The sequence below is a fragment of the Buteo buteo genome, chromosome 19 (assembly GCF_964188355.1).
Source record: "Buteo buteo chromosome 19, bButBut1.hap1.1, whole genome shotgun sequence".
Lineage (NCBI taxonomy): Eukaryota > Metazoa > Chordata > Aves > Accipitriformes > Accipitridae > Buteo > Buteo buteo.
This window is the reverse complement of record NC_134189.1, coordinates 20,700,588-21,265,057: the sequence shown is the minus strand read 5'-3', so window position 1 is coordinate 21,265,057 and position 564,470 is coordinate 20,700,588. Positions and strand designations below refer to the sequence as shown.

At 43.6% G+C, this 564,470-nt stretch overlaps 16 protein-coding genes across 36 annotated transcripts; 10 read left to right on the top strand and 6 right to left on the bottom strand.

Moving 5' to 3' along the window:
• Nucleotides 1-18,236: 18,236 nt before the first annotated feature.
• FOXJ2 (forkhead box J2) lies at nucleotides 18,237-46,094 on the top strand. 4 transcript variants are annotated; one of them, XM_075051568.1, is made up of 12 exons: nucleotides 18,237-19,460; nucleotides 19,689-19,813; nucleotides 34,528-34,880; nucleotides 35,410-35,484; nucleotides 37,482-37,550; nucleotides 37,920-38,060; nucleotides 38,504-38,702; nucleotides 40,601-40,927; nucleotides 41,308-41,409; nucleotides 41,877-42,077; nucleotides 42,829-42,927; nucleotides 43,500-46,094. In XM_075051568.1, exons 3-12 carry the CDS (start codon nucleotides 34,548-34,550, stop codon nucleotides 43,586-43,588), a joined length of 1,635 nt encoding a protein of 544 aa, XP_074907669.1. In that variant the 5' UTR covers nucleotides 18,237-19,460; nucleotides 19,689-19,813; nucleotides 34,528-34,547; the 3' UTR covers nucleotides 43,589-46,094. The 4 variants fall into 4 exon arrangements, with proteins under 4 accessions (XP_074907669.1, XP_074907668.1, XP_074907670.1 ...); XM_075051567.1 differs by adding an exon at nucleotides 29,280-29,413 and having other exon boundaries at nucleotides 18,237-19,813; XM_075051569.1 differs by having other exon boundaries at nucleotides 18,237-19,813; nucleotides 38,507-38,702.
• Nucleotides 46,095-47,029: 935 nt separating this feature from the next.
• On the bottom strand, nucleotides 47,030-57,722 carry C3AR1 (complement C3a receptor 1). 3 transcript variants are annotated; one of them, XM_075051573.1, is made up of 2 exons: nucleotides 57,600-57,722; nucleotides 47,030-48,681 (listed from the first exon to the last, which is right to left on the bottom strand). In XM_075051573.1, exon 2 carries the CDS (start codon nucleotides 48,672-48,674, stop codon nucleotides 47,556-47,558), a length of 1,119 nt encoding a protein of 372 aa, XP_074907674.1. In that variant the 5' UTR covers nucleotides 48,675-48,681; nucleotides 57,600-57,722; the 3' UTR covers nucleotides 47,030-47,555. The 3 variants fall into 3 exon arrangements, with proteins under 3 accessions (XP_074907674.1, XP_074907671.1, XP_074907675.1); XM_075051570.1 differs by having other exon boundaries at nucleotides 57,506-57,646; XM_075051574.1 differs by lacking the exon at nucleotides 57,600-57,722 and adding an exon at nucleotides 50,532-50,597.
• Nucleotides 56,957-63,338, top strand: NECAP1 (NECAP endocytosis associated 1). The gene is given in 10 exon segments (XM_075051575.1): nucleotides 56,957-57,465; nucleotides 57,467-57,604; nucleotides 57,606-57,742; nucleotides 59,034-59,134; nucleotides 59,285-59,389; nucleotides 59,799-59,880; nucleotides 60,293-60,401; nucleotides 60,483-60,669; nucleotides 62,963-63,056; nucleotides 63,177-63,338. Coding segments are annotated over 10 exon segments (1,113 nt in total). The 5' UTR covers nucleotides 56,957-57,354; the 3' UTR covers nucleotides 63,226-63,338.
• Nucleotides 63,339-63,354: 16 nt separating this feature from the next.
• LOC142042076 (C-type lectin domain family 4 member E-like) lies at nucleotides 63,355-85,120 on the top strand. 3 transcript variants are annotated; one of them, XM_075051578.1, is made up of 7 exons: nucleotides 63,355-63,579; nucleotides 75,954-76,087; nucleotides 79,633-79,749; nucleotides 82,541-82,633; nucleotides 83,251-83,402; nucleotides 83,631-83,752; nucleotides 84,486-85,120. In XM_075051578.1, exons 2-7 carry the CDS (start codon nucleotides 76,021-76,023, stop codon nucleotides 84,628-84,630), a joined length of 696 nt encoding a protein of 231 aa, XP_074907679.1. In that variant the 5' UTR covers nucleotides 63,355-63,579; nucleotides 75,954-76,020; the 3' UTR covers nucleotides 84,631-85,120. The 3 variants fall into 3 exon arrangements, with proteins under 3 accessions (XP_074907679.1, XP_074907677.1, XP_074907678.1); XM_075051576.1 differs by lacking the exon at nucleotides 63,355-63,579 and adding an exon at nucleotides 71,715-71,790; XM_075051577.1 differs by lacking the exon at nucleotides 63,355-63,579 and adding an exon at nucleotides 71,799-73,331.
• Nucleotides 85,121-93,358: 8,238 nt separating this feature from the next.
• Nucleotides 93,359-98,622, top strand: LOC142042072 (C-type lectin domain family 4 member E-like). The gene is made up of 6 exons (XM_075051565.1): nucleotides 93,359-94,163; nucleotides 95,071-95,166; nucleotides 95,968-96,060; nucleotides 97,144-97,295; nucleotides 97,512-97,642; nucleotides 97,921-98,622. The coding sequence occupies exons 1-6, from the start codon at nucleotides 94,127-94,129 to the stop codon at nucleotides 98,078-98,080; spliced, it is 669 nt and encodes a 222-aa protein (XP_074907666.1). The 5' UTR covers nucleotides 93,359-94,126; the 3' UTR covers nucleotides 98,081-98,622.
• A 7,941-nt stretch (nucleotides 98,623-106,563) lies between these two features.
• Nucleotides 106,564-112,657, bottom strand: LOC142042209 (TRPM8 channel-associated factor 2-like). The gene is given in 5 exon segments (XM_075051888.1): nucleotides 106,564-106,883; nucleotides 111,326-111,565; nucleotides 112,063-112,207; nucleotides 112,209-112,276; nucleotides 112,639-112,657. Coding segments are annotated over 5 exon segments (792 nt in total).
• A 2,783-nt stretch (nucleotides 112,658-115,440) lies between these two features.
• Nucleotides 115,441-116,804, bottom strand: LOC142042207 (TRPM8 channel-associated factor 2-like). The gene is given in 4 exon segments (XM_075051887.1): nucleotides 115,441-115,859; nucleotides 115,862-116,204; nucleotides 116,304-116,361; nucleotides 116,773-116,804. Coding segments are annotated over 4 exon segments (663 nt in total). The 3' UTR covers nucleotides 115,441-115,629.
• Nucleotides 116,805-122,742: 5,938 nt separating this feature from the next.
• Nucleotides 122,743-144,863, bottom strand: TCAF2 (TRPM8 channel associated factor 2). 5 transcript variants are annotated; one of them, XM_075051561.1, is made up of 10 exons: nucleotides 144,810-144,863; nucleotides 144,015-144,283; nucleotides 135,855-135,975; nucleotides 134,403-135,036; nucleotides 131,088-132,058; nucleotides 130,360-130,454; nucleotides 129,139-129,352; nucleotides 128,040-128,279; nucleotides 125,845-126,182; nucleotides 122,743-124,403 (listed from the first exon to the last, which is right to left on the bottom strand). In XM_075051561.1, exons 4-10 carry the CDS (start codon nucleotides 135,017-135,019, stop codon nucleotides 124,158-124,160), a joined length of 2,721 nt encoding a protein of 906 aa, XP_074907662.1. In that variant the 5' UTR covers nucleotides 135,020-135,036; nucleotides 135,855-135,975; nucleotides 144,015-144,283; nucleotides 144,810-144,863; the 3' UTR covers nucleotides 122,743-124,157. The 5 variants fall into 5 exon arrangements, with proteins under 5 accessions (XP_074907662.1, XP_074907661.1, XP_074907660.1 ...); XM_075051560.1 differs by lacking the exon at nucleotides 144,810-144,863 and having other exon boundaries at nucleotides 144,015-144,713; XM_075051564.1 differs by lacking the exon at nucleotides 144,810-144,863 and having other exon boundaries at nucleotides 122,747-124,403; nucleotides 134,903-135,036; nucleotides 144,015-144,713.
• Nucleotides 144,864-144,938: 75 nt separating this feature from the next.
• Nucleotides 144,939-164,043, top strand: FKBP4 (FKBP prolyl isomerase 4). The gene is made up of 10 exons (XM_075051558.1): nucleotides 144,939-145,214; nucleotides 148,882-149,026; nucleotides 150,300-150,442; nucleotides 154,968-155,088; nucleotides 155,630-155,786; nucleotides 157,164-157,254; nucleotides 157,601-157,684; nucleotides 158,409-158,594; nucleotides 159,130-159,369; nucleotides 163,372-164,043. The coding sequence occupies exons 1-10, from the start codon at nucleotides 145,131-145,133 to the stop codon at nucleotides 163,468-163,470; spliced, it is 1,350 nt and encodes a 449-aa protein (XP_074907659.1). The 5' UTR covers nucleotides 144,939-145,130; the 3' UTR covers nucleotides 163,471-164,043.
• A 2,252-nt stretch (nucleotides 164,044-166,295) lies between these two features.
• Nucleotides 166,296-182,250, top strand: ITFG2 (integrin alpha FG-GAP repeat containing 2). The gene is made up of 12 exons (XM_075051556.1): nucleotides 166,296-166,488; nucleotides 167,767-167,862; nucleotides 168,313-168,354; nucleotides 169,215-169,392; nucleotides 169,707-169,846; nucleotides 170,290-170,438; nucleotides 171,579-171,673; nucleotides 173,960-174,013; nucleotides 176,353-176,444; nucleotides 176,980-177,097; nucleotides 177,700-177,873; nucleotides 178,031-182,250. Exons 1-12 carry the CDS (start codon nucleotides 166,393-166,395, stop codon nucleotides 178,177-178,179), a joined length of 1,383 nt encoding a protein of 460 aa, XP_074907657.1. The 5' UTR covers nucleotides 166,296-166,392; the 3' UTR covers nucleotides 178,180-182,250.
• On the bottom strand, nucleotides 182,231-204,258 carry NRIP2 (nuclear receptor interacting protein 2). Of its 2 annotated transcripts, XR_012653612.1 has the most exons (7): nucleotides 203,668-204,258; nucleotides 198,505-198,681; nucleotides 191,579-191,661; nucleotides 190,989-191,116; nucleotides 188,124-188,176; nucleotides 187,119-187,271; nucleotides 182,231-183,612 (listed from the first exon to the last, which is right to left on the bottom strand). XR_012653612.1 is itself a non-coding variant. In XM_075051557.1 (6 exons), exons 1-6 carry the CDS (start codon nucleotides 203,896-203,898, stop codon nucleotides 187,179-187,181), a joined length of 765 nt encoding a protein of 254 aa, XP_074907658.1. In that variant the 5' UTR covers nucleotides 203,899-204,258; the 3' UTR covers nucleotides 182,231-187,178. The 2 variants fall into 2 exon arrangements, 1 of the variants encoding a protein (XP_074907658.1); XM_075051557.1 differs by having other exon boundaries at nucleotides 182,231-187,271.
• Nucleotides 204,259-218,584: 14,326 nt separating this feature from the next.
• Nucleotides 218,585-228,144, bottom strand: FOXM1 (forkhead box M1). Of its 2 annotated transcripts, XM_075050997.1 has the most exons (9): nucleotides 227,939-228,144; nucleotides 226,376-226,971; nucleotides 225,122-225,270; nucleotides 224,687-224,902; nucleotides 224,157-224,285; nucleotides 223,520-223,564; nucleotides 222,480-222,558; nucleotides 221,855-222,036; nucleotides 218,585-220,742 (listed from the first exon to the last, which is right to left on the bottom strand). In XM_075050997.1, exons 2-9 carry the CDS (start codon nucleotides 226,923-226,925, stop codon nucleotides 219,690-219,692), a joined length of 2,403 nt encoding a protein of 800 aa, XP_074907098.1. In that variant the 5' UTR covers nucleotides 226,926-226,971; nucleotides 227,939-228,144; the 3' UTR covers nucleotides 218,585-219,689. The 2 variants fall into 2 exon arrangements, with proteins under 2 accessions (XP_074907098.1, XP_074907099.1); XM_075050998.1 differs by lacking the exon at nucleotides 223,520-223,564.
• A 4,479-nt stretch (nucleotides 228,145-232,623) lies between these two features.
• TULP3 (TUB like protein 3) lies at nucleotides 232,624-266,429 on the top strand. Of its 4 annotated transcripts, none has more exons than XM_075051551.1 (11): nucleotides 232,624-232,813; nucleotides 246,945-246,996; nucleotides 251,961-252,123; nucleotides 254,027-254,203; nucleotides 256,051-256,181; nucleotides 257,807-258,004; nucleotides 258,507-258,619; nucleotides 259,021-259,135; nucleotides 261,087-261,185; nucleotides 263,351-263,522; nucleotides 264,042-266,429. In XM_075051551.1, exons 2-11 carry the CDS (start codon nucleotides 246,964-246,966, stop codon nucleotides 264,173-264,175), a joined length of 1,335 nt encoding a protein of 444 aa, XP_074907652.1. In that variant the 5' UTR covers nucleotides 232,624-232,813; nucleotides 246,945-246,963; the 3' UTR covers nucleotides 264,176-266,429. The 4 variants fall into 4 exon arrangements, with proteins under 4 accessions (XP_074907652.1, XP_074907649.1, XP_074907653.1 ...); XM_075051548.1 differs by lacking the exon at nucleotides 232,624-232,813 and adding an exon at nucleotides 233,120-233,250; XM_075051552.1 differs by lacking the exon at nucleotides 232,624-232,813 and adding an exon at nucleotides 233,482-233,748.
• Nucleotides 266,430-270,048: 3,619 nt separating this feature from the next.
• Nucleotides 270,049-329,640, top strand: TEAD4 (TEA domain transcription factor 4). 3 transcript variants are annotated; one of them, XM_075051553.1, is made up of 13 exons: nucleotides 270,542-270,620; nucleotides 278,861-278,915; nucleotides 284,693-284,947; nucleotides 304,588-304,652; nucleotides 305,562-305,624; nucleotides 309,432-309,566; nucleotides 310,390-310,433; nucleotides 312,876-312,931; nucleotides 313,672-313,802; nucleotides 314,785-314,958; nucleotides 324,919-325,059; nucleotides 326,532-326,684; nucleotides 329,402-329,640. In XM_075051553.1, exons 3-13 carry the CDS (start codon nucleotides 284,941-284,943, stop codon nucleotides 329,513-329,515), a joined length of 1,083 nt encoding a protein of 360 aa, XP_074907654.1. In that variant the 5' UTR covers nucleotides 270,542-270,620; nucleotides 278,861-278,915; nucleotides 284,693-284,940; the 3' UTR covers nucleotides 329,516-329,640. The 3 variants fall into 3 exon arrangements, with proteins under 3 accessions (XP_074907656.1, XP_074907654.1, XP_074907655.1); XM_075051555.1 differs by lacking the exons at nucleotides 278,861-278,915; nucleotides 284,693-284,947 and adding an exon at nucleotides 270,049-270,116; XM_075051554.1 differs by lacking the exons at nucleotides 304,588-304,652; nucleotides 305,562-305,624.
• An 11,198-nt stretch (nucleotides 329,641-340,838) lies between these two features.
• On the top strand, nucleotides 340,839-526,018 carry TSPAN9 (tetraspanin 9). Of its 3 annotated transcripts, XM_075051546.1 has the most exons (9): nucleotides 340,858-340,943; nucleotides 351,414-351,458; nucleotides 427,272-427,351; nucleotides 519,896-520,087; nucleotides 521,748-521,822; nucleotides 523,407-523,508; nucleotides 524,119-524,250; nucleotides 524,371-524,454; nucleotides 525,259-526,018. In XM_075051546.1, the coding sequence occupies exons 3-9, from the start codon at nucleotides 427,289-427,291 to the stop codon at nucleotides 525,328-525,330; spliced, it is 720 nt and encodes a 239-aa protein (XP_074907647.1). In that variant the 5' UTR covers nucleotides 340,858-340,943; nucleotides 351,414-351,458; nucleotides 427,272-427,288; the 3' UTR covers nucleotides 525,331-526,018. The 3 variants fall into 3 exon arrangements, with proteins under 3 accessions (XP_074907648.1, XP_074907647.1, XP_074907646.1); XM_075051547.1 differs by lacking the exon at nucleotides 351,414-351,458 and having other exon boundaries at nucleotides 340,839-340,943; XM_075051545.1 differs by lacking the exons at nucleotides 340,858-340,943; nucleotides 351,414-351,458 and having other exon boundaries at nucleotides 426,412-427,351.
• A 9,101-nt stretch (nucleotides 526,019-535,119) lies between these two features.
• On the top strand, nucleotides 535,120-547,785 carry PARP11 (poly(ADP-ribose) polymerase family member 11). The gene is made up of 8 exons (XM_075051541.1): nucleotides 535,120-535,217; nucleotides 538,842-538,970; nucleotides 539,075-539,195; nucleotides 540,449-540,524; nucleotides 542,101-542,173; nucleotides 542,261-542,391; nucleotides 546,842-546,993; nucleotides 547,450-547,785. Exons 1-8 carry the CDS (start codon nucleotides 535,182-535,184, stop codon nucleotides 547,761-547,763), a joined length of 1,032 nt encoding a protein of 343 aa, XP_074907642.1. The 5' UTR covers nucleotides 535,120-535,181; the 3' UTR covers nucleotides 547,764-547,785.
• Nucleotides 547,786-564,470: the final 16,685 nt, after the last annotated feature.

Sequence of the window (564,470 nt, the reverse complement as noted above, 5' to 3'; positions counted from 1 at the left end):
ATTCCTTACCTCCTTTCCCCTCGTTCCTTATCTCCTTTCCCCTCATTCCTTACTTCTTTTCCCCTCGTTCCTTACCTCCTTTCCCCTCATTCCTTACTTCTTTTCCCCTCGTTCCTTCCCTCCTTTCCCCTCGTTCCTTACCTCCTTTCCCCTCGTTCCTTACTTCTTTTCCCCTCGTTCCTTCCCTCCTTTCCCCTCGTTCCTTACTTCTTTTCCCCTCGTTCCTTCCCTCCTTTCCCCTCGTTCCTTCCCTCCTTTCCCCTCACCCATGCTCCCCCTCTCCCCCTCTCATCTCCGAAAGGCTGGGGTAGAAGTGTTGCCGAGGGGATCTCACTGTCGCAGCGACAGACCTAGCACGCCAGCGCTGACCAGAGAGGAGTGATCCCGGACAAACGCGGGGTCTGCAAGCTCTGCAAGGTCCCTCGGCTTTGCCGTCCTTTCCCTGCTCCCACAGAGAGGGGCTGGAGGGACCGGACTGGCTCCTGATGGGCAAGCAGGCGGGCTGCTGGGCCTGCAGCCCTTCCCCGGTGCCTCCGGGCTTGCCAGAGGGCACGGTGCAATCTGTCTCACCTCACCAGCTCATCTGTTTCTAGGAAAACCTGGGAGCACCACAGGGCACTTTCCCCCCTTTAAAGCTTGCCGGTTGTCTCCCATTCCCAGCTGAAGCAAGCAGGTGTCCTCCCTTGCTCTACCTGGGACAAGGACTCTGCCTTTGGGTATACAACAATTACGACTACTTCAGAGTTACTCTGGCTCATCGATTTCGTAAAAGGCTGACAGTTTTCCTTCTTTCAGACAAGGAGCATCGGTATCTGTGACCACACTAAAACATTCTGAGTTCTCCCAACGCTTCCTTCGATCCCATCATGGGCCAAATAAGTACAGAAAATGTTGGCAATTCTGTTGTGCACTGGATCATTTTAGGCTTTTTATCTTTGTTTGTTAAAGTGTAGGCCACAAATGGGCAGCTTTTGAGGAGTGTAAACAAGTTCCTCTTGTAGTTTTTCCTGTGAGTCATTTTAGATCTGTTATAAAAACCTCTTATCAGCCTGTTTCACAATGAATGGTTATTTTGATAGTTGTATGGTCTGTTTCTGATGTGCATGTTGTTTCACTTTTTTTTCCAGACTAAAAATGGCTTTGGAAGCAGGATACTTCTTACTGATTGAGGTAATTTCTATTTTCTGTAAAAATGGATGTAGGAATAGCCATAGCAGAATAATTATCCCACCAAGATGAACACCAGTTTATTTCCCCTCATAAATAAGTGTTGCTAGATTCGGTGACAACATGAGCCATTGTAGCCAGTAAGGCCTTGAAACAAGGGGATCTTCTTGGGCATATTAATATCTCTCCAGACAAAGTCAGCCTTGATTTGTCATTAAATCCTTTACTCAGAACATCATGTTAAGGACTGTGCAAGTAATATTGCTGATAGTTTATAAAGGTCAGGGTTATTTAATGCCCTTGCCATATGACAAGGGTCAGTCATGCGAGACCTGGAAATAGACTTCAAGCCTTCTAATTTTGTAGTCTCATTATCCCCTGTTCCCCACCTCCACAGCAACTGTAATTCCTGGCCCTTCTTCTCTTCTCTTCCACCTTAGCACCTCTGCAGCCAAAGCTCCAAGACGGGTAACATGATGGGAATGTGCAACTAGATCCTCCATCCTCCCCTTCTCAGCAGACGCTCAGGCATCTGCCCTGTACTTGGTCTCTAGGACAAGTGCCCTTTCAGCCCCAGGCTTCTGTGCTGTGCTCTGTACCCGGCACTGCCCAGCTCCTGCATGCCCCCTCTTGCACATTACACATCCCCCTTGCTTTTGCAAGTTGTCTTCTGCATCATCTCTTCTCCATCGTCTTTCTCCTCTCCAGCCTCATTTTTTCCAACATCTACCTCCTCCTCTCTTTCTCAGGTGTCATCTAGACTGAGTTTAAGGTGTGATGTTAGCCACAAAGGATAATCTGGTCATTTAACCAGCCTATAAGTCATGTTAAATGGATCGAGTTTAGAATCTAGGAGGTGTACTTTAAATCCCAATTGAGGCAAGAAATCAGTGTTTCTTTGCATATCTCTCAGTTTTCATCAGTTTCTGACATCCTTTCCAAGAGTGTCTCCTCATTTTTGTTCTGGCCATCGTCTTCTGGAACCTATCTCTTTTTCCTCCCTCTCTGCCCCAAAGAGGTTCCTTTACACAACTTCTTCATCACACTAAACAGGACGCAAGTCTTGTTTTTCCCCTTCAGACTCAGCTACCCACAAGGTGTTTTTCTACCCACTCTCAAGAGAATCACATGGTTTTTCTTATTTAGCTGCTTCCTTTGTATGTGTTTTTGTTAATATGTGCTTGCTTCTCATTCCAAGTTTATCGTTCCTGCCTCAAAGTCAAAGATGATTTTTTTTTTTTTTAGAAGAACAAAGCACTTCTTTTCCGTCTTAGATACGGATAAGGTGAGGCCAGGATCCAGGCTAATCATACAGGAAGGCAGAGAAGGAATAAAAGAGAGACTAGAAAATAAGGCTGGAGTGAAAGTATGAAGGCAAAAGGTTACAGATAGGGCTGAGTAACAGCTAACATCAAGAACAATGAGGAGGCCTGATTATACCTTCTCAGTGAAGCCTTTGGTACCCAGGAGAGGGCTGGGGGTAGCAAAAACCTGATTCTGTAACGGGAGCCAACCCACTCCAGCACTCCCCTCGGCTGGCCAGTGCCTGGGGACACGAGGCAGGGTGAGGTGTGGTGGGGACAGGGTGCTCTGGATTGCTCCCCTTTGCCCTGTGAGACAAGCGGTCCCCGATGGGCACCAAAATCGCCTCTGTTAGCTGAACCACAGCATTCTCGTTTGAGGCCGAGGATGGCTGAATTACTGGGGGAACTTCAGTGAAATTCTAGATATTTATTTTGTGTTACTCATTCAACTTAAAGGTCAATTAGTAGGTCTTGTATGTCTTTAAATGCACGCTACTATACTGCAAGACTCTTGTTTCCTTATGGCACCTAACCGTTTCCCCCAGTGGCCTGGGTTTTCTTTCCTCGCTGCTGTTGAAAGAAGGCAGAAGCTACAAGAAGATGATAAACAGGAAGCCCTAAAAAGCCAGATCATTTACAAAACAACACGTAGGCACATGTATCTATAACGTATTGTGGACAATGCTAAACAGCATAAAAAAGAGTTATTTGTTTTGCTGTATCCTTTTATACTGAAAGAAATATGCTGTATGATCTTGGTTTAACAGGCATAAAGAGCTTCTTGGCCTGCTCCCCAGATGTGCACAGATCTGTAAAATTTCCTAGAGCTTTTCTGTTGACAGTGCAATATAGAAGGTACTATTATTTGGCTACAGCCGAGCTCTTGCTGTTTTGTTGCAGAGGATCTGCAACGCACGTCATGTCTGTTGCGTGTGTATTGAAGAGAGTTTCCGGATTTCCTTCCTGTGACATAGGACTGCAGACTTACAGCCAAGTCCCATTTTTCCTAAGGTTCCCAGCTCCAGACCTTTTTGCAACTTAAAATTTCCATTCTCTTGCTTTTAGCTACAGGTTTTAGACAGGTTTTCTGGGGTCCTTAAATCTTGGCAAGCATTCATTTCAACACATGCTCACTCCCCAAACCTCCCACCTGTGGCTGCATCCCACTCTCCTCTCTGGCACCCATCACGCAGCTTCCCGTCTGCCCTCCCAGTCTTTCCACCCTGCCGCCTCTCATCCCAGCGCTCCCACCCACTCCTTTTTCTTTCCCCGTTTCCCTCAGCAGCTTCCTCTCCTTCCCTCTCCTTCCTTTCTCCCTCCCTTTCTCTTCCTTTTCGCTTTCTCCGAATGACTTTAACGCTGCCAGGACTTGGCGAATGAGCTCCCCCATCCCTGAATTAGCTAAATTAGCTATATTAGCTACATTAGCTGCTTGTGCTACAGGGAAACCTTCTTTCACAAGCTCACCTCTGCCAACCCTACACAAGCGAGGGCCATTTTTAGGGGATTCCGTTTCCTGCGGTCATTCACCGTCAGACGCCGTTTCCTTCCGAACCAGCCAGGGCAGGCTCTGAGGTGTGCGGTGATGTACCCGAATACTCAGTTATGATGTAAAAAAATGTGCCCGTTGCCCCTGGAAACCATCTCAGGCAGGGCTTGCTAAGGGCTTGTGCTGGGGGGGGGGGGGGTAAGGGGGGGCAGGGCTGAGGTCTGGCAGCGTTTCCCTTCGGAGTTGCCGAAGAGGAGGGGGGGGACGGGCAGCACCGCCCTGCCGCTCAGCCTACGTTCCAGGTTATTCCTCCCATCGCATCCCTGGCCGCCGAGGGGATGGATGGCTGCTGGGTCGTGACGCTTGACCGACAGCCAGCGGCTCGCCAGAGGCGATGAAGGAGATGGGATGGAGGGAGGAGGAAACGGGTTCCCATGGCAACCGCGCTCAAGTCATCTGAGGTCAGAGTGATGGCCGAGAAAATGAATTTCGATGTGGAGATAAACCGCACAGCAGTGACTGCGGGAGCTCTGGGTGCCCCACCAGCCCTGCACCCCCCCCCCTTTGCTCCCCGCTACGATGCTCCTGGGGGCTTTCCCAAAGCCCTGCTCATCTCCCTCACCGCCTGTCCCGAATTCACCCCAGCTATTCCTGTTTCTGGGTCACGGAGCACACATCTGCACAGCCGGCCGAGGCTGAGCGCAGGGCGGGCTGGCACATCCACCCTCCTCCTCGCCACCAGCCCGGCCAGCCTGGGGGGGCCAGTCCCCTCCTTCACCGTCCTCAAGCACCCCACTTCAAAACAGCCAGCGTAGACGTGCCTGGTGACGATAAAAATCACGTCGGCTTGGGTTTGGTTTTTTTTTTTTTTGGTAGGCAGGCAGCCTTTGCAAAGCTCCTCCAAGCCCTTCAGCCAAGAAAGCAGCTGGAATTGAGCGGTCTCTGCAGAATCCTGCTGCGCTGAAACGGATTTCTGTTGCCATCTGGTGGCAACCGAAAAGCACCTGGAAATGCAGAATAAATACCGAGATCCACCCCCCACCCCCCTCTCCCCCCCATTTTCTGAGAGGAGCTTGTTCTCCTCCATTTATTCCACAGGCCTTTACTCTGGCCACGTCACAATTTCCTCACTTTAGAGGGGAGAGGGGGAGAATGTTAATGCTAATGGATTATTTATTTATTTATTATTTAACCTAATGTTATTAGATCCCAGGTTATTCCTATCATTGCAAGCCTTCTGCACAGTTCTCAATTCAACGCTGGCAATTTTCTTGAACTACTCCGCGTGTTTTCGTCAAGACTCTCTCCTAACCTCTGAAGCTTGCGGTTTAGCTCATCCTAAACTATTCACCCCAGAGCTGCTGAATGAGTCATCCGCAGTGGGTCAGTTAATGAACGTGAAATTACCAACCCATCTGCCTGTTGCAGAAATCTCCTTATAAGATTGCACCCCCTGCTTACCGAGGAACACACGAACCAGCAGCCAGGCTCAGACTCCCTCTCGATCTAGCCCAAGGCCCCATCGCTGGCGTAGGGGCAGAGGCCTCATGGAAGGCAGAGATCTCGCGTCAGATGGTTTGCCTTGACATGTTCCTTTTGTGGGCATTGTTCCAGCTTCTGCTGGAGCCTGGTTTAAACAGCAGCACAAAAGTTTCTGCAGGTCGCCACAAATTCACCCTCTTGTCATCTCATTATTCCTTGGTAGAGAATAATTCCCTTCCCGTTTAAGGAGGGCACTAAACCCAAAGACTGCATGGACAATTCAGAAGCAGGGCATCCTGATGGCACTGGATTGTAGTCCTCCTTTGGTTTTTGCTCCCATCTATGCTTAGCTCCTTGTTGGAGCCCTGCCTGTGTGCCAGCCTTGCTCTCGCCCCCGTTCCCTGCTCCAGCCCAGCCACACCTGCCTGCTGGAACCAGCCAACCTCGTTCGTGACCATCCTGCCTAAGCTCCGACAAGCTGACTTCACCAGTCAGGCACAGAGCCCCCGTGAATTTCCCACTCCGCTGTTCCCAGAGGCGGGGATGACCCATGGCATCTTGTCACTCCCAGTAACTCAGCCGATGAAATCCCAGGAGCAGCTCCATGCAGATGTCGGTGCTCCAGCACCAGCTTCTGCCCCGGGTGAAATTCTCTGTGGAAGTGCAGCAGCTCCTTCACCAGCCCCATCTCAGAGCTGAACCCTCCCTTGCCACACCAAACTCGCGAAGACCACCGACGTTGTTTTGGTACCGTTCACCTCTGTCAGAGGTTGGTTTTGACCCAGTCTCCTGCGCCTGCTGTTGATGGTGTCACGAGGGCCCGGACAAGCCCTCCGCTGCAGATGAGGCATTTCTTTTAACGGTTTATGTAGACCCCAGGAGAGGGCAGTCAGCAGAAGCTGCACTCACAACATTAAAGCAAAGGCAGAGGGGCTGCGTGGGAAGTTTGGCAGTACTGTGACCCTCAGCGCCGTCCCAGGAGGGAACCCTGCAAGCCAGCATCCCCACTTCCAAGGGGGGCCGACTGGAAAAGTCCTGGTGCCGCTGTAAACATCCTTCGCTTCAGGTGATTTATTTTTTATTCTCTACATCAGTACTGACATTCACTGGCAAGGCAGGAAGGCTGAGTGTTTGAGGAGCTCGTAACTGGCAGTGATTCCCTCAGCCAGCTCTCCTGAGCTTCACGTTTCAGCTTCGTGTTCAGCCCAGCGCATTCACAGCTGCTGCCTCCGGCCACAGAGCAGAGACAGGCACTGGAGAGTCGTTTGCCACCACGCTGCTGGACGGTGCGGGGGGGACGGACGGCGGTCCTTAGCCATTTTGAGTTAAACACCTGATTCCACAGACATCACAAACCTAGGCAGTCCAACACACCCCACTGACCTGTCAGCCCACTGCTCTGCTCCAAAATGAGGTAACCTCACCCCACCACAGTAATGAGTCACACGGGTCAGAAAGACGCAGGAGTCTCCAGAAATGTCACAGACACGGGATTTTAGTAAGAATATTAATGGGTTTTTTACAGCTTAGGCCAGGAGTGGATCTTCATTCACTCCAAACTATTTTGTGACAGAGATCATTTGGTTACACAACCACACTAGTAAATTAAGTGGTGGCTGGGAGTGTTCCCCAGCACTGAAATTTGTTTTGTTAGCAGCCAGCTAGCAATCTTCCAAACAATTCTCTTCATGGTTTAGGACTCAGCACATGGCAAGGATTGGTCCAGAAGGAAGTCTGCATGCAGCCAGCCTGTTATGGAGGGTAAGAGAGCTTAACAGTATGGCCACTCCATGCCCATTAGCCTCAGAGCCAGAGAAGAGCCTTGTTTAATTTACTGCCATTGAGTCAGCCTTTCTCTCTGAGTGGGCACTGAGCCAATTTACAGACACTTGGTTCACTTTTCATACTTCCCAATTACAGTACGCTCTCTGCATGGTACCAAAATAATTCGGGGCAAGGGACTAATGCAGTTTAGGTCCAAAGTCATCTTTCACTAACGTGTCTCTACATGTAATGCTTGATTCACTATGATGACAGAGCCAAGTTTATTGATTTTTTTTTTTTTTACTTTAAGCTGCATTGCCTTTAGAAAATTAGAGCTTGTTGGTTTTCAGGATCCAGGCTACTGGAAACACTGGTTAATAGGTTAAGTGCATTGCACTACCACAGAGTCGTGCTTTACCACACGACACCCACTGATTTGATCCCAGACATGAAGACTCCCCATCAGAGCCAAAGCCAATGCAGCTTTGAAACAAAGCCAGGTTACCCTGAATGCTTAACAGAGCGTTCACGTGTTCCCAGAGCTTCATCTACAGATCTCCGCGTTCTTTCTGAGCTAGAAAGGAGAGCTTCCTTAAATCTTGTGCTGCCTATCAAGAACTGAAGAGGAGTACTGGGAAATGCAAGCACCTCTTCCATTGCATCCGTGAGCTACTGGCTTGCATGTGGCAAAAATCACTACAAAGCTAAAGTTGGGGAAGCATAGAAGTTCTAAATCCAGCAGGAAACAAATGGTAAATAAGTCTTCCAGGCCAGAACTGGTCATTTTGAGTATATGGTTACTCATCTTGCTGACAGCAATTCTTCCAGAGGCTGCAGGCTAACGTAGCTCTGCATATTTTGCATCATCACTAAGTGCATGTCATAACTGCAGCAATGCCATTTTAAGCAACCCAAAGCAGAACTGCTGGTTCATACCAGTTCTTAAGAAGGGCTAAGGATGATTCACATTAAGATTTCAAAGCTCACAGATTGAATCAGGCCTACTGGTGTTTAGGGGTGCTGCAAATGTTTATTATCAATTTGTTACCAAGTTGTCAAGTAATCTCTCTCCCTGACACAGGCTCTTTAGAGGGCAGTATTTTGGGGACAGCAGACATTCAAAAATCCTTTGAAAACCTTACACAAGCCTTTGTAAATACTTTTTTTTTTCCCCCTTCTATTCATCCTGTGTCTCCTCAAATGTTTGAGAAAAAAAAATCTTCTGGTTATGCGCAGGAACACAGTTATCCCAGTTCCTCATTCCTTGGACAGAAGGGCATCTGATGCTGACTATTCCTATAAACCAACAACTTCAGAACATAATTAGCAATATTGTCAAAAAATCCTGCAAGTAATTAGGACTGTGTCTCGCCAATGGGAACACCACTTAAAGGAGTATGTTGTGCTTTCAAATGTGGACTGATCAGAAATCTTTAATAGTTCAGAGAAGAAACTGAATTAAGTTAAATGGCTGTTTCCTTTTCCTGTTTCCACTCCACCACCTCAGGCTGAGTGGAAGAATCAGACAGCAGATGCCTGTCCATGAAAGGAAACGTTAAGTCAGCCCCCTTCTCGAGTTCTGTATCTTCATTTTAAATGCAGTTCTGTTTCAGTGTGACTCGCACACCTTTGGGACATCCTTTGCTACAGCCTCTCCTGGGCATCAGTCACCTACCAGATAACGCAGTGTCCTCAGCTAGGATGTTCCCTCTCACAACTTCTCAACAGCTTATGGGGACGTAACCCTGTCAAATACCCCTGTCCCAAATGTATTGTCATTGACGACAGTGCTAGACACTAGTGACAGCTACATAAATGTCCAGTTCTTTCTGAAAGCTAGTGAAGTATTTGACTCAGCCACTTCCTTCGGCAATGATTTCACCAGTGTAATCTCATGACATGGAAAAGCGTTTCCCCATTTTCACTCCCCAGTTTCACTGAAGGGTCCCTTTGTTCTCATATTAGGATACAGGAAGAATGGAAGCTCTCAAGTCTATACTTTCCTGACTCTAGTAATTATTTTATAAACTATCTGCCCACTTTTGTAGCCCTTCTTTCCAAAATCGCAACCTGCTTTTCTAATCTCTCTCAGAGTTTTCACATGCCTTAATCGCTCATGTCACCATTTCCTGAAATTTCCTCTTTATGGGCAGACTTCTGTGTCCTCCCCAGAGCATTCAGACAAGATTGTCCACAGTGGCAGCACTGAAATCTCATGCCTGTGATTATTAGAGAGTTAATTTAAACCCCAGAAGGGGTAACATCAGCCTACATGTTTCCCTTGCCATTGCACTGTTTACATGGAATTTCAATTACTGTTGCGCTGTCCAGTCACCTTCCCTGTTTAGGTCTGACCGAAGTCTTCCAGAGTCCTCTCCAATATGGCTATTCGGAACTACTTTTGTCTTCCGCAGAGGTTGTTGCTTCACTGTTCACTTTTCCCTCCTCTTTCCAGATGAACAATAAATAAACACAATCAGGGCACAGGATAAATCCTTAAGACTTTTAACCTTTTGCCATGATGAAAATTAATTGTTCGGTGGCAGCCCTTGCTTGCTGCATATAGGACAGTTCTTGTTCAAAGACAATTCGTCTCGTCTTACACTGTGATGCATTTTTTACATTTTTTGTTTGCACAGTTTAGGGAAGGCCATTTTGCAAAGTCCCTAACTAATTCTGGATTTTTTTTCCCTACTCTTCAGCCTAAGTTTGGCTACTCTATACCTATTTGTTCTTAAACTAGTAGCATCCTCTCAACTAAAAGCTCCTTTCCCTACCTGTTGCTTATTGTCAGGTGTGTTTCTGGCCAGCCATCAGATCCCTTCCCAGTCTCCATTTTACTAGGCAAGGTTTTTAAGCCAAAACTCTGGTGATACAATCTTCATTTTCCAGAAAACCCTAGAAGCCATTCTTACACCTGTTTCAGTTTAAATTAATCTTTGATGAGAATTGTTCACAACATTCTATATGAGATCTTTTTATGAGAAAATTCTCTTGATACATTTCTGGATCCCATTTACCTTTTAGCAGTTCATGGTGTATGACCAGCTAATACTCAAAGACCCTTTTCCTCCTTCTCTCTCATTTCCAATTGCTGAGTTCCCAGGGGAAAAAAAAAAGTTATTAGTCCCTATATTCACGGCAATGAATTTTGCATACCTGAATCTCATCCAAGATTTCATTTCATCCAAATCTCAGAGGTCTTTCAGTATTTGTTTATAACATCCTGATCATTCTGTCCTTGTGCCCTCAGCAAATTTCATCCAAACGCTCTTTTTATTTATGCTGAGGCCATGAATTCAAATATGAAACAAGATAAGGCCCCAAAGTGACCTACAATAGTAACCCCTTTTCCCTATCAAGATTTTTGTCTTTGTGGAGCAGTCTCAAAGGCCTTTTAAAAATCTAAATATATCAGATTAAATTTTTCTCTTTTATTAACTTCTTTATTGACACATCCAGAAAACTGAGAAGGGGATTTATGAGATACTCTTTGCTTAAAGAATTCATCTTGGTTATCATAGTCTTCCAGGTGTTTTGACATATTTTTAATTACCATTCCGACCAGCTTTCAAGAAACAGATAAAAGTTTCACTATTCTACTTCCCTGCTTCATCCCTAGCACCTTTTTTTAAATTGTGGGTACAGTCTGTATCGCCTCCCCTGATGCTCTGGTACCATGGCAGCTTTCTATGAGAGACCACATATTTTCCTTACCCAAAAAGCCAAGGTGCCCAACTACTTCTCACTTGAAGTTCTCTGGAATTCTTGGAGGTATGCCATATTATGTTTTAAAATTATTAGTTTGGTCTACCATTTCTTCTTATGAGATTTCAATCTCCAAAAGTTGCTTCATTGTGAAAAATAGAATGGACACAGGACAAGAATGTAAATGCCTCCTACATCCTCAAAACTGAAGGTGGATGTGAAAAAGCAAAGTTTTTCTTGATTGTTCTCTTTAACCTCCCTTGATCCAACACATCCACTAATTCTTTCACAGGCTTCCTGGTTCTCACACCCTGGAAGACTCTCATTTATATTTTTCATTCATTTCATTGTTTGCTCTGCAACTCCCTGTTCTAGCTTCCCTCCTAATTATTACATGCTGCAAATTCAGGCTTCTTCCTGCTGTAAATTTTGAAGAACCTCTTGCATGACTCCCAGTTGCTTAGAAATTATAACTTAAGTCACACGGGTATCCTATTTTCCTTTTGATCCACAGGGATGCTTGTCATCCGAGACTATTATTATTGCTGATATCATAGGTATCCACAGCACTTCTAAGGATTTTAATCTTTTACTATTAACTCTGATGTCTGCTTCTCAGTCAGAATACAACAGCATGAACTGCTCATTAGTTTGAGCTATTGCGATCAAACTTTATATCCTGTCTGCATCTTCACACCATCTGCTTTTGAAGTGGTAGACAGACTGTTAATCAGACTTACTGTGCTTCGGTGTCTGTGAAGCGTAGTGGCTTTTTGAAAAGTGGTTTGAGGTGGTTCTACATTTACTGTTTCGCAGTAACTTCTGTCCGCACTTACAAGCGGACAGAGCTTTCCTAGCTGCCAGTACTGGGATGTGACCACAGCTTTCCTTCCCTGGCACCATTGCCAAATATGAAGACCCAAACTTTTGAGGCACAAAACGGGTTTTCTTTTAAGGACAGCTACTAATCGATCTTTTGGTTTGTTCACTGTAACTATCTGAAACTTAGAATACAATTTTATCCATTCAATATAGGAAAGAGCAGTATCCAGCTTCCTCTCTCGGAACTATTTTAATTCTGCAGGCCTAACAAGCAAGAAAACCAGTAAAAATTATTTCAGCTCGTCAAGTCAGAGGATTAGTCAGAACACACCTAAGCATATGAACTGCTGAGTAAGAAGGTACCTTTTCACATACAGCTCTTTAGCGGAGAATCACTTCGTAACTTTGCTGCACTTTGCTTTGTATTCATTGAGCCTATAGTAACATAACATGTGTAACAGTACCTCTGCGAGCTTTTGGGCCCTAGAATCTGATACTCATTATCAGTTTGTCTGTCTAACTACTGAAATGTCTCAACTTGTGAGTACTTCATAATCCTTAATGTAGTAATGCTACGTAAACCTTCCGAGTCAGGGAAGTGCAATTATCACAGAAATAATCTTCTCATGGAAAACTTTTTAGATGTTTTACACTGACAGAAAACCAGCATGAATTGACAATGTAGGTAGAACAAATTCACCTCATTCACCGACACCCCCTCCTCTTCCCAAGAAAGCTCGTCCATCTCATCCAAGTCTGCTAGAACAGAGCACAACAGACCCTAGGCCACTGACAGCGCTTCAGAACAGCTTGACACCCAGGTCTGCCAGACCGTGACGGCCAGGAAGCTCGTTCCCAGGGGTCTGCCGCTCTCTAGCCTTACAAGCACTGAAATCATGCAGGAGTCTGCATTTAAGTATTATTCTCATATAAGCACTTGCTGACTCTGTCAGCTCTGACTTCACCCTCCAAGCTTTTCATCTTGAACAGAGGATCCAGAACAAGACTCCTACATACAATTTTCCCCTACCAACCTGTCTAGAAGACGTCGCTCCCGGAGGCCCATTCGGAGCACGTCTCGGCCACAGGGAACCTGTAAGGAAAGGCTAGAGCAGACCAAGCACGTCATGGCTCAAACATTCTCCCCAGCTTGTGGGAGATCTGGATGCCAACTCCTGCCTCCCCGCATTGCTTTCTGTCAGAGATAGCACAGTCAAAACACGCAGTTAACTATTTTGCAGTAAGTATTTGTCATTATATCTCCCTGGTATCTCCCATATACTGGCTGAATGTCCTGAAGACCAGGGTTTATAATCCATCTATTTTTGCCTCTGTGAATATTTAATCATTCACACAAAGAGGAAAATAGGCCTTAAAAAAGCAACTGACTCCAATTACCCAAAGCTGGGTAATAAAAGCATTCACCTAAGATCTGCTGGCATGTCTCTCTTTCAAATAGGGCGTTTGACCTTGGGCAGACACAGAAGGAGCAGTCTCCTTCTGCTCATGGTCCTTGGGAATGAACCCTGCTCTGCTCTGATACCTACCTACAGCCACTGTGCCTGTCTGAAAGATGGAGGGAAAAGCAGGTGACCCATGTTTAAACCTTTGCTATAAAGCTATGAGAAGAATGAAAGCCCCTTGCAGAGATCTAAAAACCCAAGAACTCCTGTAGGGTTCATGAAAATAAGAGACCAAATACAGGAGAAAGACTTTATTTTTGTCCTTGCAGAGGGAAAGGTCACGGTACAAACTAAAGATTTAAAAGGCATAAGAGAGCCAGAATGAAAAGAGACATTACAAATGCACCAATTAGAGGAAAAGCTTCAGTCAGAATTTGTGCCTTATCGGATGTCAAAAAATCCAATTACGAGACCAAAACTGATAAGGAACCAGGCTTTGTTAGTTCTGCAGTTCACAGAACTACCTGCTTCAAAGCACATTAAAGTGCAGCTGCAGCCTGAGAAATGACTATCACAACCACGTGCGATGGAATGGAGCCTGCACAGAGTCAGCCTTGGAGGAAACAAAGAGCAAACCATCAGTCAGTAGGAAATGAAGGCTGGGACTTTCCTTCCTTTGAAGATGACTTTCTGTATTGAAAGCACAGCCGATGTCCCCGTCTTAGACTTCTGAGGGTTTCAGGGAAGGGTTCATAGTTGCAGGTCCTGTTTGAAAGCAGGGGGTGGGCCCATGGTAGAGCCAGGATAGCCCATGCAGAAACCATACTTTTGTGGGCAAAGAGACAGAAGGGCTTCTGTCTACCCAATGTATTCCATCGTCTTTCCCAGAGACTAAAACCTCTGGAGCAGGGCCGATTTGATTTTTTGGTGTAACCCAGCAGGGCTACAGTAGCACACCTCTTTAGCAGAGACGGCTGTAACAGATAAAACGGGCTCCATTGCCAAGAGCCTGAGTGGGGTTTAAGCGGGAGAATGATACACTTCACCCCCATGGAATTCAGCCATGCCTGCTGAGCAAGCGACTGAATTTAAGTGTAAAGGCTTCTCCTACTCCCACCTACGGTGGCACGAACACATCTGTGAGAGCAAGAGGGGTGCCGCACTCCTCCCCGCACCACCCCCGCTACCCACCCCAAAGCCTCAGGCCCCGCTCGAACCCCTCGCCAAGCGGGAGGAGCCCAGCCTGCCTCCGAAGGCCGGGCCGCTGGCAACGGGCCCCGCTCCGCTCGCAAACGTAACGGACCCAGCCCGCTCTGAGAGACAACATGGAGCCCCTCGCTGCCATTTTGCAAGCGCCGCTCCCTACGCGATGGGGACGGGTGGAGCGGGGAAGGGGCTCCCCCGCACGGGCCCAGCTGCGGGGAGCCTGCGGAGGGGAAGGCCCCGCCGCAGCCCGGTTGTCGCTGCGTGGCGAGAAAGCCGGAGCTTTTGCGGCGAGAGCGGCGGAGCCGGGGCGGAGCGCCGCCGTCCCAGGCCCGCCCAGGGCCGCCACAGGCACCCGGCCCGCAGGCCCCTGCGGGAGGCGGCCCCGCCCGGCCACCGTCCGCGCCGTGACGTCCCGTGGGCGGCGGCAGGAGCGCCGCCGGGCAGCCTCACCCCCGCCGCGCATGCGCCGGCCGAAGGACAACGACGGCCGCTTCGGGCCGCGGGGTTAAGCGGAAGCCGCCGGCCCCGGGCAGGAAGTGACCCTCCCGCGCACCGTGACAAACAGCCCCGCCGCCGGGGCCCGCGGCCCGCTCCGGCCGGGCGCGCCGCCCTGCGTGACTCATTTGACTGACACGCGGCGGGGGAGGGGGGGGGGTGACCAATGGGAGCTACTTCTCCCTTCCCTTCTGGCCCACCTTCTCTCGGGCCACGGCCAATCGGAAGGGCAAGTTCTTCTCCGGCGCCGTCGCCCTTTGATGGATGGGTGCGGGAGCCAACCGGACAGCGGACTGCGGGGCTAGCCCTGCCCCCCGCCTCCCGCCAATGGGCGCTGTGGAATGAAGGCGCTAGCGGGACAGGAGGGAGGGCCGCGCCAGGCGCCCCCGCCCCAGCAGAGCCGCCGTTACCCCCCCACACCACGGCGGGGGTCTCCCGCCGCCCCCTCCCCGGGCCGGGGTAGCCCCGGCGGCGCGTCCCCGCTACGGCTCCGCTCCCCGCCACACGTTCCCAGGCTGGATGCGACACGGGGCGGGGAGGAGCCGCCCGGCCGCTGCCTGCGGGGGCTCCTCGCGCTCTTAAGGTGGCCCGGCGGCCCGGGGCAGCCGGCTGTGCCGCCTCCGTCCCCGGGGGGGCGAAGCCTCGCCAGGTAACGGCGGCCGACGTGGCGTCAGGCGGGAGTTGCCCGGTGGGTTCAGCTTCCCCGGGGGAGCCGCGACACGAAGCGTCCGCCTTCAGGGGTGTCCGAGCGTTGGCCGCGCCGGCAGACCCGTCCCTCGACGCTTGTCTGGCTTCGGACGCCGCCGAGCTCCCAGCGGGTCCGGTTGGCGCTGGCGGAGACGTAGGGTATATCGTCGTTCTTGTAGTCGAGGCCCTAAACACGAATTTAAACCACCTGGTTGCAAACAACCCATTTTAGCTCCTTGGATGGCGTGCAGCATGTCGATACGGGGGGATGCCCTGAAAAGGGGGCAGCTGGGTCGTGTCCGCATGCTGCTGCGAGGAATGATTCAGGGGACGTAACGCGAGCAACTAAATAAATTTTTGTATATGCATTTATACACAAATACATAAAGATTTTCCTGGGTAAGAAGAGGTTTTGGAAAAAAATCCCACAGACCAACCACCAAACCCTACTCGGGGAGAAAAACGCATTGGGATTCCTGTACGTTACACAGGATTGCTGAGATGCCCGTTTGCTACGAGTTGCAAATGGAAGGAACAGTTCTTCAGCCAGGATGTGGAAGAGAATTCCTTCTCAAATACCGTAAGTTTCAACATCCTAACTGCCAAAAACCAAAGCCACCTCCTACACCTTCCTGGATACCAGAAGCCCCAACTGCCCGCTATCCATCTGTCAAAATTTATAGCATTCCCTAGACAAATATTAACAATTCAGTCCTGTACAAAGCCAGTGGCATCTTGAAAAACGGAAACACTTTGAGTGTCATGAAAAAACAAGTTACGTGGTGACTAGTTTACTTTCTTTCCCATGTCTCCCATCTGCTATCCTCTATTTTCTACTTAGCTTGCAAAGGCTTGGGGATGGGTGTTTTTGTTTTCCGAATGCTAAATATGATAATGGATCATGACCCATTCAGTTCTGTGCACTTCTGCAACACTGATTCTTTGGCCTGCCTCCCAAGGGCTTTTTCTGTGTTGGATGGCATCTTTTATTTACATTCTTTCAAGTAATGAAATAAGTTAGTTACATCATATCTTTTTTTGTCTATAAAAAGCAGGCAGTATTTCAGACATTCATTTGGGAGAGAGGATCCTGAAAACCAAAAGGAAAAATAAATGGGGAACACACATTAGATGCCTGGCACGTGTCGAGTCCAACCGCACTTTTCTAACACCTCTGCAGTTGGCTGTAGATCAAACAACTCGCAGATACCACCCATCAGTGCCTCCCAGCACCATGCTGCTTCTGCCTTGTCTTTCCGTAGGGTTAAGAGGAACCTGTGCGCAGTATGGGCACAAATCCTAGCTAGAGGGGAACTGGAGAACTTGGTGTGGGAATAGCGGGGAGACCCGAAGACCACCAAGAGAAGTCCAAGGAGAGGCAGGAGGCCAAGGGTAGGACTTTGGCACAGCTTTTGACCTGCCAAAGGAAGGCAAGGAGTCGTTGCAGGTGTAACGGTAAACTAAGCCCTGCAAAAGCAGCAAGGCTTGTAACACCCCTTCTGCTATCAGAACAATTTCCATATTACAGTTTCCAGAAGGAAAGGAAAAAAAAAAAAAGGGGCATTTACTCAGGAAATGCCATTTTCTCCCAGCATGTGTCCTATCCTCTACTCCAAGCCTTACAGCAGCGTTACCATTTGGAGGGATGCAAATGTGAAACTACCCACAGAAAGAAGAGATTATCAAACACGGGGGATCTCTCCGATAACCAGGGTGGGGACCCCCAAGGGAGGCTGTTTCGTGGTCATGCATTTCAGATTTCCACGTAGAAGTGGCCTGCCTACAACATTGGCCTCAAATGCAGGGGGACCCCGGGCAATGCCTTCACACACAGGTTTTGGAGTATTTGATCTCGTTTACTTCACTGCACAGCCCCCTTTAATGTTGTAAAATAATGGATGGTTGCCTTGGTCCATGCCCCGAAGACCGGCCTTGCAACACGCTGACAGGAGAGTCCCAGTTTTCAGCCAACTGGGCGAAAGTGGGACGACACCGTGTGTAATTCGTGGGGTTTTCCGTATGGTTTCAGCTGGTTGTAACACATCGGAGAGATAGCGAGGAGACTTTTAGCGGGGCTGCGGCACAAACACCTCTCACGATTGAGGGATGTTACCCCAACAGGTTACTGACAAATGCAAGGCGTGAGGGAAGATGAGCGGGGATGGCGAGCTGAATTTTTTTGGCGTGGGAGAAGACTCCGAGCGTCCTGGTCTGGAGCAGGGCACATCACCCAGGGCGGCGAGCCCGATCTCCAGCGGGGGCTGCCGGGCCCAGGCCCGGGCCCAGGCCGCCATTTAGGAGCGACGTCCCGCGGGTGGGACACGGGACGGGGAGCGCCCTCGGGCCGGAGGAGATGAGGAGATGAGGAGATGAAGGCCGGCCGGGTGAGCGGCTGTTGCAGGGGTGGCCCGACAGCTGCCGCCGCCAGCTGGGGGGGAGACAAGAGGCTGCTGCCAGGGCCCCCCGGCCGGCGGCCATCTCCGGGGTGAATCGAGGCCCCCCGGCCGGGGCGGGGGTTGCCGGGGGAGGCCGCGGCCCCGGCCCCGGCTGGACCCGACGGGCAGGCGGGCGCTGCCTCCACCGGGTAGCAGGGGCGCGGCCCCCGCTTGGGCAACCGCGGCTCCCCCAGCCCGGCGCCTCCTTAACCCGGGGAGGCGGGGGCGGCCGCGGCCGGGGGGGAGCCGGGGGAGGCGGAGCGGAGGCCGGGGAGGAGCCGGGGCCTGCAGTGGAGCCGCAGCCCGGAGCAGCCGGAGCAGCAGCCGCGGGAGCGGCGGGGCCTGGAGAGACTCAGCGCCGCCCGGCCGGGCCCTCCCCCCCCCCTCCCCGCCCCCGCACCGGAGCCCGGGGAGCCCCCCGGGGAGGAAGCCGAGGCCCGGCGGAAGGCGGCGGAGGCGGCCGCTCAGCCCCGCGCAAGGCCCGTGAGCCGCCGCGGCCTCCCGTGGTAGCCGGGCCCGGGCAAGAGGAGCTGGGGCCTGGGGGGAAGCCAGGGACAGCCTCCGGGCAGCAGGGGTGGGGGGGACACCCCCGTAGCCTGCCGGGGTGGGGGAGCAGACCCTGCCCGCCGCCCCCCCCGCCCCGTCCGCAGCCGTGAGGGGACTCCCCGTTAGGCAGCCCAGCTCCCGGCGGGGGGGGGGGGGGAATACGCCGCGGCCCCTCGCCGCCCCCACTTGCCAGCCCTCTTCCCCGCAACTGGCGGGGGAGCTTAACACTTGCCCCCTTCCCCACTAACGAGCCAAGGGTGGGCAGAGGCCCCCCCCGGCACCAAGCCCTGGTAACTGTCTAGAAGCAGGTCTGCTCTTCCTCGCTGGGAATAGAGCCTCCTGGAGCTCCCTCAGTACCTGTTTTGGGGAGAGGTGTCCTCAGAGCCCGGTTTCTGAGGGTTGTGAGAGTAACCCTTGCCACCTACTCCTCCCCGCTACTGAGCAAATTCTTCCCCCCAGCAGAGGAGACGGCCCTTCTCCGGACCAGATAGTAACAGGGGAGTCTTCACAGAAGAAACCCCGTATGCCCAAGAGAGACAGTCCCCAAGGCAGAAATAAGCAGGAGCTCCAGATACTTGTCTAGTAATTTTAATTATTTACATCTGCTCAGCAGGCAGCAGAGAAAGCAAAATAAGGGAGAGAAAGCAGAGGCAGATTTAGATATTCTTCTTCCCTTTTCCAGTTGCTGTTAACCACTGGAGATAAAGGTAATTTCCAATACTGACCTCATCCTCCTTCATCCCAAGGAAGATCCCTCATCTCCTAATCCCAAGAGGGTTTTCTTCAGATATCCTGTGCAAGGAGAGAAGACACACCTCCCATTTACAGGGAAAGGAAAAGGCAGATTTCGCTGATAATATCCACAGAGATAGCAAGAATTTTTTCAGAGAAGGAGATTTGCCCACCCTTAAGGACAAGGTGCACCTAGAGGAAACAGAAGAGAGATTTACAGGTAGGGAGATTGGGGAAATTTGATGTTTGAAATAATCTGACAATCAGCGAAAAGGCTGTCTCCCGGGGGAACACCCCTTTAGTAGTTAGCTGCCAAAAGGGAGAGAGGATCTCCATCCTGGGATAAAACCAGCAGTTTTACGGGACTGACAATCCCAAGCAGATTGTTTTAATACTCAAGATCCTGATTTCATCTACAATCCCTTCACCCTGAAAATACTTCTTGAAGAAGCTCTTGGAATAGCTGACAGCAATGCTCTGAGGATGGGTCTCAGAGAAGGAGTGTGAAGGGCAGCACCCCAGAAACCAGCACTGAAGACAATCCACCTCTCTCCAGAAAATCTTCCGGACAGAGTGAGTGACCACATTATATCACCTCTCTATTCCTAGCTGTCCTTCTCTTTCGCCTTCTGTCCTTGTTTTCCATGTCTCTTCTCTCACTGTATCGGCTTTCCTTTCAGTCTTTTCTCTCTGTTTCTGAACATCTCCCCAGCCGCCTTCTTCTGTGTGTCTTTCTCCATCTCTCTCATTTAGCTCCCTTATATGCTATATGGAATTGACCTGAGTCCTTCCTTCACTATTTAAGCTTATGGGAGACCTTAGCCCTGTTTAACTGTAAGAAACCTCTCTGCCCTTTCCCTTCTACTTTCTTTCACTGGTGTATTTGTCCTAGTCTCAGCCTTTATCATCACCTGCGTGAAATTAATTTCTGTCATTTAGGGGTCATTGAGAAGGATAATACTGGCCAAAAAAAGCTCTGAGGAGACAGAAGCAGTGATTTGTAGTGCTAGTGTCCAAGGATGCACCCGTGGGGTTGGAGTGTCAGTTGTTCTCCATGTGGGTCCTACTATGCTCGTAACTGTGGTAATAAAATCATTGTGCGATGCAGACCTTGCTGTGCTTGGGAGCTGTATGTACAGATCCCAGTGCTAGTACTCTGAGATGTGTGTCCTAATGTACCTAGGGGCTGTGGGATGAATTCTGGAAAGAGTGCCCTTGAGAGTGGGTTCTGTGGTGCTCAGGGGCCTGGGAATGAAAATCGTGGCAGTGCTGGTGGAACCTGCTCTGAAAGCCAAAAGAAGCCATTCTATTGCCACCAGTCTTCGTCTGTGTTTTATGCTGTGTTCAGGGGCTAGGAATGTGAATCCTAATGCTAGTGCTGTGGTGAGCCAAGCTGGCTGCTTTTTGTAAATGAGGCAGTTAATTTCCAGTCACAAATGAGTGTTCTGACACTAACATAGTGATTTCCTGCAAAATCGAGTCTGAGGGAGACTTCATCTCAAATGAAGTCAAAGCAGATTCCCATAGCAGAAGAATCATGCCTAAGGGTGTCTCACCTGAGATATTCCTGTTTCTGTTCTCCAGTGAGATAGCAGTGAGGAAACACAAGATCAAAAGGGTCCTTGGCCAGGACAGGAACCCTTCTGGAATCCATTTGGGAGCACAATGGTTAACAGGGAGTCCCTGAAGAAGGAATTCCTTGGTGTAATTTGCTAGCAAGCTCAGACAAAAGATGCCAGGTCCCTCCAAAGTGATTGCCCATTTTGGCAGCGAATTCTGACAGTTATCCATAGCTTCAGAAGGTGCCTCTTTCTATGGGAGGGCTGAACCACGAAGCGTATGTATGTTCCGGGGGTACTGTTAGATGCCCTCCTACCTGTTGCCCTATAGTTATGCAATCAGGCTGTTTTGAGTATAACTGTGTTATCTAGCACAAGGGAGGAGATAACTGAGGCATTTTGGCCTTTGTACATTCAAGGGGGTAACTGACTTTTCATGCTCTTGAGGTTAATTTACTTCATGCTGCCCCCTTCCTCAGTAATGACTTGACATTTTTCAAGTGCTTTTGGCTCTGATGGATGCCAGGGCACTTTACAGAATATATATGCCAGCCTTACAAAATTCTCCTCTCCCACGACAATTATCTTTCTGTATATGAAATGGTTTTTTTCTTCATTACTGATGATAAAGATTAGGATTTTGTATTTGCTTCCTGAGCTTTAAATATTCATGACAGACATACAGGGCTGAAAGTCGTGTGCTGTAGAGTAATTGTTTTTTATTTGTTAATTGCTGACAGGGCATTCGATGCTGACTTGGATGCACAAAATTAAGATGATCTCTGCTCTGGAGATCTTGTAGTCTAAAACACAGCTCTGCAAAAGCTAGGACATACTGATAAATTTAAGGAAGGGAATAATTTTTAGAGAGCATAGCTCTTTAGTGTGATCGTGGTATTTACATCAAATTTTATCACAGGTGAAAATGCAGCTTCCTCTGAGGTGGAATACTGCAGCTGTTCTGCACCATTTATTTTATACGAAAGTATCCGTAAAAGAAGAAGGGAGAGTATTATTTATCTTCATAAAAGTACAAGGTACTTTATAGGCACATTTAAATGAAAGTGCTATGTCTTTAAGAGTTTACAGTAAGAATGTTAAACCTGAACACCTAAAATTAGACTTTAAAAACCACGTTTAGATACCTAAGTAAATAGCCTAATTCTTGTAAATGCCCAGGAACGTACTGTTGATTTCAACAGAAGCAATGAAGTCTTCAGCATTGGAGTAAAGAGACAGTTACGCGTGTATGGGTTTGTAAATTTAAATTTGGACATTCATGCTTCCAAAAGTTGACTTTTTAAGTTGAAGCAGTTTGATCCTGTCCTATGGGCACTCCACTCCCATCTGAGAACTGAGTGTGTGGCATTTCTCAGGTCAAGCCCTTAAGTAAAATGAAATGAGAAGGTCTAGAGAGTTATGGCAAAAGGATTACGTTACTGACAGATCATGAGGTTATATTAACGTTTAAGTATGTGTTCTGTAAGTTCTTGGGTTTTATCTTGAAATCTGGTTCTGCAGTCAAGTTTCTAGGATAGAATAAGGAGTCAGAAAATACAATAAACAGTTTGAGGAGTTTGGATATAATTTCCCGGTCCAAGACGTGGTTGTGACTACTGTAGTATTTTTTTTTCTTTCTACAAAAATACAGCTGAATGCTGGTGTCTGTGGAGAAGTTTTTTCTTACCACACAGGTACAGGTATCTTTGCTTACTACCTCCTCCCCTAAACTTCAGCTGACCTTCATATAGTGGGAGATTCAGTCTGCATCACAGTTTGGATCTTTGGCCCTTTACTTCAAGTGTCAAAAAGGAGGTATGGTTAATGGCAACTGTGATATGGACAGCTGTCCTTCAAGAGCAGGCCTGAGCTGATTATCTCATTTTACACAGCTGTCAGACAGGAATTATATCTCGGTCATTAGCAACCAAAAGATGAAATGCTCTTGGACTCATTTTTCCATTTGCTTCTCCCAATCTTGGGTAGAATTGTAACCAGGGGCTTTCACACAGAACCCTCTGTGTTTTGTAGTACTCCATTTGCAGAATCTGTTGCCGAGTGATGCTTCAGAATTGAAACTTTAAAAAGTATTGTTTCTAGCATTTTCGGTCTGGAAGACAACTTTGAAAAGATGAATAGTGCCTAGATTAATGGACAGCCTAAAATGGTATCTTCAAAATGTTTGAACTCTCCAGTTGTGTTAACTCTGAAGCATAAAGAAAAGCATTTAAATCTCTGTATTGCTGGCTGTTGCACATCGTGTTATTTTAGCAAAAATATCCAGTTGATGTGTTCAACCCCCACTTATCATCTTGGTAGGAGTCATTATTGCTACTTGCTATCTATTCTGCTATTATTGTTTCCTTCTTCCTTCTAAGGGATATATGATGAACTTAAAAATCTATAACGTATTTCTGCCCTGTCCTCATGTTTTCACTTTTAAAGGCAGTCTGTGTATGTGTATTACTGAGAGAGAGCAAGCATGCTGCAGTATGTTTTCATAATTAATTGCAAATTTTCATTTAAAGTTTGAAATGAAAATGCAAAATACTGGGAGTGTTTCAAAATTCGGAGACCTCGCAGCAGAGTTTAGGACTGATTTAATGTGTTCTGTGGTGCTTTGCCAAGATTCGGACTAGACTGTCTTTTTATCCTTCTGTCTTTGACCTGCCCCGTCCTCTACTCCATCCTATTATGAACCTTGGAGTTGGTGTCTTAAAGGTAGACAACGCACAGATTTTGCTAGTTCCTGGCCTTTGTGAACCCTTTCCTGAATCCTGTCCTGGGCTTCCTAGTATCATGTCACAGTCAGGTTCCTCTCCTGCACCTTTAAGGCCCAGCATGTTTCCACCCCGCCTACTTCTTTACTCTCATTTCCTCCTACACCGCACTCCTCCTCCCAGTTCTCTCAGTATTGCTCTTTGCATCTCATTTTCCATGCTGTCCCTTTGGCATTCTGTCCTGTGGTCCTATATGCCTAAAATCCTGCTTCTCTCTTCATCAAGCAAGCATCCCTCATCTCCTCTCTACGATTCTTCGTGGGCAGGAATCTTTTCTTACTACAACTCGCAGGCCCCGCTCTTACTTCCACACCTGCGTTTTGATCTGTTCTTGGTTTGGCTTTCATTAGATTATATGCTTGTGGACACATACTGGATTTTGTCTGAGGTTGTGTCAAGAAACCTGTTCTTTTTTACCACTATATAATAAATAGAATTCTGTTCCTCTGCAAATAGCCAGTTCCGCTATGCTGGGGAACGGTGCTTTGTCTCCATAATCCGACTCATTCATTCTCCCACCCTCCCTTCTCCCCTGCGCCCTTCCCTTCCTCTGGAATGGCTGGATTTTAGTTGGTTAGAATGAAAAGCCCTTGCATTACGTTTTCTGGTTCCTTCTAGCACTTCAGGGTCTTGGTTTTGTGAATTGGGGTGAAAAATTTGTGCAAGGCCCAGTATCTCATTTCTCATCTCTCTAAGCTGGTCTAAGTTTACTTGATGTGAAGTCAAGAAATAAGAGAATGTGTGCTCTTTTTTGGCCCTTTTTTATATATGAGAGACTGAGTAATGAGGGAGAGGGGGAGATGACGAGTGAGAGCTTTTATACCTTGAGGAAAAAAAATTTGCTTTTTTGTTTTTTACAATTAGCAATTCAAATTTTGTTTATGCTCTCTGCTGTATAAAGACCGTGGCTGATTATAGCAGAAATATGTAATTACTGTTAAAAGTTCAAATCTGAATAATTGGGAAGGAATCTGAACTCCTTGTGGTCACAAATTTAAGGAGCAAAGTTTCTGAATTCTCAATTTCCCCCAAAAAACTATTAAGTAAACAATTCCCCCTCCCCATCAGGAACTGGCAGAGAAAAATAAACAAGCTGCTAAAATAGTTACCTCTGAAATTCCCTTTATCGCCACCTGAACAAAGCAGACAAGCTTTGAATATAGAGAATTGGTCTGGCATTTGGGAGACCCGTGTTCTCCGCATAGTTCTGCGGCTCCATTGCTGGCTGACCTTGGGCTGCGCACTTCTGCATGCATGGCTTCCCATTTATCCTGGAATAGGTTATTGATCCTTTATAAGGGTTCCAAAGTATAAGGATGAAGAACACTTTATAAAGGCTGGCTGTTCTTGCTGTTGATCACCTTAATTACAGTGTGATATTGAACTCAAAATCTCTATATGCTGCTTTTTGTGGTGTTAAGAAGCAGTGAAAGCATGATGCCCCAATTAATTTTTGTTTCATGGAACGACCTGTGACTCCAAAACTGAAAGATCCTGTACCATGTCTGCAGCCTAGAACTGTTGTTTAAGTTGACTTAAGTATAGATATTCTGACTCCCTTGAAGCTTCTCCTAAGATCTCTAATGACCTTTTCTTGGCCAGGTCTCAGGGTCTCTATTCCATCTTCATCCTTCTTGGCTTCCCTGCTGTTTTTGACACTTGATCATGCCCAGTCTTGAAATCTTGTCCTCCCTTGACTTTTGTGTCAGTATTTTCCTGGTTTCCCTCCTACTGTTCTAGTCATTCATTCAGTAGCTTCTGCACTAAGCTATTTATCTTCCTCCTTTTTTTTTTTTTTTTTTTTTTGTAAATTAGACAGAAAGACCCACCTCTGGTATCCTCTCTTTGCTGTTCTTTACCTCCTTCATGCCAATGATATTAAATTATGCAACTTGGCATACTACCTTTAACATCGTTTTTGAGTGATTTGCTGCACATTTAAGACCACTGAGGCCAAGATAGAACTCCAGAAAGCTCCTTTGAGATTTCCCTTTGTTTCCAGCTTTCCACTGTTGTGAGCCTCCACAGTTGAGCTTATAACATGGGTTTTCTTGTACTCTTCTTGCTTTGCACATACACTCATCTTCCAGTTTCATGGCCTGAATCTCCCACTTCTTCTTTCTTAGTCTCTTTGGGTAACCCTTATGCCTTCTCCTTCATTTACCATCTTGGTTAATGCTAGCTGGTTTTGCTGCCCTCTGACAACTGTGTTACCTTCTTGTCTTGTTAAAAACACAATTACTGAAGCTATTCTCCTGGCGTGTTTTCTCAACATGTTGCCATCTCCTCCTTGACAAGCCTGTTCTTTGGCTATCATCCACCACATAAGGTTCCAGCTTCTTGTACTCGCTCTAAGTGGCCTTCACATTTATGTTTCTCCCCTATCTGTTGCTGTCTCTTATTGTATTGTCCTTTGCTCTGCCAGCAACACAAGCATGACATTGTGCTTTTCCATTTCTTGCATGAGCATCTCTTCACATTCTTCCTCAGCTGACTCATGCCTTGGTACATACAGGAGAATTGCCAGCCGATAGAGGCCAGACATAATGGAAACTACTTATTTGCATATTTGAAAATTATTCAAAAGGTCTAACTGGTACTAGGAGGTAGTTGTCTTATTATACGTACCCTCCTCTCCCTGGCTTCTTTTGTGAAGAAGGATGATTGCAAAAGTAAATAAAGATCATCATAAGCAAAGACAAAACATCTCAAAGACTAGGAAGGTCAGGGTTGAAGTAGAATAATACTTACTCGCAGTTGCAAGGTGGCAACTGTGGCCAGTATATGTGTGGAAGAAAGGGGCTTCTTTCAGTGTCTGTAAGGAAATGAATAGGACTTCTGGGTTGAGAATGATACACAAAATGGAGTGTCCTATGAGTAGGGTGCAGAAAACCAATAGCAATACTAGTGTTTTAAGCCAGAAGAAACTGTTAATGGGCATGTGTTCCTTGTTAGTGTGGTTCTGAATCCTCTTGACCTTCAAGCTTGGTACAGATCTTTGCAAGTTGTGAGCCTGGCTAGGGACTGTCAGGTGTTTTGTCTCCTGGAAGACAGTTCAGGCAGTTTAGTTCAGAATAACAGCTAACAGAATAGTGAAAAGGAATTATGTTAAAACAGTGGTTGAGACCTAACTTATGAGCTTCACGCAGTATTACTTGATTCTTCTGATCATTCTCCAACTTCAATTTCAGCTGTGCTTTGCTTCCAAACTCCTCTTTAACAGGCTTTTCTGCAGTGCTTTGGTAACCTTAACTCTGGGAGCATCTGCTGCATGTACGTTTTGGCCACATGGTATATGACTAATCTGCACTGGATACCAATTTCCTTTTTTTCTGTGAATTCAGTACATAGTTCTTGCTAGTGCTTGATACCCATTTCCACAAGTGGCACAGAATGGGTTGTGGCTTGTTTCAGCAACCATTGCAGAGTTCATATTGACTAATCTATTTTCAGTGGTTCAACCTTTGGTGAACAGGTTCTGACCACTTGCAGTCAGGTTTTCATTTTCACTGTGCCTGGCTGGCATTCATTTAGCTCTGGGAGCTCTCTTACATAGAAGCTTTGTAGTATTACTATTATTGAACTGCAAGGTTAACAGTCATTTTTCACTGATAGACCCATTTTTTAATGGGAATAAGAATACAGTTTTGATTTATAAATGCGTGTTGCATTTTTTTTAACCTGGGTTTCTGTACCTATCCTTTCTGTACCTATCTTCTGAGCAAGGTATTCTGCATGCTGATCTACTTCTGATGTCTCTAATTTCAGAGACAATCTAGGTATTGTATCAGTGTTTGCATATCCTGTACTGAAGGTTTACTACTGGATGTGATTCTGATAGGCAGCTAAAATTTAAATCCTTCTCTTCAACCTGGGTGCTCCCACGAGGCTGGGGGAAATACCTTCTCTTAGATACAGTTTCTCTACCACAGACTTCCTGGTTTCCAAGGGAAAATTTAATTCCAGGTATGTGCTCATAAATTTGAATTATTCCAAAAACAATACCCAATACCTTTCTCAGTGTAAGAGTAATTGTTCTGTTAATATTCTTAAAGCAAATGCCAAAGATTTCTCTTGCCTGCCTTGGCATACATTTAGAATTACAGCTCCTACTTCCAATGGTAAAATATTGCGTAGTGGTACTGAGGGTAGAGGGATACTGTAGAGACATTTCTGCTGTGGTGATATATTTTCATTGTGCTTCTTCAAAGTGCTGGGTTTACTTTTTACTTCAAATCTGTTACTGGGAGGGTTGTCATGGGCCATTTGGCTTATTATCAGAATAAATCTTTTATAGTAGTCTTATTACAAAGAAAATAATTTTCAGCTCAGAAGTATTTAGGCATACCGGTATTCTCAGTATCACTTGCTGTTTCTTTTGACAGGTGTTACGTATTCCCCACTTATGCAGCACCATAAATAAACAAACTAATCTTAACTTTGAACACGTATTTTCAGACTGTCTATGAGGGGTCTCTGTAATGTTTGTGTAGTATTTCGAAGTGCATTTTTGCTGCATGTTTATATGGAAGACAACAAAAATATTTGATTAGTTGGTCTTATTAAAATCTGGCAAGGCACTAGCTATGCTTGATCCTAGCCTTTTATGCCTGTCTCCCTTGACATGAGGATATTTTAGACTTTGGCTGTAATGCCATCTGTTGATAAGTTTAAATAAGCAGGTCAGGTTTTGTAAACTATACCATTTTGTCAGTTTTGTACAAAACTAGTACATAATTGCTTTTGGAATTGGATCCTGATGCACTTCCAACATGGGGGGTTTGGTGACTTTATAGTCCCCACAAGGCTTCATGCTTCATTAGTACCAAGAATGTGTGCGCAGTCAGTGCCGTTCATTCACTAAATTCAAAATACAAAATTATACCCTGCTCATGCACCTTTCACAAAATGGAGGGAATTGAAAGGTCCTATGTTAAAATGTGCTATTGTGATATTTATGTAATTAGTAACTATTATGAAAACAAATTTGTTTTCTTTTTATTTTTTCTTGAGACTTAATATGAACCTTATGTTATTGAGATTTCTATTTGTTAAAGGAAAACGATATCTGTATAACAATTTAATTAAAACAATTAGTCCAGTGATTTATATTAGGCTATACAGCGTCTAAAAGTTTTCATCTTCTTCTAACTCTGATCTTTCCAGTATCATTTTAGTGTGTTGTGTTGTAACTTTTAGCAAATTTCCAGTTTGGGATGCCATAATTACTGTACCACCTGTGTTCTTTTACACAAAAGAGCATTGAACGTTCAAAGCCATTCCATCTTGCACACTATAGTTTTGAGTAGGGATATAGAGTCAGACCACTGTGCAATGGGCAGGCGCAGACTGTGACAGTTCATATTCGTATCGGTGATACCACACTTGAGTGCTCTTAGGTGACAGTAACTTCCTTTGGTTGAATTCTTTTTTCCTTTGTGGTTCATGACTGGCGAGAACTGTGTGCCCCCTATTACCACATCTGCAAGCCTATAGTTTATTGGGAAAATGTTTTTCTGCTTGTTCTACTGCTCCCAAAGAAGGGAAGCATGATTCTAGGGTATGACAATTTCTCTTACCTCTTTGCCCTAGGGACTGGTTTTCCTCTTTTCATATGGCACTGCAGACAGAAGCGTACTTTCAAACTGCTTTTCTTTTGGTTTGCTGATACACTAACATGACACCTACCACTCCTTCCAGGTTAAGGTTCATTTTATGAACAATACCCAGCAGCCTCTCTCTTCCTTCTGGATTTGATTCATTTCATAAACATTTCCTGAAGGCTTCTCCCAAGTAGTTACCAAAATGATGGATAACAATTTCAGACTATGCAGGTAATCAGTATCCTTTTTTCTAATTTCTTACATGAAACAAATATCTCTCAGTGAGAATGTTTGCTTAGAGAAGGTAGGATTTTAAAGTGTTTTGTTCCTGCCCTCTTAGTTCACACCTCCTTATTTTTGAGGAAAAGCACATGTCTTACTTCCTGCCAGAGTTAGCAAAATTGATTCTTTTCCCCTTTCTGTAATGGCATAAGAATACAGGTTTCTTGCATGCGTAATTTACACAAATATGTCAAAATTGCCTTTTCCCATCAGAGTTGAAGCTGTCTGTTTCTCCATGCACGTGGTATTCTTATGTGTTACTTCTCTTCCTTATTTTTTGAGGCAGTTTCCTCTAACTGACATTGTGCTCACCTTTTTGTTTCAGAAAGGTTGCAGTCAAATGGTTCTTTTTTGCCAGTTCGTTGAGGTTTTTTGTTTGTTAAATACCTTGGAAGGTAGGTGTATCTCTGAGTATATTAGATGGATATTGTTAGTTAGATCACTGGATCTGTGTTTCAGACACCTAAATAGAAGTGGCCTTATTTTTGTGGGTGTTCTACAGCATTGTCTCTCACTGGTAGTCTGTTGTGTATTTCTGCCTTCTCAAGGTTTATGTTGAGAAACCTAAGTTGAGTCCTCTTTGAATGTTTTGCCAGTAGTGTTTCATTGGATTGGAATAGCAGTGAATAAAGCAACAGTGAAAGTAGATATAGAAAAGAAAATGTAGATATTTATTCTAGAATATGCATCTTCTGTAGGCTGTGCACAGCATAGTTTCATTCATTGTATGACTCTGCTTCAGTTGTAACTGATTCTGACTGGCCAGCCTTTGAGTTCAGCCTTAGAGAATGTTTCAGGCTATAAATGTTTATTAACTGCATTCAATATGACCCTTAGAGTACTGTTCCCCACATTTCATACATTTTTCAGTCCTGATATATAAGTAGCAATGATCTTGGATAAGAACTGACTGGCTTAGAGCAAGCACTTGCAAAACACCAGGGCAGTCAAAGTACAGATTTCTTCAGTCCAGTGGCAGGCATAGTACTGTCTGACAGACAGAAGGCTGGCTTGCATTTTTAGCCTGAGGTTTGATTTGCTAGTTGCAAATATTCAAAGTAAGGCAGTAGCTTTCCTGGAAAGCTGTAGTGAAGTATTACTACTCCCAAGTGAATTAGTGGTTATTAAAAGGTATTAGATGCTACGGTTTTCTTTAATGATTAATAAATTTTTCTTACAAATCAGATTCTCGTCTGTTTAATTGTAGTTTTGGATCAGTGTTTGGCTGTCATTTTTGCATCTCACTGACCTGTCTTGACTTGGGGTTGTGCTGGAACTAGTTAGAGCTTGAGAAATGAAGACTCTGCAGTCAGTTTCCAGCTGTTGATGGTGGTTATGACTTGGCTACCTTACCCTTGGTTTTTAAAGTCAGCCAAATACATAAACAGATACCATTTACCATGTAAAGTGGGAGATTATGAATTCTCATCTTTGACTTTCTTTTTACTTCTTCGAAGTTAATTCTGGCTTGCTAATGTGGTAGGATTTTTTTTAAACACCCTTGATTTCAGTTCAATGTGTTTGTTAGTCATTAGGGTTTGTTTTTTTTTTTTTTTTTTTAATTTGTTTGAGTGGGATCATAAGAGAAGAGTTTGAAAGAAGATTTGCCAGGCAATAAACTGGGAAGGGAAAGTTGGAAGAATCATCAGCTGCTCTGGTTTGGCTGCAGTCTTGTTTTATCATACCATTAAGTAGCGTCAAGCTGGTGTGCTGCTTGGATCAGGTGAATGAGATATGCAGCACAAATTATAACAAGTATTACTGTTATAGTAAGTATTCTTTCAAATAGTTTAGTAGCCAATGACACCAAATTATTTTTGCACTGACAGTGTTCTGGAATTGCCACCTTACCTAAGGTTTGACTATGCCTGATGATTACAGGTGCCATATTGCCAGGATACAGACTTACAAATCCAGTAACATGATCAGGTTCAAACTTGGAAAAAAAAAATCTTATTCCACTGCTTTGAAATTTCCCACATGATTGCTATTGGGTCTGAGTCTTCACTTTCTGTCTTAAATTACTGTCTAGCTTATATGTTCTCAAAGAGCTGCTGTATTTTACTGAAAAGTAATTGTTTGAGTACTGGGTGATTAGTGCATATGTATATACAGAATCTTTTTATTTAAGATTTTGGGATTTTTTCTTGTCAAAGATTTCTATAAAGCAGGGAATGAAAATATTCAGATTCTTAGCGTGGGTGTAATGTGCCCCAATTCTAACCTTGCTTGTCTCCGTGACAAGTGTGTTTTACACAAATACACAAAAGCTTGTGTGTTTGACGATGGGCATGTTGCATATCAACCTTACATTTTGCTGCATAGCCAGTCATCCCAAATGCTCTACTGGCATAACCTGGGCAAATCTGAAGCTCTGTGAAAACTGCAGTGTTTTCTTCTGCTTCTTTTATTTCTGGTGTTTCTGGGTATCTTAATCTGCCGTAGGCTTTTATAATGTAAGTTTCTTGATTTCTGTGTATGTCTTTTAAAAGAAAAAAATAAAGGAGGGGGCAGCTGGGAAATTTGTATTTATTTTACTTTGGATTTGTATTGTTAGCATAACTGATATTTCATAATGGTTTAACATGCATATGATAAGCAGCAGTAATTTGTTCTCTGATTGCACTGTGGAAATTAAAATTTATATGAGGCACACTTACAAAATTAAGGATTCAGCTGATACTGAGTTCATGTTTTTTTTCTCCCAAGTTGAATACTACTTTTAGTGAGGGCAGTATCTGTAAAGTTACCATGCAAATGTAGCTGTGCTTTATTTATGTGGATACCTCAGCGGTCTGTCCATCCCCACTGGATAAAAACAAGTTGTTGCTTTTCCTTTGTGTAATTCAGGAAGGAATAGTGCTGCCTTTTTATTTTTTTTTTTAATTTAAAATGTTTGCGATTAGATCAATTTGCCCAAAAAGGGCTATATTCAATAAACAACAACTCGAGGAGGGTGGATAATGGAAAGCCTTTTGCAGCTCTGATCGTCTAGTTAGCTGTGTAGCAAGTAGTCATTGCTATCATATGCGATAGCATGGCAGATGAGTAGATAGATAAGTTAGTAGCAGTTGGGCTTTCCCTTTCCTCCACAGACAGAAAGATGTTTCCACTCGCTACAGATACTGTAGTGCTGCAATTTTACTTTTCAGTCCGTGTGTGCATATGAGTGCAAGTGATAACATTAGCTGTGCAGTTAGGAGGTGTTTTCTGAGCCCAGGGCTTCGGAGCCGCTGCTCGTGGTGGTTGAGGGATGGATCTTGTTGGGGTGTTGTGTAGGTGTTTGAGCCCTAAGAGGTGTTATGAGCCCATGCATGAAAATGAAAGGTTTAGTGCATACAAACGTGTTGGAGTGGAGACTCTTAAGTGCTCTTGTGCTGAGAGCACTTCAGTGCAGAAGTACAAGGTATAATGCATATGGTTGTGGGGGAAGAACAGGGAGCTTCTGTGTCAAAATGCTGGGTGCATCTGTCTCTGGATCTGTGCATCCACACTGTGTTATTGTCGAATACCTATTTTTAGAATGAGTATCTAATTGGTATTCATGCAGATGGGTGTCTCCCTGTCTCATCTGATCCACTCGTCTGAGTGATGCACTTGGTGGGAGGTGTCTGCTGATGAATCTTTCCTAAGCAGAGTGTGTTCATGTCTGTCTCTTCTCTCTTACATGTATACATGCGTTTAATTTGTTACATGAGCATGTACCTAAGTATGTGCACATACGTTGACATTTGGTATGCACTAGCATGTTCAAAGATAGCATCATCTAATCCTCTAAAAAGATTAATTTTGAAAAAGAAAGATTAAAACCTTGTAGCCCTTCAAGACGTGATTCTTCTCTTTATGCAAAGAATAAGTGCAGAGCAGGGCAGGTTGTGGCCATGGAAACTTAGCTACCTCAGTCCAGACTTCAAGGGATTGCTCCTAGTATAGTGATGCAGCCAATTATGAGTAAGAATGATGATCTTTCTGCTGCCTTGACTACTACAAAAGACAGTATACAAGTTTGTGTGCTAAGTGTACAAGTTCATACAAGTTCATGCCACTAAATATTTTCTTCATATAAAATAATTGTTAAGTAGAAAACCCTGGGTACAAGTGCTAGCCATGTTGGACAGGTGTGTTTTATTTTTATGAGGGGAAGTACATAATATTTATGAGAGGAAAGATCCTGAGTCTGTTTCCACCCTATAGCAAACTTGTTGTGTGAGTTTGGACAAGTAAGTTTTTCTTGTGTCCCAGATTTGGGGAAAATACTTGCCTGTTATATTGTGAATTAAGCAAGATTTAATTCAATAAAATTATATGTATATTTAGGAAAAATGGGTTATGGTAGGCAAAGCTTTAACTATTATGAGCTTAATATAGTCTGTTCCACCTCGACATGGTAGATGTAATTATCTATATATAGTATTATGCGTGATCTTGGTGTTTTAAAATGAGATATGTAATCCTAGCTCTAAGGAATAGGATTCATTATAATGTCACCTGATGCAAAAAGAGAGGCTAGGCCTTGGAGAGAAATTAATTTCCCCCTAAATTAAGATAGTCACAGTCCTGACTTTTCCAGATGATCTAATTAAATTGTGGTTTGTATATGGCATGAAGGAGTATTCCCTTTTATCTATGATTTTCCTCTTACCTAACACAGTAAACCTACTGGATTTCAGGTAATCTTGGTGAAGGGTCCCAAGGTTATATTGCTTACGTCGTAAAGGAGTGAATGCGATACAGCTACTGAAAAGGTTCCACTTCCTTTGAACAGATTTTAGTTCTTTACCTGGGAACCATTGGGATGCTCTGGGTAAGACCATTCTAGCAATGTTACCATCAGCACTGTCCCAGCCACTATCAGCAAGGATGGTCCTCCCAGAGACATAGTCATTGGCCTTTTTGGATGATTCTGTCTGGCTGTGAATAAGGTATATGAAGTAGGATGATCTTCGCATAGGTATTTGTGGTAAGGGGAGGAGCAGAGGAGGGATGCCAATGGATGTTTCTGTTCTTAGGGTTCACCTTGTTTATATCTCAGGAGTTCCCCTTCTGCTCCTTTCTCCTCACAGATACTCCTGCTTCCAGCATCATGGCCTCTGACCTGGAAAGCAGCCTCACTTCCATAGACTGGCTCCCACAGCTTACTTTAAGGGCTACTATTGAAAAATTAGGGGGTTCCTCACAAGCAGGACCTCCAGGGGCTGCCCGAAAGTGTCCCCCAGGCTCACCAACAGATCCCAATGCCACCCTGAGTAAGGATGAGGCTGCAGTGCACCAAGATGGGAAGCCACGTTACAGCTATGCCACTTTGATCACATATGCCATCAACTCATCACCTGCCAAGAAGATGACGCTTAGTGAGATCTACCGTTGGATCTGTGACAACTTTCCCTACTACAAAAATGCTGGTATTGGTTGGAAGGTGAGGACTTGCATTGTTAAAGTACCCTTTTTGTCTAATAACAGGACTTATTTTATTAATTCTGTGCAAAATATCCTTACTGAGCAAAATAAAAAGGCAGATGTGAAACTAAGTTGACCAACTGGAAAAAATGCAGAGGGAGAAGTCCCATTTTCTCTGAGAATTTTATTTTATGTATGTGGTGGGCTCTTAAGAAGAAGCATGCAAAAAGCCCAGCACCAACAACCAAGAAAAACAAAACAAAAAACCCCCCCAAAACTCACATCACTACCAACCTCTGCATCACACTGATACTATTTTCATTGCACCTTCCATAGATGAATAGGTGGTTCAGCCCCATAATTATTCATCCTAATCCATCCCTCTCCTTTCCACAGCTTCTGTTCTGCTCTGTTCTGGGTATATGTAGTGAGCTTTGGCTTTTGAGTATGCACCATCCTTCTATTTTCTCTACCCGCTCTCGGGCATACTCAAGAAGGCTGTATGTTTCTGTGGTAGCACTCACCTGTATCTCTTACTCTCTCATCAGAACTCTATTCGTCATAACCTCTCTCTGAATAAATGTTTTCGGAAGGTGCCTCGACCGAGAGATGATCCTGGGAAGGTAAGAAATCTGCATGCTCCTGGGCAAGCAATTTAAAACTGCAGGGAATAAGCCGGGGTTGCCCTTTCTAACTCATGGTTGGAATTTGAAACCTAAAGTGTAGGCAAAAATGGAAGCAGTAGTAAGATTTACTGCAGTGCTTTGGCTACAGAAGCATTTGCTTAAAGGGAACCTGTAAAGGGGCCTTAATGGTTTTAGCAATTATTTTTCTTATCTGTGATCTTCGGTTGACTTTAAAGATACTGGAAGAAGGAAAGTATGGGGTTGAATGTACTTTTTTAGTTTTGTTTCTTTTTCTTCTTGATCTTTATGTGTAAAATGTGGGTCTAGTCCAACCTGTTCTGTTATGAAAGACGGTAGTGGCTGCTGGTGAATGGCAGGACTATGATGTGACATCATGGGTTTCATGGAGGCAAGATCCATGGAAGTAAGAGCAGAACTACTACCTATTTAGACTACAAAACATTTGGTGTTGAGGAAAAAAATGTCACCATCAGATAGTGCAAATCTGTAGAAATCATTTACAAGTAAAACTCAAGGATTTAGGAATTTGTTGGCTAAGTAAGGGCTAATAAAGCTCTGTTAGTGTATATAGATTGTAAAGGAGAATTGCTAGCAAAACCAAGGCTTGGCATCTTGGCATGCAGATATTATTACTGTTAAAAAACCCCAAACAAACAAGCAGAAGGAGGTGGTGGGGACAAGAAGCTATGTATTTAGACAGAAAGATTGTCTCCTCCCCCCATCCTAAAGTTACCAGAAAGGGCCACTTGCTCAGGCCTTTTATTTCAGGATATATTTAAAGGACTAAGCAGTGCTCAGTTGGTGTCTATAAATGGAAGTAGTATACCTTTGAAGATCACTGCTCAAAAATACCATTGATTATATGGCTTATTCCAGGAAATCCTAACTGACTTCAGTGTGTATGTGTGCAGGTGTTCACTGGCATGTTGGGCTGGGTTTTAATGAAAACCTGTCATGTGCTTGTCACTGATTATTCAGATTTCAATTGGAGGTTAAAATGAGCTAAATCACATTCTAGAGTTGTCTTTATACTTATTCAGAAAACAACAGATATAATTATAGACTATTGTATGTTGAAAGGGACCTCTGGAGGTCAACACACACTCCCACCCCTTCCCAGAGAGGGGCAATTAGATTGGGTTGTTGAGGTCTTCCTTGAGTTTTGAATATCTCCAAGGATGGAGACAGCACAACTGGGCACTTGTTCCAGTGCTGCACCATCATCATTGTGAAGAAATTTTTCTTTATATCTGATTTTAACTTCCCCTGCTGTAACTTGTGGTTGTTGCCTCTTATTCTTGTGCTGTGCATTTTTGAGAAGAATTTGATTCCATCTTCTTTATAATCTCCTTACACAGTTGAAGACAGTGGTTAAATCCCCTTAGCCTTCACTTGTCCAGGCTAAACAGATCTCTCTGTGTGAACTGTTTGTACATCATGTATTTTAGCTCTTAACCATCGTGGTGGCCCCTCTTTGGATGCATTCTAGCACGTGAGTGTCTGTCTTGCGCTGGGAAACCCCCAAATGGGCACAGTACTCAGAGTGGAGTCTCACAGCATGGAAAACGAGCAATCCTTCTATCTGTCTCTGCCCAGTCTGAACGTTGAGTTGGTTCTCATCAGTCAATAACAAATGCATATTGTGAGGAAGGTACTGAAGGGGGTGTGCATGCCCAAAAGAGTTGGCCTAGCTTGGTTCAAAACATCCTTTGATCTTCTTGGTGCCCTGTCTCAGAGTGATGGAAACAGAGCATTCTGCCTTCCACCAGTAGCATCGTACCTCATTGTTCAATACAACCCAACACAAGAGAGGAATCTCTTTCCAACACCCAAGTCTTGGTTGTCTGATGTTCTGGCGGCTGGTCCTTGTGGTCCTAATGTTTAGTTGGTGCTGCATTCTTTGAGTCAGTAACCTCCTGCTTCAAGAAGCTCTCTGATTTAATTGTGCATTCACCAATGTGTCTTCTTTCCAGGGCTCTTATTGGACAATAGATACGTGTCCAGACATATCTCGCAAGAGGCGGCATCCTCCAGATGATGACGTGAGTGTTGTTCTTTCCAGACAGCATGGAGCAGGAGGGGGAATTCCCTTCTTGTTCCAAGGAGTCCTTCCAGCACCAGACCATGGTACTGTTTTGGAGGCAGGGTGTACAGGTGGGGAGACAAAGGCTAGGCCTGAATGAAATAGCAGGTACGTTCTGCTGATTGGCTGTTGTTGCTGCTGTTCAGTAGCAAAGTTAATCTGGCTTAAAGTCCTTTAGCCTGACTCTACAGTGACTAAGGCCCAGTCCTCCTCTTTTCTAAGCCACGAACTTCTACAGCGGGGGAGCTGGCTTCCCATCTGCAGTTTCACTTCTCCATCTGTTTTTGATTTCTGCTCCTTTCCTTTTCTCTTTCTTCCGCATCCACAGATACCACAAGACTCCCCAGAGCAAGAGGCAAGTAAAAGTCCCCGAGGGGCTGTTCCAGTCAGCACAGAAGCCTCTTTGCCACCTGAGGCCACCCCTCAGCTGTCACTCCAGAGCACCACCCCTATTGCCAACTACAGCCAGGTGAGCAGCAGGGAGAAGGATGGACGCCTTATGGCAGGGGAAGAGGAGAGGGGGAGGAGTGCATGAATGGGAAAGCGAAGTGGTGAGAAGAGAGGGAATGGTGAAAATGGTAATACGGAGGCAAAAATAAAAAGAAGGGAAGAAGCTGAAATTGCAGAGATGGAAAATAAGGAGGAAGTGAATTTTAACAAAGGGCTGGATGGGGATAAGGATAAAGGCATAATGGTATTAGGTAGCTGAAGAAAAGTATGGAGCCAGTGTGCTGCAGAGGGAGGGTGTGGTTGATTTTCCTCAAGGAAAACGGCATTTGGGAAGATTTGCTGGGAGATGAGCTAAGTGATAGGGGATATCTGTGCATGTTCTACCTGTATCTGATCTCTGGATCCCTGTCTCAAGGTACAAAACCTAGTACGAGCTAAAGGCCTTACTTCTACCTTCCTTAGCAGGGTGCGGGGCCTGTGGATGTTGCCTCTACTGTAGCAGGGGGGCAGGGCCGTGAAGGGGCCGATGTGCCAACCCCACTGTACAGTGCCAACCATGACTTCAAGTTCTCCTACTCTGAGATCAACTTCCAGGATCTTAGCTGGTCCTTCCGAAATCTCTACAAATCCATGCTGGAGAAGTCATCTTCCTCTCAGCACGGTGAGTAACTATATGCGTCATGTGGGGTGGGCAGGTATCTGCCCACACAGTCTTGTCCACTGATCTATCCTTGGTATCTCTCAGATTTTTCTTCGTTTAGGAGCCTGTGCAAACAGACTTTCCTTCTTTGGCATGCTGTAATTAGTTCTGCCAGGAGCAGATAAGAAATCTGCATGTCCTTTATCTATTGCTCCCCTTAGTTCTCTGAGAATAAAGAGGATAATGATTTAAAAATACCTTGTGTTGATACAAAAGCAAATACTAAAATGGCAGAAGCTTAGAGAAATAAAGTCCTGAAGCAGAGCACGTCGGAGAAGTATTCACAATCTGTCAGGCTAGAAACCGTAAGAGGGAGGGGATTGTTGCATGTGGAGTTTCTCCAAAAGGAGAGTGGAAAGTCGTCATTGCTCAGATCTGTTAAAACTAGGATTGTACAAGGCCTTGGAGAATTGAGCTTTGTGGAATTGAGAGTGTGGAAGAGTGAGCCGGCAGCTGCATTCATGGCTTGCAGTTCTGGGGCCGAGGAAGCAGCCACCAGAGGGCAGAATCGCTGATGGGATGAGACGTCCACGGAAAACACTTCAGAAAAATCTACTGTTGTTGTTCCTGCCTTTAAACACTTCTAAATGTTAGGCTGGTGTAAAAAGGAATATGTTATTAGGTGAGCCTCTCACCTCTGCTGTCAACTGTCGTACAGTGCAGGCAAAGTTTGCTACTCTGGGAGGAGCCTCCTGAGCTTTCAGCTTCAGTGAAATAAAAACTTACTACTTCTATTGCTTTCATCATGCTGGCACTTGAGATTCCTAGTGAGGAGCCTGTTGTGTGAGGTGGTGTAGAATGAGCAAGCTACAAAAATGTAGAGAAGAACCTTGACTCAATGTGTGCCTCTGTAAAAGCTTAGCAGTGGACTGGGTTTGGTTTTTTTCCCCCCAGGTCTTCAGCTGTAAGGTAGTCTAGGAAAACTTGCACGTTTTGAGGAAATTTTGTGGGCAACTTTTGAGTCAGGATGGCAGCATTCATCCTTTTGCCCCATTGCAGTAGTAGGGTGCTCTAAGGGTTGAGTTTGGATCTAGTGAAAAACTGAGGCTTGCTTGTGGATGGACAAGTAAGGGCACTCAAAGTAAGAAATGGGTAGCTCAGGTTAGTGGCATGTAATGCCCTTCACTGTGATTTTTCCTGGAGGTTCTACAACATAAAGGGAAAATGAACGAGGGAAGCAGATGTAAGAGATATGCCAAGTTCCTGATGTGGGGAAGAATGGAGAACACCTGATGCTCTTGCATGTAGGGGATGCCTGAAATACGAGAGGATAGAAATGACACACCCAATGAGTCAGGAGGAATGAAAGTAATAAAGGAGCCCTGATGTGTGCTATGTGCTCTGTCTATAAAAGCAGTAGAATGTGTGACCTCTAATGATCTGTGTGAGAAAAATTGTGAAGGTTCCCAACCAAGCTACTGTAAGATGGGAACTGAAGGGAGCTTTTTGGAAACGGCAAGTCAGGTTTATCAAGTTACCCATTTTCTAAATGTTTTGTTTTTTAAGTTTGTTTAATGGTCATTTCTAGGAAAGCAACACATGCATGACACTTCAGGATAGCATGGGTTATTTTGGTAAATACAGGAAAAATCCGGGGGGGGCGGAATTTAAGTGCCTGACTCTGTACTAGAAGTTAATATCCTGCTGGGGCTTTGTTGTAGAGCCTTTTGTTTTGAACAGAATTTCGTGCACAGTAAGGGCATAACTGTGCAGGTGATAGTTGTTGGCAGCCTGTAGAGGGCACTCCAAAAGCTTCATAAATAGCAGGATGAGCACTGTGAAATGAGAGATGGATAATTTAAGCAGAGGTCTGATCCAGGCAGCTCTTAAAGCTCCCTCCTCTTCCTTTTACTCGGCAGGTTTCTCTTCTCTCCTTGGTGACATGCAGCCCTCCAACCACAACTACTACATGTACCAGCAGCAGCAGCAGCAAGGCCCCTCATCAGTGGGTGCTGCTCCCCCACTCCACACTCCAACCCCAGAGGGCTGCCCATCCCAAGGGGGAAAGCAGCAGGGTGGTGAAGGTTATGGCCCTCCACCAGTGATGTCCATGCACCCACCCCCAATGCAGCATGGAGGCTACCACCAGCATCAACAACATCACCCGCACTCCCACCCACAGCAGCAGCCACATCAGCACCAGCAGCAGCAGCAGTCACAGGCTTCAATCAACAATGCTGGCTTTGGTGAGTCAGGGGCGATGGAAAGAGCAGCTGGGGAAAAGAGAGCAGTGAGGAGCCCCCAAAAGAAATTCCACAAGCGAACTTGCCTCAGGTAGTGCCTACTTTGTGTGTGGAAAAGGGTGAAAGCCAGTTATGATTGAAATCTGAGAGGGAAATCGCTTCCTTACTGAAGGAAAGGAGGATACATCCACAGTGTGTTTGGGATTCTGTTTAGGGATGCAGGATAAAGTCAGGGGCTAATCTCCACTCTCCCAAGGGAGGAAGGATTTCTAGCTACTGTAGCATCAGGCTCCTTGGTGAAGAGAGGTCAATCATTTTATATGAAAGGGTGGAGGGAAAGGGTGGTCTGTATTGGAATAATCTTGTCCCCCATTTCATTCCAGCATTTCCCCCTGATTGGTGCTCCAACATTGATTCCTTGAAGGAAAGCTTCAAGATGGTAAACCGGCTGAACTGGTCTAGCATTGAGCACTCCCAATTCTCAGGTCAGTATTGGCCTAGTGACTAGGTCTGGTGACTCAGTGGCTAGGGCTGTAGTCTAGAATATGTGAGTGCTGTGCCCAGAGCTTTTTTTCAATGTAACCGTGTCAAGTCCATGGGTTTCTCAGTGACTCAACTCTTCTACTTGTAAAATGAGGTGTACTACTTCATGGCTTCTGTTAAAGACCCTGAAGCACTTGAACACTGCAGGAGGTTGGGGCAGGGGCAATTCATTCATAAAAGTATGTCAGATAGCTGACTTGAGATTTTTCCCTCCTACTCTTCCCTCCCCTACCTGAGTCAGTGAGACAGTATCCTAGATATGGAGCTCTTCAGGACTTTGGTGACAGATTTGAAGTGATGAAGTTGGGTTTGTGGGGAGACGGTAGGATTTATGTGTAGAAGACAAACTCTTTGCAGGGAAGACCACAGTGTGAGTGCTGTCTTTGACATCGTCCTTTGTCCCCTGCAGAGCTGATGGAGAGTCTGCGCCAGGCTGAGCGGAAGAACTGGACGCTGGATCAACACCATATTGCCAACCTCTGTGACTCCCTTAATCACTTCCTTACCCAGACTGGTCAGCTCCCTCATCTGCTTGGTCCACAGCAGCCCCCCCGAATCTCTGATTCTTGTGCCCTGAACAGTGGCAAACAGGAGCAATCCATGAACCAAGGTAATTAGGAGGGAGACTAAAATGACATGTAAATGAAGGCTCAATTCTGTGAATATCCCAAACTACTTGCAGCTTTGCCAGGCAATCTAGCACTGAGCAACACAGGGCTAGGCTGTCAGAGCTGTTCGTAGCCACTCAGCTTTCTCTGGCTTTAAAGAATTAGGATGTCCTATGTCTGTGGTGTCGGCAGACCGTTATTATGTGATGCATACCACTGATAGGCAACCTCTCCAGGCAGAAATACATTTAGAAGGTAAACCCATAAAAGGAGAAGGGGGTGCTGTTTTTTGTAGGTGACCAACAGAAGGGAATGGCAAGGTAGAGAGACTGCTATTCCAGATGGCAGGAGCTGTAAAGAAGAAAGCTCTTGCACCCATGTTGGAGAAATACTGACTGGACAAGGAGTAGGAGGATGCGCTCTGTGGAAAGCACAGAGGATATCATGGTCTTGATAGAACTGTGATGGTGTGTGTCATCTAGTGCTGAACTAAATGGATGATATTGAGCCAGCTTGTGGCGTTTCTGGATGAAAATTTTCTTCTTTTACAATAATAGAGAAACTCCTGCTGGTTCCAAGAACAAGATCCCTGACCAAGCTATAGCTTGCAGTTAGGACCCAACAGCTGAACATCTCCTCAGTATCCCGTGGGTCTGAGTGAGTTGCTCTGTGGCTGAGCTGCCACCCAGTCAGGGCCAAGACAGCTGACCAGAACGTTAACAGGTTTCTTTTTTTATTCCTTTCCTTTCCCAGTGAACTCCTATGGTCAGCCCCAGCCTCCCCATCTCTTCTCCGGGCCATCTCCTATGTACCAGATCTCCGCCCAGGACTCTCCAGGATATAATCGCCCAGGTAAGGGTTGACATTAAGGCATATTATACCAGTGAACATTAAAGAACTGGTTCCCAAGCCCTTTGTGCATTTTTCCCAAAGCACTTCCTAATCAAATGGAGCAATGAGGGTAGAGAGGGAGCCTGGGCTGCAAGGGACCCTCCATTTAGCGCTCTTCCTTAGCTCTGGCAAGGTTTAGGATTTCAGTGGCCTGATTTCTTTCACTTCACATAAATAGTCTTCTAGCTCAGCCTCACCCTCAGTTGGTTGCTTGAAGGCAACTTTACATGAGAAGCTTCTGTTCATGAAGTCCTTTGTGCTCTATCAGCAGTCAGCTGGAAGGAAAGTTAAGGAGGCTGAAACTTAACCTCTGTAGAAGCTGCTGTGGAAAATTTCACAGCAGGCCACCTGCAGACATTGGTAGGTGCTCTCTGATGGAGAAATTCATGCCAGTAGCGTTCTTGCTTGCTAGACTGTTGGAAGGGAGAAGGCCCAAATCCCTTACGCTTTCTTTTGCCCAAGAGACCACAGTGAAAAAGCATGACATTTTTTATTCTAACTGTTCTCTTTCCTTTTTCTTGTTTTTGGCTCAGCTCACCATCTGGTCCCTCGGCCTCCAGGGCCGCCTCCAGGCGCCAATGAGGAAATCCCCGATGATTTCGACTGGGACTTGATCACCTAGCGAGTTACAGACTTGATAGCCCGTCCTTTGTGAAGGACGCGGGAGGGGAGGGGGACATGGGGTCAATGGTGCCAGCACCACCCTCCCCAGCCTCCCTGCCTTGCCTGTATATAGATATATATTCTCTATCTCCGCCAGAGAAGCCACCGCAAGATGCTGCCGAAGATAATCCTTCCTTGCGTCCTGTTTTATCTTCTTTTTCTTCTTTTGTTTATTATTATTATTGTTATTATTATTATTATTATTACCAATAATTGAGCACAGCCCTCCCCCTCCTCTGGTGGCCTCGGACGCATCAGATCGGCTCTTTCGTGTTGCGTGGCGCCCTGTGGAGGGCAGAAAGATGGGTCCTTGGTGCCATGAAAAGACCTCGGAAGGCTGAATCCTCGAGTGCATCTTTCTCTGCCTCCATCATTTTGCGTTTAACAATCCCTCTTTCCCTTCAAGGTGGCCGGTGAATCTGTCGTATTGGCTACTGGAGTGAGAGAGCCTAGTGGACCCTGGGAGCCTGTAGTTATGTTGTTTCGTAAATGTTGTAAAGGTCAGGGGGCTAAAGGGACACTGGAGGGGTGATCTTAGCTCTGTGAACTTTCTCGCACCAGCAGGAAAAGCAAGAAAAGAAGCAGAGTTCCCAAGTACAAAGAGAGGGTAATCCCTGAGGTAGGGAGAGCTGAGCTGAGCTGGGCTGGGAGGGTAGACCTGAGTTCGGAGAAAGGAGAATGTAGCAGAGATGGTATTTCAGCAGAGAAGTTGGGTTTCAGAATGCAGTGCCATCTGTGAGGACTGAGAGAGATTTTTTGAGGGAATCCAGACCTGTTTCCTACACTGCCTTTTGCAGTCTCCAGGTGAAGCCTACATACCCATCAGGTAAAAGAAGCAGTCAGGGGTGTCACATGTGATTCAGCAAATTCTATTCCCCAGAGCTTTTAATTTCACCCCCCACCCCTTCAAGCCCTTCTTTAAAATATGTAGTGAGGCTCTTACTTGCATATGCAAATTTGGAAGTTTTCTCCCATCGGTATTTGTTCAGTTGTTATTTGGCCCTCTGCCCCTCCTATTTCTTTGGAGACTGTCCTTGCCTGTGGTTTGAGAGTGCCAGCAACAGGAGTCGTGCTGCGTAGGTGCAAAGTCTTAGTCAGTGGTTCCCAGTTTGTGAATGGGCTAACGGTGGGAAGAGGAAGCTGCTGCTCAGAGTGGAGGTGAACTGGGGGGCTTCTGGTCAAGGGCCTGGACCCTCTGGTCAAGGAACTGGGAGGCCCTCACAAGTGGTTTTTGTAAGAGGTGCATTAGAAGAGAGAGGTGAAGCGGGGCAGATTTTTAAACCGAACAGCCAAAGAGTGTAGTGTAAAAGGGAGGAGGGTGGGTCAGACCCCTTGCAGTTCAGCTGGGGAGGTGATGGAAGCTAGCGTAAATCCAAAGGATGAGTTTTGTCAGCACTTGCAAATCAGGAAGGTGGAAAGAGTGCAGGAGCAGGAGTGAGTGTTGAGATGCCTCCTCCCCAAAGCTGTGTCCTGTGTTCCCCTTTTTTCTGGTATGGCTCTGTTCTGTCAAACCTCTTGTTTCCTCTTAATATTTTGTAAAGCCTCCCCCCGGCCCTTATTCCCCGTTTACCAGTGAAGGGAACCAAGATGGAAATAAAACATCATGGCTGCGTGACAGACCTGGGGCAGGGGAGTAATAACCTCTACTCTTGACGGCAGGAAGGTGGGGAACTAGCATTGCTTTTTAAATTTGCTGTAGGGATAAACAAGTTGGACCTTTGTCAGGGAAGTGGACAGAGTCTCATTGTATTCGGGAGGGGGGGACATTTTTGTTTCTTTTTTTTCTTTTTTTTTTTTCTTTTTAAAGTGTGTGGTTTTCGGGGGGGGGGAGGGGAGAGTTCGTCATTGAGTGTTTCCAAGAGAAATGAGGAATCCCAGACAACTTCAACATGGAGTCAGCCGTTATCTCTGCTGCCTCAGGATGGGAATGATACAGCTTGGAAGCATGCTTGATGGGTTTCTGTGGAAAGTGGCACCAGAGACGCCCATGAGGGACAACCTCTGGTAGGTGCCAGTTAGTGCTTTGCAGAGGAGGTTACTGAGAGCCGGCCCTGTGGAAGTCTGAAAACACCACTGGAAGAAAACCAAACCAAGATGGCTCCTTCTGCGTATCCAAGTGCTCCTCGTTTGCATATTTGCCTCATTTGCGTATTAAGTTGCGCCTCATTTGCATATGTAAATACATGCCGGTCAGTGTGCAAATTAGCCTCGTTCCTCTGCCCCTGAAATAAATGTGCGTTGTTAGTGCGTGGGAAGGCATCGGGCGGAGGTCTGCGGGGTGCGCGGGTACCGGCCCGCAGGGAGGGAGGGATGCCGGCCTGTCCCGCAGAGGGGTCCTGGGGGGCCCCTCCGGCGTGGTGGGGCCCCCCGTGCTTTGTGTCAGTGGTCAGGGAGAGAGGGGCGTGGTCTCACGAGTTTATTTTTGTGCATGCTTTCTTAATAAAAAGAAAAAGTGAATGTTTATGGTTTAACTCTTTCGGTGCCAGTATTGAATTTTTTTCCAGCGGCGCCCATCAGGTGGGCTCGGTTCCCGCCTACTTGCCTTAGGAACAGAATTTGGTTGTGGACGTGGCTAAGTTAACAGCCCACACCTATACGTACTTTATGACTGAGGCTTTTTAGGATGTCAGGAGAAAGAATTGAGAGTTCTCGGGAGAAAGAGTTGAGAGTTCTCACAGCTGGCTGTTCTCAGGGTGCTGAGATCAGTGAGTCTTTCAACTCGCGCTCGCCAGAAAGGCAAAGTGAAAACTATACCAACACCTGGTGGCTGTTTGTCATACCATTTGTTGATCTTACTCCTTTAAGGAAGGAAGGACTAACACAAAAAGCAGATTTTAAACCACTTCCTTAGAGTACGTAGTAAACGTACCTCTGCTTTTCACAGCAGGGAACATTCAAGCTTGGGAAACACCCCCAAATAGCCTGACTAAATGAAATTTTTACCTTCCTCTACCGGAAAGACGTGAGAAGTTCATCTGTCTTGTAGAGAGCAGGACATGGCTGTGCCGCAACAGGCTCGTTCCCCGCCTTCTTGGGGTCAGAATGAAGGTTATCTCTTCTCAATTCCAAGGTTTTACCAAATGACTGATAGTCCAGCAGCCACCTAATCTGGTACATCAATGACTGCAGTTACTGAAGTTCTGCTTGTGTGCCATCTTAAAATGCGTATGTACATTTGGATAGTCTTGGACTATTTCCTAAAAGGAAGATTTGGGACTCTGGTGGCAGAGGGAGTGTTGGGGAGACAGTCAGTGAGTGCATGCTAACGAACGTAGCTACAGCATCTGCAGTGGACCAGTTACTACTGTACAGGGATGTATTTGCTGGGACAAAGAAATATCATGGGCATCTACCAGGGCATGAAAGTCAGTTCAGTGCAGCTGACTGGGGCAAGTGCTATTCTAATGCATTGCTGTAAGAAAATGTAGCACTACCCTCTAGGGAAATCTTCAGGAAAAAAAACCCTCAGACCCCAAGGTTAGTTCCAGGGAGAGGAAAGATGGGATGACAGATTCCGAGGAGAGCCATCAAAGTTAGTTTCACCTGCGCTTTATCAGAGACAGATGTAGAACATAGACATATGAAAATAACTCTAATGACATTCTCATCTAGCAATTCAGAGGTTGAACTACATGATCCCACCGCAAATCACTCTGCAAGCCTGTGTCCTTCAAAGGCTGAAGTACTCTGTGCCTCCTGCTTCACCAGTCTTCCCTCAGATTATCACTCTTGGTACTTCCAACTTCCCATCTCTCGAGTAGGATATAAAGCAGGGTAGCTGTTCTGATCTGAACCATCTCAGTGCCCTGTGTGTGGATCTGAAGATTAATCAAATGTGTTGGAGCAAAAAAAAAAGTTAAGTAGAGAGTGACTGATGTGCAGAGCCATAGCTCGCTCTTCCTACAGCAGGGATCAGAAGTCCTGCATTACACTGTGCTGCTAACGTCTTTCTCTGTTGAAGTCTTGTTTCCGTGAAGGGAGTAAGTGATCGAACGTGTTGGCTCCTCAGTAAAGGCACCTTCTAAGATTCCTTGCAGTGACTGCCGTGCCTTTGCCCTGAAGTCCCGTCCCACAAAAACATAGAGCAAGGGGTTGATGCAGCTGTTGGCGTATGCAAGTGCTGTAGAGAGGTGATCCCAGAGGAACAATGACTCACTCAGTCCTGTTCCAAGAGTAGGTACAAGGGACAGAATCCCAACTACATGGTATGGAGCCCAGCAGATGAAGAATGCAGCCACCATGAGCACAATTGTTCGCAGCATCCTGCTGTGTGGCTTGTGAAACTGATTTGCACGCATTCTGAAAGCAATAAGGGCATAGCAAACTGCCATTGTGCCAAAGGGGAGTACAAAGCCAAAGACAGCCCTAGTGATGTTTATTACCACTAAGGCAATGGATACAGAATAATCACCTTCATAGAAATTTCCCCATGAGTCATTACCATTGTAGACTAAAAGTGAGTATTCTTCCCATAACTCATTTACAGAATCATTCATATAATCTAGCACCTCATCATCTCCAAAATTGTACCCACACTCAGTTTTGCCATCGTGAGTGCTAGTCTCACGGTAGTGGAAGACAGGACAGCAGAAAATGAAGGCCAGGATCCAAATGCCGCTGCATATTAGTGATATAAATTTCACTGTTCGATGATTTTGACACCAGACAGGTTTCATCACAAGGAGGCACCGGTCAATGCTGATGGTCATGAGTAGGAAGACGCTAGCAAACATGGTGAAGATTATGACTGATGGAATGACTTTGCAGAGGAACCAACCATATGGCCAGTGTTCATGGAGGACCAGGTGAACAATAGAAAACGGCAAGGACAAACAGCATATGAAGTCAGCCACAGCAAGGTTTAGGAACCAGACAATGTTCACAGACCTTTTCATTTTCAGACCAGCTACCCAGATCACCAATCCGTTGCCTGGGATACCTATGATGATAACGATGATGAAGATAGCAATGGAGATAATGGATTCTGATGCATAATATGCAGCAGCCTGTTCATGTGAACTGCTGTTACCCGGGAGTTGAGGCATTCTGTAGCTATAAAACAGAAAGCAAATCAGTAGGCAATTCACACCCTTGTCCCCAAATTCTTCTCTTTATCTGTACTGAAGCACCTCTGAGTCAGGTGACAGTACAGAGCAGTCAGGGTACAAAAGCATCGGTCAATACAAGTTTGTGCTAAAGGCTTAGTAATCTGACCATTGTACACCTTCATCATTCTCATGGTGGCCAAGCTACATAAGCCCCACTGTTCAAACAAGGGGGTTGTATGCGCTGAAGTTCTCCTATCTCTGTCATCCCCCTTGATTTCAGTCTGGTTTTTTTTAGTCTCCACTCTAAAGTGGAGCTCTCTATTCACATGCCCGCACTGTCACCAGGTGTCTTTCCAGATCCATTTCCAGCTTTGTGTACACTTCTTCAGAAAGAGAAGTCAGCATTTTAGTTCCTTTTCCCTTTAAAATGAGTGATTTCTTCTGGCATAACCAGTGAAATAATAGGTTTAGGTTAAGAAAGCAATGCTTATCTTGATGAAATATCCCTGCTCCACTTTCAGGACATTAGAAATAGAACAGACAGGACAGCAACTGTGTTTGCTAAGGGGTATTTTTAGGGAAGTCTCAGTAAGCACTTCCTTCTCCCTGCTTTTGTTCTGAGGTCTCTGCCGGTTCCTTGGAAAGCTAGTCTTGATGAGGCAAAAGGCAAGAAATGCATGGTTTAAGAAGAACAGACAGAGGTTTAGTTGTAGAAAGAAAAATTAAAACACAGAGTAATAGCAGTAATGTTCTTGAGCCATTTTAGGCATAAGAAAAAGTGTCATTGCAAGACAATGAAGCTGAGCCACAGAATACTTAAGTGATGTTTTAAAACTATGAGAATAGTAGTGGAAAAACTTTAATTGCTCAATTATTTGTGGACTTAGATATTAGTAAATTTAGAAAGGAAAGTAAAGGAAATCTAGCAAAGTCAAGATAAAGCTGAGAAAAAGAACCTGACCTTCATCCTTTAGGCATTAATAGAATTGTTTATAAAAATCCCTGTTAACTAAAACCTAGCTGAATCTAATGAAGACAGTTGTGTTGCTGAAAGGTCCCTAAAAGCATTACCAGAACACAAGGAAACTGCATAGGTCAGAGCTGAATACAGCCTGCAGAAGCAACTGAGGAGACATGAGTAAGAAAACCCAGGCTGATTTTATTTTAACCTCTATTATGCCAGTACTTAAATGCCAGTCAGGGACTCTTGTGTGCAGGACTAAATATCAATATTATAAATAAAAAATAAAAAATTCCAAAGCCTCGATCTCTTGCATAACATATAGTCTAAATGTGGAGTGATGCATTAAGTTTTAGACCCACTTCACCACAAAGAAAATGAGATTAACAATTGTAACAAACATTGTAATTTACCACTTTCTGGTAACAATTGCTAAGAGGCTTTTAGGTGAGGGTGACCTGCAAGGAAAGCTATGAAAGAAGTCCCTGGAAGGCAGCTGGGGACTTGACTTAACATTCTAACAAGTTTGTTCCATTTTCTGTGGTCTTGCTGATAACACGCAGAAGCGACTTTTACAGGGACAACTGGAGAACAGTGCTGCAAGAGCTGCATCTTGCTGCCTCCCCATATAGCTACAGAAGATGGTATGGAGAGGATAGGGCATCAAAGAATGCTGTAAATATAGTAATACAAATCCTACTCCAAAGCAAACTGAGGGATGAATGAATAAGAAGATACTGCCCATGCTATGGTTTCAAGAGTGCTAAAAGGGCTGCTATGTGGTTATGAAAATGGAAGAGGGAACTGGAGGGGAGAGAGAGGTTTTCAGGAGTAAAGAACAAGAAATTGCAAGTTGAAGAGGAAAGCAGAATTCTGCAGCTTATTATACCTACCAGAGTGAAGCAGGTATTTTTCGGTGTGTCAGGGAGCAAGTACCACCAGTCCTGTCTCTGGACTGACTGAAAAAAGAAACTCACGTGACATTATAGGAACTGCTTTTTTCCTGTGTGTGCTAAGTATGTTCTTCCACTCTGCAGGAAAGGCTTAGAATGACTCATGTTTGAAGTTTTAGATATGACCTGCTGATAAAATAAACAGTGGAACCAAAAGAAGCTCTGTCAACCCTGTCAAACTAAGACAGTGCTCTGAGTCAAAGAATAATAGAAAGCAAGGGAATGATAGGCACAGGCACAGACTTTACTATAGTTTCTGTAAGACAACTGAATCAGATGTCTTGCCTGTTCATGTAACGCTGACCTTTGCTTGATATAATTCACAATTCTAAACCCTGCCATGCCACCATCAGGTGTCTGATCTGTTGTCCTTTAGCCACTTCCATGTTTTATCAGATCAGCACATTCACCTAGCTAATCCCATTTCTGGGGTTCTTATCAATCCAGATCAGCTTCTGTCCCAGCCTGAGACATCTTAGTTCACCAAATACAGAACATTGTACTCAGAAAACCATAATTGGTCACGTCAAAGGGATTTTAATCTGATTTTTGACCATTCAGGGTATTTAAAGTCTTGGTTTTTTGTTTTTGGTTTTTTTTTAAAGAAGTAACTTGACCGATGAAAAGTTAGAAGTGGTTAACTGAAATGCTGACAGCACAAAATGTCGCAAGACTATAAAAAGAAAAGACATCTAGGGCAAGGCATTTAAACTGTGCAACAATAGGGTTCCCCTTCACCCCTCCCAATTTGGGAAATCAAGGCGGCTAGCAGAAAAGACAAAGCCCATACATACGAGAATCAGCCTTGGTATTTTGGTTTTGGTCTGGAAAATGAACCAGGACAGAGCAGAGTTCCGCTCCTGAGCACAACTCTGTGCAACACACAAATGCTGCCTCCAACACAAACCCCGTGAAACCAGGAACAGGAAGGCAGGCCAGGGCTGGGCTGTACCCCCAGGGATGGACAGGCTGCCAGCAGCCTGCCAGGAAAATGCCTCTAGCTGCATCGTATTCTCAGCTGCCATCTTTCCTGGGGGATGCCTCAGACCCAGGCAGAAAGTGTTGACAGGAGGTACTGCTATGGGCTCCTCTTGGCCAAGGGACCTGCAGCCTTTTCACCACCATGTGAGTCGCTAGTTCTAGTCAAACTCTCCTTTGCAAGAAGGTCCTTCTCCACCGGTTGGCCAGCTCTGATCCCCCAGTTAAAACCTCTCCCCTGCAGCCAACCTTGACACAGCAAGCACTTTATCTTCAGCCAGCTCACCCTGGACAGTGATGAGATGATGTGGTACCTCTCTGCCTAGGTTTCCAGATCAACGGACCTTTTAAAGCAGTTTGACTAGCGAAGCGGTTTGCACCTCAGCAAAAAGGGCCTAATGATGTAGACACTCAAAGGAGGTGGAGCAAGGAGGAAAAAAAAGACATTTTGTTACTTTCATAAAATTGTTACTTAGATCAGACCAGGCCTTTGACTTGCCACTTTGATGGTTATCCCAGATCACCACACTGCATTCTTCTCTTCTGCATCTCTCCCTTCCCCTCATGATAAACAGACCAAGTTAGCTTAGAAAGGCTCTAATTCACAGAATCACAAAATAGTTGAAGTTGGAAGACTGTCTGGAGACTGTCTAGCCCAACTCCACTGCTCAAAGCAGGGTCAGCTAGAGAAGGTTGCCCAGGACTCTGTCCAGTCAGGTTTGAGTATCTCCACAGAAGGAGACTCCACAGACTTCGGGCAACCTGTTCCAGTGTTCAACCACCCTCACGTAAAAAACTGTTTTCTTGTGTTCAGATGGAACTTTCTGTGTGTCAGTGTGTGCCCACTGCCTCTTGTCCTGTCACCAAGCACCACCGAGAAGAGCCTGGCTCCATCACCATTAAACACTCCCATCAGATAGATGATATCCCCCTGAGCCTTCTCTTCTCCAGGCTGAACAGTCCCAGCTCTCTCGGCCTCTCCTTGCGTGACAGGTGTACCAGTCCCTTAATTACTTTAGCTCTCCACAAATTTCACTCCACTGTGTCAATATCTCCCTAGTACTGTGGAGCCCAGAACTGGACGCAGCACTCCAGATGTGGCCTCACCAGTGCTGAGTAGAGGGGAAGGATCACCTCCCTTGCTGGCGACACTCCCAATCTAGCCCAGGCAGCTATTGGCATTCTTTGCTGCGAGGGCACATTGCTGGCTTATGTTCAGCTTTCTGTCCACCAGGACCACAACATCATCATTCTCTGCAAAGCTGCTTTCCGGGTGGTCAGCCCCCAGCATGTATTTAGTGCCTGGGGTTCTTCCTCCCCAGGTGCAGGATTTTGCACTTCTTCTTGAACTTCACGAGGTTCCTGTCTGCCCAGTTGTCCAGCATGTCCAGGTTCCTCTGAATGGTAGCAGACACCTGGTGCATCAGCCACTCCTACCCCTTTTGTATCATCTGCAAACTTGTTGAGAGTGCACATTGCTTCATCATCCAAGTCATTAATGAAGAGTTAAACAGTACTGGAACCAGTGTCAACTGCAGCTGGACACCGCTAGTGACCAGTCTCCAGCTGGACTCAGTTCTTCTGATCACCACCCTCTGAGCCCAGCAGTTCAGCTACTATTCAATCCACCTCACTGTCCACTTATCTAGCCCATAGGCCATCAGCTTGTCTATAAGGATGTTCACACTGAAGTTTATCTTGATGTATAGACTCAACTGGCCACCACAAGTTGGCCAAAACCTTGATGCAAGTTACCATTTATATTGCTGTTTCAGGTTTGTTATTTCAAAACTGCACCAGTCTATCAGTTCCTAAATAGTTACACCCATATACAGTTCTAAAAAAGTGATCAATATATTTACAAAAGCCTGCCTCCTGCAAGAGCATGCAGGTTGTCTCCAAAACACTTTGGCAAGAACTGAGAATTCTGTTTGTATTTCATATTTCTACTACTTCTTCTGTAGTTCTACCAAGCTTTGCAGCCCCCCTCAGATCTCCCATTTGTTTCCCCACAGGTGGTGTGACTAGATAGCTATGATTTTTCACAGACCCTGAATGTCCCTTGTGTATATGGCAAACCCATCTTCCTAAAAAAACCTGTCCAAAACTCTCCCTATAAATCTTAGCCATAGCTAGCACAACTGTTTCTCTAGAAAGCATACTGTGGTGGCCTAGCGGCCAGTGTTTGCTATGCGTTTGTTTTCATCGTTACAACTGTGCACTTAGTTTCATAGGGACTCTCCAGAAACATCAAGTATCTGCAGGGTTGCCCTGCACTAGTATTCCTCAGACTCTCCTATTCAGAAAATCTACTGAATGACCCCAAGGCATTTTTGTACATTGCTGAGTAAGATCAGGTAAGCGCAAACTTTGGACACCAAGCTGGGAAGAAAGCTTGGCAAAACTGGTACATACCTAGATCATACATAATTAAAAAGTAGCTCTTCACAACAACAGGTTCTCAGTACTGGTTGAGTGTTTGTGTCAGAGGTTTTGCCAGGGCATTTTCAGTGAAGGAAACACCATTTGAAATAATATTTGGACTGTTCAGTAAAAATGCTCATGTTGGGATTAATCTTTAAGTTATCTAATGAGTCATTTTGTGAGACTGGTTTCCCTGTACCTTCTGTGCAGAGAAGGGAAATTCCAAATGTTTGGTCCACCCATTAAGTGCATTCCTGGAAATGCCTTATTTTTTTTCTTATGCAAGCAAAGCAAAAAGCAAACCAAAAGCCAAAATGATTCTTCTGCATGGTTTATTATGAGGCTACCTACAGATTGGCATGAACCCTGCATTTTACCCTACTTGTGTAGGCCTTTTTATTTGCACACCGCATATGATTGAACATTGTGGAGTTCCATCCAAGATTTCTGCTATTCCTTGGTTTTCATTCATTGAAGATTTCTGTGGGGGAAGAATATGGATCCTCCATTGCTTTCATAGTCTGATTTTAAATATGTTCTCCTTCAAGATTTCAACCCCACTGCTTAATCCTTTTAAAAAAGTAAAAAAATTAAGAACTTTAGCTATTATTGGCAGTGCTTTGTATTTTCTTGATTCAGCGATGCTTGTTTGAAAAAGACAGAAGAACGTTATGTTCTCTGCTGGTTAAGTCTCAATGAAATTGAATGGGAGATGTATTCCTGGTGTCCTGGTGCTGCTTGTACACCTTTCCTCACATGCCTTATAAAAGTTGGCCCTTTGCCACTCTCTTGTCTTAGATGCTCTCCTTCTAGAAGAACTGTAGGAGAATTGTGGCACACTGAATGACAGCACAATAAAGAGGCAGGCAAAATTTAATATTACTAATTGTGAATTATTGAATTTTGAAAAGCAACCATAACTATACATACAGAGTGATGTACTCTAGATAAGTTATTACCATTCAAAGAAGAAACTTAGCAGTCAGTGCAGAAAGTTCTATGAAAAATCATGTCAACATGCAATGCTGTTCAAAAGGTAAATATAACAGGAATTATTCAGTTGCTTCTTGAATACTGAATGCTGTAGTGGTCCTCGATCTTAAAAACAATTATAGAATCAGAAATGATACAGAAAATGACAACTAAACAGCCATGGCTCAGAATGGCTTCTTTTGGTGGACAAGCTAAATAGACGAGAATGCTTCACCTTGGGAAAGTGACATCTAAGTGGCAGTATGAGAGACACATGGAGAAGGTGACATGAATTCTTATAGCACAAGAACTAGGAGCTATCAAATGAAATGATCAGGTAGAAGTTTGAAAACAAAAAATTACACTTTTTCATATTGCACAATTAGATTTATGGCTCCAGGGATGATATGGGTAACCAAAAGTGTAAGTTTAAAAAAGCAATGATGAAAAAGCAAAGATGAATCCATAGAAGGAAAGTCTATTAAAATACTGCTAACAAATGCATACTAAACCCCTGGCCCACAAAGCCCTTATACTACAGATTGGTAGGCTAGTATACTAGGAAAGTGTAACTCTGTACTGTTTCACAGGCTTTCTTTAAGCAGCTCTGTTCTTCTCCAAGGTTTACCTCCCATTAACCTCTTTCTTTGCCTTAATTCTGGCAGTCTGGTAAGCAATGTAACACTGGCATATTGCAAGCAGGGAGGCAGAGCCTTCTTTTACACTGTGGCACATATCTGCGTTGAGTATCCCTGCCGTGTATTCCTACTAGTTCTTGCACAGGCTGCATGAAAGGGTTCAAATCTCTCTTCCCAGGCAGGTGTCTGTCCACGCCAGTGTGCAGCCTGGCAGGGCACCCACACAGCAGGGTGTGGGCCTCTGCTCCCTGGGGCATCAAAATCTGCCACAAAGCAGAGCGTGTTAGCCCCTCCTTCCTGCTGCAGGGTGGCAGAGAAAGCTGGCAGAGAGGAAGGGGAAAAGGAACCTGCGCATATGCGTCATTCTGTATCTGTTAAGGTACTTAGCTCACACCAGTCATGCATCTTTCCTGTTTATCTACTCATACAGCTGTCGAGATCATTTCTGGGGAAAACTAGGCCAGTTACATTTAGATATGCTAGTTAAATTACAAGTATCCTACTTTTTTAGCCTTAATGACTGAAGACTATTCCTGTCCTTGGCCTCAAAATAGCTTCACTTACTAGATCTACGGAATCAGCAGCACACACTCCCTTTATTTCAAAAGTTTTTCTGCACCAGGCACCATCAGAGATACAATGCTGGGCTAGTTGGACATTTGGCCTGACGGAAGGACAGCTTGTTTGACTGCTATGATTGAGTTCATTACCATCCTCTGTTCCACTTACCTCTGCAAACAGCAAGAAACAATACCATTTCAGCTCTCACTGCATTAACTAACACCATTTCATACTGGAAGAAAATAGTTCCTCAAACTTTGTGCTGTTTCATTCACTTCTTGCTTTACCCTCAGCAATAAACTCTGCTCACTCAGTCTTTCATGGGTAGCTTAAGTTACTCCCCAGTACAACTAGCCCATACTATGCCCACCCCCTGCTCTGTGGGTATGTAACTTTGTAACTTTTCTCAGGCCTTTTCTGCTAGTTTTCAGAGTAAGCATTTAGTAGTTTAGAGATTCAGTCATAGGTTACTGCATAGCAGTAAATGTCAGCACCAGTCTTCACTGAGAGGTCACTATTAAAAAAAATAGCAGTTTAAATGCTACTAGTCTAACCATATAGAACAGTACCTATACACTTATTTTGGTCACATTTCTGGGAAGTCACACTCCTGAAATTAACCTTTGCATAGCAGGCATTTTCACCGCTTCTAGCTGCAAAACCTGTAACGGTTTGTGCTGTGTTTTCTCTTCAGTTTGCTCCTTTTACCAAAGGCCTCTCGATCCCAGCACCACTGGCCACGCGAAAATCCATTTTCACTTAAAACCCAAGCTTTGACCCAAGGCTGCAGGAAAGAAAACCACGCTAGGGAGAAGTGCCCAGGCCCACTGCGGAGCGTGCGCAGGGATTCACCCCCCTAGATATTCGTGTGGCAGCACAAAACCCAGCCCCACGTTTCGGCCCAACAAAACCCAGCCCCACGTTTCGACCCAGCCCAGCCGTGGCTTTCCCCCGCGTACCCGGCTGGCGGGAGGACGGCAGCTTAGGGCATCCCCAGGCCCAACGCCCCTCCTGCCCGCCACCGTGCCCCGGGGGGGGGCTGCTGGCAGCTCAGGGCCTCCCCACCCCCCCGGGACCGGGACCCGGCCTTCCCAGAGGAGTATTAGCCCACCCGGCTCCGCCCGCTCCCAGCATGGCTGCGCCCAGGTCCGGGATAGCGCCCGGCACTACTTCATCAGCCCGAACCAAACATGGCCGCGCCAGGCCCTGTGAGGGAACTGCCAGGCTCCAAGATGGCGCCAGCCCGCGCTGCTGTGTCAGAACCGGCCCCAAGATGGCCGCCTCCCCGCCCCCGCGCGTTGCCTGCCAGGATCCAAGATGTCTTCTCCTCCCACGCCTTACCGACGTGCCCCGCTTCCCGCCCGGCCGCCGCAGGCGGTGTCTGCCCTCATCAAAGATGGCGGTCGGAAGCGCCCCCGGTTATTAGGCTCCCCACCTCTCCCTCGTTCTTCGCCGCGGTTTGTCGGTGTTGACGGCCGAGATGGCGGCGGCCGAGCTGGAGTACGAGTCCGTCCTCTGCGTGAAGCCCGATGTCAACGTTTACCGCATCCCGCCGCGCACTTCCAACCGCGGGTACAGGTGAGGGGCCCGGCATCGCTCCGGCTCGGCCCAGCCCCCGGCTGCCCCTGCCCGCCCTGCCCGCGGGGCTGCGGCCGCAGCCCCGCGGGCAGGGCGGGCAGGGGCAGCCGGGGGCTGGGCCGGGGAAAGGGCGTCCTCGTCCCGAGCGGGGCCTGAGGAAGCCGTGGCCTGCGGCCGCAAGCGGGTCAGGCCTGTTCCCTGAGGCCTTCGCCCCCACCGGCTGCAGTTTTGGGGGATTCGAGTCGCCTCTTGTAGGCGGCCCGCGCCTAAAAGCGGGAGCCTTTTCCCTCCCTGCTGTGGAGGAGCCGGGGCTGCTCTGTTAATCGTGTGCGGGAGGCGAAGGCGCCCGAGTAACTTGGTTTGGCAGGCAGAGCTGACCTCCGCTCCCAGGTTGCCTGGTTCGCTGGGATGCGAGTCAGGTGTATAATAATGGCACGTTGAATTTCGGCTTGTTGGCTCTTGCGGTCGCGGGGAGGAAGCCAGGAGGGGTTCCAGTATGATTTTTAAGAAGAGATGGCAGGACCAGGAGTTAGAAATGCTTTCCCTCTCTTTAGCTGAAGCCAGTGGAGTGTGACTTTGTAAGCTGTGCCCACAGACTTGCTGGAGACGGGGGTTTGTGCTCTGAAGCGCTGGTGGGTGTTGGTGCTACTGGCTGAACTTGGCAGACTGTTGTCAGTGTGGATGTTGTGCCTGGCTGCAGGTGTTTGTTTACGGTTCTAAAATCCCGTAGGTTGAGGTTTTTCTCTCTTTTCTCCTTTCTTTTTTCCCTTCACAACAGTCTGTAGCAAAAAGTTTGATGGGCTAGTCAAGGTGGCTGCGTGTATGATGTTTTACCTAGTGTAAGCTAGCTGCCTCTAAGTTCGGAAGTACTTGATACTATTTTACAGTGGGGTAGAATAATAGAGTGGCTTTTCAGCATGCTATTAATTAATTCTGGGGGTCTTCCTGATGCTCACAAGTCACTTATTAGTCGCTTCTGGGTTTACTGTTCCAAGTCAGTCCCCGGGTTTCAGTCTCCCCTCATCTGTAAGCTTATAAAGGTAAAGCCAGAGTTGATGTTCTCTGGACTGTATTTATTTCCCTCTACCTAGAGGAAAGAGGCCAATCAGAGCTGTGTGTGTTGACTGGCAGCAACGGAGAGGAGCTGAGACCTTGTATATCGCTTGGGGGGAGAAGTGGAATAAGGCAGCTGCAGGCATTGAAGGTTTGGGAGCAGAGGCATTTGCTGAGATGGTTGGGCAGAAGTAGAGGGGTTGATGTATGGTCAGTGAACAGTTGCTTTTCTTTTCAGGGCATCTGACTGGAAACTGGACCATCCAGACTGGACAGGGCGGCTCCGTGTCACCTCCAAAGGCAAAACTGCATACATAAAACTGGAGGATAAGGTTTCAGGTAAGGGAAAGGCTGTGGTTTTGCAAGGCTGCGACTGTGATTGCTGCTCATGAGCCTGTGTTTCTAAGCCTGGTCAAAGGTGTGCATGGCAGCCCTGGCCATGCTTTAGCAAGAGGCTGCTCTCCTTAACACCCAATTCTTTGTCTGCAGGAGAACTCTTTGCCCAGGCTCCTATAGATCAATACCCTGGCATTGCAGTAGAGACTGTGACAGATTCCAGCCGCTATTTTGTCATTCGAATTCAGGATGGGACTGGTGAGTTGAGGGATCATGTATGTGCCAAGTGCTAGAGCTGGAGGAGACTTGGCCTGATGGAGCTGGGTATATGCAAGGGGCATTGCAAGGGTGTTGGGAGCGCTGAAAAGGCTGGGTAGTGTGCCTGGAGGGGTAGGAAGGCAAGGTTAACAGAGGAGGATTCTCTACATTGCACAGAGTCCAGGGGCTGGGAAGGAACATTTGGTTTCTGAGAGTGCTGTGTGGGAAGAAGGGTGCATCCTGAAGGCTAGGAACAAGGAACTGCTGTGAGCTGCTGGTGTCCAGCTGCTGGTCTGTCAGAGGGAGGTAGCACAGAGTGGTTTAGGAGAATCAGAAGGATTTTGGAGTGAATGAACACAAGGGCCTGTTTGCAGGGTACGTCCAATGACCCCTCCTGTCTCCTTGCTAGGACGAAGTGCTTTTATAGGCATTGGCTTCACGGATCGTGGTGATGCCTTTGACTTCAACGTCTCTTTGCAGGATCACTTCAAGTGAGTTGTGCTTTTGTAGAATGCTGTTTTTCCTCTGGCCTGTAGAACATGGTGGGTGGTGGTGCATGTTCATTTAGCGCAGGCTTCCTTGGGATGGTCATGAAGCCCTACTCTGGCTCCATCAGGGACACTTGAGTGTCTGCTGCCAACTGTCATGCAAGCTGAGAGTCCTGCAGGGTCAGATCTGCAAGTCTTAAGCTTAAGTCCTGTGATGCTACAGGTGCAGCGTTAGGCAGTCTCTTGGGTTTGCGGTGGTCCCAGCTTTTTGCTGTACTACACTGGGAGTAGGGAAGTAGCTGGTTTGACAAGGCAAGGTAGTTTTTTTGGCGGGATGGGGAGAGGAACCATGCATTTTTCTGAAACCCTGTTCGCCTTTGCCACAGGGTCTGATGTCTTCCTCTCTTCTTTTTAGGTGGGTGAAGCAGGAGACTGAGATCTCCAAGGAGTCCCAGGAAGCTGACACACGTCCCAAATTAGACTTAGGGTTTAAGGAAGGGCAGACCATCAAACTGAACATTGGGGTAAGAGCCCAGTTTACCCTGCTTCTTTCTCTGGATATGCCAATGGATACTCTTCCTCACTTGTCCTTTCTTTTTATACAGAACATGACGACAAAGAAAGGAGGAGCAGCCAAGCCCCGTGTGTCTGGATCAGGGGGCCTAAGCCTGCTGCCACCCCCACCAGGAGGCAAAATTGCAGTCCCTCCTATACCTCCCCCTTCCTCCACAGCCATTGCCAACCATGTCACACCACCACCCGTGCTGAAATCCAGTAATGTGAGCAGTGCAGGTAAACATTAGCATAGAGCAGATGGTCTGTCAGACACTAGTAGGTGCATAGAGAAGACTGAGGCCTGCTTCAGGGAACCAGAGTTCAATCTAGTGCCAACAGTGCCCTGTGAGACATGAGGGCTTTGCTCTCTTTGACCTGAGGATCTCCATGCTTGTTTAATAATACCTGCTTGTTCTCCTTGCAAGAAGGACAGTGTTGGTTTCTCCTATTGCAAGGACAGGAGCTACAAGTGACTTGGTCAAAATGATCTGTGGGGGTTTGGGTATGAAATTAAAATAATTGGATTTTTCTGAATTTGTTTGTGCTTTAGGGACACTGGCAGAGCTGTGTAGGGTGTCCAGAAAAGTACTGCACAGTCACTTGCTTTCTTCAGAATAATATAGATACAGTTTTGGTTGTTGTTGAAAGATGCAGGAAAAGCACTTCTTGAGTGGCTTTGAATAGGGAGAGAGGAGGCTTTAGTATGAGCTGCAGAAAGAGGTGTAAAGTATAGTGGTATTGTGGGTATAGCGGTTTATTTTAAAAATATGTATATAATTTTATATAAATATATTTATATATGAAAATAATAATAAAATATATATGTTGAACTTCACATATACACACACACACACACACATATATATATATATATTTATACACATGAGGTTCAACAAGGCCAAGTTGAAGGTCCTGCACCTGCAGTGGGGTAAACACCAATATCAATACACATTAGAGGATGCATGGGTTGAGAGCAGCCCTGACAAGGACTTGGAGATGCTGGTGGATGAAAAATTGGATATGGGCCAGCAATGTGCACTTGCAGCCAATAATGTTCTGGGCTGCACCAAAAGAAGCATGGCCAGCAGGTTGAGGGAGGTGATTCTCTCCCTCTACTCCACTGTTGAGGCCCCACCTGGAGTACTGTGTCCAGCTCCAGGGTCCTAAGTACAAGAAGGACATGGACCTGTTGGAGTGGGTCCAGAGGAGGGACACAAAAATGATCAGAGGGATGGAACACCTTCTGTAAACGAAGGCTGAGAGAGTTGGGGTTGGTCAGCCTGGAGAAGAGAAGGCTCTGGGGAGACCTTATTGCAGCCTTTTGACATATAAAGGGAGCTTGTAAGAAAGACGGAGAGAGACTTTTTACCAGGGCCTTTAGTGAAGGACAAGGTGCAAAGTTTTAAACTGAAAGAGGGTAGATTAACATTGGATATAAGGAATAAAGTCTTTATGATGAGGGTGGTGAGACCTGCCTCCAACTCTGCCCTGTGTACCCTCTGTACTAGCTCCCCGGATGTCCTGCGAGTGTCTCATTCTGGTCTGCCTTGAGGAAATTCCAGCTAGCCAAACCAACCAAGCAAAGCTTCTCCTTTCTTCTGGTTGTTTTGGAGACCTTATTGTGGCTTTTCAATGCTTAGAGGGGGCTTATAAGAAAGATGGAGAGAGATGTTTTACCAGCACCTGTAGTGACAGGACAAGGGGCACAGATTTTTAACTGAAAGAAGCTAGATCTAGATTAGATATAAGGAAGAAATTCTTTATGATGAGGGTGGTGAGACACTGGAACAGGTTGCCCAGAGAAGTTGTGGATGCCCCATCACTAGAAGTGTTCAAGGCCAGGTTGGATGGGGCTTTGAGCAACCAGGTCTAGTCGAAGGTGTCCCTGCCCATGGCAGGGGGGTTGGACTAGTTGATCTTTAAAGGTCCCTTCCAACCCATACCATTCTGTGATTCTGTAACAAAGAGGTTGCTGCAGTCTTCTGGATTCTGTACTAAAAGTGTGACCATACAGAGGTGTCTGCAGAGCTGATGATACTCTTGTGAAGGCAGAGATTTTAGCAGTGCTGGACACAGATCGGAGTGAGAAGAAACCACAAGCTTCTGAATAGGGCTGGGCTCCAGTGCATGGTTTGTACGGTTAAGGTGATGCCTGTTTGGCAGCTGTTATGATTGCTGAGCTTGGGCTGAGTCTGAGCCTTATGTCTACTGGGAGAGGTAATATGTCACAAATCTGCCAGTTGGTATGCTAGGTGGAGACTGAATAGTTCTTGAAGGTGTTGTACCCCTGCAGCATGAGCTGGAGTCTCCATGCACATTCAGCAAAAGGAGCTGCTATTACAAAAAAAAAAAAAAAAAAAAAAATCCTTAAAAATGTCTAAATTCCTTCTTCTGGAAGGAGAGCAGGAGTCGCTTCAAAGATTCTCTGCCCCTGCATCTAGCAGTTTGTGTAAGGTGACAGTTTAAATGCCTGTGGGGTTTTCTTGTTGATTAGCTTGATTTTTTTTTTTTTTTTCTCCTTCCGCCTTAGATATTCTATTAGACTTAGATGCTCCTGCATCTGCAGCCAAGGCACCAGCATCAGCTACCACAGACCTCTGGGGAGACTTCAGCACTGCATCCAGGTAAACTGTGGTGAATGAAACTGCGCATAATAAGGGTAGTGTCCTGATGGGCACTGGAAGAGCCATAAGTTAAGAAGTCATATTAGATCTGCTTCTTTGATTCTCCTCTCTTCATTTCAGTGCTGTTCCCAATCAGGCTCCTCAGCAGTCCAACTGGGTCCAGTTCTGAATGGTCAAAGCAGTGGAATGTGACAAACTGATGACCAAGAGGCTCTAGAGGCACCAAATGGGATCAGAGGGGGCACAAACCTCTCTAGTCTTCAATCAAAAACAAATCAGGACAATCCTTCCCTTTTAAACTGGATCTTCACTTCAGTTAAAATTTACTGGTTTTGGTCCCACAGTGAAACCACTGAACCTAAAGAGAACATACTGACTCCTCACAAGATGGGCAAGGAGGAGAGAGGTAGCCTCATTTCTTCCACCCACTTGGCCGTTACATGGTACATCCTAGCTCTTTTTCCCTCTCTTCCATACAGGTAAAGCAAGAATCCTGAAAAAGGTGGGTACAGGAGGAGGCTGGGTAGGTGCCTCTAGGTTCCTTGTCCTTTAAATTTTCTCTGGTTAGACTGTTGCTTTTTGCAGCTGCTTTCAGTAGTGACTCAAGTCTCTGCAGCTTGGCCTGCAGTGCTGAGGACAGCTGCATTTGGCTGCAGCTTGTAAATGGAAGCTGTAAGGAGATAGGTCTTGTCTCAACACAAAACCCTCTTTTAATTAATTACGTCTGTGGTGGGGAGTGCACCTTCCCATGCACACACTACTCTTCCTCTCTTTGGTGCAATTCTTGATAGTGCTGGATGTTCCTGTGCTCTTGTGGGAGGAGTCATGCATGTCCTTGAGTAGACCTGCTGCCATTGTGCTGTAGCTCCAGGTGGGCACCCCATCTTGAGGCTCCTTGTTTGGCTTGCAGGTTCACTGAAGGAACTTCTCTCATTTTCAGTCTTTTCTCCCTCCTGCCCCATGCCACGGCCTCATTGTCATTAAGCTGTTTTAACTGGAAATGGCTTTAAAAAAAAAAAAGCCTGTTTTTATAATTTGGTAGTTATTTGCACTAGATGACAACCAGGTAATCCCACCATTCAGCATTTCATGTTCCTGCGTCACAATCCTGAGCCTTGTGTTGTGACTTGGCACTGTGTTACAAGTATTGCATATCCATGCCACAGTAAGAACTATGGTGGGACAGTGGATTATTCTCTGCTGAAGGGACAGTTTCTTTCCCCTTTTCAGCTTGCACTTATCATTTGGGCAAGAAATGTATAGTAGGCCAAACCTTGAGAACTGTGGCAGTGAAATTCTCCCACCTGTGTTCCTTGTGGCTTTTCTTCTGAGGCTAACTTTCTAGGGATGTGAGCTGGTTATTGTAACTTGGATTTTTTTTTTTTTTTTTTTTTTTTTAATGTGCCCCAAACCCACTCTATTTCCTGTGTGGTTTAGGGGGTTAGAAAGAGGTAAAAGGCCCTTACTCTCTGCTGTTCTTTTTGGGAGAGTTTCCTAAGGCCCTTTGATCTGGACACTATTCCATCTTCAGCAGCTATAGATGTGATCTGGGTTGTAAGTCTGCTCATTACTCTGGGCAAGGCCTGTGGGCAGGCTGGAAACCTCACAATGCTAGCTGCCCTCTGTGCTAGCTGATAAGCCAAAACATGAGCTGGGACAGTGGTCTCAGTAACTCTTCTACAGCTGTACCCAGTTACTAGAACACTAGGATTTTGGTACTTCACTGGAAGGCTTCTTCCTGTTTTGAACACTCAACCAGCAGCAACACTTTTGTAACTGGGATACGCTCTGCTAGCACACCTGTGCAAGTAAATTTTTTCCTTTGGGCAAAGATTTCCTGGTGAGGCTTTTAAAAGAGAGTAGTTAGCTGTATGCACCTTGTACTTGCAAAGGTCTCTTGTTGTTTTTGTCTTCTTACTACACTGAGGGCATTTTGGAGACAAAGTTTCACTTAGACCATCCCTCTGGGAAACAAAATTCTTGAAAATAGCTCTAAAGCTGCTGCAGTTCCACTTGTGGAAGTGGGGACCAGGCTGCTGTTGGATGTATTTTAAGTAGTCGTTTAATCCTGATCCCCTGGCTCTCTTGGTGTTCCCCCTGCCGCCCCTGCCCCACCTTCATAGTCACTCCTGCAGTCTCATTGTACTTAAACTCCCTGCCTCCTCTGAATTTGTGGGTGGCTATAATCTGCTAGCAAAGTCATGGACTCTGCTGGTTGGCTTTTTGTTTTTCTTTTTCTTTTTTTTTTTTTTCTCAAATCATTGTGCGGTCCTGTCATTTCAACTATGTATCAGTTCCCCAAACCAAGGAAGTTCATGGCACCAATTAACAACTAACTAGGAGCCTCTTCTGTATTGTCTTAGTTAGTATTCTGGAGATAATATATTATGTATTTGAAAAGCTGAAGAAGCAAAAATTAAAGATATATGTATATAAAGCATAAGATGTACTGGTGCAAATGGTAATTAAACAAGTAATATTGGGGAAAAGAATGTCACGAGTCTTCTAAGTTGTCAAACTGTTGTTCCTTTGAAAGCCCTGCAGACTGAAGGTCTTTATGTCTCCAGCAAGATCCTAGTAGCCTACTTACCCTTCTGCAAGTGCATTATGGCCTGTAGACTGGACAAGAGCAACTTTAGGAGTGAACAGGTTCAGGCTCTGTCCGGGTGAAGAAGTAGGAGCATGGAAGAAGGACGCAAAAATGACCTATGGCTGTTACAAATGGGGTAAAGAAACCCCCCAAGCCCCCAGCAACATGGAACAGGGAAACGGGCCTGACTGTAGGGGGGTGTGTGATGCTTGATAAGAATGTAGATAAAAATAGCAAGTGAGAAAACTTAGTTACCCTGCCATTTAGCATTTCAGACATTAGAGGCTTCTACACCCTACAGATGTTTTCAGAGTTGATTCTTGCCATGCTTGTTAATGGGAAGCAGTCTCTGCTGACTGCAGAGATGTGCGAGGTGAGCTGAGTGGGCCCTTTGTCAGGGAGCAGCAAGGGCAGGCTGCTCTCAAAGGGAGAGCAAGCTGGAAGCTGAGTCACAGCAAGGCAGGCGGGGCAGTGGCCTCGCCGACAAAGGAACGGTCCCACAATACCTTAGCAAGATGATCAGAGCAGGTCAGGCTGAGGTTTTAGGTCAGCACGGTACATGGCCAGGCATGGGCATGGCTGCACTAGCTCAGGGTGAGAACCTTTAGCTGAGATAAGCTTGCAGGCAAACTTGTCTGGCTTTGAGAAATCTCAGCAGCCTGTATTATTTAAGCTGGACCTAAGTCCAGGCAGCCAATCCCCCAGAAGATGGAGAATATGCTCAGGGCCCTGATGTTCTCCTATCAAGCCTGCTCACAGCCATTTTTTCTTGTACAGCCATGCTTGCTTGGTGTTCCTCTGCCAGACAGCAAAGCTCTACATATGGTTAAGTACAACAGAAGTCTTGTGGCTTGGGTAGAGATGAGAAGTCTTAACCTTTTAAGTCAGCTGTTTGAATGACACCAGTAAGCGCTGGTGTCATTGTCAAATATCCTACCATCTGTGGTGGCCAAAAAAAATAAATCTCTAGATTTCTTCAGATCTAGGAGCAAAGCTGTTACCCTGTTTTGGTGAATAGGGTGGATATATTGCATAGGTCCTGGCCAGGCAGAAGGTGAAGGGTCATGTCCATCAGCCATGGTGAAGCTTCTCTGACTTTCCAGTACATACTTGCAGTAAAAGCAGTTGAATAGCCAAAGAGGGTTGTTTCTCCAGAGTAGGAGGATTTTCAGGTGAGGTGTACTGAAGGGTGGTGCTGGGATATACTCCTGTGTGTGCACAGAGGACTAGGAAAAAGCTAATGAGGGAGAGCTTAGTCCTCTCTGGAGATCTTCCTGGTCCCCGTGTCTTTCCTCACGGTGGGGCCTGCTAGAACGCAACAGCTTGTGTCTTGTGTAAATCCTCCCCCCCTTCTCCTTGATGACCATCAGGAACAATCTTTCCATCCTCAGTGGGAGAAGTTGACTGTGATGGTAAGTTACTGGTGAAACAACTTGGTCTGTGACTGGACTGGCTGAATCCTCCCACCTCTTCCTGCATTTTCTGCTGCCAGTGGTTTCTTCCAATGTAGCAGAAGCCAGTATGCAGGCTGCTTGAGACCTACAGTCTCTGATGCTGCAGATAATAGTGTTCTCTAGGTAAAGGATTAAGGCCAGGCCTTTAATGTGGATCAATACATCAAACTGAGCAATATCTCCTGAACATTTATTGCATTCCACATAATAGATCAACTGGTTTCCTTAGGCAGCTGGGAAGAGCTGCCCTCAGTTTGAGAGGGACAATGGTCAAAGGGGGAGAAGAGTTCATGCCAAATGGGAGATAGGCTGTGGCACGTAGAGTCACGAAACAAGTGTCAATGGGAAGATCCCAGTTTTGTCTGGTTATTGGTTGTAACTTTTTTTGCAAGAGCTGTAGTTGAGGTGGGATGTGAGCATTTCCCCCCACTTCCCCAATTAATTCTGTTCTATGTTCTGTGACTTAAAACTCCTGTCTTGCAGCCGTGCAGTAACTATTCTTACTGCAGCCACACAATATGGATTACAGGCACAAACTTGCTAGCTTTAACAAAGCCTTGGTGCTGTGTGTGGACTCCTGAAGAAATGGAGAGGAAGAGATGTTCATTGGAGGAAATCAAACAAAAACCAAGCAAGAAACCAAAAACCGCAAACTGTTCCTGGACTTTGGTGATGAGAGAACAGGATCTGAACCTGAACTCATCCTGTTAAATCAGCATAAACCTACAAAGCTCTAGGAGGGAGCACAACTGGGCTCTTAATGCATATAAAACATAGGCCCCAGTGCTCTGTAGTTAATGCATGTTGTAATGCCTCAAGGTCTAGGCAATCCATTGAGTGCTCATTACATTATGTGAACAATAGATTCTCAGTCTAGAGACCGTTTTAGGTCTCTTTTCCAAGTTAATAGCTTTGTCCATGCTAATAGTCAGGAAAAGCACATTGCAGGATGTAGTGCCCTTCTAGTTTGATAGCTTAATTTTGCCAGCTGCCATTAGCTATAGCTGTGCGTCCTCATCCAGAGTTGGGGCTCTTACAGACATTCCTTGAAGCTGCCTCTGAGCATGGGAAGATCAGTCAGCATCAGCTGGTGCGTGTAGTGGCTCCTGACCCGAGCCCTGTTTTGCCAGTTGTCGCTGCTGGGAGCCTGTGGTGAATTTCTTGCATTGCTTGTGTTTGGGGCAGGCCAGCCAGGTAACTTGCAATGGCCTGCTTTCCCTTTTCTTTCCCAGGCATTGTAGGATGGCAACTCCTGCATGTTGGGGCAGAGGCTGCTGGCTTGCTTAGGAGACCAGCTTATTAATCCTTGAAGCAGTCTGAAGAGACATTCCCTGAAGGAGGGAGCTGCCTGTAACTTGCAGCCTTTGTGTTGAGTCTTGTGTTTTAGGGATGTAAAGAGGTGCGGCGCTCCCCTGCCTTCCTAGCCTGGTCTGCAAGCCTGGCTGGGTTGGTGACACCTCCAACCAGGGCTTGCAAGTTCCATCTCACCCATGACCATGTGCTGTCATCTGCTGCTGAATCCCCTTGTTGCAGGGCTTCTGGCAATCCCTGGGCTCAGCCACCATCTCCAGGGACTGGCTGGGCCCCCAGTATTTGGGAGGGAAGGATGCAGGCAAACATCACCTGGGACCTGGCTAGCAGTGGTGAAGTGCTCCCCGAAAAGAAATCGCAGCTGGCATCTGTCAGCAAGAGCGTGCTGACTGCTGGGTTGGCTACCTGCAGTGACCTCCGCTGGTCAGGGGAGAGCTGGGCCTGGGTGGGATGTGGGCAAGGGCTGGATCTGGGTATGGAACAAGCCACAAAGCAGAACTGCAGCATCTGGAGGTGTCCCTGGGAGCATCTGAGACAGAGGGGAAAGGAAAGGGTGTCTTGACTTTAGCACACAGGAGGCACAAAGGAGAAGGAGGTAGGCAACCGTAAGATGCCAGAACAAGAACTTTGGTGGGTCTGGTTTAAAACAGACTAGAACAGCTTTGGGTGACAGCAGAGTTTGTATTGGCTTTTACTGAATGCTTCCCTCAGTCCAATAGCAGCTTTGCCTTTATGTCCACCAGTATTGTAACTTGTCACTCAAAAGCTTTCCCAAATGACTTAAAACTGACCCCTGGTCAAGTTTACAGAAGAACCATTTAAAGACTTCTATTTTCTTTTCTTCATCTCTCTTGACAGTTTGGCAGCAAAGGAACTGGTGCTTCCAAATGTAGCCATGTTCTGCTATCCTAATGCCCTCTGTGCTTCAGTGTCCCCCTGCGTGGACAGCATAGTTTAGGGCTTGGAATCGAGTTGTCCCAGGGCAGGCACATATCTCTTCTTGCAGTCTGCCCGTGTGCATATACGTGTGTACACCTGTTGTCTTTAAAGTTTGCCCATAGGAACTGAACTCCTCCAAGACTTTTCTGAAGTGAAGTCTAAGCACTCGTCCATAAGCACGGATTATGGCGTTAAGCAAACCGTTCAAAGATGTGTGGCAATGCTACGTTAGTAGTGCTATGCAAACCATTGCTTTGGTTAGCTGGCAGGGACAAAGAACTGGATTCCGGTGAGCAGCAGTGCCAAGAGGAGAGGGGTAAGAGAGCATTTTCTTTGGAGAATATGTGCTCAGGGGCTATAGATACGGCAGCATAGGCTGCATGTTTGGCCCAGAGTTAGGGGCTGCTGTTGCCAATACCTAAAGCTGAAGTCACTACCATGGGTATGTGTAGAAGCATGCTTGGAAATGACCACTGCATACTTTTGGGGTAGAAGAACAGGAAAAGTCCTTAAGCAACGTATTCCAGACAGAAATAGGGTTACTGTAAGCAGACAACCTGCCCTGGGTAGCCTGGTCTAGCTTCAGAAGTAGCCCCGCTTTGAGCAAGGCTTGAATGAGATACCGCCAGCCTGAACTGTTTCCTAGCACAACTTTTGTGCTAGGCTGTGGTGAGACGGGTGCCACTGTGGGCCAGCAGCAGCGTCGGGTGAGACGTCTGACATGGCGGGTTGGTAGGTGGTGGGGAACGCTGAGGTCTGACGGTGATCCTTCAGCTCAGGAAGGGCAGAGGCTGTGCAAGGACCAGCGTGGCGTGCTGTGCTCTGCCCAGTCTTAAAATGCTAAATACGCAAATAACTGCGAACTGGAGGCAGAGTCTAAAAGATGCGGCTGCGGTGCTGAGGCCGGCGTGAGTCACCAAGGAGCACTTTGCCCTCTGCGTCAGCCCCAGCCGCGGGGGCCCTTTGCCCTCGGAGTCAGCGCCGGCTCCGCGCTGGAGGCTGCACCCGGGAGTGCCGCTTGCCGCCCTTCGCTTTACTGTGCTGACGCTGACTTCGGTGTCCTGGCGCGTAGGTTAAAGTGGGTGACGCGGGCACCTGGAGACTGTGCCCTTCAAAAACAAAAAGTGCCCTCCCCCATCGGACCGCGTCGACATCCGTGTGGTGAGAAGGCTCCTGCCTGCAGTTGAGCCCCAAAGCTAGAGCCTTCGCTGCCCGGCATTAAAACTTCCCCAGCGTATTTCGGTGACGAGGTGCCAGGGAGCGTCCGGCGGAGCTGACTCTACTCCCTGGGTTTACCTCAGCTTTCCGCGGTCGTTTCCAGCTGGCTTTCGCCTCGTCCCATCCTGACAGGACGCGGAGCACAGCCGTGCTGCTCTGGAGGCAGGTGCCGTCCCTCGCCCCGCTGCTGGCGAGCGATGGGCGCCGAGGCTCCAAATGGCGCTCGGGGCCTTCTTGGCAGGGTGAGGGCCAGGGCGGGCCGTTAGCAATCTTCCGATAAACCTGCCCTCGAGGAGGGGAGCGGCGTGAGGGAGCCGCGCCGTGCCCGCGCTGAGGCGAGCTCTGGAGGGCCTGGGCGGCTTGTGCTGGGACAGCCCAACCCGTGCGGCCCTCCCCAAAACCGCCCTGCTGCATTCCCCTCGTGTGCATCCCCGTGGAGGGGACGTGGGGATGCGGAGGGAAACGGGTTGAGATCAGACAGGAGCGGCCCTGGGGTTACAGCACGGGTCTGGGTGACCTTACCTGATAGCCCCCCATGCCTGCTCGGTGACCGTGGCGGTTGTCCATTTTTGTGCTTTTCTTTCCATTCCCCCTTCAAAAGAGGGAGATGAGGTGCGTTCACCTCACTGGGCAGAGATGCAGCCAAAACGAATTCAAGGCCGATGAGATCTGTGCCATCCTTGGACAGAACTGACAATGAAGCGTGAAGGATTGCTTCTGTGGGGAGGCGTTACGTGGCCGCAGCTTGTTCGTGCAAATCCCCTGTGCCCGCTCTAAGAAGCTAAACTTCGCAGCCCTGCCTCTGAAACAGGCCGCTGGGTCTGACCTGGATCTGGCCCAGGTTTGGAGTCAGATGTGCAGCTCTGACAAGCAACCGCAGCATCCGGATCTGATCTCCAACAATTTCTGGCCTTGAGACTTGCGGCTCAGATCCAAAAGAGGAAGGGAGTGAGGGTGCAATGTTCCCAGCAATGGCATAAAACAAAGCTGTGAGATAATGCATCTGAATGTGTCCTCTGTTGGCTTTGGTTGGATAATTTGTTAATTAGGGGAAATAAATGAAACTTATCTTTTCTCTTCTGAAGAAACAATCCTGGGTTAATGGTATATGTAAAGAGGCGGGTTGGGGCTTCTTGTCTGTCCGAAGGTTCCCTGGATGCCATTTTTCCTTCTCTTATTCCTTGCCTTGTACCTGAGGGATGTTGGGAGCCTATCATCACAGGTGAGCACGCAGCTTTCCCTTTCCAAAGCTGAGTTTGAGCTCCCACAGCTCCGCTTTTGGACATGGTTTGTTCTGCTTGAAACCGTCAGCTCTTGCTAAAACTTGGCAGAGATGTGGGCAGAGGAGGAATGTACAAACCCTTTTGGGGAGGAACTTTTCTCCCTCATCTCTCCTACTTTTCTTTCCTTCCACCACATTCTGCCTGGTACTGTAACCACAGCGTTTTGGGGAGCTGCTGGTCTCTGTCAAAGTGCTAGAGTGTCACTCCAGGTGGTTTTACTCAGGACACAAAGTGTTGCTGCTGACTCAGGCCTGCCTGTAGTGCAGTGCTGCTACCTGACAAATTAGTGTGGCTTTGCAGTGCTACCTTCTGTTTTATCCATCCCACTCTCTGCTCTTGCCTCCCTTTCTCACTCTTGGTTCAGTCCTTCCCTGGATGCTCTAATGTCCTTTTCTCTGAGCTTTCACAACTCCATATAACACATTTCTTCCTAGGTCTCCTAGTGTATCTGCATGGCACCCTGGTTCACTTACTGTCATCAGCCTCCCAGAAGAGCTCCCATCTCCCTGCAGCTCTGGCCAGTGTGGTCAGCCATGCAGAAGGGCGCAGGGTGCCTTTCTCTCAGGTCCCAGCAGGCTGCAGTGCTCCCACACTGTCCACTGGAGCTGGGGGAGCTCAGCTCCTGCAGTGAGAACTGCAGCATCCTGTCCCTCCCTGCCCTAACCAGTTCCTTGCAAGCAGGGTACACAGTGGGATTACTTATTGCTAGATCCCCTCTAACCAGCCAAATCCCTCAGGAGCTCTCTAGGAGCTCTCACTGCCTGAATCCCTTTGATTAGGTATCTGCTATCCCTTATGAACTGCTCAATGTTGGGCGTTGGGCCTCATTCTCTGTGCTTCAGTGCCTTTTTATGCTCTTCCCTTGGATGCAAGGGCTCTGCTCTCCCTTTATTACCTCCATGGCCTTAATCCCTAGGGGAGGAGCAAGATGGTGTGAAGAGGGAAGACCGAGAGGGTGGCATGCATTCACTTCTGATGCTCTTCTCACCCAGGTGCAGGGACAAAAAGCCAGGATTGGGTTTAGGCTGTCTTTATTTGAGTGACCTGGAGGACTGTGCTTCTTAGAAGTGCCATAAGAGCAGGTGATGGCAGGACTGTGCTATCAGCGGGCAGCTAGGGTCCTGATAAGATCAGAGCAAAGAGTTTTATGAAAGGACTGGGTGTGGGCTGTGCTTGAATAAGATCTTGTGCTATCAGTGCTCCATTCAAGAAACTGAACAAAACCACATGAATGACAGTCAATGGAGAGAATACAATTTGGCTAGAGAAATCCCCCCTCTCCCCCATTTCTGTCTTTCTGCCTTTCTTGCTCTCTGCTTTGCTTTCCAGAATGCAGCAAACTGCCTTCCCTCTGCCTGTGCCCACACAGCTTGCCGAGCAACCACCTAAAGGCAGCAGCTAGAGCATGAGTAAGGAGGGAGAGCAAGACTGTTGTGCTGAGCAAACACATGAGTCCTAGAAAGGAGCTGGGGCTTGCAAGGTACGTGGGGGTTAGGAGCATGGGAGGTGCCTGGCAGTGCTGAGTGGGGCTGAGATGAAAGATGTCTGTGGGGAAACACAGGTATTGTGGGACGATGAGGGTGTCCTGCATCGGGTGGGCAGCACACAGGTTGAGGGGGAAGGGAGGAACTGAAAAACAGCAGTGGGAATGCAAGGAAACATAGTGCAAGTTTGGGGTTTTTTTAAAGCAAGGTCATCTTTTTTTTTCTATTTTCAGCCCCACAACTAACTGCTGGGTTCAGTTCTCCCCATCTCCCACCCATTTACATGCTGTCAGTGCATATGAAATTCAAAGCACAAATTTTACCCTCAGGAATATCACCTCACAGTTGTTGCACAAAAGCCCAGCATTGTATCCTATGGAAGTATGATTCAGGGTTGAATTTTGACAGCAAGCAACAACTCTGATGGCTGAGAAGGAAGAATTGAGCTGTCTTCTGATGTTTGAGCGCAGAAGGAAGAATTGAGCTGTCTTCTGATGTTTGAGCGCAATCTAGTGTATTCTAATAAAATCAGCAGCTAGATCATGAATTTGTATTTGAAATGCCTCAGCTGTGTTTGGAGAGGTGTTTCAGTGGCAAAAAGCTCATGAAGCTACACTGTGACTTCCTTCTCTGTCTGCCGATTGTATTTCCCATTTCTTCACAGTGGAAAGTTTGAAACCCTGCCAGGAAGTAAGCCTTTTCCCCATGAGACCATGAGTATGTTCTGGCTTGGTTGGCCAAGGACAGGGGGGAAGCACACAGAGGATTACTCTGACTGAAATCTCAGCATGAAATTTGAGGGCATAACTAGGTTTCAGCAAACACTTAGGGAGGCTTAATTCTACTGAGAGGGCCAAGCCTGAAGACAAAGGAAAGTGCTGGAAGGGTGTTGGAAAGAAAAGCAGGCAGCATGCATCTTCTCAAGGGTCCAGGCTTCTGTCCTGCAGCCACTCTTCTTCTTGTATAAAAGTCACCCTTTTTGCACACAATACAAAAAGGAGAAGTGAAGCCAGCTCAGTGCACATGAGACGTGAGGAGGGTCCTTGGTAAAGAAATCCAGCTACATATGCCCCACTGTGTTTAGGGGTAGTTCTCCATAATCTGTGTTCAGATGTCCACTACATCCCTCACTTGCCCTTTACCTTCTGCCACATTTTTCTACTCTGTTGTCTGACATGTTCTTCCTTGCACTGTCCTATCTGCCCTGTGTACCCTCCGTACCAGCTCCCTGGATGTCCCGCGAGTGTCACATTCTGATCTGCCTTGAGGAAATTCCAGCTAGCCAAACTAACCAAGCGAAGCTTCTCTTTCTTTCTTCTGGTTGTTTTGGAGACTTTATTGTGGCTTTTCAATGCTTAGAGGGGGCTTATAAGAAAGATGGAGAGAGATGTTTTACCAGCACCTGTAGTGACAGGACAAGGGGCACAGGTTTTTAACTGAAAGATGTTAGATCTAGATTAGATATAAGGAAGAAATTCTTTATGATGAGGGTGGTGAGACACTGGAATAGGTTGCCCAGAGAAGTTGTGGATGCACCCTTTTTCTCCAGGGTACCCTGACTCATTGGCATTTCTTCTCAGAAGTCTGTCTGATCCAGCAGGTATCGCAGCAGCCATTTCCCTTAACTGTCTCCTTTCAACATCTGCCCCAGCTTGAAATCAGACTAAAGAGTAGTCTGACATTTTCCACAAGGTAATATCAGAGGCCCTTACCAGAAAGCAGAAAAGGGAGATAAATGACAGTGTTGGAGCAAAAAATATAAACCAGCCCTTTTCAGCCTCACTCCCTGGAAGCAAGCACTCCTCTGAATTTCCACAGGCTGTAAATCAGATTGTGATAGAAAGGTCTCTGTATGTGCTCTTCTCAATAACCTCTCAAACCATCAACACATTTGTTTTTTTATTCCACTTTGCTTGTTCTCTTCCCTGACTCTGGCCTCATCCTTCTCTGTTTTTCCTTGGATATATCAAAATTCTGGTTATTTCTATTCCTTTGCCTAAGGCTGCAACTCCCCAGTCTAACTTCTACAGGAACAGTTCCTCATTTGAGAGTTGTTCTAGTGCTAGCTGCCATCTGGGGCTGACTTCCCAGGATGAGACATAGCATGCAATATTTGATGTAGCACATGCAGATTAACCACAAGAGACAAATGAGGGCAGAATGCATTTTGTATTGGGCTGTGCTGCAGGTTAAACTGGGATAAACCCCAGGATAGCTGCAAACCTAGGAGCAATGGTAGAATTACTAACAGACAAAGAAAGGCATGAAGATAAGGGAAGAAGAGCGAGTTAAAAATAAAGTGTAAAAAAACCCCCAGCAAACAAGAGATCTTACAAAGGAAACATATCAGCTGAGAGTCTGATATGGGGAAGGAGGAGTGAACTTCCTTTCCAGTTGTTAGGTTCTCATTTTTCTTTTCTCAGAAGTTTCCATAGTGCTGGGGCTGATTTCCCGGGCTAAGAACTTGCAGATCTGTTCAGAGCATTTCTGAGCTCCCAGGAACCCTCAGTTTATCACCAGTGTTTCCAGTGTTCAGCACAGCCTTCTGTGACAGACAGAGGGTGAAAGAGCAGATGGGAAAGGCTCGGTAACTTATTGTTGTCTCTCTCTGGAACCAGGGACCTCAAAGCCCCACCTTTTACGTGGCAAAACTAAGGACAAGGGCCAGTGATCACCCTATGATAAATGGCATCAGAAATCACCTATGCTGAGGTGAAGTTCAAGAATGCATCACCAGCTGCAGTGGTCAAAGGTAAGGAATGGATGGGTTATTCAGGGGAAGGGGACCTGGAGGGAGAGGGGCTGAAGAACAGGGAAGAGAGACTTTTCCTTCTGTGACTCTGGTTCCTACCCGGTCTTGACAAATTGGTGAGAAAAAGGAGTTGTCTACCACTACATGAGCAGGAGACTGGAAGAGTTTTGAAGTAAGAGGGTCAAGGAACATCAACAAGAGGATAGATGGGAATCTTTAGGTGGTTGGAGTTTCAACATGAACAAGGATGACTACTGGGAGCACAAACTGTAGGTTTCAAGTGAGCATTCAGTGAGGAACGTATTTGAGATCCCTTAGTCCTTTGGTTGCAACACCATCAGTGGCGAATGGTAGAGGGTCCAGGACGGGTGCTGTACAGTAATAGTGCTTAGCCCTGGTACAATGCAGGTAGTAGCTGCCTCCTTACATGTTATGTAGTCTTGGATGAGAGAGTCATTTTTGGACAGATACAGAATAACAACAATAGACACTATGGTTTATTACAAACAATCTGATCTCTCACAAAGGTGGAGGGGCTCCCAGGGCAGCAAATGGCAGCAAAAAAGCCCAAGCCCTGGCTGCTACTGGTCTTGCCTCTGAGAGAGTGAGGCTACAGATACCTGCTTATGGAGAGAGCAAGAGTAGAGAACCAACATTCCTCCTTACAGCAGAGCAGTCAGGTGCCCTCTGCAGCTTTGTGAGAGGTGGCACCAGCTGCAGAAACGTACAGCCCCTTTGTCTTTGGTTGATTGAGAAATGGTCCTTGGAGAAGAGAGATCCAAAAGTTAAAAGGAAGAATGGGCTTGAACAAAACACCCTAAAACACACAGAGGAAGAATTATCTAAGATCTGGAGGAAGATCCAATTCTGTGATTGATGTCTACCACTGCTGAAAAATAATTCACACACCAAACAAATTTTTATTGGTATTAAAAATCACAGTTGTAAAATGGTGCCTTTACTAGGCTTTGTGCAAATTTAAGGCGTGTTCTGATCAGTAGGTATTCTGTAGTCATTATGCCACAAGTAGGAACACATAGAGACGTTCCGTGTATGGCTCATTGCTTCCACCCTTAGATACAGGACCCCACACAACAGCAGGTTCCAGAGGCGTGAAAGTATGTGTGCGTAAATGAATGAATGAATAAATAAATGAATTATTATTGCTGCTAAGGATATTAACTTGCCTATTTACAGCTTTACCTCAGTTTTACAATCCAAAATAGAGCAGGCATCAGCTCCAGGTTATTCCTTGCTTGCTCTGAGGCATGAGCCATGGAAATAAAGAATGTACGTACTCCTGACTGACTTGAAAGCTCACTGGTTTTGATGCACCAAGATTAGCTGGTTCTGGTTACAGTTAGCATTTCCATCATGGTGAGGTGGGGGCGGTGGAAGTTCCCCATTGTGTTCCCAATGACCTATTCCAAAGACACCTGATCCAGCCACATTTGCTTGAGCTGCTGATGCCAGGCTCATGCTATAGGTTTGGGTGTGTGCTCAGGGTCTGCCTTTGGGTGCGCCTGTCCAAGTGATCACACACTGGTTGTAGCTTAGACTTTGAATTCAGAGAATTGTTCAGTAGAACCATTGCACACAGTGCTAATGTCTCTCACAGCCTCATGGTATGCTCATAGGATGAGAGTTATGACTGAACATTATTGAAAGGTTGAGGGAATCTTGCTTCTCTGTTGTCCTTCTGAGTGGTTACTCTGGCCATGCAGACTCCATGTTGGTAGTGGCCAAGCACACCTGGGTTTTCCCATTTCGTAGCCTCTTCCAGTTGGGTTCTAGAGATACGAAAGTTGGCAGTCATTGGAAGATAGAAAGGACAAGACAGCAGCTAATCAAACAACATATAACCTGTGGCAGGAGATGGCAGAGACTACTGCAGTGGGTTTCACACCACAATGCAGTTAGGTTCCTGCATTTCCAGCCAGGATTTCCCAGGTGGAAATGTAGGCATCTGTGCTGCACCACACTTGTTGCATGTGCCTAGGAGATGTTGGATTTACATGCTGAATAACCAGCATATGCTTATCAAGTCAGTTTTGTTGTGATCATGCTGGACACGTTGCAAGCATGCAGACTAACTGTAGGAAGCATTTTGCAGGGAGATTAACCCACTGAATATGCACAAGATCTACTGCACTTTAGTTGTTTTGGTGAGGTGCATGCATACTGGTAGTCCTCTCTCTGCCACATGGGTGTGAGTGTGGGATGCACAGGTCTGATTGGGCAAAGGTTGAACAGTCAATCTGTGGACATGCAGCACATCAAAAAATCATCTGGACTGGTCAGATCTGTTGTCTGAAGTAGGTGGCTGGACTCCAGTTCATGATCTGGGTCCTTGTTTTCACTACAAACAAAAAGATCTGGCTAGAAAAACACGATTTGGCCAGGAAAATCTGGGTCTTGTCTGTCTATGAATGTTGTCTTTTCTGATAATGAAAGATGACGCTTTTTGCCCTGCTGTAACAGCCTCACCCAAGCCTTTGGGAAGTAGTCAGAGGGCTTCCCCAGACAGCAGTTTTCTGGAAATCTTGCTTACTAGGCAGGGCTGGCAGGCACACGTGGCTGCTGGCAGACTTGGGAGGTTCATGCTGAACCATGAATGGGGTCTCTCTAAAGCTTATCATTAATATCAGTCTCTTCTGAAACTTCTTTACTCCTGTCCTGCAGTGAGTGGTGCTGTCTCTTTACCCTCCTGTTTGCCCTGGCTTGTGTACCTGCTACAACCTAGAACAGTCTCCTAACAAGTGTTTGCTTCTCCTTCCCTGTGACCCATTCTCCTTCCTGCTCCCAAACCTCCTCAGTACTGGCAGTATCCCCCTAGACAAAAGTCAGTCCCCGACAAGTCTGAAGCTGAGTAGAATGCTTTACTCAGGCTGCTGGACACAACCCTCTGTTCTCCCCAGGCATCCAGCCTAGCACAACCTAGTTTTACTACAGCAAATCTCTAAACCTTGGCTTGGAAAGCAGAGATGGAAGGGATTTTATTTTTTTTTAAATCTTCCGATGATTCTGTGCCATCATAGCTTTGCATGTTTTTTTGTCTCCTATCCTCATTCAGCTTACACCAACCTTCTCCCAGAAAGTCCAAAAAGCTAAGAAGGAACTGAAGCAGGCATAAAAAGTTTTCTGGGGAGAAGTTAACATGAAATCTTCATAAGAATGTCTCAAGTATCACGGGCAGAGCAACGTTGCGTTTGGCAGCTTTGGGCTCAGTCTGGAAAGACATGGTTTCACCGCAGATTTTGAGGCCATGTGAAGGCCTCACCCCCAAATGCCAGCAATTAGCATTGCTGGCTCACCAGCTGGGCTGGGGCTGTGAACCCTGTGGCTGAATCTGATCTTCTCCAGAAACCACAGAGGTCCCCTGCTCTGTTCCAATCTGCCCCTCTCCCGAACTGCGGAATTGCCACATCAGAGCTGAAATTGCATTTTTTTGGAGCAGCTCTCCCTTGAGTTCTACATCCTTGATATGTGGACTAACTGAAGCATAGTTGACTGCTGTTATGTTTGGTGTGTTTCTTCACTTTTAGTACCTCCTGAGAAGAAGACGCGTGAGCACCATTCCCAGAAATACCCTCTATGGCTCCCGTGGCTGATCTCACTGCTGCTCCTCTTGGTGTGCATTGCCCTTGTTACTGCTCTCCTTGGTGAGTATGTGCAGCCTGGTTACAGGAGAGAGGTCTGGGGGAAGCACTCGGAGAAAAGCAGAGAAATCAGAGTGCAGAGGGCAATATCTTGCAACCAGGAGGGAGCTTTTACTCAGGAACAGTTTTGTTATGGGAAAGGATGCTAGGACCAACATTTGGGCTCAGAAAACCCAAATGTTGAATATTTGAAAGGTATGTTTAGGAGCAAAATTTTTCCTGATCACTTAAACACTGGGGATTTAAGGGTACTGTTGTGGCATGACACAAACTTCACTCTTGCAGGCCAGCCAGACCAGATGTTTTGGCCAACTGGTATGTGGGACCTAGGACTACCACAGCATTATGCCAGGTGGTTCTGTTATACCCATCCTCTTTCTTAGAATGATGGAAAGAGTCAGGTAGGAAGGGGCTTCAGGATGTCTCTAGTCTGATGCCCTACTTGAAGCATGGCTATCTTCAGAATTTCAGGGTTGTTTAGGCTTTCTGTAAGGTCTCGGGCTTTTCTGCCCTGACTTTGTATATGTCTGCATACATCCCACAAATCTTCCACTGTTTACCCTGAGGCCTTTTCCGTGTTCCCAGATTGCACATCCCCATCTTGCACAGCCTCTTCAGAACTGTGGAACAATTTTCTACCTTCATACCACACTAAAAGAACTTAATTACATTCAGCAGAGGGGGAAAAAACCTGGAGATGGGAGCACAAGTGTCTATACAGACAGCTAGATCTGGACTTGAGCTCTCTGTTGCTTGGACACACTCAGTGTCCTAATGGAAAAAGTGACTTTTCACAGTTCTGGCATCTCCAGGATTAACTGGTGCAAGCTTTCACACCCTTTTAGTGTTAACTGCAGTATACTAGAATAATTCATAAAAAGTTATTCTTGCACACACAGTTTGTGGAGATTGCAATCACTGTTTCATCCTCATTCTCTGCTAAAGATAATTCATGGCATGTTTGCACAAATTGTCAATAAAGATGATGGATTCTGGAAGAGGCATGTTGTCAGGATAAATTGCTGCCCTTCCTTTTGCTGTCATTAGTTCCTGAGTCCCAGAAGTTTGTATTGCTTTGTTCCCAAATGTGTAACTTTTCACAGTACTCTGTTAAATGGCTGGGGAGGTTTAGGGTGGGCTGTTAGAGTCTGATATTGTCTGGTCGGTATTTTTAGATATTCCACGCTTGCAAGGTTTAATCTTTAATGGCAAATTTATTTATCCAAGTTAATTGATATTATATAGGATTTTGATTTAGCAGAGTGATACAGTAATGTATTTAAATGAAAACATAAGTACAAACTGCACTTAGCAGAGGTAGCAATTGCAATGCATAGTTGAGTCACAATACAAATGTGATTCTCATTACCAGTCTCTGCAATATGCTCAACATCAAGACACTGGGTGTCACCTGTAACCAAGAAGGAATATGGAGGTTAAAACCAGCTCAGGCCCATTGCTTTCTTCAGAAATGTTTTTGTTAGTCATTCAGTTTTTTACACTATTTTGTGCTAAGCCACTTACGTACTCATCCCATGCTGATCTGGCTAACTGAGGAAGACATTGCCCTCTTTTTGACCTTTAGAGGGATGAACACAGCTGGTCAATTCACTCAGCTGATACAACTGGTTGCTTTACTCAGCTGAACTAGAACAAAGTCCATCATCTGGTCCCATTTGTGTTGAGATAAGGTCACCTTTCTTTGCAACAGCTGTGGTCAGTCACGCATTGCCCTTGCCCATCTCCTCTGAGCCTTCTTCCATTATAGGAATTCAATAATCAGGCATAGAGGCCACTATGATTACTCTGCCCTCCTCACTGGTAACAATATTTCTAAATGAAGCGGTTGATAAAATTAGAAATCTGTATTACTTAGCACACCCTGATCGGCTTCCAATCAATATCCCTGAGTGTTTGAGCTCGTGATGAGTCCTTTGGGTTGTAGATGTAGCCTGCTGTCACTAACACTGTATTATTCCCCATAAACTGGCTAGTAAGTCCTAGGAGTTTACCTCCCACCCTGGTCTCAGCAGCTCTAGCTGTATGTGATTACCTTCACTTGGACTGTCTTTGTTGCTGATGAAATAGGCCCATCTGATGTGTTACTCATCCAAACTACTGTTGATTTGTAGCTTAGGAAGAGCCAAACTGCCATTGATTGTAAAGAGATTTAGACAGGCAGCTTGGCTGTAGGTATCCACATGGTAAATGCCTGTGGTTGGGTGGAATCAACCCCATCCTGTCTGGTGTGTCCTCAGTGTGATGTCCTTCCAATGGTCCTTCTGCTCTCTGACATGGAAGATTGTCTCCTTCTGGCTGGAAAGGCAACCATACCACTTGTTTGGGCCAGTTTTCTCAGAGCCGTGGACCAGGGATCCACTAACCCCCCCCCCCCTTCAACTTCACAGCACCCGAAGGGGTCTGGTGTCAACTGCTTGGTCCGGGGACAGACTCTGTTGACAAACCTCAGGCTGGCTATGGCCACCAGACACTGCCCAGGTGGGACACAGGTTTCTCTAGCACTGTTGGCCAGGTCATCCTGGCTAGATCTTGTCAGTCGGTGGGTGGGGGAATCCTTGGGGGCAGCTGTGGGATGCTGGGAGCAGAAATGCCTGTTGCCTTCACTGAGAGGATGGCAGTTACCACTTGTGAAATGGAAAGAGGCAGCCCGAGGAGAGGTGATGCTGGGACAGTGCTTGGTGGGGAACTGGGGAAACAGGAGTGAAGCCCAGAGATGGTGTGTGAGAAGCCAGGAGGAAGGGGTAATCCTGCTGCTTTTCCTCTCCCTTTCCAGTGGCTCCCTTCTCCCATAGCGGTGGCCAGCCCACAGCCCTGCAGCAGAATTTCATGGAGTGGCGGTGCATCTCGGCGTTGCCTCAAGGCAAAGGTCAGTGGTGCTGGCAGGGGTGCGGGAAGTCTTTGGGTTGGGGACAATGAATGCTGAGGTCTGCTTTGTCAACAAGTGGCAGAGGGAGCAGACTCCGGAGAGGCAGGCTCCGGAGAGGAGAGAGGTGGGAAGAAGGATTTCCTGCTAACAGTTTATGGGGAGGAGAGGGCTATGTTAATGATGTCCTGGAGGGCAGGGTGGCTGCGAACGCTGACAAAACAGAAGGGACAGCATACAGCAGCACAGGGAAGGTTAACAATGGAGCAATAATAAAAGTACAGCTCTAGTCAGGCAAAGAAGTGATATCCCCTGTTCCCTAGAGCTAAAGGCCTAAAGGAGACTGTACAAGGAGAAGTCAAACCAGATCACCAAAATAACTTTGTCAAGACCTGAGATAATGTTACATGGATTACCATGGATTTGTGTACACAAAGCTTACTGGTCATACCCCAAAGCAATGGGAAGAAATATCTGTACTATCCTTGTTTTTTCAAGCACTTTCTGTCAGGAAATGTGATCTAAGTAGAACATGAGCATTGTCCCTGGAGAGCAGGGATCCTTGCAATCACCATCTTTCTTGTTATTAGCACTCATCTCTGTGGTCTTTCCCTGCACAGAGCAAGGCTGGACATGCTGCCCGAAGGGCTGGAAACGCTTTCAAAAAAGCTGCTATTTTTTCTCAAACGATACAATGCACGGCATTGCGAGTGAGCAGAACTGCACTGGGATGGGCTCCCACCTGGTGGTGATCAACAGTGAAGAAGAGCAGGTATGTGCAGGGCTGAGAGAGGGGCACAGCAGCCAGAGACACGGTGCCAGGCCCTGGCAGGGACTGAGAACCCCTCCGTGTCCTCCAGGGGAGGGGGGATGTCCTTTCTGGGTCCCTTCAGCGCTGGCTCCCCTCTGGCCCCAGCCCCAGCCCCAGCCCATGGGGACTCCTGCCGCCTGCTCTGCTCAGTCTGCACCTCATGGACATTGTGCTCTCCCTGACTTCCAGGCTTTCCTCTCTAAGGAGGTTCAACTACCTTTTAGAGGAGAGAATTACTACATCGGTCTGAGTGCACAGGAGGTGGGCCAGTGGCACTGGGTGGACAATACTCCATTTATTGCGACGGCAGCGTGAGTATCCCCAGAGGGAGAGAGTTTGGCGTGGCTCCTGGTAGTGCATGAAACTAGGGGAGATGTGAGGGTGTCTGTTGGTGCATGAAAGGCAGGTGAGACACAACCCAAGGTGAGAGGTCAATGATGGAGCAGGAGAGGGCTGTGCAGAAGACCATGTTCACATGGCCTTATCCATGCTGGTTATTGGTTATAAATTAACTACCTGTGACATGGCCATCAATGCTGTAGGCACAGAAGAAGCTGCATCTCGCCAGCAGGAAGAACCCTTCAGAAATGACCAGCCTTGCCTGACCTCCTTAGTGCCCCCACCATGCCTATGTGCACATATATGCATGGGCATGGCCAGCGCTGTGATGCTGTGGAAGAGATGGGGCCCAGGGAGAGATCACCAGGGCTGTCCTTGCTGTGTCTTCTTCTGCAGGACAAACTTGCCCTGGAGGCAGACACATGCATCTGCTGGGTGTGAAGTGCATGGGGTGAGCAATGGTGAGCAGGTCCCCCCACCAGGACTGAGCAGGGCCCTGTTGTGTTGGCTGTAGGAAGAAGGCAGGTTTCCACATAAGATTGGTGCCAGTGGGATATCAGAGTGGGAGGAAGGGTACTGCTTCTGTCCATGAATCAGCATCTGGAATTTTTCTCTCTCCCCTCCAAGCCTTGCATCCTGCTGTGGCCTTTTCCAGCAGTGCTCTACAGGGTACACTGGGGAGTAACATGTCTGTCTCTATCTCAGGTTCTGGCGGGCAAATGAACCAAGTAATACGGATGATCAGAAGTGTGTTGTAATCCATAAGAATTCAAAACCACAAAACAACTGGAATGATGTCAAATGCGAGAATCAATATCGAATTTGTGAAGCTGCAGCAGTAACTATGTGATGGAGATACCCTCATCCTGAGTAAAACTGAGAGATGAGCAGTGATCTGGGAACAGTGCAGGGCTGTGCTGGGAGGGGTGGGGGACCCTGGAGCCTGCATCTTCACTGTGCTGGGTGGGATGTTGTCAGTAGAAGTGATAGTACCCCAAGTCCAGCATCCCTAGTCCACATAATGACTCAGGGAACACATGAAGGCTCAGGGTCATCCAAGGAGGTCCTGGGCTCTTGTGTTCTCTTCTCTCTGAGTGGGTCCAGCAGCCGTTGGCTGAAAAGAGGTTGAGTTCTCCAGGAAGAAGACACAAGAATGGAAGACAGATGTTCAGAGCTGCAATCTTCTTTGTCTACTTCAGAGGTGTCTGCTTTTTGTTGAGTCACACAGAGAATGTCCTCTAGTTGCACTGGTTTTGCTGAACAAAAGCTGAATTCTTATACAAGAGAAAATACAATATTAGACCAATGAAGAAGTCTCTGTGCTCTGTGTGTAGCTCTCTCTGTCTTTCCCTCTCTAAGCTGTGTTTTGTAGAATCATAGAATCATAGGATCACAGAATCATAGAATGGTTTGGGTTGGAAGAGATCTTAAGGATCATCTAGACCAACCCCCCCTGCCATAGGCCGGGACACCTTCCACTAGACCAGGTTGCTCAAAGCCCCATCCAACCCGGCCTTGAACACTTCCAGGGATGGGGCATCCACAACTTTTCTGGACAACCTGTTCCAGGGCCTTACCACCCTCACAGTAAAAAATTTCTTCCTAATATCTAACCTAAATCTACCCTCTTTCAGTTTAAAGCCATTACCCCTTGTCCTATCACTACACGCCCTTGTAAAAAGCCCGTCTCCAGCTTTCCTGTAGGCCCCCTTTAGGTACTGGGGGGCTGCTATAAGGTCCGCCTGGAGCCTTCTCTTCTCCAGGCTGAACAGCCCCAACTGTCTCAGCCTGTCTTCATAGGAGAGGTGTTCCAGTCCTCTGATCATCTTCATGGCCCTCCTTTGGACTCGCTCCCATGGGAGGAGGAATCCACATTGCCTTCCCTAGCCACTTCCCTGTATGCACTACAGGGACCTTTATCTCCTCCTGCAGTATGTAGGGGTTTTGTTTAGGCAGGACCAGGATAAAAAGATGTTGCTGTGCCAGGATACAGCCTTATGCAACTACTGCAGTAGAAGTTGCATCTACCCAGTAAGAGTAAATGGCTCAGAGACAACCTGGCTACACAGTTCCATTGCACACAGCCAAAGTTCTGCAGGGGACTGGGCACAGGAAACCAGTTCTTAGGGGTATTATGAGTATTTGTTTCCATGGCTGAAAGTTTTGCCCCAGAGCGTAACAGGAGCTTGTGTGAGGAGTCTGACCAAGGTACGGCCATGCTTGACCAAGTATGAGGAGCTGTCCCCAGTGGCAAAATGACTGGGTCCTTCAGTGTCACCTCGAGGCAGAAGTCCTCTTCCCAACTCAGAGCTGATCCTAGACTCACCTGATGCAGCAGCCTTCCCGGGGGGCCAACACCTCAGTGGTCCCTGTAAGGCCATACCTGCCCAGGCCAGACAAGAGGCAGGAAGGGGCAGGGCTGCTGCTGCACATGAGGTCCCTTCCAGAAGTGCATTCCCTATTGAACTGCCTTCATGTCCTGCTGCAGACCATCTGTCACCATGGATCTCGCTTTTTCTCCACCCATTCCAACTTCCTGACCCCTGTGCCCCTACTTCTGTTTGTCTCAGGAAACATCATCAGCCTAAGCTTTCCCGACCAAACAGTGACAGCTTCCCACAGGGCATTGGTGTGCATCTCCTGGCTGTGTGACTCTGTCCTACCTATGGAAGTGAATCCTCTCTCTGTATCCCAAAGAGAGGGGAGAATTTGTACTGGAGACAAGGTGACCAGGAGATTTGGCTTCCTAAGCCAATCAATGGGAGTAGTTCTGTGAATGGCAGTGGGTGGTGGCAGGAGCTGCTGAATCCCACAGCCCAGCAGAGGCAAGGCTGCTGCAGCTCCATATCCCCAGCTCCAGATGCTAGTGAGACTGAGCGTGTATGTACAATATGTACATATATAGATACACATGGAAGAAAAAGGATGTATACATATAAGCAACCACACAGGTCAACACAGACAGAAAGCACTGACACAAACAACACGAGCAGCTTGATCTTGTTCCCCTCCCTGGCTGCTAGCAGGGTGAAAGCCTGCTAGCAGAAAAAATTAATGTTTACACATACACAATATGGACCTGTTCAGCAGTAAGGCTTAGTCATTCAGTCTATCCATAGCTGGGCCCCGCATCCCCTGGTCTTCCCTATACTTGGTCTCATGACAGACACAAAGATAAAAGGTCTCTCCAGTAGCTGGTCAAGACTTCTGGTCTTCCTAGTAGGTGCCTCTCAGGAACCCTGGTTTGCCTGGAAGTTGGCTTGGATACCTGGGCCCCTGGTCCGTTTTCAGTGATGGGGTTCCTGGGGTTCATAACCATCTGATGTTGTTCAACCACGTAATCTGACAGGTGGGAAGAGTCTGGAGTCCTTTTCTGGAAACTAGCTACCCCCACTGGTTGACGGGGGTACGTCCACAGGTGTAGTATTGACACTTGCAGGGACTTGACTTAATTCCACATGCTACCATCAATAACACAAGCCAACACGAAGCAGTGTCACAGACAGCTGTCAGAAAGCGGTGGTCAGCAGAGACTTGTGGTGGTATCAGGGAACTGGAGAAGTGCAGTGCTGGAAATAGCCTCCCTTCCCCTTCCTGGTGTTCTGGTCCCCTCCAGCTTCACAATGCAGAGGTGTATCTTACGTAGAACAAAATCCCTCTCTGCTGTCACTTGAGTTAATGAGCTCTGGTGGGAACATGACCACTGTGCTCTTCACAGCCTTTTTGTGGCTAAGATGCTTCTTGCCTCTTCCAACTGCTTTTTCCCAGTGCCAAGCCTTGTCTTTCCTCACAGGTCCTACTTAAGAGACTTCTTTTCACTGTTTCTCTTACTTTGCCTCCTCCCATTCCCCTCGGGCTCTAGCTCAGCCCAATGCTCTAGCTGTGAGCAGAACAGCACAATTTACGTCTCCCCCCCCCTATGTCGTACCTCTAGCCCCAGAGTTAAGATGCCTCCCCTGGAGAGCCGCTGCTGGACAAGGAATTTCCTCCTCCATTTAGGTAGTTTTATGAGGGCCAAGATCACTCCTGCAAAGGAGCATTTTAGTCACTTCTCCCAGGGTTTATTACCATGTTGGATTCCTCCTCCATGGTGTAGTTGTCTGTCTGCCTTCCAAGGATTTTACTTTCTCTGGGTTTAGTTCATTTCTCTGGTTTCCAGATCACTTGTCCTCCCAGCATGTTTCTTGGCCTCTTGGCTTGTCCCTTCTCAAGTTTTCATGGCTGTTCCTGCTCTTTGACTGGGTATTGTCTTTGCCGCATCACAGGGCTTTTGTTTTTGCTTTAGTGGAATGAAATAGCCCGTGCTTTGCCTCCTTTTGAACAGACTCTGAAAAACTAGGTAGGGAGCAAAGGAAACCCAGTGGTGGTCCACCTTGGTGATCCGACTGCATCCTGTCACTTCACAGAATGGCTTTTCTCCTTCCTTCACAGGAGTCCTGGGGTGAGGCTTTCTTCCTGAAACATGCAGAAGATGAGCTCTCACAGACCCAGGTCCTGCCTGGCCTTACGTGCTGTCATTTCAAGAAGGGTGATGTGTGACAGTACCTCCTCCTGGCCCTGCAAGTGAGGCCCTCTTCGTCTGCAAGCTAGAAAGCATCCTCTGTAGTGGCACAGCTCCTCCCAGACCCATCCTGGGGTCCTGGCCTCGGGTCTGCCTGGAGGGCACCTCCTTGTCTGGGGTCTTTAGCGATGTTCCCACTAGTTTCTGGCTTTTGCCATGCAGGACTCCCCTTTAGCCCTCACTCTGTGATAACCCTTAGCATGCAAGAATAAGGAGCAGATTTCCTTTCTTCCCTCCTCCAGAGAAGAGCCGAACCAACAGAGGGAAGGTTAAGCCTGCAGTGGTAAAGCTAGCTGAAGGTGTGCAGCCCTCGAATGACAGAACGGACCAGCAGTTCCCTCGCCCAGGGTGAGCTGTGGTGCGCAGCACTGCCTGCCAGGTCCGACCATGGCCCTCTTCTCTTGGCTGTAGGAAGAAGGCAGGTTTCCGTGTAGGACTGATGCCAGTGAGAGTAGTGGAGGAGGGCAGGGTGATTCATCCAGGGGTTTCTGGATGAATCAGCATCTGGAAGAGTCCATCTCCATGTCCCTCTGAGCCCTGGACCCGCAGGTCCTAGACCTGACCTTTCCCTGCAATGCTTGACAAGGCCATGCTGGAGGGTAACATGTCTCCAGTTCTGGAGCCTGGGGAACTAACTGATGTGAATGATGAAGCGTGTCTTGTAATCCACCGGAAGGCAGAAGTACACCAGAGCTGGATCAATCTTCCACATGAATAAGAGACATTGTCTTCAAATTTCTGAAACTGCAGCATCAACGGTCTGATGGAGGAAACCTCATCCTGAGTAAAACTGAGAGACCAGCAGTGACCTGACAAGAACACAGGATTTTTGGAATGGATGTGAATGCTGGAGCCTGCATCTTCACTCTGCTGAGTGGGAATATTGAGTGGAAGAGATAGTCAGGCAGTTGATGAGCATCAACCTTCTCAAGGCTGAACAGTTCTAACTCTCTCATCCTCTCCTCATATGAAAGATGCTCCAGAAGATGCTCCATTTACCTTTTCAAGGCATAGGAAAGGCACTTCTCTCAATTACTGCAGCCTGTCAAAGACACTGGCTTTGCAATGAGACTGGCTTTTTTCCTGTAGCTCATTTGGACTCATGGTTAGTGGTATGGCCAGCTGCCTGGGTAACAACCTGCAGAGAACAATCCAGCATTGTCTTCATGCCTTTGGTGACTGTCCAGAACACAGGCCATATTCCCTCTGTCTTCTTGGTAGCATTCACTCTGTGGCCTGCTATCACTACCCAGTGCAAGGCTGGATGTGCTGCACGATGGGCTGGAGATGCTTTCAGAAATGCTGCTACTACATATTGGCTGAACAGATGTCCTGGAATGAAAGCAAGGACACCAGCACAGGGTTGGGGTCCCACATGGTGGTGATCGATACAGAAGCAAATCAGGTAGGTGGGAGTCTTCCCATGGGAGTCTTCTCCTCAAATTGGTCAGTGTCCGCTCTCCTGAATTCCCTGGCTGTGATCCTGGGTTTTGCCCTGCTGCCCCCTCATGAGATCCTGAACTCCAACATGTTATAGTCACTGCAGCCAAGCCTGCCCCCAGTCTTTACATCCCAAACCAGCTCTTCCTCATTTGTAAGTGTGAGATCCAGCAGAGCACGTCTCCTCATCAGGTCCTCCATAACCTGTGTCAGGAAGTTTTCATCAAGGCACTCCAGAAACCTCCTGGATTGCTTGTACTTTGCTGCTGAAAACAAAGCTTGGAAACTGCTGCACAAACTGCTAAGCGTGCTGGCTGCCTCTGTTAGCTGCGCTCTCATACCTACTGCTGGGGCTCAGGACCGTGGAGCTGGTGTTCAGTCCGCGAGAGTGCAAAGCACCAGGCACACTGGGAACAATTTCCTGCAGGATTAATTCTCTCTTCCTCTATTGTCACAGCTGGTAGCACTTCCTCTGTGTTTTCCGCCTTTCACTTTGTTAGTATTTCCTTCTAGACTGGTGCAGAGAAGTCTTTCCCTTCAGATCATTCTGAATTCAAGAAAACTGGAAAGCAGGATTCCCCAGGGGATTCAGGTTGATGGAGAAACTGCCATCAACCCTGAGTAAAAGATAACTAGATCCAACAAGTTCATTTCTGAACATGAGCACACTTGCTGTTCTTGATGTTTGGAACCTCTCATACATTCTCCAACCTGCTTCAGGTGGTGGTGGCTTCTAAAATCAGGCATTTTCGGTGCTCCCAACATGGGGTTCACTGTGTTTCCACCTCTTAAATAGGAGGTGCAACTAATTTCTTGTGTGGTATAATTTTGCAGAAAAGCTGATGAAGTTTTATCTTCTGGCTTCTGGCTTTCAGCTTCTCAGATCCTGAGTACCTCTGAGGGAAGTTGCGTTCTGTGTCTTCTCCTGCAACCTTCAGTCCTGCAAGACACCCTGTAACTGCAATATTTTCCTTAGTTCATGTCCCATTGATCTTGTCTGCAACCATGCTGTGCTTGTTGACTCTTGTCTATACTGCAAGGGTCTGTGAAAGTAGATTCAAGGTTTTCCAGTGCCTCTTCTACAAGTGCACCTGTTATAACCAAGTACCACTGTGGGAAAACAATGGAAGAATGGCGAGGAGGATTGTAAACACACTCAAGTGACTTGCAGCTGGGATGCGGAAAAACATACGTATCATACTAATCGTTTAGTCTTGTGTGCTCAGTGGCACCCTATCAAACATGCTTGAAATTCCTGCCCTGCTGTGGGAAAGGTCAAAGCACGGTGGTAAACTACGCCTGTGTGAATCCCTGATAACCAGGCAAAACCGGCAGGTTTGGTGATCTTCTAGCATGGAGCGAGCTCCGCGGTGCTTGTGTCCCCACCTGTGTGCCTCTGCCCGGGTGCTGCTTCGGACATCCCCCGGTTGGTGAGGTAATGAAAATAAATTTAGTCTTTGCATTTCATCTGTGGTATTGTGGTTGTCCCTGCATCCTGCCTGTGCCAGTTCATATAACCACTGTCTTCAGTGGTTGAAGGGCAGGAGTCCCTGGCAATTCTGCACTGCCAGGTGCCACCCCATGTCCCAGCACACTGACCTGACACATATTTGTGAAGTGAAATAACTAAGGGTCACTTCTGAAGCTCTTCATGACTGGAGCAGGTAGAAAACAGCTGAGAATTTTTACTTGCAGAACTGTGTAAAGATGTACAGGAAGACTCAGGTCATTGATACATGCCATCCCCAAGCATGCCGCTGGTGTTCATGGAGCAGGAAAGAGAAATAAGTTCCTGCCATTTTGGAAACATAAGATATTTGCAATGGTTCCAGAGCCTTCCACTGAGGAGGTAACCTCTCCCATCACTGGTCCCAGCTGCCTGGCACCAGGACTACTAAGGAGTTTCTGTGCAGGCCAGTGCAGAGTTTGCCACTTTGAGACTTCTTACCCTGGAGTGGGACAGAGCTGTTTGTTAGTCACCTGAGTGTTGTGAGGTCAGCTGTTTATTTGCTGGGACAGTAGCTTGATTTGTGATGTTGAAAAGAAGTTGTTTGCTGTCTTTCTGCTTTAGACCCTGTGCACACACCGAAGTGAATTCACATGAGGGTGCCTGCACAGACCTTCATCTTGGTCAAATGGCCTGGATAGCAACAACTGATAAAATAGGAATGTGACTGTAAACAGATGTGTGAGTTGAATACCTGAAACTATCTGACAGTGCATTTGCCCCAAGCCCACTTTTGTTAAAGAAGAACACAACTACCTGCTTAACAGTAACCAGGGAATTAGTGAAAGGCTTTTGAGACAGAGAAGAGCCAGTGTGAAAACAAAGCTTAGAAGAAGCAAGAATATTTTTAACAAAGAGAAGAGAGAAGTGGGAAGGAAGGGGCAGTCAAGACCTGGTTTGACAGTTGCCCTGCAACTTTGCAACCTCTGTCTGTAACAGAGCACCCTCCCTGTTGGATGCCGTGGGTAGCCTGCACTCCTGGCAGTAAGGGATGCAGTATGTACCTACCCACAACTTGAGTGTGCCTATGTGACCTTCTGCTTTCTCACTGGCCTGTGGGTTAGCAGGTTGTAGGAAGTGGCGTCAATACACAGGACCCCTGCATCTCCAGCAGGAAGTGTGTGAAAATAGGGGAACTGCAGAAAAGGGATGTGTTCTTGCAGCCTGCGCTTCCTGGGGCGGGGGTGGGAGATGGGAGATTGCACAAGTAAACATGTGAATGTGGGGATTAGTTACGTAAAGATGTTGAGAAATTTGTAGGTTTTTATTAATATTTTGTGGCTGGTATTGTGCTTTATCTGTTCGATTGCTGATACTGATCCTGAATACACAGGTCATGGTTTGTCAGTTAATTACATGTCACGAAAAAATCAGTAAACTGCTTAGATCCATCCTGACTAGATTTAAACCACATGAACCAAGCACATTTTCCTTCCAACAGTTTTGCACCCTCTGAATTCTTCATACTGATCAGCCAAAGTCAGCTCCCCACCCATATGCGCAAAAACAAGTATATTTTAGAGCAACAACAAATACAATGTATTCTCATTTTGGGGCATCTGTGGTGTAATTCAGCTCTGTCCTCCAGCATGATGGCTGGGAACTTTTTAAAATGTCACTTGAGAATCTCTCATTGTGCTGTGAATCCAGTAGCTAGTGCCTTCTTGTAGTTCATACCTTCTATGACAATACCAGCAAGTACATATATGGACCATCTTTCCAATGCAACAGAGCTGTTGGATGGTTCAACCCTGCCTGCAGCCTGTTGTGGAAGAAAAAAATTACTCATAGGACACTCTTTACATACGATTTAGGTTTATCTTCATTTGTAACCAGTTTTGTGCCCTGCTCTTTTGAGACTTCAACTGATGTGCTTGTGCTATTGCATTAGCTATCCCATTCCTTCCTTAGCACATCCATGCATGCCTCTTCACGGGGAGAAACTAGCTGATGGAAGAGCAAAGGCTGCATACCCACCCCAGTCCATTCAGAGTACCATGAGAGCCAGCAGGGATTCTTCATCCTTAGGGGTATCTTTAGGGACACTTTATCCTGCAGGGTTTTGAATCAAGTTGCCTTGAGCAGTGCTAGAACTACTGCGTATACTGTGCCTTTTGTCGTGACCGAGTAAAACTTCATGACCTGTAAGGCACAGGGATTCTGGCACCGTCTAGTGATCCCTTCAAACCTCCAGCTCCATAATGACAGGTCATATGCAATCCCTCCACTCAAAGCTCCCTCCTCTTTTCCTGAGCAACTAGTTAAAAACAGTATTGCCAACTGCTTTTTTGTGCTCTGGGTTACTGGGCTCAGGCTTCACATGGGGACTTGCCCAGACCGAGTGAGTCACCGATATGCTTTCCTGCCATTTTTTGACTCCTTTTTGCAGGATATTGTGAGTGGGTTTAGCCCTTTGCTAGCAAATACTAACACCGTAGGCATTTTCACACACATACTCACTCACCAGGAAAGAACAAACACAAAAGTAAGGCCAGTAGTACAGCCTGTGAAACTGCTTGAATATGTGCAAAAGGAGGTTGTTTGAGCTGGAATGATACTACTCCTCATCTGTTTTCATTTGCCTCTGTGACGTTCTGTGTTGCAATGAGCATGTTGTGAAATGTTCTGGCAGAGGAATTATAAAAATTCCCCCATCTCAATGTGCTGTGGGGAACACCCAAGAGACGGCTTTTTCTGCACACCAGATCAGAGACTGTGAAGGCTCCTCACCAGTGTGGGAGCTGTCCTAGTGCGGTCTTCTGTGCAGGAGGAAGGCTGTAATCGTGGCCATATTGGTAATGTGGACTCTTGGAGAAGAATGATAGCGTGGTAGAGATAATGAATCACCGAGGGAGAGTCAGTCCTGGAACCGCAGGTAACCACAAAGCCTTCCTTTCTGCCCTCCTGTAGAAGAAGAAGGTGGTGGGGGAAAATACAGGGCTGGGATAGATCATGGGCATGGTACAGTGGCTGGCCTCATACCAGGAGAAGGGGCTTAGGACAAGAGCAAAGCAACAGATGAGGGAACTGGGGAGTGCCCGGCCTGGGAGAATGGCTCATTTTTCCAGAGCCAGGGGGTATAAAAGTCCAGGCAGACTGTGGTCTGCCATTCCCTTCAGTGCTTTTTCTGTAAACAATAGGACTGAAGAATGCTATTCTACTATCATTATCCAGGTAAAACTACCTGCATCAAGCTAAGCACAAGCCACTGCTCCCATCTCTGGTGTCTCTAGGGAGAACCAAGCAAGGGCCTTCCCAAGAGCTTCATGGTGCCTGTTCTCCCAGTGGAAACAATCTCTTCTTGTGCCCTCCTCTGCAAACACTGAGCTGGACAGTCACTCCTTTGAGTGACTATATGCTATTGCATAAAAGGATTTGGGGGATAGAGACAAAATGAAGGTAACTGAAAGGAAGAAGCTCTAAAGAAAGATGAAGAGGAGGGAGGTATGGAAAGAGCGTTCAGTGAAAGACGTGTAATGGAGGGCAACAAGGAAGATATGTTGAGGAGAAAGGAGGTGTGACAGGACAAAGAAAGGAGTGCAATATGGGAAGAGTACAGGCAGGGCTTGTGATGAAAAGTGATATAAAAGAGCAGCTTCAGGGCAGCCCCTGTGTCTCTGTACTCTATGGGTCTGACCCACTGCTAACGATGGGCAGCAGGACCTGGTTGCCCAGTCCGTGGAACAAGGGTATCAGTGAGTTGTTGGGGTACAGAGCCACCTGGGTTATCCTGCCCCCAGCTCTGGGCTGGGGGCTTCCCACTCTTGCCTTGTGTTTTTCAGGCCCAGAAGAAGAGAGAAGCTGCTCCTGGCTGAACCCCTGGGTCTTCCTTGCTTCTGTCCTTGTCATCAAAACTGCCTTTGTAACGGCCTGCCTTGGTGGGTTCCAGGGTCTCTTAATTCCCTGGGGATGAAGGGAGCAGTTGACTGCCTTTTGCCAGATGGAAAAGCAATATCCTAGTCTCTCTGCCAGCAGGCATATGCCCTTCACCAAAACAGTCGGTTCTGCTGCCCCCTTAGTCAGGGAGTGGGGTCCCTTCCACAGTTAAGGATCGTTCCCTGGCAGGGCCTTCCCACTGCTCCTCTTTTTCCCACCTACCTGAACAAAGCCAGTCCTGGATGAAACCAGTCCGTTTCTCTCCTCCCACCAAGAGCTGAGAAGTCTCTTTAGTGTCAGAGGGCATTGGAGTATCATGGTGCTGTGATGACTCCTCTGTGCTTCTTCTTAACTCCCTTGGGCGAGGCTCAACACTCAACAGTTCTATGCCTTCTTGATAAGGGTGGTGCTCTAAAGCTGCAATGCCCAGGAAGATTAGGAGGGAATGTATAGTAATATTCCACCTTTATCAAGCTTATCCCATGACTTTTTTGACCCTTTCCTGACCCCATCCTCACAGGATGTTTAAGCTGGTTTTGTCAGCTGGGAAAATGAATCTCTCAGCCAGCAGAGGTGAGAGGAGCTCATCTGATTAATGCCTGTTCAAAGGAGGGAGTGACCAGTGGTGGGAGAAACGGCCTGCTGTTTCTCATCTCCTTGTTCAATACAGATTTCAGAGCTTGTTAATGTAACAGAGTCTCTGTAGGAGCTCTAAGCCAGAAGGTGGAGGATAGGACAGGTTTCTCATGAATGAGGAGGAAAGAATGACAGTAGCACTTTCCTTCTCTTTCCTCTCTTCCCAGTTCTTTTCCTTCGTGGAAGCTACGGCCAGTACAAGACTCTGCTCCAGAATGCTACAGAGTGGCACTGCGTCCCCAGCATATCTGCAGGCAAAGGCGAGTGATGCTAGGAGCCTCGTAAGCAGCACTAAGAACCTCACCAAAATTTACTCTGGTGTCAGTCAACCTTTGAGGTTGGGAATGTGATTGTCAGCCAGAGCTGGATTGTTTTAATGAAGGAAGCTGGAGAATTGAGGAAAGAAAATGCTGTATTGCACAATTTTACTTAGGATGCTATGAAAACATGTCCTGGGCCAGTGGAAGAGGGTGGATTGTTTCAGACCTGCCTTTGACCACCCTTGCTACTCTTCCCCTTTCCCTGGCTTTCACACAACCCCTCGACTGCTAGTCCAGTTCATTAATCTCACTGACAATGCTTCATCCTTTTGGAAGGGCTGGTTCAATCCAGCTCCACTCCCTGTGCTGCCTGTTCACACAAGCATCGTGGTCAGTGCGAGGGACAGAGGTAAGAGCGACAGGAGGATGTTGTTACGCAGTCTGGAGTAGCTGGAGAGCTGAGCTGCAATCACACATGAAGTGATGGCAATGGCAAGTGCTAGAATTCCTGCAGTGCAAATTCCCAAACTCAGTTCAGAGATCTGTTCTCATGTAGCCTCATGCTCTGAGAGAATACATCTGTGGTTTTTTAATCTGTCATGTGACTTTTTGGCTATAAGGCAGATCTCTAGGAAAACCTGGCTAGTGTAAGGAACTGCCTGTGGTGGCAGCAAGGCTGTCAGAGCAGTTTACTGTGTGTGTCTGTCAGTCTGCATGAGTTGAGAGCTAAACACTTGGACAACACTTCTCTGATGGAAGTGTTCCCAGAAGAGTGCAAGCCAACTACTTCCCATCCTGCTTCCTCAGGAAGGGTAAGACAGAAACTGTGTCTTTCACCAAACAGAGGTTGCATGGCAGAACAGATAGAGAATGGGAAAGGCACTTCAGGCAGGGGCCTCATGACAAGACCCTGTCAGGCTCTTGACAGCTTTACTTGTGGAACATGGAAGAGAGTTTTTACCTCTGTTCAGATTAGAAGTATGGCTCCGGACCCCTCCCCTAGCACCTGGCACCCTACACTGAGCTCACAGAGATGAAGGACAGCACATCTTGTTCAAAAGCAGGATTTTTTTCCCCCCACAGAGGAGGGCTGGATGTGCTGCCCGAAGGGCTGGAAACACTTTCAAGAAAAGTGCTATTATCTGTCCACTGATAGGATGTCCTGGCTTGAGAGTGAGCAGAACTGCACTGGGATGGGCTCCCACCTGGTGGTGATCAACAGTGAAGAAGAGCAGGTATGTGCAGGGCTGAGAGAGGGGCACAGCAGCCAGAGACACGGTGCCAGGCCCTGGCAGGGACTGAGAACCCCTCCGTGTCCTCCAGGGGAGGGGGGATGTCCTTTCTGGGTCCCTTCAGCGCTGGCTCCCCTCTGGCACCAGCCCCAGCCCATGGGGACTCCTGCCGCCTGCTCTGCTCAGTCTGCACCTCATGGACGTTGTGTTTTTTTCCAGGAGTTCCTCTTCAACTTGGTGAAAGGAGTATTCACTAAAGCCTATGAAACGAAATACTACATAGGCTTAACTGCTTACAAAAATGGGCAATGGCAGTGGGTGGATCAGACTCCATACAAGAAGGCAGCCACGTGAGTAGCCCCAGGGGGGAGCGAGGAACTTCCTGTAATTCCCACCCCTCGGTCCAAGCGACCAATACACTGTGTATGGCAGGTTTGTGTTAGAGGGGGATTCCTGTCTCCAACTGCCCTGTAAGTCAGAAAACTTGACTAGTTTTCTAGTCAAAACTATGACTCCTGATCTCTGTCACAGTAACATTCCCCTTTCCCTTCCACAACTGTTTGAGGTGACTTCACCCCCACTGTCATGCATGCCAATGCATTCCCAGTAGAGGAACTTTCTTTTACAGGTTCTGGAAACCTGGGGAACCCAATTTACTCTTTGCAGAAAAATGTGCTGCAATTCACGTCAAGGGAAACAGAGACTCCAGCACTTACAGTAACTGGAATAACATCCTTTGCTTCACAAGTTGCTATCGAATTTGTGAACTGGCAGTCAAATTTGTCTAAGGAAGGAAACTCCATTTTGGATGAAGGACCTGAAGGAGTATCCTTGAGAAAGGGCTGCTCATGAAACAGCTGATGAAAAGCTGGCCTGAGCTCACACAAATGCTTTATCTTGCAATGTAGGATGAGTTCCCAGCCTGCATCCCTGCATCTCTTTCCAAGATGGAGATCAGTCCTGGATGAAATCGCTAAGGCTGCTGTAGAGGACCTACTGTGCCACTTTTCACTCTCCTCCTTCACAGATGGGTGCCCTGATCCTCCAGTATGTTCCTTGACTCCTTGTCCAGTTGATATCTCAGTGATGCAGAAAAAGCCCTCTCTGTTTCATAAAAGGATACTGGTCCTACAAATCACTGGAGTAGAATTTGAAAGAAGAGCATTCAGTGGAGTGTGCTTGGCCAGTCCCTGACGGGAACAATTATTTATGGCTTATCTTTAACGTTTCCTTTTTCCTTCAGCATATTCTCTGTTGATAAGTTAAAACAACCATATCAATAAATGTTAATTCTGCTTTTTGGATGAGGCTGTCTTCTGAGTGACAAGTCCCAGCCCCCCGCCAACCCAGCCTCCCTGCATGGAGGTAACTTTTCAGTGTCTTTGGCATCTGCAGGTGATAATATTACTGTGAGTGTGCTGGACTGGCCAGGAGCAAGAACGACCTAGTGTTAGTCTGCAGAGCATGTGAGAAAGGCTGTAAACACTTTTGGAGAATCACATGCGAGGGAAGCAACAGCGCAGGCTGTGTAGTAGTCAATGCCAACAACTGTTTGCCCAAGATGTAGCAGAAAGGAGATGGATTTTCGAAATCCTGCTGAGACATGTGGCAGAATTAAGCATGGCAATGAAGGGAAGAGAAAGCAAACAAATATCACATGAAGGATAAAGGCCAGAGTCTCCTCGGGAGGGATTTCTAATGTGAGAAAAGGGTAGAAGAGCCCTATCAGAGGCATCACTGCAAATCAGAGACACAGAAGTCTTGAGCAAGTGCTCTGCTTCCCTCAAATTCCCCAAACCTCTGTCTGTATATGCCTCCCTTTTCATCAATGATACCCATACTGCTTGAAGAGCTGGGAGTTTCCAGTTTGCGACTAAAAATACATCCTGAAAAATCAGTTCCGGATGATTTATTTTTTTTTTATTCATCAAAAATCTGAGCACAAATTTGTGTCATTTCCACCTGAAGCAATGTTTCTGTTTTAGCCATTGGACCAAAAGCTTGCCTGTTGCAAGGTCTTGGCCTCCTATTTTCTAAAGTTGCTGGGATCTTTTCACAACAGAGAAAACTTTGTTGCCCTGTCCAACATGACAGCAAACAAAGTCATTGCAATGGACTTCTCTTTTTGATTTCCCCCAACTCAGTTCTGGAAACCACAGCAGCAGGGTTTTGAGGAAGAAAAAGGGGCAAATAAGACACACAGAGAGTGACCAATGTTTTACAGGAGATTTTAGAGGCAGCTGCAGTTCTGGCTCCTGCGAGGTGGTAGGAGGCAGAGCAAAACTCACACCAGAAGACTGATTTGCAAGAAAATGTAACTTGCTAGAAACAGCTCCATGCCCCAAATTTTCTTGAGATGTCCTGACAAAAGCGGGATCTTGGGAGATGATACTGGGTTTGCCTGCAGAATCGATGTAGGGAAGTTCCTGATCCCATCTCCCTGCAAACATACACATATACATGCATACACAAGTACAAACTCCTTTTATATTAGTTGTACAGTACAGCAGATGAAGGTAGACAGAGGAATCGGTCCCTGTCCCTGCTTTGTAAAGCCACTGTTGAAGGATAAGTAGTGAAACTCTAAGCAAGAGTTTCAGCCACGTCTCTGAGTAAAGCCAGTGCCCTTGACTAGTCCACCCCAATAGCAGCACTCAGGGTTTAGGCAGAGATGGACTCTGTACACAGTAGGTGCTTGTAGAGGTGTAGAATAATCATAGAACCATTTAGGCTGGAAAAGACCTTTAAGATCATCGAGTCCAACCGTTAACCTAACATTGCCAAGTCCACCACTAAACCATGTCCCTAAGCGCCACATCTACACGTCTTTTAAACACCTCCAGGGATGGCGACTCAACCCCTTCCCTGGACAGCCTGTTCCAATGCTTGACAACCCTTTCGGTGAGAAATTTTTCCCAATATCCAACCTAAACCTCCCCGGTGCAACTTGAGGCCATTTCCTCTTGTCCCATTGCTTCTTACTTGGGAGGAGAGACTGACCCCCACCTTGCTACAACCCCCTTTCAGGTAGTTGTAAAGAGCAATAAGGTCTCCCCTCAGCCTCCTTTTCTCCAGGCTAAACAACCCCTGTTGCCTCAGATGCTCCTCATAAGACTTGTGCTCCAAACCCTTCACCGTCTTTGTTGCTCTTCTCTGGACACACTCCAACACCTCAATGTCTTTCTTGTAGTGAGGGGCCCAAAACTGAACCCAGTATTCGAGGTGCAGCCTGACCAGTGCCGAGTACAGGGGAACAATCACTTCCCTGCTCCTGCTGGCCACACTATTGCTGATACAAGCCAGGATGCTGGTGGCCTTCTTGGCCACCTGGGCACACTGCTGGCTCATATTCAGCCTGCTTTTGACCAACAGCCCCAGGTCTTTTTCTGCCAGGCAGCTTTCCATCCACTCTTCCCCAACCCCATGCAATGCTACAGGCTTGTTGTGACCCAAGTGCAGGACCCGGCACTTGGCCTTGTTGAACCTCATACAATTGGCCTCGGCCCATCAACCCAGCCTGTCCAGATCCCTCTGTAGAACCTTCCTACCCTCAAGCAGATCAACCCTCCTGCCCAACTTGGTGTCATCTGCAAACTTACTGAGGGTGCACTCGATTCCCCCATCCAGATCGTTGATGAAGATATTAAACAGAACTGGCCCCAGTACTGAGCCCTGGGGAACACCACTTGTGACCGGCTGCCAACTGGATTTAACTCCACTTACCACAACTCTTTGGGCCCGGCCACCCAGCCAGGTTTTACCCAGCGAAGAGTACACCCGTCCAAGCCATGAGCAGCCAGTTTCTCCAGAGGAATGCTGTGGCAAATGGTGTCAAAGGCTTTACTAAAGTCCAGGTAAACAACGTCCACAGCCTTTCCCTCATCCACTAAGCAGGTCACCTTGTCGTAGAAGGAGATGAGGTGAGTCAAGCAGGACCTGCCTTTCATAAACCCATGCTGACTGGGCCTGATCGCCTAGTTGTCCTGTTCGTGCCGTGTGATGGCACTCAAGATGATCTGCTCCATGACCTTCCCCAGCACCGAGGTCAGACGGACAGGCCTGTAGTTCCCTGGATCCTCCTTCCAGCCCTTCTTGTAGATGGGCATCACATTTGCTAACCCCCAGTCAACTGGGACCTCCCCAGTTAGCCAGGACTGCTGATAAATGATTGAAGGTGGCTTGGTGAGCACCTCCACCAGCTCCCTCCTATGGGTTGATCCCATCCGTCCCCATAGAGTTTTGTGTGTGTAAGTGGTGTAGCAGGCCGCTAACCATTTCCCCATGGATGATGGGGTCTTCATTATGCTCCCCATCCCCGTCTTCTAGCTCAGGGGGCTGGGTGCCCCGAGAACAACTTGGAGAGGCCATGGCTTTCTGCTGGGTGGATACCATTGCTCCCTGGTCAAGCTGACAGAGCTACAGCACCCTTCCTGCATGCCTTGCTGCGCAAACTGCCGTGCCGCATCCTGGTTGCTCACGCTCCCTAAGGGCTTCTTTTATAGGCGGGGGTGTGTGTGCTTGGCTGCTGTTGCTCCTGGCCCTGTCCAGGTCCCATCAGCTGCTGTTGGGCAAGCTGCAGGCTCCCAGCAGCTCTCTTGGCTCTCCCTGAAGTTCCCTTGGTTCGGGACCTTCCCCGCACACTGTGCTGGAACGCTGCGCCATGGATCATGCTGGCACCAGAGCTGCTCGCCTCGGCAGCTGCAAAAGCCTTCCTCTTAATGCATTCCTCTTTGATTTATTGGAAAGAGGTATCTTTCTCCAACATATGAGAAACAGGCATTACGTCTCAAGTCTGTTTTGGTTCAGGAGGCAGCAGATGTCATACCAAGAGGCAGAGGTAAAGATATACAGTCAGGTATAGCACTTTCAGAAAGCTTCAGAAGGACAATCCCTGCATATTGAACCAGGAGGTTGGGTGGAAAGGACAAAAAGTTGATCGTATTAGTGTACCTCGTGATGACATCTGCAGTCCTTGTTTTCAGGTGGACATCCTGGCCACTTCCCAACTGCCTGTGAGAACAATACCTGGATATTCACCACTCCTTGGCACATTAACTTTTCCTTTGGAATGGAACTATGGTCTGAGGGTAGGGAAGGAGCCACAGTGACATTCACTTCTGAGGATACATACAGTGAAGACGTGGTCTGACTGCAGAAAAAAAAATATCTGTTGTGGTTCAAACTTGAGCTAGCTTCTGGTTTTCCTCAAGAAACCCTTTGATGCCCAGTCTTTGAGATGCTGTCTTCAGCTGGAAAAACATCAGAAGAACCATATTGGAAGGACAGCCTGGGAATACACCTCATTCCCCTGCATATTGCTTCTTTTTGCAGAGGAAAGTCCAGCCAGTTCTCCCCACTCCCTCAATCCTACTCTGCAAGTCTTAGAAATTTCCCAGTGGGAATCTTGTTGTGGAAGGGGTGGTGGTGTGCCCTGCTGGTTTTGTCCCACCTGCTCAGATAGCAGCCTAGGTAGAAAGGAAGGTTGTTTTTCCTTCTGCTGCTGACAAGCACTATGTCCATTGATGGCATCATCAGCAAGAGATGGAAAGAAAATGACAGGCATTTGCGGGGAGGGAGAGAGAAGCAAGAGTGGGAAAGAAACAGTACTGCGTTCTGTTTTCAGAAAACTTCTGATAAAAATGTGTGTCCCGAGTGAGCTGGAATATTTCTGCTGGTGCAAGTATTAAAGAAGACAATCATTGTGTCCATGGATGGCATTAGGCAGGAGAAGGCAAGACTGGTGCAGGTACCAACATCTAGCTCATAGGATCACATGAAAGAGGAGTGGTGGTGCAGCGTTTATCACAGTTAACAGTGTATTCACCCTCTTAAAAAATCCCTCATGCCTTGGAGAGCACTGCCACATGCTAGCTTACCTTCCTTCTCCCTTGCTCAGAGGAGTGACACCAAAACCTCTGGGAGATCACAGCAGTTAGTGCTGACATCAGTTGGGCAGTGGACATGTAAAGCAGTCAGTGTTCATGATTCTTCTGGTCAGACTTATTAATTACATCTGTACGCTGTGCATGCTGCTCTCTTTGTGTTTAGTTCTGACAGCTGATTTTTCTTCACAGAGACAACTTGGGTCCAACTTGGGAGCAAGGTGGGAGGTGTAGGATCCCACCAGAATTGCTGAGCTCTGTAGTTACTTTCTCAGCACCTGTACAGGTCAAGTGGGAGCCCATTCTATTGCAGTTCTTGTTCCTATTGCTGGAACGTTATATCAGACAATATGCAGGACTAGCTGATTTGAAGACCTCCCCAGCTCTTTTGCTGAAGAATCTGCTCAACTATGGCCCAGGAGATGTGGAGGAGTCGCAGAGAGCCTCTGACTCTGTTGCTGCTGTCCCCTGTGGGATGTGTCAGTGGCCTTAAAACAGCAAGATCAAGAATTCTGTAACATTCACTAAAAAAAGAAACCATAGCCACAAGACAAGCAACTGCTCGCCTCAGGATCTCAAAACGCACCATAAAAATTGGCTTGTTCTATATTCCATGTTTTAACAAAGGGGAAATTCAGGTGTGGCATTTAAGAATGGGCCATTGATCTGATTATTTATTAAATAGGCCATTGTAAACACACTCCAGTGCTGCTTTCCTGTCAATACATTCAATCCATGAGGTGAGGCGCCTGCTGCCTTAGATCCTTAGGCAGAGCAAGTTGCCAGAATTTTACATTCACTAGATGTCTGCAGATTTATTCTAGCTGAGGATCAAGGTGGTAACTTCACTGCCTGGACACCGTTTTGCTTCTGACATGAGCTAAAGCAGCAGTTTCTCACTATACATCTACCAGCTCTGAAAGCAGAGTATGAAAGCAACCCCTTTCAAAACATTAAACAAAGATCAAGGCCTTTCCTATGGTGTCCATCAAAGTTTTCCTTTGAATGATCATTCTCATTTCTCATTGCTGTAGCCGCAATTTCACCTGAGTTCTTCCATTTATTTCTAGCTTTATTATCTCCTAACATGTCTCTGTTTTTAAAGTGACTTTTTTCCCCTGTTCCTACTCTTCTTCTAATGATCTTAATTAACAAACTCGCATATCTGTAACAAGAGTAAATCTGGAACAGAGAATCTTTTAGAGACAAGGAAACAGAGGAAGAAAAAAATGGGAAGTGGTTGCTTTGCTTCATAGATATTAAGACCGCAGATATTTTCCCTTCTGTGGTTAAATTTACCCCTGTTAGGAAAGGAAGTAGTGGGACCCTAACACACAAAGGCAGACTTGGGAGGGAGCCGAGGATGTACTTACTGTTCTATCACCTGTACAACGTAGAGCTGCTTCTCGGATTCATTATAACACCATACCGTTCAGACACCATTTAAAACTATTGCAGAGCACTGGTTTTATCACAGACGATCACATTTTCATTTTCGTGAGCAAAAACTTGCTTAGGAGATACATTGCTTCATTGGATTGTCTGACCAACCGGGGAAAGAAACAGCCAGCTGCTGGGAAAAGCTCTCCTTGATTGGCCACCCCCAGGCATTAAAGAAAGGAGTCAAATTCTTCTTCACTAGATGAGAAAAGGTTTCTGCCCACAGGTTCATTTTTGCATCATTAGCATCTGGGAGCTTAGACTTATTTTGGTATTCAGAGAAGATTTCAATGAAGGCTTCCCATCCAAAGGCCTCATGCAGGTATGAATCATAAGAAAAGAGAAACAGCACAAAATATATTTATGGAAGCTTAGAATTACTCTACCTGCATTCTTTACAAAATCTTTTACTAAATTCTATTAGCGATCTTTTTACAGGGTATTTTTCTTTCTTTTTTTATAAGTGTAGCTACCTGACAAATTCTAAATACCTGCTGAAGAACCAGAGTAGCCCTTTAACACCATCAGACTATTCAACAAGCCTATAGTTCTAATATTCACACAAAACCAAAACCCAAGTATTTATAAAAGTGCTTTTCATCCTGAAGGGCATGGCTGTGCTTAGAGGCTTGATTGCTATTTTTTTTTTTTACAGTTGTTACAATTGTTTGAAACAAGATTGATAAAAATATTAACCCTCCTCTGCATGCTTATAAGTATGCATATGTATAATACATCTGCATACTTATAATACATAAGAGTCTCTTCTCTCAGCACAAAATACAGGCTCCCTGCTTGGTGACTCTGCACTTGATGTTTGTACCATCAGTTAATCCTGGGTGCTACTGAATGAAGTAGTGCACCAACAAAACTGAAAGACCGGCTTAAATCTAAAAAAAAAAAAAAAAAAAAGGAAAGAAAGAAAATAGAAGAAGAAACAATTATCAATGATCAGAAGTCATCTTTGGTAATGCCCAAAGGCTGTGGTTTACCGTTACATCCCAAACCAGTACATTCCACAGACCAATGACCTTTGCACTGTGCTGACATCACAAATGACTCAAAACAAGCACATTTTTTGAGGACTGCTTCAAAAACTTTTCCCTGCAGCCCTGGGTGTCCTGCTGAAGTGTGCTACTCAGAGAGAGATCAGGACTGACTCATGTTGGTTTGTGGAATCCTATGAGCTAGCACACTGTCATGGTTTAACCCCATCCAGCAACTAAGCACCACATAGCTGCTCGCTCCCTCCCCCACCCCCAGTGGGATGGGGGAAAGAATCGGGGGGAAAAAAAAGTAAAACTCATGGGTTGAGATAAGAACAGTTTAATAGAACAGAAAGGAATAAAATAATAATGATAATAATAACAGTAATAAAATTACAATAACAATAATAAAATAACTGGAATATACAAAACAAGCGATGCACAATGTAATTGCTCACCACTCACTGACTGATGCCCAGTTAGCTCCCGAGCAGCTATCTGCCCCCCTGGGCCAACTTCCCCCCAGTTTATATACTAGACATGACATCACATGGTATGGAATACCCCTTTGGCCAGTTTGGGTCAGGTGCCCCGGCTGTGTGCTGTGCCAAATTCTTGTGCCCCTCCAGCCTTCTTGCTGGCCGGGCATCAGAAGCTGAAAAATCCTTGACTTGGTATAAACAATACTTAGCAACAACTGAAAAGGTCAGTGTGTTATCAACATTATTCTATACTAAATCCAAACCATAACACTATACCAGCTACTATAAAGAAAATTAATTCTATCCCAGCTGAAAGCAGGACACACACAAAGATGCTGTTGGAGACTAATAGTCACCAGAGAGAGATAATCTGGGGCAGGGATCAAGTGGTTGCAGAAAGTGAGGAAAAGGAAAGAAAGAGCGCTGGATTAAAATGATCAGTTTATAAATCTCTTGCAAGCTTAATTTGCCTGCAGATAGGTCACCATGCAGTAAATACTTCCCAGTCCTTCAGCTGTGCACTGTTTTCAATATAATCTTGAATCCTCCTCTTTCTAAGTTTTAGTGCAAGTGTATTGTGGGCCTTAACTCTTGAGAACACAGTCTCATTCATATAAACAGACCAGAGACTGTAGGTGCCTGCAGTGGTGTGAGGGGGAAACTCCCATTCAGATTGCTGCTGATTGTGGCCCAGCTGATGAATGGCACCCCAAAGGCCGTTGGTTTGGAGGGACTGCACATCTACCGTCTCTGTCACTGACTCCAAATGATGTGTGACTGGACAGCCAGCATGCATCCAGCCTGCAGGAAAGGTAAACCACAAACAGTCTTGGCAATCTGTCTGGGAAAGCTCATGGGATGGAACACAGCAGTAAGAAAAATACAATTAATTCTCCTTACGTTAACTCATTCTTGGACTTGTTTTTCATGCGTGGATGCTGCTCATGATGTGCTTCCACCCCCTGTGCTGGAGCATCAAATGTATCAACCACAAGCAAAAGTTTAATGTGCATATTTTATGCTGTTCTGCTCCTCGGCACTACCCAATGCAAACAGCAAAAAAGGCCAAATGACTTCTGCCAGAGCTACAGACATTGCAGATGACCGTACTCCCAGCTACAGGAGTGGAGAGGAGATGTGGAAATCTAATTTCTGTTGACACCGGTGTTTTCTTACTTTCAGATCTGGTGAGGAAGATGCTATTGCCAGGACAGTTTGTATCCTTGTATAGCCAAATAACTGTACGGTTTGTGTTGATGAAAATGACCCCAGCACCCTCCCCAGCTCCCCTAGAAACTCTGTAGTCTAAGTTCTGGCTCTGGAGGAAATACATGGGGGAAAAAAAACCTCGTGATAAATAGCAGACACAAATAAAGTAGAAAAATGGATTATTTTTCCTGAAGTGTTCCCAAAGAACACTTCGAGATTTTCATCTTGAAGGCAGGGGACTAAAATGCTTCATTTTAGCTCAGCTCAGCCCTGAGCCGTCAGTCCTGCCTGAGCAATGTGGTAGCTGTGCCTGTCCCCAGCTCTGTCCCCATGTCTGGCCACGGACCCTCTTGACCCAGACCCTGATCCACGGTCCGATTCCCTCCCTTGGTTTCAGACATGCCTCATCACCGTGGGCCTGTTCGGTAATCACCGGGCTGTGTCTCACCCTGGTTACCATCACTGGGCCTGACCCTGACCCGCGGACTGATTTCCTTGCTTGACCTCAGACCTGCCTCATCGCTGAAGACTTGTTGGGCAATCCGGACTCTCAGCTGACCCCGCGGTGGTGCCAGGTCCACCCTGCTCGTCTCACCCAGGTGTTGTGGCATGGCCCCCCCGGCGAGGCACCTCTCCTGCTGCCTGTGTTACGGCAGTTGGCTCCTGGCTGCCTGTCCCTCGGGGAGCAGCCAGCCTCCACTGTGCCCTGACAGCGTCTATTGTACCAGAAAGCAAAACGTGAACTGGTTGGGTTTTGGGGTGGTTTGGTTTTTTTTGTTTTGTTTTGTTGTTGTGGTTTAACCCCAGCCGGCAACTAAGCACCACACAGCCGCTCACTCAGTCCCCCCCACTAGTTGGGATGGGGGAGAGAACCAGAAAATAAAAGTAAAACTCACAGGTTGAGATAAGAACAGTTTAATAGAACGGAAAGGAAGAAAATAATAATGGTAATAATAATAAAATGACAATAATAATAGTAAAAGAATTAGAATATACAAAACAAGTGATGCGCAATGCAGTTGCTCACCAGTCGCCGACTGATGCCCAGTTAGCTCCTGAGAAGTGACCCCTTCCAGCCCCACTCCCCCCAGTTTATATACTGCGTATGACGTCACATGGTATGGAATACCCCCTTGGCCAGTTTGGGTCAGCTGTCCCGGCTGTGTCCCCTCCCAACTTCTTGTGCCCCTCCAGCCTTCTTGCTGGCTGGGCATCAGAAGCTGAAAGGTCCTTGACTTGGTATAAACACACCTTAGCAACAACTGAGAACATCAGTGTGTTATCGACATTTTTCTCATACTGAACCCAAACCATAACACTGTACCAGCTACTAGAAAGAAAACTAACTCTCTCCCAGCCAGAACCAGGATATTTGTGAAGGCAGATTGTCAGTGTTTTTAGTAAAGCAGCTCTTTACTATTTAAAAATATTCCATAGTTCACTTCAGCTTTGGATAGAACTTGCTGCTGATGGCCACAGTTACTACTTCACAATAATTGTCATCACTTTGGTTCCAGTTTTGCTGTTTCTCATGCTGTTTGTAAAAAATCTTTTTTTTTTCAGAAAAGACAAAGAGACTTAACATACTACTTAATATCTCCCACGAGTGTCTCAGTATTGCTAACTACCATAACCAGTTTTAAAAATCACATTTCAGTAGCTTCTCATAGGAATTTACTATCTTTAGTTCTTTTTCCTTCAGTGCCAATTCAATAGGCTCAATGGACCCTTCACGGGTTTCTTACAGCTCCATAATAGTGCAGGGAGGATACAGAGCCATCCACATCTCTGAATATGTACTACTCTCCACTTATTTCAGCAGGCATGGTAGAAGCTTGAAGAGTTTTATATGTTGGGTTCTACCAGTGTGGCCTCTGGTGGACATAGCTGTCTATCACATGGTGAGTATCAGTTAGAGGGCTGGAATACATTAAGAGAAGGAGCTACATAAATCTATAATCCAGAAATCTTTGTTTCGGAATGCAGCTTCACTCAGAGAATGGCAACTACCTAAACAACAAGTGTTTCTCGGGGCAGCTTCTCAGTTGGTGCAAACTCATTCGAAAGATCTTATTCACAGCAGCTATGAATTAAGTCTGCGTGTGTTCAGAGTCATGCTAGTTTTTAACACTCCTATTTCTCTACAGCTCAAGGAAAGGGAGAGCTAGTGGCTTAAAGTTCACCTCCACCTGTAGACATCCAAGGATTTTAAACTCTGGCATTTGGAAGTCAGTTCTTCCTCTGCATCACTAAAACTACTGCAGAACAGCCACTTGTGTCAGCACAAAATCTACTGATTGGCCTGGGTCATACGCAGGCCACGGTTTGCTGGCCAGGCTTATGGAGTCAATACAGCTAAAACAGAGCAGGGAAAGGGATGGACTCTGCTCGCTGACATGCACTGCCAGACGAACTGCTTGCTCATCCTTTATACCTGTACAAAACTATTCATGACAATTATGTTACCTTTGTGTCCCGAGTCTGAAATTTCAAATAGAGCTGTCATTAATGGTAAGAACCAATGAGAAAAATATAATACTCCCATGTTCCCTGTTGAGATTGAGGGGTTAGCAGTTACAAAAATTAGCAACCGGCATGTTATCTAAACACAGTTGTTGCAGAGTCACTGACAGATTACAACTTCATTGTTAAATTCAGAGCCATATTTGGCCAGATGTAATGATTGATTATTCCAATAAAATCCTTCTTATGTGAGGATATGCTTGGAGGAGAATATGCAGCATGGAAACATAAAACCTATTCATCATGGAATCATGGAATCATGGAATGGCTTGGGTTGGAAAGGACCTTTAAAGGTCATCTAGTCCAGTCTCCCTGCAATGAGCAGAGACATCTTCGACTAGACCAGGTTGTTCAGAGCCCCATCCAACCTGACCTTGAATGTTTCCATGGATGGGATATCTACAGCCTTTCTGGGCAACCCGTTCCAGTGTTTCAACACCCTCATCATAAAAAATTTCTTCCTTATATCTGGTCTGAGCCTACCCTCCTCTACCATAAAACCATTACCCCTTGTCCTATCACTACAGGCCCTACTAAAAAGTCTCTCCCCATCGTTCTTATAAGCCCTCTTTAAGTATTGAAAGGGAACGTATTATTTATTTTCACTAGTGATTATAATTAACTGGTTATTAATAACTGAAGTGCAAGCTGTTTACACTCGAGCCAGCCTCTCTTGAGTTAGTCCTACTGGACTGATAGCGGCTACACCACAGGAGTTAAGCTGCTAGAGCTGTGGATCATTGACAGAGAGGTGGCCTGGGCAGCTGATGAACTTAATCAATTCAAGTGGTCGAAAACACCTCTAGTGTTGCAATCAAGTAGAGCTGAAAGCACCCGCCAATCCTACTGAGAAAAGTGCAATACTTGAACAAAGATTAATTGCAAATAATGGTGAGATTTGGCCTTTAGGAGCCTCCTTGCCACCCATAACAGGCTTCAGTTCCACTGGCCTACTGAATTGTCTTTAAGCAGCATGTTTCTTAAATGACAGCGAAATGCTGCTTACAACAAACTTTTCCCCCTACCACTGCCCTCACTTCCCCACTGATGTAAGTGATCCTGTGCCTGCTAACATCAGGGTCTTACTATATAGTAGGCTGCCTGTGTGTCTGTTACATACCTTAATTTAAGTTTCAAGATCTTATTTGTCCTGCCTAAAACAGCTACCTCTGTTTCCCTTCTTTCTGTTGCAGTTAGCATAAACTCACTCCCACAGTAATAAGAGTGACACAACAGAGTATACACGTCATTTGCTGGCCAGCCTGTCTCCCTCCACTGTGTTTTACCCTGGGATAGCCTCGGATTTAGCAGCAGAGTATGTTACTTCTGTGTACAAGCTTTTGACATTCACAGGAGATTCCTACTCTCACGAGCCGTCTCCTTGAATTTGGTGGGATTAACCTGCTGATTTGAGGAACTGCATGTTCTTGTGATAATATTACTGCCTTGGGTAGTTCCCTTACAAATACCCATCACAGATAAAGACAAAATGTTCTGGTTATTATACTTGCCATGAGATATCTGGACATCTGCCACCATCCTCTCTGGCCTTGGAAAAGTTGCTGGGATGGTTGCTAGTCTGGCTATTGCATTCATCATCTTGTTCCAGACGGAAGGCAGGCTCTCTGGGTTGTCCGTGTGGCGTACATCAGCAGCTGGTACTGTCAGGATGATGCTCTCTCTGGCCAGCTCAGCCCAGGGGACCGGGTACTGACAGATGGTGGACTGCCGGGCAGAGATGTCAGTTTTCCCTAATTCAGCATTCAGGTGAAAAAAGGTAGCCAATTTAAAAAGAAGTTTTAAGTGTGAAGAGAGAGGAGAATCACCGTAGCTAAAACCCTCTGCATAGCCTCAGAAACAGTAAATTAATCTAGATGTAACTGGGTTTTACTGAATCGAGGGGAGAGCCTGAGAATCTTGCAAGGGGTCCAGTCATCTTTGGAGACCCCACGTCTACTGTCACTTCAAGGGGTTGATGATATTCACTTTCTAGTATCAAGACACTTTAAAGGTCTCAGACATGCTTATACTGGGAATATGGAGAGGTGAATTCCTAAATGAAAGTCCTATCAATATACTTTCTGCACTGAGAAATACAAAGCTTTACACCAAGGCTTTCTTGGGGCATTAGTTATTCTGAGGTCTTCTCCATACACGACCACAAAAAAACAGAAAAAAATAGGCAAGCCATCAATACAGAAATATTTCTTGGCTCTCCTGCCTATAGTTAGGTTTTGGGACCATTTACCAAGCCTGAAGAATGGAGCCTCCATAGCCTCTTTAATTGTGACTGATATTTGGCCTAATGTGCTCTCCTTCGGCACTATGATATATATGAGGCCACCCCACAGACTAGAGACTTCCATGGTGTTTTTTTTCAACTTTGAACTTCTTTACCACCTAGGGAGGCTGCTTCAGCTCCCCAGCATAGCTGAGGTCATCAGTGTGACAGCCGATCTGCACTTGGTGGGGAAACACGGTCACCAAAATGCACTGCAACTCGGACAGGCTCGGGTAGCTCCCCTGCAAACTCAGTGTGTTCTGTAGCCACCATAGGCAACAAGACGCTCTTGTCTCAGCAGGGAAAAGCAACAGTATGCTACTATACGGACATTATTCTTCACCTCGGCACAGATCAATCAGATGAAAGTAGCATGAAAGAACTCAAGGGCAGACTTAAGCCCCGTGAAGGAGAAAATTGAAATGCTGGATCAGTTGCCAAAGAGAAGTAGAATTCTCTTTTTACAGCTCTGTTTGAAAGGAGGGATATCACTGGTCTTGAAGGAATTTCAAAGTTGGTTGGCCCCAGTTTTAGCACCCTTACCTCCCATCACAGCTACCATAGCTGTGCTGCTGTAAATGGATAGCATCAAGGTGAAAAGCAGAGCATGAGCAGAGCGTACCCTGATATGAAACAAGTGAGGAGAAAGGAAGCTGGGGAAGGGGATAACGTCCCCATTTAGAATAATTCATAATCAGTTTTCCACACACTCTCTGAAACACTGTAATGCCCACGTGGGCCAGCCATCACTGACTGAAGATATGGGAATCCTTGGTTCCCAGGCTAGTTCTGCCCAATTCTGTCCAAAGCTTGTCCTATTGCCCCTTTCAAAAGAAAAAAGCAACCCACCCTGCTATGGGATAATACTGTTCGGATAACTACCTCTACTGTAGTGTTTATTCCTTTTCACTTACAATTACATAGAGGTTGGTTTGAGAGTCAAGATATAAACGCCACAAAAATATATTTTACAGTGTGGGTGCTTGTTTGTCCTGATGACAAAGATAATAAAACTTGAAATAAAACAGCCTGGAGACCTTGAAATGAGGCAGGATGATAGCAGAAGACAGCAAGGTAGGGAAAGTAAGGTATTTTTATAGTGGGCAGAAATATCTAGTAGTCTCCTCCACATAGACAACATTCAACCTTATTATTTCTCATCCTATTCACTGTCAATACAGGGACAGGGATTATTCCTTTAATCTTGAAAGCAACAATATAGGTGCTTGTCTCGTTTGACCTCTGCTTTCTCTAGGGGAATGGAGAAGGGCAGAGGGGAGGTATGAGACCAACGTGAGATGGCCAAGTACGGAGCAGATAAAAATTAGAGGTGTGTGTATTACAGCTGCATAGGGCAGTCATTTCTCAGGACAGAAGTGAGAGAGTATAACTTGAGAAATATAGAAAGAGGTTTATGATAGAAGAAACTTGGGGAGAAATTGTTTGTGATTCAAGTCTCTGTAAGGTCAAGACAAACTTCAAAGATATGAGAATGGAAGCAAGGAAAGTTCCTCTGACTGTAATGAGAAACAAAGGCAAATGTTCACCTTCAGGTTAGCTGCAACAGCAGAAGCATGAAAATGCAGAGTGGCTGTTCTTCTGGGAGGAAGATAAAGCCCAGTGCTTCTTCACGCTTCTGGACCTTAGAAAGAACCACAGGCATTATCAAGATAGAAACACGTCATATGATAGTCTTCAAGTTACAGATAAAATTTAACAGCAGCTTCAATTCTAATTCCAATAAATTAGTTTTCTGAAGCTTTCACCCTTGTGGTGAATCCTTCCGCATCTGACCGACAGCTAATGCTGAACTTTTTTTGAGAAGTTTGAATTCTTCATGTTTTATGAGGGAATTGAGAAAATGCAAGGAAATTTCAAACCATACTATCAAGGTAACCCTGCCCCACCTTCACGTCATAAAAGTTAGTTCGGTTTGATAAACTTGCTATCAAAGTGACCTTTCTGGTAAAATTTTATTTAAAAAAACCAACAAGCCAAACATTGGAAGTGAAGCTTGTTTCTGAAAACAGTGCAGCACAATCTCTAAAATTTGTGATTTTTATATGTCCAACTAGATACACTCTATAACAGCGTGGGATTTTTTCTTTCCAGAGAAGCTCTCCTCAAGCAAGACAAAATGCACGGCTCCATGCAATGACATCTTCAGGTGAAATGTCATTGCACCTGAATTTGACAAAGAGCAGTAGTGGTGCTCCACATCGACCAAGAATTTAAATCGCTTCCTCTGGAAACATTTATGGGCCATGTGCCTGGACAGCTCCCCTATTGCATAACCAAAATTCATTCATCATCTGATCAAAATTGTACCCAACAGAAGATCAAATGATCAATATGTCAGCATCCATCATAAGACTGAGGTACTTCTGATTACATGGTGACCATGCAATCCCAGCAGAAAGCTGGGGCAGGAAGGAAGCAGAGAGATTTAGGCTATTATATTTATAGATTACTTGGTCAGTCTGATTCCATTCCACAGTTTGGGTGCTGGTGAGGAAGGAAATAGAAAAATATCCCCTATCTTCATTTATTCCATTGATCTGAGCAGTTACAGTTGGGGATGTAGTAATTTCTGGAAGATTTTGGTTGGGAGCACATATTTGTTTTTGTACACCAGGGAAGTTGTCATAGAGGTCTGCATCTGTGTTGATTAAAACCCTTTCCTCAGAGCTGCCTTTGACTGGGCTGTCAGCACTGACATCAGGACCGCCCTGGGAAAGCAATAGCTTAGCCATCTCCTTCTGAACAGAGCAGATAGCTAGGGAGGTCTGAGCTGGAATCCTCAGGAACACCGTTGAGTCCTGTGCCAATTTCTCGAGCCAGGAGGAATATGGTGGTTTTAGAGCTGCCTTTTTCTTGAGGTTTTGCTGAAATTGGAAGAGTGCCTTGCGAAAGTGATAGTGTGAGAAAACCTCGTCAGGATGTAAGACTGGCTGACGATGGTAGTATGTTATCTCCTAAGATACCAGCACCAAACTTTTACAGTATTTTGTTCCCAGGGAACCCAGCAACGGCACTGTCATCATGTATTGGGTCTGGCTGAGATGGAGTTAATACTCCCCACAGCAGCCCTCATAGCACTGTGCCCTGCATCAGTAGCTAGAGAGGTGTTGATAGCACACCAGTGTTTTGGCTACTGCTGAGCAGTGCTGGCACAGCATCAAGGCTGTCTCCCCAACATTTTTGCCCTCCCCTCAATGGCAGGCTGGGGCAGGGCAAGATCTTGGGAGGGGACACAATCAGGACAGCTGACCTAAACTAACCAAACAGATATTCCATACCATATGACGTCAGCTCAGATATAAAAGCTAAGTAAAGGGAGACAGAGGGGGGGCATTTTGTCTTCCGGAGCAACCACTACGCGTACCGAAGCCCTGCTTCCCGAGAAGTGGCTAGACATCGCCTGCTGATGGGAAGTAGAGAATAACATCATCTGTTTTTTTTCTTTGCTTTCGCACGCGCGACCTTTGCTATCACTGTATTAAACTGTCCTTATCTTGACCCACGAGCCTTCTGTTATATTTTCTTCCCCCCCAGCTGAGGAGGGGGAGTGATAGAGCGGCTTTGGTGGGCACCTGGCATCCAACCAGGGTCAACCCACCACACATCAGCATTCCCTGCAGCCCAGGACCATGCCTGTCCTCCAGCCAGCAGATCACCACCCCTTGAAACAAACCCATGAATCTTCTCCACCTCCTCATCACTGTAGGCTTTGTAGCAGTACACACTCAGGTTTTCCTTAAGACGTTACCTTGCAGGGCTTGCTCCTGGCTTAGGAGAGTGAAAAAGTCCTGCAGATCACCAGCAATACCAACTTGTCCTCCCTTCCCAGCATCAAGCCAACCAATGGCATTGAGGATAAAGGTTTTCATTGCTGATGCTTGAAAAAAGTTTTCATGAGCAAGTACCACAACGCAGCCCCTGCCATAGTGTGCAGCTGCAAGGAATGCCTGGTGGGAGTCATTCATAGCAATGGGAAATGCTAATGCACCATGGAGGAGTAGATGGGAGGGGACACTGCCATCTTCTATCTTGAATTCAGTCAATCCTTTCAAAAGAACTTCTAAATTTTTTTTTGCATCCAATCCATGCTGTTCTCAGAGCAGGGACAGGCAAAACCAGGCCACTAAGGGCAGAACAGCTTTACACCCGCATGCAGTTTAATGCATGCTGGATGAGAAAGGCCCTACCTCAATAATGTAAACAGACGTGGAATTAGCAGTGTCTTTGGCACTGAAGTTGGACAAGCTATCCAGAATAAAAGGATTAGAGAAAAAGGGCATGGTAGAGACCATAAATATCAGAGGTGGCTTGCTGTGGAGACTCTTATCTCCCTCCCCATCCCCAGCGCTGCCTCTCAGAAAAGCTGACTCTCTGTCATATGCAACAGGGAAGCCCGTGAGGGTGCACGACGGTACCACACACCAGCCACGTGGCCATCGCTGGACTTGGATTTACAGGCACAGCCATGTGCTTCAGCTGGGAGGAACTGGTAGGAGGATGCTTCAGTTGGAATTTGCTCTGACATCCAAAATCATCTGTTACAGTTTAAGCCACCAGTCGCCAGGTCTTTTATACTATATAGATGGCATTGTCCCTTGCTACAGGGGTCAAGCATTTCCTCTCAGACCACAGAGGTTTGGTAGGTGCCTGACTTACCCATGTCCCTTCCACGGCCCAATGACAACCATGTCCCTTCCCTTTGAAGCTGCTGCTATTTGACACATCCTTGAACCTCTCCTCTGTGAGCATTCTGGGACATCTCAAAGCACAGCCAGAAATACACATCTCCATTGACAGAGGTCTCCGAGTTTCTTCTTCTCTTCCACAATATTAACATAAATGAAATTATTCTTCTGTATTTCTACACTGTTCCTCCACTGAGCAGTTTAATCTATCATGGAGCTCATGACCCTGTTACTTGTTTTTGAGGTACTGTGAGAATTTCAGGGAGCTCTGTTTTGAAAACACATTTGTTGGGTGTGTGGAAAAACGCTTCCTTATGAGGTAGCTTAAAGTTAATCCCTTGGCTACAGTTAAGTTTTTGTGCAATAATTTCCTCTGTTTTGCAGTCACATATGTATATTTCAAACCACAGGACATTCAAATATACTATTTAATCCCACACTTGTCATAGGATTGCTTTTGGACTGGTCTAATCCTAGGAGCTGGATCCCAGTTTAGATGTCGTATGTCCCACACATACCTTTAACATTCTGCAGAAACAGCAGCAGCGGCTTCTGGCTGATTCTGTGCCTGGCCTTGTATTTTCCCATTTAAGAAATGGCAGTAGGCCATGCACCCCTGCCCTGTAGGTTGCAGGTAAGTTTTTCAACCCATTAGCATGAGCTGGACCATATTGAGTTTTGCCTAGGTTTATTCGCAGACAATTTGGTGAGGCCATATCCCTAACCAATACCAAACACTGTGCACCTGCCAAGTCCTCTTGGTGATACCCAACACCACTGTGCTATACACCTTGGTCAACCCGTTTATCTTTGGGCCCTCTGCTGCTTATGGGTCATCTCAACCACATGTCAGCTTCCTATATGAAGGCTGGAGCATAGCCATAATCTGTCTACATCAGTGCACACATCAGTTCTGCACCTAAGCTCACAGACGTGCGCTCTGCGTTCCTGATGATGGATCACAGAGTCGCCAAACTTTGTATTTCAGTTTCATCTTGTGTAGAGGTTCTGACTTCGCTGATTTAGGGGAGAAGTGTGATGTAGCCAGTCCCATTGAATTCAATGCCCCAAGCAACTCCCAAAGAAATGATCAAGGTCGTCAGCGTATTGAGCTCAAAGTCAGTGACACTGAACCTCCTTAGGAGCTGGAGGAAGAAATAGGTCCAAAGACCCAAGTAGCTGATGTACACGTTAGCCACATCAAGGAACCACATAATGGGAGAGTCCCAACCTGATGTTCTATCAACTTTTTACCTCCTGGGCTCTTATTCCACCACCTCCTTTAACCCCAAATAGTGGCCATGCTGGACAAAGACAAGGCTTCTGATTTGGAAGCACTTGTGCTCTCAGCCAGCCACCAATATTATTTTGCATTTTTCCCTTACCAAGGGCCTCTCAGTATAATTAATTACCAGCTGTTCTTCCTATTCTATCCAGGCACAGAACCCATCTGAATTATTGGCAATGCAGGAGTTAATCCAGTGTTACACAGTGGGGACAATTTTTACTGTAGAGGCAAATGCAGAAAGTAACGGCTATTGATTAATTTATGTAGTCCAGGGTTTCAGTAATGTCCCCTTCTTTTACCCCTTTTCCAGGTAGGTCCAAAAAGGGAACATAGGCAAATATTGCATACAAGAAAGATAATATCAGATACTTAAGAATGCAATTCATTTAATCCATTGGTGAAAAGAAGTCTCATCTAAGTAGTGGATTTTTGGATTACAGTTTCATGAAAGCCCACTGATTTTAAGCAATGTGAACTATCAAAAGGTATGTCATGCCACCCAAGCTGTGCTGTACTGTTTCTTTTTCAGAAAAGAACAGAGGACATCTACCAGAATTAAGTCTCTATACTCTGCAAAATGCTGTTTATTTTGGAGGGCACGGTACTCAGATGCTTACTGTTATGAAAGGCAACTTAAGCCTAAACCAATGCTCTAATTTGGTATGATGATTACAGGGTAAGGCAGCTCCCTCAGAACAGCCTAAACATCTGCAGTCCTGTGGCCATTCTGTGATGAACTCTTGTCAGTGGGCATGTTTCTGTTTTGCTCTGCACAGGCTTTAGCCAGGCTACTGCTTGCACTTCTGAACTCCTACAGAGCTCTGTGCTATGGCAACTACTCCAACTCAGGACAGTTTAAAGATGCCTTTGGTTTGCATAAGCTGCAGTTCTACCAGTAGATCTAGACAAAACCTGTACCACAGAGCCAGTGCCTTCGCCACAGCCTGCATAGCCAACGTCGTGCTTTGCCTCTGAAACACTGTCACGAGGGACTTTTTCTTCAGTGCGTCAGCGATCAGAACAGTTTCTTCTCAGTTGTATGATTTTTTTTCCTGAAATCACAGTCATAATAAAGTTCCCACTTTGAAGGTCCTACATCTGCCTGGTTGAATCCGGATTATCACAGTGGAGAACAAGGAATAATTCATGAAAATAACCCAGATCTATACATTTCCCTACAGGGTGTTGAATGCTAAGTACGCCTGATCTGAAAACATCCACAGATCTTGAATTAAGTCATGGTATACTTTATGGAAAGAAGCCACCAATATCTTAATAATGCAAGATCATAATTTATACTATTCCTATCAAATAGAGTACACATCTACACACATAGTAAAATCCCTGGCTCTTACACATGTTATACTTCACGATGAAGTCACTTATTTTCACTTCTCTCTGTTATAAACTTACTAAAACAATTTCATGTTTCATACCAAGGCAGACAAATTCAAAGTAGAATAATGACTGCATATGTTTATAACTGAACAATATCAAATTGGGAAATTGTATACATATATATGTAACAAATTAATTTCTATTTATATTCCTACTTTGTTGTCTTTATACGTCTAGATACATACAAAAACATGTAAGAATACTAAAACAATGTTATTATTTCAGTTGCAAAAAGTAAGATCACCAGGTTTAAGGGTGCCATTCTACTTTAATGCTGCCTGATTGCCCATCTCTGCTATACACTGAATGAGTTTTATCTTGGGAGGAAAAAGCATCTTAGATGACACAATTCAAAACTATGATCATGCATATGTATAAAGTCTCATAATTCCTACATTAAGTCAAGTGGTTTTGATAAAAAAATGGGGATCTAAGGTAATACATGCAATGCAAGTAACTTACTGCAAAAATAAACCTCTAATGCTTGCAATATATTTTACTTGCATTATAATGTTTTGTATTCTCTAGTTCCCATGTAGCAGTCCCCTTTTAATCCTAAATAAATTTTTAAAAAATAAAATAGAGAAGGCACACAGCCCCAGACAGCAGTGACTTTGACCATTTGATTGATAAAAAGAGACTGTGTTTAACAAAACAATTCAGGAGGAAATATAGAGTATGTTCAAAAGGTCAGAAGCAAATCATGGTGGACAGTGAGCAGAGCGAATGAACAAAGCAAAGTTCCACGTAACTGTAGTACAGAGAACAGCAAAGGGCAAGACAAAAAAGGGGAATTGCATTTTGATAGTGGCTGACTGAATTGTTCAGCTTCAGTTCTGACCCAAAGACTACTTAATGTTCTCTGTATAGCAGACCTCCATTGATTTCAGAGGATTTAGAATCAGGCACTGTATTAGTGCTGCTGTTCAGTTCAAACATGTGAATGAACCAAACAAATGGTGTTAAAAATAATGCTTACACCTTCAATTGGCTCTCTTTGGGCTTAACTGAAGGCTGCTCACTCAAAGTAGAGCTGTAACTTGCAAATAGAAGGACTTTAGCCTAAGGACTTTATTAAAAGTTGTTGATGAGGTTTTTTTAAAGGCAACCCTGTAAGTCTCTCACTGGCTCCTCCCTTCACTATCCTGTGTTTGTATCACAGGGCAGGTGGCACCAAAGGTGAGAACTTCTCTACAGGTGAACCACTGTGTGGTGCAGCTTTCACACCAAGCAGAATTATTTGTTTCATAAAATATTGTGCAAAAGGAACTATATTTCCTCAAAGAAAAGAGCCATTCCTGAATTCCTGAAGAGTTTTATTTAGGGAATACTGTGGCCCATTCAAACTTCAGTTCACTCACATAGCTTGCACTCTCCACAGTTCCATCTGACTGTCCAAAATCTCTGCACCTGCAATGGGCTGCATTTTTTTCTTGTGTAGGCGTAGCCTATCAAGTATTAAATCACTCAGCAAGTTTTTTTATCCCCTTCCTTCTATTCCCACAGAACTCCCTGGACCCCTAGCACCCCACTGCTCTGCAATGGAAATCCAGCTTCTGCTCAGCTCTGGCAGTAACCAACTCATATTGCTTGTTTACAAGCGCCACTTTCATTCATCCTCTCCAGCCATTATTCCCCATTCTCATGTACATTCAGCTTTCCTATTATTGGCATGGTTACACTATGCAAGATTGAGTGGGAAGAGTCTTCGAGTCCCCCAAACAGGTGTACATAGCACTGAACACCTGAAGAAAGTGGTCAAAAAAATCATGTGCGTCACTGGCATACTGCAGAGTTAACTTTCTTTCATGTTAAGGTGATGATTCATCTAACCTACCTTAAAGAGAAACAGAGACCTCCAAAGGGCAAATCCTCTGAGCGGTCTTACAGGATGAACTACCCTCTGCAGGTGCCTGTTTCTCTGCATTGGCACTAAAGGGAGCCTTGGGTGAGCAGCTCAGGTTGAGATGGCTAACTTTTGGAGGCCAAATCAGGGCAGATGAATCCCATTTTAGCTGTGCTTGATTTGTGGATTACTTCCTGAAGTTGCTGCCGGAGAATCAAAGGCTAAAATAATCAATACAAGTAGCACAAATTTCTCTAGCTGTCTAACCGAATTTTGAGAAATCAAAATGAGCAGAACCTGTTATTAAATCAGCAGCTCCTTCAATACCACCGAGTTCTTTACTACCAACAAAAGGAAAAGCCATCTTTGAAAATAATTTGCTGCTAGTCAGAAAGCTTATACAAAAGTACTCAAAAAAATTGACAGTCATCGGGATTTTATTTCACTTTTGCTCTTGAAGAGGTATTGTGCCTCTCTGTGTTTCTCCAAGTGTCTTGGCAACCTTCGCAAATCTGACTCTTCACCTATTAGTGAAATCATCCTTAGCCTGGTAATAAAAGGAAAGTCTTTGTCAGATCTTTGTTGGGCTTCCAGCTCCCTACTAGCAGAAGGGAGTATATAGCAATAGCAGGCAACTTTCCACTAAAAGCAAGCTGACTGTAAAAATGAAGCCAGTAAGTCTATAAGTAATTTGAAAACCTCACCAGTGAACCCATTCATTCTTATTTTATCACAGCACAAAAATCCTCTGTTTCTAGTTTTATTTTTCCTAAGGTCAATGTGGCCTCCTAATCTATTTTACTTTTTTCCACTTCAGCTCCTGCTCAGGTCGGTCTCAGGCATATCCTAGGATTTTCTCAGGCTGCATGCTGAACTGCTGTGTGACTACTGCTTGAACTATATTTTCACAGAAATTATTAAATGTTTCATGTGTTATTCTGCAGTCTGCCTCTGTGCTAACATTTTCTTGTCTTACTGCTACAATCTCAGTGTGGCCTTTCTGCTTTGATGGGCTACTCCAGCATGCACCATAACTAGTGGATAAGCAATTGCAGAATTCAGTCCTGCAATGTGCCAATCTTTTCTCTGATTTATGCTACATTGTTTTGTTTTTTTTAATTTATTTTATGGAGGAGAACAGACATCATTCTGAGGGTGACATTAATTTTGAGTTAGTCCAATTTTGAATTTTTTTACTGTGTATGCCTAAATATTTCAGGTTGCATTTAGAGCTGGTGTAAATTGTAGCTTCTCCATTGGAATCCCTATGGTTGGACAAATCCATCCTAGCTCAGAATCCAACCCATCACCTTTTCCTTTCTCTTTTTTTTAATCTAAAACATTTCAAGATCCATTTTGTTGTGCCATTCATGCAAAAAAGAATAGATCCTGCCATATGTAGGTAACAGATCTGATAATATTTTGAGCATTTTTTTTAATGGACATGAACTCAACTTTTATTCATAAACTCATTAAGGGTGAAATCCGCTTTGTAGGTAGGGTCAGATCTAAATATTTATACGATGTAAATTTTCTTCTGAATCTCCAAATCAGGACCAAACCAGTACTGAAACACTGTCTAAGTTATGATTAGCCTCTGCATTTATTTTATTGGGAGAACAACTCATACTAGTAGTGAACAAGAATGGAAGGAAAGTTTGAAAGACAAAGCAAAGTATTAGGTCAATGAATCACAGGGAAATCAGAACCACATCTGAGCCAGAACAAAAATGTAAAGCTGCTGTAATAAATCTTTGGGTCATTTCTATTTACGCTTTTTTAACTGGGCATAGAGACATGAAAGTAGGACCACATACACAACCTGCAAATCCACAATGATTGTTTTATTTATCGCTGATACACAAGGAATGGGTTAGGACTGGTATGCTATTAGGCTAAGCATTAAGATGCCTGCCAGCCCCCATAATAGCCAAGCAATTATGAATGAGGTGGGAGAAACATTAACTTCTGTTGCTCCTTGGAAAAGGCTGGTCCTCTCTCTTGATGAACTGTTTGTTGTCCTCCTCCTCTCTGCTCCCTCATGCTACCATGTCAGCACCTATTTTTTAACCTTTGATGACTTTGATGAGTTAAACCATTACTGACTACAATCAAGTCACCTCTTTGTTTCCACTCTCCCATCTTGCACAGCATGTACCTTGCTGTCACACTATGGTAAGAGTGACAGCTACAACTTATAACTGACTTACTCGCATAAAGCTGGGTCACACAGTAATACAAACATAGGAAGAAATCTACAGCATTTCAGTATCAGCTATGTATTATGTAAGCTGTATATAAGCATTGTAAGGTCACTTTCATGATAGTAGGTGTGGAAGTTCTGCATACTCAGAGCGATTAAAAATTAGGGATTTCAGGGTAACCAAAACCATAGTGAAAATCTCCTGTTACTGAGAATATAACTGAAGAATACAACATTGTGGAGGCTACTATTTGCTCTAAAGATCCATATTCTATTGGTATTGTCCTTGAGAGCACTCCAGTGACTGCTCCACCCTGAAAGCTTCCATTTCATCAGAGAAAGGTTCTGTGGCAACTAAATTGACTCAGAATTACATTTCTCCTGAGGCAAAGAACACAGAACAAAGCTCATTTGTTTTTTAACCCTTCAGAAGATCACTTAGGTGGTTGCTGGTCTGCACACAAGTTTCTGTTGAATTTCTATTGGGGTTGACCTCCATCGACAGCAAGAAGCTAAAGAATTTGGTGTAAAGCTAAGCACCCAGTGAGCTATCATGCAGCTCACAAAGAGAAAAAGATAGGCCATAGCTAGTATGAAAATCAAGGTTTAGGTATTTTTCCCTCATGGTCTATAGGATCTCATTGGGTCCTCTTTCCAGCTGGGTAAAGAGGACAGTTCCAGAGACAGTTCTTTCTTGATAGGCCATCCCCAGGCTGTAAAAAATGGAGCCAAGTTCTTGTTCACCTGCTGAGAAAACTTCTGTGCCCACAAGTTCATCTTAGAAGGGTTGTCTTTTGGGGTGGTGGACATTTTCTGGTAGTCAGAGAAGAGGTGGATGAAGGGGTCCCAACCAAACCCTTCCTGCAACTGATGGAGAAGAATATAGTGTAAAAACAATGAAGTTCTCATTTCACTGGCATTATTCCTGTGTTACAAGCAATAGAAAATTCCATAGGTTTCTGCAGTGTCTTTTAGAATGAATGTCAAGTTAGATGAAGGCATCCAACTTTCAGGCTTCAAAGCATAACTTACAGCACTAGAGTACAGAAAAATACAACTTCCCATTACACTGGCCTTCTAAAACAGAGATGAAAGATGCATTGGGAGCAGCCAGAAATATCAGCAAACTACTATACAAGCTGCTGCTTTGGGCAGAGGAAAGCTTCTTGTGCAGTGAAAAAGCATCAAAGAGGACACTGACAGAAAACCTAGACAGAAAGAGGGCAAGAGAACAAGGAGTAATCAGAAAACAGGAAGGAGAGATTGTGAGCAGGGCATGCTTTGGCTAGGAATAAGAACAAAAGGGATTCAGATAGAAAAACTGCTGTTGCATGAGTAATGAGTTTAAAGAGGGATGGAAAACCTACACAGTTGCTCAAGATGAGGTTAATATGAAGAGCTGACTGGGAACAACAGCATGACAGGATGCAGAATGTCTACTCAATGTCCACAGCTCTTTACCAAGCCATGACCTGCATCTCACTTTCTGACACTAAACAGATTGACACTAAATTGCATCCCACAAATCCTCCATCATGCTGGAACAGCTAAGCAGGAGACAGCACTTCTACATTAGACAGAACAAACAGGCATGTTATCTACCTTCGATAATCCCCTATTGATATGGAAACTCTGGAGCTGAAACTAGCTACAGACTAGGCAGTATCTTTTTGTGAGAAGGCTGGAGATCCATGAGGAGGCCGAGTGGAAGATGAAGAGGTCTGCTCTTGTGCCAGGTCAAAAGCAGTAAGCCAGCTTATACCAGAGGAGGCTCCACACCATGTTAGGTTATGTCTGAACTGTAGAATGCAGGAGCATCTCCTGGACCCTGAGTTCAAGTATCCATCCCAGACACTTCCCAACTCCTTGTCACAACATGTCTACAGTGAAAACTGTCTGTTTCCTTTACAATGACACTTTACAATGCCAAGGCTTTGTTTGCCATCTAGCCCAATGTCCCACAGGAAATCTGCAGCAGATTAAAGAGCTGTGCCCAAGTTTGATCATCCTTTTCCCATTCTGTATAACAAGAAGCAGTTCCTGTTTCTCTTCTAGGGAGAAAGATTAGTATATTGCACTAAGCTCTCGCCCCGAGTGGCTAAACCCAAGTTTGGCAAAGGAAGGTTTTCAGGAGACATCAGCATTAGACGCTCTGTCTGTACACCCCTCAGGTGCTTTCTGGACCGAAGATGAACCCAAATCATAAGCAAACACTTACAAGGCATGACAGCTAGAGTCACCAAGCTGCAGACATCCTTCTGACACAGGCTTCACTGACTGCACTAATACACCCGCTTTTCTCAGTTACCTGCAGGTATGTCTCCAGAGCAGTCCACACCACCCAGTCCTTTAGTTGAGCGCCTTTCTTCAGATACTCTCTTATCCTTTCCGCCCGACACTGTGACCTAAGTGCCTGATGGGCCTGATGCCTGGGGATCCCCAGCACATTCTCATGAACATAGACAGACCAGAGGTTGCAGGTGGCCTCTGTGGTATGAGGGGGAAACTCCCATGCTTGCTGCTGTTGATTGTGTCCCAGCTCATGGACAGGACCCCAAAGACCAGTAGTTTGCATGTGCTTTATGTCTAACATCTCCTTCACTGAATCTAGGTGGCCCATGATGGGATAGCCAGCATGCATCCAGCCTGCAGGAAAGACAGGTACCAACGCACATCGTAAGTATTCAACCCAGTGCCTTTTAGACATAAATGACTGTATTTTTTTTCATTTCTTTAGTGCCTTTCCTCCATCTCAGAAACCACATTGTATTACCACGAATGACAAATTTTTCCCTTTGTGAGATAAGGAAATACTGTAAGTTTCACCCTAACAAATAGTCAAATAAGCAGCGTAAAGGTAGTACTGAACTATCAGTCGAGCACACCTTCGACTGCTTTCCCTTTTTATACATAGCATGCACTCACGGTTGGACTGAAGTTGAGATTTTAGGATGAGGGAAAAAGCCTGACTATTGCCCAGAATACACCTGAACTCTCACAAACTGAGCACAGTTGATGCTAACCCAACCATGCAACAATGTGATTCAGCACCCTGGCAGAGCTTGAGTCTTCATAGGTAGAGTGTGGATACTGCAGGTCTGCACTCCAGTGGTCAGCAGTGTGGATAAGACACATGGAAGTCATAGATTGTCATGCTTAAGGGCTGCAAAGCTTGCCGTGCTTAAGCCTGTTCTTAAACTCACAGGATACCTATTCTATAAACAACTTCCCAGCATCACGCTAGGCGAGAATATTGCACTGCAAGGGATTTTACTTATGCCTACTTGGTGTCTTCATCCCTAATTTGTCCTTCTTCTTGAAGATTCCCAAAACTTCATACAAGAGTCACGTCCCTGAACTCAAACAGCTATTGTAGCAGGGGATAAGCAGCCCTTTACACTCGCTACAAAGGGAGCCTACACAGCTGGCTTTGACTGAACACTAAGCTTGTAGACTACCCAAGTTGGGGAACATGAATGGCAACTCCCTTCCTGCAGGAACTATTTAAGATCTTGAGCTCCCTCTTTTTTAATAAGAGGGATACATGCATTTAGCAGCCACTGGCACCCAAAAAGTTCACGTCCAGAAACGTGAGTGAAACCATTTAGTCCACCCAAAACAGAAGGGAATTTTATGTCTGCAGATTATGATCTTTTTAACTGGCATTTGCTCAGGATAGCAGAACTTAACACTCCCAAGATGTGCAACAAATTCTTTCCATGTGGCTTAGCAAAGGGTTAGGACATCAGGGTTTATGCCAAGCCCTTGTCTCATTGTGGGATAAAGAATTTAACCAGTCTATTTTGAAAAACAGCTGAACAAAACTTGTATTGCAAAGTTCCACATTTACCATATAGTTTGACTCTAGATCAAATGCACTCAGTTCACAACTGGAAAAGCGGAGGTGGGGGAGCATCAGCTGCAAAACTACACACTCGTGAGCTTCGACAGTGATACCAGTTCTACTTCTCCATTGCTATCATCTCAGACACACAACTTTTCAGGCTAAGCTTTGCTCACAATAACCTTTATGGACCCCATCTCCAGCAGGTGGGTACACACAGGTTTAACAATTGTCACTGAATGCGTGAGAACAGTCCTGTGGCTGAGGCAGGGAAAAAATAGAAATCAGGTCGCTCTCTCCCAGCTGTACTGGCTCTGCAGTGCATTCAGGAGGGAGAATGAGTAACTACATGAGTCAAAGTCACCGCAGTCAGCAGCTCTGCCTCTCAACACACCCAGGCAGAAGACCAGCTGAGTGAGACAACACCAGTTTTGAGGTGAGTGAGGCATCTGAAAGGGTCAATATGGTTTTTTAAGACCTTCCTTACCACATTTCTGTCCTGATGGAGTAGCTCACAATTATGCAAGGGTTGTAGTCATTTAACACCTTACACATGTTCCCAGTCTGGTTTTAGCAAAATAACCTTGAAGAAATAGACAATGCTGCTAGAGGCCACTTATCTCTTAGTGCTTGACAAGGCCATATGGCAATGTACCTACCATATGAGATCTGGACATCTGTTACAATCCTCTCTGGCCTTGGGAATTTTGTTGGTATGGCTGCCAATTTGCTTATTGCCACCATGATCTCATTCCACAGGGTCAGCAGCGGCCGTGGGTTCTCCATGTGACGGATGCTGTCAGACGGCACTGTCAGGATGAGATTCTCAACAGCCAGTTCTGCCCAGGGAGCAGGGTAGTGCCGGATACAGGCCTTCCACTGGCTTTCACAGGTCTCCCCTACATCAACAACACAGAAGATCGGTTAGGCACAGCTCTGACTTTTGAGCATGCTCCCAGAGGTCAAGCTGGAGAAAGAGACCACAGTCATGAAATTCTCTTGGAAAACAGTATGTGTGGTAGTTGCATGACTGGGGGCGGTGGCTGTTAACTAGTTAAGCCTCATCCTGTGCTTGGGAAGTCTCCTCAGGCTCTTTAATGGATGGGAAACAGACAGAAAAGGACTGGCATATACCAGAGTTGTAGCATAGCAAGAACAGATCCCTGTTTTCCATCTGAGAACAAGAAGCATCAGGTCTCTACAGTGTCTCTTGACGGTCTCATTTCTTCTTCTCCAGCGGAGATGTGCTGTTTTGTGTAACAACCCTAGTTTTGTTTAGTTTGACAGAAGAGCAAAAAGCAATTGCATACAGGAAGAGAAGAGAAACTGACAGAAACATGGAAAATTCAGCAGATATTTACTGTAGGGACTGGAGATGGCCATATGGGGACACAGTAAAGCAAGCAGAGCGCAGGGCAAGCTTTGTCGTGGCAGAGGTCACTCTGTCTCCCTCCAACACAATGATTTCCATCAGAAATGACAACTCCAACCTCCAAGAAATGTTGGTTTGGACAAACCCTGCCCATTTTGTGACAGGTCCTTCACCTACCTCCTGCACGTAGCAAGCACAGAGTGACTAAAAGTGACTTACCCAGAATCCCAGAGGACAACAAAACAAGGAAACTAAATCTGGGTATTCCGAAACCCAGGCATTTCTAAGACGTTCCTAAGCACAGGACCATCTTTCCTTTCAGTCACAGGGATAGCAGCATCTGTGAGCCGCAGTAAGGAGAAAGGCACCAAGATAAACAAACCTACCAAGCCTGAAGAAAGGAGCTCTGACTGCCCCTTCCACCGTGATGGGCACTTTCCCCAGGACACTCCTTGCTGGTACTACGACATAAATGAGGCCACCCCAGAGGCAGGAAACAGACTGTTTCTGACAGGCGATATCACAGGTACGTATTACCACTGGGGCCCGTTTCAGCTCTGTGGCGTGAGAGAGGTCATCCGTGTGACACCCAATCTGCACCTGGCGAACAGAAGGGTAGGAACAGCTGGTCAAAGGGCTCCAAGTGTGACCTGGAAGACCTACCACAACACCCTGAGCTGTCTGCTGCAGCACTGTCCCTGCAGGGCACGCACACAGAAGCAGCCTTCTGACTCCAGCCTAGTTCAAGTTTTCAGCCTGTGATGACCAGAAGCAGTAAATACAGTGAAAAGAGCTGGTGAAGTTCAGTGCTATCCCTGTCTCAGACAGTCTAACATCTATAGTCTCATTCAGCTACATCCTTCATCAGCAGTTCAGGGTACTGCAGTGACTTTTTTCACTGCACTGTACTTGCACTGATCATTCCTTCACCCTCACCAGCATCAAAGTCACATCCTATAACATATAAGCTGGAGAGATGTGATCACTTCTGGCTCCTTTTATTGTGCCTCTTCCTTGGTCCTCATACAGTAAAACAGACAGCATGTGGCTGCAAGATCAGACAGAAACACCTGAGTTAACTTTACATTTCAGCTGCAGGGAGCTCACTGCAAAAAACATCCAAGCAGGTAAGCATTCATTTGCTTTGTACTTTGCAGACAACAGGATCCCAGGTAACTAGTTTACAGCTGATCTGGGTACATCTACATGAGCAATAGTGACAGTGCTGTGAAAGTACCTTATGAGACATCTGGAGAAACAGAACCAAGTTTGATGCATAGAAGGGTCCAAGTACTTATCTTGGGCCTGAAAATCACCTTGATCAGTTCTCTTTGCACGATAACAAAACAAATACAGCTGCCTTCAGGCAGCAGCAACACTCAGTTATCCCGTTAGCACACAGAAATACGAGGAATGCAACAGAAGAGAGTGGGAGACAAGGCGAAAAATTATGACAATGCTTTGAAAGTGCCACAGGGTGGCAGCAGTAGGAAAGGACTGAAAAGGCAGCAAAACCAGTAAGGAGAAAACCCTTCTCCGTGCTATTTTTGAGTGCTCATCTGACAAATACCTCGGTGTAAACAGAAGCCAAACTAGAGACAGCTTACCTTCAGACCAGCACTGACCACCAGGCAAGGGAATGTTATAACTGCTGTGTGCCCTTCAGGGAGGTAGAGTCCTGTACTCCTCCAGGCTGTCTTACCTAAAAGGTAAGAGAACAGAGTCCTAAATAGTCAAGCACTTCTTTGGCCTGATGTTACAGATTCTGGAAATTTCAAGCTGCAGCAGAAGAATCTTCCATCCTTTTCTTTTCCCTTGCTCTACACACACAGAACTGTCTCACGTTTTACCCAAGCTGTCAGAAATGCAGTTTTAAAGCAATAGGGTAGCAGCATGAACGAGATCATCATACCATTAGCAAGCAAGCAACTCCACCCAAATTTGAACTTCTGGAAATGCCAAGCTTAAATGTGTTTACTAGTATATTTTAAAAATGATAAGAAAAAAAGAGAAACCAAAACCTCAACACCTCCTCCACTCGGATCCTCTTACCCTAAAGTCCTCATAAGAGGTGCATACTGTGGTGGTATTAAACACAGTTGAAGTTGTAATGGTCATAAAACATGTCCTAAATAACAGACTGACAGTGACATCACATTTTACCTTACTGACTGGTCCAGCACAAGCTGGGGCCCACAGGAACTCCCATTTCTAGCTGACTGAAGTTACAGGAAAGCCCATGTTCAGACGTACGCAGACACATGCACACCGAGGAGAGGCACCCCACCGACCGAGCGACAGGATGCCTCAAGAGGAAGGGAGATACACTCCTCACCTGGGTTTGTGCCATCGATTTCCACAGTGATGGGGAGGGCACAGACCCCAGCGGCAGACTTCTGCACTAGGGCTGCACTGTCCGTCATGGTGAGGGACAGCTCGGTGGCCATGCAGAGAAGGACTGCCTCTTTGGAGTTGCTCTTGACAGGGCAGTGCCCGCTGACCTGCGGGATCCCACTTCTCTGAAGCACTTTGGTCAGGATGCGGTGGAGCGAGGCATACGCGGGGCAGTCGTGGGCTGGGATGTGCAGAAAGGCAGCGCAGTCTTGCGCTAGCCTTCGCAGCCAGTCCTTCAAGGGGCCCTTGAGCTCCTCACGCTTGTCTACGTGCCCGTTGAAAAGAGCGAGCGCCTTGCGGAAGTGGTAGTGCTCCCCTGACCCCACGGCCGGGAGCTTCGCTGCCCGGACGCTCTGCCCCAGGATGCTCAGCCCAAAGCGGTTCAGGATTTTGTTGCCGGGATATTGTGCCACAGCAGCTTTGCCGCGGTTCTGGGAAGCCCAGTACCAGGCCTGGCCTCCCATCAGTAGGCCGCCTCCCTCCGCCACGAAAGCGTGAACCCTCTCGGCCTCTCTGTCGCTGTACGAAGAGCAGCAGTAGACGCTGATGTCGCCCGTCAGCTGCGACACCTGCGACTTCACCTCTTCCCGAGAGAGGAGGCTACACAGCTTCTTCAGGCTGGCGTCCACACCCACCAGCCCCTTTCTCCCAGCATCCAGCCAGCGGATAGCATTGAGCAGGAATTTGGCCAGCTTTGGGGAGAACAGCTGGCTCTCGTGGGTGGCCACCACGACACGGCCTTGGCCGTAGCGTGCCGCAGCTAAGAGGCAGCGGTGCGAGCTGTCCAGGCAGAGCGGGAAGGAGAGGACACCGTGCACCAGCAAGATGGAGGGCGCGCCCCCCGTCACCAAATCCAGCTCCGACACACCACGCAGGAGACACTCAGCATCGAGGCTGAGGTTGGCCTGGTGCCTGCAGAACCAAGAGAGGTCCAGGTCAGCCCCCGTCCCAGATCCTTTGCACAAAAGGCCACCTTGTCCACCCCTGCCTCTCTCCTTCCTCCCTCATCCTACTACATCACGTTGTCAGTTCTTTCATTTGAAAAAAATAAAAATCCACCAACACCTCATTTTTCTCCTTTTAAAGCCTCAGTTTTTGCAGCCAAGCAAATCTGTAAGAATTTCAGCACTCATTTAAAAAAAGGAGAGAAAGAAGTCAAAAGGAAGTTTCTAGGCCTCTGACTTTGAAGAGCAGCTTGAAAATCTAAATACATTGCAGAAACTCAAAAATCAGAAGACCTTTCGTATTTTTTAAACTGCAGGTTTAAACTGCAAACGATGTGGGCATTGGCACATCTCCTGTAACAGAAACTTTTCTCCATTTACCCCACCTGAGTCATTATCAACTAGGAAAGCCCAAAAGATTTCTCCATGTCTTCTCTCCCAGCCTCTGGCACTGCTGAGAACTGAAGGAAGGATAGCTAGGCCAGATGGGCTAGATGGACAGGCAGACACACAGCTAGACAAATAATGAGTGACTTGAAGTTAAATCAAGGCCCTAACACATAGTCCTCACATTACCACTAGTTGGTCACCACAATATAAAGAGATTATACTGCGCAAGGCCCTCTTATCTCTGCTATTTCCATATAACTTCTATATGTCACTGTGGAGAAAGACATGTTGAATTACTCTCATTTGCCTTTTTGACACTTTCTCCTGGTTCTGCCAAACACAGTTTTCCCCCAACACCTGGAAAGAATCTGTTGTTATGTGGCCATTGCAGCCAACTCAAGAAGAAATGATGCTGCCCTTCTGCACGCCCATAGGACAGGAATGAAATCTGCAGCTCTTCTTTGGTTATTACCTTACTGAGACCCTTTGTCACACAGAGTATATGCCAGGCATATGGCACAGCACCTGCCTTGGACTGCAGTCTAATTCTCTGTGGGTTAAACAAAGCCAGCAGAAAGGACCAGATGCATGGAGCTGATCTGTTGCACAGAAATTAGGTACCTAAATTTCTCTGTGGCTCTGGATCCAATCAAAACCAGCACAAAAGCACCCTAAACAAGGTGTCATTCACCGTTAGTTACCATTTAAATTCTTGATAATTGCTATGTAATTTTTCTCTGCTGAATTCTCCCCCCCGCTCTTCCATGCACTGTGCATGAGGCAGTGGGAACATGCCTGCGCAATGCAGGTGGGAACAGTAATCAATCGGCAAATTTTAATTAAGTAACTTCATTTGTTAGCTGTGTCCTAAGCAATTCACTGAATTGAACAGCAGAGCTTTTTACTACCTTTATTGAGAAACAAATCTTAAGCATAAGAAAGTATCAAATCCAATTATTTGTTTGAAAATACTAGAAATTTAGTATTGTATATCCACAAGGAAAAGACTGTGAGGAAAAGACTTGCAGGGAATTTTATTGTAATTGTTGCAGCTTTCACTGCAGTGAAATGAAGCTGCCACACAGAGGAAGCGCAGCAGCACTCATGCTCCTCAGAGAACCCATTTCGCCCTGTGTAACTCAGCAGAGAGTGGCCGGAGGCACAGCCTGGCACACCCACTGGCAAGGGGAGGTAGAGGAAGACAGCAGAGCAATGCCCAAGACTCCGCTGCCTGGTGGGTTGTGAGATATGAGCCACAACAGCCCTGAGTTTTACACCTGCTGCTCCAGGACCCAAAGGACCAGGCTGGAATCCCAAACAAACTGGGAGCATGGAGATTCTCTGCCCACAGCCTGTGTCAGAAGCTGAGAAGGGAGCTGGCACCCAGCCCGCCTCCTCAGCTCTGCACCAGCCCCAGGGTTTCACTTGCAGAAGATGAGTTTCTGCAGGTAACAGGCCAAACAGGTTTAGCAGCTGCCAGCCACAGCCTGGCCCAGAGGGCTGGCCTGGTGCTCCATCTCCAGCCTGGTTTTGAACTGTGGGAAGGTTGCTCTGAATGTACACACGTGTGAGGAGAGGGAGAGGAGTTCCTCCTCCCGCCCCCACGTTGCTGTGTGTTGCACTCAGGCACACTTGGTCAGGCAGACTGCTCTAAAAGATGGCTCCCCTCATTTCCTTCCCCTTGAATGAATTCCCCGGGCCTGGCCCAGCTGCCCTGGAAGCAATCAAAGACACCATTCTTTCTGACTGCAAACAGCAGGAAGGTCCCCCTTGAATTGGAAGACAACAATTGCCTCCCATCCTGGCTATTAAAGAACCAGCATTCACCATCATCCTCATCTCTAACCTCACGACTCTTCTATAAACACCTCACCTGCACAGCCTGATCAGTGGTTTAAATAGAGGGCAACTGAGATACTCACGGGACAATTAATGGGATCTTAGGAATTTTCTTGGAGACCTTGAAGATGCCTTTCTCCACTGCGTTTCCTGTGAAGTACACGCCAGCCACGCTGGTCACCTGGTTCCCAGGGAATTCAAACAGCACCTTCTCCTTGCCATGTTGACTAGCCCAGTACCAGGCTTGGCCTCCAATGAGCAGCCCTCCACCCCCCTTTACAAAGCCAGCCAGGTCTTTCGCCTGTGTGCTGTCATAGGCGTCCATACAGTACACCCCCAGGGAGCAGCTGAGCTCTGCCCCAGCCTGTACTTTGGTGCCAGCCTGGAGCAGCAGCTGGGAGAGGGATTCCAAATGAGGATGGACCCCAACCAGGGCCTCGGGGGAGGGCTTGAGCCACTCCACAGCATTTCTGAGGAACTGGGAAAACTTGGACTCCTTCAAGATTCCCTCATGGGAAACAACGACCATCCGGCCCTTCCCATACTGTGAAACGGCGATCAGAACCTGCTTCTTAGAGCTCACAAGTATAGGGTAGGCATCCTCTCCAACAAGTAGCAGCTCACAAGGAACAAAACTGCCAGTGAAGTCCCATGGCCCAATACCGTCCACTAACAGCTCATAGGTGGCAGAGGGTTTCATCTTCAGGTCACTCCTGTCTGGTGGAGAGAAGACCAACATTCATTACAGTATGGCTCAGCTATAAAGAACAGCTATAACAACCCTGTGGAGTCATTTCTTTGTTGTCTAGTAGGAGTTCCAAACAAATGGGAATCATTTATGGGAAGCAGCTTTGTGGACACAACTTTTTCAGGGATTTGGGATTTTTTTGTTGTTTGCTTGTTTGGCTTTGTTATCACACTATTTACCATTTAAACAGAAGTGGCAAGTATACCAAGATGATGGAGGAAAAGAAAGTGACTGTTTCAACAAATTCTGTTTTGCATCATACAGGAGAACACGGATATAGAAGTATTCACTTTCTCATTAACAATTTATTTGGGGAGGGAGAGTGCCAGAGGCCCCAGGAAGTCTACTAGGAACTTGCCTGGGAGAGGTTTACATGGAAATAGCCAGAAAATGAAAAGACGTCATCAACACAGCACACAGCATAATTCAAACATGCAGTTCACATTTTAGTTCCTAATTGGGTATGTACAGAGCTACACACAGTTGCTGCAAGATGGTATTCCAAAGTTGTACTCTTCTACCTCTGTTTAGGCACTATAAGCCCTTGCTTAGTATTAGGAGGTGCTGTGGGGGGGAGAAGTGTCAGCCAAAATGATGGAGACAACCAGCTCCCCTGGAATAACTGTCAAAGTCACACAGTACCTAGGAGAGCAGGTCTGGGCACAGGAGATTCATGCCCTAGTTCCCTGATCCAAACTGCCGTGTGATCTCCAGGAAACCATTTCCCTTTTCTGTAGCTTTGTTTCACCTGTTTTCCCATCTACAAAGTAAAGAGAGTGGTACTGACCTAGATTGCCAAGCCCTTTGAGGTCAATGGGTGACACGTGCTGTATTTAGGCTCCTTCAGTTTGAAAGTTTGGCTTAGCTCTTCACCAAAATTATCGTCTGCCGAGCTGGGGCGGCTGTGACTGCACAAACAGTAAGGTTGTAAGGTTTTGAGGTAGAGAATTATGACCCAGTCCCACCCAGTTCCTGTCATTCAGGATTCACAAGGCTGACTTGGAGCACAATGCCTACGGCAAGGGAAGGAGCTGCTCCGGGGCGGGCCTGGCCCTTCCCTGGCAGCATCCCGTGCCAACACTGCAGCGGTGTTCTCTGGTCTTCACATGCATTTTGTATTTGGCTACCCTGAAAGCAAATCCTTGGCATGCACAGGACAATGGAGAAATCCTGGAGAAGCAGCATCCTTGATTTGGATTGTCACAAGCCCCAGGGTGCTCAGAAACAGCAACCTGATCAAGAATGACAGTATCACTCCCATTGCTTATCCTCTGGACATGCCTGGAAGCTCCTGTTTTTCACCCAAACTCTCATGGGACCCCACTGTTCTACATACAATTTATGAGTCAAAGCTGCTGATTAACATAGAATAAAAACTACATTGCCCAGTAATTTAGTGCTTGTTTGCTGGCTTAGTCTGAATTCCAGCTTTGTTTCCCTGGGTTTGAATAAACCCTACATTTAAAGGCAAATACAAGGTCTAAGTGGTTTAGGTTGTTTTACCAGGAATTGTGCAACAACGTAGTAACACAGCTTGGGAAAATACTAAAGTTTTTTTCGGGTGGTTTCTGTGGATTTGATACTATTGTACCTATACTGACACACTCACTGTGGTACAACTTCTATGTAATCACAATTTCTCAGTTTCCATTGTATTAACCATTTCAGTGTGGAGAGAAAGAAGGAAGTATAATCATAAGACCCAGAGCAGAAACAACTAGAGGCGAACTCCTCTTTCTAGAGAGAGAAGGGAGAAGTCACAGCAGGGACAGAAACACCCATGTCTAACAAAAATTGCAGGAAGCTGCAGAAGACTGAGTTGTATGTCTGTCATGTCAATTAGGAGGAAACAACTACTAGATCTGGGCATACACAGAGGGAAGGGGAAGATCTTGGCTCCTAGCTGCCTCCCATCTTAACATGCAGTGCAAATCCTCCATGACAGTGTCCCGAACGAGTCAAAAACTCTCGATTCCTTGTCCTCCCTCCTGCCCCTTCCACCTCTCACCTCCAGACATTTCCCACTCCCTGCAGAGCCGAGGATATTGAGAGTAGGTATTGAAACATACATTTATAAATCCTGCCAGATGACCAATTCTCTCCTAGCCTTTCTTCTGTCTCTGGAAAAGGGCCAAAAACGCGATGGGAAGATACTGAGACTTCATTAAATGCAGACTTAAGATTCCATCATCTGCTGTCCAGGAGCCATCGCACCCCAGCAAAAGGGATGTACTACTACAAAGGAAGGAATACCCCTTGGTCCACTCAGGAGGAATATCTCTGGGAGACAGATGACCTAGGGGGGGGCTCTAAGGGCCCTTTCCCTGGCAGCATCCCGTGCTGCCAGAATAAGGGAACAGACTTTATGTGTCAAGTGCTCAGTCACTTTGAGGTGAGTCTTTAAGGTCCCTGTAAAGCCTGTGAGGATCTCCACGAGTAAAAAGTATGGGATTGTGCAATATCTGAGAGGAACAGGACAAAAGGCACAGGACAGCCACTGGAGTGGATCACTTCTTAAGAACACAGGCAGCCCAAGTGAGCGAGAGAGACCCAATTCCTAGGGATTTTGCTGCTCTTCCTAAATAGGGGTGACTCTTGGGTTTTCCAGTTTTTCCTCTCTTTCAGATTTACAGGCTAGCTGCCTGCACAGCAACCAAGCACCAAGCATGCCGCAAAGAATCGGTGCACTCTCGCTTCTTAACATGTTTATCAACAAATTGAGCAAGGAGAGGAATGCTGACATTCAGCATTTGCTGAAGAGACAAAAGTACTTACATTCATTATATCTGTTCATCACCAACAAGGTTTTGAACTGGAAGAGGGTAGATTTAGATTGGATATAAGAAAGAAATTTTTTATGATGAGGGCAGTGAGACACCAGAATGGGTTACCCAGAGAAGCTGTGGATGTCCCATCAGCGGAATTGTTCAAAGTCAGGTTGGATGGGGCTTTGAGTAACCTGACCTACTGCAAGATGTCCCAGCAGGGCGAGAGGGTTGGACTAGGTGATCATTGAAAGGCCCTTCCAACCCAAACCATTCTATGATTATGTGATTCTATGACTCGTGTGCTGTGTAGCACAAACGCAAATTTAACATACATTAAAACTGCAAGTGTATGTCAAAGTTCTATGGCATATTCTTCTAAAGAAAGGCAGTGTCTGCACTGCAAGAGTAAGTGGGCTCTAGAGCTGGCTTAAGCATACAAGCGAGAGGCTGGGCTGATGTTAGGCGAGTAATGTGCTCAGGCTCTGCCCTGCAGGAGCATGAGGAACTCAGTCTTAGCCACTGTGTGCTCACATATGTACAGCATCCAGGGTAACTCTGAATCTGGACCACTTGAGAATGGGCTCAAATTTGTGTTAACCTGAAGATGGAAACGACGACTCTCAGGACTGAATATCTCAGGTGTGTTCTGCATGGTTCACCACCCTTTTCAGCACCTGTGAATGCATAAGCACCATGAAGCCACCAATGGGGTAGGCTAAAGCAGTAAGCCATGAAATGTAAAGATCAAGCAATGTGCAAGAAGGGTGGTGAGATGAAGCAATAAATTCAGGTACAATGGATTGCGTGCAAAAGAGAATACAACACTTAAACTTGGACAACAACTTTTCATAAAGAACTGCTCAAAACTATGGTAAAAGAAGGCACCTACTGGAGATCATAGAATCATAGAATATCTCAAGTTGGAAGGGACACATAAGGATCATCAAGTCCAAATTCCTACTACTCGCAGGACTACCTAAAACTAAGCCATATGACTAAGAGCTTTGTCCAGATGCTCCTTGAACTCTGACAGGCTTGGTGCCATGACCACTTCCCTGGGGAGCCTGTTCAGTGACCGACCACCCTCTCAGTGAAGAACTTTTTCCTTATGTCCAAGCTGAACTTCCCCTGATGCAGCTAGAGAAGTGGGATGGAGAGGTGGGAGGCAGCCAAGCAAGAAAGCTTGCATGGAAAAGACAAAGTTAGAAACAAATACATCCAAAAAAGCCTCTCTAATGTTACATAACAAAAGTAAAAAAAAAAAAAAAAAGCTAAATACATCAAGGGAAAATAGAGCCAAAGAAGTAGTATATTAGGTTGTAAATTAATGACAACTCTAAAATTAGATCAAGAAAGCAATTACCAAAGGAAGTTACTGTATTTTATTTTTTTTTACAATTACAGTGTTTAGTTATTAGAAAACAGATTGAAAACTGATAAAAACTATTAAAAAAAATAAATTTCTTAGTAAAAGTACAGCAGAATCAACCAGGCAATTGCCATCTGTAATTACTGTTATTGGTGTTATTTTCATATGGCACTTTACAACAGTAGATTACAAAACACTACAATTTCCAAGCCTAGTAAAATGCTGCTGTGTTTTAAGGAAAAAACCAGGAGTTGCCCATCCTTTGTGGTAGTGTTAACATGCACACTTTAGGGTACAGTCACCGGTTAAAAGGATGCAAAGCAATAGAAAACCTGAGCGTCTACACATACATCTGCCCAGCAATCTTAATTGCTTTTAAAGATAAGGCATGGAAAGAACAAAATGAAAGCAACTGATGACATCTGTCTGGGTATTTTATAATAATTTTGCATTTGGAAAGGTAATTAACATCTTAATCAAAATGAATTTTACTAACTTCCTACAAACTGAAAGCAGGCCGATGGGCTACGATCAGTAAAGACAGGGATATGCTGAATCAGAAGAGACGTCTACACAAAAGAGTGCTGTTCAGTCTTTTTAGAATTCTACATCTGTGATGTAAAAAGGACAGCACATATCACATAAATGAAATTACCAGATAACAGAAAGTAATATGCAGAAGCACAGGAGAAGGATCGTAACCTTACTAGAAAATAATTTTTAAAAAGTGAGAACTTGCCTAAATGCCAGTCCTACGGCCTGTAGCTTTAGAGAAGTGTTGACATCTGTTGGTGAACAAGGAGCAGAGCAGCTCAGAAATCTCCCGGAACTGCAGATACACAGCACTTTTCCAATCCCCCACTGGAGGGGTTGAGTCACATTTGCATGCCTGCTATATAACAGCTCAGATTATTTCCCGTTAAATGTTGCTAGGTTTTAAAGCAGGGGATGAGTGTATCACCACTGTTTTCATTTGAAAAGGAACAGAGAAAAGGTCCAATGCTCTTTGCATGTGGGCCATGCCAATTTACTATAGTCTGCAGTGATGTGGTAAAGGATAAGGAAAAACAACAACTGTATCCCTTCTAAACTAAAAGGACAGCACACGACTTGTTTTGCTATATAATGCTGGGGAACAAGGGAAAGCAGGGATACTGGGACAGCTCACTGAAGCCAAGAATGAAGAACGGGCAAGGTGTAACTCAGGTGGTGGGCAGTGGCTGGCATCCTTAATGGCCTATCACAGATACGTCACACTAATGGCGTAGGGTTAGGCTGATGAAGGTTTGTGCCCTACTGTGGACTTCAAGGGTAGCACCACTTATTGCAACAAAAAAATGTGCAATTCACATAAACAGAACATTGCTTCCTCCTTATCATGCACCATTATATTTTGTAACAAGTAGAAGTATTACAAGCTATGCCTGATCTCTTAAATCATATTCTTTTCCAACTCAGTGTGTGACACACCAACAGAGTAGCATCTGGGGTTTCTTTCAGATTCTGAGACTAACCAAGCAATTCCTCAGAAGAAATGTACACCAAGTAAAAAAAGTAACAAGTTTACTTAGTTCTTCGTTACTGCAGCTAAATAGATATTTACAATCAATCGATGTTCTGAGGCCTTATTTCAAACAACATAGGTGCACAAATTATCGCTCTCGCCCATGTCCTATGAGCTATGCCTCTGATATTCGTTTCCACAGGTATGTCCTCACCACACTCGAGCCACGCTGGGTTGAACCGTGACTTCCCTGGCAGTTGGCATCAGGGGTGTCCCTGCCGATGGCTGGGCTGTCGGTCCGCCTGCCAGCCGGCAGTGAGTCCAAGTTGACGCAGAGTGTGCGGCTTCTGTCTTCATTCCTTTCTTACGCCCCACACTTGGCCCTTTGAACCCAAGCATGAACCCAGTGCTCATGATAAACTTGGGTTCAGTTTGTGTTCCAATCACAAAGGAATATTCAGGGTCATTCCCTTCTTGGTTATTCTGTTTGCTGTTACCTCATATTGTCATCTTCGAGCTTGCACAGACCTGCATTCCTCACTTCTTATCCCCGGTTCCTGTGAGGCTGCGGTGCCAGCTTGATCCACACAACTGGGCAAGTGAACCTCCAGGCCACAGCCTGTCATGGCAGGGCTCTGGTCAACCTACACAGTACAGTGACTCGAGCCATGACGTACCTGGGAAGTCGACCCTTTGACACCACCCAAAGGTCCTTCCTTCTCGATGGGGTAGGCCACCTTGAGTCCTGCCCTTGCCTGTGCAGGACCTGCCGATAAAGCTGCAGCTGAGCTGTGTTGCCCCACACCATCTTTCATGTTTTATGTCCAAACCTTGTTATCTCTAGCAAGCCTTTATATAAACCTATTCATAAATCTAGCACGTTGCGGTCTAGCTTTGGATAGGCTTCATGTTCTGGGAGGCTGTTCCAGACTCTTGCTGCAATTAGTTGTTTTTCAGGACATTTTACTGCCCAGGCTATTCTCTGCTGTTTTAGGCAACCATCTCACTTGTCTTTCACTCTGCCTGCAAGCTATTGCCAATTTTTTCATTTTCACCTCTCCTAAGCATACCCATCAAGTTCTGAAATCTTTCTTTTGTATTCCCCCCACCTTGATTAGTTACTGTCTTCAGTTTCAAAATCGTCTGTACCGTGTATCTTCTGAAAACAGGCCTGACATGAGACTAAGGCTCCTTTCCAATGCTGTGGTACTATAAACATGCCTTAAAAGAGGCTTAAAACAAGGCTTAAATGACAGGGTAGACTATTCTGACCTGCCTTCCACCCATACATAACCTGGCAAAAGCATTATGGCATTAACATCACCTAAAACACTCACTACCTTTTTTCTACTATCTCTGTCCGCTTTTCCATAAAGCCCTTCACATACAGCCCACTTTCAGCTTTTGTCTCTTGCACCCTAAGAGAGGCCCTTAAAAATATCTAAGCAGTCTTTGAAAAGTTACTAAGGGACACAGCCCACAGTACTGGGTCTAAATTACTTATGTAAGAGGTTTTGCACTGCTATGTTGAAAAGAAGGGAATGACTGAAAATATATGAGATATCTAACACCTGTAAAAGATCTCCACCAAAAGATCTCCTCTCCTTTTGACTATTTATCACTTTCCTAAACTCGGTACTAGCATGTTTGGCAGTTGCAGCTAAGTTGGCACCATTTCCACATACTGCAATTTTAAAATGCTGGATTATGAAGTATACAACATACAGCTGAAAAAGTACTAGTCCCAAACAGAAACTTCATTGTCAAACATAAGGCAAATGACCAGCAAAAACTTACTTTAAACCAACATATAGTTGGTTTATTATTAGAAAGTCTAGGTGAAAAGAGAGGTCAGACCTGATGAATTGGGAGCGCAGAGAACTTGTGTGTTAGTGCTGACTGGAGAATGTAAATCCAGTACCATACAGACTCATTAGTCAGGGGACAGATGAAGAAGTATCTCCCATGTTTTACCTGTGCCTCCCCTAACAAGACCTGCTAGACCTGCTGGATGAGTACCAACTTAGATGCTTCCCTCCGTGTTCCTCAGTGTATCAAGGCCCAGGGTCTATGCACAGAACCAGCTTTGTACCGCCTACAGATTTCATCTGCCACCAAATAACTCATCCCTGTTAAACTGCAGATCGATAGCAGCTAGAAGCTTCTAGACTAAATGCACCCAGAAACCACAACTGTATCCTTCCCTCTCCACCTTCCCCCTACTTACTCAGTTTGAAAGTGCACTAAAGTGTATGTTCACTTGGGGTTGAAAAGCATGCTCTTTTTCAGGGCAAACCTGTAGATTTTGCAGTTTACACCCACCTGCTAAAGCAACTACAGGTTCTTTATTTAAGCTCTTTTGCTGCTACTTTCCTTTGGCATCGGCACAGCCAACCTAAGGCTGCTGGAGTCATTGTGCACTGTGCACAGATGCAGCTTTATACTGGCACAGAACAACTCCAGGTTGCACGCAGAGTCAGGACAGATGCAACATGCATACTCAGAGAGCAATCCCACATACTGCTGCCAAACCTTCTGCAACCTTTTCACAGATCCCTTCTGAACTTAGAGGCCTGCATTGCATGGGCCTGTGCCCTGAGATGGCAATGCAGTTTGGAAAAGCAACTCTGGAACACTGAACACCAGCCTGTGAGCCTCTTTCCTGTCACCTTCAGCGACAGGTTTTGTTCCTGAAGGATCAAGCATCAGGCTGAAGATGCAAAAGCAGAAGGCATACAACAAGCAGGCATCTGTCCTTTCCTCAGCTGCTCAAGGGGTGTGCACAATACAGCCACGGTTTGCGCAGCCCCAGCTCATTTTTGGAGACAACGGTGCGGAGGAGTGACTGCTGCAGGCAGGAAGGCAGGGCTGTTGTGTGGCAGCCTGCCCGCCCAGCGCCTGTGGAAAGCCGGAGGAGAGGGGAAAGGAAAGTTCAAGAAGGGTGGGGAAGGTGCCACCTGACACAGGGAGCACGCAAAGCTGTGTGAGGTGGCCTAGGGAGCCGGTGTTAACAGGTTGCAGTGGAAGGCTGAATGTGTTTTAACACTTTTGCTTTAGTTATTCATGCCTGAAATGATGGACAAGGTCCTGGTCTGATTCTACATCACTGGAAGTTGCAAACGATTTGGCCAAAAGTAGCATACAGCCCATGAGATTTGTACAGGTGCCAAGTAAGCCCAGAACACGGTCTGCTAATTCCTCTACACTTGCACTAACGCTCTTAACATTCAGAGGGAGCATCTCTTTTTATTGATGCATCCCCCAATACTCCAGCAGCAGGCCAAGGCACAAAACGGTGTTACTTACCCGGATGGATACGGATGGGCAAGCCACAGAACTTACACTCTGCGCCCTAGGTACGTCTTCACCTTTCCTGGTCCAGGGTAACAAACCGTTTTCAAGCACGTGGTTTTCTAGCAGGATCCCCAGCCCAGCACCCCAAGGGATGTCCAAGCTCCCCAGGCTTCACCCTTGCTGCCAGCACGTTGCTTCCCAGTCTGTTTCTACAACCTTTCCTTTAATCATCCACAAACGTGGCGGGCAAAAAGAAAAGAAGCCCACGCATCTGCAACGGACTGCAAATAGTGAGGTGGCAGGAGGGTTAGTTTTACACTAAGCGCAGCTTACGAGTAAAACTGTTCCAAGGCAGGGGAAGGCAAGGCAAGGCAAGGCAGGGGAAGGGAAGGCAAGGCAAGGCAAGGCAGGGCAGGGCAGGGGAAGGGAAGGGAAGGCAGGGCAGGGCAGGGGAAGGGAAGGGAAGGGAAGGCAGGGCAGGGGAAGGGAAGGGAAGGCAGGGCAGGGGAAGGGAAGGGAAGGCAGGGCAGGGCAGGGGAGGGGAGGGGAGGGGAAGTGAAGGCAGGGCAGGGCGCAGCGGCTCCTCCTCGCCGCCGGGCCGGGCCCCCCTGCTCCACCTGCGAGAGGTGGGCGCACCTGCCCCGGGCGCCCAGCGCTGTAAACGCGCGCCCTCCCTCCTCTCCTGAATAAACTCTTCCTCCTCAGCTCCCCCCCCCCCGGCCCCGCAATGCCGCCAGGCGCCCGCCTTCCCCCTCCCGCCCCGCCGGCAGTGGCCTCTCCGCCCCCCCGCCCCGGGGCGACGCGCACTTTCACCCCGGCCCCTGGCACGGCGCGGCACGGCCGGGCGCTTTGCGGCAGCCCGGCCGCCTCTCTAGAAACTTCTCGGTCCCTCCCTCCCTCCCCCCCCCGTCTCGTCCCCTCTCCCCTCCCCTTCCTCCTCCCCGCCGACCGGGAGCCGGCGCTGCGGCGAAGGCAGGAGGGAAGGAGGCGCGCGGCGCCCGCCCCCGTCCGCGCTGCTCGGAGCCGGAGGCGCAGCGAGGCGCTAAGCCCCACAGGCCGGTCCCGACGCCGGCCCGCACACCCCGTGAGGCGGCCCTTCCCTGCGCAGCGGTGGCAGCGGCGGGCGGGATGACGGCGGAGGAGATGAAAGCGGACGGGGCTCCCATGGAGGGGGCGGACATCACCCCCAAGCGAGATGAGGGCGTCCTCAAGGTACCTTGCGGGTGCGGGCGGCCGCTCCCCGTCCTCGGACACCCCCCCCCCCCCATCCCCTCCCGCACTGACTCGGGGGCCGGCGGGGAAGGCGACCGCGGGTGGGCTCCCGTCCCTCCTCGCCTGCGAGCGGGTGCTCCCCAGGGCGGCGGGGCCCGTTCCGTCCCCTGAGGGGAATGGGGGGGGGGGGGGGCCATAGGCCGTTCCCGGCAGGTTGGCGCAGCCCTGACGATTAAATAGGAACGGTGGCGCGCGCGGGGAGGGCGGGAGGCCGCCTCCGCCGCGCACGCGCTGCCCCCCCCCCCCTCCACAGCGGGGCGAGCCGGAGCCCGAGGGTTGCCCACCGGGAAAGCCGGGGGGGGGCTGCGGAGGGGAGAGGCGCTCCTCGCTGCGTTGGGTTTTTTCCCCCGGGGCTGAGGCGGGGGGGGGTGTGGGTGTCCCGGTCCAGCAGTGGTTGTGGGGGGGCTGGGAATTGGAGAGGCTTGTGTGGGCAGGGCACGTGCGTGCGGCGGGCGTCGGTCGCTGGTGCCGCGCTGCCCGCTTTTTTTTTTGCCCGTGTGGAAGAGTCTTGGAAGCGGGGCTCTCCATCTTGGTCGGAGCAGGCTCTCCGACCTGAGATGGTGCATTGCACACGTGGGCCTGATGCAAAAACGCAGCCCGGCGGCGGGGGCCGGGAAGGCCGCCCGCCCCTCGGTTCGGCTTCGGTGGGGAAACCGGCCGTTAACGGAGCGGGCAGGTGAGGGCGGCGGCGGGGCTGGCCGCCCTCGGGGTCTGTGCCCTGTCCCGAGCGTGCCGGTGGACTGGCTTCTTTCCTTTGTGCTGGGAAGTCGGTTGACAAGGGTAGCAGAATTTATACCGTGAGGGGGAGTTGCACTGACTTCCTCTGTCAGATATTTCCTATTTCCATATCTCTAGAAACTTCTGTAGTCTCGCTTAAAAACTTCAACGATCGCTAGAAGCGTTTTTTAACCGCAGCGAAATTTCAGAGTTACGGTGTTCGGGAGAAGAAAAGCGGCACCGCAGCAAAGGCAAAATTCTGGTTTTAACCTTCAGAGCCTTCTGGCTTTAAATTCTGGGTTCGTCATAGAGACGCTGTCTCCAGTTCAGGAGGGGTATCAGGAACCAGATCAAAGATGTGTGGTTGGCTTCCATACTCCGCTTTCCCATGTTTCCTGCTAACCTGCTTTGGTGAGAGTTTCTATTTTTTGCACATAGCACAGTATCAGGTTAGAGTTCTCATCTGCCTGGCTGCCCGGGAAGCTGACTGCAGGTCTCCTGCATCTCAGATCCGCGGGCATGGTAAAAGGCAGTGAGTGTCTGCCTAGTCCATGCGCTACCCACCTTTTGATGATGGAGAAGCAGTAGGTGATTTTTTTTAAATCAATTTTTTAAAAGGAGGGGAGGAGAAAATACTGGCAAAAGAACTGAGGTTGTGAAAACCTCAAAAAAGGTGAGATTGTGAATTGATAAGGCAAAAGACTAGAGGTCATGAAGTCCAGCCTTCATGGATTTTATTTTTCTAGTAATTGCCAGAGTGTAGAATACACCCGTTGAAATCAAGGGTCTAACTCTGAACTAATTTACACCAGTTTTGTACTGGTATCATTGCACTGATTGCAGGAGAGGTTTTTTTATTTGTTCATTAGCTTTGTACCAGAATGGTATCCAGAGATTTTTATCTGGTATTGCTGAATGTGCTTGCACTATTTCTAGTGTGAGTATTCACGTTTAGAAATAGAAATACTTGCAATGACAATATGAACAGAAAAATCGGGTTTCTCCATGTGAAAGGGAAATGTAAACCTTATGGAAAATAGGGTTGCCCTATTGCGTATATGAAAAAAGGGAAACATGTCTCTTGAAATAAATGCAAAAGAATAATATCATATAGATACTGAAAATGAGATATTCACTACTTTGGTGTTGGATAATTTGGTATGACACTACAAGAATATGGCATTTGGAGAAGCTTAGTAAATTTCCATTAAATGCAGTTATTATTTTGAAGTTATTTCAGATCGGCTGCTTTAAAATTACTAGTTTGAATCTGCTTTTTTATATATATATGTATCTAAGCATGATGTAGTTTAGGTTGATTACTAGATTCATGTTATTTTCATATGTCTGTGTTTCCTTATCTCTGGGAGAGTGGTTGCTTCAATTTTTGCTGTTCTTGGGGGAAAAAATCAATAGATTAGTTCTGTAATGCTAATAACTGCTGTAGCACTGAGGTGGTGCAGGGTAAGAGGATGATGTGCTGTGTGAGGTCAGGCATCCCTTTTCGCACTGAGCATTCTCTCCCTAGGAAACTGAGCAGGTAGTATTTTTTTTTCTGGGTTGTTTTTTGTTTTTTGTTTTCTTTTGTTTTTTTTTTCTCTCTCTTATGCATCCAGTGAGCTGCTTTCAGCTTGTTAAGAGTCTGACAGAAGCTGTCTGCCTTGCCTCAGCTTTGGGTGGAGGGTGCTGGCATTTCTGTCATAGAGTCAGTTGTGGGGATGGTGGGAGGCAAAGTAGGAGATTGCAAGAAGTTGAAATTCGGGAAGGAGGCTCCCAAGGGTCTGCTTCCTTCAGTGAAAAACATGAGTGGTATAGAAGCATGACATTTTTATAGCTTTTCTTTAAAGGAGGGACACCAGCCCATGCTTCTGTGTAAATGCTCTTGAATAAGTGTTTATCTTGTATGAACAGTATGTTTTCCAGATCTCTGTAGATGCAGACAGATAGGGTCCTCCATTGGTTCCCTTTTGTCCAGCTGAAATAATGCAGAGCTTTGGCTCCGAGCTAGGTGGTTTCAATCAGTATTGGAGGAAACTCAAATTTGAACTTCAGGAATCCTGTTACGGGCAAGGCTTCACATCCTTGCCCTATGAGATATGTCGGTATTACTCTCTATTTTTATATATATTTCAAATGAACTCCAGAGAGATTGGCCGATCTTGCTCTTTGTATAGTGTAGATTTAGTTGATACTGGTCTTGGTAGCTAGGCTGGGGAACCTCTTGAGAAGAAAATAAAATCCTTGCGGCTGTATGTGAAATTGGGGTGCTGGCAATCTCTGTCAGAGTTGTGGGGAGACAAAATTAATACAATATAATAATTCCTAAGTGTTAAGTTTGTTGGCTGCTACAACTAACCTGTGTTGGGGTGAGATTCTGTTAACCTTTGTTAAACCGTCTGGTTTAACTTGAGTAATCTCAGATTACATGTTAGAATAGACTTTGCATGGAAAGAACCAGCTCTTTCTTGTTTAAATACTTCGCCTAGAACACCAGACTCAGGGGTAATGATAAAGTGGTGGTGAGGAAAGTGCTTGAATAATGCAAAAAAGCCCTGCCTAATGCTTTACCTGATTAAGTTTCAAGATCATTTAAAATCTTCCTGAGGAAAGGTAAGTGACATGGCTAACTATAGATGCAGAGATCTGTAAGCTGGTGCCAACTGTTGCCAGATAAGTTCTCGTATCACAGCAGAGCCATCTTGAGGTTCCTGCATTTTCAACACTGCTAATCTGTAGGCAGACTAGTCAGTCCATTTCCAGATAACTGAAGTAAACCTGCAAATCCTTTATCTACTGAAGATGATAATGCGTGGATCTAAGTAAATGGAATTAATGTCCACTAGGCAGACCCAGTTTTCTTCATCTTAATGTTGCTTGCTGTTTTTCTCAGGTTGTCAAGAGAGAAGGCAGTGGGACAGAGTCTCCGATGATAGGTGATAAAGTGACCGTCCATTACACAGGATGGCTCCTTGATGGCACAAAATTTGACTCCAGTCTGGACAGGAGAGACAAATTTTCATTTGACTTGGGGAAAGGTATGTCTTGTGTTTGGTATTGAACAGTTTTGGTAATAACTGAGATGGGATTTCCTTGCATGTGTGGCTCCTTTGCATGTTAAAGTTGCTATTTAAACTTGTTTTCAGAGCTTAAGGTTTATTCTCTTAGAATGGCCCAATCAGAACAGCTCTGAGATTTTTCTTAATGAGAAAACTGTGTAGCCCTGTGATGAGGCCTGCTGAAGAATACATGGGCCTCAGACAAAGCACTCCAGGGGAGCAAATTTGCTTTGAAGCGTAGTGATAAAGGGTAGTTAAATAGCCAGAATGTACATTTTGTTGGTTGGTTTTTTGGGAAAGACTCAAATTCAGGAGTACTTAATTGTGACCAGATACTGGGACAAGGTGCACAGGGGCAGCTGTCAGCTGCAGCATGATGAAACCTACTCCCTTTTTCCTTAAGTTCCCAAATTAACCCAACTATGAATCTTGAAGCAGTGCATCTCTTCATTATCAAAAGCCTTCATTTTTTGAATGCAAAAATCGAAACATCCTTGTTCCAGTAAATCTTATTACTCAATCTGAGCTGCCCCTGGTAGTTCCTTACCTGCTGCTTTTTTATTTGGGAGATAAATTCTGCAGTGTACTGAAATTTGAGATGATATGAAGTGTACCTATTAATACTAAGACTAATAGGAAGGCTGGTTGATTAAGTTGAAAGGACCAGCAAGTAGGAGAGCTTGAGTGAGAGATAGGATTTTGTTACTTGAGGATCCAGCTTCTGTTCACTTTAGACTTTAGAAGGAATAGTACTTCTGCTTTCCTCCACATTTCTGTTACAAGTGCATGTAACTTAGTTACCACTCGTGCTGCTCTTTGCCAACTGATAAAAGTACAGAGAGAAAAGGCTTGTTGTTTTGGATTGTTTTCAAAATACGAGCAGGCAATCTCTCACCCTAAGACCTTCCTCTTTGAAGAGTTTATTGTTATTTCCTCGCACTTGAGATTGTGCCAAGTGCTTCAGGCTGCTCTGTTCAGATGACTTGTATTCTCTATAGGCGAGGAGGTAAGGGGAGGAAAAGAATCAGTACACGTAGAATGAAGAAATTTAACCAAATTTGGGTCCCCAGGTAACTTTATAATTTGATTAGGGTTAAAACTGATGTACATAAATCAGAGTGAGCCCAAGTCTTTCAGTATTTCTGCTCTGTCTTAGCTTTTGTATAATAAAAGTGATGATGCTCAGTTTCACAGCTGATCACGCCTTTCATGTATGCCTAGCAATCGTGTGACTGAAATTTGACTTGCATAGGTGAGGTGATCAAAGCATGGGACATTGCTGTGGCAACTATGAAGGTTGGTGAAATCTGTCGGATTACATGTAAACCAGAATATGCCTATGGCTCAGCTGGGAGCCCCCCAAAGATACCTCCCAATGCTACACTGATTTTTGAGGTAAGTGAGAGGTGGTCACTAAAGCTGTATGCTTGAAAAACAAACAAAAATCATATTTCACTGTAGAAAATGTGTGATGTAGTATCCTTTCAAAACAGGAATGTTAGGTTTTCTGAAGAGAAAAATATGGTCAATTAGGGTAATGTGGGCAAAGCATAGAGTTCTAGTCTGGCTGCAGCTGATCAGCAATGGCTCAGGTTCCCTTATTTTGGAGTTTTTTAAAATACTTGAATGTTTTCCAGCGTTCATAGTTTTAATTTTACAGTTACGGAATGATTCACTGTAGGAGAGTGCAGGTTGGGAGAGCAGACTGTCTCAGTGGCAGACTCTGAACCAGTTGAAAAAACAAAATCTGTAATCCTCTTTCCACTTGATAATACTCAAAGTAGTGATACTTATGTTAAACATTATGAGGTTTTCAACAGCAGAAAGAGTAATTAATGTCCTCAGTAATATATTTTTCATACTTTTTTTGTGTTGTCTTTGCAATATTAATGCAATCTTTTATGAGCTTTTGGGGGGAGAAGAGATAATTAGCCCATATAAACTGCTAGAATATAAAGTGTATTTGAACAGCCCTGCAACTATGAACTCTGTTTTCTGTAGAGCTGTGGATTTTAATAAGCCTTAAAGCACCATAAGAACAGTTTGGATTCAAGTTGTTTGTTGATTACCAAAGTCTGTCTGTGGATCCAGGTTACACTGATAAATCTTAAGATCATAGAAAGTAATTTGTACACACTTGGTCCCTGTGACAGATTGAGCAGTCTTGAGTTTGGTGTCTGGGTAACATTAGTTTTACAATTCACGTGGACAGCTGGTCTCCTCGGAGGTGAGCTGCATGTCTTGGTGAGCATGGAGCTGATTAGCATGGGTATTTCTTAACGTCACCAGCAGAGGACAGAACTTGTTTCCTAGTGATCTTTAAGGCATCTTCCCCGCCCCCCCCATCACCTTCCCAAAAGGGGGTGGAAATAGCTGCTGTGTCTTGTGCATTATTTTAGTAGTGTCAGTGGTTGCTCAGAGTGCTGAGACTAGGGTTTGGTTTTTCCATACAGGATGATATTAAAGCTGTTCTGGAGCATGCTCTGACAAACAGTCTAAACAGTGTTTTGGGAGGATATATTTTTGCTATCACTGAAACAGTTCAATTTTCCAAGAAAAAAATCAATTGCACCTGAGAGAGGGCAGATGGACTCTTCCTAAGTGTGATTTTTAAAATTACTTCGTTCTAAAATACTTAATCAATGGAGTGGACTCCTACATTGGGGGCATAAGGAAAGTTTTTAAGCTCTGATGATTGCTCTAAGATTGAATATCTAATATCTCGGGAAGGTAAAAACAGCTTGTGGATTAGGGACTGAAAGCCTGTTTAGATTTTAATGGAAACAATGAGCATCTGTTAAGAAGGGTAAATTAAACATAGTTGGATATTGTATTTGTATTACATTTGGATAGTGTATTTGCATTTCTTTTGTCCCTGAACTTGTGAGTACTAGCATTAAGGATGTATTTTGTGCGGAAGTATTAAAAAACCTACTGCCAGCAGGTAGTATCCCAAGCTACTAAGGGATGAGAACTTACTCATTTTGAGTACATCAAAATTAATGCCATTATTTCTGCAGTTGACTGTTGAAAAATAGTATCTTGCAAAGCTGTTCTTAAACATTATTTTTTAAACATATAAATCTGAAGATACTCATGGCTTATTTATATTGGATCAAACTACACGTGCTTGGAATGATGTGTGCTTTGCACAAATGCGAGTGATACTGAGTGTAATATAGGGCAGGATTGAAAGGGCAGATAAAAACACTAACACATTTACTGTGTTCTGACCTGATGATTCAAATGCAAACTCTAATGTTTTTTGGTTTTTTTTTCCCTACCCCTCCACCTTTTTCTGCTTCCTTCATTTTGGTTGAGGGAAAGGAAAAAACAAACAGAACTTCATTGTAGCAATTATTGAAGAAGTTCAGCTTCTCTGCTTTTTACTGTCCACGCACAGTGTCTCAAAGCTCAAGACCTTCTACCTTGGCAGCATAATAATGCATTCTTAAGGGCTTAGCGCTAGTACACAGGATGCTACATTGTTGTCCTGCAACAAGAGATAATACCTAACTTTTTGATAAATAAAAGCACTAATTGCAAGACAGGATTTGTTTCATGAGAGTACTAGTGAGTCTCTCTCATACAGTCATCCAGATTATTCACTTCCCACTAGGTTTTTCTTAATGATGTCAGTCTGACCTGTCCATCTTCTAGGTACTGTTTAAATAAAAGTAGTGTTTCATTCATGGCCCCTTGTATCCCCTAATGCCTGCCTGAGCAGTAGTATTAGAGGAGGAAAGGGAGAAAGAAAGAAAAGCACTGAAGCTGCCCATGATGGTTTTGTGCTTCCTTAACAAAATGGCCTGCAGATGACTGGCTACAACAAATAAGCAGTGCTGGGTGTGTCCTGAACTGGGGGGGGGACGGTGGGATGGAACTTAGATCCAGAAAGTTTTCCTAAGTTCTATTAGGTAGGAGTGATTTCTGACTAGTATGACTCTTGGGCATTTAAAATCTCTTAAGCTTCCACTTTCTTCTGTCTTGCTCCTTGGTTTCCTTTTTATTATTTAAAGCAATGTTAGCATGGTTCCTTTGCAAGTGCCATCACCTTACCAAAATTTGTCCAAGTTGCCTTAAAAAGGGCCCTCTAAAACTTAAAAGACTTTGTAGCTATGTCATCACCACATCAGCATTTCATTATGACCTGAAATAATGGATGTCTTATGGTTTGGTGTTTTGGGGGTGGGTTTTTTTTTGTTTGTTTGTTCGTTTGTTTTTTCTTCCTCATGATTGCTTTTGCTGAGCAATATAAATAGATTCTTCAGTAGAATACTGTTGTTCAGGTTAAAAAAGGGGGGGGGGGCCAGGAACCTCTGTGATCATCAGTGGGATGTTCTAGAATGACTTAGCTTGCTTCAGACAGACTGAAGAGAAAGACCAGAATATTACTTGTTATTAAGTATCCATCAAAATACGAAGTGGAAATACTCTTTGTACTGGTGAATATTCAATTCCTTTTGCATTCCAGGTATCTTAAATCCAGTGTCATGAACCTCTGCAGCATTAGCCCTGAACTTTTTTTTTTTTTAAACAAGGTACTTAGTCTAAACAATGCTCATAATAATGACTTGCTCTTTTGTGCTGTTTTTACTATTGTTTTACTCAAACATAGGTTAGCAAAAGATTATTTTTCTTAATTGCATAGCAGCAACACAAATTTCTTTTGTGACTAGACTATTTTTCCATCTTATCATGGTACTCCCACTTCACACTATGATTTGCATTAGAGACTTGGGAGGGCGTGTAAAGATTCAGGCTGGATAGTTATCTCCTACAATAACACCAGCTCTTAAAAATTCTAAAGAATTCATTGCAGCCATAACTTCAGATTAAATGTGGGCCAGATCATGGTTTTGTTGTTTTATCATTCTCCTGGAAATAATTTTTTTCTGAAATGATCCCACAATACACAATGACAAGGCAAATGACAAGAGGGGGAAATGTAAAAAAAAAAAACAAAAAAAAACCAAACAACAAAAAACCCCCCACCAAAAACGTAAAAAGAACACTAACTCTGTTCAGGCATGCAAGGGAAAATGACACAGAAGTCTTGAACTATTGTCCTGTGGCCCAAGAGTAGGAGGATGAAGAAACAGGTGGGGAATAGCTGAAGTCTGAAAAGGTATTCTTGAATTTCTTTTAATATTGCAGGACAAGCATTTGGAATCAGTTTGGGCTCCATTCCAAGCACTTTAAAGTTGATCTGAATTTGACCATAGATGGAATTAAGGGTATAATCAGGACTTAAGGATAAGGATTGCATCTTTGTATTTCATTTTCCTGCTCTTTTTGTCCTTGCATTACTTACAAATCTCTCCGGCCCTTGGATGCAGTGACACTACTGGTGACTCTACTTGACTGTAGAGTAAGAGGGAATGACAGCTGCTGATCAGTGTGGTAGCACGACAGAGTGGCAGCTGGGAGCAAATTCTTCCTGGCTTAATGTGTTCAAAAGGTGTTTTCCCTCATTAAAAAAACCAAACAAAACCTCAAGCCCAAAAACCATTATCCATACTTCTGCCTGCAGACATTAGTAAAAATACTATTAAAGAAACCAACAGAATCTCTTTTTGCAGTAGTCCCCAAGCATTGTGGCTCATGTAAGCTTTATTCAGAAGCCAGGTTCACAGTCCTTTCAGTTAAAGGATCTAATTCGTAGTATTGGGGGACCAGGATTGCTGGAGAAGAAGGCGTAAAGGACTGAATATAATCTGAAACTCTTCCGTAGGTTTCCATCCAGTATCTACTGAATACAGCATCTTCTTAGCCTAGGCTATCTAATACCTTGCAGGACATTAACTAAGATAGTGGCTTCCTGAACAGTTATAGTTTCAAAGATCTCTGGAGAACAAATCCTGTGAGTTACTGAACTGATGTGAAGAGAATAAATGCACGGCTTTTCTTCCCTCCACAGATAGAACTTTTTGAGTTCAAGGGGGAGGACCTCACTGATGATGAAGACGGTGGCATCATCCGAAGAATCCGTAAAAAAGGGGAAGGCTACTCCAAGCCCAACGAGGGTGCGCTTGTAGAGAGTAAGTATGTTACACAAATAGTAAATGGGTTTACCATGTGAGAGGGCAGAACCTTTTTCCCAATCTACAACTAGGGAGAGCAATACATGGCTTCTCTTTCCTTTACCGAGTAACTTAACAACCTAGAGTAAGCTTTCATTCTCTTATTTCTAGTGAGGTCTACATTTTCCAGCAGCAACTGTCTTCTCCAGAGATACTGAATCAGATAAAGTGCTTATCTGATCATGAAAGCTTGATGAGTCTGATATAATATAGTATTTCCATTTGCTAAGGAACAAGAAGGGAAATAGTTCTGGCACTTGTTGGAGTGAAAAAAAAACCCAAAACACAGATGAACAAAAAAAGTGTTTATTAGCCGTAGCAACTGCTAGTAGCAGCAGTTCTATTTGTTGCCAGTAGCTGCCATGCATAGGTAGCTGTTAAAAGAGAAAAGACTGTTTAGGAGGTTTTGGTACTCCCTGTATTGCCTGTGCTACGTGCACCTTACCATAGATAGATATGTTCTGATTTTTCTCTGGGTTGTTCTGTTTTATGTTACCAGTCCAGTTTGAAGGCCGATATGGAGATCGTGTTTTTGACAGGCGGGAATTGCGGTTTGAGATCGGAGAAGGTGACAACTATGATCTTCCTCATGGTCTGGAGAAAGCAATTCAAAAAATGGAGAAATCTGAGGAATCCGTGTTCTATCTCAAACCCAAGTATGCTGTTTCTGATCTTTTGATACTCAAAGGGCTTATACTAAGCAGCTGGCCAGAATGAAGTGTTTTGTTATAATGCTCTTCAGCTTTTTTCAGTGCTGTAGTAAAAACCTGATTAGTCCCAAAAGTGTGATGTATGAGAAGTACAGAGCTAAGATTGCTTTGCCACTTGGATGTGAAGTAGTAGCACTCCAAAAGAAATTTACTTAAGTCTCTATAGTGTTGGTCTTGGTGAATGTTAAAAAAAAAATACTGTTGCTCTCTTTAACTTACATTTTTGTGGTACCTCTTAAAGAAACAGTACTTACTATAAAGCAGTGCATATACAGATACCTAAAGAACAGCCTCAGAATAGGAAAAGAGCTGAAGAGCCTTCTGAGCAGCCCAGTGTGACCAGATAGCTAGTCCTTAGGTGATGTGGTTAGTAAAAACTATCAGAAATCTTTTGTTAGTGGAAAACATTCACTGGTCTTCTGAAAGCCTTTTGGAAGAAGACCTTCAAGATTCCTGTGAGATACAAGGCAAAGTTATATCCAAACCTTGGACCATTATGAGAACTCTCTGAGACTTAGAACAGCTAACTGAGAGGTATGACCGTCCAATATTGTAAACTCAAACAGTCTTGGATATAAGCAGAATTTTCTCTTTACAGTGAGAACACATCTGAAACAAGTGGAGTTTGCACTGATTGTTTCCATCAAACTTTAATTCATTTCAGTTTTTATTTTAAGTTTTTTAAACTGGAACTGAACCTGAAGGGAGAAGAAAAGCAAAGCAATCTGATCTTGAGCGTTTTCCTGCTAATATGCAACTTCTTACTGGAATTGCAACACAGAACCTTTCTATAGGCATTTACTGTTTATCAGCTGATTGGCAGTGTGTTAAGCGTACAGCTGTTCACTTAATCTCTGTGTTTATTGTTATCTTTGCTTTTCTGAGAGCAGTACTAAAATACAGATGCTCTGAAGAAAACAGTCTCAGACAATGAATATGAAGCAAGATGTGTATAACTTGAAAGTCTTTTTTTTCCTTGATAGAGGGAGGGGGGTTTTTTGTTGTTTTTGGGGTTTTTTTTTAAGCTTATGTGAAGTTAAAAGGAAGTTAACTGGTAACCTAGAGATTAACAAAATTAACCCCAGGTTTCTCCAGCTTTCTTCTACCTTGTCCGTGCTAATTTTAGAATACTACCCAGAATTCTTCAAGCCTTTATGTCTTGTAATAATGCTGTATAGGCATCCCAGATTTGCATGTGGTTTTTCCCTCCAGCTTCCTATATAGCACATATGGCTGGCTGGATAGTTTTGGAACTCTTTTTTTTGTTGTTGTTTTGTTTTGTACACCCCCACCCCCACCCCCACCCCCCCCCCAATCTTACAGCTATGGTTTTGGAAGTGCTGGGAAGGAGAAATTTCAGATCCCTCCAGATGCAGAGCTACAGTATGAAGTGAAACTCAAAAGCTTTGAAAAGGTAGGAACAAGAGATGAAGTCCCAAAGAGATTGGGAAGTGGGGGAAGAAGTATGGGTGCAGCTTAAACAAGGATGATGGAATCCTTGAATGTTGATCTGAAATAGGGAAGCCACTGTTGTCAGAGATGATGACATGCTGGGAGCTCTTGGCTGAAATTGTCCTTGTTCTTACTGTAACTCTGTCCATGGCTGTCAGTGTCTCTCCTGCTCTAGCCCAGTTTCCAGTAGCAGTGCAAAACTCTGCTTTGCCAAACCTATCTCTGCCATACTGTTAGTGGGAAGCAGCATAGCCACTTGGTTTGCCCAGAAGTTGTATCATTGACTACAACTGTTCCTGTTTGGGTAGGCTAAGGAGTCTTGGGAAATGAACACAGATGAGAAGCTGGAACAAAGCTGCATTGTGAAGGAGAGAGGCACACAGTACTTCAAGGTAAATTACAGTCCCCAAGTAATAATAGCATTTCTTAGTTCATGTCATGAGCTGATAATGATGATTGCAGCTTCTGTGATTTCAGAGTGGTGTTCATGGTATTGTCTGTGATGTTTTACAGGGAGGACTGGAGGGGAAGGTGTCTTAAAAGAAAAAAGAAAAAAAAAAAAGAAAGCCTCAGAGTTGGAATATCCAAAGAACTAACTCTGCAGGGAGTTAGTTCTCTCTGAGCTGTTTACTGTACCTACAGATAACTTCGGGGCATATATTGAATGGCACCAGGGTTACAGTATTTAAGTCAGTGCTGTGAATGAACCACATTCGTTTGGGTAGAGAAGTGTGGAGAAGCTGTTTCAAATAATTTGACCAGCTAAAGGCAGACTTTCCCCATTATCTTCATGACATAGCAGTAGTTGTGCTGTTTTGAAAATGCCCCTTCTTCCTTGTTTTGTATCGAAAGTTGAATATAAGGTGGGAGTTGAGAGTGAAGTATCAATGCTGGCCTATACCCCTAGCTTTAGTGGGGGAACCAGTAGGTATTCCCAAAGATTTTCTGATCCTATGGAGGAATGGCTTTCAGAAGTAGTATATTTTTGATGATAGAAGTTATTTTCTGATTGAGTTATTTTTTCCAGATCTATTGCTCAAGGTAAGCAGAAGGGGCAAGAAGGAGATAAAAGTTACTGTGATGAGCTGTGTGATAATTGAATTGCCTTGTTTACAGGAGGGGAAATACAAACGGGCAGCATTGCAGTATAAGAAGATTGTGTCATGGCTGGAGCATGAATCAGGACTCTCTGATGAGGAGGATACAAAAGCCAGAAGCTTGAGGCTTGCTGCTCACCTTAATCTAGCTATGTGCCATCTCAAGCTGAAGGAATACTCCCAGGCTTTGGAGAACTGCAACAAGGTAGTAAGGGTTTATTTATTTTTAAGCTGCACAAGCAATCTGACAGTTTATCTCTTGCTTTAACAATTTGAGGGATACCAGCCCATGTGGCGTTTGGCCTTTCTTGTCAGGTGGCAGTTGGGTAGTACTGAATACACACTGTAAAAATATCCAACAGGTTATTTTCATAGTTATTGTCCTTTGAATATCTTTTACTAAATTCCTGCTACATTGAGAGTATTCAAGTATTTAGAAGTTAGAAACACTGAGATGTGGTGAAGGTAGTCATGTTGGCAAAGGTCCTTCAAAGAGCTGGAATAGAGCCAGGACTAAATCTTAGACTTGCTGCTTCTCTGTCAAATATCCTACTATATTCAGCCCTCTCTGAACTTACTTTAGCTGTCTTCAACTCGCCTTATTAGTAAGCCCTGATAAGACTCATAAATCTACTTCGGAAGGTACAGTTTCTAGCAGTCTCTGGTGTTCTGACTGCCTCTTATTTTAAAAAAAAGAAAAATTATTCTTGAATGTGGTTTTGTTTTGTTTTTTAATGCAGGCACTTGAATTGGATAGCAACAATGAAAAAGGCCTCTTCCGGCGTGGAGAAGCGCACTTGGCTGTCAATGACTTTGAATTGGCCCGGGGAGATTTCCAGAAGGTGATACAACTTTATCCAAGTAACAAAGCTGCCAAAGTGCAACTGGTAACTTGTCAGCAAAAAATACGGGAGCAGCATGAGAAAGAGAAAAAGATGTACGCCAACATGTTCCAAAGGCTTGCAGACAAAGACTTAAAGGTAATTAACACTACTCCAGAAGATTACAAGAGGTGATGTCACATGTTAGACAAGGAATAGTGTTTTGGGTATTCAGCTTACTTCTTAGTACAGATAAATATAGTGGGAAAACACTCAAGTAGCTTCCTCTGGGGGAAAGCCTGGAAATAGCCAACAATCAAAATGATCAGGCCGTCTTGTTTGAACAAGACCACTAGCAGTACCAAGCATTGCACAGAAAGCTTCTCCTTATTTCAACTGATTTTTGCAACAGACCAGTGCTAATCAGAAGGCAATTGAAGTGATGGGATGCAAATATGATAACGTTCAAGAACTGAAAAAAGCACCTATTCTCTTTGAACTGATTGTTCTAAAGAACGGTCTGTTCTGGTGCCTGGGTGGCCTATCTACTAAGACCATCTTGCTTTTCATGGAGACATTACGATGTGGTTGATGCTCTCCGTCTCAAATGTCACAGATTGATTATGAAGTGTCAGAATTCAGGCAGTCAGAAGATTCACTATTCTACTGTATGGACAGTTTTCCTACTAAGCTTTCACTAGAATTTTAGTAAATACTAGTTCAGTGAACAAAGGCAATATTTGAATACAAGTTGTAACAAGGTTGTATCAGCCAGCAAGAAACGTTCAAAGTTACTGGTGAGAATCACACATCCTAAGAAAATGTGCTGTTTGTTTTCCTTAAATCTGATGGTCCAGAAGGACTAGGTAAACCCGTAACTTCCAAGACAAATCTGGGATTTATATCAGACCCAAATTTTCTCGGTAACGCTGGGAAGTGCAGAAGTTTGCATCTTGTGAGGTTATTTTCACAGATCTTTGTGTTCACCTTCCCAGAATATGCATCGAGAATCTAAAAAATTGTCAGACATTGGTATGTCAGTTTCCTGTGGTTTACTGTGTCAGTGAGTCTGGCCGGAGGCCCCCTGTCCTCAGATGAGCATATCCTCACAATTCCACCATCTCAGACTGTTGGCTGACAATTTCCTACATGAAACACTTCACACACCTCTCTTTTTCTCCCCCTCTGCAAATCTTCCAAAATGAGATACATTTGAAATCAGTTTATCTACCAGAGACAATGGGAGATGTATTCCATTCATCATCTCTTACTCTGCTACAGTAGTCATATAGTAAGCATAGGGCAATCACCCCTAACTGGATGGTTTGGTGGACAAGCTGTTCCGTTTGTGGCTTTTTGGTTGTGTGGTTTTTTGGTTTTCTTTTTCTCTTTAAAGAGTAGCAGTAGTTCTATGGATTTGGTTCTGCTTCTTATGGAGGAGTGTAAACAAACACATAAATGCAGACATTCCCCACTTATTCTGCAAGGAAAGTGTCATTGTCCATGTAGTTATGTATTTGGCTAAAGCAGCTTGTTGTCAACAGTCCTTGCTTATGGGAGCCTGGAAAAAAGTATTCTGTCCTTTTAGTCATTGTGTTGTATAGCCACACTGTTCCTTAATTTTTGGTAGGCTTTAATGAAAAATCTCAGGAAGATAAAAGATACAGCAACTAAACTAGAATTATTTCACTGTTGGGCATCTTTTGAAATTGCAGGTTTTAATTGTGAGCTGTCAGGCTCTGCTCTGCAGGTTCCTTTCAGCTAGCATAGCTGCTCGGAATCTGGCTTCCTGTGCTAGGTCTGGGACACAGCAAGATCTGCTGTTCAGAGAGGAAAAGTGGATTGCTGAAACAAGCTATAGCCACTAAAAGTACAAAAGGGCTGCCTTTGTGCTTTTCAAAATGTAAACCTCAACCCCTAAGACAGTTGGCAGAGTCGTAGCCTTGGCAAAAGGCAGACTCACAGTCTTTGTATTGCAGACTGTTTGGGATACTGCAAAGACATGGCACTTAGTTCAAATTTTCCCATCTACTTCGGATAGAATCAGCTTACGGAGTCAGAGTCATTTAGGTTGGAAAAGACCCTTAAGATCATTGAGTCCAACCGTTAACCTGACATTGCCAAGTCCACCACTAAACCATGTCCCTAAGCACCACGTCTACGTGTCTTTTAAATACCTCCAGGGATGGTGACTCAACCCCTTCCTTGGGTAGCCTGTTCCAGTGCTTGACAACCTTTTTGGTGAAAATTTTTTCCTAATATCCAGCCTAAACCTCCCCTGCTGCAACTTGACGCCATTTCCTCTCATCCTATCACTACTTAACTTAATAGAAGAGACCAGTACCCACCTCACTACAGCCCCCTTTCAGATAGTTGTAAAGAGCAATAAGGTCTCCCCTCAGCCTCCTTTTCTCCAGGCTAAACAACCCCAGTTCCCTCAGATGCTCCTCATAAGACTTGTGCTCCAGACCCTTCACCAGCTTTGTTGTCCTTCTCTGGACATGCTCCAGTACCTCAATGTCTTTCTTGTAGTGAGGGGCCCAAAATCGAACACAGTATTAGAGGTGCAGCCTCACCAGTGCCGAGTACAGGGGGATGATCACTTCCCTGCTCCTGCTGGCCACACAATCTCTGATACAGGCCAGGATGCTGTTGGCCTGGTTCATTATTCTCAATAGTATAGATGATTATGGGAATATGCATGTGTTTACATTGTTTTTTCTCGGAACCATCTGGCCTACTTGAAATTGATGTGGTTTTAATTGAAATGCGATTGATGGAACATGGAACTGTAAACAAAGGACGCTTACTCCCTAGGTCAGTCTTGGGGATTTTTCTTGTGAGAAAACATGTTTTCCTGTTAATTCATTTATCATCTTGCCTTACTTGAGCTCCAACAGTTTCTCTGTTAGTGCTGGTGGGAGAAGTTCAAGAGTTCTGGAGAAGAGGGTTTGTTTACCAAGCTGTCATCTTTATTGCTAAGAAAGCAGCTTGGACTATATAGTTCTGAAATTCCTGGCATCTGCATATATTATGGTCTGTTGAAGTTTGACAGCCACTCTTGCATCAGTAGTTCTTTTCATGAATTCAAATAGTTCACATATGTAAAGTGTGAATTTTTAAAGGTCAGGATGTTTATCACCATATCTTAAGTGCAGGATTGCTAGCTAACAGATTTTCTGTGGAGAGGAGACTTTGCTCTCGCATGCTTCACAGAATGCTTCTAAGGATGAAAGGTTGACCTTTGCCTGGATGTTCTTTGGCTGTGGTTTCTTGTTGCAGCTAAGTTGATGGAACATTTTAGTTTAAGGATTCCGCCCCTTTTTCCCCTCTTATTCCCCTCCTTCCCCCAACAGTGCATGCTTATGTCCGTCCTTGTTCTTGTTTGGTTCCCCTCTAACCTTACAATAAAACAGATGGTTCAGGGTGCTCAGCTGACAGGTGGAATAGCCATTTCATTGCACTATCTTTTGAGATGAGCAGGACATGACCTTTCTACCTCCCTTTACTGTGTTAGAAAATTATTTTAAGGTCAGGATGTGCAGGTTATGTCCTGTTGTAAAAACTGACCTCGGACCCTTACCACATGGCACTCTGCCTTCAACACCTGGAAGATACAGCAAGGAGGGGGCTTTTAGAGCAGCCACCTTGTCAGATTAGGTTTTGTTCCAGCTAAGCTCTTACAGAGGACATCCAAGTGACAGTTGTCCAACAAAGATGTTTCTTCCTATCTTGAGTCCAAGTGTGCCTCATACAAGTTGGGGGTGGGGCAGGGTATGGGAATTGCTGAAATTGAATCGCATTGAAATTGAAGCAGGACAAAAGCATTTCTGTGCAGAAACTTCCTAAATGAATTTCAGTTTGTGGGAAAACACTTTCTTATATGTGCCAAGCGTGTTGCACACCACGTTATGAATCGTAGCAATCTGATGCCAGTATTATTTCTCAGCCTCCTCTAAATGGCTTCTTGTTTCTTAGATGCAGAAAAAATGCAAAGAAATTTTTGGTTTCTCTTGGCTGAAGGTCCTGATATCTTAGTTTAGTCTTGCAGGGAGACCAGGTATCCAAGTGATAAGAATCAAATAATGTTTGTGGTACTGTTCGCAAATGCTAGCAATTTTGTATAACAAAGGAATATATTTTCTTTGTCTCTCTGTTCAGTCAGCTGCCACTCTTCAAACCAGCCACACTGAGGATGCAGAAATGAAAGATGAGCAGAATGGAGTCGAAGATAAATCGGAAGTTGACACAGAAGCATAAAAACAAACCCTATTCCATTAGTTTTGTAAATGAAAGAATTTCCAGTGAATTAGACCTTTATTTTTCTACCTGGTTGGACAGTGGCTTCAGGGGAGCAGAGGCTGAAGCCACCATGCCACCATCAGTTACAGCTTTATATGTCTGTTGAAGAAGCTGAGTGGCAGCATAAATCTGGTTTAATCCTAGGGACTTTATTTATTCATTCAGCCTCTGTTACTGTTTGGGTTCTGTCTGGATTTACTCTGCTTGGTTTATTTGCATTTTGCCATTGGTGTTTGTCTCTTTCTGGTTCCAGCTCACTTTAATCCCAGGTTTTGCTTCCTAAATTTATTTCCTTGATTTCTTTCAAGTAATCAGCCTTTTCCAGGAGTCCTCACATGAGACTTGAGAACAAATTGACGCTCCCAGTTTTTCTGCCTTGGGATTGCCCCTTCCCCCTTGTTCAGTAGGGAGTCCCTTCCATTAAGTGTTGTAACCTTTCTTGTATGCCTCCTCTTTGCAAATTGCTGAAGGTGAAGACTGTGAAGTCACAGCTTAAGTAATAAAGCTCCAATTAAACTCAAGAAAACAGAACTTTTCGTGGGTTTTTATTGGAATTTGCACAGAATTAAGAGAATTTACTGTCCTTTGGTCATTCAGCATTTTCTTATCCACATAGCTGTACAGTAGCCGCAGTATCTGATTGTTTTTCAGTGTTGTTTGTTCATTGCCTTAGAAAATTCCCACAACAATCGATACAGTATTTACCCATATATTGCAAAAGGGGAAAAACATGTTGCTGAAAATTGTGCAAAAAGCAAGTCTGTAACCTATGCATAGAGCTTATTTTGTGTTCGTATTGCTACCTTCCTCTTCACCCTCCACATTGTAAAACTGGACCAGAAAAAAATTTATTTTTACCCAAAAGTGACTGGCTGTGAAGAGAAAATAGGTGATGATGGTTTAACACATTACAATACTTCTAAGTCCTAATGAACTACAAACTTGTGAGCGGTTCTAATGTCTGCTTATCCCCATCTCACAAGAAAGCTATTACTTGATATTCTGCTTCGTTCTGCAGTATGTTGTGTGTCTTGTTTGGGGACTGGTGTGCTTTTGGGTTCTGTGTGGGCTTTTTGTTGGGGTGGGTTTTTTTGTTTGTCTGCAGGCATGGCACATAGTACTCAAACTTGCCTTCTCTGTTTATCCTGTTATGTAGTGTTAAACTCAGCATCTCCGCTGTCCTGACACCCTCTAGCAGCCAGTAGGGATGCTTTTTTGCCTCCTCTGCAGGAGGAAGGTAGATAATCTGTTCCTTTCAGATACAAAAATGGATTTTTTTGCAGTGAGAAAGATGTCTTGTCTTTGCATGGCACGGGATGGGCTGGAATTGTGTGTATATTGCAGAGATTAACATGAATGACATCTGAAAATCTGAGTTCCTGGTCTCCTTTGCTGTGAGAGAAGGAGTGTATGAGCGCTTACTGGTGAGGCTCTTACGGGCCAGGAGGTTGCTGGTACCTGCCCCAGCAGGAGCACCGGCTTGGGCCTGGCAGCTGCGTGGCCGAACCATCACCAAAACGGTAGGGCCTGCTTGCCGCGCTGTCCAAGACAAGAAATTCCCTGCCTGTGGCTGGGCTGGAGCTAGGCGAGGGAGCTGCGTGGTGCAGCAATGCCCTCGGCTTCACTGGGGTGGGAGAGGGACCGGGGAAGAGGCAGCATGAAGTGCTTGGTAGGTCATCGCGTCTAAGGAAACGCTGATTTGACTTCCTTAGCAAAACCTTAGCGTTGCCAGGTAATGCAGGTGCTTTTCACGAGTTCTGACTCTCAATAGGATCAGCCCTGTGGATGTGCAAACTGTTTCACCTTGTACCAAAGCACGGCTACCTCTAAGGAGACTGTTACACACTGGTGACAACGAGGTGTGAAGAAGGTCTGTCAGCTGAAGATATCGGAGGGGATGTTCAGACACAGCAGAAGAGTAAGGGGAGCAGGAATGCAAAGCAAGGGTTCTTTTTCTCCGGCGAGGAGATGCCTTGAGTTGTTGGGAATTGTTACTGGAAATATGAACCCCTGTGGCTGAAACTGTTGTTGCTGTGAAAGTAAGTGTAGGGCCAAGTCCCAGTGATAAATTTCTACTTCTTGGAACAACAGTTTTCAAAAATCTCCCACAGCGATGACAGTTCTTCAACCTGTTTTTGAAAGCAAAAAGTGAGAATATTTCTATAGCACATCTAAACAATTCCTGAAGTCAGTGGTGGATATGTTGTGCAATCTTGAAATTACCATTTTGCCCTCCTTGTTAGTGTATAACGAACTATGAAACGTTTAAGAATGTAAATCGACTAAGGACGCTAAACGTGCCCTCTTCAGGCAGCTGAAAGGCGCTTCCGTGCCGACTCTAAACATGGGTCTAGCTACCAGCAGAAGATGCCATGTAGTGTTTATCAGCGAGGTGATGCATGTAAACTTCAGCTATGAATTATTCATTATGTCCTTACGGAAAAATGCTTAAAATAAACAACTACAATACTGCCTTTGTAAACCGCACCCACCTGTCTCTCTCAATCTATAAACCCTTCATCCCCTGCCCTGTTGCGGTGACGGCCGTACCCTGCCTCGGAGCGGCGGAACCGTCCCGCTTCGCTGTCGTCTGCGGCGGCGGCAACGACCCCTCCGGGCCCCGCTCGGTGCGGCCGGCGGTGACCGGGACCACCGCGGCCCCGGGAGCGGGCACGCTGAGGGGGCGTGGCGGGAGGGCGGAGCCTAGCGGCAGCACCGCCCCCGCCCTCCCGTGATTCCCCGCGCCTCCGCTCCCCGGCTGCTTTTGTGCCTGCGCAGCCGCCGTCGTTCCCCCCTCCGCCCCCCCCACCTCGCGTCGCCCCGGCCTGGCGGGCGGCCCGGCAGCCGGCGGCGGCAGCTCCGCCTCGGCGGGGGGGGGGGATGCGGTCCGTCAGCTACGTGCAGTGTGTGGCGCTCGACTTCGGCGGCAGCCTCTTCCCGCACGCCATCTGCCTGGGGGATGCCGACAACGACACGGTCCGGAGGCGGGGTGGCGGCGGGCCGGGGGCTGCGGGCCGCGGCAGAGGCTTCGGGCGGTGTAGGCGGGGAGAAGGCCGCAGCGGGTCCCCCCTCACGGACCGGGCTTGGCCGGCCCGGGGAGCAGCCGGGGGCGGCCCGGGGCGGCCCGCAGCCGCGCTCAGCGGCGGGGCGGGGGGGCAGCGGTGAGGCGGCCCCCGGAGGTCCCTCACGGGCGGAACGTTTCGGTGACTCTGGGCGCAGCAAGTCGGCGGGCGCTGGGTGCCGCACAGCCGGGAGGGAGGTCGGGGTCTGGTCCCGAAGAGAGACGCTCGGCTGTGGCGGTGCGGGGACGCAGGGGCGCGGGGAAACGCTTTGCCGGGGCCCAGCGGGTCGCCAACGGGGTAGAGCCGAGTTTCGGTGTCTCTTGAGCTGCGCGATGGAGGGATGTGCATCGGGGACGCTGCCGTCAGCCCCACAAACGGCCGTTTCTGATGGGTCTGATTCGTCTGTAACTAGGAAGGGGTTAGCTTAACCAGATGTATGTAAACTGTCCCTTCTTCTCAGCGGTCAAGTGTTATTACAGCCCTGTCCTGAAAAGCGTCATGGCTAGTAATGCAGGAGATGATAACACAAATTTTCCCATAAGAAGGCGTGTTATGTGGGGCAACGTGTGCAGGGAGTTAGGAAATGCACACAATTTAAATACACAGAGGCATGATGCAGAAGATGGGATAGTAGGAGCGGGCTCGTCAGCAGGGGTGGTTGGCAATTTTTAGCAGTCATCTTCAAAGAAATAATCAGCATTCTGAAAGACTTTTACCCCTTCATCAGTGAAGTTGAACATCCAGTGTAAATCTATTGTAAGTGTTCTTGCAGCCTCTTTCTGGCTGGATGACATTTTCCTCACTGCCATCATCTTCCTCAGGTGATTCAAGAAAGATCGAGTCAATCTAGATTGAAGGATGAAAGATGGGGTGATGAGGGGGGTGATTAGCAGAGCAGGATGTTAAAACAGTCAGTGACAACTCTGAAACAATGGCTAGAGAAGCAGTGGATAAGGGGATGTTGCTCTAAGGAGCCACTCTCCAGCTCTTTTATCTGCAAGAGTAAAATTAGGGCTTTTGTTCTTTCCCAGACTTTCTCTATTGATTCGAGGCTGTCCTTTAACTCTTGTTTTGCTTTGCTGCTGCTTCCCACAGAGTGAATTTTTGGTATAAATTCTGTAATTATTGCTGTGTGGGAATACTGTTACTGTAATTGTAAATTTCTTCTTACTAACCCAATTCTCTTGTACAGCTGAATGAGCTAGTGGTGGGAGACACCAACGGGAAACTCTATGTTTACAAGAATGATGACAGCAAACCCTGGGCTGTGCGATCTTGCCAAGGAATGGTCAGTTCTTGACACAATTTTTAACTGGTTGGGCCTTCTGGTGTATTTGCAGCCAGCTATCCTTGACCACTGCCTAAGAATATGTAGGCCAGAGGGGAATGGCAACCAGAACTGGTTCTGGTGCCTTTCATGTAGTTATGCAAGACCCTGCTTTTGCCCACAGCTAGCCCAGTGGGCTGGAAGTGACGAGCAAAGTACTGAACAAACACAGGAACTGGGCTTCTGTCCCACCTTGACCCTGGTCGTGTGCACTGTGGATTTTGCCCCAGGGCTCTGGACAGTTGCATGGCAGATGTGTTTCTGTCCATGACTCTGCTCTCTTTGTCCTTGAAAGGGCTGTTTAGAGTTCAAGAGACAGTTTATGACAGAGGAGGGGGTAAGGCAGAGGCTTATCCCAAAGTGCTCTTTTGGGTTACCTCCTCTTATGTATGTCCTTCTTTTCTCTTGCAGCTCACATGTGTTGGTGTGGGGGATGTATGCAATAAAGGAAAGGTGAGAGCAGCCAAACTCTTCCCAGCTGTGTCTGTAGGGCATGTGGGAGGTGCTCAGGAGATTAGGGTCATGTCATACCCTGAGTGTGGAGGAGGACAGGTTGCAGGTGCTTTCTCTCCAGGATCTGCCCTTGTTCATACACCTTCATCACTACTGTTTCAAAACTGTTCTTCTGTTTACATATAACCTGTATCTTTCTGTGAGCCATATGCAGGTTTTAGTGAGCAGGGAAATCCATCCTGTCTTCACGAAGTACTATTGATTTCCATGTCCCTCTGTGTGAGCGCTGCAAGGCTTTGGTGGTTTGGGGGTTGCTCCTTTTCCTCAGTGGCTTTTGCCCTGCTCAGTGCTGGTCCGTGCTGTGGGCTGTGGCCCTTCTGCCGCTTGGCTGTGTGCATTTAAGGTCATCTAAATAAGACTGAGCCGCAGAATAGTCTAGACTCCCAAGCAAATTCCACTGGGTCTAATATGACTCATTTTGCTAGATTGCTATTTCTGGGGGTTAAGCCAGGACCACTGAGTCCAAAAGTCCCAGTTTAGGCACCCTGCCTAAAATACTGTAGCTATGTGTGCTCCAGGGGAGAGCAGAGCTGAAGTGAGCATTGAGAAAGCCACACATTATTTGGGGATTGCATGCACGCATCAGCTTGATACCCTAGTCTGACAAGGATGAACAAGAAGTTTGCACCCTGTGGTACCCGAGTAGTTTGTATGCTGGCCAAAAACCTTCCCCTGCTCCCTGTGTAACAGTCATTGATCTTGATGGATCTACCCACGTTACCTTCCCTCGCCCTGCTGTGGGACAGCTTCTGCAGTTTCTAAAAGAGGAAAAATCAAAAGGTTTTTCTCTTCCCTCTTAGAATCTCGTGGTGGCAGTGAGTGCAGAAGGCTGGTTTCATCTTTTTGACCTGACTTCTCCAACTTCAAAACACCCAGATGCTTCAGGCCACCATGAGTTGGCAGCAGCAGAAGAGCAGAAGCCAGTGTTCAAGCAGCACATTCCTGCCAACACCAAGGTCATGCTGATCAATGACATTGGTGAGCCGGGAAGCCTTTGTGGGTGTGCGGGGTGAGGGAGTTTGGGTATGAAGTGGTGGGGAGGGAAAGTGTATGGGACTCGCAGAAGGAAATTACTACCTTGCTGAAATAGGTGCTCTAGCAAACCACAGCCAAGTCATGGAGGAGGGAAGCAAGACCTTCAGGAATTTTCCCAAAGTGCAAGTTCTTATTACAGGATTGGGATCCTCAGGGATGCTACCTGATGGAAGCCAGCACAGTGGTTTCTGAATGTTGAGGCTCTTGGGGCTATGAAAGGCTGAGAGACCCCATCTATCTCCTTGTATTCCCTGCAGATGGAGATGGGAAGTGTGAGCTGGTGGTGGGTTACACTGACAGGGTGGTACGTGCCTTCCGCTGGGAGGACTTGTCGGAGAATTCAGACCATATCTCTGGGCAGCTGCTCCTGTTGAAGAAATGGCTGCTAGAAGGTCAGGTAAGGAAACAGGATGTTCAGGGCAGAACTTGTCTTACAGTCTTCAAGAGCTGGCTCTCCCAAGGGAAGAAGCAAGCACAAAATCACAGTCCTATCAACAAAGCAATTGTCATGTTGATGACTTGAAAGGAGATTTGCCTGGTGGTTGTCCTGTATGTGCAGAGCAGCTGGTGGGTTGGTCTGGGAAACAGTCAGTTGCTCTCACCCAACTAGAGAGCATTAGTGGAAAATACTAGTCTTGTTCTTAGGTGGCTTTTGGTAGGGAAACAACCTTTTACTGTAACTTGGACGTTTTGCTTCTAGCTGAATTTGTTCAGCTCCTGCTCAGCTCTATCAGAAGATCTGCCATATTCAAGCTTAGGTACGAGGAGCACAGTGAACCCTTCTGAGGTGTTTAAAGTTATCAGTTTGACTCTATCCATGTTTTTCCTCTGCCAGTATAGGTGGACAGCCTCTCTGTGAACCCAGGCCCTGATGGCTCACCGGAGATGATGGTGTCTCAGCCAGGCTGCGGTTATGCCATTCTGCTGTGCACCTGGGACTCAGAGCAGCAGGCCACGACAGAGGGAAGAGACAACTCTGTCCCAAGCAGGTGAAGAGCGTTACTGCATGGGCTAGATGAGGAGATTCCGCTGTAGATAGCTGTCACAAGGGGGCCCCGCCACACCACCTTTCTGAGGGGAAGTGCTGTCATTTGTCCTTCCTTCAGTGACCGCCTATACTGCTGGGAGTTCATGACTTAAGCCCGCCTGCATCCCAGCTTCCGTGAACACTCTTCATGTCTCTGTCACAAAGATGAATGCTACTGCTTTCCTTGTATCCCACTCTCTTCTCCTTGGGTTGGGCAAGGAGAGTGGCAAAACCAGCTCTCTGAGGGGGGGCAGTTCTGGGGGCTAAGGCAGGGAAAGGAGTGACCTAGATCTCCAGAGAAAGAGTAGTAGGCAATCTGGTGACCTATCTAATGGTGAGAAGGGTAGCAACTGAAAGGCTGGACCAAGCCCAGTTAGTCCGAAGCCTGGAATGACACTTTGGGTTCATTCACTTGTTTCTTCCAGGTGAGGTAATTGGAGGTTTTCCTAATGAGACCCCTGGCAGCCAGTGCTGTAAATCATAACCAGAGCAATTGGGATGAGCAGTGGGTTATTGTCCTTGGTGCTGGAGGGATCCTTGTGGGGAATTCAGGTGGTTCTGTGGTATTCTGTGAGATTTTTAAGGCAGACCCAGAAAACTGCAGGAGGAGGGGAGCCTAGGCAATTAAGTCTCCTTGATGTCTTGAAGACCTTACTGGAGTGGTACCCTCCTAGCCAGGAGCCAGGCCCAGACATGGTCTCTGACCAACCTGTTCAACCCTGGGCAGACACTTCCTGAGCAAAAAGCACCCAGGCTTATGTGACAGTAATGATAAAAATTGACTTTTTTTTCCTTGATTGGAATACATGTTTTACTGACTTTTTTCTTTTTTTTTTTTTTTTTTTCCTTTGAGCTCTTTCCAGCTTTCTGATGCATCAAATCGTTCTGGTTTTGTTTGTTAATCATTTAGCAAGTTCCTTTCATACCTGGGGTGGCATGCATTCTTTTCCTTGGCCTTTACAATTAAAGGGCTAACCTATGCACAAACTCTATCAGTCTCTGGATTTGTAGAGCTTTGGAGTACGCTGCTCTTTAGATTGTTCTGGCACAGTCCCAGGCATGGTTCCCTAACCCTTCCCTGATGTCTGTCTCTTTTCCCTAGCGAGGCCCCTATTCGAGATGTTATTCTACACCAAACATCTGGACGGATTCACAACAAGAATGTTTCCACTCATCTAATCGGTAGCATTGGCCGAGGTGAGATTAGGAGCTTGGGATCTCTGGCCCAACAGTTGCTCCGATAATTTTTCAATACGTCAGTCCAGCGTGAAATCAGATTTCCCGTGGTTGAAAAATAACAGTGGAAGGCAGCTGCAAGAACAGAGGGAACTCGGCTTCTGTTAGCCAGCTCCCAAAGAAAGACAGCTGGATATTTGCATTTGAACTTTTTATAGCCTTTGTCCTTCCCTAGGTAGCTCTTACTCTTGACCTAGCACAACAGTTTCTCTGCAGCCTCCAGTGGCCTGCAGTTAGTCATCCTGAATGGCTGCCATGCCTTGCTCCTACAGATGTCCTTGGTCTTTGCTTTTGCATGGCTGTAGCTTATGCCCTCTTCTTATTCCCTAGATGCATCCCTTCCTTTCCACAGCCTCATCTTTATTCTTGCTTTTGTGCTCTTCAGCATTTGATTCCCAATGCCTGCCAGCTATATCCTGCTATTCTTTCACCCATGCAGTCCCAACCCCTCCAGAGCTGCTTCCATATTTCATATATATCACTGTCCTCTGTCTCCTTCCGATGTATTCTGTTCAGCTGTTGTATCTAAACTCTCCACAGCTGCTGGCTCCTCTCAGCCCTGACACACTGCTGTTTTGTCCAGACTTTTCTTACACACTGCCATTGCTTCCCTTGTGTAACTGCTTTGTGCTATGACCTGTGCCTGGTGCACCTGCCAAACCTTGTTTTGGTACCTATGGAGAATAAGCAGCTGTCATTCCTCCTCGGAGCGTGTGGGCATAATACGAGAAGGCAGAAAATTCCCAATGCAGTTTACTTTCTCTTGTGTGCAGCTGGCTGGAATCCAGCTGCATTTGCTCTGTCCAAGTATTACCCTCTGCAGTGCTGTCTGAGAAATGATTTAGGCTGTCCAATGTAATTAGAGCTGGGGGAGAAGAGCAATCCACTGAAACCCCTCCTCTTCCCTTTCCCCAGACTACCCTTCCTCCCCACTTCCTAAGCTTGTCATGTTTTCAGCATCTTGGATGCTACTATGAGCAACATGGTCAACAGAGCATGAAATCACTTATTTCACTGCATACAAAGCCGTGCATCTAATGAGAGGTCTCTGTGAAAAATGAAGGCACACAGAATAAGGGATGAAGAGAAGGTTGTGAAAAGCCCACTGATGCTGGACCATTAGTAATGAAACAGCTGAAGAGTGCCATGCTGACCAATTTGGAAGGGGGACACAGCAGATCATTTGGATCAGAGCCTACCTGGATGAATGTCAGCTAGGGGCAACAGAGCACTCAACCAGCTGACTGTTTGCTTTAAGCTGATCTGCAGAAATAGCATAGTCTGTGTCCAGGGAGTGTGCAGGTTGCTGGAGCTTGGAGCTGTCTGTGGGCAGTGGAGGGAGGCTTGCAGTTACTACGTCATTCTGGGGAAACTGCCTATTTGCTTTCAGCTCTGCTGACTTGTCCCTGACTGCCAGGTTTCCTGGGTTCCTGCAGACCTCAGGGAGCCAGCATCTCCTACGTGGTCACTGAAAGAATTAAATGCAGCTGTAGTTGAATACAGCTCCAGTCCTCCCCCACCAAGTGTGATATCACTTTCAAAACCTGACCTTGCATGTCTTTTCTGACTGGTAGTTAGGTAGAGAGTGTAGTGAAGGGCTGAAGCAGCCCAGTGGTCAGGGGAGTCTCCTCTTCAGATTTAAGTAGTCACATTTTTTCAGTGCTGTCCTGCAAACAGCTGTGATACACAGGCTTTGGAGAGGATACTGCTTGCAGGAAGTTCACAGATGTGTAAGCATAGCCCAGGAAAGCCAGGGCTTAGCGTGCAGATGAGCATGAAGGCACGTGTCTAATCTGCTCATAAAGCAAGGGCTCTCTAGCCCAAGGACCAGTGTTTGCTGGGAGAGCATCACAGCTTCTGTGCAGTTTTGCTGTAGTGAAAACAACAGAGTTGGTAGCATGATATCCAGACTCATTCAGGAGTTGCCATGAAGGTGCTTTTGTGCTAGTGTGACGGGGCTTTGTCCTGGCAGGACCTCTCTTTTAACCCTGTGCCTATATTAGTGCAAACCGAAGGTCTTGGGTTTTGAGATGCCAGTGCCCTACAAATAAAACCCAGTGTCAAGTGCAATTGGTTGCAAGAATCTGCAGATGCTAAGCAAAGTGTTAAGGCTGGGGAAAAAAGAGAGGCAGGATGGATCAGCTTGTTTTGGATCTTTTTTTTTTTTTTTTTTTTTTTTTTCCGGAGAGGGAGGGGACAATGCTATAAAGTGACATCAACTCCTGTAATTCTCTTCTGCACTTACAGGCTGCTCCACTGAGAATAGTGGCTCTGGTCTCTTTGCCCTCTGTACTCTGGATGGTAAGTCCTACCACTGTCCTCGAAGAAAGACCTGTTGTGGGGTGGCCAGGGCCTGTCACTAATTCAAAGCAAGGAACCAGGGGCTCAGTACTTCTGGTTTTGAAAGAAGGGGGAGCTGGGCTTCAGAAATGCTTCCTGGGTCACGCAAGAGAATTTGACTTAAAGACTCCTTCTGCTGACATATTTTATATGAAGGCATGAAAGCTAAGACAGGTCCCAAGGTAAGAGTTGTCACTGTGAGCAAGTCCCCCATAAATGAGGTGTGTGATAACATACCTGTTTCTGAGGATATGATGATACATTAAAGCTGAACCTATTTTTCTGTTCCGTACTGAATTGGGTCTGATATTGCACAGGCTTGCTCTCTTCAGGAAACCTGTTGTGTTTTCTATCTGTTACTAGTATCTGCCTTTCTCTCTCCCCTGGTACAGTCTATTCATCTGTGGATTTCAAAGCATTTTACAAACATTAGTTACTTGTATGGTCCTATGGCCTATGGGGTTAGAAGTATTAAAGCCATGCTGCAGTGAGCAGCAGGGAAAATCAAGAGCCTAGGTTGTTGGCCCAAAGGCACACTGAAAGCTTGAGATGGAGAGTAAGACTAGAACTTTCATCTGCTGACTCCTAAGTTGCCTGCTTACCCAGTGGCCAAACAACTGTTTGAGATGTCAGTTCAACAGTGCCATTCGTGTAGACAGGAGCTTCTAAACCACAGCAGAGATGTGTCCTTGTACTTGAAGGGACTTGGGTTGTTTCCAAAAGCATTAAAGGAAATGGATGCTGGAACTTGAGTATTGGTAGAGAGGAGCTGGCCTCACGCAGCCCTGGAGCCAGGTTCTTCTGCTGTGCCCCTGACTGAGAAGTGGTAGGACAGGCTGCAATAGGACTGAATCTAATGAGCTGAACACAGGGTTTCTGTCCAAAAACCAACAGTGTGGAGACAAGGTGCTGTGCTTCTCTGTTCCCAGATAGGCAGCCTGGCCTGTTTGGGCCAGATGTCCACCTGCCCAATGATGTCCTGCTAGGGAATTTCTGATTGTTCTTTGGACCTGAACTCTGAAGCTTCTGCATCTGTGAAGCTTCTGCATCTAGCAAGGCTCCCTGCCTCGCTGTGGCTTACTCGTGAGCCTTACCGAGGCTGGAGGGCACTGGGAGGATAGATTCGTATTTATGTTCCAGTCTCTCATGGCCACCACCACCACACCACACCACCACCTCCTGCCCCCATACTATCACAGTATCTCTGGATGATAGAAAAATGGTATGTGGGGTAAGTGTCCAGTATGGTTTTAGCAGCCAGGAGGCCATGCCTATGTATGCTGGTTTTGGCTGGGATAGAGTTAGTTTTCTTCATAGTAGCTAGTATGGGGCTATGTTTTGAATTTGTGCTGGAAACAGTGTTGATAATTCAGGGATGTTTTTGTTATTGCTGAGCAGTGCTTACACAGAGCCAAGGGCTTTTCTGCTTCTCACCCCACCCCACCAGCGAGGAGGCTGGGGCGGGGGGCACAAGGAGTCAGGAAGGGACACAGCTGGGACAGCTGACCCCAACTGACCCAAGGGATATTCCAGACCATATGACATCATGCTGAGCATATAAAGCTGGGGGAAGAAGAAGGAAGGGGGGGGATATTCAGAGTGATAGCATTTGTCTTCCCAAGTAACTATTAGGCATGCTGGAGCCCAGCTTTCCTGGAGATGGCTGAACACCTGCCGGCCCATGGGAAGTGGTGAATAAATTCCTTGTTTTGCTTTGTGTGCATGTCTCTTGCTTTACCTATTAAACTGTCTTTATCTCAACCCATGAGTTTTCTCACTTTTGCTCTTCTGATTCTCTCCCCCATCCCACCGGGGGGGGAATAAGTGAGCAGCTGCGTGGTGCTTAGTTGCCAGCTGGGGTCAAACCATGACACCATGCTATTAGCCAGCCAGCTCTCAGCTGATACTTGTCAGCATGCTGTCCTGAGATCACACGATCTCGTGGGACATGGTAAGAAGCTTCTAGTTTACTCACTGTCTTATGTGAGATCTGTTGACGTACTGTACTTTGGGAGCCTGTTTTTGGCAGTTTTCTTCTTGTCTTAGAGCACAATCCTATTAGCAGGGCTGCTGCCGTTTTTCCTCTCTGTTTCCAGTTACTGATAACAAGATAATGGACTGCCGTCCTTCCCAGAATTGGAACTGTGTTGCCTATTAGCAACCACAGCCTGTACCATGGGCCCAACCGTCTGCCAGCAGACCCTAAGTGTTGAAGGAGTGCGCAGGGCCCAGCGTTGGCAAACATCTTGCTCCCTTTTAGTATTTTCAAGACAATTTTTTTTTTTCTTTTTTCCTTTCAGGGACATTGAAACTCATGGAGGGAGCAGACAAGCTGCTTTGGTCTGTGCAGGTCGATCACCAGCTGTTTGCTTTGGAAAAGCTGGATGTTACTGTGAGTGTCTGTGAATAGGGCTGGGAGGGATGAAGACAAAAGCTCAACATGGCTTTGTGTATATGAATTTAGGAAGGGCAAGGGGAGTATGACTCAGCTGAAAAAGGCTGGTATTATCTCAGGATGACACAGAGTGCTCTGACTGTACCAGTGCATTCTGCACTTGTGTCAGTCTGTCCACCTGCAAGAGGTTGAGCTGTGTCCACCTGTTTGACCTAGTGAGCCCAGCATTCTGTGAACTTTTTCGTGCCCCAGCTGCTCTTTTAACTGATTGCAAAGTTGAATGGTTTTACATACTGCTAATACCCTGATTATCTAGGAGCTCTTATGATACCTAAGGATTATGATAGAGAAGAGAGAGATGGTCTCCAAGTGCAAAAAGACTGGACAAGTGCAAAATGTCTGGACAAGATGTCCAAAAGTGACGTCTTGTTCAGACATGAGTGTTCTGTCTCTGAAAAAGCAGGAAAGATTCTTGACTGCCTCTGGGAATAGTTGATGTCTGTGCTAATATGCAATCTTATCATTCCTGCAGGGCAATGGGCATGAGGAGGTGATTGCCTGTGCATGGGATGGCCAGACATACATCATCGACCACAATCGGACTGTTGCCAGATTTCAAGCAGATGAGAATGTCAGTGCGTTCTGTGCAGGTGGGCAGCCTGACTGCAAAGCCAGCCCTCACAGCATTTCTCCCTCAAAGCTACTACTCCCCTCTGGGAGACCTGGAATCCTTTGCCTGTCTGCAGTGGGGAATAATTTCCCTGTGTGTATACTGCAGAAAGCCCAGCTAGTCTTTCTGCTGGTGGCATCTGGGAAAAGTAGGGGTGAGAGGAGGTGACGTTGAGGTTTGTCTGTGATGGTTTGGGGGTTTTTCCCTGTTCTTTTTGGGAGTACTACAGTGGTCTCTTGCCTTTACTGCTTTTTCAATTTGCAGACTTCTAAGCAGTTCTCATATGGGGATAAGGAGCCCCATGGAACTAGCCTGAGCCTTGGCTTTGCTCAGTCCCCTCTCTCAGACCTGCAAGCAGCAGCTTGCAAATCCCCAAGCTTCCATGCATTAATAACCGTTTCGAGACACTTTCTTGCATTTTCTCAGAGGGACTTCATATGCCCGAGTACATGTCTGTGCCCCTCCCCCCAGGTGCTCTCTGCTTTCTGCTAACAGCTTTGGTACCTCATCATGAGAAGTTACCTATTTGCTTTCTCTGTCCTTTTGGAAATAGTCAGATCTCCACACTTTTGCTTTCTTCAGGCCTCTATGCATGCAAAGGAGGAAGCAACAGCCCCTGCCTGGTTTATGTCAGCTTCAATCAGAAGATCTACATCTACTGGGATGTGCAGCTGGAGAGAATGGAGTCCACCAACCTGTTGAAAATCCTGGATTGTGACCCAGAGTTTGAAAACCTCCTGCAGCAGCTGGGTGTGGGTGAGTGCAGAAATGGTGAAGGGCGTACAGGAAAAAAGAGAGGAAGGGCTACTGGCAGGTGATGTGCTGGGAACTAGAGTGCTAGGTACTTCTTGAGGAAGAGGGGCTTTCATACTGTCTGTTGAGAATCCCTAACAACTGTGTCTCTTTTCTATAGAAAGAAGCAATGTTTCTGCTGTCAAAGATCTGATTCACAAAACACTATATTTTCCTGAGAAACAGCAGCAGAGCAGCCCCTCGCAGTGTCAGGATCCTGCTGGAACAGACTCCTCTGCCCACTACACTGTCATCCAGGATCCATTATAACAAGTCACATGGAGGCTGACATCTTCAATACCAGCACAAACTCTTCTCTGACTGGAATTGGGCATCTAAGGAAGAGGAGACTGTTCTTGTCCAATCTCTGTCAAAGCTTGCAGACAGCAAAGGGTGTACAGGCCGGGTTCTGTGGAGGGATGGGCTTGGCTGTAGGCTTGAGTGGAGGTGGTGGGTTGATTTGCTTTTGGCTGAGGAAGCTACCAGAACAGCGAGAGTCCAGGGTCCTGCTCATTTGCCTTCCATTGCCAGTTTCCATGTTCTCTGCTAGCTAAGGTGCTTTTTGGGTGACTGTGAAGGAGCACTGAGGGCATAAGTGGAGAGAACAGCTGAGCTCAGTCTCTGTTTTGTCCTATTCTTGCACCTGCTCTAGTGATTACTTCTGAATTCTTAGCAGGATCACAGCACAGGAGCTGCAGATGGAGGAACCGAGTTAGGGAGCAGGTGAGGGCCTTCTCTTCCATTTAGGTGTGTTTTTAAAGTAGACCCAGGCATTGTTTGCCTTTGCTCTGCTGCTGCTCTTCTACAAGCAGTTTCTCACGAACTATCTCCCGTTCCGAGGAGCTGGAGACATGTGTGAGAAGAACCACAACTTGCACTAATAAAATGTTGAGAGGTAACAGCTCCAGTGAACCCCAGCTGTACTCAAGAGGCATTGCTTGTCTCCATTGTCTTGGGCAGTGTGATCCCAGAGATGGCTGTGACTTAGCAAAGCAGCTGTGAACTGGGCAATAAGAGGAGTCTGTCTTAACTGTGGATCTGTGGTGCTGTGAGCTTGGCCATTCCATAACAAGCAGTGGAAATGCCACACTTCCTTCTTGTTGTGGAGAGTGCCATGCTATTTTGAGTCCTGCACAACTGAAAGAGGTGGACTGGACATGGCGTTCCACTCGCTGGTATGCGGAGTCTGGAAATGGCCGTTGCTCACCCAGGCTGCTTGTATGCAAAGGCTGGGGCAGGAACCTTTCCACATGCTTCTGGTGTTCTGCTTTTCCCCATCTCAGCTTGCCCCTTTCCTAACTCAGCTTGTTAGGATAGGAGCAGCAGGCTCACCTGCTGTTTTGCACCTATTATCTTCTCTGACTTGTGCGACGTTTTATTGGACATGCATAACGGATGGAGCTGTCCCTTCACCCTTATGGCAGCCTGAGGGGGTTTCATCCAAGCCGGAGCAAATATTCAGTGATCTCTCTTTAGCAAATGGTAACATTTAAAGATCCTGCAGGCTGTCGAAATCCTGCTGTGCTATACTCTGCAAAACATCCAAGGGCAGCTCTAACTGGGAGAAAGACTTTGTATAGAGGAAAGGAGTGTCTTGCCCTTGGGTCAAAAGGACTGTTGTTAAAGTAGCCCTATGTGGTAGAAGGGCAGGATCTTTACGTAATAAGCCCTAGCTTTTCTTTGCAATTTCCATCCGTAGATTTATATAAGCTTTGTAGAGGACAGCTTCTGTCCTCTGCATTTGATAGCTGTGAAAGTTGAAGCATGGGGCAGTGAAATGTTATGACCTGCTCTGTACCAGCTAACACTCTCCTTGCTTCTCGGACCACTCTGTCTTCTGACTCAGTAACTACAGTGGAAGTTTCTCTCCATTTTAATGACCTCACTGAGAAGCATTTTAAACATTTCCCTGTCATAGTAAGTGCTTGTGTACAATAGGACCCTTCAGGCAGGAGCTCTTAAGTCAATAGTGCTTTAGTAACAGTGGTGTTCAGAGCAGCAGGGCTTGCGTTTGTCAGCTATGGAGAGCTGATAGTGAAGGGACTGTCTCTGCTGAGGGGCTAAAGCAAGGAGTTGTCTTGAAGCTTGTCAGCTCTGGACTGTAACCTCAAGAAATTCTCAGCTGTCATGATGCTGAGATGGGCAGCTGCCCATGCCAGTGGGCAATCACCATTGCTTCTGGCAAATTAGAGTGACCCCTTGGGCTTTCATCAGTCTGATAGTCCTTTCCTAGTGAAAGTGAGTCTTGTTGGGGCTGTTAACTAGACCACAGTATATTGGTTTCTTGCTACTTCCAGGTTTCTGTTTCCCCAAACCTAAAGCTGTTCTTTCTGATCACCAGAATGAGTAAGGATTCTCCCTTCTCTCCCTTCAGGTGAAGTAGCAGCAGTTGCTACGCTTACCTCCTCCCCTTGGGGCCGAGCTGAGTCAGGGAGAAGCAGATGTCCCTACAGGTGGGGTGGACAGTTTGGTTTCACTGTATTCTGCAATACTTCCTGCCTACCAGTGTTGCTACCTGGTTTTAATCTTGCAGTTCAAAATTAGTGGAACTGACATGAAGAGGGACCACAGCAGAGCAGGACTCTGCAGAGCTGTTTCCAGAAGCATACAACGGAAATGGCATTTTAGCAATGTCCCTGAACAGGCCTGTGTCTTGGCATATGCTGTTTTTCCATCCTTAACACAGACTGCTGTTCTTCCTCTGCTTAAAGCTGTGTATTTTCTTGTCCTGCTCCCCCTTCGCCCCTGCCTCCCCCCTCCCAAATTCTGTCGCTTCTCCCCCCCCCAGGGGACAGAAACAGGATGGTTGCAAGCAACAGAACATACTAATGCCTGAGTTTTCAGTCACGGCTCGCAGAGCCCGGCGTGTGTACTGCTGCACAGGTGGTGGGGTCTTCTGCTGTGTGTGATTTGACAAAAACAGGCGCAGTCCTACCACAACTTGTGCCTGCCATGGCCCCGCTCAGCACTGTTCAGCTTTGGTGGGGCAGGTGTTCTCCACAGAAGTACTCTCTCTCTTGATCCACTGCTGGAACCCTAGAGGCTCCTGCAGCAATTGCCTGGAGCTTTTTATTTGCCTGAGAGTTGGGCCAGGCTGAGCTAACCTGGTAGCTGTGTCTTACAGGCTATTGCAGTGCTGCTATATTGTAATTCCTTCTCGAGGCCTAACAGGGAAAGAGGATTGTCTACACTCATAACAGAGAACAACTCCATGCTGTCTGTCCATGCCAAATATAAACCTTTATTAGCAACAAAAGCGCAAGGGGAATACAAACGGTTGTATGACTGAAACTGTTTTATGCAAAACAAACTTTGCTATACAGGTCAAATGATGTCCAAGGAAGGTTGGTCAAATTGATCCACTGTTGCACTGTTAATTATTGAGAAGAAACAGGAAATGGGTTAATGGGGGAGGGATGACATTTTCCTAAGAACCATCTGTTAAAGAAAATGGGGCAAAACCAATGCAAATGTTGGGCAGGGCAGCCTGTGCAGCCTAGCCCTCTTCTCTTGTTGGCCTGAGGATAACATTGCTGTGTGCTGTGCAAGCCTAGGCGTGCTGCATTGTGGAAAGCAGAGGTGAGACGATACAGATGCTACAGATCATCTGTTCCCCAAAACTCTTCAGCTCTTAAAACCATTTGACAGGAAAACCACAAATGTTTGAGGGTTTTCCCTGCCAGTCTTATATTGCTTACGGCACATAATAACTTGCAGATGCATTTGGCTCCTGTGGCCCTTGTGCACAAAGGAAAATGAAAACTGTCTACAGAAAAGTTTATTGGAACTTCTGTACTGTTCCTTGGCCAAAAGATGACTTTCCTTCCTTTTTCATGCCCTGAACTCCAAAGTGACAGTTAATAGACTGACTATGGTCAATACTTCTGAAGTCAATGCTTCAGACTACTTTAACTGGCAATGATTTTCTGTGAAGTATATATATCTGCTCAGAGGAGTTACATTATACTTTCATTGTAACTCATTGCCTGCTTGTCCTTGCCAGCCAGCACAAGCCACAGAGTTGGAATTAGAAGTTGTTCCCTCCCACGCAGCAGAAAATGTTGTTTGCTGCATCCTACTCAGTAGCAGGTTGGCATACCCAGTGGTGTCAGGAAGCTTTTCAACAGGGCAGGATTTGCAAGACCCGTTTGTATGTCCCAGTGCCAGCACACAGCAAGTGAGGAGTCCAACAGCATTCTCAGGTGCTGGGGGCATTTGCAGATCAATGATCTATGGCTTTGGTTGTGATGTTCAATTTACTAGCAAAAAAATAAAGGGAGGGGGTTGCTTTGTTTTCCTGAGACACAATAAACCTGCTGGCCATCCCTGCCCTTGTTTTTATGTTGTCTTTGCTGAATATAGTTATTTCTTTGACTCTTCAGGTATATCCTGGCATTTGCCAGTGGAGTCTCTTGAAAGGAGGACTGACTGCAAACATATGTAGGTGTCTCAGGGGTCTTCAGTTCCACAACTCGCCCGCTAGCAGTGAAAGAAGGGAGCAGGCATCTGGGAATATGAATGGCTGGGGCTCCCATTTTGTTCAAAACCAAGTGACCCCAGGCTCCTGGAAATGGTCCTGATGATGGCTTCGGCAGACTGCATGTTCTCGGGATAGGTTTACCTCTTGCACATAGGCCTTGGAAGGGGCCTCAGAAGTCCATCTCCCCATCCCTGGTCAGGTTCAGCCATATGTGTCTCACACCTGCCAGGTAACACTTGCTTCTCTGTTCCAAAGACTTGCTGTGACAGATGTTTCCCTGCAGACGGTTTCACAACTGTTGTGTCTACTCTACTGGAGAGTAGCCCTACTAGGACCTGACCGCCGAGGTGGTTCAGAGAGATTATCCCTAAAATAATGACATTCCATTGTCTGTATTGAAGGATGGGCCTCATCGTGAGGAAGCCAGTGTTGAACACATACAGGATGTGCCTATGTCCTGCTCTGAGGTGGCAGTTTGTACTAAATTTCTACTTTCTTTTCAAAAGTATTATCATTTTTTGATCTCCGGTGGAAAAGACCTTTAGATAGCTCCTTCCTTCCCCTTGTCCCCCAAAAGCAATAGAGATGACTGGAATTGAAGGTAGGGAAATGTATCTATATAATAGGCTTTTCCAAAAGAAACTACAATTGAGACAGTCTTCAACCTTGCCAACCCACTTAAAAATTAATTACTAGGCTCCCTAACGTAGGAAGACTTTTAAAAATTACCATATTTGTAGATGGTGTTCAGTTTGCTTCTTTGAGATGTTGTAAGTCCTGTTTTATAATCACATCTTTTAAAGCCAAGATTTATCTTTCACAATGGAAGCTGGTATTCCCATGTAATGACACAAAAATGCTGGTCTTTGGAGAAAACACCAGTTTGGGCAAGAATTCAGAATACATGTGTTAAGGTCAGTAACAACATGTCATTTAATGCCAAGGAACTTTGGGAGATGGAGACCCACCAGGAGTTCGGTTTGATGATGAGGAAGCGAGGTACTGACACTGTAGGATTAGTCTGGGATTTAGGGAATGAATTGAAGTGAGGTGTCAGCCATGGTCTTATGACCTGCAGTTCTCATTTAGTCATATAAATGGTTTTTTTCTGTAAGTTCTGTCTGCAACAAAGGTTGATGGGGAGGTTCCAGGATAAATGTTGGCAACAGATTCCTCAATGTCTGGGTGGAAGAGACCTGTATTGTGTGGACCTGCATGTTCAACTGACACAGACAGGATGAAGGTGAAAAGCATGTCGTCTGCTCTGGAGCTGCTTTCACAGCTGAAAAGAAGAGCTCTCACATGCTAATTTAGCACTTGCTTGGAAACATCCTCTCTGTGACTGGCAAGTGGCACAGTCTACATTTATACATGCAATTGTTAACGACAAAGAGGGAAAGGCTGGCAAGATAGTGGCACAACATGGGAGAGTATTAGCAACCAGCGTACAGGAAAGTGTTAAAAGGATTATCTAAAAAGGAAAGAATTCCTTTTGGAAGAAGCAAATTTGTCACTTACTAGTGTGGAAGAATGGGTGATTCTCTTGGGGGAAGATAAGGAGGATGCAAAGAAGGATTCATTATGCAGAGAAGAGAGGGACAGATAGGGCTGGGGATTTTCACCTACGGTAGCACATAAATTTGCAGAGGAACCTAACTGTTAGTGATCTGAGAAATGAGGCATGCGAACCACAGAAAGGCTTCTAGAAGGATTGGAGGATGTTCTGAAGGTGAGCAAAAGCAGAGTTATCCCGAGACTTGACATGTAGGAACAGCACGTAGTGAATTCCAACAGCAGCTAGTGTGCGTGTATCTGCAGGGCTGCGAGTGACCAGCACTAGTCAGAATTGTCAACTCAAAATCATGCCAATTTTCTGTAAGATCCCATCCAGCACCCTTTAAATCATTGGAAAGATTCCTGTTGGCTTCAGTCTGAGTTCGGGAAGACATACTGACCTACACCCTCACCCTAGCCAGAGCCCAGCTCCAAAACAGACACCCACCAGGCATGGCTCTCACACAGAAGTGGCCAGGACTGAAAGCTGTTGGTGGCCTTCCCCTTCCCTTGGCAACCACTTGTGGGCACCAGCAAAGCCCAGCAAAAGCTGTCAGATGCTCTGGAAGGCAGCAGAGACCTGCCTGGGCACAAGCAAAGCCTGGCAAAAGCCCTGGGGTGCTCTGGAGGGAAGCAGGGCCCCTTGCGGGCACTGGCAAAAGCCATCAGATAGGGTTAGGATTTGGATTAGGGATAGGGATTAGGTTTAGTTATATGGCTAGGGGTTTAGAGTTAGAGGTTATCGTTAGGGACAGGTTTAGGGTTCAGGTTCGCTTTAAGGTTTAGGGTTAGGGTCAGGGTTAGGTTTGGGGGTTAGGATTTATAGCTAGCGTTATGTTTAGTGTTAGGGTTAGGTGGTTAGTCTCAGGGAGTTAGATTTAGGGGGTTATGTTTAAGGTTAGGGTTTATGGTTAGGGGCTAGTGTTTAGGATTAGGAGTTAGGGCCAGCATTAAGGTTTAGGGGTAGGATTAGGTTTATGGGTTAGGGTTAGTTGTATGGATTAAATTTAGGGTTAGGGATTAGGGTTTGGGTTAGGGTTGGAGTTAGATTTAATGTTTAGGCTTAGGTTTTAGGGTTTGGGTTAGGGTTAGAGTTAGATTTAATGTTTAGGGTTAGAGTTTGTTTTTGTTGTTTTTTTTTTTTAAATAGATCATATAAGTTAATGAATAATAAGAGGTGTAATGGACATATCTGTCAGCTTTAGCAGAATGTTTTCCATTGTTCCACATGCCATTTTTAGAGAGCAGTGAGAGTTGGAATCTAGGTGCGTTTCTGCATATAGGAACAGGTGTTTCATCTATCGCAAACAAGATTTTTTCAGTAGAGTTGACCCAGGTAGCATGTAGATTCCAGCTGAGACACAGGATGGTTTAGTACAAGTCTGAACTGTCACTAAAGACCCCTGGGTTGGAGAAGCCAGTCAGACATGCAGGTGATACAAATCCAGGAGCAATTACTGGTACTTTGGAAGACAGGCTCACTGAGTAGACATAGGTCCTGACGTAAATGAGAGTACTGTTGGTGTCATTCAGGAGATTCATGGAAAGCAGTTCATGCAGCCAGAAATAATCAGATGCATAAGTAGAAGAATGGCAAAGAAGCCAAGGAACAGATCAGAAGCTGCAAGTTACGATAACTAACAATAAAAGTCACTAGCCTGATGCTGCTTGTAGGAGAAGCAGATGCCAGTCACGCCAACTAACACTGGTAAGTGCATCCCAAATCATATCAGCCAGGATGTATTCAGCTGTCCTTAGCATGTGTTAAACTACAGCATACAGCATCTGATTTAGGAAAGAACTAACAGAAGAAAGCAAAAATGCATACGCAAGTTCTTTGAGAAGCACAACAGAAACAATGAGTGGCTTGATGAAAAAAGAAGAGAGCCAGCTGTGTTTAATCCAGGAAGATAGGCAAAATGGGAATGTCATGACATTCTAAGGGTGGACAAAGGGACATTGTGCAGAGTTTGGATAGTGAATCAGTAGTCATGAGGCATGGAACAAGCCCTGATCTGGTGCATCTTTCCTAGAGCTAGTAAAGAATAGGCATGTATTTATCATACAGCTATGCTTTAGGATGCAATTAAAAAAAAAAATTTAAAACCCTCAACAATTAAGTGACTTAATAATCACCCTGGTCATCCCAGATGAGTTCACAGTTCTCTGACCTGAGCTGATACTGTGAGGAAGTCTAGTTCTTGTTTCATGCAGGAGTAGCAAAGTTGATAGGCTGTAAGATGCTGGGACTTGAGGCTGATCATGTATCTGTGTCCAATCACTAGATTTCAAGTTGAAAGAAAGGAGCTTACAGAGCAGAAGACTCTGGGTGCTGTAATTCATTGCAGCATTTAAACTGAGTGGCAGGATCTCTGATGATGCAGCAGAGGTGATAGGAATGTAGCTCTAGCAGCTGGAGTGCGGAGGAGAGAGGCCTGGTCAGAAGAATAGGGTGTGCAAGTCTGGTTACCATGTACAATACCAAGAGATGATACGCATTGCCATTCATATAATATAGCTTAGTGGCCAAGGATGCAAAGTGGCAAAGCCCAGGCCCCTGTGAGTGTCCACTGTACTCTAGACATCTATGCTCAGCATTTCTGCAGAGGTTTCTTAGAATTAAGAACTCTAAAAGTGTTCTTGCTGCAAGATTTTTGCTAGAAAATACTTCTGTTCTGCTCTGAGCCAGCAAAAAGTAACAAAATCCAGCTTCCCAGAGCACAGGTGAGGGGACTGGCCACAGCGCCCTTCCCGCAAAGAAATGGGAGCAGAATCTGCTCACATTGAGGCAAAGAGAAGGAAAGCATTTATGGCAATCTTTGGAGGCTTTTGGAGAAAGTGCTGTCCTCCTGTCTGCAGAACAACTGCAGATTGTTCATGGAGACTCTCTTGTCTCATGAACAGAGGCTATTGTAAAAATAAGTCATTAAAAGGGTAGGGTGAGTTTAGTAGAGAAGCAGGCATTGGAGTGACTAGAGACAGATAGAAAAGCAAGAACAAAATGCCCACTTGGCACACAGGGGAACAAGCAAGAGGGTCCACTGATAGGAGGGTTATCTCTCAAGATGAGGCACTCCCAGCAACAACAGCTTCCAGCACCCATTTGCCTTTTTCTCACTCCCCAGTGAATGCCTCAGCCTAGAACTCAGCAAGGTTAGGGGCATGTGAGCCTCACCCTCGTCTCTCTCTCATGGCAGCAAGTCTCCTCAGCCCCAGACATGGGGAATGCAGCCAGTCACTGACCAGGCTCTTCAGAGGTGTGTAGAAAAGGCAGCTCTTGACTCAGTGCTTTAAATCTCAGGACTCCTTCCTCCAAGTCGATGCAACACTAAAGAAGGGGAGAGCCAGTTACTTGCTGGACATTTCAGATAGCAAATCTCATGATATCTGTGACTGGGGAAAACCTGTATAACCATCCAACAACCCCACTTTGGGTTTGTAGAGACCCTAGAGTTCCCCTCCCTGTCCCCCATGCTGCCTCCTTGCTCCTATTCCCTTCAATGGATTCCTCTCCAAAGGGAATTCCTCTCCTCTTCACAGGGCCATTCCCCTCCCTTCTTTCTACGACTCCCTCTGAGGTGATGTCCTCACATCACTCAGCCATTCAGCCCAATGCTTTTCCTGCTTTACGAGTCTGACCCCGCTACAAATATTTGGTAGGCAGGAGCAAGCCTGCTGCAGCCATATTCTGAGCCACCCAGGAGCCAGGCTCAGCAGAGCACTAACCCTGAGCTGAGCTGACAAAAGGAGAGGACTCTTTCTGCTTGTGTCCAGCTAGTGTTGGACACTGAATGTGATCATACAGCTTCATCTGGCTCAAAGCGAGGGCAGAACTTGTTCACATTTGCCTTCAAAAGGCAGTACAGATAGAACTCATGACACAGTGTGCCTTGTCTTGTCTGCTCTTCTGTTTCCTCTTCCTGTTTGCAACTTGTATGGTCAGGAATACAAAGAATGGGAGAAGAGATAGCACCCTATTGGGTGATTCCTTTCTTAAAACCTTTAAGATAGGACTGGAAAGGAATCAGTGACTCAGAGCATGCCACAGGCAGCTGGGCAACAAGCATTGCAAGTGGCACCCTGGAAGACCTGGACGTAAGTATTTCTGATGCTTAGAGCAACCAAATCTTGGAGAACTTCTTGAGAGGAAACCTGCAATAAGCAAGAAGCTGTTCCTTACCTTGAGAGACAACAGAGTCTGGAGACCAATGCAAAACTCCAGCATATCATCATCTGAGAAGAGAGAAGAGACTGATCAGGCTTAAGACTATATATACTGCCCCTCTAAAGAAAGTGTGTCTCTCCTGTAAGAGGATGTGGAATATGAGAGCATCTGGCTCATAAAGTTATATGGTTATGGTCTATTCAATATAAATTAAATAACAAATAACAGGGAAAGTGATGAATTAAACACACAAACATTAACAAGCAGGTGGTAACAGTGACAGAAACAGAGCCCAGCAGTCTTCTGCCACTGACTGATGAGCTATTAAAGGAGCTACATAGGCACAGCCCTGAAGAGGATCAAAATTAACTTTGTAGCTGATAGGAGGGAACCATGATTATCATGAGTATTATGAGATATTTGAGGGGGCTTGTGGAATTGTTTGAAACTTACTATGAGATATCAGAAGGGTCTTGTGGGATCATGTAAAACTTACTATGAGCTGTGTAGGGGAAGGGCCAAAGGCAGGAGAAGGCAAGCAGCAGGGTGGATCAGGGAACAACAGGCATGGAAAAATGGAGAGGAGAGGGGATAAAAGGGCCAGTCACATGCAAGCAGGCTGTCAGTCAGTTCACTCGTCTGACCAAACCCTGTGCCTGATGGCCGCAATCTCTCTGATCTTCTTACTAAATAATTTCATCAAGGAATTGTTTTCTGTGTAACCTCTCTATCCTACATGTGACTGCTGCAAGTCTTAAGTGTCAGCAAGTGTAGAAGATGCCACGGGTTAAAGGGTAAAGAGCTCTAGATGTCAGCAACCAGAGGGACTGGCATGCAAGAGAGGTGCCAGCAACTGAAGGGACCACAGGCCATAGGGCTCCTAGGTCTGTGTCAGCAGCTGGAGAAGGGGACGTAGCTCACAGGTGCCAGCAGCTAGAGAGACCAGTGTGCAAGAGAAGTCTGGGTGCCATGCCAGTAACTGGGGAAGGGAGCACAGGCCATAGGGCTTATACACCTGGGTGCCAGCAACTGGAGGGACTGCAATGTGTGCTGCAAAGTCTAAGTACCAGTAACTGGAGGACTATGGGTCTGCAGGTCTAGGTGCCAGCAACTGGAGAGATCAGCATGCAAGAGAGCTCTGGGTACCAACTCTGACCAGGGTCACAGGGGCCTTAGGTTTATCAGCCAGCAACTGAAGAGGACAGGGCGTATGTGTGAGAGGTCGAAATGCCACTAACTAGAAAGACTTGGGGGTGTTTATATTTCCCCAGTGAATTTAATCCTATATGCTTGTGGGTTTGTATACATAATTAGCTAGCAAATTGCAGTCTGGTCTAGCCAGTGAGTAGCAGGAAACCTGCATCTGGAAAGACTCAAGGTCTGGGTCAGTGGCTAGGTAAGGGCCTCAGGCTCCAGATGTAGATATAAGACAGACCTAGAAGCTGTGCTGTTATTTGAAGACTCTGAATATGAGAATGCTTGTGAATCTAGAGACTGAGGATGTATGAGCTTCTGCCAGTGAACTTCAATCCTGGTCAGCCAGAGAGGAGGACCAGGACTGGGCTATCTGTGCTGGTGTTTACGCGAGTGCTGGTCAAGGCACTGCTCTATGTCTGATAATCTGTGTGGCTGGCCTTGTCTGTGTCCTCTCTGTACGTGCTTCTCTGGAACATAGGTTCAGCCCTGTTACTGTCCAAACCTGCCACTAAGAACATGCATTGTACTGGGCGAGAGTGACCTCCTAGGTCTTAGACTCATCCATCTGGACTTCAGTGGCAGGGAGGGCGGAATTCCCAGGTGCTGGAGTCTGCAGGATTCAGCAGCCACCAGTAACATCATTAACGCTTCCCATGTCTCCTGGATGCCTCCTTGCCCTGTAGCCAGTGGCTGTATTTTATAATTTGTTTATAACCACATAAGCAAGAGCACTGTGTGCACAGGGAGATGTCAGGCACAGCTGTAGCAATTCTGCTCCTTCCAGGCAGCATTTCCACATTCCAGCAAAATGGGTAGGTGCTACTGGGCTAAACTCACCTGTGCTGGTACTGATAGACTCCCCAGGGTAAGAACAAGCAGAGGGGAAAACAGGGAAGAAGAGTGAGCTGGAGTGTGGAAGAGGAGGAAGCTCTTTCCAGATGACTAGGAAAGTGGGAAGAATGGACATGAAACGAGGGAGCAAGGGAGGCCTTGGAAGATGAATAATGCTCGTCAAAGATGAGGAGACAGATAAAGGCAAGAGGGTAAAGCTGAAAGACTAACAGGGAGAAAGAACAGGGGGGAAAAAAGACAACTAAGTTATTTTCAGCATATGCACAGCTTGATGTAAATGCAGAACATGCAGCCTTTCTGCTGTTTTCTGGGTGTGCTCCAGCGCCTGCTGACTTGACCTTGTCTCCTACGGCTCCTTCCTTCAAAGGGTCCTGCCTCAGGACACCGAGGGAGACTCAGCACTCTGGGGCTACCAGGTTCTTCCAGGGTGCTCCCTGCAGCAGAGGCAGATGAGTACACAGAGAAACACTCTGGGGAGTAAGCTGTACCTTCAGTCAGTTTCTCTTATGACTTCCATCCAGCCAAAGACAGAAGTGCCCATTCAATAGGAGAACAGAGGGCACCAGAGGACTAATCAAGCAGTCTGGATAATTTTAATAAAGGTCCATTTTAGAAGGAAATGAGAATTTTCCACATCCTGTGTTAAGACCAAAAAGCACCTCATTTCTCCCCACTTTCAGTGTCTTCTGTCTTCTCTGTACTCTTCCTATGCCCTTTGTGTTTGGTTACGTTGAGGGTATTCATGCTTTTCCCAGAGATCCTTTTAAGTGCCCTTGGCAGGGCAAGAGGGACACAGGAAAACTGGGGGAGAGGAAGGGCTGGCACTCTCACCTACAACCAGTGCTGAACACAGCACTGTCTCCTGGCCAAATTGCAACTCCATATGTTCTACTCGGCCAACAACGCTGGGGATGGGAAGAGAGAGGTCTCCACAGTCCATGGCAGATACTTCTTCCAGCCTGTGGGACACAAGAGGTGTTATTGCCTCAAGTGGAGGAAGAGGAGGAAAAATAGGACTTCTCACTGATGGCAGTACTTCTTGGTCTCATTGGGAACAGGCCCACAAAAGGAGGAATCTTTCATACAGCATGTCTGGAGGCAGATTCCACAAGCAAAACCATAAGGCGCTGTCCATTTGGGTTCCTCACCGCTGAGGCTAAACGTCAGCTGGGCAGCTTTGCCCTGCAGTACACACAGACAGAATGGCACAGCTCTGCCTCCTCCTCTGGGTCTGCACACAACTTTGCCAGTGCTCCTGATGCCTTACCCTGTAGCCCACCCTCTGCATCTTCTCCTAAACAGCCATGTGCTCATGCAAAGCTGCTAGTAATTATCACTGGGGCTGGGAATCAAGAGTGCCTACGTTCTTGCAGTAGGTTTTCAATTAGCCACCCCTCCTTTTCTACTGTGCAAAGACTTACCCCAGCTGGTTTAAACAGCTCTTGGAGATGAGATTTGGTAGACACCCAGTGTTAACAGTCGCTTTCAATACCTGACCTTGGCACTAGAAAAAACAACAACAGATAATTACTGTGGACTCATAATTGGCATACCCACTCCTCCAACAGTGTGACAATCCCTTAGACCTTCCTTAGCAACACAGCCAAAGATGTGGTGTTTTAGACACTAGTCAGAAGGCAGGAGACTCATCCAAGACAATGGTGGTCTTCCCAGGGCTTTGCAAACCTCTGCCAAGGGCTTCTTTTTGAATTTGTCTTCTTTAATTTGTATTTGATTGCCCAAACCCTTATCTGTTATTAGCAACTTTAACTTAGCAGTATTCTAGTTAAGAGCTGCATAACTGGTGAATTTGTTCAGAAAACCCACATGGACTTTATTAACGGAGCAATAATTGATATGACAAAAGCTTCTAAAGGAATATAAGCATGTGCTACAGTCTTTGTGGGTTTCCTCTCTCCATTTCTTCTGATGTCACAGGGAACAATGTTCCAGGGCTAGATGTCTGTTCTCAGTTGAACAGCTTCCAGAGGGAGAAGTCTGTGGGAGAAGCAGGAGCACCCAAGACAAGCATCCCTGAGAAGAGCTTGAATTTAAGGCAGTTCCCAAGATCACTGACACATCCAAGGGTGACTCCTGAATCCAAGAAACACCCTAATCAAGAGGTGTCTATTTTGTGGGAGGCTTACATTAAGCTCCTAGACAGCTCTTTAGGGAAAAATGACCTGAATGCTACAACTACATTTTTCACAGCTGGTGTTGTCTAGCAAAGGGAGAGACTGGATGCCCTGCACCCAAGTCACCTCTGCATGATCTTACTGGAATAATCCCCAGTGTCTTGCCTGCTTCATTTCTTCACCCCTTTGCACTTGAAAGGGAACAGGAGATGTGGTTCCCATCTGTTTCCTGTCCCCTCTGCACAGAGGTCCTTAATGGCAGGCCAGAGGTGCTGAAGTACCAGCAGGTCTCATATATGGTAGAGGTCTGAAAAAATAGGGTCATCAAGGACATCAATAAGAGTTATGTTCAGGAAAAAAAAATGAGGAGCAGGACTTGCTAAAGGAACTGGAAAAGATGGAGCAACTGCCATCTACCAAATACAGCTTGCACCTACCTATACTGCCTAACCATACCCGTTCTTGACATCCTAGATCTTCAAGGCTCTGTCTTGTACCAACACCCACCCAAAAAATCAATCACAAAGTTTCCATCTTGGGAGGTTCATTTTCCTCCTGCTATAATTTGTATTTTTCCTGTGATTCTTTCTCTTCAATCCACTATGGCACTCACTGCCATGAGCCACTCGGAATCAGCAACAGACCTCCCACAGCTCCTCTACCCTTGTGCTCATTCCTGACAAACTTAAATGCTTTGAACACCTTAAGCACATCAGCGTGACTATCGGGGACTCAGTGCAGCACCAGTGGGGTCAAGGAAAATGTCTCAATTTCCCACTTTCTTAACTAAATCTGTTTTTGATTATTACCTGGGTTAATCATCACAGAGAGCTACATCCAGTATTTCCAAGATTTCATTTTCAAAAATGTGAGTTATTATAGAGAGAAAGGAGAAAACAACTGCTGTGAGAAATACTGGAATGCTGCAAACAGACACAACACCAATAGTAGCTTGAGTGCTAACTGCACTCAAGGCAACCTCAGAGCGCATGCTGGAAACTTCAAGTCTGTTTTGTCTTGGAGCTCCTCCTCTGGTCTAAACTGCATCTGCAGTACATCAGTGTAGACAATTTCATCATTCTGAATATTTAGAAACACTATGTTCCTAGAATGGCCACTTAGTTGAGAAATTCTCAAGAACTGCAAGACCACTGGAGCTAGAGATCTCAACCTATATTGTTCTACAGAGTTCACTAAGAATCATGTAAAACTCATATATATGTGTGTATATATATATATGATGTATATTTAAATAACGTCAGTGGTTTTAGCATTCACCATGTGTGGCCTCATCCAGGATCAAGGAGAGCAGTGCTCAAGCAGTATCTACACAGAAAATATGCACAGATGCATATTTTCAACAGCTCCTGATTTGGTTATTACACTTTTTCTTCTTTAATGTAAAAAAAGCATGTCTTATTCATAAAGAATTACATCCAATTAACTAACAGTCCTGTGTGACTGCAAACACTTGTGACTTCTTACAACATCCAAGTGAGGCATATAATGCTAAATACTTCAGGAAAGCCAAAGCCAAGACAGATCCCACAAACTTCTGGCTGCCAGCACTGTGCCTTCCCCATTTTATCATGTGCTTCTTACAGTCTCAGGCATGCTGGCATCTACATTCAATCCAAGACTACTCTTTGGCACATGGTATGGAAATTGCCACAGAACTACAAAGTCATAGGCTGGGAGAACACAAAACTTAACTGACATGATACCAGCTGGAAGATTCATGAAACAGAGTCAGACCACAGAGAAACCAGCCCCCAGAAGCCTTCCCTGCAGTTCTTTGCACATTCATACAGGAGTATTCCCCCCAGCTCCTTCAAAATGAGCAGTCCTGTTTCACTACGGAGCAGCTTGAACTGCCATCCCATGGTAATACAGCTCACCCATGACAGAGCTGGTAGGATTCCCAGCTGAGCTGCTGCCTGTTCCCAGAATGCGCACCCGTTCTCCTGCCCTTCGCTGATGCACGCCTCCTGCCTCTTGGCACAAATCTGCTTTAAGCAAGTGGGGGAGCATGCTAGAGCCTCACAGAAGAGGGAAGAGCTGCAAAGCACTCTATTTAGAAGCTCCCGACTTTTTGGCAATGCTTCTGCTTCTTCAAGAAAAAACACTGCCTTCATGGCTCCAGGCTGCCTGCCATGTTAAGTTTAAACAGTCAGGACTAGGAGTAGTGCCTGTCCATAGAGGTCCCCAAGGCCAGCTGGGGAGATCCCACCTCACCTCATGACAACAGCCATCTGTGGCAAAAGCTGGTATTACAAAGTCCAGGTTTCCAGAGAGAAAAGAGTCTGGAGATTGACTGGACCTAGGGACAGTCCCTTATTCCTGCCAATGGCAGGGTGGGTGGAACTAGAGGAGCTTTAAGGTCCCTTACAACCCAAACCATTCTATGATTCTATGACAAAATGCCTCCCCTTCTGCTTTTAGAGCTCTGTAATGTCTGTGCTGTCAGGTCCTCACTGACACATCAGCCCTGCCTGGAAGGATTGTGGCCAGACTAAGCAGGGAAGGAAGATAAAGCACAAAGTGCCGATACATGCCAAGCATCTGCCTCCTCATCCTCTGTATTGTGCTTCATAGAAGAGGCTTCCCTGTGCCTCCTCACTCCTTAAGCAGGTATATTAGCCATGAGGGTCAGGTCAGGTATGCTACCACATCTGCCCAGACTGCAACCTGCCACCAGTGTCCAGCTGAATCAGCTCTTCCTCATTAACAGACGTGGATTCTACTGGGAAAGAGTTACCCATCCCTGTGGCTCACAGAAGCCAACTGTTCATTGCCTAGCTACCGAAAAGGCATTGTATCAGCTCTTCAGAAACTGAAGACCTGGAGTTTGGACAGCAATTGCTAAGGAATCACTTTGGGAGCAGGCAGACCTGAGATGCATGAGCTGTTAGCATTGTTGTGATAATAAACCTAAACTGTATTGCTAGGCAGGTTCTTGAGTTTTGTTTCAGAGCAGGCTGGGAAAGTTGCAATTTAGATTTTTGCTAGGGTATAATAGGACAGTGATAATTCTGTAGAAAACATTTCATCTCATTCAATGGTAAACAGCCCTGCACAGTTATCAGCTCCAGCAGCCTTACAAAAGCTATCCACCTTCCAATTATACCACTAATGATTTGCCCAGAGAACTCACCAGGAGCCTGAAGAGAGTCCTTGATCCAGCATACCACAAATACAATGCAGATTAGGTAAGGAGTACACGGGCAGCTGATGAGCACTGCAAGCCTTCCTGGACTAAGAGGACTTTTCATCACATTACCCACTCTCATGTCTGCCCCAGAATTTTCAGTCTGTTACTACCAGCCACCATTAGGCTTTATCTAAAGGTCAGTTATGGGGATTTCCAAGAAAGAGAAAGAGGGGAGGGGAATCAGTAAGGATCACCATTTATGAAGAGCTTTTTTTCCCTGAAATAATGTCAGTTGCTGTCCTGGTTTCAGCTGGGCTAGAGTTAATTGTCTTCTTAGTAGCTGGTATAGTGCTATGGTTCTGAGCTAGTTATGAGAAGAATATTGACAACACACTGATGTTTTCAGTTGTTGCTAAGTAGTGTTTAGTCTAAAGTCAAGGATTTTTCAGCTTCTGATGCCCAGCCAGCAAGAAGGCTGGAGGGGCACGGGAAGTTGGGAGGGGACACAGCCAGGGCAGCTGACCCAAACTGGTGAAAGGGGTATTCCATACCATGGGACGTCGTGCCCAGTATATAAACTGGGGGGGGTGGGGGCAGGGGGATCGCTGCTCAGGAACTGACTGCACGTCGATCGGCGGGTGGTGAGCAATTGCATTGTGCATCATTTGTATATTCCAATCCTTTTATTTTTACTGTTGTCATTTTATTAGTATCATTATCATTATTAGTTTCTTCTTTTCTGTTCTATTAAACCGTTCTTATCTCAATCCATGAGTTTTACGTCTTTTCCTAATTTTCTCCCCCATCCCGCTGCGGGGGGGAGCAGTGAGTGAGCGGCTGCGTGGTGCTTAGTTGCTGGCTGGGGCTAAACCACAACAGTTCCAAAGTCAAGAAGTCGCTTTAACCAACCAAGGTTGATTAATCCCAGGTTGCTCTGGCACAGAGGAAAAGCAGCCTTGGACAGCAGTGGAATCTTTCAGTACCTATTTTCAAGTCAACGAGAGACAAGCCCCGCCACAAAAAATGACAGCTTGATTTTATGATGCAGATGCCAGTCATGACAAGCTTTCCAAAGTGCTTTGCAAAAACCTGTCACCAAAAAAGGGCAATTCTGCTAAAGTACCATGTCAGCAACCCACTTAAGTAAATAGGAGGGTGAGTGACTCTGCAATACAACTATTATAGACTGGGACTGTCTGTGATCTCTGAAACTTAAAAAGGCCTTAGGCATAGGACAACTATAACCTGTTAGAGCAAACACTGCCTGAACCTCCCTGTATCACTGAAGTCCACATATATTCAGCTTTATTTCCTAGTCAAATTCAGTTACTAGTCAGGTGACACATTTGTTACTACTTCGAAATTTTCAGCATACTTGCTTGAGTGTAAATGGAAGCATTATGCTGGTAGATGATCTTTTCTCAGGCACTGCTGTCAGAGAGAAGAGACTTCACTGGGGTTGTGTTCCATTTCTAACAAAAACTACAACACAGTCATGCAGTTCTCCAAAAGCTACCGACTCACCCCTCTGGTTGAAATGAACTGGCAGCCTGAGTGCTATTTCCTGCCGTAGATCTGTTACTTGCAGGCGAGGCTTTTTGAAGTTCATAAATGTGAACATGAAAAGCAGCAAGATAAAAAAGAAGGGGAGGAGAGCTTCCCTTCCTTCAATGTGAGAAGATTAATTGTGGCAAACCGTGACTGGCTCTTAAGAAGGGCAGAAAAAGAGAGAAATGCCTGTGCAGAAGGTATTGAGTTCAGGGAGAGTTAAGTGCAGCGTTAGACCTATTTCCTTGACTGTCATGTTCATTAACTTTCCTCCATGAAGGAAAATATAATGTGTGTGACGGCTGGGGTACAGTCCATTAGAAACACAAAAGGGGAATGAGTAGTGGACCCTGATGCCAAGTTAGCTACTGCCCCTGGGATATGATACCTATGCATGCCTGTCCTTGTTCGATGTACCTGCCTGGCAAAAAACCCACCCTTTATCACTGAGTTTCCTCTTACACAACAGCACAGACTGGTGATTAAAGAAAAAGAAACGCCTTCATTTGCTCAAAAAAAGACTCCAATTATTTGGAGACATTATATTGAGAGCCATTCATCCCACTAGTCTCTTTCCCCAAATATGATTACATTAGTCTAGCTACATCAGAGTCCAAAACCCAGGGTAAGCAATGCTTAACTGCAACAGTAAAGGCTGGAGAACAAACCAGACAGTGGCTTTGCATGGTACTGGGACACTTGATCTGAACATTTCAGAAACTTCCTACAAGGCTGTGTTCATATGATAGTTAATTGTACCAACTGAATTTTCAGAGGTATATGTGTTTTTCCCAGAAGTGTAGACTTTACACTCTAACATGGGAGATGTTCTTTAGGACCAGTAACTGAAATAAACACAGCTTTAAAATGGATTTTGTATACCAGGTCCACATCTTGGTGAGTCTCATATCTGCACATTACTGAACAGCTCTAAGCATGCAGACGTGCTTCATGGGGCACAGCTTTTGGACGTGCTTTCTTACCTACAGGGGCCAGGGAGGAGCATGTTCTGCTGTATAGGAGGATATAAGAAGAAGAGGGAGCTAAAAATACTTCTTCCATCAAGAAATGCAACAGTGCTAATTCAGAGCACAGTTAGCCACTTTCTTAGGAGGTCCTTTGACACCTAAGAAAATCAGACCAGACTGGATCCAGTAAGTGTAAATTGGCTAGGGGCACCTGTCTTAAAGTGATAAGGAGACATTCCTTGCTTCTGTATGCAGTTATGAAATACCTCATATCATGGGAAAGCTGGCCTCCAAAGGAAGATGTGATTAAGGTAATTTGTCTTCTAGTATGGACAGCTAGAATGCAAGCGGCAGGAAGGCTTTCCTCTGTCTATTGGAAGAACTGAATCCAAACCCTAGGAGAAGCCATGCAAGAAATCTGTTCTCTCTGACTGCAGCTGGCTTTGCAATTAATAACTTAGCATGGCCCTTGGGAGTGGGGCAGATGGAACTCATTGGGTATTTGCCATCACTGTGAAACCAGCAGCACGGTGTTGTTGCCTTACCTGGCACTGTATTAGCAGGGGTGAAGTTTCTTTTCTCCTGTCCTCTCCCTTTTCCATCTTTTCATCCTGGTCTTTTGCCAGCGGAGATTGAACCCGTGCAGACTGAACCCTGGTCTCGCCCCGCAGCTTGTTCAGATTGCCTTCCAAGAGGCGCCGCTGGACCACACTATGTGGCTGCTGTCTCCATCACAAAGAAAGAGAAATCCCAGCTAAGTATGGAGCTAAGGACAAGGACATTTGCTAGCCCGGGGAAGGAGATTGCAAATGCTTGACCCAACTGATCATCCTGATGAAAGACAGGCTTATCCCAGAAAACTTCCTCTAAATCCCAAGATTTTTTCTGTAGCCACTAAGGTGATGTTAAAGCGTTGGGATGTCTGTGACAGGCAGGTCTCTGGGATGCAATTATTGGAGAAGAGCATGCCTGATGCATGCTCTCCCCACATGTACCTGTTCCTTCAGCTAAACATGAGACTTGGGAGTCTCATACCTGTTCAGGTACTGCAATACACTACCTGGTGGGTGTGTGCTGACATCCAACCTTCTAATGTGGGAGGGAATGGGGGACATAGTGTGTGTGATGGACATGTGGGTAAGAAGGCAGGACTCCAGAAATTTTAGGTGTACAAGCAATTATTTGTAGTGAAGTGGGAAGCTTCCCGTGCATAGGAAACTAAAACTATCTTCTAATGTTCTTTGGAGTCTGTCTCTGCTCCCCTCCATCAGAAGTGATACTATTTTGACTCCCTTCCTAGTTGGGGGAGCATCTATGAAGCCCTATGTTGTTCACAGCTAAAAGGGAGCACCATGAGCCAGATCAATGGCTGAAGGAACTTTATTCCTGTCACGTATCTCATTCATATCTCATGTATCTCATATTTTATCTCATTCATGTTTTTCCTTTCTTCTGGGCAGAAGAAGGGGAGGTGCACCAAAAGGGAAGAAAAATTGTGAAAAACTTCTTGTCCTGACATTGCATACACACACAGGAAAGCATTGCTTTGGAAAGAAAGCTCCCTTTGTCATCACCTTGATGCTCTGTTTTTTGCCCAGTGTTGATCCAGTGCCTCCAGTCCCTGCACAGCTACTGAATCAACAATGGGCAGCATCAGTGAAGTAGGCCTGTTGGAGGTAGCTTTGTCCTTTGTCCATGTACTTGGCTCCATGTCCATTCTCCAGAAGAGCAGCTGCTCAGAGCTGACAACAGCGTTCTCAGTAACAATTGCCTGTGTGAAGAAGGGCAATGAATCTAAAGGGGCTAATGTGCTACAGCATAAACCATTGCTTTTATCTTTCTCAAAAGAAAATTTAAAAATCAGCTTCCAGATGGTGCAGGAGTTTGATGTAGAATCTTATCAATGTGCAGGCAAACATCTAAATTAGACCAGACCTACCAGTGAGCTGTATTAACCCTACAGTGTGTGTGCTTCAGACTAGCTTTACCCTTGGTCAGAGGGCTGAGGCCGGGGAAGTGTGTGAACTGCAACTCGAAGCACACTGGCTTGTCAGTTTTGCCCAATGGTTGGAGCAGGAGAGCTGTTACTGGCTCTTTGGTTGCACTCAGCATTGCTCTTTGCAAGGTGCCGAGTCCCTCGTGCCTCTGTTTCCCTGTCACTCGAGGGGCAAGAGTCAGATCGTTCACATGCTGCACGAGAGACGCTGCAGTAGTTGGAAAGGCGAGGTAAAAATATCCCTCTGTTCCTGGTCTTTTCCCAGCCCTACTGCACAGGCCCACGGCACAGCTGGCCGTCGTACTTCACTCCCTAAATACCCTGAGCGCAGTGCCAGTTTGGCTGCCAGCGAACATCTGGGCCATGGGAAAAGGGCAGGGGACCGACAGCAGGTCTCCAAATTCCCATCCTCCCTCCTGTCTCCTCTCACAGTCTGGCATGCAAAGGACCTTTCCCTCTCCCCGCAACCTTTCCCACAGAAAAAGCAGGCCCTTTGCAGCTGCCACCTCTGTCCCCTTCTTGTCACTCGGGCTGGGAAGAGGCCAAGCACTGATGGCGAGAAGCTGAGCCTTGGGACCGTGGAGGCATCTAATTCAAGAGCAGACTCGTGGGGCCCTCCCTGTCTTCTGTCTCACCAGTGAGAAGTGGAGACGTTGTCTCTCTTGGGCTGGTAAGAAACAATGAGATGAAGAGGATGGTGAGGGAGGACTTGTAGGGAGTTGTGGCCAGCGGCTGGAAGAAAGGAGACCCTCTCAGCACTCTTAGAAGGGTCAGAGCAGGTTCCCAGTGCCACTCATCACATTCAGGCTCTCCAGCGTGAAATCTCAAGGCCCTGCTATGATTAGTGAAGTGGTATGAGCTGGGAATCTTGATTTTGGGGAGGGGAGAAGCCAGATCTTCAGACCTTCTTGGTACTTTCAGAATATTTTAGCTCATGCAGCTACTTTTCTCTTTATTTTTTCATTAAAAAAAAATAAATTGTCATGATTGTAGTTGTTATAGAGGTGGAAATGTGAGGTCTCCACTGAAATGTGTAATTTCTCATTGTTAGGGATGTGACGGGCCCATCAAATCCCAGACACTGCTGAATGCATTGCATAAGCTGAATGCACTCCCGGAATACACAGAAAGGAGTGGCAAAAAGTAACAGCCTGACTTTGACTGTAAAAGAAAACACAGTTTTTTTAAATGACATGGGGCCTTGCTCTAATTCTAGGGCATGCGGGGCTGCCACACCTGGAGTCTCTGGCACTGTCAATGGAGACATGTTTTAGGGAATTAATTAAACTCTCCTCCCAGTGCTATAGGACTCTGAGGTGTTTTGCACTCTCTCCAAAATCAACCCCTCCAGTACTTCTTGATGCTGCTTTGTTTTCAGCCCTGCATTCCTGTCCTACAGGAGGGAGCCTGATCAATTTAGGAAACATAGATGGAGTTTTGCATGGGGCTGGAGGAGTGCCTGAAAGCATAGCTCCCAAAACATCACAGCGATATCACACCAGCCCATCAAGTTGCAGGGACTGCTGAATTGCCCTTGTAAATCCAAGGCCTGGTTCTTCTCTGGCTCTAAGGCAAACCAGAAACAGAGGTACCGCAGCTACCGCGTTGACCCCAGGTATGGCACTGTGTGTGTGAAATTTGCACAGGTGCCACACTTTATTTTCTGCCTTCTAAGGCCAGTGCAGAATTTCCGTGGCAGAAAAGATGCTATGCTTTCTTCACTGCTCCCTAGCTCCATGGTAAAAATGTTTCAGCCATTCTGTCACGGACTGAACATGAACTATGCAGTGGTTTGCAGTGACCAAACACCGTCTGCATGCGAGGAAGTCTAGAACGGTTAATTTGACCAGGAGAGCTGCTTGTGGCAAGCAATTTGGAAAGGGCCTGTCTCGCTCAAGCAAGCAGTGGGGGCTTCAGAGTGCCAGCCTCCGGAGGCCAAGGCTCCCACCCGTACTGCGTGGGACCCTCACGGAGGCCTCTGGCTGTCACCGCAGTTGTCGTTTTGGGGCACGGTGTGAGAGGAGACAATTCCGAAGCAAAGCAGGCAGACGCGTTTCTCTCTGCCTCTGTGGACGGGCTCAGCAAACACAGGAGTGGCTCCTCCCCGTTCCCGGCCAAAAGCTGTACAAGGAAAAGCCGTGGGGTACGTCTGGCTGTCCCCTCCCGAGGAGATGCTTCAGCTGCAGTGCTGCAGGGCACGAAGGGCCAGTGCTAGACTGCCCGCGCTGCCAGCCCTTCAAGGGGTGTCCAGACCTCCTTCCCCGCGGGGAGGAGAGGCCCCGTTCCTCACTAACATGACACTTAACGTGCCTCCCCTCCTGTACTTCAGGCAGCGACCGCGCTCGGGGCCAAGGGGGACGCTGGAGACCCGTCCCTGCCGACAGCCGCCTGCGCGGCCGCGAAGGGCTCCCAGAGCGTGAGGCGACAGCTCAGGGTGACTTTGAGGAGCCACCCTCGACCCTGCCCGGCCAGGGACTCCCAGCAGCGGCCGAGGAGGCTGAGGGGAGGGTGGCGGGAGCAGGAGGGTGCACCGGCACGGGGACGTGGCCCTGACCCCTCGGCTGTCCACAGCGGAGCCGCTGCGGGCGAAGGTTTCGGCGAGGAGGATAGCTTCCATTCCGGCCCAGAGCCTGGGACCCTGCCTGTCTCGCACGCACACGTGTGCCGCTGTGTCCACTTCAGCCGTGGGGCCTGCCGCCAGAGCTGGGAAACGACCGGAGGAGATAACACACACGTGAGCATCCGTGGTGGTGCTGCGATGGTCGGAGGAGACAGAGGGAAGCACGGGCTGCAGGGAGGGGCAGGATCTCTCATGACACCCGCTGGCACAGCTGGAATAAGGCGTCGTGCCCCCATCGCTGGCCAGACCCAGGCCCTTTTTTGGGAAAAGGGTTTAGACCTCCGCATCCTTGAGCAGTTAAGCTCCGCAGCAGAGAGGAGAAGTTAGACAGCAAAGCTGCCAGAGCAAGGGGGAGATGCGTGCAGTTAAGCCAGCAAGAGATCCCATGGGAAACTGCTCCCGGCCTTGGGGAAGCCCCCCCAGACCACAGACTGCCCAGGCTCCTGGGACAGATCCCCTCCCTGATGCCTCTTGCTCCACGTCTCCACAAGGAGACACCCACAGGCCTCACTCCTGTGCCTCCTCCCCAAAGGTGTCACCCGTGGGTGCCGGCCACTGCAGCTGCCTGCGCGCCTGGCTGGCAGGGCTGCCCTGTGCTTGCCCCTCTGGAAATCCAAAGAGTTGGGGGAAAGAGAATAATGCAAAAAGGTGACAAGGTCAAACAGAAACCTCTCGGAGTTTTATGAACTGTGCTTCTCTCCCTGCTGAGCCCAGGAAGGAGTCTGCTTTTGAGCTGGATCATGTGGGAATACATGGGGGTTTTCAGAGATGTCCCTCCGACATGGAAACACACGTCAGATGAACCTATGTATGTACCGGGTGAGTGGAAAGTTGGATCCTGGAGAGTCCTTCCAGTCCATGCCTGCCTGCCTCTGTGAGGAGTTTGGTCCCTATGGGGATGCATGGGAAGATCGATGCAAAAAAAATGGGTGATTCATTCTTTCCCCTCACCCTGACCTGCTCCTAGATGATGCCGAGGGGAAGTTTCATCTTTGCTGAACCCAAGACCCTTTCACAAAGCCTGACAGCAGTTCCCTGGGATGAAGGCTATTAGGAGGACCCCCCTCCCAAATGGGGTCCCACTGGACTCACCAGATCCTTGGAGGTGCCAAGCCTTGTCAAGCCGTCCAGGGGCAGCAGGTCAGCAGAGTCCTTGTGCACAAACTGGGTGGCCTGTTTAAGGCGCCTCTTCTGTTGCAGAATAGCTTTGTTCCTCAGCTCCACCTCACACTCCTGTCGCTCCAGGTCAGGAGTACCCTTACTCTGCTTTTCCTCCAGGTCTCCTTGCCCCAGTGGCAGGGGGCAGCTCTTCCTTGTGCTCATGGTGAAGATTCAGACAGAATGGGTCCTTCTTGATATGCTGGCGTGTCCCCTGAACTCGTCTCTTGGTGTTTGCCCTCCTAAGGCTGACTCAGTCTCTGAGCTCCTTTCCCTTTTCCTTCCTCGCAGGTCTCCTTCTCTCCCTTTCTCTGCCTTTCTGCCTGCTCTTAGTTATAACTCACTCATCTCTGAAGTGTCTCTGTGCCTTTTTCTGCCTCTGTCCTCTCCACTCCCCCGGTGTCCCCCTGCTTCCCACTTCTTCCTCTCCCTCTCTTCTCCTGCCCTGACTGCAGCTCTGCCTCCTCCAGTCAGTGGGTCCCTGTCGTAACAGAAAAAGCCCCACGTCAGAAACCAATTTCCATAAATTACAGCAGAGCCGGCAAGATGCTCTGGCTGGAAAAATCCAGCAGCAGAAGGATGGCCCCGCTGTTGGGGGCTGGACTTACCTCCCTCGGGCTGTGTGCGCGCACGCGTGCGTGTGCGCGCGTGTGTGTACAGTGCCTGCTCCCCCCAATACGCCGAAGAGACAGTAAATCTCGGTGGCAGGCTGTGCAGTTCAGTGTCTCTGCTGGGGGTGTTTTGATGCATCTCAGTGAATCTGTAAATACTGGCAACAACATGGTTCAGCCTAGGAGATGATGCAGTGCCTTGGTAAATGGGAGAGAGCATCCGCCTCAAGGCTCCTGGCAGGCATGCCCAGTCTCATTTCTGCAGAGAGTGTCGTGCATTTTGAATAGGCTGCACTGAAGGATTTTACTGTGTAGCTTGAACAAAATGCTGAAGGCCTGGTTTCTGCTTCCAGCCAGGGCAAATGTTTTGGGCCTGACTCTGCCCTCATTTTCACCTCTCTCCAGCTAAAGCAGTTCCCCCAGAGTTGCAGAAGCCTAAAATCACTGGCTCGTCAGTACCAGTGGACTTGACTCCCTGTTTACACTAAGAGTATGCTGATACTGCTGCAGTGAGGGATGTCTGGACCAGGGCAGACATCCCTCCTCTCAGGGGAGAGACGATATGGCAGAACTCACTTTTTCAACTTTCTGCCTCTACATTGTCCTGCTTGAAGCTATAAGTTTCAACTTGAATTGAACTTCTTCATTTTGATCCCTTTTCACTGGTGAATGCACTGCCCCAGTAAGCACCAGTTCTGATGTCATGTACAGAGGAGGAAACTGAGTTTTACTCTGAGGACAGCATTACCTTTCCATATATGTCAGCTGGGAGTGAAACAGCTTTAATGCACAACATAGAAGGAATAGCAGCAACAGACTATGAAAATTATAGCAAAAGGAGGCTTTCTGTTCCTCCCTTTCTTTTTCCCCAGCTTAGTAGTATGTAACATTCCAACGTTACTGATACCAATTATTTCCATGTTCTAGGTTGTATATAAAAATATAACACTGAGTTTGCAATGTTAGGACGTAAATCCAATGGTCTATGTACAAAGATGAGTCCAGTCAGCCACTGTGAGACCTCAGTGTGGTCACAGAAACTATAAAAAAGTTGGCCTCAGACCAAAGCAAACCATGGTGTTAACCTTTTACTCCCTGCTGATCATCACAGTGTTAGCATTTCTCTTGGGATCTTTGGTCCTCAAATGTTAGAAGGGAGGCTGGTAATTTTTAGAGTCATTCTGAAATTTGAAGAGGTTAACCTTTTTGTTCCCAGTATGCTAACTTCTTTGCACAAAGTATCATAGTTCCCACAGCACCAACTTCCAGAACCAGATTGGGCAGGAATGGGAGTAGAAATATATTCTAACTGCTTTACACGACAAGGCCAAACTCCAACATCATAATGCAGGCAGAGTCCCATCAAGAGTTCAGCAGAGCTGTTTTCAACTGTCCTTGTCTCCCTGCAAGCCAAATTAAGAGTAGAGTTTAAATAATGGATATTCCCAAGAACACTGTGTTCCCACAGTCTTGTGTTCTTGCCTCTAGGTTGTCACGATTCCTGATTTACGCACTTTTGATCTCTTGTGGCATCACTGAGCATCCTCTGAGTCTTGTTATCAAGTCCTTTAGCCATCCCCATAAACCAGTACTGAATCATGCACCTTTACTCTCACAGAGGGCCAAGAGGTGTTTCCCCTCCTGCTGACCATGAATACCTCAGCAGGCCAGCCTTGACTAGGCAGCTCTGCTTCTGCTGGCAGCAATGGCAGCGCCAATTTTCTTAAAGCCTCAGAACAGATCTTAAAACTATAAAGTAGAACAGAACATCTTGGGACCAGATCCCCTACAGTCCCTGCCTTGAAACCTAGGGGCAGAGTTACACAATTTTTGATGAGATCTTCTCCCACCTTGGATGTGCATGAAGAGGAGAGAGCGCTCATAGTTCCCAGTCCCAGTTCCTCCTTGCAGCTAGCCACCATTTATTATTTGTTCTTGCACCACACTTTGGCAAAGCCCAATCAAAATCGGTTTGTCTTGCAGCTGTGCTGGAGCCATTGCTTAAGTAGTCCTGCTTTAGGATCTGACCAGCTAGTCCTGGCCCCTAACTCACAAAATATTTCTCTCCTAGTGCCTCAAAGGGAAGAATTCTTCAAATCTTGTTTAAAGCTTTCTCCCCTCCTTCATCCCTTCTGCTCCAAAGAGCAGGTCACTTAACTCTTTATATCCTGTGATGTGCTAGTTCCCAGATCTGGCAAAAAACCTTAGCATTTTGATGGGTATTACCTTCTCCCTTCAAAAGCATGCTGGGTTCTAGGTCACTGTTTTTTTTCTCCTCAGCTATTACTTCTTCCATCCTGTTCTTCTTAAACAGAGCCTACTTACTAAGTAGGTTAGGTGCTTTCAGGTTTTTTTGCAGAATGGACACTCTTAAAGGTTTTCTAATGGAGAGCCAGACCACAGTGCAGGAAATTTAAGTTTATTCCCACTAGCTATGCCTTTCCTAGTCATCTTTTGTAGGCCCTGGAAAACAGACTCACCAACAGCCTGTGTTAGAAAAATAAAACTGATTTAGATGAAAAACATCCATACACAATCCCATACACACTGAGAAATTATTTTCCTCCTTTGATCCAGTCACATAGAATAATCATAACCCATTATACCTCACTATTCTCCACCCTTCATACCAAAATTCTTACAGGATATGTAACAGTGCAATTCAGACAATGGAAGAACCACTCCACCTCCACAGAAGATAAAAGCCCTTCTCCCTGCTCCTGCTAGCAGCTTGGCCTTCTAGCTCAAGCAGTTACAGATCAGTGAGTGCACTGGGGCAAAAGATTCCAGCTTCTAGCCACAAAGCCACAGCACTGTATCTGTGTTCATGGCTGTTGGTCCCTGGTCTTGACCCCCTCCGTGTCTGAGAAATGCTGAAGAATTCAGAACTAGTGTCTGTATTTCTGAGGAAAGGCATTGAAAAGCAGCATTTTCCCATAGCCAGTTTGCCCAGCCAAGAAACTGGAGAGGTTCAATATTCCAGGCAGCTATTCCTTTGTGGAAGAAATTCATGAACAGTACCCAGAGTAGTGAAGGGGAGGAATGGACTCCTTTGCTGAAAGAAGTAACTCCCAGATTAAAGAACATGAGACAAAGTAGAGATTTTACCTCCCTCTGCCAGGAGCATTAGGGAGTATCTACCTCAGCTGTTTGAGGAGCTGCTCTCTTAAAGGATTTCACTGGTTTGACTTCAGATTTCACAAGCTGAGGTTCTTTCACCACAGATTTTCCTTGTATCTCACTTCTGGGAAGCTTTACCTAACCTAAAATATTCTCTTGCCACTGTTGCAAGTTCTAATACTTGTTCTCGTCTTAGAGAATTCTCTTCAGCTTTGATTTTTTCTGTCTTTCAACAATTTGGAAACTATTATTTTGTCCTCTTGTAGAGCCAACAAAGTGCAGGTGGGAGGGTGGATTGTAGATAAAGAGCTTTACATTTGTTTTGTGTCAAGCGGGGCTGTTACAGAGCTCAACAATAGCCCCCACATAATGTAACCAGCCCAGGGGTTGTTTCTACATTACTCAAGTTTCCAAGGCACAGTCTCAGTTTGGTAGAGCAAGCTTCAAGTGGCTGTAAAAGTGCCCCTGGGTGTAGCAACTATGTCCAGGCCAGGAGATTCCTTGTGGTGGCCCAGTGCAGGATCACTGTGAGACAACTTTCTGCTCATCCTCTTGCATTCTCACAGCCTGTGCAGAGTCTGTGGATGCACAGATGGTGCAGAGGAGGGATGAGAGGACAAACCTTACTCAGTCAAATTATGCATGCTTCTCTCTCCCCTTCCATCTCTGAAAAAAATTCTTTGAAAAAAAAGCTTCCTCTGCTTTGAATTCCTTCCAATTTGTCTATTTGGACAATAAAATATTCTTCAAATAATAAGTAACTGGTTACAGTATTTATATCTGTGAATATGTCTGGCAAGTTTCCTTGATATAAATGTCCTCTCAGATGTACATAATGTTTTAGCTTAGCTGCTGGACAGCAAAGTGTGCCCTGCCAATAAGGTCAGTCAGAAAGAATAGTTTGATTAGGTAATTTAGGGTCAAGTCTCTGTAGTCATCTGCCACAGGGGCCAGGTTTATGAAAACACTGTGGCAAACTTGGAACAATGTTGTCCAATATGATTCCCCCTGCTGTATAAATATTGCTTGTAATGATTCCTGTCCTGTCTGTATTGATTTCACTGCTTGAGCTAAGCTGCATACAAAGGGGCCTTTTCTTTTTGGTTAGAATAGTTAGCATTACCACAGAACAATTGCTGATCATGCAGCAGGCAATGCAAAATTCCCCCTTCCATTACATGGCTGCATGAATTACACTAGATGACTTTGGCTCTGTTTTCAAAAGGGGAAAGAATATCCACTTTTATTACGGAGTGCTAATGCACATAGCAATGACAATGATCTTACTCATGCTAAAGCTTCTCTGTGCTTATGAAGACATTTAAAGTGGAGAATAATTTCTAGTAGGAATATGCTTACCAATAAAAGTATTTAAGAGTCTGAGATGAAGGATAGCTGTCTATTTAAGGCCAATAGCACAGTACTTGGAAATGTGCAGTCTCAGAGATGTCTCCTGTGTGTGTCTCTGGGTAGTTGCTTTCATTTCACTGTCCCTCCACTTCCTATCTGTAGGGAGAACAGTATTTCCATTATCCACTTAGCTCGAGGCTAAGAATGCACTTGTCCCTAACACAGACAATTATTTTGAGTCTCTATGGCCTGCTGTAATAATAACGAAAATTTTACATGGTTAAGCCTCCTTTCAAAGGATGCCCTCAAAGCTGAATATTCAAACAGTAAAACCCAGTGCTGTTGGAGTTGCCTCAAAAGGCTTAATTTGGTACCCATATGTGTGGGTTATTACTAAAAGCACTTACAGAGTCTTGGCAAGGTGGCTTTGAGTGGCTGTCTTAGATTTCTGTCAAAACTTTTATTTTTTCATACAAAACAACACCAACAGAAGCAAAGAAATAAGGCAACTACCTATACACTTTTTGCCAGTGCATAGCTAGCTGTAGAATCAGAGCAGATCTCGTCTTGCTCAAAATCAAGCCTGGATGTAGTTCTCAAAAGGTAAAGGATCTCTCCGTTGGCTGTCCTTGCCTCCAATCTCCTTTCCTTTGGGGACTGGTTTTAGATTTCTCCAACAGATGCTGCAGAACACTTTCCTATCAGCACTTGCTAGGTGTACTGTGATGTTTCCTGTCATGTTTATTTGTAAATGGATTGCTTTGTATCTTAAAGCAACTGAGATCAGTCAAATTCTTCACCAGTCAGTAGTATAACTGGCTGAAATTAACTGTAGTCGCTTTAACCAGGTATATTTGTGAGTATACACAGTCTAAGCCATGTATATTCCTGCCTGTAGCATGTTTCTGGTTGCTGCAATGAGATGCTCTGTGAGCACCTTGACTGGAGCAGTTCTACTGCAGCAGGGCTGCTCAGACGCTCACACTCAGTTCTGGGGGGAGTCAACGACTCTGAAGGGTTCTGCAGCCCACCTATGCTCTCTTGTTCAGGCAGACTTTTATTTATAAATACAGCAATTCGAGCTCCAGTGCTCGCTGGTTAAATCTTTATAGACATGCTCCTGTTGTGGATGGTTCTTCAGGAAAAACACCTCAGCCCTGCTTTAGTGAATCAGCACCTTTTCCACATTGTGTTTTCTCCTTGTTGGTAGGTACAAGGCACGGGGCTCATCCCTTGTAGAACAGTCACACCCAAGCCCTGAAAACAGTGTTTCACATCTCTCATGCTTTTCTGCAGTACCTGATCATTTTGCCCCAGCCTTAAACCTGAGGACTGTTGAATCTGTGACTATGATGGTCCTTGTCCAACCTTCTCCCATTCTTTATTCTCTCAAACAGCCTCAAGTTGTACCAGGAGAGGTTTAGATTGGATATTAGGAAAAATTTCTTCACTGAAAGGGTTGTCAAGCACTGGAACAGGCTGCCCAGGGAAGTGGTTGAGTCACCATGCCTGGACGTATTTAAAAGACATGTAGATGTGGCACTCAGGGACATGGTTTAGTGGTGGACTTGCCAGTGCTAGGTTAATGGTTGGACTCGATGATCTTAAAGGGCCTTTCCAACCTAAAGGAGTCTACGTCTTCTGACCCCTGTCTCCATTTGGCCCTTTGAGTCACTCTCTTCTCATCCAGATCTTCCTCTCCATCATTCACTCCCTGAAGCCCAGCAGAAGTCGCTAGGACACAAAAGAGCTCATGTTCCAATGCTCAGCTGCTGGCAGTCATGAAGAGCAAGTTCAGAAAGAAATCTCCATACACTCCAGCAAGTTTGTGCTGGAGCACACTCTGTACTGAGCAAAGCTCTTCTCAGGTTTTAGTTGCCAACTGTGTCTCTGCTAAGGATGTGAAATAGAATTTTTAAAGAATGTTTGTAACAGCCAAAAATTGGAAATTTTTCTTTCAGCTCATAAAAAGGAATACATCAAAGCCAAGAAGGACACCCTGACAAACTCCCTCCACAGCAGGGAAGCCCTAGGTCTTTTCAACAAAAGGTTTGCTATGAAATACTTTTTTTTTAACTTGAGCAAAACATTCTTGTGCTGTCACTTATAGAAGCAATTGGGCCGTTTGAATTGAATTCCCTCTGTTCCCTGCCCTTTCCCTCCCCAGTAGAATAAGAATAATTCTACTTGAGACTGATACTCGGTATGGGTATTTTCTGCTCAAACAATTCAGGATTTTATGATGGAATCACCAGCACAGGAATACTGCTAGAATAGAAACAGCTTTGTGTACACAATGCACATACAGTGGCAGGAAGACAGAGGGTTGTATAATCACCCCAAGGATTTGATGAATAACAATGATAGTTTAACAAAGTAATTTTATTTTAAATTATAAATACTGGGTTTCTTTAATTTCTTAGCTTTTAGGCCGCAGTCATACATTGTATCAGCTGTTCTTTGCACTCTTGATAGCTAGGCTTTGGCATGATTGGAATGACAACCGAGATTATCTCATGATCTCCTGACTCCAGCAATTAAGATTTTAATGAAAACAGCAAACAATCAAAACTGAGCTTCTGCTATGGGAAACTGCAAAACAGGTCTTATCGTTGTAGTATGCCAGTCCCATGGGTATGCATAGCAGAGTGCAGACTGTCAAGCACTAATTAGCTACAGGGTGGAGCTCCTGAGATCAGACCATTCTGTGGCATTGATATCATTATTTGCAAATACTTGGAAAAGCATATTGATGCTGAAAGCATCTCCAGTGATCCCATCCCACAAGTTGCAAGCGATGCGCTTTATGGTGTCAGTTCTGCTGCATTCCTGACCTTTCTCCCCCTCCTATCATTGGATGTTAAATACATCAAACACTGTTAATTGTCCAAAATTTTAAAGCTACATTGTGATTTGAATTCATAAAGGAATCACAAGGGTCCCAAGTGGCCTTTGAAGCAGAAAAAGTGAATGATTAAGACATGTAGAAAATGAGAGGAGGGCTGAGAGGGAGTGGGTAAAGGCCTACAAAGAGCACGCATATATGCACCAAAATTGTGGTAGGGTGAGGGTTTGGGGGTTGGGGATCATCCTGGTCTGCATGTAAAGGCTTGGGGTTGTGGAGGGAAATGTAGAGACACCTGCTCTCCTGGAAGACTATTTCCAACAGAAACTTTGCAAACATGAAAGCCCTATTCAGAGGCCTGGCAGGACTATGGATGGCCTGACACATGGAGCACCATGGTTTTTCCCAGCATCCGAGTCCTAACATGAAACATGGCCCCTGCCAAGAGAGGGTGAAGTAAAGGAGAAGACAGACACTGTGTACGGAGCAAAGATGAAATAGGCCATGGTCATGGGGAACCTGAGAAATAGAGAGAGAACTGAGAGTGTCTAAATGGAGAGATAGCAGTAGCACAGATTACATATGGGCACTTGCAGCCTACAAGAAGTAGCCCTAAGAGGATGACAGAGTTCTTGACAACCAATATTCTTATTAAAGTTTCATGTACTGTTGATTTGACAATGCCTGAAGCAACTCCTCCTCTAGTTACCACTCTGTGTGTAGCAACAGCTAAGCAGGCAAGGCTTCAGCTGCCCCAAACAAAAGCTTTTCTGAAGTGACGCTTAAAGTGGAAAATGCATGTTGATAATTCAGGACAGATTATACCACAAGTGTCATATAACTACCCCCAAGTCGAGTGTTTCAGGGCTTAACAATATACATACATTATCCAGAATAAAAATTGCAGCTGGAATTTCATACCATTCCACGATCCAAAATAACTTTGAGCATAGACAAACATGTAATCTCAGAATTCAGAATAAAAAAAACCACAGGTAATCTAAACATGTTACTCTAAATGTTAATCTAAACATGTTACATGAGAAAAGCATAGAGTTGACATGGGATGTTCTGGCCTGTTGTGTAATGATATTATCCAAAACTTTGACTTTATTTAAATTTACACCAAAATACATAAAATGTAAACAGTACACCAAGAAAAGATACCATCTTGATAGTGAAAAAAAGTATTCTATAGAAAATGTCAGCAATATTAAGAGATTCTTCTGAAGTCCAGTGAAGATGAGGGGTTTTTTGTCCTGTTGGAAAATTGGTCTATCCTTTATTCAAACAGTCCTGGTTCTAATGAGCCAGTCTGTTGTTTGTAACCACAGAGGAATATAACAAAACTTACCATCTATAAATTACATTACTAAATAAACAAAGGTCCTATTGGCAGCAACCTCCTATCTGTCCATGAGAAGGTGATAGAGACCAACAGCAGGGAACTTAAGCCATCCATGTCTGACTAGTTTAATAATCATTTGTGCTGACTGTTTTGCTTGACTTTCTTAAATAATGTCATTAAATGTTTCTGTTTTAAATAGGATACATCAAAAAAAGGGAAGCAGACATGGAGGATAAATAATTCTGATGATATATCTTCTATGCAAGCAGTTTACCAGTGTGCTCTATATAATGACTTCCCACAGATTTTGATGTGTGGAATAGAATCTGCTTTGCATAATCTTTTGCCTGTATCGGTAAACTGTGTATCAGGATATTTACCATCTTTATTATTCCAAGAAAAGTTGTAACTGAAACTCAAGGACAAATGTGCCATTTGAACTGCATCAGCGATTCAGATTCAGGGCCTTTATGTTCTAAAACTCTGCTTGTATCAAAGCAAGAAACCAGTCTGAGATGACTAGTGAAGCAGGACGCTTTCTTCTTAATCACCTCTGGAAAATGGGGAGGGGGTGGAGGAAGGCTGTTTCTGTTCAGGAACAAGCTCACACTTTTCAAGCCTGTCATTTTGCTCTCTGAATCCATTATGCATTTTAAAGAGGAAGTCAGGCATTTTACTAAAAAAGAAATTTCCACCTTTGTTCAGAGCTAGGCTGCCCTCTGGTAGAAATGGAGGCCTGACACCCTCACAAAAAGATTGCTGGGTTGTAAACCAGGGTCTCTTTCTTCCATATGGGGAAGGGCTCGAGTTCTTCCTCCACCAGCCAGGTTGCAAAAGCAAAAAGATGCTAATCATCTTTACTGACTGCTTGTCCAGGGGTGTCCAGTCCTTTTCAGCTGACAAAATGGAGTAGGAGCCCCACTCAACCCCTTTGCATCTGTCATGCTTCTTGCCAGGTATAGAGCAAAATTTTCAGAGGAGCAGAGGATCCACAGCACTGGCTGGCTCCCTGTAGCTTTGTGTGTCCCAGATACTTTGAAAATTGTATCTTAATGGGTTTTTTTCACTGGCTAGGTGTTAAACAGCCTGCTCTGTTACCAGAACTTAAGGACAGTCTTGGGATGCTCCTGCACATTTCTCAGAGAAGACCTGGGGAATGCTACACAAAGGGTGTGAAGAACTGTGCCTACCTGCTCTTGACCCACAAGAGGTCCATGAGAAGACAAGAAGTACAGCTCTGCTCTTACTGAAGGAGGATGGACAGAGGCATCCACCATCTTATAAGATCACACCTATACACTGTAATCCAAATATTGAGCCTGCAGAGGAACCGGTGATACCTGCCTTCTGGCTGTTTTTCTCCCTCTGTATATATCTCCTGTGTTCTGAGCCTACTTCATTGTTCTGTTCTCAAACATACAACTCTTCAGTTCTTTGCCAGGTTACAACTCCCTATGCTACACAGACCTTCTGTTTCCTGCGAACTGCCAACTTGACACTGCCCTGACACCCCTATCCCAAATGCCTGAAGTAAGATCTTTATTCACAAAGCCTTAACCATGTTCCCCATTCTTCTTTACAAAATACTTCTTTTTCCTTCCTGCTATTACTGTAGTGTGGCAGGCAAGGCTTTTACCTGGTTACAACCATAGATCTCTTTTGAGAGACACTCTTTTTGACAGCACTGTCAAACTGCTTCGTTGCTGTCACTTGCTGAGCAAGTGTGACTCGATATGTCCCATCTTATTGCCAAGCCAGACTAAAGCTTCAAGTGAGCAGCCCAGATCAGCGGTAGGGATGGAGGTATGGGGTAAAGCTAATGCAGGGAGGGCATCAGAATTCTTTTGGTTGGGGCTGGTTGTAAGCCCTGCACCTTCACCTGCTCACAAGCAGCAAGAGAGGGTAGATGGTCCTGTACAAATTCCAGAGAACCTCTGATTTCAAAATGTAGTTACTCACTGAAAAAGGTTGCAGAGGGAGACACTGGCAAAAAGCATGGCTCTTTCCTATGGAAATGCTGCTGCTGTTGTAGTGTTGCCCAAGAGCTGTGCTGCTTTAAAACAGAGGCATAACAGGAGCATCTCTTTTCTGGAGAAGGTTATCAATAATCTTTATTATTGGATGCTGCTGCTGTGTTACCTGTTCCATCCATGCCAAGAGCTGGGGGGGAACTTTCTATCCCATGACACAATTACCTATATGCTTCCACCTGTCTGAGTCCCCAGTATACAGTGCCCCAAACTCCCTAAGCTTCAGTGTATGCTCTGCTCCTATATTTTCTCATCAGCTCCTGACAGAAGGCAACTGTTCTCCCTCAAGGTAAGTCTCAATGCTGTCTCCTGATAATGGGGATGAGGACTGGGGCAAGACCAGGGCCAGAAGTCCTTCAGGGCAGGTTCAACTGGTGCTGAGCTTAACACAGGGTGATTGCAGGCTGGTTCTTGCTGTTTGGAGGCTGTGTCTGTCCAAAGGGAAGGACAGTTCAGAGCGTTCTGTTCTCAGACAGGTCTACTTCTCTGTCTTTCTTTGACTCAGCTAATTCCTGCAGAACAGAGGCTGACAGCTCTGAGTACTGAATGTATGCTTTTGCATAATGGAGGGGCTTGTGCCCAAGAAGTTCTCTACTACACATCTAACCTGACTGCAGAAGAATTTCTGTCCTGCTCAATCAGCTCCCTGCTCTCCCCATGTACCTCAAGTTCAATAATTGGCTCCCCATGGTCCAAAATAAGGCCTTTGGTTTTGTTTCTCACACAGTGTTTTACTTCTGCCTGGCAGCTCCATCATCTTGTTGTTCTAGCCTTTCACTCACAACAAACATTTTCAAAACATAATACTCCTACCTTGCAGCCCCGCTTCCACTCTTCCCACTATGACCTCACTGCATACGTCTGTAAGCACTTACCCAAAAGTACCAAGTGCTTGAGTTCCAGCTGTCTGTCTTGTCACTTCACTCCTGAGCAATGGCAGCCTTCCAACACCTGATCACATTTAATCTTGCAGGTCTTCTGTGGGCTAGGCCTGGGATATTAAGAGTAAGTGTCCTTCTCCCTTTGTGACAATAGAGATGTGAAACTTCTTACTGCTAAAGATGCAAATATCCGTGACTTCTACAACTCGAACAACTTCCCTTCACAGTAGTTTACGTGCTGCAACAACTCATTCCTGTAAATAGTGGCATGTAAATACCAGCAGAGAAAGACCAGGAGGAGAAGCCAAGACTTACAATTTTCAACAAGCTGGCTGCAGTCACTCAGACACTGCTGTGATATCTTTATAGCTTTTTGTACAACTTGACAGGGGTGAACATAACAGGATGAAATTAAGGAAAGGATCCAGGCAGAATATCAGACAAACACTTACAGATGCAGAGAAATAAAGTAGTCTTTGTGAGGGTTGTGATGAAATCGTCACCAAGTGGGGCTTTGAATTAGGTTGGGCAAATCACTGGGAAATCTGCTGTGGGAGCAGTAGGTAGGACTGCTTAAGGGGATTTTTTTTCTGTTGTTCCCCTCACCGTTTTTTTATATAACTGCCCTCTAGCAGGGCTCCCACCAGAATACTTAGCAGGAGGGGAAACTAGTCTTTGGGACGACTATGTTCCAAATATAGTGTGAGGTGGCCATCAAAGCACCTCAGCTAACAGGCACAGCAAGGGATCACCCGCCTGGAATTGACACCATCCCATCATCCCAAGCACAAGAGCATTTCATAATTTGCTGGAGACATGATCCCTAGTTAGCTGGCTCTTGGATGTCACTTGTGTGCACACATCCTTTCAGGAGCAAGAAGTGAGGTAAAGGGGAGATAGGATGTCTTGAGAAACCCAAGTAGGGCGTTGACAACTGTGTAACATGTACTAGCAGAAAGTGTGCCACAAACCACAAAGTGGGCCTCTTCTGCAGCCTTATGACCATGATATTGCCTTCTGTCTGCATCTTTCCTTTCCCCTGGGCCTAGATCTAGGTTTATGGCTTTCCCTTCAGCTCTCCTCCCTGAAGACAGATGTGCCGTGTAGCTTTGATCAGTGTTCACAGCAGTCTGTTAGGATTTCCTGATCAGAGAATGATTTCAATCCAGGCTGGAGGACATGAACTACTTACTAGAGGACATCTGCAGAGAAGAAGGAATCATGACCTCCTGCCCTCACAGGCAGTATTGGCAAATTGATCCTAAACAAAACACAATTAAGACACTACTGGCACCCAACAGTTTGTAGTCCTAAAGCTTTCTGAAGTCCTCTCTTATTTCCTGTTTAGAGGCAGGGAAACCCTGAGAGTCAATCAGAAGGGGTGGAACTTCAATTTCTAATCACTGACAAAAATCTTCTGGACTTAAATTCACATGGCAGCCTAGTAAAACATTTTTCACTGTTGGCCTCAAGCCGAGCAGTCATTTGTGCTAGGCAGACAGAAACGCAGATCAGGGAGTCCAAAATTCCTCCCCAGAAAAACTGAAATAATAATCATCATCTCAAAGTGCTTGAAACAGCTTCTGAGGGCAAATAACCTCTAATAAGCACAGGAGAGAACTGCAGTTCTGAAAACCACACACATCCAAATCTGCTTTTGTGTATATAGGGTGTGCTGCGCTTGGCTGGGATAGGGTTATTTTTCTTCATAGTAGCTAGTATGGGGCTACATTTTGGATTTGTGCCAAAACCAGTGTTGATAATGCTGAGACACTTTCATTACTGCTGAGCAGTGCTTTACACAGAGTGGAGGCCTTTTCTGCTTCTCACCCCACCCCACCAGCGAGGAGGCTGGGGGGGGGCACAACAAGTTGGGAGGGGACACAGCTGGGACAGCTGACCCCAACTGACCCAAGGGATAATCCAGACCATACGATGTCATGCTCAGCATGTAAAGCTGGGGGAAGAAGAAAGGGGGGGACATTCGGAGTGATGGTGTTTGTCTTCCCAAGTCACCATTACGCATGCCGAAGCCCGGCTTTCCTGGAGATGGCTGAACACCTCCCTGCCCACGGGAAGTGGTGAATGAATTCCTTGTTTTGCTTTGCGTGCATGCACAGCTGTTGCTTTACCTGTTAAACTGTCTTTATCTCAGCCCACGAGTTTTCTCACTTTTACCCTTCCGATTCTCTCCCCCGTCCCACTGTGACGGAGGTGAGTGAGCGGCTGCGTAGGGCTTAGTTGCCAGCTGGGGTTAAACCACAACATAGGAGAAGGCAGAAATACAGATTTTTGAGTGAGACTTATTTTGCATTTACAAAATACAGAAACTAGTCTGCTGGTGGTGTTCTGATGTTTTAGACTAAGTTAGTATGTTTCTGACTTGTAAAGTCAGGATTCACCTATGAACAGCAGGAAAAAGTATATTATATGAAGCAAGGGGTTGAGTAATCAAATCTCACATGATATAGCCAACATGGCCTAAGAAATACTGAAAAAGTCCTAATGATCACTTAGTGATCACAGAAAACACAAACATTAGACAAGCAAAAATCGGTTGTTCGTGCTATGGCCTAGCCTGAGCATGCTGCTAAGAGTGAAAGCAGTAAAGACAATACTCGGCTGTGTTCCCACAGAAGCTTTATTGAGTATGTAGATACGTGCGCCATCACTTGTCCGTTAGCAGAAGGATCAGGTCTTTTCCATGGCAATTTTCTTTCTTGACAGGAGTGCTAGAGAACTGGGATGAATTGTCCTATTGCACCAAGAGAAACATACCTTGTGTTTCCAGAGGTCACTTTTCAGTGGAAATATCAGCATTTGCTTTATAGGTTCTTTTTTACATTTTCAACTGGATGATTGTAATGAAGGCAGCTTTAACCATTCAATAGAACTCCATCTTACTGCAATAGTGACTCTACCTAGTCCTCTAGGTACATAATAATAGGACTCTGGAAGCAGAAGAGCTATACAGCTTGATCTCCATTTCAGCCTGGGAAAAGGAAGCCAAACCAAGATTTTATGCTGCAATCCAGATAACAACCTGTTTCAGTTTGACTTGAGTCACACAGAGGTGATTTTTCAGATGTTTGCCCCAGCAACCTTCAGAACAGCCTAGACCAATGTGTTTCTGAAGTCAAAGAAGGAAAGAAAAGTATTTTGGGCTCCCGCCTAGGGTAGAAGAATACAGGAGATGTGGAACATATGGACAACACTAAGCCAAACCCTTTACCAGCCCAAATATTCCCATAACCCTACAAGAATAAAATTATTATTATTATTATTAAGAGCTAATTTAAGGAATGTACAGTATTTACAGCCATTAAAACTACATAGAAGATATTAAGTAATAGGAGAGCAAAGTAAAGGGAAGTAAGGACAGAGCTAGGAGGAGGTTCCTAGGCTCTTTCCTCTTGTATGTAACTGAGGAGTGCATCCATTTCCTCTGACACCTTGAGCAGCAAATGCCATTCAGGGCCTACCTAGATGTTTTCTTGATAACCTCTCTCCAGAGACTCTCATGTCTAGCACAAGGTTAGAAAGGTTCTATCATCTTGTGCCACAGAAAGTCTATTGCAGCTTATAAAGGGAGCTCATAGCAGCCAATGGGTCTTCCTCCCAGCTTAGCAGGAGTCAATAATGCCCTCTGTTTCCATGAATGTGGGAATTAGTCAAAAGCGGACAGTCTCCTTAGACTACGTGAACAGATCTCAGAAGAGTAGAGTGCTTTCTGTAATATCACAACAAGCCAAATTCAGTCCTCAGGCCACTTTACTTCAGTTCAGGTATCAGCTGAGACCAACTAATGTCCGTTCCTAAGTTTTCATCCTCAAGACCAGGAAAGCTGATATCTAGAAGGATTTTGCTCAGACTGTCATTCATGGTGTCCAGGATAAGGCCCTCCATGAGTGATCGGTTTTCAGTAAAGCCAGAGGCTGGCAGTTCAACAGATGATTGCTTAGTAGACTCATGAATGAAAGCTGGAGAGCTTGTGAGGGGGACATGCACCATGTCACTGGATTCTGTATTGAGCAGTTCCCGAGGGGACTCAAAAAGGGGATTTTTAAAGGGTGTGCTGTTAAAACCCAGCAAGTCCTGGTTCTCCTGGAAGGGTGTGAATGGCAACTGAAGGGTTCTCACCGGACTGAAGTCCAGCTCGTGACTTCCCTTGGCTAAGGATGCAGACTTCCAGGGGTCAAGGGCCCCTAGTGGGGGGGTAGTAGTTGCTGAGACCTTGCTGGGAGTAGAAGAAACAGGCAATTTGCTGAACATGTCCTTGACTGGTGTTTTAAAGGGTCCCTCTTCCCCCTGCGAGCAGCTGAGCTGTGATACATTCTCAAGAGGCTGGCCTTCCTGGAGGAAGGGGCGGTCTGCCCCTAACCGGAAAGGGTCAAAGCTGTTGCTTTCTGGCAAAACAAGGACAGGCTCTTCTGAGCGAGGCAGTGCTAGGCGTTGTTTCCTTCTGGATCTGCCCATTTCCCGCCTTTCCCGCCTCTTTATAACTAGAGTGTCAGAAACACCCTTAGGTGGTGACTTCAGTGTGGTGAATTGTTTCTTCTCCTTTGTGGATGAGACAGGGAGGAACAAGCCTGGATCCTCCTTTACCATTAGGGTTGAGGCAAATGGGGACAGCCAGTCATCCAGTTGAGAGCCTTCTTCCTCCTTTATACAGACACTCTCAGGGAAAGAAGCTGATTCCTCACCAGGCAGAGAGCTGCTCTCCTTTAGGGAATGGGTTGGAGAAAATAAACCTTCATCACATTGACTCTCCTCCTTGACAGCAGCCATGGGTAAAGAGGATGACTCTTCTGTAGAGAGTGACGTCTACAAAGAAACACAAGCAATATGCAGTCAGTAAGCAAGAATATCTAACCCACCCCAAATCCAAATGACAGTGGAAGGAAGAAAAGAAAGGCTGGCACTTAAGGACAGCAGAACAGCCAAGAGGAGGCTCTTCAGAAAATAATAACAACAGCTAGAGATTGATCGCTGTGTGAAGTTGATACAAAGAAGCCCAGAGACCACATGGGAAGGATTTTAGCTAAGTGACTAGAAGTCATGTCCTTCAGAGCACTTCTGCTATGAGGAACTTCTAGGAGTACAGGCAGAAGGAGAGCTGAATATTTCTGGAAAAGTGTAACCCCTTTGATTCCTTCTTACACTATCTACATGTGAAATAAGAAAATTAATGAGGACAACTTTCCCAGAAACCAAGAAAAATTAAAAGAAAAAAATTGAGGTTATCAAAAGAAAAAGAGCACGGGGGAAAGATAAATCACAGCAGGATAGAACACAGAGCAGCAGGCACACAAAGGAAAACAGGATTATGGTTAGACAGGATGGAAGAAGTTAAAGCTTTGCAACATTTAAGCATCCAAGTCAGTGAGATGCCATGAGAAAGACCTGTTTAATAGCTGTTTTGCTTGAGCCCAGAATAACTGGGAACTCCACAGAATTAGCAAACAGGTACTGAAAACCTCTGGGAAGAGACTACATGCAAATAAATGCTCTTTCAGAAGTTTGCTGTGTTATGTGTCTCTTCAGAGCTATCAAAAATCTGAATGTTTTAGAGGCAGAACAAAGCCATTTCTCCTATTCTTATTTCTTCACACCCAAGCAGTAGGGAAAAATTTTCTTGACTAATCCATAGAGCCCCCTCTTCTAGTGAATTATAGTAACATCCTTATAGCAAGTCAACTAGCAGGTAATAGTCACCCTAGAGACAGAAGAAGAGAGCAAGGATGGCTAGTTCCTTCATATGAGCTTAGAGTGTCAGAGCTCTTAGCAAAGATGCACAAAGGAACCATATGAAGAACAGGGTCCATAGAAGGCAAGAGCTATAGAAAAAAACCCCAAAAAACCAACAAAACACCCCCCCCCCCCCCAAAAAAAAAAAAGCCAAAGGAAAAAAAAACCTCAGAAAACAAGAAACCAACCTTTGGAGCAATGCGCACACGCTTATTGCTCCGGAAAGTCTCTGAGCTGTTGAGGGATGCTCCCTGTGGCGTGGATAGAGGAACCTTCATAGAAGGCTGCAAGACAAGAGGCTGACTCAAAGGAAACTGGATCGGAACCAGGTAGGAGTTGATGCGAGGAAGCAAAGGCTTCATCTTTCGGCCTGGAAGGGAGAAGAATGGACTTGCTAGCCTCTTGCTCTTCCTCTACTGCCTCTTGAAACCCAGGCATCTAACAGGAAGTCCTTCTAAATACCCCAAAGTAAACATCTGATCAGAGATAGGCTCACCTGCCTTCTCTGCTAATTTCGAGGCTACAGATCCCAAGCCAGAAGGCCTGATGAGCAATAGTCCTTGATACAGATCCTAGCCCTCCAGTTGGGGCAAGCTCTGCTCTCACTCCATTTGAGTACCTCATCCCCTCCATCTCACCATCTCGTCCTCTCAGACACAGCAATACTGCCTCAGCTCTAAACCTGACAGTAAGAAGTCTAAAAGCTGGCAAACCTGGATAACAATTTCCACTTTTATTCCTAAGGGAATCTGGGAGAGTGCCCCAGATTTATGGGACTGATTCTTTTTGGCCTAGGCTGATGTAGACACTCACGTGCATTCTGGGGTTCAGTTTTGCTGCTGCCGTTGCTTCCCGTGTTCTTCTGGGGATCTGGAAGGTGTTTCTTTTGGTGCTGCAGTCATTGTGAAATAAGAAAGAGGAGAAGGAGAAAAGACAGAGATTTAAAGAGAAGAATCCATTTTTATTCCGTCGCCTCATTCAGAACTGTGAATCCAGAAGCCTGTGCTGCGCTAATACAGAGAGAGCAGCTGTTAGCACCCAGCACTCATGCCAGCTCTATCTCTGTGCCACTTGTTGTTTTGCAGCCATGCCACCTCAAAGCCAGCTGCCAACCAAAAGCTGTGTAGAAAAAAAGATGGCATGACAGAGCTGCTCCGGCTGCGGACCCTACTGCAGAAGTGACCTGGTTTCGGTGTCCTCAGTGCCTGAGGAAAGGTGAATAGTATAGCTTTATTGTATATTGGATCTCTATACAAACCATAGACCAGGGAGGTGTTCAAGTGGAACAGCAGAGGCAACAGAGGAATCGGAAGTCTAAGCAGATGGAAAGAAGGCCAGGGCTGTAGCTGTGACAGAAAAGTGTTTGATTGGCTGCTTGCAAATCTGTCATTGTTAAAACTGCTGAATGCAAGAGAGACAGCAAACAGGTTCATCCTTCCGAGATTCACAATGCAGCTGGGTTCCAAAATGAAAAAGGAGCACGCAGAGATCCTATTCTCACTGGATCTGAGCCCCAGAACAGACTGGGACTGCTGCCATGGAGATGAGGATTTTGCCAGAAATCTCTGTCTGGGCTTGTCCTCTGAAGCCTGTTGGTGCCCATCACAGCCTACTTCAGCACTAGACTTCTAGTTACTCAAAGCTGTACAGCTCTACAGCTGTAGAGAGAGTGTATCATCTGAAGGCAATTAACCTTTGGCTTGACTTCTTTCCCCAGAAAGGGTGTGCATGGGAGCTGTATGACTAGGTGCAGCAGTGACACAGTCCCCCTCCCCAAGCCTCTTCTCCTTTCCTTCAGTGACTGGCAAGAGGAGAATGGAAGCCCAAGCCCCGAGCCAGAGGGTAAGTCTTACTGATTCAGAGTGCTCAGGCGATGTTGGTGACCCCAAGTCCAGCGGCTGGTGGCAGCGAGGCATTGAGAGGAAGAAAAATAAGATGAAGTTATCAACCAAAGGGGCAACAAATGGGATATTTTAAACTTGTATAATCTGAGCAAACAAGAGTCAATCTGCCCACCCTCTGCAGAAAACACAGAAGAATCTAAACACACCTATACCAGACTCACAAGCTCCGTTTCTCCCACAAAATAGTACACTTCCAAAAATACCTAGCTGGGATAAGGCAATTCCATCCTATGACTGTCTAATCGAACAGCATAGGAACTGCTGGACGATTTCAGTGGAGAGCTTCCTGCTAGGAATTTGAATCAGGCCCATAGAAAGAAGTTGAACAAGCTCACTATTACATTTGGCACACCACCTGAAGAATAAACACATCCCGCAGAAGCTCCAGTTCATACGCACAGCCACAGCACCTTTTCTTTCAAATACAGAGCTTGACTATTTGTCAAGAGAAGTGACTGAATCCAGCTTCTACAAAAAGGTTGATGTCAAAGCAGCTTAACTTTCCTGTTAAAATAAGGTGGACCTGGCTAGTGTGGCATTTAGGAACTGTAAAGCCTGTCCCGTTTTCTTTGCATGAGGCACTCACCTTAAATACCTGGTCCAAAGTTAGGCAACGGTTTGCATCAGGGTGAATAGTCCAGAATGAGATTTTACCATTAGCAGAGGTCTCACGGACAAACATATCATGAAGGGACAGGTTGTGCCGAATGGAGTTCTGGGGAGAAAGGAATGAGGGGGAGGTTGAAAAGCAGTAGTTTTCTTACCAGCACAGCAAGGCCTAACTCAGACATGACTGCCCTGGCAGAGGGGTTACATTCCAAAGTGCAGACAACATGTACCTTTATTTTCACTGCATACCCAGCCAACCCATCAGTTTACCCGAGACCTCTATTCTTACTCCAGTGATCAAACATCCCATCATCTTGCCTAAGGGAAATGAGAAAAGGGATACAAGAAGTGGAACAGGGAACACCTGGAATGAGAGGGTATTTGGGGTGTGGTGTTTAAATTAATGTCCATGTTGCTCTGCAGGCTGGGGAACAACTTTTCATTTTCATCCAGCACGCTTATAATGTCAGCCTGTGGCCCACAGCAACTTGAGAGCCTGCTTGTTACCTTCCAACCTGGCTTAGCCACATGTTTAAAATATGGGAAATGATCTTCAATCCAGGTGTAGATGTCCTTCAGAGTCATACGCTTCTTCTCAGTGCTGTTGATGGCAAACTGGATCATAGCCATGTAGGAGTAAGGAGGTCGTTCTGATACTGAATCCTGCCATGAGGAGGCAGCAGCAGCGGTAGGAATAGCAGCAGCAGCAGAATCTTCTTCAGTCTGAGGGACAGAAGGAATGATGCATGAGTGCTCACAAAGTTGACAAGAAGGGCCATGGAACATCCCTGGATCCTCCAGGTTCTGCTATTGAAATCAGTAAGGGCCAAACTCAGGTTACTTAGAGATGGTGAGGCCTAGTTCTTGCAGGTCTTCTGATCCACATGGATTACTTCCCTTTCAAAAGTTTTAGCACATGCTCTGTCATCTTCTCCTACTTACCTTAATTTTTTCCTGCAGAGGCATCTGGTTCTCTTTCTCCATGTCTTTCTTCACAGAAGAGGGACTTAGCCCATCAGATCTCATCTTCCCCAGCCACTGGATGTTAGTTAGACTATTGTCCAACACAGAGCTCATTGTCTCGCCACTGCCTGTTGGGATAACAAGCCCATAGCTCTGCTTACTCACACGTAACCCTCTTCCCCCTTCATCTCAAGTGCCAAAAGGAAGGAACTAGTCACGGTTCTGAAAGAGGTGTCCCTGTCTCAAGATAGGGACAAGATGGTGTTGCAATGCTAACTTTTCTTGGGGGAGGAATTCAACCTTGAATTCCTGATTTCATGTGAATCTGCCCAATTTCTGAAAAAAAGTGCAGCCTTAAAAACAAACATTCAAACCAGACTATTGCTCTCAACCAAAACAGGACAATGTTGATCCAGTACTTCAAGAATTCAAGTATTTTTAGCCAGAGGATGAGTCTAGTAAGCAGAGGCCAAGGAAGGTGGTGACAAACTCCACCTGAAAGACCTAGCATAAGACCCCAGTCAGAAGCTCAGATGTCTCCAGGTTTTTGAACTGCAGCAACGAAAACTAACACAGTTTTGTTACTTCTGGTAAGGTTGATTGTAGCAATACAGCTATTGCAGCTGTCTGTGTGTTCTGTCAGTACTATACTGTGGGATAAGATTTACTACAGCCCAAGAGCTACATAGCTATCTTAAGTTGCAAATACAAATTTGATCTGAGCAGTGTTTCAAAGTAACTTCTAACATTTATTCAGCAGCTTCCTGAGACAGCCAAGGAGGAAACAGACTTGCCACTTAGTTATTAAAGAATGGGAATAATCTCTTTTTCAGAGCTCTAGGACCTTACAGTTTGTCACTGACTAAGGTACTCTGTGTTAGTCCTGAATTCAGCCATAACCCTTTTGCTAAATGAAACTTTTGTTCTTCTAGACTTGATTTCCTCAAGCCAGCCCTTTTTTTTCCCCCAGCACTAAAATTTTGCTTTGCTATACACCTTTATATGCCATCTCTTCGAGCAAAAATGTATCCACTAAGATCCTTCAGATTTCACTGCATATGCATAGCTATGTAGATTATTAGAATCAAATGCATAGCTCTTTTGCAATTAACAAAATATTTTTCATTAATGCATACTGAGATCCAAGCACTGCACTCATTGGTCCACTTTACATCTCTTTGTCTATCTGTCAGGACAAAAAAAAAAAAAAAAAAAAAGTTTAAGATTACATACTGTTGCTCTCCTGTTCCTGTCCAACTGCAGAATCAGTTCCTGAATGCCAGACCGTTGTCCCGCCTGCAAGACCAGGTGTCTGTGCAACATTCTTCTCTCTCTCTTGACCATCTGCAGCCTTGGCCGCTGCACAGGGTTTCTTCTCTGATGGGAGATGCTGTGATGGTGTTGGACCTGCTGAACGCGACGTGCCCCCACTGCTAATGAGAATGAACTTGTTGGGCCCATTGTTGCCACATTCTTTTCCTTTTGCTGTCAGTGCCTCTATGATGCTCTGGATATCAGCATTTGTAGGGATGGCCACCACTTGTGTGTTGGGCATGGTAGGATGGTCAATTATCTTTATTCCTGCTGGGAATTTCTGCAGGCCACAGTCCATTTTGTCTCTGGGTTGGCTGTTGTGTGGGTCCTCCTGGCTGTGCTCCTGCTTTGAAGTCTTTCCATCCTGTCCACTGTTCTCATCTCTTGTTGAAGTACTGGATGCATCCTTCTGTGGGAGGGTCAGTTTCCGTCTTTTGAGAATTAAGGGCCTGCGAGGGCTGGTCCTCATTATTGATCTATACAGTCACTCTCCATTGAAAGGAGAAGAATAAATCCTGCAAAACAAAAGATACAACATAAGAGTGCAGATGGCAGGAACAGCTAGGAAAGGAGCAGCAAATCACCACAGGCCTCCCACAGAGCACACATTCTCAGCAATTGCTACAAAGCTAGAAACAAGAAAGGAAAATAAAAAATGAAAGCATTTAATAAGGTTGACAAGGCTATTGGAAAATAGTACCGTACCTCCTTTATACACACCTTGTGTAAGCAGGACAAGAGAAATATTTGCAGAGTAGGTAATTTGCATCACAAGTTGGGAGCCACAGAGTACATAATAATGAGGAAAGTATGTACATGTGCTTTACAGAAAGGGAGACTAAGACTTAGCTGTAAAGTGACTTGGCCAGCATCAGCCAGCAAGCTGGAGGAAAGAGAAGCTAGAACATAGAAAGAGCAGTCCTTGTTCTTATGTCTCATTGCTGTAACCAGCAGATCACAAGACCTGAGAGAAAAGGGCATTTAAGAGATGGTTTAGGATCTGGGAAGCAGAGATTGTCCCAAACACTGCAAAGGCACACAGTAAATGCAGCAGAAGTTAGGTGCATTAAAATAAATGTAACGTAAATGCTTTAGTCATTCCTCCTGTAAATTTGTCAAGAACCAGATAAATCCATAGTTGGGCAGCATACAATTTAAACATCAAACTTTCGGACAACAGGCAATTTAGATTATAAAGCAGAGGAGATAAAATTTAGAGATACTGCTTTCAGGGTAAGATACAGTGCGTGCCTTCGGAGAACACCGCATATAAACACCATGCCATTCAAGAATTAGGTGGAGGCTGTCTCTTGCAGCAAACTATAGCAGCACAAGAATACACAAATTGTACTTATTGTTTATCATTAGGGATGGCAGGCAGAATAGAAACAAATAATAACAACAAAAAAAGAGGCCTTTCGCATTGGTAGATTTGACTGGGCCAGCTAGTAAACAAGAAAATTCTCAGCAGGGATCACCTACATAGATGCAAGCGGGAAAGGGTCCGGCAGGCAATAAGCGGAGTTGATGGCCTGGGTCACCCAGGGGCTGCAGCACCCAGGCGCACACACGGACAGCCCTTTGCGCTCTGCTCCGTTCCTTTCCGGAGAAATCCCCGCAAGGCAACGGCAGAAGAGCAACCTTCAGCCGGTCTCCAGAAGGCTGCGTTCCCTACAGGACCGAGTCCCTTCCTAAGAAGGCCTCGGGCTGCTGCCACCAGCAAAGGCCCAGGAGCAACCCCGCGTTCGCACGGCCCCGGGGGGGTGGCGTGGGAGGTACGGGGGGAGCGCTAAAGGAGTCCCCTCTCCCTCTTCACCCGCTGCAGCCCCAGCCCGGCTCAGATCGCCGGTAAGTCGGTCTGCTCCCCCAGGCCCCCCCCGGCCCGGCCGGGGCCTAGGCGTTTCCCTCTCCCAGGCGCCCGACACTCCGAGCGCGGTGTCTGGCGGGGTTGCGGGCCCCCTGCCTCCCCCTGCGGGGACACAGCGGGGAGCGAGAGGCCGCGGCGGGGACGGGGGTGCCGGGCGCGGAGTCGCGACTCACCACCTCCCCCGGCGGGCGGGCGGGGGGTACGGAGGGAGGCGGCAACGCCGGGCGCTTCCGGGCTCCGCCGCCGCTCGCCGCGGAGGTCGTTTCCCGGTTTGAATTTGGCGCCCGGCGACTCGTTGGCATCACGTGCCGGCCTGGCCCAATGAGGTGTGGCAAGGGCGGGGCGGATCGGGCCAATCGGCGGCGGCGGCGGGGGATAAGGATGTGCCGGTAGGGCGGCCCGCGCCCGGTGGTGGTGCGGGCCCTCCGCGGGGCCTTGGCTCTGCCGGGGGCTGAGGCGCGGGACCCGCTTCCCCTCCTCGGGCCGGGAGCCCCGCCGTGTGCCCGGGCACCGGCCGCCGGGCAGGCAGCCGTTGGCGCCGGTCGCTGGGCCCGGGCGATCCCTCGTGAAGAGCCGCGGAGTTTCACCGTCCGAGGGGTGTTACGGCACACGGGGGTGGGGGGGGGTGGGGGTGGGGGGCTGGCAGGACCCCCCGAGGAGGCTGGGCGTTCGGGAAGGAGTCAGGCTGTTGCGGGCTTACGCATTTGGTAAGAGAATGCGTTTCTCCGAAAAAGGTTCTCTTTGAAATTCCTTGTCTGTGCTCGTCTGCTTTGGGATGGAAAAGGGAACTCAATGTCTTTTCAACTCAAAGTTGTTCACTAGGTAAAAAAAAATAATCGTGCAAGGTATGTAGAGCACAGGAGGGAAACGTCAAGTATGTTCGGTATTTAAAAACTGCTGAAACTAAAAAGCATAGGTAGCTGGCAACTAGAAACGGAAGGACTTCTGCTTATCTCAGCCCTACAATATATCCTGGCATTACAAACCAGTTTTAGGGATTAAATTGAAAAAAGAAGCCAACTTTTTCTGACTTTCAATCCCTAAACCATTCTTTGTCTGTGACTAGGCTAGGTATTGAGCTAATGTGAAAATATTATTTCTTTGATTTTTTTTTTGACAGCTGACTTGACACAGCTGGTTCAGTAGGTCAGCTCCTTCCATTCCAATTTTTTTTTCTTCTCTCCCAGCACCTTGAATTTCCTTACAATTTCAGTAACCAAGCCTGTTCTAAATAGAGTTGGTTCTGTATTTCAGTATTTTAGTCAGGCCTTATCATAGAAGGATGTCTTTCAAATTACTTCTAAAATATTTCTATGAAGAAAAATGCCTATGTGAGTTTGCCTGTCTTGTATATTTAAAATATGTATTTTCATAAGAAACTAATTTTTCCAGTGATGTTGTGTCTTGCCCAAAGGCCAGTTCAGAACTCCTTTTGCAGCTGGGACACTTGGTTTGTTTGCATCTCTGTCTCCCCGATATATTTGGCTATCGGCTTCTATAAAGTTTTGGAGCATTTATTTATTCTGTTGCACATTTCTAAATCTGCCTGAAATTTGACAGAAGGTTCAAAAACTACTGGTGGGAAAAAGTCTGCATGGAGATGTGTAGGCCATACTGTTGCATAAATGTTTCACTTTTGTTAAAAACTAGATCTGAGGTTTCCAAACAAGTTTGTCTTCAAGTTCATTTATTTGCCTTCTACAGATTTGAGAGCACTTGGGCATCTCCTGGGGGTGCCTTCCTTTTTCACCAGTTGGCTCTAGGAAGCATCATGAGGTTTCTAAGTGGTTTTACCCTACCTTTTGATGCCTCCGAAGAAGAAACCTACCCACAAGGCCAGGAAGGGAGAGCTGGTATTCCTTGAGAGGCCGCGAGAGGGACCCGTCCATTGCTATGAAACTCTGCTACCTTCGGCCGAGAATCCAAGACGTGTTCCTACGAAACCTGTAGACCACACCACCTCTGCTGCCTGGGTTGGTACAGATTATCCTTTCTCCTGTAGGTCTCAACAGAAAGCTATCTGTTCTGGATACTAAAATGTAGTAGCACAGACCTGAATTCATTGTAGCTGCTTAAACCATAAGTAAGTGCTCTCGAGTTGCCTCACATCATAACTGCAGCCACTGAGGTCTTGGTTATTTGAAGGCATAAAACTGTGTGCAGTGTGGACTGATTGATATGACTATTTGTCTTCTGAAAAACTAATTCCTATCAGGAAAACGCTGTTTTCTATGGCAACTGAAAATCCTGCACATAATAAACATTAGGGGGAACTTTATCAGCTTGCTGCTTGAAATAACTGCTGAATTCTAAACGTTACATGTTAAAAGTACTAGGTGTTTTGCTCTAAATTTGATGCTGCTAAATTTAGAGAACATAGGCTTTCACTTCAGGACTATTTGTTCTAACCTGCCCTCTTTTCCATTCTGTGTGTTTTGAATAGTTTCTCTCTATATCGCTCTTCTGATGGTCTCCTTTTCTGGTCTGGAAAAAAAAAATATTCCAGGGACTGTTTGCAGTGTCTTAAGATACTCTTTATATCATGTAATGTAAAGATTATTTTTTTTTTAAGCAAACAAGTGCTGCAAAGACAGACTGTTCCTATACAACAACAGTCATCACCTAGGGGAGCTCTGTTTAAGCATTATTGCTGCTCAACACTCTGCTTTTCACAAGGCAGGCTCAGGAAGCATGGTTTCAAACCTGCATAAAACATTTCTTTGTTCTTGGTGACATGGAGTTATTTTTGTGATGCCTTAACCTTGAAGTAGAACATGTTCAAATTTTTCCTCTCTAATTTTTTTTTTTAATATGATTGAGGCAGTTAGCTCTATGGCTTCTGAAACACTAAGTAAAATAACTGCTGTGAACAAGCATTCTTTTTGTTTGCAAGAGGTGGGAATATCCACACTGGTACTTAGCCCTTTGATTCCAAACCTACAATGATTCTAAAATTTGTTTGAAGTGATCAGCACTGAAACTGTTAGAAACCATTTGAAAATCCTGGTAAGTTTGTAACTTCTTGAAGCACCCTCTGCAGAGTTTTTGTCAACTTGGTTCAGTGGCAACTGAGATAATACTGTAATAGAAGGACTTCCAGGTTTCCAGAATCTTTCAATGAAATATAGATTGTTGAGCTTTGACTATCTTCTATAGAAAGCTGATTTTAGAAGTGGCTTTTGGGTGATCTGTTATTCCAGAATACAGAGATTAACTATGTTTTGGAGTAAAGATGTTTTGGGGGAATATTGTGAAAGCCATATTAACGTAATCTAAGGTGATGGAGCTAAGTGGGCATCCTTTTAATCATTTTATATTGCTCTCAGTTCAATCTCTACCCGTTCAGGGAGACTGAGGATGTAGTGCATTGAATCTATTCAGAGTTACGCTGAGACACAGAAAGAAACAGGATCTAGGTCTGAACTGTTTTGAACCTGCAGGAGTTACAGGAGTAGACACCAGTTAGGCTTTTCTTTAAAACCCACATCTTGAGTTCTTTTTAAGTTGCCAGAGAATAGCTCACTGTGTGCACCCCAGTAAATTTTCAGAGAAGAGTGGCAGAAGATGACATTGAAGTTCAGAGGTATGTCCTGCTTAGTACCCTGGTTAGTGACTGATCTGCTTTGCTGCGGACCAGATTACCTGCTTAATGAACACACTGAAAAGATGGGATAGGTGGGGGAGAAGAATCAGGTTGGCAGTCCTTCGTCTGGAGAAAATTGTTGTTTTTTTCTTACTATTATGTCTTTCCTTTCAGGTGTGCCCACAATTTGAAACAACTAAGTCAGTGGCGTTGACAGCGTGCCAGAAGAAGCATCGTGGTCCTCACAAACCCCAGAATCAGGATGCCAGCCACGGTTTGCTTCACGCAGGGGGAGCTTGCCGAAGAGCTATAGCCTGCAAATTTCCTCCTTTAACTTTTGAGACTCCAGAAGGATATGCAGTGCACCCCTCGGATTGTCCGAATCGTGTGAGGAAGAACACACAGCACACTCGCAGCCAGCCCAAGAAAGGGACAGCAGCAAAGGCCAACATCCAGGCGAACAGTCTGGAGAACTGTAGAGAAACACCTTTGTTGCCTGTGGAGCCAGCAGTCTCGAGTCCACCAGATGTGGAGACTCCACCGGTGCCTTCTGTGAGGAACCAGAGACGCAGCAGCGCTCTGCCGCCAAGTAGCCGCCGTGCCTGGCATCCAGAAAAAGATCTGGCATTCGGAATTGATCCCTGCGGGAGCGGGGAGTCGGGAGCCGTGCTGGTCACGGACACTCCCGAGCACGAGTACGGAGTAAGGGTTACCTGGAGGCGGCGGCCTCGCCTAATGCAATACCTGCGGGAGAGGGGGAAGCTGAGCGCTGCCGACATCCTGGTGAAGGCGAGCCCCGAGCTCCCCGGGAGACAGGCCGACGTCTGCCTGGGCGGCAGCCCTAACTCCCGCAGGTGCAGAGACACGTCCGAGTAGACGACGTCGCCTCCGAGGACGAAGAGGGGAGGTGATTTCCGCCACAGCGCTGCGCCTGGCTGGTCCTCCTGGGAAACGCCGCCACGGCGCGGGGGGGGTGTTCTCTTGGGGCTGGGGGTACGTCGGGCCGGGCGTCCTGGGGGAGAGCGGGGTGGCTCTGCAGAGAGCTCTCGCACCGGCGAGCCTCCTGCCGGCGGCCGTTCCTCCAGCCCCGGGGCGGCGGAGGGAAGGGAGGGGGCGGGCCTGGGCTCGGCGGGCCTGGCTCTGCGCATGTGCGGGGCTCGCCCCTCCCCGCCGAGGGGCGCGGTGGCCAATGGGCGGGCGGCGTGCTGCGCCTTCGGCCAATGGCGCCGCGCCTCAGTGCCGAGTTCCGTCGCTAAGGGTAGCGGGGAGGCCGGGGCCCCGTAGCAACGGCGGGGCCGGGATGGAGAGCGCCAGGGGCCGAGGCGGCCCCGCCGGCGGCGGCAGGTGAGGGACGGCGGGACCGCGCCACCGCACGGCCCGGGCGCTGCGGGGCTGCCTCGGGCCCGGCCCCGCGCCTCGGCGAGGGCGGCCCGGGGCGGCGTTTTCCCGCTCCCGACGGGCGGGCGGGCGCGGTTTCGGGGAGGCGGCCCCGCCGGGGCCGGGCCGGGCAGAGCCGGTGGCGCCTGTCCGCCGTCGCCGCAGCCGGTAACGGCTAACGGCGTGCCCGTACGGGCACCCGCCGCTCCGCTCGGCCGGGTGCTGAGGCAACGCTGCCCTCCTAACAGCCGCGGAACGCCCTGCCGCGCTCTGCGCGCTTCAGGCTCCCTCGTTCCCCGGTGTGCATCGTCTCGATGCGCCTGGGTTAAACTGGTTTGGCGGGGTCTCGGCCCGCTCGGGTTGATTTTGCGGTGTTATTCTGCTCTTCTGTTCCTAGTGAAGCTCTTGGGGTATATGGCAGCGTGCTCGGTGCGCCGTTGCGAGAAGCAGGGGAGAATAACTGAGGTAACATCACTGATGTAATGGGAAAAATGACTGCGGACTTCGGAGAAGAGATCTTGGAAAGAGGTTGTGCCTGTGGCACTTGAATAGCTCAAAACCGGAATTGTTGGAAACTAAACGTGAGGATACGGGCAGGCAGGGGAAATGGGTTTTGACAGAATTAGTGTGATTGTAAAAACACAGGGAAAAATTTCTTTTGTGCCTCTGATGGGTGGATGGGGAAAGGAAAAGCAAGTAAAGAGAGAAACCTGAACTTCTAGTAGTTGAGCTATAATGAACACAGTGCAAAGGAGAAACAGTATTTATTTATGACATACGCTTGGTAATTTTAGTTGAGGGTGAAAAGAGGCAATAGGCTTAGGAGGGGTCCCGTGACTGCTTGGGTCCACCAAATATGCTGTGAAACATTAGAAGATGGCTTCTTTATGCAAATTCTAAAGGCTGAGGTTTGTATACCAATTCTGGAAACAGTTTTTGAAAAAACGATGACCAGACATGCATAAATTTCCTTGCATAGATATTAGACACTTAAATTTGACAGAGTTGAAGCTACGGGAAATGATGCTACTTTTCTGATAACAGTTGTACTAGTATAATTTCTTTCTGCTAAGAAACTTGTTTTGCATACTTCTCTGGGAGTCTCACAGAAACAGCCTAGCGGTAATGTCAGTTCATGTGATAGCTGTTTCCCTCCCACCCCCAGTTTATTAAACAAACAATCTATTTCCTTAACTTTTTTAGTCTCTATGGTTAAAGGAAGAAAACTAAAATACATGAACCTAAATGAAAGTACATAATTTTTAAATAGATCCTTCAGGCCTATTATTTTTAGGGGTCTGACTCTGAACTTAGAATGTTCAGCAGCACTATAATAAGTTGCAGGAAGGTAAAAGATTGTATTCTTAAGATGGATCTTCTTTTTCTAAGAAGAGAATAGTAAAATTGTCCATAAATCACTAATGTAGTTATTAGAACTCTTGTTTGTTAAAATAATTGGCAGTTTTCCAAACAATGGTTTGTATAGAACAAGTAAATGTGATACATAATAACTGGCAGTTCGTAGCAATGGAGGTACTACCTGTAAAGTTTAAAAAAGCTGTACCTGGGAACCGGTTGGCAGCTTTTTTTTTTTCCTCCTGAGGTGGAATACCTTTACTATTGAGCAATATGTAAAATACACATTAAGATATAAAAAGTATTTTATTTCTGGTGGACAGAAGTGAAGGGAACAAGTAAGAAATAAATGCATACAGTTTTGTATATGTGCTGTGGGATACTTGGTGATGGATAGACAGCTGAGAACTTGGCTTTAGGCCATCTCTGAACAGGCTGTCCCTTGAAACTATGGCGTTGTGTTGACCTATCTTCCATTTGAGGTGGCTGCAACTGAAATTACTCAAGTTCATTTTAAAGTTTGATTGACTTTCCAGTAGGTATGGTGCAACTGTCTTAATGCTTTAGAAAATGGTAAGGTTCATAGTGCTGTTTCATAGTTTTGATAAGTGCTATACCTTCTCTCTTCATTTGGGAAAGTCCATTTTGAGACGTAACATGAAATTAATAATGTTGAATACAGTAGAAGCATTCAGATAAACATAATTCTAAGTCATTGTAAGCTTCTAAAATATTGAGGAGGGAATTTGGTTCTTTAACAGTAGTATGTATTTTAGAATCTGGGAGACTGATGAACTTCAGCTTTTTGCATACTAATCACACAGTATACAGGAATACTTAAAGCTTCCCACATGCTGCCTTCCAAACGTGTTTCAGCTTCTGACTTGCGGATGTCATGTATAAAGAACATCATTTCAAGGTGCAAAAATCTTGACTGAGTCTACAGAAACTACAAAACTAAGTGTCAGCTGCAGCGGTTCCTCCCGTAATTTGGATGCTTGGGTGACTAGACATGCATGAGTTAGTGGTTTTCAGTCTGTGAACCTAGGAACTCTAGGATACTTCCTCAGTGTCTTCAAAAATTAATGAAGAAAGAGGGTCTATTGCCAATAAGCTCAATTTTCGAAAGATTATGAGCCCATGGACTGAACAAGTCAAAAGTCATTTCACATATTGTTGTCCAGCCAAAAGCCCTTTCAATATTTGAAAAACCTTAGTGTAGTTGAGGTTGTTGGGAATCTTGGTGGCTGCTGGGCTTGACTGTTTTGTATAGATTGCACCTAAATTATAATTTTGGGAAAAAAAGACAAAATACTTTGCTAATGATTTTAGCTATACTTGTAATTCAGAGAAGACAGAGAAGTTTAAATTTCCCTTTTAAAAGCCTATCAGCATCTCTGTTAGTCCTTGGGTATTTTTATTTGGCCACGGGTGAGCTTCTTGAAATTAACAAGCACTGTTTTGTAAATTCCAGGATTTATAATTCTGCAAATCTTATCCTTAGATAAGAGAACTGGCTTAATATCTTGTTTGCTTCAACCCTTTCAAGTCTGAACATTATAACCAAGAAATCTGTCCAAAATGAGATAAATCTGTAAATATTTTATAAATGTGGCTGAGATGTACTCCTAGGAGTATGGTTTAGAAAGAAAAGAAAACCTTTTGCGCCTGCACTTTGGTGCTGCTGTGCTTGGTGTGAATGAAAAAGGAATTGCCTCACTTCTGTAGTGTAGACAGCAGTAGCAAGAGAGAAAAAGTAGCAACACTGTTACATCTGTCACTAAAATTTTCAGTTACAACTTGAAAGGCACTTGGTAACTGCAATTGTTAGAACAATGAAAGATTGTCTTAAAGTTGAACCTTGTTTGAATTGTCTCTTCAGTTTCTAATACTTTCTTCTCCCATCTCTTACAATTTAGAATTTAGGTTACTGATAACCCATCTTCATGGGTCAACCACAGCCATTATTTTTCTCTTCTCCTGCCTTTTTTTTTTTCTTAACCACTGTTGGTATGGCATCTGTAGGAGGGACAAGTGCCCTGATTTCAACATAATTATGACTTTGTATGTGTGAAAACTTTCTGCAACCAGACTTGCACTGGGATAGCTCCAGACTCTTGTTTTGTCACTGAGGCACAGTTGGGTGATATCCAAAATAAAACTTGATTGTGTTGTAATTGGGTGATGGGATGAATTCTCTTTGAAGTGGATTTGCTGATATGCCTAGAACTGTTGTCTTGGACTACTGCAAGAACACTTACCCTTCTTCCTAATGTTGTTTAAAACATATATTCTGTGGGGTGTTAGAACTCTAACTGCCCGTGTTATTGTTTTAGAAGTCTGTGGTCACTTCTGCACTCCTTTCCCATTTAGCATTCTTATGTGAAATCTGAGGCAAAAAAGAACAAGAATCTAAATCTAGCAGCAGTATCTTGCCGAGTCACCTAGTTTGGGATGGTAATTAGATTTTGCTGTTTCTATCTGTTTAATGGCTTCCCCTTTCAATCTTTTTAAAAATAAAAAAAAACTGGACTGAGACTAAAAGTCCACTATCAGTTCTACAGTGTCAGTTCAGAAAATTTCATTTACTTTCCTTCCCCCATTTTGAGTTTGAAAGGCTATAAAACAAGTGCAATTTGTGGCATGAAGTGTGATACAGTTGTTTTCGGGGAACTTTGAGTTTTGTTACCTAGTCTGGTTTAAGCATACTGTGTGCTATTTAACTGCTGACTTGGTTGCTATTCTCTCCTAGCAACAGCTTTACATTTCACTGGTTTCATGTTGTAATATGGGGTATGACCTCAACAAAAGTGACAGGCAAGGTTTAATAATTCATGAACAGAAGATCATAGGAGTCAGAATTCTAAGGCCCCATGGATCTTGCTTTGCTCTTTCCTTGGTAGAGCAATTTCTATAAATGAAATTACCCTGGGATTTTGGAGTGTGTAGTTGAGAGGACATCAAATAGAAAGCTGGTGATCTGCTTATGGAATAAATATCTCTTTCTTTTCCTTAGCAGAAACCTCAGTTTCTTTCAATTTACTTGAATAAACATGATTTTGGAAGCACAGCATTTTGCAGTTGTATTGGTGGGTAAGAGCTGAAAAGTCCTTACTCAAGGAGTCACCAGCTGTGAACTCTCGAAGGAATGTGCCTGGCAGGAGACTCCTTGTTTCCCTTTTCTTACAGATACTGTAATAAACCCCCAGTTTAAAATGCCCTGTTTGGCTACAGACTTAAAGATGAACTTATGTGCATGTTCTTATTCTTATGGTTGTCTTCCTCTGTGCCACCACCCTCCCAGCATCCGTGATGGCTTTAATGGTTCATGGCCTGCGTGGATTTCTGGCTTCTCTTGGCCTTCCTTCCAGGAAAAGAATACTCCTTTCACTTTAGGCACGCTATGATTAATTCCTTGAGACTTTTCTGGCTAATGAAAACCAGATTCTACTTTTTGTTCTCCCAGTATAGTATAGTAGAGAATGACACAGGCTTTTGTTTGCATTCTTCTTTATAGTCCAGATAGAAGTTCTACTAGCTTCTGTCTAGAGAGTGTTGCTTTATTTTCATTGCTCTGTTCCCTTGTTCCAAGTAGGAGGAGCTAATCTTTGGTATCTGGTGAGTTAGTTTTTGAATGACATATGAAACACTAAGCAGTACAGTAGTCAAAATAGTTCTGAGCTCAGAATTTAACCTTTTCATGATGCTTGTGTTCCTGTTGCATTTTCTTGTAACAGCCTATATTCTTTATTGTCATCCAGTTTGTTCTCTCGGACTCGAGCTCTAAACTATCTCCATTTATCTTGTGATCTCCAGAACCCAAACAGACAGAATCACAGAATGATGGAGGTTGAAAGAGGCTTCTTGAGATCATTTGGTCCAACGCCACTGCTCAAGCAGGATCAGCTGGAGCAGGCTGCACAGGACAATGTCCAATCAGGTTTTGAGTATCTCCAAAGACGGAGACTCTACAACCTTCCTGGGCAACCTGTTCCAGTGTTTGACCACTCTCTAAGTAAAAGTTTTTTCTTGCATTTGCATAGAATTTCATGTGGTTTGGGTTGTGTCCATTGCCTCTTGCCCTGTCAGTAGGCACTACTGGCTTTATCTCCTTTACACCCTCCCATCCATATGCATGGATAAGATCCCCTCTGAGCCTTTGCTTCTCCAGGCTGAACCATCCCAGTTCTCTCAGCCTTACCTCTGTGAAAGGTACTCTAGCCCCTTAATCATCTTTGTGGCCCTTTGATGGACTTGCTCCGGTATGTCCATATCTTTCTTGTGCCGAGGAGCCCAGAACCGGACACAGCAATTCATGTGTGGCTTCACCAGTGCTGAGCAGAGAGGTAGGGTCACCTCCCTTGACCTGCTGGCAGTGCTTTTCCTAATGCAGCCCAGGATGCTGTTAGCCACCTTTGCCTTGAGGGTGCATTGCTGGCTCATGGTCAACTTGTTGTCCACCAAGACAGTATCAATCCATTTCTGAAAAAGGAATCTCATGAGACAGCATATGCTTTATTCTTTGTTTCACCATAATTCAACTTTTCTCCCACAGAATCTTCATTTCACAATGTTCTGTTACTTTACTAGCAGGTTCCTGTTTAGTTCGTCTCACAATCTCCTGCCACATTAGTTCTTCCTATTTCAAGATGTGTTCGTGTAGGTATGTAATAATGCAGAGTGTATCCTGTTGCACTTGAGATGATAATTTTATACTAGAGTTTTGTGCTTCCATGGATACCATTTTGAAACTGAAGATAGGGGTGATTCTTCTGAGTGGTCGTTTCACCTTGCCTACACTGTTTCATTTTACCTTACAAAATCGCTGGAACAAGTACTGTAAACAAAAGAATTTTGTGTCTCCTATACTGATAAATACTCTTTTCTGCATTAACTTTGCTGCAGTCAGTCAGGACTAGACTGCATCATGATTTACCTGGTTACATTTGGCATGTGAGCAGTCACCTCAAAATGCATGCGTTTTCAAAGGAACTCCTTTAGGCCAAATGTACTGTGTTCTTACTGAGCTGTTTTAACCCAAACAGCCTGTTACTTTCAGGTACACTTCACTTACTATTAGGGCATTGTGCATTTAATGGCATTATTGCATTATGCAAGTATGGAGAACATGGTGCTGCAAGGATAGGTTTGGATTAAATTCACCACTTTCTTAGTTTTAGCCAACAAAAATAATTATTAGCCTGTTCATGTTTTACAACAAAAGATTTTTCTGTAGCACTTGTGTATCTTGGATTGTTTTCTCTTTAATTCCTTTCTTCAGCACAGTTTTCCTATAGCTCTGAGTTGTTGGGGCAGTTGTTTTGCCATAATAAAGGCAAAACATATCCATATATATATTCTTCAGAGCGTTAGCTTTTTCAGTTTGGGGTAGGGAGGGGGGTGTTTTGGTTTGGGTGCTTTTGGCATGCTTCTAGTCTGTGTGACTTTAAAGTACCTGATAATTCCACAGTGAAGTGCCATTTTTTAAATTCAGAGGTAGGTAGAAGCCAAAGTTTTAAAGGACTAATTTGCCTTTGTGTTTCTCTAGGATCTTCTTTAGTAAGTTGTAAATCGTTCAGATAATTGCTGCAAGTTATTGACAGGAACATGCAATGCCTAAAGGATTCAGGTGTATTTTAAAGTGGAGTAGGACATACAGGCCTAGATGCTTGTCTTTCTGCTTCCCCCACCCCACCCTGCTCTCACAGTTGACTTTATTGTTCTTATTAGTTCATTTTATACTTTTCAAATATTCTGAGGTAAGTCTTATTCAATCTTTATCATGTGGAACATAATTTGTGTATTAAAGCATATCCAAGACAGTCTTTATTCATGGTAATATATTCACTCATTCAGAATTGCTTCCAAAATTAAGTGTTCACTATTGCCATGTCATTGTTCCCATAATATGTTAAGTAGGTGAAAAACTTGCCGAAGAAGTTTTGTGAAACCTGTCTCAAAACAGTATGCTCTTGGCATTAGAAATCTGTGCATGTTTCTTGGAGGGTGGGGAGAAATCAAAGGTAAAACTGATTTCACTGGAGAAAGGATTCTTTTTTGTAAAAAAGCCAGACAGAGGCTAAAGCTTGCCCTTGTTGAAATAATCAACTGCTTGAAAATAACTTATAACTGAAATGTTGATGCAGACTGAGCTGTGTCACTTAGAAGTGGGTGTGGCGTTTTATGGCTGATTTGCAGCAGATCCAGTTTACCTTGGAAGACTTACTGGCAGTTAATTTAATTACGAAGGAAAGAATATCCTGTGTTTGCCAAAACGCCCCACTCTTCTGCCTTGGGGAAGGCAAAAAAATTTGATAATCCTCACTCCTGTGGATGCTATGTTATGCATTTTCCCAGAAATGAACAATTACAATTGTGTCAGTTGCAAGGAAAGCAGATGGGACTCCTCCCTTTTGTGGATTGGAAGGTACATTAAAGATAAATTTTATTCTTCAACCAGTTTCCAGAGCAAGTATTGCAATTTTTGTTTGGAATATATCTTTTAAAAAAGATAAGAATCCTTCTTTAAATTATCTCTTTTCTACAGTTTCTGTTTTCCTTCATAGCTGTAGTTCAGATGAGGACAACAATTCCTAGGAAAGTTCTTTGGAGAGTTAAGAGTGAAAACCCTTTCATACTAGGTGACTCCACATTTCATACTGAAGTTGCTTTTACTTGCGCTTCTACATCTAAAAATAAAATCTAGTGGACAAAAATATGTGCCAGAAGCCACATTCTTCTCATTCCCTGATTCTTGAGCTCTGGGAGTATTGCTCAGAGGCATAACTGCTGCTACCACATTAACAAACTGTCCTGCAAAGAAAAAAGGAGTTATGTGAGCTTTGTTGGACTCCTGATGGAAGCAGCCCTCTGTGGAGTGAGAAATGGAACATAAGATGTTGGGAATTCTGGGACATTTGTGGATGAAAATGGTGTTAGTTTATTGTGCCTTGGAGTTCCTTTAAAGGAAGTAGAGCAATGGAAACAGCTAAAAATTTAAGGATCTTGATTGTTAATGTGTAGGTTCATATTCCCATCAATATTGAAAGATTGTGCTTGTTAAGGATTTATGTGTCAGACTGTTATAAAATATCAAGCTTGTTTGTGATAAGGCACAGTAAACTCAAAATCTAGTCCACTTTAAAGTAAGCTAAATGTTTCTGCTGGACTTTCCCTGAATCTCTGCCAAGTTAAGGAGTATCTGAATTTTTAGTACCTTCCCTAGAGCTGTGCATAAACAGGTGATACTTCCTGAATTTCCCTCACCAAGAATTCAGTGCATATACAGTGCTAATATATGCTCTAAAGAAGCTTAGAACAGTGAAAACAAGCTATCTTTCCTTCTCTTGGATCAGATTTTCTTTTAAGGTTGGGGCGGGATCTGTTTCTGTCAGCTAGTCTGACCTTCTGCTTAAAAGAGGCCAGAGAACCTTACTCTTTATTTATCAAACCTGTAACTACTTGAATTGCAGAATAGCTTTAGCTGTCTGGGAACTTTTAAATCTGCAAGGCCTTGCTCCATTGCTTGTTCAGGAGGAAAAACTGAGTAGAGTATTTCTGTAGTGGACGTATGAGAAATGTACCTATTTTGTTGAATGTGGGAAAAACTATCATGAAGTGTTTTTTTTCCTTTGTTTAACATATTTCAAATCTGTCTTTCCAGTGAATTCTGGATCATGTAGAACATTTTGTCTCCACAGGCTGCTCTTGCTGTGGCTTTTCTTGCTTCCTCTGCTTGTTGCCTCTCACTCACAGCTGCAACCAGTCAATTCCTTGCAAAACTAGTCCACAATAAAGGCAACTTTTATTTGCCTCTTTACAGCTTCAACAGTCAGTATATAAAGGGGACTTAATTGGTCCCTTGATATAACTTGAAAGCAGAATGCTTAGCTCTCCCATCTGCGATAACCACACCTGAAATCTGAGGTGGACCATAGCCTTACTCCCTAACAGCAGTTTTTAGCGTAATAATATTCAACCTTGATTAAAACCTGTTGTTTTCTGTTGAAAATCCATAGCTCCATGATGTATGCCAGTGATTAATTAGTCACAGTGTTAAATGAAAATTTTATTTGCAGTCTGAATTTGTTTAGCTTCAGTTATGTATGACTGGACTTCGTTGTCTTCTCCTCTCTCATCAATAGTCATTTGTGGCCTCAAATCCATGGAATACAGTGGAGCATATTGATTAATTTTCTCTTGAATAAACTGCAGGATGCATTCAAATCTTGTTAAGAGGTATATTTTCCAGTACTTGGTCAACTTGTTCAGCTTTCTGCAGAACCCTCTTCAGTTCTTCAGGGTCCTTTCGCTTTTGTGGACCTTGGACAGAATGGGAAGACTGTTTTCAGACTGGTGGATTTCTTTCTTGCCCTGTTTTCTATGGTCTCCTGCTTTAATATCAGGGTTTTTCATTATTCTCGGACTTGCATTGTACTGTGAGTTTGTATTTGGCTGATTCAATGGTAATTATTGCCAAGTGCTTAGAATGTAGCAATTTGGGATTTTTTAAGCACAGTATATTCAGGAACACAGAGAAGTTGCAATGAAAACAAGAGTGTTAACTCTGCCTGTCCATATGTATGCTTTACAACGTAGTTTGTAATTCCAAAATTGCAGTGTGTTATTGAGAAATGATAACATCCGTTCTGAAAGAAGTGTCAATAGATGTAGTATGCCCTTTTACAGAAATGAAAATAAACTGCATAAAAATGAAGCTTTAATTGCATATATGAACATCTGTTAAATAACTTGTGAGTTATGTCTTCATTGTGGTTAGTTTAATATTCTGAAAATGGCTAGAGAAGACCAAATAAACACATATATAATAACTTTGTTGTTCATATTCCTGTTACAACACTTTAATTTCTGCTTATGATATGCAAACAAGGCTAATTTTGATTTCAGCAGTAATTTGAGGTGGTATCAGTTAAAACTAAAACATTTTGCTTTTGTGTTGACTTTGGAAAGGAATTGGTGAGGAGGAATGGAACTGTGAACCCCTTTACGTTTTGCTGTCTTCTCCCATATTCAGGCATGCTGTTGTACCTTCTCAGTTGAATGCTTTTGTTAAATAGTTGCTTTCCCACTCTCTTTTTAATTTGGTATCCTGGATAATCATTAGTCTTTACTTCTGTGTTACATTCTGAGTAATTTTTCCTTTCCCTGTGGCGTGAGTCCGTTAACCATCATGCAGCTTTAGTAGGAGAGCTGGTGGGTTCTGGTAAATGTAGCAGAGGAGTCGGTGGGCAGGGTCTCGTATGGTCTGCTCTGCTGCAGCGGCTGGAAAGAGGAGGATGGTGACAGGCTACTTGAATGTTTTCAGTTCTTATTTATCAAAGGTAAATGGGTGGCTGGTTTGGTGGTCGTGTTGGTTTTGGGTTTTTTTCCCCCCGTTTTGAACTGTGGTGTTGTAGCTATGCAAATGCTGCTTATTTTTCCTGTTCCTACTGGATATTTAATTCCTCTTATTGCATGTAAACCCTTCAAATAGAAAAGCATAGCGAAGAGCATAGTGGTTTTGCATGGGCATGTCCAAAGAGCACTTAGGTGTACTGGTCTGTGTAGTCACTCCATCTGAAGGAGGATTCGTGGTTGAAGCCTGCAGCTGTATTAGCACACTACTTGCATTCCTTAGTGGTGAGCTGTGGGAGTGACTGGCACAGCCTTTTCCTGTAAGGTCTGTAATAACACCAACCCTGCTGTGGTGGGTGGAAAAAAGTTTGAAGTGTGTGTATGTGTGGGGAGCTCTTTTTTTGTCTGGTTATTCTTACACTTTAATGATGACCAAGTGCTGGGTGGAAGGTTGCAGGAGAAGTAAATAAAAATAGTATAAATTTTTTCTTTTAGCGCTGTTTACAGTGCCACATTGCTTGTGGCTTTAATTGTTTCTTTTTATTTTGCTCCTTGCATGAATCCTTGCACTTTATAATGAGAAGGATTGATCCAGCTTTCATGTTGTGGCCTGCTATGAGATGATTTTGGTCTGTTTAGTAGTAAACTGTAAAAGAGAACACTCTTGTTATCTTTTTGCTTTATCAAGCTCTGTGATCTCTTAGAGTCTTTATGTATTTCAACCATGTTTGCGTCTCAGTTAAGTGGTTGGAGGTGAGGCATTGTGTAGTCTGCGTTATGGTCCTGTTCCAACAGTCTTCAGGCCCATCTTTTGACATTACGTAACTTTATTCCAGTGTGGGTAGGCAATAATTTAAAAATACAAAGTAAATAATTTTTATTGAGGGTTTCCGCAAGGTGTGTATGCAAGTCCTAATATTTCAGCATTTTTCTATCTTCCAGGTAAAAAGGAAAACCTGGAAACTTATTTCCAAATGTGGTAGTGTTTTTTATTTCTTTTTATTTTCTGAAGAAGAGATTCAAATTGTTCGGGATGCATTTTCTATTAGGAAAAGCAACAAAACCACAGACAGTAGTTTGTATCTACACAAGACATCTTTGTAGTTCTTTTTAATGATATAAGAATGTGTCCGTAAATCTAATATTGACCAGAGCTAGATATATTGCTTTAGAACAAACTCTTGACTGCAGTTAACAAATGTCATCTATTTCTTAAGTCAGTAGGCATATGAAAATGAATATTCCCCCCCCTTTTTTTTTTTTGGTCATGAATGTTTTAACGGGAGCTTTCAAGCATTTTTCAGACTTTGCCAAAGATAGCCTTTTCTATCACCTATGCTTTAAATAAAAAGCATGTCACTTTTTAACGTTATGTTGAAGTTTCATGTGGCAGATAATGTATACCTTGCTGCATTCAGTAGATATGTCTCTGCATGTTTCTTTCTTAAATTGTGGATGTTTTCAGGTGGAGACAACTGTATTACTGTAACTGTTGCTGTGGGGACATGCAATAGCTTTCCATTCCTCTTCAAGAAAAACATTAATTTTTCCAGGCCCTCCATTGCCTTTGAGTCCAAGGTGCTATGTATTTCTGGTCTATGTGAGGAGTAACATCAGTTTTTAGAAGCAAGGTGTTTTCAAGGTCCTCTACCTGTTATGTGATGATATTTGAAATACATTGCAAAAAAATTGTAGAAATAAGAAAACTGCAAAGTAAAAAAACAATGGCAGTGGTAACTTGTTTTAAAGTACTATTAGTTGGGCAGTAAGCATCAATTTTAGAGTATATAAACTGTTATATTTGATATGTGTATACAAAACTTTTATCCTACACATTTCAGCCTTCCAGGACAGGGCCTGTGTTGGCTAGGGTGGTCTGTAAGGACCTCTGATCTGTCGTCTGCTTGCCTGGAAGTTGAGTCAAATGTGGATTTACTAGGGGTTAAGGCGACTCTGAGCCCTTTCTCCTCTTGTCAGCTCGACATGCTGTGATCGAATTTCCACGGCATGTGTTTTGCAGAAACCCCACCCCCACCTCTCTCCATCTCTCCGGTTTTCCTTGTTAGGGTTATATTCAGCACTGTCTGCCAGCTTGTGACTTCATGTCATTGGACATTTCTGCATACCTAGACCAGACAGAGAATTTCCTGTTTAAATGGAAATTTTGGTTAGCCCTGCTTTTCTGCCTGCCATCAATAAAATATGTAATGTTTGTCTGTTTCTTGTATTAAGTGTCTTCTTCCTGATGCTTTCTCACTTCCAGAGAGGTCTTTGCCAAAGCTGTGTATAACTGCTCTAAATTGCACTTTATGTAATAATTCATTATTGTGCAAAACAAAATGGGCAGTCTATATGGAACACAACTTAGAATGAAAACCTAAAGTTCTTATGAAAGTTATCTATAAAACACTTAGTGAAATAATTATTTTTTCTTCTCTAGGAATTAATATCAGCTATTGTAAATACAGATTCTCTCAGGTATTAACAGTAGTTCTGGGAAGTCTGGCAGGAGGAGAAAATGGTGTAGGTTTGACTCTAAGATAAAACTTAAAATTCTGAGTTAATTTGGAATTGGGTATTTTAGGAAGGAACAGGGACTTTACTGAATTGGTTTGAACTGTGCTAAGCCTTCAGATATGAATTGTCTCATAGCCCACTTCAATAGTGGCTCATAATCCATCCATCGGTAACAAAGCCTTTTTTGCATACAAAATGTTTTCAGAACAGTTTACTAAGGTGATTAAATTACCATTTGGTCCTATTTATGCCAGAATATGAAGTATGTTTTGGTTTTTAATGCCTTGTAACTTGGTCTTCTCACGGGATAGAAGTTACATCTTAACAGTTGTTTTAAAGTCTTGACGGTGAAGCCGTAGTCTGTGAATATCCTGTGCTCTTATAATGCAAATTATTTGCTAGCAATAATTAATTTGTTTCTTTCTCTTTTCCAGCATCTTTGAGGATGAAAGCATGAAGCTACGACAGCTGAAACTAGAGAATCAGGTAAATGATAGTGCTGAAGCTGGTAAAAATAAGTATAGGAAAACAAACGTTAGCCATCTAGAGACTTGAGAAATGGGGCTGAAGTGCTAAAAATGCTTGGTCTAAAGAATACAAACAAGAACTCATTGCTAACATTTTTCTTTAAAGATTTTCATGGCTTTCATTAGTTTAAGTCAACCTTGCTATGGCTTGTAGGCTTAATTGCTTTGATACATTTATTTTTCATATATCCTCTCATTTCATTGGGATTGAGTCACCACAATGCAGGAATGAATCAAAAGAGAGGAAGACTGCAGGGAGTTATCCATTTTAAGCATCAAAGGAAAAGAAAGTTTCCCTGAGCTATTGAAAAATCTTCTTAACACTGCTGTGGAGAAATATTTCCAACATCTTTTGACTTTTTTTTTATTTCCTACAGAGAAAACATACAGCCAAGTATTTGTCAAATAGTAGGTTATAGGTCTCAGTTTTTAAAATGCTGTTTGCTGGATGCTTACATCACCATATTCTTCAAAGCAATAAAGTATCCATCCTTAATATTCTTCCTCTGTGAAATTTTAAATGCTTATAAATAGATTAGAAGATGTGAGATTGTTATGATTCTTTAGCTGGCCATTTCACAGGGACCACAGATCATTGTCTGCATTAAATTCATCTGTGTTCAAATTAAAGTATGTTTTTTAGAAAAGCAGTCTTAGCTGAGGATCTTTAAATCCAGACATAACAGTCTTCAAGGAACTGTTGCAGCAGATAATAACCCTCTTTACCAGAACTTGTTCATTATTTCTAGTCTGAGTTTGCTTAGCTTTGACTTCAGACGGTGGATTTATTACCAGCTTTATCTGTGTGTATATAGGCGCTTACCTAAAACACTTCAGAGTCAAGGAGTAAAATTTAGCTTTGGTCGTATTTGTGGAAGTTAGGATAATGCTTTTACCCGTAGGCTATCCAGTAACACTTGTTTTTGAAAAAACAAAACAAAACACCCCCCTCCCCCCCCCCCCCCCCAAACCCACATTAGTTCAAGTAATCAGTAAAAAAAGTAATCAGTAAAAGAGCATTTAGTGCCAAATGCCACATAGTAAGAAGTTCCAAAACTAAGGATGGTCTGACTGCTTGGCGATGAACCTCAGTGTCTGTTTTAGGACTGTTGTCTTGGGTCATAAGCTGGTAGTAATCACTGGCTCCTAGCACTAGGCGCTATGGTCAATGTATGCCTCGTTTCAGAGCTCGCCATGGGGATGCGTTGCTCTTCCACCAAAACAAAGCTGTTGGGCTGGGTGGAATTCCCTCAGAGCAGCTGTCAGTTGAGTCATGAAGAGGTGAGTTTAAAGAACTTGCACTCTTCTGCAATTTTGTTTCAGGATTTCTTGGATTTGGTTGAGATTTGCAATCATCTGTAAAACCAACAGCTAGAAAATTTCACTAAAATACATTCTAACACCACCCTGCCTCCTTGCAAATGAGATTTGTTGAGAAATGCTAACAGTCTTTAATTTAGGATTGTATATTTAGGTTTGTATGTTAACTTTTAAAGTCTGCTTTTAACTTTTACATGAATAGTACCATGCCTTCTAAAGAAATAGAGGTCAATAGGAGATCACTATCAGACCTAATGGACTCATTGCTGGTTGTAGCTGATGCCCCGCTTGATTAATTTGTCCTAAACATTTATGGGAATTGGGATAAAAAATGTAAAATGTTTTAATCCAGCAGGATCATGTTTAGAACTTTTGGCCATACAGAGAATCTGGAATAAGCATTTGCCACAGCAAAGACATACGCCTGTCATCCATCTTAATGATGGGTTTGGAAACACTGTAATTTCAGTAAAGTATTATTTATAATAACGCATGACATCAAGTTCCATCTGTGGGCCAGCTCTGCCTGCCAGGATGATTTTATCTAGACTACTGCCTTTTCCTTGGGGAGAGAGTGTGTGGCTGCTCAGGCAGTGCTTGCTTCCCCAGCAGTAGAAGGTGTTCCTGTGTCTTTTGAGGCACCTGCAGCTCTAAGTGCAATATTGCCCATCTCCCTGTGGGTGGAGAGCGTGAAGCTGAAGGCATATTTCTGAATGTACCTGAGATGGTACTCACTCTTGACACAAAGCTTCATTAATGCCATCATCACTAGCATTGTCACTGCTGCCTCAGCATGAACTGAGGAGGAGCTGAAAGAGTGGAGAGGGTGTTTCAGAGCTAGGGTCCATCCTGCATGCCCTACTAAGGTATGGCCGTGCCAAATAATTAGTATGGTATTGCACCTTCAAGGGTGGAGTGCTTGGAACCTTTCTGTGTACCATCTTCCTGTTTGTCACAGTTGTAGAAAGAATACTAAACTAGTTTTCTTATTAGTCTGCTATGATATATTCATTTGACACATCTGACTTCTTAGCTTGTTGGAAACTCATTAGAACCAGAGTTGGTGGTTTGTGATCCTTTAATCATCCTGTATTCTGATGTTATGCTTTTCTGTGGTGCAAAGAAAATGTTTCTGAAAGTTTGTGAACTCCGTGTATTAAATAATCCTGAACAAATCATGATACTCTGTATTGTTATTTATCTAATGGATTGTGTGTTCTGGTGTCCTGTTCATGAACTATCTAAATTTTTCGTTGTAATATTATATCAATTTTTACTATAACACAGAGCTGGAGGAAAAGACTAGTTAATAGACAAAATGAAACAAAATACAGTCTCCTTTCTTCTACTTCATCTTAGTGGAGTGAGGATACATAGTACTGAAAGTAAGGCTGGTCTGCCACCTTATGTAGAGAAAATGAACTGCTGCTATCTGTCCTGTCAATGGGCTTGTAGATTTTTTCCATTCTCAGTAGGCAAAGTGGTAGAGAGAAGCCTTTTAAAAACAAATTAAATTACTATCAAGTTTTGTCACTTTGATTATCCTGAAGTTCTTGCAAGAAGGTCGGTCACATCTATCAGCAATAAAGTAGGCTGCAATATAAACCAATGTGATCCCAATGGATTGGTGAGTCCTAGAAACTCATTGATGAAACAATTTATTATAATAAGGAAAAAAAAAATCTTTAGACTGGTGAGCAATGAAATGTTTAAAAAAGCTCATCTAATAGAATAATCAGTTAAGTAGCTCTTAAAGTTGTTATATCCTATAGTGATCCCAAATTCAATTTCCGATTCTAGCAGTAGCTGTGCACTTTCTTACTGCCTTTAGGATGTGTCTGTTTTTTTCTTGTCAGTCTATTTGTCAGGTAGAGAAACCTTGCTAACAATTCTTCTCAAATCCTTATTCTGAGTATAATGTTTTGATTCTTGTTTTCCCTCTCTCCTTTTATTTAAACTACTGGAGATTTATAAACTATCATGAATTTTTTTACTTCAGCATTAATTTAAAAAACAAACAAACAGCACAAACCAATGTAAACTCTTCTGGAGGGTCTGACTACCTCTCTAGAACACAAATTTTATCTGTAATCATAATTTTCTAAGAATTTGACTTCTGCTTATTTTTCTTTTCTTTTTTTCTAGACCAGTGTGATAATGTCTTTGGAATTCTATGTAATTTTTGTCCTGCAGGACAATCCTTGCAAATAATTCTGCAGTATTACTGCACTACCTGTACAATACTGCAGTATTACAATACTACCTGTATTGCAGTCCAGACTTCAAAGTGTAATTATGAGTTTAAATAAAAAATATTGTTTTGGTTTGGGTTTTTTGTTGGTTTTGGGTTTGGGGGGGTGTTTTGGGGAGAGGGATTGGTTGTGGGGTTTGAGGGGGGTTGTTTGGAGGTTTGGGGGGGTTTTGGTTTGGTTTGGTTTTTTTGACAAGTGCTTAAAAAGCAGAAAGAATAAATTACCAAGGGCTGAGTTGTGTTGGAATTCCTCAAGGAGAGGTTGCCTAAGAAACTAACCTCACTTGAGATAAAAAGCCTAATAGGGTAGGAAAGGACCAACAAGAGAAAGAAAAAAACATAACAGGAGAGGAAAGGTTTCCAAAGACGTCTGTCTCAAGTGGATTGAATTGTTGGTACTATTTGTCTGATGGATCCTTGGAGACTGAAAAGAATTTGATGGAGAAAGGGTTTCTATGATCAACAACAACTTTCAGGGGGTGTTCAGGCACCTAAGAAGCAGGCATGGATAAACTGCATCTATAGCAAGGGCCTTGCACATCATTTGTATAGTGGTGCATTACAGAATATTAGACTATGATTTTTCCTTCTTCTTCATGCATCACCTGAACTTTTAAGGATTAAGTGTGGCTGTCTTTAAAATGGTGCAATGTCCCCATTTGCCTTGATTTAAGTATAGAAGTTGTTTCTGTTCTCATTTAGTAGGAAATCATAAACATCAAATGTATATGTATCTCGGAAAATCAATGTTTTATTTTTTAACATTTGGATTTAATATTCTTTCCTTTCAATCCTGAATTACATGGAAAAATTTTGCAAGGTAGATCAATTTTCCTTTTACTGGATCAGTCCTATTTTAATGACTGTAATTTTTTAAACCCCCCCCCCCCCCATCTAAGTCTAATCTCTCAACATTGGTTTCTGGGAACTATTTGTTTTGAGTTCTCCCTGTAAGATAGCTTTTGAGATAAAAACCTTTTCCTTTGCAAGTCCTGTTTCATATTGGATTATAAATGACTGCTGAATTTGTCTATTTATATTAAGGATTGCTGCAGTTTAGACTAGATGAAAGGAGGTGAAATAACCTGCTGATGGTCTCAGGATAGATCAGAAAATAAGCAAGTGTCCATAACACCCATCAACCACTGACAGAGAGTTAAAGGCAATGTCTCACTCCAAAGACACAGTGATACCTGTGTCTAGGATTTTTCTAAGAGATTACAAGAGGATTTCAGGTTTATTGGAGATTCCGATCAGTGACATGTCATTCATTGCCAATGGCTGGGGCATGGTTTCTGCCTCTCTGGATGTGGTTATTTATCCTTATTTCATGCTTTTTCTTTATTTCACAGAGAGCTCTTCTAGAGAAGAAGCAGAGGAAGAAACGTCTTGATCCCTTGATGGTACAGCCAAATCCTGAGGCAAAGCTGCGTAGGTCAAAGCCCAAAGGGTGTGAGGAGCAGACTCCTTTAGTAGAAACTCCTACCCCTTTCCACAGTGATGTTATTTTACATGGTAAGTAATCAACCTGATTGCAACAATGTTCCCCAAAATGCCAGTGCATGCCTTTTATGTCATAGATGGGCACCTACAACAGTGGTCAAGTGATAAACAAGATTGATTACATACCTTTCTATGTACAAAAGTAGAATTGTAGTACAGTATGGTTGAGCAACACTGAACTGTAAAAACAGACAAAAACCTTACCTTGTATTTTGTGACAGCTGAGAATCTTCATGTGCCTTTAAGTAATCTCTCCCTTATGTTAGGCTAAGAAGAACTGTAGAAATGGATTAGGAACTCCTATAAAGGTAGCGAGATACAAATCCAAAGTAAGAAAGTCTTCTGAAGCTGTAGGATAAAGAAAAGGAAAAGATCCAGTGGTGGCTGCTTGTACTTTTCTTCATAGTGTACTCCATGTCAAGATTGCGTATGACTGAATGATAAAGTAGATAACAGCAAAACCAAGTCTTAAGAATACTGAATTAGGATCTTGCTGGTTTTTACCTCATCTGTTGTTTTCTGTGGGCTTCAGGGAGACAACTGAAACATAACAAACAAGCTATAGTAGTCCAGAAAGTCAAAAGCACAAAGTGATATCAGAGCCAAAGACAATAATTCAGTTGTCTCAAAACATTACAGTAAAATAGTGACCATTCTGTTAGGAGTTAAGAGAAGTACAGTAGTGACACCCTTAAGACTTCCATGCCACAGGTAGGAAAAAAGAGCAGCAATGAAACCCCTACATTCCAGCGGAAGCATCAGGAAGTAGTTTATGAGAGCCAGGATCCCATCAGCCTATCAAGAAAGTAACAGGAAACATGCTAAGGCTTTGAGATGCATGCTATTGCAGGAAGTTACAATACCACTGTTATATTAATAGGGAATTAATGTGTAGAGTAGAATTTTAAAAATCCAAACAAACCAGTGTTACCTAGTTTGAAGATCACATTTGGAACTATGTTATCCCCTGTCTTTTGAATGTTTTTCTGGTTCTCCAGATGTCTTTCAGGATCATAGGATGGGGAGGAGACTAGTGATGTGGATGGTAGCATTTATGTGTTTAAAATCAGGTGGAAGAAAGCTTTTGTTAAAAGACTTAAGTCAAAAAGAAAGTGAGAGAAAAGATATAACTCCTAAGTTAGGAAACTTCAGTAGTACTGAAACTACAAGAAAGAAAAATGAAAACTAACTTTCCCTCACTAGCTTCCATAGTTCTGAAGCTTCATCAGTACAAACAAATCCTGTTAAGAAGTGGTAACAGCAGTAAACACGTCAGAAATCTGATGACTAGATAAAGCAGTGAAGTTTTTAGAAGGAAAACAGTGGGAAAGCAAGAAATCCAAAGCTGGAACTACACTTACATATTGAGTGCTACACAAACATGTATTAAGTATTATGCCAAATCAAGACATCTCCGCCAATTACGAAGTGCAATGCACAGCTGTGTTGTGTGTTTAAATGTGGAAATTTCATTTCTACCAAAAAGATAGAGGGCATCCATTTACAGTTTTTGCTGCCTGTGGCTGTAGATATTTTTATCAAATTCATTTGTGATGTTCACTGTAGAGCACTCACTTATTGTCACAGGAGTAAACAAGGAACGTGAAGGAAAAGAAAATAGAGTAGTTGCCCATAAGTAAATTGAAGGATATCAGTGTGCATGACAAATACAACTTGTTTTAATTGCTTAAGCGCTTCTAAAAAAGTAGAAACTGATGCCTGATATGTTTAAACTAATAGGTGCTCTGTACCAGTCAGGCCTGACTCCTCCCAACTCTTCTGACAAAAGTTGAGCAAGTATACATCAGTATGTTAAAGGGATGCTTGAGCAAGGGAAGAGGAAGAGAACCATCCTGGGATGCATCTTTAGCCATAAAAAATAGACTTTAGCATTCTGTTTCATTTTGGCCTGCAGGCATTGATGGACCAGCTGCTTTTCTGAAATCAGAAGTGCAAGATTTGGGGACCAAGCTCCAAACTCTCTCTGCTGGATCTTCCAAAACAGAAGACAATGCAGATCAGGAAAATGATGGAGAGGCTCTAACAGACACAGCAGGCAAGCCAGATCTGCAAGAAATCTTACAGAAACGAGGTAAGAGTTGATAATGGGCAAAAATCTTTTTCAGGGGCTCTTCTACTTCTTATAATTTTTTTCAGTAGCATTAAAAAAAATAAAAAATATGAGGAATCATGAAGGAAGTATCTGTAGGATATTACTTTTAAATGCAGAGCTAGTAGATTCTACAGCATGTAGAAATGCAGAACTGCAGTTCCTTCTTCTGACATTAATTGGAACATACCAGTTATGCTTTAAAGGTTTATCAATGTGCTGTGTAATTTCTGGCCTTTCCAAGGAAGTTGGTGCAAAATGCTATACTTCACATTTTGCTAAAGTTTGGGGTATTTTTATTCCAGTTATATTACAGCTGGATATGATGCTTGACTATTTTCAAAACAGCAGAACCCTCTATAGCCAGTAAATGCCATAATTTAACTGTTTAGGAGACTAACAGGAAAGGTGTTCTTTCCGAGTTGGAGGCTGTCACAATCGACAGGTTTAGAGTTTTATATTCAATAGTTATCTCATTGAGTAGTTTACCAGCAGCATCTCTGTCTGCCAAGTATCTTCTGTTGCTGCCAGTGCCACAGGAAACCTTTTTTTATTGCGTGCAGCCTAAGCACTTTGCAGCAAAATAATGGCAAGTGTTTAATATGGTACACAGCTTGTTTTTATTTTGCAGAGCCTGTCTCCCAGAATATTTCCAGTACACTTTATATATTAAGGTACTACCATATGTAGAAATACTTTCATTCAGTTGTGAGATGCAACAGCAGCTTACCTATGGATAGCAACATTACGCAAGAGTTAAGAAAGGAAGCAGGAGAGAATATCCAGAAACTTCAGGGGAAATTAGTGGAGGTAGAATATAAACAGTGAATTTTGAAATTGGCCGGAGTACTAGGGTTAACGCCTTTCCTCTTTCCAAATGTGCTTTGGGAAGTTTACTGACAGGTTGTTAAGACTACATTTTTCTGTTTCATCTGAGACAAAGAACTTCCAGCAGTGCCTCTTCTATGCAGTGCTGTGTTGGAGCACTGTTATAATACTGGGTCTCAGAAAATAATTGAGCTTAGCAGGCTGAGTGTGTTCATTTTCTATAGTGCTTTACATGCTTTTCCATTCTACAGCCAAATTAAAGAATGGAATCACAGAACAAAATGATGCAGTTCCAAGTGGAAGGAAACACCAAACAGTGATGTGTACGGAAGCTCTTTAAAAATGTCTTTACCCAGAGTTATTTTAGTTATATACCCACAGTCATGTCTACATAACTGTGCTTAGGTTAAGATGAAGTAAATAAGTCCTGGAACTACTCAGTCCGTGCTTCTGTTTTAAAAATCAAATCATTGGCAGTATTCATGAGACCTGAGTTATTCCTACTGATGTAAGAATACTAGGGCTCTTACTGAAAAATTATCATACTCCATTTCAGTGTGTATAGGATTAAAGGGAAGTGGTAAAGGATGCAAACTGTACAGAGTCCAAGTTATAGGATAGGTGTTGGCATATTGATCTGCATTTCCTTTTTTTGTTCTTAAGACATGGGGGGCTTTTTTGCATGAAAATAATCAAAATTAATTCAATGACAGCATATATTAAGCAATACATTACATCATGTAATATCATGTAAAATAAGTATTAATAAAACTCTGACAGCTGCTTAATCATCTGCACAGTGACAGCTGCAAAATGTCACTAGGGGTTTGAATTACAAGACTCAGGAAGCAATATAGCACATGAAGAAAATCAGCAGTTGAAACAACAGAAATTAATTAAAAGAGTGAATAGCTATGCAGGAGTCATATATGAATTAGTGATGCCATGAACTCATGACACCTTTTTTCAGAGGTTACCTGCTTGATCCTGTATTCTGACAGGAATATCAGGCAGTTTGAATTTTGATGAGGAGGACACAGAAGAGGAGGAAACTAGTAAGACACTGGCATCTCATTCACCGAATCCTGAATCTGAGAGGCCTAGTTCTGCAAACAGCGAGAAATCTTTTGCAGTAAGTGTCTTGATATCCGTTTCTGATGTGGGCTGGGCACATGCTTGATTTTAGTACAGACCCCTTGAGCACTGGGTTGAAATATAGTAGGTGCAACTACAGTAGCTAGCATATTACTTCCCTGAAGGCAGAGGAAGGTCATGATTGTCAGGTTATCTGACTGAAGGGCCATTGAGTAAACAGAAAGACCTAGTAATGATTAAAGGAACAATGGTGGGCGGAGGAACCCAAGTAGCATAATCAGTGAAGATGGGGACACAATGAATCAGCTACTCTTATGACCCTCAAAGGAGACAGATTAGGCCATTGTCTCTGGCGTAATATCCACTAAGATGACTCAGAGAAACTGTGAAATGCCATGCAAACTTAAGAGGGATCACTGCCTGAAGGTTTGTAGCATTTATTGTGGGATGCAAGGGGGAACAGAATTTTGGGATGGAACAGAGAATTCTGGGATTGGAGAAAACTTTTTATGGGGTGTTTAGGGAAAGGGACCCAAGAGGGAAAAGAAAGGGGTCAAGGTGGATCAGGGAGTAATAAGCATGGGAAAATAGAGAGTAAAAGGGCTAAAAAGCACCAGATGCATGTAAACAGCTGTGAGACAGTTTGCTTTTCTGTCCAAGCCTTGTGCCCGATTACTGCGGTGTGTCTTACCTCAGGTGTTAAAACTACATTTCTAACTATTTTCTGTGTGAATGTGTTCTCGTGTGTGTGTTTGTGTAAAATACATACATTCGTATGCTGACAAACTATATGGTGGACTAGCCAGTGAGTTGGAAGAGACCAGCGTGAGGAAGACCCAGGGTCTGAGCTAGTGACCAGATAAAGGGCATAGGTTTTGGGCATGGATGCTGGACAGCCTTACAAATCCATGCTACTATCCAAAAGACCCATGTGAGTGTATTTGTGAGGTGACTGCGTATGTTGTGCTACACTAGTGGGCGAGTTGCTGGGCGTAAACCAGCAACCTCATCTCCAAGGCCCAGTAAGGGGCGAATCTCCTGGGTTCTACAATCCACAGGATTCAGCTACCTCTAAGAAAAAGGAACTTTAATGACCTATACCAGATTTCCATTAGAATTCTGGTTCCTTTGGTGACCACAACTTGCATCCTGACTGTACATGTTATTCTAAAGTTCTTCCAGCATTTAGCTGAGGTGGTTCCACTGTCAGCTTAGTCCGTTTCTGCTCCTGTTCTGTACTGTACCCTATCTCAGTGCTCATTTTAGTCACAAAAATCCCACCCTATCTTACTGCAGCATCCACCAGTCCATACTATCAGGCTGCCTTATTTCCCCACAGTGTTTGAAGTTCTAAAAGCAGAGAGGCTCTTTGCTTAGAATATTTACAGTGTCTCATCCTATTTTCCCCTTCCTAGTAGTTCACTCATCTCTGGTTAATGGGTACTTTTTCCTCCCTCCCCTCCGAAGACTAGTCTTTCCTCAGAGTAAAAGTCTTCAGCCACTTTCTTCAGAGAAACACAGGTGGTCTCTCATTTAACTTCCCTTTCCCAAATACCTTCTTTAGACATGAGATCTTCTGTTTCAACAGACCTTTCTTTTCTTGGGGAATACCAGAGCCTCTGATCTGATATTAATTTGCTAATATGATGGTTCTTCCCACAGGAAACAGGTGCTTCCTGTAGTCCATCCCCTCAGGCAGATGCACAGCTGGGAGAAGTAGAGAACTTGGAGGATTTTGCATTACGCCCTGCACCCCGTGGTATTACAATAAAGTGTCGAATCACTAGAGATAAGAAGGGAATGGACCGGGGCCTCTTCCCTACTTATTACATGCATCTGGAAAGAGATGACAACAGAAAGGTATTGGAAGCAGCACGTAGTATCTTGGCTATTGTACTCTTACCACAGAATATTTTTGGTGTAAGGGAGAACTTCTGGTAAGAAACCAGAAGCTGAGGAGAGCCAGCATGCAGATGAGGACAGCTTATATTTGGCTAAGACACTAAGGAGGGAATTGGCAGGTTTAAAAGCCATAATACAATGAAAGATGAAATTTAAAAAGTATAAAAATGTCAAGGCTAAAGAAGAGCAGGGAGACTGAGCTGCTCTGCAAGAAAAGGAGGGAAGACTAGAAAGGACAGTTGCATTAAATCTAGACTGCCAAGTGAGCTGATTGGAGGAATAGGATTTCAGAGCGGGCACTTGTGGAAGAGATCAGAATTGTGGAGATGGTAATTACAGCACAGAACAAAAAGAGGAATGGATGTGGGAAATGGAGAGTTAACAGTTTGGATAGCAACACCTAGCAATGCCTCTGCATTCTTGCAAAGCTCCAGTCTTGATCAAAGTTTTGTATTTCCAGACATTCCTCCTTGCAGGGAGAAAACGAAAAAAGAGCAAAACATCCAATTACCTCATATCAGTTGACCCAACTGATTTATCCCGAGAAGGAGAAAGTTTCATTGGAAAACTCAGGTGAGAACCACAGATGAAAACTACAGACGGGAGAGATTGGATTTTCATTTTAGTTGAGTTGGGGGTTTTGAATAGCAATCTGGTATCACTTCAGAGAGAATGAACTCGCGTTGTCCTGCTTAATGTAAGCTGTATTCACCCATGTTGGCAACCTTTCTTCAGCATTACGGTTCACTGTGGCAATTCAGAGAAGGAATACAGACTTGATGCTTTTCCAGGATAGGTTACAGGCTCAGTTCACCATGGGCACTTTGCAGAAGTTCCTTACTGAGCTGGCAATAGGAAGATTCAGATGTCAGGAGATGTGTGCTTTTACTGTGCTGTACAAATACCTTCAGAAGATGACAAAACTTTCCACTGATGCCTCTCTCTTTCTCTGTCTTTCCATAACCTGATGTTAGGTCAAACCTCATGGGAACTAAATTTACAGTCTATGACCATGGAGTTAGCCCAGTCAAGGCACAAGGTCTAGTGGAAAAGGCTCATACGAGACAGGAGCTTGCAGCTATTTGTTATGTAAGTAGTGCCTCTCCCCTTTTGCCCCTTTCTTGTTTCTGTGCCCTGCTTACCGAGGAAATGGGGCTTACAAAAATCATGCCACCTGGCTGCCTCTCCCACTTAACTTTGGAACCAACTGACCAATTTCAACCAGATACAACAAAGGGCAGAGGCCTCAAAGAGAAGTTCTTACAAGTTTAACGAAAAAAAAAAAAAAAATCAATGCAAGGGGAGGGAGAGAGACCCAAACTAACATCCTGATGACCTCCTTACCTGGCCTATTGTTCAGCATGTGGCCGGTCAGCATATCCTTTACATGGAGCCAGCCACAGCATGAACTGCCTCTTGCCCAGCTGGTATCTGGTGGACACTAAGAAGGAACTGGGAGTACCCTATGAAGAAGAGTTATTTTTTGCAAAACCAAAAGCATTTTGGTGGATAGGAAGGAGCTGGTATTGTTTCAGTAGCAGCTTGTTGTTGGTAAGAATATGGCTCCAGGGGAAATCGTGATTTGCTAGCTCTATCCTAGAGATGTTTTCTTCTCCTGGTCTTGCGGATCACCTCAGTCTAGGCTTTAGAGTGAGGACGCACTTGTGGACGCTTTAGAATTATGTGAGGGTTCTCATGTCACATTGTTTTGTATTCCAGTCCTAAAGTTTGAGTAAAATTTGAGGTTCTTTACAAAATGATGGCCTGACAAATGGAAGGATTTCTACTTTTATCACAGGTACAGCAGCAGAAATTTAAAGGTGCATTAGCCTACTGGAGAATGGTCTTTTTCTTTTCTTTTTTTTTTTGTTTTGTTTTTTTTTGTTCTGTTGATCTTAATGGCACTTGGGAAAAAAATTGATGTGATAATTCCAGTACTAGTCTGTCTACAGAAGTATCACTGGATATTTTCTTTGTATACATTATTCTTCAGTTCCCCACCTAATTGTACAGTGCAAGGTGTTAAAATGACTACAGCAGATAATATAAAGTCAGCTTTTCAGATTTCTGAACTTTTATCTACAAGAAGTTCATAAAGTTTATATATGAATAAAATCAGTACCCTCATTCTCATATGTGCCCCTAGACTTTCTGAAGTGAAATAATAGAGGTTGCAACTACAAAGACCCATGTTCTGTGTCTGCAAAATGCACTAGGCTGTTAGGAGAAGCTATATCACTTCTGTCAATCAATTCAGTACTTCTAAAAGATTCTGGCTTTTTAATTGGTCTTTGGGAATTTTAAAGGTTATTGCTGACATTGTTACAGAACACTTTAAATGGGCCCTTGAATTTTGGTTGAAGTTATCAAACGCATAGTTTGAGAATGCCAAGACTTTTTTCCTTTGCTTTTTATACTCAATCCACTTGGAGTAGTCTCCTGCAGTACTCTGGAAAAATCTGCTTGTCTTTAAGATTGAAGCTTGGACACTTACTGAATACTTTGCCTTCTGGGTCTGTTTTTAATGATTTATAAAAGAGCATGATTTGAGACAAAATTGTAGGTATGCTCTTAAACACAAGTAACAGCACCTAAAGAAGAATGTTATTCATTCTTCAGAAATGTTTTAGCCTAAATGGTGATATATAGATAACACAGACTCAGGTCAAAGATATTTGCCACTTATCATACTTAAGGCTCATTCACTAGCAAGATTTTAGCACAGTTTTGCCTCATATGCAAAAACTTATGCCTGGGAAATTGCACTTGTCTCTGATTTCATTCTAAATGTTTCATTAGGATAACAGATGCGCTCTAAATTAGGTAATGTTATGTATGTCTTTTAACGTTCTCAAAATGGGAGAAAAAGCTGTTTTCAGTGATTAAACACAGTTGCAGTTAGATAACTGCTACTACAGTTGTAGCTAGCAAATCTCTAAAAACCAATACAAATGTGGATTCAAGTTCAGTTTTGCTGTCTTTCTTTCTTTGAGATGGAGTATCTCATTTACTTAAAATAATGTCTTTCCTTGTCTTTCAGGAAACCAATGTGTTAGGATTTAAGGGTCCCAGAAAAATGTCTGTGATCATTCCAGGAATGAATATGAATCATAAGCGAATTCCAATCCGTCCGCGAAATGTGAGTTATGGAGTTTGGTCGTGTTTCATATTGGAGGAAGAGGTTAAAACTTTCTCGTAGAGGTCGGGGTGTTACTGACAATCAAGGTTTTTAGAGCAAGGTTGTTAATACTGGGGGCTTTAGCAAGTCTCATGGAGAGTAAATACAATGTAGCCTAAAGGTGGTGATTAATTTGTTCTTGCCTTTTCCCTAATTTGTAGCCTTCTGAGTAGTGTTTGTATCCTCACTTGTCCTTTAATCAGCCTAAATATTATTCACTTGGCTATTGCAATGGCTAGTGTATGTTGTTGCTGTTGCACCTACAACCCCTCATGGGTGGGACCCTGTTACACTGAGAGTCGGATGAACACAGAACAAACTTGCTTCTCCTGGGAGCTTACGTTCTTAGCCAGTATATGAGTTACAACAGATAGATAATAAATAGATAAGGTGGTATTCTGGTGTAGTAGCAAGAGAATAAATACATTTTGATCAGAATGTTGTTAGTCTCTGTAGGAATCACAGAAGAGGAGGATTCTTTAAGGAGAAAGTGGGATGAGGAGAAGGATGGAGTTTTGTGGTGACTCTTTAGTGAGGATTTCTTATACATATGAGGGACATTATAGCTAAAAGCTTACAGAACTGTATCTGAAGATATATTAAGGTGTATGATGAAAATCATTCTGTTCCCTTAATGTGGGTTTTATGTTTGGTGTGATAGAAGACCAAAAGGCAAAAAGGACAGGTGCCAACTGAAAGACATGGTCAATATTTTAAGCTAGAAAATGGTATTTGCAACTGTGTTGTGAGTAGATATGAGTAGGACAAGAGTGTATTTGTTGAGGTCAGAGGAAAAAAAAATCTTCACGAGTGGAAATTCAGGGTCATGAGAGCCTGGAAAAGAGGTTTAGTTTTGTGAATGGGCAGGAAAATTGTATCTGAAGGTTGTCATTTTTTTATCATCTTTCAACTGGTATTGCTGTCTCCCCTGTCAGTACAGTAATGATTCCATGGCCCTGCCTTTATTTTTCTCCCCTATTTTGCCAACTTTTTTGCTAGCAGGTAAGCATAGTGACAGTGGACAAGGCTGAAACACAAAGCTGTTCTGAAAAGTTGGCAAAGCTTTCAGTGTAGGGGTTTGACTCTTTTTTTCATCTTCCTTCTCTGTAGTGTGCTGCCTTCAATTAAGCAATACTGCTTCCACTTTAAAGGAGGAAAAATTGCATCTAAATGCCCTTTGGTGCCAATTCTGAGTTATTTTTGCATCTTTAAATAAAGATAAAAATAAAGATATAAAGTAACTAGTTTAAACTGAACAGTGAGTTTTATTTAGGTTATCCTCAAAAATCCACTGTCATATCTGTATACAATACTAAAACAGTTACTATAACCTCGACAATAGGTTGTTTTCTGATAATTTTTTCCCATTAAATACCTTCAGTTTGGATTCTTTTTCTTGGGAGATTTAGCATATATTATTTCAGTTTGGATTTTATTTGTTGCAGAACTTTAAATCATGCCATGTGTTTCACTCGCTACTATTTGTAGCTTCTTGTAATTCATTCTGTTTGTCAAATTTAATGTGCTGGTTTACCTCCTTTTTGTATCGTTTTTGTTTTATTTCTCTCTGTTTTTCATATTGTGCATCACTTATTAGACCCAATAGGATGACATTTAATCTACTTAAGGGATACTTGCAGCCCGCTGCAGACTTCGAACTTTCTACTGAAGCAACCCAGGGCCTGGCACTATGCAGTTAATTGTAGAATTATTTTTTTTGTTTCAAAGTTTAGAATGTTAGAAATGGAAGTTGGATCCAACAAGATCAGAGAAAGCTTATGAGACTCAGAAGGGATTCCTGCCAGCAGGATGGCAGTCATCTGTGGCCTGTGAATTGCTCCATTTACTGTACACGCACTTCCTTCTCTCTCACTCTTTTTTTCTTGTTTGGGTGGAAATATGGTGATAGCTTATTGAGTGGAAAGGAATGCTTGGACTGGGAATCCATTAAAGTATCTTCCTGTACTTGCAGGAAATCTTCAGTAGGACTGAGTTTAAGTGCTGCCATTGTGTTTCATTAAACAAGGAATGACCTTCAAGTGACAGAGTGCATACACATGAGAGAGGCAGTACTCAAAAGAGCAGCCATTCCAAATCTGATAAATATATTTCTTTCTTCTGAACAGGAACATGAGAGTCTGCTGTCAAAATGGCAAAACAAAAATTTAGAGAACCTCATTGAGTTGCACAACAAGGCTCCAGTCTGGAATGATGATACTCAATCCTATGTTTTGAACTTCCATGGGAGAGTCACTCAGGCCTCAGTGAAGAACTTCCAGATTGTCCATGACAATGACCGTAAGAGTGTGGTGGAGAGTGTGTGGGGCTTATTCGAACAGGGAGAACCCAATTTATTTCATGAGGTTTGGGAGGAATAGGACACCCTTCCTGGAGAAGGGAGACTGGGTGGAGGAATTCAGCTCAGGATTACTGGGGACTTCTCAGCTGTCAAGAAAACTATATAAGGCCTCCCTTTTTCTGGAGTGGGTGCAGAGACTGCTGTCCATAGCTGCAGCAAAAGAGGGGGGCAAATGTAAGCCTCCTGAAGGGAAGGAAAAGGATTAATACAGCACTTTCAGCCCAGCAAAAGAGTAGTTTGAGCTTTGGTTCTTAGAATAAAGGTAATCTCGAGAATAACAGTCACTCTAGAGAACAGATTTTGAGGCCATGCTGGTGAGAAAGGACGGAGAGATACACCAACCGCGTATATTTGGGACTGTCAGATGTGTGGTTTTTTGTTTGTGGTGGTTTCTTTTTTCTTTTTTCCTTTGTTTCACTGTGAAATTGTTTGTCTCTGAATCTTTCTTTTCTCCCCAGCTGACTACATTGTGATGCAGTTTGGTCGTGTAGCAGAAGATGTGTTCACTCTGGACTATAATTATCCTCTCTGTGCTCTTCAGGCCTTTGCTATTGGACTCTCCAGCTTTGATAGTAAATTGGCCTGTGAATGAGAGACAACTGACTTGAAGCGTGGAACGCCCTCCCATCCCTGCATCTTGTTGTAAGAGTTCCAGGTGGAGTAATGAAAAGCACATTGGGGATGGAAGGGAACTGGCGGACAGACTTCTGCAGGATTATGAGAAAGCAAATACCAGGCCTCAGTGCGTTATAGTAGTTGACAGTAGACCATTTTAGGAGACTGTCCCAAGACTGAGCAGTCTCTGTATGCATTGTGGAAGGACAAGAAATATGGGTGATGTTTTTGTTGTCGGTGTTGATTCTGCTTTCAGAATCTTTGTAACAGATGCCGCATGAGAGCAGGCTAAGGAATTTAGCCCACTAATTGGAACCCCTTGCAGCTAGGATTAGAAAAATAATGGTTTAGTGTTCATGTATCTTGGAACTTCCACAGTGCCCCTGGAGATGATGCTACTGATCTGATGAGGAACCCTTGAATTCCTGATCAGATGAATTCAGAAAAAAAGGAGGACCATTATTGGCACGTGTTCTCTTTTGCCCTGTGTAGCATTTTGCTGTCTGTCACAACAGTCAGACATGGAGGGATTCAGGTTATGGCTCTGTGCAACTGTAGGTAATGTTCAACAAATACAGAGCTGGAATGAGACATTGGCTCTAATAAAACACTTTTCTCTTACTTTGTGGGATGATTCTCTGTTAAGGCTGATAGTCCAGTTCCCTTTCATTATTCTAATTACTCCATATCCCTTGACAGTCTTTTTACCAAATAAAGAACAATCAAATCTCAAATGCTTCCTTTTTAGTTGGTGATATTGTATCCATTGCTGTTTCTGTTATTCTTAACCATGTGAAAAATGAGACTGAAGAGATGATGGAATCTGACTGGATTTGGCAGAAGATAGTATCGTAACTATATACAGTACTATTCCTGAAAAGCAGTGTTCTGGTTGGTTGTATCTAGACTGTAAGCTGATTAGAAATATTTTTTTTGTCCACTGTTTGTAAAATTTTCTACATTTTTAGGAATAAGTTAGTGACTGATTTCATTTTTTTTTTCTTTTTTTAATGTGACATTATATCAAGTCATGACATAAATAATGTTAACCTGATTATAAGAAGGTGTTACCTCAAAAGGAGATTACAGGTGTTTTTGAAGGCATCAGTAAGTTTAAAAAAAATTAATAAATGTATCATGGGGCTTTGCAATGTGTCCTTCCAGTGTTCCATTTTTAATGCTGGAGGTACAATATGGAGACTGTAGGTCACAACATGGAATACTTCTTGATTCATCAGAGTGAATTGCTGCACACTGTGACATGTAAGCCTCATAGTGTACAAATCTGCTGTGTACTAAAGCAGAGAACAGTTACTATCTTGCCTGTTTTGTGGCCATTATGCATATTCATGATGATCCTGGAAAAGTCTGTCCCTCTATTGACACAAGAATAGGTGTTCTCCAGCTTTGGATATTGTCATTGTCAGCAGACTAACTGTTTGAAGCTCCAAGGAGCCAGATTTATTGCTTTCGGTCTCTGGCGTTTTTGCAGTAGTAGATATCACTTGCTCTTTCAACATAACGAAACTTCGTGAAGACATTTTCTGATATTGCCAGGAAAAAAAAAAAGATGGTAATCGTGTAAACTCTGTATTTAACTGTAAATTATGAATTGATGCTAAGAACTCCAGCTCGATTATCTCTCAGATGCCCATTCTGCTTTAGCTGGTGAGCCATTGTCTTGGGATGATCTCATCAGCAGAGCAGTCAGGAAGAGAACTTGAATCATGGATCTCTTTTGTGCCTTCATGTACTTCCTGCTCATCCGGCTGGGGCCAAGACCTGGCAGTGTTTTCCAGTTGTGCTCTTCTGAGTTCTTGGCTGATGGCTCTGCATTCCCTCTACCCATCCAGAAAAACTATGTCAGTTTGTTACCTGTCTGATTATTTTTCTGACTAGGACTGTATGAAAGAAACTGCCTTACGTTAGTTTGGGGTGACCTGAAGGTAGAATGCCAATTTCCAAGTCAAGATTATTTTCTCTGTGCTCAGAAGGCCACAGTAGCATCCCTTTACTCAGCCTTTCAGTTAGGCTTGTCAGCAGGGGCTCATCAAGCTATCTGTTGACATCAAATGATCCTAGCAGGGTCAGGGCCTCTGGGTCTCAGTCAAATTACGCAGACAGATGAACTGATTCAGTGCTCTTTTATCAGATACTGTTTGTTTTACATGAATTGTATTTATAACTTTTATATCTAAAGGAAAATAAACTAATTTATATATTGAAAAAAACCTTAATTCTAAATGAGTTTTTTGGTAGGATTTTGCTGTCACTTGTGCGTGTTCTTTGTTCCTCCTGTACTAGATACTACCTCAGTTTCATTCTGTCTTCTTGTATCTCACCTCTCTTACTCCCCCTTTTCCTTTGCAATTCTCAGTTCTCTTCCTTTGTAGTGTGTTTTTTCATATACTTGGAAGTCTGGGAATAAATGTAAGGTTAGTCTCTCTAATACTTTTTTTTTTTTTTACCCCTCCATCAGCAGGTCTTCCTGTATAGTTCTTGGTTTCCATTTGATTCTCTCTTTAAGTTAGTTGCACTTCTTTGCCCCATGTTTTTAATGTTTCTCCCAGTGTCCAGTTCGGGCTTTTGAGACAGTTCTTTATGCATTTTCCTACCCTCCATCTGAACCTGTTCTACTGTTGAAGTACAATATCATGTATTTCTGAATGAAGAACTGAGGTAATACAAGGCCAGGAAGGAACACCAAGTTGAAGTGGTTATTTTTTCCTGTTTCCACTGGGTTATCTAGGAACCCTAGTAAGAGGAGGTAGGGTGGTTCTGATAATCAGAAACTGACGGCTTGCAATCTCTAGGCCCTATTCTTCATGCAGCTCTTTTTTTCCACTATTTCCATCTAGGCCACGTTAGGTTTAGTTGGGAGAAAAAACTGAGCAGCAAATACTACTGGCCATTTGTTCTCAGTACGGTAATATTAGCTGCGTACATGCAAATGCAACATTCTTGAAATCCTGAAGAGATCTTAAAATGAAGAAGGAAGTGCGTTAAACTGATAAATATGAATATTAAAGACAGGCCTAGTAGACTAAAACAGCTCCTAGGCTGCCATAAGCTCCTTGGCTCACAAAGATGAAAGACTGAATAATTTCTTGCTCTTTCAGGGCTCAGTCCCATTCTCATTGAAGTTTTGCTGCTGAATTTGGTAGCAGTAGGACAGGGGGTTTTGTTACTGTTGGTGTACAATTGTATTGTACTTAGTGTGCTCCTCTACTTGCTGGTATTAACGGCTGTGTAAATCTCTCAGTTGACATTGAATTAGGTTTCCTGTTCTGGTACAGAAGACAAGCAAATCGTTCCCTGTGACTTACAGGTCAAGAGCTAAGAGTTTGTGCAAAGTTTTGTGAAACTGAACTATGGACAGATACCTTCTTTGAGAGAGTCAGGAACCTCATCTTCTCTGCCACAGTTGTACATAACTGCAGTTTGGCACTAGTACAGCTGAAACCCAGAATTAAGACAGACACTTAAGGTATCCGAGGGCCAAGAGATTTGGCCCAGCATATGGCTATGAAGACAAGTAGAAAAGCAACACTGGTGTAAGGGCTTCCTTACTAACAGGAGAAACAGCCTGCTACAACTGTGAAGTGGTAAGAATTGAAAGCCCTGCCACGAAAGAAGACAGAGGCCCTGTACCCACTGTTACTGTTCTATCTCTTGAACTGTACAGTCTGCAGAGATTTTGTCTTCTCATTCTGTCCCTTAACATGCTCTTTATGGAATTATTCTTTCTTCGCTGGAAGGTGGAGGTCACTTCTTTGGTCCCCAAACAGGAGAAAAATCTAGAAGCAAACTGACTTCACCAAAACGCAGTAAGGTAAAGGCTATTATAACTGTAACCTGCTCTGGTAATTTAACATTTAATTTAGAGAGTACATAAATGGGTGAATGTATTCCAGAGGATGGAATTTGTGATGATTTACTTTGATTAAATTAACAGTTCCAAACAAGGCAAACCACTGCACTGTCTGCAACAAAACAGCTTAAAATTATGAAGAAAACAAAGGATTTTTTTTTTGATGCTTAGTTGCATTAAGCCCTTTAGTATTACTTTCCCTTTAATAAATATTTTACTGTGAAAAACGACTATATTTTAAAAGCTGCATATCAAAATCAGAGTACAAGTCTGATCAGCTTGCCCAACACCCTCTGCTTCGTGTGCCAAGCAGAACAGTCTGCTTCCACATTACCACCAGTAAAGAAAAAAAAACCCACCACCAGAAAACCTCTATTCTTTTGAGTGGGTTTCCATCTGCAATTGACTGGAGTCCTGCAAACAATTTGTGTGATGATTCACAGGAAGGAATAGGTTTCAATTCCTTCTCTTTGAGCTATGTTGATTCTGCAGGGAAATGGGAGCAAAACAATACGTTAGTCACATAATTATGAGACCTGGCCTAGAATTCACAGAGAAGTGAGCTACCTTTAATACACATTTGTTTTTCATTAAATTAGACATTTTTAAATATGGTTTAGTAGAAACAGTGGCTAATTAAGATCATTACAGGGCTTTACCTAACAAAAACCCACAAAATAATTTCCTTGAATTTTGTAACTTCATCTGATTTATATGGTATATACTCTTGATTCCTACAGTTGTATCAGAAAACTTTTTTTCTGAAGTATTCATAAAATAAAATCATTGCTGCATTCCCATACAAAGAAAAGTAATTGTGTCTTAAAAAGGATTGCCCATCAGTTATCTTCAGCACTGCCAGACTAATAAAAAAAAAAAAAAGAAAACAACAAGAAACCAGAAAGTGGAGTTGGCCTTCCAAATCTCAAGGTGACACTTATAAAGTTGGTGGGTTTTGCCACCTGGTTTCTGAGGCCTTAGGACCCATTTAGGTCCTGCTTCCAGTCTTCTCTCTGCAACCCCAAAGAGTTACGAACTCTTTTAAAGAAAGCCGAGATTTTTCTGGGTCCATGTCTTCGACCTACCGAGGTTTCAAACAAAGCCAGCTGCCCCATAACCGTACGGCCAGGTCGTTCCGTCTGGGACGAAGCCACCTGCGGGGAGACGTGAACAAGTTTATCCCGCCGGCGGAGCCGCGCTGCCCGTCGGATGCAATTCCGTTTACTCGACTCTCCGTTCTACCGCTGCGCTTGTTTTTGGGGATGCGGCTCTCCCACCCCGCCGCGGGTCTCGGGTCTCGCACCAGGGGACAGGGCCGCTCCCCCGCGGGACGAGGACGTCCCGCCGCTGCTAGGCCGGGCGTTCGCTCTGGGGACAATTCCACCGCGGGCAGCCGGCTCGGGGCTCGGCTGTGCTGGGTGGGAAATCCCACCACGGCCCGAAGAGGCCGGCCCGCCCCCGGGAAGGCAGCAGGCAGGCAGGCAGGCGGGGCCCGGCCTCTTCCCCCCCCGCCTGGGGCCGGCCCAGCCCCGGGCCGCGGACTCCCCAACTTCTCCGCCGATCCCTGAGGAGGCGGCGGCGGCCCGGCCAGCTCCCGCGCCCCCCCTCCGGCCGCCCGGAGTTTCCTTCCTCCGCTCCCCCCGGCGCGGGGCGGCCCTCGCCCGCCCCCGCGGGCCCCCTCTTCCGGCCGTTGCCCGCCTTCCCCCCCCCCTCTCGCCCCGGCCACACACGGCCCCCGGCCGGGCAGCGCCCGGCCCCGCCGCGTTTTGTTCCCAACTCCGCCTCGGCCCCTCGCTCGCCTCCCTCTCCCTCTCCCTCCCCCGCGCCCCGCCAGTCCCCTCCCCAGCCCCTGCGTTAGCCGGCAGTCCCCTCCCTCGGCCGCGTTCATTTCATACCAACTCTCATTCCTCGCATTCCTCACTTCCTCCTTTCAAACTCCAGGGGAAATCAAAAACCCTCCCTTTTCCTCCCAAACTCCTGCCCGGCCGCGGCCGCCGCCCCCCCCCTCCCCGGCTCGCCGTCCCGCCGGCCGCTCCGCGCTCCTCAGGTGAGTGGGCGCTTTGTCCCGCCGGCCCGGGCTTCGCAACCCCCCCCCCCCCCCCAAATCCCCCCTCCGCCGCCCCCTGCCCGCTCCCCTCCGCCGCCACCCCGGCCCGGCCCGGCATTGTTCGCTCCGTGCCCGCCGCCGCGGGACCGGGGGAAGGGGAAGCCCCGAGGGCCCAGCCCCGGGGGTCAACCGCGGCTCCCCGGCAACTTTTTTGCTTTCTCTCGCACTTGGCGGTGGCGATGCTGAGCGAGAAGCCGACCCGCCCGCTCCCCCCCCAAACCCCCCAGTCCGTCCGTCTGTCTGTCCGTCCGTCCGTCCAAGCCCCCGCTCCCACCCCTACGGGCTCGGGGGTGGGGATCGGGCGGGAGCCGGAGGGGGGGAGGGCTAGGCGGGCAGGGAACAGCCCTCATCTGCTCTTTTGGCAGAAAGTCCTGGAGCAGAAGGAGGATTTGGAGCCGGTCCCCGCTGCCCCCGCGGAACGCCAGCCGCTCTTGCCTCGCCCAGGTCAGGACGAGCAGTTTCACGGTCGCTTTCGTGCGGGGCGGAGGGGCTCTCTGCGGGGAAAAAGGGGGGGAACGGGAGGGCTGGGAGCCCGGTCGTGTGCGGCAGAGGAGGCACAAGCGTACAAAGGAAGCGATGGGGACATCCTCCATGGAGGCTCCGGCGGCTTTTTCCCCCGCCGGGAAGGGGGCGGCCGGCGCCGGGACGTGGGGGGGGGGGACTCGGTCGCTCGTCGCGCCGGCTGAAAACTGCTGGCACTTCGAGTGGGAAAGGGAAAAAAAACCCCAAACAAACCGCAAAGGTTTCTGTGCCGTTTGTAGAGGTGTTCTTGGGGACGGTGGAGAGGAGGATCGGTACTTCCTGCGAGGAATTTTAAGGTGAATTGTGGAAGATGTTTTGGGGGAAAAGCAACACAAAAAAGTGGTAAGCGAACCCCTCCGTCAGAAGGCGTGTGGGGTGTTAGAGGGCATTTACCAAAAGGTGAGGGAATACAGTTTTCCCAGATCAGTTATTCTGAAGTTCCAGTTGAGTGTTGGTGGCATGCCTCTGGAAAGGATTTAAATTAAAAAACAAAACCAAACCAAAACAAAAACCACACACCAAAACCAAACAAAAAGCTTCCCCAAGTAATCTTTTATCTTATGTAGATAATTCCGTTTGAACAATTCCTTGCATGGGATGCTAAAGATGGGGCTTTTTTTGTGGAAGGGGGAAGGAGTGTAACTCAACGTATTTTAAGGACTTCTGTAAAGTACTTAATGGTGAGTGGTCATATATAAGTTAAAAAAAAAAAAAAACCAAACCAAAAAAGAACCCCCCAACTAACCGCAAGTAGTCTACCAATTTTTTTTGTTTTGTTTCTGTTTAACCTGGGGTTACGCTCTTGTTACTTTCTAACCTTAAGGGTTGAGTTCTGCCAATCCGCTACAAATAAACAACAACGCAAAATACTTTTCAAGTGCAGGGGGCTGGGTGGGAGGGAAGGACATTTGGGGGTTGGGGGTTTGGTTTTTTTCTTGTTTCCTATTGCTCGGAACGGATCGGCTTGTCCTAGACTTGATCGCACTGTCTCTGTGCACAGTGAGTGGAGCATTCGTTCACCTGTCTGTCCATCTGTCTGGGTGGATGTAAGAGGTTTTATTGTTCTCCTCCTCCAGAAGGAAGCGGGCAGCAGGACAGGGCATAGAGTAACGGGGAGGAGCGAGAGGAACAGAACGAGGGGAAAGCAGACTGGGCATAAAACAAGTGCTAGGGCCGGGTTGAAGCTGCTCTACTGTCACCTGTGCAGTTAAAACCTTTTGGTCTTGATAGCTTTTTCTCATGACAGACAAGAGCCTGGATCGTGCTGTAATGAATACAGAGGGGCTTCTTTATTAGGGCTGTTGGATGCTGAGGGACTCGGTGGTTTTCTTTGGAACCAGGGTTGGCAGAGCAAAGGGCAGCCAGCCAGTGGGTGCAGTCACCTTATGGGGTTTTCCTAAATCCCGGTCTGGATAGCTCCCTCAAACTCGAGCATGCGACCAAGTCCATCATCTCTGAACTGGACTATCAGCTCATTGTTCATATCCTCTCCGAGGTGATCTTGGGAGCAATTAGTGTGCATGAGAGTGGGTGTTAGGAATTACTCCGCTGTCTTGGTTCCTGCTACGTCTTTTGGATTTTTTAATTAATTTTACTGATGGCTTTGAAGTATATTTGGTTATTACTGTGGTGAGTGTTTCAATGTTGGTGTATTACAGAACATCTGTGGGAAAATGGTATGAAAATACTGCCAAGCTCTGAGGAGAAAAAGGGCTCCATGGCACCAAATCTTGCTTGTGGTTTAAAATAAAATCACAGTTGCTGTTGGTTTTCTTACTCGCGTATTTGTTTCACAGAACTCGAATATAGTAAGTAGAGTTTTGAGAAGGGTGCTGAGAAGTATCATTCCCAATAGATGCTGCTTGCATCTGTTTGGAGTGACGTTGTACTCATCCACAGCTTTCCTTCCTTAGTATTATGTGTCTTTTTCGGCTTATAACTTCCAGCTCTTGGTTCTGTCACAACCTAACTCAAGGGGTGGGTCCACAAAGACTTAGGCTGGCGCTGCTGTAGGCAGAACTTGTCCGCACAGCTTCAAACTGTCCATTTTCCTACTAAGTAGTCGCACCTCTTTCCTTCGTCGCTGCCATGGGTATCGGCGCTGCCGTTTACTGACCTGGGCCAGGGGGTCATCCAGGTGAAAAGTAACACTTTCTTTTTTAGCAAGTTAGTTTTCAGCCACATCTGTTCTCCAGTCCAGTTAATCATATGGTCACATAAATGCTGGTGTGGCTGGAGAAGGGGGTGCAATGACTGGAGGGGGGGGCAATGGGCGAAGAATGGGGATATTGTGTTAGCAACATTGCCATCTTTTCCCACCTTAAGTAGTTCCTTGGACCATGTCTACCGTTGCTCCTGTGCGGGTGAAATGTTTTTCTGTCTTACCTGGCCACAACTGTATCTTAAGAAAGCAAAAATTCAGTATTACCTTTTTCTAAAGATCTATTATACTTTCCCTATAGCTCAGGTTTGTTCTTTGTTCATTTGTTGCCTTTTTTTTTTCTTCCCATAAATGCTATGTAATGGATCTTCCAGTCATTTTCTTGGGCAACTTTTCCATCACCCAATGTACTTTAAGATCAGAAAAGTTTTCTTACTCTACCACAACAGTTTTTGCCTTGGTGTGTATTTCTGTGAAATGATTGCTTATTCTCTCTCTCTCTGCATTTGCACCTTCTAAGTTCTTACAAGCTACTAATGAGGCTAAACTTTTAATATTTTTCTATTATTCTAGGTCTAATGTTTGGTTTTTTATATTCTTCTCTTCACTTTCTTCAATTTATTTGTGTTCCTTTCGCAGAATGAGATCTGATATTCTACGTGTTGGAGGTGATTCATCTCCCTTTGTTGCCTGAAGTGATAATCTGAGCACAGGCAGACAAAAGTTACATTGGTCATTTTGTAGAAGCATTTGCTTTGCAGACAACTCTCTCATTTGTTCAGCATTCTCACTCTTGCATGTCTTTCGCTCCTAGTTCTGGCAGGGCTTTTTCCTTGATTTACCTCTGTTTTTTTCATTGTTGTTTCTTCAGTTTCTTTGTGTTACTTTTTCCACATAGTCTTATTTGTCCCCCCTTGCTTCTCTTGTTTGTTTTTGAGCTGTCTGAATCCCTTCAAGTTGTTTCTATTCACCGGTGTTTGTAAACTTCATTCTGTATCACCTGCAAGTTTCATTAACATTCCCTTTATTCAGTCTTAGATCTCGAATTAAGATGTCAAAGAAAACTGGTCTGGCAAAGGTCCCTGCATCAATGCAGTAGATGCCCCCTGTACCTGTTGGTTCCATTGGTATATATCATTACACTTTGTTTTGAAGCTGTTAGCCAATTTTCTGATAACATGAGCAGTACTCTCCAAAGCCAATTTGAAGTAATTTTTCAGCTATGATTTCCTTGGAGAGTAGCAAATGCTATTCTAAATCTAAACCTATTACATCATGCGGTGTATTCTTTTCATTCCCTAACTTCATGGCAACTCTATCCTCCTTTGAAGAGTAATCAAGTTTATCAAGATTTACAGTAGCGTATGCTCCTCTCTCCCCAACTTCTGCATTATGCCCATCACCATGCTAAATAAATGCCCAGCGTGTTCCTTTGTAGAGCCTTGTAAAAATTCAGGAATTTGCATGCATGGAGCTTGTTACAAGAGCTGAGACTAGATGATTAGAAAGAGTTCTCTGGGGTTTGGAGGTGGTATTTTGGGTTCTTGGGGGGGGGTTATTTGGGTTTTTTGGTGGGTTTTTGTTGTTGTTTGTTGTTGTTCCTGCCCCTTGGGTCCTCCTTTTTCTGGAGATGATGCAGTCACTCCCCTTTGTTTTTAACACCACATGAATTAGATGTTTTCCTGCTAGGGAGGGGCACGTTTTCCAGTTCCCGGTGCCACTGGCTGAGTCACTGGCTCTTTTTTTCTGTTCCGTTGTAGGTTTATAATTACCTTGTTCTTACCTTCGTTAGAATATGATTGCCAAAGGGTAGGTGTTTTACTTTGCTGTACTTCTGAGACATGAGTGCCAGTGGCTTTCAGAGCCTGGGTACAAGCCTTTAAAGCATCTGCTTTGCTATTGCCAAAGAGAAAATAAATTAGCATAGTCCTCAAAGTGCCGCCCTTCAAACAGTATGGTTACCATTAATGGCAGATGTCCAGGCAAAGTCTAGTGTCTTGTAACCAGGACTGCTTTAACTGAAGGAGGAAAAGACAGGAGAGCACTGAGCGTGTGTATATTGAAATGGAAAGGGGGGGTTTGCTGATGTGTCTTACGTTCATTTTACCTGAACCTACTTCTCCCTAGCAGGTCCTTGAAATAAAGCTTGCTGATACCAGACTAGCAGGATTTAGAGAGGTTCTCTTGGTTTGAAAATCTTGTCAGCTTAGGGGAAAAAAAGAGAGAGGTGTGAAAGAGAGGTTTGCATAAGAAGATCTTCTCCAAGTACACTCACTGTGCCTTTGATGTATCTTTATAAAAATAAATAAATAAAATCCTATTTACTTCCCCACCCCCATTTGTTTGTGAAGGGTCTATGCGAACAGAAGAAAATAACTCTGTAGGGGAAACGATGAAAATCGCTGTTTCCATCCACGCAGGAAGCTAACTGAAAAATAGAGAAGCAGCATCTTTTCCCACTGTTTTTGGTCACAGGTTTTATTTGTAAGAACACATTTTAAAAACTGGAGTCAAGTCTGTGGTTGGCTGTGTCCCTTTAAGAATCTAGTTTTGCTTGGCTAGCTGCCCTTGTTCTCCTGTAGATTAATCCAGCAGAAGGTATATAACCTGTTGACCTTCCTGGCAAGAAGGGTCTGGAAGGGCAAAGAGATAAATCAGAAGGTTTGTGCTTTCCTGTAATATCTGGGGGCAAGTTTAACCTGTGTTTTTCAGGTTTTTGGCATTTCTTTTTTCTCTTTTTTTTTTTGCTTAGCGATTCCTGCTTGAGGGTTGGGGTTGTACTTACAGATTCTCATGATTTTCACTTGCTTTCTGTGAAATGCGTTCAGCAGTTCGGAAATGACAGTGCCTTTATGCCACAATTGAGAAGGAAGAGTTTTGAGCTCAAAATTATGCTAGTCCAATTTGAGGACAGCTTTACTCTCTCTTGTATCAAACTGGTAGGAGAACTGGAATCCAGCTAAAATGGCTGGCGTCTATTTTTCTGCTAGGAAATTTCAGGCTCTTTTACAGAAGAACAAATCTGGTGGACTTCCCTTAGTGTCAGCCCTCAAGAAGTGATCATCTTAGTTGTAAACAGTGGATGTTCGTTCACCTGCTGCGTGTTCCAGGTAGAGCATGTACTCCAAAACTGAACTGAGGTGGTTTCTGAATACCCCGAGAGAGTGCAGCTTGGTTGGTAGCCCTGAATAGGGTTCATTCCTATGATGCAGATGTTTCGTGGTTGCTCTTTTCTTGACTTGGGCATTGGTTTATCAAAAGTACCGAACGCCTTTAAGCTCCCGTCTTAACTACTACTAAAATCAAGGCACATGCTTAATTGGTTGACTGAATTGAGGTCCCATTTTATATACCTGTTCTGCCTGTTTGTGGTTTGCTTTTGTCTTCAGGCTTTAGTAAAGGGCTTAGCCCTGGCCGACCGGTCGTGCCCGCAACACAGACCACCTGCAAGCACTGCAGATGTGGAAATCTGACCGTGTTCGTGGGTTGTGTGGTCAGGGTTTCTGTCTATTTTGTTGTAAGTGTCTTAGCCCAGGCTCAGCTATTTCTTTTCTTGGAGACTGGCTGTAGTTTTGGAGCTAAACTTTTTCACTGCTTTGGATGAGATTTGCAAACATCTGTCTCCTGTCTGAGTTCATGTGAGATTCTGCCATTAGTGTCATGGGAAGCTAAGTATGTCGCAGTTGTGAGGTTTTTTTTGGAACATCTACCCTTGAGTCCCAGACAAGAGGTTGAGAGATGTCATGAACAGTAGGCAGGATTAGGAAATAAGAATTTGATTTGGATATCATAAAATGGGCATTATGGGTCTCTCAGTTTTGTGGTACTTGTCAGGAAAGACTCAAAAGACACCTGATTTCCTGACAGTGTTAAACATGAGCCCTTCTGAAGTTACACCACTTGCAATCGCAAATCACTTCTAAAGTTTGCCTTTTCTTGTCTTGAAATTCTTGTCTGGATTTTGCCCCCAGTCTGATTTTGCCATTGGGTTGTTCACTTAGGTCTTTGTGCTATAGTTTTTTGCCATAGGTAAAATGGGGGCTTTTGAGCCTGATGGTGAGGTTTTCAGGACAACTGACTTTCAGTGGGTTTAGGAGCAAGGCTTTTTTAGGTTGCTATTAAAGGTTCCCTATCCTTTAATAATGAAGTGAATAATACTCTTTGGGAAAATGATAAGCATGATTTATTTCTGTGTCTAGCTTGGTTTCGTGAGACCCGAGTAATTTTAATCAGTCAATGTCTACACGTGTCTATACTTGAAGGGACAGTTGTGTTAGCTAACCCGTTTAAATCACTACCGGTGATTCTGCGATAGAAAAGGGACATGATTATTGGACTTCCTACTGGTTCATTGCTTTCTAACCAGCTCCGTGCTTGTTAGGGGAGCGACTCCTGATGACCACTGCTGCTAGCACGAGGGTGGCTAACCATTTTCACCCTGCCACAACCTTCATCTCTTTGGGAAGCTGTGAAACACATGCCACATGTCTTGGAAAGTCAGGGAGAATGGGAGCTCTGGGAACAGTTCCCGCATGGGAGATAACGGTGACTCCCCAGGAATTGCACTGTTCCTTTGGGGGCTGGGGCCAGCCCAGTGTGTGGCTCAATCCCAGGGCAACCTGGCAGTGTCAATCTCTGCTGCCCTTGCTGGCTCATTTTTCTCTCCCAGCTGAGATGTAAATCATGCAGTAGTCGTTTTGCCAGTCCTAGGCTGGTGGCCTTGTGATGTAGCCTGTATGTGGGCTCAGGATCGATCCCCAAGTTGGCCACCCCTAGACTAGTGGGAGCAGAACCAGCCTGCGGGTTTTGTTGTTGTTGGGCTGTGTATTTTTTTTTTCCACCCCTCCTTAGGGCAGCGAGGCTCTGTGTTCTGTTTCCTTTATCACAACCGTAACTGATTGGATGGTGCGCAAGGCCACACACAGCCTTATCTCATCGCATCCTGTTTGACTGCATTATCCAGGGCTGCACTGATAGAAGTTCTCATCTCTCCTTGTTTTGATTTATATCACTGTGCTGGACACTACATCCTCTCTCTGTTTTAGCCAGAGCTTAGCTACTGCCATAATTTAGGAGTGTTGTTTTCCTTTGCTCAGGAAGTCAGGTGCCTTCTGAACAGCAGCTGCTGCGGGCAGTTTTAGTGTAGCAAGCAAACCAAGCTTGATTTTGTGCTAGGCAATGTGATAAGCATTCAGCTGGAGCCCAAGCTTATGTTAGATACAATCTGAGGCTAGTAGTGCTTGTTCCTTTGTAAACCAGTCTTATCCAGTGGGGAGACAGAGACAAAAATCTCACCATGCAGCCTGTAGATGTAATGATTATATTACCTTGCCTGATACACAGAGGGAAATCTCAGCTCTCCTTTCTTCCTTGCCTGGTGCTGCTGCCTGTTAAGAGCTTTTGCTTCAACTACAGCAAGTAACACTTACCTTAACTGGTTTTATTCACAGGATTAGGCAGCATTACTCTGGTGTCCTGGGTGGATAGGGATATTCCAGGGAATAGCCAGCATTGCTCAGGGATTGCAGGAGGCCCCGGGGCAGAAGGTGGGATTGTAGCCAGGCTCACCACTTGGCTGAGCTGTTAGGGAGTGCTTGAGTGGAACCCCCTCAAAAGGCTGGGTGAACTTCGCCCACCCATCTCCGCTGTCGCCAGGTCTTCTGCTGAAACTCAGAGTGGCTCTGGCTCCAGGCTGATTTTGTGATTCCTGAGGAGCCTGAGCAACTGGCTGCTGCCGCTGCAAAAGTGCTGTTCCCTTCCCAGATACGGTTCAGTGCTAGCTGGTCTTGCTACAGTTGCATCTTTATTTTGCTCTGTAAAGACTCTGTAGACACGTTTGTGATCTCTGTCCTCTTTTGCCAGCAAGCTTTAACAGACCTTAGTTATTGTTGAATAGCTGCTTTCCCACCTTTTCCCTTTCCAGTACGTTTTTTTCCTGCAGTCTTTTGAGTTGCACTCCCTTGGAGCTACTCTACTGATTGCACTCATTCTTCTCTTTCAGAGGAACTGAGCTATTATTGTAGTGTCCTGTAGAATTTCCCAGCCTTCTTCCTCTGGTAAGTTTGAATGCTATCTTCCGTCATACCTTGCGCAATAGGATTCGTAGTATTCCAAACTGTTGCTTTCCTAAACCCAAATCTCCCGGTATGACTGCATTGTGTAAGCTCATTTGTTAGTGTGTTCTGGATCGAAGTAACCGGCTGGTTGCTGCTGTTTCCAGGTTTTCTTATTGTTACAAACTAATCTAAAGTTATAGTTTGAGCAGCAGGACATCTTCTCTTCTGGCCCAACTCCTCCTTTGTTGAAATTCTCTGTTTGACTGCTGGTCAGATATTAAAATGTTGTTGTTCAGATCCTCTATAGTAGCAGTATTTGGCTCATGTTACCACAGTAGCGAATACCGGAATTTTTTGGTTTTATTTGCATTACAATGACATCAAGGAATACCTGTAATGGGAAGCAGTCCCTGCCCGCACAGCCTGCCGTTCCCTTAGATGAGACCAAGGATGAAGGGATGTCCTTTGGTCAGGTGAAGTGACTTGTTCGGAGTGCAGCCAGCTGGGAAGCAGGAGTGGAACTGCACTGTCAGGCTCTGCACGGCCGTGCTGGCAGGCGATCCTGCCTGGCTGGGGTGAGCGGACAGGGATGGCTCTGGTTCATGTGTGGTGCTCGATACCGATTCCGGCAGGGAAAGGGGGTGGCCATGGAGTGGGGGGGTGTCTTTTGGACAGAGCAGCTCTAAGAAAACTGAACAACTGGAGGCAGCTGGCTGCAATTTTTCAGATCCTCAGGAAAGTATGATTTTGTGTTGAGCAGCTGCCACAGACGCTTAAGAGGGAGCTTGTTACCAACAGTAATGACTGAGGGATTGATATTAGAAAGCAGATGTGTCAGGCTACGGAGTCTGTTAAAGATGTGCTCCCTGTCAATGCAACCCTGCTGAAGGGCTCTTGGCAGCTGTCTAGCCCTGCAGGATCTCTGAATCTCAATGAGATACCATGTGTGAAAGGAAAGAGGGTTAGTGTTGAAATCACCAGCATCAGAACAATTAAACCAGAGCTGCTGGAGCTGAAAGATTTTTGTGCTTTCTCCATGGTTTTGCTTTCCTCTGACCCAACAGCCTGCCTCTGTGAGTGACTCATTAAGAGATGGGCTATGGTGGAAGGAAGAACAGGGACCAAGAGTGAATAAGAAACAGTATTTGGACAGAGGAAATTTTGTGGTGAGGAGGTAGAGGTGCTGTGAGGGGCTTGTGTTTTTGATCCTGGGAGAGAATCCATGACTGGACCCCACAAAGAAAGGTAGTTAATCATCTCTCAGTAAAATAAGAGTGAGATCAGGACAAGAACAACTGTAAGGTATAACACCAGAAATACGAGAGCCAAGGAGCAGAGCTTGAGTTCAAACTGGGAGAGTCTGAAGAGAACAAACACCAAGCCTGGGACCTCTGGCAAAACTTCCTGTTGTGGAAATGGACAACATCCTCCTGGTCCTAAGAACTGTGCCTGGCAAGGGGATTCAGGTGGGGAAGGAATTGTCTGAGCATGCCTGGAATTGGGATGTCTGTTTAGTGATTTCAGAATCAAATTCCCTCCACATCAGAAGACAGCTTTGTGATTACAAGCTCTTTCACAGGCAGAACTTTTTTTTAAAAAAAGGGGGAAAAAAAGTAATTTGCAAGTACTAAAATATTTAGTGATATTAGAACATTCAGTAATACAAATCACCATTAAAGTTACCAAGCTGTATGTGTATAGTTACTATTGATTGAATGGGAAAACAGAAGCAAACTGAAAGCTAGATGCTAACCGAAGCATTTGTGTTTTGTTAAAGTAGTTACTAATGAGTATTTTTCAAACCTTTCTTATAAATAACACATTCAACATTAGCATATTTCTGAAAAATGCTTTGGTTTTGACCAGATTGCTTTTTTGATGGGAAGTGATTCCACTGCCAGTTTTTCAACTTGCCATACTAATAAAGCCATTTACTGTAGAGTTTAGTCCCCAGCTTCTCTATGGTTTGCTTTGCTTAGTTTAATCAACAGCCACTTTGGCCACCAGTGAGTTCAGAGTTCAGATCAACAGTGCAGGAAATGGAAGACCTGTTCAGCCAAAGAGACCCACAGACCAGATAGCACCCGACCAGGACTCCCTATATATCACTGTTTATTGCCTCTGAGCACAGAGTACCGCCTGGGATTGCACATGGAGCTTACTATTTAAGCGACTTTATATAAGAAAACTTTGCAGGCCCTTTAAGCCCTTGGCATTTTACTGAATGAGAGACGTAAGAGCTATAAGGATTTTCGCGGTCATTTCGGTCTATGGAATTTCTTCAGAAGTTATCAAAAAGAAGGCCAACTTGTGTTAGTGTCTGGGTGATTACTGAGGTTTCAGCTGGAGATGGCTAAACATGCTTGATTTTATAGTCTGTACAATTCCACTTTTCTTGTCATCCCTCAGGAATAGCTTTAGTGCCAAGAAGGGAAAGCAGAATCAGGCCCCAAGGTGTAGAAAACTTGGGATTGGCCACGATAGCCCATTTCGGTGCCTGCTGACCTAGCTGTAGCTTGGGATAGGACTAACATTGCTGGTCAAGGCACAAAAAGTAAGAAGCATTAAAAAAAAATTATCTAGTCACTTCAAGATTTATATAATTTCTTCTCTCATTGCTCTATGTTCCACATCTCCCTTGATTTAGACCAATATGAGATAAGGCTCATGTATTCTGTCTCTTGCTTTGCCACTTGTATATTCAGGGAAGTCCACATCTGCTCAAGTTGGCGCAACTTTTCTTTCGTGTTTGGAGAAGAGAGTCTTGGGAGTTGACACTGTACTGAATACAGCATGTTTTCTCCTCCACTTATTCTGGAGCTTGGATCAGAAAGGACCCAGAGTTTCCTCTGTCACCAAAGGTGCTTGGTGCAGATGTGAAGCCTTGTAAAACATTAAATGATCAAGCAACAACTCCTAGGGTTTCGGCGGGGGGGGGATTTACGCTTCAGATATATTTGCTATATTTCCAACATAAGAGTGTGCCATGCTGAAATCATCTGCTACGTATTCATCTGTGTCTGCATGGACATTAAGGAGATGAAAATAACTGGATTCAAAGTAGGTGCTTTTTATGGTTATGATGGCCATACATTCCCTAGAAGATGACTTTCTCTGCTTGTATGCATTGCTAGGGGATTTGGCTTGAAAGCAGAGGTTGTAGCTTCTAGTGACCATGGCTTTGGGAGTCATACAGTTGAGCAGTTAGTGCATGTTTTTACTTTTTGTGGGGCCTGCTGGCTGTTACGAGACTTGCAGCTCCAAATGCAGGTGGTACGATGTCTACCCTTGCTGTCACACCTTAGGCTTCTTTCTGAACCCCTCCATTTCTCAGTCTGCCAGCCTAAGTTGAAACTAGTCTGTGCATTGCGTTTGTGGAGATTTTGATGTGCATTAAATATGGAGGGTCTTGACAGCCTCCAGGGACTAGGGATGCTTGGGGAAATACCAAAAGAAGAAGAGCTGGAACAGATAGCTTCTGTTTCTCTGTCGGAGTCCCCCCGTGGAAAGCTTACTCCTCTATGCTGATTCCCCAGCCAGGCAATCTCTTGAATACCCGTGTAATTTTTTATTGACCATCTGCCAGTGAAAGGGGATGTATTGATGATAAATGCTTGGTGAGGGAAGCAACTGTTACCATTCATTTCAGGGTCTCTTAAAGTCACATTGCCTGCTTTGGTGCCATTCACAGTGTGCTTGGGATGTCTGTCCTAGCACTAAAGGCCAAGTGTGGGTTCCCTTTTCTGCCACCCTCGCCTCCTGTTTTATTCTTTCTTCCCATGTTCATTAGAGCTCTGAAAATGTATAGCGTGGGTCAAGAGGATTGAAATAATTGAATGTAGGGGCTGAAATGGATGGGTGGGCAGCGGTAGGCCATTCCAGTGGTTCATGTGTTCCAAACATTCTCAGAGGAAGGTACGCTGGGTTTTCTAAATGTCTATGTGAACCGCTTGTTAAAATGCTGCACCGTGGTGTAAGAAGTATACTGTGTCTAGAAATTATTCAAATGCCCAGTACTATCTTATTTGTTTCCTGAGCTTTTGGTGGCTTATGGACGTGTAAAATAGGTATCTGCTGCTGTCTACAGTCATTAAGGAGCAGCAAAACCTTTTGAGAACCAATGTTGTCAACTCTTTTTACAACTCCAGCTTTTAAAATGATAAAATTCTTAAGAATTTCAGCTTTTATTAAAAAAAAAAAAGTAAATCTAGTCATTATGGTCTTGGAGCAGATTTTGTAAACATTAAATCCAAAGAGGTAAGAAACCAGAGAGACTTAAAAAAGAGTGTATGATGTAATGTTTTTTAAGTTGATGTCAGAAAAGTTTCTGGAGCCATGAGCCCTGCATTTTTGAAGTTCTGAAGTTGAACGAATGGACCTGCTTTTCCTATTTACCAACTAGGGCATGGCGTAACTGCACAAATTTTATTCTAGCTAGTTTTTGACATAGACCGTGCCCAAATTTCTCCTCTGTCCTCCTTTATATTATCGCTGTGATATTTCTGAGCTAGCCTGACTTGGCATGTCAGAGCTCTCTCCTTACTCTCTTGTTCAGTACAGGTTTGATGATTCTGTTGCTCTTGCAAAAAAAGCCTTATTCTGACTTTCTTGCTACCCAGCTTAATGTGGTGATAGGCAGGGAGGTTTTGAACTCTCTCGGCTAGCTGGATTCTCAAACGGTGGCTTGTGAACATTCTTTGTAGCTCAGATAATGAAACTATTAAAAAGGTAAACAAACAGCTTTGGGATTAAGGCAGGGGAATGGTCTGTGTCTTTAGAAGCCACTTGTTTTCTGTACATGTGACTGGGAAGTGTCTGTATGGTCTGAGGCTGCTTTCTGAATGAGTGTTTTAGCAGCTCTGCTCAATGAGTTCAGCTTCTACTGTAGGTGTTTATAAGTAGACTATAATTAATTGTAGTTTTCAAAAGTGAGCAGCTGCCTGCTTAGGTTCAATGAGAAACGAATTCCTGCTCCTGCCCAGTGGCAAATCTAATAGCCTGAGACTGGTAAAGGATGAGGGGGCAGAGAAGCACAGAGAACTGAAGGAATTTGCCCAAGGTTGTTCTGAAGATGAGCAGTAGAAACAGGCTAAGCGCCTAGGATTCTTGACCTGCAACCTAGTGCCTTTATCCTTTTACTCATAGTGCCTTCTGCTCCTGCCAGGATATAGCGCTGAGATTTGGGAGACATTGCATTAAACTGTCTGGCTCCAGGAATTGCTTTTTTAGAAGTACAGCTGATCCTTGAGAAGAAGAAATGTCAGTGTTAAAAATGACACTGACTACTAACTTTGATCCAGTGAAACAGTATCTAAGAAAACTTCAACCCCAGTACTCAGTGATGACTAGCTAATTCATCACTGCTTTATTTTGTATAGTCTTTCACACGGACTGAATCCCTGTATGCGTGCTTCAGAAAGTTAAATAACAATTACACAGATAATGACAGCAGAGGGAGAAAGAAATTAGGAGACAGACACAGGCAAGAAGCCATAGCGTCTGAGGAGAACTGGGAAGTGATAGAGAGTTAATGAGCCAAAGAGATACGGGAGCAGGCTGTTTTATCAGAAGGATTTGTAGAAAAGGTTTTCATCTAAACATAAATAGAAATCAGTCACGTGGTTGAGTTGCCATTTAAGGTAAACTTGAAGTAAAACCCCTCCTCACTGAGGTTTTTTAACTTTTCTTTTCTTTTTTTTTTTTTTCCTTTAGTATCTCCTCATTTTCCTAGAGAGGAGGATTTCTAACTGACAGGTGGGATGTGTTTGTCCTCACAGGTTCCGAGTCTGCTTCTCCACGTGGCACCTTGGAGTTTCTAGCTGGCACCATTACCTCCAACGAGTGGAGTTCTCCCACCTCCCCTGAGGGGAGCAACGACTCGGGGGGCAGCGAGGCCTTGGACAAACCCATTGACAATGACGCTGAGGGTGTGTGGAGTCCGGACATTGAGCAGAGCTTCCAGGAAGCGCTAGCCATCTACCCACCATGTGGACGGCGGAAGATTATCTTGTCAGACGAAGGCAAGATGTATGGTAAGGAGAAAGAAAGGGCACATCACAACGCAGGCTGCTTGCCGTGTACCAAATGATGCTCGGAACGAAGTCTTCTCTCTCAGGCGTTCCCAAGCAGATACAGTTGGTCACTTCAAGTTGTATTTAGGAAAATCAGTGAAGATCTTAACATTCACAGATCAGAAAGAATTATAGATGTCTTTTTTCAAGGGAGCATCAATATGGTAGATCCCAGAGTTGGGCATGCTACTGAACTAATCTTTGGATAGATATCATATATTGGCTTCATGGTGTGACTAAGTCTATCTTTTATGGTATCTCTTGCTACTGTGTCCATCCTTCTTGTTACCCTAACAGGTAAAAAAGGTCTGCGTCTCTGGTGGTAAAGGGCAGAAGCTCAGCCCCTGAACGGCTCTGCTGATGGTGTGCAAACACCTACAGTTTGTTAACTAGCTGCACTTCTCAGATCTTAAGAAGGGCAGAAAACAGATGTCTCTGGCTGCTCCCTTTCATTGTAGTTTGCTGCTCCCTTTCATTGTAGTTTGCCGCCTTATAGCCCTGGCATGAGCGACTTTCACCTGTGAGTTCTTCTCAGCTAGTTAGCTAGCTACCCAGCCCTGAATGCAGAGAAGCACTGGCTTGTAGCTGCCTGCAGAAGTCAACTTTATAGGTGGTAGACATGATTTTGAATTGGACTTTTGACCTATTCCACAGTTAAAATTTCTCTCTTGATTTTGTTCACAAAAAAGCTGGGCTGGGCTGGATTCTGTGGCTCAGTATTGGGAGAAGCTACCTGGTACTTCTGTGACTAAAAAGCAAAGCAAAGGCTGAGAGCACACAATATTTGGTTAAAAGCCTCATGGTGTTGCAACTGTTTCTCAAAGCACTAGCAAGCATCTTATGGAAGGCAGCCCTCTTCCTACCCAGTCAGTGCTTGCTTTTTTTCCCTTTACATTGGAATCCGTGTGTCTTTGCAGGCCCCATCATGGGAGCACCATGCCCTGAAGCTTCATATGGAGCACTTCACAAGTCATTCTGCAGGTTTCCATCCACCCTTCGGGCCATTGTTCCCCGAGCCAGGGAAAATTGCTCTCACTGGGGGGGCGTGGGTGGGGTCTCGTTTACACAGCCTCACCTCCAATGGATGGTTTTACTGGGTACATAGATCATTGTATCTGTACAGAGCAGTATATGTTGAGTAAGGCTGATCACTCTGAGGCTCAGCAAGTGTCAGTGTTCTTATGTAGACATCAATTCCTGCTCTGTGCTGGCACAAACATTTTTTGGGGCTGTGCTATGCAACCAGCCAAGGAACTGATCCAGTTTAAAACTAACACAGCCAGAAAGCGGGGACAAAATTAATTAATTTGGATATGCCCCCTGATTTGTTTCACTGCACAGCTGCTTGTGCTGGTACTTAGAGAAGGGATGATGAGAGTGGGAATGAGCAGCCGTGGTTGAGGTGAGGGTAGGACTGCTTCCTTCAGAAGCAAGGCTTGCTTAAAATGTTCTTCAAACTAAACTATTACTTGAAAATCCACCCTGTGGTTATTAAGTATAGATTAGTGACATGCTCCTTGCTGCTGTTAAGTCTGCACTGGTTTTCATGACAGGTGCCCTTTAAAATTACTGGTGAAAAATTATGGTTGTGTTTTAAGACTGTCTTCATTTACTAGTCGTTCTGCACAGTCCCTGAAATACTTCAGCTTTGGAGTGAATCTGTCAGACCAGAGAGTGAAATGGACCAGAAAAGAAGTAGGAGTGAGAGCAAAAGTAAAAGGGAAGTAGAATGCACCACAGCAACCAAGGAGACTGACCTGGGGCCTGACCTAGCATGGACTGGCGTTTAGTGGAAAGTCTCTAGTGAGCTGCAGCAGGTAAACACCCCCCTCGCAGGGTGAAAAGCTTAGGCAAGGCTGTGGGAGAAGAACCGGAGAGGTTTTCTGCAAGCCCTCCCCCTCTACTCCAAAGGGGACGGTGTCCCTGCTTGCCTTCGGTGCACCTGTTCCCAGCGCGCCGGTGGGTTCCATGTGCCCCCGACAGAACCCGAGGCACTGAGCTGTGCCCTCCTTTGCTTACTAGTCTCCAGGACCCACGCCAAGGAAGCGGAGCCCAGCCTGGGATCTATAGAAAGAAATGACCGGGCAGGGAGAATAAATATAGTCCCTGATTTCATCTTCACCGCTGACGAGCCAGCTGGCAGAAGGGGACAAGCTGTGGAGCTGGCCCTGCCTCCGAGGGACGGGGGTTTGGCTGTCCCGTGGCTGGCTTGCAGAGAGCTCGCTGAACCCAGGGGCGAGGTGGTCGGGAGAACTGGCTGTGCCCCTTTCCCCTGACAAAAGGGGAACCTTTTCACTGTTTCCCACTGAGGAGCGGCTCGTCTGGTACTGCTCTGCTGGGCATGGTGCTCCAGGTCCCAGGATCTCTTCTATGGGCAACTTTATGTACTTCTCACCTGTGGTGAGGCAACCTGTTACCAGTTTTGAGTTAGTAGCTTTTACTGGCAAACATGTTGAACAAGCTAAAGTGCACCAAGCCAATATGAAGCACTTGCACTGTTTTGTTTGAATACATTTAAAATGACACAGAAAGGTGTGTTTCAGCCTATGCACAGGCCTCGTGCCCATGTTCCCTAGCCTCTTCAGATGACCCTCCACTGATTGCTGAGTGGATGTGATTCTTACTTCACTTGAAAGTCAGCCAAGCTCTTCTCTGTATATTGACACCTTTGCTGCCTTCTTTTCTTCCATTATCTTTTTCCCTCCTAGATGTGTTCCATTACTGGAGGCACATCCTGACTGAATCAGCTCATACCACAGCAATGCTCCAGGTACAAGCCCTCACTGTAGAAGCCCTCTCCAGCAGTCTCTGCTTACCACCTGCTTGAGGCACAAAAAGCTGTCTTGTCTCATAGGGGATGCAACCTTTTCTCCTAATCATTGTGTTGACATTAGAAGCAGCAAGTCTGGGGCACCACTAACTTACTGATCTGGTGCCTTCTGGTACCACTAAGGTCCTGCAGAATAATCTTATAAGTGTTGCCTGCTAGAATATTGTAGGGGTACAGTATTACAAATCTGTCTCTTACATTTTCCAACTATGTTTTTCTATGCCAGAAATAATATCTGTAGCATTTGTACCAAATAAGCAATCACAGTGTTAGGGTCAGTATCTCCTGGCATCTTCAGGACTGGCCTAGAGAAAGGAGAGGAAAAAAGCTTAGTACCTTTGTGTGATTGGCATGGGGATGCTAAATAGAGCAGGTCTCCCAACACTACTGAGGACAGAGAAATAAAAAATAGTAACCAGCAAAGTGATACTTATTTTGAAAAAACACTGCTGGGGCCTTGATTTACAAGTGAGGATGTAAGAACTTGGAAGAAATGAGCTACTGCCTTAGCCATCCAGTGTTCCCTTCTGCTGCACAAACATCTGGCTTGGAGCACCTTTTTGTAAGAGGAGCTAGAATTGGTGGCTCTTTGTTAGACTGCTGTTCTGTAGGAGGCAGTAGTTTAGCAGCTGATTTACAAACAGCTCCGTGTCGTGGTTTAACCCCAGCCAGCAACTAAGGGCTGTGCAGCTGCTCACTCACTGCCCACTGCAACCAGTGGGATGGGGGAGAGAATTGGGGGGGGGGGAAGTAAAATTTGTGGGTTGAGATAAAGATAGTTTAATAGGACAGAAAAGAAGAAGCTAATAATGATAATAATAATAAAATGACTATAATAAAAGGATTGGAATATACAAAACAAGTGATGCACAATGCAATTGCTCGCCACTCGCTGATCAATGCCCAGTTAGTTCCTGAGCAGCGATCCCCCCCCCCGAGGCCAAGTCCCCCCCAGTTTATGTACTGGGCAGTTTGGGTCAGCTGCCCTGGCTGTGTCCCCTCCCAACTTCTTGTGCCCCTCCAGCCTTCTTGCTGGCTGGGCATCAGAAGCTGAAAGGTCCTTGACTTGGTATAAACACTCCTTAGCGACAACTGAAAACATCAGTGTGTTATCAACATTCCTCTCATACCTAACTCAAAACATAGCACTATGCTAGCTACTAGGAAGAAAATTAACTATCCCAGCTGAAAGGAGGACACTCGGGCTTTTCTGTGCTGAGCAGGGTGAGGCAGACAGCTGGGGCCGTCATCGATCTCCCAGGCTGGTGCCATCAGCTTGTGAGTCAAAGCCCTGATACGGCTGATAGGGAATACTCAAAGATGTCTGAAGCTCAGAGGCTGAGTGATAGAAGAAGGATAGTTAGCCATGTTACTAGTTAAAACCTGGAGCAGGCAGTGAACTGCAAAGTCTTGAGCTTGCAACATGAATTAAGCTGGCAGAAAAGGTCAGTCTGATGCCGAAAACTACCATGTCACAGCTGGTCCCTCCCACCCCTGTTCTGAAGTGACTAGGTGAATTTGCAGGATATTGCCTTGATCTCAAAGGGATATGTTATCAGTTAATATTTTCCCCGACCTCAAAAAGTCACTAAAAGTAAAACTGAACAAATAAACCCAAAGATGCACAAAACGTACGCTGCCTGTCCCAGCTCATGAACACTTCTTCTCCTTGAGGGGAGGGAGGAGCATGGCAGCTATTACAAATATGAGAACCTTCAAGGTCTCAGTCTTCAGATGCTTTCTTCTATATCTAGTTTAGCATCTCACCTGATGATGTTTCAGGCAAAGCAATTGGAACATGCTGAGAATGTGCTCAGTTGACACTGAACTGGCTGGTCCAGGTAATTGCAAAATTTGGATTTCAGCTGTGATATCCCTCAGGGAGATACTTCTGCAGTTCCTATCCCTTCCCTTATTGTGACTTAGTGAACCGTAGAACAGCCCTTTATCCCACAGTTTTGATAACAAAATTGAATCTCGCATTTTAAACACTAGAAGACAGACAAAACTTAGATTCATGGACAATCGGTCAGGATGTAGACTTTTCCCTCCTCTCTCTTCCTGGTGGTAGGTGTGATGTTTTTGGAGTAGCTTGATAACAACGTTTTGTTTTGCTGAGTCTGCTTTCAACTTTGCTTTGTGTATTCTAGTTCTTTGTTGTTGACTAGATGAAGCCAGATTTCTGGAGACATTTGCAGCAGGTTAAACTTCTGCTGGAGTTTGTCAAGTTTTTCCTTTTATCTCCTTTGTAAGCTGAGTTTGTGGTTCTTCATGTTAAATTGTATGTCAATTTAACTGGTGTTCTCCCCATGCAAACATAAAAAGAAATATTTTTCCACAAGTTCCAAGCATTTCCTGAATATTAAGGAATTTACCACTTTTGAAATGCCAACCAACCAGGAAACTGCTTGCTGTTGCAGTTAATAGAGTTAATATTACTGGCTGTGGCATCTTTCCTTAACATGCTGAGTACTGAACAGAAATATATTAGCAGTTTTATTGTGCATTACATGTTATCAAAATTATTGTGGCTACTTCTGGGGGGCTTTATTCTGTTGTTTCAACATATTTTTGCCTGTCCCTTTTGATTTTTAGCAGCTTTGTAGTCCCATTTTTATCTGTCAGGCTTAAAACCAAGCGTGTTGTGTAGGATTATGTTTTTCTCACTGTGTATGTATGTATGTATGTCTGCAGCCGCAGAGCTTTCATCATGTTCAAGTAACTTCCTTCATTATCAACATTGCATTACCCTTTTGGCTCTTCCTCTGACTTTTTCATTCCTAAATTTCAAATGTTTAGTAATTCTCCAAGATAGAGTTGATCTGTAGTGGTATATTGTCAGCAAGGCATTTGTTTTGATTTTTTTGCATTGTAAATAACACAGTTTAATTGATTTCTAGTTTAGTAAGCCAGCTTTATGCTTTGTAGCTGTATCTACTCATCTGCCTTGTACCTGAGAGACCGTTTCAATTTGTCAGCCTTTTCCCTTCTTGCAAGTCATTGTTTTGCTTCTGCTGTGCTTCTGGATAACTTTACACATTTCCAGTTGTTTTCTGAAAAGTTTAGTAAAAAAGCCTTAGCGGTTTTTTACGTTTTTAAAAGCACTGCATTCTTTCACAATTGGGTCCAAATATTTTCAGTTGCTAATCTGCTCTTAAATATACTAAATGTTTATTTATATTTAAAATTTGAGACTGAATTCAAAACCTGGGAACAAAATCAGACATGGGAAATGAAAATTAATAATGTCCACTGGCTTGGGTTTCTTTTTTCTTTAAAACAAGTGCATGTAAAGCTCTCTTCTGGACGGGTTTTTTGCGAACACATTACCAGAAAGATCTCAAAAACATGGAGTGAGTTCTGAGAAGAGCAACAAGCATACCAGACTTAACATTGAGCTCTGGGAGTTGAAGGGACTGATTTAAGAGGAAAGATTAAAGTAGCTAAATATACATAGCTTGGCTAAGCGATGACTGAAAGGTGCAGGGTGGGGGGACACATAATAACAGTCTAAAAATATTTGAAGGGTGTTAACATTTAGGAGGGAGAGGGATTTTATGTGGAACATGTGAGCATGACTAGGATTAATGGGAGAGAAAGAAGGAATATAGGATGGATATCAGCAGAAGCTTCATGACAGCATGGTGCTCAGTGCTGAGGGATCTCTCTTCTGTAAGGAGTTAGAATGGACACGCTGTTGTTGGGGACTTTTAAAATTGTATCAGCGAAAACTATAAGGAATGTATTTGTAAAACTAGTCCCAGGGAATGGCACGTGTGTATTACGTGTTTTGTATGAATGAGAGGTGGATTCTAGATTAGATGTGCTACAGTTTTACACAGGAAGCAGAGACCAGTGGGCACTAGGTGGTGACCAAATGTGGCTTTCCACTGTACATATCTGCAGGTTTTTTTCAAAGTTGTTAGTATTACGATTTATACTATCTGTGGTTTTGTGACATGAGTAAGTTTATTAGACTGAGGGACACAGAGGCCCTTTCTCAGGTCTGAAGCAGGAACAGCAAACTTCAAGATAAATACTAGGAGTGCTTTCTCAGAATTTGTCTTCTGTTGATTAGTCAGACATTGAGTAGAGAAGGGTGATAGCATTTCTCAAGGAAGGGGGTGCACATACACAGAGGGAGCTGAGAAGTGTCAATATGCAGATTGCATGGAGACCTGGCATAGGAAAAAAGAAGCTTTCTTATTTCCACAGTGCAAGTAAGCAACACCTATCATCACATGAACTCTCTTTTAAAGCCTCTTTCAAAGCCATGCCTTATTGCTGGAGGGCATGTATGAAATATAACTTAACAAAACTTGATTAAAGTATCCCTATACGTCTGTTAAGCAAAACCAGTACAAGACAACATAACTTTTTCAGGTTCTAGTGCCATAAGAGGTGCACCAAAGTGAAGGAAAGCTGCTTGATCAGAAAAAGGCACTATTACAGCTAAAAGAAGAGGCAGTGTTCTCATTCACGTAGGATCCAGATAATGAGCACAGGAGAACTAGGACTGTCTACTGGTTTAAACAGTTGCTCATTAGCTAATCCATAACAAGCCCTGTATTGTCTGTGTGTGGTGAGGATCTGGGCAGCAAAACTGGGAAGGCTGTGTGCAGTTTGTGCCCAGACAGATGGTCTTGTAAGTCTGTTGGTCACTGGCAGAGCTGACTTAAACCTCTGGGGCCTGGGTACACCTGCTGCTGAAGGGTGTAGAGCCAGCAGCTGCTCCTCATTGCTGTCACCTTGAACTTCTGACCCATCTTCTGGGTACTCCTTCGAATTCTCTGAGGCTCACTGCGTGCACATGTACAGGCACGGTCTTGCTCCTTCTTCAGCTTCTTGAGCAGGAAATGAGTCTGTTTTCACGGAAACTTTTTCATGTAAAGTGCCTTTAGAATCACACTTCTTTCCTCTGGAGCGTGATTTGTACAGTAATTGCAAATCCCTTTTCAGGAGCTTAGATTGGAGTCTGTGGACTGGAGTGCCAGGAGTGTAACCAGTGCTTGATGAGATAACCCAACAGGAATGACCCAAGTTGTTGACTGCAAGTGCTGTAGACAGACGCCTATTTCTAAGCGTGACAGTATTACAGGGAAACACACGTGCATGTGTGGTATTTAGCACAATGTTGCCTTCAACCTTGACTGGGGATTATGAGCATTCCTGCATATGAACACTGCATCGTCATCTTTAGTTGTAGAATCATAGAAAATGGTGCTGGGAGGGACCTTCAAAGGTCGCTTCATCTGTTCCTGTGCCCGGAGGCAAAGCCAGCTCTACTTAAGCTGTTCGTGTCTAGTCTGATCCTTTATGGCTAAGATTGGAGGAAAGTGATTTGACAATTCTAGATACAGCAGCTTTCATTTAGAAGGTTGTTGAAGCACCTAGATATTTGCAAATTTCCTTCTGGATCCATATGCGTATTTAGGTATCGCTGCAGCTTAAATAATTTTGTCATCCTCTTGTTCCTGCTCTCCTGTCACTGCCTGACTCATGGTTGCCCAGCTATCTATCAGACTTCTGCTGTAAACTCAGTCAGGGAACAGGTGTTTAAAGAATGTGGAACAGAATTGCTCCAGTGTTAGGAGCAGAAAGAGAGCAGGGGGGAAATATCACAAGCCACTGTAAGGAAATGTTGTGAGCTTGGCAGAATTCAGCCATTATCCAGACCAGTTCCTGGGTAGCTACCCAGTTATGAAGCCTGCAATTCTGCTAGGCTTTTCTCTCCACATTCTCTTTTCACCTGTTACAGAATATGACATCTTTAACAGCTATTTTTGCTAGTGCTGGGATGGTGTAAAACTGTTCTGTGTTGAGACCAAGAGTCTATTTCCTTCAGCAGCTGTGAGATGACTTAACAGTTCACTGCAGAAGAAAAGAGGGAGTTGCTACTCCCGTTTCCTTGCTCCCCTGCTCTGCCTCTGGTGCTGTGCTCCCACTCTTTAGGCTAACTTCAGTTTCCAGCAGACTCCTTGCTGATCCATTTTAGATTGCTAAACTGATAGCAAACTACTCGGGCAAAATGAGCCAGACAGATTTCTGCCAGGTTAGAGAGTTGAAGTGGCCCCTGGAATGATCTCGCGAGAGGAAGTTAGGGGAAAAAGGCAACCACTTTTTCAGCAGTAGCCAGCCATTCGTTTAAGCTGAGGCTGTAACTTGATGGTTCAATGTAATCATGGACAATGACTGCACTCTAAATTATAATGGCAAAAACTGAAGATGGGTGAACTGGCAGCCATCCCACTTACAAAATCAGTGTTCACTTATTCATATAATGCAAGAATAGTCTCTGGATTCTTTTGCTTTCCTTGAAGCTGCTGCATAATTTTCAGTCAGTTGGCTGGGACTGGGTCCTGGTGCAGTCTTACATGTCAAGTGAAGCAGTCACAGCTCTTCACAGGACGAAGCTGGACCAGGCCAGATGCCTTGAGAACTGCATGGTTATGTGCTGGTCACGCAGCAAGTGGCTGCATGGATCTCACGGGCCCCCTTCAGCTCCGGTTTCTGCGGTAGCTGAAGCTTTTGAGTACTCGGTCAGCCTGTCATCTGGGCACATGCACAAGATTAGCACTTGGGCAGAAATCTGCAAGAAACGGTGTACTACTGGTGTCAGCAGAGACAGCTGACCACAAAATGAGGAAGAGGAGGAGAGGTGCCGAAGTTTTTGCTATCCTTTGAGGCAGTATCACTGAAGGGCTACTGAGAGTTGCTTTCAGATACCCTGCAGCTATTGGAAGTCACTGAAACAAGCAGATGAGACATTTATTGACCTAAGGAAGAATTTAGCAGATATTTGGGTCTGTAATGTAGAACCTGGACTTGGGGAACTGGAGGGTGTTGTTACAGTTAGGCATTAGTTTCAGTGCTACCCTCAACAGTCATGTTTTTCTGAACCTGGGCCTTAGTGAATAAAGTATGTTTGTGCCTGTGTAATGTTGTCATTCTCGGGTGTCCTCAGGGACTGAAAGCTCTTAGTTTGACATGCCTTTCCATGTAGGATGGGTATTGGCTGTTTTGGGTGTTAGCTGATATGCTCTCTGGCATATGAAGGACTCATTACTATATGCAGCTGCTTTGGTGTGGTTGTGGGATTTCCCAGCCAAACTGAATCTAAACAATTTCTATAAGTTTCACCTCAGTCTTACTCTGGGAAGCATCAGAACAAATCCCAGCTCCGTTCCTATTGCAGCCTGTAATGTGTATATGGAGGAGTACTTATTGGATGGATTATCTTATATTTCTATGGCCTGAGGTGATAATGTGGGAAAACACAGCTGATGAGGACATTCAATTTATGCACTGAAAAACTGTATTAAAGGCTGAGGGGTGGTGAAGTGCTGTGTAGCCTGGAGCTTCCCATATAGGTTGATGGGGAGGGATTGCTGCATGCATACATTGTTGTACCTTAGTAAAAGCTCATCTTTGCAAGGAATAATTCCACATGCCTTTGGGGCAGTAATTAGGAGGCACTTTAACTCTGTCTAGCCTTTAGACAAATGATGCAAGCACAGGAAGAGCCTTGCCCATTTTCTTACCCTCTGTATGTGTGAGGGTTAGGTGGAGTACAGTTCCAGGCTACAGTTTCTCTGGTGGCAAAACTGGTTTAAGAAGTTCTGCCCTGATTCTTTCTCTGTTCTCTCTGCTGTGCCAGTGTGGTGGTTACTGTGGCCACAAAATGAACTAGTTCACCAATCCAATTAAAAATAAACTGATTGGGAAAAATAAAACAAAACCAACAACAAAATCCAAGTGAGGGGGAGCTTATTTTTGAATTTTCGGTAATAAGTTTAGAGTGGTACATGTCAGTCCTTCCCCCCTGCCCCCCCTCCCCTTCTTCCAGCAATTTAATTGCTACAGCTGCACACGGAGCTGATGGAATATTGCAGGAGGAGGAATGACCAGCTGAGGAGAGTGGAACCTCTTCAGGTTGTTTTTTTGATGAAGAATTTGTTGCTGTAACTAGACCCATGGTGACTGACTTTTCATTTATCTCCACTCCTTGTTTGGAACCCATAGGAAGCTTCCCAAAACCTGCAGGGTCTGTAATTATTATCCCTTAGTCATGTACCTTGCATGAAGAATCTTAAACTGGCCATCAAGAAACAGCAGTTTCTAAATGGGGATAACACTTTCGAGCTGTGAATTTAGGTTACACAGTGGAAAAGGAGAGGAGTAAACGCTAACCTTCCCAGCAAAAGGCCTTTTATGCAAGATGACGTTTCAGTGTTAGACCAGTTAGCAAATGAGACAACTGAGTTTTATGACCTCAGACAGATTGGTCACTCAGCTGCCATTTCCCTACATGAGGTGCTTGACTGGCACATTCTGCCCAGCAAATAAAGCTTCAACTTCTTTTTCATTTCAGAATAGGAAGAAGCTCAGCACTCAAATGATGAAAACAGGTATGTTAGGGAAAAGCTGACGATGTGGTGGTGCTAATCACTTCGTCTTTTCAGGGATCTGGTTGTTTTGATATTTTTCAGAAGTACTGGCTCAGCTTTCTTTGAGTCTTCATCTCAAAATCCCCTTATTGTAGGGACTGCATGAGCTCAGGGAATCTTCTTGTGGAAGGTTAATACTGAGCAAATTCAAGCATGGAATAAATGATCATAGTAAGGAAACTTTCTTCTCACAGCTGAATATAAAATTCACTGGTATGTGTAACTATGGGAGCTTGAACCTATTAAGCACTGAAGTTCTGCATTTGTGAGGGGAGAGACGTCTTCATAGGATAGGCCAGTGCACTAAAATGCAGTATTGTTTTCTATGGTCTCTTTTCATGGGAAGCGATTCTAGTATGATGGTCATAGTGGTGTATTAAGTCCTTTTATTGCGTCCTGAATACAGTTCTCTGGATTCAGTGTAGAAGTTGGGAATAAAAATACAGGATGTTAAAAAAAGCCTCGAAAGGAGCTTGATCAGAGTGAACTTCATTGTTATTAATGTATCATTTAAAGGGTTGTCTCCAGCTCCTAAGTAAAAATAAACATGCTGCTCTTGAGATTGTCCGCTGCTGTTGGGGCTACTTCCCACAGGGATTTGCCACAGTTGCAGTCCAGATAAATGGGAAAAACAGGACACCATGCTGAATTACTTGCTCAGTATGTTTAGTTTATAGGTGCCAACAAAACCTGAAGACCAGTGAAGAGCAAACAACAGAGTTTAGAGATTAATGGTGGAGGAGTGAGGGTGGAAGTTCCCAAGGAGAGGTGGAAAGATAGGGATGAATAGGGAGATGGTTATTGCAGAATTTGTATTGACTTTGGGGACAGCCTCAGCTCTCATAGTGGAATTAATAGTTATCTTTGTTTTGGCTGGGATAGAGTTAATTGTCTTCCTAGTAGCTAGTACAGTGCTATGTTTTTGAGTTAGGTATGAGAAGAATGTTGATAACACGCTGATGTTTTCAGTTGTCGATAAGTAATGTTTAGTCTAAAGTCAAGGATTTTTCAGCTTCTGATGCCCAGCCAGCAAGAAGGCTGGAGGGGCACAAGAAGTTGGGAGGGGACACAGCCAGGGCAGCTGACACAAAGTGGTGAAAGGGGTATTCCATACCATGGGACGTCATGTCCAGTATATAAACTGGGGGGAGCTGGCCTGGGGAATTGCTGCTCAGGTCATCGGTCAGTGAGTGGTGAGCAATTGCATTGTGCATTACTTGCATATTCCAATCCTTTTATTATTACTCTTGTAATTTTATTAGTGTTATCATTATCATTATTAGTTTCTTCTTTTCTGTTCTATTAAATTGTTCTTATCTCAACCCATGAGTTTTACTTTTTTTTCCCCTGATTCTCTTCCCCATCCCACTGGGTGCTGGGGGGAATGAGTGAGCGGCTGTGTGGTGCTTAGTTGCTGGCTGGCGTTAAACCATGACAATAGTAAAAGTAGGAGCTGAAACAGAGAGGGAGAGAAGGATTAAGCCTTTGAAAGAGTTTGGGTGCTGAACACCATCACTGTATTATTTAAGTTGTATACCAAGACAAAGCTCAGAAAGAGGGGGAGAAGGACCTGTAGGAGATAGAGGCCGAAGTCTAAAACTTCATAAACAAGTTTCCTGAAAAAGAGATTTTAAAGTTGAAAGGAAGCATGCTAAGTAATCAAGAAAGATACAACATTAACAGTTGCCAAAAGTTAAGGAAGATAGAAAGGGATGAAGGGAACCAAGGCCAGAGCAGGAAAGGTCATGTACTGCATTTTCTCTTGCCTTGAAAAAACTGGGCTGGGAAATTGGGAAGCTAGCAGAATCTTCTCACCAAGCCTCTGGTAAGAAAAGATGGTTTATGATGAAGGGAGAGTCTAATAATAACAGCATTAAAACTAATGTTAAGGATTATATCAGTAAGAATTGAGTGCTGTGCATCCTGATGAGAAGATGGGATTAGCCATCAGAAAGACAAAAATGTGAGTTTTGACACATGCAGCCCTGTTTCTGGAAAAGGTGATGCCCAGGAAGGCATTTAGTGTAGCTGGGAGGAGGAAGCAGTGGAATGAGAGATGGAAAGTATGGATGTGCAGGGAGGTATGGATTGGGGCAGACCACAGCGGCAGTTAGTCCTATATGCACATGTGAACATAACACACACTGCTTTTGCCTTAAGTGTCATTTTGGTAAGACTTGCTCGGCAGTTAGTTTTGCTTCGTATGTACAGAGAAACATTGACATTTGGTGGACAGCTGAGGTGTCCTTAAATTCCCTTTTGTGTCTAGATTTATTTGTCATGCTGTCTGATGCACACAGTTCATTATGTTTACGTTGATTGTAATCAACAGCTAACTAAATGCTTAGTAAGTTCAGGAGACAGCCATGTCTGAGGAGCTATCATTAAGTAACACAAAGAGATTGAAATGATAGTTGAGATGGCTTCCTTGACCTTGCTTTGATTAAGCTTTCACTGGATGCAGCTGGATAGTTGCTTCTGTAGTTCTCTTTGCTGCACTTCACAGGTAGGTGCATATGTTTGCGTTGGGTACAGAAAAGGTATCTCTACCAAGAAGCAGATACTTTCATGCAGTTTCCCACTGGAAGGATTTTGCAGATATCATTGAGTTCTTTGCTCTCACCCATCACAGAAGAGAGGCTTTTGGTTCTTCTGCTTTCTTTGGCAACAGGTGCGCGAGGCAGTACAAGGCTTAAAGAGATGCTTTATCTGCCTCTTGTACAAGCAGTAATATACCATTACTAGCAGAAAGCCAGCACGAAGCTTTGAGGTAGGACAGGGAAATGCTTTCTATGGCTGTGGGAATTCCCTTGATTTTCCCCCTTCCTTACAGGCAGCTAATTCTTTCCTCTTACAATGAGAGGCACACAGGTGTAGCATGGAGAATCAAAAAGCCTCTTTATTAACCTTTTAGCAACACCCTCCTGGATAACTACTGAATGCAAAATTTTGCAATTTAGTGTAACAGTCAGTGGGAGCTAAATTGATGCCCTTGGAAATTTATCTGTTAGGAGCGAAAAGTAAAGAACATAAGAGAGTATCTCTTTACTCCTTTTTTTTTCATGCCATGCTTCCAAGGGGAAGGCTACAGGGAGGATAAAGAGCTTTTGGGTGCTGTGCTGCAGTTGGTATGTTGGCTAGAGCTTCATGAAACCCAATGCGCAGTTTCAACAGAGGAGGCACAACTGTTGGCAGGTTCTGGTGACCGTGGCAGGCCTCAGCGGGAGTTATTCTAAGAACACAACATATGATCAGATTACTGAGGGACACTTTACATGGCTCTAAAAAATGAACCATCTGACGGTTTATGACAGCGCTGCCTGTTCCAGCCAAGTGAGGAGTGCTGGTCTTTGCTGACCCTGCAGCCAGGGTTGTGAAACAAAGAAAGTGCTTTCCAGAGGCTGAGAACCTACAGGCTTCCAGCTGCATAATACCTGCTTACATCTAACTTCTGATAAGAAAAACAAAAGACATTTCGGACTTGCTTCTCGTGCAGTTTTGATTCATGGTAATTTAATACGTTCTTGCTGCACTTTACTAGGCTTGGCAATTTGCATAGTTCTATATTTAGTAATCCCTGTGATGCTAATGTCTTTGTAGAGTGATCTGGGGTTTTTGCTACCAGTATCTTTATTAGTTTAGTATACCCTGCCACCTTTCTGTTTTTCCCTGGCTCTGTGGGGACACACTTCTGGAAGAGGAAGACTGTATCAGAGGTGGTGGCAAGTGGGAAGTGAATTGTAAAACTGGAAATTTTGAGGATCCACACCTGAATGCTCCCTCTAGAGAATTTCTATACCAGCTTCTAATATGTGCACTTTGTACAACAGTTTCCCCTCCCTCTAGTCTTCTCCATTGAATTACATGGCCTGAGAGAGCTTTGCAATTTTTGCTGATGTTGTCAAAGACAAACAGTTAAACAAACACTTAGGGAAACACCTCCCACTTTCCCAGGCTCAACTACAGTTTATTACCTCTCCTCCCCGCTTCCTAGTCTCGACCTCCCATGTTTTATTCTCTATAACGCTCAGTCCCTTCTAATCCCTTTGATGAGTGCTGGGTGGCGCAGGAGTTTGGAGTCACTGTGTAAAGGTTTCTTTCTGCAAGTCCTTGCTTGTTAGTGTCTTTCCTCAGGTGCTCCTTGCTTCTTGCTTCTCCTCTGCTCTTGCATGGGTTCTGGATGGGCTGCAGTCCTTTCAGGGTTGTCCCTGCTCTAGCAGGGGTCCTCCATGGGCTGCAGTTGCCTCAATATGTACTCCTCTGCCATGGAACACCTCTTTCCAAGAGTACTTTTCCAGCCACGTCCCCAACAACCTCCCCTACCACATGTCTCCTTTTCTCCTTCCTTTTCTCCAAATGTGTCTTTTTACATACCTTGCATTTCTCCTCCTGTGCCTCCTCATGTCTCCTTTTGTGTGTCTTCTCTTGTGTCTCCTGCCCCTAGTGGCTATTGCCCTTTCCAAAATATGTTTGAGCAAAGGTAGCTTGTGTTGCTCTGACTGGTTGAGGTTTTGATTGATCATTGTTTTCATCCATTTTGGAGACGGCTGGAATCGACTGTGACTGGCAGGGGACTGTTCATGGCATCCTCTCACACAGATTACCCCTGCAGTCCTCTACTGCTGAAGCAGAATAGTGCTCTGTCAGGCTGCTCAGTCTGTATAATTTCTTGACTTTCATGGGAACACAGCAAAGCTAAATTTGCTCCTAAACTTTTATTATGTCTGGTTGAGAATCCATTAAAATTAGTTTTGCAAGGATGACCCATATTTGAACCAGTATCTGAGGAGTTTCCATCTGTGCAAATTGTTGCTATAGCCCAATATGCACCTTTTGAAAGTTTGCCTGAAATTCTCCACATCCACTTCTTCTCAAGGCTGGTTTTTCCTCTCTCTTCCATTAACTCATTCCCCTGCCCCTCAAAGGGTCATCTTGGTGTATACAAATTTTCCTTCTTGTTTCTTTATAGATAATGGGGTTTCAGCACCTTGTTTTGTTCTGCACGTTTCCCACTTCTGATGTGTGACAAACTGTCCTTCTGAAATTTCTTATGTGCTGGCATCTGTGCGGGAAGAATCACTTCAGTTGCTTCTTACCTTTCAACTTGGATCCATGTCCAACAGATGGAGGCTTTGAAAAGCCATAAATATTATTCTTGGCACTAGAAAAAGGTGTTGTGGGTATGTGTTGCTAGTAATTGGTCTCGGCTTTGTAAAAATGGTTACACTGGTTGGAAAAGCAGCCAGGTGGAAGGTAGCATAACAGCATCTGCTCCCATCAAACTCTCCTGGGCATGTCACCATGCTAATGCTGAAACTGTGGGAACTGAAGAGGTCAGTGGTTACATGCTGGCCATTGTGTTTCTGGCACAGAAATAGTTTCTAATTTGTGTGTAGAGGAGCTGGAGCTGTTTTCTTCTCAGCTACAGACCTGATTCTTCTCCCAGGGGAATAAGGAGAGCTTCTGTAATGACACCATTAGGAAAAGATTAAGATCTGTAAATGTAAAATGCCTTCCCGTCCCTATGTGTGCTTCGGTTATGTTTCATGAACATGGCCTAAATGCAGTCATGGATATTTACATTCTTCTGTTTCAGAAACAGATGGAATTAGGAGTTTTGCCAGCCCTTCCCTAAAGGATTGGTGGTCAATCTCTAGCATAATCTTTCCTTGCATTCATTTTTTTTCAGGGTTGAGTTAAACAGGGGTTTAAAATAAAAACAAGTGATAACTCTTTCATATAATACTAAACTACTGGAATAAATATTACATCTATTTTCACTGCATGCTTTTTTGATGTCTCTGATGTTGTAACGTACAAGTTCTCTATTCAGCCCATAAACTTTCCATAGAAAATACTGGGGTTTTATAGTTTTCTTATAAATAAACTTTACAAGAGCTGTGGCTTTGCTTCCCAGTTTATTCCTGCTTCATTCCTCAAACACTTGCAGCCATATAAGATGTCTCACAGCCTTGCACTTCCCACGCCCAACTTTTTATTGAGGTACTATGTTGCTACTAGTGTGGTCACCACAAATGTATTATTTTGCCAAGCCTGCTCTTTCTGTCATGTTTTCTGCCTTGAATCAGCCTGGAGTTCAGATGTGTAGCTGCTGCTTTTCTGTTTCTGCTCTTTATTCCTCCATCTCCAGGAAGAGAATAAAGTCTGCTTAGATGTGACACGTGGGAGCCAGTGTGTAGAACGTGCATAGTCTGCCTCATGTCTTGGTGTCCAGTCTCAAACAGTTCTGTGGTGCTAGCTGTGAGTTGGCTCTAAGCTTGCTTCTCCTGTTCGCTGCTGAAGCTGTCAGTAGCGCAGCCTTCTCTGCTTCTCTGCCTGGTTTTTAAATCCTGGACCCGAGTCTTCTGCAGTTTCCTGCTCTCATTCCAAGGAATTTCAAATTCTGTACCAGTGACCCTGTAGCTTCATGTTTCATTAGCCATTTCATTCATGTTACTGTTAATACCGTTTCCCTCATCTGTCACCATGACCATCGTTTCTTTGCATCTCTGCACTGGCCTTTCCTCTCACATTGAACGTAAAGCTGCTTGTCTTCATTTCCCTTGGCCCTGAAGGGCATAATCTCCCTGTCATCTCTTAAAATCAAGATGTAAAATGTAACTATCTTCAGTGCCTGCAATGTATGCTTGTTCCATAATTGGACATAGATCCCTTCACCTCTCCCAGCCAGTGCCCCACCTTCCTGTTTATGGGAGCTCCCCATACCCTTCCACAAAGCTAAGGTTCCTTCTCTATCTCTTTTCTGAAGAATATTCCTTTTTTGAGGATGCCTGCAAGAGCCTGAAAGCACTTCTAATTCACTGTATCATGTCACACTGATAAATTCTGTGAAACTGTTACCATGTACTTCCCCATTGTTGTTTATTTTCTCGTACTTAGATTCACAGAATGACAGACTCACTTAGGTTGGAAGGGATCTCTTTATATTGTCTAGTCTGGTCCTACTGCTCAAGCAGTGTCAGCTACAGCAGGTTGCCCGGGATTGTGGTGTCCAGTTGGGTTTTGAGTATCCTCCAAGGATGGAGACTCTACAACCTTTCTGAGCAGCTTATGCCACTGTTTGACCACCCTTACAGTAAATATGTTGATTTTGGGTTTTTGGGGTTTTTTTGGTTGGTTGTGTTTTTTTTAAATTTTTCTTGTTTTCAGATGGAATTTAACGTGGTTTAGTTTGAGCCCATTGTTTCTTGTCCTATAACTGGGCACTGTTGAGAGGAGGCCAGCTCCCTCTTCTTCATGGCCTCCTGTCATGTATTTATATGCATTGATAAAATGCATATAAATGCATTTTGAGTCTTTTCCAGGCTGAATGGTCCCAGCTGTCTAAGCCTCTCCCCATATGAAAGATTCTCCAGCCCCTTAATCATTTTTGTGGTCCTTTTGCTGGACTCGCTCCCGTATGTCCACATCTTTCTTGTGCTGAGGAGTCCAGAACTCGACCCAGCACTCCAGATGTTGCCTCAGCAGTGCTGGGTAGAGATGAAGGATCCACCTCCCTTGACCTGCGGGCAACATCCCTCCTAATGCAGCCTGGGATGCTGTTGGCTGCCTTTGCCACGAGAGTGCATTGCTGGCTCGTTGTCAGCACATTGTCAAGCAGGACCCCATCCATTCAGCCAGTTTTCAATCCACCTCCTTGCCCGCCCTATCTAACCCATACTTTGTCAGGTTGCGTATGAGGATGTTGTGGGAGGTGCAGTCAAAAGCCTTACTGGAGTCACAACGTATACAGCTCTGTACTCATCCACCGAGCTAGTCACTTCACTGGAGAAGCTATCAGGTTGATTAAGTATGATTTCCCATTTGTAAATTGATGTGGACTACTTCCAAACCCCTTCTTGTCCTTCATGTATCTGGAAATGGTTTCCAGGATTACATGCTCCATCACCTCCCAGGGATTGAGGTGAGGCTGACTGGCCTGTTATTTCCTGGATCTTCCTTCTTGCCTTTCTGAATGTTTTAGGGTGAGTGGCTTTCCTTCTTTGCACTGGCAATCTTGATCCTTGTTTACAGCTTCTACACGCTACGGTAATGTAATTATTAAGCAAAGCATATGATTCTCCTTTTTATTGGTAGTTTTAAGCTATACAGATGCAAGCTGGGAAATAGAATTTGAAGCCCAAAGTTCTGCTCCTGAAACTCAGACCTCTACTGTGTGAACTAACAACCACTTTTCTAAGACAGAAAATAGTGTGACAGTGTCATCCCACTGCTGATCGCTATAGGTAGATAATTCCATTGTGCATCTTTTCCCTGGGGTCATAGCTTTCTGAACTTGTATTTGCATTATTTCTCTGTTCCAGGCCGAAATGAGCTGATTGCGCGCTATATTAAGCTGAGAACAGGGAAAACACGCACAAGGAAACAGGTAAGTGTAAAGTTTTCCCTGTAAACATGAGCTTCTTTGTATCACTAGACATGATGAGGTGTTATGAGAACAACTCACTTGCTGTTCACTTGCTATTAGTTTCTGGCTTTGCTGGAAAGACATTGTTGTGCTGAGCTGGTTAATAAGGATGACAGGAAGAGTCAGCTCAGGCATTTTACAGTAGGATTATAATGCTCATGTCTCCCAACCACATCGTGACACACAAATTTTTCTACTGTGTGATTTTATTTGTTTGGTCTACTAATGAACGTTTCGGTGGACATCAGTGGTCCTCCATATGAAGATTTTTTGTTCAGCCCAGACAGATAGACAGCAATGGTGATTTTGAAAATGCTGGTGCATGGGATGAAAAAGGAATCTTTGTCATTTGGGAATGATAGTCCAGGCTGTGCTGGACAAAGCACTGAGCAACCTAGACCTGCTTTGGGTAGGGGGTTGGTGGATAACATCCAGAAGTTCCTTCTAACCCAATTATTCTATGATGCGTTTTGGCCCACATTAGATATGGGGAAGTTCTGAGAGTCATTATGTAGTGGCCAGGGATATGGAACATGCATTTCCCTTCTCCCAAGAGGAGGCCAAGATGGGGGGCAAAGAGATCAGAACTCTCAGATTTAAGGATGGGCTCTTTAGTTTTAGAGGAGGTCTCTGGCTTGATAAAGCCATTTGAATTGGAAAATGCCTTAAATGGCCCATCTTTGCTGGTCCCCCACCTCACTTCATGACACTTAAGTTATGTTCAGAAAAGCATCTCATTGCTACCTCAGCCACCTCTCCCCCAACCCTAAATAACTCCCTATTGCACAACGTGCCTATAGTATGTTTACTTCTGCAAGCAGCTACCAAGTACTCCACTGGAATCAAGATGGATTTTGTCTTTCAATGCAGGTATCTAGTCACATCCAGGTCCTGGCAAGGCGGAAAGCTAGAGAGATCCAAGCCAAGCTCAAGGTATGATGGGTATCCTTTAACATATCACACAAGCCCCCTGAGTCAGCCATTCCCTCTTTGAATAGCCTTAAAAATGGATGAGATTAGCCACTGAACTGTAGTAAGCTGGGCAGGAAAAGGTACTTCCCAGGAAGTGTCGTGCAAACACTTACTTGTATTGTTGTAGCTCTGTGACATCTGGAGCAATTCTATTTAAAGAATAAAGAAACAATAACTTTACATTTTATGTGTCTGATTTCTACCTCTGGTTTATGCTGCTATCATCCAAGTCTGAAAGACCCTTAGACTTGGGAGTTGCAAAGAGTGTTTACCTGAGAAGGAGGGGTTTATGGTTACAAATGCTGACCAGTAATCAGTCTCTGGTGTTGTGGTGACCTTGGGAAAGGGTAGCCTTACAGTTACTGCAATGCTAGTTCCGCCTCTACGTGTGGTAGTGATGTGGAGTTGTCTGTGGGAAGTGTTCTGAGTTGACATAACCATTGAGAGGAAGCAACAAAGGCAGCTGGCATCTTCTCAGGTAAAATGGTGCCAGCTAAATAGACTTTGCCCCTTGATTAATTCAGACCTGATTTGAAGAGGCCTGGGCTAATGAGAAAGAAAATGGTTGACTACTAGCTTGAGCAAATCTGTGTTTTCCTTTCCATAGGAAGAGCTGTGAGATCACGCTAATGGACTGATACCTCTTGACATTTATTTCCACTCAGATTTGAAGCAGGGAGATGGTTCATGTGCTCAGACTGAATTGCCAGAAACGTCAAGAAGACCAAGTTTATGGTGACAATTGCACAAGAGGGTGTCCCCTGTTAGAATGTGAGCCGTTCAGGAAGGGCTTGCTGAGCAGGATGCGAGGTCCGCTCCTTGTTATGTATCACTGAGACAGCCGGAGGAGGAAGGTGCATGCTGACCTTCCTGATTTGGGATGACAATAAGTGATCTGGAGGGAAGTGTGTTTGCTTCCCTGACCTTCCATGCTTCAGGTGATGGTGAGGATCTTGACAGCCCAGTCCAGCCCTGACTGTTGAGTGGATGGCTCTTAGTACGTGCTTCCTCTTGGCTGTCTGGGCAACTCCTCGCTGGGCACCAGGAGAAGCAGACTGTCTGTGAGTGAACTGTTGGCACTCCGTCTTGACCAAAGCTGGAGTGCATGCATCTCTGTTGCAAACAGTGATTACCTCTAAGTCATGACTGCACCTCCCGCATCCCACCCCCCGCTCCTTTTTAGAAAATGGTGTGTCTGTCATTAGCCTGTTGTGTTTCCAGCTGCTCTGATAAAGAGAAGGAGCCACTTCTAATTCTATCTATCTAATTCAGTGCTTCTGGGTAGGGCTGCCTAAGCTTGAAACCTGTGGTGCTGCTAAGTGGTCAATTCAGGTGGAGGCCTGCTTGAGAGGCAAGTTAGAGCGAGTAGGAAACAACAACTGCCCGGGGTGTTAAAAGATTTACTGCTTCTTATATCTGTAACCTTGATTCTGTTCCTTGCATGTCACAGCTCTGGGATTTGGCATGATTGAAAAGCCAGTCAGCCGAGCCTGTTTCCACTTAGCACACAGGAGCTGGCCGGTTTTGTTCTCCGGGAACGAAGGTGTCTCGGGGAGCTCCACGGAGCCATTGGTTGTTCTCCTTTTACACCACCCCAGGCCATGCTGTGAGCTCTGCCCAGCTGCCTGCAGTGAACCATTCCCCAGTAGCAGACTGTTCCTTTCTGCCTGCAGAGGCAAGTCTGTAGCACTGATTCAACTCATTTACTTCTTTGCTTTCGCTAGTCATTTTCATAGAGCAAGGAAATGAAATCGCGAAAGCTGCTGCCCTTCTTCCAAGTTCCTGCTGATAGCTGTGTGCTCTTCTATCGGTGCTCATTTTCCATAGCGAATATACGTTTTCATATTTGTATCTTAGAGATCAGAGCAGCTACATGCTGACTTTTCAGAGCGATTACTAAAATACTACTGTCTCCACACAAATTGGGGTGTCTTCTCTAAGTGTGCACTGTGGCTATAACAGATCGAGGTAGGGTAAAGCTTGGAGAAAAATCTCTTCCCAGAAGTCAGTAGTTTTCCATGTCCTGGGTGGCTAATAGGTATCACCTGTACTAAGGAAAAACAGGGAAATTGTGGTGGTATTATTATTATTCATTTTGAGAATAATAAAAGAAAATACAAACATTGCAAATGTTTGGTAAAAGTTTTTGTTGCTTTTTTTATTTAAACTGGAAACATGATACAAATGAATACAGAACTGTTAGCTGAAAGAGGAAGGAGATGTCTTTTACAAAAACATGCTTTTTCCAGCAGTCTATCAGGCATTTAAACAAAACAGAAAAACACAACAGGGATTAACAGATAAAAACTTTTCTTAATTGTTAATTTCTTTTTTTTACTTTAATACTTCCACAAGTAAATGCTTCTTCCCAATAAACTCATGTATAAACTCAGGTAGAGAAATATGATTTTTCCAGTGAGAAAGTAAGGGGAGGAAAAAAATCTGGTTCTGCAATGACAACTGGGTAATGGTCCCTATGTATGTCATGAAAAAACAGAGAAGAATCCTTACCCTTAAAATATGTTTTAGGTAATCAAAGCATCATTTAAACTGGATTCTGAAAAACTTTCCCATAGCTTTGGAGAAGTTTAGGAACTTTCTCAGCAATTAAAATGTTTCCCCTCCATTCACTTGAATAGTACTAACAGGAGTCACAGATGCTGTAAAAAAGAAGATACGAAAGTGTTGCCCATTCCTACTGATCATTGCACTTAAACGTTATCATTTATTCTGGAGCTTTTGTTATGCCTCCTCCAAATGTTTTTGTGTTAGACACATCAGGATTCCTGGGCTTTGAAACATTAGAAAACCTTAGAGAAAGTGGAGGAGTTAGAATGGAGACCCAAGGGTGAGAACTTCCTGCAGTTCAATGAATGCAAGCGGGAAGTGACAATTCCTGAAGACGACAGTAAGAGCTTACCTCTTTCAGCAGTTTCTCCAATTCGTGAATTCAACTGTGGCATTGCCATTATAATTACAATGTCACAGATAAATGTGGAGTGTTTGAAGGATGGAGTTTAATTGTAGGGGATATAGGAGGAAAGGCAGAATGTGAGGAAGTACTTCTGGTTGTCTATGTATTCCTTGGAAGAAGAAATGAAGAATGCTATTTGTCTTAATAATACATCAGACCCCCTAGTTGTTGCCCTGTCATTGCCTGTAAAAATGTGTGCAGTTCCACAGCTCTGTTAAAATAAAAAGGGGTACATCCTTGCATATGTGCCCTGAGAGATTATTAAGATTTCCTGTTTCCCCAGGGATGGGAATAAAATGATCAATTCTACCTGAGACTAATGCAGTCCCAGATTGAGGTAGTCTTTTTGCAGTGATGATGACAAACTCCTTTTGTGAGCTTCTTTTTAGAGGGTTAAAAAAAACCATAAGCAAGAGTCGTTCCCATTGAATATTCTTATCAATCATTAAAACACAAGAGTCGATTAGGGTTGTACTTTCCATTACAAAACATTTCAGCTGTGCAGCTGAAAGCCTTCAGACAGAAAGGATAAATACTTAGCAGTCTCTAAGCTAGTGATCCCAGCATTTCAGAAAGGATGATTAGTCACATCTGAAGCTACAGTAATGGGTGAAAGACTTACATGCTTTGAAGAGTTCTTAGGACAGTTATTGGTGAGTCTGCTGCCCAGGTTTTCAGAGGTGCTTGTTCCCTACAAAGAAGCTGATGAGAATCTTGGTTATACAGCGTTAGACCAGGCAAGTTCTTTATCATTATAATAATTCTGTTTTTTCTGTCTCTCCTCTTGCCCATAGGATCAGGCAGCTAAAGATAAAGCCATGCAGAGTATGGCTACAATGTCATCTGCACAGATTATCTCTGCAACTGCCTTCCATAGTAAAATGGCCTTGCCTGGTCTCCCACGACCAGCCTACCCTGCTGTTTCTGGGGTGAGTGAATCAGTGTCTTGGTGGAGTTGGGCTGAAGACACTTGAGTATTTGCAAGGGTTTTGAGACCTGCTGAGGAAAACCCCGAGATCAGAAAGAGTGGGTCAAAAGGCATTGTCTTTGTAGAACAAATCTGTCATATGGTTCAACAGTTCGGGTCTGATTCTTTGCTCACACTGATGTAAAACAATAGAGTTTCACTATATGCTTTTTTTTTAAATGACACAAGTGAGAGAACAATCAGATCCTTTGGGTTTTCAGCTGCCTGAAATATTTGTAGGTGTAGGTATCACTTTCTTAGTCCAGGATCTTGTTGAATTAAAACCATTTGGGCCATCCTGACCCTTTCTCAAGCTTATCATTCCCAAGCTCATCCTGAGTGCTTAGATCACACATTGGTGGCCCTTATATAAAATCCTTAATAGAGGAGGCCTGTCAGCATCCCCCAACCATTGAGCAGGACCTAGTGAGCTTTTGCTGAGCATCGATTTCTGCCAAAATACTGCCCTGCAGCTCTCCGGGGGAAAATGGTCCCTCCAAGAGAGGGAGCATCATTAAAGCTTTGGAGACAGAAGCACAAGGTGCATTCATAGTATTTAACATTAAAAACCACCGTTGGGCCAGTCGCTTGTATGTCACTAGTAGTAGTGTGTTGTCAGCACCTCCACAAGGATGAAACCAGGAATGTAGAAAGAAGAGATATAACTCAGTCAGATCGTTAGAAGTCTGTGAGCTTGCAGTTTCTTTCCTCAGAAAGGAGCAAGCCTTGCTTTTCATCTCTGTCCTAAGAGTGGTGACTTTTGCCTGTATGTTGTTGTTTTGCAGTTTTGGCAAGGAGCTTTGCCAGGCCAAGCCGGATCTTCCCAAGAGTGAGTATTCCTTCATGTGAGCATCCAAAGGAGGTGCTTCTGCTGCTTCCTCTATGCTGCCTGAGGAACACCATTAGCTATTACAAGATTTATAAAATGCTAAGATAACATAGTCTTTGCTCTCAGACAGATTCCCTGACTGTGGATCTGAGACTTAAGGCCCACAGTTGAAGGCAAACTGAGAGTCATGAGAGAATCTTAAATAGATAAAACCCTATGTCTTTGTATGGTACCTTCAAGATGGATTATACCCCTTTACTGTGTCCTGTGACTCAAGCAGCCTAATACGGGTTATTTTAGGGAGCTGCAGAATCTAGCAGCCTGATGGAGGAGAGGCTGCTGCAGCTCTGTGCTCCCAGGTTCAACCAGTAGCGAGGCTGAGCGTGTATTCCCAGTAGGCACACACACAAATACGCATATATACATTGCACGTACACACATATGCACACAGCTGGCCATACAGAACAGCAAAGACAGACAACGCTCGGCACTCGCACAAATACAAAAGGCACCAGCAGCCTCATCCTGTATCCCTCTCTGGCTGCTGAGGGAGAAGGTGCGTTAGTGGGAAACCCTCGTGCACTGCAGATCCACCCAGTAGGAAACCCTCGTGCACTGCAGATCCACCCAGTAGGAAACCCTCGTGCACTGCAGATCCACCCAGTAGCTGCCCAGGGATGGATCCCTGGTCTCCCAGTGTGCTGTCACCCAGGCAGGTGAGCCCCTGAGGCTACAGCCCTGCTCCAGTTGCTGGTGCAGGCCTCACACACACGCACACACACATGCATGCACAAACACACACACGTGTGCATAAACACACATGTGCATGCACAAACACACACACACACAGAGTAAATCTCTCCAGTAACTGGGCTTAGATACACAGTCCACCCAGTAGCTGGATCTTCACTTTCCTCATCTTTCAGTCGACTTCCAGACTCCACAGTCCCTCTGTCATTTGGCCTGAGCCTCCTGGTCTCTCGGAAAGCATCCTTAACCCTGGAGACACATGGCTGGCTCCCAAACCGCCTACTTGCTGGTTAGTCTAGCTTGATAATCGCTAGTGATCACACCCCGCTTGCTGCTGGCACTCCAGAAACAAACACACACAAGCAGAACTGAGAGCTCCTCATGCAGGAAAACAATTAGAAGTCGAATTTAGTGAGGAGATAGGACAGACTGCACCGACAGATAACCGTACTGACCTTCTTACACATGACTGGCACCCTTTATCGCCATATTCTCCCTAAACATCCCCTAAACTGCTCTTGTGCAGTCCTAAAATGCTCTTCCCTTGCATTCCATAAGATGTCCCATACCGTCTAGGCAGTAACCCCCTGAATTTGTAAGGTGACTGGTTTGTAAGCCTCCCCAGCTGGCTCACTGGGTTGGTGTCACACCTGGACGATGGGGCTGATGGCTCTTGTGGGACAGCCCTGGGAGGGGCTGGGGCAGGGGCTCTGTTTCTCTGATGGTTTACTGGGGCTCCCCTGCCCCAGGGGGGACATGAGCCTTTGATGGGCTGATCACCAGTTCACCAGGGATGGCCCTGGGTGTAGTTGTGTCAGAGTATTATTCAGGTTGTTCCACCTGCCCTTGTTCCTCTGTGCTCCTTTTGTTTGTATGGAGACACACTTTTTATCACGTAACCTAACAGGAGCAATTTAAGCCAATTTAAGGACTAGCAGCTGCAAGGGTGTATGTTCTCCACCCAAGCCATGTTTTCCTGCTCTCTTGTGGTGCTATGGCTAGTGTTTGTGGAGCAGATCAGGGAACAGATGCTATTAAAATATCTTGTGGGGGAAAATGGCTATAAAAGAATGGAAGCCATCCTAGGAGAAATAAAAAGTAGATTTTATGCCTTTAGTTTGACAGTGAATGAGGAAGCATCAATATGAGAGCTTCTTTTAGAAGCTTGAAGTATCGGCCACCCCTGATGTCAGATTATGTCTCCAGATCCTGATTTTTCTTACAGTGATGTTAAAATGGAGCTGAGCTGTCTTGAAACCTAGGCTCAGTTGTGGGTGTTGAACATCTCTGAATCTGGGCCTAAAAGTCTGAGAGGTATCCAGATCAGACATATATCCACTTGCATAAATTTATATCTATCTGTGGTTGAAAGGAAAGGATAAATGGATGGGCACCAGTGTATTAACAGGCTGATAAGGATCTCTGAATAACAAGTCTGCAGAGAGAGCCTCCTGACCCACCTGCAGGGAAATCTTATTCAGTCCAGTATGGGCCCCTTACTGTTTTTTGAATTTTTCTCCATGACACACTCTTGCCCGCACAGAAAGATAATTTCCCAAAGACACTTAGGCCACTTTCTCCCTCAGGAGATATAACTTGATCTAATTTGCACAAACAGTTGGTCAAGAATCCTTTTTTGGTTTGTTTTGGTTTGTTTTTTTGTTAACCATCTCTCTTTGTGTACTTTTGTAGCGTGAAACCTTTTTCTCAACAACCTTATGCTGTACAGCCTCCGCTGCCATTACCAGGTAGGTAAGGAAATGTAGTTCCTTGCTTTGAAATTATATTCCAACTTCAAAAATAGCCAACACTTTAAGAAGATTAAAGAATATATATATAAAAAAAATTTACCTATTGAAACATTTCAGTGAACCCCAAATTAATTTTTGTATGATTTCCCCTTATCACTTGTTCCCATCCTTTTAATGAGAGAGCTGAAGCTTTTTAATTTTGTTTTATTTTAAAAAAACATTTTTTCCTGTTTTAGGTCAGTTGTTTGGGAGTTTCTTTTCCTCCTGGCTCAGCAGAAAATAAAAGTTTATGTATCTCTACTGTTCTTCCACCATGCTGCATGTACACTATTTTCCATCATAACATGACTACCTTTCCAATTTCTCATTAAGTGGAACAACAAATGTATTTTCCTTCTCAGTGTCCCCACTTTGAGAGGTTAATGGTGATGCTTCATTGTGATACTAAAGCAGTTTATTTCACTGCTCATTTACGGCTCAATCTAGGTCCTCCTAAAGTTGCCAAACGTGTTTTCTCTGGTGTCAAAAACAGGTAGATTGTCTTTTACATCATTACCAACCCTGACAGTGCCATTTAGAGCACAGGTAGAGTGAGGACCTTGTGAATGATATTTTTGCATGATGACTGAAGTCATAAGAAAATGTAGTTAGTCAGCTTTGACAGCAGGTGCTCTACTGGAAAACTATTACCAACTTTTCTCTTTCTAAATTTTGTTATATAAATCCTGTGTGCTTAGGGTTTGAGTCTCCTACTGGCCTCTCGCCTTCCCCATCAGCACCAGCTTGGCAAGGACGAAGGGTTGCTAGCTCCAAACTTTGGATGTTAGAATTCTCTGCATTCTTGGAACAACAACAAGACCAAGATACAGTAAGATACACACCTGACTTCCACCCCTCATTAATTTTTGGTCTTCAGGTAGCTCCCGTTCATCATGGATATGTTATACTACTACATGTGTGTGGAAATACTTGCTTCATTGCTCTGAGAATAGAAAGCCATCTTGGGGAAACATAAGATATCCTTCTCTTAGAGGATGGAATTGCCTATAGCGATATAGCCAGCTCTGTGCCATGTGCTTCTGGCCTCCCTTTCCAGGGTCATGGATGTTCACATACCAGAGCTCAAGGCACTGAGGTGATAAGACAGTGGTACAGCCCCTGCCGGGCTATTCTATCTGTCCCGTTCAGCCTTGGAGGATAGACCCAGAATCAGATGATGGTAAGATCACATGAAGCCACGTATTTCTCTGGTGTGCTGGGAACTTAAATTTGGGGGCAAGTGGGATGAATTTTTATCAATGCATTTCCATGGTTTCATAGGTGCTATAAAGCAGGAGTAGTAATATTTGCCTGTCTCACTAAACCTTGTGATACTGCATCTTGAGACGTACGTTGGTGATGGGCCAGTTACATTTCCTCTGTCTGAGATGATAGGAAAGTTCAGAAAAGATGATAGTATTTGGCTGATATCTTGCTATGGGATTTCAGGCAGCTCTTCATAGGACAAGAGAGTTGATGTTTGACTGAGTGACCTGTGACAGGTAACACTCTATCTCAGGTTATTTCAGACTATATAGCAGCAGCATGAGGCAATGTTTTAGGAGTAAATATAGGAAAAAAACCATAATAATGTTTCAGAAGAAGCAAGAAGCATGGTTGTATTGATAGGAAAGAACAGCATGAGCTGATATTAGCAGAGGTATTTCTGCTAATACTTCTGCCCTTTTTAGAAAGTGCTATCAAATCTTCAGTGACTTCCTGTAGTCTTCTGTATAAGAACCATGAATGTTCAGTATGTTCTGAACAGTACTGGACGATTTCCTAATTCCATGTTTTTCCTCTTCTTGCAGTATAACAAACACCTGTTTGTGCACATTGGGCAGTCAAGCCCCAGCTACAATGACCCCTACCTCGAGGCAGTGGATATCCGGCAGATCTATGACAAGTTCCCTGAGAAAAAAGGGGGCCTGAAGGAGCTCTTTGAAAGGGGGCCAGCTAATGCCTTCTTCCTTGTCAAATTCTGGGTAAGGGAAGGACCCTTTGCAGGGTACCTATTTGCTATGAAGTTCTTACTTTAAAAGCAGTGGCCTCGTGAGCTGTTAAGACTGCTGCCTCCCAACAAATTTTCCCTGTGCAGGCAACTTAATACAGCCACGACTGTCACTGGAGATCTTTTCTTGACTGCACAAAGCACTCATTCTGGCCTGGAGCAAGATGTATCTTTCACAATGTCATCTGTAGAGTTGTTCTTGACTAGCGTCTGGAGATTTTATTTGCTACTGGTGACTCGGGCCCTTTTTTATTTATGTATAAGAGAAGAATTCAGAGGAAATTATTCTCTGTGTGCTCTTAGGTGTGTTCACTTTTCTCAGTGTTGAGTAACTTCTCAGTCAGAGGCAACATTTTTCCATCTCTTCTCCCATCTCATTAGCTGCATTTTGTGTTATCCAAGTACTAATAATTTACAGATGCATATTTACTGGAGGCACAAGGACAGACAAAAGATAAGAGAGACACATAATGAAATTGGATTATGCTGATAATATATTACTGAAATGACTTCTGGTAAGTTGGCAAAATCAGCCTGGCAAAAGCCTCCTCACTCAATTTGGATTTTTGTGAGTTAGCTGAAATTTGCAAAAACTGTGCCATTGTGCTTCAGGGTACAAACAAAATAGTTTTGGTGATCGATATTATCAGAGGTATTACAAGATTAAAAATAATAGCAGCTTGGGGCAGTTGCACACTAGATGGCTGAGGGAATGTGTAATGGGATTTGGAGCCTTTCACCTTGAGTTTACCACTTATAATTCAACCCCAGGTCAGGAGTGAGATGATGAGAAATGAGCTTTCATATCTCTTACTCTTCATACAAACTGGTACTAGAAAGCCTCTTAACTGATGCTTTCAGGAGGAGTTCACCTAGGTGCCTTGAGGTGCAACTTCCCAGCTGTCCCAAGGCTAGCCTTTCCAGAAGTGAGTTGGAGAATGTTGGCTGGGAGTCTGCTGTTCAAGTGTCTGGTGCTTAGAGCGTTAGTTGCTGGTAATTCTTGGGGACACATAATTTTACTACCCGCAGACTGTGTGCTACTGAGCTAGGCTTCTCATGGGATTCGCCTCTGTCAGAGTACAACAGAGCCTGTTTGGGAAAGCTGAAACAAAAAGTAAAAGACCAGCCCTGTTCCAGGTGGAAGAGAAATACTTGGGAGCGACAGCAGCACCTTGCTGAGAAGGGTATCCTTTGACAAAAGCTGGGTATTGATTGCCCCAGGAACTGTCTGGAAAAGGAAACAGAAGTCTGATGTGACAAAAGAATGGAAAAAGAGGAAGAGGGGATAGCTTCTAAGAAATGGTCCTTGGAAAAGTAGGAGCTGCGAGATCTGCTTCCTGCTGTGGGGTGGGGATCTCAGGAAAGAATTCACATCCTGGTGAAGAGCACGGGCTCCTGTGTGCTGTCACTCTGAAGTGCTTTGGGAGTTTCAGGACCCAAAAGGAAGAGCTTAGAGGGAGATGTTATGCAGAGAGAATAAAACACTGAATTCCTTGAATTAAGGAGAGAGAAATCATCATGAAATTGTGATCTAGTGCAACTGTGATTTTATTTATCGAAACTGTTAGTGTGCGTTTGTGCTTGTAGGGTTGGGTTTGGGGATTGTATGTGTTTGGTTTTTAATATCAGAAGGGTAAGTGTGACCTATGTATCATGTCAGACCAACCTAAGTTAGGCTTTTGAAGGATTTACGGGGTGGGATGTCATTAAGTTGGACTCTCTCTGGGTCCACGTGAGGTGTCTGGTGTCCAGAGGGTATCAACTCACTGAAATTCGGCTTGCATAAAGAGATGTGACATGGGATTTGAAACACCTTTACACCAACATATACATGCTGTCCTGGGGCTCTGCATCTGTACACTTATAATGACAGTGATATTTCTGGGCTTGGTTTAATATTTTGACTTTCTGATTTATTTTTTTTTGGTAGCCTTGCATTGTTGAATCCCATCTGGAGTTAACATCAGGTTTTATTGGTGGAAACATTACAGGCTGTCACTTACAAATAAGCAAAGTTTACAAGTCAAGTCATTGATTGAATGGAGGCTTCTAAGGCTTTTAAGTAAATCATTTGGTCTTGTATTTGTTTCTCAGTGTAGACAGCAGCAGGGATGAAAACACCATTCCTCATGTCATATTCTGGATAAGAAAGGATTGGGGCAGTTTTATGATTTGCGGTGTGTTTCACAGGAGTACTTACGTTAATCTGTTGTAAGATTTCAGCTAGGATCTCTAAGGCAATATTAACTAAAGCAGTTCAAAAAAACCTTTTGCTCCAGAAAATTTGGACTTTTTTGAGGAAAACTCCAAACCTTATTGTTGCAAAACTTTGTATTCAATGTGCCTGAAATATTGTGGTAATGCAGTCTTATACTTAAACGCAGCATGTGAGCCATGCCTGTAATGCACCGTGCTAACAGGTGTTGTGGGAATTCCTGAGTTTGGTGTATTGCAATAGATGTAGTGCAGTGTAGTGCAACGCTCCCCACCCCCCCCAAACACTTTTCACAGATAAGGCAATGTGATTTAAAAAACAGTTTAACAGAAGAAAACTAGATTTCAGCTGAGATTTTTATGCCCTTCTGCATTTTTATACCTCTGTAACAGTATATGCTAGGGTGCTTTTTCATTTTGCTGCCTGATGGCTCTGGACAGCTATACAAATATACTGTTGATGTCCAAAGATGTGTTGGATAAAGCAATTCAACTACACTGTTGAATTTGTAGCATCATTTTAGGATAAAAGTATTATCCAAAAGCAAATTACCAATAACCTTAAACTTGGTGAGTAGAGTTAAATACTTGAAGGGGTGTTTTGAGACATGAAGATATGATTGAATTTTCAAAGGTTCTGAATTGAAGTGGTGGTTGCAGGTGACAAAGACTTAAAAAATCAAGGCATTGAATAAGTCGGTTTTGTATATATGTAGTTTTAAGCTTGAAGAACCTGAGGCAGGAACCTGCCATTACTGTACTAAGCATTGACTATACCAGATGATCTGTTGTGCACCAGAAGCCTGACTTTAAACACCAGGGTTGGGGTTTCTTGACATCACTGATAGCACTTAGGACCTAGTGTGACTGAGAAAGAGATGTTCATGTTTGTTCAATGGTGCTTTAAATTACTTACACCATAGCTAAGAGTTAAAAGTTGGTGGTTTTGAAACATAGGCAGTGTTTGCAATTCTTCCTTGATTTTGGCATTGGGAGTTTGGTACAATGAACTAATTCTTGGACTTGGATTGGCAGGTTGTGTATGACATCTGTGTGACATTTCTCAGTGCTCCAAGTGCATTCTACCACACGACAATGAATGTGAGACATTAGCCTCCCAACACATGGGCAGTGGCAGCTCTGCTCTTTTCCAGTGTAATATTATCTCTACCACCTGTTACTTGGTTCTCCCCATGAACTCCTCTATATGCATCGTTATTAATAGTTTGGGGAAGAGGCGTTTTCAGGGCTTTGCACATTAGTAGGATGGTGCACTTGCATCTTAAAGCTTTCAGAAGTTGTGAGACTCTGGGTGGAAGACAGAAGGAAAATGACAAACTGCGAATTCAGGACAGGCAGTACTTTGTCCAGAGCAGCCATCTGCAGAGGGGTGGATCAGGAGAATTGTTTGGGACACCTTTCCTGCCAATGATGAATATATGTATTAATTTCTTCTCCTTGGTGATAGGCAAGCTGAACCAGTCAAATCACTGAGTGTTTTCTTTCCAGTAAGTGAATTATAGTTTTGTGGAAGGGGCCAAAGGGGTGGGCTGGAGACCGCTGTCCTGCACTTGGCTTCTCTCCTGTCCCAAGCAAATCCAGTCAAAACAGCAGTCACACAAATTCTCCTCAGCACCCTGCCCTGCCCACTGTATGCTTTCAATCCTGACCTGGGAAAAACTGCTTGGAGAGCAAGGAGATGGTAATTTGGTCTCCATGTCCATTCTGTCCTTGGCACCTCTTCTGAGGCAGCAAACAAGACAGCAGCTAGCAACAGAAATTTTTATGATCTTTGCACATTTTTTCCTAGAATGGATCTGACAGCCCATTAATTTCACCTGCAGTCACCAGCACCACCTCCTACCAGTTGCTGCCTTATGTAAGGAGACTCTGTCAATGGCACTTCTTTCACCAAAGTTATTCCCCGCAGTGTTCAACAGTATAGAGTCTGTTGACAGCAAAAAGCAGATTGAAAGACTGAATTGCTGAGGAATCTGTCTGCTAGGTGTCAAAATAACACAATCCTGGGGGGCTAGCTAAGTTGCAGCTCCCTGTACTGCTGGCAAGGCCTTCTGCTATCTTTGGTTAGCTCAGAAACTCTCCCCTTCTCCCTTTCTTGGAGGCTGAAGCTGCAGTAGCACAAGTTTTGGACTGTTCTTGAAGAATTGTTCAGCATATGCCTTTCCATGGACCACGTGGGACCTGAGTGCAAGGTATCTGCAAGCTGTGGTTTCTCATGGCATTTAAGGCCATGTGGCTAGTAGGAGCCTGGGGAGCAAGGCAACTCAGCCTGCTGACTATGGACTTTCCTAAATCCTGACTATGTCTCCTTTGCCTGCCTAGGCTAGGGTAAGGAATGTATTCAAGAGTTATCTCACTTGTTGTTGGACATAATAGTGCATTTGCCAGTGAGGAGCTGAGGCACCTAGGCTATAGTCTCCAGGTCAGAATCGCATTCAGTTATGTATTCAACAAGTCCATGCATTCCTGGACTATAAAGTGAAGATTAGCCTTCCTACTTGATGAAGTGCTGGGAAGATGAATTTCCTTTAAGTCATAGTCACTATTATTCCCTTGTATCTTTGAGAGTTGGGAAGTAGTGGACAGAGTAAAGCAGACCTTTCTCTGCTCACCTTGGCTGCTCACCCTGGGATTGGGTGTGCTTTGGCACAAGGTTTTCTTTAGAGAAGGAAACTCAGAAAGTGAAGAGAAAGAAAGAGTCCTTTCCCTAAAGCCGCAGTGTGGTCTAGGTGTTTTGAGGAGCTCATAGGAATCTAGGCATGGAGGCCGTAGCATTTTTAGATGTTAAGTTAAAAGCAGTAGCTCTTTTGGTCATTAGAGACCCCGTGATGTGCAGTATGATTTTGTCCTGGTGCAATCCTGGGAAGCATAACTGCAACCATTAGTTATTTACCTCAGTGTCCAGTTGATGTTTAGAAGTTAATTTGGCTATGGCAGCTAACCGCGTTCTTCCTCAATTTTCCACCTTGTCTCCCTTCAGGAGGTAATCATCTCCGTAGCGGGGAAAGCGAACAGGTTGGAGTTCCACTCCTGAGCGGTTCTTTGGTCTTGTATTCATGTACACCATTGCCATTTTCAGTTGACATGAACAAACCAGATTGCAACTAATTCAAGAGCAGATATGTGTGTGCTAAATAATCTCTGGTATGGGGGCAGTAACTTCCACGAGAGGATGGGAACCAGCAGCTTTAAGTAAGTAAATAAGCTGTAACTGTAAGGCCAGCAGTATCTGTCTGAGGTGCTGCAGCTCCATTCTCCTGCAAATGTGAACTGGAGCCCTCAGCTAGCTGCTAGTGTCATTCCCTGGAGCTGCTGAAATTCCATGTATGTATGTTTATGGGCTGAGATTTTCAGAGGTGACAGGAGGTGGGTGCACAGCTCTTGTTGACTGACCACCCTAAGACATGTCTGACAGTCCTAGCCCATAATATGGGACATACTTTAGAATAAAAAGTGCAGTGTAAATGACAGGGAGTTCCAACATGACCCCGTTGCTTCACTGCAGCAGGGCTTCCAGGAACCTGATTGTACATAATGTTAGTGAATGGCAATGACTGCTTAATTCAAACAGTGTTACCATAATTTTGCCTACTGCCAAATAGTTTAATGTTGATTAATTAGATGTTAACTAGCTGTGAAATTCTAGTCTGCAATTTTGACGGGAGAATTGCCAAATTGTGGAGCCACCCTAGAGTGGCTTCTTAGGGCTAGTGAAGCTTTTCTCATGAAGTGGAACTAGCACCTTTCTCCTTTGCCTCATATTGACTGCACTTATTTCTTAATTTGCCATTAAGAGTCCAGGGGACCGTAACCTTAACTTTACTAGTGAGACCCTGAAAATGTTTGCCTGGTTCTGCAGTGAGAACCTCCGCTATGTTTATGTAGCAGTGATCCAACCAAGCTTCAGTAGCCTTGACCCTTTGTTCTTTTGACTCAGTGGGACAATTTCTTTGGAAAAACGGAACTGGGTCCATACATTGTGTTTATCACCCCCAAGGGAAATAGCTGAACAATATTGTGAAGGACTCCTAGTCTAGTTCCTCTTTGGAGAGGGGAAGGAATTAATGTTTATTCAGACAGCTGGAGTATGGGTCAAATAAACAATACAGTTAGTTGCATTGACATGTAAATGATTATTACAGTAACTCAATAAAAACCTAAACCCAAACAGAGTAGCATTGCTACTCTCTAATACATGTACATTTGTGGGGCAAACAAAGTAGCTGCATAGCTATAGCGGGGAAAATTTGATAGCAAGGACTTCAGCATGACCGTAATAATTCACTTGGCAACGTGAATTATGATTAAGTCTGTAATGCCTGTGCCTTGTTCCTATTAATACCTGTTCTGTCAGGTTAAAGTAGCTTGGATTTGCCCACATATGCTACTCTGGTATAGACAAACCGTCAGAGCATAACACTGCATTACAGTCATTTAGATGGTCATGACAATGTAAAAGCTTCTAATCTTCCTCCAGCTGTTGTTTCCAAGTCTTGTGCAAAAGTTATCACTACCTCAGTGGTGCAAATGTGAATGATGTAAAATAATTTTTAAAGAAGTTTTAAATCCAAATTGTTTTACTCATATATTTTAACATGTGTGCCCAAGTTTGTTTTCAGCTCAGTGAGGAGGCAGAAAACTATAGGGGCAAAAAGAGATAAGTTGTTAAGAGAAGTCAGGAACCTAATCAGCTGGATAAATTGTTTTGTGAAGCTATCTTCTGAGGAGAAGCAAACATGAGAATAAAATAATTGCCGGCTTTGTATGACTATCTCCTCATAAATCAGAGGATGCTCTTGAATATATAGTATGCAGGAGATGAGAAATTTAGGAAAACATAAAGGTATGAGTGCACAGCTGGTGTAAACTGGTATGAATGTAGTATGCATGTAGGCCCAAGCATATTCACAAGGGTTGAAGATCTGTGACTAATTCAGAGGGAGGGATTCTACTTAAGAGGGGGAGTCATAGAGAAGGCAAGCCATTCTGACAAATGGACTTTCTTTCATCCATAATCTGTGGTGAAAATGTTACAACTGTTAAGGATTTTTGTAGAAACTGTGTGAAATAACACAGTCATTTTGAGGAGTGGTCATGTATTTAAATATCATGCTGTTATGCTGTCCCTTAAGGGCAGAGTGAAAGCTGTATGTCCATCCCTAATGCTGCCAGTGTTGATGTGAACATTGGAGCATTCTGTCATCTTGCCTGGGCTGAATCTTTGTCCCACTATAATTATCTGAATGCTACAACTGCTAGTCTAGGAGATAGCCCAGGAGATGCATTGCCCACTGTACTTCATGAAAAACCTACCCTAAATCTGTCTTTCCCTTGCTTCTGAGTTTGTAGTATAACAAAAAATCATGGTAATTGGATGTTATTGGTTCATTTGCTTGGATCTTCTGTGGCATCATTTAATGCAGATGGTAGTTTTTCTCCAGGTGGAAGTATGTGTGCACAATGGCACAGTGGCAGCAATGCCCGAGTGTTGTGCGAAGTGGAAAATGGAACTGAATTTTCTGAAATAAACGGGAGGATGGTTTATTTTATGTCCTTTACCACCTCCTCCTTCACACACCTCAAGTGGCAAGTTAACAGCCATGGGAACTGGATTGAATGGAAACACTGCACATTATTACACAGCCGCTTTTCCTGCTAGTGCTTTTGGCATCACTATTGGCAAAATGATGAATTCTTCTGTGACAACAACTCTGTGCAATGGGAGGTGCTGGTGAGTGTTGTGGTACAGAGATGGCTCAGTCTAACTCTCCAGGGGAAAAACTTTTCAACTTGAAAGGAATGACAACAAAGCGTGGCTTCTAGCAGGTTCCTAGTTACTGTCGTAGTTACTCAAACCCAGAATTCACTAGAAGCAGCAATCCTGCCTTCTGGTTTCCCTATTGCTGCCCATCCTCCCAACACATGTTTTTTGTCTGAACACACACAAGTGCTTCTGAATCAGGTCAGGGAGCCAATCCCACTGAGAACTAGCTGAGCAATTCCTCAGCGAGTCTTGTAATACAGCTACAGAAACATTTGTGTCAGTACAGGAGGAATGGGGAGGCACAAACTGCTCTGGGACAGTGAGACTGCTCTCTCTTGGTGTCAGGACCAGCCTGGTGTTATCAAACTACAACTTGGAGGTGCAGTTTCCCAAGAGGCTCAAGCCAACCTGAGCATGTGTTGCCATCAAAGTAGGCAGTCTTTGTGCCCTCAGCTTTTGTGTGTGTTCTTACCTCTTCCAGCCCCTGCAGCTTTGTGGAGATCCAAGTGAGCTTTCTTGTTTGATTGAAAACTAACTCACCAAAACCACAATAAAATTTGTCTTGGATGGGATCAACTCTCTCATCTGGCTAACCACGGAGTCGTGCAATGGCTAATGGTGGCACAAAGGCAGCAGCAAGCTTGTGTGGTTACGGATGGGGAGAAGGCTGGACTGGCACTTTCTAGATTGACTTAAACCTCTTGTGAAATTGCTACTTAAGAGAAGTAAGCTAACAGTATTATCCCATGGCAGAGACAGGTATTTTGTATGGCAAAGAAAAGGGGGATTCATTATTGAGTGGTCCAGTTCCAAGGCTAGCATTGCTTGTCCCAAGCGCTGCTCTAGATCTCGAATAAAAAACTTTCCCTGACATTGGCTAAGAAAACCATGCTGGAATGGCATCTAATGCAGTCCTACTCACGCCGTATCCACTATAGCAGGAATACACTTTGTTCAGTTTCCTGTTCCCTCAGTTCAGCAGGAAGAATGCAATAGTCTGAAGTAGCCTATGGGAACTGGTCATTGCTTTTCTGCTGATGTAAGCTAGCACCTGGGCTTGTGGAGTACAGAGCAGCTCTACCTTTTTAGTTTTGAAAGGCAGGAAGCTGAGCTGGCCATTCCCACACCCCTGTTGTGTTTTCCGAGCTTAAGGCAGCCGCCTCTTCTTTTTCTGCGCGGGGTTTGAATGACCCCTGGTGGGAACTTCAGACAACCAGGAGTTTTAGGAGTTGAGTCCCAACATGAGGCTTCAGTTGGCCAACCTTAGGCACCCACATTTGAAAACTGTGGCTGCTAATGGAGATGGGTTTGTATTCACGTGGAACTGGGCTGGATCCATCAGCAACCTATATTCCTTACATTGCAATCCTGTCTACTTACATTCTTCATAGCGAAGTACCCGAGCCTAATGAGTGTGTGTACTCACACACGCCTTCTCTCTGCTCTGTCTCTTTTCCCTTACCTATGAATTCAGTGTGGAAAAGCTTTATTACAGTTGCTGTACCTTTATTTTTCCGCCTTAGTGAGGCAGCCCAGTCTAGCCTGTCTGTTGCATTGCTCTGTCTCTACAGTGCCCTCCTGTCTGCTCTCCACATGCTTTGTGAGTACCTCCATGCTGTACTGGCACTGTGCAGTTATGGTAAATATCGGCTAAGGCAAGGGGCTGTGTCATATGTTTTTAATGTTAAGAGGATATTCCACCAGATTTCCCCAATGTATATGCAAATCCCCACCACCATTTTCTGAAGCGGGAACTGGATTTTAGTGCATAATCTTCAGATTTCACTGCTTGCTTGATGCGCATTCATCTGCTTAAGGAGCTCTGGATACTCCAGTGCCTTACAATCTTGGCTATGCAAGGTAATGGTGAAAAAACACCACAACCATCTATTGATAACCATCTATTTTTTCTTCCCTTTATTTTTTTTTTGGCAGGCTGACTTGAACACCAATATTGAAGATGAATCCAGGTCTTTCTATGGCGTTTCCAGCCAATATGAGAGCCCAGAAAACATGGTCATTACCTGTTCCACCAAAGTGTGTTCCTTTGGAAAGCAGGTGGTGGAGAAAGTGGAGGTAGGGAGCAGACACCTGGGTGCAAGGTTCTCTCTGGCTGCTGTTTTGTCTCTTCAAGTATTTGCATCCTGCGTATATCTCAAAGCAAAATATATCCCATGCTTGTTGTCAGGGAGATGGATGCCATAGATTATTATTTCTGAGATATGCAGTATAAGATTGCTCCAGCCTGCAACATGGCCTTGTCTCAGGACTTCATTGAAGATCCGGTAGTGTTTGCTATTGTTTCCTTAAATCTCAGTTTCTGAAGACATGTGAATATGTAAGACTCTCAGCTCTGGTGATTCTTGGGGGTTTTTTGGGGAGCAAAGAAAAGCTAGGAAACCTGGACCCTTGTTTTGTAGTCCAGAAAGGAGAAGACAAATAGGCAACACCTCACTCTCATCAGTGTTTTTAAACAGATCATTTATAGACTACAGCTATTAATTAATAGACTGTAATAATTTACAGGCTATAGTCTTATGGTTTTGTGGGGCTTTATTTAGTGCTTGTACACTTATATCTTGAGCAACACTGGAGCTGCATAATTATGCATGTATCTGAGAACGAAGAAATTCTTTCTGATGCCACATTCAGCTGCAAAGAGAGCTGCTCTGACCTGCTTCCTGCTGCTCTCTTTCTCAAGGAGCCTTTAGGTGCAGGAGGAGTGCCTGTGTGCAGAACACCAGTCGTTCTGTCAGCAGTCAGTTCAAGTTACATCCTTCCCCAAGACCCATCTCCAGTCATATGATAGACATGCCTGAAGTCCGGTTGTGTGTTTGCATGATGGGATAGATAGGCCAAAGAAAGGTGTCATGGTGCACATGAAAGGAAACCAAGCTCTTGGGGGTGAAAGGAGGTAACGGGCAATTAAGGGTCTGCTGCGAAATGATAGAATCCAGCCTCAGCTTCTGTTCAAAGGCAGATGAAATATACAGCAGCTAAGATGTGAATGTGAACAAAAAAATCCCTCTGTGTAACGCTGGCCAGACCCTCTCCTAAGGGGGAGCAGAGATACTATGTTCTTTCTCTCAAAGGTACCAGAAGGCGTTAGTCCTTTCCAGCTGTGAAGTATCCTGAGCATACGATTACCATCATTACTAGGAGCTTCCTGGTTTTGCTAAAGCAGTAGTTTTAACTTGTTCAGTTTATTCACACCTAATATTTTTCCAGTAGAGTTGCAGACCGTAGTATAGCTGACAATTGGTCTGCTCCTCTTAGTTACCTTTCACAGCTCCTTGGCAGTTTGCTGCTCGTAAGCTGGAACTCACTGTTCTAAAGTAAAAAGAAATCAAGCTGAAGAAATTAGAGGGCTCAAAGAGACTGACCTTGGTGCAAAGTACTGTAGAAGAATGATTAATCAGCTCATTACTGTTAGAAAAATGACTTGAGAATGCCATTGTAATTTTTCTGTTCTGAATCCCTTTATGTGATTAATGCTACTAATGTGACAACATTAGCCCCATGTGCCCCTTTTGTGTTTTGCATTGCAGACAGAGTATGCACGCTATGAAAATGGACACTATTCCTATCGCATTCACCGTTCCCCTCTCTGCGAATACATGATAAACTTCATTCATAAACTCAAGCACCTTCCTGAGAAGTATATGATGAACAGTGTGCTGGAGAACTTTACTATCTTACAGGTGGGACTTTCAACTGTTTTCGTTGGAGCTTGGAAACATGTGAGCCCCATGCAGGAGTTCACTGTTGTGAGTCAAAGCAGATTTCCTTTTACAGCTCAGCATGTAATTGAACTTGGTATCTCTCGCATGTATTGCACATCAAGACCATTTATGGAGCTCTAGAGATAGTAACTCATGCAGAGAAGCAGCAGAAGAATTTGAGAGACGTGAGTAAGAGAGAGAAAAAAAGAAAGATAAAGGGAGAACTCTTGAGGCAGAGAGATAGAGGAAGGAGAAGGATGCAAAAGTCAGTGAAGGAAATGCTCATTCCACTATTGAACAAATGTTGAGGTCCATTCTGTGCCCTGACCCTTTTTGCAAGGTAAAAAAACCCAAGAGCACTGTTAAGTGGCACTGTTAATTTTGTCATGGGAAGAGTTCTTCACTGGCCAGGTAGGAGGAAAAAAAAAAAAAAAAAGTTGTTTCCTCAGGACCATCCTGAACCTGGAAAGAATATGGAGGCATGTAAAGGAAGGGGCATGTTGGGGGAAGCTCTATGACACCTTCATGAATCACTGCAACCTCTAGGTAGGGCGATACTACAAGCCTACAGCAACTAGATTTGCATTAGTGTCTATGTCGTACCAGGAGCCTTTCCAGGCTCGGATGCAGCCGAAATTTGGGAAGAGGGCAAAGACAGCTTAAAAGGTGGATTTTCCTAATGGACTGAGTTCTGTGCTCGCCTCTACAAGATGCGTCACAGATCTTCGCCCAAAGAACCTGAGGTTGGGTAAGTAGAAGAGATGCTAGCAGCTGTATGAAAGAATGGAAATCAAGTGGTCTTCATTCCGTTCTCTACAGATCTTGTGGGACTTCAGGCAACTCATTTCACTGCTCTGTGGCTCAGGTACCTCAGCTGTAAAACACAAGGTTAATAGTATACCTCACAGGGCTTTAGGAGGCTTTACTCTTTCATGTTTGTACTGAGATCTTTAGGATCTGGAAGAAAAGAGGAGTATAAATGCTAAGAGGTTTTTTAGATGAGCAAAAGCATGAAGGAGGCAGGGACAGAGAGATGGAAGGCCTGTGTGCTGTAATCCATACTGAAGAACACTGTAACTACTTTCTGTATGTTTCATTCCTCAGTCAGGCCCGCGCTTGCTATAAATTTTACGAACAAAGTTGTCATATAGTTATACTTCCTCTGGGGCTATATGTTTTGAGTAATCTCATGTCCTTCCCTTAACTCCTGTCAGAGAGAGGCATGTCGCATGTGGGTACTGGCACAGCCTTTTGTGTATTGCCTTGCAGTCCTGCTCCCTGAGCAGCAGACTGAGCATCTTCCACCCCCTGCTCCCCACTGGGGGGCTGAAAAATGATCATGTTTAATGCAAGGGGTGCTGCTAGTCCTCAGTCCTCTCTACCAAATTCTGAGGCAAGTCTGATTACATTTTTTCTAGACCCTTTCATGAGCTTAGATACCCTTAATCTCACAAGCATGATTTATCTTGCTTTGCACGTTGCTCTGGATCTAGCCCTCCAAGATTTCACAGCCCATTTTCCAGAAAAGGCTCTGGTGCCTTGCCACACCTGGGTGTGTATAACTCACGATAGCCTGCAGAAGAAAGGAGAAGGGTTAGTTCAGCTGCAAACCCAATCAAGAAGTAAGAAAAGAAAACAGAATAGACCAAAATCAGGCTGCTAAAATTAATAAGCAAGTTTGAAAACAGCTATTTTCTTTCCGTTTTCACAAGAACAGTTGGGCTTTGGTACAGTTCAAGCCTCCAGCTGGTATGTTTTTCTTCTGTAATGGAGCTGGTGCTACTGCTGATAAAAATGTATCTCCTCCAGCAGGAGAGAACGGCTTGAAGCTTTAGCTATGGCACAAACTCAGATGACAAGAATGTGCAAAGTTGTGCAGTGACAGAGAGAGGGAAGGAGCTAGGAGCTCTGGGTGCAACATTTAGCTTGTCCCTGCCGTGTAGTGTAGGCAGTGCACGCTTCTGAAACTAGGACAACACTGTTCATCACCATGCTTGGTGACACTGAGTCATATTGCAGAGAAGCTAAGGTTCCTGAAGGCCCATAGAAAAAGAAATGGAAAAAAGGAGCTTCTGTAAGAATGCATGGGTGTAGCAGCCATCCTTCTCCCGACATCTACAGTGTATGGAATGGGAGGCGTAATGGAGTCAAACCTGTAAGTCTCCTGTAAAATGAGTTATACTCTATAATCCTCATGGTCTGTGTCTACCACTGACAAGCAGGAGCAGATGGAGGGAAAGAACTGTTCACGGCTGTGATATATCAACAGATACGTAAGCAGGAGTGGATGTACCACAGGTGGCCTGTCTATACCCAACAAACAGAGCAAAAACAGATTTTCTGTGAAACACCTTCTCTCTGCTGAAATCTGCAACACCAGGGGGTGAGGAATAGAGGACCTAGTGGACCTGCTTCCACTTATGTGATCATTGCTTGGTCACAGCTTTTTTTTCTTCACGGTGGACTCTGCGCACCTCCCTGTCTCTTCACTGCATTGTAGTCCCAATGCTGTGAAAGTGTTTTGCTTGGGTGTGTGGGCACATAGACTGAGGGTTGTGGTGGCTGAGCTGTGTATCGTTCCTGTACTTCTCTGTTCTTTGCCTATTGTGGACTTTTTGCCCTATGTTAAATGTGTTGGAATATGTAAGCAGAGGAACAGCAGTTGCCATCTCAGCTTCTTCTCCTTTTCTGTCTAGGTTGTGACAAACAGGGACACACAGGAGACCTTGCTGTGCATAGCATATGTTTTTGAGGTGTCAACTAGTGACCATGGTGCCCAGCATCACATCTACCGGCTGGTGAAGGACTAGAGACTCTCTGCCCTGAGTCGTCCATGGGATGCATGTCTAAGAAAAAAGCCTGTGCTTGAACAACCCCTGCCCCTCATACCAAACTGAAAAATAAACTGCAGATATTGTGTATTTTCAGAAAAGCACCTCTGAGCTGTTTTGTGATTGACAGGGTCAAATAAGTTTGCATCTCCAGGTTTGTGCGAATGGGAAAAAGACTTGGAGTCAAAGAAGCAGGCAAATAACTGCTTAAGCGTTTCACCACAAACAGCATCCTCTGGAATGTATTTCCCACAGAGCACACACAAAGTGTTCTCATACACAAAAAAGGAGCGGTATGCACCTGAGCGTACAGGTGGGGCAATGGCAGCAGCTTCCGTAAGTTTGACCACATACGAACAGGTTGAAAATGTTCATGCTACATCTGGTCTGAGTGTGTGCACTCATATACATTCATTTGTAGGTCAACACATGCACAGACATACTTACCGTACATTTATATGGATGTCAGTTAAGACATATGTGGGCACATGCAGGCGTATAGAGATTGCACATACAACCTACATATCTGCCTGTCTAGCTGTCCGCCTTAGCAGGTGTGCAGTCACAGGGTCCTTCAGCCTTCCTTCTGTTAGAGGCTGGGTACTGTTTCCCTCTTCTGTGCATGATAGTGAGAGACCAACCTTTCTTTTACCCATTAAATGAAGTTACGCTTAGAAAATTGGGTATAATTATTGCTGCTTTTGCTTCTGTTCTCCCTGCACAGTTAGCACTGCTCAGGGAGCTAGACTTTGCTCTTTTCTTGCACACCAGCAAAATAATTGTTTACCGAGATCAAATTGCTCCACCCATTAGTTGCAGACACTGAGGAGCACAAGTATTGCAAAGAATGCCATCTAGATGAGAGAGAATAGCGAAAAGAGGTTAGCTTTCCATGTTTCTAAGGCAATCAGTCTCTCTGCTTTGCTTGTAAACTGAGGTTGTTTACTCAAGAGTCACTGAGAGGCAATAATCTTGGTTCCCACAGTGCTGCTGATGTGGGGAAAGATCCAGCCATTCTTGTTACTCTGAGGGAAGAGGTGGGTTGCATCATGCTCTGACAGCCACCAAATGGGGAATTTATTGGGTGGCCAGGCACAGTCGCATGGCACAGATTTGGATATATGGTGTTACATCTCCTCTTTCCACAATGCATCAGAACACCTCAGGAAACACCTCACCTATTTCAGATGTTTCCATCCTTGTGTTTTTGGCACAGAGAAAAGAACTTGTGGGTACTTGATGAATCTGAGATACTGTCAGAAATCAAGGGTTTATTAGAATGGCACAAGGTAAGAGCTTCAGCCACACACAGATGAAATGACTTCTTTCAAGAATTTATGAACTTGTTGGTGCTCCCTTCTACAGCTTTCAGTCTGCTGGTTAAAGGGCTCTGTGGATTCCATGAAGATACCGTACAACTCTTCCCACAGCATACGTAGAGGCCTGTGAGACGTACATATCTCCTCCAGCTTCCTAACCATCTTCCTGACCTTTAAAATGTTTTATTTCTGTATTTGAAGTTGTAAGTTGTACTCATTTACAAGGTACTCCAGGAGTCTTCTCACAGACTGATGATTTTGTTTCCTGCACATTTAAAACTTAACTCCCTTTGAAGTTTAAATCTTCCACTCCTACAGAATGTTCTTCCCATGTTTTATGGACTCAGATTAATCCTTTGTGTACTTGAAGGTCTAAGCCTCCACTGGGCTTTTTCACAAGTATGTTGAATATTCCCCATCCTCTCACTGAAATTCATGAAAAATGCTCAGCCAGTCACCTGCCAGTGTACCATCAGCATCACTTCTACTTGGTATATTACATTGGGGGTGGGAGGAGGGGGGTGGGAGAGGGAAGAAGGGATGGAAGATTCACTTACTGGAACAGTAATTTATTTTTTAAAACATAATCTGGTATCATAGTCAGTTTTATCTCCTCCAAACTCTTCATTATGCTCAGAGAAAGTACCAGCATCTTTCACATCAACTCTCAGCTTTCACTTCTCAGGCTCCTTAGCTTTTCCCCACAAGATGCTTTGGGCAATCTGCTTCTTTAGATGCTTGTTTGAACAATCATAATTTTTCACTAGCTCTTCTTGGTTGTATTCAGGAGCTTCCTTGTGTGTTATGCTGGCTGTGCTTTCTCTTACCCAGCTTTAAACAAGTTCTGGTAAAAACTGAACTTAGCTAGATAATGGTAGCTTCAACCACTCTGTGTAATACTTCTGAGGAGGAATCTGCTGATGCCTTGGAATCATCATGGTTTTATTTTGGAGCTGGTATTGAGAGCAATTGTTCTTTGCTAGCTCATAAGTGTAGAGAAACATGCAGGTTTTTTCCTCAATGACTTAAATCTTAAGTATTTCTCTGGCTCGTTGCTGGCTGATAGTATGGAGTTTCTTTCTCTGAACTGTTTTCCAAAACCTGTGTAAAACTTATTCAAGCCTATAATGCTGCCTCTAGGTTTGTAACAGGTTTATGACCTTAGGACTCAATACAATCTTTTTTGACTTTGTGTTGCAGCTGGGTCAATTGATTCCTCACAAGGAATTAATATTCAAGAAGCAGTAAAGAATGAACTATTAAAATCTAACTTACAAATCAAGTGAGTTAAACAAGTTTATTACAGTAAAATTTTGATATGGGACCCCCTAAAAATTTTTGTCTGGAGCATGAGTTCACATTGGTGTGGCTGTCAGCACTTAGATGAAAAGCAAACAACTAAAAAGACCTTTAACAAAGATGACAGATGACTGTGTTAACTGAGGGGAAGGTGTGTACTGAAAAAGATGAGTATAGACCCATTCTCTTAACATCATCAGTGGTCTGGAGGAGAGAGAAAGCAGCAGGGTAAATTAATCTGCAGATAGCACTAAAGGAGATTTTTGCAAGATGAGTATGTATAGAGAAGTTGAATGACTTGAACATCATTGAAACACTAGGCTTGAACTGGGAGAATAAATACTAAGAATGATTTGAAATATAATTTAAGATGTCCTTAAAATAAAAAGATAAAGATGGCAAGTGAAAGGTAAATTATGGGAAAGATAATCAGTGCCTGAGAGGTACATGATCCAAAACTGGACAGCCTGTTGGAACTAATGGTCAAAGGACAGATGCGTAAATACAAAACTTCAGTGACAGAGATGAACATGAGTCAGACAAAAGTCTCGTGGTGCAACCCACTCAATGAAATGGAGACATACACTGGAGGATGAAGATTTTTGATATCCATGGAAGAGGTGATGCCAGGCCCTAAAAAGGGTGTTTTATTTGGCCTAGCACGTGAGGAATCCTGAGGATTTCCATTTCAACAGAGATTTCAAACAGAAGACCAAAATAGAGGCTACTTGTAAAGCCCTGCTGAATATGCTTCATATGCAGGTACAATTTTAAAATAGAATATAGAATAGAATAGAACAGAACAGAATAATTCCAGTTGGAAGGGACTACAGTGATCATCTAGTCCAACTGCCTGAGCACTTCAGGGCTGAACAAAAGTTAAAGCATGTTGTTAAGGGCATTGTCCAAATGCCTCTTAAACACCGACAGGCAGGGGCATTGACCACCTCTCTAGGAAGCCTGTTCCAGGGTTTGACCACCCTCTCAGTAAAGAAATGTTTCCCAACGTCAAGTCTGAACTTCCCTGACGCAGCTTTGAACCATTCCCATGCGTCCTCTCCCTGGATCCCAGGGAGAAGAGCTCAGCACCTCCCTCTCCACGTCCCCTCCTCAGGAAGCTGTAGAGAGCAATGAGGTCGCCCCTCTGGCTCCTTTTCTCCAAACCAGACAAACCCAGAGTCCTCGGCCGCTCCTCACAGGACATGCCTTCCAGCCCCGTCACCAGCTTGGTTGCCCTCCTCTGGACACATTCAAGGACCTTCACGTCCTTCTGACATGGTGGGGCCCAGAACTGCGCACAGTACTCCAGGTGGGGCCGCACCAACGCTGAATATGGCTGGATAATCCCCTCTTTTGACCGGCTGGTCAGGCTGTGTCGGATCCCCCCAGGATGGGGTTTGCCCTCTTGGCTGCCAGGGCACACACCGCTGGCTCACATTGAGCCTGCTGCCGACCAGCCCTCCAGACCCCTTTCTGCAGGGCTGCTCCCCAATCTGGCCTTTGTTCTCGTTAAATTTCATCCCATTGATGATTGCCCAATGCTTTAATCTATTCAGATCCCTCTGCAAGGCCTCTTGTCCCTCCAGAGAGTCAACAGCACCTCCCAGTTTGGTATCACCAGCAAACTTGCTAATGGTGCATTCAACTCCTGCATCCAGAGCATTGATAAAAATATTGAACAGAACTTGCGCTAGAATTGAGCCCTGAGGAATGCTACTGGTGACTGACCACCAGCCAGATGTAGCCCCATTCACTACAACCCTTTGAGCCCTGTCCAGCTACTTCTTCACCTAGCACACTATGAGCCTACTCATCTCTCAGTATCAAAAGTCTTACTAAAATACAGAAAAACTACATCCACCACCTTCCCTTCACCCACTAGGTGGGTGACTTTATCATAGAAGGATATTAAATTAGTTAGAGAGGACTTTCCCTTTGTGAACCCATGTTGACTGTGCCTGACAATTGCATTGCTCTTTAAATGCCTTTCAATAGCACCCAGTATGATCTTCTCCATAATTTTTCCAGGTTCTGAGGTTAGACTAACAGGTCTATAGTTTCCTGAGTCTTCCCTCACGCCCTTCTTTTAGATTGGAATAACATTAGCTAGCTTCCAGTCAGTGGGGACCTCCAATTTTGGTGCTCCAGTAAGCACAAGCTGCACCAGGACTAGCCTTACAGCACATAGCCCTGCACTGCTGGAGTCCCAGTGGGCCTGGACAATCAATTTGATGTGGAAGGGGGACTAATTGACTTACTTCCTCATTAAGCCATTGCACGCCAGTTGATCTAACTGTCCAAGTGCAGATTTCTAGTTGCATGTAGGAGGTCCCTCACAAGGATGAGTCTTCACCAGACATTACTGTGGAGCAGCTGACATGATACTGCCTCTGCCACGCATGCTGCACTTTGCTGCTCATGGTCTGCGTCTAGGTCATAACCTGTGTTTTGAAGCATGGGAAGGAAAGGATGTGGGTAAGGAGGATAGCAAAGTTGATGCCATGAATTCAGAGCTGGAGGAAGATGGTTTGGTTCTTGTTATGGGAAAAGGGCTCCATTTATTTTTAATATATATAATTAAGTATTTTCCCCCCAATCTTGCAGACCCTGCAATCTCAGAGGCTGCTTTTAAGGACTGTGTAGGGCTAGTGCTGTTAACCTCTGTGCAGGAGCCAAAAGTGGCTAGTAAAAGACAGAAGCCCTTTTTGCAAGTATTAAGCAAAATCTACACTTTCTTCGTGTGCACAAAGTTCCTGCTGTAGCTACTCTCTCCAAGACAAAATATGCCTTCAAGAATTGACTTCCAAACAGCAACACAGAACACAGATGCCAACAGCTTTCCATAAGCTCTGTATGGCTGGGGACCAGCATCAGTCAAGCTTGGAGAAAGACAAGCCAAGTACTTTAAAACCCCAGAAAACAGAGCATGTCAATATGCCTGCTGTTCTGTGCTACACATGAAAAATCCATCCAAGCTTTTGCCCATCGGGTGTTATTGCTAGCCACAGCAAGCTGACCAAACCACCCAGGACCAAATTAACTACTTCTCTGCAAACCAGCCAGCCCCCAGAGTCAGCTATATAGGTATGAACGGCATCAAGTGGCTACAGTCCATTACTGATGCATGCACCTGCCTATTTCAGCCCTACGCAATTTCCTTCCTGATCTCTGAACCATGTGCAGAGCAGAAAACAAATCAAATAAAACCTGACTAATGAGAAAAAAGACTGACTCTTTGGAAAAGTATTTTTGGCCAACACAGACAACAAGTATGTTTTGAAATGGAAGCCTGTACAGGGAAAGCACAGTGTTTAGTCCCCAGCAATGGAAAATTGCTTGTGACTTGTATTAGTACTCTTCTGCAAACATAAGTGTCCTAGTTTTGGCTGGGATAGAGTTAATTTTCTTTCTAGTAGCTGGTATAGTACTATGGTTTGGATTTATGAGGTTTTGGTTATGAGAAGAATGTTGATAACACACTGATGTTCTCAGTTGTTGCTAAGGATTGTTTATACCAAGCCAGGGATTTTTCAGCTTCTGATGCCCAGCCAGCAAGAACGCTGGAGGGGCACAAGAAGTTGGGAGGGGACTCAGCCAGGGCAGCTGACCCAAACTGGCCAAGGGGGTATTCCATACCATGTGACGTCAAGCCCAGTACATAAACTGGGGGAAGTTGGCTCAGGGACGGCGGATCACTGCTCAGGAACTAACTGGGCATCAGTCAGTGAGTGGTGAGCAATTGCATTGTGCATTACTTGTTTTGTATTTTCCAATTCTTTTATTATTATTGTAATTTTATTACTGTTATTATTATCATTATTAGTTTCTTCCTTTTCATCCTGTTAAACTGTTCTTATTTCAACCCACGAGTTTTACTTTTTTTCCCCCCCGATTCTCTCTCCCATCCCACTGGGTGAGGGGGAAACAAGTGAGCAGCTGTGTGGTGCTTACTTGCTGGCTGGGGTTAAACCACGACAATGAGCCTGGTGCCTTGCATGCATCCACTGCAGGTTTACACCGGTACAGCAAAACCCGTGGAGTAGTCCTAAAGGAGATGAGCCCTAGAAGTCTACCTAGTCCATCAGCTGATCATGAATAAAACCACATTAGCACATTAAGATGTTATCAAAGCAATGAATACAAGCCAACAGGCTGAAGAACAGATGAAATCTTAGGACAGTTGATTTAGGAACACTCATGCAGGTCTTTTTTTCACTTAGTAGCAATGAAAGCCTCTTCTCTGGCATTGTTCCTCTCTACTCTTGCTCTTGGAGTTCACAGCTCCTTGGTTTCAATAACCAGGGTCAGCAAGAGACATCTATCTCCTTTCAAACTCAGTGGAGAAACCAACAGAAAACTCATGTCTGGGAGAGCTCATTTATATTGAGGCTACCAGGTGAAGAAGATTTAATAAAGCTGTGAGTCAAAAGGAGTACTGGAAATTTTGATCCGGACAAAAAGGCTTCTGTCCCCTTGCAGACTGGGTGATATCCATGCAAAAATACTTGAAAGAGCGAAAGGACTGTAGATCTCTGTCCCCAAGGCTTCCTTTCTTGGAATTTCACCAGCAGAAACCAGACAGTACATCAGAACTAAGAGCCAGCTGCAATTTTGCTGAAAATAAAGGAAAGAAAACACCAAAAAGCAGCATATGTTAAAAAAAAAGCTAGCCTAGTTTCAAGAGTAAAGGCTAAATTGAACTCTAAACAACCAACAATAAATGAGGATATCAGAGTGTCTTACAAGTGTAATTCCTCTTGGGGCAGAAATGCTAGAAATATTAACCTTAGCCTATGAGGACTTGCTGTAAAATCAAAGGACAAAACAGCAAAAGCTGATTCCCCTGATCACTTTACAGCGACAACACCGAGGCATTAGAAGTGACAAAACTGGGATCTAAATATCCATGCTTTCTTTATAAGAAAGCAGCTCAAGTTTTCATTTAACTGTGGCTCCTTTCTTTTCTAACCCACACGCTTCAGTTTATCAGCCCTCAATTGTGCAGCTACATCTGCTTGTGGAATCATGTCAAACTCGATTACTGAAATGATTCCACTTAAAGATAGTCTTCTGAGATAAGACAAAACAGACCATGGGTCTGAGCAACACAGAACTAGGTAGGACAGGAGCCCGCCCTTCATCTTCACTTCAAAGCCAAAAGAAACACTTCAGGAAAGACAAGTTCATTTGAATTCATTCATTTATCTGTGATGAGGGGGTGGGAACTTCTTAAGCTGACATTGCCAACAAAGAAAACATGTAGGTAGGCCTAGAGGCAGAGGTAGGGACTGAATTTAAATCTCTTTCTTCTTCAATATCTAGACCCAAGGATCATTATTTCCTTGAGTATTACATACATGCTTTAGCCTTTGGTGCAATGGTTTCCCAGTGACTTTTTCTTCCCCATTATCCAGCTCATTTTTCCTTGGTTCTTTGACATCTTGGACCAGATGAAGGAGTTGAAAAACTTGAGTGGTGACAGCAAAGAATAAGAAATTATTCAGACAGGCGAGAACACCCTGAAACTTGCTCTAAAGCTGTAGCAGAGGCAGAGATAACACGTGCTGAGCCTCCAAGAAGCTGCCAGGGAGTCATGCTGCTTCACCAATCCTGCAGGCACAGTCTACATCACAACCAAGCAGCAAGGCAGCAGCCAACTGTCATGCTTGTAACGGAACAGCAAGAGCAGGGCTACTCTACAAGGGAAGGCTAGCCAGAAGCTTAGGTTGACCACAGGTCTGCCAGTAACCTCACAGACTGGGGTATGGCCCCATAGCATCTAAACAGGTGAGCAGAGCAAGGGTTGCAAAAGGTTCCACTGGCAGTCCAGTCACTGTCAGACAAAGGCCATGGAATGAGCCAGAGCTGAAGTCAGTCCAGGACTAGACACAGACAGACCTACAACATAGTTCAGACAACAGCTGGAGTGCCCAGCCCTGAACTTAGATAAAGCTCCTGGGCTAATGAGCAGTGGGTGCACAGATGGAAACCCCAGGTACAGCTAGTCAGGGCACCTGAGGCCTATTAGTGCATTGAAGGCCCCAAGAGCAGCTTCTCCTCCCATCACGGTGTGTCCTACACCTTGCAAAGGTCTGCTTCTTTGGGCAATCCTCCTCTTGGACACCAGATCCAGATCTGCTACACTGGTGGCCGTGTTTTGCCTGCATTTGGGTAAATTAACATGTTGATTCAGCAACTAGTCAAGGCTCCAGATCTGTGATCCATACCATTTTTGGCCTCTTAAATGACCCACAAAGTACTGGTGCTTATTTCTGAGGAAAATAAGCAGTGCATCATTAAAGAAAAGCACCCCACTCACCTCCTTCAAATGGGAAATATAGCAATAATAATGGGAAGAACCTGAATATAGCAAAGCTAGAGAGTCTAGATAGATGATCACTTTCAGCCAGAAAGAGAAGCACCGACTTTGATTTTCAACCTCCCTAATTTCCCCACAGTACTCAGTACTGTTGCCATGCTGTTCCTTCACCTGAAATTGGTGGCTGGGACCCAAAGCAGTCTGTCTGTTACAGTAGAGGGGGTATACACTGGAAAGCTGTGTGTCCATTTCTAGATGCCTCAAATGCAGCTACTCAAAGCTGTTTTCAAAAGCTGTGTGTAGCCTTTAGGTTTGCTGGTCAGATGCCATAGATTCAAGTATACTGCTGCTGAGGTGCAACTCTCTCTGTTCCTCACTGTATGGACAACATCAGAGTGAGTGCCCCCGTGTTAGCTTTGATCACATGTGGAAGACAGCTAGTTGAAGCTGAAACAAAAGTTTAATGAGATTACTTTCCTAAGCTTACTAGTATATTGAGATCTGCAGCCTAGTGCAGTCTCCTTGGTAGAAAGTGCATCTGCAGCATCAGCCACTTCAGTTCCCAGTTTCAGAGTGATCATCAAGTTCTTCCCTAAGTGATTGTCAAGTTCACAGAAAGCTCCCATCTATTTTTTATCTATTTTCCAAGCATTTTTTACCTTCTTTCCAAGGTAGACTCCAAATGAGGACTTGGTTTCACCTATTCATCTTTCACTTTTACTTGAACTACAGAAATCCCATATACCTGGGTATAAAGCTGCTTGTACTTATGCCAACAGATAAAGAACACAACATCATGCTGTCTCCGTTAAAACAAACAAACAAATAACAATAACACCATCACAAAACCTGTCAAACTTGTCCTCGTTGTCTACTGGCTTCCTGCGCTGCTCATCTTCGAGGAAGTGGGTCTTTATCTCCAAAGTTTAAGCCTGAGTTATTGAAAGACTGACAACCGTTTGGAATGAAGATCCTTCAGTCCTCATGTACAACAGGAGTTACTGCATTTGAGCTACAGTATCCAGGAGATGGACCATTTTTGGAGCCTACAACCAAAGAACCAAATGAAATTCTCTCCACAGATCTCTTTAGCTCCTGCTGCACTGCAAGACAGATTTCCTTCATCGCTTGCTTTAAGGTAAACACATAGCAACATTTGTGTGCTTTTGTCCATAAATAAATGAAGAACAGAAAGCTGCTGCACGTGCTTCTCTTCTGGGCGAAAGAGGAACAAACACACGGCAGGTGACAGTGTTGGCAGCCCTATGACCAGGATGCTTAGAGTCTGTTGAACTGAGCTGTTTATAAAAATCCACATAGGACAGAACGGAAGGTATGAGAGAATATATTTGATGTGAACATGCCCTTGAGTTGAGAACATGTCAACAAGAGCAGCACCAGAGAAGGAAATGGGAATACACAGGGGACCTGGGAACGTGAAACAGATCTTCCTTCTGCAGAAATATTTGCGGAAGAGCCTTGAGTTGCTCTTCATACACTGTAAAACACAGTTCCCCCCAGGAGGCCCATGTCCATAACTGCAGGGTCTCCTTCTGGAGGCCTCTCTGCCCCAACTCTAGCCCACTTCCCCCTCACACAAGACTTTTTTTGGTGGTCCGCGCCAGAATCTTCCCCAGCTGCGTTAAGACTGGAGAAGACCCCTCCGCTGCAGACAGTGTTCGAAGTTGGCTCCGTGAACGTTTTGCTGCACTTCCACCGACACCCGGGGGAAGGCAGGGGGGCACTTTCTGTGGGATCTCAGGGCATCTCCCTCACGGGCTCCTCTCACAGGTACCGTCCCGCGCAGACGGCAGCCTCCAGCCGCCAGAGCAGAGGGCTCGGACGGGCGCTCGGGCAAGTTCGCCAGCTCTGTGCTAGAAGCCACACCAAGAGACTGGCCGCCGCGGGCTCGGGACCACCGACCACCTCAGCCGGGCGGAGTCCCACGTTGCAGCAGCGCTCCGGGCGCCCGCGGCCGGCTGCCTTCGTGCCAGCCTGCCGCCTCACGGCTGAGGGTGGCCGCCGCCCCCGCCGCCGCGAAGCCAGAGGTAGAGGTTCATCCGCCACCCCCTCAGGGCGGGGCAGGCAGCCGAGCTGCCCCCAGCCCCGGCGGGCGAGCGGTCTCCAGGCGGAGCTCTCGGAGAGGGGATCTCCGCCGCGGGATGGCGGCGGTTCTCTCACTCCGGACTCAGCCGGGACGGCTCCGGGCGACCGTCAGGCGCGCTGGAGGCCCGGGCCGGCCGCGCCGCTGCTGCCGCCCCCCCGCCTCCGCGGGGCTGGAGCCTCCCCTGGGCAGCGCCCCCAGCTCCTCCCCGCTCGGTAGCGCCGGTCCGAGCCCCTCCTCCCGTTTCCGCTGGCAGGAGCCGGAGCCGTGTCCTGCCGTGCCTCCGCAGCTCCCCCGCCGCTCGGCCCCATCCGGCCCGGCCCGGCCCAGCCCGGCCCGGCCCGGCCCCAGCCCAGGGACGCGCGGGTGAGACCCGGCGCCGCGGGGACCGGGGGGGGGGAGCGCGGCGGAGGGTTGCGGGGGCTTCCCGGCCTTGGGAGAGGGCGGCGGGGGGCAGCCGGTGGTGGGGGGCGCCGGCCTGGCGGTTGGAAGTGCTGGGGGGCAGCGGCGGGGTCCCGGCGGGCGGGGAGGGAGGGCTGGGGGTGCGGGTGGCTCGTAGCGGTGAGGTGAAAACAATACCCGCCCCCCCCCCCCCCCCCCGCCCCTCAGTGTCTGTGTAATTTTTGCGGAAACAGGAAAGTTAAGTTCGGAGGGACGAGGCGAGCCCCGCGGCGCCTGCTCCCCGCCGGAGAGCCCGCGTTGCCCATCTCTGACGGGAGCAGATGGCTTCGGCCGGGGATTTCTCCCAGCCGCCGGGGAAAAGAACGCCTGCAGCAGCGCTGGTGGCAGGCGGGGGGGGCTTCCTTTCTGCTCCCCTTGCCCCCCCACCCCGAGGTTGTAGCGGGGTGTCAGGGCGCCGAGCCCAGCCTTGGATGGGTGGGAGCGTGGAAGAGCCCCCGCGGGGAGCAGAGCACGCGTGGGAGTGTGCGGGAGGGAAGCCCGGGGTGGCCGGAGGGGGCTGCGGTCCCGGGGGCGATGGGGGAGCGAGCCCCCGGTGGCCGGTGGGCTGACAGCTCCCCTCGGCAGCCGCCCGCAGAGCGGTGCCGACAGCTCCTGCCTTCCCCCCTTCTTATGTAAAACTTGACTCCAGCTTTGCCTTTTCCTGTTCAAGCTCTTGGAAACTTTTCTTGCTGAATCTTGGATATCCGCCTGTCACCGTGCTCCCGATGGGAGGTGGGAGCTCCGTGGGCAGAGAGGAGGACCTGTGGTATGGGGATGCTGTTTTGAGGGGAAAAGCTAGACTACCAGGGTGAAAAAAGCTGCATTTCTTTACTTAATCATTTTATCAACTCTTTTGTTCTATGCTTTTACTCTGTATAGTTCTGTGGTCTGAACCGCAGGGCTAGGAATGGGGGCACCGGGTTTTCCTACCTGACTGCACTGTACTTATTTTAAGACTTTGGGGTAAGTCATCTGGGGTTTGACTGGGAAAAAGCTGGATATTCTCCAGAACAGCCATGAGAGTCAAATCAGGCGGTTAGTTTTGTGCTGTTGTTACTCCTAGATGGGCCTAAACTTTACCTGTGGATGCCAAAACTTAATGTATTACTGTAGCAAAGCTCTTAGTTACAGGTGCCACAGGTAGTTTTAATGGTTTATTTGTTAAGTTGATGGATGAGGTTCTTTATTGCTGGAGCATATAATGGCAAAGGATAACAGCCACTGAAGAAATGTATTCATGTGACTTATATCAGCATAGAATATGGGGCCAAAGTTAGCACTCATTGATTTTAAAAAATTTCAAAAGATAAATTATCAATGTGATGTGCATGTGGCTGATAACACCAAGAAAAAAAAATCAGTCCTCATAGTTATATGCCCTTTGCTTCCATTTTGCATTTTTTCTGAGCTCCAAGAATGAAAACTGATGGAGCTAATGTAGCTTCTGCCTCCAGATCTTTCCCTCTCGTATTTTTTAGACATGTGATGTTCAAACTGCAAATCCTACAGAGGAGGTCTTTTCTATAACGAGGCTGTAGAACTTACGGCAAATTTGATTTTGGGCATCGGCACTTTCTTTAAAACTAATTCTCATGAATAAGGCTGTGTGAGAAGACCTTGAGGTCAGAATATAACTAATGCAGCATCATTTGTGTTATTCAGATGAAGCTCTGAGGTTAGAATGATCCTGTTCATCTCTCTTGAGGAGGGTAGAGGGTTAACTGGGAACGTCAGTGTTATCTTAGTTATTGTGGTTATTTTAACAGAAAATAGCCATCAGAGATGTATATCCCACAGTCGTTGCTTTCCTTGCTATTTTAAGTTACTTTCTTCCAAAGCATGCCAAACCTCAGCCTGTCCATGGGGGTATTTCCAGCACAACTGTGTATTTTTAGTGTTTAACCCCTCCCTCCCCAAATACACAAACTAAAAAATTGCAGTAACAAAATGAAACATGGGAACAGCACAAAATAAAACAGCAAAACAACACTGAGGCTGTAGCACTGGTTGGAGGAGTTACTTTCACATTTGTGGCACATGTGAAACTAGCAAGTTTGCCCTAGAGAGTCCAAGACTTTGTCTCAGTATTACTCTGTGAGAGCTGGTACGGAGTTGGCTGGGCCTTGATCAGAAGAGACTGCTTGTTTTAGAAGCAGTACGTTAACATTCCTTTTGCACTTGGGTTTTACAATTGAAAACCCATCTTGGTTTTTCACTTTTGTCACGTTTCAGAATGGTGCTGTTTGCAAGTGACTGATGCCCCATTAGTTTTCTACACTGCAAGAATGTCCCTACATTTATTGATGCATAAAAAGAGATGAGAATGCTTTAAAGAAGCTGGGCATGAGCCAGCAGTGTGCCCTGGAAGCAAAGGTGACCAACAATAAGCGGGGCTATGTCAGTATACCAAGGATTATCTCCCTGTACTTAGCATTTGTTAGACAGAGTCTAGAATACTGCATCTAGTTTTCTGCCCTCAGAGACAAGAAAAGTCCGGATGAACTGGAGCTAGTCCAGCGGAGGGCCACTAGGGCCGTCGGGGGCCGGAGCACGTGTCATGGAGCAGCTGGCCCTTGGTAAGTGATGGGGAACTGGGAGCCAGTGCGGTAACCCAGCTGGCAAGGCTGGTGCCCCACCAGCCAGGGCCCTGTCCCGTGGTACCGCGTTAAGCAGCCAGTGCCAAGCAAGAGTGTGGATCGCCAGGCAGGTTTGTGGTGATAAGGCAGGTCTGAGATCAAGCTCGAGGTGTGAATCAGCAGGTCAGGATCAGGCCCAGGATCAGTGCTTAAGAGGACGTTATCAAGAAGACAGAGCTAGGCTCTTCACATTGGTACGTGATGGTTGCCTGAGGGACAACAAATGTAAGTTGAAACAAGAGGTTCAGACCAGTTGTAATGAAAACCTTTTCTGCTATGAGGACAGTCAAGTGTTGGAACAGGTTGCCCAGAGGGAGTCGTGCAATGTCTGTTCTTACAGGTTTTCAAGACCAAAGTGGATAAAGTCCTGTGGTGACCTCATAGCTGACCCTGCGTAGAGTAGAGCAGGAGTGGAACCTCCTCAGGACTGCTCCAACATGAATTCTCTGATCCTAAGGTTAAGCAGCTGTTTGGTCTGAGAAGGAAGGAGGTGTGTAAAACTATGGCAATACTTGTAAGCACCACAGATGAAGAAACAGAGAAGGGTTTTAGGATACTGATGTGTTGTTAAGATTAAAAAATTAAATTAAAAATTTTCCTCGCTATGCTGAAGGCTTATGCTGGAAAGGTGTGTGTGTTTGGGCAGGGGGGCTGAAGATACTTTCTATTTGAAAACTTGCTTTCCTTCAGTGATTCTCAGTGTACAAAGTGCCTTTTTAGCATAACATCACTTAAAGATGCTTTCTGGAATAGGTCAAACTGTATTCTTTCAAAATTCATGTAGGAAGTGATGACAATAAAACATAGTGCTGAGCTTGGGGAAAGACAGTGCATGATCAGGGAAGAGTTCTTACCTGAGGGTTACCTTCTTTGGCTCTGTAGAAGATAGAATAAACACGTCAGGATCAGCAGAGCTTTTCCCCACTTATGGCGTGGTTGTTAATGGACCTCAGGGTTGGGTCAAGCCTGGTAGGGCCAGCTTAGCAATACCGAGAGAATGTGAGTGGATCAGAAATAGGCCTTTGTCTTTTCCTCTGTACATGGCAGTGAAATTGTGGTAAAGTAGGGATGTGCTGAGGAACTGCCTTCACTCAGTAAAATACATGATAGAATTTAATTTTGAGAAGTGCTCACTGGGAAGATACAAGCTTTCATATATTTTGCTCATGTGTAACAAAGTGCTCTATTGGAGATGAAAGAGCTATTGCTACTGTACTCTGGCCTTCCTCATCTTCATCTCTCCTGGTCTCCTAAAGCTGACTTCCAGAGACTGTTTCTGCTGCTCCTTGTAGCCCCTCTCAGATGAAACTTGCATTGCTGAATGTCAGTGCTGTGTTTTCTGTGAAAAAAACATGAAATCAGTCTCGTGGGTCACTTTCTCTGGTTCAGTGACATACTTTCTGTGGTGTGTTTGTAATGAGGCAGGATGTTGCTCTCCAGTGAAAGATGTTGGATGCTTTCCTCATTGCACAGGTGTTTCTGGGAAAGTCATGCGTCTCTGTGAGTTGTCTATTGGCACAGTCAGACAGCACTGTGCTTAAATTGTCTTTCAACCTCTACCTCACCTTTCCTTCTCGGCCTGCTTTTGAGAGCACTTGCTCTTCAGGCTCTATTAAACTGTTTCTTCTGATATTTCCAAGCACTTGCATTCATTGCTGTCAAAAATAAACCTTGAGGGCTAGAGTTTGTAGAATAAGGCACGATCCTTAAGCAGAGCCCTGCTGCTTTTGCCTTGTCTGCAAGCACAGTGAAACAGGAGGCATCTGACCTCTGTGCTTCACAAAGAAGAAAGAACAGATAGGAAACGTGGGATCCCCAGTAGGTAATGAACTGCATTTTGGTGGCAGTGAGATGTATTAGGCTGTTAAACTGCCTGTTGAGGAACGGTGAAAAAATCCTATTGTTGAAAAGCTTTTAAAATCAAGAGTATAAAACAGATAGGCATGTTCTGGGGATAGTTCCAGGGAGATGAGGCAGACTAAATCATCAACATATGCTCCAATAAGCCTTTAAGTGGACAAAGGTATTAATTAAGCTTAGCATTTCTTTGCAGTGATGTGAATATGATGTTGTAATATATTATGATAACACTGAAGTAGTAACATCAGTTTAAAAGATTTGAAGTTTGCATTAATCTGTTTCAAATGGTGTAACAGGAATTATTTTCTTATTTCTTTTGAAAGCACTTTTTCCTTTTGCTGTCAGTTCTCCTCTCCGATGCAAACTGTGTCATGCTGTTCTAATGCCTGATATTTCTGAAGGTGGAAGTGACTAATAGCTAGGGTGTTTATTTCCATGATCCCTGTTACAAATGCAAAAGAGGAAACAAACTGCATTAACTAGTGAAAAGCCAATTATGTTTCGGAGGCCAAGTCTTTGCATGTCTCTACAATCAGCTGAACTGTGTTAACTGAGCTTTAGTTTCTACACTGATATTGTTGAAGTAGAGCTGCCTTTGCTGTGGACAATCTTCACTGATTTACAATTGCTTGGACTGGTCTGTGTATACTCATAATAAGGGTATGTTGGAGTATATCAACCTCATGCAGGCATAGGACCACAAGAACTGTATTATCCTTACGTGGTGTGTCTGGGGAGGAGGCAGGGCTAGACTGGAGAAGGAGCTCTGGGGGGAGTAAGTGAAAATGCAGGAGTCCTGAGCAGGCAGTAGGTTAAGGGAGAGGAAGTCTGTGTCCTTCCCCTGGGAGGAAGGACTGAAAAGGAAGGATGAGGTGGTACACTGAACAGAGAGCTGGAATGTCTCAGCCAGCAGGTTTGAAGGAGACTTAGCTCAAAATCTTGTGGCTGTCCTAGGGAATGGGGATCAACTCAAATCCTAGAGAGCAAAGGGCTCTGTGAGCTGTCCTGTATTTGGTGTCCTTCAAGTTCACTCCTAATTAAAGTCATTCATCCTGAAGGATTGAGGGAGTCAGGGCTTGAAGTTGAAGGAATCCTGGGTTTAGGACACTGGTGGAAAGGACTTGTAGGAAAGAAAATGTTGTGACAAAGCTGGACGAGTAGTACTTTCTCACTGGCAGTTTTATCTGTATTCAGGGGTTGCACTGTTCTCTATAACCTCTAAGTAATCATAACTAATTTCCGAATGAATATGGCTATAGAGGGGCAAAGCCTGAGAGACAGCATTGCATACTCTAGTGTTCCTCTAGTGTTCCTGGTCTTTTGCAATTTGGTAGTGACTGCTGTCTCCTCAAGTGCCTTCTGGCAGTATGTTGAGAAACACTGGTTTTATGGTGGTTGCAGCCGTACTCAAAACTCATGTTGAGCACAGGCCAGGAGACTTTCTATTTGGCTTTGCTCATTTCTAAATGTTAAATGATTCAAGAATGCTTTTGAAAGCATGTTTTCCTTTCTCTGTGTCTATTGCTGTTTTTTAGCCCTAACTGCATACAGTTCAGCCTAAGGTGGTTCTGCCCAGGATGTTCAGCTAGCTTTATTTTGAACAGTTCTTTGATTTCTCACATACGTACTTATCCCCAAATCAGTTTTGCATTGCGTTTTATGTTAAGACTGTAACCTTATGTGAATGAAGGTTGTTACTTTGCTTCATTTGAAGGAGGTGCAGCTGAAGTTGTGAAGGATTGATAGCAACGTTCTAAGAATGTCTAGTATGCTGTTTCCACTGGAGGACAGTGTGCAGAATATTGTTTATATGTATTTATATACATGTGGGCAAAATACCATCAGGGGAATGGGATGATGGCTCTGGCAATCAAGAGACCTGTACTAGCAAGCGGACAGGAGCATGTCTCCTTGTAACGTAAAAACCTAAATGGCTGGCTTAAAAGCCTGTAAAGGAAACCTTCCAAATACAAATAAAGTGATTCTCTTCCATACAGCAGAGCGTTTGGATCTCTCCAGTGCTGCTGTGTTGTCTCACAAAGTTTTGCCAAGTAACAGTTGCTCTGAGTGTTAAAAAGGCTCTTGCTGATCTGTTTCCCAGCAATGGGGAAAGTGGCAAGACTTTTGCGTTTCATAGCTCCTGGGACACTATCGATAGCAGCAGAGGCAGCTATGGGGAGGATATAAATTGTGTCAACACCTATTGCTGAGCTATTTGGTGCTTAAAAGATGAAGAGCAAGGGGGCAGAACTGCTTCTCTGGAAAAATTTCCAACTTATTCCCCTCACAACCACTCAGGATGGAAGATGGGCTGGATCCTACACTGTGAAGCTTCTCCTGTTTCAGATGGGTAACAGGGAAGACCCAGGACAGTATTTCAGGTGAATGTGGTCATGGATTAGGATAAGAAAGCCATGGTAAAAGTAATTGCTGGAACCAGTGATTCGTAGAAGGATATGAAAGAGAGGAAGAGACTTCATTGTGAACAGGAGCTTTTTGGGAGTGTTCTCTTTTTCAAATACAGAAGGCAAAGTGAGAAGGACCGTGAAGCAGAGAAGGGATCTTCTAGGGAGAACCAGGACGAGGAAATAAGAACAGAGTCTTAAGTTCCCACACCAATGTAAATTCATCTACATGGCTTTCAGTTTTCCAAGTTCCATGTTGTCCCACCCTTTCATGGTGGATGGTCACGACAAAATATCTCCCAAGAGTTACACAACTTCCCCCTTTTCATTCTATTTTTCTTAAAATAATTTCTCAAGACATCTTTTTTAAAACAGTCAGTTTTCCCTGAAAAAATCACCTTCATTAGGTTCTTCCTCTTTTTTCCTATTATGCTTTCCTTTTCTTACTGTACCAGTTGAAATTTCCTACTCCAGGTACCCTGAAGCAATCTCTATGACATCTTGCTTTCTCTTATGAAAGCAAAAAGTCCAGCAGTCTAGTGTCCATCTTCAACACTTCCTTCTCATTCTGTTCTCCATAAATTCCTCTTTGAAGAGCTGAGGAAGTTCCTTCTGTGGTAAAAGAACCACACATTCTGTTTTGTTGTCTGCAGTCAATTTCTTCCTAGCTGTTTTTACTTTAAACCACAACAAGAGAAACAAAACTAGTTCAAGTCATTTAGATATGCAGTTGTTTTTTCTGAACTGCTTTTTAAAGAGCTTTAAAGAGAAATGTTGCTTTGACCAGGAATCTGCACCTTTCTTCCTGCTTTAGCAAATAGTATTTCATTTCTCTGTTTTTTTAAACTTGAAAGTCACTTGTCAAAATCTTCTTAAGGCACTTGCCTTTTTTGAAGGTGCTAAGGCATCACTCTCCTTTACCCTTAAGAGGCACTGAGAGGTTATGCTCTTTGCTCCATGTTCTTCTTAAGTCAGTAGAAGAAGATAGCTATCAGGCTGTTTCTGGTTGGATCACTAGACAGCCTTGTTACTGTTTCAAAGATCTGAAAGTGGTTAGAAATGTAGGTTTTAATTTTATTAATAAAATGCATGCATCCCATGCTTCAGGTACAAAATATTCCCACAGCAAACTCGAAACTGTCAGTGACAGCCAAAGTAGGTATTTGCCTGGTGCTGATGGCATTAGTCCAAGGCATCCATTTGCAGAAGCAGACTTTGCTTGCCCTTGGGACATGATTTGAGGAACTGAAAGACAAGTATGCTTTATTTTAGAGGACGAAGCATGGTGATGTACCTAACGGTTATCAGGAGATAAGTGCCTACCAATCACTGAGCCTTCTAGAATAGATCCACATTTTCTTCTAGGTTTTGCTAGCCCTCATGTTATAGGACTTCTGGTTTAGAAGGCAGCCCTGTCTCCTGACCTCCTTCTGCTGTGAACAGTGGATTGGACAGATTGCCTGGCTGTTGAGTACAGTTCCCCACTCATGTAGACAACATGGTGAAAGATGCAAGTTTTTGAAGGATTGCAGAATGCCTGTTCCTTGCATCATCATTTGTCGCAACAACCTTGTACGTACCTGATCCTGTAGTGAATCTTGGAGGGCATGAACTGAGCTCTTCAGTTGCATCTGCCTGTGAATTTTCATCTCACCAGTTCTGGTCTGTCAGAAGGTTCTTGTTTCTTTGAGTTTGTTACCAACATTTACCTTGGTCTATGGCAAGAGCTCTTGCCTCTAACAGTTTTCTTGCAAGTGTTTGAATTTCCTTTCTTAATTTTACTGTATAGACCTGGCTTATGTCAAGCCAAGCAGCGTACCTCTGATGTGGCTAGGACCACTACCTGGCACTGGATCACATCACTTGAGGGACTCCGCTCAGACCATTTCTTTCTTCAGATCATGCTGTGTTCCTAACAGGCTTACGTCCTTTGTGAATGAAGTTCATCTTTAAATGCAGTTGACAGCATACTGTGTGTGGCATCAGTTTGACTAACTAGCCAACATCTATGCAGTGGAACTGTGGGAAACTTGGATTATTTAATTCTTGAAATTTTTTATGTTTTTAGTTTTATTTTTTGCTAAGCCACATTTGACTTCAGTATGATTAATTCAGTTGCTGAAATTGTTGTCTCTTCTGTCTCTAGGGAGCTAGTTTGGTTGGTTGGTTGCCTGCATGTGCTTGACATAGAGCCTGACATAAGTGATGAGCCTAGTGTTCATACAGTATTAGTTCACTTTATGGAAGATATGTAGAACTGATGTGTATGATACATTGAGGTGTCCATGTGCTCCAGCACATATAGTAAATAGACTGTGTGAACTGTGAAATCAATAAGACCTTCTCTTGGCAACAAAAGCAGTGGTTAATTTGAGGTAAATTAATTTTTAAAACTGGATGTATAAAGATTGAAGGTGAAGGCAACTAATTATCTCCATGTTTACTGTTCTGAAAGGGGCAATAGTTAGTTTTGAAAACACCATTCCTGAAATTGGGTTTCTTATCCACCTTTAAAAAATGCCTTATATCAGAAAACTGAAAACATTTAGAAATTAATGTTTTTCTCATAGATATGCTTGAGTACTTTTCGTGGCTTCTAGACTCTGGAAACAGTGTTTTAGAATCTTATTTGATACAGTTAGGCAGGCTGAGGGAAAGCATTCATTTGAAAACCAACAACAACAGTGGAATAATGGAAACATTTTGGTTGACCAAGTTTGGTGAATAATCACTTTTTTTTTAATAATCAGCTTATACTTTTTGTATGCAACTGCAATAATTTTGATGGGCTTTTAAACACTGGAAATGGTCCTGTTCTGTGTCTCTCCTCCACTTGGTTGGAGGAAGTCCTGGTCTTGCTCTTGTCAGTTTGCTATTTTTGTCACACCCTTCTAACATTGGGGTGGTGCTGGTGCAGCCTTGAAAGTACTGGTATAGATTGGAGAAAGTGGGGTGCTTTATGTTGTTTGTTTTTGTGTGATTTTCACTCCAGCCATGGTTTGTTGTACTAGAAGCCAAGATGAGACCAGTCGGAAAGTGGGACTAGTGCAGAAGAGTTCAGCAGGGAAGGTCTTGCTTAATTTCTGTTCTTGCTGCTGTAAACAGGTCACCAGGTGTCTTGATGACGATAGAGGACCTAAATGCAAAGGGGAAGAAGCATTGGCTTTTTCTGACTAGTATTTCTGATTTAATTGACACACAAGTTTTGCTTTTTCCTTTAATCTCTCTTTTCCCTTTACTTTCTGTGAGTCTGTTTTAATATTTTGCCTATTGCCATTATTTAAATTTGAGTCCAGATGAAATTGGTATATTATGCCCTGGAGACCAGTGTTCAGACTTACTCCTTTTGTTCAGAAGCAGGTGGGATTTGACATAACTTTTCCTGTTCCTCCCTCCCGCCCCCTTCATTCTGTCCTCTTGAGATAGTTATGTTTGTGATGGGAGGTGGGTCCAAAAGGCAACAAAGTTCACTTTGGTCTTCTTCATCTCTCCAGGTTTGGTCTGCGACTTTTCCATTGGCGTACATCCGATTACCTCAAGTAAGTAAGATCTCTGTGAAGGATACTTGGAGTCAGTCAATCTGATCTTTAATGCTGCTTGCATTGACATTAAGGGGAGATGTGTTGGGCCAACACTGAGCCCTTATGAAACCTTCTTGTGATCTGTTATTTTCTTGGCACAAATGCTGAGTGAGTCCAGAGTAACGTGGTGGTTGGTGGGGTTGTCTCCAAGTGCTGCTGTAGGTACCCAAGGAAATGTAACAGAGGAGGACGGTAATTCTCTTCCATTATATGCAAATTTTCTTCTTCCTCTGTTTTCTTACCTGTCTGACATTTGAAGGGAAAGGAAGCAGGGAAGAACCAAACAGCATTCCTACTGATAGCACTTTCATTAGTCCATATAAGTTTTGTCCTTCTGTGCAAGTGTAATTTTATAAACAGTCTTGGAAAAATAGAGTCATCTTGGAGGGACCCACTGTTACCCTCATATTTGGTGTCCTAGTGCTGCTGCGAGACTATTGCTTTGTGTTTTTACATTCCCTACGTTCTTCAGGGATTTAGCCTTCGCTAAGAAGTGAGTGGAAAATGTGGCACTGCCTACCTTTCATTGCGTTTCTGACATAATAGAGGAAGCAACTTCTGGTCCTTCAGGGAAAGGCAAAGTGAGAGCCACCTTTCTGCTGAATGCCACGTGTTCTGCCAAAGGCTGCAAGGAGTGCAGGTTGGTAGGCCCCAGCAATGGGAGCAGCAGAGAGTTAATAGTCCACTCTCGCACTTGACTTGCCAAAGACTGTTGCATACTTTTGTGCTGCTTGTATAAAACTTGTAAAGACAACTGCAGGCAAAGAACATCTACTGTTGTACCTTTCGGGATGAGTGACGAGAGATTATGGTCTGTGAAGGAAAAAATCTCCCTGCAATTGGAAAAGGCAAACAACATGTTAGGTGAGGCTAAGAAGAAGAAATGCCAAAGCTTTCCTTTACTCTTGTGTAAATGATCATTACAGGTGATGCCACACAATGACTCAGTCTTGGGGATAAGGCAAAGATGCACTGACCTTGGGATACTGTTTATATAAGGGAGAACTGAGACATATACTGAGAGACATTTTCAATGTCAAGTTATTCTGCTGTGGAAAACTTCACTTGTAGGACCTGTCTGTTTCTGAGAGAAAAACTTAGTAATAAGGTATACTAGTAAGAGGTGTAAAACTAGCTTAAAATCTGTACATTTGCTATTGGACGTGAATCGCTTCTGGATATTTCTGTTGTAAGACAAAGAACAAAGAGATAGTTGGGGGTATTAGACATTGATGTAGGTAACATCTGTATTTGTAGTAGGTGAGACAAAATGTTACAGTATGTAAGATAACCTATGACATTTCATGCTGTAGAATTTACGACAGTTACAAAAAGCCTTGGCTTAGGCATTAAACGTCTCTCCTGTTAGGCTGCTGTGTGTTTACATCTTGCAGTGATTTTTTTGATTACTTTTTGCATGTGTGCCATGATCTGAATCATACTGAATGGTGCTCTGTGGATTCCTGTGCCTAGGAAAGCTGGGCTCTGCTCTTGGGTGATGGAGTACACTAGGGAAAAGATAGTTGGCGAAGCTTGAAATGGTTGTTATTTGCTCCAGGAGTTTTCTTTCTGTTCATCCTTGTGGCACTTGAAATGATTGCTGTATTGTGAGCTCTTTCATCTTGTTTCCACCTCTTTAAAATTTGATACTGCAGAAATTAATGTAACATTATATATAATGTTTAAACTGCCTTATGTTATGAAAGTGAGAATTCCCACAACAGCCTTAATTCTGCCCCCAGAAGAGAAAGCACATCAAATGAGTGTCTTAAGTTACTCCATTATGTAGCACTGGGCACTAGGATGTACCGTTTGGCAAATATTTACATTTCAGATCTGGTCCAAGTCCGTAGCAGTGTCGAAATATCATATGCTAATTATGCTAAATGATCATATTACACTGGTAAATGGGCATAGGCTTGATTCCCAGAACGCTGATCTGTGAATCACATCATCAAGGAGTACAAAAGGATCCACATTCCTCAGAGAGAGAAGATAAATAAGGTATTTCAAACATTTTTCTTGCATGCATGATAATATGCGATTTTCTCCCCTTTCCATTATGTAACTGAAATCTGTTTCACAGCAGACTGAAAAAATTAGTATCCCATATCTAATGGAGGTCTAGAAATTACCTCACTTTCTTTACCTTGCTGGTCAGTGTTAGCTATGGGATTTCAGATACCGTTTACTGTAATTCAAGGATTTTCTTTTCAGAGGTGTACATTTCTGCTCAGAAGATAGGACTTCGTCATGCTGAGCAGAATGGGAAATGTACTTTTTACTTTCTATGAAACGTACTCATACTTAGCATATTAAAAAGCTTGCCAGACTTGAATTTCTAGTATCTGAACAATAAATTTGTTGTTAAATTAAAATGATTGAATGCCTTGCTAGTATGTGGTGTTGAAGTTGAGTGAAATACTCCTACTCATCACTCAAAGTTGAATGCAGTGTATTGCAAAAGCTATTGTAGGAAGTCTGCTCAGTAGAGAAGTCAGACCTAGACTGATTAGTGGAAATGGTCTTCAGCTGTATCTTAAAACCACCACTTACTGTGATTTTTTTTTTTTTAAATGTCTGTAAAGCACTGCGAACCCTAGTTGTTTTCACTGTTGTGTAATAGAATCAAAAAGGTGTGTGAGATGCTTTGTGATAGTATGTTTTTGGCAGGCAGCCATTTTAAACGAGATGGACATTTTAACATATAGGATGTATTGAATAACGGGTTTTAAACGGTTGAGGTGCTATTGTATGGGGGCAAGTTGGCACTATGCCTTACCTACGCAGTGGACTGTGGGATCTTCTAGGGTGACCCTGGATACCTCACTGGGGCAGATCTGTTTTTCATTTGTCTAGTTTGTTTTGGACTGCGAGCAGGGTTATTGCTCCCAAATTTTTTGTACTTCACCCTGCAGAGTGAGGCGCAGGGAGGAGGGCCTGGGAAGTGCTGTACAAATAGAGGCTGTAAAGTTTAATCCAAAATGAGATCAGACAAGCAAGGTGAGAAGGAGAAGTATAAGAACAGATTTAGTTAACTTATTTGGCTGTCTTATAGTTACAGAAATAACTTGATGGCCCGGTTGTGTCAAAGGCATGTATTTATAAAATGCATGTAATGTGCTGGGGTGTTCCACAGTTGGGCCAAGACCTCGTTTGTGTCTGATTTGAGTGACTTCTTGGCATCGGTCTCTGTTCTTTGTCATATGACGAGCTTGTCCAATTAAATGGATAATGTTAGATCAGGTCTTCAGGATCATTATTAGAAGTCCTGCTAAGGTAGCATGAGGAAAAGAAAGTTCCTCTGGGTAGCGACCTTGGAGTTGGCCTTTGGCCAGGTCAGGGTAATTTCCTTTACAGGGATCTCTGTTTTAAACTGGATTTTGAGGCCTTGAGGCAGAATTATAAATGATCCTGTCCTGTAAGTTACTAAGTAATATGATACAGCTAAGCTTTAAGGTGCCATAAACTTAAACCTCCATGTATGAGAGCACCCCACTGGCAAAAGATAAATTAGTTATGGGGAAAGGAAAATTATTTGTCCCAGACGTGTTGTTAAGAGTTAATCACTGGCTCTTCTCGGGTTGCTTGAACCTGGAATATTTGCCCCCATCATTAGTTAACTTAGGAAGTTCTCTTTGGTGCTACCACTGTCACCAAGAAAACATGTTTTCTGATTAATTCTGCTCCCTTGGAATATCAGATTTGTGGCCCTCTCCCACAGGTAGATTTTTATTTAAGTTTTTTAATACAGAGAAAAATGTTCACTTGAGTCTTCAGTGACATGTATAACCAAATCTCCTTATGAATGATGAGGTGAGGCTGTCTCTTACTCATTTGTCATGTGAGAGAAAGCATGGAGGAATGTGGTCGCTAATGGAGCACCATTTTCTGCTCTTCCTTAGCTTGATGTCCCTTTTGCTCGTCATCAAGCTCCCACAGAGCTGTGGTCCCCAGCTGCCTTCCATAGAGCAGTTCTTGAGCATGGCTGCCTTTGAAAGCAACTGGGGGATGCTTCTCTCTGGTCGGAGCTGGTCCATGGTACCTGTTCTGTTGCATGCAGCATATTGTCTGCATCTCTGTGGTGAAATGGAAAGGCCTCTTTTTTAATAGCGATGTGTATATGTTCATATGATAGCTTATTGGACAGCTGTGAACTAAATTCAATTTCTTAAAGCAGTAGTTTTCAGCCTTTGTATTATCAGATCTTAGGCATTTTCTACTGGAGGCTCTCTGTACAATCAGTTCAAACCCACTTTGAACTCTGATTTTTTGGCTGCTGTATTTAAATTCTTGACCCAGCTGTTCACGTCTGCTCTGTATGTCATGCTTACGCTGCTCCGCTCCAGAGAGGCTATGTATGGTTAGGTGTATCTGTCTTAAGGAACCAAGAAAATGAACTTATTAGAGTACCAAAACTTTCATTATTGTTTGCATAAAATAATTGCCCTTATAATCCCTGAACAATTTCCTTCAGTGTAGGAGACAAAATTAGGTCACGTATCTGTCTGTAGCTCCATGTGGATGTAGGTGGGAATTTCAGGAGCTGCACCTACTTTCCTTGCTAGCAGCCCTGATCTCCTCACCATCATTTTCGAAAGGGTACCTCTGTCACTCAGCAGAAGCATATGTAGTATCACAGAGGTTAGAGATGGTGGTGAGGGGAAAACCTTAAACTTTCCAGCCCTCTCTAGAGCTAATATCAAATCACTTCCTGTTAATGTGTTTCCTGGCACTTTAGTTCATTTGCTGCAGATTTTCAGGCAGCTGAGTACCCCTCAGGCAGCTAGGTTTCCCCCAGGCGGAGGCACAAGTCTTTTCCTGATATACCCTATACTTTTTGTATAGTGTATCATTATGGATTGTAGAAGTCATTGCCAAGGCTTTTGCCAAGCCCATTGCTTGGGCTGACAGTTCAGTGCTTTTGAAAAAAAGTTGGGGATATATGTAGGTAGCAAGAATAGCCATTAATCCTAGTTCTTTCCCTTCTGTCAAGCTAATTAATCACTCTGCCTTTGTGTTCCTACCATTGCAATACTGGGAGGCTGTTAGCTTGTTCTCAGCCCTGTGCTGTTCTCAGCCCTGTGCTGTTCTTAACTAAAGGATGCTACTCAGCTGTTTTATCTTTTCCATCCTGCCAGTTCCTTCACTGCCTGCCTCTATATTGCCCTCAGGCTGACATGGAGATTAATTGACCTTGTGTCGTAGAATTTTTCCTGTTTTAAAGTCCTCACTCCAGGAACGTTTAAGAAGGAAAATGGGAGAATTAGGAAACAAATGGTCAGTTAGCTAAGATTTGGTGTGCAACATCTGAGGACAGATAACACAAAACAGTATCATTAATGGGAAAAGTATGGCATAAATGCACTGTTGCTATATAGAGCTCAGGATGAGAGATGGAAAGCCTATTGTATTTCCTCTAATTTGCCCTCAGTAGTGGGTTTCAGAGGCTTGTGGAGAGATTCCCCAAAGTAACTCACCAGGAAACTTCTTTTTCTAAGTGGGCTGCATCAAGCAAATCCCAGGCCCTTATCTGATTTAATTATTGCATTGAATTGAGGGTTGATAAAACCTATTTGGATTTTAATAAAGTAACAAAGCCAGGCAATGAAGTCAGATGGAAACTGAAAGACATACCAACTGACAAAAGCCTGTCATGTGGACCAGGAGGAGGTTAAGCAGCAAAATTTTTGAGCTGACCTATTTGATGCTATGCAAGATGGATAAAACTTGAACCCAACGTTGCTAGCATTTGGTTTGCCTTTGTGTGTTTATTTTTTCCTTCTGTTCCAGGGATGAGCATTAAGTCAGGCTTGACTGTACATTACTAGCAGGGGTAAGAATGACAGGAGAAGCTGTGGGCACCCAGAGTGAACCGTGCATGGCTAAGAGCAGAAATAAAATTCGGTGCCTGTGACTCTGAGCAGGACAGATGACACAGCTTTGTGGAGAGCAGTTGCAAAAGCATGAATTCATCCTTACAGAAAAGTTACTTTGAATTTGGGTAGAAAGTAAGCTTAAAGCACAATCAGACTTTGCAGGGGCTCTGTCTCCAGCATGAGCGTTCACACATGGAATGTTGACACTGTAGTTATTTTGGATTGTTCTCAGCCTAAACAAGCTGAAGGGTGAGGACTTGTCACACAACACTGCTGAAAATAATAAGTATGTTAATACAAGTTACTGGGCAAAACTCATATCGTGATGGATATCTTTCTGTCATACTATTACATCTTTTTGTCAAGTTAATTTTTGTAATATCTTAAAAGTGTTTGTGCAATTTAAGGTGAAAACAGAAAACTAGGTAATTTCAGATGTCATTTTTTAAGGTGCTTTTGATTGTAAATTGTATTTGCTTTTTTATAAGCATACTTTTAAAAATATGTCTAACAATTAGTTTATATTGTCTCCAGGGATTTATTTTTAGCCTAAATAGTGTTTACGTATCTATTTTATGTTTAAGTGTTACATGCTTCTCTGACAGCATTTCATACTTTTTTCTTACATGGCTTGTACATATTAAAAAGAATATAGAAACAGTTGGGAAGAAGTTAGTGAAGGCTGCATGTTGTGATGTGTATGTTTTGTTCCCTATTTTGATGTTAATTTTTTAATGGTTGCTATACAACTTAAAGCATGGTGAGCAGGGTTGCTTAAAATATGCATTATTAAACCTGTTTTTTTTCTTGTAGCTTGTGATTCTAAGTTCTGTTGACCTACTAGAAAGTAAAGAAGTGCTAAGAGTTGATTTTTGTGTGGGAGACCTCAAACAGAAAAACTGTCAAGTGTGCTCTTTGTCCAGTCACACCTATGATATTTGGTGCTGTTTGGGTCATTCCAGAGACATGCAAGGTGGGAAGAGGACTCCAGGAATGAACCAAATATTGGTATTTTGCAGTTTTGAATAAGAAAATTAGTACACTAGCAAAACTGGTATCCTTCCTTGTATTTTATTATTATAACCTTGTTGCTTAATTAAAAAAAAAAAGAGAATTTGTGGAAAGACAGTGAGTATGGCTCTATCAGTGTACTATATTTTACCTTTGGCATTTAACTGATATTGGTATATGTCTGGCTTTCAAAGCTAATGGCTGAAATAAAAATGTCGGGGGCAACACTGACCTTTGTTAAGATTTTTTACAAGTCACAAGTGTTTGCTGCTTTAGTCTTCAGTCTGCTTGTTGTTTGGTTTGTTTTTTTGGGGGGAGGGGTGGTTGTTTGTTTTTGTTTTATGTTGGTTTTGTTTGTTTGTTTTTGCTTTAAGGCTACCCACAGTGCATCTTTTATTTCTTTATTGGTATGATGCGCTAGGCAATGAAGACTTAAGCTGGCAAAGAGCTGGTGCCAAGGAATGTACTTTTTAAATGTTTCCTGCTTTTGTATTTTCATGCGAGTGCTTCCTTTGATAGCAGCACAGAACAATACATAGACTAAACTCTATGTTGTGGTTTTTTGTTTTGTTTTGTTTTGTTTTTTTTTAACAATTGTTACTTGTTCAGGAACAGTGGTTTACAGTTGGCTAGTACCAGTCTTCTACAACTGGTGGATGAGGGTGCAGTTGAGGGAATCCAGCCAAGCTCAGACAAATTCCTGTTTGTTAAAGCATCCAGAGCTACCCAATTTGAAATATATTAAATGAGGCTGATGAACATTAGATGAATGAGAAGATAGTAGCAGTATGTGGAAAGAAATAAAGTAGTATGGGCATGGAAATTTTCTCTTTTAGGGGGGGGGTATGTAAAGAGAGAGAAAAAGACTAATCTTCAACATTTTTATAGGTTAAAATACTGACCCTGTTTAGTGACTTTGTCCACTTTTTGTTCTCTGTACTCAATTTACAGAAAGCTGTAGATGTATTTGTGTATTTGTTTCAGAATAACATCTGTTAATTCACCTTATGCACTTTTATTATTTGCATTATCATAATTCCATGGATACCCAATCAGAACAAACATATGAAGTACTTAAAATTGAAAATTCACAGTATTATTATACATGCCGTCATATCTTTTAATTTGGTAGTCTTCCAAGGTTCTTAAAGCTTTTGATTGTTTTCTGTCAGATGCAAGAAGGGGAGGTTCACTGAAACTCAAAGATAGGAAAAAACAATGAGAGAAAATTGTGTACTTCTTTTCATACAGCATATCATCACTATAGATTGTAGAAGTCATCATCAAGGTTGATCACAGGGCTGTGAGTTTAGTGCCTTTAAAACAGTTTGGGGGTACAGTGAGTTAATGAATACCTAAATATAATACTCAAGAAATCCTACTTGGAGAGGGATATTAAATGTTTGGTTTCAGCTCTTGAACTTAATAGGTGGAGAATAGATTTAATTGGGGATTTTCAAGTGGGAACAATTTCTCTCTTTACTGACTGCCATGAGATTCTTGTCCCTTCCTGTAAGAGTATAGCACTTGGCATTTCAAGACTGCACATGATCTAATATTTTCTTAAGTGAAGCACCAGCAGGCTGGGCATCATGGTGTGTCTGCTCCGATCGGACCACGGTGCTCACAAAGTTCCTGTCAAGGGGACCAGTGAACTTCTGCTACTGTAAGAGCATGGCATGTGCGTGCGTCACCACGTGATGGGAAGCTTGTTGCATGCGATTGGATGCGTGTTTATTATTCAGCAAAAACAGAGGCATTTTCTTCCCATTTCAGTAACTTTTGTCATGCAATGGGAGGTGCATTATGGGAGTGTCAGGAAAAAGAGAGAAAGGAAATGGGCTGCAGGCCCCTGAGGAATTAGTCTGCCCACAGCTGTGGGACAGTCAACAAAGATGATGGGAAATGGCCTTTGGGTTAGATGAGTTGTTTTGTAAAAGTGGACGGATGCCAGACTAGACTCTGTACTAACTCAGAGATTCCCAAAGGATGGTACATGTGCTGGTTGTGGTATCTGAGCATGCCCATGCAACGGAATATAGCATCATGCTGAGAATGTGCATAAAGCAGCAGTGTTGCCATGTAAGTATGTAGCTGAGCAAAGTGATTTTGAAACTTCAGTACTGGATGAACTCTGGTCTCTTCTACTTTAGAGACTTCGACATTCCTATGAAATATTTATAAACATCGTTCTCTGTTTTAAAACTGTATTTATCTTTTGTGCTCCTAAATGTTGAACTGTGCTTCAGAGATCTGGGGTGCTTACTGTGATGTAATGCTGATACTGGTGTGAACAGCATTGAATTTTTTGACAGATTTCACAAAACTGCTGAACAAAAGTAGCTGTGTAATGTGGGTGACTGTTTCTATATGTGTAACTGGGAGTCATGGGAGCAACTCAAAGCCAAATATTACATCAGACTGTGCATTCCAGGCAGTGATTTAGTTTGGCCCTGCTGGGTTATTGCTGCTCTCAGAGTTTGTGTCAGCAAGTCTACTCATGATTGACATGAAGTTTTAATCTAGATTAATGACACTAAACGTGGGTCCCATCATTGACTATTGTGGTCAGATACTTGACACTGTTCTACAACTGGCAGCCTTCATGCTCATGGAGGCTAAGATGCTACCGTATCTTATGGAGCAGATACGGTAAGGATAATGGCACTACAGAGGTGATACACAGGCCAAGCCATCTGTGTCATGGAAGCTTTCCAAAGACTTGCTTCCAGCCAGATTAAAAGCTTGTGTCTATACAACCTTATGCATCTTGGTACCCATGTCAGTATGTTTGCACTGAAGGAAGCACATGCAGGGAGTGGGGACACTGATTTACATTTTCTTGAAACAAATGCTGCTAACTAAGTACATAAGCTGTGGGTGGGCAGCCCAAACATTCCTCAATGCTACAAACATATGCCAGCACTCCTTGTGAATGCAGAACAGGAAACCCTGATATAGACATATGCCAGATGTTAATGCCATTTCAAATACCATTTTAAAAGCATTTATAAATGCAATTGCTTCAGAGTGGTGGGCACCCAAAAATAAATAAATATTGATGTTTGTGATGTTGCTATCAGAAAGGGCATTGAATCTCTGATACCCCTGACTCCCTTGTGGTTAGGGTTATAAGGTGACGTCAATTGCAGAATCATTCAGGTTGGAAGGGACCTCCAGGGATCATCTAGCCCATCTCCTGCTCGAAGCAAGATCAATGCTGACTTCAGACTAGGTTGCTGAGACTTTGTCCAGGTGGGTCTTGAAAACCTACATGGATGTAGATTCCACAACCTTTCAACTGTTCCAGTACTTCAGACCAGTGATTTTTTTATGTGCTGTGGTAACTTTGATTTATTGTCTGTTGTTTTCCTGCCATATACCTTGATAAACAGCCTGGCTCTGTGTTCTTGGTAACCTCTTAGGAATTGAAAGTCTGTTATTATGCTCCCCCAGAGCCTTCTCAGGCTAAACAAGCCCACTTTCCTCAGCCTTTCCTCACAGGTCCAGTGCTCTAGCTCCCTGAGCACCTTGGTGGCCTTTGGCAGGACTTGCTCAAGTTTATCAACATCTTTCTTGTACTGGAGGCCCAAAACCAGATTTAGTACAGTGTTGAGTAAAAGAGAAGAATCATGTCCATTATCTACTGTGTACGCTTCTGTGGATATGGTCCAGTAAGCTTTTCACAGTGTAATTCTGACTCCTTTTCAGCCTAGTGTCCACTGGGACCCACAAATCCTTTTCAGCAGAAGTCGTTTCCTGATGGCCTGTTCCTCTGGCCTGTCTAGGTCCTTCAGAATGGTAGCCCTGCCCTGGAGCTTATTGACTGCATCCCCTAGTTTGCTGTCTTCTGCAAACTTGATGAGAGGGTACTGTGTCACCTTCTCCAGGTCATTGGTAAAGATGTTAAACAGGACAAGCCTCAAGATAGACCCATGCAATACTCTACTGGTTGCTGGCCTCCAACATAGAGCATGATACTTCAAGCACTATTCTTCAAGCCCAACCTTCCAACCAGTTTTTTTACCTATCTAGTTGTCCACCCATCCAGACTGTAATGTCATAATTTGGGTAACAAGAGCACTGTGAGAGACTGTTAAAAGACTTGCTGAGGTAAATGACATCCAGTGCTCTCCCATTGTCCACAAATCCAGTCGTTTTATCATATAAGGCAATCAAGTTGGTCAGGCATGATTTATCACTGGTAAATCTGTGTTGATTGTTCCCACTCACCAACAGCATCTGCATATGCCCAGAAATATGTTCCAAGAATACCTTTTTTGTGCACCAGTACATGCTATAGGCTGACCTGGAAAGCAGCTCTGCAGAGAAGGACCTTGAGGTCCTGGAGGTCCTGTCTAATGACAAGCAGACCATGAGCCAGCAATGCACCCTCGTGGCAAAAGCAGCCAACAGCATTCAGGACTGCATTGGGAACAGCATTTCCAGCAGGTTGAGGAAGGTGGTCCTTCCTCTCCGCTTAGCACTGGTAAGCCGTATCTGGAGTACTGTGTGCAGTTGTGGGGTCCTCAGCAAAAGAAAGGTATGGACATACTGGAGCTAGTCCAGAAAAAGTCCACAAAAATTATTAAGGGACTGAAGCATCCATCAGATGAGGAGAGGCTGTGAGAGTTGGGACTGTTCAGCCTAGAGAAGAGAAGGCTCAAGGGGGGGAAATCTTATTAATGTATATAATACCTGATGGGGTGGGGGGATGAAGAAGAGGGAGCCAGACTCTTCTCAGTACCGCCCACTGACAGGACAAGAGGCGGTGGGCACAAATTAAAACATGAAAACCCATCTGAACACAGTAAAAACATTTTTTTTACTGTGAGCATGGTCAAACACTGGAACAGGTTGCCCAGAGAGATTGCAGAGTCTCCATCTTGGGAGATACTCAGAACCCAGCTGGACACAATCCTGGGCAGCCTGCTGTAGCTGACCCTGTGTGAGCAGGGGGCTGGACTAGATGATCTCAAGAGCCCCCTTCCAACCTCCATGACTCTGTGAGGTACCAAAGTGAGGTTGACCAGCCTATAGTTGTCTGGATTGTCCTTTTTCCCTTTTTGAGGACAGGTTAAAAGTTTGCCTTTCTCCAGTTGTGGGAGACCTACCATGATCCCTACAAGCTTTCAAACATGATGTTGAGCAGTCTCGCTATTACATTGATTGATTCTTTCAGCACCCTAGAATTATCCTATCTTGTCTTCAGGGTTGAGATTTTTTAAGAGATCCCTGACTTGATTCTCTTCTGCTACTCATAGTGCTTACCCTCCTTGAACCGTCTCTCTAGACATAGGGACCTGAGACCTTCCTTGTGAAGGTTGAGGCAAGGAAGACAGTAAGAACCTCAGCATTATCTGTATCTGCTGACACTATATCATCTGCCCCCCAGCAGGCCTACGTTTTCGTCATTTACTCTTTTGCTGCTAATGTAGCTTTTCTTGTTGCCCTTAATGTCCCTAGCCAGTTTCAAATTTAGGTGAGCTGTGGCTTTCCTAGCAGCACTCCACATGCCAGGCAGGGTTTCTGTACGCCTCCTCTGTAACCTGCCCTTGTTTCTTTTGTGAATGTCCTGTTTGCATTAGAGCTCAGTCCTACGTTCCTTGTTCAGCCAAGCCAGTCTCCTATATGTATACTTAATTTCCTGAGTAGTAGAACAGACTGTTCTTGTACTTCGAGGAGGTTGCCGTCAAAGACCTGCCAGCCTCTCCTTCCCTGGTTTACTCATTCCAACCCAGTCTACTGACTTTCCTGAGACTGCAGGTCTGGACTAGATGTAATACAGGTTTTAACAATGCGACAGGCCTGCTGGTAGGCTACGGTAAATACAGTCCCCGATCTTGCAAAGACAGTAGTACGCATGTAATATCAGACACTGTGTTCAGAAGAGCCTCGGTTATTGCTGGCTGAAGTAGTACACCTATGGTATCACGTGGAGATATTATCTTAAGTCCTGAAAGAGGAGTAGGTGTGTTATTACAGTGTTACAGCTGAGCTAATCACCCTTATCTCTCAGCAGGATTAATTAATCAGGAACAGCACTGTCTCGGTGTGATTACACTGTCACTGGTTCTGCAGCAAACTTGGTCAGTACTAGCGCAGAGTAAAAGCTCTGTATTGCATACAACAAACCCAACCATGAATAATGGATCTGCTGATTTCCATTGAACTATGTGCATTATATCCAGCTTTAGACTGGGCCCCGACTCCTTCAGTAGTAACCCTGGCTGAATTTCATGTAGCAATCCAAATGTGGTAGTGATTTTTTTTCCTAGTAATTAAATCCTTGATCTGTATTTTCCTATTTTAGCCCATTATATAGCTTATCTGTTAGAACATTACTCTTTCTTGTATAAGTTCCTAATATTCTTAGGAGTCTCACTTTTTGGCATATTAACTTTATTTTGTTACTGGTGCTCAGGATTTCATTTAATTTGCTGCTAAAGGGCTTTAAGCCCTTCAGAGAAGGTTTCCCTCTGAGCTTTCCTTGTTCTGCATGCTAGTTAAACTCAAGTTAAAATTCATATGTGGGGCCTGAGGAGAAGGAGACTCTTTCGGCTATGCTTATATATAAACACTTTATTTTAAATAAAGTGAATTATAAAAGCCAGTAGTTCTCCTTTAGTTTTAATGTTTGCTTATCTTACAGCATGGGCTATGGAAATAGATGATTGATTCTTTTCTCTTTTAAAATTCTAATCACTTCCTTCTTTAGCATCAGGCAGAACTTCTCCTTGGACACTGTTTTCAGTTTTCATAGAAATATAGGGCTGAATCTGAGTAAAAAAAACCTCCCATAATTTCACGTAGCCAGCTGCTGAGGGGCAGAATTGCACCTTACAAAGAGGGTTTGAAAACCTACTGTTCTTTTAAAAATCTGCTTTTTAATTTTTAGCTTTACAGAGGTTAACAAGACACCATAATAATTAATTTCTTAAGTATCTTTTCAGTCTTCCTCTTGGCTAGCCTTTGCATTAATTTTAACACTAGAGGGCGGTTGAAACACTTCAGTTCTTTCAGAAAACCAACTTTAGGAGAAGAGTTGTCATTTTTCATTACCAGAGAAAGGAGTTTTGTTAGCCACCTATTATACAATATTTATTTTTAGGAAGTAATTTGCTTTATTTCTTTCAGTCCTTTTAAAACCTAAAAATCTAGCTTTTAACTTCGTAGCTTTCTTTGTGCTTTTGTAGCTCTACCATGCAGTTAGACTGATCAGCAGTCAAGGAAGGAGAATAGTTTCACATTTTAGTAGCTATGAAGATATACTGCTTGTACTTCCTGTAGGATTAGATGGGTGTTTTGAACCACCTTGTTTCTGAAACAAGGAGAGAGATGCCAGAGATGGGAAGGTATTAAAGATCTCTTCTGTTAATTTTTCTCAGGAAAGTAAAAATTTATTTTATAGCACTTCCAATGAATTTTGTAGGTTTTGTTGGTATGTAATTTTAAATTAAATTCCAAAACACTTGAGTCGATCTTTCCTTATTCTATTCTTTGCTTAAAAGTCACCTTTTTTCACTAGCAGAGCTTCGAAATGGTAACTCCTGTCCTTCCAGATGTTATTCTACCCTCTCAGCAATCAGAAAACATAATCCAATATGAAGACTTTAGAAAGGAAAGGTCAAAACAGTTAAAAGTGATTATTTTCAGAGCTCATATGAAAATTGCCACAAGAGTTCTTCTTGGCTTAAACCTAAAATTGGAAACACTGCATTTTTTATTAAGAAAGTGTGGTGAAATACTGTGAAACATGGTACTCTCTAAGTTGTTTCAAGGGTGTATTGTCAGAGATGTGATAGTCATCTGTTCTGGCTGTAAAGTAAGAATCTGTTCTGTCCTGTGAGTTGGTTGCTTATGTATCTTTTTGGGTTTTATTTCCCCTCTTCCTGTTTTGAATCCATTGCGCTTACTGCAAGTGTTGAACAATATTTTTCAGCAGCTGAGTGATTAAATGTTTATTTGCACTTGAACTTTGAATGGTGTTTGGAACAGTAACAAGATAGTATGAGTAAGTCTCTAAGAAACGAACTCTTTGTCTCTTATGATTAGTGTAAGAGATTAATCTGATTTTTCCTTGACTTGGTGTCAGATGATTTGTTTCCCTCTCTACAAATTATGTGATCTGAAAAGTAACCTGCACCTCTCCTAGGGACATAGTGCACCCGAGCAATTTTGTAGTGACAGTAAGGACATACTCTTTCAAGCTAAGCTTGTGGAATTGTGTAGTTATAAGAAAATCTTGTCTATTTTTATCAAAAGCTTTTCTTTAGCTTTCAGAGGTGGAGAGGAGAATTAAAATACCTAAGCTATAGGCACAATTAATAAGAAAAAAAAATGTATAATTTATTATTTTGGAGGAAAAAACTAAAAAAAAAAAGAAAAAGACTGGTTTCAGACAGTGGACTGCGTGGTTTAACTTGTGATGCTCACACTGATGCAAAACTATGGATGGCAGTTTTCCCAGGTTTGAGGAAAGAAGGGCCTGAGCTGGAGTCACTGAGAATGGAATGCCTTTGTCTGTCTCTTTTTGTTGTGATATCCTGAAGGTGCTGCAGTTTTTTTGCCTTTGCTTGGTTTCTCCCATCATTTCCTTTTCATGTTGCGGAGAATATCTATTATCTCTGACACTTCCTTGGCAGCTTTGGACATAACATAAGCATTCTCACCAGCTTGTGCTGATTGATAGGTCAGATTTTGAAAATAGTTGATGCTTGCTTAATTTTTTCATATGGGGTTCTGCAAAGTGCAGGGCTGCCTGACTTTTGGTTGGTGCCATAGTACTACTTCAGTAAGAGCTGGATTTCCATAGAAGTGATTCTAAAAATATGCAGTAGTAGAGCACCTTTTTTTTTCTTATTGGTTCTGGATCACAAGAAAGAACCAATTAAAATGAGCAAAACTGTAGCATTTTTATTTTGTTCTTAGCTGCCAGCCTTGCAAATGGAGAGATTACAGTAGGCTTTATTTTATAAACAATAGAAGAGAAGTTGCCAAGGGCCAAATTTTCTTCCTGTGAGGCTTAATTGTTGGGTTGTGATTATGCACCAAACTGTCACTGTGCAATCTCATTGTCCGTAGATGTGCAGAAATTAAACCAGTTGTAAATTATTTGATGATTTACAGTCAGGGGTAACCCCCTGCTCGCTCTCTCTGAACTGCATTGCCTTCATAGGACAAAAAGGAGTGATAAACCTTCATTGGCTATTTTTATCATTATATTTAATAGATGAAACTGTGGCTGTATGTAGGGAATAGACCAGGTGGAAAGGCGCTGCTGTTCTGATGACATTTGAGAGCAGATTGCAGTTGAGCTTGACTGCTTAATAGGTCATCCTTCATCATATGTGGCTCTTGTAAAATAAATCACTTTGTAGTAGGCACTTTCTATATTTTAATATTAAGGTTTTGTATTTAAAGGTCGTAGTAGATAAATAAGCTTTGCTTTTGTATTTTTCCCTTGCTTCATTCCTATTTAAAATATGACTGATGGAAGACTAGCCTTTTAGTAGTTTGCTTCATTTTTTGCCTGGTTATGCAATGTCCTGACAGCAGTTACTTTGTGTTCTCAGGAGAAAAGTTCTTACAGAAGTTTAGATTTTTATAGTCCCTTACAGCTTCCTCTAGTGTTTGAGAATTTAAAGGAAACAGTCCTTTTCCAAAAATATAAAGCTTTGATGTTTTTGACATAGAAAATTGTTCTACCATTCGTTACCATTTACCTCTCCTACACCATCAGCTTTTATTTTGATCTTGTTTGAGCTTTGCTTGTGTCGTGGTTTAACCCCAGCTGGCAACTAAGCACCATGCAGCCACTCGCTCACTCCCCCTGTATCGGGATGGTGGAGAGAATTGGAAAGGTAAAAGTGAGAAAACTCATGACTTGAGATAAAGACAGCTTAATAGGTAAAGCAAGAGACACGCACACAAAGCAAAACAAGGAATTCGTTCACCACTTCCCATGGGCAGGCAGGTGTTCAGCCATCTCCAGGAAAGCCGGGCTCCATCACACATAATGGTGACTTGGGAAGACAAATGCCATCACTCTGAACATCCCCCCCCTTCCTTCTTCTTCCCCCAGCTTTACATGCTGAGCATGACGTCCTATGGTCTGGAATATCCCTTGGGTCAGTTGGGGTCAGCTGTCCTGGCTGTGTCCCCTCCCAACTTGTTGTGCCCCCCGCAGCCTCCTCGCTGGTGGGGTGGGGTGAGAAGCAGAAAAGGCCTCAACTCTGTGTGAGCACTGCTCAGCAATAACGAAAACATCCCTGTGTCATCAACACTGTTTTCGGCACAAATCCAAAACATAGCCCCATACAAGCTACTATGCAGAAAACTAACTCTACCCCAGACCAAACCAGCACAGCTTACCAGCACACTACTGTGCCGTGTAGCATAAAGCAGGCTAGACCGTGGCAGTCAGAAGGAGTGAAACAAATCAAGCTGGTGAAAAAGTCCTGTGGTAGGCCACGAGTCTTGTTCTCTTCCACCTCAAATCTCTTCTCTGTGAATTGTGAGGAAGATGTTGGACATCTTGCTGTACTCCACTGCAGTCTGTCTGGGTGGGATGGGGACAGCGGAGCGATAGCCATTTTTCCTCTGTTGTACAGTCTGGTGTGGTAGTGTATGAGGAAGTCATGAAATACGTGAACTTTCCTCCATAATCCCACTATCTTTGGAAAATCAGGAGTTGAGAAACACTCCCTCAGTGGAAGAGTTTTGCAGCAGCAACTAGGTACTGCTTGTTTGCCCCTGTGCTTCTTTCAGTATAAAATGAATTGGACTGCTGTCTGTAACAGCACCACTGCGTCCGTTTGGCTGGTGATCTGAATAGCTTAAATTCTCCTTGTAAGTTAGTTAAGTCTGCGAGGAACTAATGTAATGGTCTCTTCCTCCCTAAGGGTGTCAAGCTCCTGAGAACAAACATGGAAGCATTAGCAATAACAAAAGCCTCCTCTGTCTTGCTCCAGTTTCTCTTAGTTTTCTGATAAAGAAGCATCTGGCACAGCCTTTAGCTGTCCTTTTACAGGCAATAAATCCTGATACATTGCCAAGTGGCATAATATTACATTTCATTTTTATAGAGGATTTTTGGGGGAAAAGGGAGCAGTGCACAATGGGTTTATTTGTTGCACGATAAGGTCATTCTCTAAGAATGAGGCAAAACTACAAGCATTTTATTTTCGATCAGCTTTGACTTGTGATTAGTTACAGCTTCCCACAACCAACCCTGTCATAGTAATTTTTATTCTGGGTCATATACAATGATTGTAAACCATATTAAAGCAAAACACCCAAAACCCAAAAAGAAATGTGTTTGCAAGAAGTCTTCTTTTTGACATGAGTCATACAGTGCATGAACTTCTCACAGATGAACTCTGTTATGGTTGCTTAGTGTATTTCCCATATGTAAAAATGTGGGAAATCATTAGCAATAATGCTGGTATCTAATCCACTCAGATATTACCTGCTGCTTAGTGACATAGGATGCTGTGGATCAGCACATCTGCACTATGTGTCTCTGTTCCTAAAGTAATCTTATAGCTACTTCCTTCTGTATGAAGGTAAATGTGTTTGTAATGTATCTATCTATTCAGTAGCTTAAAATCTGACCTACATGTCTTCTTAGTTGTAGGAAATACCTTAGACTTTAAGAAATATCTGGGATAGTTTTTTAACTGCAGGTTATAAAAATGAAGGGAAATGGTGGGAATTGTTTTGAATGAGAAGAAAAAAATTCAGTTTTTTAATAATGAAAATTGCTTTCAGTGGTTTCTAGAAAGATGGTATTAGAAGCTTTGAGTGTAGGAGCTTTTGAAGATATTTCAAGAGGTAGGTTACTGCATTTTGATAATACACTTAAATTACATGTTTTTAGCGGAACAGAAAAGGATTGGCAGTGGCACCTCTGTTTTAACTGGATAGGTAAACTATTTTTTATGCTGAATGGGGCCATCATGTTCTTACATATAAACCAAGAGATACACGGACAGTTATGTGATTATAGGAATGGGTAGTGTGTGATTTTTTTGTGCTAATGATTCCTTTAGTGACTTCATGAATTTCTGGTGAATGCATTGGTTCGAAATAGATTTGAACATCCTTAACTGGAAGTAACTAAAGCAAAACTGGCAAGTCTTTCTGAAACACTTTTCCAAAAAACTGAACTAGAAGTGATGATTGTCAGAGAGGAACTACTAAGTGAAATCCTGTGCTTTCAACTGCTTCAGTGGTCAGGTGAGATGGTCAGAATAGCTGCATGGGTAATGGGTTTTTGTTAAAAAGGTTTTGTTTGGGGTTTGTGGGTATTTTTAACAGCAAGGTTGTGTTTACTGAAAGTCTGTAAGAGTATATTTTGCAGTATAGGTCCTTTATTGACAAATGAAATGCAGATGAAAGGACTGTTTATAAGTTGGTCACCCCTAATCTCCAACCCGTCCTTTTGCTAGAGTTCAGGAAAGGTTGGGGGAGTGAGAAAGAATGTCCTTGTTTGTCCAAATGAATTTAAACTGTGCTGAACTCTCAGAGGACATGAACAAACCAAATCAAGAACCTGTGTTTGAGAAACCCCTTTTGGTACTTTCCTTCTGTTTATCTCCAAGACCGAGTTGTTACGTCAGTGGGGCTCAGTCTCTTGGATAATTCTCTCTCAAGCAATTTGGCTGTAAAGATTAAAATCAGAACTTTGAATTTTTAAACTTACAAGGACAGATCCTTGAAACATGAGCCTGATGCACTCAAGTGGCACCATGCCACCTCATAAATGAGCCTGAGCATTCCTTGCCAGCTGCAGGGCCTGGACGGCCTCACACCATGTAGGTCACAGCAGTCTAATTTTGAGGTGACAAGTTCATGCATCACTGTGGCAAGATGTGTTTGGGGCCAGCAATGATGAGCAATGCAGTACAATGAGATGCAAGCGAAAAATAGTTCTGTTCGCTATAGCCTGTAGTTGGCACCTGTTCCTGGCAATTCTTACTTTGGTTTTGGTTAAGTACCCAATATATTGTTCTAATAGCATTCTTACAGGACTAGCTGATCTGAAAATGACTCTGGAGCTGACAGCTTATAAGGAGTTCTAGCTAATGGTGTGGTAAGGCTCTAAAAAGGGGGATAGTACAGCTTTATGCTGTATTAATTATAAGTGGCCAGGGACTTAGGATTTCAGAAGTTTTGGAAGAAACTTAACAGACAGAAGTTAAAAAAGAAACATAGACTAGGCTAGACTAGACTAGATCAGAATAGAATAGTTCCAGTTGGAAGGGATCATGTAGTCCAACTGCCTGAGCACTTCAGGGCTGAACAAAAGTTAAAGCATGTTGTTAAGGGCATTGTCCAAATGCCTCTTAAACACCGACAGGCGGGGGGCATCGACCACCTCTCTAGGAAGCCTGTTCCAGGGTTTGACCACCCTCTCAGTAAAGAAATGTTTCCCAACGTCAAGTCTGAACCTCCCTGACACAGCTTGGAACTATTCCCACACATCCTCTCCCTGGATCCCAGGGAGAAGAGCTCAGCACCTCCCTCTCCACGTCCCCTCCTCAGGAAGCTGTAGAGAGCAATGAGGTTGCCCCTCTGGCTCCTTTTCTCCAAACCAGACAAACCCAGAGTCCTCGGCCGCTCCTCACAGGACATGCCTTCCAGCCCCGTCACCAGCTTGGTTGCCCTCCTCTGGACGCATTCAAGGACCTTCACGTCCTTCTGACATGGTGGGGCCCAGAACTGCGCACAGTACTCCAGGTGGGGCCACACCAACGCTGAATACAGCGGGATCATCCCCTCTTTTGACCGGCTGGTCAGGCTGTGTTGGATCCCCCCAGGATGGGGTTTGCCCTCTCGGCTGCCAGGGCACGCACTGCTGGCTCACATTGAGCCTGCTGCCGACCAGCCCTCCAGACCCCTTTCTGCAGGGCTGCTCCCCAATCTGGCCTTTGTTCTCATTAAATTTCATCCCATTGATGATTGCCCAATGCTTTAATCTATTCAGATCCCTCTGCAAGGCCTCTTGTCCCTCCAGAGAGTCAACAGCACCTCCCAGTTTGGTATCACCAGCAAACTTGCTAATGGTGCATTCAGCTCCTGCACCCAGAGCATTGATAAAATACTGAACAGAACTGGCCCTAGAATTGAGCCCTGAGGAACATTACTGGTTTATATCAGCAAAGGGGCCATTGGAGAGGAAGGGAAAAAAAGAAATGGGGGGGGAAGAAAGAGGACAAAAAAGAAAATGTCAATTAACTTTTACAAGTACAACAGATGCTGTTTAATGTGGGCTTTTTCCCCCTGCCTTCTGTAGAACTGACAACCTACTTTAGAATTAAGATGTGGTACATGTAAGATTGATGGGCATTTCAGCGAATCTATGTCATCTGTTATTAGTTTATATATCCGAGGCTATTAAAAAGAAATCAAAGCTGCTTCATTTCCACAAGTTTAAATTTTCTGATTGATTTATTTATTTTAACCAAGAATTAGGCTGAATGAATGATTGACTCAGGAATGAGTCAATACTTAAGAGTTCAAACTATTTTCAGGGTCATGGATAACTCAGCTGTAGCTAGGAAAACTCACAGTATTTGTAAAATTCTAAGTCCAGTGCTGGCTTTTTCTTGTCTTGTTTAAATCTTTTAGTCCCATTAATTTGAGCCTGCAGCACTCCATAATTGGTGTCTTTCTGGAAACACCCATACGTCAGAAGTATTCAAGTTGGCTTAAGCACCATTCTCATGGGCGGTTTGCCAGGAACCCAAAGACTTCACCTAAATTGCATATTGCTGGGAATAATCTCATTCTCAGCTGTTCTTATATTTTGTTTGGTTTTTGCTTAGTCCTCCATCTGGCTTTTTACTGGGACAAGATGAGTAGCAGTAAGTGGTGGTATCTATAACTTGTATAGGTTGCAGCTTTATAGTGTATTTGGAGGGAGATACAGATCAGAGGCTGAAGCTAATAGAAAAAATTTCCACCAAGTTCCAACATTTTTTAAATAGTCCCTACAGAGAGAGTACTGGCCATCAGAGCATAATAGAGCATCCGTGGCTTCAGCTATAACTCTTCAGCAGTCTGATTTCAGCTCATTAAGAAATCCAGTGCAGCTTCTAGCCACAGTAGTTCTGATGACCTGGGGTATACAGTCTCATCAGCCTGTCCCCTGACCGCAGTATGAGGCTGCATGTATTTGAGATACAGGTTGGAAGGGTTGGTCAGGAAATAGGTTTTGTCTGAACAATAGTTTAGACACACTTTATGTTACTTTTCAATGTATCTTCTAGAGAATAGATTTTCTCATGTAAAACATGGCTTTGCTTTGAAGGTGGAAAGGTTTTTTTAATACTCTGTGCTACTTATTTTTTAAAGTATAAGTCAACCCTCCCTGACATGATGGAACAGCTTAAAATTAGAGATTCTTTTTGTTTCTGGGGTGAGATCAATGGGGGGTTATTTTCTGTTGGTGTTTGAGCTTACAGAGAGGGCTTTGAGACAATGATTTCTGGAATCCAAAACACTTTAAAAAACATATCTGAACCTATGCCATTGCAGGACTGCATGAGCTGAGCCTTTAGGAGAAATTGTAGAGATTTCAGTGCAGTCATGAAGACTGACAATATAGAAATTCCTCAAATCCCAAATAGTTACTCTCTATTCATGGATAGATTTACTGAAAACAAAACTTCCATCTTAACAAAAAGGTATGTTCTTGGCAGCATGATGATTTGGACTTTTGATGAGGAAGAAACTCGTTATGTAACTTCTAAGTGGGATTTTTGAAATTTTTGGGTGCCTGGTCAGCAAGAGTAAAGAGCGTGTAGAGGAACAGCTGATTCAGTGTAGACACTTTTTGCTCTGCTTTCCAGTGATCTGTACATGATTCAGTTGGAGTGGATATAAACCAAACCCAAAGCATACCTTGTGTTGTCCCTGTGCTTTCCGCTGCCTGCTGGGCATCTCTTCGTTTGTGTAAGTATGCAGAGCTGTGGCACCCTGATTTGTACAGATTTAAACCCTCTTATTGCCCCAGCTTTAGAAGGAAAGGGTCCAGAAATCTTGTGCTTCAAATCAGACAGCTAGCTCATTTAGCAATCTCTTATCCAGCTAGGCAAGCCGTAAGAGCTTGAGAACAATTATAGATAGAAGGTAAACTTCAAGGGTAAATGACAACAGCTTTGTGGAAGTCTGGACTTTCTGTTTATTGTGGATGGAAAGCTAGGGAAAGCAGAATAGGGAAAATTATGTTATTTGTGTTCCTTTATTAGAGATTTAAGGTGGATGTATTCCCTATTTTAAATCTCTGCATTTAGTGACTGCTGCTAGTGTGCTCTTTAGGACCAGCAGTAACATAGACATCGGCATGAGAAACGTTAAACCTGCAGCCAAGATGTTTTGTAAGCTTCCCAGGCGATAAGAAGATGCCCACCTTTACTACTTATATTTGATGAGTGTCTTGACATTTCCTGGAGTGAGACCATTAATTAATACTCATTCTTTTATTTCCTATCTGTTGATCTATCAGGACCCTTTCTAATTGCATCATAATGCAGTATGCAAGAAAAGGTTTTGTTGTTTGTAGTTAGGGCTGTAGTAGCTTGTCTAAGTAAGATAGGAAGGCTGTGAAAGCTTGCAGGCTTTTCCACTTCAGGTGTACCAGATGAGTGAGGGAAGTGCTAAGCAGATAAAAGCACCTCTGAGTCACAGAATACAAGCTCAGTTGCATTAGAGAGCAAATACAAGCACCAGGACCAGTTTGAGGGAAGAAGAGGCCTCAGGACAAGTTAATTAAATCAGCCTTTTATAGTATTAATTAAATTGTTTTACTTACTCTATATGCCCAGTATCTTGAAACTTTCCTTGAAATTTGTTTCAAAAACTAAAATGAAATCTTGATAATGGCTAGAAAATCACCAGCAATATTTAATCTGGCATTTTGCACAGTCAGTCCTTCTAAAAAATATTTACAATGTTTACTTTCTATAGTACATTTAGGCAACCAGGGTATTTTCAGTACATTTTTTTAAAAACTCATGAGGTGCCTGTGAATTTTGTTTCTAATGAACTGCATAGACATTCCTCTGTAATGAGAATGTTTGCCCCACCTCCTATATATTGTGTCAAACCTCCTAGATACTTCTTGAGAGTAAGTCTTAGCTTGGGAGGCAAGTTTTTCTTGCTTGATAATGCTTTTTCCATTGTGAAAACATTTATCCATTTTGTCTGGTAGTTTAGGATGGATTTAGAGTTCTGTCTATCGTGCAGTTTACATGATGAATTCCAGTTTCAAATTGCTTTTCATTTGCTTTTAATCATGTACATCCATTAGAGCATACCTTTCTGATAGGTAATAGCAAAACAATACTCTCCTTAATAGATGATCCATATGGCCAACTTTATTGTAGCTGTTTCTGGTATTGTGTGGAAAGATGCACAGACCTACAAACAACTAGATTGGCAAGGGAAGGCTAGAAATTAGCAGGAGCGCTGGTTTTGATTAAAAGGGCAGGTACTGCCCTCTTTCATTCATGGGTAGCTGGAGGGAAGGAGAACAGGACCATAAAAGAGTTGCAAAGGAGAAGATACAGATAGTTTCCTGTTAAGTTAGTTGTGGGTTTTTTTTTTTTAAGCTATCAGACTTTTAAAAACTCAATTATTTACCAAGTTTTGAATTTGGATAATTTGCTGCAGTAATTCATGGACAGGAAACCTTTGCAGAATATGATAGTGTGGTAGTTGCTACCTTACTTCTGGCTATACAGTATTGATGGCAATTACATTTAGTAGTAAAAAACAAATAGTAGCTTAAGTTACCCCATGAAGAACCAGGTGGATTTGAAGATGGACCAGTGAGCTGCAGCTGATACTTCTAAGCTCCATCAGATATATGGGGAAAGCAGAATGTCTGGGGACATGTTTAACCCTTTTAACAGTGTCATGAAAAGGCCTCATGTTTGCTAGAAAGGTGCATTTTTTGCTCACTGGATCTGCTGATTGCCAGCTGTCATGCCCAGTGCTGGGTTTTTTTGCCAATGGTTTTATGTAGAGCCATTCTGTGCTGACTGGGCACCAGCTTTCTTAGTAACAAATTGGAAATCATTAAATAAGCTTCTTCCCAGTGCGGTCATGTCTGGGCTGGGGAGAAGAGGTGGCTGAGTGTTAGCAAGATTTTCTGTGGATGGCCCGGATCATATTACAGATGTTATATGTCACTCATACTACTTTCTTAAGATTTTCTTCACAATTAGATTGCAGTCTTGCCATTCTTCATCATTTGCTTTCCTGAACGTTTAAAGCTCACATTTTTAAAGTTCACAGGGTACATAAAGTAACTCTAAAACAGGTAAGTAAAACTCAGGGTTGTGTGGATGATAAAAGAAGCTGGGGGGTGCTAATTATTCAACTGTATAAGGCAGCCTGAGAGAAAATCCAAAATTAGAACTTCTCAGAAGATAGGAGATTGGAAGGAAAGGAATCTCTTTGTGGTGGAAGAACTTGTGGTTTCTACAGGTAAACAGGAAAAACAGGAGGTTTGTGCAGACTGGAAAATATGTAATTTGGTGGAATGTCTGTAAGTTACTTCAGTGTAACTGTGCCAGCCAAGTGAATTATGTTTCAAGAACTGGTGTGCAAGAAGTGGGAGCTTTCAAATTTGGGAAATGTAGCCATTCAGTATCTTGGAAAACAAATTGGAACACTAAGAGCTGGGGGGAAAAAAAAAGCATAACGCTGTAAATGCACTGTGAATATGCAGTAATAGCCATACGGGAGCTCAGTATTGCAGCTTGTTTATTATACTGTAAGTCTGTTTCTTTGTAGAGATATATCAGTAAGCTTCCTGTCGGAGCTGCAGTTTAATTAGTTCTTTAAGTGGAAAGATATACAGTGGCAAGTTGAATTTTGCTGGTGTGATGACACAGTGTACATTTCCAATCTATGTCAATTGAAGGGCGGGATTGAGGCAGACAATGTGTCTGTCTATACTGGCAAAAGTGAAGCGTAGACAAATGGCCCCAAGCCTTCATCGGCCTATTGGTGGCAGTACTCGCTAAAGTAGCGCTTCGTGGTCAGTGTGGTAGTGCTCATTAGAGCTCTGGCCTTGCTTTCAGCTTCTTGCATTTCCTTGTTTCTGTAAGCATTGTTAAAGGGTATTGTGGGCAAAGGCTGTGGCTTGAAGACTGTTGGTACGTGGGAGGCTGGATCTGCTCTGCAGCGTCCAGCTCGAAGTGGAGCTCCTTGAGGTAATAATAGAGACTGTAGCTGTTCGGACTATGTGACCTGATGTGCCTTGGTGCAGGCATAGTTGCTTTGATGTGTGTCAGCTACAGTCCACAGCTCAGTCCTGTGTATAAATGCCCAGAGCTTCAGGAGATACCCTTGCACAGTGTAAGACTTTCCTCATTTAAAAAAATAAAAAGGAAAAACAAAAGTAACTAAATTGTTGACACGAAGGGGTCCAAGATATGCTTCATAAATTAAATTTCTATTGAACTGAAATCAGAGCTGAACTCAGGCCCAGTGGAGATGAAATAACTTCAGGGGTAGCTGCAGAGTAGAGCTGCAGAAGTGGAGAAAGTCTGTAGTGAAAATAGTCTCCAGGAATCAACTGGGGATACTGTTGAGCTCATGATTTTAACTGTAGTGTTTCTGTTCCTTATGTAAATCCTGTCCTCTGGCCAAAGGGCTCATTCCCATAGTCAGTATGTGTCTGGTTCTCCAACATACAGTGTACATGTACGTTGCTGTTTTTGTTGGCCCAGATCTTCTAACTGTTTGTCAGCAACAAAGATGCTGCATCAGCTTCCTGCTCACTACAGCTGGAACAGGGAACTGCCAAAACATTCTTGAAAGAAAAACAAAGGCAATGCAAATGTGGTCAAATGGCTGAGAAGGAAAAAGCCCTTAAACCTTTCATTTTTTGCCCCCATTTTCTCCTCTTGTTTTTCTCACTCTTCCCTATAGATGGAGCTTTAATTCGTAGGCAGTGGAAGGGCAGCAGCTTTGCTGGTGTGTAGAACTGGAGATCCCAAAGTGTGTTATAAAGAAGGGAGTTTATTACCATTTCCCTCTGGATGTGGGATCCCAAAGCGTTGGTAGCACAAAGTGGCCTGATGTAGCTACCTGTGAAGTCCCTGTTGCAACTGAGAAGAGAAGCTGAAAATCTCCTGCAACCAATATGCTGTGGTTTCTTACTTGAACTGTTAAACCACATGCCTGCCTTTGAAGGTGTAACTTCTAATTAAAAGCTTATTCATTTTTCACCCAGCTGCTGCTTGTCTTTCTGTTTTTTTATAGTCTTGTTTTTAATAATAAAGTATGTGCAAGAACTAGGCTGTTGCAACTTCTACTAAGAATTTTGCGAACACATAAGTGCTAAGCAGCACCTCCTTGATTTGAAAGATCAGGCGGCAAGGAATTATTGTTTAGGGGTATTTCTTTTTAGTGACCATGCTGCACTACATTTATTTGTCTGCTGTGGAGTGTATTCACGTATTCCGTAACTCAGAGTCACTAGAATCCGAGGGATGCAGTGCAGGCTGGGATGTGTTATCTGTTGGCTACATCTCTGTACCACTGCAGTCTAATGCTCCATCTCCGTTTGAGGTAGGAGGGCAGTGGGACCGAGATGAAGTGTTGCAGCAGTCCTCGTACTTAATCCAGTTCCCAGAAATGACAAAAGGCAATACGCCATCTGATATGTTTTATGCACAGTGGTCCCAACCACCAAGGGCCTGGCTGGTTGCCAGTGAGGACCTGAGTAAGGCAGAGTTTCAGAATGTGCTTGTGGTGGTCATGAATGTCAAGTTTCTGATGCCACTCTGAAATGAGATGTAGTAACAGCTGTGCATTCCTATCCTGATGCAGAACAGGAGTGGGATTCATGTTCTGATTCATATTCGTTTGCTAGAGTGAGCTTCTGATTGCCTTCCAGGTGGTGATCAACTGACTCTCACTTGGGTGTCTTGAAAGCGCCTGTTACATCAGAAAACTCCAGGAACTGGGAGTGAAGGAAGAGGGAGAGGTGGTCAGCAGTCTTCAAAGAGCATTTGGCTAGGAGCCTGCACTGATGAGGGGTGCGTTGGCTGTATAGGGCAGCTGTGACCCAGTGCAAAAGGATATAATCGGGGGAGCGGGGGAATTCTGTTCCTGGTTCTTTAAACCACTTGCTGATGTTGGTACAGTAGTTTTATCAGCCTCTGCTTCAGTACTCCCACCTGCTAGATGGGATACTGCTTGTAAGATGTATTGAACTTGACAAAATGAAATTCACTGTCATGCAGCCAATTACTAGGGACAGTATTTTTCTAGTATAACTTTGTGTAGCCAGTATGCAGAAAAAGGGTGTGCACATGAAGCAGAGGAGTTAAAGGTAGTAACTTCAACATTTTCTGCTTTTGTTTCATATAATGCATCATCACCAATACTTGTTTAACAGCTTTTGAACAAGCTTTCGTCTCTACAAATAAGACGCTGACATTCTTGCGAGAATTACTCTGCTTTCTTTCCCCCACCTCTAAAACTTGTAATAACCTGCTGATTCAGAAAGAACTCTGTCTCCCTTTGCCTTGTGTTCTTTCACTGCTCTATCGTTTCCCTTCCTCTGGTCCTCAGCCCAATCTAATTACTGTCAGTGGAACAGCTGCTGCCTCTGCACTGCTGAAATATCTGTGTCTGTCCATTTTAGTGAATTCCACCTTCATATCCAGGCTCAGCTGAGATGTACCCTCCGCCTGTGCCTCTTGCTTTTGCCTCCTGTTATCTAATGACATAAAGCATTTTGGTGTACAGTTTGCATTAATAAGATGAAAACAAAAATTGCCCCACAAAAAAACCAAACAAGCACTGAACAAAACTGTATTGTGTGAGACAGTGGTTCATTTGGAGCCTTATTTTGACAACCTTAGATTGGAAAAAAATCCCACTGTGCATCTTCATGTCTCACTGAACTCTTTCTTCAGTGAGTTATGATCAGCCCCCTTTCCCGCCAGCTCATTGTTTGATCAGGAGCATGCAAGTGTCCAAGATGCACAGCAACACAAAGGGGTGTTGTCTCTGTTCATGTAGCATAAGTATATATATAGGACAGGACAGCATAGTCTGAAAATGTAATTAAATGTAATAAAAAAAAAAAAGGAGTGGTGGTGAAAAACATGCATGCATTACTCTAATCCTGGTCCTTTCAGAACAAAGAACAAATGTGGCTGCTGCTACTCCAGTTGCAACCTGTTTTTCTTAGTCTATAAGCACGCATGAGAAGAATAAATTCATTAGAAAGTAAATGTTAAATCACAAAATAATTACCAGTAACGTGTTTAAGGATGGCCTCCTGTAAGTTTGCTTTCTTTGCTTTTTCTTTGTCCACTCTAAAGCTCATATAATAAGTATAATGTGAAAATAAGGGATAGAGGAAAAAACCCAAACCAGTCTCTTTTTTTGCTTTTGTACCATGTGAAGAATGCCTTTAAAGGGATTAGTTTCCTTCTATATATTTTGTTTACTTAGGTTATTTGTCCCTCTACACTAGAAATTCAGGTGCACCAGCAGTATGGTGGAAGCAAGATTAGTTTTAGTATGAAGTGAGGGAAACAGAGATGGGAGATAAAGGGGTAGGGGGCACATTAAAGCTTTGTCACTCCTCTCAGCCACTTGTCCTTTTTTTATTTTAAAGCTATTTTGCATTTGTTTTATTTGTCATCAAAGTTCACTTTTTCAAGTTTATTTTTCAGAGCCCCGGAGACCAGAACAGGAATCTCCACTCCCTTCCCATCCTCCTACCTTTGCTAGTATAAACTAGAATTTTAAAAAATAACTGCAATTGAAGCACATACGCTACAGCTGTAAAGTTGCCAACAGGGGGGAACACTGGACACATGTACTGGTGCATCTAAGGAATTGTGGTCATTCACTGATGCTACCTAGTACTGCATGCTTGATCTTTCAGAAGTAGCCATGGAGTTGATTCTGTCATCTTCTACCCATTCCTACCCTCCCGCCAGTAGATGATGGTTTCCTCTCTTCTTACTTAAATATGTTGTCAAATTGGCATACTGGAAACACATTGGAATTTGTAGGTGACACGAGCATTTGAATTGTCTCCTTGTCAAGGTGAGAGCTAGTTTTTGGCTTTTGTTTTCACAAGGCAGAAAAAGAGAACCTTGCCATCTGCCTTTGATTTCTTGATGACCCTGTCAGAACTGCAGGAAGTGTGTGAACCATAGTGGTCACTGCTTGCTCTGCAGTGCATGTATTTGGACTTCTTTCTGCTGCTTTCTGTATGGAAATCTAGGAAGCTTGGTTGTTATTAGGGGACTGACAGATCTGGTAGCCTGATAGAGATGCAGCTGCTGCAGCTCTGTGTCTCCAGGTGCAACCACTAGCGGGGCTGGACCTGTATTCCCAGTAGGGACATGCACAAGCAAGCATGTATGACACACATACACATATATATATATACACACATGGTTGGTCACACAGATCAACATAGAAATACTTAGCACTCTCACAAATGCAAAGAGCACCGATGGCCTTATCCTGTTCCCCTCTCTCTGGCTGAGCAGGATGGGTTCGTTAGTGGAAAATATGTACATACATGCAGTGTTGATCCCTCCAGTACCTGGGTTTAGACACTGTCTACTCAGTAGTTGGCCCGCAGATCCCAGTCTCTCCAGTTGCTGGCACCTGAACATATGAGTTGTCAGGGCTGCAGCCTCACTCTTGGTTTTGATATAGACTCCCTTGCTCACAGGCACACACAGACAGCCCCCCACTCCTGTGCCCCTTGCATCGTGGATCCATCCTCTATGCCTTGGACATAGAGTCCATCCAGTAGCAGGTCTTCCAGTTGACCTCCAGACCTGAGACTCTCCAAATGTTGGCCAGGACCACCCTGATCTCTCCAGAAGCCAGTTGCACCAGTTTCCCCACTCCCAGAGACACACATATACCTGTGTGCCAACCCACTTAGCTTAACTACTTGCTTAGCCAGTTGCTGGCACCACAGATACATGGGTTCTAAGACCTGTAGTCTCATTCCAAGCAGCAAGCCTGTTTACACAACTGTGGCCCATTTTATCCTCATGTCCCTCTATTTTCCATGCTTGTTCGCCCCCTAAATCACCTTGATCCCTCCCTTCCCCTACCTTTGTTTCCTACCCTAAACATCCTGCATAAAATTTTTATGCAGTCCCCAAGTGGTCTTCCTCTGGATCCCATAATATCCCATACTCCTGGGCAGTAACCTGTCTTAGTCTGTAAGGTGACCCTGAGAGCCTCTCCATTTGACTCTTCTGGTGGGTGTCACACCTGGGCAATGGGGCTGATGGCTCTCCTGGGACAGCCCTAGCAGGGGGCTGGGGCTCTGTTTTCCCAACTGAGGTTTTGGGAGTCCCCGTGCCTTTGTGCTCATATATGTGTGTATGTGTACATAACAGCCTTTGAGGGGATGGTCGTTCTCCTGCGATGGCCCTGGGAGTAGCTGCACAAGGTGTTACTGGAGTTCCCACACCTGCCATTGCCTCTCTGTGCTCCTGTGTGTGTATGTTTGGTTATCACATAACCAAACCGTTACCACCTACAGAAGGGTGAGTAAGTAGGAACCAGCCTTTGGGTACCAATCATTCCCACACAGAGCAGAAGAAACATTTGGGTTTTTTTCCTCATTTCTCTTTTTGTATGACTCTCATTCAAGAATTCTTAAGTATTAGGTAGCTGCAAAACCTCTTTGTGCAGGACGTGACAGTGATTGATGCTTGGCTTTCTGGTCATCTTTGCATGCATTTTTCTGTTAAGGGGTTCTCTGTAGTGCTTATCATCGGTGTGTTTACATGCTTATATAAAGAAGATTCACGATGTGATGAACGATGACCTCACAGGGTTGATGAGAACAATTCTAGGCAATTTATTTATGCGCTACTACTTTTTTTACTGTAACTGGTAAAATATAAGAGGGATGAAAAGGGTGTGGGAACTCCAAAGATACCTCTCGTCTTAAGCTCTTTTGATCCAGCTGTTAGTTTGGCTCCAGTCCTCCAGTATCCCCCTTCCCTATCCCCTTTCTCTCTCTCTCTCTTTTTTTTTTTCTCTCCACCCTCCAATCTGCTGCAGCTGTTAGAATTTCATCATTGTCTCCAAATACCACATTTCCCATTAGCACCACAGCCCCTTCTGTGCTAAGGGGAATGTCATTTGTGTGCTTCGCGTGTGTATTACTGTTAGGTGATCTGCAGCCAAAGCAGTACTTACACCTTTGCTGGAAGGCTGAATCCCTTGTAAGAGGCATACATAAGATGCAGAAATATCGAAGCGTGAGATTTGCAGACTTGCTGGCAGAAAATGGTTGAGCCTTTTTGTTCCCATGCTCTGCTTTTCAAATGCCTTTGGACTGTAGTTTGCCTTATCAGTATTTGATTTAAAACTGGATGCCAGCATATTTATTCCTTTTGGCAGTTTTAGTGCCATGTCACTCATTGACTGTCACAGTTGTATCATATATTAGATGGCTTATCCTAAAAAATGATTTGCAGGTGTGAAACGAGTGCCCATTTTAATATTCTTTATATATCTACCTATCTATCTGTTAGGGGTTTTTTTCCAGCTGATTCTTAGGTTTGCGTAAACGTGTGTGTTTTGAATCAACTGCTTTTGTGAAGTTCTTTCTGCCCACTCTCTTAATTTCTGCATCACATCCATTTTGCACTTTTCTTGGCTTTCCAGCAAAACTCTGGCAATGCCCTTGTTCTTTCCATAAAGTCTCCTGCGATTACAGAGTCTCTGCTGGACTCCTTCTGCAAGCCTGACAGTGCATCTTAATTTGCATCCAAGGGTCAGCTTGGAGTTCTGACTTACTTGTAGCTTGGTTCTGTCTTGCTGTCTTGTTCTTCGTATCTACACAATTCTTACCGAATCACTTGTGGGTAGGAGAGACCTTGAGCAAGGAGTAGGAGTTACAGGTCCTGTAAAATGGCCCAAAATAAATGTTAATTATAGTGTTCCTTTGCCACATTTGTGATCCATGTGATTAGTTCCCTCTGGTTCTCTTTAACACAGGTCTTATTTCCTCAGACATGTTGTTTAGATTTTTTTAAAGTATATAATACCTGGGTGGAGATAGTATCTGGAACATAAGTTGAAAGTCCTAGGACAGTGCCTGTAGATTTAACTTACTAGACCACTGGGGAGAAGAACCTCATTCCAGGGGACAATAGGCTTTTCCATCATAATTGGTAGGAGGCACATTGGTATATACCTGCATGTGTAGCCTACATGTGTGTATCTGTGTGCCAAAAGAAACGATGTGACCTTGGATGTATAAAATGAAGTCATGGGACAACTGTGATCACTGATGCAGAGCTTCTACACTCTTTTCACACCTGAGCATTGAAAGCATCTGTGTTCAGTGCTACATGCCATTGTATGTTGGCTCATTTCTACACTGGATACATATTGTGAATTCTGTTGTGCAAATATGACCTTACTTTGTGCAATCTAAGACGGTTTAAGGCAAAATACTTCTGTCTGGACTTGTCATCTTCTGTGTTCCCTGTCAAAAAGTGGCAAGGGTATTTGCACAACGCTTTGACAATTCCAGGTATTTTTCTCACTTCTGAGATGTTTATTTCATTAAGTCCTTTGCAAAGAGATAGAGGATGCAGCTCCTTTTGCAGTGTTAGTCCTCTGAATAATGCATGGGCTTAGGATGCTCTCCTGAGGGCAGGAGTTGCAAAGCTGGTTCGCTAGAGTGCAGTGCTGGACATTTGTATTGGTCTGAGGTTCATCACAGAATCAGCGAGGTTGGAAAGGAGCTCTGGAGATCCTTTAATCCAATCCCCTTGCTTAAAGCAGAGTCAGCTAGAGCAGGTTGCCCAGGTCTGTGTCCAGTGACGTTTATAATATCTCCAAGGATGGACATTCATTCCACAAGCTTTCTGGGCAATCTGTGCCTGTGTTTGATCACCCTTAAAAAAAGTTTTTTCTTACATTTAATCAGAATCTCTCAGCATCTCCTCATATGGAAGATGTTCCAGTCCCTTAATCACCTTTGTGGCCCTTCACTGGAGTTGCTTATGTCCATGTCTTTCTTGTACTGGGGAGCCCAGCACATGACATAGTACTCCAGGTGCGGCCTCACCAGTGCTGAGTAGAGGGGAACGGTCACCTTCCTTGTCCTGCTGGTGGTGTAGCTCTTAACATAGCCCTGGATGCTGTTGGCCTTCTTTGCCTCAACGCTGCGTCGCCTGGTCACATTCATCCCATCGTCCACTGAGACGCCCAGGTTTGTTTCTGCAAAACTGCTTTCTAGTCGGTCTGCCCCCAGCATATACTGGTGCATGGGGTTATTCCTTTTCAGGTGCAAGACCTCGCGTTTCCCTTTGTCAGTTTTCATGAGGTTCCTGTCAGCCCATTTCTCCAGCCTGTTGAGGTCCCTGTGAATGGTGGCACAACCATCTGGTGTATCAGCCACTATTCTTGATTTTGTTTCATCTGCAAACTTGTCAAGGGGAGAAAGTGGTAGTGGCAAATACACCTTCACAAAATTCTCATTTACTTTGGTAGCTCAGAGTAAGCTCAAAGTGAAAGCAGGATCTTGCCAAGTGACCCGAGAAGAGTGTTTGTTGGATGCAGTATGGCTCCATTGTGTAAAGCTTGAAGGAGTGTTCCTACACTTCAAGGCTCTTGGAATTCCCCACTGATGAGGACTGTATGTGTCCTTTCTGTGTTTTAATTATTCAGGAGGGATGTTCTACACTACAGAGTGTTTGCTGATATAAAGGCTGAAATGAACACTTGAAATGACTACTTCTAATGCTTACCTTTGATCCTGTAAGTCAAAGAGATCCTGAATGGAAATCCTTATGAGACTCTAGGAAGCCCTGAGGGCTGCGGGTGTTGTCTTCCAGTACGAGTAATGCCCAGCACATTTTGAGTTAAGGGAAACGTGTTTTTTTGTAAGTAAATACGGCTTTGTGACGATATTGGGTGGACCTTTCTGTTTCTTACTTTCATTAGTCAGGAGGGACCTGCTTTCTTCAGGTCTGCAACTTGTTGGCCACGTGATTTTGATAGGCTGCATTCAGGACACAATGCTCAGCCCTTCTCCACCTGGTATTGAATGCTGTTGGTTGAAAATTGCATCTGCTGTGGCGAATATTCACAGTAAGCAATCCCAAAAGTGCATTTTTACCTTGTGTTTCTTGACCTAGAGGTTGTGGGGAGATCACTTTAAACAATGCATTCAAACTCTGCAAGTGCTGATCTGAAAACAGGTGTTGAAAACTGATTGCCAACTTGCTTTGGGGATGTGGACTTAACTGGTTCATTCTGTTAATGTTTTTTATGGACTTATCTCTTACAAGTGTCATCAAGTCCTGTCTGCTTTCTCCTGCCAAATAAATATTCCCTAATAATCCCCAAATCTGTTCTTCCATTTTCATTAATTATTTGCTTGTTTAATAAATAAACAATCTTTTTTTTCTCCAAGAAGCCTAAACTGACTTACATGTGAGCTGCTCCTTGGCTGAACCTCATAGCAGCTTCTGTATAGCTTGGTGCATTTGTCAGTGTTCTCTGAAGAACCACCAGTACTCTGGAAAATCAGTGCTACATAGTGATGTTCCTGAGGGGTATGGAGGTATCTTGGGAGAATAATATGAAATAGGTCTTGCATGTCTCTGCTATGCTAAGGCAACAGGAAAGTAGTTAATTCTGGGCTTCCTGCATTGTACTGAACTTCTCATTTCTGAAGCTGACAATGAAATTCTTGGCTGTTTGCAGGATATGAACTGGATCTCCCATAGAATCCCACAGCATGTGCCTTCCTACTTGACAGTAAAACATTAGTAACTAGTAACCATTTCATTTAAACTGTTGCCTAAACATTCTGAACAATTGTTTCGTAAACAATCTGAATAAACATTTCAACTAATCTTTTAGAATTCAGCTGCTCTAATTTATTTTCCATGACCTTATCTTTAGAATAGGATAGAATAGGAGAGACTATTTCAGTTGGAAATTTATTTCAGTTTAACTTCTGCTCTGTTAACATCCTGTTGGAGGAATTGCACACACGATCTGCAGCACTGTTCCCAAGGAAAGAAAAGGAAGGAAATGCAGATTTTGTCCATGTCACTCACTCACGAATAGGTCCCTACAGAATAATAAAGAGCTTCAGTGTCATTGGCTTGCTTTTTTTTTTTTTTTTTTTTAGCTAAATAGTTATAGACTTCATATACACAGTATAAGATCCCTCTAGCTGGGTACCTTTTTAGGAGAGTTCCATATTATATTACATGTTTCTAGCTGCTGGTTCAAATTTCTAAAGTAGGATTTTTCTGATTACAAGCTAAAGTTTGAATTTCCAGCCCCACTGAATCCCCCTCCAAACCTGCTGACTATACCCGGCAGAGCGATATTCTAGTGGATTTGTTAATGTTCAAGCTACATTCTTTCCATTCTTTTCTCACAGGAAAATATCTGTAAATAACTCTGTCTAAAATTTCTTACTCTGCTGGGTTTCCTGTCACCCCTAGGAACTTTAGTGCCTTCTTTATTTTGAGTGTTAGTATACCTCTAAGAATAACCAACTGAGGGTATGATGACGGATCAGTGCCATTTGGGTAAAGGAGCATATGTTGAAATATGCCTTTCCTACCTTGTTTTAAAGGTACACAGTGTCACTTTATCCTTGCATGTGTTAAGGGAAATTTTTATTTCTAGGTTTTAATCTTAAAATAGGATTATTGCAGCACTAGTTTCTTTCTTTGTTTCCTGCAGGAGTCATTGGTTCTGTTAAGGTTTAGTGCTTGAATCTCACCCAAAAGTTTTTTTTTTCCAATTCTAAAGTTTTCATCCATGAAAGTTGGTGTCAAAAACTGTTACATTAAGTTTATCAAGAAGAAAGAGTCCAGTTTAACTAGAAAAAAAAATGCAAAACTGTTACTAAGTATATAAGCTAGTTGTAATCTTAAGAGTGAATTAAAACCTTTCTTCCCCTTCAAGACAATTGGACAAATCTATTTAGTCTCACTTCTACTTTTTTATCTCATTCACAAAGTTACTCCTCATAGTTTCTTTTGATTCAAAATGGATGAGATAATGAACTCTGTCAATAGAGCTATGTTTAGGGCAACATTTTCAAACTTTTGCACTTAAAAAATACAGACTTGAATATATTTCCATTATTTTATATTAAAAGATTTTTTTTAACAAGATTGTGGATAATTGACAGTTTGACAAATTGACCTTAAAGATGAATTTCAGAACTTTAAGCAAACAAATTTCAAAAGTTAGTATATTTAGTTTGGACCACTACCAATCCTCATTACACTTGGGATGTGAGGTTTCTATGTTTATCTGAAGAGTTCCTGCTTGACATTTTTACTGGTTTATTTCTCTCAAAACCCCAAAATCATTTATTTGTTATCCAGTTTCGCAAACTTGATGGAACATCTGAGAAGTGCTAGGTAGTTCACGTTCATCATGGATATTATCTTGAATCTATGATGTCTTTTTGTGACTTTTCAATCCTCTTAAGGACTGCTGTGTGAGTCAGTCAGCAAGCTAGTCAGGACCTTCTCCAGCACTGTCCTGGGGCAAGAACAAAATGGATTATGGCTTAGTTCGAGAGAGTTCTGTTGATGCGCCAGCTTTTCACTGCGGTGTAGCAGCATGCTACTCTCAGGAGTGTAGTTGGAGCACGAGTATAGAAAGTTGTGCATTATCTGTACTCTGAGCACATGAGGATTCATCTCTCTTTCCATAGTTGAGTGCCTGAGGTGGATGAAAGCCTTATCACATGCCTCAGCTGTTGAGAGTGGAACTTTCTTCATTGAAAAGGTGGGATACCTGTAGCTGATGGAAGTCCTGAGCATTTAAAGTCATGGTCTTCTCACAAACACCACCTTGGGAATTTCAGGATTTTTAGGTTTTCTAGTCTTAATGTTCAACCCTGAAGGTTAGACACCTATATGTAGAGAGGGATGTGTTGTAAAGGTATACTTTTTTGGAAGTGAGACTACAATAGGTAGGCAAGTATATGCAAGAAATATGACACAATAATAAGAACTATAAGGGCTAGCTGTTTTAAGATAAGATCTTTTTGCTCTGATTGGCTGGCAGTTTGGACTTAATTGGATCTTATTTTTTTATTGTGATAATTTATATTGAATTTAATTGCACAGTACTGGCTGATAGGAATATTATAAATGTAACAAATCTTCTGCTGGGTAGTCTATAATACAAGGCATTTTCAAGAGCTGGCAGGTTTTGTACAGGCTGAATTATCATAAAAAAAATCTAGGAGCATATGATTTATGCCAAAGGTGCTGTAAGATTGCATAAATTTAAGACTTTTATTCTGAGCTACCGCGTTCATACACTAAAATAATTATAGGGTGCTGACGATGCAGCACCATTTAAGAAAATGAATGACTGAATTTTACTGAAGTCTATTGTTTAAGATAAAACTATGCTACTGTATTAAAAAAAAAGAAAAGAAAAACCCTACACAGGAAGATGAAATGCTGTCAAGTCATAGATCATAACACTGGAATTGGGAGTTGCTCTCTGTGGAGAAATTGTATTGGTTTTACCTTCTTTTTTTAAAGCATCCTTACACGATGAAACAGTTCATACAAATGTTGAAATATGGTGAGATCTCTGTTGCTGTTAATATTTCATATTGACTATCTAGGAGTATGGGCAGTAGTCTGATCTGAACTGACTCACTGCTAAACCTGCTGTAATTATTTATAATCATTGTCAGTGATTGGGGTGGGGGACGACTCATTATTGCTGGTACAGTGATGCTGAGAAGTAGAAAATTACCAGGTCTTGTGTACACACATAGTACCATAGTGGTATACCTGACGGTTAGCAGTTGGGTGTGAGTTCCTACACCTTGAAGTTGAACCCAAGACTGTCTGCTTGACTGTGACCTTTCTGGAAACCGCTTCTTGTGTGGGTGTCTATGGGACCTCCATGAGGGCATGTTTGTGCTGTAGGAATCCAGACTGTCTTCTGGTTGACTGTAGGAGAGCTTGTCTGCCCACCTAGGCATGGGGTTTGTGAGGTCCACAGCGGAAAGAAGAACTTGGGGAGCCACTGACAGGCTATTGGCACAGAAGCAGTAAGTTCTCTTGTCCTCACTCTTGCAAACAGGTTGAGTTTACCAGCAAAGTACTGGGCTTTATCTGAACATCCAGATGAAAAATATTACTAAACTATGAAAAAGACTTAAGAAAAAAAACCCCCAAACCCCAACGAATAAAATCCCCCACCGAGTTACATCTGCTGTGAAGAACAGCCTGAAGGAGGTAACCTTGAACCATGGAGCTTGGACAGTCAGTTGAGAGGGCAAAGAAATTATGCTGAGAGATGGTCCATTTCAAGCCATGTGTCAAATTCAAAAGTAGCTCCCATCACTGACGAGTTCTTCCTTGTGCAGTGCTGTGTCTCGTTAGGTCATAATCCACATTGATTACCTATTAGTAGCCTTCAGCTGGGTGGCACTTGTCTAAGGCTGGGTTTGGTGGTGTCCCAAGCAGAAGCGCTGGAGCTGGAGAGGAGAGGGGGCAGTGGGGGGAAGGATGGACGCTTGCTTGGTGTTAGAGACATTTTGTTCTACTCCTCCTTGACTCCCTGTGCAAGCCCCTTACATAAGGACCCTGAGTGCAAATACAGTGTTAACAACAGAAGTCTACAGTGCATCACAAGTAGTTGCCCCTTCAGCTGTTTCTCACTCACCATCAACATTGAAAGAGAAATGGAAAAAAGTGCAATGGGGGAGGAGTAATAGATAAATAGCTGACACTATTTACTAGCAGCTCTTTCCAGCTCAGCATGACACTGGCAAACCAAGTCCCAGTTGTTCTAGAAATTTTTGATAAAAGCTCAGACACTTAATATTTGAGGTGACCTTTCTAGTTTAAGTTGTGATAGGTGCATCTTAATGATTTTTATATTTTTTTTGCTTCATATCAGACCTCCAATTTTGTTTCGCATAGTTCTAATTCTGAGCATTCTAAGCTTCTTTTTAAAAATAAACCTAAACTATTTATCTCTAGCAGTTGCCAGAACAGAGGGGTGTTGATATAAACAGATATACTTGGTGATCAGTTATCCCAGCCTTCCAGAAAACTACTAGTCAGCAGTAGCTACAGTGAAAGATAGGAATTTACTTGTCTTCAGGTGATTTAAGTGAGGTGTGTGAACTTAAAGTCTTTTGTGGAACTGTGCTGGATTCTTCTAAGATAAATTTTATTCCAACTTCATTAAGACAAGTGAAAGAACTGTAAAAAGCTTGACAATTGCAATAGAGTGACCTATAGTAGGGGGACCTATAAAGAGGGAAAATGAGCTGCTTCAGGTTTTTTCCTCTCATCTGTGCTGCTTAAAGAAAGCCTGGAAGATCTTTTCCATATTTTCCCCGCTCATAACAATAGCAACTCAGATCTGGCTAAACATCAAAAGACCTTTTCAGTAATTGGAGAGTAGTGGCATCACAGCTTTCAAATTACTTTAATTTGGAAATAAATTATTACTTAAAGATCCCTATCCTTTTTTTTTAAATGTAATTCCAACACTTTCTGAATTCTGTGAGAAATTTAAGGATGGAAGAGCTACAGGTCTGCAGCAGAGTTGTCCATTTTCAGAAAACAATGAAAAACAAACTTTATCATTCTGCTACATTAGAGAGGTCCAAAAGTCCAAAACATGTTAAGCAAAATCTTTTTTTTTGTAGTGCAGTTTTAAATTGCCAATTTTAGGGTAATCTAAATAAAATTGAAATGATCTGGTTTAATCTTGTTTTGCATTATTAATTTAGTTGTTATCCTCTGGGAAAAACAGATTTGGTGTTAACTTTGGTTTTGGCTGAGGAGGGGGAAATAGGAAAATTGTTTTTTTCTACTTCTCATTATATAATGAATGATCCATTGATTGAGAATTTTAATTTCCATGTGGTTTGCATTATGTTAAAAACTCAAAAAATACTTATTTGCTGGTGTGATATTAATTTAGGATTATGTAAAATTGGATGTGGCTTGAAATCTGGAAATGAGTTAACACTGTAAAAATTTTTTGTACGGTTACATAAGGCTACATTAATTGTGCTGGAAGCTTAAAGAGAAATGTTTTTAAAAACATGCTTTGCATTTAAAATTCATATTAGGACAAAGTGTCTACAGTATGTTGAACTGTATTTGTTAATCACTGTGTTAAAGTATAAACATGGACCTTCTGTATCAAGGGATTTTTTTAGACAGGAAGAAACCAAGCTTCTCCCCTCCTCCTGCTTTTTTTTTTGTTGTTGTTGTTAGCTTGCAACTTCATGTGAGGTCGTGATGAAACAGAACTAGTTGATTAGGCTGGAATGAGAACAGTAGCTTCTCAGAAAATATTGCTGCTGTCAGAGGTGACTTCCCCAGTTCTATTCTACATTTTATTTAACAGCAAACCTGGAATACTTGAATACGTTTCTCTAATTACAAATATTTTAATAGCTTGGCAATTTTTAGATCTTAGAAGTTGTCATAACTTGGAATTTTAAGTAATTTCGTTTGAGATGAAAATATACCTTATACTTGCAGGGATATCCAATTTGCTTAAAGCATTGAGAGACAGCGCAGTCATTGGTCATAGCCAGCACAAGTTCACGAGGGGAAGGTCCTGCTTAACTGGCTTAATTTGCTTTTATAACAAGGTCACCCATTTGGTTGACCAAGGGAAGCCAGTAGATGTGGTGGGTTTGGATTTTAGCAAAGCTTTCGATACTGTCTCTCACAGTATCCTTCTGGACAAACTGTCCAGCACACAGCTAGACACGTCCACCACACGCTGGGTGAGCAATTGGCTGATGGGTCGGGCTCAAAGGGTTACAGTAAATGGGGTTACAGCAGGCTGGTGACCAGTCACCAGTGGGGTTCCCCAGGGCTCAGTTTTAGGGCCAGTGCTCTCCAATGTTTTTATAAATGATCTGGACGCAGGAATCGAATGTACCTTAAGTAAGTTTGCCAACGATACTAAACTAGGAGGAGCCGTGGACTTCCTCGAGGGTAGAGGGGCCTTACAGAGAGCTGGGTAGACTAGAGAGCTGGGCAATCACCAACCGTATGAATTTAACAAGAGCAAGTGCCGGCTTCTGCACCTGGGACAGGGTAATCCTGGTGCTGATCTCTCTCTGGTGACCAGCAACAGGACACGAGGAAATGGAATGAAGCTGCATCAGGGGAAGTTCAGCTTGGACATTAGGAAAAGGTTCTTCACTGAGAGGGTGGTCGGTCACTGGAATAGGCTCCCCAGGGAAGTGGTCATGGCACCAAGCCTGTCAGAGTTCAAGGAGCGTCTGGGCGATGCTCTTAGTCATATGGTTTAGTTTTAGGTAGTCCTGCAAGGAGCAGGGAGTTGATGATCCTCCTGGGTCCCTTCCAACTCGAGATATTGTATGATTCTATGATTTATTCTTTTACCTACTGTGTTTACTGTGTGGAAAATGACATGGCTGTCATTTAAAATGCAGCAGCCACGTCCAAGTCGTTCACAGTATTTTGAAGAATTAATTTTCTTTCAGTTACTCTGCACACCTTAGCTTTTTCAGGTTTTGCTTTTAAAAATGGCTGTCTAAAGTCAATTGCGATATTGATGTAGCTTTTTGCATTTGAAAGATGAACAAAGATCTGTTAATTCCTGCAAGGTCTGTTGCAAAAGTGCTGAAATATATTTTTTAGCTGCTGTGCGAGACTGTTGGGAGAGACTAGTTTCCCATCAGGGTTTCAATTTCAGAATGAAAAAGACACATGTAACAAGCAGTCTCTGCATTGCTATGTTGCAGCAGAATCCCATAAAGTGAGGTATCCATCTGTAATTCAAAACTTCAAGAGGGATCCAGCTGAAGCAACAAAGGTCCCACTTTTGGCATTTGTGCAGCAGCTGCCTGGGCATTGTGCCATTCATCGGAGGCAATACACATTCCCTCTCAATCCTGCTGTGATTCCCTTCCTCCCTCCTGTCTCAAATGCTTTCGTAGAGCTGAGCAGTGTGAACTTTCATCAGAGGAGGTGAAAGTGGTGTTGCTCATTCTGAACATGCCAGGATTATTTTCCCAAGTTCAAGTTCCTCTGAAGGTTTGTTCCTGTTTTTCTCCTCATGGTTGCTTCCTTGTAGCCCTAAAACTGGCTTGCACTTTGGTATAATTACAAGAGAAAAGCTAACAGCCTTTTCCAGGCAAAGAAAATTAATGTCCTTTTATTCTGAGCTGTACTGCATTACCAGTAATCCAGTTATATTCGGTCCTTTGCAAATGAAGACCATAAAAGACAAGCAGCTTTGATCAATCTCAGTTACAATTGACATGGTATCGCATCCTTGGAGTCAATGTGGACTTTTTTCAGCAACAGTTGCGAGAGTTTCTGAATGTGGAACTTAATTTTCATTGTTGCATGTTATAAATGATGGTTGGGGAGATTTTTATTACCTCATTTTGAGAGAAGCTGTAGCTAGAAACATAAATATAATCTATCTGTCTTCTGGACAAATTGAAATAAAAACAAAAACTTTGTCATCATGAAAACCTTAGGGACCTCTGCACAAGAGCAGCTGTGAGAGGGAATACCTGATGGGTGGTCTTTCTATCAGGGAATCTCTCTCTCTCTCTTGTAAAAGCCTTGCTGATGTGAGGAGGCTGGTGAGCATTTAGATGAGGTCCTAAGGGATAAGACAACTTTCCATGTTAATATATATTGTGGTAAGATCCTTGTGTTTAAAACTTGCCTCAGCTGTTTTGCATGTGATCTTGGTGGCCATGTACTGAAGTAAGAAACTGCTGTGGTAAAATAGATGTGGAAGTAATGCTGATTTTGAGTAATCATAAATCTTTATGGTTGAAAGAGCCTCTCTGGGTCACCCCTGCCCAAGGTGAGATTCTACACACAGAAACTTGAAGATCGTTCTCTAAATTGCTCTTAAACCCTGCAAGTTGTAGAGCGTTGCAGCTTGCCTTTTCTTGCTAACCATCTTCCTCTTTACCTTCCCCTTAAACCCATCCTTCCACTGTGTTTAAGGGAAAAAATTCCAGGGGGACGGATGACATGTACATAATGATCTGTAATAATCTCTCCATATCGGTGTCATTGGTTTGCATCCAGCCCAGATGGTAAGGTCTGAAAGCTGTTGCCAGCTGATAGCCTTCTGGTGAGCTGTGAGAAATGAGCTACCATCGAGGCCTTAGTGAGTAGAGGTTTCTGGTAGAGAAATGCAGTTTTGCTGCTTAGTCCCTATTTGCAGTGTCAGCAGAAGTGCTGAGGCAGAAAGAGACCCAGGAGACTGAATTCTTTTGGACTCATGTGGCCAAAATAAAACTGAGTGTATTTCAGAACAGACTGTAAGGGAGGGCTAGGCTACAAATAGACTTTGTACAAACACAACGATATTGTTTTCACATAACAAGGTGTTAAAAGCAAATATAGTAAACCAGTAACAGGCATAAACTATACTGGTTTTACATACTAAGGAGGAAACTGGAAGAACATTAGTGAGGCTGCAGAAGTTAAGCACTGACAAGAAGTAAAAAGCAGAGGGAACTCACGGTGGCTGGGGAAAAGACAGCCTTGGCACAAGGCACATTGACTGAAGAAGATAGAGAGCCTCTGGCCTTGGAGGCTTTTAGGAACACGTACTGCTCAAGCTACTCAGATGGAGAGTACAGCCGTGGACAGTGAGTAGGTATTTCTGCAATTTTTGTGAGGTCTGGCAGACATGAAATATTTCCCACAGAGCTGTGAGAGGTAGTGTTTTTCTTGCTCTGCTTGTCTCTTGGGGAGCAGTTAGAGGACATCTCTACTGTTTCCCAGCTGTGAGTGTGGCATGCAGCAACTGGCAGAGCTGGAACTGGGACACAGCTTCCTGCTGAGCAGATGTCTGGATCTGTTGATACTGCTTTTGGAGAGAACGGTATGCTAAATGAATTGGTGAGCCCTACTTGGCTGTGAGTCTGAGTCTGTGAAAGTTAGGGGAACAATGGGATTAAGGTACTTGACTTCTGTTCAGTTGCCTTAGGTGGATTCGGTGGGATGCCACTTTTCGGTTCCCTGAGATGCCATCTCATTGTCTTCAAGAGGAGTGTGCTGCACCGTACAGCCAAGGAGCACCTGTCTTGCTTTTTACTCATTGTTCAGTTGTAATTAGTGTGTGCTGTTTAAACACTCCTCTGAAGACAGCCTACAATGACCTTATTGTGATGATATTGGAGTGCTTCATAAATTTGGGGGCTTAATTTTTCAGAGCACTCTTTTGAGGGAAGGTGGAGGGTTGCCTTTTCTCCATTGTAATGCATGGGAATTGGACACAACGAGCTTCAGAAAGTTTTGCTTTTCTGGCTGCCCAGTTTTAGACCCTGTATTTTTTCAGGACACTTGGTATTAAGTAACAGCCCGTGTTCACAGTGCAGGTCCCACTGTAATTGTAAGTGCTTGGCCATTCTCCCTGCAGAGCAAACTTGGTCTCAAGTAACACAACTAAGAAAGAAGGAACGTGATTAGTAGGAACACAACTATGTGAGGAATTTTGCTATGCATTGCAAAAAACCTCTGGTAAATGCAAGGATCATGTTGGATTTCAAGGACAGGAGTTGACTGCTTTGGCTGTCAGAGCTTTGTTCCTGTTTGTGCAGTCCTGGCCTTCTCCATCACAGGACCTGTATCCTCACGTGTTACATGATTAGGATGTACACGATACTGCTTTCTCCCTGGAGCAAGCTGGTCATGCTCATGGAGTGTGGAAGCCACTTTATTTTCCTAGAGAAAATAAACCTGTGGTTGCATAAATGGACCCGCAGTGGGCTGATAATGATGGTTCCCAGTGTTTAGTGGGTGAATTTGCAATTGTTACATTCTTTACTGTGGATCTCAGCATATTATTTCCCAGGTTTTAAAAAAGCAAACATTAATCACCCTCAACTCTTCCATATGTGTTGTGCTGCTATCATGGATTGTAGGCAGGCAGTTCTAGATTCACAGGACTCATCTCTGCCTCTTTTGCTGATGGTGTCTGTTCCATCAGTGTTTGCTGAGCAGTTGTCCTCTGTGTTGGCCGCTTTGCCTTTGGGCTTTGCAGCTATTAGCTGTGCAGTGGGATATTTAAAAAGGCAGCTGAGTCTCACCCCGCACTCTGGTAAGGAGCAATTTCTTTCTTGGAGGAGGTTCCCCTTCCCTCAAAGATAAGTTTGTCTCTACTATCAAGTTTCAGTGGTGACTTGTGTATCTGTGGTTTTATTTTAGTCACCTTCTCCTCTGGCCTTTTCATGTCTCTGTACTCCACAGATTTTTCATATTTGTGTTCTTGTTTGTTGCTGATCTATGCCACTGGTATTTCTGAGGGCTTTCAGTGTAAGCGGCTGGGTTTTCCACACCATACTGGTGAGCTTTAGAACTCCTCCTGCACAGTACTTGACAAACCACCATCTTATGTGGAAAGTAGACATGCAGGAACATGTCCCTGGTATTTATCCCCCTTTGAAGACAAGACATATTTTTATAAATAAATTTGTAAATAAATGTATTGCTATTTTCATCACTGCAAATACGGCCTGCTGTTGGGATTGATTCTGGTAATTATGAAATGGTTGGCTTTTCTTCACTTGTCAAGTTTTCTCATCAAATCTGACCATAAATACCTCTTTTTTCTTCTGGAGAACATTTTGCCCAAAATATCATTGTGCATGAGGATAAAGTGATGTTGTTTTGAATGTCCCTTCCCTGTTCATGAGGTTGATTCATTTAAATCCCTAATAACTTTATGTGTTCCTCCCTGCTTTTTTTAGAATCTAACACCAACTTGTTGAGTGCTTCTGCTGTCTCAGAGTAATTTCATGATACTTGCTCCTTCTGTAAAGGAAGCAACCTATAATTGTGAATTATTTCCCCCAATACTTACCATTTTTCATGATGGTGTTCACCTGGACTTGGGTTCTAGCACGCACATGAGCAAGAGTATATAGAGAAAGTGAAAATTGCTCATTAATGATCTAACTAACACCTTGTTGTGATCAGAGTTGAGCTTTATAGGCTTAAAATGTGAAAGATTGTTTCAACTGATGAGAACAACAGGTCCTGAACTGTCTGTGGGCAGCATGATTCCCATTTTCTGTATGTAAATGGAAAGTTGCAATTCTGTTGTCAGTAGGGTAGTAGAGCTGAAAGGAAGATGTATCAGTATTCCTAAAATGTGAACATAGCCTAAATGTTCATAACTCATTCAAGATGTGACCTTCAAAACAGTTATGCAATACTTGAGTTCAGCACTGAGTGTGCAAGGTTTGTTTTGCTTCAGTTTAGTTTTGGGAGAGGGCTACACGTAGGAATAGGTTTTGTAAAATGTGTTAGTTCTCACATGGTCACCTCAAAATCCGTAATTCCTCTCAATGTCTATTGAGACGCTAAGTTCTCTGTGTGAAAGAGCTGTAGAGTGCTGAGTGTCTTTGGATACTAAAAGGAAGGCTATTGGGCTCTGAGCTCTCTTAAGAATCTGAGGCTAAAACAGGAGCTTTAACGCTAATGCCCCTTCCATCTTGAAGAAATAATGAACTCCTGTCCTGGTTTTAGCTGGGATAAAGTTAATTGTCTCCCTAATAGCTGGTACAGTGCTATGTTTTGAGTTCAGTATGAGAAGAATGTTGATAACACTGATGTTTTCAGTTGTTGCTAAGTAATGTTTAGACTAAAGTCAAGGATTTTTCAGCTTCTGATGCCCAGCCAGCAAGAAGGCTGGAGGGGCGCAAGAAGTTGGGAGGGGACACAGCCAGGGCAGCTGACCCAAACTGGGCAAAGAGGTTTTCCATACCATGCGACATCATGCCCAGTATATAAACTGGGGGGAGTGGGGGCAGGGGGATCGCCGCTTGGAGACTAACTGAGTGTCAATCGGCGGGTGGCAAGCAATTGCACTCCCCATCGTTTGTACGTTCCAATCCTTTTATTATTATTATTGTCATTTTATTAGTGTTATCATTATAATTTTTAGTTTCTTCTTTTCTGTTCTATTAAACCATTCTTATCTCAACCCACGAGTTTTATGTCTTTTCCCGATTTTCTCCCCCATCCCACTGGGTGGGGGGGAGTGAGTGAGCGGCTGTGCGGTGCTTAGTTGCTGGCTGGGGTTAAACCATGACAACTCTACTGTAGTTTTTTTTTTTGGAGTTTTCTCTCTGACTCTTTTTCTGGTACTTTATATGCTGAGCCTTTCAGTCTAAGGCTGTGACGTGCTTTCCAGCCTCCCTGACAAAACTTCAGGATCTGCCTTACTGTTTCCTTTCCTATTTTAGACTTAAGTGCTTGTTCATTCCCCCACCCCCCCCCGATTTCCCACTGGTATCTCAGGATGCAGTGCTCCTGGTGCTTTGATATGCTTGGGCTTACACTTTCTATTTGAGCTGAGCTCCCTGTCATGGGATAGTTACAGGCTGCATTCCTGTGCTGGAAATAGATGCTTTCTGCATAACCTGTTTCCTTATACCCTTTAGCATCTAAAGCCTCTGGTAAAGCACTGTCTCTACTACCATAGATGGAGCAGCATTGGAATCATCAAAAGCTGAGAAAGGTAGCAGGGAGAATGTAAAAGCTTGCTAGGTTTCTAAGAAGTGGAAGGTCAGAGCATCTGTTGGTTGTGAGATACCTTCGCTGTATTATTGTCTTTATTTAAGCTAGAGGAGAGACCCTGTCTTTTTCTTATTACATATAGACATAGGAAAAAACCCAAATACATTTTGAGGCATAGAATGACTTGATACACAAGCATTTGTAGTCTGTTCATTCTCCTCTGTACCCTTAATAGGAAATTATTCAGCATGTGCTGCTTTTGATTTTGCCAAAAGATGTCTTCTCAAGAACCAAGCAGCAAAACTGAAACATTGCTCAGAATGTATTCTGATGATCATCAACTGGCTTTTTAACTGTTGTTTTCTTCCTCATCAGAAAAAAGAAACTTAAGGGATTAATTTAAAACATTAGTTAGTGGAAGGTGTCCCTGCCCATGGCAGGGGGGTTGGAACCAGATGATCTTTAAGGTCCCTTCCAACCCAAACCATTCTATGATTCTGTGATTATCTTCATTTCAGGATCCTATAATATTAGGCAAGGACTGTCTTGTAAACACAAATTTCTGTAGTTCCAAATTAACTTTTGCCTGTGGTTCCATCAACTGTGATTTTTGCCTGTGGTTCAGAATGACTGCAACTGACTTTGGGAAAGTCACTTTTCTCATATGGGTATCTGCTTCCTATCTTTAAAATAGCACTTCTTTGTCTCTTTAGGATTCCAGCTCTTTGCTGCAGAGACAACTTTAAGTGACAGGGCCCAGTTGTTGGAGGCGGCACTTCTTGAACAAGCCTAAATTCAGCTTTCTGGCTTCTGTCAGAGGTTTCCTGTGTGAGCTTTGCAGTTTACTTGGCATCTCTTTGCTATCCATGAAATGGGATAATAGGCATGTCCTGCTGCACAAGAATATCCAGAGGGTGCACCTTCAAGAATGGACGCATTTAGGCTGTGGTTGCACAGCTTTTGAAGCTGACCTTAAATTGGGATTGCTGTGATCCAGCCCTGCCCTCCTTTTCCTCTGAGCATGCTTTCCTCTGTGGGCTAGTGCCTTGTAGGGCTGCCCTGGCCAGACTGATGGTGCTCTTTTCGTCGGGATAGTTTGTGGTCAGCTCAGCTTCTTGAAATGTCTCACTGAATAGATACGATTGCCAGCCCCTGGGAAGGGTAGGGTGCTGCAGGGGAAGTGAGGAGACCAGAGGAGCTCAGGAGTTTGGCTTTGCAATGGCTTTAAGTTGCCAAAACCCTGCAACCTAGAAAAATACTGCAGTGTTTGTGATGAAATAATGGTGTTGAATCGCCAGCTATGTACAGGCACCTTGTTCTCCACAGACTTGGTGTGCCGGTCCTCCTTGCTTGAAAGCTGGTACAGAATAGTATCCTAAAGTAAAATTCTTAGAGTTTTCTCCAGCCCACCCTAAGTATGTTGAGAAATTTTCATCCTCCACCCACAATCTATATTCCACTCAGCCCCAGTGTTTCTTGTTCTTGAATTCACCTCCCTGTGCTGAGTCTTCTATTACTTTGCTATGCAGTTCATAGCATTTGTCTCTGAAAACCAAAGCAGTTGTTCTTCTTTGCCTTAGTCCTTTTCTCTTGCAGAAGAAACCCAACTGTCTTTATGTTTTTCTCAATATGTAGGAGGTTACTTTCCTTCTCTCTTTCTTTTCCAAGGCGCTACAAGTGCCACCCGCCCCACCCCCTGAAAAACCAAAAGGCGGGGAGGAGTTGAAAGTAACGTACTTGATTTCACTTGGTCTCCAGCATGCATGGCATGAGACTTTGTAGCAATTCCTTCTAAAGGCATGGGGACGTGTCTTGATAATGCAGCATTTCACTGAAGAGTAAATAGTTCTGAAAGACATCTCATAAGGAACAAATCACTGGGAAAAGTAATTCTGGGGCTGTACATTTCTTTCTTTAGTGTCCCTGCTGGCAGCAGACATCAAAATACTTTTAATTCATATCTACTGTCATTCATATATACTGTAATATATGTATATATACACACACTGTAACTTAAGTGTAGGGGGGATAAGAATTTTTAAGAGCAAGTTCTAAAGGACTTGGATTGTTTCTATAAACTTGCAGCACGTTCATGATAACCTGTACCCCCTGCCCCTGCTTCCCTTGATTGATTCTGAGGGAGGAATAAGTGCGGTGGTTAAGCACAATGTACTCACGATCTCATTCACACCAAATTTCAGAGGATTCTGTTAGGTTATGTAATAAAAGGCTCATAAACACAAAGGAGCAGAAGGTGAGGGAAACTCACAAACCCAAAGTAGTGCAAAGGGAACACCCTAACCTGGCTCCTCCCTAGGCTATCACAGGAGACGGATCACCCTATGGTCTGGGTGTGAAACCCATCAAGATGAGCCAACATGAGAGGCTGGTCGGTGCATTTGCAATCATCAGTGGGGTGAAATGTAACAAGAACAAATGCCAGATTCTGCACCTGGGACAGATTAACGCCGGGCACAAGTATAAGCTGGGAGAGGAGTGGCTGGAGAGCAGCCCTGCAGAAAGGGGTCTGGAGGGCTGGTCGGCAGCAGGTTCAGTGTGAGCCAGCGGTGTGTGCCCTGGCAGCCGAGAGGGCAAACCCCATCCTGGGGGGATCCGGCACAGCCTGACCAGCCGGTCAAAAGAGGGGATGATCCCGCCGTATTCAGCGTTGGTGCGGCCCCACCTGGAGTACTGTGCGCAGTTCTGGGCCCCACCATGTCAGAAGGACGTGAAGGTCCTTGAATGCGTCCAGAGGAGGGCAACCAAGCTGGTGACGGGGCTGGAAGGCATGTCCTGTGAGGAGCAGCCGAGGACTCTGGGTTTGTCTGGTTTGGAGAAAAGGAGCCAGAGGGGCGACCTCATGGCTCCCTACAGCTTCCTGAGGAGGGGACGTGGAGAGGGAGGTGCTGAGCTCTTCTCCCTGGGATCCAGGGAGAGGATGTGTGGGAATGGTTCAAAGCAACAGGCTTCCTATAGAGGTGGTCAATGCCCCAGGCCTGTCAGTGTTTAAGAGGCATTTGGACAATGCCCTTAACAACATGCTTTAACTTTTGTTCAGCCCTGAAGTGCTCAGGCAGTTGGACTACATGATCCCTTCCAACTGGAACTATTCTATTCTGTTCTATTCTATTCTACTTGTCTGGCCATGCCCTGTACCTAATCACTGCAGTTCATCTTATCTTCTAACTGAATTCTATTCACCTCATGGGTGAGGGGCTAACATTTCTCCACGGATGCATGAACTCTAAGTGCCAGCAAGTAGCGATGGGGCCGATGCATCCATGGTGCAGCATCTAGAGAGACTGCAGTGTGTGCATATTTTGTGTGGGTGTGTTTCAGTTTGCGTAACTGCTAGTGAACATCAAGCCAAAGTAGCTAGGGAGTGAGAGAAAACATTTGCGGTGTTGGGGAGGCCATAAGTCTGGACTGGATGCTGGAGAGACCAGAGAGTTTAGTGTCAGCTGCTGGAGGAACTGGTTGGTCCAAGACAGCTACTGTAGAGACCAGGGGAAATCAGCTACTGGGGCAACCATAGGTCTGAACCAGTTACTGGGGAGACACGTGTGCGTGCGCACGTGCGCATAAGGTAACTGGAAGACCAGATCCAGGGGTCAGCTGCTGGGCAGGCCAGCTAATGGAGCGATCCATAGTATGTGTGTGTGTCTGTGATGAAGAGGTCTGAGCACAAACCACTGGAGAGGTGTTGCAGCCTCGGTGGTGATACATCCAGGAGTCAGCAGCTGTGGAGACCAGGGACCAGATACTAGATAGACTAAGCATCTAAGGCCAGCAATTGGAGGGATCCATATTGTGTATGTGTGCAAATAGTATAGTTTTTACTCTGATGAGCTTTCTACCTGATCAGCCAGTGTGGGGCACAGGATGTCTATATGACTGGCCACGTATATGTATATTCTGTGTATGCGTGCGTGTGCATTGGGAATATATACTTGGCCTTGCTACTGGCTGAATGTGGGGACATGAACCTGGAGCAGTCTTGCCTCTCTTGGGCTATCAGAATTGGCAGCTCTTAGCAGGTCCTAGTTGCCCTTTCTAATTGGATAGCTGGAAATCTGACATTTAAATATTGGAGATGGGAATGGAGGTGAAAAGGGGGTTGGTTTGGTGTGTATGGGTTTTTTTGTGTTGGACATTTGAGAACAAAGTAGTTCACAAAGAATTCAGTATCTTTTATACGAATGAGTCGTAACCCAGTATTCTTAGAGGTTTGCCTGTCTTAGCAATTGGGACTAGGCTTGCACTGATGTGTCTTAGACTCTCTACCTCCTTCTCGCACTTCCAATTGGCCTTTCTCCATCTCTGACATCTTGCTGTTGAATAACAACATTGGTCTGTCCCCACAAAACTTTTCCAGGACACAGAATGCCTGAACTCTAGGGCATCCTGCATAAAATGGCTCGGCTAATCTAATTATGAAGGCAGGCTGCACAGAAGTGCACAGCTGGTTCTGTTGACAGTGCAGAATGCTGTTACAAATCCTGAAAAGTTATAAAAGTGCATTTATTTAAAAATAACTTATAGTGGATTTTGTCATCCACTTACATGTGTTGACTCATCCCGTGATCCTGGACTGTGAAGCTGGAAAGTAAAACAATGGGATGAAGCACCGTGTGAAGTTTGGCTCAGAAATGTTTCTTGCACAGGTTTTTACAAAATAAAAACTCTGTACATCACCGAACATAGAAGTGCACTTCTTGTATTCTGTAACCATGCTGGAAGCATTTTTGAAGCATTTGCAGGTGTCGCTTAGTGCCTGAGCTCTTTTCCTTTTCCAAGAACTTTGAAAATACTAGAAATGAAGAAAATAAAAATGACATTAGGTTATACTCTTTTTGTGAGATAGTTACAAATACCACTTTGTTTACTTCTTGGTCTCAGAAAGCTCCCCTCTCAGTTGTCAGACCCTGTATTTCTGTTGCTCCTGGAGCCAGAACCCAGCATTCTGCCTGGCTCCCCAAACAACTGCCCCAAACAGCTGGCCATTTGCGAGAGAGGGAACTTCTTTAACTTGTGATTTGTGTAGCATACAGGCCTTTGTCTCGTAGTAGCCCTCAGATGTTTGCAAAGAAACATTTTTTTTTAAGCCATTCTGTTTTCTTACTGTTTGTTTTGCTTTTTTAGCTTCCCTGTTAAGCTGCTACATGAATGCAGTAAATATTCTGAGAGTAAAATTAGTCCATGTTATTCCTCAACTATAACAAAACTATTCTGTGTTCATCAGGCCATCGCTATTAACGCAGAATGGAAGGCAGTGGCTGATGTATATATACATCCTAACACAGGTTCATGAACTGAAATTCAAAACCAAAGAAATTGTACAGTGCATATGTCCCTTTAGGAACTCCTGGCCAGCATTGCCCCTTTCTTTATTATTTTCTGTTGCCACTGAAGCCGTTGGTCTGTGCTATGTACCAGAAGAGCATTAGCCTTGTTTTTTCTTGATTTGTGACAGAGTGTGCATGTGAAAAAAACAGATCATCTTCACTCATTTCTCTTCTCCACCTTCTATGTTCCCTGCAATATGTCCAGTACTGAGAAATCGCTTTCCCAGTCTAATAGAAACAGCAGCACAGAAAGCGTTTAAAAGCTCAGTCAAGGCACAGCTTTATCTGCTGGGCTTTAAGCATACATATGAGGTAGTCTTCCTTTTTTGCACGTATCTACCCCTTCCTGGCTTACTAAAATCTGAACCTACTGAACTGCTACAGCTGCTTGCTCCTGTCTGCCCTGCCCTTTCTTCCCTTTTGTGCTGCTTTCCTTCAGGCATAACAACAGCGTTTGTACCCTACACCTTTGCTTTTTCTTCTGTTGTATGTATTTGCATTTGTAGGAAGTTCTAGGTCTGAATTCCCATCCATCTTCTCTTCCCTGGACTGTGTTGCAGCTTTTCTCTCTGTCACTCTGCTTGGCATCTGTTTCTACCTTTGAGACTTGCGTTCAGCTTTTCCTCACTGCATGCTGATGATCTGCAACTTCCCTGACTTCCATTTCTCTAACGCTAGGGTACAAATGGGAGACTTTGGTCAAATGTCTCCTCTTCCATGTGTTAGCCACTTCAATAAACTGATTTTCACTCTGCTCAGTTGTTGCTTGATTGACCGAGGAAAACTGGTATAAGAGGCTTATATAGATCAAGCGCAAATTTTATAATTTGGTTTATTAAACACCAGCTTTGCTGAATGTATCAGTTCAAAGATTGAATTTTCAGTGTGGTTAGAAATCCTTTGCATATGGTGCAAGGACAGTCAATATTAAAATTTACCGCTATGAGAAAACATGGAAAAGTGAGATTGAGAAACTACAGTCAAATGCCTTAAAATAGGAATTGGGAAGTGATGATTTCTGTTTCCTGCTGCTCAGTCCTCATGGGGCCACATTGGGAATGCTGTGCCCAGTGCTGGGCCTCCCAGTACAAGGGAGATGCTGACAAGCCCATCCAGTGAAGGGCCACAAGGAGATTTTTAAGGGTGTTTTGGGTTTGTGTGGCGGGATTTTGGTATCAGAGGAGGGGCCGCAGGGGTGGCTCCTGTGAGAAGCTTCTAGAAGCTTCCTTGGCTCCAAGTCCGACCCGCCTCTGGCCCAGGCCGACCCCGTCAGCGACGGTGGTAGCGCCTCTGGGAGAACATACTTAAGAAGGGGAGCCTGCAGTGAGTGAGGGGATTGGAATGTGAGAAGACTCTCTGTGCAGATACTGAGGTCAGTGAAGAAGAAGGAGGCAGGGGGAGGAGGACGGGATGCCCCTGCAGCCTGTGGTGAGATGGCAGGCTGTCTCCCCCCCAGCCCATGGAGGGCAGCGGGGGAGCAGATGCCCACCTGCAGCCCGGGGAGAGAGGAGCCCACGCCGGAGCAGGGGGATGGATGCCCCCTAAGATGGCTGGGACTCTGTGGGAAAGCCCACGCTGGAGCAGTCTGTGCCTGAAGGACTGCAGCCCGTGGAAAGGACCCACGCTGGAGCAGTTCATGAAGAACCGCAGCCCGTGGGAAGGACTCACATTGGAGAAATTTGTGAAGGACTGTCTCCTGTGGGAGGGACCCCACGGTGGAGCAGGGTGCGAGTGAGGAGTCCTCCCCCTGAGGAGGAAGGAGCGGCAGAGACAAGGTGTGAGGAACTGACCTCGACCCCCATTCCCCGTCCCCCTGCGCCGCCGGGGGGAGGAGGGAGAGAAAACTGGGAGTGGAGTCGAGGCGGGAAGGAGGGAGGGGTGGGGGAAGGTGTTTTAAGGTTTGGGTTTACTTCTCGTTATCCTTGTTTTGATTTGATTGGTAGTCAATTAAATTGATTTTGGTTTTTTTACAAAGTTGAGTCTGTTTTTTTGCCCATGACCATAACTGGTGAGTGATCCTTCCCTGTCCACGTGGTGCTTTGTTGCCAGCTGGGCTTAAACCACGTGGAAGGGTCTGGAGCACATGCTATTTACAAGGTCTAGGTAGCTGGATTCATTTAGCCTGAAGAACAGGCTGATTTGCATCGTATTACTTTACCTGGAGGGGGTGGTAGAGAAGACGTAGTCAGGTTCTTCTCAGAGATGCACAGGAAAGGCAAGAGGCAGTGGTCACGGTTGGTGCTTAGGTAAGTCCCAAATAGAGGTGAGGAAAAAATTCTTCCTTGGGAGTGCTGCTGTGGGAGGAGGTTACTCTAAGAAGCTGTGGAATCACCAACCTTGGAAGTTTTCCAAATTCAGCTGGACAAGGTTTTAAGTAATACGATATAGCTTTGAAGTTAGTTCTGCTTTGACCATGGCGTTGGACTAGGTGATCTCAAGAGGTCCCTTCCAACCTGAATTATTCTGTGAGTCCAAACAGTATTACTGAGTACTTTCTTGTAGCAGAAGGCTGACTGTTAACATTTCTTCTAAAGAGTGATTAAGGGAATGTGTGAAAAAGAGGTTCATTTTTTTCTCTTCCTTACACCTGAGTTTAAATAGTTTGTGTTTAGCAAGCCTTTCTGCAGTGCCACTATTGTGTGATTATTGTTTTTGTGAGGTGGTAGCTAAAATGAAGTGTCAGTGTGAATGAAGAGTGGCAACTGTAGTGTTGGCCTTCAAAAGAAAGGCAAGGTTTTCTTAGCAATTACTGTCCTGAAAGTGTAACTACTGGTAAAATAATGGGCCTGATATTAAAAGAGGATGCGAAACTAAGAGTCTGCAGGGTGACAGAACTGTAAGCAATAACAACATGAGTTCATAAAAAATAAATCTTACCAGACAACGTAATTGCCTTTTTTGATAGAATTGCAAAATTAATGATTTTATGGAATGAAGAGGGAAGTAGGTATATGTTTAGTTCTAATATGAAGATAAATTGAAATTAGTTTGAGTAGGAAGAGTATCAGGCGGATTGAAAGTTGGGTGAAAGATAGTAAACAAAAGCTGAATATCAACAGCAGTGCAATGGTTATCCAGACTGGGAGTTAGACTAGTGTTGTGTAACATTTCTGTTAATTATATGACAGAAGGAGAGAGAAAATACTCTTAATGAGCTTTGAAAATAAACTGGGAATTGTGAGCCTCAGAGCAGAAAAATAAGGGGGCAGCGGGTTTAGATACATAAAGAGAAAATAAAATGAAATTAAACTTGGAGAACCATTAAATCAGGAGCACGTATGCTATCTGGAGCATATATCCTAAGCAGAAGTGGGGAGAGAGGTGTTCTAAAGAGACATGCCGATTTGTGGTGCTGAAAATGGCAGCTGGGTCCTGGAACCCCTTTTGAGCAGAGGGCTTGGTCTTGGCCCTGCCGCTGGGCAGGGCCACCTTAAAGCCCTTGCCCACACCATCGGGCTTGAACAACAGAGTACACTGTTTGCAGAAATCGCTTAGAATAAACTTTGTCCTATCTGCATGAGTCAGTACACCCTCTAAGAGCATTTCGAAGGTACTGGGATGACCTGTTGGTAAAATGTGTTGTCTGGAAGCACCTGCCTTGGTAGAATGAGATTGGCTTGAAAATGACTGATGGGAAATGATTGCACCCAGAACTGTTCAGATAATGAACTGAATGAACTTCTCCACCTGGTTACGGGAATATGGGGCTTAATGTCACAGCTTATGACGAAGGTGTGCGAGGAAAAGCATACACAGCTGAAAGTGTGTTTTGGTGGTAGGTCTTCTGAACTCCACTTCTTAAGAAGTGTTCTCAGTGTGTGTCTTTTGTATGATGCATTCTGTGTACCATTTTCAGAAAGCACTGTGCAACCTATTCAACCCTGTGACTCCACCACACTAGCAAGGGCTTACTTTTTTCAGTATGAATTGTGTGCACCTGCTAAAAACAGGTCTGCACACTGCCAAAGCTTGACTGACTATTTTTTGTATTGCAGCCTTGTCTTCAAAGCTGCAGTGAGGGACGAGACTTAAGAGCTGTGAAACACAAAGCAGAAAATGATCCATGGCTCAGAGTTTGTGGTACCCCTCAAATTTGTTACGACTGTTCACAACCTCCCTTGGCCCTCTAGCATGCAGAGTGGTTCAGTTCGACCATGCTGGGTGCAAGTTGAGAGCTGATACTGAGCTACATGAATTATTCTCGTTTTACATGAAGGGATGTAGTATGCACATTTGATCTCACTGCATAAAAGATCATGGTTTGGAGAAAAAAAAAGATATGTGATAGTGAGTGAACCTCACTTTCCTAACCTGAAAAGAATTTTTAACCTCAAATTGGCTTAATTATTTATTTAGAGGTAGTTAAGGATCAGGACAATCCATAGCCAGGTGGTTTTTTTGGGTTGGTTTTTTTTTTTTTTTTTACTTCTCTGCCTGCTGAGAGGGGCATTAGCACAGCTAAGATTTAAGTTAGGGTGGTTTTTACACTTGGAGAAGGAATTTTGGGGCTAATGTGCTGATTAAATTAGGAGTCACAGGGCTTTTGGGGAGGTAAGTTTCAATCAGAACATAAGCCCACGGAGAGATGCTTATATGAGGAATGTATTGAATGAGGACTGGATCCCAGTTACAAGTCTGTGCTAGGCTCTTGAAGACTTGTTAGCTGGTTGAAACAGAGAAATAAGCACACACGGCTGGATATTAGTATGACTTTATTTTTGTATATAAACTTAATGGCTTGAACTATCACTAGTACTTTCTGTCTAAAGTTTCATCTTAGTATTTATCTTGGGTTCTGGATGACTCAGTGCTGTTAGGTTGGAGTGTATTGCTTTGTTTTCTTATCTGGTTTTGTGCATATTGTAGAAAATAACAGTTGTGGTAAAAAAAAAAAATTACTCTGAATGTTGTTGGGAGTAGTCTATTTGAGCATTGCCTTAGAACTGCAAGAGCTGTGTGTGGAATGACTTAAATATTTGAGTATTTTGGGATCCTTTTTTCAATGATTACATGAGGGCAACCTTTAAAGTGAGCTGCTGCCTCATCTCCTCCTAGCCATGCTGCTTTGATTATTGCATTCACGTTGACTGCTGCTCAGCTGACAACTTCAATCAAACTCCCTCTAATGTCTTTAGTGAAACACTGTCTCAGCTTCAGAGGTCTGGCTCTCATATAAGGCATGTAATTTCTTTCAGCTCCAACTTGCTGTTATGATTCCAGGGACACCTGTGCCTGGTCATAAGAATCAGGTTCAGTTGTTTGCAAAAAAGAAAAAAAGTATTTACTTAGTCCTGATAGGCATAGAAATAAAAATGATGTTCATTAATACATGAAGGTTTTGCCGTCCACTCAAGTCATGGCCCCTTTATGGTGGGAGCCCATAAATTTCCTTGCAGAATGCCCTGCACTGGAATTGAGAGCCTGGGCCATTTTGCACATACCTAACGTTCATGAGTACAGCTGTCAGACTACCATGACCTGACTTGTGAATATTCACTTTCTGCTACTGTTGTGATGTGTACTTGAGGCTACTCTGCACACTGTTAGAGGTGAAGGTGTGACCGCCCAGCTCCAATTCTGTCTTTTACCATTTAAAATTCTGCCCAAAGCAGAACGAATTAGTTCTGATTTTCTTTTGGACTTCTATGGTTGACTTCATTACACACTTCTCCCTTCCTTCCCCACCTTCCACTCCCCCTAGACGCCAGGAGCTCCCCTATGTCCCTCTGATAGGGCCGTGCACGTAAGAGCGCGGCACGCAGAGTGCGAGCCTGGAGCCATGTGCGTGCCTGTTCTTCACGCAGGCTCCAGGTCAGCCTTGCAGGCTGTTCTGCCTTGCTGCTATTGATACCCCAAACACATGCTGCTGTGTGTTGGACTGGGTTTCCAGGACTCGTATGGCACCGTGCCTGCTCCCTTCCCTCAGGTTTCACTGAAGCTGATAGACAGTCCGGTTGCTTAAATCTTCTTTCTTTAGAAATCCAGAGTGAAAATAAGTCATGTGAATTGGGGAAGGAAGAGTGGCTAGAATCTGTTGCTGTTGCCATGTTGCAACTTCGTTTATAGCAAAGAGATAGGGTTTGTTTTGTTTTTTGTTTAGGAAGCGTAGAGGCAAAGAGGCCACCAGGATAAACTAGAATTGACCACTGAATGACTTAGGTTTATCGCTGGCTATATATCTTTTAGAACTTAAAAAGCTCTAAAGTTCAACTAATTTTCTGCATGTTCATCCCTTTCTTTGACTCTTGTAACTGCTTTAAGTGTGCATTTAGCTGTACTGACTTGCTGAAATGAGACTTTTAAAAATCTCAGGGAGACCTGTTCCTGTTAGGAACAGAAGAATTGCTTATTATTTTTTAAATCTATAGGAACTATGTTTTTATTTTGGACTGTAACGAGTTGTTTTTCCTCTGAGTTACAGCAGGCAATGCTAGTTTAACATAGAATATGGTCACTTGCTATGGGAAGAAACTCTATTGTTAACCTGCATGCCTACCCAGATTAGCCTTGAAAAGATAAATCATATCAGGGTATGAAAATCAGTCATATCAGGGTATGAAAATCTGTTTGATTCTGTAAGAATGAAAGGAATGTACAGCACTTTGAAGGTATGTGCATAGGATTCTTTAACTTGATCATCAAAATTAATTGTGTTTTATAGTCACATGAGTACTGGAAGTTGGGAAGTTAAAAAGGTTTCAATTCTTTCAGCAGTTCCCTCAAAATAGCTCTTTAGCATTACTAGCACCCAAGGAACAAACACGTTTGTTTGTTTTCTTCATATTTTATGCTCCTTGTAATATAGCAGAGTAAAGACACAGCAAAACACTGCAGAGGAGGTGTTTCCATATGCTAATGCTTGCCATTAGAAGAGCTCGTGACAAAGAGGTTAGAGACAGTGTGACTAATAATCCTTCAAAATCCCAAGGAAAATAACACACCATGTATGTCTGCTGCAGAATGAAACATCTAGGTGGGCTCAGCCCAGTGACAAGACTGTCCGTAACTGTTAAAGGCTCTAACAATAAAGCCATTATTTGGGGATATGGCCAGATGTAGCACCATTTTGCTTGGTAAATTGCCTTTTTCCTTTGAAAGACTAGTCCTTTACTCAGTATTTTGATGAAAAGCTTTAGTAATGAGACAAATATACATTATTCATATATTCAGTCTGATATCTCTTTTAGCACTTAAAGGAGTAAGAGCTGCTAAAGTCAGACTCCTGTCCAAAAAGTTTTATTCATTCTTATTACAGTAGCATCTGAGATGCCCTGAACTAAGGTGTTTGAGTGAGCAAAAGGATTTTTCTCCCTTCTTCTCCCACCCCTTTCCTTATTCTCCCTCGTCTCTTCTCTGCTGATTAGTTTTGTGCAAAGTTTCATGGACTCTCCTTTCTTCCTCACTGGAGCTATAAGAAGAGAACAGTATGATAGGGAAGCTGTAGGGAGAGACTTGCAACACAAGATGTGTCTGAAACAACTTTCTAGACTGTTTGTAAAAGCTGACATTATTTTATGTTGGTAATGCCCAGTTAAGAGATGGGCAGCGTGTCAGATCAAAGTCCTTAAATAGCTTTCCACTGTCATGACATAGTGGCAACACCAAAAGAAATTCCAGCGTCTCTGCTCAAGGATCAAGCTTTCTTCTCCCATATAAATAACTTTAATTTGGGATCTTTCAGAAATTCCCTCTTGAGGAGATTAAAAGAGCCCTTCATCTGTGCACCCGGTACATCTCTAGGGGCAGATGGATTGCCTTAAATAATTACTAAACCCTGTTTTTGCAAATAAATTACATTCCTTTCCTTGGAAGGTCCTACATTCTGACAAATACACCCTTGTATGGGGTTCACACTCCAGTAGGGCAAGAAAAATGTAGAACATGGTAATGGGTAAGACTGGAATTTGTTGTGTCTTTTCTTCTGTTAAACATGTTTTTCAACTAGACAGTGGTTAACAGATTAGAAAGGATTACTACAAATTAATTCACACAGATCAGACAGGCTTTATGATCTGTAGATACTCAATTGATAGGGTGAGGATGTAGCTAATTTGTCAAATATAGCTAACTGAAAAGAAGCACATCTGTTTTTTTCCCCTCCTTATCATAGTGATAGCAATTACAATTTACAGGTTTTTTAGTGCATGCAGTTGTACTTCTATTAGAAGCAAGTCACTACTACTCTGTCCTTAGAGAGCTCTGCACTATGGAGTTCTGTGTCAGGCTTTCGCACTCTGGGGAGGAGTTATGCTGCGATAGGGAATCACACAGCCCATCTTTGGGGTCGCTGACTGACTCAAGTTTTGGATATTAGGACAAAATGTTAGAATCACAGCAACGTCTAGGTCGGAAGGAGACGCTGGAGACCATGTGGTCCAACCTTCTGTTGAAAGCAGTGCCCCAGCTTAGGTTATGCAGGGCCCTGTCAAGCTGACTTTTTAATATTTCCAGTGAGGGAGATTCTACCATCTCTCTAAGCAATCTGTTCCAATGTTTAATTGTTCTCCCAATGAAGGGTTTTTTTCCCTTATATCCAGACCAAATTTATCCCTGAGCAACTTATTTCTGTTGCTTGTCCTGCCAACATGCATCCTTGTGAATGAAGTACCACCACCTTCTGTAAGTGCCTTTTAGTTGTCGGGAGACACTGATTAGCCTTCTAGAAAGTGAGAGTCTTTTAGGTGTTAGGCAGCACATCTGTCCTGACCTTAGTGTCTGCCTAAAGCCTTAATATTAACAATTTATGAGCTGAAAGCTTTATTTCAAAATAGCATGTAGCACCTCTTAAGGGTATCTTCATCCAGAATTCTGTCCCTAAGCATGTATCTTTTCTCTTCTGTAATAGAAGTCAGTGCTTTAGGATTTCCCAGTATTGAGAAATGTGAGTCAATAATGTGTATCTGGCTTTTCATTTTGAAGGTTCCCTGGTTGCTTTAAAAATGTGGTTTACAGATTGTCTATAAGAGCTACTGGTGACCAGCATGTGAAATCTGAGAGGGAATCTGATTGACCGATCTTTGCAGCAATAAGGTAGCAGTGTACCATGCCAGGCCTTAAGTGATCTGGGTTTTTTTTTCACTGCTCGAGAATGGACGACACTGTGTAGAAATCTCTTTTGGATTCTTTGGCTTTTAAGTATTTGTTCTTCATATTAAAATAAAAATAACTGGATCTTAAATGTGAAAGACGTTTAAAATGTATGAAGATAGTTCTGTGATAGACATTTTGAAGGCTCTGGTGCCTGGGAACAATTCAGTAGGGAACAATTCATAGGGAAGAATTCATTACTCCCCTCCCCCCTCCCCGCCTACAGCTTGGTATTGATGTAGTATTTTAGACTCAGTTAGAGATCATCGATATTTGAGAGAGACTATATAAACATAGCAGATGTATTAGGTAGGGACAAAACTGAGACATCTGTATAAATGGGGCTAAAAGTGCCTCAGAATAGTGACAGGCGCTCTTTGGGAGGCTGTGAACTGGAATAAGGTTTCTTTGGAATGAACAAGATACTTTCTTAGCCTTTTTTGCAGCATAATACATAAACCTGGCATCGAATTACAGGACAGGTGCAAAACATTATTCTGTTTGGAAAAATATTCTGTGTAGAAACTGCACCTTCCAATTCATCAGTTCTGTTCCCTTTGTATGTTAAGAGATCCATAACTCCTGATTGTATTGATTAAGCTTTTATTGCTTTTTGTTTCCTTTAAACCTACAGAGTTCCAGTGGTACTGCCATCAGGGAGTGAGAAGAATTTTTTTCTTCTTCTTTATTTTCAGTCTCAGGCCAAATCACTTATGATAGTCACAATTTCTGAGCCTTTGTTTTCAGTGTACAGGGCAGAAAGCATTCAAGTTGATTTAAAAGAAGGAAACACAGGGAACTGAACTGCCTTGATTTAGCAATCCTTGGAATACAAGAAACATGGGATATCAGAGTGCAGTTTATGCAGTCAGGTTTTGGTTGGAACCATGTTTAAAGCCATGTAGTTGAGTATAGTATTTCTTCAGAAAGAGACAAACATACAGAATCTTGTCATGATTGTATCAGCCAAATTATCATCCTTCAGCTTGCAGTAGAAGGGATTAACCCCATTACTGATAAATATTTAATATGACAGTTTCCGTGCTATTGGAATGGAAACACTAAGTACTATACAAGAGTGTCCTGTAGTAAAACCAACAGCACAGAAGGAGGTGGGGAGGAGGAGAAGACTGAGATGTGGTCAATTTAGAAAGGTTGGGTTTCAGATACAGGATAGGGTTATGCTATCATCCTATAACTCTTCTGAAAAGTGTCTGGGTAGCCTGAGAGAATTTTATGTTTCTTCCGGCCAGATGCTTGGCAGGAAAGGGACTGGTGCGACATAAGAAGTGAGCATATGAGAAAAATAACACAGAAGGAGAACCCATAGGCTGGATAAAATCCAGGGAGCAAAGTATCTTTCATATTAGGGGCATTGATGTCCAAACCTGTATAGGTCTGTTTTATAGACACTGAGATTATAGGGTTAAAACAACAACAAAAGCAAACAAAACATTGCCACATGAATTATATTATTGCAGATTTACTATTAACTTGTTCTTCTGAAGGGAAGAAGTGTGGAAAGCCTTTTCAGTAAATTAGGTTAGGTTTGAAATTAGTCTAGACTTGGACATTTAGGAGAGAAGAAAGATCATATACATACCGTTGCTGTGGGCATCAAATTTGAATTCCACAAGGCATATTTGAACCCAAACTAGCATTGTCTACCCTTATGTGGTATTGCATTTTAGAAGCCTTTAGTTTAGTTCATGTTGTTTAAAAACGTGTCTGGATACGCACCATTTACTAAGCATTTATGACCACGTATTTATAGATTCCTCTGAACCAGTCCGTAGAGCATAACATGAAGCATCGTGTTGGTTGCTTCTGGAACAAAATGCCAGTGTCCCAATTAATTTGTAAATGGAAAATATCTGCCTGTGATGAATTAACAAAGTGCTGCTTCTAAAGGCCAATTGATATTTCATACTGTAACTACCGCATACTTGTTACACGCTTAAGTAGATCAGAGCAGATTGAGTGACACAAGTAGTTTTCCCCTCCAAAACCCACTTCTTTGTCTTTTAGATGCCACTATGTGGAATTTTTGCAGGGTTCTTGCTTTCTGGCTGCTGATCAAGGGTATTTTGGTTTTCTCATCTCTGAGAGACACTGATGGTACAAGTAAACTTTTTCAAAACTCAAGTGAATGTGGGCTTGGCTTTTGGGAAGGAGTCAAACATGCTTGCATCCATTCTTTACACCCCATATTAGGCTCTGAATGCTTGGTATTGCAGCTAGCACACAGCATTCTCACCAAGTGTAAATGAGTCCTCCTTAATGCAGATAAGGTCGTAAAACTATGTTTTGCCATTATACTTCTGCCTTTACAAAAGCTCATTAATTAATACACTGTTAAAAGTTAAGTAGCTCCTACTGCAAATCAGGTAATTGAACTGCTGCTTTGAACTGGTCTTTTGTGGCTTGACAGACAGGGTCACATCAAACTGTACTCTGATTTTTTTCCCCCTTGCCTTTCCTTTCCTCCTTTGTAATTTTAAATCTCTCACACCCTTGTAATAAGAGCTGACACCGATCACAAAGCTCATGAATAGCAGCACCATTACATAAACCTGCTGGATTATAGTAAGAGGTTTACCTTGGTCTCCTTTTTACACCCTTTCTTGTATCTCATGCAGAATAGATGAGAACCATTTAGCCTCATTCTTGTGAGATGAGTAAGGTGGCTAATGTATCTGCCTCCTCTTGGGATATAAATCTGACTTTGTTGTTGTTGGCAAAGCAAAAAGCATTAATTGCATGACTGTTGCGTTACAGGCTCATCCTATTTTTAATGTTGAAGTTGACCATATCCCAGAGTGTTACCACACTACATGCAAGAAGCTTTATTGTGAGGGTAGGTAAGCTTTATTGCAAGGGCAGCTGCAGATGCTCAGGTAGGATTGTTTTTATAAATCTAAAGAGCTTCAAGACAGGAAGGAGTCCGTGGACTTTGCTCTGGCTAGATGGTGTGGAAGTTTGTTGGAAGCCATAGAAAACAGTCCAGCCCAAACCAGCAGGATGAAACATGGCTGTTACGTGGTGGTTTGAGCAGAACTTGAGAAGTGCTGTCAAGGGCACTTCAGGTATGTGCGAGTTATCTTGAATTATTCAAACCCTTTTTCTCATGAATTTAGGAATGTCTCCCTTGAAAGCCAAAAGGAGGTATGTGTGGGGAATTGTTAGGCAATGTAGCTTGTTACTACAGTTGGTAGACCTCAGGGAGGGCTGGGAGTAGGCTGGGGACCGAATGGCTGTAGAGCCTAGATCCCAGCCTTGTTTCCAGATGTTTCTGCCCCAGGTCATGTTGGGGGCCCAGCCTGAACTGTGGCTTGAACTCGGCCTACTCTGCTGACAACTTTCAGCTGTGAGGCTACTGCCTCTGGGCAGGTACTTAATTCATCTGACGGTTTGACTCCTTTGTGAAAGCTGTGTCTCTTTGACTTGAAGGTGGAAGCTGGGATCAGGTTTTGCTTGGAAATGCTGCTGGTAAACAGCCTTTTGATAACTCACACATCTCAGAGGTGATGGCTCTCCAGTAAGGCAAGCAGTCTGTCACTTTTCAGCGGCGTCTTAAATTGGAGGCTGGGGCTGGTGATGAATTAACGGGGAAGGGAGCCTGAAATAATGGTGTAAGTTTGCTACCCATTGTTGACATCTGGGTCTCTGCCAGCCCTGACGCAGTGGTTTTAAATGTCCCCATTCATGGAATCACACCTGTTTATGCTTAAGTGCCAAAAAAATGAATATTTTAGCAATGAAAGAATTCACTCAATTGTGAAAGGAATGTGCCTAGAAATGTTCCTTCATGGCATAACTGAGCAGGTTTCAGAGATGTGTGCTGCCTTTTAAAAATGAATGCTCACATCGTTCTCTTGGGTCTTCTTCATGTGGAGCCATTTGTATGAGGGTTTTTTTAAAAATTTGTTTGTTTTTAAGTTTAGTAGTTCTGCTAATACATAGACCCCAGCTGTCAGTTAATTCAGAACAGCAGACTGCTGGTGAAAGACAGCCTCTTTAGAACAGAGGTTACAGAATATCCACCTGGTTTTGCTCAAGGGACTTTTGTTCAATGGACACGGTTAGAAGAGTTCTTCTATTAGTGAAGGCCCCCTACACCACCCAAGAGGAAGAAGGGATGCCAGCTCTCATGGTAGGCAAAAGACTTCTGCTATTTGCTAGCTTGCTTTAATCTGTAGTCAATATGGAAGACGTAAAAATCTAAACTGTCATTTAAAGTGGGAGTTGAAGAAAAGCACTCAGATCATGTACCTTATCTCTGCAAAAAATAGGTGGTAATTAAGAAGAACCCTTCTCACTTTCTTGCCCCTGCTGTCTTTTTTTGGTCTTTAATTTTTAAAGCATGGTTTTGGAGATCTGATTTGTGATGTTTCAGCCTGTGGGGATCTGATGTTGCTGCCTTCCTGCCCGTGTTTGACAGCTTTCTACTCCCTTGATCTTGTTTTCTCTGTGCAGTAAAAAGTACTTCTCTGCATATGCTTTTTTGTGTACTGGGAGGGGACAACAGTTGGTACCGCACATTAATTTGCATCATTGATGGCCAAGGCTTGGTTTGGCTTATGCTAGCTTCTTGACAAGGAGTCCCTGACTTGAAGAGGGGCTTATTGATGATTTTACAAGTAACCAGTATTAAGCTAATGCTGTTGTAGTAAGAAAACCCCCTTTCCTCCTACAGGTAAGATACAAATTTAAACTACAAGGGTTTTCCTGCTAGGCTCTGAAATATTGAACTTTCCAGAGACTGAATTTTGAATCTCAAATAGAAAAGCAGAATAGGAATGATGAAGAAAGGTCTGTTGAATCTGAATGACTTCACTTTCATACAGGTTGGGTGTTGACAGAAACAGAATTGATTAAATTCATTTTGAATTTGAGTATTAACTCTTGTCCTTTAAAAAGGAGAAGATCTTTTCATCAGCAGATTGGGAAAGATTACGGTATAAAGATAGCTCAATTAGAAAGAAGCCCTAAGATGGTTAACTGAAAATATTAGGGAGTCGGAGAGTTTTCAATAATAGGAGACACTGAAAAGATAAGTGCTTAGATTAATGAAGGACAAATGACATGGGATGTAATAGAGGATTACAAAATAATGAATTATGGGATGAGGATGAATGTCAGGAGAGGACAGAGCTGGAAGGCTTAATAATGATAGCAAATAAGAGGAAGATGCTGTTTTTTTAATGTAATGCATACCTATGGAACTCACTGCCATAAGATATTGAGGCTAAGTTCTCAGCAGAATTTAAGAAGGATTAGCTGTTGATGGAAATGGAACAATGTATTCATTGCTATAGGAGATGAGATAAACGCCCCGTAATTAAAAGGGATACAGATTCTTATGCTAAAAGGCATAACCAGACTGTTCCAGAGCATCTGGTACTCTCTGCTGCCCAGCAGGATAGGCTTATCTGCTTGGGCACATGTTGTTCTCTTGCCCCTCATATTTTCTATTTTCCCCCACCTGCTGGGAGAAAAAGAATGTCCAATATAGTTATTGTATTCAGAGGCAGCTATTAATGTCTTGTTTTCTTGCCTGGATTGTAGACTCTTTATTGTATGGATTGACTTGATCACCATGCATATACTGCCAAGCCCAAGAAGACTCTGACTTTCAGGGTTTCCCAGAAACAAACAATAAATAGACTTTCTAGATTTTAGTACTTAAAGGTGAAAATACCAATGGTGACTTGCATTCTAGCATAATCTTTAGAGGACTTCTTTCAGATTTAGCATATTTCATTATGTTGTTTGTAAAGTGGAAACAAAACCCCAAAAGACCCTTGTGCTAGTGCAAATGTTTTGATTTAAAAGCTTAAATATAAGTAGCAGAATTATTGTTTTTTATAAAGTTGTGTTTTTCTGTTGCTTTGGAAACTCAGGCATTCTTTCTGCTCAGTCTGAGGGCCCCTGAGGGACAATGGGTATGAAGGTGTGACATAATCACAGTTTTTTAGCTTCAGGACCGCATATTGCACTTTGACACTCATCTCCCATGCCTCCTGTGCATTAGCATATCAAGTCATCATCTGCATCTGATCACAGTGGGTTAAGGTCCTTGATATCGTTTACAACTAATTCCTTTGTACAATTTTGAGACAGAATCTCATTCTGTCTCTGGTGTGAAATCCTATATGAGAAGTCTCAGCCACATATGCACTGTTGGCAGTAAATGATTTTTAATGGAAATCACAGGGACCAAATGACACAGAATGTTTGGCACAGTGGAAAGTATTATAACGGGGTCTTATTTTCTTGGTCATCCATTGAGTGAGGACCCCATGTTGGAAGGATAAACTGATCTTATTGGTATATGTAAGTATAAGCTAGTAAGTATTAATTTAGGCCATTCAAAGAGATTTTTCCTCTTTTTTTACCTCTTTGCCTTGGGGAGGCAAGGAGTGTTACTCATCAGAGGCAACTGCGAGCCGTTATGCTAGTGCCATTGTGTCAGAGGAAACAGATTAATTCATTTCCTTTCCAGTAACAATTTTAAGAAAGGTAATTTCTCTGGGTGAAATCTGGACTGATGAAGGTGGGTGTTGGATTGAGGTGGCTAGACAGTCAATTCCTATGTCTGTAAGAACAGATCGTTTCTCCATAGATCTCAAACTCAGTGTCTTCTCAGGGGTGCTCCTTCACACCGTTCCTGCATCCTGGAGTGCTGTCCCACTCCTGTCTCTCTGCCAGGCCTCCTTTTCTTCAGCCATGCCAATGCTAGGTGGACTCCCAGAACGTGGAGCCCAGCCTCTAAGAACCCATCTGACTGTCCGTGTTTTCCTTCCAACTTCTGCTGTATGCAGATTTACACGTCCCAGGTCCTTTTACCTGGCTTCTGGAGGTGGCTTTCTTCTGCAGGTGGAACTGAGGGTCCGATGATGCCTGTTGGACACTCTTGGGCCTGCTACAGGGTGAAGAGAGAAGGGCAGGAGCTTGTCTCTCTCCCCTCTCACAAAACATTAGAAGAGAATCATTTACTGGTTAGCTCACAGGCACCAGCTGTGAGTACTTCTGTTTCTTAATGAATCCAGTCTCCTCCATCATCTGTCTGTCCATCAAATGCCCAAGGAAATGGTGGTTTTCTGAAGGTGTTAGAAAGGGCTGCTGTTCATGCTAGTAGGGAAACTAACTATGCATTTCACTCTTCTCGAAACACTTGGTAGTGATTCTTTTTAGCATTTACATTTATAACAAACAAACTGTTCATATATGCTCTAAATAGTGTGGGAACCTATGATCAGTGAGTGGAGACTCCAAAACTGAAGTTACAGTAGTTCTGTCTGTTTTTAATGGAAGACTTTTTCTGTTGGAAAATGAAAGTGTGTCAAAGGTAAAATATGGCTTGGGATATTTGGTTCTGAAAAACACAGGCAGGTTTTAAAACTTGTCTACCATACAAAGTTGTCCTTGAAACCTACTTGTTTCTGTCCAATCCCATGGTGGGCAGAATGCTTTGGATTTACAGCATGCAAGCTGGGAGCTTGGAAGGCCCCAGAATGTGGCATACAACCCTCAGAGCATCCAGGGGTTTGGTTTTAAATCCTGCAGCCTTGGGAGTCCTGAGAACTCAGGTGTTTTGACTTACTGGAGTCTGTAAGCTCTTTGTTGTGGAACCAGGACCATGGAAGTCCTGCGAACTCTCGTTTTGTCTCTTATATGATACTAGTTCCAGTTTGATTTTTTGGACATTCTTTTCCCTTTAAGCTTATTCCAAAATCAACTGTGAGGTTTTTTTAATCTGAGTTTTCATCTGTATACAACTGTATGCCAGAGTCATAAGCTATTCTTTCCAACCCTTGTTCCATATCTCCTTCTCATAGCCTTTCAGGATTCGGAGCAGTGACTGCAAAGATGTAGTCACTGAGTTTACGCTCAGAATCTCAGTTCTTTGTCTACCTAGTGTACCCTGAGGAAGGCTTGTATAATTGAGTTCTTGGTCAATATCATTCAAAAGAAGAGAATGGATTTAAGAACCATATCCCTAGAACACTTGATTTGTTTGTCTCTCTGCAGGGCTCAGTATTGTTTCTGAAGTCACGTGGCAGGGTTACTAAAACTCAGGATTTCTAAAAATAATTAATTTGAGAATGGTGGAATGGTTAGTGTACTTGCTGAGGCCATGTGAGGCACAGGTTCAGTTTGCTTCTCTGCCAGCAATCTCTTGTTCATCCTCAGCAAATGTCTTGGTCCTTGAGTTCCCTATATTTAAAATTGTGACAGTAACACTGTCCTACATAATAGAAATTGCAAGGTAAAATGTAGAATAAGTTGTAAAATGGCTTGTATATTGTGGTGACTGGAGTTTTTATTTCCCCTTTTTAAAAACCCCTAGAGTTTCATATTTCATATTCAGGAATCATGGGGGACCATAACAAAAGCGTAAGATAGTTTTGCTCAGCCTTCAGTGTTTGTTCCTGTTCTTGCCTATTGTAGTCCCTCTCCCTCTCACTGGATCAGCAAGATCATTTAAGGGGAATGTCTTGTAAAATGGATTTGGAACTTTTACAAGGGGAAAAATAAGTGTAATCTTTATATACTGCTGAAACATTTTTATATCCGTATTATGTCTTTATAAATACATGGTTATAAATATGTGTATAAACTTGGTCAGCTTTTGCTCTATTTTGCGGCGTGGTTCCACAAGCCAGTTGTGCAGAAACAGCTGAAGAGGGCAGAAACAGAAGGGTTCAGGAGCCCTGTAGCTGGGCATAATTGGCACAGAAGTTCTGGTGATACGAAACTAAGGTCTGAGAAAAAATATTAAATATTTTGTGACTTCCAATAAAAACTGAAGTTGTTGGGATCTGTATTTTGAGGACTATGGTGGACTGTTCCCAGGAGGGAGCCAAGTAAATCAGTTTCAGCAGGCGAACCAGCCTATGTTGTCTGGGCCTTATTACTAATACCCTTCCTTTCCATTTTCCTGCTACACCTATTGTGACATCCATTTTCATACCTGGTGTCTGAAAGTAGCCTAAATCCTTACCCTTAATACTTCGCTGAGCCGTTTAGATGCAATGGACTGATTGATGTTCATTGCCTTGTCCCAGGCATTTGTGTGTGGGACTGAAATTATTTTCTTGATGCGGAGACATCTCTCAGCAACAAAATTCTGTGATTCAGTAATCAAAGATTAATGAAGTACAGAGTGAGCTTTTGAATGTTTTTCATGCCCTAATTACTTAACAGAGGTGAGATCTGTAGAGAAGCAAAACGTGTTTGCTCCCATGCTGAGGTACACTGTCCAGTGGGACCACCGAATAGCCTTGCAGCAACACGTACCGCTGAAGCCTCAATCAGAGGCAGGGTTAAGTGCAGTGGCTAGTCAAAACGCAGCTGGATGAACTGGTTACAGCTCTTTCACTGCTTATTTTTTCAGCAAATAAGCAGTTCTGTGTGATTTATTAACTGAGATACATAAATACTGAGTTAGAGTTCCAGCAGGAGGAAGTGGCATCTAATCCGTAAAGCTGCTCCGTGGCCGCAAATTCAAGCGGCGGAAGGTTGCTGAAGCTTGTAAAGTCTCCCTCGTGGCAACAGCAAAACCATAAGAGGGTCATATGTTCCCTTTGCACACAGCAGGAGGGGAGGCTGATCTGGAACCGTGTTTGCCCTAGTGCTTATTGCTCAGGTTTGGATTTTGAAGCTGGCTATTGGCTCTACGTGTGTCTTTGGTGGTTCGTTCTGAAGTATAAACAGTGATGGAGAACTCTTAATGGAAGATGCAGGTAATGGTAAAGAAAACTAATCTTTTGTAGTATTTGAAAGCAAGAATAGAAAACTGCAAAACTTCAGTAAGGTCTAATAATGAAAACTTGGGAAAAAAAAGCTTAAAGGGACAGTTGTGTTGCCTTTTTTTTTTTTAACCACCAATAGAAATGTTTCTACTATTTACAAACTCTGACTGGATTAGTGGAGACTTTTGTTTATTACCAAATATTCTTTCAGTTTTTTAACCTTGAGGAGGGCAGATTAATTATAATTGTCATGTAACTTCATATGGGAAGCTAAGGAAAATATTTATATTGCATTAGTTTTCACAAGTGCACAGCATTCTTTTTTTTTTCTTTTTTTTTTTTTCTGAAGCTAGTCTACATCAGCGTAAATTTTATGGCAAACCAATGGGTGCAACAGGAAAAAATGCTTTAAAATACTTGTACATTCTCATAATTTTTTGGCTGAGAGCTCCGTTTTGTGTGACAAGTAAAAACCACTGAAAGTATCTAGCTGCAGCGTAGGATTGCAATGGCACAACTTTACACTGCCAGTGAGTGAATTTTAAACAGAAGAATTTTTTCAGACTTCTAAAACCATACTCAAGACATTTATCTTTTGTTTGAATGTGACTTACCCTGCAGGCTCCGGTGTCCGAGGCAGGTACCTGGCCATGGCCTACAAGTCTCTTCCATGTTTTTTTCTGAGAAGGTTGGTTCTTGATGACTGCTCACGTTGAAGTTTGTATGTGCACCATAGAGTTGTGTAGAAAGGCTCCAGTCTACTTTGGTCACTGCTAATTTATCTTTTTTTACTTGGGTGTTTTGTGTGGAGCGTTTTCTGCTATCATACGTACTGCTGAGTGGTCATCTTGCAGTCGCCTTTCTGATGGGCGTATTTGATGCAGGTATTTCTGAAATGACTTTTGGAAAGCAAAGTGGATAGTCAGTGTTGATATAGGCTTGGGCCTGCCGGTTGTCAAAATGTTATTCTAGAGCAGAAGAGGTAAGAGAAAGATATTACACGTACAAATACGGGGTATTTTGTAGCATGAAGTACTTTATGGTGGAGGGATCTTTTCTCAGAAAAAGCCTGTCAAGAAAGGTACAGCACTGGTTCAGGGTGTTGATTCTGATGTTGCTACATAAAAAGTTACAGAATTTTAAGGGGCTTTTGGACATAGATACCTAAGATTGAATAAATGTTATATTATCTTTTCTCAAAGATAGCTGATGAAATAATTAACAGTGCATAATAATGTGCATGTGAAAGGATCAGCTGAAAATTGTGCATAATTTTTGCTTTTCCTGGTAGCTGTACCTCTTTCATAGTGGCCTCCTAATATGGTTTCTTTCTTTACAAAAAGAAAGTAAAAACCTGCATTTTAAATCTGCTGTATCACTTTGCACCATCAGTGCGCTGCTCTTATGCTTATGACAAGATGACAAATTTGGAAGCACCAGGCGTGACCCGAAGTATTTCTCTTCCTCCCCTCCAGGCACTTGCACACACAGGCACAGTCACACGTGCGTGGTCATGCCCCCTCTCTGAGTCCTAGCAGGCGTGTTGCGCTGCTGTCTGGAAAAGAAAAGTGGCATTTGGGTCAGTGTTTCTGGTTCACAGATTACCTGCGATGTAAGATGGCTTATTGCCCTACATAAGAACAACTCTGACATACTAGTTAAATAGAGTGTCAATAGCTGGAGGTTCAGATATCCTTGCATTTCAAGAGTTTTAAGAATAGATTGATGACCCCGTAAGAGACAGCAGCTCTGCTTTTCTGGTTATGGTTAATTATATCACAGGTGATGGCGTCACATTATGTGCATGTATAACTGAGACATGTGCCTATTCAGTGTATGCTGGGCGCTAGTCTATTCCAGTTCCTTGTCCCATGGCGGCATTCGTTTAAGGCAGAAAAAAAATGTAAGTCACTGTAAATTTAATGAGTAGGGAGAGGTTAGCACCTGTCTATCTAATCCATACTTTTCCAGTATTTTATTGCATTAAAGGAGTATCACTACCTCACAGTTCTAGCTCATAAACAGCTAAACAGTACTTGACATTTAAAGAGATTTTCTGTTGTGCACTTGTATAGTCAAGAGTAATTCTAATCCTATTAAAGATATTATGTCATGGAGGCGTGCCCTGGGGGAGAAGGCTTCTGCTAACTGGCCCGATGGAAAGCAGAGGGGAGGGGCGAGCAGCAGGGTGGATTTATTACTCGATAGTTAGGTCAGGGATTTCTGTGGGAAATGCCCAGTGGTTGCAGTTGCTGATGATTTCACGGCAACAGCAGTGAAACACAGAGTGCGCTCCGATAGCTGGTTACTGAATGAGATACTGCAAATGGGTGGAAAGAAAAAAGACAGCATGTGAGAGAGAGTCAGAGAGACACAGAGAGGGAAGCTGAGAGCAAGGAAAGTGCTCCGGCTCGAGGAGAGTCTCCCAGGTGTACTGCAGAAGCTTTTTGGAAATGGATGCAAGGACCATCTGCTGCCTATAGATGAGAGGGCTGTAGACTAGGAGTGGAGAGAGAGAGCTTCTGGCTGTTTTGAATAAAAATCGAAGTTCTGCATAACTGATTCATCGAGATAAATCATGAATATGCTCTTGCATGGGATATTAATGTATAAATCCATGCTACAGATAGACAGAGTACAGCCTACATTGCTATAAAAAAATAAAACCAGCAACAATGCAGTGAATAAATTCTGCAGTCATTATCTGATTTATGTACGAAGAAAAAGAGAAGCAAAACACAGACAGCTCTTATCGTACTGTGGCATTTGCAAGGCACTGTATTTAATGCTGAGAGATGCTATACATTAAATCTGACAACTGTGAAAAGAGAGATCATGGAGAAGTCAAGTAGTGAGGATTCTTCAATTCACCGGAGTCCATCTTTGGATAGCAAAGACTCAGATTTTGCTAAACCTTCTACCTCAGGGAGGCAATTTGGTCGAGGTTTTACTGCTGGAGCTTTCTATGGTACAACTGGATCACGCACACAGAGCCACACTGGGGTCGGAACCGGGACCGGCGTTGGGACTGGGACTGGCGTAAAAAGTGACAAATACAGTGCACCCAAAGGCAGCAAATACGTGGTCTTTTACCTGGATCTATCCTTTGTTTTCCTTTTAGAATTTAAGAAGTGCAACATGGCAAGAGGCTGCCTGTGTTGTTTGAAATACATGATGTTCCTTTTCAATTTAATATTTTGGGTGAGTACTGCCTTTTCAGTTGCCTTCATTTGTTAGCGTATCCTGTACTGCTGCATTATGTGTATAGTGCATCTTTGAAGCAGTACAGTAAGTTCTCCCCTCCCCTCCCTCCCTCTCGTACCTGCTTGGAATATTTTCAATGTTAAACTTGTGTCTATTGGGAAAATGTACATGCTTTCTATATATTACTACCTGGTTACTGTAGTTTGGCTACTAATTCCTCAAACTTGCTGTTCTAATATGTGTTTTGAACTGGGTTATCTAAGAAAGGGCAGAATTGTTGCCCTTTAAGGAAGAGCAGAATTGTTGTAGCATTAAAATCCTGCAGTGGCAGGATTTTTGCATTCTGTTGTAATACCTCATATTGCATTAAGCTGCAGGTTAATTTAAATTTGAAGTACATTCTCATTGTCACCATAAATCTCATTTACTTTTTGTAAACTTCATTTGACAAACTGCTTTTTCATTTGAAGGAAGTTCTGTCCCATTTCTCCAATTAAAAACAATAACTCGTCTGTGTTCTAGCCTCTTAAGGTATCAGCATAAATGTGAAATGACTAGAATGGTCAATCTGGATTCAGTTTCAGCTGCAGTTGTCCACATTGGTGTGTGAAGTTGGAGACTTGCACTTGCTTCTGAGGGACCAAAATTGATTTTCCTTCGTCAGCCAAGAGGCATGAGGAGTCGTAACAATGCCTCAGCAAGCAAGTTAAAAGCGTAATGGCTACTTTGGGCAAAGTATTGTCACGTACAAGGGAAGAAGGAAAAGTTAAGTCATCTGGCAGCTAGGCATCCTTGAGCGAACAGTATTGTTGAGGAAATCACAGACTAATTGAAATACTGAGTATGCATGAATGTAGCCCAATATGAATCGGTTTGCTTAGTTTGAAATCAAAGGTCACAGCTTTCTGGATGGTTGCAAAGCTTGGGCACATGAACCAAATCATTCATGGTTGTGATCCAGAAATATACAGTATGCTTCACAAACAAATGAAAACACCATCCCTGGATTTATTTTGGAAAAAGAGGCATTAACAGTCTAGTTCTGATAGCTGCCTCTGGAGTAGAGATATCATTGTTCACACTAGGAGCCTTACTAGCAGCTTCTCTGTTTATCTTGACCCACTTACTGAAATAACCTTTAAGAGCAAGAGTTAATGGGAGATTTGGTACAGTGTTGAACCACTCATGCAACAGTGAGCTTTTATCAGTAATAGACTGAAATGCTACAATAACTGAACTTGTGGGCATCTTAAATAGAAAGGTAGAACTGGACACTGAAGAACATCTGATCAAAGTTCACTTGTAATTTTTGATTTATTTTTTTTATTTTTTTCTTCATTTCTCTACACAAACCCTACCAGAAAGTTGCCTTAACTATTTCTGGAATAAATTACTTTGAACACACCAGATTTATATCAAATTGGCTATTTGACCCAATGCTGCATTACTTTGACACCTTGGAAGTATTTTTTTCATATGCTTTATGTTGTGGTTAGTTTTGGAACAGCTTTTTTCTGATACCGTTACTCATGTCCTCTATCATCAGTCATTAGGTATGTCTTACCCCTCAGGTCTGTAGATGCAATGTCTTTCTTTGCTTTTATCTCCTTCCCAAACAGCAATTTTCTTGACTCTGCATCAGACCTTCAGAGTCCATTTTTTCTATTCCTTGAACTCGTAAAAATATTTCAGCCTTCATCTGTGTGCTCATCTCTCTCTGCTCTGCTCCCACTGGACCTTTATACAAACACATTGCTTCTTAGGTTAAAACTAGCTTACCATCTGGAACACTTCTCTAGTGCCCTGTGCTTCTTCAACTCTCACCTTTTAATCCCCTTTACACCCTCCCCACCATGTCTTTTGTTGTGAGGCTTATACCACTTTTCTTTCTGTTATTAAACTTTGTCACCACATCTCTGTCTAAAAATGCTTTTTGTATGAACCAGGCTATACGGAATGAAAATTATACTCTAGAATGGTGAATCTGAGAGATTATAGAAAAATGCTAAATGCAAGATGTCAGGTACTTGTCAAAGCAGTTTACAACAGAAATTTGGTCCACCAGCCTGGTTTAAGTTGTTCAGAAGTCCCCCTTTCTTCTTTAGTTAGCTTATATTCAATTTTGTAAGCCCGTCTTGATATTCCCATGCATCCTTCCAGAGGACTGCAGTCTTGCTAGATTCTTATGTTTTTTTAACCAGGCTATTTAATCATTTTGAGCCATTCAAATGCATATTATTATCATCTCTTTTTACTCATGGAAACGCAAGCTAGAATGAAGCATACTACGGACGTGTGTTCTGTAGTTTGCTGCCTCTGGCTTTGTACCTGGAATCTACATTAGTTCTCCTATGGCTGTCTGACAGGTTTTGGATGTTTGGCTCTGTGTGTGCTCCTTGCTGACACTGTGCACTTGCAGTATCTCTCACTCCTGCCCTGAACCCTCCTGCTAGCTCAGCCCTGGGCTCCCCACACAGCTCTGCCAGTGCCCTCCGCTCCTACCTTGTCCTGAAGCACTCCCTGCTATTTCAGTCCTGTCTTTCTTCTTAACCCATTTTTCCCATTCCCAGGTTTGCCTGTTCTCATTGCTTCTCTCTGAATTTCTGTTAAGAAACCCAAGTCCAAAGCCACGAAGTTGTGGCTTGCTCTTGAGCAGTGACTGTCATCTTTTGTAATGCAAGGTGACTTATTTTTAAAAAGAGAAGAATTTTTAAGCATGAAATTTTCTGAACCTGTAATTCAAAGCAGAATGAGACTCCTTGGTGTTCAGAGGCGAGGAGACCACTTCCAAACTGTTACCTTCTGACAAAGGCAAGAAGCATTTTCGGGGGGGGTGGGGGTGGGGGTTGGTTTTGGGGGTTTGTGGTTTGTTTTTTTTTTATACAGGAACTGATTTAGGCAACTGGAAATAAAGGTGGAAAAACTGTGTTTCAAGGAGTCTTTAAACAGGTGCCAGTCTAGCAGCTGTACAGCTGCAATAGGCAATGTGGCTGACCAGCTTGCTTGCCACAAAGCTGCATTGTTCTGAGCCTGCGGTAGCGGAAAGCCCATCTCATGGGAAGTGTTGTTCTGCCATAGTAAAATGGTGTTTCTGAGACGCTTCCTCTGAAAACGAAGACTGGTGGTGTCCTTTGGCATCCCAGAATGCTGGGCACTATTATTGTCTTGAATGATTCTCAGCGTTGGCCTAAAGAAGGATGTTCTTCTATAGAAAAAGAGGAATCTTTTTCCATTATTTGCTTCTTGACACAGGCTGGGACCTAATCTGTCCCGCATGGGGCAGTCAGGTCTACTACTCCTTCAGCCTGGCAGCCAGCTCATATGTATTTGAAGACCAATTATATATGTATATTATATATTATACACATTATTTTTATATGGCTTATATTTTAATATATATACGTATATGTGTATACACGTGTATATTTGAAGGTGATGGAGAAGTACAGTGGTTAGTGGATTCTTTCTGTCGTTACGTAGCAAACATACTGTCACTGTGATAACTACAATAAAGAGGTGGTGCGTTGTTTCTGCCCAGCAAGAATTCACTGTTTGTGAATTAGATTCATGACAACAAAATACAGTTTTTAAAATTAGTAGCATGTGTATTAGTTAACATGGAAGGTTCTTGTGTGAGCAAGTTGATCTAAGTGGGGCCCAGCAGTAAGTTGAAACAGAAGGTGTTTCTCCACCATATCACTAAGAGCTTCAGGTATTTCTCTGTGGCCCTCTGATTCTTAGCTGTTGTTCTTGGCCATCTGGCATTGCTTTCTTTTAGAGATTAGGAAAGTCTGAGCTGAGGGTTAAGGAAGCTTATAGTATTTAATTGTGTGGCTAGGATGATGATTTACACTGAATTCATCCTAAGTGCATAATATGTTTTGCAAAGGGACTGAGCAACTACAAATGTTAGTTGATTTAGTTTGCCTTCAAGAATAATTATGTGCAAACATATGGAGATTGCAAAGTAGCCAATACAGCTCTGCAGAAGAAATAAAATATTGATTTTTGCTTCTACAGGTAGCAGCTTAATTGTCAAGAAAGTTAATCACCAAATATAAACATTAGGGTGTATGTCTTTCTAGGGTAGATTTCACTTCACTGTTTTCTTAGCGAAAAGGATTACAGTAATTATTTTCACAAAATGTATGAGAAAATCTTACTGGCTAGAAAATGGAAATTCTATAAAACATGTTTTTAAAAGAAATTTCACTCATGAAATGAGAATTACATAGGGTGCTAAAAGGGAAATTTTGAAGTGACAGGAATAAGTTATCAAAACTTCACTAGAGAACTTTGCAAGTAGACTGTGGTCATGGTTAAATTTTGGGTTGTTCTATTCATTTAACTAAGGTTAATGAGTCCACATACAGTGAAGCACTCATAATACACATCTTGTTAGATTTTAGCATTGCTTAATTTTAAAATAAAATGCATTTTATTAGGGGGAATATATGGCAAGATTATTAAATCTCTGATCTTCTGTGTTTCAGGAAGAGCCAAGGAAAAGCTAAGTATAGTCAAGAAGATCCTTAATGTGGTTTATTTGTTAAATTGTTTATATTTAAACTACTACCAAAAAAATCTGATAGGAATAGTACCTATTTAATAATGGTATAATTGTAAACAGAAGTTATCATTTATCTAAGTTAAGTGGGGTCAAATTTACAAATTCAGATATTAAATATTCAGTTTCAAAGTAAATTTTATAATAGGTTGGGAGAATTTTCCTTTCGCTAAATCATAAGACTAGAAGAGAAAAAGATGGGCTGGAAACTTGCTGGTCCAGAAGTAGCAGCAAAAAGTCAAATACAGCAAATATTTCACTGATACTCTGTTATTAAAATAATGGATAAAGACTGTTGCTCCTGAAGAGTATTTTTCTGCATTAATTACTTGTCTAATTTAATCTTATAGCAGGATTAATTAATATTTTTTCCTGTAGATTAAAAACAATGTTGTGTGTTTATCAGTGAGCGCAGACAGTAGTACAGCAGCCATGCAGGTCATTACTGAAGTCTCAGATCAGTCTAACAGAGAGGGAACATGTCCATTCTCCAGGTCTGGCTGCTGTCAGAGCTATTGGTACTGTAAAGCAGCTAAGAATTTTAGAATCGTTTATATAAGGTAATCCATGCTTATTTATACCAAACTGGAACATATACTGTAGTGCACTGTTTAGTTTGAAGTACAAAGCTTTAATGCTTAACGGAACCTTTTGGACAAACAGTTAAAACTTGTGAAGAGACTTTGTCCCTACATGTAACTGAAAGGTAATCTCTGAGGTTTAAGAGGGGTGGACAGTTTGTCCCTTCCATGAGAACAAAATTGGTAACTACAGACAGCTTAGAACAGGAAACACATTCAAATTCTCTCTTTTTTGTTGTCCTCCCTCTGGCTGCATTATCTGCTATTCCCCATTTTCTGACACAGGGAATAATGACAGGGAGAGACAGTGAGTGACCCTGGGATGCTTGTCTCTTGACATAATAGCGATATTTACTTCTGTTGTATTTTGACTCTAATGACGTAAGTCAGCTGTGCGGTGACAGTTGCGGTACAAACCTGTGAAAGTAAGACTACTCAAAAGCAATGAAACAACCCCAAAACCCCCAAACAAACTAAACAACCAAAACAAAAACCCAAACAAAACAAGCAAGATGGTGAAATCTGGAAAAAGCTAATGTTTTCAGTCACATTAGCAGGAAGAATTCAGTTTTTAGTAGGGAGTCGATGAGGTGTGAAAAGATTCCAGCTTTTAGTTTCCCCTCCAAATGGTATAGCACTGTTGATGTGCCTGTGCAAACATGCACTGCAGTGGGGGAGAGCAGTGTTTTAGCATGTCAACGTTTTGGCTGGGAGGAGAAGGAAAGGTAATATTTAGTTCAAACGGTGTGGTGTCCGAATGAATATGATGTAAATAAAGTCCATTTAAAAACCTGTACGATGACACTACAGACTAATATTCAAACATTATTTGAGGCCTGAGACTAGTTTTAATTTAAAATAGCAAGGTTTGCTTCAGAGCTGAGTTAGACTGGTTAATCCAGGTGGTGAGGGCCTCATAACTGGTTTTAGGAAGACATCCGATATGGCATTTTTCACAGTGTTCCTCTCACTAACTGCTCTTTGCTAACAGCATATTCTATTCAGGTTATTTAATTTTTTGGTGTGGGTTGGTTTTTTTAAATTATTTTTGTTTTCCTTCAATGTGGAAGTGTTTTTACTCTAGCTGTAGGCAGGTGTGAGAGCCATTTGTGTCTGTTATTTTGGATAAATGATGAGTTGATTCGTGACTCAAAAAGTAGATTTGTCCTATACATCTGTTATAATGTAGCCTGCTGGTCATAGTTTAATAATTTGTATATGGGGAAGTTTATAGTCATTGAAAGTGAGAAGCGGAATAAGAATTTCAAATTGGAAAACAAATTACTCACCTCCAGCTTTCCCTGCCCCCCCACCCCCCACCCCCCCCGGTACTCCCAGAGTTAAATCTTTCTTTAAATAAATGACTCAGGTTCTATTCCTTGTATCCTCTGGTTGCGTGACCTTAAGCAAATTTCTTCAGCCTTCTGTGTCTCAATTCCCCTAACTTTTAAAAACAATGATATCAACTTTTATAAAGTGATGGTTATAATCATGGGATACAATCATTGTTAACTTTGAATAAGCTTAATAACTGTAATGGTTTTTAATTACCTCTGGACTCCTAGACCCATGCAGAACAAGTAAGCTGCTTGAAGGGGCCTTGGTTAGCATGTTCCCTTTTTGTCTGTTCCTACTGCCTTCCAGGTAAGTAAGTCTGCAAGAGGCTGATCCAAAGGGGTATAATCTTCCTCATGCGAGTAGAGGATGAGCTTGTAACTCCATTATCTGGCTGTCTGAGGAGGCATCTAATTTGCTTATTTAAATGCTGCTGACACAGAATGAGACCTGGGTAGAAAAGATGGGAGGGTGCAGTCCAATTTGTGGAAAGTAAAGTTTGGTTAGTCTGGGTTTTGCTTTACATAAAATTAGGATGTTCCTAATGGGCAGCCAAGTCGCAGAGATAACATGGTATACTATACTTAGTAGCTCCTCTGTGTTTATCCCATATAATTTGTAAAGTTACCCAACCTTTCAACCACTCATGGAAACTGTGACTCAAAGGAGGAATTCTGCAGAGTACCTTGGGCTTTGCTTTGAGTATCTTGCAGAAATAAATAAACCACACCTCCCAGACCAAGTAAAGGAACCTAGGATGGCTGAAGGTGTGTTATTAAACACTGAGCATTTGCTGAACTTGTTGGGGACTTGTCACATAAAACTTTAATCTTTCTAGTATCACTTTACAGAAATGGCTGCAGGCACTGAACTCAAAAGCAATTTCACAACTTTCTGAAACAAATTAGCTTTAAATCAACTCAGCTCTCCATTCAGCTCAGTCCCTTGCTGCTTAGGAGCAACTTAAATTGCTGAATTTATTCAGCAGAGATAATTGAACTTCTAAGTATTTGGAAATTTGACTGGGATGATGGTTCTTTCCTCCTGCTTTTCTTGAGCTGGGCCAAAGTTCACATGGCTGTCCAAACCTTTTCATTTAACTACTCCACCCAGTGTAGCGGGGATTGTGAATATTCTTGGGACCCGCTGCCAGTTTGAAATTTAAAAGTCATCTACAGCTCATCTTCAGTAATGCCTCTTGAAACTTGGCACCATGGACAACAGATTTATCACTGCTCAGGTAATGCAGGTACAGCTACGTTTTCCACAGTGTTACAATACACCCTGGTGATGTTTGTTGTTGTCCTTAATCAAGGCATAGCCGAGTCCCTACAATCTCAGTAACCAATCTGAACCCGTCTTTAAGTGTTTAGTGTCACAGTTAACACGCTGGCTCTCTTGTCTCGCCTCTCACCCAGAGCCTCTGTCCTGTCTGGGAACACGGGGATGCTGGTTACCCCTTGGAGGGGGATGCAAGCTGAAGCACAGAATGACTAGCTTGCCATTTCTTTTATTCCTTTCTTTGCCTCCTTGTGTTTACTATGTTTTTGTTGTTAAATGCAGTAAAATGAGGATTAACTTTTCAGCGTCAAAACAATGAATAATGTTTGCAAATATTGCTTCTGTTTTAGTGGGGAAGGAATTCTGTAGCCATGGATTCTTGTTGAATCTACTTGGTCCTCACTGCAAGCTGCATTTGTTACTCCTGTTTCTCCCTATGCCCGTCTTCAGACTCTCCTGCGTGAAAACCTCTTGTCCTGTTTCTAATCAATGCATCAGGGATACATAGTTTTGAAAATACATTAAACTAGTGTCTGTATGTCTTTCTTCCCATATAACACTGGCAAGTCATGAGGCATCAGAGATTGAATTTGTATCTTTTTTATTTCTTTTGTAGATTTCCCCATACTTCTGTTTTATGTGCATTCTGGTACAATTTCTACTGCTGTAGGTACAAATTGTAGGTCTGCAGTAGCAGATGATAACATTGCTGTTGATTCTTAAAAGTGTATGACGTATTGAGAGTTGCTGCAAGGAATTAAAACCAGCAGAAACTGGTATGCTAATCCTTTGTTACTTACAGAATTATTAATTTCTAACACTGTAAGGAGTTGTGACTGATAAGTTGGGGGTTTTTTTTAATTAAAATAGGTGGGTTTTAATGGTTTTTTAATTTTTTCATGGTGAAGAAGACTGAAGCAAGACAATCATGAGCTATGGATGAAGATAAGATTATGAACAGATGACTATAAGCTGTAGGGGTTCATCAGCTTAACGAATTACTAGTCATTAGCAGAGATGCTTTAGTTGCTTGTGTGCACGTTTCTACCATGCTGCACATGTGATGCAAAGCATGTTAACTTAAACCAAGCAGTTTACTGTGCAAATAATGTGTGTAATGGTTAACAGTGGAAGCAGTTAACTTGGAGTAATTCTGTCATATATAATCACCTCTGTGTACCGCAACGTACAATCACTGAGTCTAAAATGATGCAAAAATGAAACAGAGGGAAAAGAAATGGCACTGTACTATTCAATCAAATTTTCTCACTTAATTTGCTGTCTTAGAGAACTGAAAGTTGCTAGAAGGGCTACTTCTGAATCAGAGGTTTGTTCTTTTAGGCTTCTTGACTGATGTATTAAGCACACTTTTCTTTAAATGATGCTGCTGAATACTTACATTTTGTTAGTAGCTGCGTCACTGCTGAGTAGCGTGGGTTCTTCACAAGACTCATTTCTTCCTGTGTATTGTCTTGGAGATTTTCCAAGCAGTTATGATCTCAAGCAGGTAAGAGAGCTTTCTATCAATGGATTGTAATTCAGAAATGCAAACTTCTCATTTTGTCTCATTTCATAGTACTTTTAAACTAAATTGGTGGTTAAGAATCTTATTGTCCTGTAATTCTGTGCTGCTCACCCCTCACCCCCACCCCCCCATACACCTTTTTCCACTTCATCTAGCTATTGCTGTGTCCCAAAGAGTGCCTTTTCTTCTGCAGTGTCCTCTGGATGCAAAGACACAGTTAAATTAGAAAAAACTGTGCTCTTTCCTTAGAGTTTTGATTGACCTGTCATCTCCATTTTCACTGCTTTAAGGAATTGGCATTACATCTGTTGCCATAATCCCAGAGTGCCTTAGGACCACTTAATATATTTATCCTCTTGACACCTTGTAAGTATGGGCCGCGCTTTTATCCTCCTGACACAGATGGAAAGCTGAGCCACCAAAACAAACAGAATGTCTGCAGTGGAGCACAGGGCAGAGGTCTGGGAGCTATTGGAGACCAGAACTAGCAAGTCCACATGCATCACAGTTCAGCACGGGTAGGCTTGTGTTGAGTTCTGCATGGTATTTCCCATGAATGAGCTCAGAAATCCTGCTGATCACCTATTTTGAGCTTGGGTGTCTTTGCAGCGGTCTTCCCTGCACTTTCTTTCCCAGATTAGCTTGGGCAGAGACAGCTTAAATCTCTTTATATCCATGGTGTAGATGTGTCCTACTAAGAGACTTGTACAAAGTTAAACTGAAATTGAATCTGGATCTCTAAAGTCCTTGGTAAGTGTCTTAAGCAACAGGCCATCTGTTATGCACCGTGCCGTGTGAGAGACTTGATGCAGGCAAGCCACCTGTGAACTCCACATGTTTGTGCAGCATGGTCCGTGGGCACAAAACTTCTTTCAGCTTTAGGACCTGTAGATCATCCTTCTATTTTGCTGTGTACTCCAGAGGTCTAGCATGTCACCGACTTCCAGAAGTACCTAGAAGAGTGGAATTTTTCTCATGACACATAACATAAATCCTAAATCTCCCCACCACCTGCAAAGTGTCACTAAGAAAACTGAAGTTCTCTTCCAGGCGAAGACTTTGCTATGGGATGTCTCTCTTTATGGTGTCCATTGTAATTTATTTTTTTTAATGACTCCAGCTAATAAAATAATTCCATAAATGATAAATAAGTAAACCAACATTGCACTTAACACTTAGAGAAGGTAGAGATAAGAAGATGAAAAAGTTTCCTGTTGCATGTCTGACAGTAACAATTCTTCCTACTTTCCATGGCCCCTCAAGCCATATGTTTGTCTTCTACTGTCAGAGCAATGTTTGCTTTAATGGCTTTTTCAGCGTGTGGAATGTAAAAAGAACTCTCTGGTGGGATCTTTTTTCCCACTGTCAGCATCTGGGAGGATGTTGGGTTTATGTCTTTCAGTGCAACATTGGTTTTGTGTCTTACGGGATGTACTTTACAATGCAGATAGCTTGTGTTATCTTTGATCCTGTTTTGTTATTTTTGTGTTTGTTTAGGCTTTTTTTTTTTATGTGTTATCTGGTCTGCTCATAGAAGTGACCTGTGGAGGTGGCTATGATGTATGACCTTGGTGTGGTAGAGCTATCTGTTACTTTGGCAGGTTGGAATCCCATTTTCTTGGGAATTTTAACTCTTGCTTTCTGCCTTTAGGTAGAAATGGAAGCTGGCACTATTGCCAGATTTTCTCCATGTTTTGTTTCTTAGCCTGTTCTTCCATTGACAACTTAATTGGAATAAAACATTTTTGTGCTTTATGATTTATTAGATATTAGTGGTAGGGTTTCTATCATTCTGCTGTGAGCATTTAAATTGAACTGTAGTGAGGTTACAAATTAAGACAGTTAAGACTACTATGTTTGACTTCTAGTGGTTTGATTTGTCTCCCATTCATGAGGCTCAAACGTAAAACTAGATATATTGGATCAGACCAAATGTTTGTATATCCTGTCTTTGAAAGTAGATGGTAAAGAATGCTTAATAGACACTAAAGGAATTGAACAAATTCATGGAACTCCTTTGAGTCAATTATCCTATGGCCTTCCTAAATTTTCTGGCAGTAAGTTCACTTGTTTAATTATGTATTCTGTGAAAGGGCACTTCTGTTTAAGCCTGCAGCTTGATAACTTCAATAGATGCTGACAGGTATTCTGAAAAACAGTGAACTGTCCTCCTTTCTGCTTGTCATTATTGTTTTTATTTATTTTATTGCATTGCATTTTATTTTAATACTGGAATGGGAAGAAAAATCAGAGAAATTCTAACTTAAAATGAGGTTACTGCAAAAGTAGTATTTAGCAGTGCTTAGCATAGCATATGTTTAGATCATAGAATCATAGAAAAATTCTAGGTTGGTAGGAACCTCTAGAGAGCATCTGGTCCAACCTTCTGTTGAAAGCAAGGCCTTAGATTATGTTACTCAAAGCCCTGTAAAGCTCAGCCTTGAGTATTTATAGCAAGAGAGATTCCACCATTTCTCTTGGTAATCTATTCCAAGGTTTAATTGTTCTCAATTCATTCAATCTGTTCTCAGTTTTTCTTGTAGCCACACCAAAATTCTCCCTGAAGCAACCTGTGTCTGTTGTTTGTCTTGGTGGCAGTCTGCTGGATGGTCTCCAATTTCTTGAGCTGGGACAACCAAACCTGGACACAGTAGTCCAAGTGTGGTCTAACAAGGGCTGAGTAGAGTGGAATAATCACATCCCTTGATCTGCTGGATGTAGTCTTGCCAGTGCAGCCTGGGGCTGGATTTAAATGCTTATACTAATATTTATGCTGTCCTGGTGTACTGTGGTATAGCTTTTAACATCAAGTTTAGAGCAGCAGCGTGCACAGCACTCCATACAGAGTTCAGTGAGTTGAAGAAGCTTTATTGTGAGGACAGAAATGTTTTCTTCCTCATTTTGAGCTTTTACACTCATATTACATTGCTGCAATTAAACACTTTGATCCTTTTATTTTTTCTCCTTCTGAGAGTGGATCTGCCTGCCTTCCCTTGTAGCCTCTCCTGAAGTACACTTCAGCTAAAACACTTCTGCTTCTTTGAGCCATTCAGCAGTTTTTGTAGCCCATCCTGCAGCTGCGTCACTGGAAGTCATACTTAGTTTGAAACTCCATCCAGCTTGAACGTACGGTTGGTGCAAGTGCTGACAAGAACAAAAACATTGATCTTATCACTCCCCCATCCAAGCAGCCGCAGTGTATGATTGTGTTCTCTAGTACAGTATATTGATTTTATGCATTGCTATACGTGTTACGCTGCTCCACAGTATTTTTCAGAACTGCTGACTGCTTTTTTTTCTTCCACAGTACCTTTATTTCTGGTCTGATCAGGGCTCCTGCAGTCCAGCTAGTGCTTGTTTTAGCTGTTATGTTTAGTCTCATTAACAGGGTGTATATCTCAGAATCATGAGATTTTAGGAGTTCATTATTTTTACTAGGGCTGGGGTGGGTTAATTGTTGTGGGGTTTTGTTTTGTTCTTTAATAAAAAGCTAATTTTTTTGTGTATTCTTATGCATGGTATTTTTTTAAATGATACTTTATATTTTAGACTTACATTGAGGGAGGTCGGAGAACAGCTAAACCTTAAAAACAGTGTGTCTGTATGATAAATAGTCTGTAGAAGTAGAGGTGGTGGTTTTTTTAAACACTTCATTGAAGTGCAGACTGCATGACAACTCTGTGTGTTTCCCAACAGTGTATCTGTTCTGACATGTGTCCTAGTTTTAGTTCTTTTTCAAGTTCCTGAATGTGTTTTCTTCAGAGGGCTATATTAGAGCCCAACAGTATTTCTTTCAGGATACTTCATCTTGCTTGTCCTCACAGAAATAGCTGGGATCAAGCATGTGATCACAACACACACAGTTCTGGAACGTCCAAGAATGCAGGTTTCTCGCTTAAAAGCTTCTGCAGCTGTGTGTGAGCAGTAATAAATGGTTGACACAAGCCTCTGGGGACAACTTTAAATGGGTGAACTGTTCCCTATTTCAGCAGTCTCGGGGATTTTTTTCTGTACTAGTTGGATGCTATGTTATGAGCCTGACCCAATCCTTAGTGACAGCTTGTCGGGCTGATTAATGTAGACTCCAGAGAATAGCTCTTTGCTGTCTGATTGATTCATTTTGCCAATAGAATTCACATTCCTGTAGTGTGAATAATAAACAAATGATTTAATGAGTTCCCCCCAACCTATTCCAAATGGCATATCCCTGGATTGGAGCAGCGCATGCTTTTGGAAAGCTTAAATACTTGCTGTGTGTTACATGCTGAAGATCCACTGGATTATATACATCTTCCATAAATCCAAATTAGAAAGTTAAGGATTAATTTTCTTCTGTGCCATACAATTAGACACATTATCAGAAATTTAACTGTTATTTAAATTGTTACGTCTAATTTTTCTGGTTCTTAACCGCTGATTTTTTTTTTTTTCTGTGTGCTTCCCACCCTGGAATGTGTTCCTCATGAAACTCTTTATTTGTTTGTAGCATTCCCTATTTTTTAATCTCAAAAGGTGACATACAAAAGGTGGGAAAAGATTTGTTCTTCCTCGAGGCTGTCCTTATCTCCTGTATCCCTGATGTTGGTATTTTATGGTGGTGTTCCACCTTGTTTTGTAGTTCTGTGTATAACTCATCTGTAGGTATTGGCTGTCACAGTTCCTACATCTTGGGAGGTTCTCAGGAGCGCAAATGAACAGATAGCATTACGGCACAGCAGGAAGATAGGGGAGTGGAGCCAGAGCAATGGAAAGGAGAAAAAATTTCTTGTTTCGATCTGGATGGTTTCCCTATTATTCAAGAACTCTTACAACCACAATTAGGAGATCCTGACGCTGGATCTACAAAGAGTTCTCCAACAAACATATTCAAGAAGGATGTGCATAAAATTAATATAAAAGGAGGAAAACAACACTATTTTAATTCTGTATGGTCTTTTACTTGTGGCAACATAGACATAGAAGTATTTTTGTCTTTTAAAGCTTTACAGTGTGTGTCATAAAGAAATATGAAAGAAAATGGGGAGGATAAAAACGTTCTTAATTTCTTCCCATCTGCCCCCCCTAGTCTTTTCCTCCTCCTTTCTTTTGCCAGAATCCACAGCACACAATTTGTTGCTGTCCCAAGTTTAGCTGTACACCTACCTATTTGTTCTCCATGCCCAGCCTTGCTGGTACTATGTCGTACCTGCCCTTTTGTGATTCAAAATTTGAATAACTGAGTGGGGGAAGCAAAAATGCTGATGAGGTTATGATCAGGTTTCTGAGGAATAACAGCTGCTGGCTTATTTGCTTTCTTTTCCAGCCTCCATCAGAGAAAGCTGAGAGGGTTCATTTGCACTTGTGTGAGGCACCGCTTTTATAAATCTGATAGCACTGTGCCTGCGTGCATACAGTTCTCTGACACAACTTCAGATTTTTGAGTGGATAATCGTAGATTTTTTCTGTTTTCTGTTGAAAGAAGCTCAGCACCTTCTAAAGAACCTTCTTTCTGTCCTCAACTTATTGCTAAAAGGTTCTAGAAGCTGTAATTACAATACTGCTTTAATGACAGTCTCTGGCATAATTTTTGGTTTCATTGCAGCTTGGGGGAGAGAGGGAGGCTTCTTCATTCATTGTTTCTGCCCTGTAGTGTCTCCTACTTCTGTCTGTTCTTCCAAGACTGCAACCTAATGTGGCATTCATTTCAGCAGTGGCTCTTTTTGCTGCAGTATCAGTGCAGATTTATGTCTGGTCATGGATGCAATGTATTTTCTGGGTAGTCAGCTCAAGGTTATCTGTGTTATAGGATGTGTTGTGGGCAGGTTTAGCAACGAAAACGTTCAAACCCAATAGCATGAAGAGGAAAAACAGGCTTATTGAATTACGGCTGCTTATGATTATATAGACCATATAGACTTAAGATCTGTCTTAGGGCTGGAATGACCAGAGCAGTGCTGAAACAAAAGGCAGTGTACAGAATCAGGAGCATACACTCGAAAGGAAAAACCTTGGGAGCACCGAGCTTGCCCCAGAGACATGACAATGTCATCACTGTGCTGGATGGACCCTGAATTATTTTTCCTCTAAAGGATTAGGTAGTATTTGTAGTGCTTGTTTTGCTTAAGTTAGGTGTTCCAATATTTTAATCTAAAAATGGTTAAGAAACACAGATAGCATGACGTTACACGTGATCAAGTTTGAGATTGTTCTAATGATAAGGCACAGCTCAGCTCTTTGAGAGTGAGCAGAGGCAGCCTTTTGCCTAGCACTGCAGGAAGAAGGAGCAAGAAGAGGGTGCAAATATTTTTGGTTCTCCGGGGTGAAACCAGTGGGCATTGCAGAAAGACTGAGTACTCTTGGTCATGAATATGCCTAACTTAAATTGATTTTGAGTATTTCATAATTGCTGAGCCCATTAAAATATGCCTTTTTAATAGACTGTATTGTTTTCAGTAAAGTTGTTATTTTATAACATCTGTGCAAGTACTTGTAAAATCAAGCCTTGTACTCTAGTCCTACCTGAGATCCATTTTTAGAAAATGATACCTGAGCTATCAATTGCAAAAAACCCCAATGAAACAGACAACCAAAAAAACCACCAAACTAACAACTTAAAGGGAAGTCCTGAACTCAAACATCCATAATCAAAAGTAGGATTTTTGAAAGCTTTTATCACCGACTGGGCTTTGCTGCTGCTGAAGTCAGCTCTCTGAAAGAAGAATGGGTTGATGGCCAGTTTTCAAACTCCTGAATGCCTGGTACCCTATTCAGTGACTGGCCAGATGCTAGTGCCTGAAGATTTATTAAGCTTGCTCTCAACAGCTTGTGACAGAGTTCTTTGTGTCTTGAAGACTCCGTTGTCTTTCCAGCTCCATGGGCAGGAATCATCTTGCCTTAATTATCTATCTATGCTAAGAGATGTCTGCTACGGAGATCTATGCTATGGATGCTCTATCTGAGAGATTCCCCAAAAGCTCCCTTCGTAGTTGACAGAGAGGCTATGGTTAAACTTGTTCTAATGTAGACGCTTCAGATCAGACAGGTAAACATGATTACAAGAGCTTCTAAATTATTACTTTGTAGATGGCTAAAGCAAAGTGAGATGGATCTTGGCTTGAATATTCAGTTTAGCATCACTGTGTCTGAATGATTAATGACAAGGATGTTTCTATTTGCAGACTTCCAGGGTGCATGGACTTGTTCTAGCTTTTTTTACTGGTTGTTGTTGTTGTTGTTGTTGTTGTTTTTCTTCTCTTTTCTATGAATGGAGTTGTCTGTCATTTAGTGGGAGACTTAATTTAAAAAGTCTTTGGCATTAAGAAAAACTCTCACCTTGATTTAGTTGCTCTGAAGTCACATGACTCCAAGTTATCTCTGTTTAAGGTATTAATTAGGAAGATACTTTTAAAAGTTGTTTTCAGAGCCTACTTATTCAAATATAGTAACAGGGATAGAAAATACATTTCAGTTGACAAATTACATGAGCTTTTATTTAACAGTTCTTATTCAAAGGTACTGAATTGGGAAGACCTGCTTAAATGAATCTATTCTTCTATCTTCAGAATAGTGTGGTTTTGTAAAAGAGATTCCTGCTCATTCTGGACTGATACGCCCATGTGATCCCATGGCAAAAGCCTAAAGAGCTCCACTTATTAATGACTTCATGGGGACTTTCCACAGTGAGTGCAAGCCAGCAGCACAGGAACACTGCCATAGCTACCACTGAACTGTAGCCTTGAGGCAATTTCTTTACAGAGGTTTCCTTTCATAGATTTGCTCACAAAAAGATGCCTGGTGATGATGCCTTCCAAATCAGGTTCGGATACACTGGCAGAGGAAAGCATGACAGTGTCTTATATTTTGCTTATCTGTGCTGTAGATGAAACACCTTGTAGTTTTTTCATTTCCGAAGCAAAAACGGGGTCAAAAGTGAGAAGAGCCCAAGGACTTGGGAGATACCGGGTTTGCTTTGTGGTTATGTGCAAGTTGCTTTCTACTGCTGCCTTTCATGAGCATAAGCCCAACAAATAAACAAACAAACAAATAAATAAAGTCAAGGCTCAGGAGAAGCCTAATATTTTTCCTGTGATAACCCTCCTGAAAGGAAAACTAACAAAAAGTCTGAGATGAAGATAGGGACAAGGAGTGTTAAGACACCTTCCTTCTTCAAATTTCAAAGCTCTTTATTAAGGAATACGAGATAGGCATCTGTGATACAGGGGATTTGACTGTCTTAACCAGGGTCATGCGGGAGGACATGGCAGACCCAAGAGTAGCACTGTGTAATTCCCTTCCCTTCTGGTCAGGTCCCCTGTCTGTTATAGATCATCTCTCTGCTTTTTTCCCCCTTTTATTTTTTGCTGTAGTTGTAACAACCTCTGGAATAGCAAGCAGATGAGATGACATTTTATTAGCTATGTTGCTTGTGGTCTGAGAGCTGTATAAAAGTGACACTTAATGCGGCCATTTGTGTCTTATAGGTGTCCAGCTCTTCCAACCCTATGAGACTTGAATTAAACTTCTCAGCAGTGGAATGCCACAGGGTACATACCTCATACTTAGGAGAGCTCTGGGGAAAGGGATTTCTATAAGTAATTTGGGAGCCTGTGGTGACAACAACTTCTTGTATGCCCCTTTGCTTTGTTACTGCATGAGGCTGACCTGGGTATGTAGTCGGATAGGCCTGACCCATGAGTGTCATGTGCACTCGGCATTCCAGCCATACATGGCTCCAATGCTGTAAGTTAGCCACCTGTGATGTACGTAGTCATGTCTGTTGACTTTGGTGACTGAGGTAACTTGGAGAGCTTTTAACTTCCCGTCCTTTTAGTGCTTATCCAGCCCAGGAGCAGATCTGCATGTTTCACAGAAATAGTGGCTTTGTTGAGTCAATGAGACCCTGTACAGTAGAACTGCATCAACTTCTCGACAAACAGAACTTGCCTGTGGAAGCATTGCTGTTAGTGAAAGTGTGACAGAAGAAAATAGCTCAGCTTGTCTCTAAAACCCAAGGCTGATATTTCAGGGTTCACAGTCAGCAGAAAAAAAACCAAAAATCCACAAAACTGTATTTGATAACTGCAAAGCAAACACAACTGATGCAAAAAAATTGAGATGTAACACTGGACCTCCCTACTGCTTTTTGACATTGCCTTTTGGAAGAGAGCCACGCTCAGTGCAGAACACTGGGGAATATGAGTGGTTTAAATTTTTGATGCTCAGGACAGAAAATCTATTTGCTTGAAATGGAAAATAGAGCTCTCTGAAAGGGATTGTGTGTCATCACTGCCACATAAAATAATCTTGTCTTGATAATTATAATTTTCTGTCCAGGAGTCAGACCTGGCAGTAGAAAATAGCTGCTTTTTACTGACTTGCTTATGGGTCACAAATACTCAGTTTCAGAATTATCTGAGGCAGGTTGTTGCAGTCAGGTTTTTGCTAGGCTGATGAGAAGTTTAAAATAAGTGAAAAATTGATAGTTGAGCTGCAAAGAGCTAAACTAGTTAGCGAAAACTAACTTAAGCCCTAGTACATAGTATGTACCTGCCAGCCAAGAAATTTGTCCTGGGCAGAAGCTTTAACTTCTATTATTTTGTCTATGTGAGTCTACTGCTCCTCTTGGGACCCTGCAGGTAACCTAGAGTGGAGCACTGTGGGGCTCTGCCTACGTTGCCATGTGCAGAAAGTACCATTTCAGGATACCACTCAGCAACTGAGGTTCTGCTTGATGAGATTATGAATGAAAAAGACAGTAAACGGTGCTCCCAGCAGCTGAGAGTTTGTGATCTGAAACGGGAAATACTCCTCCATATATATTTACAGATGGTGAGCTGGAATATAAAGTTAGAGAGTGATTTATGAAAGAGCTGAAATTGAACCCATGTCTCCAGAGGTTTGATTAACAGTCTTGACTGCAGTACTGCTCTTCCTCCCCTTAGAACCTCTAGATGATGATGGTTTTTCTAGGGTGTTAAGAGATTTTTGAAGTCAGTAATTCTGCAGACACTTCCAGTAGTCCACAATGTCTCCATTCTGAAGTGATGCTGAATCCAGAACAGTCTGTAGACTCTGCGGAAGGTAAATGACTCTTGAAAAAGGTGATTTATCTCTGTGTTGTTCCTCTGGCTTTTCCAACTGGAGAGAAAAGGAATTGCAGGAAGGGGGAAGCAGTAAATCTGTGCCTTTATAAAGCCAGAGTCCTGCTAATGTCTCTAGTTTGTGATTGTTGTGTTCCAAAAATAATTGTAGAGCAATTGATTGTAAATGTGGTGAGAGCTCTTGAAATGAGGAAAGTAATTGAAAGGTGAAGGGAATATGAATGGCACTCTGTAAATCCTTCCAGAAGACAGATGAACTTCACATGCTGATTACTGGGGTGTGCCTTGACCCACAAGTGAGGGTTCCCACCCTTGGTGAATAGTCTTTCTGTCTCCTGGGGATCTGCAGTCCAGCTCTTCCACACAACCCCAGTGTAGAAATTGACTGTATTTTTTGTTTTTCTGGCTGCTGTTTACCATGAAGCGAAGCACATACTCATCAGAAAAAGTGAGACAGAGCTGTTGTATTCTTGGAGGATGGCTAATGAGAATTGAGTTCGTAATTACAGTGCATCTTTACCATGTGTAAGCTGACCATCTGTTAGAGGAGAGTACTTGCGAAGGAGAGAGAAAGGATATAGCGTGTACCTTTCAATGAGGATGCTGCTCACTGATACAAGAGTAACAGGTGTTGGCTAGGAGGATTTTGGAAGTTTCATCCTATTGCTCTTAGTAGCTGAGTTGTCCTTATGAAAGCAAGTTTCCATTTCCTTGCTTTCCAATAATGGGGGTTGTCCAAGCTAACCAAAGTCTTCATGGTGAAGCCTGGCATTTTCTTTAGCACATGCAGCCTTGCCACTTCAGAAGACATTTGGTTTGAGGTTCTTAGGCCAGGGTAGAGGACCTACCTTGCTGCTTTTACACTCTGTGGGAGTGTATGTGATCGATGTCATTGGAAAGAAGTCTTGGGAAGTCATGAATAGTACTTTTCAAAGAAAGTGCCCTGAGTTTTATGCAATGATATTCACAGATAATGTAACGTGAGGCTGTCAGGCACACATGTGAGCTCCTAAAGGCATGAAGATTACAGAAGTGAAGAGTGAATACTGAAGAAGCATTCTGGCTAGAAAGCAGTCTCAAAAGGTAGATAGCCATCATTTTAATAAAGTATTTGTTAGCATTATTGTTAGTGTTTTTATGAAATAAATAATTCAATTATTTTAATAATGCCTGCAAATAGCTACATTGGGAGGGGTGAAGATGCTGTGGACAGTGATGTAATAGTTACAAGATATTGCTCTAAGAGAAGTTAACCCTTTTTTACTTGCATTCATAGTAATGCAGGTGTGATGGAAGGTAAGACTTAACCTTCATCTGTTGCGCTTCTGTGCTGAAGTAACAGCATTCCTCTGAGAATGCTGATACTTGATGCCCAGCATCATGCTGCATAGAAGCTCTTCTGCACTTCACTGCTTGTGGTTAACGAGCCCATACAGTTAGCCTGTTCCCTGACAAGTCCATGACCATTCTCTGTCTTACCCTCCTCCACTCTTTCCAATCCATGCATAAGGGTAAGTCATGCTAACATGATCTGTATCCTGGTTGATTTGTCTATTTTTTGCTTTTCAATGCAGTTTTCTGTTGAAATTGTTTCTTAGTGGCCAAGATTTTTTTAATTAATTATGTAAACCCTTTTTGATCAGATTAATAATATGGTAGGAATCTATCATATTCTTATGTGCCAAATGTCTTTGGCTATACTCACTTGCGATCTCTAATTGGAACTGTTGTACCAAGACCTTTCTTGACCCTATTTAGGGCCAATACCTATTGTTGCTGAAGAAAATTAAAGAACATTTCTGTGCATTTAAGCAATTAAGCAGTGTTGTACCATGGGGGGGAACAACTTTCCTTCATGACCCCTGATCTCAGTACTTACTGAAGCAAGAAATTTGATCGCCCATATCTTAGGATGCAGAGCTGCACATTAAAATATTTCATACTTTCATTGTGTGTTAGTGTACGTCATCCTAATTGATCTCAAGGAGAAGCAAGGCTTTTTCATATCCAGTTTGCATGTACTATTCAGTCCTCTTATTGCCAAAAGTAATATTAAATACTCCAGAGAGAAGGTCATTTATCAGGAAGAGGGGTTTTGGGACTAGTGAAGAATTAGGTTGTCTTTACATTATGAAACCACAGTGTCAGAATTAGGTCACTGTTTCCTTTAATGTGTCTGTGTAACTGGCTGAGAAATCTATGGAAAAATTGAGATAGCAAAGAGTGTGTTTTTGATGAACCAGGAAAGAACACTTGGTTTTCTGGGTTGATACTGGTCCAGTGCACTGCTAAGGGATGCAGTGACACTGCACTGAGGTGGATCACTCACACTCAGGTGAACCAGTAAAGGCCCTTTTCTCAAATCTATGTAAAAATGATGCCTTACATAGTGTTTGGGGGCCATCTAGCAGATGATGGGTTTATTTCCTTTGGATGAGAGGCAAAACAGCCTTCCTGGCCACTTTTCAGAAGTGTTGGAGTGCTAATCCTGGCATCCTAGCCAAGACCAGCTCGGGTAATTATGTGCTGCCTTCTTAAATTCCACATCGTGTCCGAGTGGGCAGACTATTCTTTAATTCATGTGCCAAACATGGCATCACAGTTAGGTATTTTCCCTGCTGCACCTTGTGCTGATTATGTGGATCTTACACAGTGCTACTGCTATTGCTTTTACCACCATTATTATTGTCCTCTTATTATTGTGTTGAGGTTTGTAGGAAGACATGCTATCTTAATTTGACCAAATAACATAGCTGGAGAAAAAAGCCTTAATATAAGTGTCAGAACAATGCCTAGAGACTAGCAGAGACCTGGGCCTGGTTGTGCAAGGTGTTCTATAAATGCAGTTATAGGCAGGGTCTGTTTTGGGAGCTTACAAGCTTGGAAAATGAGGCAGGTAAGGGGATAAAAGTATGCAAGCAGAGTGAATGATGGTGTGACAGGTAGAACTTTTTCTGGTGAAACAGGAGTGGAATTCATGCTGGAGGTGGTGAATCACAAGATACAGGACGGGAGAAGAAACATAGAAGAGGTGGGACTTCATGAGTCTCTTAAGCCAAAGAAGATAGGGAAACTGGGTAGAGCAGAGCTGAGATTAGCAGATTGTGAAAGCTGGTGTTCAAGCAAGTGGCTGATTGGAACAATGCAAGAAACTCTCCAGGTGAAACTCCATGTGATCATGAGTGCCCATTTTGCCTACTGTGGAACAGGCTGGGACTCATTCTCTTCGTTTGGCCTCTGGGGCTAGGTTCCTGGTACCCAGTTCTGCATGGCTTGGGGTGAGCGTGGAAGACCATTATGTAAGTGTCTACAGACACAAAAGGGGGAATAGTGCTTTATTCCAGAGCTTACTTTTAAGATGCTTTGGGGAATACAGATAGTCCCACCTTGGCCTCATCATTCATTTTCCACTGAACGTTGCATGAGCATGTGGGGTGGAATGGTGCTGGGATGGACCATCTCGCGTAACTGGTGATTGCTATGGTCAGTGCAGCTACTCTGCCACTAATGAAAATGGTACAGAGCTTTTTAAGTAGCTTAGGTGGGCCAGCTTTCTGTGCTTTGTCCTCTGTCTTTGAAAGCAAGGAGAAAATGGCTCTTAGCTTCAGATTAGTGTTGCTACTTTGAGAGGAATATCCTCCAGTTGGAAAAGTCCTGGGAAGAAAACCCTGGACTGTTCTCCAAACCACCTGCTTGCATAATGGCTCTCTTCCAGCTACTGTGGAGGTCTCGCTGTTTGTTTGTGATATTGGGGAACACTTACCATGAACACATCTGCTGTTTATGTTAGTGTCCTAGAGTATAGTTACTTTTTATGATGCTAGTTTATGTAAAAATCAGCTGTGAAAAAGTGCGTTTTTCCTTCAGTCATGCCCTGCAGAACTTGCTGATTGCTTGTCTTTTAGCAACCAAATATTAAAAGCAAAGTGGTTTGGCAAGTCATTTAGTGCAAATCACAGCAACTGGCCTGCACATGGCCCAACAAGGAGGTAGGTGTAAGATCTCTGCCCTGCTGGCTTCTCATGGCCCCCATACCTACGTGAGCACAGGTAGCATTTGAAAGAGCCTAGCCTGAGGAACAGAACAGTTCTTTACTCATTGCAGTACTTGTGCTGAATTAGGAGAGCTCAGCACATTTTTCGTAGTGCTTTTTGTTGTCAAAAACCAAGCCCCTCACTAAATGCACAGGTCTACATTTATTTTTTGACTGTTGAGTGGAAGTAAGTTTTACGGGTTTTTTTTCTAACTATGTTCTCCTTACGGAGAAGAGCCATTCTAGCAGATGATGGGTTTATTTCCTTTGGATGAGAAGCAAACCAGCATATTTTCACTGCTTCAGCTACTCAGACTCTGATTTTGTTTTTTTATGATTCTTGTCCTCAGTTCTGATTCCTTAGCCCATTACTGAACAGCTGAACACGACCACCCAAGAGAACAACTTTCCACATGTTTGTGTTGTGCAAATGTTAAGTTTTAAACTTTTAGAAGGATATATTGTGTTGTAATGCTTGTAGTGTATCTTGGCTCAGTGAGCAGAGATGCAGAGAATGGAAAAAGAGGAGAGATGGGTTCTTATAAATAGGGGAGTTTGGTTGGTTGGTGTTTGAGCCTGCTTATAGCGTTCTGACTAAATTAAGCAATGAAGAGTCTCTCAAAGTTATGGAAAAAAAAAAAAATCAAGCTCTATTAAACCCTTGCAGTAATGCATGCTCATTTTGAGCTGCTTGTGCTATCAGCGTTAGCCTGATTTGGTTTTGCTGTTCTGCCTTCTTGATCCCAAATAAATTCCTTCTCTTTGTGTAGTAGCTCATTTTTATCATGAAGTGTGCGTGCTAGCACTGTATGGGTAGATACAAGGCATCTAATAATGTTACCTTCCTCGACTGAGTTAAAGCTCCATTTGAAACCAGTAAGATGGATGGGATGATAAGATACCATGATGATAAGATAGCAATGTAGCAGTTAGAATTGGAAAGATTTCAATATTGCTAAATATCATGACTTTAAATCTCCAGTCATTCAAGAGTTATCTTAAGGCCTCACTCTCGGAGTCATATGACTATTCAAAATATTAGCTGAAAAGAAACCAAACCAAAAAACTAGACAAAGCATTAGCCCTGGCAGTTTTGGAGAAAAGCTTGAAAACGTGACTCAAAAGGTATAGGGGGAAGTACAAAGACAGAAGAAGAACCCAGAATATATTACTTAGGAAAAAATCACTGTGGTTTGGGTTTTGGTTTTTTTTTAAAAAAAGCTCTTAAACATGAAATTTAGAGGGACCTGACTGTTAATTTTTACTGTAAACAAAGGGAGGAAAGAGTAAAAGGGGAAGTGTGCATTTGGAAAGCAAGTAGTCAGGCCATTGTAGGAACAGGAATTGGCTTGAAGTTGGAAGCAAGAGAGGCTTCTCTTATAGTAACCTACAACTAGGAGACTTGTAAGAGTAAGTTCTTCCATTGACTGATTATGCTCAGCTCCTTGTATTTTCGGTGGGCATTGAGTGATGACTTGGCACTTTGCTGTCTCATGTTCAAATTGATCCATTTATCAAGAGAGCTGAAAGGGGTGTTCGGAGTGAGGGAGTTAATAAAAAGAAGCAAATTAAGAACTCTGGAGGACAGTAAAATTGTTCCTGCTTGTAATGGTGAGGAGCGAGTTTCAGCTGTGGAGGAGGCAGCAAAGCAATATACTCCAAAGCAGATTTTATCAAGTAACTGCAGCACTCTCTTGAAATACTTCCTAATTCTTATTAGTTGTTCTGTGATTTGAAACTGCAGTGCTGGTTTCACATGTAGGTTTTGGGGGCAACAGTTCTGCCTCCTGGTGCATTAGCACGGTGCTTTGCCTATCCTGGGTGCTAACTGCACGCCAGCAAACAGTGATGCCTGTAAAGTAGAACTGGTTTTCTCCTTCCCCACACACAACAGAATTTCTTACAGAAACCTAGCATAGACTGTTCTTGATTTTTAAACAACTCATCACCTGTGCGGTGTTACTTTTTGAAATCTGTTTCACAAAAAGAGCAAACGCCTAGTCAGCACCTCCCATGCTGACTAAGAGAACACCAGAGCATGGAGATGTATAGAATAAACAGTACTGGAGAATATCGGATGTAGTGCTTGTCTGTCATACACATTAGCAGCATCTTGAAATGAAAGTCTCTAAACAGAGATTAAATTTTAAATACATTTCTGAATACATTCATGGGGTTTTATATTCAGCTGTACCATAAGCTGCTTTAACTGCTGTCTCCGATTCTATGCACCTTTGAATATACCTCAAGTAACAGGGAGATAAAATTTGTTGCGAGCCATGGTTGCTCACTGTATACTTTACTAAGTAAGATGAACCTGTTGCTGCTCTCTCTGGAAGACTTTCTTTTATTAGGAAAGAACTCAGCTGGCCAGTATCTAAAGCATATACTTCAACATAGGTACTTTGTAGCTCTGAAATACTTCAGGATCAGCCACTGCCTGGGATTTAATCACGCGGCCAGAAGCAGGCTGCTGGGGAATTCAGTCCCCAGCTGCAGAAGGGAGCAAGCTAGCGTATTTGGGGGGCTGCTGAACCTGACATCTGGAAGTTATGGGGTACATCTACATGTAAAGCCAAGCACATTGTGTGTTAGAGTAGTGGGCTCTGGAAAGCTGCTGCTGTTCTGTTGTTTTCTGCTCTCCCACCTGTGAGCTGGGTCCCAGCCTCTAGCTGTTTCCCCTCCTCCCCTGCCCCCCCACTCCCCAAACTCTGTGCTGTGTGTCTGGAGTGCTCCAGTAAAATCAGAAGCTGCAATTTTGCAGCTTGTACAGTTATGAAACTTGGTGACTAGCTATTCTGCAGCAAAGGGTGTTTCAAAACTGGTAGTGAAGCAGAGAAAGAATGAACTTTTCCCAAAGTGTTGTAGGAATGGTTTCTTATGGAATTTGCTCTCATTCATACTCATGACTGCTGTGATATATGCCCAGAGAAGGGGTTTCTAATCGGATGGGTTTGTAAGAACCATTGTGTAACCCCTCCTGTAGCCGATGCATGCACAGAGAGGAGCCAAAGCCATGTATGTGCCAGAATTCAGATGTGTGATGGTCCTTCGGCCCACATTTCACAGGGCTAAAGTAGTGTTTCCTGGTATTTAAACAACTTTAGAGGAGGACGAGCTTTTAGACAATCTCATAAAGAGTTGAAATAAGAACTGACTTGAATCAGCCTTTCATCTGTCTCAGGTGCTGTGGACTAGAGTTTGGAAAACATTTGAATAAGACGGTGTTGCCAGGGCAAGGGGCTGAGCTATTTTTTTCTGCCTCCTTGAAATAGCAATTTCCTTCAGGTCTTCTGTGCTGAAGCCTTCAGTATCAGTGAAAAGTGAACTGTCTGCTAGCCTTAGTGGTTTTGGCTGCAGAACGGAGGAGTTTGGGTTCTGTCAAGCATGCCTCCTACACCTGTACATCCCATACTGACAGTGTTCGAGAGAGGACTGGTTTAGGTCATCTTTGTGTTTGTTTATTCCCTGGTATTGCTGATTAGATGTTAGAAAAGCTGCCAGTTGCTGTGGGCAGCATGAGGCCTGGGATGGGCCGGCAGGTCCTTTCCTTTCAGCTGGTAATTTTTTCAGTCTGTTTCAAACCATTGACCTAGATAAGGTGAAAGACGGAATATCCCTTGACCAGCCTGTCATCCCTGGAGCCATCTGGCTCTTTCCCATCCTTGCACGTTTGCATTTGTAGTTCAAATGCTGAAAGACTGGATGGTGCCTTGGTTTCATGGCTGCGTGCACTAAATGGATAAAGCAAAAAACCCATTTATTAAGTGACCTTCTTAAGAACCTCATTTAAACTTACATAAAACCTGTCTCCCCCAGTTATGACTGAATTTCTGGTATCCTGTTAATAAATTTTTCTTTTAAAGGAAGATTAGGAGTGGTATATGAGCAAGGTAGTGGAATTGTAGGAACTCAGGTATTCTGAAGTATTGTACAGCACATTGACAGTGTTTTGTAATAGCTGCATGGCTGAAGTGAAGGGTCTGTGAGTATTTTTGTTTGTAATGCCTCAGTTGCCAGTGAGTTTGCAACTTTCCAGCAAGCATTTTAGAAGTAGACTAGTCAAAGTGTCCTACCCGTGGCTAGTAACTTAGGTAGTTTAAAAAAAAATAATGAGGCTAGTATTAAAAAAAGGCTTACAACAACTCTTTGATAGTGCTTGCTAACTCTGTGTATGTGTGCGCACATGTGTGTATGTGTGTTTACAGAACAAAAAAACAGGGAAGAATTGCTCTGAGGTTATGTAGGCTTCCCAACTAACACCTGCTTTGGCTTTCCTGTAACACACTCTGCCAGGTTTATTACTTCATTAACGTTTGGTAGAACCCAGTAAGTCCCCCATTGTAATGGTCACTACAGATGAAGGCAAAGGAGGCAGTTCTTGCCCCTTAAAGACTAAAGTTAAGAAATTTGATTGAGTGCAATGATTGATGCCCAGCCAAAAAGTGAATTAGGGACAAGCAGCAAGTTCACTGGTGTGCGTTAGGTTCTTAGCGCTTTAAGTCTTGGTTGGTGACAGTCAGTCTAACTGGGCGCAGTTGGCTGCTATTTTCATGCGAGCTTTTAAAGGAAGAACAGGCATCTATCTTTACAATTTTAAGTGTTGAATCGATCCCATGCAGTGTGTTTGGCAAAGAAGAAAGTAAATACTGTTCAGAAGATAAAGGTGTCGGTGAATGCTTAGGTGAACCATACATGTTCAAAACGTGATAAAGGAGTTTTTACAGCTGAAGTAGAGAGGTGGTGGGTTTTGTAGGGATGCGTTGCCAGTAAAAGTGTGGAATGGTGTGAAAGGTACCTTGTATAATAAATATGCCACTGCATGGCTGCTGAGCTGCAGTGGCATTGCTTCTCACAAAAGCAATTCTTTACAAAAAAAATAAAATCCATCATCCAGTACTGAGTGGTAGAAGCAATTCTCTTGCTTTTATGTTGAGAGTTGTTTCATTTGCCTGTGTTGACACATCAATTACTTCTACATTTAGAGTTAGGATCTAATTAATTGGAAAATTAAGTGCCTTGCAGTCATTGCCTGGTTAGAGTGCAGCAACAGCAGCTTCTTATTCTAGTACTAAAATGACAGTCAGTGGAAATGTGCTTTTTCTTTCTTTCTTTCTTTCTTTCTTCTTTTTTTTTTTTTTTTGTGGGGGATCTTGGCTCCTGCATTTCTGGAGGACAGCTTTCCCTGTCCATCTACTCGGACCATTGAAGAAGATATTCCCTCCCTCTCCAGTATACCTGATACACTTCAAGACTCCCATTTGGGGAACCAGAAAGCAGCTCTATGGATTCTTCCCTTGGAGCAGGGGTTTGGCTGAGCAGATGCATCTGCCTCCAGCCATGACTGTGCGTCAGCCACCTGTCCAGAGCACTTCTGCAACCTTCCAGTGCCTGTGGAGTGTCGAGGCAGGTCCGGCGTGGTGCTGGGGTTATGTTCAGCTGTGTATCTCACAGACAAGGGAATTGTTGACACATCTGTTATGGATAAGGCAAAAATCAGGAAGCCTAGCATATCTCTTAGAACCATGGTGTCATTTTGGAAGCTGGCAGGATTAAAAATAATCCTTTCCTTTGTGTGCTGGACACATTTGCTCAGGTATGCATGACAAGGTGTCAGAGCCTAATTTTAATCAGAGTCTTTTTGACTTTGTTGCCTGTTTCTCAGATGTATGCTATTGTAAGCATCACAGGTTTAACCATAAAATATCTCTAGTCTTCTGAGCCAGAAACTACTAAATATAATGTATTTCTCTAATTTTGTTGGCCTGACAGTGCACTGGAGGCTTGATCTGTGCTGTTATAAAGTGCTTTGTTATATTATACAGAGAGATTAATCTAATTAAATCTTATATCAAGTAATTATCACTTGCTCATTCAACATCCTGCTCTTCTGTCATACTTTCATGGAACAGTGGTTGGAGATTTTAATACCATTTCCACTGTAAGGCCATAAGTGAAAGGCTTGTAGTGTCAAGCAAATAGCTCTCCTGTGTCAGCACTTCTTAACCTTGCAGAAGGAAGAACCTGCAAGTCATCTTCAGTTCTGTGTCTGTTGACTAACAGTTGAGGGACATGGCAATAAAGCTACCATCATTCAGCAATTCTCTTCCTATGCTGTGTGAATGACATAAAGCACAATGTAGTGGGTGCTAAAGTCCACAGTTTTAATATGTAGAAATCTAAAGACACATCTCCATACTTGTTCTCTATTAATTTGCTCATGTTTGGCTCAAATAGTGACTTTAACAGTTTGATTTATAGTGCTGCTGTTTTGCTTACAAATTGGAGATGTTATTGTACTAAGTCTGCATTTAAAATCAATGCAGAGTAATTGCAGTGTGCTCATAGTTTAAAGACATTAACAAGAGAAATGTGCTATAGCAGCAATACTTGGCACAAACACAAGCAATTACAGCTAAATTCCATGTCCATTTCCAAGATAATTTGAACAAATCTTTACAGTATATGTTCTTAGACTTTTAAAGTTGGTTACTATGGAAAGAGGGATGAAAAACATCAGGCTGAGCTATCTTGATTAACCATCTTGCAACAGCATTCTGTTTAGAACAGGTATGCTGCTTATCTGTCCTCCAGATGCAGTTTTTAGATGCCTGTCTCCAAGTATCTGCTGCCTCATTTGTTTTAAAGTATAAAATCTTTGGTCATGTTGAGACCTCTTAGGATGTTATGTTTTGTATTCTGTGATAGCTTTACAGTTTGGCCCTGTCTTCCGCCTATTTGCCATTTTTGCAACTCTATTGCTGACAAATATGATTAGTTGTATTTGGTATAGCTACGTTAACATATTCCCAAGCTCTCCTGACAATCGGCACGTTGGCTACTAACAAAGCAAGTTGCTCAGTCATTAGAGTGTCTGCTCCTCCTGTAATAAACAAATAAATTCAGTGCAGTTGTTTGATTTCTGTGACTGTCAGCAGTGATTTGGTAAATTAATTTGATATATGTACTTGAAGTATTTTCCACTAAAGGGTCTTTTTTTCAGTTGCCTGGTTTGCATACTGGAGAAGTTTAAGGTACAAGCAATGAGAACGTGCTGTTACATCTCACTTTCTCTGAAGGTACTCGTGGGTCTTCTGTGGATAGAGAAGAGTAATAAACAATGGTAATTGCAAATCCGCAGAGGTAGTGGAAGGCCTCTGGAGTAGGTGCTGAGTGATTGGAGATTGCTTCTGAATTGTACTGTTGCATTTCACCTGGCAAGGCTTAAAGTCGACTGAGTCCCTATGAGTATTTATACTCTTGATAGGAAAGAAGTAAAGGAGTGGTGCAAGTAGAATTTCATTTGTAATCTCCTGCCAGGTATCAATTAAAGGTGTAAGAAATGTGCACAAGAGTTGTCATGAAAGCGCTGAACTAGAGAGTAGCTTAGACAAAAGGATGTGTGTTCTTCAGCTGATGTCACAGTATGGCCTGACGTTCTCTGATGCGTGGCAGACAAATAGTGACAGCTGTCACAAAGCATTTAATTTTAGGTTTGGCCTGATTCCAAAATCAATTTGCCCAGCTATGTATCTACGCACGTCTACTTTGTGAAAATGTTAAAAACTGAAGTTACCTTATTGCTCTATGAGTTAATTGTTCAGTTCGGCTGTACAGAAGTGTGTGCATGTATGTGTATCACGACTTTAATATTACCTTGGAGTTATGTTGCACAGCAACTCAAATTATTTTGTTATAAAGATATTTTCTCTATAGATGAATAGGAAGTTAAGAATATGAGTGTCAACTCTATAAACTTAGAGCTAAGTCAGGATGTTAGCATTTTACTACTTTTTTTTCACTGCTAGAATTTCTTTCTCTCTTCAGTCTCATTCAGTTGGAGGAAAAACACCTTGCTTGTTATTCGTAGTATTGACTGATGCCAGGAACTGTAGAAATGTCATTAATGTTGTGAAGAAAAAAATAAAAGGGTTTCATCTTGATCTGAGAAAAAAATTTCATTATTGCTATTGTACCCTTGATGTAATTGCAAGTTTTCTTGCAGCACTATTTCTTGGTTCTGATGTCCTCTCCAGGGATGAAAAGCTGCTTGGAAGTTCAGGTGACAATATGTTCATAGGCAGTTTAATAACAACATTTTACTATCACTTTACACTTCATAGAGCCTTTCATCCTGGGACTTCAACATGCTTACTATAAGAATATTTGGCATTTGGAATGAGTGGCTTCTCCTGTCTGAGAATTACAAGCCCTTTATAAGTAAGAAAGTTGGGAAGCACAATTGAAGTGATGTGGCCAGAGTCACACAGCAAGTTGCTGGCCGTTGAATATCAACACCAGAGCTGGGTGCAAATGTTAACACTTAGTGGTAGACTTAAGAACTAAAGCCAGAAGCTGAGAATGGAAGTAGTGACTTGAAGCTAACTTGCTATAAGTCCTATATTATCCTGCTAGAGTTATCATACATTTAATATATTTTACACTTGAGAAAACTGAAGGGCTTTAATAAAGAGACACAATGAGCCTGTTGTTGTGGAAGGGAAAGATGAAGGATGTAAACAAGTTCATGTGAGTATGTAGTGCGTGCAGGCAGCCACCTTTGTGAAGGAAGGAGCTGTAATACTCTACCTACATCAAAAGTATGGCATCATTCTGTTTCAAAGCCTTTTAAGGTTTGCTGGGGAGTGTTAGTAAAATGGTAGTAGTGATTCACTAGCGCATCAAAAGGAAGTGTGGAGTACCATAAGAAATTAAAAGATGATGCACATTATTTAATTAAAGGATGGATGTAGGGGAAGGAAAGCACTTTCATCTTTTACATGAGTTCATGTATGAGAAGGGATGCAAAGACAGGCTCTCTCTCTGGTGCCATCATTCTTGTTGTGCCCAAATGTAGTAAATTCATGAACATTTAAAAAATCTGAAATGTCTACTGCTCGTGAACGTTTCTCCACAGCTGATGATGGGAAGAAACGAATGGGTCCAGGATGCTCAGTTCCCCTAAGGAATGCAGTAAGTGATTCGTCTGTTGCAGGGGCAGAGGCTGAAGGTGACATTGAATTGATAAATACTGGTGAAAAAGCTCATCTTATCCTAACTGTGTAGAAGATAAAAGAAGAGGAAGATAAAAGAAGATCCTTTATGGCTGGCATCTCTTCTAGATGCTTAACAAAGGCAAAGATGAGGGTGACGAGTTGCTAGGGGAAGTAGATGGTTGGAATGAATGATTTGGGGACCCTTGGGGTGCTTGAACAGTCCAGAGACCTTTTGTAGGAAAATATGTACTGAAGCAAATGCACTCAATAAATTTCTAACATTTTAATGAAAAACAATTTCCTATCACACCAGATGGTGGAATCTGACAGTCTTATACCATGGTGGGCTGAGCTGATCTTGCAGTCTGCGCTGGAGTTGGACATGGTGAAGACTAGACTGGGTGATCCTAAAGGGAGGCTCTTTGCTGCAGGATTTGATGTTGGGAATCAGCAGATGGTGCTCTGTGTTCCCATTCAGAAATAGTTAAATATGCTGTACTGCAGTAAGACACAAGCTTCTGATGAGAAGTTTGCTGGGATGGTGTGTTGGTTTTGCTTACAGCTGCCATATTTTCAAGCTAAAGTTTTATTGTCATCTCTGTAAGATGAAGTCCTTTTTTGACCTGTGTAGTTTTCATTCAGGGGATTTATGTATGTTCCTGGCCTTTAAGCCTTCTCTGGCAAGGAAAGACCCAGAGAATAGTACCAGGTTCTAATCTCAGTGCTACCATTTGTTATATGTGCTGTCTCAACAATAGATGTTTGAATTGTCATGCTGATTTATGATGTATTAAGAAGGGCTGGCTGGTCGACTTGATGGCTGGTTACATTACTGTCAGGGGTGCGAGAGGATCACACATTGACTGTACTATGATGTAGCTCCTGCATAAGCTGATTTCTGTTTGGTGTGAAACAGGTATCCTGATGGGTTTCTGCCATTATGAATTAACATTTTTTGCAAGATGGTCTGTCGGATGGGGAAAGGGGGAGACGTTCAGCCACTGGTTGAATCTGTGTCTTCCTTGGGATAGCCTGAGCTATGTCATGCCCAACCCCTGCCGCTTCAAACTCATTAAGTGTGCCTCTGATCATTAATAAGCTACTTTAAGAGAAGTGGTGCACCTGAGAAGTACTGCTTGCAGCTGGCTTTTGTGTATGATGCTGAAAGCTCACAGATTTTTAAATCACATGCTGATTTCTTCATCCTCCAAGTTATATTAGACATTTGTTTGGTGCTGTTTCTGCAGTCCTTCTGGTGACAGATTTGGTATGGACAGGGTGAGCTCACTTCAGGCACTTTCTCAGGCTTGCTGATAGGGTAAGAACTCAGGGCAGAAAAAGTCCATCAGACTTGTTCAGGCAGGCAACACGTGATATGTGCATGGTGCAGAAAGGCTTGTTGAACACCCGTCCAGAGACCTGCCCTCCACATGTGTAAGCCATAAAACACTCTGGTAGATTGAAACAAACCAATTGTCTTTTGTACAGAATATGAAAAATATTAAAAAGCTATCACAAGCTGCAGGAATGTACTAGACTTCTAGGTCTGTACAGTAGTATGGACACAGTCAGAAATGACCATGTGATCCTTGTCAGTGGACAGTATTACAGAGTAAGCAAATTACCCCCATGGATCCTAGAATTCTTGCTTCAGTGAAACTCCTTTCTGAGCCTGAATCTGTGCTTCTGTTTACTTTGCTTTCATAGTCACGTCACACCAGTAAGCTTCCTGGTAGTTTTTCAGTGTTAGAAGCGCTACAAGACCATGAAGTCTGTGGTTTATATTCCCAAAGAAACAGAATGCCCATCAAAACCAAGCTATAAATACTCTTGCTTACCAGCATCATTCCTAGTGTTATCAGGCTGTTTGGGGTCTAATACGAACATTGAGTTTTTTCCTAGTGGTCTAGGATGAAAATCAAGAAAGATTAGCATTATGGTATTGTGAAGGTCAGAGGCTATAAGCAAGCAATACTTTGTAGGGAAACATATTTCTTTTATTATACCAATTGATACTGCCCCCCCAAAAGGGATGATTTCAGGCATACAACTTCTTTGTTACATTTGGATCCCTCTCATATCTGTGTTTCTTCAAATCACCTCTATAGATTTTACTAGGAAGCAGCTGAGTTTGACATACACCCATCTTGAAGTTAATGAAAATTGATCATTCAGGACAAGGACTCCAAAAAACTCCTGAATGGTAGACTGATGTCATCTTTGCTTCTAAATGCTATAAACTCAATAGAGCTGCTGCAGAATTATTTCTGGATGATGAAAATAGCCACTGTTAATCAGCCCTGACATAGCTACCACTAGCAGCAGTAGCCATTGGTGGGACAATTATGCTATAAACATTTTGTTAAGAATATTAGGGGAAAATGCATACTAAGGCATTTGCAGTGGCAGGATACAGAAAATCTTAGCGTTCTTAACTTTTTAAGATGATTTCAGTCAGAGGTAATAATTTTGTCTCAAACTTGAGAAGCAAAAGGTCATGTTCCTGCTCCTTTTTGACTTTCTGTTCATCCAAGACAGCATGGGAGGAAGGACAGCATGAGAGGAGTCACAGCCAACCTGTCATTTTGGGAGGCTTCTGTTCTGATTATGATTGTTTCACAGACTTTCAGTGTCCCCTTTGGCAGTGCACTCCGTTCTGGTGTGTATATGTTCTTCACCTCTCAACTGGAGATAATCATACTTATTTTGCAAGGGTATTTCCTGGAGAAATTCATTACTACCTGTGAAATGCCTTAGTAATATGGTGAGGGAGCTGTATAAGTATCTAGACAGATAAATAAATGCAAATTATATTACCTACAGATGAGGTTACCTGGGTGCTCATAACAGATGTCTCGTTGTAACATCTTTTTAAAGTCTCAGCATGCACAGTCGTTGGTGCTAAGTGAGCTATAAGGTACAGAGTGTGTTGTGTGCATTTCTAATATTATTCTAACAAGTATTTTACTTTCTGTGATGTTAGGGATTTATGCCATAGGATGTGAAAGTAATGGGTTTGGACAACAGTCACAATTTGCATATAGGGATTATTACTGTAGACTCAAACCGCATATTTACCCCTGGGGGCAGGGGGAGGAAGTGAAAGAAAAGGAGGTGAGACTTTCTCTGTCTTACTGGTTCTTGGGCAATAAATAGAGTTGCATAATGGAGAATTCAATTCACTTGATTTCTGACTGCTCTGAATATGTATAGGGTCAAAATGGCCCACACTTGTCAGACATTAACAGACCACTCCTAACATTATTTAAAACGTGACCAAAATAGAGCCTGTCCAAAAATTGTCCTGAAAGCCTCTGAAAGTAAGTGAAGCCTTTGCATAACTTAATGCTCCATAAAGCAGAACTGGTGAACTGAATTCCGTTCTAGTAGCTGTAGTAGTTTGTTCTAGTAGCTGTAGTAGTTTGTTAGAAGACCCAGTGCTTATTTTCAGGGTATTTTGGGTGCTTGTTGCCAACTTAGAAATAACTGAGGAACAAATAATGCTGAAAGGAAATTCAAAAGAATCTTGGGTAATGGTGAACCTGTGGCATATCTCAGATCCTGCAACTGCTATTTCTAAGAAGAAAGATGTCTTTGGTGAATTACTTGACCACCAAGTAAGTGGCCTATTTCTCCTGTAAAGGTGCTGAGATTCCACTGATTGTAAAAGAGGTACTGAGTGTTTAACACCTGACTTATTTTCATTGTCCTGTGCCAGGCAAGAAAAAAAATTGGACTGTTCTAAAGTTACTGTTATAGATTAATTTAGTCTGTTTAGCTTCCATGGTTCGAAACAGCTTTCTGTTTATTCTGTGGATGAGTACCCAAGTACTAATACTGCATAACTGATGCACAGAAACTAGAGTTCCTTTGGTGGAGAAAGCCCTCTGAATTAGAAGCAAAAGATGCAGTAATAAGTAGTCCCATGGACTGTTTCAAAATGTCCTACCTCCTGTATTTGTCATCTTAAATTTTGTTCTTGTGACATCTTGCTTACTGCCTGGGAAGGGAAAGTCTTGTGTCACATTTAGATGTGTTTGGTTTCCTTTGGAAGTAACAGTACCACAACTCCGCACAAAATCTGCTTTTTACTGGGAGCTTTTCAGGTATTCCTGCTTTTGACAGCTTCTTTTTGTGCTGTGTATGAAGTGAGATGGACTCCTTGATGAGTCTCAGGAAAAGGTGTCTCCAGTTGTTTCACAATCCAGTGTGTAACAATAATATACAGACTTTTCCTTGTTTCACACTCATATGAAATTCTCTTTCTGTTCTATATGAAGAAAAAGCCTGCAGTTTAATACTAAAAGTTCAAAGGAATTGCACCAGGTTTTAAAATCAGAGCCCTTGTTTACACTGAAAATTATTGTAAATACAACATCAAAACATTTGAGGCATTTTTGGAGACGAAAAATTAGTGTTGTGAGGATAGCTTGTGTTCCATATAAAATGAAAGCTCACAGCAAAGAGCCGCTAGTTAAATAGCTGAGACTTCTAAATGCAACCTTAATTATGCAAGCTCTTATCAGTTATTTATAGACGACAGTCCATGGATAGAGCAATCTAGTAAGTCTTGTGACAGCTATGACTGTATTAAATTGCATACTCTGGTGGCATTCTGCCAGCCAAATGGGACTGTAAAATTAAAAGAATAGGATTATTTAAAAATGCTAAATCTGTCCTAAACCCATTGCTACTTTATCTCTCTCGGTATGGAGCTGGATAAGTTGGTATTGAAGGTTACAGAAAGCAGGCTTTGCATCCCAGATCAGCAGTAGCAATTTTGCTCTTATGCTATAAATTATGACATTCTCTTAATATGTTGTACATGCTTACTAATGACATTGTTGCAGTGACAGCCTGCTCAGTGATCCTAAACAGCTGAGGATACCTGTTTTCTCAGAAAATTTTGGAAAGCATCCTGTTTAGAGAAAATGCTTTTCATTAGTAGGTTATATGTTCTCAGTATATATGCAGTTTGTTCCACTCTGTGTGAACTATATCTGTGAAAATACATTTATTGCTTTGCTATTCCATCTGCTTTTGCTTCTAGGACATCATCTGATATCCCAGTCCTTTCCCTGGGATGTCACAATTTCTAGAAGCAGTGAAGTTTGGGAAGTCGCGAATAGTGTCCCAAATGTAGAGATAAAAAATAGTAACAACTTATTTGTTAAGTATGCAACTTTTGCCATGGAATGAGTTGCCTCTCATTCCCCAAATAAATTGAAATTTCAGCATGATCTTCACAGTTGATGTGCAGTCTCTTTTTCTAGTACTGAATCTTATTTCAGGTTTGAATTGTGTTGGAAGAGGCCAAGACTAATTCAGTTGAGGCTTGGAAATACCTTTACTGAGTTCTTGATTCTGCTGCAGACCTTTGGGGTCATGTTATGGGAGACATTTTATTATCATTTTCTCTTGCTTCCCTTTCTGCAAAATGGAGAAAACTTTCTTTTCCTTTGGTTTCTTAGTCTTGCCTGCCCAGTTATGGAGTGTCTTGCATACAGCCCATGGGTTGGATCTTGCCTAGAGAACCACTCTGCCTGGCCTCTCCAGCTTCCCATCTCTAATACTATGCAGGAAAACACAGAGCAGACTCTAAAGTGTGCCAGTCAGTAATGATTGTTTTTCTTTTCAAAGGTGTAATCCCCATTTTGTGCTCCTGTGTTAGTTCAAAGGAGAGAAAGAAAAGTAAGGGGGAAGAGTTTATTGATAATTCTAATAAAGAGTTAACATGTCTGGAAGTAAGTCATTAACACTATTGGTAGGTATGGGAGGAAGGGGAGGTTGATTTGTAATGGCAAATTAGTAATCTTTTTGAAGGGAATGTGCATCTTCCTGCGTAAATAATGGCATGCTGTTGACCCAGAGATTTTTTACTGTTAAATTATCAACTGAAACATTGCCTCAGCAAAACTTCTGAACTGAGAATAAGAAGTGACAAATAGTAAGCACACTTAAAAATGGCAAGTTGTGCAGAGACATTAAAAAAAACCCTGAAAGCGAGAGAAGAATTGTGTGAAAACATGGTCTGTGAATGCCGGTGTTCTGAAGGGAACGTGGCTTCATTTCTTCCTGCGGTACTTCAGGCAGCTGTGGGGGAATGATTGAAAGCCCAGTGAATCAGCAAAAGAATTCCTGCTTTTCAATTGCAATTTTTATTATTAAAAGAAGTGAAAGAAGTCTAAATAGGAAACTCATCAGGAACTTTTTGGTTTACTCTGTTTGAAAGATGCCATCAGGCTTCTTTGATGTTCTTGGGGACTTTCATCTGTCACCGGTGAGTGGGGGCTTGAAAGACCCATCTGTACCTCAGGTGTGTCTTTTGCCAGTGCTGACACCATCTCTATGCTTAAAAGCCCATCGTTTCCTCTTCATTTCTTTTGTCTTCCTGCCCTCCTTTATTTTGTTCAACTAGGCTGAGACCTTAAGCACTGCGGAAGATGAGAAAGGAATTACTGAGTTAGTTTAACATCTAATTTAATGAGGAATGGAGGAGCAGCTAACTGAATGCACCAGACTTCCAACACGCAGGTTAGGTTAGTTAGCGTTAGGGTAGTTAATGAGGGTAATTTCATTGTGTGGAATTGCATGCAATGAAATTAAAAAACCAGATTGTGCACCTTCTTGGGAGAGCAGACTGCCCAGAAATCTGTACAGTGCTGTATCTTCCCTCTTCCTCATCACTTATTTAAAAAGTTAGTTTTATGTCTATGTTCTTACTTTTGTCTCCTTTTGAAAAAGTGGTAGTTACTGAACAAGTTATACTTTGGAAGAGTTCATTGTGACCTGTCAGTTTAAGCACTGAGTTTTAACACAGCTTACTGCCTCAGGTGCTGTGTAGCTCAGCAGGCAGCTCCCCGCAGCCCCTCTCTGCAGTCGGACACTCACCTCGCTGCTCCTGTGCCCGCTCCATGCCCGCTCGGATGGGTTCGGTGCAGAACCCTGTGTGAAACGGCCTGCTGGCTCCCTCCTCACCTGGAGTGAGCATCCCACCATTGCTGTATTTGAAAAAATTAATTCATGGTTAGTTTATATGGAATCTGTTATCCATTAAGGTTTTCACTGAGCTCCCAACAATTTGCAGCTTAATTTCGCTTCCTTACAAAATTTCTCTCAGCTTTAAGTGCTTTTTGCCTGAGCTTTTGTCAAGCGTTGTTTTGACTGAAGTACTTTAAGGTGCTTGGGGGAGGGATTTTAAAAGACCTGAGTAAGTGAGACCTGGCTTCCCTCTCCTGCCCATACCAATTCTAGCTGCCTTTCAGAGGAAGTTGGGTGCCTTGCTCATTTTTGTGACTTGGAAAATAAATTTTAAAATAAATTGCATTACATTCATTCTTTACTGGCTAGGACAGAGAACTGAGAAGTGGATCACAAGACTTCTGTTTCAGGGGCTGCTGTTGACTTGCTGTGACATTTTAGCTGGACTGTATACTCTGTTTGGCTTTCCTTTTCTTTGTAGGAAGGTGCAGTGGTACCCATGTCATGGAGGTACTGAGACTTCATTGTTTAAACACACTGTTGCTGCAGGACTGTCAAAGTTGCAATACTAAAATGATTCCTGTTTGAATTCCTGGTGTGGGAATTTGAAATTAAAAGCCTCAGCAATGTTAAATGGTTAGTAGTTAAGAAGATGAAGCAAGGCAACTATATCCAGAGTCATTGTTGGCTTCTCCCCAAGTTGGCATCATCCCTATGTTTTTTTGTTATCATTGTGTCTGTTAGTCATTTACTTTTACAACATGTGACCTTATTAAAAAGGAAATATTTTTTGTGATGGGGAAGAGAAAGGATCTTGAGCAAAAGCAGGTGAAGTTTACAGGTGTATTTATTTCTCGAGTTTAGAAATACTGACTGTATTTTGGTTTATGATAAAATCAAGTACCAACTGAAATTGATTATTGGTTTCAATCTGTTCCTTTCTTTTCAGAGTCTGTTTCATCTCCAACATTTTGCTGGTTTCTGTTTGTCAGACCTGTAAATGCCATGTCTGAATAATAACTTTCTCAACTCAGACCCACCAAATGAAGTCATCTAAATTGCTTTCTTCTGCAGCAATATTCTTCTTAAAATACAGTGACTGTAATAGCATACAAATATTCCTTGGGTAGTTTACTAATGCCTTTTAGATTGCCATAATAAGTAGTGCTAATTTTTACTTGGTATGTGCCTTTCAAGACTTGCTTAACTGTTACTTCTGCACACAAAATCAGTTTCAGTATTTCTGTTCATCAGATCTGATTGTGATTAATATTTTTGTGTGTCATGTACACTGAGATATAAATACATCTTTACCTAAATGTCATCCTTTTATCTGTGTACCAATTTCCTCTGAGTTTCTGGCTTTTCCTTAGGTGTATAGACTGTAGTTTCTGGGGATGGTGGTTTATTAATCTGAATCACAAGAAAACTTTCATTGATTGCATAAGCAATGTAAAATAGTCACTTCTAAAATGATGAGCATACCCATATTAATTAAAGGCAAGTTAATGGGCTGACAATAAATGGCTTAAATGGTAGTGCTCCTGATTTGGATAAGAACAGTGTGGCATAATTTATGCTCAGTCAGAATTGCATTACTCAGCATGCAGGATGTCTTGCATGTTGTATCTGAAGTGATCCATTTGGAATGGCAATTTTATTTGACACCTCTCATACCATACATTACTTCTAGCTTACATATTTAGTTTATAGCCTAGCTTTACTGTTCTGAACCATCATCTGGGAAAAGGTTTTAATCCTATGCCTGACAAACTTGTAAAATGTGAAGGTAAACTCCATGTTATGAAACAGAAAGTAACACTGAAAAGGCATAGGAGACTTCAGCCAGAGCTCAATTGCTTTGAAGCTGTGAGTCCTTTAAGTGCTTTTCTGGGTTTGGAGACTTCCCATGTTTCAGGTTATTGCACACCTCAGGTGCACTCAGGAAACATGGAGCTGCCTGGACCTGAGGCATAGTAGCCTGGAAGCAGGGACAGCAGACTTATTAGTAGCCCTTTGGAGGTTCAGGGCATCTTCCATTACACCTCTTTCAGATGTATTATTGTTGCTGCTTGTCAGGAGTAACTTCAAAATGAGAAATGGGGCACAACTGGTTGGTACAAATGGAAAAAGAAACAGGTTTACGACTCCAGTCAGTGCATCAACTACAATTCTACTTGTCCTGATTTGGGAACAGATCGTTTCTGTCATATGAGGACATACCTGTATCAGGGGTAGGGCAAAGGCAGCTGTTAATGTGGTGCAGAATTCAGTGATCCCAAGGTAACAGTAATGGTAGAAATACAGACTGATGCTACCATTCCTATCTATGAAATTCTGCAAAGGTGTGATTGCTGTGGGTAGAGTGCCTCCATTAGCACCTCCCTGTGCCTTGGTTGGTCTCCTGGATGCATGAAAGCACAGACCTTCCCTTCCTGTTTCTCACTGGGCAGTCACATCGTGGCTAGTTCCACCCTTAATGCTGCAGATCAAAATGATCTCAATATGCGTGGGTGCTGGGCAGGAGGATCATACGTTTCACTTAATACGCTATTCCTTTGTTTCCAAAGCACAGTTACTTCATTGGTTTGATATAGAATAGAACAGAACAGTTCCAGTTGGAAGGGACTACAAAGACCATCTAGTCCAACTGCTTCAGGGCTGAACAAAAGTTAAAGCATGTTGTTAAGGGCATTGTCCAAATGCCTCTTAAACACCGACACGCGGGGGGCATCGACCACCTCTCTAGGAAGCCTGTTCCAGGGTTTTACCACCCTCTCAGTAAAGAAATGTTTCCCAACGTCAAGTCTGAACCTCCCTGACGCAGCTTTGAACCATTCCCATGCGTCCTCTCCCTGGATCCCAGGGAGAAGAGCTCAGCACCTCCCTCTCCACGTCCCCTCCTCAAGAAGCTGTAGAGAGCAATGAGGTCGCCCCTCTGGCTCCTTTTCTCCAAACCAGACAAACCCAGAGTCCTCGGCCGCTCCTCACAGGACATGCCTTCCAGCCCCGTCGCCAGCTTGGTTGCCCTCCTCTGGACGCATTCAAGGACCTTCACGTCCTTCTGACATGGTGGGGCCCAGAACTGCGCACAGTACTCCAGGTGGGGCCGCACCAACGCTGAATACGGCGGGATCATCCCCTCTTTTGACCGGCTGGTCAGGCTGTGTCGGATCCCCCCAGGATGGGGTTTGCCCTCTCGGCTGCCAGGGCACACACCGCTGGCTCACATTGAGCCTGCTGCCGACCAGACCCCAGACCCCTTTCTGCAGGGCTGCTCCCCAATCTGGCCTTTGTTCTCATTAAATTTCATCCCATTGATGATTGCCCAATGCTTTAATCTATTCAGATCCCTCTGCAAGGCCTCTTGTCCCTCCAGAGAGTCAACAGCACCTCCCAGTTTGGTATCACCAGCAAACTTGCTAATGGTGCATTCAACTCCTGCATCCAGAGCATTGATAAAAATATTGAACAGAACTTGCGCTAGAATTGAGCCCTGAGGAATGCTACTGGTGACTGACCACCAGCCAGATGTAGCCCCATTCACTACAACCCTTTGAGCCCTGCCCTTCAACTAGTTCTTCACCCAGTGCACCATGAACCTGCTCACCTCACAGCTTGTCCAGAAGGATACTGGGTCAGACAGTATCAAAAGCCTTACTAAAATCCAGAAAAACTACATCCGCTGTCTTCCCTTCACCTGGTAGGCAGGTGACCTTATCACAGAAGGGTATCAAATTATTTAGACAGGACTTTCCCTTTGTGAACACATGTTGACTGTGCACAAATGGAAAGTCCCTGTTCCCACACTTGTAGTCCTCCGACTCAGAGGACCGGGCAGCCCAAAGTCTGTTGGTATTATTAAAGACTGAGGCAAAAAAAAGCATTGAATGCCTCCACTTTTTCTTCATCCCTGTTTGTCAGGTGACTGTCTTCAACAAGTATCAGTCCAGTGCTTTCCTTAGACCCCCTCTTGCTATTAACATACTTACAAAAACTTTTAAAAACTTAAAAAACTTTTGTTTCTTACCTGTAGAGTTGGCTGGCTGATGAGTTGACAGAGTGTGAAGTCTGCCTTTTACAAGTGTTCCCATTTATTTCAGCTGCAGGTTAGAGAAAACCCACAATTACTCCAACAGACGTAATTTTTTAAATTGAGGCTAAAGAAAATCTTAAGTATTTATGGAAGCTTTCAAATAAGTGGTATTTGTTTAATGTTATCATCTTCATTTATTACACAACCAGAAAGGAAGGGGCTCACCCCTTGTACTATGTGCATTTTACTCCTTACTTCTCCCTGTGAATATGTCTTGTCACTGTCGTGTAGGAAGCATCAAGCATTTTTTAGGTACAGTGCAGTCTGTCCTGCTGTGGTTCAACATATGGAGATAGGCTAGTACCCTAGAAATCCTTTTTGGACAAAGGGTTCTGGGGTATAACAATTGTGAAAGCAGTCTGCATTGCAAGGGAGACAAATAAGTAAACTGCTGTCTCTTGTTGGTACAGGAAGTAGGCATTCACTTAACGGTTGGCATTGCACTAATGGTGTCCAGAGGTAACAGCTGGTGTGGCCCCGGCATTCTGGAAATCCACCTATCTGTAAGCATAGCGAGGATTTTTTGTCACCTTCTTGCGAAGTTCACTCAGATGAGTATGTAAGAAAACACATGAGTTCTGAGAGTGAGGCTTATTCCTGCATTTGTCTGAGGCGTCATTATTTGCAGATGTAGTCCCACTGAAACCAAAGGCTTTATTATCATAAGTAAGGATGTACAGGGTAAGATTCCTTCTTTCAGGCTTAGACATGTCAGACACTATCATTCTCTGATAAGAGGAATCTTCTTCTGAAATTTATTAATGAACATCCTTCAAAGAAAAAGGAGTTTGGAGTCTTCTTGTTAAATGCGTGTTTTCTAACTACTCGGTTTTCAGCTGGGCATATTTTTGCATAGGAAGGGATTTACTCATATTCTACTAGATATGATCAGCCATTGCCAGAGGCAATTGAATTTGATGGCTGGTAACTTAGGGCAAATCCTGCTTGTAATGGAAGCGGAGGAGTGTGAGAAATGCATGCGCACTTACTCCAGTGCAGGAAAGCCAGGTACATTGCATTTTCAGTGGTTATTTATTTAAATTCAGTGGTTAGGAAATGAGGAAGAAAAGCTGAGTGTCAGAGAAGATGCTTGATGAATTTCACTTCAGCCCTCTTCTTACCTTGTGATTACAGTACTTAACTTACATAGGATGTGGTCATAGGAGATGTATGACAAATTAATTTTTTAATAACCTGGGGAGTGTGCTTCTGTCATATGGTGTAATGAGTTATTATCTCTAATGACTAAAGGAATATCAGTACCCAAGTTGAACTGATGTTAGAACTAATTTTATTTTGAAATCTTAATTTGTTGGATGTTAGGACAGGAGCCAAATACATTAAAATAATATAATTAATTATAGCAAATATGCCTTCTTAAAATAAGATGAAATCTTGTAGAGGTCTATAGCTTTTGCTGAGTGTGATGGACCAATATACAGTTTATTATGACTTATCTTCCTGCCAGATACATAACTGAATGCACTACTGCTGTATGTCCAGCACAAGTGTGTTTCTGTCTTCTCTATAAATACTATTCTATGGTATGTTTTTAAGATGATAGACTGAAGCTCTTCAGAAGGTAGATGCTGAATTAGTTCAGGGGGTTTTTGTTCTGATTTATGTTTTTCTCCACAATCTTTTTGATTCTCAGATAACAAAAGTAGTAGAGGTAGTATCGTTGTCTGTAGTTTTTACTGCTTGCCTTGAAAGTGGATTCCATCCAGCTGGTTGTAGTTCATGCAGCCAGCTGTTGCAGTTGTGCTGAAAGGTATAGCTGTTGCCATCTGTGACAGCTATGAATTTTGCAAAAATCTTTTAATTGTGTTTATGAACTGTAAATGTGTTCTTTGCAGGTTGGAATTCCAAACCTGAGAAAATAATTAGCTATAAAAATTACAGGCTCCATATGAACCTCTTACTCCTTTTTAATAGCTCTCACTAGGTTGTCATCTTGGGCTTTTTTTCCAGCTTCATTTTTTTGCAGCTTTTGGTGCCATAGAATGGTGATAGAAAAGACTGAGAGAAGCATATCAAATGGATTTACCTAGCATCATAAAAGAAATCTTTTTATTTTTTGTATTTGTGGCAGATATTTTTTAAGTGACTCATGACAGCATGCAGTAGCTTTCTGGCTGTTTTGCCCCTTTCCTCTTACCAGTATGGGAAGTTCTCATTTAACATCATCTGTGTGTAAAAGACTATTCATAGAGATAAGGTTTCAGACACTGTATATGTGGGGGTGGGGTTTTTTGCTAGTTAATGTATCATGTCCAATGAAATTTCCATATAAGAAGATAACCTAAAAACTTCTGACTCTACAAAACCGGCTTCTACTGTGTATTTACATATCAAAAATACAGAGTAATTCACTAGATTTTGGCAAGAGAATCTTACATTAAATATAATGGAGGAAATTAGATAGGGCTTTCCATTCCACAAATCTGTGTGATTACAGTTACATAACAAGCTTGTCATAGCACGAAGAATTTACATAGGAATTCACTAGTGTAGCTCAAGTTGATTTGCAATGAATCTGAAGTAGCTGAAGTGGGTACTCCGAATGGGCACAGCTGCACTGGGGGTGTTACTCCTTTTTCTTTTCAGTAGCATTGTCAAGTGCCTGTTGCAGAAGTGGGTACCATAAACATAATTAGCATTATATGATATAAGTGAAGCTCGCTTTCTGTATTAATAGCTTTTTATGGCAAAATGAAATCGAAGTGATGAGATAGAAACAAATCCATCTTGTGTCTCTAAAAAAAGTCTTATATTTTAGTCACCCACTTTATGATACCTTTAAAATGATATTATTTGTGAATTCATGGAGTGGAATTAAACATTTTTAATTTTTCTTCTAGTAATTACAGGAAATGTCACACTGCTTTTCCTTACAGTGGTTATTTCTTGACTTCATTGTTGAAGTATGTTTCAACTTCAGTATCTCAAAATGTTTCCATGAAAGATAACGTGAAAAATTATTTAGTTCCTTCCACAATAAGCATAGGATTCTGATTAGAGGAAAGACAATGGAGGGGGGGGAAGGAAAAGGGTTGGGGGGGAAACAGTATAGCTCAGGTCTGATTTGGCTGCTTTTCAAAACTTCCATTTTTGGGAAAAGCCGTTACTGCTTTGCCTTACAGAGAACGTAAAACATAAGAGAAAATACCCCTCTGTGGTATGTCACACTTCAGAATTAAATAGTTTTCCTGATTCAGTACGTGTGTAGAACTCCACTTCAGCTCTGGTAGTCCAAGGAGGTTTAATTTCAGCCTTGCTAAACAGTGACAATATTTATGTTCTGGTTATTCTACCAGTGCAGCTGTTGTGACACGTTTGCCTAACTCCATTGCATAAATGCAGCTAAAGAGCACTCACCGTAACTATGGCGAGAGCACGGATGTATTCGGGAGCTCTCGGAAGGAACTCCAGGTCTGCGATGAGGGATGATGTCTCCGCAGCCTGCCTTTCTGTCCAGGGTAGAGTCGTTCACTCCCTAATGGCAATCCCCTTCCCTCTCCTTCACCTGGCACTTGGGATCTCCTCTGTCCCACCTGAGAATCGTTGACAGCTCCTGTTTCTGTGTAGTAGCTAATTACCTTAGGAAAAGACAGACAGTTTCACTCTCTCTTATGCAGAGCTGTCATATAATGTGTCTTGAGGGGACAGAGGAGTGAGGCTACATGCTTGTAGTGTAGTATTCAAGAAGGGAAATGGAAAAGATTGACTGCCACAGAGCAGTAAAGAACAGAATAATGAGGTGGTAGGAGGACTGCAGGGGAGAAGTAGAAGATTTGTGTGGTTTAAAAGAAAAGAGGAGGGGAAAATAGGAGGAAGAAAAGAAGGGGGTTGGGAAGAGGCTAAGAACATGGAAGGAGAAGGGAAGGTGCCAGCATCTTCCTTTTCCCATTGTTTTCTTGAGGTTGCTTCTCCAGGAAATAACTCGCATATCAGACCTTTAGCTTGCATTTAGCTGCCATGCCTTTAGGTTACATTTTCTAACTGGAAACATCAAACACACATCACACACACACACACACACACACACACCCTTAATTAAGAAGACAAAACCCACCATGCACTATAGCTTCATCCAGCATCCTCACTGCCAGATTCATTGGTTTGGTGTTTAAATACACTGACTATTTTCATTTCAGCCTCCGGTTGTCTTTTGATGTGAAAAGCTGGGAAGGGAGGAGTGATTGCTGGGTTGTGACTGAGGTTAGCTTCACAACTCTGGTGTCTTGCAGCTCCGCTCCAAGCCCCCAGACTCCTTCACCATTTTGTCAGCTGGTTCTCCCTTTCAGGTGCTGAGCTCTGGCACTTCTAAAAGCCGTGTGTTTTTGTTTCCCTGTACCCATATCTGTCTGCTGTCATCTGGAGTGAACCGTTTTGTTCACAACTCAGTACGCTTACTGCCATGAAGTGGCCAGACTTTGTTCTTCTCTTCTGTGAAGCCCATCGCAGCCTGAGAGAAGAGCTTTGTGTATTCCCAGTCTTTCCTTTAGCTGCTCTCTCCCTCCTTCCTTCTTCAATTTTTAACTCTCTGCACGTGCTGTTTCCTTTTACAGTCCTATCAGCCAGTGTTCACCGGTAGGGTTTGATTCAAATTATGTGGTAATTTGGTGTAGTTGCTGAACACTCTTATTTATACTTGCTGTGCCAAGGCTTTTGATGTATACACAGACAGCATTTCTGCCTTAGTCCAAGTCAGACACACAGATAGAAAGACAGTGTACCTAACATTTACTTCTCTTTCAAAGTGGTGCATAAATTTATTGCTTATCACATAGTTAGTACCACCTTCTTATTCAAAATGAATGGGAAAAGGACCAAGTAGCAAATCAAATGTAGAACTCCCTATTTTTTTTAAGAAAGCAAGGTTGTTTGCATAAAAGAAAGGGCTTTGTGCACAGAAGAGTATGCGTTTGTATGTCTAGTGTGATTTTAAGTGTAGAATTATGAATACAAGCCTGTGTATAAATTCTGGTTTATGCACAAACTGTGGTCTGTATTGCAGGCAAACGCCGAACACGTGAACACTTCAGGAGGGGAAAGCAGTAGTTGTCTGGTTCTACATTTTCTTCTTGGCTAGACTCTGCTGTAATTCCAGTTCCCCACGGGAATGATTCTCCATTTCTTGCTGATAATCCACATGTGTAATCTAATGGTTGGATATGTACCTAACATCTGAGAGGAGCATTAATAATTCACAGGAATTTATACTGGGAAAGCTCTCTTTATTAAAGCGTGTCCATTTCACTCACTTCATGGGAAAAAAAGGGTCTGCAAGGGACTTGTGTGCTTTCTTAGCATCATTGCTGATCATTGTGAATAATTTGTATGTAATTTAAACTCTATAGTTAAGCACTTCTAAAGCATCTATGCTGAAAGGCAGCTGTTTGGTGGTGTGAAAAGAAATAAATTGGACTGAATTTTTACAAAGTGGATGATAATGTTGTGGCCTGTACAGCTGTTAAAAAGGTTTAACCTCAGTCATTGGTATATATACCTACACTGCTTGGGGGTGAACAAACAATCAGAGCCCCGGCAGAACATGGAGGGTGGGCTCTGGTTGTTGGGCAGCATTATAAGCCTGGAAAGATAGGAAACTTGAGGTGGAGGAGCCCCTCAGCAGAGTGTTTTCCACTGTGACTGTTAGATGGGGCAGCCATGCAGGTGGCCTTGTTCCAAAAGCGGATACAGAGGAGAGGCTGAAATGTCAGAGTCAGCTGGGAGCTTTTCACATGTGACAGTGCAGCCACAAATCCAGTAAAACACCAGCGCTAACTTCAAGACCATCAGAAATGGGCTTTGGGAAGTGAAAGACAATCCTGTGACAAAGTTGAAAGGAATGGCTTGTACAGGCTGTTTATAGAAGGGTTGAAAGCTGCTTTTTTCTCTCGCCCGCCTCCCTTTTTTGAATTAACAGTGCCTACCATGCTGAGATAAGGGCGAGACACCTGTGGGGTAAGGAGACGGTCTGGTACAGAGTCCTCTGCCGTTGTGTCTTTCTCCCTCTTTCTCCTTGGTGACCAGAACAGGCGGTGGGATTAGCAAAGAGTTTGGCTGCTTGCTTGGGAAGCCATGTTGGGTGAGCCCTTGAATTTTGGCTAAAAGGTTACTGTATGCTGTGACTCACAGGATATACAAGGCAGATACAGTATGATGAAAAGACCATACACTCCCAATCCTTCTCCTAATACTTTGGGGTTTTTTGCATCCTGGATTCTTAGCTTCGGGTTTGGTTGGTTGGGATTTTTTTTGTCTGTCGTCTATGAAAAAATACCATTATCATGCTAAGAAAAAACAGGCGTCTCAAAATGTGCCCAACATTCAAGCTCATTTATTAACTGATGATCCTCAGTTCCTCCCCCCATTTTGCAGAATGACAGAATTCCTTCACCCTCAGATCAGTCACCAAGGTCATCATAGCTCTGCAGTTTTCCAGCATTCATTGTCTACCACTTCTTTGACAGAAACTGCTGTTATTTCCATTTTCTTCACCTGCATAGGACGAAACACATCTTAAATGTAACCTCTCTGCAGCAGCCTGATCAAACTGGATTCCTAATTCTGTTTCTATTGACTAGTGAGTAAATGAGATCTTCCTTTCTCTTTTTTAGTAAACCTTCCACGTTCTGAGTGTTATGTTTGTTGTGTTACTGTAACCCCACATTCACTGGCATTACTCATCACAAAGCATGGAGTTAGCTTGATTTAAAGAAAGAGAGACTTGCTTAAGGAAAAAGAAATGAAAAATATGGATTTCTTAATGCAGGGCTTTTGCCACATTTCATTAAGAAAGGTGAAACATGAAGACTAGAAAGTGAATAATACATAAATACTTCCAAAAGGTCAGTGGAAAAGCAATATAAAGAGACTCATACAATAAATAAGTGTAAGTTTAGTTGCACTGCTAAATTGATTTTCATGTCTAGGAATTTTTCAAGTGAAATGTTGGCTGAGACTTCCACGCATGGGTGCCTAGTGAGGCACCTCAGCTCCAGGATTTGGGAAGCCAGGCTGCCAGCCTGCCGCCCCAGCTTATGTTAGGTAGTGAGCAGTCTGTCAGAACAAGAAGCCCTCTACCATTTGGTGGCTAAAAAGGCAGTGAAAAACAATTTGCCACTCATTTGCCTTAAGCTTTAAAAAAATCAGTCCAGCCTGATACATTGATTTATGTTTAAATAAATAAATAAATAAACTCTCCGTGCATATGTCATCAGCTGAGATTGCCGTGCCATGCTGCCATTTTCCATTTTGGGAAGATTATCATCTTGGCATTCAAATTCAGTATTCAATTTACTGCCCAGTCTGACCAGCGAGATCTGTCCATGTGGAACAGCTGCCAAGCCAGTTAACCCCTGTTCTGTTTTTGTGCATTAGAAAGGAATAATCACTGTGAATCCCTTCCCATTTGTCTTTATTGTATTTCGCTTTAATTCATTTCTGTCCTCTCCTTCAATCTGTCAGTTTTATTACTAGATTGAATGTTAAGCCTAAGCTCCTTGGCAATATCCCAAATTTAAAACTACATTTTTATGAGATGGGTGTAATTTTTTTAAATAAATGATGAGAAAAAACCCAAATCTCTTTTCTTTGGGAAAAAAAAAAATATTCTGCTCTGAGATTGAGTGAGTGTACACTGCTCCCACCGGAGAGCTTTGTCTTATTCTTTCTGCAGCATAATTTTTCTGATTTTTTTTTCCTCTCTGGCTCATGCCAGTTTAGAATTGAGAAAGAAATTTGTTTCAATATTTTTAAAAGTTTGTAGCTCAGACAGATAGAATTCTTAATCAGTATCATGGTATGTTAGCACAGAGTAGTATTTTTTAGTATGGCATTTTGAAATATGTATTGCTAGAGGATTATTTCTCTTTTTGGTCAGTTTAACCTCTCCATAGTTGCCATGAACATAATTCATGCAGAACTAATTTTAATTATTAATGAAGCTGAGCCCAGCCTTTCCTTATTGGAGTAAAGGACCAAGAAAGACAGAGAGAATGCTTGTTCAGCATACACTTCCCTGGCACGGGACAGGTTTCGTTTTGCTGGCATTTCACATCTGAGTGTGGTGCAGGAAGGGGGAGAGAGAGACTCAGCTTCCAGGGTTCATTGCTCTGGTTTATGTCACCCACTGAATATAGAATAGAATTCTGCCAAGCGACACAGTAATTCCTATGTGAAAATAGATGCTGTGCTCCGCTCTCAGGCTAGCAGCTGCCTGCTTTGATATATGGGCTTCAGTGGGGAGGCAGTCACATGACTTTGATATAAAACTGTCCAATTCCTTGTAAAAGTTCTCTGCGTTTTCAGTGAGTGTCAGCAAATGAAGCCAAGCAGCTTTACTTCTTGAAAAGAGCAGGAAACAATCTGTGATACCATTTCGGTATGGATTAACCTAATAATTGGCTTCTGGTTTGTTTTTTAAGCTGCTGGCCTTAAAAACTGAGAGTGATCGCTCGTCTGTGCTCAGAACAAATGTATTGTCCTTGAGTCTTTTGGAGTGGTGAATCGCAGAGGTTATTGGCATTGCAGTTTTAACTGCTCATGGTTGACCAAGAATGCGTCACAATGAGAGGATACATTGGTCTTTGTGCTGTGCCGTCTAATGCTCGAGCTTTAACTGTACCGGGAACAGGATGGATAAAAGACTCTCACTTCGTAGACGAAGGGAGGATCCTGCTTCTTTTCAGAGATACTTTTGGCATTGAAGGAGAAAGCTTGCTCTGTTCTTCGCTTCAAAGAGATGCAATGCCTGTGAAAAGCCTGAGAAGACTGCTACTGTTTGTCTTAGAAATGAGTTGAATAATGAAATTACATGAATTGAATAAATAACACTGTAACAGAATGCAAAATAATGAAACTTGATAGAGAAGGGAATCTGTAGTTTCTCTTCATCTTGTTCTACAGCATGTGGCAAATCAATATGCAAAACACTTGAAACCCCGAAAGTTCCGAAATGCTGTTCTCGTGGTGCATGCTTTGGCTATGGAACTCACTGCTCTAAGATGATGTCAACCCCAAAGGATTAAAAGACAATTTGGGCTTCTCTATGATGAGACTACCCACTGGTCAAATACCAAAGGAAAAGTCACTAGCTTTGTGACTTAGTCTGATCTTTGTCTCTAGGGAGTCAGTTGACATTCTTAAATTAACTTTCATGGGTGCGTTATGCTTATTGGGCTTCCTTTGGATGTGTCTGGTTTTAAACATTGTCAAAGGCAAGCTACTGAAGTGGTGGGCACTTAACATTTGATCTAGTATGGCAGTTCTTCTGTAGTAGAATCCTAGAAATTACGGTACTGAAATTGGAATAAGAAATAGGATTGACAATTTACCCCGTGCTTTCACGTTGCCATATGGCATCACTTCAAGTCCTGGTAGCTTCTGATCCGACTTGGAGTTCCCAACCTCTGCGGGGTAGTTTCAAAGTACTTCAGTCATTGATCGTGCCTGAGTCCTGTACTGTTGATATTAATAGGGGAAAGTCTCTTGTTTTCTTAGGCACCAGCAATTGCTGGTAGGGGCCATCTAGACAAGTTAACCTTCTTGCAAGTAGTGGTAGTGCAGCTTCAGTGGCATAGACTTATCTAACACAGGAGGAATGCCGTGGCTGACTAAGGTACTGCCATGCTACAACATCACTGTTCTTTAATCAGGGAGAAACAAAGGTGACATTTAGAGGAGAATTCTCATACCAGTGATGACAGTATCGTGCACTTGCCTCATGATGTCCTCTTGCATTTATAAAATGTTCCTGTGTGTATATTTTAAAATTACACTAATTAAGTGGGATCTTAATAGAACATGAGGGAATAAGCATCATTTGAATACCTTTGTGAGAAAGCATAGCCCAGAGGTTTTACTACTAAAGTGCAGTGTAAAAGAATACTGAATATAGTAATTTTGAGGATCTCTCTTGTTCTTCTCCCTATTGAAATGCAGAGAGTACAAGCTCAATGATCTTTTTTGTTCTTGCTCTTCATTTCCTTTGTCATTTTTTATGTGCTACCTTTTCTTTATTAAATAAGAAAAAAAATATTCATGTCTATGTTTATCCTTCTTCATCTCTAGCTTTGTTAGCTTCTTACATCATCACTTCGCTCTGATCTGAATGCTACTAGCTACACTGGCCCCTGAGAAAGTTGCAGATAGTAGTTACAGTCTTCAAAAATACCTTTCTTCATAATTGCAAGAGTGGTCACTTAACAGAAGTTGGGCTCCCAAGTCTCACTGTAAATAATCTGGAGCCTTTGTGTCTCTTATGGGAGTCTCTTGTGGGACTTCGCATGTCAGGGAGCAGTAAGAATGGGTTGCTCCATAAGGGGAGGTGAGCTAGGAGCTTTAATCTTAGTGGCACACTAGCACAAACAAAACATTTGACAAACAGAACTAACAACATAGTAGCAAGATATCAAGTGAGCTGTAGACGCAGATACCAAAACCATTGTGAACACACTTGGGATTATAAGGATTGTAACTTCACAGAAGAGCCAGCATTTAATCATTTCATAAAAGGAAGAATGACATTAAGGTGACTAGGAAAAAAATCCTTGTATTCTTCCACTGGAGCCTTCAGTTTTGTAGGCTCTTAAAAGCCAGTGGGCATCCCTTCCATTGCATAACTTACTTTTAATCAGCAAGTGTATGTATAGAATATAGTAAAAGCAGCTTTCACTGCAAGAATTCAGGTAGGCTGACAAAGTTAAAAAAAATGTTTTTTGCTCCTCCGTTCTTTATTGTATAGGCAGAAAGTGAAAAATCGGGATTATTTTTCCTTCTTAAAAAGAACTGTCTTGACATTAACTTTTGACAAACTAAGACTCTGATGACTCTGATGTTGCTTGCTATTGTTGATTGTCTTTGAAGATGCTGGAATCTTCTGACTTTCTCCTTGGCTGAGGAGAAAATGTGGAGCTATTAGAAAAGGGAACTTTTCCTCAGCTCATTTACAATGAATCAGTTAAGCAGATGTTAACAAAAGGAAATAATGGTTAGACGCTGAAACGTTCTTAGCTCTATGGCTAAGAATTTTGTTGACCTTTGTGATGGCAATCTCCTGTCATCTGTGTGAATCTACTGAAATAGAAAGTGTAATCTCACTTTTTAATTATGTGCACACATATTGCTTGCACATGCACAGAACAGACGCAGGGATGGATTAATTTTTTGTTGTTGTTTTTGACAAAGCATATGGCTTACTCATTATGTATGCATATGCCTGTGTGGACAGAGGGGTGAAAGAGGGGATGGAAAAAGGACACCAGCTGGTTGGGGGCGTTTTTTGACCAGTGTTTGGACTAGCCTGTTGCAATAACGTTTCTGTTCTAACCCACAGACATTTCTGCACTTTCTTAAATTTTATGGAGAAGATTGCAAGTGTACACTTCAATCATCTGTCATTGCAAGAAGACTTAAAAAATACTTTGCTGCTTATTGTACAGAATAACTGGTGGATGAAATAAGGAGGCTAAAAGAAAGGCTAAATATCAGCTTCACTGAGATGCAGTACTTGGCCAGGTTTAGAACTGAGAAAGTGAATTACATTATTGAATCTGGTCCACATGTTACTTAGACTAAGTCTATGCTGAAGAATCTCCCTTACTCTGGCTGTGTACAATATTTTCCAGAAGGTATATGTAACACTAAACTTAATTGAAAATTGAGTAGATTTGGTCCTGAATTTTCATTTTTAATTCCCAAAATACTCCAGAACCACCTTCTTGCATTTTCTAGGAGATATCCCAAGTTGTCCTGACGGGATCCATGTTCTGGTGTGTGTGGGTAGTAACTTGCTGACTGTTTTTTTGGTTTGTAGTCTCCTAAGGGGTAAGGATTAATTTATAGTTATATGTTGATTGTTATATAGCATGCATGAATTTGTGGGGGCCTTCTACTCCAGAAAAGTAGTCCATGGGTCTGCAAGGATTCTTGAGATAATAGCTGTTATACAGAGAGTGCAGAGGTATACTGGATTAAGGGAGTGCAGCATCTGCATGCAGTGCGTTCTAAGGGCTTTTCATCCAGTAATGCAAAATGAAGGCCAGTAATAAGCCGACAGGGCAGTTTGTTAGTCCTCTACTAGTATTTAGAGACTTAAAAGTATCCACATACTATTTAATTGTGTTTTTTTAATCTTTAGTATGATCTGATTATGCACATACAAATTGTCCATTATCAATATGTGTCTTGGCTAGATGCTGTCTCTAGAGCATTTTTATAGAGACATCCATCTGGCTGAGGATATGGTAGTAAAGGGCAATGTATGTCTATGTAATGAGGTAAGATTCAAGAAAAAAAATATTGTGATGAAGGAATACCACCATACTTTTTCTTGTACATTTGAGACACAGGAAGAAGGGAATTGCTTATCTGACCGAGATATAAAGCATTGTACAGCAGGTCACAATTTCAAATCCAGCCCAGGTTGTTAGCAACAGATCTCTTGCTATCCAATTTATATCTGCCTCTGTGTAGAAAGACTTGGTCAGGAGTCAGCCCAATTCCCATTGGAAAAACAGGATATTGACAACTTCAGTTTCAGTGTATGGAGCAACTAAGCAGGTTTGGACATGATGGCTGTGTGGATGACAGATCACCTAGAAGAACTTTGATACTATAAGAAGGGGATGGATTGATTCTGTAAAGACCACTTTTCACTTTTAGTGCTGTAACATAAGGTAAACCTACACAGGGACTACTAGATTTCTGATGGTTGGGGTTTGCTTTTTGATGATCAAATAGCAATGACTGCCCTGATAAAATCTCTCTCTGGTGATTACTATCAACATACTTACTTTGGTGTAGAACCCTTGAGTCCTAGTTAGGTTCTTATTGTACAAAGAGAGAATCAGGAAATGAGCAGGACTGATTTTTGTAGTGGTTTTCATCAGCAGATCAAAAAGCACTTTTCAAAAAAGCTCAATACTGTTAGGCCAATTTTATTAATGGAGAAGTCAAGTCACAGGCAATGAAATCACTCCTTACAGGCCCTCCAGCAGACCAGCATCATGTTGAGGATAGAATCTAGGTCTTGAGAGTCACACTGTTCTCTTGCTCCTGCATCAACTAACATGTCAGGCCTGATGTACCAAGGAGCTGAATACCTTCGGTTTCTTTTGATTTCAACCAAAGTTCTGAATGCCCAGTATTTAAAAAAATGAAGCCCAGCTTAGCAAAAATACCCCCAGCAGCCTGTATTTTGACATGGAAGGCTGTGTTCCCTTTGTGACGCTATTGTGATTTTTCTGTAAACTGTTGAATATAGAACATGTTCGCACCAGAGATGGGTGGAATGTATATGCATGTACTGTAATTCCTATTGTAAAGAGTAGAAAGGCATTGTGAGAAGTGGTGAAGCTTCTGGACCCCTTGTCCAGAAATGAGGTGATCTAATTCTCATCAAATCCATACTGTGAAATAGAATATTAGAATAGATATGGTATTAGCATTATGTATGAGTTGTGATTTATGGGTGTTGATAACATGGAAATCTCAGATGGTGTACTTCCACTGTTTTCTTGTTGTATATAGAAGTCATTCATTAAGTGAGAAAAAAGTGAATGTAGTTTGTCTGGAAGCAATCTGTAATGCTTACTAAGTGAACAAGAAGCTATTGTTCTTTCTGGTTTCCCTTCATTGATTGATTCTTCATGTAGATATGGGGTTGTTATTAAAAATTCATTTGGGACTAGAAACAATTTGGGAAGTTTTTGTGAATAGCTATGTAGAACATCTTCATTCTCCTAGCTAGCTGGCAGAAAAAGGAGAATTTGCTTTTAAGGTCTTTCTGGGGCTGCTTTGTACAACTTTACCCACATGAAAGAGCCATAGGTTTGGGTCGCTTGGAAATTCAGCCCACCTAGGGCATGGCCAAAGACAGTCTACCTCTCTCTTGGCTGCTTGTATAGACCACAGGGAAGATCTAAAATTAGGAAACTGCAAATAAGGTCCTCTCAAATCTTGTACCAATCTTAGCACCTCTAGGCAGGGGCTAGCATTTAAGGCCAGAAAATCCAAACTATTGATGTGAGTATCTATTTTAATTTGATTCCCTGAATATTCTAAACAGCCACATTGGGAATGGAAGGGTATCAGCTGCCCTGAGAGGGAGAAGTTACACAAGTAAAAATGCTTCTTTTGGGGGGAGGGGGGGTGTTGATGGGCTGGGGTGAAAAAATAAACTAAGACGTATGCACAGTAGTTAGAGGATGGGTTGAAACTCTGTCCTTTTTGCTCTTTGTTCTTTAATTAGTCTCAAACAGTTGTGTAACTCAGGCCAGTTAATTTTTCTGGCTGAATTCTGCTATTGTGAACACTCTAGACCCCAGTGGAGTGTATGAAAGGTACATCAGAGGACTCGAGGATAGAACGCTGTGTATTATCTCCCTTTGAAAAAATGGGATAGATGACTAAAAGCTATTGATTCTTGGGGATGTCTTTGTTTCTGTAATAGGGAAACAGTCTCTTTTTCTTCTACTTAATAGGCTCATTGGCAGTTGTTCGGTTGTTCATGCCTTCATACGTAGAAATCAGCAGATGACTGGCTGGTGTGGGTAAGGCTCAGCTAACTCAGGCTAAAGTCAGACTGCTCCTTCATAAAGTGGTATATGAGAATTTCCAGTTTCCTTTCATTTTAATCAGCTGGGTTTGAATATTTATTTATGTGGTGTTAGCATGCTGAAATAAGAAAGTTGTTTTGTGCACAGTTCCCCAGGTTGCTGCCACATGCAAGAATGAGTCTCTTCCCAGGAAGGTATATCTGTGATCTACTTGAATTTGTTTTGTTGTTCTTTTGCTTAATCTGCACATGTCAGTAACGTCCAAGGTCTTAAATGTTGTCACATAGTTCTGAGCAATAACACTTTTGTAGCAGCCTTCATATATTTTTTTTCTTAGCAAGAAAGCAAGCATGTGGGGTTGACTCTTTTACCGGGGACACTTACGTCTATTCCAACTAGAACTTTACAGGTGATCACCTAAGTAAAGTCTTCCTGAATTATTTTCTTTGCCAGCACTAAGCTTGGCAAAACAACCACAGGAAAGGAAGTATGTTGCACCTGCAAAAACTGGCTAACACACATACCCATCAACAAAATACTATAAAAGCTGTCACTGGGGAGCCCAGGGTCATTGGTAAGAAGCGAGTCCTCTTTCATTACCCTTGTGTATAGCAGAACAGGTTTCTGCATTACTTACAGTAGTTTTTAATTCTACTGCAAGGCCTAAAAGGAGCAAATTTAGATCAGATATGTGGTTTTGGCCTTTCAGTTACACTTTCTATGTGGAACAGTTGGTTTCCTCTTCTGTCAGTTGCATAGCATAAAGCTCATTCTTTCTACATTCTTGTTGCAAAGCTACAAGCTGTAGGAATATGTGGTCATTTTCTATTGTATTTAACCAGGGTACAGCCACCTGACAATGTATTTAACACATCTGAGCTAATATTTGGCAATGCTTCATACTTCAAAAGTGCTTGAAATTCTCTGAGTGCTGCTGAGCACCCATATTACAGCAGACCCATGTTATGTAGATCAGCAGTTCTGCACTCCTTTGGCTGTGTCTCTGTGTTTGAAATGCCTGGGGTTAGCTGCTTTTGCTTTTGTCCAGCTGTTAATTGATGCACTAAGAAGGTAATGTATAACTTTTCCCTTTTGGTAGGTGTCAGCAACATGGTAAGTGGAGATTAGACCAAGGTCTTGGAACACATTATTCCATTTCCAAATTGGTCTTTCTTGCCAAAAAAATCCTCCAAGGGACAAGGTCCTTCAGCTCACTAGTTTCTAAAATGTGAAGAAAATAGATAAGTACATTTTTGAAGCTGAGTGCATAAGAGTGATTTTCTATATCTTTTTTATGGCTCCCTAAAAATGTTTTCCCAAAAGTGGTGAGCAGCAGTTAATCTATTTCTTGAAAAACAGCAGTTCAGCTAGTGTGGTGAGAACTGGTATTCACACCTGGCTGTGTGTTCAGAAATGGGGCAGTGGAATTGCTTGGATCTGCTGCCAGTGGTAAGCTAGGGTCCTTGCCCTTGTTATCATCTCCTTCTTCTATGCTGATTTTTTTGAGTTTTGTGTTAAGTATCTTTGCATTATGAATTATATAGTATGAAGAGTATCAGGAAGGCTGGCCTCCTTCCCTCCTTTCTGTGACCCTGTTGAAGTCAGCAGAAGCTATGCTATTGATTTCACTGCAGCCAGAATTTTATTCTTTCTGTCTAAGAAAACAGTTTATGCTGACTCTTTTACCACTTTTCTCATTATAGTCACAGCTAAATAAGAAAACAGTTTATGCTCAGACTTTTTTACCACTTTTGTCATTATAGTCACAGCTAAATGTTCTACCTGTAGTTTGTTGCTATTCAGGAAACAATGGGTCAGTATCTTGTTCTTTATGAGGAAATTTAGGTAGATATGAATTGAATATTTTGAAGTCTTTGTCATCTGTGTAGCTTATTTTCCAGGCCCAGACATTTCAGATACATATGGCAGATTTTCACACACATGCTTATATGGCAATGACAATGAGATCAAAAAGACTGGTTCAGAAATAAGTTTAGAATAGTGGGTTTGAATGTAGTGCCTTTGTAAAATGAAATTCTGCCAGCTTCCCCCTGCACAAAACACATCTGATATCTGGATTAGGTGAGCCAAGCCTTAAATTTAATCTGAAAGTTTAACCTAAAAACTGTTGGGAGAGTGATTTACAATCTGTATTTATTAAGGATGCTAGCTTTTTCCTAACAAAAGTATTCCTTAAGGCTTTTTGCCATTCTCAAAATCAGTGAAACGACTGCATTAATGTTAAGTGGGAGCCACTGCCACCTTTATCAAAGAAATATTTAAGCTTCTTCAAACATTTCACCTTCTTACAAGGACTGTTAGAAAATGAACTAAGAAAATATCCTGCCCTAGAAACTTCCCTGCAATTTACAGAGGAGATAGCCTTTGAAAATTTTTGCTGCAGCAGAGGAATCACCACATACTGCTTGTCACCAAGAAAGGATTCATTTAGCCAGAAATTAATCCTGAGCTGCCTCCTTATAAATGTACTTGGACAGATCTAATTCTTGTCAGGCACAAAGCAAGTGATGCATAAATAAAGAAATCGAGCACATTTCATTTATGGTCGCTAGCCCTGCTTCATTTCTGACCTCCATGTTTCTTCAATGTTTTATGTAGTGTCAGCTGTTCAATTTGAATTCTTAGTGGCCATTTTTAGTTTCTACCTTTTTTGCAGAGGTTACAGAAAAAATGGGAGAGCTGTCTCTGGTGGTTCAGTTTAAACTTGGCTGTACATCCGCTGGCAAGTGGTTTAGTATATGCACAAAAAAAAAAATCTGCATGGGCTGAGAATGAATGGAGAAATCTTTAAAATGGCTTTGGAAAACAGCATAGAAAATCTTTGGTTCAAAGTGGCAAGGCAGAAAAAACATTACTGCACAAAAATGCTGTGTTTAGCAAATTGTCCTTCTTAAGGATTTTCCAACAGCAGGCTGGCTACGCTGGTCAGTAACGCTCTGAGCTGGTGTTGGTCTGAGCCACTAAGTCCACTTATAACCCAGCACTCTCCTGGCTCATGTCCAGAGTCAGTCTAGCTTTTCAGCTGCCTCTTCTGAATCTAGGACATAGGTGCCCCCTGTGCCCATTTCCAGAGTTAGCTTGCCTAGACTGTGCTATCATTGTACAACTAGTGTACTGAAAAGTACCTTGAATTTTCTTCTTGCATGGGGTGAGGGGAAGGGAATGAGGAATAAACCGAAGGTGACCGTACTTGACTGAATGGTCTGCCCCATGTGTGCCTATCCACATCTGTACTTTGGTTTTGTACAACTTTTGGGCAATAGATTAAATGTTTGAGGAAGTTAACACGCTTATAGAGTGATAAAAAAGATGTTTTGCTAGTTCAAAGATCTTCTAGTTTTACAGGTCAAAGAAGGCAATACATCTAGCTGAGATTGTGAACTGACTAGTCTGAGGTCATATGACATGTCAGGAGACAAATTACAAGTTGAGTCTAAGAATGCCATGTGCCTGACGTAATTGCTATATAGCCTCCACCATGACATTTGGGTTGCATTTCTTTGCAGCAATTATGTTGTTCTTTTTGTGTTGCCTAAAAGTGGTCAGAGCAAGAATGACAACGTGACTAAGAAAGACCTCAGGTTTGCGTTGATGGCAAGTTGAATATGAGTCAACAGTGTGCCCTGGCAGCCAAAAGGGCCAACTGGGTCCTGGGATGCATCAAGCCCAGCACAGCTAGCCGGTCGAGGGAGGTGACTGTCCCACTCTGCACCACACTGGTGCGGCCCCACCTCGAGTACTGTGTGCAGTTTTGGGCGCCTCAATGTAAGAAGGACATCAAACTATTAGAGTGTGTCCAGAGGAGGGCAACCAAGATGGTGAAAGGCCTCAAGGGCAAGACTTAGGAGGAGCGGCTGAGGTCACTTGGTTTGTTCAGCTGGGAGGAGAGAAGGCTGAGGGCTGCCCTCATCGCAGTCTACAGCGCCCTCTTTGAGGAATGGGGAGTGCTGGGGAGACACAGGGTGCCACACGGGGCTGGAGCAAGAGGAGGTTTTGCAAGAGGCTTTCCAGCCTAGCTAGGAGGGCTTGAGCCTAGGTTCTTCAGGGGATGGTGACCAAAGCCCGAAGAGAAGGGGAGGCACAGGGCGCGGGAAGGAAGCGCCGGGTGAAATGGGTGCGCAGGCTTTTGCTGGCGAGCTGCAAGGGGGCACAGCAGGAGCTGGGCTTGGCCACAGCACAGGTAATGCCCTCGGTGGCCAGGGCGCACTCCCACAGCCCTCCCGCTGAATAGGGAGGGCAGAGGAGGTGTGCTGACGACAGGGGCAACTGACTTTGCCGGGCAAGGCAAGGGAATGAACTGGACATACGCAAGTCCACGGGTCCACCTGAAATGTGGCCAAAGGTGCTGAGGGAGCTGACCAAAGTCACTGCAAAGCTGCTCTCCTCCTTGAGAGGTCATAGTGAGCAGGGGAGGTTCCTGATGATTTGGGGAGGCATATAGCCCATCTTCTCCCCGGCCATCTCCCCCAAAAGGCAGGAAGGAGCCCCCAGAGAACTACAGCCTAATCCCCAGCCCTGGGAAGATCACAGAGCAAATCCTCACAAAAACTACTTCCAGTTGTACGAAGGACAAGAAACTGATTGGGAAAAGACAGCACAGATTTACCACAGGCAAATTATGCCCAACCAACCTGATAGCTTTCCACAGTGTGCCAAGTATTCACTTGAGTGCGTGGAGAGCAGCGAGTGTTGTTCACCTGGACTGTGGTCTCTTTGCCAGTTTCCCAACCCTGTAGCCAAACAGTTGAGGTACAGTCTGGAAAAGTGGAAGGCAAGGTGGGCGAGTAACTGGCTGGCTGGACTAGTGGGCTTAAGGGGTTGTGATCAGCTGTTCAAACTAACTGGCAGCAAGTTTATTATTCGCATTTCTTGGGGACTGATAGTGGGGCCAATACTGTTTAGTGCCTTTTTTAAAAAAGACCGCAGGTCAAGAGGCATGGTTATTCCGTTTTATTTGGTACTGCACCTACACTACTGTACCCAGTTTTGGGTTCCCCAGTGGAAGAAGGACATGGGCATACTGGATCCATCAGGATTGTTTGGGAGACCGGGATGCGGGACATACAAAGATAATTTGTGAGAACTGGATTAGTTAGAAGAGAGGTTAAGAGGGTAGAGGAGATGGTCTCATTGTTTTCAGCTACTTCATGTGAGGACATGGAGGAGATGGAGCCAGTCTCTTCTTGAAGGTGTGCAGTGATAGGACAAGAGGCAACGGATGCAAAGTGGAACAAGGGAAATTATGAGTGGTTATTAGGAAAATAATTATCAGTTTGGGGGAAGTTAAACTTTTGAATGGATGCCTAGAGATGTTTGGACACTCCATCCTTGGACATATTTGTAACTTGACAAGGCCATGAGTTCCTTGGTTTGTGCTGGCTTTGCTTTGAGCAGGAGATGGATCCAAATGTCACCAAAATTTTATTTCTGAAGTACAACTTTGGATCCAGAGTAGTGTGAGTACTATGCCTACCACAGTAGTTTCCAATGTTGAGTGTAGCCTTGTCTGCAAGTTGAGTGAGTTAAAAATTGGGGTTCCTTGTTTACATGTTGTATGACTTTATCAGTCAGGAATATTCAAGAAGAGAGAACCTCAGAAGAAAGAAGATTGCAGAAAGAAAATTTTAAGTTTTGTATTTGCAGTTTTGATGAAAGCCAGCAGGTTGTGCTAACAGATATTTTTTTTCCAGGAAGAAACACAGAGTCTTGTGTTTTTCACTTTTACATGAGCAAGGAAAAGAACTGCAGGATGGAGCATTCTGTTTTTATTTGTGACTCTTGAATTTTCATTTGGTAATGAAAAGAAGCTGTTAAAGCAGTCGTTAATGTACTGTCTTCAGATGTATTAAAGGCCTTGTTTAGTAAACTTTTTTTCTTGAGATGTGAAAGCAGAGACTTCGATATTATACTCCAATGATTAATAACAAGTTTATGTTAATGCTTCCCCCCTTGCTTCCCCTCCTACCCCATAAGCATTGTGTAGGTCTGGTACAGCCTTCCTGCTTTAGGACTATTTTGTGTTGTATAAAAATGCTACAACATTGGCCGGATTAAATATTGTCTGCCTCTTCTTTTTCCCCATACAGCTGGAATCAGAGTTCTTTCAGGTTTCTAAAATATTCCCAGAGAAAAATAAAACAGGGGACTGCTTTAGCGAAGACTAAATAGCTGCTTCTTTGCAACTGGGGGCGGGGAGGGGGGAGGTTTAACAGCAACATAGTGTTTTCTTTCCTTCTTTTCTTTCTTTCTTTCTTTCTTTCTTTCTTTCTTTCTTTCTTTCTTTCTTTTTCTTTCTTTCTTTCATTTCAGTCATTCTGGGATTACTGTGTTCCACCTTTCTAAACTGAAACTGTGTGTTACTAATTCCAGAAGTGAAGCCACACGTTTGCAAAGACCCAAGCAATAAGAATGCTGTTTAGAACTATCCTGCTGCTTTTCTTCAGCATTTTTCGAAGTCATTTTCTACCGCAGGTGAATGTAATTTCCAAATAGACATCAAAACATAACGATAACACAGCAAAACCATTGTCAGAGACTAGTCTAGTCCTTCTCAGCCCCATACAAAAAGGAATCTTGATGATAAAGTTTATCATAATGATAATAAAGTACACAATTTCTATGGCTAGGGCAATGTAACTTTCCTAGGCAAATCCTTTGAACATGGATAGTCAAGATCATGCTGAACTATACAGTGAAGTTAAGGGACATAATTAGCCATCAATGTAGTGTTTGAATTCAGCATAAGTTCTATCAGTTCAGCCTCTTAAAGAGTGTTGTCCATTTCACAGAGGCTTCTTCCCAGAAATGAACAGGTTAACAGCTTCCATATGATCTTTGATGAATGAGCCTTTGACATACCTGTAGGGAAATTTCAGTTTCAGAAGTGAGGTCTGTTGGACAAACTCCATAAAGCAAGTGTTCCTTTAGCACTCCTGCCCACTCCCTCAGCCTGGATTGTCACTTTGGGGTATTGCAGAATTTCCAATTTTCCACCTTTCACATAAAAAAACCCAACACCAAGAAGTCACTGAAGTCATTGCATTCTTTACACCCTTTTCCTGGTGCTTTCTGCTATGTGGATGGTCTTTTTATTCAGAGATGCATGCAAACCTTATCTGTGTGGGGTGGCTCTGGAGCCTTGATCACAACATATGATGGTCATTTCTTGCTGTTTTGGTCAATCCCAATGTTTGGCAAAGAGCTGGCATCCTCTGAGTCCTACCATTGTATCTGTGCTTCTTACTGTTCCCTCTTCTCCTCTGGAAATAGAAGGTAGACCCTTCTTTGTGCTGTGTAAGTAGTTTCTCTTGGTGAAGATGCAAGAGCAATAACAACTGGCTTATCAGAGGCAGAAAACTGCGTGTGCTGTGCCCTCCTATTGTGCAAGATACTGCTCTAAGTTTCTGTTTAATATTGGTTCCTAATACAGCCTTAATTTTTGACATTATGATGATAAAGCTAAAGCTACCATATAGTACTGGGAATGACCCATCAAACACATGGAATAGAGAGCTTGTGGAATCAAATACACTATCATATACTTGAATATAATTATAAACAAATAAAGAAATCCATTGATAAAGCAGGATAAATTTTCGAGAGCAAGAGGAAGATGAGTGATCCCATGGTGGCAGTCACCGCTTCGCTGGATATTCAGAACAGGTTTCATCTGTAGCTTTGGAAAGTGAGAAGAATACTGCGTATTTTCCATTTTTAAGTATAGAAATGATGGCAGCAACAATGCTTTGTGGCATACATTATCATTCATCTAAATATCCTTCTTCGTGGTCTACTCAAAAGCAAACTGAACTGATGCAGTGCATTTTTGATGAATTCAGGGGCCTGTGAAGATTGCATCAGTCCAGTTCTACTAATCTGCCTGTTCCAGTAAACTGCTCTCAGAATTAGTCAAGTTTATGGAGTTGTGGAACTGCTCACAAAGTTTGATATGTAGTTGCATGTGCTGGATCTTGTCACACTAGGAGGTCTGTTGGAGGACAGCAAAAATCCCACCCTGCTTATCTATTACCTATAGGATCTCAAGGCAAATGGCTGGCTAGGAGCTTCTGCTGTCTGAGGAGAAATCAAGTCTGTGCTGCCTCTCACCTATTTTTTGACTACCTGGGAGGGAATTAGCATGGAAGTGAAGGTATGTCATCAGATTCAAGCCAAAGTATGAAGGACAGCCCCCAGGAATTTCTGTGTGAAGCAAACAGTGTCAAACACCAGGAACTGGGTTCCTGAAGTCAGCAGAACTGCTGAGAGCTTGGATGAGTGAAACAGGGAAGCCAAAGGGATAGGTTAACGTGTATGAGTGGCTGTTGGGATTTAGGACAGAGAATATTTGAGTATTTTGATGGAATTTGGTATTGCAGACACATGTACACCTATCTAATATTTCTTACTGTCCTGGTTTTGGCTGGGATAGACTTAATTTTCTTTCTGGTAGCTGGTATAGTGCTATGTTTTGAGTTCAGTATGAGGAGAATGTCGATAAACACACTGATGTTCTCAGTTGTTGCTAAGGAGTGTTTATACCAAGTCAAGGATTTTTCAGCTTCTGATGCCCAGCCAGCAAGAAGGCTGGAGAGGCAGAAGAAGTTGACACAGGACACAGCCAGGGCAGCTGACCCAAACTGGCCAAGGGGGTATTCCCTACCATGTGACATCATGCCCAGTATATAAACTGGGGGAAGTTGGCTGGGGGGCGGATCGCTGCTCGGGAACTAACTGGGCATCAGTCGGTGAGTGGTGAGCAATGGCATTTGCATATCACTTGTTTTGTATATTCCAATCCCATTATTATTATTATTGTCATTTTATTACTGTTGTTATTATTATTAGTTTCTTCCTTTCTGTCCTGTTAAACTGTTCTTATCTCAACCCATGAGTTTTACTTTTTTCCTTCTGATTCTCTCCTCCATCCCGCTGCAGGGTGGGGGTAGAGTGAGTGAGCGGCTGCGTGGTGCTTAGTTACTGGCTGGGGTTAAACCATGACACTTATGTTGGCTTGAAGTGAGAAGGACCACCATGTTTGCAGAATATTGAGGCTCAAGGCAGTAAGGATTAGGTTCATGATGGTTTCTGTCAGCTTTTTTATTTCCTGAAATAAGTGCTGGCTTTTCATTGAGTTAATTTTGCACACTCCAAATCAGAGCTCAGTTAATATATATCTGCAGGCATACATGGACTCCTGAGATGCTTCTGCTGATTCCAATTTTTAAAAATCCTTAAACGGAAAATGTCCAAAATGAAGACATTTCAGCCTGCAGGTGAGTTTTATGCAAATTAGTCAGTAGGCATGAATGACTGTCTTGCATTGTTGGTGGTCTTGGCAAGCCAGGAGTAATGTTGAGAATGGCTGTTGTCCCATGTCTGATGAGACGTGTGGAACATACCACCTTCTGGTTACCACGCTGGTTTTGGCCCATATGGAGTAGCTCTTGCAGTCAGATGGTAGTTTGGCTGGATCAAACTGATGTTTTTAGTAGACATGGGACAGGACAGCTACATTACTTACTGTATGATCAGTTTAGCAGACATGCATGAACTGCTTAATGAAAGAATATTGCAAAGGCTCAGTTACAGAGCTTGTTTGGCAAGGAAGATATAATTAATAATGTCATTGCATAAAAGTCAGCTGTTCAGTAGTCATGCTAGCTGCCAAATGTTACACGATGCAGATTCAGAAATATTTCATCCATCTGCCAGTGCTTTCAAATCATTCTGGCAAGGTTTGTATTTCTATTTTAAACTGTGCAAAGGGAAATTGCTGTCATTCTCTCAGTGCTAAGGATGGTGCAAGCCTTACCATACCTACTTTTAGAGAAATAGACAAGGAGAAGAAAAGTATTAGAGGTCATCACAGTGGTTTAATTTAGTGTCTAAAACATACTGGACATATGCCAGAATGATTCTGATTGTCTTTTGGGGGGGAAAGGAGTGGTGCATCTCAGGATCACATAATGTGTGCCTCCAGGAAATATTCCACAAAAAAATTGTGAAGTAAAATTATCACTTCACATTGATAAACCATAGGAATTTTCATTTTACACCTTCCATTAATGCTGTGAAACAAATGAGTGTCACTTTCAGTTATGTACTGCTACTTTGCTGAGATGGGTATTGAAGCTTTATTTATGTAACTTTGATTTTTTTTATTATTATTATTATTTGAAAAAAAACACAAAGTCTGTCATTTACGTGCCCCTTTTTTCTTCTCACACATGCTGAGCCAGTGCAATCTACAGTGTTCTTTTGGTTAATAATGGCATAATGGAACCATCAGTTGGAGTTTTCTATTTTGTTCCCCTTCTGTTCCTGACCATACCTGTGATCACAGCTTTTATACTGCTTCCTATGGCCAGGACCGATTATTTAATATCAGACATATAAATTAAGGAAGTGAGATACCTTAACTAATAAAATGTATAATATTGATACCAATGCAAGAATTCAATAAAGCAAAAAATTCTTTCATTATTTTTGTTCTCACTATTGTCCTGGTTTTGGCTGGGATAGACTTAATTTTCTTTCTGGTAGCTGGTATAGTGCTATGTTTTGAGTTCAGTATGAGGAGAATGTCGATAAACACACTGATGTTCTCAGTTGTTGCTAAGGAGTGTTTATACCAAGTCAAGGATTTTTCAGCTTCTGATGCCCAGCCAGCAAGAAGGCTGGAGTAGCAGAAGAAGTTGACACAGGACACAGCCAGGGCAGCTGACCCCAACTGGCCAAGGGGGTATTCCATACCATGTGACATCATGCCCAGTATATAAACTGGGGGAAGTTGGCTGGGGGGCGGATCGCTGCTCGGGAACTAACTGGGCATCAGTCGGTGAGTGGTGAGCAATGGCATTTGCATATCACTTGTTTTGTATATTCCAATCCCATTATTATTATTATTGTCATTTTATTACTGTTGTTATTATTATTAGTTTCTTCCTTTCTGTCCTGTTAAACTGTTCTTATCTCAACCCATGAGTTTTACTTTTTTCCTTCTGATTCTCTCCCCCATCCCGCTGCAGGGTGGGGGGGGGGGGGAGTGAGTTGCTGGCTGGGGTTAAACCATGACAACTATGACGTACAAGCGTTGTAGTCCCTTATGAAATCTCACCCTAGTATTCCCTACTACTAGGTTTTTCAGGTTCAGAGGCTGTGGTCAAAATGAGACACATTTCTGCATGTAAAATACAGTGTTTCATGCTCTTGTTTATTTGCATATGGGAAACAACTCTCTGGTTAATGCAGGATCTGGAATGGATATATTAAAAAACGAAATGAAAAAAATGGAAATAGCAAGAATGTTTGTGGTATGGGGAAGGAGGAAGGATTTTCACTTGATTGGTGAATGAACTGAATGCTAACTTGTGGAAATGCTATGGTGTTTCTAGAGCATTTGGTTTGTCTACATTTTTAAGGGACAGACAGTAACTTGTCAGGTAGGACTGCACAATCATCACAGTTATATCTGGGACAAAAACATATGAGGAAACTGAAAGAATGCTGTTCTAACAGTGAGAGAGGAGCCTGACAGACCAAGGTGCCTAGTGAACCAGCACAGACTAATGTCTTTACTCTTATACCCTGGTTGCTGCTTTTTATGGAAATATATTTCCTTGTTTGTTACAGCTGAGTGAATTTGCATGTGATATTCATTTCATGCTGCTATTTTGACCATGGTATGAAGAGATATTGTTCCATTCCTACTGTAGTGTGAACCCTTATAGCATCAGATCTGTTATCTTTGTGCCCTTCCAGCACAACTACTACTGGAGATGGGCTTTTTTAAAGAAGAAAGTGAAAATAATTTATATTCTTTGAAAAGGAGAAGAACTTGAAAGAATAAGGACAACATAAAGAATTACTATAATTCCTTCATGTTTTGGCAAGAGAGTCCTCTCCAGTTTTTGCTAGTTGTTAACAGTCTGTTCTAAGATGGAGGAAACAAACAAAAAAAAGGCCTTCTAATTTAACTCCTTTTAAAAAATGAAATCCATTTGAAATCTTGGCAACACATTTTAAGACTATAATCTCTGAAAATGCAAGTTAAATAAAAATATTCAAGGCATGGATACTTGGTGTCAATTTCTACAAAGGCGGCAAGCAAAAAACCTGGTAGAAGTCTTAGCAGCTGAAAGCAAAGCTGACTGAAAGCCTAAAGAAGTTTTTGACAGCAGTAGCTTTCATTTCAGATTATTCATTTAGTTCTTCTCAGCATCTAGTTCATTCAGTACTTGAAAAACTGGTAGCTGAAAAAGCAGACAAACTTGCTTTCTATTTTTGAACACATAAAGAGAATGAGGTATTAGCATATAAGAGCTAGAGTTTCTATGTTTTTGTAGAGTTTGATCATCAGAAATGTTCAGTTCATTAACTACAGGTAATACTTCCACTGTTAAATAAATCCACTTATAATGAAAACTATGTTTTGGCAGTTCTCCTGGTTTCTTATCTATACAGCACACTAGACATAGTACTGTGTAACTAGTAGCATATATTTTTGAAATGTTGTATTGTGGCTTTTGATCAAATTCCAATTTCTACCAAAATTCAGTTACCATGAATTAAAAAAAAAATCATATAGGAAATAAAAACATATCATTCACTGCTTTATAACATAGTAACAACAAAAACAAAAGATGACTAAGTGTATAAACATAGATTCTCTTCTGACCTGACAAAAAGGTGCATTAAATATTTACGGAAGGAAGCTGAGTGAAGGATACAAAAGCAATGCAGAGTTAAAATCCATGACTTATTCAAAGTTTCTTGCTTTTGATTTAAATGATGATTGAAGTTGGCCGTTTAAATAGCTGTGACTTAAATCAATCTGCATTGACCGTGACACATTAGAAAAGCATTTCTGAGAACAGAGGTCACTTCAAAGGGTTCCTAGTAGAAATAGCAGAGTGTTCCTTTTCCACATCTGGGGAGAGCAGCGAGATCTCTCTCCAGATGTCACCGCTGCAAACCATGTGCCATTCATGGTCTTATATTCAGAGTAAGCAAAGCTAGACTTTGTGTCTGGAGTGCAGATATGTGAGTCTTTTCAACATATATTGTTCTATGCTCTTGTTTTTATTTGGTACTCAGTTTACAGACTCATTCAAACTGTTGAGCACTCTGGTACCCATTCACGTCTCCTAAAGCAGACGGACAGACAAGAGCTGTGCCTCTTGCAGGTGGCTGAACTGCCCTTTAAGCGCGAGGTAGATACAAAGCCATGCAAGAATACCAGCTGCTAATCTGTGGGAGGTGATGTTAGTTGCTGTTGCAGAGTTTACTTGCTTATCCTCAGATCAAGACCTGCTGCAAATGAAAATAGTGAACTTAAATAACAGGTGGTTTGAGCTAAACGGTCTGACTCTGCACAGGAGTAGAGGACGATTCACAACCCAGCACCAACTTCATTTTTTTATTGCCTTCCATTTTATACCTGAGGGCTGTGTTCAGTTGTATTCCAATTTGTACAGAAAAGCATAAGCTAGGAGTTCATGAGGGCAAGGCACAGGGCTCAAGCCGCACTTGACATGCATTGTAAATGGCAAAGAAATCACTGCTTAGGTTTCTGTATTTTTGTAATGTGTATGAGGTTGGAGGATAATTGGAGAAACATGTCAGCACATATGAAGTCAAACTGGGAACTAGGTGAGTCTTTCCTGACTTTAAGGTCTTGCTGGATGGGTTTCACACTTGGCAACAATAACTGAAGGCCACTGTAGCTTCTCTTCGATGTATGTGGCAAAAGAGATGGAAGCATATAGGAAGGTAGGTGAGCAAGGGCTGTGTTTTGGGGTGTTCCAGCTGAAGCAAAAGCTATTTTAACTTGTGGAACGGGAAAAATTTTTTGAAAGCTTTCTGGATAGAGATTGGAAAGGTCAAAAGCCCATGACTGCCTCTCTGCTGAAAGATTATTTTAGTCAATGTGTTCATGTAATCTATGTTTGTATTAAAATCTATAGCTTGCAGTTTAGGATTAGCTAGATTTTCCAGTCAGATATCTTGTGTGAGGCAAGTCAGTACTGAGATGTCATGTAAGAACATGTCCCCAGAATGATTTTATCATGACAAGGAGTCTAATGCAGGCAAATTACACTGCACAGATTTGCAGTCAGCAACTGGAACTTTATTATGAATTCTACAGAACTAGTAAAGGAAACTCAAGATTCATATGCAGTAACAGGATATCCTGACTGTATAAGAAGGTAGCTAATCCCAGTGTGTGGGTTGAATGACACATCCCTCTGATATAGGTAGAACTGCTTTTCTCAGTTTGTTTAAACACTGCCATTCTTAGAGATTTGGAGATTTTGTTTATGTCTTGCTTAAGCTTTCAGATGTGGCTCCTGGCAGCTCTTCTTTCTGTCTTCTGCCTTCTTAGGCTTGCCAGATTATGAGCTCTTCATGGGCTGCCTAAGCCATTAGAGTGACTGTATGTGAGTGGCAGACCTGTCTCTGTGTGCCCTTGTAGGAAGAACAAGTTGCTTAGGGCCCATTTGGTGGCCCTTACTGGTTAGCTCAAAATGTACCAGCTTGCGCTTTTAGCTACAGAGAGCCTCAGTTTAGTTTCGGGTGAGTTCCTTCTGCTTCAACCAAAATATAATCATATTGTGGAGACGGTTTTTATTGGCTGACAGGAACCTAATGAAGTTCAACAAGGGGAAGTGCAGAGTCCTGCACCTGGGGAGGAACAACCCCATGCACCAGTATGTGCTGGGAGCCACCCGGCTGGAAAGCAGCTTGGCAGAAAAGGAGCTGGGTATCCTGCTGCACACCAGGTTGAACAGGACCCAGCAATGTATCCTTGCTGCAAAGAAGGCTGACGGTATCCTCAGCTGCATTAGACAGAGTATTGGCAGCAGGTTGAGGAAAGTGATCCTTCCCCTTTATTCAGCACTGGGGAGGCCACGCCTGGAGTTGTCCAGTTCTGGACTTCCCAGTACAAGAGAGACATGGACATGCTGGAGAGGGTCCAACAAAGGGCCAAGAAGATGATTAAGGGACTGGAGTATCTCTCGTATGAGGAAAGGCTGAGAGAGCTGGGAATGTTTAGCCTAGAGATGAGAAGGCTCAGGGAATAATCAATGTATATAAATACCTGAAGGGAGAGTGCAAAGAAGACCTTTTCTGTGGTGCCCAGTGACAGTACAGAGGCAATGGGCACAAACTGAACATCAGGAAACACTTTTTTACTGTGAGGGTGGCCAAGCACTGGAACACATTGCCCAAAGAGGTTGTGGAGTCTTCATCCTTGGAAATACTCAAAAGCTGCCTGGATATGGTCCTGGGCAACTGGCCTGAGGTGGTCCTGCTTGAGCAGGGGGGTTGGACCAGATGACTTCGATAGGTCCCTTCCAACCTCAACTGGTCTGTGATTCATCTTTGTGCCTTGTTGAGTATGTTGTCTGTGCATAATCATAGATAATTCTTAGATCTCTATATAGTAAATGAGCAGTCTCAGCACAACACAAGGTCCCTCCAGATGGGCTGTAATGCATAAAGGATGATGACTTGGCAAACCCATGTGGGAAAGGACATTGCAGATATACCAGGCTTGAAAGGAAGACTACAAAGGAAGCCCAGAGACAAAACTGTGAGAAGTTGAATGTCAATAAACCTCTGACTCTGGAAATTGCCATTTCTGGACAGCTGAATTTGTGCTATGCAAGTCAGTCACTAAAAGCATAGAAGGATACATACCATAAGACAGCGAGTGTTCAAAAAGTGATGTTGACAGCTCCATCGTCTGTTGTCATGTAGAGCTGTATAAACAAATACATTTCCACATAGTGGGTGTTATGACTTGTCACCTTCCAGAGAATCCACTAGTCCTGTTACATGTACACTGAGGTATTCTATGGCAGCCAATAAAGACAAGTAAGCCTACTTCCTTCACAGCAGTAAACTTTCCTATTGTTTGTAAAAGACTAGCAGTTTTTGGAGACTGTGTACAGCAGTGCATTCCCACTGGCTTCGTAAGGGAGAAACATCATTCTGGGCAAAAATACACATCAGAGGAAAAATGATGGTGGTGAGTCCAGGCTTAGAATGAGTTTAGCCTGAAATAGTTTGGAGTTTTCTCAAGAAAAATGAAAAACTTCATTTTAATGAAGTGTGTTCTTTCCTTTGTGTTTTAAACTCACAAAGACATCCAAACATGGATTTAGGAGCCCATAGTTATGTTTTACTTTATTTTAGAGACTTTTCATGGCTCCACAGGCCTCAGCCATGCACATGGCTTGCATATATCTGTCCTTGTGTAAAGCCAGTGAAACTATCATTGGTATCAAGGAGCTACCATGCTAGAATGACTCTTGATAGCTAGTGTTGAACATTAGTTTAAGCCATGGAAACAATGTGCCAAAATACAGACACACAAAATGGCACTGAGAAGAGGAGCATCAAGAAAATCCAGGGAGTAAAAGACTGCCACTCAGAAATTGTTCTCAGTGAGGAGCGGTCCTTTGAGATGATTCCCAGTGTAAGGCTCAGGAAGGTAACTAGCATAACTGAAAATAAAGATATGGCTTACCTCTTCGGGGGTTCTATGCTTAAAGTTTGTAGACACTACAAAAGTGCCACACAAGTAGAAAAAAAATCACAAAAAATGCACACAAAAAAGTGTAATGTGTGTGGTGATAAGATGGAGGGAGTTTTCTTATTTCATACTCTGTGTATTCTATTTTTGTTTCTAAGCTTTTCTCTGATTTATTCTGGTGCTTTAATTGTTTGGTTTTCCTCATAAGGATATTGTAATTAGAGAAAGAAAATACCTCTGTAGGGTAGGGAAGTGTTATTATCTAATCTTCCAGGTGGGGAATCTTGTATTTTAGAAATAATAGAACGCTTGTGACTCCCTTAAGTCACAGTACTTAAGTACAATAATGGCTTTGCTCCCATTAATGACTAATTTGTATATAGTATCCAGATTGTTGGGAAAAATGAAAACATGGCTGGGAGGGTCCAAGTGCAATTCATGCCAGTTTGTTTTACACAGAGCCTCATCCCATTAGAACTGTACTATATTGTTTTATATCTGTCTGTCTATCTGCATGAGTCATGTTACTTGTAGAGGTGGAATACAGATTACCTTCAGTGGTCTAGATCAGCATGCATTCTGAAGTGGGGTGTGTTCCAATTCTATTTCCACCTGATACATGTTTTGCCATACAGCTTTGCAGTTTTATGCTGGAACTTTAATGTAAAGACAACAAAACTTGTATGTGTCAATCAGCTCTCTCTCTGCTTGTGGGCTATGTAGGATGCTGTTATTCACTTTCTGCATATCCAAAATGAACACTACTTCTAGGTGGCCTGAGTCTTTTTTGAAGGTGCGCATGTTTCTTTATACAGGCAGCCCAGGATGGTGAGACTTTTAACTAGAGTGCTTTAGGAAATACATAAAATTATAGGACAGAGAAATTCTAACTGTTTTGCCAATAGTAGGGATTTGAATTGTGGTCTCCCATGTAAGCTGCTGAAGCTTTCCATGCAGTGGAGTGAGACTCCTGTAAGAGGTTTGTTTATTTCTTTGGGTTTGGTTCTTGAGTCAGATCCCTGTTGAAGGCAACACTGCCCTAAATTTAGAAGTCTAGATTCAGGTTAGTGAGGCTTTTTGCTGAGGAATAAGTTGAAAATATGTGTATTTCTCTTCAGCACAGGTACCATTTTTGTAACCAAGTAGTTCCATTTGAGTCTCATTGTTAGAGTATGAAAATATGAAGTTGCATTTGACATTAGCAGGTGTGAGTCCAGCCAATCCTATAGCTACAGAATATATTTGTAGCTTGACAACTAAGGCAGTTGACTTTGGTAAAAATCAAAGTAATGGAATGTTGCAGTTGTGCTTGTAGATGTAAAGAGTGACTACTGGGTAGTCTTGTGTTAGATTCTTATCAGTGAACTTTTTTCATAATAAAGTTGGATGAGATACCAAGAAGGGCGATGAATCCTTTGTTTGGAATAAGTATATTTAAAAAAGGGGTTCATAAGTCATTGCCTATGACAATAATTCATTGGTTTTCTTCTCAGTGGTTAACCGTTAACTATTTCTGACACCAGGATAAGTGCATCAGAGAGCTTGTTCTTAGTAACAGGCGAGCCAGAGTGATTACTGGAGAGTACAGCCTGGACTTACTAAAAGAGCAGTCTGCTCTGTACCTAAGATGTTTGGTTTCTTGATAGATTACTTAGAGGTGACCTGCAGAAATGGGAGGAGAAAACTGCTCAAGGGGCCATTAACTTGTGAGTAAAGAACTAGAGGTAGGGAAATGGGAGGTATTTTTAGGCTGCACTTGAAGGATTTAGTTCCTTCCATCTGTTAAGTTTTTGAGTCAAGTATGTGTCCATAAACCAAACAAATAGCACCTGGGATAAGAAAAAATCAAACCTAGTGTGTTTACTTTTTGAGATGATCTTTGAGGCTAACTTTCACTGTATATCGTGACTAGCTCAAAGTGGTTGTCTGCTTTGGATATCTGTGTAGTGCAATGGATGAAATTCCATTAAGAGTCTTGTGGTTTTTTTTGGTAGAACATAATTTACATTTTAATGAATTCTGCAGGCACAGAAATAAAACTGAAGATGTGACTGGGTAGTGGACACAGATCCTGCTTCCCTTGGAGGAAGCCTGCAGAATGAACTCCAACTTTATTAGATGCCAGAGAATCCACACATGAGCAAGTTGTTCTACGTGCCCTGTAAGAGGGCAAGCATTAACAGACGTTAGTTCACGATGGATCAGAAAGCGGAGAATCCAGTCATGAGTCACAAATCTATAGGAATCCAGGTTTCATTATGTCTTCTGTGGCAGAGTGATGTTGGGCCACAGTCAAGTGAGTATGAGTTGTTGAAGATGTATTTCTCTCCTGTAAGCTAAAATAAATAAATCACTCTGAAGAACTGCTGGGTTTTTTTGCATGTGGAAAGAATCACACATAGGAAATACTACCATTGATTCAGTGTTGGCATGGAACACTTGAGCCCTTAAGAGTAGTCTCACTGCATCATACCTAGATGGATCCCGTGGGCACAGATTTTTGTTCCTTACAGAATCTGAATACTGCTTTTCTTTTGCTGTGCGCATATGATGTAGATAGATAGTGATTTTCTCAAATAGTGATGCTGCTGCTAGCATCAGTGTGTTGTTACCAGTAGCTGAGTTTTTTAAGCAGTAAAATATGCCCATGAGACAGGGCTTTGCATTTTACCTTTTGTTTCTGGTATTTGGTACATTCTGGCTTTCACATGTGTGAAAGTGGCAGGGCAGAAATAAAAGATTGGGAGATGTCCTACATGATGTGGTGGCCAAAAGCTTTTTTTATCTTATTCTGGAACAGTTTATAATGAAGTGCGCTTTTTGTTATCTTCATTGATTGTTGAAAGGGCATTTTTAACTGCAGTCACATTACGAAACTGTTTTTAGGTAAAAGTACAAAGTAAACCAAATTAATTTTGAGTGCAAAGCCATAGTCAAGTGAGTATGAGTTGCTGAGGATATATTTCACTCAATATAGTTACCACTAGTTTATTTACTTATTGCTCTTTCCAGTAACAAGAAAGCATTCAGAACACTTTGTAACTCTTGTCAACAAAAGAGTTATGGGACATTGTTCTATGCTACTGCCGCTCATTCGGTGATCACCTTCTCTGTCGATTGTTGAATTTTCTTTGAGTTGCAAAATGAAACACACTTACTCTTCTCAGTCTGGCTGGTGTAAAAGCTCCGTAACCGTTCTGATCTGTGCAGAAGTGGATACAAAGAAATCTGTCAGAGAATGTACAGTGGGATAGAACTGTCTTCTGTAGTCCCAGCACTTCCCAGCTGTGACCACTGCAGTCTTGTCAGCATGTTCAGATGTAATGCTGTCAAAACAGCAGCTTTTGTCTTTGAGCTTGGGTGGTAGACAGAGAGGCTCAGTGAAAGAGAGGGAAGGATAAGTCAACACCAGTCTCACTCAGTCTTCCTTACTTCTGGTAATATTTTCTGTGAACCTAATCCAGCCCCAAAAATGAGAATATATGGGAAGTCTGTGGAGAACTTGCAGAATCCCAATGATTCTTTGTGTTACTGTGGGAATCAAGACCTGTAACTTTACCTTACAGATTGTATGGCAAGTTATTTTTATTTAAGATATTTTCAAGAATGTAAATTTCCGTTAGAGTCTAGTGATTTCCTGTACACTTATATCTGTTGCATTTGTCTTTGGGAAGAATGAAGTGCAATTGGTCTCGAATGGGCAGCACTTTCCTCTCCTTCATGCTAGATTCACTTAGATTGTAAAAGGCACTGAAACCACAGAATGCCTGCCATCTGAAATATTTCATCCCTTGGTCACGTTAGCAGACTGAACATGTAGCAGGGAAAGGACAATCTAAAAGACAGATAAGACAGCCACTCCTTGCACTTTTCCCTAGGTATCAGGGACATCAGGTGTCACTGTCGTACGTACTGCTTGCAGAGTCCTTTCATGTTAGTATCTGAAGTTATTTTATCAGTCATGAATCTGTTAGGCCTTGGATTTTTCTTTGCTGACCCAATTCCTCCTCAGTCTGGCTTGTGGAAAAACGAAATACCTGAGCTTATCTTCCACTTCTTATGTGGCCTTGTTTGTCCTCCTGTTCTAGGCGCTTTCTCTTACCTTTTCTAGGGCTGCCACTTTAAGGTTTACTTCCTTCTATTCTTCTGAAATCACTGCATCGCAAACGGTGCTGTCTGTTTTATTAGTAGTGCCTGTCTACAGACTAAATGTATACACATCATGAATACTCACTTGTTAGTTACAGTAATTGCAAGAGCTGTTGGTCATTGCTGAGATTTAGAGTTGGTTGCTAGATGTTATTTTGTCCCAGTCTCTTCTTTTCCAGCATTTAAGATATCAAGATAATGTCACAGCTCTTATCTGGCAAAAGTGACTTCTTGCCTAGCTTTTCTGATATGAAGATTGTTTTGTCATGGTATATGAAAAAAATAACATAATGCAGACCCATGGCTTTCTCATCCTTTTTGCGATACTCTGTTCTTTGCTTCAGTTCTGCCTATTTTAATGTGGCAGAATTGGAATCTGAAGAAGTCCCATAACACAATTCTCTTTTATGAGATAATTCCTACGTGTTTTAAAGTTGGTCTTTGCTGATCCTTCCTTCCATATGAAAGCTTTGTGAATGAAAGCTCCAGGAATACTAAGGAGTATCTTTAAATATACAGGCAGATATAATGGGAAGCTGGATTTGCTCTGATGGTAGCTGGACCATGGAAGTTAATCAACACAGAGCAGGGTCAGACCTGACTTCAGTATTCCCTTAACTAAACCTTTCTGGCATCTGTTGCTCTGCAGGTTCTTTCTTCTTGTGGTGGTTTTGGCAGGAACATATTGTTAAAGCATTCTAGGTAAGAAATGGAGTGTTTCCTTTTTTTCCCCTGCTTCAACAAGAAGCAGTCCTACAGTCTCCTTTCAGACAAGTCAATGAAAGCTTTTAAAGTGTTTTTTCTTGGAAGCAATGCAGGACTCAAAGCCAATTTGCAGCATGCATCTGTATCTGTTAAGTGGTCTAATGCCACTGTCCTGTGTTTGCTTTGGGATAGCAAAAGTATTTGTCCACCTGTAAACAGCTGAATTTTCATGTTTCTTCCTGAGCCACTGTGATTGTCAGAGATCTGCCCTAACACAGATCTCTGGACAGAAGGGAAAAGTGAGATTCAGTTAACTGACCTGTCATCTGTCTACTCTCTGATACTTATAACTCTCCTCACTGTGGCACATAGCTGCTTTTCTACCCCTTTTTATTTATCTGGCCCCTTTATAATGTCAGTCCTTGTTAACAGTCTCTCTGAAGAGAATCACGTTGTAGTATTTCCAGCAAGCTGCAGGTGGAAGGTTTCACTTGCCTCAGCTTTTCTAAGACTGAAAGTAACAAAATACAGAAGATCCAGGCAATGGATGGATAAGACATAACATCTTTTTAATTGAAGACCTCTTGCCAGTGTATTTAAGAATATGTAGGAGGTGCTCCCAGTCCACTGGGAGATGTTATTTAGCAGGTAGTAGCTTCAAAATAGAACATACTAACAGAAAGAGGTAGGGTAGCTTTGAGTACTACCAAAGAAAAATGAAATCTGCACTGAATTAGTCAGCTATAATACAATTTTTTCTCTGGTAGATCTAATATAGTTACTGTTTTTTATTTTTTTTCTAATGAATGCTGAACAAAACCATTCATCCTTTTATTATCATCACTATTTTTAATAACAAAATTTTACTTCAATACCAAGAAGAGGAGATAGTGCTGAGAGCAAACAACTTGTTTGCCTGCCTTTGTTCCTGTTGTCTGTTGTATTTTGGTATTGGTGTGTTAGTTCTACTGAAAGCTTAAACAATAAAAGGTCATTGGGAAGTGGAAGCCATGCTACTATCTGACATAAAAGATGTAAAACTGGAAGTCAATTGTACTCCTTATTCAGGTATCAGTGGTGCCAGAAGATGTCTTGAATTAGGGAGGGGAGTGAATCCCCTAGAGTTTTATGCTGTTTAAACATACAAATTGACAAAGAGAAAAATGCTTATGGTGGTCTGACTTAGCACAAGACTTACTTCACACACATACAGTGATTGGTTTACAAAAACTCCTGTAGGTGGTTTCTTCACACTGATTCCTTGCATCTTTTCTCAGAAGTGCCTCCAACAGCTGAAAGAGAAGGATACAAGTGGATTTGCAGAACATAGTTTAAGCCCCTGTTAGCATCTTTTGAGCTGATGGAGAACACTAAGTGTTTGAGACACTGTGTTCTTGGTTGTGCCCTGTAGTACATCTTCAAGAGAGTATCTTAAGTCATGGTAACTTCTTCGGGGCTGGAAACATCCTCAGTCCTTTTAGACAAATTTGGATGAGGGTTGCTGACTGTTGCCCCTCCCAAGTCCTTGAAACATCTGATTTTATTTTTTTTTTTTGTTACTGCTGCTTTTATTTGGTATTAAGAGATAGAGCAGAATTAAGCAGCTGTGATTAAAATAAACAAAGAGGATAAAGAGGCTTCAGGAGAATTGGCTCAGGAAAAAAGAGACAGATTAATAACACGTGACCAACAGAGGTGCCTAGATTTCATGAAGTTATGCCAGTGAATGCTGAACATTGTAAATGTATGTTTGATGGTGGACTGACCAGAATCTGAAAGTGTCCCTGAATAAATAGGTAGGGACATACATCTCAGAAGAAAATATTGCAGATACATGCCCCTGCATTTGTGCAAATACATAACGTATGAATTTAGCATATGGTTTTAAACAGCCATGCAGTTCTGTTTTTAAAAGGCTTTAATGCTTTAGAGCACTGGGGGAACTCAACAGATCATGACTCCATTTGTTTTTCTCTCTACTCTCAATGGAATAAAATAGGATTTCTTGTGTTGTCTGATACATTTCTCTTGGGGCTTTCATACACTGGAATTTGGACTGTGATTTAGATGTGCTGTTTGCTCTTGCAGATATATTGTTACTCTGAAAACTGTCTTGGTAAAATTCTCTTCCTGCTGATAGCTACAAAAGTAGTTGAGAAGTCTCCTTCCAGCTTCCAAAGCCTTGAGTGCTGGTTTTGAGTCTGTGAATCAAATGCTTTTGGAAAGAGGTTTTAATAATGAGACAAATAAAAATATTTTTATTAGCCAAATCATGGTTGCTAACATGTACAAATCTTGTTCCTTGTTATGCTTGCACAGGGATGAAGGACTGCAGTAGAATGTTCTCATTATTCCAAGAACTGGAAGAATAAAATTCAGTTCTCTTTCTGTTCTGCAGGTCTAATGGGATTAAACAGCAACATGTACTTGCTTTTGCTATCAAACTCAGACCTGAATGTTTCTATGGAGCAGGTGAATTCAGGAGATCTTTCTGTCCAGCTGGTTTTCAGACTGGATTCTCATTTCAAGTGAAAATAACTTTATGGAAATAATTAGGAAAATAAAGCATTTTAAAATCATGGCAGATTTACATTTTAAATTAATGATATTACATAGGAAAAAGCCCTAAACTTACATCTTCTGACAAGTAGCTTCAAAATGTGGTGCATGAAAAGACAGCATTGCAATTTGCTGCCTGTTTTCAGCTTGAAGTGTTTGTAGATAGGTTCATTTGCAAGAATGAAAGAGAGACTGAATTTAATCCCCAAACTTTGCATTTCAGAAAGATATCTTTAGTTATGTGTGTTTAGGAAATAGGGCTTAATGCTCAGAATTGCTTTGTTAGGCTGATGGATTTTCATTCATTATGATGAATTGCTTAGAGAATTGTTCTGCTCCTATCCCCTTGCTCACTAATGAGAAAATGGTTTAATATGAAGATTATGTATAATGCTTAGTTACTATATTTTAAACGAACTATTCTTGTCAACTCTGTTATCAAGGACAGCATAACTGCACATTCTAATATATGCATAAGGCTAGTGTTTCTGTAGGAACCACACAAGTCCTTTATGGGCTTTATGAATTATATAGCCTTTACAAATTATATAGCCTTTATGAATTATATGTTAAATACCCATCTGACCAGGTCTCCTCTGTGGAGTGACTACATAATTCCTTCTTCTGTATTAGTTATTCTCTGGATTTTACATATGATCTGTGATATTTTGAACTCTATTTGGTCTTTGTGTGTTTTTCCATCCAGCAGATAAATGGGTACGGTCCTGCCTGTCCTTCTGATTTCAGGAGTCTGTAGTTGATCTATAATTTTTGATCTTTTTTGTTCCTAGTGACCTAATACTGTTTCCAAGTTCTGCCCCCATTCTCCTCCCTGCCCTCTAACTATCACTTAACTATGTTCTACACATTTTAATAAATATTTCTTTGTACATCATCTCTGAATCCCCTTCAAATGTTCAGTCTTATTTCTTACCTACTGCACTTTGGGCGTTGTGTGTTGTATACAAAAAGATGATAATGCTGACATTGGCACAACTAAATTTGACCTTTCACAGCTGCAGACAGGAACAGGGACAGTTTTGTTGTGTTTCCCTTTGTTGCCTTTGTGCATGCCATTCAAAATAGCTATGAAGTTTTGGGGGAAGAATTACTGCCATCCAAACTAATGTCTCATTTGCTTTGACACTTTGCTTTTTTATATGAACTTTTCCCAAATCATCCTCTAGAAAGTCTGTATTTGGGAATGTAATTCTGCAGGTGTATGTTTCCTTTAAGTTTATCCTTTGTTTCCAGTCTCTCCAAGTCCTTTTCTATTGCTACTTTTTTGCACACTTATGTTTTAACTACTGACAATTTATCACCTAGGAATTTCACGAACAAGATGTTTACCACCTAATAATTAATAATAATCATTAGCAAATCAGGGCTGTGCTTGTGTTGGACACAAGCTGTGAATAACAGAGGGGGCTTATTCTTCACCTGTTCAGGCAGACACTGGGTACTGAGGAAAAAAAAAAGAGTCTGTGTGTGAATACAGCTGGAATGCAGTTACTGACTGAGATCTGAGAGTGTATCTCCTTAACAGAATCATGGAATAGGTGTGGTAGGAAGGGACCCGTTGAGATCATCTAGTCCACCCTGCCCTGCTCAAGCAGGGTCAGCTAGAAGAGGTTACCCTGGACAGTGTCTGGTCAGGTTTTGAATATCTCCACAGATGGAGACTCTACAACCTCTCTGGGAACACTACTCCAGTATTTGACCACCCTCACAGGTAAAAAAAAAAAACACAACAAAAAACAAACAAAAACCCACACAAAGAAAGGCAGCTTTGTCTTGCATAGAATTTTGTGTTTTAATTTGTACTCATTGCCTCTTGTCCCATCACTGGACACTCCTGAGAAGAGCCTGACTCCCTCTTCTTCAGTGCCTTTCATCAGGTATTTATACAGATCAATAAGATCCCCTGAACCTTCTCTTCTTGAGAATAAACAGTCCCAGCTCTCTCAGCCTCTTCTCCTATGGAAGATGCTCCATTCCCTTATTCATATTCTCCTATCTCTGTCTTCTACTGGGGAGCCCAGAACTGGACACAGCACTCCAGTTGTGGCCTCACCGGTGCTGAGTAGGGGGAAAGGATCACATCCCTCAAACCTGCCAGAAACACTCTTCCTAATGCAGCCCTGGATGCTGTTGGCTGCCTTTGCTATGAGGTTGTATCGCTGGCTTGTGGTCATCTTGTTGTCCACCAGGACTCCAGGCCCTCCGCTGCAGAGCTGCTTTCCAGGCTGTCAGCCCCCAGCCTGTCCTGGTGCATAAGGTTATTCCTCCCCACGTGCAGGACTTTGCATTCCACTTTGTTGAACATCATGAGATTCCTCTCTGCCCAATTCTTCGCCCAGTCCAGGTGTCTATGAATGGCAGCTCTGCCGTCTGGTGTATTAGCCACTCCTAGCTTATCTGCAGACTTGCTGAGGCTACACCCTGTCCCATCATCCAGTCTCTCTCTGATACCTCATTTCAGTTTTTCAGGACCATCCCAGCATACTGCTGGGGGATGACTCTAAGGAAGAGGATAATTTCTTTCTCTGGCAGATGAATTAAGGAGGTTCAGCATTTGCACACATTCCAGTTCTGTACTGTCTGTTACACACAGGCTGTCATTACAGCTGCTACAGCACTAGACTCAAAGGTGACATCAAAATAGTTCCTTTGTCTTGCATCAATGTCCAGTTCATAGGAATGTTGTAGAGGAGTTTCAATCTTTGCCATATTGTTATGGGAGTAGCACTAAGTAGGTATTACTAAGTATATTCACCCACTTCCATACTCCATTCTCATTTTCTAGTCTATGGCTGAAGAACTTCTCAGATTTTGGTGTCCTTGCTATATTTTGCATCATATTCAGAAAATGATCTTGCTTTGCAAGAGACTTTCTCTGAGATTTTCAGCTGTTAAACCCCAGTTTTAATTAATCCTGTGGATTATCAAGACACAGCAGGAAAATTTATCTGGGCTTACCTGAAAATCTCCTTTAAGCACTAACCTTTTCCAGAGATGGATGAATCACCCAAATCCAGAGATGGCAAGTGGCATCCAAAAACTTAATTTGCAGAAAGTATATCTCTGTTTTGAAGTGGCAAAAACCATGCAGTTCTGTACCATGTAGTTCCCATCCCTGCCTCCTTCCACAACAATCATTCTGATCTGTAACTCAGGGAATACTGCAAAAGCAAAAGATGAGCACCTCTGTCTGACAGTAAATGAAAGGAATGGCTCTACTGCTGAGCTTTGAGTCCCCTTTCCCCTTTAAGTTGCCCCCCTCCTGCCCACTTTGATTAATATTGTGCTCTCAACAGAGCAGTTAATACATTGTGATAGTTTGAAAAATCCTGTTATTTGCGGTGATAATCTTTCTGGACAATCAAGTTAGTATCTTCCAAAACTTAGATTAATGTGCATTGAAACAAGAACAGGGATTGCCCTGTCTGTTGAGACAGGAAGACAGGGTGGTGGTTTTTTGAACAGTATTTCTTACTGTTCTGAATCTCCATACCAGACTGCTTCCAAATGAAGCACCAGGTCCAAAATGCACAGAAGATGTAAACTCTTCCTGCTGATCTGAAGAGTCTTTGAATCAGGCTTCTGGCTGCTGAAGAAGATTATGTCCATCTTTATGTCTCATAGAAGTTTTCTTTAAAAATTCCTGCATGGTAGGAAACAGCCTTTCAAACCGTTTTCTAAGGTGTGCTGCTGCTTGATTTCATAGGAAACCTGTGAGCTCATTAAGATACCATCACTGAAGGAGAGGGGAAGATGAATGAACAAAACCAACCAACCAACCAAACAAAACAAACATACAAAAAACCCCACCCCAACAACAACAACAACTAAGAGCTAAGATAGGTAACCTTTATCTTGTAGGACTTACCAAACAGGGAAAATGAAAATGTACTGGCAGCTTTTCCAAAGTGTTGCAGACCCCAACAGAAGGCAGGATTTTAAGAGCCACTTGCACACTGAAAAGCCTTTCTGTGCTAGGCTTAGGTGGTGCATTCTGCTTGTCCACATGGCTTCTTCATGCTTGTCCTTTTGGTGCAGGTCATTTCCCTGTTGACTTATTGTTTAAATAGAGGCCTGTCAAAGCCTAATTCATAGTGTCTTTTTGTCACTGCAGTTGTCCTGAAATCATTTCCCAGCATTGACACTTATTTTTGCAATCATGCTGTTAGGCATTCCTCATAACAAACCTCCTCTGCTTTGGGCCATTTTTGTGGGGCCATATTTCAGCCATTCCCTGTATTTTTTACTGTATCATCTTTGCTTCAAGCAAGGACACCCGTTTTAACACAGCACAGAGAAAGGTGAGGAGCTTTCTATTCTCTGTAACTGGGCCACAGATGGCCCAGGGCACGTTATTCAAAATGGAGGTACAAACTGAGACACTTGCTGCTTCTTTTTGTCCCTAGTGGTTGTCTCTCAGTATTTGGTTTCTAGATGTCTCTGTTCTATTCCAAGTTTGTTAAGAACTCCCCTGGTGTTTAACCAGCAGTAGAAAGTCTGATGTCAAGAATAAATCTTCCCTCCACTCTTCCTCTCTCACACACCTAATCGTGTGGCTTTTCCATTACGCGTTGTGTGCATGGGATGGAAGGATGGCAAAAGTCAACAAGAGCATGGCCTCATCCTTTTTCCTCTTGGTAGTGCTTTCCTTATCAGATTCCTGTTTCCTGATGCTGTTCAATGACTTACTTCAAGGGTAAGTCTATCAATATTTATTCTATTAATAAACCTTATCAGAATGGCATATCCTACCCCTTCTTCACACCAACTTGTTTGCTGCTTGGTAGTTTTGCTGGATTCTGCATGCATTATCTTACTCCGAGAAGCATGAAATGTCATTATTTGTGTATATGCTAACAAGCTACAAATGCTGTTGCCAACAAATAAAATTATCTAGCCCTTACTGACAATTGTGGCCACAATACATAATTCTTGTAAGGCATAATTTATCAATTTACTTCTCAGTTACGTGAAGCTAAATATACTACATAATGCTTGCTAATATTCCCCTTGTTCCTATTATTGGAAAAGATTAAACAGACAGGCTGTTTCATTTTCATACTGACCTCTGGAGTTGTGAATATTTCATTCACATCCTGTCTAATAATTCCTCCCAGGCTAGATAATCCTGTGCACAGTCTCCTTCTGTACAATATGTCAGTCTTGGTGTACCTCTGACCATCTGTGTTGTCCTTCCCTAGGTCTTGTAAACTCTTACTATATCTTCTTTAGGTTAAGGCAACTAAACCTGGATATTATGCTCTATTGTCTAAGTTTGTATTGTTGTTATTAGTTCACACAATGCTCAAAAATCCAGAATGAAAGAAAAAAGCCCCTTTCCCACTCTGATGATAGCACTTGATGGGGAAAGACTTGCTTTTGGGTTTCTTTCTCTCTAGGTTTATCTGGAGTTCTAATTTCTCTTGAAGCATTTGAGACTCTTAATGTTTCCCAGAATGCTGTATGTTTTCTGGGCACAGTGGTGATGATAGATGTTGAGGTACTGAAGAGAATTCAGGCTTTGATAGTGAAATAGCAAAGTGAGGGAGAAACTGTGAGAGAAGTTGGTGTTCCTTTTGTTTGCTTTCAAGCTCAAAATATGCATGCCATATCTCGACTAAATTACCCTATAAGTAAGGGTGTGTATATCCGTGTATGTGACTGACTTTATGATAGGGTTCTGCACTTACCTTCATGACATAAACACCAGGATTTGATGGTTGCCTGGAGGATGATAATTTCTAATCATGAGAGAGAAATGAGCCAACATTTTTTGAGAAGAAAAATCCAGTGAAATTTTTTATGCTGCTGAACCATTTCCTTGGGGAAGGAATGTCAGTGCTATCACTCTCACACAATTAAATACCGAGCAGCACATATTATTTAATTATATGGTGAAAAAGGAATTAATAAGATGACTTGATATATTTTTGCTGCTTTCACCCTCCAGGATTCAGTTGTACCGAACAGAAAGAGGTGGATCCTATGAGAATAAATAGCTGTGAGAGCATTTTTACAGTGTTCACATTGTATAAAAAATGAGACAGGTAGAGAATAAAGTGACAGGGAAAGCTGTTTTATTGCTAGAATTCTGGCTAGCTTTGGTTGGTATGGTTGTATGCAATTAAGTCCCAAGTCAGTGGAATTTGGGATTTTTTTTAAGAAGCATGAGTGAAAAAAGCATTTGTCCTGGGACCTAAGGTTTAAAGCATAAATTTTAGCATCAACTGTACTGCTACTCTGTAGAAAGAGATAAAAACAGAGAAGAAAGCACAAAAATTGAGGAGCTCTGGAGAGGAGAAAAAAAAGAAAATTGACTTAAACTGTTAGTGCTATTTGGTAGGGGATGCCACCTTGTGGAAGTTGTTAGGATGTCATGTCTTTTATCAGATCTCTTGCAAATTTTCTTGACTATTTACTCTCTTCAGTCATTGTAGATAATCCTGTTTGCATAGATCAGCCTTGGTCTTCAATATCCCCTCCATCACCTGATTTTTTTTATGTAATCTGAACTTTCAGTGTAATTTAGGGATGGAGAAATCTTACTTTGGGAGGTAAAAATCTTTGAAAAGGAGAACTTCCCTTAGCTTGCCCAGTGGGCCTGGGAGTCAGCCAAGGTGAGAGTGTGATCAGTGCAGATCCTATGGTGTAATGGTAGTAGTGCACTAGAGGGTGTCGTCAGAAAGGTCTGATGGGAACTGTAATCACAGTGTGCACTTTGGCACGTTAACCCAATCACTACAGCAGCTGGAAAGGAGTTAGTCCGTGGTTGTCTTCAGCGGGACATTAGAATTGCAGGAAGAAGGAGCAAATGCGGACATGTCTGCTGCCTCAGCTGACACACCGCTTCATTTCACATTGTAAAGGACTCTTCTCCAAACGTGTTCAGATGTCTGGCATTCAAGTTGTATCTCCATAGTGGTCTGCCTAGGGACAGCACAGGTGTGTTGCTAATCCACAAGACCTTTGTTGCAAACGTTTCACATCAAGTGTCAAATGCTTCTTCCCCGCTAGAGGCACTGTGGAAAGGTGAAGGTGCAGCAGGTGACCGGTCTTCTGCCAAAAAGCAAAGTCTTTTGTTCCCGCGTTTACCAAAACACTAGGGTGGCTACCACAAGCAAGTGAAGAAATGATCTGTCCTGTATGGAAGCATATATAGAGGGTGTCCTGAACTGAGACTCTGTCAGAGGGACAGAGGCCATCTGTCCATTTTTCTGCTCTCCAGCTTTGATCCTCCTTCTGCTCTTGGTCCTTTTCTGTCTTCATGTCCATCCCATGGAGCACCAATGGGCCTGTCACCTTCCTGATTTCCTACACTTGAAGGTAGCTCTCCCTTCCCTCATCTAAGCAATTAGCTGCCTCTGACTTTGTCTAAATAAACATAAACACAAGCCTTCTGGAGTAATTTCCTAGCCACCTTTCTCTTCTAGACCCAATCTCTGTGAAGGATTGTGCTGGGGTTTTTTTCAAATGGTAAGGAGATGCTGGTAAGGGCTTCTTTCTTCTGCCTCTTTTGCTACTATCCTCATAATTGGAGTTGGATAATGAGGTGCAGCTCTTCATGGGCTGATCTTTCTATTGATCCCATGTGCTTTTTGTCCTTTAATTGCCCTTCCTCTGTAAGCCTTTTGGCCTGATGATTCCAGAATTCACTACCGTCTTCCAAAACACTTGAGCTAGGGCTGTGATTTCTGAGCCTAATAGAGTATGAAACTCCAAGGAGTTTCATTCCATGTTTGTGAATAACCTTTAAAGTCTAAATTCAGATTCTGAAGGAAAGTTACACTGAACAATTTCAGTCTTTAGTAGAAATTTCTTTGGAAACATTTACAGTCTCACCCATGGAGTGTCATGAAGTCATTGATTGAACTGCCATCAGCTATTGGCAATGTACAGCCCTGGCAGCTTCGAAATGCCATTTAAAACCTTAAATGAATGTTGCATGGTGAGAGCTGCTTTTAACCTCCTGAACCATCAAGCTCTCAGCTTGAGCAACTGCCTGCAGTTCTCATCTAAAGGCTGAAGCAGCTGAGCCACAGAGTGGATTCCTGAGAGGGCTTGAGGCACCAAAACTGCCAATTCAAGGACACAGTAGATGAAATTTAAAGCAGGAGCTATAGGGTGACTGATTCCATGAACTGCAGACAGTTTAAACCTGTGGTCATGCCCACTGGGTCCTGCAGCAGAATGTGGTCAGGAGGCTTCTGGTTTGCATCCCCACCCAGTTCTCTACTACTCCAAGTTCCCACTGACCTTGCTGATATATCATGAAAGGCAATGAGAAATCACTTCAAGACTATTAAGTGGAGAGGACAGATTTGGGGGAAGAGATGAAAGTCCTGTAGCCCTTTCCCGCCACATGCACCCGTGTATGTTTTGTACCAGTCTTCTCACAGGGATAGTAGCTATTTGACTTTTTCCTGCTACACACACTCATGTTGCAGCTGCCTCCAGCCCTGTTACAGGAAACAGATGTTGTGACATTTATCCACACCCAGTGATGTAAAGCTCCCCAGCTCACTCTGTGGAGTTATTGTGTGTTGAGTTTTGGAAGCAGAGGTGCTTCCCAGCCTCCTGACAAGAATGCTGAAAATTTCCTCTGTGTTACCCAATGCATGTGCTTGTGAGCTTCAGACAGTTGAGGGGGGGGTTCCAGATTGCTAAGCTAATGCTTAGGTGCAAGGGGGCCTGGAAATAACCACCAATGCAGTATAGTTAATCTCCATCTCTTATTCTCTTTCTCTGCCTACACAACCCTATATTTTTATGCTTTGCGTGATGTTAGCTCTTACAGACTTGGTACATTGGGAGACACTTTAGTCCACTTTCCATGGGAATGCCTGTGAGCATCTTGCATAAGGCCTACTCCTGGTCACAATTCTTCACCAAACTGGTGAATCTCCCTAGTTGCAAAGCAGTTTCAAAAGCTTCAAGCAAACTAGGAAGAGGGCTCAGAGGGGACAGAAGGGTCACAGGGGAAGTAAAAGAAAATAATCATGCATATGCTTATGAAAATATAAGCCTGACTCACAGATAAGGTGACATGAATGCAAGAAGATACTATTCTAGTTTTTCTTTAATGTTCTGTGAAGCAGCAAGCCCAAAAGGAGCCAGTTGTACCCTGAACTATCTGCCCTGCTGGTAAAATCACCTCAGACAGAAGTGGGGATATTTGCCCATAAAGTTAGGTCTGTAGCTCTTCATCATGCCAGATTAGTGCTCATCACAAGGCAGGACTGAATCCTGTTTTAGTGGAGGTGCTGTTCTCTGACACTGAATTTCCAATTTGAGTAGAAGTTGTAAGTTTATGCAAGCACAATGGGGTGGGCTTGGTATGGTGAACCTGCTAGATGGCAAGAACTTTTGTTCCTCTTGATCCTCACTGCTGACAGATGAGCACCAGCACCTTAGGGATATCACTGTCAGTAATGATTAGGTGCTAGTTTGGTTTTCCCATGCAGTGGTCCAAGTAAATAGGGGCAAAATACTCTGAGCGGGTGGGGGTGTACTCTGATCCCCATCCCAGTGAAGGTGATGTGAATCTAACTTCTGACCTTCGCAAAGGCTAGATTTGGTAGGAAACTGTAATTGTACTGTTCAGTAGCTCACAGATTTAATTAAAGTGCGAGTAACTCCTGCTTCTGATTTCACTGCACAGTGATCAGATGGGAAGTTGTATAACAGCCATTTTGAGCAAGTACTAAAAGATGGCCAGCTTTTAGGCGCCCTGTAGTGTAACTTGGCCATTGTTCTGAAGACCTGCACTGTGACTTAGGGTGGGAAACCTTATTTCCTTAACCAGACATGGTATTGTTAAGAGTGAGAAGCAAAGTGAAGTTAATTTTATGTTTTATTAGCAGCTTTGCATTTCCTTCAGGTTCTCTCACTGATAGAGTAGCAGAAGTTGAGCTTCCTGTAGATAATAACCCTAGAAATCTGGTTTTTGTGACATTGAGCACTGGCAAACAACAGTAAAGCTATGAGAACTCCTACTAAAACCCAACCTGGTTACTGGGACTGGGCATTTTATGACAAATATTTATTGAAATGATACTATTGATTGTAATTTTCTCCAGGACTTCCTTGCTTGCCCTAGGATGAGGAAATACGGGGCTGGGTACTCTGAGACATTGTAGATGACTGCAGAAATAAAGTGCAATGGAACATTCCTTCAAATAACATTTTTTGTCTTCCTTCGGAAAAATTGCATTGGGTTGTGCTGTTGGGAGATCATGGGTAGCCCTGGTTTCATGTGCTGAATCTTTAAAAAGAGAATTCTGCCATCCAGTGGCTTTTGAATAGATTTATAAGTATAGGTGACATGACCAAGTCTAGGTAAGAACATTTAGTTTCACTTTGTTTCAGCACCAAGCCAATGAGAGCATTACTGCAGAACAGTTACCTGAAAATTTGCTTGAGAAATTCTTTCCTTTCAGGGTTGGGGGGAAGGAGCCAGTGCCATTTATTTTAACCATGAAACTTTTCTTTGGTTTATCTCTTTGCAGTTATGTGGCTGTGGACTGCTGGGTGTGGGCATCTGGCTGTCAGTGTCGCAAGGAAACTTCGCCACATTTTCTCCCAGCTTTCCGTCGCTTTCAGCTGCCAACCTAGTCATTGCCATTGGCACAGTCATCATGGTGACCGGCTTTCTGGGCTGCCTAGGTGCTATCAAGGAAAACAAGTGCCTCCTGTTGAGCGTAAGATGTCAATGCTTCTTTTCACTAAGACCAGTGATTGTTGCTTTGTTATTATTTTATTTAAATGACCGGTACAAAATAGTCTTGTGGATCACTGTAACATTGCTCTTGGCTTTCAATCTTCTGTATGCTTGCAGTATGACATCCCACATATCATTGGTGTATTAGCAAATGAATCCTTGTTACTGTGTGCCCTAATGTATTAGACAGCAAAGCAAATTACTATCAGTTACCTCTGAATGGTTAAACATGAACTCTAGGGTCAACCTGGATAGCCCTTCTGGAAATGTCTGTTAGAAAGATTGACTGAAAAATCTTAAGCCACAGCTGCTTTTGGACACCACTCAAAGCCTCTCATGGCTATTTTCTACTTTGCCCTTAGCTAAGGCCTTTGTCACAGGTTGGTGGAAACCATCTGACCCAAAGTTAAGAAGTCAAGGTCTGTGCCAGGCCTTACCAATAAAAAAAAACAAAACTGATCCTTGGCAGTCTTTGTCCAGCACCGAAGCACAGAGGTTGGTAACCCCTCTCAAAAAACACAGTGTGGGTCACTCCTCTTGCATAAACCCAGGAGGCTTCATCATGTTGCTCCCCACCCCAAGGAGAGAGGTATTGTGGCAGAAGGTGAGAGGAGGGCTTTCAAAGCAGACAGCTTCCAGTTCAGTTACAGCTTATGAATCACAGGGCTGTGACATTAAGGAGCACATGAGTTTTCCTTGTGTAAAAGTTTCCCTTACATGGTGTTGGGAACAGCTGGGCAGCATTCCTTAGACCACCTCAGAGTATTAAACTGGAGGACAAATGTGCACCTATTTTTTGCTATCTGCTGCTTGGTTTTGTACATTGTACCACTAGGAAAGCAAACAGAGAATAGTAATGAGGTCTATGTCATTCGTCTACACAAACTGCAACACCAGCTGAATTTGTTGTTTGGGTTTTTTTAAGTGTGTTTATATTCATACAAGGTTCTGCAAAAGTCTTTTCATACTATCATAACTATCATGAGTTTCCAGTTGGAGAGCTTGCTGCACTGCATACTACATCCGTGTGGGGGATGCCATGCCTATGTGGCAGTCCACTAGAACATAAAGGCAACTAGTGGGCATGAAAAGTAGTGAGAAACTACTGGAGCTCACACTTGGGATGCCCCTGCAGAGAGAGATTTCAGCTACAGAGAGCTGGCAATAGAAATGTTGAGTAAAACAATGACTATTCCAACAGGCAGTCAGATGTGGTTAAAGCCCACCTGCTAGGGAATCACTCCTAAGGCACGTCCCATTGGTCTTTGTGGTAATGGGTTTAGCATCTGTTCTATAGTCTGTATGAAGGAAAGAGACTACCAGGGCTGCGTGCTGTGACAGCAGTCCAAAAAAAGCAAGACAAAAGCATTGCTGAAACCTGCAAGCTGGTAGTAGGGCAAAACCTAAGATGTAGAGAGTGCTAGACAGTGAGCTGCTTCATAGATGGTGAGACCTACAGGAGCTTTACTGGCAATATAGTATTAATATACCTGAATAGTTTGAAATCAAACTTGCATGGTTTTGGCAGTAGAGGAAAGGCTTAGAGGACAAGGTCTCTAGTCTTCAGTGTTTCTAGCAGCTCCAGGTTTGCTCTCTAGTTGGCAAGTGTGTATACACTGTCTGTTTTTTCTTTGTTTTAGTTTTTCATCGTTTTGCTGATAATTCTCCTGGCAGAGCTGATATTACTCATTTTGTTCTTTGTTTATATGGACAAGGTAAGCAAATATGCCACGTAGATTAATTATCTGTACTAGCATGTAAACCATGTTCAGTTTGCTTTTCTTTGATGGAGATATGTGGGTTCTCCTTGCTCCTCACTTTGGTGAAGGTTTAACCTTGGGATCTTGGCTGTTTTCTGTAAACTGCTTCTGCAGGGGGAGGAGGAAGTGATAAGGAAAGCAAACAGGAGAGAAGACCCCCCTGAGCTTTACAATTTCCTCCCTGAAATAAAACCATGGTGCAGGGCCTCCCTTTTAGTCTTCTCCTAAAACCTAAGATAGCTTTCAACATAGCTGTTTGATGTCTCTGCAAGAAGCTGATGATCTTGTGGACCTGGGTTGTGGGAGGTCCTGCTTAAGACCTGGTTAGCTTCTTAGGGCCAACCCTGAACAGGACCAGAGGAGAGAGGCCTGGGATATTCACAGGTTATTCCAGATGCCACCAGCTGTGTCACTTGACTGGGCAGTCCCAGAGAGTTTGACAAGGGTGCAGGGCAGATCAAGAGGCAGCTTCTCATAAAGCCCATCTGTAGGAATCTGCTCTCTAGTAGAGCATAAGTGAAGTAGGCACAACTGGCTGGCCTGTCAGATTGGCAAGACTGGAAATATCCTTGGGGAACTGGAGAACTGCTAAACACAGGACAGAGCCTTACAGTATGAGCATGTCCAGACTGATTTTAAAACTGAGCTCCTACCAGATTTGTATCTCTTCCCAGGTTGTCATTATGATGCCTGCCACTTTCAGGGAGCTGCAGTGAACTTCTGGTTTTGAATGGGATGTCAAAGAGGGATGAAACAGATCTTATAATATAGTTGACCTTTATGCCAGGAACCATAGGTTAATCCTTTCTCTGCTGCCAGCTCACTGCTGTCAGAGCCAAGGTACATTCTACCTGCATCCAGGACTCTGGGCTCAGACTGAATTTTATACAAGAAATGGGACATCTCAGATCTCCCATTGAGCATTCCAACTTCCTCCTCTAAAGAAAGAAGAGCACATTTGAAAATCATAAATCCTACAAGCCTGTCCGCACAAGGAGAACAATAATAATGCCCTTTTTCAATCGATTTTGTATTGGCCATTTATTATAGCCTGCCTGAACCTGTGCAAGGGATAACTATGTTAAGGTTGGGAGGCTGGGACTCTGGTGTTAATGATATTAGCAAATTAAAGTAGGCCATAGGTTACAGGCAAGAGAGGCTGCTGTGGGTATTGCCAACAGCTATCTCTGGCACAATTAAAAGTAAACTCAGCAGATCTCTGCTGATCCCTCTTCAGTTAGTTTGAATCAGATGATGACTGTGTGATGGACTCTTAGTAGAGGGGAAGCTGTTTGGTCTCCTGTCTCATGAGAATTAATCCAGTATTTTGCAATCTGAGGGAGAGACTAGGCCTTGGCAGGTGCTGAAAGGTCCCACTGACTTGTGAGAGTCTTGAAGCTGTGATGGAGCTTTTCTACCCAGGTTAAGTTTGTGGTGAGAGGAGGTAAGGGAGATACATTCTATGTGCAAGTCTGTACCATTTGTTCCTTTCCTCTAAACAGCAGTGCGTTGACTGTCTGTATTTTTTATGTGATGCAGGTCAGTGAGAGTGCAAAGAAGGATTTGAAGGAAGGTATGAAGCTATACAATTCAGAAAATAATGTTGGACTGAAAAATGCATGGAATATTATTCAAGCAGAGGTAACGTATTTTCTCAATAGAAGAAAAATAACAATTTGACCATAAAGGCGGCTGCAGTCTGTGGCATCAATGCCAAGTCTAAAAGTTGGATAATGCAGGCTTTTGTTTCTGATTTTGCACCCTTGAACATCCAGGGGAGTACTGTGAAACCCAGGATCAAAGTGTACTCTGTAAGGTGAAAGATGCTTACCTCTCTCTGAGATCCTCTGTGCTTATCACAGGCACAGAGATGATCTGAAACAGAGGACAAGCAGCGAAACCTGCATGGACAGAACTGCATAGGTAGAACTGCAGTTTTGGCAGCTAGGCTTTTGCTGTTTAGCAGTTGTGGGCAGATTACCTTAGGTTTTGGTGTTTGGGCTCATGTCTCTGTGACAAGAAGACTAACAGACCTTAGGCATGGGACCATTTATTTTCTTTGTGGGTTTTTTTTTATGTTGTTAAGTATTTGGTTTTTGTGATCACTGAGCACAAAGCACTTTAAAAATACAAAAGTGTTGTGGCAGCCCTTTTGAAAATATGCAGTGGTTTAGTGGAAGTAAAAGTTTGTGGTGGTGCATGAGTCACGAATTGTGCTAGTTAATTTATTAGTCCTTTACTTTTGCCACAGATGAAATGCTGTGGTGTGAATGACTTTACGGATTGGTACCCAGTGCTGGGAGAAAACACTGTCCCAGACCGATGTTGTACGGAAAACTCACAAGACTGTGGACGGAACTCCACCGAATTAGTGTGGAAAACGGTAAGGCTCGCTTTGCCCAGGACAAGGCTTAGGGAGGGGTGGGAAGGAAGAAAATAGAGGGAATGCACATGAAAGAATACGTGACCTTGGGATTTCAATTTTCATCTTTCATCATTTCAGGGATGTTATGAGAGAGTTATGACCTGGTTCGATGAGAATAAGCATGTCCTCGGTTCAGTTGGGATGTGCATCCTCATAATGCAGGTAATACTGGCATGATGTTTGTCAACATGGCTTTGATTTGCTGTCAGCATTCTTGATTCTGCTGTGTGAAAAGTGGTGCTCAGCCGCTTTGAGTTTGATCATGATTTCAAAAGTGTCAGATTTGTTTTATGAGTTCATTTAAGGCCATCTGCTCAGAAAGGAAGCAGGTCAGTAGTCAGTCCCACAAAGCAGACATGCTGTGGTGGGGTTTTGCTTACCTGCATTTTGACTTCAGAGCACCACTTTGGAGTTCCCATGTTTAGGCATTTCTTATGCTGTCCCTTAGAGAACTGTTTATTTAAATTTTGGAAGCAAGTTCTAGAAATTGCCAAAATGAGTCAAATCATGGCCACTGAACTGAGTAGGTTAATGTGTTTTAAAAAAGAAATGCAGAAGTATCCATTATAATCCGTTAAGGTTTTGGGGTTCCTGTATCACTGCTGTACTTTTGGGGGAGCATACCAGAATCTGATGTTTTCAGTTACAGTTATCTGGCTAAACAAGCACAAGTTGTTGGGTAAAAAGGAAGAGTGACTCATGTGTATTGATTCTGAAAAACTGTTGCATGTATGACAAAGAGCCCTGAGAGCTTTTTGCCTCTATCTGTGCTCTGACAGATACATCTCTGGACATCACTGTGTGCCTGAACAGCACAGATCCAAGTTTACTGATCAGTTTGAAGCTTGAGAGATATGGCTAGTGTAGATTGTCTTTTAAAACTACAGCTGGACCATGAACACAGGTCAGCAGTGCAGTTTTGGCAGCCTCCCTGTACTGAAGCCCTTATTCTTTGTTTTCCTTCAGATTCTTGGCATGGCCTTCTCCATGACACTCTTCCAGCAGATTCACAGGACTGGCAAAAAATACGATGCCTAAAGCCTCTGAAACATTATCACATCAACCCTTCTGACTCATCATAAAAATGAACAAAAGGAATGACCTCAAAGAGTATCAAGCCTAGCCCTGCTGAGGGAATCCGTCCCATTGACCGATCTACTTTGTTGTTACTTGTCCGGTTATTACCACAGCTTGTTATTTGACTCATTTTTTTGTCTGTTTCACATTTGCCATTTATTTGCCAAAGAGGGGGGAAACCCCCCAAACAAATGGATTTTCTACACGAAATCATAGATCTGCTTTAAGAATGTTTCTTAACTTAAGAACATGTTTTGCTCTACTAATCCATGCTATATGTGCAAAAATGATGTGTGTTCAACTTCAAGGGAGAATTCTTCAAAGTCTTCCATTAAGTTTTCAACCCTCATGTCCAATTTACTGGAAGACTCGGAAAAGCCACTCTAACTGAGAGTCCTAGGAATTGGAGCTGCTTTGCTTTGCAGCTTCTTGTACCTTACGGTGTATACTTTTTTATTATGATAATGATGATGATGATTATTATGATGGATATAGCTTAGAATTTAGTTGCCTGACTTATAACTTCTTACTGTTTTTGGTTTTACACATTTATTGTACATTAATTTGGGAACCACTGTGCGATCTCCAGAGGACGTGTTTTTCAGAGTTGACAGTTGGTGCGAGCAAATAAAGATGTAACTTTTCTCAAGTCCATGGGGAGGCATCATCTACCTTTATCAGGGCCTTGATGCCCTTACTGTAACAAAGGTGGTTCCTTTCAAATCAGAGGCTCTTTCCTCAGATGGAATGCAATGCCTTCCCAGTGGACCAGATGGTGAGCTTCCTGCTCCTGTGAGGCAAAGTTCCAATGCCTTTACTCACCCAAAGCAGTGTCAGGCCGCTTTGATATCATGCTGCTTTGAAAGCTAAAAGTACTGACTAAGCAAGTTACTGCTCCCTGGCACGAAGGCGAGAGATTGCAGTCTGACCTACTGGCCAGTTGGCAGCAGACTTCACAGATTGTGTTGTCTGTTTCAAAAAGTTTGCCCAAGGCATGGGATGCTGCTGGATACGAGGAAAGGGGATGGCAATTTGATGGCAACATTGTCGTGCCATACCCTTCATTGAAGGGGTTTCCTCAGGCAGATGACAGCTGTCTCCCTGAGCTGGAAAATGCGGTTGGATTAAAGGTGACCAGATGATGCAGGGAAGGGGCAATTTCCAAAACAGCACTCAGAGACAGTACGTGTTTGTCACACCTTCAGTACAGTATTGGTTCTTGCTGATGAACTGCCAAGTCCATCCAATGGGGTAGTTCAGAGCTCACTGCAACGCATTTTTTTACCAACATTCCTGTTAGAAAACTTGAACATGTATTTCTCTAGTTTGAATGCTGCTTCGTTGCAGGCAGTCCCCATTTGTGAGTTGTTCCAGGTTTTTGCTGTTTTGTGAAGGAAGAAGGAACGGCTCAGACATTGGAGGATGTTCTGATTTAACGCCAGTCAGGGCTCGACTCAGCTCTGAAAGAAACACTGCTTTTTGTATTAGCAGCAGTCAGAAGTGACCTTCAGAGGTTACCTCATCCAATGTCACTCTCAAAGGGGTACTGTCATCTATGTGAGGTGCGGTTTACTGTGACATTATTGGGCTGAGTTTCAGAAACTGTTGAGGATGGAGATGTTGTGCCTTTCAGAGCCATGCCATGTCAAACTACTCCTCTGGTAAACAAGTTTTCTCTTAATGTCCAGTCTGAGTATTTATATTTTAAACTCTTAAAAGGTATCATTTACATTGTATCATTCACCTTATCTTTTCCTTGTGGGCTGAAATAGCTGTTGAGCCACTTCATATCTGGGAGTTTTTAGTCCTCTGTTTATCTTCCTAGTAGGTCCTGCATGCATCTGTACATCTGGCAGCAATAGTGTTTTTTGTGGCCTATGTGTCACTTTTTTGAGTTCCTATGAAATCAGTGTGACAGGAAGAAGTGTGAATGTGTGGGAGATAGAGATGAATTTGGGTGTTGCAGTGAAGAAGGAGGTTACTATTCTTAGAGCATGGCCCTTGCCCATATGAGCACAATGCCCAAAGTTTCACAGGGCTCTTCTTTCCCACTGAAGCAGACAATGCCATATGGGTTCAGCTATTTCACTTGGATTGCCTTTGAAAGAGTCAGGGAAGAAGCAGAGGGAAAGCACAGAAACTGAATCCAGTTTTACTTCCATTTCTAACAAAAATTGGGACCAGGTGCATCTGAGCCCCACTGGAGATGGATGTTCCATGTTGAAGAAGGGGCCCTGATGCCCAATGTACTTGCTGCTACATGTAAGACTGTATCCGAAGTTGCTAAGATGCGTTCCCATTTTTGCAAGAAAAGACAGGACGATTTTCATCTGATGGCTCCACTGCATTCTCCATTTGAGCAGAGGTGCTTAGCTTTCTCTAGCTTTCTCTGGTGTTCAAAAAGAGCAGGGTGCAGGGCTGAGCAGGAGCATCATCTCTGTCCTTTTGGGTCGCACAGTGGTACCTGCCACATCTTAAATTTTAATCTGCAGTCAGTTTTTGTACAAAATATGGTAAAATATATTAGTGAAAGTAATAAGGAAATAAAAAATGTTTATGAGTAACTCAGAGATGAAATGTGTAGTTGCAAACTCAGCTACTTTGCCTTCCATCCAAACTTATTTTTCTAGAATGCTTCATTCCATTTCACGATCTAGCAGCATAGATCCTGAAATCTTTTTTTTATGACTACTTTTGGCATTTTAAGCACAGTATTAAGTGAGATAGTTACACAAGCTTCATGTATTCATCTCTATGAAGCCACCTACAGGAAGGGAGTCAAAAGCAGGGCTGATTTGTGTCTCTAGCTGACTCTCTGATGTGGGAGGTGATGACAGACATCCTGAAAGGGGCAGGAAAGTAATGCCATTTTCCAGGCAACAAAAAACAGCCCTGGAAAGTGTGAGGCTGCATCAGTCAGTTTGTTAGAGAAGGCACTAACTGTCCTGTAAACTGGTCAAAGGGAGCTTTGGCTCATGTATGTATGCACTTTTTTTGCTTATGCTGGTGGGTGGCTGTCTGTGTGTTTTCCCCAAATGTCACTCTGATTATTTAACTATAAGTTTTTAGCATGTTTTTAAATAAAAACTGATACTGAGTAAAAGTATCTTTAATATACACAAATATTGATTTGTATAAATGCATACCTCTCTGTATCTCTAATTCATGAAAGCACAGTTCAAGTGTGTGAATGTGCTGTTTCTCTGAGTGTTCCTTCAGACTGTAGCATACCTGCTGTCTCACTGTGCTTCACGCTTGGAAGCTGCAGCAGAACTTAAGTAGAGACATAATAGGAGAATTGCGTGAAGAACCTCTACTTGAAAGCTGTTGAAGTGATAGCAGTGAATTCTGTTCCCTCCTGGTGGTACCAAGGCTGTTAGTTATAGGAAGCCCAGGTGGAGGGCACTCAAAAGAAGTGTCCATAGCTAAGTAGCATGTGAGATGAGAAAATTGATGGCATAAATGTCTCTGAGATGACAGAGGATGCCTTCTATGTGTCATGCATTGAGTTCCTGGACTATGGTCATGTTAGGCCAACTCTCCTATCCTGTGTCTACCCTCCATTTTCTATGCATGAAATACAAACTCACACACAGGAAAGGTGCAAGCAGAGGGCAGCCAAACTGATCCTCGAGGTCTTTCTTGGGCAACGTATTAGTCAGGCATAGAGAAGGCAAGAAGGAAAAGGGGATTTTCCCAGCAGATGGTTCTTGGGAGCAGCATGGAATAGGGCACACATAACTCTGATATAATCTCTTTCCATAGAGTTGAGCAGCTTCATCCTGTAGCTGGCATGGGGGAAACCTGGAGATGTTTGCCTATGGGCTAGCCATCTGTTGTGCAGTAGATAGTAGACACTAAGAAACAACATGCCATTCCCACCAGGTGTTGTTTGCACCAGTGTTTCTTCTATGCAATACCTACTTTCGCCTTTATATAAAAGATTTTTACTAGGATGATATAAAAATAAAGGATTTTTTAAAAGGTGCCTCTTTGAGCTCATTTCTCTCCTAACTCCAACTACCACCAAAACCAAAAGGGAACAAAAAAAATTGCAAAAGGTGACACAGAGATCTATTCCAACTCCAGTGCAGTTGAAGTCCAGAGCTCCTGAAGCTCTTGCATCTCTGAAAAGATCCCTCCCCCCCGTCCTCTCTCATCCTCCTTCAAAACAATACTCTAATAAAACAGAAATAGGTGTGAAAGATCCCCAAAGAACAGCAAATTGGTTTTGAGAGCCTGGTAATACAGGAAAGAATTTGCAAGTGTCCCAGAGAATACAGAATAGTCGAAGAGAAGAGTAGAGAGCTTGAAAGACATCCAGAGGACACTGAGAAGTCTCAGAGAAACTGTGAAAATTGATTAAACACTGAGATAGGAAAAGATTACAGAAGAGCCCTCCAAATGCTGGGAAAGTTGAAGATGGTCTGAAAGATCCCCAGATGAAACAGTGGAGCCAAGCAGAAGCCAACAAAGCAACAGAGAGTCTGGAAGAGATTCAGAGAACATAAAGTAGCCTCAAAGAAGGGAAGAAAGCCTGTAAGTGCCCAAGGAAAAAAAATGTAGCAGTGTCAATGAGGCCAAGAAACAAAGAGACAAGGCAAAGGACTCCCCAGAGAATACCGAAGAGGCTCAGCAATAACAAGAAAGTATCAGAGATATTAAAGGAGCTCCAGAGTACCCAGTAGTACCAAGGGTGTCCTCAGAGAAGACCAAAAAAAAAAAAAAAAAAGGCAGAAAGCTTGAAAGTGCCCCAAAGAGTAGCACCAAAGAAGAGAAGATGAGCCAAAATCCGTAAAAGACTCGGAGAACACAGAGTAGCCTCAAAGAGGCAAAGAAACTAGTAGAAAGCCTGAAAGAACCACGGTGAGCACACCAGAGACCTTGACGATAACAGGAAAGTAGCAGAGGTTCTGAAAGAGCCCTAGGAGAGTATGCCTGCAGCTGCTAAGGAAGGAGAGAGGCTGAAAGAGCAACAGAGAATAGCCTTGGAAAAGGGAAGAAACAAGCAAGGAGGCTGAAAAAGTCCCAGGAGAAAGAGTAGCTGCTGAGATGCCACAAACCTTGAAGAGAGACTGAAACAGCCCCAGAAAACCCAGTTTAACTTCAGAAAAGTGGGGGGGTGGCAATACAGCAGAAAGCCTGAAAGTGCTCCAAAGTCAGCTCAGTGAGAGGAAGGAACAGACTGAAAGCCTGCAAGGCAGCCGTAGCAGCTTTGGAGATGCTAGGGAAGAAGTGGAGAGGTTGAGAGAGTCCCAGAGAACAAAGTAGCCTTGAAGAGCCTGAGAGACTAAAGAGAACCAGAAATAACCTCAGAGAAGACAGAGTAGTCTCAGAGAAGGTAAGAAAACAGCATAAAGCCTGCAAATGTAAAGGATGACAAAGACTAGCCTCAGAAAGGTGGAAAAAATTAGGCAAGAAAGAGACCCAGAGAGCATACAGTAGCTTGAAGAGGTGAAAAAATACAGGAGAAGGACTGAAAGAATGCTGAGGGAGCAAAGAGTAGCCTCACAAAGACCAAGAAAGAAGCAGAGGAGTCCAAGGAGAACACGCGGTACCACTGGAGGGACATGAAAGTAGGAAGCAGACTAGAAGAACCCCACTGCATGCAGAGTATGCTTAGGGCAGGGAAGAAGCAAGCACATAGCCTCAAACAGCCTCTGAAAGCATGCAGGGTAGCTCTCTCAGAGAGACCAACAGGGAGGAGTTTGAGAGGGGTTGAGAGGAGTGCAGAAGGAGCCTGTGGCACAGCATGACTATGTCTCTTGACCTGCGATCTTTTTTAAAAAAGGCACTAAACAGTATTGGCCCCAGTATCAGTCCCCAAGAAATGCGAATAATAAACTTGCTGCCAGTTAGTTTGAACAGCTGATCACAACCCCTTAAGCCCACTAGTCCAGCCAGCCAGTTACTCGCCCACCTTGCCTTCCACTTTTCCAGACTGTACCTCAACTGTTTGGCTACAGGGTTGGGAAACTGGCAAAGAGACCACAGTCCAGGTGAACAACACTCGCTGCTCTCCGCGCACTCAAGTGAATACTTGGCACACTGTGGAAAGCTATCAGGTTGGTTGGGCATAATTTGCCTGTGGTAAATCTGTGCTGTCTTTTCCCAATCAGTTTCTTGTCCTTCGTACAACTGGAAGTAGTTTTTGTGAGGATTTGCTCTGTGATCTTCCCAGGGCTGGGGATTAGGCTGTAGTTCTCTGGGGGCTCCTTCCTGCCTTTTGGGGGAGATGGCCAGGGAGAAGATGGGCTATATGCCTCCCCAAATCATCAGGAACCTCCCCTGCTCACTATGACCTCTCAAGGAGGAGAGCAGCTTTGCAGTGACTTTGGTCAGCTCCCTCAGCACCTTTGGCCACATTTCAGGTGGACCCGTGTGTAGCATTCGCTACATATCAAGGTGCCACGCTTAGATCACTGGTCGGCCCGGACCAGGGAAAGAGACAGATAACACACACAGTGTGAGCGCCAACTTCCGCCTTTTATTGCGCAGTTAATTCCTTTTATACTAACAAGGGGAGGTGGGGTTACAGGTACATCACAAGGCTGCGACTAACCCTCTAACTTTCCGTGACAACGCGAGATCTTCCGAACGCCGACCCCTACACCCGTGGACTTGCGTATGTCCAGTTCATTCCCTTGCCTTGCCCGGCAAAGTCAGTTGCCCCTGTCGTCAGCACACCTCCTCTGCCCTCCCTATTCAGCGGGAGGGCTGTGGGAGTGCGCCCTGGCCACCGAGGGCATTACCTGTGCTGTGGCCAAGCCCAGCTCCTGCTGTGCCCCCTTGCAGCTCGCCAGCAAAAGCCTGCGCACCCATTTCACCCGGCGCTTCCTTCCCGCGCCCTGTGCCTCCCCTTCTCTTCGGGCTTTGGTCACCATCCCCTGAAGAACCTAGGTTCAAGCCCTCCTAGCTAGGCTGGAAAGCCTCTTGCAAAACCTCCTCTTGCCCCAGCCCCGTGTGGCACCCTGTGTCTCCCCAGCACTCCCCATTCCTCAAAGAGGGCGTCCGTGGGCATAAAAGCCAAAGCTCTGTCTGCAACACCGGCTGGGCAGTCAGGTGTTAACCCGCAGGTTGGGTCCCCTCCTACCCAAGCCTCTCCTCTCCACTGGCAGGACTAAGGAGAACAGCACCGGGGCTCCAGCGCCCTGCAGCCACTCTTGGTTTGTTAAGGTCTCCCGTGACAGTATCATTGGTGCACACATGGATGAGCAGGCCAGTGGTAACAGGCCACAGTCCAGACCTGCCTCCATGCTCTCTGCAACAGCCCCAGTCCAACCTCCCTGCAAGCAACAGATCACGTGAGGCAGCAAGTAAGGTCAGTAGCTGGGTGACTCCGCACGCTGTAGTAGTCTCCAACCACTGTCACACATCAATTCCTCTCGGCACTGGTTCAGGTGTGGTTCAGATTCACCTGGCTATGACGCAGCCCTTGACAATTCATAGCACCAGTGTTGTCCTGGGGCAAAGAGTGGGGTGATGCAGTGAGTGGATTAGACCAGGTGCTGGTATGCACGTATGTGCAGATACTTGAGTACAGGAACATGCTGTAGCTCTGTGGAAGCCTGACTGCGCGTACAGCAGAGAGACTCTTGAGTTTTTCTTTTCTCACTTTGTGGCAGTTTGACCCCCGCCTGTGGCTAAGCACCACACAGTATCTCACTCACACACACACCCAGCCTCCAACCCCAGCAAGATGGGGAGAGCAAAAGTGAGAACACTCATGGGTTGAGATAAAGATAGTTTAGTAAGTGAAGGAAAGAGGAATGGGGGGAAAAAGTGCTGCAAAGGCAATCACTCGCCACCTCCCACAAGCAGACCGATGCCAAGCCAGTCTCTGAGCAATGGCTGCCTTCCCCAAATCCTTCTCCTCTCCATTTTTATTGCTGAGCATGATGTTATATAGCATACAGTATCCCCTTGGTCAGTTTGGGTCAGCTGTCCTTGTATCCCCTCCAAATGCTTGTGCAACCCCAACCTACTTGCTGGGCGGTGCCAAGTGGGAAAAGAGAAACTCTTGATGCTGTGCAAGCACTGCTCATCAATAGCCAAAACACAGGTGTGTTATCAAGGCTGTTTTAGTCACAAATCCAAACCACAGCACCATACATGCTGCTACAATGAAAATTAACTCTATCCCAGCCAGACCCAGAACACTCTCACACATCACTTGGGTGCTGGTGGAAAGAGACACCATGAGGTTACACAGAGATGTGGGATGTAATTTCACCTCTTCTTCTTATGGATGACTATCCTCTCCAGACTTTCCAGACAACCACAGGTTCCCAACCCCACAGTTTGTAGTGTGGGAATTTCTCTGATCATCTCAATCTTGCTGACTATGTTCCCCAGACACTGAAGAAACTACTGGCAGTTGCTTCTGCTGTCCAGTGTAACTGGGCACAAAAGTATTCCACAAATGCTTTTCTCTCCTGAGAGATAATCTTGGCCCGGCACAGGGAGCAAAGATGGAGAGGCTGCACAGAGAAGCTATTCCCTACATGAGTGTTATTCATGGCTGGAAAAAGATGTCCCTACTTCTGGAACACTCCTTTATTCCAGAAGCATCATGTTCATGCCAGTGAAATACCCTCAGTGATCCACCACAAGCTCCTTAACCTTTTAACTCAGAAAAATAACCTCTTCTAACTCTGTATTCAGAGGCAAGGTCAGCACAGCCAGAATCTGGATATATATCCTGCCTGACACTCCCTCAGAACTTGAGAAACTCCTCGTTTTCAATCCACCTGTGTTGTTTTTGGCATGCTGCTCAACGAAAACCCTTCACAGCAGGATGTGCTGTGACGGCTTTGCACAGCTTTATGAGGACTGCCCGTTTTTTGAAGTCACCAGCCCTCTGGCTGACTGCAGACTGCTTTAGCAGGCATCACGGCCTGCTTTTCCGCTCATCCCGGAGCCCCCGCACCAAAAGGCCGGGGGGAGCTGTGCTCGTGGCCGCGGTCTCTCTGACCGAGCGGCCCCTGGAGCTGCTGCCGCTGCTGTTTCTCGGTCTGGGTTGTAGCATAAAGCCGCCCACGGACCCCCAGGCCCAGCTGACGGACGCCGGTGACAGGCCGCGGTTCTTACTCCCTCTTTGCCTTAGTCACACCTCAGGCGCGGTGGGAATGGTCACTTCAGCTGCCCTGCCTGGCGCTAACGCAGTATCAGTTCTTTAAAATGCTACCTACACGGAATCAAACGCATACACAGGCTCAGGCATCCGTGTATTTCACAGGAAAATTACGGGCTGTAAAAATTCCCTGCCCAAGCAGAGGCCCGTCGCCATGCAGGCGCGCAGCCAACGATCAAAAGGACACGGCGCCGAAGCTGAGGGGGGCGAGGGGGGCACCGGGCAGCGCGGGGAGCTGCTCCACAGCCCCTCACCGCCAGAACGCCGCGGGCACCGCGAAGGCCCCGGATCCCGCGCGGCTGGCAGCGGGAACCGCCGCCGCGCAGGCCGACAGACGCCCGCCGCGGGGGGGGGGCGGGAGGGTCACGGCTCCGCCCCGGGCGAGCGGCGAGGGGCGAAGAGCGACGGCCTCCCCCTTCCCAGCGGCAGTGACAAGGACCCAGCCCCGCCTCCCCACTGCACATTTGTACTACCAGGCCCCGCCCCTCTGCGTGCTGAGCCTATCGGACGCGACCTGTAGCAGCTGTCGCCCCGCCCCTTTCTGCTGCCACCGTTAACGGAAGCGCCCGCCGGCCGAGCGCTGGCGCGCCCCGCCCACACGCACTGCCCACCCCCCACCTCCCTCCCTCCCGCCTTCTCCCCCCCCCCCCCCCCCCCGCCCCGCCCCGCTCCGGGCGGTATGTGGGGAGCAGGCCCGGGGTGGGCGGCCGATGCGGTGAGTGGGGGCGGGCGGGGGCCGACGGCCGCTCCTTTCGTCTTTTTCCTCCTCGGCCCGTCTCCGTACTCGGCTGGCCCCGCGGGCCGCTGAGGGAAGGGGCGGGGGGGGGCGTAGGCCACCATCTTCGGGGCGGGCTGCGGTAACCCAGCTGGCGGGGTGCTTGGCCGGACCGCCCCGCCGCGTACCTTGAGCTGTCGGGGGGGGGGGGGGGGTCGGTTCTGGAGGGGGTCGGCCACGGGGGGGGGGGGGGAGTGCGGCGGCGGTCCCCTGCGGCACAAAGGGGGTAATTGGCGACGCAGCTGGGGGGGGGTGGGGGTCTCGTTCCACGTTGCGCCCCGTCCCGGTGCCAGTGCCGCCCTTCCTCCTCGCCTCCCCCCCCGGCCCTGCGCCCTTGCCGCAGCTCAGGCGCCCTGCTCTCTGAGGAGGGGCCGGAGAGACCCCTGGCACGGCCGGTGTTGCCAGCGGGGAGCCGGGCAAAGGTGCCGTCTGCAGGTAAAAGAGTCTTCGGCAGTAAAGCCCAGCCTGCCAGGTGGGAGCGGGCAGGACGAGAACGCAGCCCGAATCGCCTGTCGGGATGCTTCTGTATTTTTTTTACCGTGGGGGCGGCGAGGCCCTGGCACAGGTTGCCCAGAGAAGCTGTGGCTGCCCCATCCCTGGAAGTGCTCAAGGCCGGGTTGGATGGGGCTTGGAGCAACCTGGTCTAGCAGAAGGTGTCCCTGCCCATGGCAGGGGGGTTGGAACTAGGTGATCCTTAAGGCCCCTTCCGACCCAAACCGTTCTGTGATTCTACATGCTGCAAAGAGTGTTTATCGTTCAAACTTAAAAGTACTTCTGGAAAAATGAGGCCATGCATTCCCAGTAGTAGGAAAGCCGTTCAGTTGCAGCACAACACACAACGAGCATTCGTTCTGTTTAGGAGGAAGTTTTTGCTGCCAGAGTAGTTGTGTTTAATTTGAGCTGTTCTGGTAACCCCTGGACCAGTAGAAACAGTGCTAATAATGGGAGCTGAGAAGCTGCCTGTTAGCAACGGCATTGCTAATAAAATTCCCATTGCTACATCCTTGATAGTTGACGTCCTATGATCCAGAAAAACCCACTGAGATTTCTGCATGCATTCAGAGTTTTTGGACAAAAAGCTACCTGCTCCTTATAAACGGTGTCAGTTTGATTTTGAATTCATCAGTAAGTTGAGCAATTTCCTTCAAGCATTTTGGATTTGTATCACTTTTGAGAACAGCTCTTTTGTTTTTATGGCTTTCTGTGTTTCATGCCTTTGGGTTGTTATTCCATACTTCTAGGTATCCTGGAATCTACCTGCCTTCCCTAGACTTTGTGGCTAGAGTAATACATGTGGATTGAATGTCACATTTTTGAAAGTTATGAGAGTAACTGTCCCCTTAGTAAATGGTTTATTCTGGAGGCTGTGTTGCCCCCAGAGGAGTGTAAGCGTGTTGACTGGGCACAGATGAGCATGCCTCCTCTGTTTGTAACTTGTTCAAACAGCAATACTGATTTGATTGATCAGATTCAAGGCCCTAAACTAACGTTGCGATGGAGCTGAGGTCTGGCCGTGTTAGTGGGAATGTGAGAAGACTAAATGTTACCAAAAAAAGCCTGAATTGCTTTCTGCTTAGCTTTAAAAAAGTGTAGATTACCTCTGCCTCCTGTCTGTAGGAGGGGACATGGCCAAATACTCATCTGAGAGGAAGAATCAAGTTGAAGGTGAAACGTCATCAAAAGATATTGGCCACTTGTGCTTTAACACCAGGCGAGTGTAGGCTCTGTGACTTTGCATTGCTGTGAGGAATAGAAGAGATGTTGGCAGATGCCCTCTGAAATGGAGAACAATTTTCTTATCTGTTTCAAAATATTTTTCCGTGTAGCTGATGTACCTTTAGTGTAGTTCTGGTTGAACTTGAGTCAGCTATCCATGTATGGAGCCTTGTGTAAGCTTCCATTTGTACTAAAGTAGGTTTGCCCTCCAGTTCTGCAATTTAGAGATGTTGTGGAGGCCCACTTCCGATTCCCCTGTTTTCTAAGCACCTAGATTTTTGTAGCCCCATGGAGCTTTTGATGGTTAGAATACAGTCTCTAGCTAGCACCTAAAGAGGTTCCTGGGATTGTTTTTCAAACAACCACAGATGGCTAGCTTGGGAAAAATAAGGGGGGAGGGTAGTGCTGGAAGAAATGCCTTCTGTAGTGCTGGAAGAAGTGCCTTCTGCTCTTAACTCCTGTCCCAGTTGCACTGGCCACCTGATGCCTACTTCAGGTCTCTCCTTTTTTCTGGGTTGAAGTGTCCAGGAAACAACTGAAGCATCCAGGATATTAACTGGACATTGTTTGATTTACTTGTGCTGGAGGGTGTTGTTCCATTTCTTGGAAGCAAAAGTTAAGTTGAGGAAATTGTTGGGAAGAGTGCCAGTCTTGGTTAAGCAGTTAGAGTGGATGAATTGCTGACCTTTTCTGGGAGTAGGGCAAGCTTCTTTCTCTGAAAGATCCCCCTCAACCTACTTAGAATTTTTGCTTGAGGAGGGGGGTGGCAGACAGAGTTGACACGTTAGGAGATGTGTGCAAGTAAAGTCAAGTACTTTCAGAGTTTTCAGGATTTTACTGATGTATGAAGAAGGAGCTGTAATCTGGCAGGGACTGTGCTTCCAAAGGTATTCTGGCATAGCTCTTGGTAGGCTTGAACTTGTCTAGTTGCTTTTCAAACTTCCAGAAATTTGCAGCATCCACAGCATACCAGGAAAAGGAATTCCATAGATTGCCATCTGTTTTATGAAGAATTTTCTCTTTCACTTGTTTTGAACTTGACACGTGTAGCCTTTGATAGGTGTCTCCTTCTTACGTTGGAAGAAAATGTGATTTGTTATTCCCTTTTTGGTTTTGTCATGATTTTGTAGACCTCTGCTATATCCTTTCCTCAATCCTTTTTCTTCCATCCTGCAGAATCCCAACTATGGTAGTCATTGCTGGTGTAGAAGCCGCTCTGGCTTTGGTGCAAACCTCTCTAATTACAAGTACAGAATACCAGTAATTTTACTGTATCATTTTTAAGCAGGTGCATTGGGGGGAAACAAAGCTTCATGCAGTGTTGAGGAATAACGTGGACTTGCACAGTTAAATAATTATATTCTTTGTCTTAGTTTTTAAGTTTTTTTTCTGATAACTTCTGATATCCAGTCTGATTTGTTCACTGCTGGTGAGTACCTAGTAGATGTTTTCATCAAGCTATCAGGTGTAACCCCAACACTTCATTCCTGAGCGGTATGTAACTCAGAGCCTGTTGTATATATGAATGGCCTTGCTCATGTGACCACCAGTATGAAATTTAGCACCTCTTTGATCTGATAAAACCTATAGCTCTTGCCGTTACTGGCACACATACAGACATTTGAGAGAGTTTTGAAAATGTTTATCTAACTTAAAGGATAATACTGGATAAGTAGCAAATTGAGAATTTTTCTGAAAAAGAGAAAACAAATCAGCCCTTTGCCTGCCAAGGTTTTTTTTTTAAGTATTGAAAATTCACTTTATTTTGCTTTTTTATGAATTTCTCAAATAATGCATTTTTGCAAATAGTATCAAAACTTTTTTTGTGTATGTGTGTGAATGTTTCAGGAAATGCTTCAAAGAACATCAGAAGATTTTCTTCCAAAGATGGAAAGTTCAGTTGAAGAGATGGATACCTCTGATACCCAGTGGGGCTGGTTTTATTTGGCTGAGTGTGGTAAATGGCATATGTTTCAGGTAAATACCTATGAGGTTATATTAGCTATGATGGATTCCATACATCAAACTACCTATTGCTGAATTTGTCTAAATGTGGTTTTTTTTTTTCATTTATTTTGAAGACCGATTCAAACAGTCATTGCTCTGTTAGCAGTGAAGATATTGAAAGGAGTTTCCGAACAAACCCACATGGTTCTGTTTCTTTTACTACTGCAAAATTTAACTACACACTAGACTTTGCAGGTATGTATCGTTTCATAGAGTAAATTTAAATAATAGAAGGTGCCAGATACACTGGTTCATTTGTTCATTCAGCAAATTATTGTCCTCGTATCTAGTGCAAAAACTTGTGACTGGAAATGTCATCTTCACTGGAAAGTACACAGGAGTTCTTAGAAGCAGCTGCCCTCTTACATTTTCTAGTGTAGTTTATTAATAAAAGTAGCATGTCTTGTTTAGTAGCACTCCATCACATAACTGCCACTTACCTCAGCTGTAGGTGGTAAGTAGCATACATTTATGGGACTGAAGTTTGAACCTTTTTTCTTTAACATGTAACTCATGTAAGCTTGAAAAACCTCTTCCATTCAGAGTCTGTATAAGAAACATTGATGTGAAAGAAGTTTTCTGCAAAATACTGGCATCAAAGTGATTTAATAATTCAGCAGGTAGTTGAAGCCAATTCTGTTCTCAGAATAACAAGGAGAGAGGCAAAAGGATTTTTCTAGTAGATTGTAAAGATCTCACTTATGCCATGCTTGTAAATTGCAGATATTACAGGATTCTCATGTCTAATTATAAATTAATCTGTCCTTTATTCAAAGGTGTGTTCTAATGACTTCCTTTTTTTTTTTTTTAAGCTTTTCTATCCATACTTTGTTTATTTTCTGATTAAATTACGAAACAGCTATATGCTTAAATAGAAGCATTTTCCAAATGAAAGAAAATAATAGTATTTCAAATACAGAAATTGGGGACTGGGTAAAACAGCGATGTACTGGGAGTAAAGTAGTATGAAACAATACAAGGAGTTTTATGTTTGCTTGTGTTGAAAAGTCTGTTTGAAAAAACCTTTGTTTTGCATCTGGAATAAAACCACTAAATGCAAATGCTAAAGAACGATTTTTATGTTACTGTTTGTAGGTCATGATGCCTTAAGGACAGTAGTAATGTGCTTTGTCATCCTGGTTGTATTAAAGTCAGTGGAAGTTTTGCCAGTGATTTAGTGGGGCTGAATGTTAGATAGGTATTTTAACAATAAACATTTTGTTTGTGTAATATTTGCTCATTTTGTCAACTCATATAAATGACAAAGATTCTGAGGCCAGTATTTAGAAACATTTATTGAAAATGCTGATTTGTTAATTGTTGAAATAGGAATTACTGTCAAGCAACTTTGGGTGTAGTAATGTTATTTTAAAAAATGACACTTAAATGTTTTGTATGCTATAGATGAATTCCAGAAATTTTCATCCTAACTCTTGTTTTATGCACAGTGATGAAACAAACCAACCTAACTACCCTTAAGCAACGTCCAATAAAGAGAGCTCCCTTTTCTATCAGTGCTTTCAGGTAAGGAAATAAAAGGAAGACTCCTTATTTTTATTTTATTCCTGATTCTTCTAAGTAAAATGAAACAAAAATATGTTTTGTATTTATTGTTTATATTTATTTACTTTTTGCATCAAACAATTTGAGAGGTGAACCAAGGTGGGAGAGCTAGTCAAGTGAAGAAGGAAGACATTTCAGAGAAGAGTGACAAATGAATTTTTAGTTTGTTTTTTATCTTTTTTTCTGAGAAAGTAAGGAATGCGTAGTGGGAGAGGCAAGGCATACTGAATACTGATATCCTTTGGCAAGGTTCTTAAAGCTGTGCCTGACTTTAGCAATTGGAGTCCCTCGCTGTAAATACCTGTTGAATCAGAATTTCTGTGGAGAAGCAGCAGCAAAAAATGGAGTAGTTTGTTCCATTGTAATAATGACTTCATAAATTATTTAGAGGTATTATTCTAACAGCAAAAAATATTTGAGTTATATTTTCTTGCCTGTATGTTTTAATTGTTTACTCCAAAATGATTTGAAATTACAAGAAATTGCATCATAGCAACCAGATTGTTTTATGAGTCTAATTGCTTTAGATTGTAAGTTTCTTACCATTTGATCAGTCATTAGATGTGAAGCTGTACTGATGTAAATCTGATACTCACTAAACAATAAACTGATCTATGCAGTGATACTACCACAGGTATAATTGACTATATGGGATATGTGGGGGTTTTCCCCAAATAGTTTCTTAGAAATAATTTTAGTTCTAAATTGTAGCCTGGTTATACTTTCAAAAAGAAATCTGACATTTTTAATAAGAAATGTAGTAGCCATCTTTTTTATGTGGACATTCAAGAGAGCCTGGTTGGTTGTTTTTTTTGAAGCGTCAACTCTTTTTTAGTAGATATTTGCTGAAGAGTGCGTGCAATAATTTGGCAATTCACTTCCGTTTTTTTGTTTCTTGAATAATTGCATCCAGTACTCTTCTGCCATGTGATGACACCATTCTTTACTTTCAGGAGATTGCTTCTTTTAGTCCTGGTTTTAAGGCTTAAAAGCTGCTATGTATGTGGTGTATATGCTTAAAACACTTTTTTTTTTCTTGAGGGTTTGGTTTTGGTTTTTTAAAAACGAATTCAACTATAATTTTCAACTGTGTATTTCTAACATGATGCTTTTAAATACTTCAGATGAGGGCTCAGTTTCCAGAGGCTTAGGCTAGTTGTAATTCCTGATAGTTTGGAATGTTCAGGCTGTATCTACACTCTCACATTTCTAAATTGGTGTTGCTTTCTTGATGTTGCGGACCTTTCTGACCATCTCTTCTGATTTATCTCCCTATCTTTTGTTGTGTAAATGGTGTATTAAAACTGTTCATTACCGTGGTTTATTTATAGTAAGCTAAGCCAGAATTCAAATACAAAATAAGACCTCTTGCCTTTGACCTTACCTGCTGACAGCAGCCTTTGTTTGAATTAAAACTCTAAGTAGTTTTGTATAAGTTGGGGTTTTTTGCATACCATGTTGTTTGGAGCAGGAGTTTGACAGGAAGAAAATGCCTCATGTCTTTGATGTGATGTGTTTTTACCTTTTTTGTTTCAAGTTTCATCTGTGAAAATGAGGCTATCCCTATGCCTTCACACTGGGAGAATGTAAATACTGAGGAGCCATACCAGGTAAGAGTTGGTATGCAAGTTGGTCAAAAACATGTGATAATGAAATAATGCATTGAATTGAAATCGTACTAACCTTTTTTTTTCCAGCTTATTCCATTGCAAAAGAAAACAAATGAATATAATGAAGTTTCTAGTCTCTTTGGAAAAACAATGGATAGCCACCGAATTAAAAGAATTAAGAGAATACAAAATCTAGACTTGTGGGAGTTTTTTTGCAGGTGAGATTATTTCTAAAACCAACAGTCTTAGGATTGTTAACGGAGCAAATCTTGAAGGCATGCAGCAGAAATATGTTTAATTGCTTTTATTATTAATGAAAATATGTGTTACTCTTTTAAAACTTTATTTGTCATTCCTCTGCATTCAAATTTCCATTTTCAAAACTCTGTAGCTTCTACAGGTGCAGAAATGTAATACTTGTAGATATGCATTAGATGTAGCATTGATAAGACTGATGCATTAAAGATGTTCCGGATGTCCATGTGGTAGATGCCCATGATACTTACGGTGAAGTAAGGAGAACAAAAATAAGCTTTTCGTAAAACAATTCCTTGACAGACTTGTATTATCTTAATTTTTAGAGAACAAAGCAAATTAATATTTGTGGCTTGTTTAACTTCTCAACTTTATGAAACCTAAGACAGAATTAAGTGTCCAATTAGCACATATTTAGGTAATTTCTTTAAGTGTAATGTGCTACAAAAGCTTTTTGTTAAGTTCTCTTATTTTCCCTCTTCATATTGTGCTGGCCTGGAAGAAGTAGGAAGTGCTAAGTTCTGTTTCCATTTATTTCGTAGTATCAGTCTTAAGCAGTTGTATTTGACAAATGTTGTTTGTGTAGCCTCTGAGAAGGAGTACACATCAGAATCAGTTTTGAAGAGGTACTACACTGTTAAAACCAACTGAACTAAGTTATATAGTGAGGAAATAACTAAGCAGATGTATATTAACAATTTGTATAACTTGTATGATTTTTTGAAAGATATGTAATTTATTGTTAATTTAAAGCTGTATCATGAATATACATAAGGAAATGAATTTAAGTTCTTGGTTAAGAGAGTTAGCCTTCTCTTAATTGCAAATTTATTTGGTTATGTTTACCTGTTTAAGTATTAAGGCTTATTTGCTTGGCCTTGTGTTTCAACATCTACCTTTCTACAAATAAGTTTCTGTAGAGGTATATTTATACCATCTTAATACCGGTCTTAGTTTTTGAGAATAGGAATAGCAAGCAGACTTCAAAGTAAATATCCTTTGAGTCTCCAGTGTAGATGGCAGAGGGAGGCAGGGGAAGACCTTTTTTGCTTAGCTTAGGAACTGATGTCATTTGGAGAGTGTACTAGTTTTCCTGATTGGTCAGTGAGTAGAATTCATGGTTTAAGAACTCTGAATCTATGGATGCTGTGCTAGAATATTCTCAAGGTACAAAACTAAGAATGGGAATTAGAATTTCATACGTCAGGAGTATTACAGTATTGCCATATAACTACAAACCAAGGTACTTTTTAGTACCTGTACAGTATAAAAGTATATGGAGAAAAGTAATTTCAGTTTTAAAACTTCTTTCCTGTATCAAAAAAATGCAATTTATGATGAAAATTGCTGGAATAAGTGTATGCAATTGAGGCTTAGCTGCTTTTCTGCTGAGGGTAAAATACGGCCTTGGAGTAGATGGGCTTACACTGGTGAAGAAATTATTGCCCAGCAGTATATTGCAAAGAAGAAGGTATTCCAGCATTTCAAATTCACTAAAAGTTCTTTTGGTGTCCCTTGTGGGAAAGTGAAAGTAACAGGTGTATTTTAGTCTGGCATATTTTGGTTCATGCATCTCAGTCTGATGTAGAGAAGTATGGCAAGTAGAAAACTGTGTTTTATCAGTGCGATTGCTGACCATCTTTAGAAACAGCTTGTGTGCTTGCATATGTACAAAGAGCATGTCTCCGGGTATTTAGTTTTGCTTTAGGTTTCTCCTTTATTGAGCAAACTGGCTGTATGAGAGCCTTCTGAGCGGTGGATCAGCTTTATTTTGTTTTACTGGATTAGCTTGTTACTGCTGGTGGAAGGTGCTACGGTGATGGTTTTTAGAATAGTTGGACTCCTTGATTTCTGTTCCAAATCAACAAAAAATCCCGCTGTGGCATTTCTGCATTCTGCAGAACCACCTTCCCAGTGTGCTCAGTATAGTCTACTACTTAGGAGGAACAATTGCTACTTAAACTTTTGTGGTTTTGAGAAAGTGTTTTGTTTGTTCGATAAGGTCAGTGATTAAATTTGAGCACTGCTTGAATGATTATATGTGTCATTGTAGTGGTCAAAACATGTTTGCCTGTTATAATAGTTCCTATACTAATGACTATTTTAAATTGTTTTTATGAAATGAACTGATCAGAGATAGTGAAGGACTGTTACAGACAGTTTTGTTTTGGACAATTGATTATTCACCTTTTCTATAAATTTGTTTTGTTCCCCTGTTTCGGGAGAAGTTACTCTAGGCTACCTTTATACATTGTCAGAGATCAGCAGCCAACAATAGAGGGCTGCTGATAGAAAAATTTCAAATGTGCAGCATTACTAACCCTTAGCTCAGAGGTCTTGCCTCACACAAGTAGTTTTCTCAAGAGGCAGGTAATCTTGGCTCCTGGGTTTTGTTGAATCGCTAACAGAGTGGAACTTTGACTGCCTGGAACCTCTGTCTCTCTGACACAGAATGTCACAAATGAGATTATTAGTGAAACCTTCCAGATGCCCTTGAGATTCTACTGACATTCTTCTGATTTGGAAAGCAGTTGTAGGGGAAAAAAAAAGACCAAAAAAAATTAAGTTGCCAAGACTTAAGTATTTTAGTTTGCACTAACTGGAGGAGGAAAAAAAAAAAGCTGAATAATAAAACAGAATAAATATATCCTTCAAGCTACGTACTGCAAGATTTTAACTTCTGTGAAATGTACTTACTTATAAATAATGCATAATTGCAATGTAATGCCGTTAATATGATAAAGGATCCTTGCTGCCTGTCTCTTTCCCTGGACCTGGTTGATAGGACTTCCTTGGACGACATCTCAACTGTAGGCCCTGAGAACACTTCCCCAATTCAAGTGTGCACTCCAGTTATAAGCAGATTGCTTAATTTGAGAAACCTAAGTATGTGCCTGATAAACCTAAGTATGTAGCACAGTGCCCCATGCACTGTGGCTTTTGTAGGAAGAAAATTCAGGTACATAGACAAGAGCAAAGCTATGATGCACTCTGACTTGTTTTTGTCTGGACAGTCAAGGGATCATAACTAGGAACAGCTCAGTGATTCAGACACAGCTCCATAGTCAGCTTCTTCATAAATCTTAGGAAACCCCAGCTGAAAGAAAGTCACTTAAAAAAGATTGATGGAAAATGTATCTCTTCTTTAACTGAAGGTGTGCTATGGCCTTCTGCCCATGAGAATGTAATATATGTTCACCTGTAGTATAAGGTCATCTTTTTTTTTTTTTTTTTCCCCCCCAAAACTCTAGACCAATGTAACCCTGTCAATGCACAACTTATCTCTTTTAGGCAGTATGTGAACCATAAATTCAGAAAACCATTGTGAAATTATCATGTTAAAGTAATTTTACCTAAAAAATTAAGTAACTTTATTTTTAGTATTTTTGCTGGTTTACCTGGGTAATTATACTTTATAATCCACTAACTTTGTTATCCCTCCCACCATGTGTCATGGTTTAACCCCAGCCAGCAACTAAGCACCATGCAGCCACTCACTCAGTCCCCAACCACCCAGTGGGATGGGGGAGGGAACCGGAAGGAAAAAGGTAAAACTTGTGCGTTGAGATAAGAACAGTTTAATAGAACAGAAAGGAAGGAACTAATAATGATAATAACAACAGTAATAAAATGACAATAATAATAATAAAGGGATTGGAATATACAAAACAAGTGATATGCAAATGCAATTGCTCACCACTCACCGACTGATGCCCAGTTAGTTCCCGAGCAGCGATCCGCACCCCCCCCCCCCCCCCAGCCAACTCCCCCCAGTTTATATACTGGGCATGATGTCACATGGTATGGAATACCCCCTTGGCCAGTTTGGGTCAGCTGCCCTGGCTGTCTCCCCTCCCAACTTCTTGTTCCCCTCCAGCCTTCTTGCTGGCTGGGCATGAGAAGCTGAAAAATCCTTGACTTGTTGCTAAGTACTGTTTAGACTAACTGAGAACTTCAGTGTGTTATCGACATTCTTCTCATACTGAATCCAAGACATAGCACTATACCAGCTACTAGAAAGAAAATTAACTCTATCCCAGCTGAAACTAGGACACCATGCTATGTAAGGAGGCGGAAGGAACAAAATGGGAGAAAAATGTCTTTCTTTTAAAAACATATCTGCAGAAAATGACCACACTGAAACTATGAACAATGTTGATAAAATTGGTATAAAAGACCTTTTTTCTTAATCTTGGATTACTTCTGAAAATAGTCCATAGCATCCAGAAGTATGTGATTTCTAAACACATACCTTAAGAATTCTGATCTGTTTAAAAACTAGGATCATCTAGACACTTGTGAAAGTGGAATTTATGGAGTGTTTTAGCTCTTTCCCCTCTGCAGTGTTTTCAGAGTAGCAACTTAATTTGATTGTACAGATGTTTGTAATGCTCTGTTGTGTGTTCTCTGTAGGAAAAAAGCTCAACTAAAGAAGAAAAGAGGTGTCCCAACTATTAATGAGCAGATGTTATTTCACGGCACCAGTAATGAATTTGTAGAAGCAATATGCATTCATAACTTTGACTGGAGAATAAATGGGATGCATGCTGCTGTATATGGAAAAGGTAAATATTTTTGTCACATGCAACAGTTTGGTAATCTTAACAGTTCAACATTGTTAAGTGTTCCCTGTAGTATGTTCTTCGTGATGTACTCCCTGTGTTTATCCAAGAGCTGTTTAATATAGCTCTGCTTTGACATCAAGTGTAGTTAAGACTTAAAGTTAGGATGCAGTAAGAAATGTAATTGTCACAACTGGCTGGTAGGACCAGGGAGCATGGGGAAGGGATGCCCAACAAAGCAGTGTTGCTCACAAGACAATCTCCCTACTAAAACGTCCCTACTAAAATATTTGGTCATGTTGCTGTAATCTTAACGATTTAGGAAAAAAAAAAAAAGATTTGGATTGCTAATGAACATAAAAGAACAGACATCTTTCATCATCCTGATACCTATATACATGTTCTAGCAGTTAAGTTGTTGTGATAAGAATGTTACCAGATTTTTTTTTTATTTGAAAGGGACCTATTTCGCAAGAGATGCATCATATTCCAGTCGTTTCTGCAAAGAGGACATGAAGCATGGAGATACTTTTCAAATTCATGGTGTGAATCTGCAGCCTCATCTGCATAGACCAGATAAAGTCATGTTTCTTGCTCGTGTATTAACTGGTGACTATATCAATGGTGATTCAAAATACATGAGGCCTCCTTCAAAAGATGGAAGTTTTGTGAACTTGTATGACAGCTGTGTGGATAACACCTGGAACCCAAAGATCTTTGTTATCTTTGATGCCAACCAAATCTACCCTGAATACTTAATAGAATTTTGTTAAGTTTGAAAAGAGCTGAACTGCGTATTGTTTGTGTCTTTTTTTATACTTTTGTTCCTTTTGTAAAGACAACAATATAAAAACATGAAGTGTGAAAGGAGAGAGGTGGAAGAAAAGCTAGCATATGTTTATGGAGGAGGGAAGCTGTTAAACATTTAAGAGAGATGGTCAAACTGTTTTTAAAAATCTGTAAACTTTACTAATGCATTTTTCAAATGTAGAGACTATTACAAATTTGAAATTGCTTAGTAAGCCTTAAATACGTTGGGCATTGGTAAGTTTTCAAAAGCAAGATTTATGTTCTGATTTTTTTAATATATTACAAGTATTTATTCATGTGGTAGAAATATGGCTGTAATATAGTATGTATATGATGAAACTAATCTTTTATAAAGATTGTCTGTAGAACATAAAAATAGCGAAAACAACAGCAACAAAAAACCCCAGGGGACTTAGCTACATATGTGTGTATGTCTGTGTTCTGTAGTACATGTTGCTTGTGTTTGAAGGTCTCTTAGTTTGGATTCTAAACCTACCAAAAAAAAAATAATCTGTCTGGAGAAGAGTGATGAAGGAGCTATGAAGTTCACCGAAGCCGTTAGGTTTAACTTCAGGTACATTTTACTGTAAGCTTCAACTATATACTTGCAAAGCTTTAATCATATACTTGCAAGATTACAAAACTGTTGCACTAGGATCTGAACTTCAGTTTTGATGGAAATGATGCCCATAAGCTCTTGTGGTTGTTACTTGTTTGGTAGCTAACTGTTGAGCTCAGTATGGGGATGTCAGCAGTTCTTCTGAGTTCTCTTGTTGAAGTATGCGTGTGCATGCACTTACATTCATGCAGCTGTGTTGCTGATTCTTGCCTGGTCAGGGTTTAAGAAGCACTCATTGCTTGCGTACTTGCTGTTACAAAAGACAATGTTTAGATTAGCTGTATTGGAAATAATCCAGTTAAACTAACAATGAAAATTTCAAAAGATGCCATCCTTTAATTTTAAACACCTTAATAGAAAGCTTTCAATAACACTTGTGTAGGTCAGGTCTTCATAACTGGTATAGTTGTAAAGTTAAAGAGTATTTTTCACATGTAGAAAGAGCAAGAGACACTATTTGGGTAAAGAACGAACTCAAGTACCTAAAAACATGAAGAGCCTGAAGAAGGGGCTGTTACAGTGAAATGCACTGAAATGTTAAACAGTTTGCTATGAAATTGTGTCCCAAGTGTTTTTCTTTGTTAAAGGACCTAAGAAGCACTAAGAGACAAGGTCTAAGTGGAAGCCTTTCCAGTCTTCTTTGTTGGCTATGACCAGTAACAATTCCCTAGAGAAGTAGTATATAATTATGGCAGATATAGAATGATCTGTATTGGTCTGTCATGGAATTGCTAATGGACTTTTTGGGTCAAAGGCTATGTTTAAAATCTGTTGTATTTAAAGGGCATGACCAAGTTTGCTCAAAATCATATTAAACCTATGGAACTGGAAACAGAATATCACTACATATCTGGCATCGTAACTGAGGATGCAAACATCTCCTCCTTAGTGCTGTTATCTTTGCCTGTCAGTGGATCTTGCACAAGTTGGGTGTCTGTTTGTATTTATAATTTCATGGCAGCTTTTCCTTTTGCTTCTGTTCCTGAGCCATTTAGGGCTAAGATGCATTTTCCTTTATTTTAGAGCAACAGGAAGTATGCTCTGTGATCCCAGTTAGGAACTCTGGGTTCTACTGTTGTAGGCGTGATTTGTGTTTGATTCACTACTATGCTAGCTGTGCAAAAGGCACGTTGTTCCCCACAATGTATAGAATATTTAATAGCAAATCATCAGCAGGCAATTTGTGTATTACTGAGTCCTTTTCTACAGAACATACATATGAAACTAACAAATACATGTGCTGTTGTTCCTTTGATTTGGTCTCTTATTTCTTCTGAGGTCTGAACTGACCTTTTTAGTTAAGAAAACTAGTCAAGTTTCTTTTTTAGTGTCTCATGGACACAAAATGCCATCATCTATACTGATCTTCATTACTTTTCTAATTGTTTGTGTGGTGGTGTCTTGTTTACCACTTAACTCACTTAAATTGAATGGCAGAATCTTAATCTTACCAAATCACTGCACAACTGTAGTTTCAGCTCTTCTTTTAATGTACTGTTCTGCTTTCTGGTGTCCATTTTTGTGTTGATGAATCTTGATACTGAAGGTATCTGTAAAATAGCCATCCTTTTGCTGGCAGGTGGGGAGAGAGATTGTTATTGCAAGCAAAGTCCAGAACTCTAAAAGTAGCCAATACAAGAAATAGTTGGACTTAATAAAAGGAACAGTGAGAGAGGAAGGGTGGAAAATAATTTCTTGGACTATGGAGCATTAAAGAAATGAAAAAGGGTTTGGTCTGATTCTGGGGAAGGATACCTGCAGTTTTCTGTTACTATTTCATGTAGCAAGACTTCATGCTCCATTTTCTTTTTAGATCTGTGCAAGAGCATATCATTCTCACGTGTCTTGATCTGAGGTAAAGCTTTCTTACTAAATTATTCTTGTGGCAGAATGTTTTCACATGGGCACAACACTTCAGTATGAGCTGATCTTATTTCTATATCATACTGGCCTCCTGTGCCAGCTTTGCTTTTTAGAATGCGTGTGTACTCAATTATTGCTGAACAGATCACACTTCATCCAAAGCAGTTTGGGAGAGTGTCTGTCTTCATTCCAGTTCATTTACAAGGGCAGTTTGTACAAACTTTTAAGTTAAAAATCTGCAGAAACAAAAGGATACAGCTTTATTTTTTAATAGATGTCCCAGTACCCTTACATCCAGGCTAGATGCGAGATACATAATGTACCAACTGGAGTTAGTGACTTAAATTCCAGGAGTACATTGGATGCCAGTTCAGCTGGTGGTTTGAGGACAACTGATCCTTTTTAAACCCTTATCAGTACACAAGCTCATAGCAGGAAGGCTATAGTGAGTTTGTGCGGTCTACATAGGTGGAGATTACTTTCAGGAAGAAGACTCATCAGTAATTGATGTGCTTCTCAGTGGCCTATACAGGCTGTACGTCTGATGAGCATGTCAGCCTTGAAATTCCTTTGACCTGTATGTCCATCCATGTTGTAACTATGATTATTATCAGGCACTGTCCAAAACAGCAGACTGCCAGAACAGTATAGGTCTGCTCCAGTATAGCCATCTACTCTTTACAAGTCACCAAAAAATTGTGCGGATTGACAGCTGGAATACTTTGTAATGTGTTTGCTTCTCTCATGCTTCTTTTGCTTTTCTCTGCTGACACAACCCTGCAGTTAGTGAGGGAGTTTAGAGGCATAATCTCTGAGCAGCCAAAATAACAATGTGGTTGCTTGGCTGTATTTTGTTTAATGGTTTTGGTTTTGTTTAATGGAACAGAATCTGCTCACATTGCTGATGAATTCACTGACTTGATTTCTGCCATTTGCAGAGTAGAAAAGCCTATGTCAGCAAGCTGTACTAGAGGTTGAGTGTTTTGTTGTTTGTTTGTTGTGGTTTTTTTTCTAAAAACATATATTGCATAGCAAATGGGCTGGGGACCCTGCCCCGGACCCTAGGCCCCCCGAGTCACTGGCTATTCCAGCTTAAAGTTTGCTGGTGAATAGGCGTGCGCACCCCAGGCATACCAGAACTGGGGAAGACACAGAGTCTCCCCCCGCAGCCGGCACCAGGCACACGGGCAGTGACCGGGGCAGCTGGTTTGGGGAACAGGCGCCGTTCCCACCCCAGTGGCTGGCGGTTTGAGACCCCCACTGGCTCCAGGAGCTGACACGGAGACCCCGCTCGCTCCAGGCGCTGGCACCACAGGCCGGGGGTGCCCACCCCCCGGTCTGACCCCAGCAGCTGGCACCGAATTCCCCTCGTGCCCACGCAGGTCTCACCGGGAGTGGGCACCCGGTCCTCGCAGCACACGTTCACAGGGGACAGAGAGCGAGCATCCGCAGAGAGACGCTGCAGAAGAGGTTTAATAGGAAGGTACAAGATGCTGGGATGGACTGCGCCCATCAGGCACGGGGCTCGGCCAGACAAGCGTGCTGACCGGCCCCGTGTTCCAGCCGGCCGCCCCTCTTACGCCCCTTTCTGTCTCCCCCCTTGGTTCCCCCTGCTGCCCCTTCCCCTGCGCGTCCCCCGCCCCGTGGGTCTCTACAGCTCCGTCCATTCCCGCACTCCTCGCAGGCCGGGGTTCCCCGGTATGCCATGTTATCAGTTGCAAAGTCCAGGCTGGTCTTCCTGGAAGTAGTACCTGTGGTTTTTTGATCGCCCGTCAGTCAGTGTGCCTGGTGAGGTTTGTTTCTTGCCGTTGTCTCCACGTCTGTTTTGTCAGGTCTGTGTCTCAGCATGTTTTGTTCGTGGTTTCCCCCTTTCCCCCTTAGTTTCCCAACGGACAGGTCCCCAGTCAGGTAACCTCGCTGGAATAAACTTTCTCACACTTTCACATGCCCTTATCAGTTGATGTGACTGACCCGGTTTGGTTCTCATCACTCCCTCCCTTATCATGTTGGTCAGGTTTGTGTCCTCCTATGTTCTTGTTCACGGCTTCCTCCTCTTCTTACTACTGTCCCTGTTGCACTGGAAAAGGTCCTTGACCAGATACCCTTAAGGGAGTGACACTCTCCTTCCACATACCCATACAGATACTTGTGCCACATAACATGTCCTACAGTTCTGCTCCCATGTTTGTCCTAATTTGGGGATTTAGTTGGAGAGGTCACATTTCATTCCTATGGTAATGAATGCACGTAGTAGGATCATTTGCACGGAGTTTTCATCCTGATGGCTGGACAAGAGACAGCCAAGGTGCACACAAAGACTGGAAGCCTGCAAGTTCTTTTGAGTGGATCTTCTAATTTTAAAGGGCCCATTGAATGTAGAGAAGTAGGAGAGTATTTGGTGTATAGTAGAATAAGTAAGAAAAAAATTGCAGTGTAATGAAGAGAGGGTGTACAATATGGGAAAAGGATAAAGAAAATAAACCCTGCCTATTCAGACATTGATCAGTTCCATGGCATACCATAAAATGAGTTTCTTTTCCTTGTGTGCTTTGAGCTGTTATGAGTTTGATACTGCTGTCACGTTAAAGATTGCCAACCAGCTGGTCCTGGCTGTTTGCACGCCTATTTGCAGACATTTAAAGATAATTTACAGCTACTACTTTTAGAGTCTTTTGCAAAAGACATTGTGACTCCACTGCCAGAAACATCAATCTTAAGCTATGCTCTTCTCAGCTGTTGACTTTGTTAATGAGAAATGTTATTAATTTCTGTATTTATATTTTGCCTGCCTATTGCCTTAGAATGTCTTCGAGGTTCTTTTGTTCAGTATTTTCCTTTTTAGGAAAATGTATTTTGCAGTTAGAGAAGGATGAAAGAAGAATAAGAAAGGATAAATGTATCAGCATTTGGGGAAGCTGCTTGGTTCATGTGCTGCGAGTATGCTTATCAGGAAGGCAGATAGTGGAAATGGCATTATTTTTCCTACCTGAAACCAAGAACAGTTAGATAATTTCCTGTTTCAGTCTACTAGCCAATAAATGCCAAATTTTACTTAAAGGGAATGAAATCATATTGACATCAAAAGGAACAACCTTAAATGTTTCTTCTCTTTACTCAGGTTCTCCACTGATATGGTTTTCTTCCCTTTGACTAATAAAGCAATGTAATATGTAAACCAATAACAGGTGGTGAGTATCTGACTCGTGTCCTGGTTTCATCAACAATATAAGGCAACTGAAGGCCTCGGCCTGTTCACATCCCTCATTCTGTTCCCATGCTCTGTTTGGATTCACGTTGTCATAAAGTGAACCTGACAAAAGATCTGAATCTTTGTTAAAAACTAATTTGGAGTGGGAAAGATGGTTCAGCTTAGTTACAGTGCCATTCAGTTTTCTTTTCTGGTCTATAACACCACTGCATAAATAATATATTGGCTCCAGTATAGCTATCCACTGTTGACAAGACACAAAGGAAAATGGGAAAAGAACGTCAGGAAAAAATGTAACAGGAATGATAGACCTGTGTCTTTGGAAGTAGCTCCAATTTATGGTGCATTGTGCATGAAACGATGTCGGCTGTAATGAAAATCTGCCACCTCAGACTTTATCAGTCGGTGATCAGGCTGAAGCAGGCAGAAAAGACTGGAAGGGCAACAGCTGTACATACTCACCTGTGAGTACGACTACTGTGGTAGTCACAGTGGGCTTTTTTAATTTAAAGGAGTCCTTTAAGAGAAGGATCACCTAATTGCCTAAATGCTTAAGGCATAGGAATTAGAGCAGTGGTTACAAAATGTGTTTGTCCTTCAACCTACTTATTCACCTTTCTATGCCTCACTTCCCATTTCATCTCATCTTTTATGTTTACAACACCTATGGAGTGCAGCTTGCAGCTGAGCTTGACTAGCACCTACAGATGCCTGCGGATACGCTAACGCAGTTTATTGTATTAAGTGATGTGTTTAAGTTACAGACCTTGTGGTGACCAAGTAGCTAGTATATGTAACTTTTTTTCCAGTCAGTATCTACCTTTGAGCCGGTGAAGATTGTCCAAGAAAGTAATCCCAACGCAGAACAGTTGGTGCAAATTAGACTTTCAAAGGATGATTGGATATTGGATACACAGTGCTATTATCTATGTATTAACCAGGGGGATTACTTTTAAAAAACTTTTTTTGATAAAAGGGCTAGCTGACACAAATACTTCCATCATAGATTTTGTGTTAATGCAACTGCTGAGAATACTGTATCCCTGACAAAGCTCTGTTAACTAATTACTGGATATATATGAGAGTGGCTCAAATAGCAGATCCAGACTGAATTTTTTAAATGTTTTTGATTTTTTTCTTTTTTTTTTTTTAGTATAAGAAATATGACCCAAAGCAATGGGATAAGACAAGGACAAGAGATGGAAAACCTGGGAAAAGAAGATAAATGGGAGAAAAATCGTTACATAAGTGAAATAGTGCATGTGTGTGCATGTATACTGGGGCTGGGGAGTGGAAGCAAGAAGGGGAGACAACATAAAAATAGTACTGCTTTGAATCTGTCCTTTACAATTTTTAAACTCAATTTTCATGTTGATGATCTTCCTGACTATTCAGCTACCTTATGTACTCCCAGTGGGACAGAGTATTCGATGGAGAGTCAGGGGACCTGTAGTCAAATTTTCATCTCTTTGGCACTTTGTGATGAGAGCAGACTTACAGAAGTGGTACAAAAATGATACAGAACTGTCAGAAATGAGAGACGTAGCCACAGCACCTCTTCTAAGCACTGTTGTAAGGAGCACGGGGATAGCAAAGTATTGCTGTTTGCTGTAAGCATAGCTGCCTTCTCATGGGGCCAACGTGCTTCATGGAATATCTCCACACAGGTGACGTTGCATACCTCTTGTCTTTGCATCCTTTCCATGACAAGTGTGTGATATCAATTTTACTGTACTTAATTGATCACTCTAGTGTGACAAAAGGAGCAAAAATATTCTGGTTTATGCTAATGAATCAGAGGAAACTGTGTTGTTGCTCTGAATCTTTCTAGTCTATGAAGCAATTGATTTCTGGATAGGAACTGTCTTCTGTTCTGTGCATACACTAGCTATTGCAATGGATCTCCATTTTTCTTGGCATTTAGCTGCTATGGTGGTAAATATGACTGATTTCCAATTTCAGAGTATGAACTTTCTCTGTCTTTTTGTATGAAAGAGGTTTCTATCAAGCATGTTCATAAGATGGTGAGTTTCTAAAAGTTTTCCTTTGATGCACAAAATCCTTCACTGAACAGTATTCAACACTATTTATGAGAATTGTGTTAGGGAAGACAATATAATTCTCCTTATAATAACTATTCATTTAAACTGAAAAGCCCTGAGTGGAAGAGATGTGACTAACAGAGCTTTTAGCTATCAGTGCACTTCAGCTGATTCTGGGCTGGAATCTATGTAACACTTCATCGCAGATTGCCAGATTCTGGACAAAAATACACAGTTCACCCCCTCAGCATAACTGCGGGGGCAATTGGTAAGGCAGTATATAATTAGTGTTGGGTTTGATCCATGATTCCTTTCCCTTAGGAGAGTATATCAGGATTTTTAATGGCAGTGTGTTTTTAAGACTAGTTTATGGTTCAGCAGGCTGTGGAATGTTGAGTAAAATTAGAACTGTATCATGGCACAGACAGAGAGAAGTCCATCTACTGCACAGCTGGCTCCACATCCTCGCAGTGAAACTTTCCAAAATGGTGTTTTTCTTTTAGATTAAAAATTAAATGCTAATCCTTTTCAGTTTGAGAAATATGAAACGTGTGGCTGTAAAATGTGATAGGAAAAAAATCAACATGAAGAACTGATTTGAATGTTCCCCTGGGAATGTTTTTGGGTTTTAATATTTCAGAAATGGGTTTGCTTAGCCCTGAGGGAAAGGGATTGGAAAAGCATGATAGACATGAGCATGCACAAAGATCTTTCAGTATTAAGGGGGAGGAAATAGGTCACTGTAGATTAGATAGCTAATTTGGTTTCCTTTAAAGCCACGAGAGCTATAAAGTGCTGAGCTGCAATCGGGAAGAATGGATACTGTCTTCTGAGGGACAGGGCAAATAAGCAATGTAGAGCTTAAGTCTTCTTGCTTTGTAAACTCTTGATTTACGCAAATACACCTGTTAATTCATGCTTTATTACTGCGCTGATGTTGCCCTACAGGAAAAAGTGCCAGTTTATGCAACAGCTCTAATTAATCATGTGCCAATGCTGAGCTACCCATGGTTTCAGAAAAACATTTCTAATGCAGGTTATATGGAAGGAAATACTTTTCTTGTTAGTTTTGTTTTTTTTTTTAAATTCTGTACATTATGGCCAAGAATGGGCCATCCCAGCATCTAGAAAGTCAGCCAAGAGTGGGAAGATGCCTGCATGGATGAACAAGGAGCTCCTGACTGAACTCGGGGAAGCACACGAGAGGTGGCAGCACGGAGAGGTGACCTGGGAGGATACAGCAACGCTGTCTTGAACATGCATGCACGGGGTTAGGAAAGCCAGAACTAACTTGGAGTTGAACGTGGTTAGGGAATTGAAGGGCAACAAAAAGGGCTTCTTAGAGGTGTATCAGTAACAAAACAAAACAAAACCCTAAACAAAACCAAAACAATTAGGGAAGTGATGGGCCTGTTGCTGAATGGGACAGGGGACCTGGTGACAAAGGACAGGGAAAAGGCTGAGATACTCAATGCCTCAATAGTAAGATCTGCCATCAGGATTCCCAGGGGCCTGAGACAAGTGGCAAAGCCTGGCAGAGTGAAGCCTTTCCTTCGGTAGAGCTGGATCAGGTGGCTCGTGTAGGGTCCTGTGGCTGGGGTGCCGTGTTGGATGGTTATCGGCTCTGCAGGAGGAATAGGCAGGGCAGGCAAGGCGGGGGGGCATCATATGGAAGGGAGGGGTTAGAGTGTATGGTGCTCACGGTTAGTGACGACACGGTTGAGAGCTGCTGGGTAAGAATGAAGGGGAAAGCAAGTAAAGCAGATGTTGTGGGAGTCTGCCATCGACCACCCAGCCAGGACAACACCAATGAATTATTCTACAATGAATTAAGGGATATCTCTAGATCAACCGCCCTTGTCCTTATGGTGATTTTAACTTCCCAGACATAAACTGGGAATATCATACAGTGGACACAAACAGGTCCAGGAAATCGCTGAAGCACATTGATGATAACTTTTTGGTGCAGGTACTAAGGGAGCTGACTAGGATAGCTAATCCTAGAGAGCTGGGCAATCACCAACCGTATGAAATTTAACAAGAGCAAGTGCCAGCTTCTGCACCTGGGACAGGGTAATCCTGGTGCTGATCTCCTCTCTCTGGTGACCAGCAACAGGACACGAGGAAATGGAATGAAGCTGCATCAGGGGAAGTTCGGCTTGGACATTAGGAAAAGGTTCTTCACTGAGAGGGTGGTCGGTCACTGGAATAGGCTCCCCAGGGAAGTGGTCAAGGCACCAAGCCTGTCAGAGTTCAAGGAGCGTCTGGGCGACGCTCTTAGTCATACGGTTTAGTTTTAGGTAGTCCTGCAAGGAGCAGGGAGTTGATGATCCTTCTGGGTCCCTTCCAACTTGAGATAGTCTACGATTATAAGTCTATAGAACCTGATGGGATGCCTCCCTGAGAAGTGAGGGAGCTGGCCAGTGTCATTGCAAGGTGACTCGCAATCACGAGGAGTGTTTCTGGAAGGTTTAAGGAAGGTGATCCTTCCCCTCTTCTCAGCACTTGGACCACATCTGGAGTGTTGTGTGCAGTTCTGGGTTTCTCAGTATGAGACATGGACGTACCGGAGTGAATCCAGCAAACAGCCACTAAAATGATTAAGGGATTGAAACACCTGAGGAGGGACTGACAGAACTGGGACTGTTTAGTCTCAAGAAGAGAAGGCTCAAGGGGTAATTTTATCAATGTATATAAATACTTGGTCGAGGGGAATAAAGAAGACAAAGCTAGACTCTCCTCAGCACTGCAAAGTGAAAGGACAAGAGGCAATGGACACACATTGAAATAGAGGAAATTCCACCTAAACATAAGAAAAAAATGTTTTTACTGTGTGCATGGTCAAACACTAGAACAGGTTGCCCAGAAAGGTTGTGGAGTCTCCATCTTTGGAGATTTTCAAAATCCAGTTGGACAAGGCCCTGGACAACCTGCTCTAGCTGACTCTGCCGTGAGCAAGGGGTTGGAACAGATGACAGCCAGATTAATTCCATGATTAAAGCTTGATTTTTAGGAAAGTCTTACATGTTTTTTTACAGTGTAGCATGATCAAACTTATGCTGCTGCAGATGACATGAGCATGAAGCCAAACGTATTTCCTTTATTCTGGCAAGTGAGATGACTTTAGAGCAGGTCAAGCTGGAAGACCTCCAGTTTCCCAGTTGTCAGTTAATACAATTCCCATTTTATTGCCAAACTGTAAATTTCTTGCACTATGTTTATAACTCCAGTTTCTATAAGTTTTCCTCTGATCCCTGAGCATAAAAAAGGAAAACATGATTTTGAATGTTATTATAAAGTTCCCTGGGGGTGATGTGATTTCATAGGCAATTAGAAGCTGCATTAGTGTGGAAAGCCAAAATAGGCCTGTTACTAACAGCCTAAACATAGAAGAAAATGACCCCTTGCATCCCAACAGTATGATGGCTCTCCAGACTGAAATAAACACACATCACCATAAACAAATTGTGAAATACAGCCTGTTTTATTTAAAGGGTGGGGTTTTTATTTTTATACTGCATTTGGCATTTCCTGACTTAAGAGCTGCAAGCTGTCTTCTGCCTACCACCTGTTTCTGTTTGTAGTTCTGGCATATGTATAACCCAGTGGTAAAAACTGTCATCCAGTTTCTAACTCATTTTACTTTAAACTTAGCAGTCAGAAGGATTCTAGCTCTGGACAATATGTTTTGCACCCTGGTATTTTTCAAAATCTCTTGGGTTTAGTCCTTGAAGAAAATCAAGCACGTTTGTACCTAGACTTCATAGAGGACAATTTTGGACACATAAAAAGGGAGGAATTCTTTAAAGTATTCAGTTTACCTCTGTAATGTAAGCTTGTGCTAAGAAGTATATTCATGCTTATGCACCTTTATTCTTGGTCTCTTTTTTCTCTTTGCAGTTAGCGTCATAGTCTCTGACATCACAGTATATGAGTTTACTGCTTTTCACGCCACTTACTCCACGAGGGAGATATGGAAATGGATTTTATTTTGACTTTTCATGAAGAACAAACTTGTGGCTGCTGAAACTTGTCAGGATCTTTGTCTCTGCTGTCATCAGCTACGGAACTGAGTGCATATGAAGGTATATGATCAGAAACTGCTGAAAAATCATGGCAGTACATGAGTGCAATTTTGAAAGCAAAATTCTATTCTGAAACAGGTTTCTGCAAGACCTCAGAGGCTGAATTTCCACAGTAGTATATAGGAATCTGATGTTCCAATCCCACCAAATTTCAGTGTGAAAAATTTACCCTTTAGCTATATGTCAAAGTAGTCCATTCCTTGTGTGTGTCTTCTGGGCTTTGATGGTTACAACGAGTGGTTGATAGTCCTCTGAAAGACATAGGTAGCTGCTCCTTATTGCTGCTCTTCCAGTCTGTGAGTACTTTGACCCAAGTCCAGTATTGTTCCAAATTTTGCTAAAAAGAAAAGAAAAAAAAGATTCATTTTAGAGCAGAGGACATAAAATGGATAGGTCTCATGGTGCAGGTTTCACCTATCAGGTGAGACCCACTTAGGACACTCACTGAGTTGGAAATAATAAATAGTCAGTTTCTTCTTTTGGCTAACATGATTAAATCCAAGGGCTGCCACGACTATTCCTCACAAGAAGTAAAAGCGAAGATTTCTTTGTTTGTTTTGGAGACCTAGACAAGACAGTTCAATTCAAACTGCAGATTTGACCCAAATTTTCAAACAATACCAGGCTAAATAATTTAAATTGTGAATTATAATAGTTACTGCTAAGGCCTATCTTCTAGTTGACATGTATCTGCATGGATACTGCAATATAGTAGTGGTCCTTCACTGGTAAGTGTTGTATGTCTTGCTTCTTACTCCACTGTTTGTTCTTCCTAATGAAGAGCTAGAATCCATAACTTCTTGCTATGAGAGAGAGTGAAAACAGAGAGCAATAGCCCATTTCTAGCTGGCTCTATAAGGCTCTACTCCAAAGTATTCACAGATACATGTAAAAACAGCATTGGCTGACTATTCAACACCTAGACAACCTCAGTGACCAGCTCTTCTACTATTCCTTAGCAAGCCCCAAAACTTTCTCACAGAAACTGGGAAGTCTAAAATGCATCTTAGTAAATAATAAGGAAGAAAATTGAATGATTTGTTGCAAGAAGGTGCCTAAGCAGTCCCAGTTTTAAGATATATTCTCTGGGGCCTTAATACATTAATGTTACCCGCAAGTCTGCAAATGCTACTTCAGCAAGCTTTTTTTCCCCATGCATGTGACAAATTCTCTTTGCTGTTCTAGAATTTTCCTCGTCTTAGCTAATCCTGAATACAGGATGTTTCTTGGAAATATTTCTATGTTGTTCTTCACCCTGTCTTCCCTGAATTGTTTTATTATGGAATGCTGTGGAGCCCTTTAGAATAGTTTTCAACATGGTAAGAAGTTAACTTTCTATATGCTGTCTTCAGTTTCTCCATGAGCTTCTAAATTACGTCTAGTACCTTATGGCTGACAGTGTGCCTTCATATCTGTGAAAGAATCTTGTAGGAAACATTGTCCATACCTTTAAAAGAATGTAATTCCATCTTTTATCCCCTATTTTACTAACATAGCAAAAAGTTAAATAGAAAAGTTCGCCTGAGTCAAGTCAGCATGTGCAGAGTATTATAGCTATTCAGCATGCTGATGATTTCATGGTAACTACCTGTGTGCCTATTTTAGCCCACAGTACATAGAAGGCAGCTGACACGGTAAGCACGTTTCAAATACTTTATTACTGGGCATGGATGTAAGCAGTAACTGTCAAGCAGCACTTCAATGTACTGTAAATCCACACTCACTTAAGCTTGCCTTGTGGAAACTTTTACAAGCCTATAGTCAAAGAATTGTACTAATTAGTGAAGTAAAACTTGCCTTTGCAGAAGCCATCCTAGTTAAACTCAGGTATATAATCATCAACTCAGCATTTAATGACTGTTTTAAACTATTACTTGTAGTGCTTTGTAAGTAGGTGTCTCAGGCATACATGCCTGTATTCTGCAAACTACCTGCAGTCTTCCTCACATTCCCCTTTAGAGATGCAAGATTTGCTGTTTACCAGTGCTCTGGTGTTGCAGCTTACTTTGAGGAGATAAGCCTGGAGGGTTACAGGCAGTTCAGGAAGGACAGGGTGGGAAGGCAAGTAAGAGAGCTTGTGCACTGTGGAAGGGGTGCCTTGGGTGCATGGAGCTTTACCTTGGGATGGCTGATGAACCCGTGGAGAGTGTGGGTAAGGACCAGAGAACAAACCAGTGCAGCTGATGTCAAAGCAGGTGTCTGCTACCAGATCACCCGATCGAGAAGAGGCAGATGAAGCCTTCCTCAGGCACCGTGGCCCAAGGGCTCTTCTGCAGCAGGGAGACCTTACGGTGCTGAGCTTTTTTCTCTTCCTGGGGGGGGGCTACTCAGAGAACCCAGTCCCAGGCGCAGATACCTCACACGTTTTTTCAAACTACACTTCGGGCTAAGCGAAACCTGCGAGTCAGACGTGAAACCTGTTCTGCCCCCCATTGCCATCTTCCGTGCAGGTGTAACCGGACTTGGGGCCGTCTGAGCTCCCGAGGGGTGGAAGACCCCAGCCGGTCCTGCCACCGTTAAGACCTGGCTGTGGGCGAGAGCCCCTTCTGCCCCTCGGTTGCAGCCCCAGGCCCTCGCCCTGGAAAGCCGCCGCCGCCGCCCCGGCCGGAGGTGAGGTGCGATCGGGCCGTCCCATCCCGCCCCATTGTGCCACCCGTCCTTGGAACTAAGTTCCGAAAGTTGTCTCAGCCTTTCTGCCCTCTTCCTTTCACCCTGAGGCGCGGGCAGGCGGGAGAGCCGCGCCGGGCTCCGGTCGCGCCTCCTTCACCTGAGCGCCCGCGGGGAAGCGGCGTGAGGTGAGTGGGGGAGGGGGAAAGGATCGTGGGCCAGAGGGGTCGGGGGCAGGAATGAGGAGAGGACGGCGGTCAGCCAGAGCGTTCTTCTGGCGGAGAGGGACCGCCGGCCGCTGCTTCGCCCTTCTTCGCCGAACCCGGGTGCCTCAACCGTGCCCGGGTGCCTCAACCGTGCCCCGGCTCTTCCGCCGCGCCTCCTGCCCTGTCGCAAGCTTCGCTTCCTGCCAGCGGCCGGCCGCAAGAGAACGTCGCCCGGGCGGGCTCTGCGGGGCCGGGCAGGCGCTTAGCGGCTTCAGGGCAGCCGGTAAGGGACGGCCCTTGCGGGTCCCCTCCGCCGGCGCCCCTCAGAGCGGCGGGGGGAGGGGGCCTGCGCCGACAGCGGGCCCGGCCCGGCCCGGCGGAGGGAGCCCGGTGGGTCGGCCCGGGCTGCCCCGCCGAGGGAGCGGTCCCGAAGGCGCCGTGAGGGTCGCTCGCTGCCTCGGCAGCCACGGGGCCCTGTCGTTAGCCCCGGCGGCAGCGGGGTTCGGGCCGCTGTGCCGAGTTCTCTTCCTCCGTGGAGCGGGGCGAGGAGCCTGCGTCGCAGCACGGCGGCCGGGTGCGCCGGAGTGCGAGGTGTCGAGGCTCCTACACAGGGAACAAATCGCTCGTAAAGGTGGTGCCCGAAAGTGCTGTTGACCCCCACGCAGCCCTTGTGTTTGCCCTTCTGCCTTCCTCGTGTCGCTTCACGCTGAAGCCGACAGTGTCACAGAGAAGTGGCGTTATGTCACAGTTACCTGGGGAGCTGCCCAGTTGGTACCCTGCAGGTACAAAAGCTAACAGAGGTTGTGGTGGGGACAGCCTTTGGGGCAGGAACAGGCCCACCAAGCACTTCGTGAGGATGAAGGCAGCGCTGCTACCGACGGTTGTAAAAATTATTCTTGTGTTCGTCTACAGTAGTTTGGTGTCAGTCTTACACTGCCGTAGCACTGGTGTGGTATCTCATTTAGCTTTCTGTCTTTCTTGATACTGAACGCTTGTGATGACTGTGAATGACAGTTATAAAAGAAACTGTTACCAGGATAATAGATTTCTTAATATAGACCAATAGAACAGATTATGACTGCATGTAATGAAACCTGGGTAGTGTCGCAATTGGGAGAATGGTGAAATCCCTCTGGAACACTTTAACCATTCTAACAAACTTTTCTGTTTTCCTAGTTGCAACTTTGTGGTTTTCAACAACAGTTTCCAGATCAGCTTCACTGTTCTTTTTAGATGGCATATATGAATTATTCTGATGCACAGGTAAAAGTTTATTGGTTGTCTGCGGGATGTCCTAAGGACTCGGATATCTGGTCCCCAAATTTATCATTGGGGACTTCAGTATTGTACAACTCAAAAGGTAACTGTTACACCCACAAGAGTGAAAACTAAATGTCAATCTTGTCTATACTAAATTCTCATCTTTCTTGACATCAAGAAATCGAAAGTCTATTTCGAGTACAAAGAGCAGATGCATGACTGTGAATGGATTAAGTAGCAAGGCGATAGTAGTTTACAATCTCCTGGTCTGCCAGCTCTTGGAGACTTCATTGCTGCTGAAATGGAGGAGGTATATTTGGTTCTGTGTGAGACACCGCTTCCTCCTTTTCCTCCTATCTTGTGGTGGACTAGAAGACAACTGTAAAGAAAGTAGCAGAAATTAATGCACTAAAGAGCATTACTCTGCAGGCTTTTTGTCTGGTTTCTTCAGCCCACAGGATGCACGTGCTGCTTCTAACAGAGCTGTCTCTTTTCTTGCTGTTTCTGTTCACTGACAAATTATATACTGTCATGATTTTGTAGATGGGTAAGTGGTGGCCATATGGAGGAGTAAAGAATATAGTGGTCTGCCCAGATTCCCTCTCTCTCATTTGCTAATTTGCAGTACAAGTATATATATGGATGTACAGTTCTACATGTAAGGAGGGAGTAATACATCTTTAGGGCTTTATTTCTCTTGTTAAAAATGCAGATTTAATCAGTTTAAGTTAAACCTGATGTAAAAACATAATTGATTCCACTGTCCATGACTTACCCATG

Coding starts and splice junctions, on each gene's coding strand:
- FOXJ2 (XM_075051568.1), top strand. CDS start 34,548: ATGGCCTCTGACCTGGAAAGCAGCCTCACTTCCATAGACTGGCTCCCA. Junction 34,881..35,409: donor ATGCTGGTATTGGTTGGAAG/GTGAGGACTTGC, acceptor CTCTCTCATCAG/AACTCTATTCGTCATAACCT. Junction 38,061..38,503: donor CTATTGCCAACTACAGCCAG/GTGAGCAGCAGG, acceptor TACCTTCCTTAG/CAGGGTGCGGGGCCTGTGGA.
- C3AR1 (XM_075051570.1), bottom strand. CDS start 57,555: ATGAGGGCAGACACCGCCTGCGGCGGCCGGGCGGGAAGCGGGGCACGT. Junction 48,682..57,505: donor GCGGGAAGCGGGGCACGTCG/GTAAGGCGTGGG, acceptor TCTGTTTTATAG/CTACAGAATGCCTCAACTCC.
- LOC142042076 (XM_075051578.1), top strand. CDS start 76,021: ATGGCATCAGAAATCACCTATGCTGAGGTGAAGTTCAAGAATGCATCA. Junction 79,750..82,540: donor CCTTGTTACTGCTCTCCTTG/GTGAGTATGTGC, acceptor CTCCCTTTCCAG/TGGCTCCCTTCTCCCATAGC. Junction 82,634..83,250: donor GGCGTTGCCTCAAGGCAAAG/GTCAGTGGTGCT, acceptor TTCCCTGCACAG/AGCAAGGCTGGACATGCTGC.
- LOC142042072 (XM_075051565.1), top strand. CDS start 94,127: ATGAATCACCGAGGGAGAGTCAGTCCTGGAACCGCAG. Junction 95,167..95,967: donor CTTTGTAACGGCCTGCCTTG/GTGGGTTCCAGG, acceptor CTCTCTTCCCAG/TTCTTTTCCTTCGTGGAAGC. Junction 96,061..97,143: donor CAGCATATCTGCAGGCAAAG/GCGAGTGATGCT, acceptor TTCCCCCCACAG/AGGAGGGCTGGATGTGCTGC.
- TCAF2 (XM_075051559.1), bottom strand. CDS start 135,058: ATGTTGGTCTTCTCTCCACCAGACAGGAGTGACCTGAAGATGAAACCC. Junction 132,059..134,402: donor AAGATCCCATTAATTGTCCC/GTGAGTATCTCA, acceptor TTGGTTCTGCAG/GCACCAGGCCAACCTCAGCC. Junction 126,183..128,039: donor AGATGTCCAGATCTCATATG/GTAGGTACATTG, acceptor TCTTTCCTGCAG/GCTGGATGCATGCTGGCTAT.
- FKBP4 (XM_075051558.1), top strand. CDS start 145,131: ATGACGGCGGAGGAGATGAAAGCGGACGGGGCTCCCATGGAGGGGGCG. Junction 157,255..157,600: donor AACTCAAAAGCTTTGAAAAG/GTAGGAACAAGA, acceptor CTGTTTGGGTAG/GCTAAGGAGTCTTGGGAAAT. Junction 158,595..159,129: donor CTTTGGAGAACTGCAACAAG/GTAGTAAGGGTT, acceptor TTTTTAATGCAG/GCACTTGAATTGGATAGCAA.
- ITFG2 (XM_075051556.1), top strand. CDS start 166,393: ATGCGGTCCGTCAGCTACGTGCAGTGTGTGGCGCTCGACTTCGGCGGC. Junction 169,393..169,706: donor CATGCTGATCAATGACATTG/GTGAGCCGGGAA, acceptor TATTCCCTGCAG/ATGGAGATGGGAAGTGTGAG. Junction 171,674..173,959: donor AATCGGTAGCATTGGCCGAG/GTGAGATTAGGA, acceptor CTGCACTTACAG/GCTGCTCCACTGAGAATAGT.
- NRIP2 (XM_075051557.1), bottom strand. CDS start 203,898: ATGAGCACAAGGAAGAGCTGCCCCCTGCCACTGGGGCAAGGAGACCTG. Junction 188,177..190,988: donor GTGTTCAGCACTGGTTGTAG/GTGAGAGTGCCA, acceptor CTCTCTTCTCAG/ATGATGATATGCTGGAGTTT. Junction 187,272..188,123: donor AGACTCTGTTGTCTCTCAAG/GTAAGGAACAGC, acceptor CCCCTTCTTTAG/TGTTGCATCGACTTGGAGGA.
- FOXM1 (XM_075050997.1), bottom strand. CDS start 226,925: ATGAGGACCAGCCCTCGCAGGCCCTTAATTCTCAAAAGACGGAAACTG. Junction 225,271..226,375: donor ACAGGAACAGGAGAGCAACA/GTATGTAATCTT, acceptor TTATCCCAACAG/GCAGTGGCGAGACAATGAGC. Junction 223,565..224,156: donor CTTTGGACCAGGTATTTAAG/GTGAGTGCCTCA, acceptor CGCTGCCACCAG/CCGCTGGACTTGGGGTCACC.
- TULP3 (XM_075051548.1), top strand. CDS start 233,207: ATGGAGAGCGCCAGGGGCCGAGGCGGCCCCGCCGGCGGCGGCAG. Junction 259,136..261,086: donor AGCTTGCAGCTATTTGTTAT/GTAAGTAGTGCC, acceptor CTTGTCTTTCAG/GAAACCAATGTGTTAGGATT. Junction 261,186..263,350: donor TTCCAATCCGTCCGCGAAAT/GTGAGTTATGGA, acceptor TCTTCTGAACAG/GAACATGAGAGTCTGCTGTC.
- TEAD4 (XM_075051553.1), top strand. Junction 312,932..313,671: donor GCCTCCGCTGCCATTACCAG/GTAGGTAAGGAA, acceptor CTGTGTGCTTAG/GGTTTGAGTCTCCTACTGGC. Junction 325,060..326,531: donor AGGTGGTGGAGAAAGTGGAG/GTAGGGAGCAGA, acceptor TTTGCATTGCAG/ACAGAGTATGCACGCTATGA.
- TSPAN9 (XM_075051545.1), top strand. CDS start 426,986: ATGGAGAAGTCAAGTAGTGAGGATTCTTCAATTCACCGGAGTCCATCT. Junction 427,352..519,895: donor TTTTCAATTTAATATTTTGG/GTGAGTACTGCC, acceptor ATCTCTTTGCAG/TTATGTGGCTGTGGACTGCT. Junction 521,823..523,406: donor TCTTTGTTTATATGGACAAG/GTAAGCAAATAT, acceptor TATGTGATGCAG/GTCAGTGAGAGTGCAAAGAA.
- PARP11 (XM_075051541.1), top strand. CDS start 535,182: ATGTGGGGAGCAGGCCCGGGGTGGGCGGCCGATGCG. Junction 539,196..540,448: donor CTACACACTAGACTTTGCAG/GTATGTATCGTT, acceptor TTTTATGCACAG/TGATGAAACAAACCAACCTA. Junction 546,994..547,449: donor TGCTGCTGTATATGGAAAAG/GTAAATATTTTT, acceptor TTTATTTGAAAG/GGACCTATTTCGCAAGAGAT.